Source organism: Typopeltis vanoorti, chromosome 13, assembly GCF_054136105.1.
Source record: "Typopeltis vanoorti isolate ZY-2024b chromosome 13, IOZ_Tvanoo_1.0, whole genome shotgun sequence".
Lineage (NCBI taxonomy): Eukaryota > Metazoa > Arthropoda > Arachnida > Uropygi > Thelyphonidae > Typopeltis > Typopeltis vanoorti.
This window is the reverse complement of record NC_143561.1, coordinates 29683404-30201022: the sequence shown is the minus strand read 5'-3', so window position 1 is coordinate 30201022 and position 517619 is coordinate 29683404. Positions and strand designations below refer to the sequence as shown.

Here is a 517619-nt window from a genome sequence, read left to right as displayed (position 1 = left end):
TAAAGTTCTTGTTTTAAAAGTTCAATCACAAAGTCAAATGTTTTTGTGGTAGCTTACCATCTGCAAGATTCTTAGCACCACATGCTCTCAAAGAGTCAGAATAGCTTGGCCACCTGACAAGGCTTCTCCTGACCACTTTTGATCAGTCTTTGTGTGGAGGACAGTAACCTTCACTTACTGAGGCTGTGGATGCCACTTGACCAAAAATTGATTCTTCCACTGCCATCTTTTAGATGTGTTCTCTCCTGATAGCATATAGCTGATAAGGCCTCCTTCCAGCATAGTGCTGGATCTTATCTTATCCTCCAGTACTCGTCTGCTTGCCAACCTAACTTCCCATAAATTAAAGATACCAAGAAATTATATACTTGGTTTAATCCTTTATCCCAGTGTAATTGCATCCGAAGCATTTTCAGGACTGGGGCAACTCGTATATAGGAGCTAATGACTTCACATCGCTTGCCTTAGTATTCCATAATAAGACTGATGCCTAGGAACAGATTCCACAAGGTGTCGAACGACTATTAACTTATTTAGGAAATTACAACGTATACTAAATATTAATTAAAAGAAAACTTTAATCAATACTTCCTATATTTCGGCAATGTTACATTGCCATCTTCATGGGAACATAAAACTATGATATGTGCATGCAGACACTAACAATGAGCAAATGAGGCTGAAGAGAGTAACTCATGTTGTTCCTAGAGTCCTAAAGGTATCCCTCCCCCCTCCATCTGTTGAGGATCCAGCAGGAACAGGACTCATCACTCCAGATGACCTTCTTCCATCCGTTGAGAATCCATTGCTGACGTTCCTTGCGTCATGCGAGGCATTGTTTGTGAAGACTGGCCCTCATTGTGGGTACCCTTGTTGGTCTCTCTTGCTGTGGAACCCCAGGCAAAGCAAGATGCGGTGCAAGGTGCATGTGGAAATGTGTCGAACTGCCCCCACTGTTGTACTGGTGGGTGAGCTGTGTGACTGTTGCACGTTGTTTGAAGATACCAGTTGTGACACCTGATGCTCACCTTTAGAATCAACCACATGTAGCTGACCAGGTGAGCTCCTCTGTTGGATGTCTGTTTATGGTTAATCCAGTCCTGGTACACCCTTCATATGCAGTAGTATGGGAGAAATCAACAAGTGTGGCTGTTTCCAAAATACTGGCACCTGCCTTCAGACCCTAACTATCTGCTCAAGGTCAAATTGGCTTAGGTTGCCATGTTTCCCCATTACTGGCAAACATTTATTGATTACATAACAAAGAGATAGGTGTACCCATTATAGGTGTAGCTGCACGTGATGTTGATATCACATGGTACTTTGTTCTCTTGCCAGATATGTAAATTGGAGTGGGAGGGGGTTTCCCTAATGCAAAGCTAACTCAGTATATATTTACATTTTATAATTATCTAAATTTCTTGTTGAAATAGCAACTATCAAATTCTTGGACTTTAGAAAAGATTTAATATTAGTCAACAGTAAACAGTTTTGTATCAGGATCTCTAGAATTTTTTTCTTTCATATTTCAACTCTGGAATTGGTCAAAAATTTTAGATCTGCCAAAAATCAGGTGAAAAAGTTATATATTTAGTTCTGTGGCTGAATCATAGAACTTGTGTGAGAGTTAAGTTCTGTGATTGATGCCATCTGCTCATATTCCTAACTCTCATATTGCCATTTTACAGCCTTTGATCAGCTGTTTCAGAAAAGTTGCAAACTGTAAGTTTCTACCATCATAAAACAATTTCTCAGCTAACTTTTTGGCTTCCATCTTTTTTTCTGAATTAACTCGCATCTGTATATTAAATTCTTGTAAGATAGACTTATACGTTGGTCACTCATAACTGTTATTTTTCAGGAATTAACAATGTATACTAGAATGTTAATTATAAAAGACTTTCATTTCTTCCTATATTTTGGCATTGTTACATTGCCATCATCAGGGATCACAAAAAAACAATGATGTGCATGCAGACACTACACTGGGCAATGAGGCTGAAGAAAGGCAACAGAAGTCTTGCTTAAGTCCTAAACAGCACCCTCCAGTGGGCTAAATTGGGTTGTCTTGGCCATTGGGCTGACAATCTTAGAATGTATGCTTCCCAAATTTGGGGCAGTCTCATACACCCAAATTTGTTGAGATTTGGAAAGTCTTTCAGAACTGAGGCAGATTCAAGGAATAGCCTTTGTCTAAAGCATGGTCAGCAAGTCCTGAGTGACTGTATTGGTGGAACCGGATGTAGTCCTTGTGTTCAGATATTCTAATGTTGGCTGTAGTATGGCAGTTTGCAACAGCAAGGGATATGGTATATTCCTGGTAGATCTATGGGATGTGACTGGTCTCTGGTGGAGTGGATAAGAGATGCCAATTTCTTATTTGGTCTGTAACTGGTTGTAAGGTCATATTTCCTTAGGATTTTTGTCAATTTTTTGTGTGTCCCAGATATATGGAATAGTGATAGATTTTGAGTAATCTCTGTTCTGAAGGGGGGGGGAGTGCGGTTACATGGTTTTAATATTTTGTGGGGGAGAGTTGTAGCCACTGGCTACACTCTCCCCACACATAAAAAATTGATAAAAATCCTAAGGAAATATGACCTTACAACCAGTTACAGACCACATAAGAAATTTGCATCTCTTATCCACTCTACCAGAGACCAGTCACATCCCATAGATCTACCAGGAATATACTACATCCCTTGCAGTTGCAAACTGCCATACTACGGCCAACATTAGAATATCTGAACACAAGGACTACATCCGGTTACACCAATACAGTCACTCAGGACTTGCTGACAATGCTTTGGACAAAGGCTAGTCCTCGAATCTGCCTCAGTTCTGAAAGACTTTCCAAACCTCAACAAATTTGGGTGTATGAGACTGCCCCAAATTTGGGAAGCATATAGGATATAGTCAAATTTAGTAGTTAGGCATTGTTATCTGAACTGATTAATTTTTCCCTGTTATATAGGATTTTATAATTCCATTTTGTTTGGGGGGAGGGGATGTAACTACCTGTATGTGTAGTTTTTCTGTAAATGTAAATTGCCAGGGATTCATCAGGCTAGTGTGTAATCAGTGTCTAGGAATGGGAGACTGTTGTTGTTTTCCTTTCCCAAGGTAAATTAGATCCTGAGGTGTTGATTGTTTAGTTGTGTTAAGAAATTGTGGAGTGTATCCAGGCCATGCAGCCAAGTGGAGAACACATCATCCACGTAGTCCAGACAATAGGTTTATGTGGGGCAGAGTTTAAGGCTTTTTCTTCAGAGGTCTGCATAAAGAAGTTGGCCAAGGATTGGAGAAAGTGGAAAACCCATGGATGTCTCCTCTTATCTGTTTGTAGAATTTTCCTTGCCAAACAAAATAGCCTGAGTTCTTGGTGACCTGCAGCTGAGATATTGGGAGGAAATATGGCTTGGATGAAGCTACAGTATCTTTGAGTAGGACGTTGGTAAATAAGGAGCAGACATCAAAACTGACCATTATGTCAGTGTGTTGGAGTGAAAGAGTTTCTATACCGGCTTTAAAGTGGGCTGAGTTTTTTGTGTGTGGAGGTGTGTTGCCAGTTTATTGTGTGAGCACTTTGGCAATTTGTATGTGGGTCAATGCCATCTGCAACGAGATGTAAGGCATCTTTTTATGGATTTTTGTAGTCCATATATCTGGGGGTGGTGGGGGAGATCTAGAGTTATAAGGTTTCGGTCTGTAACTTCCACAGGCCAAAAGGTAACCTTTTTAAGGGCCTATGGAGTTTTCTGATTTGTGTGCTGATGGGATCATAGTCTATAGGGAGGTAGGTAGAATGATCTAGGAGTAAGGAGGCAAGCTTACCTGAGTAATCTGATTGGTTTAAAACTGCAGTGATATTTTCCTCATCTGTTGCTTTTAATTTCTGGCGGAGCTTCAAATTCTTTTTTTGATAGGTTGCTTTTTGGTGGTTTAGCTTGGGTGAGTACATTGACTACATTCAGTCCAATGTTGTTGACAATATGATTGGGAAGATGTGGATACCTCATTCTACTTGTATCTTTATTTCTTCTGCAGGAATTTTTTTAGGCGCTGTTGCGTAGTTGTGGTGCTTCAGATTCCGACACAGTTTTGCCACTGTAAGTCATTGATGTGAAAAATGAATTTATTTTGTTAAATATGTTTTCACTTGTATCAGTTTCTATTTCTGAACAAAACATTTCTTCAAATTTATCATCTTTATTATTTTGGCAATATATTGCACATATCCCAAACAGATACTCTTGTTGGAAATGTCAGTGAAAACCATGAAAAAGTTTTAATATTTTGAATTACCTACTCTTGGAGATCGTCTGCAATCAGTGTAGTTCTATGACAAATAATATCTTTCAACATAAGTATTTCTTTGATTTTATTAGCCTTTGATATTCTAAACAGTTCCTCACAAATATTAATCATGGCCCACGCTGCAAACAACACATTACGATTTTTGAATTTCATCCATTTCTACACTAATAAATCCGAATTTTATATAACTTTATCATATTTCCTTTGTTAACTTTTACTTATTTTTTTACATTTACGACTAGCATTATTTTCTGTTTCACATGCGTTTACATCATCCGTGGAATTATCCCTACTTTCACGTGTTCATTTGAACTACAGGTGTATTTATATTAAGGAAATCAAATGTTCTTTGTTTGCTCATTTTATAAGGGGTAAATTTTAAGAGATAACAAATCAGTGTTAAACCACTGAAAGTTTCGAAAAGTAATTACACTCAAGTAGCACCTAATGTTAAGTTCTATCCATTCATACTGTCCTGTCCTGTCAGGTGTCTTCTTCCCTCCAAGAGATTAACTACCATGTTCTCCACCATGTACTATTCTGTGCCTTTCTGCTGCATTCCTCATATGAGAAATAGGTCCAGTCTTCTATATTTTTCATCCACTCCAGTCTTTGTCTTCCTCTCTTTCCCTCAACAGTTCCTTCGAGAAGTGTCCTTTGTAGGCAGTTATGTCTCAGAATATGTCCAAAATATCTGACTTTTCTCTTTTTAATTTCTTTCATCAGACTCCTGTTGATGCCTGCCATCTCTAGTACCTCTTCATTTGTCTTTTTTTCTTTCCATGATATTCTCATAATTCTTCACAGCATCCACATTTCAAAGGCCTCCAGTTTTTTCACACTCAGATTGGAGAGTGTCCATGTCTCTACTCCATATAATAATGCAGACTGTAGCATTTGGAGATTCTTAGTCTTGTTTTCAGATTTAATTCTCTAGATGTTAGTAGATTTTTCATACTGTTGAAAAATCTACTAACCTTGCGATTTCAATCCTTTTTCTAATTTCATCTTCTGTCCTGCCATTCTCTGTGATCAAGTGTCCGAGGTATGTGTATTTTTGCACCTGTTCTAATTTATTTCCTTTTATATCGATGCATATTTTTGATATTTTCTTTTCTCTTGAAATTATCATGATTTTTGTCTTTTTAAAGTTGAAACTGAAGCCATACTGTTCGCTATACTTGAGGGTTTCATCTATAAGAGTTTTGAGGTCATATTTGTTTTCAGCTAGAAGAACCGTGTCATCTGCATATCTTAGGTTATTAATATTTCTCCCCCCTACAGCAATTCCTGTGATGTTACTAATTTTATTAAATATTTCTTCTGTGTATATTATTATTATTATTATCTTGGGCAACTCCAAGGAGTCGACAGACTCATCGAGGGAGGCCCTAACATCATGTCAAGAGCAACTATTCGACATTCACACAAGTAGAGAATTGGAGAAAAGACACAGCCTTGTCTCACACCTTTCTGAACTGGGAATTTTTCTGAGATCTCGCTATTTATTCTCAAAGATGCAGTCTGTTCCCAGTAAAGATTAGTTAATAGCCTAATGTCTTTTCCATCCATGCCTATTTTTGAAAGGATTTCAATTAATTGTTCATGTTGGACATTGTTGAATGCCTTTTTGTAGTCTATGAAGCAGAGGTACACATCTTTTTGTTTTTCTAGATATCTTTCTATGATGGTTCTGACGTTGAAAATACCTTCTCTTGTACCTACATTTTCCTTGAAGCCACTTTGTGTATCATTTATTTCTATGTTTATTATTCTTTTATTTCTTTCAAGAATAATGTATAGGAGGACTTTTGATACTTGACTGATGAGGCTAATTGTCCTGAACTCTTCACATCTTGTAGCTTTTGTTTTTTTTGGGAATTGGAAAGAAAATTGAGTGATTAATATCTTTGGGTAGAAATCCAGTCTCGTATATTTTATTGCATAATTTTGTTAGAAATTTCAGCCCTCCTTCATCGAGAGCCCTCAACCATTCTGCCAAGATGTTATCTATTCCTGCAGCTTTATGTGATTTAGTTTTCTGAAGGCATTTTCAACTTCAAGTAAAATGAATGGTCCTTCTAAATCAGTCTGTTCAGGAATATCATTTCTTTGTTGTTCATATAATTTCCTTGTGTATTCAATCCATGATTTCTTTTTTATCCATTAGAATATGGTCTCTTGAGTCTCTAATGACACTTACATTGTTTTTCTGTATTTTCCTGCTTGTCATTTCTCTGCTTCTGTGTTTTCTATCAAGGTTTTCTATATCAATACATTTATATTTAATCCATTCCTCTTTGGCTTTCCTGCATTCTTTTTTTATTTCTTTATTCATGCTTTTATATTCAGGTTTGTTCTTTAACTTTTTTCTTTGTTCCATCAACGTCAGTATTTTTTCATTCATCCAAGGTTTATTCCTTTCCCTTTTTAATTGTGGGAGTGTATTTTTGGCTGCTTCATTGATGCTATTCTTGAATGTTTGCCAGTTCATGTTAAGTTCATCAGTTGGCGTTCTATTTTCTGTGAGAGTTGTAGTGTCAGACTTGTTAAGGGATTTTGTGAATTCTTTTATAAAGCAGTCTTTAACTTCTTGGTTGTTAAGTGAGTCTGAATTATAAGTTTCTCTTATGAATGGTTGGCTTGGTATCTTAAGTTTTATTTTGATTTTTGCAATCACTAGGTTATGGTCCGATCCTATGTCTGCTCCAGGATATGTTTTTGTGTGTGTTATTGCATTTTGGAATCTTTTGCTTATTATTATATAGTCAGTTTGGTTTCTATAGATGTTTCCAGGGCTTGTCCAGGTATATAGTCTTCTGGGAGGATGTTTAAACACTATGTTGGCAATTATTAGGTCATTGGTTTCACAGAATTGAATTAATCTTTCACCTCTTTCATCTTGGTTTCCCATGCAAAATGAGATTTTTCTGAGCCCACTTTTGCATTTAGGTTGCCCATCAGTATAATAACATCTGACTTAGCACTGGAGATTGCAGTTTGGATGTCTTCATAAAATTGTTCCAACTCTTCGTCTGGGTGATCTTGGGTGGGTGTATATGCTTGGATAACATACTGGTTGAATGGTTATGCAGTTATTTTGGCTGTTATGATTCTGTCATTTATGGGCCAATATCCCTGCGTTCATACTAGTATTGTTTAAAACTTCAGAGAATCACTTTTATCGCATGTCCATTAGGCAGATGCCACAACGGGCAATGTTGCCAGCAGTGAAGTTGACTTGAGGCATCACCACAAAAGAAACTACTGCATAATTCAGATTACTAATACAAAATGATACAAGTTTGAAATAAAATAAAGAGCAAAAAAATAATTATTTAAAGAGATTTCAAAATTTTAAAAACAGAGCGTTCAATAAATTTTCTGCTACTCCTCCCCCTCCAGTTAAGAATCAGTGCCATAGAAGATGCAGTAGAATCTGCTTATTGTGATCGCAGATAATATTAACAATCGGCTGTTGTTATCAAAATCAGTCGGCCCCAAAATACACTATTTAAAATGAATTTAAAATAATCCGTCTATTATAATCAACGTTCTGGTTATTGTTATCAAAATCCTCAAATGTTTAGCCTTTTGCATTGCAGAATTCTAAGAAATAAGGGTTAATCAGGAGAAAATTTGACAAAGAATGGTTGTCAAAATCTGACTTTTTTCTTAATCTTCCGTAAATTTTAAATCTAGGCAAATGCAGGGGGTATAAATACAGTCTAATTGTGATTTTTCTCGTTTATTTTCGTGCTCTCTTTCAGTAAGTGAATTTGACTAAGTGCTCGTTAAAACAGTTCTTAGCATTATGGCAGAAGCAAGTAAAAAACTTGAAGATTTATCTTTTCAAGAAAAGGAAAGAATTTTTTTTGGAGTGCTATGTTAAGCTGCCCAGAATGAGTCAGCGTAGTGCGGCTATACATTTAAAATTTCACAATCACTCTTGTATAAGATATTAAAAAAACAAATCAAACATTGAAACTTCAGCTCTTACTAATGAGAAGATAGATCGGAAGAGATGCTGATCTGGTAAGGATACTCAAGTTGAATCAGCATTAAAAATTTGGTTTAGTAATGTTTGTGAAAAAGGTGCTTCAATTTAATGGGCCTTTGATGCGTCAAAAAGCAGAACTTGAAAAACAATGGGCAAAGAAAATTTCATCGCAATTGATGGATGGTTTAACAGGTGGAAAAAGCGAGAGAGTATTGTGCACAGGGATATTCATGGTGAAGGAAAAAGTTCTGATTTTTTTATTAGCTCATGCGTTGCTGAATATTCTGAGGATATTTACAATGCAGACGAAACTACTATTTTTGTGCAGTCTGAGCATACTTATTTGTTTAAAAATGAAAATACTAAAGGATTTAAATCTTCAAAAGAGCGAGTGACAGTTTGTTGTGCTAATATGAAAGGTGAGAAACGAGAGCTAGTGATTGGAAAAAAGTAAAAATTCTCGGTGTTTTAAAGGTGTCAAAAGTTTCCATGTCGATTACTGTTCTAGTGCAAATGCTTGGATGACTAATGACATTTTCAGCAATTGGTTAGTAGTGGGATCTTAAAGCGAAAAATTTTCTTGTTAATAGACAACTGCACTGCACACAAACAATTTATCGTTAAAGAACATCCAAGTAATTTTCTTGCCTTCGAACACTACATCATTAATTCAACCATGTGACTAAGGCATCATACGAGCTTTTAAAGCTTATTATTGCAGGGAAGTTCATGCGAAAATTATAGCTGAACTTGATTATATAAAAGACCAATCTGATGCAAGTGCAATTGCAAAAAAAAAAAAAAAAAAAAAAAAAAACATTTCCCTTCTTGATGCATTGCATTTGGTAGCAATGCCATTGAAGCAAGTTTCAGAGAAGACTATTGAAAACTGCTTCCAAAAAGGTAGAGTTTTTAAGACAAACTCTGAAGCTCCTTCCGAAGAATTTGAATATCTTACAAATGAAAATTTTTGATAAAAACTCCAGATGGTATGTCAAAGAAGAATTTGAAAATTGGTTGGTGATCACACTAAGCTGCGTCTACTGTTTATGTATATTTAACTCGCTGTTCAAAGGGTTAAAGAATAGCATGGAGGATCAGTCTTTAAGCATTGGTTGTAAAAAAAATATCTTGACACTTAAAATATAGCAGGTAGCTTGGATTAATGCCATGGCATAAGAAACTTGCAAGGAAAGGATATTATCAGTACATGGGAAATGGGTCAAGAAGTATTTAAGGAAGCAGTAAATAAAATCAGATGGGTGTAAAATGAATTAGTAGCATCTTTTAAACAGGAACTGGAAGGGGGGGGGGGAACACTGATTATCTGCTTAGAAGGCAAAATCAGATTGAGAGGAAATTAGCTGAACTCTCTAAAGAAAATTGCACAGTTCTTTCACTATAGGCTGAATAAAAAAAAAGTTATGGAAGTATGAATTCAGAGAAGCATAAGAAATAGTTGAATTACTTGAGTGAACACTGAAAAGCCTGTCATTCAGACCAAAAATACTGCAGTGGCATATGTGAGAATAGAGATACAAGAAATGGATGTGCTTAGGATATAGAATCTCAAGCTATGGGATATCACCCTAAGTTTTATTGAGTGTGTGAGGGAACTGCAGCAATTTTTACCATAAACAATGGCCTAACAAATTGTACATCTACCAACATGAATTCCTGATAACTGTCTTCAATACTTGGAATCTCTTTTTAACCGGTTCTCTCTCTCCAAATACATCATGGAGTTCACCTCCCCTCATGCCAACTCAGCCAACAATCTTGTTCAAATCTCTCCCATAGAATGCCCTTCCTCAAACCATTCCCAGCTTTGCATCCTCTGGCATTACAAAGGTGCCATATGACCTCTGGAATTTCTACTTCTCCTTTCCTTGGTCTGAGTATTGCTTCCACTCATCCAAGTCATGGAAATTATCCTCGCGTGTATGAAGGCCTTCAACCCCCCCCCCCTTCATTATACCCAAAATTCTCGTCTTCCCAAGTCCTGGTTTAACAGCAAGAAGAAAACTCAACTTACTGCAGGTGGCTCACATCAAGAGCCCAGCTTCACACTCTGCCTATACCAAAATGCAAAATAGTTATCAGCAGATCTGATTTCATCAAGACCAACTGAAAACTTGCTTCCTGTCCCAAGAAGCTCTACTTTTAGGTTCCTTAAAACTTTCATTGCCAAACTGAAAATCGTGCGGTGGCCAAATTTGGTTAACGACGTCCACGCGATAACGCGTGATCGGCCGCTCGGTGAGAACTCGCATCGCGCGATATCGCGTGATTGGCAATGAACGTGTTAAGGCTGTTAGGTGCAACTCTTGTTCACTTGCTCTTATCTCTCATCCTGATGTCACCAATTACTTCACCCAATGGTAAAATCGACCACCTACCATTAATTTTTTCCTTCAACTCCTGCGTTGGTGACTCAGGAAAATTGCTTCCTATCATACTGGAATCTGGGCATCATGCACCTCCTGTAGGTTTTTGATCAATAGACATTAGAAAATTACTAAATAACTTTGGCACTAAAAAGTCGTAATGGCATGCCTCCAATTGTTTTCAAATATTGCTTCAGAGCTAACATCTGCCCTGTATCATCACTACAATCTATTAATCCAATCACATATCCAGCTATACATACTGTAGCTGGATATGTGATTTCTGCAAGCAATCACATCCAGCCTGTCCCCATAAAAGGGAGAAGTATCATAAAACTAGCAACCAATTGCCATCACCTCAGTTCTCGCCGAACAATGGAGAAAGTCATCAATAACCAACTTGTCTGCTATCTAGAGACTCGCCAGTTACCATCAGCATGAATTTTTCCATTCAAGATCCACAGCTGATCTCATAGCTTACATCACCCACCACTGGACACGTGCTATGGAAAGGTTAAGAGAAGCATGTGCTGTTGCTGTTAACATTTTCAGAGCTTTTGACTTCGTGTGGCATCGAGGCCTATTAATCAAATTGCTATCATTTAGTCTACCTACCATTCTCGGTAATTGGGTTGCCAGCTACCTTTCTGATTGTTCACTGCGTGGCATGGTGGATGACTCTCTGTTTGAGCTTCACAAATGCAAGAGTGCCTTTGGGCTTTGTTCTGTCATCTCTCTGTACTGTACATAAATAACCTCTCAATCACCATTGATCCTATTCAGAGTTTTGCAGATGGTAGCACTCCATTCATCTTGCTAATTTGAGAAACTTAAAATTCTGTATTTCTATTACCCTGCTTTATTTTTATTTTCTTTTGTTCTTTACTTAAAACTTCGCGAATGGTCGACTGCTGGCATTTATTTCTTCTAGATCTTATATTCTCACGCTTTATAGTCTAACAAATTTATTTGTTTTACAACTGCGCCAGTTAGACTATGTATTGAGTTCGAGAATATAAAATTTTAAACAAAAGACAACGCAGATTTTGTTAGCATTCTCCGCTTATGTTAATCCTTACCTTTAATTAGTATGGCTTGATTATACTTTATCTTATGCAGGTTCGAAATTTTCAGGTAGTACATTGGCAGAATCAGTCGAATGTGTTGTTCAAACCATTTAATTAAATCAAAAGGGAATATTTACACAGCTTGATTCACATACTATTGTATTGCAATTTTTGGTTTCAGTTTTTCCCAATTCAAACAGTTCTAATTTTCTTTTAAAGCTAATTCACAATCTAGAATACCCTGCCAGCCATATATACACAAACTGACAATAAAGCATACCTTGAGTAAGCTTAATTCAATACCAATTTACATTAAGTTATTGTTCCCAAAAATAGACACACTTCATGTATATACCGGAATTATCATATAGGATGGTCTGAAAAATTCTCGGCCTCTACCATAGATGGCAACACTATCGACAAGATTTTTTTTTTTTTTAAGTTGGTACATTTGTCACAAGCATCCATGTGAAAGCGCAAGTTATTCTATCAAGTAGTTTGTTTATACAGCTATAAGAAGCAAAAGTGTCTGTATCCCTTGAAATGGATAAAATTGAGTATCGTGCGGTTATAAATTTTTTTGTAAAAGGTTTAACGCCAAAAGAAATTCATTCGAAGTTTATAAAAGTTCATGGGAACTCTTCTTCGTTTTCGACAATTAAGAAATGAGCTGCCGAGTTTAAACTTGGCCATACCAGCCTTGAAGATGATCCACGTGAAGGACGTCGAAAAAAGTGTAACTCCATGGATGACTGGTGAGTCAAAGTGCGTGAAATTGCTGAGACTATAGGCATTTCAAAAGAACGTGTAGGATATATATTTTGCATGAAGAATTGCAAACGAAAAAGCTTTGCACAAGATGAGTGCTGCGCTTATTGCAGATCAAAAACGCACTCGCATGAAAATCTGAAGTGCTTGGAGTGTTTTAACAAGAACAAAACTGATTTTGTGCGTCGATTTATTACTATGGATGAGACTTGAATTCATCATTACACACCAGAATCCAAACAGCAGTCAAAACAGTGGACAGAAGCCTGTTGTTCAGTGCCAAAGAAGACAAAGGCGGTTCCATCAGCAGGAAAGGTCATGGCACGGCGTTTTGGGATGCTAAAGGCATTTTGTTTATTAATTATCTTCAAAAGGGTAAAACAATAACCAGGGAATATTATTCCGATCTTTTAACCAGACTAGAAAAAATTCGTGAGAAAAGACTCGGTTTGCAGAAGAAAAAAAAAATCTTTCATCGGGACAATGCACCTGCCCACAAAGGTGTTTTACCAATGGGAAAATTAAGGGATCTGCACTATGAATTATTAGAACCTACACCCTATTCCCCAGATTTGGCTTCTATCTCTTCCCAAAACTAAAAGTCTTCCTTGCTGGTCAGCGTTTTTCTTCGAATCAAGAGGTGATTACCAGTACAGTAACGAGAGTATGAAGCTCTTGTGGCTAGTGTCTAACTTGCACCCCCTAACCCAAAAATTTTGAAAAATTTAAATGTAACAAGTTAAATTTTACTAAATGCAATGTTAAATACTTACTATTAACCCCATCGAAACGAGTTTCAGTGTGTTGCAGAATTTGTATGTCTAAAGCGGCGTATTGCCGAAATTTAAAAATACAATATGGAATAGCGGACTTTTATAACTATTTATTTATTTTCATTTTTTGCGTTTGCGACCGTGGTGGGCGCCCCTTTCGCCACGCCCTCGTTACGGCACTGGTGATTGCAGCTGTAGTGGGGTATTTTGTAGATCTTACCGAGAACCACTTTGGGGATGGGCTAATGGTGCTGGAATAAATGTATTAGTCTTAAGGGAGATTATGTTTGAAAAATAAAATAATTTTGAAATTATAAATTCGTTTTTTCATTGTTAGGCAGAGAACTTTTTAGACAACCCGTATATATAACTACTTCCTTGAACAAAACACTAATTTTTACATGAATCTTTTGTTCACACTTAAGTTCGCCTTGTCTTTCTTTTTTCTTCTGCTGGCTTGTTCTTGATTTCCCGCCATATTTCTTCCTTGTCTGAGTCGCCGATTATTCCATGCTCTTTACGACCCTTAACATGGTGGCAATATGCAGTTCTTTCTGTTCGATTCCCGACAGCGGACTTCACGTGGCGACTGACCCAGGTAGAAGACTAACCTACGATGCTTCTCTTTTGATTCCCAACAGCGGACCCAGGTAAGATACGCAGAAACCTATGACGCTTTTCTTTCGATTACCGTCAACAAGCCTCCTGTGGCGGCGGAACTAGGTAAGAGAAGAGAAACCCTAAGACAAAGTCCTCGAAGTTTTGCCTTATAAAGGCCCAAACTTCAGTTGTACACATACACGTGTCTCTCGAATCTTCCATATATGGTCATGTATTGACCTTCGGACATGATGACATTGTACTTCGTGCGTCTTTTGAAACTACCATATATGGACCTGGTTTAACAGCGTTGACATATGCTATTTTATTATAATAAAGGCCTATGGCTTAGTTATTACAAATACAAGATTATTTCAGACAAAAATTCATATTTCTCTAAGTGCAATCTTAGAAAAACATAAAAGTGAACATGATAAGTTACGTCATGAGAGATTTTACAAAACCATGTAGTGCGCAGATATCCCAAGTCTCAAGTTATGTGACACCTCCAGGGACTCCAAAGACTCATCGAGGGAAAGTGTGCTAACAGCATCGAACGATTGATCCCCTTCCGACTACTAATCACGCTCAAAACCTGCTTAACTTTTTACGAGCTATTAGTAGCAGAGGCTCTACCAATCGACAAACCTTTGCTAGCACTCTACAACCAGTACCTTAAACATTGATCTACATACCATCCAGGGGCAAATGTTCAGGGTATGCTAGGTGTGCGGTGCACATGCACGGAGTAGCAATATCACAGATATATTTTTGTATTTATTCCTGTTAAAAACTCCTTTAGTTATCTCCTTTAGTTTATTTCCTGGCTTTGTGTTATTCCTAAAATTAAACACAATATACTAATGCTTAATGAAGAGGACACATGTAAACATTGCATAACATTCGTGCTAATAACCTGGGAGTGCGGTCACAAATGCATACACCTCAGCCCTTTTAAACAGATGTATAGATGGTGCAGCTGTTCAAATTCTTAGCATTCCAATGGTTTTAAACTGTCCAGAAGGCGGTTTTCTCACCTCTCAGCAGGATGACAGTTGAGAAAATAGCATCTAGAAATCAGTGACTGCGATTTGTTTTTACGAGTAGTTAGGTGCTATGTTTACTGCTACAGTAAATCTGTTCTGTTTGCATGTATGCAGCATAGTCTGCAGGAGCAGAGTGTTTTTCCATTAAGTGTATCATTCGAGTTCTCTAATTACATTGATTGTTCCTAAATATAGTACACAGATGTTAAATGTCTGTTTACTGTATTTAGTGATAAAAAAAAGCTACTTGTTTTTCTTGCTGGTGCATCTGTTGAGATTGGAAAGTTTTTCATGGTATATGAATTTTTATTCTAGTCTTCGGAAACAAAAGTAGTAAAAATTTATCTATTCCTGAATAAAAATGAATTCTTATGTGTTATTATAAGAAGTGGTTGATCTACAACAAAATACTAGCATATGTGAGATATCTATTGTTGATAAGACAGAAGACCTGACACTAAAAAAAACAAAAAAAAAAATAATGAATGTAGATTGCTGAAAGTGTGGATATTTTTGATAATGATCAGATATTATGTATCCTGTTATTGTGTCTTTTTATTAGTGGCTGTTTAGTTATTTATGTTTTGCAAACAGATCACGTTCCCTCTTCTAAGTTTTTTTTTTTTTAATTATGCCATCATGAGGTCGCTTATTTATATCTGGGCCAGTGGTGTAGCTAGAGCTTTTGCCGCCCCTCTCAATACCCATCACTACAAAAAGTCAAAACGACGTATAAGGAAATAAATTAAAAACTATGTTTATTTTTGAAGTAAAACTTTAATTTCAACATTCTGAAATGTTATTTTTCTTGAATTTCTGTTAGCAGAATCGTCGATGACATTGGCGAAGTCTATTTCATAGTAATGTAGATAATTCTTAATCAATTTAATTTAGAAAAACTCTTCTCACAACTAGTGACACTTACAGCAATTGTGATGAAAATTCGCAGTTAGTACAATATTTGGAAATGAGTTCTCGAGACTATTTTAGAATTAACTGCAAAAGTTCAAAAAGGTTCAAAGTGCCGCCATGGGCGGACCTCCCACTCCACACCCCTCCCCTAGCTACACCTCTAATCTGGGCTTTATAGGATCACATACTATTCACTCTACCCAGAGACTTATGGACACACACATATATCATAAATGTTAATTATCAACAATTCTTTTGCCATTTATGAAAGCATTTCTACTCACAATTGTTCTTTCCTTTGCATTTCCCATTCTGACATGATTTATTAATGATGATTCACATACTTACACCTTTGAGTAATTCAAATATACCACCCAAATATAGCATTCTCTGTCATTATTGTTTTCTAATATACATCTTAAACATATTGTTCCCCCACTCTATGCAGATTTGGTTACAATTAATTGATGAAATTAAAGTATTCAAAGTTATCCTGCAATTAATTGCATGGACCAATCACGATGAGCACTAATACGCAATGCACTCCTAAAATTTTCATACATCGATAAAAATCCAATCATACGATCAAATTAATGTGAATTTTGTAGCGCGGGTTGCATGAACTACACGACAACACACCCAATCGAAATGGGCATACGACACCATTGGTAGCATCCTTCAATGGGGAAAAGGACAATCTGGTCACCTTCAATGCCGCCAAATTGCAATCTTGTATTGTTTCTCATATAAGAGATATCTACTCTTACTCTCAGTAATACACATCACCAGACAAGATTTCTTTCTGCTTGGACATACGCTCAACTCCACTCTTTCTTAACATAAACACATCAGTAGCTTCTTCAGCATCCAGAAAACTAGACATCCTCTTTATTTAAGATGCTATTTTCCCACCCAATCAACTCTTAACTTTATACAAATCCTAATTCCTACCATCTTTAGAATACTGCTTACATAAGGGTACATAAATGATCCCATTCTTACAGATTGAGGACAATGAATTTATTATTTTGATGGCATATTTTTATCTTCGTTGTGTAGAATGGGCTGAATTTGGACTTGCTTCCATGTTGCAATAGTGTAAATGACAGCATAGAAAGAGATGATATTAAATGGTTAACATTTCTGCAGGCATACTGAAGACGAAGACAATTTATTGTCTCTGTTATTAAAGATTCTACTGAAGTTTTTCTGGAAAATGACCACATAACTATAGTATACTAAGTATATAGTATACATGAAGTACATAGCTATAGTATACTAAGAGATGATTTGCCAAGGTTGTTTCTGCTAGAGTTGGAGAGAGAGAAGAATAGTTCCAAGAGATTAATCGTAAATATAGAAAGGAGAACATAAAAGCTTGCCCAGCATCCTTCATAGGTTATCTGAAGATTATTATTAACATTTGTAAAAGGTAAGTTTCTCATTTTGATCCTTCTGAAGACATTTTTGTAAGTTTCAACAGTGAGGTATGGTAATAAAGTTAAATTTTTTTATGTCAAAACCTCCTTAAAATTTTTGTGTGTGTGTGTGTGTGTGTGTGTGTGTGTGTGTGTGTGTGTGTGTGTGTGTGAAAAAGAGTGAAAGATACCAATAAATTACATACTTGGGTTCTAATCCTTTACCCAAGGAAGCAAAACAATTTTAAAACAATGCTAAAGCAAAACAAGGATAACAGCTGTCAAGAGGCAAAGTAACGTCTTGAGCAAAGGAGAAATCCTAGTTTATTTAGCAGCTGAAAATACAAAGGTTGTGAGGCGTTTATGACAAGAGAGACTTGGCAGGGTAATTTAAAGAAGAGAAATCTTATCTGGAAATTTGGAAGTTGTTAAAAATAATACTGGGGCTACATAGTTCTTAGTGAGAAATAAGACAGAACTGGGTTTTACTACCATTGACGAGATTACCTGAACCCCATTGGAGAATGACTTGGAGATCAGATTTGAGGGCAGTGGTGGTTGATATTGTGTAGGTTGAGGCGAGATGTGCTTTCTTCCATTAAACAGCTACTGAACTTAGGCAAACGTGTCGAAATACTCAACCACACCTTAATACGATGATCGAAACTTTCTCTTCCAAAATCTGAGAGCTGGAAACTAAGCTCGAGATACTCGACGACCAGCGCCCGATCGCAAGTGCACCCTTGCCCGCTTATAAATTCCACAACCTAATCGCATCAACGGCACACGAGTCTGTCGAGGCCGAAAACAGACTCAAACGCTGTTATTCTGAACTTTCCAACGGAAAACGGTAAATCATTAAAGGAAGACGTCAGCAAATTAGCAGAAGAATGCAACTTCGATCGAAACATCGTTAAATGCCATCGTTTCGAACCCATAAACAAAAGAAAGGATGGAACGAACTTTTCACGTCTCCTGAAAGTGACCTGTGACACACTGATAAGCGCAACCAAGTTAAATAACAATTAAAGGACACTTTTCCCCAATCGCGCATACGTGCGCAGCCTGACACTAACATTTGCCCAGAGGGAACAAAAACTGCAACTTCGAAGACAACTTGAAGAAAAACGCCAAAATGGAGACAACAGTTGGATCATAGATAGGCTGACCATATGTACCGTTTTGAACGGGACCGTACCGTTTTTTTTTTTTTCATATTTCCCGGCCGTCCCGTCGTTTTAATAAAAATGTGAATTTTGTCCCGTTTTTAATAAAAACTCTAAATATACTTCAATACTGATCAGTCATTAATTATTATTCATAACCTATAATCGTATATCAGTATCATGGATACCATTAATTTGTATAACCATGGAGTTGCATCTTTCGATACTACATATCGATATCTGAAGTGATTTATTTATTCAGAGAAAATAAACAAATACATGTTGGCAATACTTTCGGGTCTTAGACGCGGCGTCTGTTCTGCTGTAGTGTTTTTGTTTTGCCTATATGCTAACCGGTGGCTTTGTTATTCAATGCCAGTGGTTTAAATTTCATATATTTTTAAAGTTTTTAAGTCTTAATCAATTTTTAATCAAGTTTATCCTTGCAATGTTAAAGAGGCGAAACCGCAGTTTAATGACGATCTCTAGAAAAAATTCAAATTTATTAAACTGGGCAAGCTGTGTAGTGACGGAACAAACGTGGTATGCTAACATTGTAATTCACATTTTTCCGTTGCTCATGGAGGCAGAAGCAACATCAACCAACATCTACGTAGCCAGAAACATAAGGATGCTGAAGAGACTCTGGCTTCCGTTAAAATCATCAGCTCGTTTATGGTGAGATGTGATGGTGATAGTGAAAGCTATACAACTGCAGAAAGTAAAGCTCTTGTTGCTTATCAAACTGTGCATCACGGCCAATGTTTTCGTGCAAATAACTGCTTCTCGACATTGATAAATAAAATTTATGAACTAAAATTTTCTTCAGTACGTACCTAATCAGAAGCAATAATTGCCAACGTTTCATCACCATACATATTGGGCGAGGATTTGAATAAAACAAAAAGCATTGCAGACAGTTTAGATGCATCAAACAAACAAAAAAAAGACACCAAACTTTTTCCAATCGTTGTGCGGTACTTTTTTCCAAAGTGTGGTGTTCAAGACAAAATTATAGACTTTATTTCCTTACCTGGTGAAACATCCGACCTACAGTGTGATATGTTGAAGGAAGGAAGTGACAAATTTGTCTTACAAAACAAAATTGTTGCTTTGTGTGCTGATAACACGAACAGCAATTTTGGTTGTTGCAAAAGACTTTGCAAAAATAATGTATGGCAAAAACTTCAAACTGAACTGAAGAGGCAGATTATCTATATTGGTTGTATTACACCAATTATACACAATTGTCTCCAGTGTGCTGTCGACTGTTTACCAATTGCTATTGAATTTTTGCAGTGAAAATATACTTACAAATACTTCAATATATACACACAATCAAAGTTGAAGAACTGAAAAACTTTTGCGACTTTGCAGCAAATAATTATGCTAAATTGTTAGGCATGACAATACAAGATTTTTGTCCTTGAGTTCATCAGTTGACAGAATTTTAAGCATGTTTTATGGGCTTCGTTCTTATTTTCCTTCTCAAGAAAAATGCCCTGTTATATTGCAAACATTGTTTGAGGATCCCTGTTTGATCCTCAAACAATGTTTGAGAATGAAATTGTGGTTGTCATTTGCAAGAGATGAAGTGTCCACGTTTCAAACATACTCTACATTAACTTAATTGAAAAAGATAATATTTCAGCTACAGAAGTAGCCATGAACATTGAAAATCTTGGAAACAATTTAGAGTCCATAAAAAGTGAAGTGTTTGAAGTAGTTGAGAATTTCTATGAAACCAGTTAGAATATGTCAACAAGTGGAAGTGCAGTTTGGGAAACACTGAGAAATTCAAGTAGGTGTTACTAAGGAAGGCACCTGAATGGAAAGAAATACAGGACAGCCTGAACGAGGAACTCATCACATGTACAGAAACAGAAGAAACTCGTGGATCAGTAGACCCTCATAAAATCTATAACTATGATGTGATGCAGTTGGATACATGGAATAAAGAAAACATTCCTATATCTGATAGATGGGTACAGATGTTTTTCTGAAGTGAGTGGAAAACGCATAGACTTTCAAGACTTTTATAATATTGTAGAGCTTATTCTTTGCCTTCCAGGAAGTACAGCACCTGCTGAGAGAATATTTTCTGTTATGAACAGTATGTAGTCAAAGGAGAAATCTAGATTAAGTGTTGAGACAATGAGAGCTATGGTAGTTGTAAGACAAAATTGTGTCGTGGAATATAAGAAGTTTAATGATAAGGTATTGAAAGACCGAAATTTGCTGCATAAGATCACTTCATCGGATAAATATTCATGGTACAATCGAAGTGAAATACATTCCCCCTTTTATGTCAACATAAATTTTTGTATGTGTTTTGTCACCGAAGAATAACGGTAAGCTCAATATGTTTATGTAATAAAACTTTTTTTATCGCTTACTTTTTCATGAATTCAGAATATTACATAATCCCCATCCCGTCATCCCAATGTCCCATTTTTATCCAAACTAGTGATGCAAAAATCAAGTGATGCCACCAAGTAGACCAGTATGCAAGCACTGCATAGGAAATATGCAAGACCTTTGCAGTCAAATACATTCCATCACACTTTGCCTCCATTGCACGCATAACTAACAATGGCAATGCCACCCAGTCATTCCAACTGCTCAACATGCAATGTCCCCTCTATTCTTTTGCCAGAAAGAGATCAGAAACCTGTTGTCTAAAAATCTCCTGGCCGTGATGGCATTCTTCCAATTGTCCTGAAGGCCTGTGCACCAGAACCGACTCCTACCCTATTCCACCTGTACATACTCTCTTGGTCCACTGGTATATATATCCCAAAGCCTGAAAATTGACCTATATTCAACCCATTCCTAAGAAGGGTAACAAACCACTGCCATCTAACTACCGACCTATCTCACTCACCTTAATCCTATCTAAAGTGATGGAGAAAACCATCAATTCTCAACTCCAACCGAACTCTAGTTCAAGGTAGTGTAACTACGTTGAACTAACCCAGCTATTGTGACCAACAGTACGGATTCCGTCGGTCAAAAGGAGATCTACTCTAATATATCTCCCATCTCTGGACAAATGCCATGAAGAAATTGACGATTTTCAAGCGGTTGCACTTGATATCTCCAAAGCTTTCGACCAGGTCTAGCACAAAGGCTTACTAAGCAAACTCCTATCATTTGGACTGTCTCAGAACTTATGCAGTTGGACTACTATCTTTCTGTCCGAACGCACACTATGGTGATGGTAGAGAGTTCCCTATGCTCTCACCATCCAACTAATGCTGGGATCCATAAGGTTCTGTTCTCACCAACAACCTTCCTTCTGTATATCAATAACTTACTTCAGTTGACCTCTAACCCAATACACAGTTTTGCAGATGACACCACATTGCACTCCTCCCTTTCATTTGACAAACCTTACTCTGCACAACTCACTTCAACCTACAGAATAATAACCACCTCTGCCCTCAATTCTGATCTCCAAGCCATCCAGCAATGGGACTATTTAGATAACATTGTCAACTTCAATGCTAGTAAAACCCGGTTCTGTCTTATTTCTTACAAAAAAGAATCATTTTCCCCCCAGCATTATTTTTGATAACACTCAAATTTCCAGACAAGATGAGATTTCTCTTCTTGGAATTAACCTGTCATCAGGCCTCTCCTGGCATAAACAGATCACAACCATTGCATCCACAGCTTATAAATGAATTAGGATTTCTCTTTTGCTCAAGCCGTTTCTTCAACTCTAAACAGCTGTTAACCTTATATAAATCACAGATCTGCCCAGCTATCGAATACTGTTCTCGCATTTAGGGCTGGGCTCCTAAAAGCTCCCTCAAAATGTTTGACTCGGTAGAGAAGAAAGAGCAATTAAGTCGATAAATGACCCATCTCTTACCAACTCACTCTCCTGACTTTTACATAGGCGTTTGGTCTCTGAAATTTGTGTATTCAATTTGTATATTTATAGAATTAAATTCTATAAATATTTCCATGGGAAATGTTCATATGAAACAGCATCAATAATCCCACTCAATGGGCTTAGTACTGAGTGGGGAATAACGGTCTTCCCCTGATGTATTTCCTAAGGAATACAATATGCAGACTTAAATCGAATGTAAGTAAGTTTCTCCTTTCCCAACCCACTACTATATACAGTACGAATGTACTATTGGTTGATCAACCAACCTCTGGTGTATGGGCCCAACATAAAAAAAAGGGTAAAAAAAGTAAGGTGCATGGTGCATGTGGAAATGGGTGAAAACACCCTGCTGTTTCATGGTGGGCAGGCTGCAGGACTGTTGCATGTCGTTGATGAGATACTGGTCTTGACAGCCAACCGTCAAAGACGGATGTTTGTCATACACGTGGATGATCCACATGTCTGACCTGCATACTTTATCCTAGGGGTGAACTTCCACTAGGATTAACCTTGCATGGTTGATCCTGGCGAGCGCTCCTGCTGAATGTCTGCTCATGTTTAATCTGGTCCTCGCACACCCTTGATACAATAGTATGGGAGCAACCAAGAACTTTGTTTCCGAAATATTGGAGCCTACCCTCTAGGCACTAACTATCTGCCCATGGTCAAATTGGCTTACCTTACCTTGTTTCCCCATTACTAACAAACGTTTAGTGATTATGTGCAGCGGATAGGTGTGCCCATTTATAGTAGTCACACATAATGTTGATATCAAATGCTACTTTGTTATCGCACCAAATATACAAATTTGGACGAGGGTGTTCTTAATGCTAAGATAACTCAGTGTATATGTCCTTTTTTTTCATTGCGTTTTTCTTATGCATGTTGGCAAATCACTGTTAGTAATTGATAAGAATTTTGAATGTATTGGAAGTGGGGGTATAGGTCTTCATTCTCACGAGTTATAGATCTGTGTAACTCATTACGAACAAGTATTTGCTAATGACCATGGAAAAGAAAATGAGAAGTCTCAGAGGGTAGATTTGATCAATATCATTTTTTCTACTGGAGAACTATCTGTTGGTATACTTGCTTGGAAGGAAACCTGGTTAAGAAAAGGACATTGTATTGGATCAGTGAGAGGATCATCTGATATTTTGGTGTATGGCTAAATGAATTTGTGTTACAAAATTGCTTGTGAAATACTTTGGTATTTATTCTAGATTAGTTCAATGAAATTAGAAAATGGAAGTCTCTTAGCCTTCTGAACAGTGAATTCACCAAGGAAGTTCACCTCACAGTTTGGGTAATTGAGCTACAGAAAATCTAGCTTTATGGATTAAAAAAAAGTTGATATAAGAATGGTTTTCAGGATTTTGAGGGCAGTAGAGATAGCAAATGAATGTTACAGAAAGAAACAAGAAATCTTGAATATGTGTCATACTAGATTTGGCATTCTCTGACAGGGCTTATTGAATCTTACAAATGCATATGTACGAGCCATACTGAGTAATTTTTAAGATTCTAAAAAATAGGTTGAATATGGATTAGGAATGCAAATTTATTTAAACTATGAATGCTAATGAAGAGGATTTGAAAGTGTTTTCCTTGAGTTATTTTTCTAATCATAATGATATATGTTATTATTAAAGCATTAGAATATATAGAAAAACAAGTCATTTTAGTTAAGTATGAAATCAGATTTTTATTTCATGCTTTATCTAGGTATTTCAGAAATTACCTACATATTCTGTAGAATAACTCAGTAGTTCTAGTTTAAAGTATACAAAAAATAAATATTAGGCAGCAGAATTTTGCGGTCTATTATATTTCTGAAATAAATAGTGATTTTCATTGTCATTAATATATTTGTAAGTCCAATGAATACAAAGGAAAAATGTAATATTAAATATATGTTAATGGAAATAGTGTGAAAAGAAGCACTTCCATGCACATGAGCAAAAATGGCATTTGAGTTACAAATACTTCTTTTCATGCATAAATATTTTGTAGTGTACATAATCACATTTCACAAAACCCTGACCTGTATATCAGTTGTAGATATTATTCAGAGAAACATTTCTCCTGAAGAAAAGTTTATGATGAAAAACTTATTTCTTCTTGTTAAAAAACGTTTAATTTTCTTGACCAAAAAGCTCTGGAAAGACTTTTATTGGGATTATATTGATCAAGTGCATATAACAACAACTAAGTTATACCAACTAGTTTCACTAACTAAGTCTGTTGGCATCTTCAGGGTACATAACTGATGTAAGGCATTAAAAAATAAAAAACTGTTACAAACTATAATCAACCGATTCCAAGTATATTAAACAAAGAACAGAGCGCGTACAATACATTCATAGAACGTGGATGATATCACTTGTTATTTAGGAACGTTCTATAGTTGGCACTATAATTCAGTTCTGGCGAGTTGAAGGATCTGATAAGGGTCTTCCAGGTCACGGGCAAGATTAGTTCATATGAAACTGCATGAAAATATCAGAAATGAATCTTCGTGTTGCCATATATCGAAGCCAGACATGGAAGCGGAGTTGATGAAGTGCATGAGAAATGAAATTGAAAGAATTACGGGAATACAATGAAGAGTGAAAAAGAGGAAAGGAAGGATATCGCCAAGCAAAAGAGATAATGATTCGAGAGTGGTTCAATATAGAGATTCCATTATTGGAGGTGCGGTGAATGAGAAGTTGCATAATGTTTCTTTTCTTGGAGGTAGAATGAAGTGTTTGAAGTGTTGGAGATGAGAATAAGCGATCAAAAGAGATGGTACTGATAGGGATGATTGGTTTGATTGGAAAAAAGGAAAATGTCAGATTGAATATCAGGAGGTTGTTAAGGAGAGTTAAGATAACAGTGTGGTATGAAAGTAGGCAGTGTGTTTACTAGCTACATTCACACACAGGCTACTGAATTAGATACCATTATGCAGATATACATCTGTATGGAGGTGTACGTAAACATCACTTAAGTAGCATATATGCAAAATAACTGGGGCGCAATTCTAGCTGGCCTCCTCGTGATATACCCTGGAGTCCCACGAATTAGTGCTCTTTAGGGCAAGATGACTAGAAATATTAGACCTGTTGTCCGAATTTGCCAAATTAACGTTGAAGGTATATATATAGAGCAAAATGTGTATACCTCTCATAGATTTTATATGACAACAATGTCGACGTTGTTCGTGTTCAAGAGACTCAATGTAAGGATGAGGACCATCTCCACCGCAGGGGTAGAATTCCTGGTTAGATTATCATTAGAGCTACTTACTACCATGCACATGGCCTTGCCACCTATGTACGTAGTACCCTAGAAGATTCCGACCTAATTACAACCAACATTATCGACGTGCATCTGATAACAACGATGATAGGGAACATAACCGTTATCAACGTGTATATCCCCCCCCCATCCTCTTGTGGCCTCCACAAGTCCTACCAGTGCACAACCACTCTGTGATGCATACAGGTGACTACAACAGCCACCACAAGCTTTGAAAATATGCTTCCAACAATGAATGCGGAGAGACTTTGACTGAATGGGCAGAAATTCACAACATGCACCTAATGTTCGATGCAAAGGACAAATCTTCCTTCAGGTCAGCAGCTTGGAACAGGGAGTACAAACCTGACCTCTGCTTCGTCACTGAAGACAACAATGGACGACCGTTACCTACATCGAGAAGAGTTCTCTCCAACTTTCTGCCAAGCCAACATAGACCGATTATATTAGAGGTAGGCTTGCAGGTACCCCCCCTTCCTTGTTAGATTCATCCAACATTCCCGCTGAAATTTCCAGAAAGTCGACTGGGATACATTTGCTGCCTATCTTGTCCGTTGGATTCCTCCAACAATAATTAATTAGAAGAGATTCGTCGGAGCTGTAGTAAGACGATCTTACCAAGACGCTTCCGCAAGGAGTATATCCCTGGATGGGACGATGATAGTAAAAACCTGTATCAAGAATTCCTAGAGTGTGGCGATCCTGACATTGCAGATGAACTCATTCACAGCCTTGACACCAACGGACAGAAGAACTGGACTGAAGCAGTAGACAGACTCGAATTTTGGCACTCCAGTAGAAAAGCATGGGGGGCTTCTAAGAAAACTACGAACTGACACCCTAATTATCCGGAAACAATCAGCCATTTCTCCTAACCAATATGCATTACATATTGTCAACACATCAAGATATACCACCAAGGACAAACACCACACTCTTCAAATAAAAAGAGAACTTATATATTTGAAAAATAACAGACCATCAGACAATTTATATTCGCGACCTTTCACTCTTGAAGATATTAACACTGCTCTAATGGATATGAAACCAGGCAAGGCTCCAGGTTTCGATGGAATTCATCCTAATTTCCTGTTGAAAACAGGCCAAAAAAGCTCGACAGTGGTTGGCTTGCTTCTTCTCTGACATCCTCCAGACTGGTGGACTTCCGAAAAAGAGTATAAAAATTATCCCTGTCTTCAAATCAGGAAAAACTAACAACAAACTAGACAATTGCCTGACCAATTGCTCTGCTTAGTGCATGTTATAAGCTTCTAGAAAGACTCATCCTCAATAGAATTGCCCCTAAGATAATAAAATAAGTCCCTGTGGAACAGGCTGGATTCACACATAAACAAAGCTGCGTGATCAGGTTCTGACACACACACACACACACACACACACACACACACACACACACACACACACACACACACACACACACACACACACACACACACACACACACACATGTGTGTGTGTGTGTGTGTGTGCACTCTCTGCCCAAAAAAGAAACCGAACTTTTTGAAAATAGAAGAAACTAGTGGTGCCACCTATTGTATCTTTTTGTTGTCGAAAGCGGCAACTTCATTAGTGTTGTATCAACTGTTTATGACATTTGTTTTTTTAGAAGCAGAGTTATAGTGCCAAGAGTGACAGTGTGTTTTGACGAACTGTCGGGAATGAGTTTCAAACAGAGGGCTGCGATTTACTTTTGTGTTAAACTTAGCAAACGTTTCACCCAATCGCATCAAATACTTCAGAAAGCATACGGTGATGAATGCTTATCCTGTGCTGAAGTTTGCGAGTGATTTAACGATTTTCAAAGCGGTCGTGAGATGCTTGAGGACGACGAAAAGCCAGGCAGTTCAAAAACTGTACTCAGCGAAGTTAACATCCAAAAAGTGCATGATTTCATCACAGAAAACCCGAAATCGTCCCTGAGATTGATTGAAGATTAATTGGGGATTTCAAAATCAACTGTGCACAACATTTTGACCGAGAGTTTGGGCCTTCGCAAATTGAATTCGCGATATTCTCTACAAGTTGACCGATGACGAAAAAGTGTATCGAATTGAACACTGCAAGGACCTCATTAAAACCGCTCGTAAGGACTGAAACTTGCTTGAAACGATCGTCACTGATGAGCCCGAAACAAAGCGCCAGAGTGCTGAGTGGAGACCACCAAAAGAGGGGGCATCCGAAAAAACGTCGCTTGGAGAAGTTAAAAGTAAAGACAATGCTGATTTGTTTCTACGATTTCAAGGGAAGTATCCACAAAGAATTCGTGCTGCCTGGCCAAACGATCACTGGTGAGTTTTATCTCGAAGTTTTGAAGCAACTGATAGCGAGAATTCGTCGCGTACGGCATGAACATCGTGACGACCGACCGTTCGTCAAACACACTGTCACTCTTGGCACTATGACTCGGCTTCTAATGAAACAAATGTCATAAACAGTTGACACAACAGTAATGAAGGTTGCCACTTTCGACAACAAAAAGATACAACAGGTGGCGCCACTAGTTTCTGCTATTTACGAAAAGTTCGGTTTCTTTTTGGAGAGAGAGAGGATGTATCTGAAACCAGCTGTAGCTTTTGCAGACTTTACCGTAACTTATGATACAGTCTGGAGGCAAGGCGCAATCTGCACGTTACTCCATGCAGTCCTATGCAGAACAATAGCAAAACTAATTGATAATATGCTAAGCGATCGCCTATTCCAAGTGTGTATGGACGAGAACAAAACTGAACAAAGAACACTGGATAATGGATTACCACAGTTCTGCCTCCCCTCCTTTTTAACACTTATATGTCACTGATTTGCCTAATACAGCCTCCAATAATTTTTGCTGCGCTGATGGCATTGCTCTAGCCACCAGACACATCCACTTTACTTCGGTGGCAGATATACTAACAAAAGACCATTCAGTCATAGACGAGTACTTCTGCATATGGAGATTATACCCAAATCCTAGCAAAACAGAAGTTTCATGCTTCCACGTGAACAATAACCATGTTAACAAAGAACTGATGGTCTACTTTGCCCACAAACTGCTATGCTACAACAGATTCCCGAAATATCTAGGCATCACTTTTGATAGAACTCTATCTTTTCTTTTAAACAACATCTCCTTAACACAGCATCCAAGCTAAAATCATGAAACAATATACAGCAAAAACTATGCGGAACAATTTGGGGTACCTCAGCAACAACGCTTCGCTGCACTACTCTTGATCTCGTTTACTCTGCAGCTAAATACTGCTCACCCATTATGCCTGAACGGCGCCCATGTGTACTTGGTTGATGCTCCACTTAACACCACTATGTGCCTTATTTCTGGAACTGTGATATCAACCCCAGCTTATGGGCTCCAGTAGGTTGGAATTGCAACATCCCATCTCCACACATCCTCAGATCCAACTTTCTTTTACATGAATACAGCAAAATCATGGAAATCCAAGATCTCCCAATCCACGAAGATATCTTCCCCTAGAAATAAATAGACTAAAGTCAAGGCATCCTCCAATCCTAACAGTAAAAAATCTTGCAGGAACAAGTTTTAACATGAAGGAGAAGTGGAAAGAGATACTTCAGTACCTCTGAAAACGTGGCCTACCCTTAACAGAATCCGCACCGATCATGGCAGATGTGCAGACCACCTTTACAAATGGGGAATGATTGCCTCACCCATGTGCGACTGTGGATCACCCCGCCAGACAATTAATCATATTACAGTAGAATGTGCTCAACGTGTATACAATGGAAACCTGTCGGACTTCATCCATGCTACACCAAATACAGTTGACTGGATAATCAACCTAGACATACATTTGTAGTCTATTCTTGAGTATTTCTTTTATGACTGTATTTATGTATTATTATAGTATATATGACTATTATTATGTTTATATATATTAAGGATTAATGATGGGGATAATAATGATTAATCAAGGAAAAATTAAGGATTAATCCAACAACAAATTAAGCCATATATAGAACTGGCACTAGAAGAAGAACAAGCTAGTTACAGACCAGGTCGAAGCACAATTGATCAACTATTCACCTTAAGACCACTAATAGAAAAGACACTAGAGTACAGCCAAAGTTCCTACATAAATTTCATAGACTTTCGTCAGGCATTTGATTCAATCCGTAGAAGAGAACTACGGAAAACTATGGAAGAATTTGGAATTCTCCACAAAACCATAAGAATAATAAAGATTCTGTATGAGAAATCTGGAAGTTCAGTACGAATGGAGGACACTTTAACCAACTGGTTCCACACAGAGAGTGGAGTAAGACAGGGATACAATCTGTCACAAGACCTGTTCAATCTTACACTGGAAGAAGCAACCAATAAGATATTAAACAATGAAGATTCCGGAATCAAAATATACGTGGGAAATGTGACAAATTTAAAATTTGCAGAAGACATTGCATTATCTGGATTAAACATAAATATTGACAAAACAAAAATTATGCAAATAGGAAAAAGAAGCACCAATCTGAAAACTGAAATTGATAGTAAGAATCTAGAGCAGGTAGAAAACTGCACCTACCTTGGAGGAGTTATTGAGTACAATGGTGAAATTATAAAAGATATAAACAGACGAATCAGTCAAGCATCCCAAACTTTTGGATGACTTAATAAAATATGGAAGACCAGAGACATCAAACAAGTAACAAAAACAAGAATCTATGAAACAATGGTCCTCCCAATATTCCTCTATGGAAGTGAATGCTGGAATCTCAAAAAGGCTGAAGAGAAAAAATTATTAGTTACTGAAATGGGTTGGCTAAGAAGATTACTTGGAGTATCTCTAATGAATCGATAAAGAAACGAAGACATAAGGAAACAAGAAATAACAATAATAGACAAAATCCAAGAAAGAAGAATGCGATAGTTTGGCTATGTGACCAGAATGGGAACAGAAAGATTACTATCTAAAGCCCTGAATACAACGATGGAAGATCAAAGATCCAAAGGACGGCCCAGAATTAGATGGACAGACAAAATAAAAGAGGACCTGAAAACCAAATCACAACAAGCGACGCCAAACTAGACAGAATTGTTCGGACTCTTCCGGGACAGACAGAAGTGGAAAGAGTTCATTCGGCTCATCATCATCATCATCCACATAGACGATGGAAGAGAGAAGAAGAAGAAGGATTAATGTGATGTAACTTTTCATGCGTGAGCCATACGCTAAATAATAAATATGCAAAATTCTCTTCACGTGCGTCACCACGTGTTCTACGCAACTATTAAAAAATGCTGCTAGTTAGTTATCGCCAACAGGGCTGATCACAATGGAAAAAATAAAGGATCTTTCCCGAGTTCGATATCAGGCTTATTGTGGCAGCTAGTCTGGCTGGAGCCACGGTTTTGAAAACATCAGAGCTGACTAGTTTCTCAGAAGCTGAGATTTCCGAGTGTTTAATCAGTTAAATAATACCCACATTGCTTATCTAACTGTGGTCCTAAGAGAGTCTGTCAAGAACGAGATCGCCGTCGTCTGAGAAAATCCTATAGAGACATATGTAACTTTCTGTGTGCGTGCAGCAATTGATGAATAATTTAACGAAGGATGTTCCCGACTAATATCTCACCGAACTATGCATATGGAATTGAAGAGGATCGGTATCTCTAGTTATTAATTCAGTAGTCTGTATGTATATGATAGTGATGAATTGAGCCGGCTAACAAGTATTATGAATGGAACATTAGCGCAGCTAACATACCATTCATAATCAATATACCATTCATACCGTACCATTCATAATCACAATTCATAACCTCAAAAGCTATGTGAGGAGAAAGAAGTGCATTTTTGAAATGCAATTGAATTTCAGGAACAGATACTTTACGAAGAAGATTGAATGCATTTAAATGGTGTTCATGTGAGTTGGCTGGAGTGATTGTAGCTGGAAGGAGAGGTAATGATTGCAATGAATAGCTTTGAGCTGTTGCGAAAGAGCAAGAAAGTAGAGTACAGAAGCTTGTAAATGATGAGGTGAGTATCGCGAGTTTCATTCAGTGTAGTTGACATCAACACTCTATGAAACTTATACATGCTGAATTCAGAAGTGAACATGTGAATGAACAAAAAATATCCAGATAGCCTGGAATGGATGGGAAGAGTTTGTATGTGATGAAATTGTAGAATCTGTGATAATATAGAGGAAGAGAGTGGAGAAGGTATTGAGGAGTCACATCTGAGAATTGATGTTCGTAGAACTTGTAGAACCAGAAATGATTTCTATCTTACTAGGGTCAGAGGTATTCAAAATAAGGGGAATCAATTATTGCATCGATCGATTTATTTGTCCCACACTTGATATAAGTGAGACATCATTAAATGATGATGACATTCTGAGAGGAATAGAAATGGCTGGGTATAACATTTTTCGCGAAAAGAGAGAGAGAGGGAGAAAGGGAGTAGGAGGAGTACTGTTTGTAGCAGATGAGTTGTGCCCATCTAAGGTGGATTTGCAAGGTTCAAATAGTGGCCATGGTTTTGAGGTAGTATGGTGTGAGGTAGAGGTGAACAGGATGAAATGTCTAGTTGGATATTGCTGTAGACCTGGTAATGTGGAAGGTAATGAGAATGAAAGGTATGGCAAATTAGCGTGGTTATCAAGAAACCATGATCATTATGGGTGAGTTTAATTAAGGTAATATAGATTGGACTGAAGAGACTGCATCTGCGTAAGGGAAGCTGGAGTTTTTGAGAGACAATTACCTTACGCAGTACGTAACAGAGGGTATACAAAGATCAAGAGCATTGGATTTAATCATCTCATCTCATCAGATGATGTTATTATAAATGGAGTGTCAAATCTTCCACCGGTGAGTGTGAGTATGATCACGAGGTGATTACCTGTAGAATGGCCAGCCATATGAGAACTTCTGTTAGAAAGGGATATATGTGGAATTATATGACTGGTAATTATGAAAAGCTCAGGAGGCAGCTTGTAACAATAACATGGAATGAGAACTGGGTGGAAAGGATATCAATGTTGTTTGTACCCTACTCAAGAACTGTCTGGTGGAAGCGATATCAAAATATATCCGAAATGTCAAGACATTGAATAGGGCAGGTTTGAAATGGATGAATAAATGGTATGATACGCAATATGGAAGAAGCGCAAGATCAGGGATAATAACAACCAGTTGTATGAGGAGTATTACGAGTAAACGAGGTAAGTGATTCGCTTGATAAAGGTAGCAAAAGATGCGGTTATGAGCAGCAGTTAGTTAATGAGACTAAAAAAGCCTAGGGAGTTTTTGATAAGTGGCCAGTAGAAGAAAGAATAATTATGGAATGATGGCATTTATTGGCGAAAATGGTGGAATGGTAACCGCTGCAGAGGACATAGTTGAGGTATTTTATGAGGAATTCATAAAGTTATTTGTTTCGTAAATGAGACATAATGCAGAACTTGAATTCACTGGGAAAGGAGATGAAATAGGAACTGATAATAAGTGAGCAGAAGATATATGAGGAACTAAATAAATTTAATATTAATATGGCTCGTCTATAAGACTGGATGCTATTTCACTTCGTGTTTTGAGGGGATTGTCCCGGGTAGTTAACATCAGCTTTTATATATCTTTTTTAACATGAGTTTTTCATTGAGCCAAGTTCCAAAGGGCAAAATTGTTCTGCTTCATAAGGGAGGCGTAAGACTAAGGCATTGAATTATAGGCCAGTCTGTGTGGCCAGAGTTGTGGTTAAAGTGTTATAGAGGTTTGGTAGGACCAAGATTCAGAATTAGGTTGACATTAGAAAAATACTTTTTTATAGTCGGCAAGGATTTATTATAGGAAGACCGTGCTTTAGCAATCTGCTTAGTTATTATAAAAAGGCAACAAACGCATTTGATAACGGTGATGCAGTGGCATATATATATTTTGAAAGACCTTTGATAAATTGCCACATGAAAAGCTGGTAAATGAATTGGAGCAGATGGGATTGGACAGCAAATTAATTTACTGGATTAGCGATTGGCTGTCTGATAGGCACCAGCGAGTTGTCTGTGGATCAATCTTCCAGAATAGGAAAGTTAGTAGTGGTGTATTCTACACAGGGTATGTTTTGGATCCGCTGCTCTTTAATTTGTATGGAAATGATATTGGGATAGCTCTGAATGGCAATATGCAGCTGTTTGGAGACGGTACAAAATTGGGAAGAAATACCGAAAGTAGAGCGGATTCCGTGGTTCTACAAGAGGCCTTGAATATACTATCTGAATGAATAAATTAATGAGGATGTTATTTCGATGTTGCAAAGCGGAAAGTTTTGAAATTTGGGAAGCAAAGATGAGAGAATACACAAATACACAATCCGTGGAAATATCTTGGAGGAAGTAGAGGAGATGAGAGATCTGGGAGTGATTGTGGACGAGGACCTAATATTTCAGAGACATATTTCTGAAATTATGAGGACAGCACAGCAGATAATGGAAATGATGTGGAGGGCACTGACTTGTAGAAATAAGGATGTTACGGTTCCATTGTATAAGGCTTTGGCCAGGCCACATATGGATTATTGTTCATACATTTGGTCACCTGGTTTATAAAATGATGGAGATATATTGGCTCGGGTCCAGAGACGATTGCAAAAGTGGTGTTTGGTCTCTGGAATGTTACGTATGAAGACAAATTGATAAAATACAATATGTAGAAACTGGTGCATATGAAGAAGAGGGCGGGGAATACAGTTGAGGCATGTAAGTTGTTAAGCCGTAATTACTAGGTTATTATGGAGGTTTTGGATAGAATGGGCGAAGACATGGAGACAAGAAGAGGTCATCCCTGATAGGTGTATTAGGACAGTGTGAGCAAAAGGGTAAGGGGGAAGGCTTTTTACATGGAGAGTGGTGAGTGATTGAAATGCATCCCAAAAGTATGGTTTGTGCAGAGACAGTGAACATATTTCAGGTACAGTGTTATATAGTGTATGTATGTATGATAGTAGTACCTCCTGTGATGAGTCTTTTGACTTCATTGAGATTTGATGATGATGATAGCAATAATAATCATGATGGAGGATAATCCTGATTAAAGTTAACTTTTCATTCACAAACGTCGACTAGGAATGTCCGTAGTTTATTACTGATGTAGTTCGATTTGAGTTTCTGTTAAGAGTAGGTCTGGTTGCCTTAAGTGATGATGGACATCATTTATGTTGGAATTTATGCAAAGTGAATGTGAAATTTTTTGTTGTTGTAGAGATTCTTCTTCTTTTAGGATATTATGTTTGGTTTGGAGGAATTGGTTGTTGAGGGAGATTTGTTTGCACGTTTTAATTTTGGTTTATAGATAGATGAAAGGAAGATGTGCAGACATGCAGTGAAAGGCAATAGATCCGTTTATATACAAACAGCGTCCGTCTCCTTGCCATTCTACGGCCTCAACAGTTCCTTCTATACCACTATTCAGACCCCCTCTCCAGAGAGGAAGCATGTGGCAGTGGGATTATACACCAGTTGACTGGGGAACCGCTTGACTCGTTACTGACAGGATTGGGATCGTATACTATCTGGATCCGTTCTGCTCACCGCTTTTTTAACTGATGCATCCTCGAAATGGAGGAGAACACCTTGAAGAGAGTCACTTACAGTGAATGGAGAAGAGAGGGACAGAGACTGGAACCTCCCTCTGGAGGTTCTAGTCTTTTCTGGAGGCCAAACATAGTCTTTTCCACTTGAGGACCCCAATAAGCACAGATCACTAACTCACCTTAAGTTGAAAAAGCCCATGCAAACATTCTTCTCATCAAGCCGAGTGTCGAATTCACTTCTTTTTCAGTCGAAGGGCGCAGTGTTTCACTTTCCTGACTGCGAGGCGCAATTGAATGAATGTGCGGGGACAGTAGATTCTTCTTGCCTTTTATTGATACTTTGCTAAGGCTATTCTTTGCTATTCTCTTTTCCGATTTCGAAACGTCTCCTAGTATTGTAATATACGATAAGTTGCACGAACAAGGATTTGCAGACACCCGAGAAGTTTGAAAGGGTACCAGTCTTTTGTCGATATCAAGAGATTTCGGATAGTCTGGGTAGACTTATAATTAACTTTGATATTATGCAAAGTGCCCATTAAGTAATGAGACAACAATTATTTCAAAACAAAAAATTATATTTGGAATTATCAATTATGCAGATTCAAAATAATCTCCCTCCAACTACACATAACGTTTACATCTGTCGTACAAGTGTTCGAAAGCACGGTGGAAGTCCTGAACGGGAACCTCCTTCAGTGTCTGGGTCATACCCCTTTGGATATCCTCAATGTTGCTGAAGTGCCTCCTTTTCAAGCACACTTCATCTTTGGGAAGAGGAAGGAGTCTGCAGGAGTCAAATCTGGCAAACGGTGGGGGAAAGGATGAGGGATGTTCAATCACACAGATCGACTTTGAAGACAGAAACTAATTCGCAAGCAGCGCACAGTGCGTGAGTGCGTTGTCGTGCAACAGTAACTAATTGCTGTGGAATAGTTCTTTCCTAGCACGTCACATGCGGGGAAACAGACCTTGCATTACTCCTAAATAACGCTGAACATTCACTGTGGCCTGAGGAACAAATCCGCAGTGCATAATTCCAGCAGAGTCGAAAAAAATGACCATTTTCTTCACACGTGATTTTTGCAATCTGATTTTCTTCTGTTGGAAGAAGACATTCCATGCCATTCCATGTTCTGGCGTTTTGTTTATGGATCAAGCTGACAACCAACTTTCATCACTGGTGACAGTTGTCTGCAACAGATCACCATCTTGATCAACTGCACAGATGAAATTTTGACAACATGCAACCCAGTGCTCTCTCCATTCGTGTGTGACATGTGCAGGATAAACCTCAAACAAACCTCCCTCTTGTGGAAATCTCTTTCTAAGATTAATCTTGCCATTTCTTTACCGACACCGAGTAGTTTAGTGATTAATCGCCTGCCATGGCAGCAATTTCCCTAGCTTTCACCACATTTTCATTTGTCCATGCAGAAATTGGCTATTCACAGCATGATTCATCTTCCACAGACTTCCTCCCCTCTTTAAACGTTGAACACCTGTGCATGGCTCACTCAGTCATTGCCGTAAAATTTGTTTTAGGTCTTGATACACTTCTGTAGTAGTTTTTCCTAATTTACAGTAAAATTTTATCACAGTTTTTTGCTCCATGACGCAAACTCTGACACGCTCCACTCACTCACACTTACTTCAACGGTTACCACACGAAAACTGCAACATCACCCCGACTCGAAAGTTGCACCTGCGATTACAACACATCCTAACGGTCAAAACTATAAAAAGTTTGTTACTTTTATTCAAAGGGTTGTCCTGTGAAAAATCAATCTCATTACTTAACTTAAATATAATTTTTTTTTTAGTAGTGAAGTAATCATATAATATTGTCTTCCAATATATAAAATAGTCTGCCATAATCTGCCAAATAAGGATGATTCTCTCAGAGAAGTTCATTTATTGGTCAAACAACCAAGCTATCAGATTTTCGACTTAATATTTCTTTTAATTACGCAATATATAAACAATGATCGGAAATCAGAAGTAGGCTAGAGCATTCCGGATATATAAAATATTGTAAAATGCGAAAATGCTTGCATTCCCCCTTTTCTTTCTTGTATGAAATGAAAAAAAAAAAATCGCATTGCAGATCTGTTTCATATGATTATGTGAAGAATATAAAATCTTAGATGTTAAATCTGTTTCATCAAAATAAAATTAAAAAAAAATCCGGAAATTCCGACCATTAGGCGAACCGACAAATAAATAAAAAAAAAAAAAAAAAAACACGTACGGTAAGGAAAGAAAAAAAAGGGGGGGAGAGTGATATATGCACCCATTGCATTTATTTCACTTTCCAGTTCTCGTTTTATATTATTTGAATTCTTTTTTTTTTCTGCTTTTATTTATAAAAACGATTATTCAAGTGTGTTCAGATCTCCCAGCTTTATTATCAAGGTGTGTTTGCAAATCCAGGGAGAGTCTGCATCTAGATTAAAAAAATAAAATAAAAAGTTGAGGATTTGATGGTTTGTTTTGTGATGGTGGGAGGTAAATAAGTTCAATACTGTCAGCCTCTTTTCTTGACTGTGCCTCCTGCTAGTGCCAGGACATTATAAACTGATTCATTTCTCCTATTTGCTTTCCGAGTTTTCTAATGACATGTTTGCTTACTTCCTAAGCTATTTTTATATACTGTATATGTATATACAGTATATTTGCAACACAAATCATTCAACCTTGAGATGAAAACAAGAATTAAATAGTGTAGTGCACTTCATTCATCACGAATTTTAATTAAAAGTTCTATATTTCCTCGACTATTAAACAAGCAGCTTAAACTATTAAGGAAATGAAGTTCAGCATAGTAATGAACAATTGGTCCGGTACTCACTTCCGTTTCGGGATCATCCGGGTCTCGTGGTAGGCAGTGAGTAAAGGGAATGATGGTGCTTTGTGGTTTTTGAAGTTAAAGAATTTTGTTGTGATTACCTGGTGATGATGATGCTTAGAGTTAATCTATGTCTTTCAATTTTTGGTTCCTGATATGTTCCGGAGATGTGTCAACTGCAGTATTCACCTGATACATCATATTTTTTTTTTCTTAAATAAAAGTAAGTCTCTCGGAAAAGAACTTGGCAAGTGCATTTCATACTTTCCTCTACACTCGGTTTTTTGTTTTCTTATTTATTTATTTATTTTTTTAAGCGAAGCACCTGTCTTTGCTATGCCCAATATGTTATATATCAAGCATTAAAACGAAGCACCTGTTTGTATGCTTAGTATACTGCATACTCGAAAGTATAACTGTGAACTTGAACTTGGGCACATGTGAGATTATATTCTTTATGGGATACCACGAATGGGGTACATGGCTTCTTACGTAATTGTTAATCCCTCAATTATAGTTACGTTTTTTTTTTCTTCTTCCCCAAAGCGAAGGAGCTGCTATGATCATTACGCAGCATAGTCTACATACAAAATATGATAGACACACTTTTTACACGTTAAGTGTATCTTTTAATGATTTTCAAAAAGAAAAAAGTTCGGTACAGGTGGAATTTTTTCAATAACTTGATGCATTTTATATCAAACTATAAGTATTGTTTCATGTGTAAAATATATACTTGACTACATTTTATCATTTACTTACTAAGGACTAATACCTTTGGAATATTCAGTACCTGTTTTTATCCAGGTGAATGTCTATGAATCATTAACTATGTATGTAATATTGTCTAACTTTTTTAAAATTATTTTTTGAAATTTGTAAAATTTTAAATACTTCTTACTGTACATTTCCCTTACTTTGTAAGCTACGTTTGATTTCAGTTAATTAATAATTTAGCTGACTTAAACATTCCTCTTTGCTGATCAGCTAAGAGGAATGTTTAACTTGATGCTTGGAATATTGCTGCTGATTATTGATGCTGAATAGCAATAAAGGTGCAAGTGACTCTGATACATCTTGATGAACATTTTCAAAAAAGAAAGAAACAGGTCAATTGTCGTGTACTTCCTTGTAGGGAGCGCATGCTAACTATCTTCTCTGATGTGGAAAACTGTGCTTGTTAAAATAGCAATTTTTATGAGAATTTCAATTTAAAATTAGGTTTAAATTTTTAAGATTAAAAACTTGACCATTCTCATGATGAAGTGGAAGATTTTGAAGAAAATTCAACTGATTATAAAACTAGTAAAATAAGTAATAAGAATGACCTGAAACAGGTACAGCTGCTTGTTGACACTGGCTGCAATAGATCACATGCATCATCATCAGTATAGAGTTGTCAACTTAATACCTAAGTTGCAGTGTGCATTATTTCACAAATAGTAACCTACTAAGCAGATATTACTTGCTCTGAACAAATAACATTGTAAACCTCACACACACACACACACACACACACACAATACATAAAACAGTAATCAAAAATCATTTTCAAAATCTATTTATTGCAAATAGTTCAATGCCCCCATAGCCTCCTTCTTAATATTAACACTATGTTTAATAGCCATCATGGGAAATGGAGTGGGGAACAATATCTTCTCCCTAAACTTTCATCTTAACCCTGTTTATTTATAGTAATCTAGAACATTATTTTACACTTCTGGAATAATGCAGATTGGGAGGATGCGTGAACAACTCATGATAATATAACATACTAATGAAAAAATTAAAATGGCACAGATTGAATGTTGTTACATGCTGTTCTCATTGTCTAGATATGTACAAACATTTTTATTAAATAACCAGTATCCTTGCATAAAGCACTTAAAAAGAAAACAACAGCATCCTGCTTTTCTTGGACACATTAGTTGCAGGCCTTCTCAATGGTTCCTTCACTTTCTGCATACCAGAAAATATATACAGACACACAAGTACTTCACTTCACAAAGTATTGTGGAATTAATGTCTTAGTTAAGTATCAGAACTTTTTGCTTAGATAACTTATTTCCTGTAAGTTGAATTAAATGAAATAAAATATAGTCCAGTTAAAATCTAAAGATAGGGAATATCAGAAATAATTCAGAGTTCTGAAATTGAGCAGAGTTGAACCTTAGTTGCATGAAATTAGCATGCTAAAAGTCCTAACATCCTATAAAAACAGACTGACTGCTTACAGAATACACACAACAGTTAACATATTACACTCACCTCATAGCCATAGTTGCTGTGGTTTCGATTCAGCCATCCAGTCTGAGGAATTCAAATTTAGCTCTCTCTTCCACTGCCATTTTGGAAAAATGACAGCTACAATATATATATATATATATATATATATATATATATATATATATATATATAACTATATTCAAATAACTTGCTAATGGATGCTCTTATGGAAAAATTTCCTTTTGAAAATGGTAAAATTGCACCAATTTTTAATGTAGAAGCCTATTTTTCAGATACTTAATATCAGCAACGTGTTTTTGTTGATAGTGTGCTTGAATGCACTAAAAATATATCTGTATCTCTATATTTAAGTAGCAGTTTGAATTTTCATTTGATAATTATTTGTTTCTTGTTTAATCAACATCAAAAAAAGAAAAATTACAATACTCACTGCATACTCATTTACAGGTTCTTTTCCGTCAAATATATATGTTTTACATCTTTTAATTTGATATTCCAAGAGGCATAATCCATGATTATTACAGTTTTAAATTGTCATATGTTGCATCCATTGGGAAAGTAGATTTTAATTTTTTATTTTAATTTTTAGTTTTTAGATTTTAATTTAATTTTATCTGAATAACTGCATATTCCAAACTGTTGGTGCCCAGCAGTTTGGAGATGATAGAATTGCTATAGAAATTTTTTAAAAAAAATCAATCTCACTTTTATTAAATGCAACATTGTGTAATCCTCATCATGTTACCTTCAGTTTTAGTCTTACCACACTCCAAAAGTGCTAGGGTGCAATGTAAAACCAGATATTTTTGTATGCTTGTTGAAAAAGTTAGGTTTGAAATATTTTCAAATATTTTGAAACATTGTTCAAGACATTGAGTCCAAGAATAGTATTGAAGTACATTAACATTAGGGCTAAAATATTTGTTGGCTTGATATTGTATGGCTTCTTAGTTTAGACATGTGTGTAATCCAAAGCATTGTACAATTCTTTTCTTTCCCTCTGTTTTTCCTGCAAGTCTTATGTCAGAAAATTTTATGGTCTCCAAAACTAGTTATAGTATTTGATGGCTACATTAATCAGTTTTCCCACACAAAAACCATTGCTTCTCTAAACTAGGAATAGTAAAAATTATTCTGGTGGACATTTTGCAGTAAGTTACCATCAGTCAGGAGAATTTTATTTAAAGAAGAGTGATCAGTGTGGTGACTCTATATAAGGCATTGGTCAGACTACACATGGGCTGTTGTGCTCAAATTTGGTTATGTAGTTGTCATTGATCTCTGGATCATCTCTAGTGTTTCCACCTCACAATGACAACTATGTAACCAAATTTGAGCACAACAGTCCATGTGTAGCTTGAGCAGTTGAAGGAAATATAAATTAAAGAGTTTGTTGGATGGGAGGAAAAGAGGTGATATGATAGAGACCTTCAAGTTAGTGAAGGTATTTTACTAGATTAATGTAGAAGAGATTCTAAAACAAGCAGAGGGATAGATGGGAAGAATGAGAGGCCATCTCTGGAAATTGTGAAAAGTGTAAATGATTTCAAAGTTCAGTGTGATGATAGGTTGCAAATAAGTGGGCCTCCCACGATGAGTCTGCTGACTCATTGGAGATTATTGTAATAATAATAATAATGCTCCTTTAGCAATGTATTAATGATGATGAGAACAATATGTGAACGCCAAGTGTCATAGCCTTTCAATTTATCTAATTGAAATCCAATGATAAACCTCTGGAATTCACTTAATGTAACGGTAGTTGAAAAGAAACTCAATAAAATCAATTAGGTAGTCTTGAGAAATTAGTTTCATGAAATTTTAGTTGATTTTGTGAAATAACTTTGAAAATCTATGCCTAAATGCTATAAAGCTCTGATTGCCATTAAAGGATATTGTACAAAAACTGGGAGTAGGGAGATTTAGAGTAAATGGCTGCAGGTCATGATGCCTATCAAAGATTTCCTGTATTCAGTTTTATGCTTGCAATATTATAAACATTCTATATGACATCTGCCACTTGAATGCCATCTAACATCTATTATAAATTAAAGATACCAAGAAATTATATACTTGGTTTAATCCTTTATCCAAGTGCAAGCAAACAAAGTCATCATCATCATCTTCCTTTTACCTTGCAGCGTCGACGAGGGTTTAGTAATCAACGGACCTCAAAACCGTTCAGAGGATAAGGTGGTCAGCCCTACGCCCTGGTGTATCCTATGCTCGTGGTGTTGAGTTCTCAAGGCTGGTTTGCCTGCTTTGTGGGATGAAAAACCCCAGGATAAACTGGGGAAAAAACACTACTGTTCATACCCAAGACTGGCTAACTTGGCTATGGCTGAAGTAGATCCTTCAGCTCCTCACATCACTGACGGGAATCGAACCTAGGACACTCCTTCCCCAGGCATATGTTTGCAAAGTGCACAGCCACTAGGCTAACCGTGCAGACTTGCAAACAAAGTTTGCACCTGAAATATAATCAGGACAGGGCAGCTCGTATATAGAAGCTAATGACTTCACATCACTTGCCTTAGTATCCCATAATGCAAAGCACATATCCTTACAGGTATGTACAATGCTATGCATTATGGGAAGAGGTCACTAACCAGACTGGTTTCAACCTTTATTGAGGTCTTGTTAGTGGGAGGCCAAGTATATATTGAATTAAAGATACCAAGCATATAATTTCTTGGTATCTTTAATTTATAGTATAACCAAGTGGAAAACTTCACAATAACATCTATTAGTTTGTGATTTTAATAGCAGTTAGATGTCTGAGGTTCCATTATCAGTGGAGCAGATATACTTGATTCCAAAGTTGATGTTTCTATTTTAGATTTTCCTTTTCTTTACAGATTTCTTTATCATCTGTAGTGTTATCTGGACGATGTTCTCCAAAATTATCAATGATGTTTTTTTTTTTATTCTGATTGCATGGAATCTTTTCTGAATTGGAGGTATTATATGAGTGAGTCTTACAAGAAACGAACTGGTGAATATACATCTCTATCATTATAAACCTTGAAAACAAAATCAACATATTTTTCTTGAGAATGTCTCAACAATGATGCTTTTAGAAACTTTGGGCTCCTTGAACAGTCAGAAATTGTTTTTAGCCCGTTATATGGAAATGTTTCTCACATATCATTCTTAGTGTTGCTTTGTTTTCTTTCAGTATTAGGTGATCCTGCAATATTCTCTAGAAAGAGCACTCTTTCTTTCTCCAGATGAACTATGATGTCTTTTGAAGCATATGTTTTTCTTTCATGTAAAATGTGAAAACTTGGAATTGACTCATGATGAAATATAGCACATCCAGATGATTTCAGTTCACAGCATTCAGAATCAGAAAATAAGCTAAAAGATTTTATGATCTGTATCTTCTCTGTAGTGCAGTGATTCTAAGGAATCCAAGAGTTCCACCATTACTTCTGGTATATTGTGTTGTCCATTAGCATGATCACTTCCTGTGAAATAAACTTAAAAAATCCTATACTTTTTTGTTATACAATATAATGATTTGCATACGGTGAAGTCGCCTTTGGAAATTATATGAGAGCATGGTTGTCACTGGCATGAGCACTCTATTTTTTTTTTCTTGAAGGGTGGGGAATTGCCAGATGGCAATGGTTTGAATTGCCAGAGGTAATTATATCAGTATAGTTCGCCCACTGATTAGAGATCCTTTGATACTTCTGCACATGTCAGAAAAATGAGAATCCATTTCGATAATAGGGTAATCATCCGTATTGTGGGATGAGTTATTTATTATTACAGGTTGGAAAATTAACTTCTCTTTTATGATTATTGTAGTTAACTATGTTGCTTGTATAACAGTTGGAAAATTTTACCTATAAAGCACGTGATTTTGTGTGTTGGCGACCAATTTGTACGTCCTTCATTTCTTTCTCCCCTTCAGCATGAATCGCCTATTCTTGGCAAGATGCCAAGCAGAGACCTACAAATGGTGGGCGAACTATATGTGAATAGTAATAAGTGTTGTCCTTCTACAGTGAGTCTGTAGATTGTAAATTAAAGATTCCAAGAAATGATATTCTTGGTTTCATCCTCTATCCAAGTGTAAGCAAACAAAGTTTGCATGCAAAGTAACTTCACAACTAGGCTACTACATGTATATAGAGCTTCACATCAATTGCCCTAGTATCCCATAATGCAAGGCACATCCTTATAGACATGTATAATGCTATGCCTTATAGGAAGAGTCACTACCCATACCAGTTTCAACCTTTATTGAGGTCTCATCAGTGGGAACCAAATCCAGAAGAGATACCAAGGTTGAAGTAATGCAGAAGTCATATATTTCCCATATTCAAGTAGTCAAAAGGTGTCACACCTTATTACTAAAATACTCTAGATTAGAGATGGATTGTATGGTGATGTTCATGTAATAATAAAATGTAGTTATTGTAGTTGGAATGAGAAGATTGTACAAGAATATAGGAAAATACCTTTGTTATACCCGATTCATGATGAAGAATTAAGAGTCCGTTCTCTGTATAGCACTTTATTAAGCAAATAATACTTTGCTTAATAAAGTGCTAAAATAATAAAATACCAGCAATTTTCAATTGTATTTATGGCAGAATATTACCAGATATAAAGCAGATGGTTCCAGTCATTTGGATACTGGATGACTTCATGTAAGGGAATGTTACAGGACACTGAAAGGGAGAGAGAAATTAAGCCAAAAGCCATTTTTCCATTCCAGTTGAGGGTAGGATAAAGAAATCCATATCCATTAAAATATTGAGATTATTTATAAAAAAAAAATATAAAAAGTAAAAATAATACCTGCACCAAAATTTCATGTAATGAGAAATCCAAATGCACTTTGAATGCCATTTTGTATTATCAGATTTTTTTTAGTATTCCATGCTTCTTTTTGAATTGCAGCTTTTGCATCTGCTATTTTATTAATAATGAAATTTAAGAAACTATGTAACAACAAATCAAAATGAAGGGATTATTATAAGGTTATATATATAGAGAGAGACAGACAGACAGAAGACAGAAATGTCAGTTGTAGCAGAGGGAGAGATGTTACAATCTTTTGATGTAGATTGTATGCTCTCTTAGCCACACTGTTGCATAACTTTCAGGGTTGATATCTTGTTTCTCCTGTCTTGTCATTTATTGAAAAAAATTTTTTCTACATCTAATCTATAAAATCCTTTAGTAACTTATGCTTTTGTTTCTATCGCATTCTCTCTTTTTTTTTTTTTTTTTTTTTTTTTGCCAGTCAGCCAAATTGTGCAGTTCACAAACCTTTAATTTGTCTGTATAGGGAGTTCATAGACATGTTACCATCTTAGTCACTTGCCTTTGGATCTTCTCCATACTGCCTCATTCATAAAACAGAATACTAGCCTCACACGCCTGAGTTGCTTCACTTATAATATCAGACAACTTCAATATCCAAGTGATCTCTTGAATTATTTTGTTTGCTATTACAGTATGTCCTCTGAACATCACTCCCAAACCCTATCCTCATCTGTTTTTTGCAGTCAAGTTCTATCATTTTAATACACAGCTTGTAATCTTTTCATCCCAAGATGCATAAATGAAAGTGTGGATTCATAAAATTTTGGGAAACCGTTGAATTCTTATTGTGATATGTATAATATTTTACTAGACCTTTCTTGTATTGCCTAAAATTATACATTTCATAAAAGGGAGTTACATGGCTTAAATGATTTAACAAGATTAAATTGTTAACATTGTTTACAACATAAAAATATTATATTCTAAGAATATAGACATTCTTGTTTCCTTAAATCATAAGCATTAAAAAAAGCTTCCTACTATACTATTTTGTCCTGCTTGCTCTGATTGTGTGTGTGTGTTTGGCTGTTCTGAATTATATAATTTAATTCCAAGCTGTATGTTTTCTTATAGTGGTGTATATTATGTCAGTATGACACTAACAAAGCATAGGTTCATTAGTTTTCTTTTATGTTTTCATGAAACATGTAATAATTATAAAAACATTTCAGCACGTAATAATTTCAAGCATGCCAACACACTTAGAATGGTAGCTTTTACAGAAAGAATTAAGTACTTCCCCTCATTACTGAAATAAAATTGAGTAATTTAATAATGAAAAATACTTATTTTTCTTTAGGTAAAAATTCAACAGAAGTGAAATAATTTTGATTTGTCTTTTGTACCAAGTTTATATTATTAATCACTAGCCATATAATTGTATATTTGCATTATTTCTACCTCTAACTTGTTTTATGTAAAAGGAATATCTTCGCTTTTAGTCAGTTGTGCGTATACATAAAAAAATTTCATTGCATCATGGATGAAATATCTGATATTGATCTCTTATACTGTTCTCATTTCCCCTAGTACCTATACCTTCATTTTCCACATAATATTCAAATGCAAATGTGTATGTATGTGTTCTGCTAACATCTGTTGTTTAGCATCCTGTTTGCAGCCACTAATGTAAGTGCCTTGCCAGTGCACCATACTAGGGTTATATGGTCTATAATTTTTCCTTTTTATTATTGTATTGGTGTTGTACAATTTTATGATTCTTACAAGTTAAAAGAAAAAGTTAGTCTTTTTATCACTGATTATTTGTGGAAGTTTTTTTTATTCTTAAATTATATATTTTCATAAATTTTTTTTTTTATAATTACAGATGATAAAGCTACAAATGCAATTTTCGTTTTGAATTCAATTAGCAATTGTACTTAGCCATTGAATATTGATTAATATCATGGCTACTCCTAGTAGTGGTCGTCGAAGAGTTACAACCAAACTTCATTCAGCTGAGGACCAGGCTTTAGATCAGATTGCCCGTGAGGTAAGTGACATTTGTTTATCCATATGATCTTTTACAAATGGACCTTTTAAATTGTTTATTAAATAAAAATAATTAATGTTAAAATTATAATGTTTTGCTTTACTCATGATGGTTTTCTTTTTTTCCCCTTCCACACAATTACATTTGTGTGTGTACATACAGAATAACCAGATAATAAACAACAACTTTCACAATATGCATATGAAATTTTTTTGTTAAATAGTTTATTATGTAGTTATTTCAGCTTATTGGATCAGAACCAAAATACTGATACAAACTTGGCAGTAGATTTTCTCTGTCTTAATACATAACTTATATTTATTTCTTGAAGAAAATAAATCTATAATACACTGTGTATAATTGGAATAGAAGAAAACACTCATTAATATTTAAATTGAATATCTGTAGGTTGTAATCTTTATTTTTTAGAAAATATATACGAAGTATGGATATAAAAAATAAAGTATGAATGAGAAAAAATCTTTTGTCAAATTTGACATTAGACTGCAGATAGGTGGGTAAAGAATAATCGAAACATGCTTTGAGAGAACATAAACAAATTATAGATGTATCAAGATCAGTGTATTTGCAGAAATGGAATAAACTTTATAATAAGTAGCCTCCGAGCTACTAGTCACTAATGACTACTGACCTTCATTTGAATTTACTGAGTTCCATGCTTAATTGCTCACTGTTTGAATATAAAATAAATCGATAATTGTATTTGTTTACGTTTTAATAATTTGTTTTTATTTTTTTTCTCTTTAATAAATGTTGCTTATATATGTGAATAATTTTTAAAAAATGTGATTCTTAAGATTAGCTTGCATCATATGATTTAGGCAATAAAATAATGGACCAGTGCAACCATCTTGCATATCAAGAGTTGATTAATATATTGGGTTGGTCAGGATGGTTTGTGAAATGCTAAATGTTCCTGCTACCTTGATTTATTGATAAAAGCTAAAATTACATGTGTTATCCATGGTTTTTTTTTTTTTACAGAATTAACTGTTAAGCAATTGTTATATATCAGTGCTTTATGAAATTATGAGTGCAGTGAACTTTATGCTGTGAACTTTCATACAGCATAAACTGTTGTAACAAACTTGCTCACCATAATAAAACTACCAAAAAGAGACAACCAAAGCTCCATGGTACAATGTTCATGTACCATGGAGCTTTGGTACATGAACTAAAATGGACCTCATGCTAAAAGATTAACTATAGTAATCTCTGCACTATAACAAATCATTACTGTGATCTCTGACTCTGTAAAGAAACTTAAGTGTCAATGAAGGTTAAAAAAATCCAGACAATAACACTTGGAGGTATAATGGTTTAACGTAGTAAACAAGTTTTGTTAGTCATTTGACTTACATCTTCAGGGGTAAGAGATAACTGAAAGTTAAAACAACAAAAAAGAGAAATTAATAGTTCATACTATACAGTTGTAGCCATCTGACTGTTTAGTATGAACTATTAATTTCTCTTTTTTGTTGTTTTAACTTTCAGTTACCTTTTATTCCTGAAGATGCAAGTCAAACAACTTACGAAACTTGTCGGGTTTTATTTCTTTATTGTGCTTTTAGCTTAATAATAAAAAAAAAATGTGGTCCAATTACAATGTTCATGCTAAAAGATTAACTATAGTAATCTGTGCACTATAACAAATCATTACTGTGATCTCTGACTCTGTAAGGAAACTTAAGTGTCATGCAAGTTTAAAAAAATCCAAACAATAACACTTGAACATATAATGGTTTAACGTAGTAAACAAGCCTTATGAACTTCTAAACCACAGAAACCTCCACTTACAATAGTAAAGCATGTTTAAAAAAAAAAAAAAGAAAGATTGTCACAGTAGGTACAGTGTGATGATCATAAATTCACACATTGTAAAACTGAACATGGAATAATCATGCTGGTATTCTGATTCTCTGATTGTGTTCTCTTATTGCAAGAAAGGATGTTTTTTAGAGAATGGAAACCTCCCAGCTCTTTAACATTTCTGACAGTGAAATTTATTTAATCTGGAAGTTATCTGTAAATCAAATGCCATTTCCCAGAATAGTCTTTCAGTTTTATTGAATAAAAGGTGTCAAGTATGTTATCTGTTAGTTTTTTTTTTTTCCCCTCCTGTAGATGATTGTACTTGGTTACAATCATACAATTAAATTACAAAAAAATTATAATACAGATGATGTCAAATTTTTGCAAGATGATTTGGATAGATTGGCAGACTGAGCAAAGGAGAATGGATATCAGTTTAATGTGGCAAAGTGTAAGGTTATGCATTTTGGGGTGAAAAGATTACCAGCTGTATACCACATTGGTGGAACTGTACTCCAGGAAATTGACCAAGCCAGAGAGTTGGGAGTATTAATGATAGCGAGTTAAAGTTTAGGGGGCACATAGCAAAAGTGACTAAAGCAGCTCATCAGATCACTTGGTTACTGAAGAATACTTTGATGAGCAGAGACAAGCAGGTTATTGTTCCTCTTTATCGAGCCTTGATAAGACCCCATCTTGACTACTGCATGCAGATCTGGGCACCAAGGTTTCTTGGTGAAGAGGAAGTTGAGAGGATCCAGAGGCAGGTGACCAAGATGGTAGCAGGTCTATGGAATGAACCTTACAAGAACAGGTTGAAGATTTGTGGGTTACAGAAACTGCTTGATAGGCAGAAAAGTGGTATACAAATTACTGAGAGGTTTTTAGATTAATTCAGAGAAAATTTTTCAGAACAGGTCTCCATGCAAAAATATCAGAATTAGGTGTTTTGCTTGGAGAGTGGTGAATGAGTGGAATAGGTTGCAGAGTCTGTTGTGGGTGCCGTAACTGTGAATGAGTTCAAAGCAAAGTACAATGGATACTATGTAAATGTTGGATAGTTCTTGACATTTTGTTTAGGGCCTCCCTTGATGAGTCTAAGGACTCCTTGGAGTTGCCTGTGATAATAATAAGCTAATGTAGTGTACACTTTTGTCTTGTAAAAATTATGTACTTTAATTTTCCAGTTGCTCTTGTTAAATAAAGCAGCATATTTCATCCATGAACACACATACATTGGAGCTTCAAAGTTAGAGCTTCAGCATCATGAGACACTTGTAGATCACATGATGCTGAAGGTAATGGAAATGTGTACAGAACTGCAGTGACACGATAGACCTTGTTTAACATGGATGGCCTTTAGAAAAAAAAGACCTCCAAACTGAGGTGATGTTAGACCCTGTTTAACACGGATAGCCTTTATATATATATATATATATATAAAGGCTATCTAAAAGTTTAGATAGATAAATATATATATAAAAATATAAAGGTTTATATATATATATATATAAAAACTGCCTAGTTGGAGGCATCAACGACTAAGGACAGAATAACCTGTGATTATAGACCAGAAGAGCTGACCCCAAGTGAAATGAGATAATGGCAAGGACCAAGAAAAGATTCCTACTTGGGTTTTATTACACTTGAAGATAATATTCAACTTGGGTTGAACTATTATCTTCAAGTGTAATAAAATTATCATAATCAAATTCCTGATATTCCCTCAAGGTATGTACAAGATACAATGATGATTTGAAAAGTTTACATTATTACTAATTTCCTACAAATATCTGTTATCTTCCAGGACTCCAGTATTGTCTGTCAGATTTTCTATTTCACTTTTGAGGCTCTGCTAACTGCATTGATCCAGTTACATCTTGGTTTTCTTCTGGATCTTTTTTCTGCCATCTTAGCATCAAACACCATAATCCCATTTTGTTAAAGTGATCATACCACCTGTCAAGTTTCTTCCTAATGTTGTCATTTTTAATATGATTCTGCTACTAATGCCATTTGTTCACTCCCCTAATTATTCTCAGAACTCTCATATATGTGGTCTTCAGTCTTTTACCAACTGTTTTAATCAGCCGGAGAATAACATGACCTGCAAAAAATAAACAGCTGAGATTAATTCCTGCAATTTTTATATCAAGTTTAAAGCCACTTTTCCTGCATATTGTGATCCATATATAGATGATGAATAACAGTTAAGATAGTGTGAACCCTTATCTCTTATTTTACATCAAATCTCTGTATCTCCTTCAATTTTAACTGCTGACTTTCACCTTAAATATGAACTGTGTATCACTTAGTGCAATGTCCCATTTACATGATATAATTGTAGTGTATTTTGAACAGCTTTTCTCTTGGAATCTTGTCATATGCCTTTTCCAGATATGAAACTTAAATATGTATCCTTGTTATATTTTGTATATTAATGATAGAGGAAATGATTTAAGGCATGGGGATTTCCATTGTTTGCTGATGATACAAAATTAGGGAGGGCAGTTGTTGATAAAGGTGATATCCTGCATGATTATTTAAATCAATTTCCATTGTGGGCAAAGATAATGGTTGTCAGTTTAATGTTGCAAAATGTAAGGTTATACACTTTGGATTGAAAAGGCTACATACTGTTTATTATATTGATAGTACTGAATTTCAGGATAATGATGAGGCTAGGGACTTGGGGATAATGGCAGACAGAGAGTTGAAGTTGAGGATAATGTTAGGGATAATGATGAACAGGGAGTTGAAGTTCAGAGGGCATGTTACAAAATTTGGCATAATAGCACAAAGTATTACTTGCATGCTGAAATGTTATACTAACAAGTAAAGATGAGGTTATTATCTCCTTTTATAAGGCTATGATTTGGCTGCATCTTGACTAGTGTCCAATTTGGTCACCTGAGTATCTTGGAGACCAGGAGGTTGTGGACAGGATTCATAGACGAGTGACCAAACTGGTGATGGCCTATGGAATATTCCCTATGAGGATAAGTTGAAGGTCTCTGGGTTGCAAAGGGTTCTATAAGATTGACACAAAAGATTATTTCCAGTACATGACAAATAGAGAACTAGGGGTCACCCCTGAAAGTTGTGTAAGAGTGGGATTAGCAAAGGTGTGTGTGGACTAGATTTTTTGTTTGGAGAGTGGTGAATGAGTGGAATAGAATACCAGCACTAGTTGTGTCTTCCCTGATGAATTTCCTGCGATGAGTGTTTGGACTCCGTGAAGATACCCATATAATAATAATTCTTGACTTATAATAACAGTGCCTGTTTGACTGGAACCTAGCTTGTTCTTCTCCAAGTTTCTCTGTGACAATTTTTCTTACTTTGTCAAGTATACACAATTACCTGGAAGTAATTGTGCTAGTATACCTGGAATTCTATACTAGCATAATTACCTGGAAGTAGTTGTGCTAGTATAGAATTATATAGAATAAGTAGGCAACTTATTCTATAATTCTCACATTGTTTTATTTCTGTTTTTATAAAAAGGTACAATGACAGTTCTACTCCCATTATCTGGAATTTGACTTCTGATCATGCCTTCTGAATTATGCAGGGCAGCCAGTGTAAAACATTTATACTTTCGAACTTGAAGTCTGGTTGAATATCATCTACTCCAGGTGCCTTCTTATATTTCATTTTTTTCAAGTATTGATATGTACTCCTGATAGCATTCCTATTGAATATTTTCTACCACTATTCTGTCACTTCTTGTTTCATTTAACAGTCTTTCACAATAACTGCTTGAACTATCTAGGATATCTTTATCTTCAGTTTTCATGTCACCTTTATCATCTCAGATTTCTTTTTCAATATGCTTTCCTCCATTTATGAGCTCTTTCAGTAGCCTCAGAATATTTCACTAGTCCATTTCTCATCATCAAATTCCTGATATGTACCCTCAGAAGGTGTACAGGATGTTATGGTAGTACTACATTAAAAATTTCCATCATTACTAGCTTCCAATCAACAGTTTTCCTCCAAATTAATCTGTTATCTGTCAAGACTCCATCATTATCAGATCAGATATTTCTGTCTATTTCTACCTACATCTTGGTCTTCCACTGGGTCTTTTTCCTGCCAACCTGGAAAAGAACACTTGTTTTGCTAATCTTTCCTCTTCCATTCTTTTTAAGTGACTATACCATCTGATATAGTCACTTTTCTGACTATATCTGAGCTAACACATTGAGGAATGTGTTAGCTCTACTAACACATTCCTGAATGCTAACAATGGCAAGTTTTTTCTGAATATCCTACATTTGAATATGACACTGCCATAAATGCTATCTGTTCAATCCCATAATCTTTCTCCGAACTTGTATCTCTGGTGTCCAGTCTTTGATCAAGTATTTTATTTTTAATCCAGCTCTCAGATCCATAAGTTAAAATTGGTTTGAAACATGGTCTTGTATACAGATAATTTAATCTGTATACAAGATCCGAGGCACCTCAGAAAAAATTACCAAAATTCTAAAAAAACATGACCTCACCTCCTGTTACAGGCCTTACAGAAAATTGGCATCCCTTATCCGCTCTACCAAAGACCAACCACTTTCCCTAGACCTACCTGGTGTATACCAGGTCCCTTGCAGTTGTAAACTGTCGTACTTTGGCCAAACAGGCAGGACAGCGAATATCAGAATTTCTGAACACAAGGACTACATCCGGTTTTACAAATATAGCCATTCTGGTCTTGCAGACCATGCTCTGGATACTCGCCACAGAATACGGTGGAAGAAAGCAAAAATAATACACCGGAGCAAATATAAATTCGAAAGACTATTTATGGAATCAGCCTCTGCCCTAAGAAACTCTCCAAACCTCAACAAATTTGGTTGTATGCGACTGCCCCAAATTTGGGAGGCATACATCAGCAGACCTTCAGCCCAACAGCCAAGAATGCCTACTTAGCCCGCCAGATGGCACCATCGGGACTTCTAGGAGAAAGATAGCTTCATATCTTCATTTCCAGTTACTATATTGTTAGAGCCTGTTGTGCTCCTGCCTTTTGTAAGTTCCTTTAGAAAATGGCAATGAGACATTGCCGAAATATCGGAAATATCTATTAAAGTATTATTTAATTTATATTCGGATCTACGTTGTTTCAATTCCCTAAGTTATTTAGAAATGCATAACCAACGTATAAGCCTATCTACGAGATAATTTAATGTTTTGACTAATTTCTTTCTTATTCCATATAAATTTATTCAGCTGACTTCCTATCATACCAGCTTTACTAATTCTGCTGTCTATTTCCTAAATAGCTGAAATGTTGTGCCTAAATAGCCGAAATGTTTTACTTCTATAGGTTCTCCATTCAGGATGCAGTTGATGTTTTCTATATTTCAGCTTATTTTCACTGTCTTTGTCTTTTTTATTGCCAGTTTTCATACCATATTTATTACAACTGTTATTCAGTTTAGTTTGGAAATCTTATGCACTTACACTGGGTTTATTTAGAAGTATAACATCATCTGCATAAATTAGAGAGTTAGGTTTAATTCCACTTTCCTTCATAATGTGATACATATAGATAATGAATAACATGGAGATAATGTACTCCCTTGCCTCACACTTGATTTAACATCAAACCATCTTGCTATACTCCTTCAATTGTAACTGTTGACTTATAGCTCAAATAGAATCTATGTATTGCTCTTTATAATATCCCAGTTACACTATATAACTTGTAGCGTTTTGAAGAGTTTTTCTCTTGCATCTTGTCATAAGCCTTTTCCAAATTACGAAACTCGACAGTCCATTTCTAAGCTCTTTCAATAGCCTCCAGAACATTTTATGAGTTTTCTGATCCTTGTGTACTCTTACCAGTCTTTGCATGACTTGTTTAATACTTATACACACGATCTTATTTTTTTAACATTTTTCTCTGTATTCTTTTATGGCATCACTACATGTCTTTCTGGCTGAAGCAATGTTTTCTTCAGAGAGCTATTGAGTCTCCAAGGTTCGATTGTTATTTTCAAACTCTTTTATTTTTCTTCCAATAATATTTGTATACTTAAGTCTTCAATTCACTTCTGAAAGTTGCCCAGCTTTGATTATTTTTAAAAACCTTTGTAAAATTATTAGTGTATTTTAAATTATTGTTAAAAATATTTACTCAGTTGATGTAATTTGTTTCACTTGAAAAAATAAAATAAAATGCAGATTGTTTTCAATATAGCTAAGCTACATTTAACATATTATTTGGAAGATGGTGCTAACATATTGTATTTTTTTTTTTTACTGCATTTGATCTTAAAAATGAAATATACTTTTCCAGAAATCATTTTCAAGTAATATTATAAATCTGTATTTTTCTGTTTAATATGGTTTTTATTAGGCTGAAGCACGTTTAGCAGCAAGAAGGCAAGCAAGAGCAGAGGCTCGCGAAATTCGTATGAAAGAACTGGAAAAGCAACAGAAAGAAGTAAGAATGAAATGAATACAAATGTTTCTATGATTTAGCAGTTCTTCAGCTAATTTTCAGTATTGAGATCACATGTTTCTTAACATATAACAGGGGTACCGAAACTCATATAAAAAAGACTAGAAAAAATCAATTACATATAGCAGATGTTATCAGAACGTCACAGTTTTTGCATACAAACAAGTGACTAGATAAAACTGTTTTATTCATTAATCTATGTGTTGGAACAATGCTAGTTGTTGCTGTCACGTTCTGTGGTGATGTATGTCATATCCCATGTGTTTGTTAGATTTTTGATGAAAGCAGATCAAACTTGGTGTAGGATTAAGCTTTGGTTTTTATTAGATTGTTGAGGATTTGGAGCATTTCTGAGGCTTCTTAAACTTTCTTGTTAAACAATTATGATTAATATGTGGCATTTCTGTTTCTTGCCAAGCTAGTTGGTTGCTTGTTTTTGTTGTATGACAGACTAATCCTGATTTGTGCTGTCTTTTTTTTTTTTTTTAATGTATTTTACATGTTCAGATATGTGAATCTCCCCAGACCTTTTGATCTGGTATACATAGCAGATGTTATAAGAGCAGTCATCATCATCATCATCATGTATATCAAAGATTTAGGCCTAGCATGGCCTTAGAAGTCATCGTTGAATCTTTTAAGAGGACATCCTGGTTTTTTCTTTTTCCTAATATCTTGTACTTTAAGGTTTGTTTTGGTAATCTTTCTATTTTCATTCTTTGAACGTGTTCCATCCATTTATGTTTATATTTTTTAATTTTTTCTATTACTGATTCTTGGTTTAATTCTTTCATAATTTCTTTGTTTCTTTTGTGATCAAATAGAGTATACTTTGCAGTTTTTCTCATAAACTTTATTTCTGCTATTATTAATCTTCGTTTGTCTTTTTGTTTTATTGTCCAGATTTCACTTTCATACAATAAGACTGGTAGGGCTAATGTATTGTATACTTTTAGTCTGGTTTGTTTTTGAACTAGGTTTGGTTTAAATATAGAGTTAATTACACCTATTATTTTTAAATATTTTGCAATTTTTAGGTTTATATCTTTTTTCATTTTCATATGTGATCATACATCCTAGGTAGTTAAATGAATTCACCTGTTCTAAGATCTTGTTATCTATTACTATTTTAGTTCTTACTGCATCTTGTCTTTAAAGGCCATAGTTTTTGATTTTTCTGTTGATATTATCATACCATAATCTTTGGCTATCTCATTTAGATCTAAAATAGCTTTCTGTAAGTTATCTTTAGAATTTGTAATTATTATTTGGCAAAAAGGAGAGTGTTTAAGTTCACAATAGGAGAAAGTTTTAATACCTTAATGGAAATTTTTATTCCATTTTATTATTATTTCATTTAGGTAAATATTAAAAAGAGTTGCTGAGAGGGGACATCCCTGTCAGACCCCCTTGGTTTATCTCTCTCTCTCATATATGATAGCTCATGATTTAATCTTATTTGTATTTGATTATTTTCATATATACTTATGATAGCTTTTAGGATATTATTTGGTACTTGTTTTAATTTCTTTCTTTTATGTTAAATAAAATGCTTCTTTTAATTTTGTCAAATGCTTTTTCAAAGTCAATAAATGCAATATTTTTTTTTTTTTATCAGCCAACGCCTTTTTATTCCCGTATACAGGGAGTAGGCGAGGCCATTTAGCCCTATCTAACCTTTTGGAGACTGAGTGGGCAGTTCAATCTCCACTGGTACCCAATCAGAGACAGATGGCCCAAGGCTATCACTAATTAAGCGGTACGCAGTGAAGAGAGACGGCTCAAATGTGCCGCCATCTCGTGGTCTCTAACCCTAACACAATATATTTAATGTCTGAAATAATGTGGGTTCTACGGTCGATTTTCTTGAGTTTACAGGACGAAAAACCCGAGTTTCCGGGAGGAAAAACCTGCTTGCCCGTGCCAGAGATCGACTAACTCGGGAACCGGTCGAAAAAAGGCTTAGAAAAATTTCCTCTAGTCGCCGACTAGACTCGAAACCAAGTCTTCCTTCATGCGGCCAAGCGCGGCGGTGAGCAAACGCCACATCCGCTGAGCTACACGCAATATGCGTTTATAAATTGTATTCTCTTCTTTTCTCTATTATTAATTTTAGGCAAAAGGCCTAGTCCATATATGATCGTCCTTTTCTAAATCCATTCTGTACTTCTAAAATAAAGTTTTCAGAATATTTCATTAGTTTGCTATTTAAAATTCTGCTATATATTGTGTACAAGAGCAGTGAATTTTATAAACTGTTTTTTCCATGGATGACAAAATTTTGTTGGATGTAAGAACCTCAAGATCCAATATTTTGCCAGTGTAAGAACATTATAAAAAAAAAGTGACTTTAATGTTGTAATCATGAAGCAACTTTGCATGTAGCATTTGTGATTAACAAAATTCTTAGTATGTCTCCAACAGCTCCTTTATACAAACAAGTTTTCTAGAATATGATTGTTACCTTACTGGCAATGTTGCTTTGTAATTACAGTATTAATGCCTGTGATGCAAAGTGTTACTTTGTTTTTCAATTTTTGCAAAGAAGAAAAAAAAAAGTAAAATTGTAGTTTTATGAGTCAGATGATTCCTGTGTTTAAGTTTTATAAAGCATTTATGTAATAATAGCATTGTTTGAAGAAAATGTTTTTTTCATTGCATCTTTGACGCATAATTTAGTTATTCACTAAGTACTCAAAAGCAAACCAGGCTAAAAGTATACAATACATTAGCCTCACCGGTCTTAATGTATGGAAGCGAAATCTGGACAATAAAACAAAAAGACAAACAAAGATTAACAACAGCAGAAATGAAGTTTATGAGAAAAACTGCAAAGTATACCCTATTTGATCACAAAAGAAACAAAGATATTATGAAAGAATTAAACCAAGAACCAGTAATAGAAAAAATTAAAAAATATAAACATAAATGGATGGAACACATTCAAAGAATGAAAACAGAAAGATTACCAAAACAAGCCTTAAAGTACAAGCCATTAGGAAAAAGAAAACCATGACGTCCTCTTAAACGATTCAACGTTGACTTCTAATGCCGGAACAGGCCATGCTAGGCCTAAATCCTTGATACGTATGATGATGATGATGATGACTAAGTACTGATTCACTGCTGAAAATCAAGCTTTTAAGTGTAATGCCAAGTTCCTTGATTTGTGCTTAAAAAGAAACTTTGAAAAGGTTCTGATATCTTTAAACTAAGGTCATCATCACATTTTTCGAACCTTACAGGTAGGAATAGAGAAATATATACAGAAACATCAATATAATTACAACTCTTGGAATTAAAGGCTGTTAAATTGTAAATATCCATGAGGTTTCATCTTCAAAATGCACGTGTATCACCAAAACTTCCTTAGATTCCCTCTTTCTCTGCTTTCATATATTGGTTTGTGGCAAGTAAGAGTACTGAATATAGGTGAAGTTGCACATCCAAGTTGGTATCCCAACCATCACAAAAATGCCTCCACACCTTAGTAGAACCTTCTGTAGGACCATAGGCATAAATAAGTCTCATTGTCCAGTTCCCCATTCTGATATTTGCTCACATCACTCTACTTGAGACTGTCTGCCATTCAAGACGATTAGCCTCGTATTTAATGTTGAATACTATGGCTACTCCTTCTTTTCCTTGATTGTTATTACCTGAAAAAAAAAATTTGTATTTATTGCTCAGAAAGATATCACCACTTTTTATCTTTTTTGTTTTGGTCACTCCTATTATGTTGATCTGGTACTTATCTAATTCCTCATCTGGCTCCATTTCTTTGTCATTCAGGCTTCTTATGTTAATAGTACCGATCTTGAACTGAATGTTGAGTTGAGGTGTGTTTTAGGATTTGTTCCAGTAGCTAACTTTTCGCAGTTTGCACTTGTTTAACCAGGGCACCCCAGCCGGCATGAAATTCTGTCATGTTGTACCATCATTTTGTATTTTGGTTTAAGCCAATAAGAATACAATTTGGTTGGCTAAATCTCAAATTGCCAGTCCATCCTTGTTCATTCATTATCTAGGTAGATACCTAACAGGGTGCACCACAAGAAGGTGAGGATTGGACATTAGGTCAGAAGCCCTGGTCGGTTGTCTGCATTCCTTTAAAGACTATGTGTAGGTCTCTTCTCAGTTATACAGCTTTGACGCTTAAGCACCCCTTATGTTTATTATTTTATGTTTAATAGTTTCTTCATAATGTGGGTATACAGATAACTTGGATGGTGAAAAAAGGAATGTGGATAAGGATTTGATATTGCAGGAAGTAAAGAAAAAAAAGTGTTGTTGGAAAAGTGGTTATATGTTGGTCAGATAAGATAAAAGTGAGTTGAGAAGGAGAGCAGCGATGATAATGAATGGCACGATGACTGAGTTGGGTGAGGCAAAGGATGTTCAGTTTGTAAATCTATGGAGTGAAGTTGAAGGAAAGTTGGAATGATTTAAGGTTAATAGATTCTTTTGAATTGGTTTGGTGTTGGAATAGTGAAACGGTTGTTTGCTGAGAGAATACAGAATCAAGATGAAGTTAGGGTAACTAAGGATCAGAGAGAGAGAGAGAGAGAGATTGTGAAAGGACAGGACAAAGATGAAGATGTAATTACAGCAGGAGAAACTGATGGAATGCATGAAGATGAGGATGAGAGAGATACGAATGAAAATGAGAGTTAGGATCAGGGAAACAGGAATAGTAAGTCTGAAGAGAAGTGTATAGAAGCTAGAGTAAGAAGGATGATATTGTGGGATTGTTATGTTTTATATGTAAGGAGTGTTAGACATGACCAAGGTGAGTTTGTTGCATTGATTGAGTCAGCATGTTCAAAGATAATTGGTATAAGCAAAACTTGGTTTTCTAAGGATGTAGCACTGTCAGGAATAGAAATGTAACAATACAGAATTTTTTTGAAGGATAGGAAGTGAAAAGAGGAAGGGGTGAGTACTATTAATGATAACAGAGGAATTATGTTCGCTAAGAGTGGACGTTGAAAATGGCATTACACATGAAGATTTTGAATCTGTTTGCTGTGAAGTTGAAATGAAGAATTGTATATGTTGCTGTAGGCCAGGAAATGTAGAGTGGGAGAGTACTGATTGAGCAGTGTTTAGGCAAATTGGATGGGCATGTAAAAATGTGATCTAATGGTAGATTTTAATTATAGAAATGTGGATTGAAAAGATGAGATAGTGTGTGGAAATGAGAAAAAGAGAGAAATAATTTGTTGAATCTCTAAGGAATAACTATCTCAAGTAGCATCTGATGGAAATGACTGGAGATGTTAGAATATTGGATTTGATGATGTCATCACAGAATGTGGTTGTTAATGAGTTTCAACATTACTGCTGGTTGGTGAGAGTGATCATGAGGTTCTATTTGGGTGGGCGGTGAAACAGGAAAATGTTACTCTCAGAAAGGAATACGTTGAATTATGAGGCGGGTGATTATGAAAACTCCACAGTCAACTAGCATCAATATGTTGGGTTGATGAGCTGTGCAGAAAATATATGTTGACAGAGCATGAGATTGATAAGGCAGTATTTGACAGTGTTTAATTGCATACCAAGAGTTAAGCAAACAAAAAGAGTAAGAGTGAAATGGATGAACATTGAAATCAAGCAAGCAGTGTTGGAAAATTGAGTTAAAGGGAAGGAGAAGGAGACAGTTGGTAGTGATCAGATGCATGAGGAGAATAAAATAAAGAGGAGAATTAGAGGTGACAAGCATGGTAAAGAAGAAAAACTGCAGTATAAGAGGAGATTGACCAGTCAGCCTAAGGATAATTCAGGATAATTCTGCTGTATGGCAAGCAAAAGGAAAAATAATTATTGCAGGATGACACTTTTGGATAGTTGTTTTAGCAGAGCAACCATTGCAAAGGTTGTAGCGGATTTATTAAATGACCACTATATTAGTGTATTATAGTGTTATAAACAGTGTTGTGCAACATGTAGAAGGGAGGCAAATAGAAGAATTAGAGGTGTAAGAATCAGTTGTATGAGATGTTGATTGGATTAAATGCTAATAAAGTTGTAGGAATGGATGACATATGTGCAGTTGATCTCGGTTATAACGAGCACCATGGAACTGACAAAATTTCCTTGTCATAACCATTACTCACTATATCAGTGATGAGTTAAACCACTTCCTATTTTTTTTTTTTTGAATTTTCAATAATTCAATAAAAAATAGATTAAAAAAAAGTCTCAGAGAAAAAAAAAATTTCTAGATATTATTTGTATGAATGTACTTGCATAAACTACGATAGGCTTAATATTAAAAAACACAATTTTAAAACCATGCACTTCATACTAAATAGTTTATTTCCCATAATTAAAAACAGCTCTGATTAATAATGAACTAATTAGCTCTAATTAATAATACACATGATTTCAGTTAATCTTTTTAAAAACAAAAAAAGCATTAGCAGATTTTTTTTCTTTTTAAAACCATTACACCTAATATAATGATGTTATGTCAGTTTTTAAATTGATTCAGCCAACCATTGTTACATACAGAATCATTCGGTTCAAATTGTTTATCAAATTTTTCCACTTGAGCCTTCAAGAACGGACCATCTGTTTAGAATCCAGCACCTCTTTGTGTAGCAGACCATTGAAGCAATGCTTCATCGATGTTTGTAAGCTCGATTTCTACATTTTTTTTCCTTTTGGTTACTGTGTGTTTTTTCCCAGTGCCAATATATAAACATTTTTATTCTTCCTCAATATGGATACTGTTGAAGAAGACAAAGAAACCTTTTTACACACTCCAACTTTTATCACACCACATTCTAGGTCAACCAATAATTTTCACTTTTTTGTGAACCAAGAGACTTTTAATAGACATGTTTCCAACAGAAGGGTTTGTTTTTAACTGATATTACAGCATGTTAGTGTTTAGATAAAGTGAGGGAGGTGAGCCAAAGAGGCTAGACACCAGAGAGGTAGGTAGTGAGGAGATAGTCTGCAAAGACAAGATTAGATTATAATCTTGTTTAGATAAAGTGAGGGAGGAGGGCCAGAGGCTAGACACTGGAGAGGTGGTAGTGAGGGGATGGTCTGCAAGGACAAGATTATTATAAACTGGCCTGGAAACCAATCCAATCCAAGGTCATAAACCTAAGTCACTCCTTTCATTTTTGCCTATTCCAAGAATTGAGTATTGTAAGAACTACCCAAGCAATTAAGAATGTTTACACAGTTACCAAAATTGGTACATTATAAAAGTGAGCAATTGTATAGAAATATGCATAAATTAAAATCATTATGGCTTTTTTTGCTCATTACAGCTGTGATCTGATTATTTCCATTCTTGTTACAACAAAGTTCCACTGTATTTTTAAGGAATGTGCAAAAGAGTTAGCTATACCCTTAAATCTGGCTAGTTACTTAATGAAAGTCTTGTAGTGGAAAAGGTTCCTAAGGAGTGGAAAGAAGGTCAAATAGTACCATTCTACAAGCATGGTTATAGGACAGAAGTTTCTAATTCCAGACCTGCATTTGCAGTCAAAATACTGGAATGGTTGATTAGGGATATAATACAGAATTGAGTTAATAGATGTAAGATTCTTTATAATGGTCAGCATGAATTTGTAAAAATTGAGCCTCATTTTAGCAATCTACTTGCATCTTATGATAAAGTGACAAATGTGTTGGGTAAAGGAGATTCATATACAGTGGTATTCTTGGGTTTTGCAAAAGCATTTGATAAATTACCTCATGATAGGTTGGTGTACAAACTTCAGAGGATGGGAATAGATAATAGATTGGTTAGATGGATTTGAGATTGGTTCTCTGAATGATACCTGGAAGTCAGGTGTGATAAATCTGTGTCTCAGATTTATCAAGTGTGATAAATCTGAGACACAGATTTATCACCCCCCCCCCCTGAGCCAACACCACAGGTAACCAGTGGTGTTGGCTCAGGGTTCTGTTCTTGGGCCCTTGTTGTTTAACTTATTTGTTGGTGAGATATCATGTTGATTGACTTTTGCTGATGATAAAAGTTGGGAATAATTATGAGGAGTACTGCTGATAATAATTCCCCTTCAGGAAAATTTGAATAGACTTTTAGCTTGGATAAAGGATGGGGGTGTAGTTTCAATATTAATAAGTGCACGGTGTTGCATTTTGGAGTTCAGGGATACAAAAGCTGTCTACTGTATTAATGGAACTGTGCTTCAGGAAGTTGATTAGATTTGAGATCTAGAGGTAATAGTTAACAGTGGACTGAAGTTTAGAGGACAGATTGCAATCTTTGCAATATGCAGAAGTAGTTGCATCACTGTATAATGCACTGTTCAGACCACCAAGTGTGGTCTGAACAGTGCATTATACAGTGATGAATACTGTGCTCAGGTTTGGTCACCTAGTTTTGTGATGTAGAAACATTGGAGAAGTTCTAGTGACAAGTGACTAACTCAATATCTGGACTCTGGAATGTCTGCTATGGTGAGAGGATAAGGAATATAAATTACAGAATTTAGTGGACAGGAAGCAAAAAAAAAAAGGTGATATGATAGAGACATTTAAGTTAATGAAGAGATTTTATCGGATCAATACAAAAGGCATTATAAAAAGAGTAGAAGGTGACAGGGAAAGAAGAAGAGGCAGTGATTGGAATTTGTGTAAGAATCTGGTGAAAAAGGGTGCTCAGAGTATATTTATTGTACTTGGAGAATTGTTGTGGGTAAAAGGAACATGCTTCCAGAATATGTTGAGAATGCAGGGAGTGTTAAGGACTAAGACTCAGTATGATAAATGTGTTGTTCCTTAATGACCCCCCCCCCAACAGTGAGTCTACTGGTTTCATTGACATCAGGGTGATAATAATCACAACAGCTCCAATCAGTCACTTATCACTCCAACTGATAATTTAACTTATCTGTCATTAAGATGTCTAAGTAATTAAAATTTTAACATTCTGTTGGTTTATTTCCATCCACTTGCAAGTTAAGTTCTTTGTTTCCGCTTATTGCCATTGTTTCGGATTTATTTTACTGAAACTTATTTGCATTGCATAGTCCTTGATGTTTTGATTTAGATTTTTAGTTAGAATTCGTTCTTATTATTTCTACTATTATATCATCCACATACTTGCAAATGATATAATCGTAGAAATATGATGCAAATTTTATCTGTTTACAGATATTTCCATATTTACTTAGGATGGACTCTTTTACTAGTTCTTCCAAGTATAAGTTAAGCAAATATGGTGAGAGTGGAAATCTCTGCATGATACCTCTCTTGACTGATACAGTAAACAATAGCTACAGCAAATCCCTAGGAACAGAGGCATAGTTTGTTATAAGTCAAGGGTCGCTATAGTGAATTTAGGGTAAAAATACTAACTGCTGCTTTCCATTTCCACAAAACAAAAGAAACTGCAAGAAAGAGACCAAAAGAAATCAAAGGAGATAGCAGAAATTTCAAAAAAAAAAAAAATTAAATTAAATTGTGGGCATCAGAACAGAGGAAATTGTAAGAAATAAAAGAAATCAATGGAATCAGAATGAAGGAAATCATAGCAAATAATAATAATAAAAAAAGTACATAGAACCAAAGAAATTACAAGGAACAGAACAAAGTAACTGGCAGGAAATCATATATTGATGATATGAATATAAAGGATCTACAGGATTCATACATAAAGCTAAAATGACACCATGAAAAAGTATAAATGCAGATGGTAATGGGGAAGAGTATGAAATTATAAAAATGAAAATCCATAATTAATGTTTAAATTTCAAAAGATTACATTAACTTAATGTCCCTTACCTGAAATTTTCATAAATTAAGTACTTTGGCAACCTGGTCACTTCCAATTACAAAGAGGAAAGAAGTGAATATTAATCTGCCTTCGTCAGCATTAATCATCCTGAGGTGAAGAGAAAAGCAATAGGCTGTATCAGCTTCCTAATTCAGAGACCTAATGATATACAGCTTAAATTGATACTGTTCTCCTAGAACCATAAAGAAAAACCACACATACATAGTATTTCTTTAATTCAAAGGCTTAACTAAAATTTTTGTTTGAAAGACTTTAGTTTACCTAAAATTTAAAAATCTAAATTTCTGATGTAGAATTTTTGAGTTTTTGACCTTAATTTTTGATTTTAATTGTAAAAACCTAAATTATTACAGTCTGCGCATATTTCCAGTAGTTCGTTATTTAATTGAAATATCATGTAAGCGAACATTAATTTATATCTAATAATATTTAAAAATAATAATATTATTTTTATTTATACTTTGCATGTTGTCATTTTGTGTGCATTATGTATGTATTCCTTCCAATCTTTTGTGTTCTGCCCTCAGTGTATGATTTCTCCTATTTCCTTTGTTCTGTTTTCTGTGATTTTTATTTTTCATGATTTAACTTTTCTCTGTTTTATTTTCCATAGTTTCTTTTGTTACATTTCTCATGGTTTTCCTTTGTTATATATCTGCTATTTCCTTTCTCTTCTGTTGTGATATTATTTGCAGGAAATTCAGATGGCTATGATGAAGATTTTTCAGCTTTTGTTGTTTGTAGTAGTAAGCTTGAAATATCAGGCCATAGTTCATTATAGTGCATCATTTTACTATAGTGTGGTTGCTAAGTGCATGTCCACTGTATTTCAGAAGTTTTTAACTACTCCCAGTTTTATTGTTTTATTGCTGCAGTGGTATTTTGATAGTACTAGAATATTGATATTGAGTATTTTTTCTTATTAATTTATTTTTCATTTTTTAAAAAATTTTAGTTGTATTTGTTTTTTGAGTACATTTCTTGCTTAAATTTCTGGAAAGTAGCAATGAAATCTGTTTTTTTCCCCACATCAGTTTGGATGATTATGATAGAGTATAGATTGTGTCTATTGTGGATCTCCCTCTCCTAAATTACATTTGCTGTTCTCCTTAAATGTTGCTCATGAGTTGCTTTAATTCTGTTTTGATGAACATATGAGATATTAAGCACACTTTTTTACTGTAGGCAGGTGATGTTCTTAAAATATATCTTCTACTAGTCTTCAGGAGTATCTTGTCAAATTAAATAATTATTGTAGCAAAATTGATATAAGTATTAAAAAAGACAGAAAATAGATAGGAAAATAGAAAACATCAACTGTATTCTCAAGTGAACCTGTAAAACAGGTAACATTTTAAATATTTAGGCAATACAATAAACAAGGCTTACATAGTAGGAAGAGCTAGTTGAAAAATATACAGTTATCCAGTTGACTTATGAAATTGATTTGCTACTCAGTTAATTGAACATATTATTATATTGTACTATTCCAGCAGTCATTTGACATGTTTAACCCATTCAGAAATTGGCTAAGTGAAAGTTTAGTTATTTGAGGATCAGATAATTGAGAGGTATATAAAGAACAACAGAGAAAGCAGCCAAACATCAAGCTAGCTAGCATTATACAAACTAATTTTAACTTATCTGAGAGTTGGGGTAGAACTAAAATAGTTCATAAAAGATTGGTAACCATGTGTGTGTGTGTGTGTGTGTGTGTGTGTGTGTGCGCGCGCGCGAGATAGTTCTGAAGAAAATTAAAGAATTGAATAGATGACATCAATTAGTCGGAACACTAAATTAGTATACAAGACAGTGTTCAAACCAGTTTTAACTTATGGATCTGAGAGCTGGGTCAGAAGTAAAACACTTGACCAAAGACACAAATATGTTTCACTGTCCAGTTTCTCATTTTGAAATTCGTTCACATAACTCTGTTTGAAATTGCCTGCCAATCAAGAAGTTTATCCTCATGTTTAGTGTTGAATGCCATCATTGCTCCTTCCGTTCTTGGATCACTATTGTCCAAGTATACTATCCTATGTTTATTATTGATCAGAATCTCACCTTCTTCATCTTAGAATCACTCATTATGTCCATGTGGTATTTCCACAGGCCTTCTGTCAGTTCCACTGCTTTTCTGCTGATACTTATGTTGATAGCATCTGTGTTCAGTTCTTCTGACATTGTGTTTGTTCCAGTAGCTAACTTTTCACTGTTTGTCCTAGTTCCCTGATGAAAAATAGCATGGAGTCTTGTTTAAGTGAGCAGTTTTCCATTTAGCATAAAATTTCATTATTGCTATTTATAATAGTGCTTCACGGTATAAGCAACACCAAGAGAGGGAAAAAAATACATTTATTGAACTCGCTAATATTTTAATGGTTTCCTATTATTTTCAGTGCACACAGTTATAATTTGCTGGGGAGAAAACCATCGAAATATTAGTAAGTTTAATAATGTATTTTTATTTATTTATTTATTTTGTCTCTTGGTGTTTATACTATGAAGCACTATTATGAGAATTCAGTGACACCTAAGCCTTCCCATATATTTTCACCATGTTAGTTTGTTTCTGGTTAAAGCCAGTACAGAATATGGTTTGGTCAGTTAAGTCCCAAATTGCCACCCATTCTTGTTCATTCAGTATCCATTAGATACCTACTAACAGGGTGCACCACATGAAGGGACATGATATTAGGTCAAAAGCCCCAGTTGACTATCCATATTTCTGGTTTCGATCCTTAAGCACACATGAAACTAGTATGAAATTCTAATTGTGTTGGACTGTCTTATTATCTGGTGAACCCTATGTATGTACCAGTACACTAGAAAATGATGAAATTGTATATTTTAGGTTGTGTTGTTTAAATGTAAATAATATAGTCTTATATTTTCTTATACTTTTTATGCAGAAATATGCTTATTTGGAAATTTAACAAAGAATGAAGTTCCAATCCCCCACCCCTTCTCTTTCAATATTTAGGCAGATGAACAGAGTGATCGTCACTATGAACTTCTGAATGAGCCAGCACGTACCACTAGGCCAAATAGGGATGTGGTAAGTTGGTAATTAAAAAAAGTGTAATTAATTAAACTTTTTTTTAACTTTTATAGTAATTATTTTTTTTAAATAACAGTTGCAGAATGTATACAGACACTATTGGCTGAGGGAGCATGGTAACAATTAGGAAAAGAAATTTATTAATATTTGATTTGAGTAACTAAGTTATAATCCTTAGGAAATGCTAATGAAGGAAGTCTATTTGTTTTAGGAAGTAGAAATAAATGGGATGAAGACAGAAAGGTTAGTTGATGTGTTCAGTGCAAGCCTGTGTATTAAAGGTGTCAGGTAGAAATATACACACAGTATTGTTTCTAGTGTTTAAGTGATAGATGTGTTGTTGGCACTTTTCCTATAGGCTAATTTTTTGAGATTTGATTTTCACACATACTCTTTTCACATACATGAGTTTTTCAATATTTGTCGATTCTCAGAATATCATTTTTCTTGCTTATTTTAAAGCATTAAACTTTAACCAGTATAAGTTTCTTAATAGCTCTTGTTGTATGTATTTGCATACCCTCAAGGGGTGTACAGGATATTACAGGATATTATGATAGTACTATATGAAAAACTTACATCATTACTAACTTCCTATCAACAATTTTCCTCTAAATCAATCTGCTATCTGTTCAAGACCCCAACATTAACAGATCTTATATTTCTATCTTCTAAGGCACTTTTTGCTGTATCAATCCACCTATATCTTACTCTTCCTGTGAGTCTTTTTTCCGGCCAACACCTGGCAGAGAACACTTGTTTTGTTAATCTTTCTTATCCCATTCTGTTTAAGTGACCATACCACCTGAGATTAGCTCTGCTAACAAAGTCAAGTTCTAATATCCTTGTTTTTAATATGATATTGCCATTGATGCCATCTGTTCATGCCCCTAATCTTTCTCAGGACTCTCAGATCTGTGGTTTCTTAACTTTCTAACCAGGCTCTCAGATCCATAAGTTAGAATTGGTTTGAATACTGTCTTGTATAGCTAATTTTTAGTATTTTGACTAATTTCTCTCATTCCAAATAAATTTATTCAGTGACTTCCTACCATACCAGCTTTGTTGATTCTTGTCATTTCCATATTTAATTTACCATTTTCACTAAAAATCGTGCCTAAGTAGCTGAAATATTTTACTTCAATAGGGTCTCTATTCATGATACAGTTGATATTTTCAATGTTTCTGCCTATTTTCATTGTCTTTGTCTTGTTATTGCTGACCTTCATACCATATCTATTACGACAGTTATTCAATTTAGTCAGGGAATCTTGCAGACTTGTACTGGATTTATTTAAAAGTATAACATCATCTGCATAAAGTAAAGAGCTGAGATTAACATCTCCAATTTTGATATCACTTCTGCTTTCCTTCATAATGTGATCCATATAGATAATGAATAAAAGATGGGATAATGTACATCCTTGTCTAATGCCAGATTTAACATCAATCCATCTTCCTGTACTTCCTTCAATTCTAACTGCTGACTTACAAGTCAAATGAAGACTAAGTATTGCTTTATATAATGCCCAATTGACACCATATAACTGTAGCGTTTGGATAGCTTTACTCTTGACACCTCGTCATATGCCTTTTGCAGGTCTACAAAACTTAATACAGATCTTTGTTATAATCCCAGGATTCTCAACTATTTGTCGAGTGAAAATCTGATCCTGACAGCCTCTGTTTCGCCTGAATTCAGCTTGTTCTTTACCAAGTTTGTACCCTTCTCAATCGTTTCTCAAGTATACTTGCATAAATCTTAACAGGCACTCTCAGTAGAGAAATACCTCTGTAATTCTCATCAGTTTTATTTCCCTTTTTATATATGGATACTATGAGAGCGCTACTTCAATCATATGGAATTCGTCTCTCTGTCAACGCCTTCTGAACTATGCAGTGCAGCCACTGCAAGACTTTCATACCTCTATACTTGAGCATTTCTGGTCAAATATCATCTACTCCAGCTGCCTTTCCACATTGCAGTCTTTTGATGGCTTTTTTTTTTTTACTTCAAGCATGGATATGTATTTCTGATTGCATGCCTGTTGACTGTTTTTTTACCATTGTGCTGTCACTGGCTGTTTCATTTAGCAATTTTTTGAAGTAATTACTCCATACATCAAGGCTATCTTTTCTCCAGTTTTCATGTCATCTTTATCATCTCTAATTCCTTTTACAGCACTCTTTATACCATTTCTGAGCTTTTTCAACAGCCTTCAGAATATTTTGCCATCTTCCTGATATTTATTTTCTATGTTCTTTCCATAGTCTTCCCATGACTTTTCTTTAATTAGTTTTAAACAGTGTTTAGCTTTCTTACATTTGTCTCTGTATTCTTTAAGAGCACAAGCTGACTTATTCGCTAGGAACTTTCGATATGTTTTCTTCTTTTCCTTCACTGCATCTTTAATTTGCTGTGTCCACCTTGGAGTTCTGATTTTTCTCTCCTTGCAGATAACCTCACCATATGCCTCTCTGGTTGAATCAGTGAATGTTTTCTTTAGGGTTCATGTTCTACTTTTCAATATGAAATTCAATTTTATCCCCAAAACTAAATGGTGATCACTTCCAATTTCAAATTCTCTGTGCAATGTAATGTCTTGTACCAGTGAGTAAACATCACTATCAACAATAATGTAGTCAATGAGACTTTTCTTATTCCTTGCCTCTTCTCTCTCCATATCCCGAGGCAGAAATCCAACAGGTATTTGCCATTATTATTAGCTTTGCTCTTTTCTCCAAATTTTCTCAAAATATTTTTATATGTCTGATAGTCATTTCCTACTCTGCTATTTAGATCCCCAACAAGGACTAACTTTTCCTTTTTCATTGTGTCAGTTGCTTTCTCTAAAGCCTCAAAAAATTCCTCTACTTCTACCTTAGTAGAACCTTCTGTGGGACCATAGGCACAAATAAGTCTCATTGTCCAGTTTCCCATTCTGATATTTGCCCACATCACTCTACTTGATATTGCCTGCCATTCAAGAAGATTAGCCTCATATTTAGTGTTGAATACTATAGCTACTCCTTCTTTTCCCTGATGGTTATTGCCTCAATATAACATTATGTACTTATTGCTTAGAAAGATCTCACCAGTTTTTGTCTTTTTTTTGTTTGTTTGTTTCAGTCATCCATATTATGTCGATCTGGTAGTTATCCAATCCTCAGCTAGCTCCATTTCTTTGCCATTCAGTCTTCTAATGTTAATAGTAGTGATGTTGAATTGGAATGTGTTTCAAGATTTGTTCCAGTAACTGGCTTTTCGCTGTTCTCCATGGTTCATTGTTTCTTCTAGAAACAATGGGCCCTTAACTGGGCAGTGCCTTATCTGACATGAAATTCTGTCATGTTGTACCATCATTTTGCATTGTGGTCAACTAAATCCCAAATTGCCAGCCCATCCTTGTTTGTTCAGTATCCAGGTAAATACTTAACAGAGTGCACCACAAGAAGGTGAGGAATGGTCATTAGATCAGAAGCTCTGTTCAGTTCTCTGTATTCCTTTAAACGCTGTGTAGAGGTATCCTCTCAGTCAGACAGCTTTGACAAGCATCCCCTGTCATTAATGTGTAGTTGAATAATAATGGACCATGGTCTATTCCTTCTGGTACATAACTGGTTACCTTAAATCTTGTAGCCTCACATCTTTCATATACCACGTTTTGAAATCTGTCAGTCATCCTCTTATCCATGTCAATCTTTTATCATCCAATCCCATATTCTCCAATTTATACATCTGTGTTCCATGCTATATTAGCAGTAAATATATCTAAGGCTTTATTTAGCCTTAGCAAAATCCAAAAGTATCATGTTTTATTCATTCCTCTTGTCTAACTTAACATTATTATAGAATGTGAGCAAGTTGCTCAAATGTGAACATCTTTTAGTAAACCCATGCTGTTCATTGCAAAGTAGAGATTCTCTGTCAGCTCAGTTTTGAATGCGAGGCCTAACCAACTTTTCCAAAATCTTCACTACCACTCCAGAGATACTGATAATGGGATACATTACCCATTACACATTACCCTTGTGTAATGGGATTACCATACATTCTTTACATTCCTGTGGAATCTTCCCTATTCTGAGACTCAAATTATATAACCTAGTCAAAGGAATAGCCAGTTCAGCTGAACACACTTTTAGCACACATTCTGATAGCCCATCAGTCCCTATTGCCAGATTTTTATTCATTTTGTGCAACAGCTATAGTACATCTGCCTCCTCAAACACATGAGTTTCTTCATCCAATGAAGAAACCAGATCATCAGGTGCATGCACCATGTTGAAAGCTTTTAGCAAACTGAGCACTCATTAGTTGAATGTCTGCACGGTTAGCCTAGTGGCTGTGTGCTTCGCAACCATATGACTGGGGAAGAATTGTCCCAGGTTCGATTCTAGTCGAAGACGTGAGGAATTTGAGGATCTTCCTCAGCCATAGCCAAGTTAGCCAGTCTTGGGCGCTGGCAGTAGAGTTTTTTCCACCAGTTTATCTGGCGTTTTTCATCCCGCAAGCAGGCATACCGGTCCCGTGAACACACACGGATCTACAGCCATAAATACTTACCCCCCCCCATGAGGGAGCTCAACTCTCCCCAATAGGGACGGGGATAGGAAACTCCATTTAAATAAATAAATAAATTAGTTGAATTATCTCATCTTTCAGATATTGTTATTGACACTATTGACAGATATTGATACTTACAAGCCTGTCACTACAAACCTTGAACCTGTAGGGGAGTCCCAATTCCATATCAAGGATATCACCAAATTAATTGCACAGATCCTGAAAAGGTACATTTTAGTTGCTACACTTCTGGTTATGCTCCACAAAAAATAATCAGGCCCTTCTCTTCCTCTCTGGTATTTACCAAGTTCAATGTGATTGCCTCTGCCCACTTTAGACAAACAGAATGTGCAGTCAAAAAACTTCAGGAACACAAATTTTACATCATCTACAATAAGCCTGAAAAATAACCATATTTATAACATCCTCTGGTCCAGTACATTCCTGTGATATCAGTGTTGATTTAAATTTGAGTTGCTGTTTGAAGTGCTTCTACAAATACTTAAATCAAAATGATTGTTTATTCACTAGATAGATTTGAGAGAGAGTCTCATCCTGGCATTTTTTTTTTTTTTTGTTCTTTTTTCAAATTAAATTGATGTTTATAATTTGTTATATTTTATTTTATTCATTTAATTTATTTTTGAGTTTATTTAATTTTATTTTGTAACTACCCATTGTATGGTGGTACTTCAGTTTGTGGCTCAGATCCACACACACACACACTAAAAAAAAAAAGAAATAACATCCCATTGTTTGTGTTTCATTTTGTGCATGTGCACTGATGATATCTTGTTAGTTTCAGGTTGCAACATTTGCAATAATAAAATTATTCTTGTGAATTAGTGTTTTTAATAATCAAGATATAAGTGGATTGATTGCAGTCAGAAGTGTCCAAAGACAGATATATAAGATCTGACAATACTGGAGTGCTGACAAGTCAGAGAATAATCTGAAGGAATATTTTTCATAGAAATTAGTAATAATGTAAACTTAATTGTGTAGTAGTCATATCCTGTACAACTCTTAAGAGTAGTCATCGCCATCAATGCCCATTAGTTTTTTTAACTATTTCCTTCCATTCCATTCTGTCCACTGTTAGGTGGCTTAACTCTTCAAACTCCACATCATTCCTTTAAATCATTTATCACTCTCATCTTAATCATTCTCATATGCTGTCCATTGTACCGAATATCAATTTAATCTTTCTGCTATTACCCATCCTGAAGATATGTCCAAAAAAATTGTCTCCTTCTAATCATTTTCTGCATTAGGTATTCTTTCCAATTTACTTTTTATAGATTTCTTCATTTGTTACCTTTTGCATCCATCCAATTCATAGAAACTGCCTATAGCACATTCTTTCAAATGTGCTATAGGCACATTTGAAATATTTGCCTCAGAATTTTTCACCATTACTCATGTTTCACATCTGTAAAGAGTGCTTATGAACAAGAATGCTTCCAGCACTCTCAGCTTTATGTCAAGCCTCACTGCTTTGCTAATCCATATCTAATCCTTTGTCTGTAGGTTAATTTTCCCTTTTGTTATCTGAGATCTTATCTCCTTTTTTTTTTTTTTTACACTCAAAATCATGCATTATGTTACTTCCTAGATATGTGAAACTCCTAACCTCTTCCAGCTGTTGACCTTTATTTGCTTCATCCTCTTCTCTCTGAATATCATTGTTCGTTATCGACTTGTATCTCTTTCTTCACTTGAAAAAGTGCCACTGTTCTTTCTAGTTCTTCACCTACTCCAATAATATCATCTGCAAATATTAATTTATTGATTTTTTACTTGAAATGAAATTCTCTTTATATTATCCTTTATGACATTCATTGTTCTTTCCAAAAACATGATAAAGATGCTCTGGGATGTTGGGTCTCCTTGTCTTTTGTCCCTTTTTGTCTGGAACCATCTTCCTGTTTTTCCACAATTTCTCACAACAGCCTCTGCATTATAATTGATGTTCTGCAATAGATATATCAGGTTACTATCCATTCCATAAGATCTGAGTACAGTCCATGTCACTTTCTGCTCTATGCTGTACATTGTTTTCTGAAAGTCAACAAAGCAGGCATAAATATTTATATTTTTACACAGAGCTTTCACCACAATGGTATTTGCAATCTCAGCATGAATGTTTGTGCACAGTTCTTGCCTCTTCTGAATCCTACTTGTTCATCTAGATTTTCTCTTATTAATTTCCTTACTCTGTCTGTTAACATCATCATATGTACCTTTCTTGCATGACTCATTAGGGCGACTGCTCTGTAATTTTTGTGGTCCATTTTACTTCCTTTTTTTGTGATGGGTAATAGAAGTGATTTTGTCCATTCATTTGTTGCTCTCCCTTGATCCCATGCAATGTTCCACAACTGGTGAAGTTCATCTATTATTGCCTTATCACCATGCTTTTGCATCTCCTCAAATCTCATCATTCTCAGGGCTTTCATGGTTCTTCAGATGCTTTACTGCCTTTACAACCTCATCCCCCTCGGTATCTATTTATCTTTTTCTCTCTCTCTCTCTCTCTCTCTCTCTCTCTCTCTCTCTCTCTCTCTCTGGTTGGTGGTAATATTTCCTTCAATTCATTCAATTCATCAGTTAACCTCTTTTGGACCTCAACATCTCCCTGTGTGTTATATAACTCTAAGCAGTCTCTCTAATTTCTTGTGTGTTTGAGATTTCACTATTTTCATCTTTTATGGCTCTCTACTTTAGCTTCATTTCTTGTTGATGTTTCCAATAATCTTTTATAATTCTCTTGGTCTGTATTCACTGTAGTATTTATTGATATTCTTGCACTGTTCCTCTAACCAGTAGTTTACTGGTTTTCTGACATTCACACCATCACCCAGCTCAACAGTATGGTATCCTAAAACACCGAGCCAGAACTCTGTTCCAGTGACAATGCTCTTACCAATGAACTCACTTACTTGCATCAACACTTTCTTAGCCAATGGCTACGATCTCCATAGAATAGAAAAAAATACTAAATGCTAAAAATACTAAAATACCCCATACCTGAAATCCCCTCCATTCCTATTACACAAGACTACAGCAAAACTGTTACCATCCTATATGTTCAAAGCATATCTGAAAAGATATCTAGGGTGCTTAATAAATATCAGCTATGCACCATATTTAAACCATATGACAAATTGGCAACTCTCATCCATTCACCTAAGGATATGAAATGTCCTGTTTTTGTGACCTGACTGTTGACATTTGCCTTCTAGAATATAAAAAATACATTTGGCATTATCATTATGGCAAGTCGGGTCTAGCAGACCATGCCTTGGATATTCCTTCACACAAGATCAAATGGAAGGAAACAAAAGTGCTACACAGAAGTCATTATAATTCAGAGAAATTGTTTTTAGAATCAGCAACAGCTTTAAAACATACTCCAAACCTCAACAAGTATGGCTATATCAATTTACCAAAAATCTGGGAGACAGTCATTTTAAGATCTAATCAATATTTGTTTTTTCTCTCTCTTTATCCAACAATAGATGGCACCGATTAGAACTTCAGTTCCTTGTGTTGACCGTTACAATTTTTTTAAACTAGTCCCACCATTATACCAAATTGTTGTTGTTTTGTGTATTATTGTAATATTTGTAATTTATATTTATGTCAAACTGCACCAATTGTAATATTTAGTTTTTTATTATTACTTTTTTTTCTCAAGGTGTGTTTCCCCTCTTACTTCATAAATTTTCATGGTTGCTTGAGCTTGCACAGCATGCCTATGTGTTCTAATCTCTACTCACGTATAATACTATTATTTAACTTTAGTCCTTTTGTAATCTACTTAGCTTTCTCTCCCCGTTCCAAGGCCGTGAAGTATAGCCTCACACATGCTAGTATCTTAGACTTAGGAAAAGCCTCTGGCTGGAACCAAATTCTTAATCTACGGTGCGGTGCTATAACTCAAATGTATTAATCCTTAAAAATTTATTTTTGTTAACGACTGCACCATTAAGGATCATGTAAAAGAATTTTCTATCTTTCCTTTACGTACAAAAGAATATTTTAGCTACACATGTGGAATAACTCTTAAATTAATTCTATCTTAAGCAACTCCGAATTCCTCAGTCGTGGCTATTACTTTACTTAGGTCACACAGGTTCGATTTGTTTTTATGAGACAGTGCATTGGCTAACAAAGATCAGGCAGGCTATTAACAAAACCAAACATGTTTATTCTAACTGAGACAATTTATATACAAAAGTAAATAGGACATATCACATGTCAGATTCTCCACACATTCATTAGAACAAATCACTTAAAGCATTAGACAAAGAAATTATTTACACTCAACTTAGTAAACACGTGGACAGATTTTAGCACACATAACCTTACTCTCATTACTACTAACATAAGGCAAAATTACACTATACACGTTCTAAACATTAAGTAACACAAGCATTATTCAAGTCTACAGTATTCTATTATACACATTTAAACTGACGTTCGGCTTTCTGACCTCTTCATACACATTATGTTATTAGTTAAACAGAATCAATATATCTCTTTTGTACACACAATCTAGGCTACTAACATAAAGCAATCTATTTACAAGGTCTCTATATCGTGTACAGTCCTGAATCCAAAAGGGTTAGGGGTGAATTCCGCTGGCTCCTTCCTTTTTCTTGCGCAATGGCTATGATCAGGCATTATCCAGTGGTTGTTGTCTTTCAAATTCCTTCCTTGTAACTTTAATGCATTTTTCATCGATGTTAGGAACTTCGTCTGCTGCTTCAAATCAGCACGCACATGGATTGGTACATTCTTCGAAGAATTTCACGGAAGGATATCTTGTAATATTGCCAGTGAACTCCTCATGATCTCCAGAAACTACTACTCACGGGATTGCAACTCCTCGAAAAGCCTGCCACAGGCACAAAAAATGAGAGAGAGCTTCGAGCCTTAATCTCCGCCTTTTATATCATATCCAAAAAAAGTTCCTGGATTTTCTGGTAGCGCCCTTATCACCCACACTTACGGTAGGTTTTGGGGGCAAAACTCATAGTCCAGTGACCTTTGGGACTGTTGTTGACCTTCAGTTCACTAGCCTAATCCTGCCTGAGCTTTTTTTTGTTACAATTGCTTGGTTCTACATTCAGTTATTTTAATCTTATATTACAAAAATTATTACATTACATTAGGTTATATACACTCTTAATTATAAGTATTTTAATGGCCCATGTAAAATCGATATAGGTGAAAAATATTTCTATTTTTCACTGCAAGAGATTTCACACTATGACAAACTGTTCTTGTGCTCTGAAGATGCTGGATATAATACCATCGAAATATCAGCTAATAAGTTGATAAATATTTATTTTCTTTTGCGAATCAATGCTGTTAAATAAACTAGCATGTACTGCCAACACGTAAGCCTTTTTACTCGTTTGAGAATTGCAGACTGATTTGAAAAGGCTGGAAACAAAGGCATGTGAAAATAGCTGTCAGTTCAATGTTAGTAAATGTAAAGTCATGCACTTCGGTATGATTAGATATCCAGTGTCATACTTTATTATTGGGATTATGCCAGAAGAAAAAGAAACTGATCAGGTTAGGGATCTTGGCACATTAGTAAATAGGAAATTAAAGTTCAAGGGCCATATAGCAAAGATTGCAAATACAACTCAAAGGATAATTGGAATGCCGAAACAGACTTTGATATTTAAAGAAAAAGAAAGTCAGTTTGCCTCTTTACAAGGCCTTGATAAGATTTCACTTGGAGTATTGTGCTCAGTTCTGATCTCCTGGTTTCTATTGTGATTCTTATACAGTTGGGGGGAGAGAGAAAGAGAATGTGTGCAAAGGAGGAGAGTATTAAAGATAATATTGGTATTGTGGAATACTGATTATGAAGACAGATTGAGAATTTATAGGCTGCAGATACTAGCAAACAGAAGAAAGAGGGTGATATCATTAACACTTACAAACTTCTGAATAGGTCATACAGGACATTAGTAGGTGGAATTTTTCATTTTATTTAGAATGGGGAAATCATGAGAGAGAGAGCATCCTTGGAAGTTGAGAATGAATGCCTTCAAGCAGGGTTTGAGAGTAGATTTTTCTCTCATAGAGTGGTGCATGATTGAAATGAATTGCCATTGGATGTTGTGTGTTCAAGTAGCATGAATGAATTCATGAAAAGTATGACAGCTGGTGTGGGTAGTGTGTGTCCTCCCTGGGAGGTCTTTCTTAATGATATTGATGAATACTGTATGTTACGACAACAATAGACAAATATAGTGAAGATTACAAGATGGGAATTAAAATAGTCGAAAATATGAAATTACCCTAGAAAGCAAAATTAGAATGTGTTAATGAAGTAAAGGTGATATATTTTAAAAGACCTAGGGGGGAAAAAAAATCAGCTAATACCTTTTTATTCCCTTACAGGGAGTAAGTGAGGTCATTTTAGCCCTAAGAAATCTAAAAACGTAATAAAATACAAATTGATATACAATTTAAAATGATAAATGAAACCAGAGAATGTACTTATAAACCCTGTTTTGGTGTGCTTTCTTTGGAAAAGTGGGAGGTTAGTAGTGCACGCCATATATATATATATATATATATATATATACTGCATCAATGAACTATGATGTTTTGATTGGTAGAAAGTTTCTTGTGCCTAATGTATGTTATGGTAGTGATGGACATTCACAGTGTTGCAATGTATCCTTATTGCTATGGCTTCAGATATTTTTAATTTAATTTCGCTTTTTTGAAAATCAAGAATGCCTAATTATTATTATTTTATGACATTTCCATGGAGTCCAGAGACTCATCGTGGATGACCCAAATTAAGCATTATACAACAAATCCTGTCATACCTCTCCTTGAATCCATTCACTGTCAGGGAACTCGCAACCAATTCAGGCAATCCACTCCACTCGCTCACCACTCTTGACATAAAAAAAAAATCTGGTTTGCACACCCCTACTAACCACACTCTTACACAACTTCCACAGATGGCCTCAAGTTCTCTATTTGTCATATATTGAAAAATCTCATTGCATCAATTTTATAAAGCCCCCTTAATATCTTAAAAGTTTCTATCATGTCCTCTCTTTTCCATCTATCAACTAAACTTTGTAACCCACAAATCTTCACTTTATCCTCATAGGGAGTATTCCACAGAAATGTCGCCATCTTGGTCACTCATCTCTGAATCCTCTCTACCACCTCTTGGTCTCCAAGAAGCCCAGCTGACCAAATCTGTGCACAGTAGTCAAAATGTGGCCAAATCATAGCCTTGTAAAGAGGGATAACAATTTCTTATCTTTACTTTGATGTTGAAAACACGCTAACAAGTAAAGATATAAGAAATTATTATCCCTCTTTATAAGACTATGATTTGGCCACATCTTGACTATTGTGCACAGATTTGGTCAGCTGGGTTTCTTGGAGACCAATAGGTGGTAGAGAGGATTCAGAGATGAGTGACCAAGATGTGCATCAATATGATGCAAATTTTTCAACCCTAAGTGCATAACTTCACATTTTGCAACATTGAATTGACAATAATTTTCCTTGCCCACAGTGATAATTTTTTAAAATCATCGTGCAGGATATCTACATCACCTTTATCAACTATTGCCTTCCCCAGTTTTGTATCATTAGCAAACAAATGAATATTCCCTCTTAATCTTTCCCTATATCATTGATATACAAATTAAAGAGTAATGGCCCTAGTACCAAACCCTGAGTACTCTGCTAGTCACCATCATTCTCCTAGATTCCACTCCACCATATACTACTTTCTGGTGTCTGTCCCTCCTCCTCCCCCCCCCCATCTATGCTACTAGCCACATATCCATTTCATAATAGTGTTGATCTTGGATAGTTTTTGCTTCTGTACAGATATATACACATACAAACACAGTTTCCATAAATACTGTTACAACTTCTGCACACCCCACACTGTCCACAGAATTGTGCAAGCACAGTTCTGACCTCACATCAGACCACACAACCCATAAATATAGATATAAAGAGAGGGATCTGCCAAGGCGATATGGTCTCCCCAAATCTATTTACCAGCACTTTACAATACATTTCTGAAAAAAATAGACCTAAATGGAGGAATAAGCATAGATGGTGAAAAACTACAAATCCTTATGTTTCTGATGGTCTAGTACTGATATCCCACAACTCAAAAGACCTAGAAGAAATGGGTGAAAAAATGTACACAAACAGCAATAAGATAGGCTTAGAAATGAATCTAGAAAAAACAAAATGGATCAAAAACATCTAAACAAGTGACAGTCACCTATGTATCGATAACATCCCTATAGAACAAGTTGACTCCTACAGTTACTTGGGACAAACAATAAAAAATGAATAACGATTTATCTGAAGAACTAGCAAAAAGAAAGAAAGCTGCATGGCTATCATTCAACAGACTAAAAGAAACACTTAGTGATCCAAATCTTGACATCTCTATGAAGGCAAAACTATTTAATGGTGACATTCTTCCATCACTCACATATGGATCAGAAACATGGAACACGACAAGAAAAGAAGACGAGATTCTCAGAATAACTCGGCGTGCAATAGAACACAGGATTTGTAACATCAGCAAAATGGAACATGTTAGAAGCACGGAACTAAGAAAGAGATCAGGCATAAAAGATGTGGTAATTGCAGTATATGAAAGCAAGATGAGATGGGCAGGTCACATAGTCAGACTCAGGGATAACAGATGGACATATAGAATACTCACCTGGCAACCAAGAATAAAGAGAAAACCAGGAAGACCACCTACAAGATGTGAAGATCCACTAGTGAAATCTATGGTATAACATGGAAGAGAGAGAGACTCAAGATTGAGATCGTTGGAGGCATCTTTGTGACCTGCACTCATGGAGAAATCCTGCATGAAACACAGGTCCATCAAGGTAATGTAGCTGTAATAGTACTTCACAAAGTTGGAATGAGCCACCTGTTATTTCAACATGCTAAAGACACTCAGGATCAGTAAGATGTTTGTTGGACTATTAACCATTATAATGACACAGAAGACACCAAAGAACAAGTCAACCACATTACGTTAGGGCGCAACAGCTTTTGAGGACTATGAGGGCACTCCTCCACCATAGTCCTGTGAGAACACAAAAAGTGATGCTGCAAGATTTGAATGTTTCACAGAGAACGATGTCACGTGTACTAACTGATTTCCTGGGGGTGACAGCCTATCATTCCACTGGACACTTCCTAATACCACAACTTATGCAGCAGGAAGTGATAAAATCAAAGGCACTTCTCCAGCAGTACACGAACAACAGACAGGTCATTACCCTGCATCAGTGATGGTTTGGTGGGGGGTGATATATCGGAGGGTTATCCAAGTTGCATTTCTGTGAGAAAGGGATCAAAACCTCCCCTAAAGTATATTGAGACACCCTGTTTGAACCTGTGGTATGGCCCCTGAACAACACCTTGTTTCACGGTAGGCAGTGGACCTTCTAACAAGACTCAGTCCCTGCACACAAGACAAGGACCACACAACAGTGGTTGGAGGTGAATGTGCCCCTCCACATATCACCATCTGATTGGCTGTCTGGAGGTCCCAATCTGAATCCGTTGGACTTCAAATTATGGTTGGAGCTGGAGAGAGTAGCCTGTAAGAAATGACACCCCCACCATCGCCAGCCTGAAGGTGAATTTGGAGCGAGCAGCAGTAGCATTTCCATTGGATGTTGTATGTTGGAAGTTTATTTTTCACTTGATTAGACTATAATAAATTTAGTTTAATCCTTTATCCAAGTGTAAGCAAACAAAGTTTGTGCCTGAAAATATCTTCAGGACTGAGATAAGGTGGTTCAACACCAAGCACTCCAAGCAAAGGTGGACCAAGCTCTCATCACTCCTTGTCTCAGTATCTCCCATAATGCAAAGCACATCTCCTTGCGGAACTGGTATTTATCTATAGGAGTTGCCAACAGGTGTAGTACCACCTTATTATTGAATTACTCTGGATTTAGAGAAAGATGCTGGAAGTTTATTTTTCACTTGGTTATATAATAAATTTAGTTGAATCCTTTATCCAAATGTAAGCAAACAAAGTTTGCACCTGAAAATACTCGGAGTTTCCTGGTGTTGCACTACCTTACCTCAGTCCTCAAGATATTTTCAGGCGCAAACTTTGTTTGCTTACACTTGGATAAAGGATTAAACTAAATTTATTATAATGATGTTATATGTGTACTGCCATCGATATGTGGCCTCACAGACTTTGGGGCTCTATCCAAGTTGCATTTCTGTGAGAAAGAAGTCAAAACCTTGGGTGTGTGTGAAGGCAAAAGGGGTACATTTTGAACATTGAGTGCCTGCTGTATGCATGTTGTACATATGGTTGGTCTGTGCTGAAGCTGTAGATGATTTACTGATAGATTAAAGGTTTATGCATTGTTCAAGTTGTAACAGTATTTATGGCTAGACTAGGTATGTATATATGTGGGGGGGGAACCCATCCATGAGAGGGTTGGGGACCCTCCTAGTAGTGGATGGGCAAGAAGGACTTGTTCAAATTTACCTTGAAGAGCTGTGGATTGTATTCCTTAGGAAACACATAAGATGACAGCAGTGGAAAGGATGAACAAAAAGGAGAAGTTGTTCTATGAGTTTGTTGGAGATGCACATTTAAATTGATTAGACAGAAATTGAGGATATTATTGATGCTAATTCTGATGATGAATGGTGGCTGTAGAAGTATTTGTAGAAGAGGCAAGCATTGGAAACTGAGCACCTGTGTGAAACTGAGTTAAATATATTAGTGAGAGAGGCATCATTTAATCAGTCTAACTGACCTGTTCTGTATGGAGTCTAGTTTCTTTAAGCTCTTGGGGCACCACCCAGATATGAGAGCAGTATTCAACAGACAGATATTTAATTTATATAAAGTTAGAAACTATTTGGAGTTAAAGTAATGCCTTGAGCAAAAAAGAAAACCTAATTTTTTGGAAGCAAAGGAAGCATTGTTTGTAATATGCTTGTGACAAGAGAGATTTGAGGTCAGTGTTATTCCAAGAAGATAGATTTCATCTTCTTGGAATCTGCATAGGGATTTGGATGTAGTCAAAAGTAATGCTAGAAGAAACGTTTATTTGCGGGAAATAAAGCAGAGCTGCTATATTCATTGCAAGATCATTCATGAGACTGGAAATGTCTAAAATTGCATTGAGGAGGTCGGTGTTTAGGATAGAGGATATTGTATTGCAGCTTGGAGATGTTTCAAATTTTGAGAGCAAGATCCCATTTGGCAGCTGATAGTTGATTACATATGAGAACATAAGTAGCTTTGATGTAAATATGAGTACTAGAAGATTCAGTGGTCTCTTTAAATTTAGTGAAGGCAGGAATTATATTCAAGTCATGTTCTAAAAAGAAAATCCTTCCTCATAGCTTACCTTGTAGTTAGATTGTTGAAGCGATGAGTTTGCTAGTCTTTTTTTGGAGTTTTTAATAGCACTTGTGATATAATGATGATTAAAAACACATATTCATAAGAATCAATAATAATAATTTTATCATTGCAAATATTGCAGCCTGAGACTAACTGGCCATCATTAGTGCACAATCACATACACAAGGTCAAGCAAGAACAATTGAATGTTATTTCTTTTTACAAATCTTAGGTATGTGTTGGATGCCATCATACAATGGGTTATTACAAAATAAAATTAAAACTAAATGTAAGCATAAATGAATTAAAATAAATACAATAAAATAAGAATAAAAAAATAAATTAATTAAAATTACATGTGGGAAAAACAGGGATGTAGGGGGGAATTGACTGCTTGCCATTTATCAGGATGAAACCCTCCCAAATCTTTGCAGTGGATAGACAGTCATTTTGATTTTGATTTAAGACCTCGCTTGGACTATTGTGCGCAGGTCTGGTCTCCTGGTTTCCATTGTGATTCTGATATAGTGGAGAGAGTGCAAAGGAGAGTGTTAAAAATGATATCAGGATTGTGGTATGCTGATTATGAAGACAGATTGAGAATTTGTAGACTGCAGACACTAGCAAACAGGAGAAAGAAGGGTGATATGATTTAGACTTACGAACTTCTGAAAGGGTCATTCAGGGTTTCAATTTTCGGAGGGTGGGGAAAGGACAAGAGGGCATCCTTGGAAGCTGAGAATGAATGCCGCTAAGAAGGGGGTGAGGGCTAGATTTTTCTCTCTAGGGTGGTGCATGATTAGAATCGATTGCCTTTGGATGTTGTGAGTGCAAACTGTTTGAATGAATTCAAGAATAAATATGATAGCTGGTGTGTGTAGTATGTGGCCTCCCTCGATGAGTCCATGATTCCCTGGATGTCTCTCTTAATAATGTTTAAGTGCTAAAATTTTTTTAAAATAAATTCTTCATGGTAAGTGACAGAAATAAATTAAGAATATCATAAATTTAAAACAGTGATTCAGTTCCTTTAAAATGTTCTTTAATGCAAGCACATCCTTAGTGATTGTATTTACAGTTGATGTATCAGTTTAGTTACATGATAAGCTTCCAGTGCTGTGATTGCCTTTGTAATTCCTAATGATATTCACTTTCATCATGAGATCAATCTTATGTTTGAGTGGATGGCTTGTTCATATAATTTCTCCTTCCACTTCCATTATAAATTTAAATAAAAGATACAAGAATACCATAGCTATCTACTCACTAGAGACTACAGTAAATGAATAAGTCCCTTGTTGGATGGACAGTATGTTGTCAACATGCTGTCTCCAGAATATACAGTTTCATTGGTAATTTCACTTAGATTGTAACCTCTGGTTGGCATAAGATTTCATTGGAAGCTTTCCTGATATTGTCAATAACTATGAATCAGTATAAGTCAGATCTGCAAAGGTCAGGGACTGCTTGCATGATGTTTCATTTATCTTATGTTATTGTAGCATTTCTGAACAGCGTTTCTTTTGGCACCATCTTGTGTTCTTTTTTCCAGATATACAAAACTTAAATATAGACCCTTGTTATATTCCAATGATTTTTCAACTATTTGTCATGATGTGACATTAAATTAAGGGGATAAAAATCCCTTATTATTTTATAAGGGATTTTACATTATTTTACAGCCAGATACTGGCTGTATACTGTAAAATAATAAGGGATTTTTATCCCCTTAATTTAATTAACTTCGCCAGAAAAAAAATAGCCATTTGGCTTTTCATGATGTGACATTATTATGATTATTATTATTATTCTCACATGGACAGCACTATGAAGTCCAAAGACTCTTGAATTCATTCCCTGGCAAAGTTTTTCCACTCATTCACCACTCTCTAGGGGGGGGGGGGGAGAAAATCTATTCCTCGCACCCGTTAACGACACTATTACTCAGTTTCCAATAATGCTTCTTGTTCTGCACCCTCTAGCCAAGTGCTCAGATATTTTTCTGCATCATTCCTATAAAGTCCTTTTAGTAACTTAAATGTTTCTATCATATCCCCTATTTTCTGCTTACTGTTGAATTTTTTGCAACCCACAAACCCTCAGTCTTTCATCATAAGCAGTATTCCACAGACCACTTGCCATCTTGGTCACTCACTTCTGGATTCTTTCTACCACTTCTTCACTCCAGGTGATGAGACTCGAGCACAGCAATGCAGATGTGGATATATCAAGCCTTATAAACAGGAATGATAACTTCCTTATCTCGGTTTGTTAGTGTGTGTTAATCAGATTTGCCTAATACAGCCTCCAAAAAGTTTTGCTATGCTGATGACATTGCTCTAGCCACCAGACACACCAATTTTACTAAAATGGAAGATACACTAACAAACGACCTTGCAGTCCTAGATGAATACTTCAGCAAATGGAGATTGCATCCAAATCCTAGCAAAACAGAAGTTTCGTGCTTCCACCTGAACAATAACCAGGCTAACAAAGACCTCATGGTCTACTTCAACCACAAACTGCTATACCTACAACAGATTTCCCGAAATATCTGGGCATCACTCTGGATAGAACACTATCTTTTAAATCACATCTCATTAACACAGCATCCAAGCTAAAAACAAGAAACAGTATACTGCAAAAACTATGTGGAACAACAACAACACTTCGCTGCACTGCAATTGGCATCGTTTACTCTACAGCGGAATACTGCTCACCCGTATGGCTGAACAGCGCCCATGTATATTTGGTTGATGCTCAGCTTAACACCATGTGCCTTATTTCTGGAACTGTAAAATCAACCCCAATCAACTGGCTCCCGGTGTTAAGCAACATTCCGCCTCCACACATCTGCAGATCCAACTTTCTTCTACATGAATACAGCAAAATCATAGAAATCCAAAATCTTCCAATCCATGAAGACATCCCACTCCTAGAAATAAAAGGCTAAAGTCAATGCACCCTCCAACAGCAAAAAATCTTACAGAGACAAGTTTCAACATGAAGGAGAAGTGGAAAAATGTCGTGGTGTAACACTTCAACAGGGAACTTCCATGAATTAGTGGACTCAACACAGATGCCTTCGGGTTTTGACCTACCTCAGAAAACTTGGTCTGCCCTTAATCGAATTTGCACCAACCATGGCAGATGTGCAGACCACCTTTGCAAATGGGGCATGATTGCCTCACCCAGGTGCAACTGTGGAACTCCCCGCCAGACAATTAATCATATTACAGCAGAATGTGTCCAACATGCATACAGTGGAAACCTGTCAGACTTCATCCATGCTACACCAAGTGCAGTTGACTGGATAATCAACCTAGACATTCAGTTGTAGCCTATTCTTGAGTGTCTCTTTTATGAACTATTATGTCTTATTATTGTACATGTGTCTATTACTATGTCCATATATATTAAGTTTGATTAATGTAATGTAACTTTTCATGTGTGAGCCATATGCTAAATAAATAAATACCAAATAATCTATCTAGCCACCTTAGTGATATAACCTCTGAACTTCAACTCCTTGTCTGCCACCTCTCCCTCCAAAACAAAAAAAAATCTCTAGCCTCATCAGTTTCCTGAAGTATAATTCCATCAACATGGTACACGGCTTGTAATCTTTTTATCTTGAAAAATAATTTTAAAGCTTTTCCACATTAAACGGGTAGTATTTTGCATATACACTCAGCTGGCTTAAATCATCCTGATTCTTCTTTACGTTGCCTTGATTAACTATTACTGTACTCATTTTTCAACCTCAGCAAACAACTAAATATTTCCCTTCAAATCATTCTCTGTATTATTTATGTACAAATTAAACATTACTGATCCACTTGCTTTCTTTTGGATTCTGTTCCTCCATATACTACTTTTTTGGTATCACTCTCTCTCTCTCCCTCCATTATTCACCCTCATCCATATCATAAGTTTCATATCCATTATCATTTATTTCAATTTGCATTACAGAGTTCCTTGTGAGCAATATCATCATGCAATCATTCCCTTTATACAAGTCATCTGTCACTTTGTTATTAAAAGTTAATAAATTACTAAGACATGACTGACCCTTCACAAAGCTATGCTGCACCCCCCCCCCCCCAATATATTAGAATATTCTTATTCGCCTATTCCCGAATTCTGCCTTTGACCAGCTTTTCCAATACTTTTACCACTGTTCCCGAGATACTGATTGGCATATAATTTGCTAGCAGTCTTGATGCCCCCTTTATGCAGAGGAATTATTTTGCACTATTTCCACTCTTTTGCAGCTTTACCAGGACTGGGACTTAAGTTAAACAGTCTGGTCAGAGGCATTGTCAATTCATTTGCATATTCTTGTAATATACAAGCTGATATCCCACCTAATTGCATGGTCATATTTGTTTTTAAGTACTAAGTACTTCCATTTCATCATCCTTTATTATCATATCAGTTCCTGTCACAGCAGTATCCTTACTTAAATGACAGATTCTTGCAAAATGAAAACTCTTGTCTCATTTTGTATGCTTCTGCCTGCTTACTACCATCAGCACTCATTGAAGTTATCCTTCTGTAGTCATTCTTCCTTTTACTTGCCACATATAAAAATAAATTTTTGGGATTTCTTTTGGCATATATATATAACTTGAAATCAGTTTGAATTGCATTTGAGATTTTTGATATCATTAAAACAGTTCACAAATATTAAGTTTGCAAATATTATTCTGTTGAAAACATTGCAACTAATGTCATATAAACTTTGTGAAAATACACCTGTCCAATGTGGAAGTGACATGACACACATATATACAGTAAAGCGAGTTTGTGCCAGGCAATGTCTTAGGCATATTTCTACATGCCTAAGAGTCATTACCTACCTTGCTAAGGCCAGCTGCCTTAGCATATTTTATATCTTGGATTCATTTCCTATCCTGATGGTTAGATCTTCAGTAAGTCAGCTGCCCTTGCTAATAACTGAAGAAATTCCTCTGCTTCTTCTTTAATAGAACCTTCTGTGGGACCATCGGCACAAATAAGTTTCATTCCCTTTTTCACCTTTTCAAATTTGTCTGCATAACTGCTTGAAATTGCTGCCAATCAAGAAGTTATCTTTGTTTGCTGAACACAACTACTTCTTCTTTCTCTCCCTGATAAGTATTACTAGGGTATAATATCCTGTATTTATTATTTATCTGGATATAATCTCTTTTAGTCATGTTTGTTTCAGTAGCATCAGTTATGAATGACTGACAGAAGAACTTCTCAAGTTCTTCTGTCAGTTTGAGTTCTTTTCCATTGATACTTCTCATGTTGGTGGTGTCTGTCTTTGAGTTTGTTCTAATAGTAGACTTTCACTGTTTGTCCTTGTTCCCTGGTTAAACAGCTATATCATATCTCTCTTTACTGATCATCAACTAAAGTTTGCAACCTGCACACCTTCAAAATTTAGTTGTAAGTAGAAAAGAGGGGACATGATAGAAACTATTAAAGTGATATAAGGTTCTGTATAAGGAACTTCTTCAGTATAATGACGAATAGAGAGAGAGAGAGAGAGAGCTAGAGGGCAGCATCCATAGAAGTTGTAAAAGTGTTTGCTTGGAGAGTGGTGAATGAATGGAATGTGGAATACTTCCTCATATGGACTACTCCAAAGACTGTCACTAGCTTGATGACTCGTCTGAATCCTGTCCACTATCTCCTTATTCCCAGATTTGAATTTTTCAGGAAATGACAATGTATATTAGAATATTAATTAAAAATTTTAATCAATACCCTCCTATATTTCAGCAATGTTACATTGCCATATTCAGGGATCACAAAATAATAATATCTGCTTGCAGGCACTAACATTAAGCAAATGAGGCTGAAGAAAGGCAACTGAAGTTGGTCTTAAAGGTACCCCCTAGTGGGCTAAATAGGGTTGTCTTGCCCATTGGGCTGATGTTCTTAGAATGCAAGCTTCCCAAATTTGGGGCAGTCTCATGCACCCAAATTTGTTGAGGGTTAGGGAAGTTTTTCAAAGCTGAGGCTGATTAAAGGAATAATCTTTCATACTTGTACTTGCTGCTGTGGTGTAATAAAGTGGCCTTCTTCCAGCCTATCGTGTGGTAGGTGTCCAAAGCATGGTCAGCAAGTCCTGAGTGGCTGTATTGGTGAAAGTGGATGTAGTTCTTGTGTTCGGATATCTTGATATTGGCTGTCCTGCCTGTTCAGTCATAGTAGGATAGTTTGTAACTGCAAGGGACCTGGTATATTCCAGGTAGGTCTAGGGAAGCAGCTGGTTTTTGGTGGTGCAGATATGAGATGCCAATTTCCTATGTGGTTTGTAACCAGTTGTGAGGTCATAATTTGTTGGATTTTTGTTAGTTTTTCAGATATACCCTGGAGATATAAGGAATGGTGATATATTTAGAGTATGTTATGAAAGGCAGTTGTGGCTAACTGGTTTTAATATTTTTTGGGGGGTTGTAGCCATTTGCTAAGAAGGTGTTAAGGATATGGTTAAGTTCAATATTTAGGGCATTGTTATCTGAACTGATTAATTTCCCCCTGTTATATAGGGTTTTTATAATCCATATTGTTCACGGGGGGGGGGGATGACTGCTGGTGAATATATCTACATGTATGTGTAGGTTTTCTATAAACAGAGAAAGCCAGAGATCCATCAGGCCGGTGTGTAATCAGTGTAAGGAGACTGTTATTGCTTTCCTTTTCCAAGTTTAACTTGGGAAAGGAAAGGAAAAACTTGGATTCTAGGGTGTTGATTGTTTATGTGTGTTGAGAAATTTTGGAGTGTATCCAGGCTATGTGTACCAAATGACGAACACATCATCCATGTAGCGTATCCAGCAGTGGGTTTATGTGGGGCAGAGTTTAAAGCTTTTTCTTCAAAGGTCTCCATAAAGAAGTTGGCGAGGAATGGAGAGAGTGGAGACCCCCATGGCTTCCCCCTCTATCTGTTTGTAGAATTTTCCTTGTCAAATGAATAGTCTGAGTTCATGATGAAATGAAGTAGGACTGAGATATCAGGAGGAAATTTGTCTTGGACAAGGTCTAAGGTATCTTTGAGTAGGACATTATTGAATAGGAGGAGATATCAAAGCTGACCATTATGTCAGTGTGTTGGAGTGAGAGGTTTTCTATACTGGCTTTAAAGTGGGCTGAGTTTTTCATGTGTAAAGGCGTGTTGCCAGTATATTGTGTGAGCATGGGAATTGACAACATATACTAGAATATTAATTAAAAACTTTAATCAATACTTCCAATAAAAACTCAGCCCACTTTAAAGCCAGTATAGAAAACCTCTCACTGCATGATGCTATACATACAATAGCATAATGGTATAACTGAGGTTAATCATTTAAAAAAAAAAAAAAAAAAAAAAAAAAAAAAAAAAAAACTTCATTAATTTGTTAATCTGATAAGACTTTCCCATATTTTAGATAAAGATAGGCAGTCGTTCCTATTCAAGTTCAGGCAGTGAAGCAAGGCCTCAGCACTCTCTCTCTTTAAGCAAACACTCAAACTTGTACTGACAACAATGAAGTAAGCAAGTTTCAGACCAAAGAATATTGTGGTCTGTCTATTCCATGTTGAGCTAAGCCAGATTTATCATATTTCCTGTAGTAAATATAAGATTGATGTTTTTATATTCTCTTTTCTATTTGAGCATCCAGTTTGTCCGAAGTAGAATAGATGACAATCACAAGGAACTTGGTATTCACCAGGGAGAGACAGAGGGGAGTATTTATCTTTTGAAGAGAGAAAACAAGTTGATAATTTATTTATAGGTAAAAGTAGCTACTAAATTATATTTCTTCAGAATTCTGGAAATCTGTTCTGAGGCGCTTGAAATGTATGGGATTGGAACTCGACGTACTGTTTCCATGTTATTTAAATAAATTAAACATGCTAATAAATTATATTTTTAGTTTAATCCTTTATTCAGGTTAAGCAAACAAAGTTTATGCATGAAGTTACTTCACAACCCAGTTGTGAAGTAACTTCATGCATAAACTTATGCATGAACTAAGGCAACTAATGACTTCACATTAGTTGCCTTAGTATCTCATAATGCAATGCACACATCCTTGTGGACACGTATAATGCTATGCATAATGGGAAAGGACCACTACCCAGACCAGGTTTGACCTTTATTGGTGTCTTGTCAGTGGGAGCCAGATCCTGAAGTGATACCAAGGTTAAAGTAATGCTGAAGTCATATTATCATATACAAGTAGCTAAAAGGTGTCACATCTTATTACTAAAATACTCTGGATTAGAGATAGATGTTGAAAGATTTTTCACATGGTTATACTATAAATTAAAGATGTGCCAAGAAATTATATTCTTTTTTCGTTTCATCCTTTATTCAAGTATAAGCAAACAAAGTTTGCACATGAAGTCATTTCATGACTGAGTTACTTGTATATAGAGGCTAATGACATCACATCAATTGCCTTAGTATCTCATAATGCAATGCACATATCCTTGTGAACATGTATAATGCTATACATTATGGCATAGGCCACTACCCAGACTGTTTTTTGACATTTATTGGGATTTTGTCAATAGGAGTCCTTCCTTCCTTTGCTTACACTTGGTTAAAGGATGAAACTAAGTATATAATTTCTTGGCATCTTTAATTTATAATATAACTAAGTGAAAAAATTTTCAACACCTGTTATTTAAGTTTGGCTTGTAGGAGTCAAACAGATGTTGCATAGATAGTCCTTTCTGAGAAGTCATTTAATTTCATATACCATTTGCTGTTTAAGAGTAATTGATGTGGAGTAGAACAAACAGTGTTAGTACATCCAAATAAAGTTTTATAATTCCTGTCCTTTGAGAAGGTTTGCTGAAGAATGTAGTGTCCAGTGAAAGTAGGTTTTTCATATACTGACGTAGTTAAACTGATGGTGAATGGATGAGAAGAATATCTAGAGAGGATAATTTGTCTCTTTTAATTTCCGTAGTGAATTTAATATGCGGATGCAAAGTATTTATGGTAGCTAAAAATGTTGGTAAAGTTTCTTTATTGTGTAGCCACACAGCAAAAATGTCATCTATATACCTAACCCAGAATGAAAGGTAAGGGTGTATGGATGCAAAAAGGATATCTTCTAGATGCTTAAATAAAAGTTGTCAAGAGCAGGGGGAAGTGAACTTCCCATGGCAGTTCCTTCCACTTGGCTGTAAAAAAACTTGTTTTGACAAACAGAGTATCCAGAGTGCATTACGAAGTTGAATAATTTCACTATATCCTGTAGGAATGATTCGGAAAGCTGCTGTAATGTCTCCTTACAAGGTACATTGGTAAATAGGGATTCTATATCAAAGCTCACCATAAGATCAGTAGGTTGTAGGAAAATTGTTTCAATTTATCTAGGAAATCGAATGAATTTTTTTTTTTTTATAAAAGATTGGGACTTTCCAGTATGAACTTTCAGTAGGTGTGTTAAAAATTGCTTATGCAATAAGTAGGAGAATCTATTCAGTCTGTCTATTGGACAGAGTGGATTGTCTTTCTTATAGATCTTCAATAAACCATAGAACCTAGGTGTTGTTAAAAAATAAGTGTTTAGCTTTTCTATGGTGTTTTCATCAAGACTTATAACTTCATCTAGAAGTGAGTTTAAAAACTTCATAAAGTTTATGAAAAATTCATCAGATTTCCTAGATAAATTGAAAAATGTTTCTCTACAACCCACTGATCTTATGGTGAGTTTCAATATAGAATCCCCATTTATTGAACACCTCCTGTTTGTCTACCTCAATTCTCATATCAGTGACTGCAAAATCTCCACCTGGATGATACACCTTGTAAGGTGATCACTTAGTAACTCAACTATTTCTACTTCTTTCATCTTCATACCATCAGTACTGATTAAACTTATCCTTCCCTAATCATTCTTCTGTTACTCCCTGCATAGCATAAAAACTCTTCTCAATTTTCTTTGGCCTGCTTAGCTAATTTTCTCTCATCATCTGATTTAGTTTTTCCTGCCATACTAGTCACCCTTTTTGCTTGCACTTTGTACTGCTCATGAATACTGATCACTTTTTTTTTCTTTTTCCATTTGCAGTATTTTCTTTTATTGCAGCTCCTAGTTTATATTGCTAGTGTTCCACCTGGTTTATCCTCCTGACCCTGAGTGTATGCAATCTGATGCTGCTAATCTCAAACATCCCTACCACTTCCCATGCACTGTTGACATTCTTTCCTTAAAGCTTCTTAAGCCATGGCACTGTTCTTAGTTGCCTTTTAAGTCAGTCATAATTACTAGCTTTGTATTTTAAATTAAACTGTTTCTTGACTGAGAATTCTACATTTAACAACCTGCTGAAAGACTGCTTGGAGGAAGTATGTCTACTGTGGTTATGGATACATTTTCTGATGCTGTTATCTGATTGAGCACTCTGTAACCTCTGGTTTCCCATAATAGTTACTAGGTCTACATTCATTGTGCCAGTCTGATTCTGATGCATCTATGGCAGCAGCTGGCAATATATTTTATCCTCTATTTCACATTAGATTGCCTCAGATGAACATCTCCCTCAGACCTAAAATCATCCTTAATTTCTTTTCTTTCTTTTTTTTTTTTAAGTTAAAGTTCTTCATCTATCATCAGCAATACCCCTCCTCTAGCCTTAATCTCTCTATCCTACCTGAAAATACAATACCACTTATATTCTATCCTTGTAACTATCGTTTTCTGTCTTGCCAATGTCAGTAAATTTTGGCCATTTTGGATCATTTTCTCTTAAGGTCCAGTTTGCAAACCTTCTTTATCTCTCCTAAAGATAAATAGCCTCCTCTTTCTTATCCTGGAGTTTACAGAATCCTCTGCTCTTGTACCTTATATTATTTGGACAGACTGGTCATTCTATTCAGATTCATCTTGAAGAACATCAGGAATACATTTCACTTAAAGAACCCAACAGATCTAGCTTAGCAAGCTACACATTATCTACAAGACCCAAGATTCATTGAAACAAAACCAAAGTGTTACACAAGAGTTATTTTTCTTTGGAAAGACTGTACAAGGAAAGCTGTGAAGCACAGATTCAAAATCCAAACCTGAACAGAAACAATTGGCTAAAACTTTCTCAATTTTGGGAAGTTATACTGACTGACACTCACTGTTCATGTGTTCCTTAATTTGTAATTAATTTATTGTTTATATATATTAAAATAAGTTATTAACTGAATTATTTTATTGTACTTTTGTTTGTATATCTATTAATGCAGATGGAGCTATTCTCTTGCAGCTGATACTGCACATAATATCATGAGCTTTTACTTTTCTTTGTTTCTAATAAACTATTCAAGAGGTGATAAAGTCAAAAGAATCGCCACAAAATCTTAAACTGAAATGAACTCCTGTGATATCTAGTATGAATTATTCTCTTTTTTGTGTTTTCCTATAATTGTATTGACAATAGCTATGAAACAGCCAAAAATTTTACAAATAAAGACATTTAAATTAGCATAAGTGATTCCATTATTAGTATATTATGATGAATTCTTCCTCTTATGTCTTGATTTTTAGAACAGTTTCATACTAGATATCAGATATTGCTCAGAAGTTCATTTCAGTTTAAGATTTTGTGGAGATTCTTTTGACTTTATCACCCCTTGAATAATTTATTAGAAACAAAGAAAATTAAAGCATCTATCCTGGTGAATATTGTGTCCACTGTCCATGGTAGGTTTTGCTGATCTTGAGTGTTTAAGTTAGCAACATTGTAGTAGCAGCCACAGCAGCATTCTTTCTTCTTTGCTTTAATATTCGATATTATTCAATGGCTAACTGACATATCGCTACAGCAGCAGTATTATTTTATCTTATCTTTAACAACCAACCTATCTAGCTTATTCACAACATCAAAAGAAATGCTAAACACCCATCTTTTCATACTCTGACCCCCCCCCCCCCCCCCAACACACACACATACACACACACTGATTTAGCAGTTCAATTTCATCACAGTTGTTTTACTCTTTATTTTATTTGGTTTTTATGAAATATGCATTTGTTTTTTCTTGTCTTTATAATTTTATTGGATTTTTTATATTAATATAGTTAGATATCTTTCATTATAAACAATTTTCTTCCACTTCTTTTATTTCTTAGGCACGGGCAGCTTCTTATGCTTCAGGTGGATCTTCTTATGCAAGTTCTAGGAGAAGCAGTGAAGATTCAACAGATACTGTTGACAGCAGAGAATTAAGAGTAAGAAGATCATCATGTATTCATAAATAGTTTGAATTCTTATGTTAATTTTCAAAAAAAAAAAGAATTTTTTCTTTTATTTGTTCCACAAACATTATACAAATATTTTAATTCTCAAATTCTCAACTAGTGGCATGAAATTCTGTTGTGCATTTTGAAGAGAATCCCTTTCCTTTCTTTATGCTTCCTATTGGAGGAAAATATAACTTAAGTTCAATGGAAAATTTTGTTTAAATGGTTTTGATCAAGAGCAATTAAAATGCTGAATGCAGTTCAAAAAGATATAAGTATAAAAAATTAAATAAAGTGAGTTTGAATGCAGTTATGCATTAGAATATTTAGTTCCATATGAATAAGGAACAGACAATAAGTTTCCTGGATTTCACAGTGGCTCATTTTGAAAACATTTTCAGGAAATAAAAAATATATGAATTAATGGAGAAGACCCCATGGGACTAAAATCTGGGATAAAATTGAATATAAAGTTCACTTTCCCCCCATATTTTGAAGCAAGGGATAAAGTTCTATGCCATGAAAATATGTTTGGGGGAAATATGAATTGAATTATGAATATGGAAAAAAAAGAAAGATGAAGGATGATAGTAGTGCATAGGAGATAGTTAAGAGGCATCTAGAGAAAACAATATTAAATTGTATACCTAAGGTAAGGAGGGTTAAACAGGTAGGAGATAGATGAATGAGTAATATCATTAAGCATGAGCTGCAGAAGAAAATGCCATGGAGAATCAGAAGAACCAGAAGGGATTGAGAGTTCAAAGAATAAATAAGGTAGGACTCAAATGGATGTGTAATCTTATCAAACAAGAGATTCGTGAGAAAAGAATAATATGAAAGGAATACTGGGTGCTTAAGGATGATGTCCATTATGAAAATTATAAGCAGCAGGCCAGAAGAATCACCGCTATTGTACAGAAAGCTAAGTCTGAGTATGAAAAGAAACTGGCTCTGCAAACTAAAGATAACCCGAAAGAATTATATCGATACACTGCAAGTAAAAGAAAGAATGAATATGAAAGCATAATTCTACTGAATGCAGATGGTGTGAGGGTGACAGATGCAGAAGAGGTTGTTCATCTAATAAGTGCTCATTTTGCTAAACGCTATCAACCTAGTGTATGCAACATTGAGCTCACTGCTACCTCTTCACTGGATGAAGAAACTCAGGTGTATGAGGCACTAGAACTGTTGCACAAATTGCATTAGGATTCAGCAATATCGACTGATGGGATACCAGCACAGATGTTAAAAGAGTGTTCAGCTGAACTGTTTATTCCTTTGACCAAGCTATGTAATTTGAGTCTCAGAACAGGGACGATTTCATAGGAGTGGAAAAATGTATGGTAATCCCATTGTTCAGGGGTGGTGCAAAGACTGATGCATCCATCTATCAACCTAACTGTATCTCTGGAGTGGTGGTGAAGTTTTTGTAAAAGTTGGTTATGGCTCACATACAGAAATGGGTTGATAGAGAATTTATACTTTGCAATGAATACATGGGAGGAAGGGTCATGTTCGTGCTAATTACATATAATAATTCTATGATTGAGTTACACAGGGGGAATGGATACGATACTTTAGGACTTTGCTGAGCTTTTGACAGAATACAGCATCTAAGACTGTTGCATAAATTGGAGAATATTGGATTGGATTATAAAATATTAACGTGGATAAGACGATGGCTAACTGATATATCAAAATGACTGGTATATGGGATATGAGTGTGCAAGATATAAGTAACTGGATGTACTACAAGGATCACACCTTGGCCACTGTTATTCAATCTATACATTAATGACACTAGGAAAGATTTGACAGAAGATATACAGCTATTTGCTGATGATGCAATGGTAGGGGTAATGATAAATGCAGCTGATATGCAGTAATTGCAGAATGATTTGAACTGGGTTGAAGTTGTGAGCTTTTTGACAGAAATACAGCATCTAAGACTGTTGCATAAATTGGAGAATATTATATCATATTGTTATAGAATATTATATCCTATAATATAATTAATAATTATTTTTAATTTTTATTAACAAGTAATAAATTATTAATTACAGTGGCGGCTTGTAAGAATTTGTAGTGGTGGGGCTGTAGCAATAGAAGTAAAAAAAAAAATTAATATGGATTGAAAAAATTATATCATTAATGAAACTAAAATATAACAGAATTTAACAGAATTCTTCTCTTTATTCATTTCTACAAAGATATAAATTAAATGCTAGAATTAAATAAAAACTGCACAATATTTATCTACAATAATGACGATAATTTGTGTTGTTTGTGCTAAGTAGCAACATATCTTGGGCTGCAATGCTACCAGCCCAAACTGCATGTAAATCACGCATTACCCCCACTACGTTATCCCCACTAGGTAGCAGTTTGGTGCGGTCTGCATTGAATGCAGCTCCAGCATTGAGCATACTAGCCCTAGCCCCCCCACAGCACATTGTCTGTTGCAAAATATAGCTATTGCTACAAAACGAATTATATAAAATACTATGGAGCGGTATTGTATTACAAACAAGAAAATTAGTGTTTTTTAGATAAATATATAAAAATTTAAGAATGGCAATAAAAAAACAGGAACTTTCTTTTTATACCGGAGGGGCTTTATGGACAAGCCGCCACTGATTAATTATTATTATTGATATAATAATATAATATAATTATAGAATATTATGTATTATAGAAAATATCTACTAAAACTCCAAGACCCTAGAAGAAAATCAGGCTAGGGTCTTGTAGTTTTAGTAGATAGGAAGTTAAAGCTGAAGGGATATTAACAAAATATTGCAAATACAACTCAGAAGATAATTGCAATCCTGAAACTAACCTTGACACGTAAAAGATAAGGAAGTAATTTTGCCTCTTTGCATGCCTTGATAAGACCTCACGTGGGCTATTTTGTACAGGTCTGGTCTCCTGGATTCCATAGTGATTCTGATACAGTGGAGAGAGTGCAAAGAAAAAAGTATTAAAAATGATATCAGAATCATAGAATGCTGATTATGAAGATATATTGAAGCATTTGTAGACTGCAGACACTAGCAAACAGGAAAAACCATGGTGATATGATTGAGGCTTACAAACTCCTGAAAGGGTCATACAAGATTTCAGTTGATGAAATTTTTCTCTCATAGAGTGGTGTGTGATTGGAATGAATTGCCATTTGATGTTGTGTGTGCAAGCAGTGTTAATGAATTTAAGATCAAGTATGATAGCCAGTGCGTGTAGCATGTGATGGCCTCCCTCAATGAGTTCCTGACTCCCTGGAGGTGTCTCTCTCTCTTAATAATAATGAAGAAAAGGGTGACCAGCATACTCATGAATAGTACAAGGGGTCAGGCAAGTAGTAAGGATTGAAAAATCAGATTATGAGAAGAATCTATCCAAGCAAGTCAAAGGAAACACCAAATAATTATTTGGTTATGCAGTAAGTAAGAGGATGAATGACTATGGGAGATTAACCTTAATGATTGCTGATGGTGATGAGGACAGATGCAGATAAAATAATTGAATTACTGAGTGACCATTTTTCAAGGGTATATCATGAAAGCGAGATTACTGATGTGGAAACAGAGATAAATGAATTGGAGTTTCTTAGGATATTGCAGAATCTCAATATAAATACTACCGTGGGATTAGATGGGATATCAGCTTGGGTTTTGTGAGAATGTGCAAGTCAACTGGCTATCCCTCTGACTAGGCTCTTTAATTTAAATTTCAGCTCTGGTAGACTTCCAAGGGAACTCTATCATAGTCTACCATAATTAAGTGGTAAGAGGGCAAAATACTTCCCTTGCATAAGAGAGGGTCTAAGACTGCAGTAACAAATTATAGACCAATCAGTATCTCAGGAGTGTTTGTAAAAGTACTGGAAAAATTGGTCAAAAAGAGAATTCAGAAATGGGTGGATAAAAATGTGATACTCTATGAAGGGGAAACATGGTTATATGAAGGGTTGGTCATGCCTTAGATTTACTAACTTTTAATAATGAAGTGGCAGCTGATTTGGATAAGGGAAATGGCTACATGATGATCCTGTCTGATTTTGCTAAAGCATTTGACTGAATACCACATGGAGCTCTGTTAAGCAAATTAGAACAAACAGGCATGGCTATGACACTGGTTATGTAGATAAGAGGGTAGCTGCTGGGCAGATATTAAAAAAAAAAAAAAAAAAAGAAAGAAAGAAGAGGTATCTGGAGGGGTAGAATCGAACCAAAAATAAGGTGTCTGTGGAGTGATGTAAGATTACTGCTACTGTTTAATTTGTACATAAGTGATATGGGAAATAATCTGAAAGGAAATATTCAGTTGTTTGCTGTTGATGCAAAATTTGATAGAAATCAAGGTGATCTGGAGAGCTTGCAGGACGATTTAAATAGGCTTGTCAGTATGGACAAAAGATAATGGGTTTCAGTTTAAGGTGGAGAAATGCATTTTGGGATAGATAGATAGATAGATAGATTACAAGCTGTACCACATTAATGCAACTGTACTCCAGGAAATAGATGAAGCTAGAGATTTAGGGGTGGTAGTAGACAGAGAGTTGAAGTTTAGAGGCCATATTGCTATGGTTGCTAAAGTAGCTCATAAGATTAATTGGGAGGAGGAAGCTGTGGAGAAGATTCAGAAGTAAGTGGTTTGTGGAATGTTCTGTATAAGGATAGATTGTGTGTAGATCACAAAAGTTGGTTGATGAGAAAAAGAGGGGCTATGATAGAACCATTTAAGTTACTTAAATGGTTTTATAGAATTGATGCAGGGGAAATATTTCATCACTTGATTAGAGGGGCCAGAAACAACAGATCATCCCTGGAAGTTGAATGAAGGTGTGGCTAGTGAGTACTCTAATTTTTTGCTTGGAAAATTGTCAATGTATGTAATGGATTGACACCTCCAAGGACTCTTTGGAAGTGTCATGTAATAATAACAATAATAAAGATGGTCCAGTTCCTTCTCTTCCTTCTTCTATTGCCAAAAAGCATACTACCTGCAAAGGCTTGAATTTTACTATTACATTTAGATTCATTTGTTGCAGAAGAAAAGTTTTGTTGGGTGGGAAATCTCCCCTTCTGCAGTGGGATACAATATGCTACACTTAAAACCGCTGGTTTCATGTGTATATTTTTTTTTCTATAATTCATATTTCATTAAATGTTAATGTTAGAAATTTATTTTAAAATAATTGACAATTTTAAAAAAAATTTTAAACTTTATTTACTGTCTTAATTTTAAAATATATTGATTTGAAAACAGACATGCTTTGTTTAAAAAAAAAATTTTTTTTTCTCATTTATTAGCATCAGTTGACTGATTTAGAAGAAAAGTTCAGAAAAGCAATGATTAATAATGCTCAGCTAGATAATGAGAAATGTGCAATTTCCTATCAAGTTGATACTCTGAAAGATGATCTTGAAGAAATGGAAGAAAATTTTCTTAAACTTCAAAGAGAACATCGAGAGAAACTAAGAGTATGGGCATTCATTAAACTTTCATATTTATAATTATGATTTTGTTGTAATTATGTTAATCATCTTTTATACAGTCACTGAACCTAAACAAAAGTATCAGGAAGTATTTCACTTTTAAGCTACTCATAATTGTCTTTGCATGCTGTATCCATGTAATTTTTGTATTTCTGGATTGTAATTTATTATTTTTTTGACTAATTTTATTCTGATAAGTAATGGATAGAAAAACTATTAATGAAAGCTTTTCATTTAACTGAATGCTTTAAGTTATGCAATATGTATATGTACAGGGTTATTCAAAATGAAGGAGCTGATTGTACTTGTTTGCTAAATTTTTATTTCCAATGATATAAATACGTGTTATAAATCATCTGATAGGAAAACTATGAGAGTTTACTTTTCCTCATATTCTAGTAGTAATAGTAGTAGTAGTAGCAAGCTCTTACTACTAGAATGTTCTGTAAGACTTGAAACAAAAAGATCCTTCGGTTGCTTTCACAGAATTAACTAAAATGGTGCCTCTACAGCAGAAAGCATTTTGTGTTATCAAATTTGCAAATTGTAATTCTGTAATTGTGGTTCAGTGTAAATTCTGCACTCAATTTAAGAAAGAACCTCCTCATCATAAGCAGATTTACTCATGGTACAAAAAATTTGAAGAGGGAAGGATGCATCTGTAAAGGAATAAGTCTGGGTCATCCATGTTTTTCTAAAGCTAATCTTGAAAGAATTCACCGAGCATTCATAATCCATACAAGGAAGGAATTAGGAATTCCTCAAACATTGGTATGGCTTGTTCTCAGGACACAATTGCATATGAAAGACTACAAGTTGCAATTAATGCGGACACTACATCCTGGGGACAAAGAAAAAAAAGATTAGACTTTTACGTAAAAACGTTGGATGACATGGAGGAAGATGCCTTCACAGCACAACTCATTGTTTCTGCAGAATCAACTTTTCACTTAAGTTATGAAGTGAATCATCATACTTTGAGAATGGGAGACAGGACATCTGCATACAAACACTGAACATGTAAGAAACTCACCAAAAGTGAACATGTTTCATTTGTGCCATTTCTCAAAGGAAAATTTATAGGTCTTTTTTTCATTGCTGAGGCAACAGTAACTGGAATGTCATATTACGATATGTTACAAATTGGTTGTTCCCCCAACTTGAAGACAATTTTGCTGACTTCATTTTCATGCAAGATGGGGGGGTGCTACCTCACTTTCACCATAATGTTCATAATTATCTCAACCCAACTCTTCCGAACTGCTGAATGGGTTGAAGTCAGACAGATAATCTTGTGCTGTGCAAGTGGTCATCAGGTCCCCAGACCTGACCCCTTGTGATTTTTATCTTTGGGGATTTATGTGCCATCAGCATATTGCAAGAACTTCAACATCGATTTTTTGTAGCAGCAGTGACAATAACTGTACACCAGTTACAAGGAGTCTGACAAGAAATGCATTATTGTTTGGATGTGTGTCATATTACAGGAGGTGCATACATAGAATGCATAAATATCTCAGTTTCCCTGTCAGGTGACATATAACTCATGTTTATATTGCTGGAAATAAAGAATTCATAAACAAGTACAATCTGCTTCTTCATTTTGAATATCCCTGTATGTGTGTAATTTGGTAACCCTGTGCTGCATTAGTATTACTACTGTGGGAAGCTTCCATTGTAGGAACAACTGAAAATTTACTGTCACAGGTACTCGACAAAAAAACTCTTGAACATTTTGAACAAATTTTCTCTTGGCACTTCATCATATCATATGCCTTTTTCAGATCTACAAAATTTACAGATCCTTTATTAAGAGGGAGTCAGGGACTCATTGAAGGAGGCCACATGCTACATACACCAGCTATCATACTTGTACTTGAATTCATTCACAGTGCTTACACACAACAACCAATGGCAATCCATTCCAATCAAGCATTACTTTATGAGAGAAAAATCTAGATCTCGCCCCTTCTTAGCAGCATTCATTCTCAGCTTCCAAGGATGCCCTCTTGTCCTTTTGCCACCCTCCATAAAATGAAAAATTCCATCAGTTGAAATCCTGTATGAACCTTTCAGAAGTTCATAAGTCTCAATCATATCACCCCTTTTTCTCCTGTTTGCTAGTGTCTGCAGTCTACAAATTCTCAATCTATCTTCATAATCAGTATTTCATGATCCTGATGTCATTTTTAATACAGATATCCCTTGTTTAATGCGGTTTTGCTTAACGCGATGAAACTAATTGCGGAAATACCTTGATATACGCAGCAAGAGTTTTGATTAACGTGCCTTTAACCCTGCGGAGCTCGCAGCTGATCTGACAGATACATGCAAAATGTTTAATATAAATATTCTTACACAATTCAGTGTATAGCTTGGTGGTCATGAGTAGCTGTGCATTCATATGTTACGAGTGACATTCTGCACTTTTTTTTGCTGTCAGTTTGGTTTAACACATGTTATGTAAAGGTTTGTGATATTTGACAGTAAATTGTATCTGAGAGATACTGCGACCTTCGATGTCAGTATAGTATGGTTTAGTTGTTTTTTTTTTATTCTTTGTTCAGTAATTTCTAGATTGTAACTGAAAATAAATAAACCATCATATATTACTGAAATAGAGAGCAAAAGGCTTATTTATCAAACATGTCCTCTAGGAGATGTGCTTTATATTATGGAAAATATAGTACTAAGGAAAGTGATCTGGAGCTTACTCCACCTTTACTACGAGTTGCCCATAAGGTTTCTTATGCTTGCATCTGCCAAAACTTTTAGTTTCTATATATTTGGCACGAAACTCTTGTAGTTTCTATATTCGAAATAATGTTGGTTTCAATATCCACTTAATTTGTACCATCATGTATTATATTTGCATTGTTTTTCTTTTTGTTTTATTGCTTGTTTGCCAAGGTTCTGGAGAGTCATTTTGCTTGTTATCGTAGAATTTATGCCGATAAGAAAAAAACTAAAACTATTCAAACAACTCTTGATAACTTCTTTTGATAAAAAATTGCAGTAAATATTGGATTCAATATTTATCATACATGTCCTCTAGGAGATGTGCTTTACATTATGAAAAATACTAAAGAAAGTAATCTGGAGCTTACTCCACCTTTACTACGAGTTGCTCATAAGGTTGCTTATGCTTGCATCTGCCGAAACTTTTATAGTTCTATATATTCGGCACGAAACTCTTGTAGTTTTTATATTCAGCTATGAAATAATGTTGGATTCAATATCCACTTAATTTGTACCATCATGTATTATATTTGCATTATTTTTTCTTTATGTTTTATTGCTTGTTTGCCAAGGTTCTGGAGAGTCATTTTGCTTGTTATCATAGAATTTATGCCAATAAGAAAAAAACCAAAACTGTTCAAACGATTCTTGATAACTTCTTTTGATAAAAAATTGCAGTAAATAATGTAGGTATACAAGTATTTATTAAACATTTACTTTGCGTTCATTTTTTATCTTTCCTAAAAGAGTACCATATAAAACAAATTATTAATACAGTAATTGATCATGGACGAATTGTAATTTTTACCATTGATTATTAGATTTGATTAACGTGATTTTGATATATGCGGTAATATCGAGGGATTAATTAACCTCGTTAATCGAGGGATACCTGTACTTTCTCTTTTGCACTCTCTCTCTCTCTCCACTATATCAGAATCATCATGGAAACCAGGAAACTAAACCCTTGCAGAGTAGACCAAATGAGGTCTTATCAAGGCATGTAAAGAGGCAAAATTACTTCCTTAAATTTTACTTGTTAAGGTTAGTTTCAGCATTGCAATTATCTTTTGAGTTGTATTGGCAATATTTATTTATATGACCCTTCAATTTTAATTTCCTGTCTACTATAACTCCAAGATCCTAGCCTGATCAGTTTCTTCGGGCATAATCCACCAAGATAATATGACATTGGATTTCACATTACACCAAAGTGCATGACTACATTTACTAACATTGAACTCAGCCATTTTCATATGCCCACAACTTCAGCCTGTTCAAATCATTCTGCAGTTACTGCATTTCTGATTACCCTACTATCATTGCATTATCAGCAATTAGCTGATAATGCAATGATAGTAGGGTAATCAGGTTGTTCTTGATTAACCTAACCAGCCTTTTATCCACACTAATATTTTATAATCCAAACCTATATTCTCCAATTTATGCAATAGTCTTTCATGTTGTATTCTGTCAAAAGCCTTAGCAAAATCCAAAGGTGTCGTGGTGTATCCATTCTCCTTATCTAGCTCAGTGGTAACATTATTGTAGAACATGAACAAGTTGCTAAAACATGAACTTCTGTTAGTAAACCCATGCTGTTCATTGCAAAGTATAGATTCTCTGTCAACCCATTTCTGAATGCAAGCCCTAACCAACTTTTCCAAAAATTTTACCACCACTCCAGAGATACAGACAGGTTGATAGATGTACATCAGCCTTTTCACCACCCTTGAACAATAGGATTACCATACCTTCTTTCCACTCCTGTGGAATCCTCTCTGTTCTGAGACTCAAATTATATAGCCTGGTCAAAGAAATAGCTAGGTAAGTTGAACACTCTTTTAGCACCCATGCTAATATCCTATCAGTCCCTATTGCTGAATTTTTATTCAGTTTGTGCAACAGCTCTAATATCCTCCTCCTCCTTATATACCTCTTTTAGGAGGTATACAATATTTGTTTCAATATTCTCTCAATGAGAATATTGAATACTACAATAGTCTCTCATGAGAATATGAGTTTCTTTATTCAATGAAAGCTCAATGTTGCATCACCAGTTTAATAGCTTTTAGCAAATTGGGTACTCATTAGTTGATCAGCCTCTTCTGCATCTGTTACCCTGACACTGTCTGCATTCAGTAGAGTTATTCTTAAATATTCATTCTTGCTTTTAATTGCAGCATAATGATAAAATTCTTTGGGGTTGTCTTTAGTTTGCAGAGCTAGTTTCTTTTGATACTCAGACTTAGCTTTCCATACAGCAGTTGTGATTCTTTTAGCCTGTTGCTTATTATTTTCATAACAGACATCATTCTTATGCACACAATATTCTTTCCACATCATCCTACTCTTACAAATCTCTTGCTTGATAAGATAAATGAATTACACATCCATTTAACTCCTACTCTATTTATTTTTCGAACTCTGAGGAGACGTTCTGATATTGCATCATTTAAGTCTTTTTTAAACGCTTCCATTACAGTGTCAATATTCTTCCCATCCTGTAACCAATACCATTGGACTGAACCCAATATACTCCTCGGCTGGTCATAATTTCCTGATTTGTAGTTCTGCATGTAACCTTTGCTAAATGGGATATTCACGAACTTAGCCACTTCCAAAGTGAGTACTTCATAATTGCAGTCACCAACTGGCATACAGAATAGTTACATCTTTAACTTGAATATCTTCTGATACTATAATTAAATCTAACACTCTTTGACTTCAAGTTCCTTCTGTCACATGCTTCTTGAGAAAATTGTCTTGCAACAGTTGAATATCAGTTTCATTCTTCTCATGAGATTTTACTGCTACTTAATCAATGTTTGGATAATTAAAATCTCCTATTATGATTAATCTTTTGGCACCCATTGTCTTTATTTTCTTCATCGCTTGCAACTGATCCACCAGGTCTGTAACAACACCCCACTAAGTATTTGATCTTGTTAGATTTGACCTCACACCAGACAACTTCAAACTCACTGCCACATTTAAAACTGTTACCAGTATTACAATCATAGGTCTCGGCACTAACTGGCTTCAGGTCATCCATTATCATTAGGAGCACGCTCTTCCTCTACTATCCTGTCTCTCCTTAAAAATACTGTACCCTTTACACTCGATACCAGTTAATATGTATGATTCTGATAGCCAGATCTCCTTAATGTTTACAATCTGAGGTCCCAAACTCTTACAAACTCTACCCCCTTTGTTTCTGATATTCCTAGCATCTGTGTATAGACATAATAAGCTACATGCATGTTCTTTTGTATACTCTTGTCTGTGCGACACATTTGGGCAACTTGCAGATCTCTGCAAGTTGCCCAAATGTGTCGCACAGACAAGTTGCAGATATCTAGTTACCTATATAAGCAGACATCTTTTCACACGTTTGATGGATCTGAACCCGAAAAATACAAAATTGAAATCATTCTCTCCTTGTAATCATTTTCATGATAATGTCCATTTGCTATCATTAACATAGTTACATAATATTGTTGCTCTTACACACATATTCTCACCATTCCTCCCATTATAATTTAGTTTCCTTGATTCTGTTTTAGGTCTGTACCAATTATGAGTTCTTCAAGACTTTTGATACCAAATGTATTTGACGTGTAGACCATCTCTCTTATACAAATCCAAACTTCTCTCGAACTCGCTCCATGCATCCAAAAATTTGCTCAGCCTATGCATCGAATCATTTGCCATCATAGCCCTTCTTCTTCTTAATTCATTTTTATCATATCGAGGTAATATACTTATGATTTTAAATTTCTCACTCTTCACTCATGCTTCTTCCAACAGCCCTTTCATGAAATTATCGCTAGTTAGGTCATTAGCATCTGCTGCTATTACAATCTTGCTTACTTTTCTTTTTTTTGTTTTTGAATTGTATGTGTGTGTGCGCTATATTTTTAATTTTTGCTTTAGGAAAAATTATGGTTATAACCTGCTCATCAACATCATGTTTTATGATAGAGTCACCATACCACTCATTGCTGCTTAATTTTTTTATCCTTCCTATGTTCAAACACCACTTTCTGTAATTCCCATGTCATCTTTCTAATAATATGCTTTAACTTCACTATTTTGGAGATTAATTCATTTTCATTATCCTCCTTAGTGGGAAAGCTGACTCTGCTTGCCCTTCTTAGCATTAATTTCTTCTGCATTTTTGGCACCATTTTAAACTATATTTAATATTGCAATATCATAACAAAAATATATAATATAAAATACTAATTTACTAAGGGGAAAATGCAATAAAACGCAAAAATTTACAATTTACAAGAGCACTAAATTCACTGACCAGTCGCAATGTAGCCTCGAACTCAGTTCTTTATATTTCCATAATTTCTCAACTGTTTGTCTTAAAGTGAAAATCTGATCCTGATAATGTCTATTTGGCCTCAACCTAACTTGTTCTTTTCTGTATTTCCCCTCCACAGTTTTTGTAGCCTTTTCTCAAATATCCTTGCATAAATCTTACCTGGAATACTCAGTGAGGAAATTCCTTTGTATTTCTCAAATTCATTTTTATTTCCCTTTCTATAGATGGTTAGTATAAGAGCTCTACTCCAGTCTTCTAGCATTTAACCTTCTAATCATGATTTCATAAGCAAGAAATCAATTCTTAATTCAGCACTTTCTTTAAACAGGAGACAAATAGAAAGAGTGACAAAGTTTAAATATCTTTGATGCTGGTTAAATGAAAAATGCCATCCAGAAATGGAAATAAAATAATTGAAATGGCAATAAAAAACATTTTCTCCTGATGAAATCAACACTTTGTAACTGCAATTTAAATTTAGAGCTTAGAGTATGCATGGTAAAATGCTATGTACGGTCTGTACTGTACGGTGCAGAAACTTGGACCTTGAAGACAACATCAATAAAAAAAACTTGAAGCCTTTGAGATGTGGTTATACAGACGCATATTAAAAATCCTATGGACAGCAAAAACGACCAATCCTGAAGTACTGGAACAAATGGGGAAATCACGTGAACTTTTAGATACCATAAAAAGAAGGAAAAGATTGCATTTTTTCTGTCCTTTTCATTCCACACATTCTCCACTAGGCGCCAACTTTTGGTTTCATTTCAGTCATGAAGGCAAAAAATGAGCTGCTGATACATGTTATGGTGCGAGAAAACATAAGTTTTTCATCGCAAAACAAGTAAGTTCTTCATATTGTGCATACATACATCTTCTTTCTTCATCAGTTGCATCAGTCTTGGGACTGGTAGCTCAGCAGCGATTTCCTCCATTCTGCTCTGTCATTGGCTTTCTTCTTAACCTCCTGGTAACTCCTCAAACCCGTGCTGTTTTTGACTTGGTCAAGAAAGATTTTCCTTTGTCTGCCTCTTCTTCTTTTCCCCTCTATTTTGCCTTCAGTTATTCTTTTTTTTTTTTTTTTCATACATACATTTAAATTAATTTAATTATCATTTCCAATAAATAAATTTTTTAATCAAACCAGTGCATCCATTTAGTTCAATATTAACCTTACACAGTTATGATGAGCTGTGTTGTACACTGCACCACAGCACAGCTCATCATAACTCAGTTTATGTTTTCTTTCTATGCCACAACTCAGCTCATCACAACAGATGCATTACTTTGTTTTGTCATCGTAACATTTAGTTTTATCAAACATTACCTATAACTATTAGTACCATGCTTTACGATGATTTTAGCAACGTGACTGCCTTGAATCAACCAGTGCACAGTATTTGTGAACTCAGTTTATTTATGATGTTGTTGCTTGCTATCTTTCTCTCTGTTTTGGTGTTTCGGTGTGAATTATGAACGATAAAATATCTTAATAGTTAGAAAGTTCAAACTATTAAGATATTTTATTGTTGTTTATAATGGAAGGTAAAATTCAAAGTAAGGGTGACATTGCTCTAGTGCAGGGGTCGGGAACCTTTTTGAACCAAAGAGCCATTCCATCAAAAAAATTAATTAAAACAAAATTTTGGGAGCCGCAACTTCCAATTTGTCCTGGTGACTTAATGCAGTTAGTTCAAACTTATGTAAATTTATTTTTTTAATTCAGTACTTCCAGATATCAAATACCCTTTTATGTTTGCATATAAATTTTTGTATGTTCAATAAATAAAACAACATTAAGTTTGATTAAGTTGCTAATCACAAAACATGTTTAAGTAAGTATAATATTGCAAAAAATCAGAATTTGTAATGCAAATAGAATTAGTCCGAACAAAAATACAATATTATGTATTTTAATAGATATTTGATTGTTTTAAAAAATTTAAAATTCACTAATGAGACTTGATTTTGCATCTTCTCAGCCAATTTACTTAAATCTGGATTGTGTATCATGCATTTTAATAGTAATTCAGCTTTCAAACTTTCATCACTCAATTTGTTTCTATACTTATTTTTAATATAATTCATTAAAGAGAAAAATTGGCGCAATTGTACGTTGAACCAAAAAGAGTCAAAACCCTAAAAGGAAGTCGCCTGGCATTTGAATAATTAGTTGCGAAAGAATTCCAACATTTAAATATAATTTCCTGTGGTGTTTCTTCCATAGTTTCCTCATTTTCTTCAATTTGGGCTACCATTTCCCGAAGTTTTTGTACCCAGATGCTTTTATTCTGAATTTCCAGAAGCTCCATTTGTAGTTGTGCAATTGATATTCCGGGAAAGCTTCAATATCTATTAATTTTAAATTGCAGTCTAACAGATGTAATATAAATTTCATCATCTCTTGATGTTTTTTAAAATCCTGAAATCTGCTTTTAAATGAATCTAAAATTATAGTAATGATTTCATCGAATATTTCAATCAACTTTTTCTTGATTGAAATTCAATCTATAATTTTTTAGATTTTCAAAATATATAAATTTTTCTTTGGTAACATCTTAGAAAAACACTCTTAGTTTCTGTTCAAAGGTAAGGACTTCCTCTAGTAATTATAAGACTGTGTTTCCCTTCCCTTGCAACTTCAAATTTAGCTTATTAAAATGTTCTGTCATATCAAGCAAAAAAAACAAAAATTTTGTATCCATTCAGGAACTGAGTAATCATATGGAACTGAGAAGTTCCACATGATTTACGAATTAGTGGTTAAGAAAACTATTACTTCTTTTAAGCACTAAAAAAAACGTTTTAATGCTTTTCCTCTTGATAACCATTGCACAGATGTAAATATCACTAAATTTATGTTGACTACATGGTTCCTCTAAAAATGTGTCAAAAAGTCTGTGATTCAATGCCTGAAATCGGATGAAATTGTTCATTGGCACAACAGCATCCACTCTTTTTAGTTGTAATAATTCCAAAGAATTTGCAACTAAAGCTTCTTGATGCAAAATGCAATGAAATGAAATAACTCCATGTGGAATAATTTAACAAACCCCTTATTTTTCGCAGTCGTAGAAGGCGCGCCATCAATCGCAATGCATACCATATTATTAATATTTATATATTTATTCTGTAAACTTGTTAGAAGGTTTTCTGAAATATCTTGACCTGTAGTGTGTCCTTTAAGTGTTAGTAGATCAAGAAGTTCTTCTCGAATACTGGAAGATGTGATATATTTAACCATCACACAGCATTGTGCCATATCGGAAATATCATTTGATTCATCAACCACAATAGATATAAAATGGGCAGAATTAATATCCATAATTTATATATTTGAAACTTCTGCAGAAATTGTTACAATCCGGTTCTAGCTGAAAGAGGTAAATCTTTAATTTTTTTACTTATCTCATCCTTATTTTTCATATCCTTAAATAGAATTTCAGAGACATTATACATGCAATTTTTTAGAAATTCACCATCGGTAAAAGGTTTTCCCACTTTTACTATTTCAAGGGATGACAAAAAACTTGCTTTAGTAGTATTCGACAAAGATTTTGTCCAAGTTGACAAATTTCTTTGCTGAAGCAATATTTTCTTTTTTAATTCTTCAATAGCTTTTTTCTATTATCACTCTCAGGATATTTTTTACTGAGGTATAAATGTTTTCCTCGAAAATGTCGTTCGACATTACTTGATTTGTTATTTTGAAGTTGTAGATGGCAAATTAAACATTGCGGATTTCCACTTACTTCTATAAATGAAATTTTTCTATCCGTTTACATTTAATTTTCTATATATTTACATTTTGTTGAAGCCTCTGTCTTCTTTGATTATTTTTCTTTTTCTTGAACTCATATTAGGACGGTTATTATCATAAATTTACCTGCAAGTAAAAACACAAATTCAACATAATAAAAATTAATTTGTGCATAACATTACCTGACGCTAAATTAAAAACCAGTTTAGTACCACAATAAATAAGTTAACTAACGAATGTTTATTTTGACAGTTAAAATCCGTATGTATCTAAAAAACGTGGTCTGATCAATTTGAACTAATTGATCAGCTGATCAATTAGTTCAAATTTTTGCCATTGCACTAGATACATTAGGCAGGGTTAACATTTAGCGGTATGTCAAATATAACGTAGTTGTTAGTTGTTCATGTCATAAAATTTCATGCGTAACACACATCACATGCATAGTATCTAGCGCCACGAACAGGCCGTATCAAAAAACAATATTTAGTTGTTTGTATTAATTATGTATCTTTTAATTCAATATAAAAGAGTCGCACTTTGTTCAGCCAACAGCCGCCAGTTCCTGACCCCTGCTCTAGTGAAAAGAAAATGCAATTGTGTCAAACATTGAGCGGGACTGCAGGCTAAACTTTCCTCACACTACTGTTGTTACAATTATTTTACAGTTATGAAAATTCTAAAATTTTCGTTTGCATTGCTGATAAATAAAGCATTTATTTACATTATTTATGCAGATATGACTTCTTCAAATCATTATTAAACTGCTACATACATCAATTGCTTCAAGTGGAAAAAAAAGGGGCGGGCAGTAATTTGTTATTTGATGAAATTCACTATATATATCTGGAATCTAACATGCCGTATGACTGGGGTATACCTGTATTTATATAAAGTATGGCAGTACCTTTGGCAAGTAACATTCTTTATTGCTTTATTCTTGAGCCCTACTTTGGAACACTGTTCTGTTACTTTTTGTGTTACATAGCAGTCTTTCAAAGTAATTACTCCAGGATATCTATCTTCAGTTTTTATGCCACCTTTATCATCTCTAATTTCTTTTACATTACTTTTCCATGTATTTCTCAGCTTTCTCAATAGCCTCCAGAACATTTTGACTCCTTAATGATTTTTATCCTCTTCATTCTTGCCAAAGTCTTACAATCATTTTTTTAGCTGCTTTTACACATTGCTTTGCTTTCTTATGTTTTTTTCTGCATTCTCCCTGAGCACATGTTGATATATTTGCTAGGTCTGATTTCTCTATCCTTGCAAACAACCTCACTGCATGTTTCCCTAGTTGAATCGATCAGTGTTTCTTCAGAGTTTGCCAGTAAATCTCCAAGGTTTGATTCCTGTTTTCAAACTCTTGCATTTTTTCTTGAATAATAGTTGATATATGAGTCTTCAGGTCACCTCTCAAAGCTACTCAACTTTGATTCTTTTTTACATGCTTTTGTTTTCAGTATAATATTCAGTTTTATCCTGCTCAAAACTAAATGGTGATCACTTCCTATTTCAAATTCCCTGTATAACCCTTGTATCCTAACCATTGTCAAGATATCACTATCAACAATAACATAATCACAAAGACCTGTTTTTTTTTTTTTTCTTGTGTCTTCTTTTCTTGTGAATTTTTGAATCTATACAAGTTGGAACACGGTATTAGTAATGAGTGATCTTGTCCTGAATAGAAATCCAGCATGTACATTATCATTATTATTAGCTTTAGTTTTTTTCTGTATTCCCTTTGTAGTTTTCTCTATTCCCAAAACATTTCTATATGCCTAGGATTCATTTCCTAACCTGCTGTTTAGTAATAGCATTAATGTAATCTGTATGTTGAGCAAGAATGGTGGGGTGGTTGTGAGAAAACAGGAAGAACAGTGATTAATATTTTCGGCATTGTAGCCATTGGATAAGAAGGTACTGTGAATAAAGGAGGTTTTACATGTGAGAGAAGCCTGGTTTAGAACAGAGATTGGCAGCTCTGTTAACAAGGATTTTTATACTACTATATTGTTTCGGGGGGGGGGGGGGAAGGTTTGTGAATGTATCTTCCCATGTGAATAGGTTTTTTTATAAATGAGAAAAAAAGAGTGCCATTGGGAAGATGAGGGATTAGAGTGTCTAGAAAAGACACTATTGTTATTTTTTTTTCTATAGTAAATTGGATTCTGGGGTGCTGGCTTTTGAGGTACAAAAGGAAAGAGTCTAATATGTCTGAGTCATGTGACCAAATGAAGAACTCACCACCAGTGTATCTTATAGAAGGTTTGAGAACAGCAGTATCAAGAGCAGGTGGGTGGCAGAAATGAAGAAGTCAGTGATGTTAGGTGGGAAAATATTTTTAAAGTAAAGCTAGGATTTCAGAAAGGGGCCATGATGTGAGAACAGTATTCATAGATAGAACTTGTCCAGAAGTATAATAACGCCTCAGACCTCCTGCCCAATACTTAAGGATGGCTACCAACACCCATAGTGGACACCCATCCCTAAGATTGGGTATCCTTCTAAATTAAAGATGCCAAGAAATTATATTCTTGGTTTAATCTTTATCCAAATGCAAGCAAACAAAGTTTGCGTATGAAGTCACTTCATGACTGGGCAACTCATATATAGAGACTAATGACTTTACATCACTTGCCATAGTATCCCATAATGTAACACACATATCCTTGCAGACATGTAATGTTATGCATTATGAATAAGGCATCAAACAAGACCAGTTTCTATCTTTATTGAGATCTCATCAGTGAGAGCCAGATCCTGAAGTGATACCAAAGTTGAAGTAATGCAGAAGTCATATTTCCATATACAAGTAGTCAAAACGTATTACTAAAATACACTGGGTTAGAGACAGATGTTGAAAGTTTTTTCACTTCGTTATACTATAAATTAAAGATGCCAAGAAATTATATTATATAAATTAAGATGCCAAGAAATTAAGGTTAAGGGTACTATCTTTCTGATATTTATTTTCTGTGTTCTTACCAAGCCTTTCCATGACTCTTACACTACCTCTGAGTGCCATGGTGTTCTGATATTTCTATCCTTCAAGACAGTGTCTCTTTGGTTGAATCAGTCATTTTCTTTAGGGTTTTCAGTGAATCTCCAAGGTATGGTTTTTGTTTTCAAATTATTTTATTTTCTCCTCCTCCTCGAATAATGCTTGTGTATTTGAGTGCAGTTCACTTTTGCAAAACTGCTCAACTTGGATTCATTTTAAAACTTTTTTTACACACTCTGCTTTTCAGTAATAAATTTAATTTTATCTTGCTCAAAACTAAATTGTAATCACTTCTAGTTTCACATCCTCTGTATACTCTTATGTCCTGAACCAGTGGGAAAACATTGCTATCAATAATGACATGGCTAGTGAAACTTTTCTTATTTCTTGCATCTTCTCACCATGTGAATTTGTGCACGTTTTTATGTTGGAACATAGTGTTAGTAATAACTTATCCATGTCCTGAACAGAAATCCAGCAGGCTTTTCATTATTATTAGCTTTGCTCTTTTCTTAAAACATTTCTGTATGTCATGTAATCATTTCCTACTCCGCTGTTTAAATGTCCAGTGAGGATTAACATTTCCTTCTTTGGGGCCATAGGTACTGAACATAGTATATCGTATCTGTTGATTAAAAAGATCTCATCTTTTTTTCTTCTTTGTTTTTGGTAGCATCTGTTATCTCAATCTGGTACTTATCCAATTTATCTGCTAGAGTACCATTCAAAATAAATTACTGATCAGGCTACATGTTATGACTACCTTCCAGATCTTTGGCAAATTAATGCAGCCATGCTTATTGACATTAGGAGAGAGTGCTTCAGTGTTGATAGTATCTCAGACCTGTAGTGACTTCTGTACAGCAGTAGCAGCATTGTTGTGTTGAGTTAAATGGAAGAGGAGAACATGTTGCATATCTCAATAAGTTCAGAATCTGTTTCTGTTATCATAATGTAATTGGTACATTTAACATTACTTTTTCTGGTGGCAGATATTTGAATTATATCATTCTTTAATTGGTTATTAATTCCTAGAACATGTGAATGATAACATTACCTGAAAGTTGCTTAACTCTGGGGAATTCACAAGATGACTCTAAACCACAGAAGTTATTTTAGATACATTCAGTATATATATATGTCCATTAACTAAGTATTCCTTATCAATTTTTCTTATCAAGCAATATTGTTTTATTATTATTATCTATTTTATCTAGAATTTTGATCAACTGCAAAAAGATTTCAAGACAACTAGTGAAGATATTGCCTTTTTACAAGAGCATCTTAAACAAAGAGACCAGTTAATACAGGTATGTGCCTTTATTGATATGTTACATTAATTCTGCAGTTCTTTAAAGCCATTAATGGCTGAAATCATTCTCATATTTTATCCTTTTGAAAACATATTTTGATTTTAGTTTTTGCAAGCATTTTCTTCCCATCTCCCTGTTCATGTTAGGCTCAGTGGCCTGTCTTAGCCAGTTAACTTGGATTCTTAGAAACCTGGTTACTGCTTAATGATAGGGCAGTTAATACTGTCTGCATGATATGTTATGGCTGCTAATCATGTGGGTATCCTTCTGGCCAGTTTGACTGCTTTGCATGATGAAAAGCTCAAGTTTTCAAGAGGAAAAAATCCTGCCACCTATGAGACCACCTTACTCACCTTTGTTTGAAAAGTCTGGATAAAGGATATTTATTTCCTAGACAGGAATTGAGCCCATGTGTTTTTAACCAAAGAACATCGTTGATTCAGCTTGGACTGCAGAGCATTTTTTGAGTTAAAATTTAAACCTCACATCTCTAAATAAAAACATAACTTTATTTAAATTAAAAAAAGGAAAAAAAAAACAGTTTCAACTGCATAAAAAGATCTGTTATTTTGCTTTTTTTATAAACTATATACATTAAGTACCACTAACACATCATCATTAGTTTCTTTCTTCATGTTTATCCTCAAGGACGTACAGGTACTAAGATAGTACTATGTAATTGCCATCTTGGATAACCCAGTGGTTAATGTACCCATTCTCCAATTAACAAGCTGTAAGTTACAAATCCTGCTGTTGGCATGGTTCTTAACATAATGTGTTATATTCCTATGATTTGTCATCTGTTTTTCTTAAATCTGGCCACAACAATTCTTATTTGAACTCAACCCAGGTTGTTCTTTGCTAAGTTTCTCTTTAACAGTGATTCTTACCTTCTCCAGTGTAATGCATCTTACTTAGAACACTGAGTAGGGAAATTCCTCTTGGAATTTTACATTTCCCCTTTTATAGATAGGTTCTATGCTAGTGCTACTTTGAATATACTAGACATGAATGATGCTGCAGAACTACTGTAAAACTTAAAATAAAGATGCCAAGAAATTATATTCTTGTTTAATCCTTTATCCAAGTTTAAGCAAACATAGTTTGCACATGAAATATCTTCATAACTAGGCTACTTTTATATTGTGGCTAATTACTTTGTATTATGGGATGCTAAGCACATATCCTTTCAGGTGTGTATAATGCTATGCATTATATATACCCAAAAGGATGTGTGCTTTGAGATTCATATGAGACTTAAAAAAACATTTGAAAAAACACAGGTTAGTTGGCTTTTTTACACTCTTTAAGAATCCATCAGTATATTATGCTAGAGGGAAGACACAAATAATATTAATTACTAATACATTTAATAAGTTAATATTTCACCTTATCTCATTGAGTCTCAACAGAGAGTGAACAAGATGTAGTAATCATTAGAAAAACAAATACAGTAAACGCTGACTATACCAGGTTCTGTAAAGACCAGTTAGTTTGATATGGTGCAACTATAGTGAACTTTAGACTATAACAAACTGTAACAATTTAAGATGAGGAAAGGGAAAAAAAAAACTCTTCCCCTCATTCCTAGGAAATAAATACCAAAGAAGGTATTGGCACTTAGCAGGATATTTGTGAGTTGATCATATCTTTCACCAAACTTTGGTGTGTTTCTTGGAATCATTCCCTCATCCCTCCCAGTGTACTAATTCCTCAGTTTACTTTCACCCTGTGTATTGTAGAATTTCAAGTATTGGTAACTGGCAGTTATGAATTATTTGAATTCTAAAGAACTGGAGTAGATTTGTTTGTCACCTTAGTTTATGTTTAGTTTTGTATTATTTCAAGAAAATGAATTTCAGATTTTACCTCAAGAACATTATGGATCTTTGTTTTAGACTATTGTACTAACAGAAGCATAAATATAATTCATATTGAGAATTATCTACAATGAATTTTTTTATCTACAAGTTATGTTTTCTTTATTGATACTGGCATACAGCCATGGTGTAGAAATTCAAGGGACATCAGATGAGAAAATAATGTTAGTTTTGCCTCTGAGTGTTCTAATTATATCTAATTTTTGACTCTCATGATAATAAGAAGACTTTTGAATGACTTCAGATGTGTAAAAGTGGGCTTGAAAGCCCACTTTTACACATCCTTTTACTGGAAAAGATCTTTCCCTTTTATCAAGTGAAAAAACTTCCATCTATCTCTGATCCATCTGAGTAATTTAATAATAAGATGATACACCTTTTCACTACTTGTATATAGGAAATATGACTTCTGCATTACTTCAAACTTTGTACCCCTTCTGGGTCTAGCTCCAACTAATGAGACCTTAGTAAAGGTCAAAAAACTGGTCTGGGTAGCGGGCTTTCACATAATGTATAGCATTATACACACCCAAAAGGATGTGTGTGTGTGTGTGCTTTGCATTATAGGATACTAAGGCAATTGATATGAAGTTATCGACCTCTATATACAAGTAGTCCAGTCATGAAGATACTTCATATACAACCTTTGCTTACACATCTGGCAGATTAACATCCCCCCCATATACCACTTTCTGACACCTGTCCATCAGCCACCCACATATCCAAGCCAATAGTTTATATTCCAATCTCATATTCTTACCATCTTCTTTAAAATCTTTACAATCATTCCAGAGATACTGATAGGTTGATAAACTCATCAGTTTCTGTACCACTCTTCTGCAAAGAGATTATCATACATTCTTTCCATTCCTTTGGGATCTCTCCTGAGCTAAGATATACAAACATGTCAAGTGCCTAGCCAGTTCTGCTGAACATTCCTTTAGCACACACTTATATCTCACCTGTCTTAATCTCCAAATTCTTATCCAGGTTTTGCAACAGCTCTAGAACCTCTTTTTCGTGCACTTCAATCTTTCATCCAATGTAGTGGTAGCACGGTGCACTATGCTGCATACACCTGGTTGATAGATCTTGGTGAAGTAAGCATTCATTATTTGAACTATCTCATCTGCTTCTTATACTAGGGTGCTATCTGCATTTGGTAAAGTTATTCTTCCACATTCATTCTTTCTTTTACTTATAGCATAATGATAAAATTCTTTTGTATTGATTTTAGCCTGTGCAGCCACTTTCTTTTGATACTTCAGCTTTATATATATTTCATAACCCTTCTCACTCTTATTCTTACACTATTTTCCTTCCACATCATCTTTTTCTTATGGATCTCTTGTTTAATGAGATCCATAAGAAGAAGAAGAAGATTGCACATCCATTTCACTCTCATTCTATTTGTTCTTTGAATTCTATGGACACATTCAGATACTGCATCACTTAAACATATTTTCAAAGCTTTCCATGCACTGATGATATCCTTCATGGGAAAGATACAACTGGTACCATGGAATAAAAGATAGTATTCTATTGAGTTTGTTGTAATTTCCATCTTTGTAGTTTAGCATTTAACCTGTCCTGATTGGAATATCCATATAGTTGGCTACTTTCCAAGTCAGAATGGAGGACAAAATAGTCACATCCTTAACTGAGACACATTCTGAAGCTATTTCAAATCTAACACTCTTGTTCTCGAGTTTCTTCTTCTTTCACATGCTGCTTGAGAAACTTGTCACACAACAGCTCAATAAATTCTCCTTGATTGTTATCATGAATTTTCTCTGATACCCAATCAGTATTCTTATGATTTAAGTCACCCATAATAATTACTCTTTTAGTACTCATCTGTTTAGTTTGGTGATGCAGTTCTTCTTCCCCAGCCAATGAACTGCCAGGTCAATAGCAACACCCACCATATATTTCATCCTGTTAGCCTCCACTGTACATCATATTGCCTCAAACTCACTGCTACATGCAATTTTATTGCTTTCATATGTTTCTATTCTAACTGAACTCAAGTCATCTGATATCATTAATGGTACTCCCCACCTTCCCTCCTCATATATCTCTTCTGTCATTCCTAAAAATACTATATCCTTTGTACTTGATTCTAGTTACAACATCCAACACAGAGAGCCAAGTTTCACTAATGCCATCAATTTTAGGCATTCTAAGGGTCAAAGCTATATAACTGAGAGGAGACCTCCACATAGACTTTAAAGGAAGGCGGAGAACCAATCAGGGCTTCTAACCTAATGTCCAATCCTCACCTTCTCGTGGTGCACCTTGTTAGGTATCTACCCTGGATACTGAATGAATGAGGATGGACTGGCAATTTGGGATTTAGCCGACCAAATTGTATTCTTATTGGCTTAAACCAAAATAAAAAATGATGGTACAACATGACAGAATTTCATGCCAGCTGAGGCTTCATCTGGTTAAACAAAGCCCCTGTTGTTTTCACCAGGGCAAACAGCAAAAAGTCAACTATTGGAACAAATCCTAAAACCTACCCTCAACTCAACATCACCAGAGTACTATCAACATAAGAAGCCTGAATGGCAAAGAAATGGAGCTAGCATCAGGCAATGAGAATCAAGGAAAAGAAGGGATAGCCATAGTATTCAACATTAAATATGAGGCTAATCTTCTTGAATGGTAGGCAGTCTCAAATAGAGTGATGTAGGCAAATATGAGAATTGGAAACTGGACAATGAGACTTATTTGTGCCTATGGTCCCACAGAAGAATTTTTTGGGACCATAGGAATTTTTTGAGGCTCTAGAGAAAGCTACTGACACAATGAAAAAGGAAAAGTTGGTCCTTGTTGGGGATCTAAATAGCAGAGTAGGAAATGATTGTCAGACATACAAAAATATATTGGGAAAATTTGGAGAAAAGAGAAAGCTAATAATAATGGCAAATACCTGTTGGATTTCTGCTCAGGACATGGACCGGTTATTACCAACACCATGTTCCAACATAAAAATGTGCACAAATTCACATGGAGAGAAGAGGCAAGGAATAAGAAAATTCTCATTGACTATGTTATTGTTGATAGTGATGTTTTTCCACTGGTGCAGGACACCAGAGTGTACAGAGGATTTGAAATTGGAAGCGATCACTATTTAGTCTTGAGCAGGATAAAATTGAATTTCATATTGAAAAGAATAACATGTAAGAAAGTTTTAAAGCGAATAAAAGTTCAGCAGCTCTTAGATGTGAACTGTAGACTAAAATACACAAAGATTATTGAACTAAAAATGAAAGAGTTTGAGAACAGGAATCAAACCTTGGAAATTCATTGTCAAGCCCTGAAGAAAACACTGATTGATTCAGCCAGAGAGGAATATGGTGAGGTTGTCTGTAAGGATAGAAAAATCAGAACTCCATGGTGGACACTGTCATATCAAGTATATCAAAAGTTCCTGGCAAATAAGTCAGCTTGTGCTCATAGAGAATACAGAGACAAATGTAAGAAAGGTAAACACTGTGTAAAACCAGTTAAACAAAAGTCATGGGATGACTTTAGTAAAAACATAGAAAATAAATATCAAGAAGATGGCAAGATATTCTGGAGGTTGTTGAAGAAGCTTAGAAATGGAGGAAAGAGTGCTGTAAAGGGAATTAGAGATGATAAAGGTGACATGAAAACAGGAAAAAAAGATATCCTTGAAATATGGAGTAATTACTTTGAAAAATTGCTAAATGAAACAAGCAGTGATGACAGCACAGTGGTAAAAAATACTGAAAAGGCATGCAGTCAGGAATATATATCCATACTTGAAGTAGAAAAGCCATCAAAAGCCTGAAATGTGGAAAGGCAGCAGGAGTAGATGATATTTGACCAGAAATGCTCAAGTATGGAGGTATAAAATATATATAGTGTTCTCCTCCAATCATCTGGTCGTACTTCTGTCCAGACCTTCTGGACTATGCGGTGCAGACTGTAAACCAGAATTCCTGGACAGAAAGACGACCAGATGATTGGAGTAGAGCACTCATAGCACCCATATATAAAAAGGGGAATAAAACTGAATGTGAGAATTACAGAGATATATTTCTCTACTGAGTGTTCCTGATAAGATATATGCAAGTATACTTGAGAAACAGTTGAGAAGGATTGTGGAAGAGAAGCTTGGTGAAGAACAAGCTGGATTCAGGGCAAATGGAGACTGTCAGGATCAGATTTTCACTTTACGACAAATAGTGGAGAAATCATGAGAATATAACAAAGACCTGTATTTAAGTTTTGTACATATAGAAAAGGCATATGACAAAGTGCCAAGAGAGAAGCTATTCAAAACGCTACAGTTATATGGTGTCAATGGGACATTATATAAAGCAATACTTAGTCTTCATTTGACTTGTAAGTCGGCAGTTAGAATTGAAAGAAGTACAGGAAGATGGTTTAATGATAAATCTGGTGTCAGACAAGGATGTACATTATCCCCTCTATCATTTATTATCTATAGAGATCACATTATGAAGGAAAGTGGTATTAAACATGATATCAAAATTGGAGATGTTAATGTCAGCTCTTTGCTTTATGCGGAAGATGTTATACTTCTAAATAAATGCGTTGCAAGTCTTCAAGATTCTCTGACTACATTGAATAACTATTGTAATAGATATGGTATGACGGTCAGCAATAAAAAGATAAAGACAATGAAAATAGGCAGAATCATTGAAAATGACAACTGTGTTGTGAATGAGAACCTGTGGAACAAGTAAAACATTTCAGCTACTTAGGCACGATTTTTAGTGAAGATGGTAAATTAAATATGGAAATAGACAACAGAATCAACAAAGCTGGTATGGTAGGAAGTCAATTGAATAAATTCATATAGAATAAGAGAGAAATTAGTCGGAACACTAAATTAGCTGTATACAAGACAGTGTTCAAACCAGTTTTAACTTATGGATCTGAGAGCTGGGTCAGAAGTAAAACACTTGACCAAAGACTAGAGACCGCAGATATGAGCGTCCTGAGAAAGATTAGAGGGGTAAACAGATGGCATCAATGGCAATATCATATTAAACACGAGAATATTAGGAAAGAACTTGACATTGTCGGCATCCAGGAATGCGTTAACAGAGCTAATCTCAGGTGGTATGGTCACTTAAACAGAATGGGAGAGGAAAGATTAGTAAAACAAGTGTTCTCTGCCAAGTTTGCAGCAAAACGACCCAGAGGAAGACCAAGATATAGGTGAATTGATAAGGTACAAAGTGCCTTAGACGATAGAAATATAAGATCTGGTAATGTTGGAGTCTTGACAAGTAACATACTGATTTGGAGGAAAATTGTACATAGGAAGTTAGTAATGATGTAAATTTTTCATGTAGTACTATCATATCCTGTACACCCCTTGGGGGTACATGGCAGGAATTTGATGATGATTATACATGTACATTCCAGCCAGTTGGTATGGAATGGTTTCTAATACTAGCTGAAGATTGGCTAGAGTCCTGACTTATGCTGGATTCAGCCTGACTTAGGCTGAATGTGTGCCATCCAGATCCTCGGAATTTTCATGCCATCGTTATTGTTGATAAATGGGTGGTTTATCAGGATTTTGCAGGCTTCCTTAAATTTCCTTTCATACCAGGTTTTTGTATGGTGTAAAGAGCAGTTACTTTTCCAGTTGATTTGGTGTAAGGTGTTGAGCGCGTGATCTGAGAGGCCTGCTTCACCATAATGGTTATATTTAATGTATTTTCGATGTTCTTACGTATAGGGATTGTCCATCCTGTTTCTTCATTCCATTCTAGCAGTGGGAAATAAGGTGAAGACAAGTATTGCAGCGACAGATAGGATTTTTGCCTTACCATGATTTACAGCATGAAAGGATTTATGTAATTTTACTCTCATTTTGTTTAATATAATAACCTCGAAATGTATATATAGTGTTTAACTAGCCCTCTGATCAAAAAAATGATTTACGTAATTTTACCTGCATTTTCTTTAATATAATCACTCAGAGGTGCACATATAGTTTTAAACTAGCCCTGCAAAACAGTAATAGCCTTAAAAATCTCTTCACTATGCAGAAAATTTAGAAATTTATAATTTCTAAACTGAATCTGTTTCTCTTAGATACCAGAGCTGTTGTAGATGAGATAATTTTTTTTTACAAAACTACTATAGAGAGATAATGGAGTAAAGGCACCACATTTAAGAATGTTTATTTATTTTTTTATAACTTCATTAATTTTCTGCACACTTAAGACCCTCATCCAGACATGTTTTTTTTTTTTTTATTACTGAATTAATTCAGAAGATGAGGTGTTTTCAGTAATATCTGTGTATTTTGGAACTGACCACTTTTCCTGCATAGTAAAGAAATTTTGAAGGCTATTATTATTTTACAGGGCTAGTTTAACACTATATATATATGCACTTTGAGGTTATTACGTTAAAGAAAATGGCATAAATCCTTTCATGCTGTAAATCATCGTAAGGCAAAAATCCTATCTGTCGCTGCAATACTTGTCTTCACCTTATTTCCCAATGCTAGTATGGAATGAAGAAATATCAAAATTAATATTTAATTTTATTTGTCTTTTTGAATTTAAAAAAAAAATCTTTAGGGTGCATGTGCTCAAAGTGAAATGTGCAGTTAATTCTCTTGCGAAAATTAACTGTGTGTGTGGTTGGATAACTAGTACGTTAACCACTCAATCAACTGACCTGACTATGCTAACTGCTTACCCAAATACAGATATTTCTGATTACAATTTATTTTTGAACTGTTCACAAGAGAATTAATTGTGTTGTAGAAAGTTTTTGCACATTTTTATAAAACAAATTAAAAATGCGAAGAAATTAACTCTCACACACCTACACTTTTTTTTTCAGTCAAGAAGACAAATATTATCAAATATTAATTTTAAAATTTCTTCTCATTTTATTGGAAAATAAGGCGAAGAATAGTATTTCAGCCACAGATGGGAATTTTGCCTTAAACCGATTAAAATGATTTACGTAATTTTACCTGCATTTTCTTTAATATAATCACTCAGAGGTGCACATATAGTTTAAAACTAGCCCAGTAAAACAGTAAGAGCCTTAAAAATCTCTTCACTCTGCAGAAAACATGGAGTCAGTTCCAAAATACACATCATCATCATCATCAAATTCCTGCCATGTACCCTCAAGGGGTGTACAGGATATGATAGTACTACATGAAAAAAATTACATCCTTCCTATCTACAATTTTCCTCCAAATCAGTCTGTTACTTGTCAAGACTCCGACATTATCAGATCTTATATTTCTATCATCTAAAGCACTTTGTACTGTATCGATCCACCTATATCTTGGTCTTCCTCTGGGTTGTTTTGCTGCCAACCTAGCAGAGAACACTTGTTTTGCTAATCTTTCTTCGCCCATTTTGTTTAAGTGACCATACCACTTGAGATTAGCTCTGCTAATGGATGTTGACAATGTCAAGTTCTTTCCTAATACCTTGTTTTTAATATGATATTGCAATTGATGCCATCTGTTCATGCCTATAATCTTTCTCAGGACTCTCATATCTGCGGTCTCTAGTCTTTGATCAAGTGTTTTACTTCTGACCCAGCTCTCAGATCCATAAGTTAAAACTGGTTTGAACACTGTCTTGTATACAGCTAATTTAGTGTTCCGACTAATTTCTCTCTTATTCCATATGAATTTATTCAATTGACTTCCTACCATACCAGCTTTGCTGATTCTGTTGTCAATTTCTATATTTAATTTACCATCTTCAGTATAAATCGTGCCTAAGTAGCTGAAATGTTTCACTTGTTCCACAGGTTCTCCATTCACAACACAGTTGACATTTTCAATGATTCTGCCTATTTTCATTGTCTTTGTCTTTTTATTGTTGACCTTCATACCATATCTATTTCAGCAGTTATTCAATTTAGTCAGAGAATCTTGCAGACTTGTAGTGGATTTTTTTAGAAGTATAACATCATCCGCATAAAAGCAAAGAGCTGACATTAACATCTCCAGTTTTGATATCAGGTTTAATACCACTTTCCTTCATATTGTGATCCATATAGATAATGAATAACAGAGAGGATAATGTACATCCTTGTCTCACACCAGATTTAACATTAAACCATCTTCCTGTACTTCCTTCAATTCTAACTGCTGACTTACAACTCAAATAAAGACTAAGTATTGCTTTATATAATGCCCCATTGACACCATAAAACTGTAGCATATTGAATAGCTTCTCTCTTTGCACCTTGTCATATGCCTTTTCCAAATCGACAAAACTTAAATAGAGATCTCTGCTATATTCCCATGCTTTCTCAATATCTGTTGTAAAGTGAAAATCTGATCCTGACAGCCTCTATTTGGCCTGAATCCAGCTTGTTCTTCACTAAGCTTTTCTTCCACAATTCTACTCAACCATTTCTCAAGTATACTTGCATATATCTTGCCAGGAACACTCAGTAGGGAAATACCTCTGTAATTCTCACATTCAGTTTTATTTCCCTTTTTATATATGGGTATTATGAGAGCTCTACTCTAATCATCGGGAATTCGTCCCTCTGTCCAGGCTTTCTGAACTATGCAGTGCAGCCACTGTAAGACTCTTATACCACGATACTTCAGCATTTCTGGTTGAATATCATCTACTCTTGCTGCCTTTCAACATTTCAAGCCTTTGATGGCTTTTTCTACTTCAAGTATGGATATGTATTCCTGACTGCATGCCTGGCCAGTGTTTTTTTACTGCTGTGCTGTCATCACTACTTGTTTCATATAGCAGTTTTCCAAAGTAATTACTCCATACTTGAGGGATACCTTTTTCTCCCATTTTCATGTCACCTTTATCATCTCTAACTTCTTTTACAGCACTCTTTCCTCCATTCCTAAGCTTCTTCAACAACCTCCAGAATATTTTGCCGTCTTCTTGATATTTATTTTCTATATTCTTGCCAAAGTCCTTCCATGACTTTTGTTTAGCTAGTTTTACACAGTGTTTAGCATTTTTACATTTGTCTCTGTATTCTAGAGCAAAAGCTGACTTATTTGCCAGGAACTTTTGATATGCTTTCTTCTTTTCCTTCACTTTCTTCTTTTTATCCTTGCAGACAACCTCACCACATGCCTCTCTGGCAGACTCAACCAATGTTTTCTTCAGAGTTTGCCGCTGAATCTCCAAGGTTTGATTCCTGTTCTCAAACTCTTTCATTTTTTCTTCAATAATCTTTGTGTATTTTAGTCTACAGTTCACATCTGAGAGCTGCTCAACTTTTATTCGCTTTAAAACTTTCTTACATGTTATTCTTTTCAATATGAAATTCAATTTTATCCTGCTCAAGACTGAATAGTGATCACTTCCAATTTCCAATCCTCTGTACACTCTGGTGTCCTGCACCAGGGAGAAAACATCACTATCAACAATAACATAGTCAATGAGACTTTTCTTATTCCTAGTCTCTTCTCTCCATGTGAATTTGTGTACATTTTTATGTTGGAACATGGTGTTAGTAATAACCAGTCCATGTCCTGAGCAGAAATCCAACAGATATTTGCCATTATTATTAGCTTTGCTCTTTTCTCCAAATTTTCCCAAAATATTTTTGTATGTCTCACAATCATTTCCTACTCTGCTATTTAGATCCCCAACAAGGACCAACTTTTCATTTTTCATTGTGTCAGTTGCTTTTTCTAGAGCGTCAAAAAATTCCTCCACTTCTACCTTAGTAGAACCTTCTGTGGGACCATAGGCACAAATAAGTCTCATTGTCCAGTTCCCCATTCTCATATTTGACCACATTACTCTACTTGAGACTGACTGCCATTCAAGAAGATTAGCCTCGTATTTTGTGTTGAATACTATGGCTACTTCTTTTCCTTGATTAGTACCGATCTTTAACTCTGGTGATGTTGAGTTGGGGTTTGTTTTCAGATTTGTTCCAGTAGCTGACTTTTCGCTGTTTTCCCTGGTCCCCTGGCGAAGACAACGGGTCCTTGTTTAACTGGGTGATGCCCCAGCCGGCATGAAATTTTGTCATGTTGTACCATCATTTTTTATTTTGGTTTAACCAATAAGAATACAATATGGTCGGCTAAATCCCAAATTGCCAGCCCATCCTCGTTCGTTCAGTATCCAAGTAGATACCCAACAGGGTGCACCACGAGAAGGTGAGGATTGGACATTAGGTCCGAAGCGCTGGTCGGTTCTCTGCATTCCTTTAAAGGCTATTTGGAGGTCTCCTCTTAGTTCCTATAATTGAAAGCACTTCTTAGTTTTGAGTTAGTTCATGGAGAAAAAAAATATCACATCTAGATAAGCGTCTTAAGTGCGCAAAAAAATAGTGAAAGGTTACAGAAATACTTAAACATTCTTAAGTTCTTTAGTGTCTAAGTAAGAGGGTGGGGGGAGGAAGATTAACGATTTACTAAATAAACAGAAATTAGGAAACTTGGCAGTCATCAAAATACTCATTTTATACAGAATAAAATTATTATAAAAAAATAGTCTAATTAAATAAATAATGCAGAAATACAGAAAGAAGCTATATTTTCTAAAATATTTCTTGGTTTGCATTTGTGTTTCTTACATGTGCATCATTACAACATTATTTCAATTTTCCTACAATGAATTGCTAGTGAAGAATTTTCCATGAACTTTGTCATGAAAAAATAAGGTTGGACTTGTCCGATTCCAAAAATGTAATAGTCTTGATGTTCTTGGATTCTAATCAAAGCAGAGTAGCCAGTCTGTCCAAAGTATCAAAACTGACATGAGCAGGATATTTGATAGGCATGTGGTAAGGAGAGATATGGTAATATATCCTGTGTAGGTGGTAAGAAAAAAAACGACAGTTTCCAAGTTTATTTTGAAGGAAGTATATAGATTGAATTTGTGAAGAATCCATGCTATTTGTTCAGTGGTTACTTTAAGGTAAAGTATTGAGATTCTTTTCACATTGGATTAGAGTTTTTGAATAAAAGTCTGGATTTTTACTACATGTGTAAACCATGTAAGTTTCTATAAATATCAGTGTTTTTTTTTGCATTCCTATTATAAAGGATATGTACAGCCGATTCTAACAATAGTGTACTTGTAGGAATCACAAGAATAATTTGTTTTGGAGAATAATTTGCAATGATGAATTTCCTTTTGAATAACATTATGCCTATGGGACCTCTTAGTTGTTGTAGTATATTTGTTACATTCGTGTTTGCTGGAGTGGAGTCAACTGTATTATAGTTGACAAAATGCAGAGGAATCAGAAACATTTTGAATAATATTCGTATCATTCAAAATATTAATTCTTAATTTACACATAAAGTTTGTGCGCAAAGTATCTTCACAAGTAGTCTACTTGTACTGGGTGGCCCAGTACAAGTCCCAAAGGGGGCTAAAATAAATGGTTTTTCATAACTAATAAAAAAAAAAAATCTCCAAGTTCTGTATTTCATTATAACAAAAAAAAATAATAAATAAATAAAAAAGTTATTCAACCCTTTGTGACTTATGGGCTATTTTATATATACAAGGGCTGTTCAATAAGTAATAAGACTAATTTTATGTTATTAGTCTTATTACTTATTGCGAAACCACTCATCACAATATTAATTTCTGTGGAATAAAGAAATGTTGCTGTCTTTATTAACAAAAGAGGTTGATAGATGGCGTATACGGGCTGATGTGCCAGAGTGTCACGTGACTAAACGCAAGCTTGTTTCAGCGTGCCTCTGAGCCGTGACCAATCGCCGAAATGGAAGTTTTCTTGGAACAGCGTTATGTGATTAAATTTCGTGTGCGTTTGCAAAAATCGGCATCGGACACTTTCAACATGATACGCGAAGCTTTCCACGATGAAGCAATCTTGAGGGCAAGTGTTTTTCGCTGGCATAAAACTTTTAAGGAAGGAAGGCAAAATGTGGAAGATCTTGAACGTGAGGGAAGACCTTCAACGTCCATCACAGAAACAATGATCAACACAGCAGCGATTATCATCGAGGAGGATTGCAGAATTACAGTATGCCAGCTGCATGTTGTCCTGAATATTTCTGTGGGAAGTGTTCACTCAATCATGGCTGAACATTTGGGACTGAAACGTGTTTGTGCCCGATGGATTCCCAAATTCTTGACACCCGAGCAAATGTAGCATCAAGTGGATGTGTGCACAGAATGGAAAAAATGACTGGAACAAGTAGGCGACAACTTCTTAAAACACATCATTACAACAGGTGAAGCTTGGTTGTATCACTATGACCCTACAATGAAACAACAAAGCAGTGAAGGGAAGCATCCGTCTTCACCTACCCCCCCCAAGAAAGCAAAAACTGTAAAATCGGCTGGTAAAGTTATGACCATAATGTTTTTTGACTACGAAGGCATTGTTTACCAACACGCTGTAGAACCCAGGAATACTGTAAATGGCTCATACTATGCGGATGTTTTACGGACAATGGTACAGCACGTCAAAAGGAAGCATCCATTGCTGAAGAATGGCTTCTTATTGCACCACGATAATGCAAGGCCACATATTGCTGGTGGTGGTGAAGTGGACGTTTTGCAGAAGAACAGCATAGATATCCTACCACACCCTCCATACAGTCCTGATCTCACACCGTGCCATTTCTGGCTGTTTCCTCAGCTCAAGAAACCACTAAGAGGCCGCCATTTTGAAAGCAACAAAGCATGTGTAAAAGCTGCGGAGGCGGTTTTGAAAGAACTCTCAAAAAACGGACTTTCACATGTGTTTAAGAAATGGATGCAACGTTGGGTCAAATGCATCACGTCTCACAGTAGTTACTTCGAAAAAGACCATGTAAATGATGACGATTAAAGGTAATCTGTTTTCTGTATAAATATAGTCATAACTTATTGAACATCCTCCATAGAAGCTGTTGACTGCAATTGCCTTTGTATTGTAAAAATATATTATTTTTATATTTTACTTTAAAATGTTTGTTTGTACTTTAAAATTCAATATTTCTTCTTTAATTACTTCATTGTATTTTTATACTTGATTCCAAATCTCTATTTGATATTTTTCCTTTACTTTTCTTCTTTAACTTAACTTTATGTAAATTAACAGTCGTAGCTTGTCGTAATCTCGTTGCTTGAAATAGTCTATCTCCTTTAATCCTTTCAGTCTATCAATTTAATTCCTCCCTTCTCAAGGTCGTGACTATGCTATTTCATGTGTACGTATTTTAGAATTTAGGAATTGCCTCTGGCTGGAGCCAATTCCTTTCTCTAAATAGCTGGCTTTTTCTCACACTTATCTCTGAAAATTTATTCCTATTTACAACTGCACCATCAGAGATCGCATAGAGGAATTGTATATCTTCCATTACATGCAAGAAAAGTGCTCAGCACAACACAGAAATATCTCTAAGTCAAGTAACGCTTAAATCTACTATTCGTCAGTCATGGCTACTTTTACTCTTAGGTCACACAGGTTCTATCTTTTTATGAGAAGTGCATTGGTCAGACAGAATCAGGCAAGTTAATTGACAAATAAAACAATTTATTCATGCTAAATCAAGATACATATAAAGGGTAACACTACACATACTAAACTAATCCAAATCAAATTCACTCAATAAAATGACATGGGAAGAATATAAATTCACGTGTCTGGTTCTCCACTAGATTAATTAAACATTTCTCGCTTAAGCTCAATGACTAATGCAACAATAACACTCTTGTATAAATCAGACACGATGCAGACTTGCATACACTTTACATTAATATAACTCAGATTATAACTAATATTATTAAGCTTAACTAAAAAACTTTCACATACAATTCTCTCTTCAATATATAACATCAGCTAATTCCTCATAACTCTGCAAACTACTACACAATTAATTTTAACAGAACAGGCTTTCCGTCTTTACTACTGTACTGTATGCTAACAAACTATAAAATCATCAGTCGTTGCCATTAATTTCACATCTAGGAAAGTCCTATACAAAACGTCTTACTTGCTACTTTGTCATCCAGTTTATTACACAAGATCTTGGAGATCGTTGACACTTTCTTCTATTTCCCAGTTAAATTCACATGCGGAGATCATCAAGGAACTTAGCAGTGGGAACTCTAGAATAGACCGTCACTGCTATCACGAACCTCCTATCATCGTCGGACTTCGGCTGGAGGAACGTGAATCCCCCATCCTTGGAATGGCAGGACACACTTGAAACTTCTCATAGCGAGAGTAGGTACAGAAAGCCAGAACAGGAAAGCCTTGCCTGAAAAAGTCCCTTTTCCATCGATTCTTCCCCCTTTTATTCTGCTCTCCCGACCTTGGAACTCCTATAGATACAATCGCCCAGATTTTCTTGAAGGGGTGTTCTCAACCACCCCGCGGTTGCTGAGTTAATTCAGGAAACCCCATAATTCGTTGACCTTCGCGAGTTGCAATAGCCTGAGGTCTTACATTTTTAATCCGTCTGAGTTATTTCTTTGTCTGTACAATTTTCTTATTACAATTTATTCTAACATTTTTTTTAGGTTTTTTAAAGCAAAACGAGTTAAGTATTAATCAAATTACAAGAATGTTATATTATTTTTAATTCCCAAGTAAAATCAGTATAGAAGAAAATTTATTCTAAAATCCTTCTATACAAGATTTTACAGTATGCCATAATGTAATGTGCTCTTCCTTTCAGACATTTCTGTGCATTATGGGAAGGATCACTATGCAGACCAATTTGACCTTGATTGACTGACAATTGACATTTATGTCTTTAGGGGTGAAGCAAGATGCTTTTCATATTCCCCGCTATCTGTTGTGGTTACAGTGAAGGTAAAATTTATGAGCAGATTGCTCGCCCTGATTGGGCATGGAGATTACGCATCACTAAAGGAGGCTAATATAGCTTTTGGTCTTCTATATTTGAATATGTCCGTTGGATTGTATGCTGCAGCTTGCTGAACCAAATCGTTGGGATGTATGGACGTCTTTAAGAAAAACTTGGTTGCTAAGAATTGTAGAAAAGAGAAAATATAGGGAATATTTGTGTCTCTGTGGAGTTGATTGTTTCTAACATACCATGGGGCGTTCAGAATCATTCTCAAGCACTCACTTATTCTGCACTTGCTGTATTTTGATAATGTTATCATTAGAGGTGTGGCTCCAGGCCGGAGAGGCATAGGTGATTATAGGATGAATCGTCATCTGGTATAGTTGCAATTTGATTCTGTTGCTGAGCTTGCTATTTCTATTAATTAGTGGATAGATCTAAAGCTATGGCTTTAGATGCCTTTGTGCACGCAGATTTGATGTGTTGGTTGAAAGATAGCTTTTTGTCGAGAATTACACCCAAGTAATTTGTTTCTATCTGCCAAGGAATTTTAGTATTGAATAGTAACACATCTCCTGCAGGAGACATTGGCCTTTTTGAGAAAAGAACGGCTGAGCTTTTCTGGGGGTTGACTTCCAATCTCCACTTGGAGAACCAACCCTCCAGCTTTAGAAGGTTTTCTTGAAGCTTTCTGGTAATGAAATGGGGTCTGAGAGATCTGGTTAGTATTGCCGTATCATCCTCATACAGGGCCAAAATAGAAGTCATCGGATTGTGCAGGATGTCTGACATGTATATAGAGAACGGCAATGGAGCCAGTAGAGATCCCTGCGGCACTCCAGCAAAGATGTGGCACTGGGAGGATGTAGAAACGTTGATTTTTACTTGCATTGATCTATTCTGAAGATATGAATGGATTAAGTGAACCATTTTTAGTGAGGCACCGGCTGAGATAAGTTTGTGCAGGAGTCCAAAATGCCAGATTTTGTCAAATGTTTTGGATAAGTCTAGGAAAACAGCGCCTGTGCACTGGTGCCAGTTGTAGCTGGTGGTGATGTATTCGACAATTCTGTGGATTTGCTGGGTAGTACTATGGTGTTGCCTAAAACCAAACTGTTCTTTAGGGAGGATGTTTAGGTCATTTACTGAGGTTTGGAGTCGTGAGAGGATGACCTTCTCTGCAACCTTACCCAGATTTGAGATAAGACTGATTGGACGATAATTTTGCGGTAGGTGTGGGTCTTTGCCTGGCTTATGTATAGGAATTACGTCAGCCAGTTTCCAGGTGGAAGGAAAATAGTGAAATCTTAAAATTGCATTTATTATACTGGTCAGGTGCACTACTGCTTTTCAGGGCAGAAGTTTAATCACCCGATTAGTAATGTCGTCTGGCCCAGGAGCTTTTTTGTTCTTTAATTTTTTAATAATGTCATATAACTCAGCAGGTGATGTTGGTGCAATATGGTCAGTGCTGGAGATAGGAAGTTTGAGTGATTGTCTGACCTTGCTGTGAATCTTATATATGTGGTCGAAGTCAAAGTTTCCATATGAAGGCCTGCATTGCTCCTCTAAGTTGTATGCTATAACTTCTGCTTTGTCTACATCTGTGTGAGCAAGGCCCTGGTCAGAGAATATTGGGGGGAAGGGATCTGTCTTTGTTTTTGATATTTTTCAGTAGTCTCCAGATGGAGTGATCAGTAGGTGAAATGGAGGATAACTTTTCATCCCATGCTTGGTCTCTATGGGCTCTGAGTGCATCTCTTACTGCCCCATTTAATATGTTTAGATTTATTTTATCTTGTGGTGCACACGTGTTACGGTATCTTTTCCTAGCTCTGTTTTTGTCTCTGATCAAGTTCATGATGTCTTCAGGCAAACGATCTGGCTTGTGGGCAGATTTGTAGGAGGAAGCTACCTTTATAGCAGAATTAATTTGTTGTGTGAGATTTGTAACTGCAGTTTCTACTTCTTCTTTTGTGCGTATGTGAGGAACAGGTCCAATATAATCCTTCAGTGCTGCTGACAGTCTTTCCCATGCAATGTAGGAGTGAGAATAAGGACATAGGTATTCTTGATTTCCCAGCTGTAGTAGAATTGGATTGTGATCGGATGATAGTTCATCCATAGATATGATGCTGAATTGAAGTTTAATATCCTGAAGGATAGCTATATTCAGGATGTCAGCAGTGCCGAACGTACTGAGATGAGTTGGTTCGGTGGGGCCTGCCACAACAGCGTTGCTTGATCCTAAGTAATTGTAAAGGATGCAACCATTCTTGTTTGTGGTTGTACAATTCCACGCAGGATGCTTGGAATTCAGATCCCCGGCAATAATGGTGGGCTCTCTGGTGCATAAGATGGCATTTAGATCAGAGTGAAGTAGAGATTTTTGGGGAGGGTTGTAAGCTGAGTAGATTTTCAGTTTGCCAGTGGAGCTGGTGACTACTTCCGCTCCTGTGATCTCAAGGTTAGTGGTTGAAGGAATGCTCACAGAGTGGTGCTTAATGTAGTTTTTAATGAAGATGGCAGTGCTGCCGCCTCTGTAGAGTAGTCTGTCATTTTTGTATAGGTGATAGCCCCTTATTGTAGGATTGTTTGAGGGTCTTAAATGAGTTTCACTGATTAAAATAACATCTGGTTGATACCTAGATGTGAAGTCTCGGAGTTCCAGAATTTTGTTTTTAAGGCCATTTGCGTTCCAAGCAACTATCTGAAGAGATGCTGGAATGAGTTTGTTACTATTCATTTATGAGAGCTGTAAGGATGACCTGTGTTTCACGAAGAAATCTTTTAGTGGAGGTTTCAGTAGGGTTTGATAGGCTGAAATTTTGTAGCATGTTTGCTAGTGAGGCCGTAATAACAGCTGTTAGGTTTTTAGGTGCTGTTGGTTGATTTTGTTCTGGAATTGGTCTAATTGTATGGATCACATCGGCATAGCTTCTTGTTTGCTTTCGGGTGTCTCTATTATTGGAGGTCTCCGACTGTGGCCACTGAGTCTCCGGTTTTGATGTCTGGGCCTCTGGTGTTCTTGTACTGAAGGAGGAGGGCTGATTGATTGCCTCCATCCGTCTGTTCTTTGGGTGCTGAGTACATCCTTTGTAGTTCACATTATGAGGGCCACTGCAGTTGGCACATTTGGCCGAGGTAGTCCTCGGCTTTGTGCAAGTATTGGTTGGGTGGCTGTCTCCACATTTTAAACATCTATATTCTGCTCTACATAGATTCTGGGCATGGCCAAACTTCTGGCACCTATGGCACTGTCCAGAAGATGATTTTTTACGGAGTGGTTCCGGTGTGACGATGAGACCACAGGCTGTTTTTAAGTTGTAAATATCCTTGTATATTTTATGAACCTCAACAAGGACTAATGGCATAGGAGTCTTGTCTGCTTTGTACATTATGCTGACTTTGACTGGAGGCAGATCCTGAGAATTTAGGTCAGCAGCTATTTCTGCTGTGTCAATGTCTTCACAGACACCACAAAGGACTACTTTTAAGTTTTTTTCGGAGCTGAGCGCAAAGGTATGATACTGGATGCCTCTGTCGTCCAGTTCTTTGGTCAACCTTCTATAGTCTGTCACTGTTGCTGGCTGGATCTTTATGCCTTCATCCATGTTTTTGGCCTTAATGAAGCCAATATGCAAATTGGACATTGTGGATCTTAAAGCTGCCCACTTATGCTTTTCTCTAAGGACGATCGGAGGCACCTTTTCTTTGGGAGAAATAGCAGCATCTGAACCCTGAGAATCCTGTTCCATTTCAGTATTGTCATTGTGCGGTTCATCTGTTGTTCTTCGCTTTTTGTGTGCACGCACTTCTACAAAGTCTGAAGGAGTAGTATAAATGATCTTCAGTGACAACGTCTGAGACACATTCGGAGGGAAACATGTCATACAATTTCACTTTTCCCGGCCAATTATCACTCAGCAGCTTTCCCAGTCTGAGGAATTCCTTATATACATCCTCGAACCTGGTTTCATTCACAAGTTTTGCCATTTCAAGACACAGATGGAGAAAGAGTAGAGATTTCTCAGGTGTCCTGAGCAGGTAAAGATAATCCTGTGGACTTTTGAGGGTCCACTAGCAAATCCTGTAGACACTCTTAGGTGTCTACCAGCAATAAAATGTCACTATAAGAAACAAACAAAGGTGATACTAGCGGCTGTAGGCCTAGCGTATTGCCCTTGTAATTACAAATGACTTACCTGGATAAAGCACTATGGAAAATAAAGTGACTGTTTATGGTAGCAAGCAATTAACTACTATTACTAATGAATAAGCATAAATATAAATCGCTAAAAACATATCAAATTCACAATTCATCATCAATAATACACGACACTAAACACTAACACACAAGCCACCATCTTTTTCCCTTCATCTTCCTTTGACCTTGATAAGATACTAAGGTTGAAATATATTTTCCATATACAGTTAGTAAAATGGTGTATCAACATACTATTAAAATACTCTGGATTAGGGAAAGTTATAGGAAGTTTTTTTTTTCTTAATATAAAGTATTATATTTGACAAGAAATTATATTCATCTTGTAATTTTTACCCAAGTGTAAATAATCAAAGTGCATCATTGGTGCATAAAGTATCTTCATGACTAGTCTGTAAGGCTGTTAGCTTCACATCAATGGCCTCAGTATCCCATAATTCAAAGCATACATTCATTTTGAATGTGTGCATTATGGATTAACATATAATTTCTTGCTATTTATTATATACTTTATAACCAAGTGAAAAACCTCCTACAAGCTTCCTTTCTCTGATCCAGGGTATTTTAATAATATGGGAATAGACCATTTTATTAATTGTATATGGAAAATATGACTTTTGCATTGATTCAACCTTAGTATCTTTCCTGGGTAGTGACACTGGTAGCAGTATAAATGTCTGAAAGGAAAGACACTTTGCATTATGGGGTACAAAGGCAGTTGATGTGCGGTCTGTCTCTATATACAAGTACATTAATCTTTAAGATACCTCCTATACAAACTTTGTTTGCTGGTACTTCAATATGAATTAAAACAAGAATATAATTTTTCATATATGATGTACAGAGGGATAAAGTACATCATATATGACAAATGATACAGCCAATGACAAATAATACAGCCAGAGGGGAAAAAACTTTCTCTCTGTTTAAATCTGGATTTGAATATACTTTTTTATGATTTTTTTTTTACTAGCTCCAATAAAAAATAAAAGTTTATAAACTGAAAGAATTTTATCTCTATGAAGTTTCACAAAGTACTCTGTAATCCAAAAGCGATTTTGAGTTACAAATTGTAAACTTTCTTGTTCATTACATTCTCTATAAATCCTTAAGTGCATATATTTTTGTATTGCAGGTATGCGGGTATTTAATATCCCACTTTTTTAGTTTGTGGGAATGGTAGTTATTTGTTATCTACCAGTAGACATTAAAAATCCTGATAATTTTCTTTAATAATCTGATTTCTATCTATTCATCTTTGTCTAATAAGATCCACAGTAGAAATATACAGATAACTTAAAAAAGAATGACAAAACCTATCTGAAAAAAAGTTGTTTATGTTGTAGTGTTTTTAATGGTACTAAGTGGCTTTAACATAGTTACAACATAAACATACAGATTCTTGTTTAGTCTGATCTTTTCACTCTGGCTATGTCATCAGTGACAATTATATATTTTTTGTATACTTATAAATTTGTGTGTGTGTTTTAAGATCTAAAATTTTTTTATTTATCAGTGTTGAATACCACTGCAGTTTTTTTTTTTAAAAAAAAACAATATTTTATTCGGAATGCTTCCTGAAATAGTTCACTTTCATGCTCATTGCATTCTCTATAAATTTATTAGTTTTAAATCTGCTCATGATTTGCCTGGCAAGTTTTTATTTTCATCAATAATTATCCTCAAGATAAATGCAAATAGCATGGTTTCCTAAAGGAGAACATGCTCAAAAATTTCAACTGTTGTTAGTTATTTGTACATTACAGACAGATTTCTTTTCTTGTGTATTAAATTCTTTTACTCTAAGATATGATTAAAACTGCTACATATGTTGTGCAGTGGGGGGGGGGGGGAGATCTTCCTTTTGAAAAGTCAGTAATCAGATTATTTGTCTCTGTAATAAAATCAATGTTGTCTAAGTTTTTGATAATCCCAAGTATGTTTTGATTTTCAACTTTGACTGATGAATATGTCTAAAGTCATTTTGTGGGATACTAAAATTAGTATACTTAAGTTTATAGCTTCTGCTATTTCATCTAAATTTCTTTTTCATTTATTTTCTTATCTAGGAACATGGGCTAGTTCTTGTTGAAAGTGAAGCACTTGTTAATGGAGATGCAGAGGAAAGCAGCCCTTGCAGTACGCCTGAAAAAGTTAATTCAAAGTCTCGTTCTAAAGGAGCTCTAGTATCTCATCAAGCTGCCCAGCTGTTAGAGCAAGCTGGGGAAGGATCACTTGGTGAGAACTTTTTAATCTTAGTGGACTAATTTAAACATGAAGCTTTAAAAAAAAAAAAATTAAAAATCTCATTGGCATTTTGGTTGAAGAATAAAATTTCTGGAAACGGTTTATTTGCAGGACTTTTTTTTTTTTTTTGCCAAATAAGTCAACAGAAAGAAATATTTATCATGTCTGCATTACAGAGATTGACATGAGAATAAAGATATATAAACTGGAAGTATTATTTAGGATATTAAGAAATCCCAGTATGAATACAGCCATAGGAATTAGAGGAGATATCAGCCCATGTATTACAGGAAAATGGAAGAGAAATGACATTGCCTCTAACTGAATTGTTATGTATAATTCCCAGCACCATTGGAAAGAGGGCAAGATAATTCCATTACAAAAAGAAGGCTCTGAGACAGAAATAGCAAATTATAGACCAATTTTTATCTCAGGAGTAGTGGTTAAGGTATTGAAAGGTTGGTTATGGAAATATCTTGTCTTAGTAATTTATTTATTTACCTTCTGCAATAAAGTAACATCTGAGTTGAATAAAGGAAATAGCTATACCAGGATACTGCTTGAAGGCCTATTTACATATGATAGAGCAAATGGAATTGTGGACATGAGGTGGTGACGTGGATAAGAGGGCTGCTGGACAGATTGTATAGAGTAGCATATGGTGGAGTTGTATCAAAGAGAAGCCCTGTGACACATTGTGTGTATCATATGGCTCTGTACTTGGTCTGCTGCTGTTCGGTTTGTATATCCATGTTATTGGGAATGATTTGAGAGGAAATATTCAAAAAAAGGAAATACAGAAGGATGACATATAATATAATCCATAGGAACGTTGAAAGCCAGAAAAAAAAAAAAAATCAGAAATGACATCAGAAAATATAATATGAGAACAATTCAGAACATGATAGGACCCAAAAAATCTGAAAATGATCAAACAAGAGTTACAAAGAATGAAAGAAATGAATCCCACAACTGTAAAATAAGCAAGGAAAATAGAGAAGAAAAAAAAAAGAAATATTCAGCGATTTTATAGGGCTGCAGAGAAATAGAGAAAAAACTTTACTAAATTTAGTTGAAATAGATGAACCACCTACCATAATAGATGAATTTGCAGTTATTTTATTACAATAGGTCTTCAAATCAGCAAAGAATAATAAATGTCCAGGAGAAGATGGCACATTAGCAGAACACACAAAATCATGAATTCCACTGTTGCATAAGGTTATACTGGATATGTTCAATAATATTTTATCTCAAAAAAAAATAAATAAAAAGCATTGGCATAAATTAGCATTTATTATATAAAAAGGACAACAAAATTTTTATATCCATTCTTTAAATAGAATGTCAAGATTTTTGGATGATGACAGGCATATGAACAAAAGCAGGCTTTAAAGTTTCTCAAAATTCTCTGCAATAGATTATCTCCACACTATTAGCCAAGTAATAAAAAAGTAAATCATCATCCTGCATATTTAATGTTTGCAGATTTTGTGAAAGACTTAATTCTTTATATTGGTCTGAAATAATAAACTGCTTAAAACAACAGCCCATCCCATCAAATTATATGAGATTCTTAGAATATATCAGAAGTCAACAGCCAATATAAAGTTAAAACATTAGGTAAAGGAATATTCAGCATAGAGAGAGAGAGAGGCAAGAAGGTCTGATATCATCCAAATTATATTTTGCTACATTAGAAGTAGTCTTTAGAAACATATCATGGGAAAACTGTGGAATTAATATCAGTGGAAGACATTTAAATCATTTACATTTTGCAGATGACATTGTTCTGGTAGCAAAAAAAAATGAACTCAGAAAATGCTAAATGGCCTTGACAGAGAAAGCAAGGATAGTGTGAATTTTTTCTTAAAGGTAACTAATTGTCCAAGATAAATATAATCATCCACAGTTTAATAGGATTATCTGCTAATTTTAATTCAGTTTATCTGAATTATATTTACCTTGGACAATTGGTTAACTTTTAAGGAAAAACAAGGTAAAGTAACAAATAGATGAATCATGCCATGAAACAACAGTTTGCCTGCATAAAAATTATCTCTTGGGTCATTGGTTCCCAATCGGTGGTATACATGCCCCCGGGGTACATGCTGGGCCATTCAGGGGTACACGAAAAATAATCAGTAATGGCAGAAAAACAAGTAAAGTAAGCAAAATGCAAAACGTTAGTTATGGAACAATAAATGTCAGTATTTAAAAACATGGGGTACAATTTATAGAAATGGGTTTAAAAGGGGTAGTACACAAGTGGGAAAAGGTTGGGAACCACTACCTTCTGCAATTTGGCTTAATTACTTAATTTTCTGTGTGTTTTAAAAGAAAGCAGTTTAATATCTGTATTATACCAGTGTTTACCTATGGAAGTAAGACCTGGGCAATGACTAAGAAACAGGAAGACAGGTTGTCTAAATAGCCTTGGAGAGAGGAATGCTCCACATAACAAAAAAATAAAAATAAATAAAAAGAGGGATTAGAAGTAGAGAATTAGAGAGGTGACCAGCTACATTGTGAAGTATTGTAAAGCATGTCAGTAAAGATGAGCTGGCCATATTGGCTGATTAGCAAATAAAATATACTCAAAATTAAGCACTGAGAGGATACCAAGAGAAGGAAAGGTCACTAAAGAACAAGGTAGAGGAATGATCTACAAAAGATTGACCTAAGATGATGGACATTGGTTAAGAACAGAAACAACTGGAGATTTATGATGGGGACATCTGCATCCAGCAGCAGATAGAAAGAGGCTGAAGAAGAAGAAAATCCAGTTGTTTGCCACAGATGCTTAACTGTGGAGAGCAATAGTTAATAAGAGTGATGTATAGATCCTGCAAGATGATCAGATGATCTAAATAGACGTAGTTTGGATGAAGAGTAGTGAATGCCAGTTCAAGTGTGATGATCCATTCTACTTATTCACTACTCTCCAAGCAAAATGTCTAATCACAATTCCCTTACTTAACTACACTCTTTACTTAATTTCCAGGTATAATCCCCTGTTCTTTCCCTCTAGGCAAGTGTTGAAAATTTTTCTCTGTAATAGTCCTATAAAATCCTTTTAGTAACTTAAATTTTTCTGTTATATCCCCTCTTTTCTGTCTGTCAATCAGCTTGCAATCCACAAATCCTTCCATAAATCCTCAGTTTATCCTCATAAGGAGCATTTATCAGACTTCTCACAATCTTAATCGCTTACCTCTAGATCCATTCCACTACAACACTTCCTCATTCCCAAGAACACCAGGACTTGTGCATGTGCAGTAATCCACATATTGCTATATCAAAGCCTTATCAAGTGGAATAATAACTTCTTAATCTCTGCATATTAGTGTTTTTGAATAATCAAGTAATCTTATCAGCTATCTTGACCACTTTTGCAATATTTCTGCACTTCAGTTTTCTATCATTGACATCCCTAGCTTCAACAATTTCCTTGAGTACGTTTCTCTCAATCTTTCTTCCAAGATTGCACACTTTTCCACATTAAACTGGTATCTGTTATCTTTTGCCCATACTGTCAATTTATTTAAATCAATCTGCAAGAAGCTCTATCTACATTGCTATGGTTAGCTATAACATGATAATCATGTTACATTGCCATGATTATACAACCTAAATTTGCATCATCAGCAAACAACTCAATATTTCCTATGAAATCATTTCTTATATCATTGATGTCCAAATTAACTAGCAGTGATCTAAGCACTGAGTCCTGCAGCACATTGTTAGTCATAATTATTCTCCTAGATTCTGTTCTTCCATATATTACTCTTTATCTATCCATCAGCTACCCTTGTGTCCATATCACGAGTTTCATACCCATCTCCTTTTGCTCCATTTCGTATAAGAGGGTACACAAAAAGATTTGACAGGTACCCATATGAGGAAAAAAAAAAGGAAGAAGGAAAAGGAGGAGGAAAAAAAAACTAATTTGAATGCAAAACAAATTATTTAATGCTAGAAAAGGAACCACTTATGACCAAACACTAGGATAGATAGGGATATGAGGTTCAGTACTTGCATGTTTCTGGAGGATAGTTGTGTTGATGTTAAGTTTTTTCAGTCTACAAAAGTAATCATTCTTTTCGGTTTGTAGTATGTTTATCCTTAAGGGTCCAAAGATTCCAAGTTGCACAGTTAATGCATTACTTTGATTAATGAATGTTGATCCAGTCAGAAGTTAAAATGCATGCTATTTTAGGACATTTCTAGTCCTTTCTCCCCATCCCTGAGGTGCACAGAGTAGATCCTGAAAAGGGCTTGCACAGTGTGAATGATACAGCTGTCAAATGCTTGACTTTCTCAGTCTTGATGACTGAATTAAATACCATTACCTGTATACCAATTTACACTTGAGAACCAGTTGCATGGTCATGTACCTATTACCACTTATCAATTGCCAGAGAGAACTTGTGTAGATATTGTCTACAGGGATAATGGTATTCGCTATTTGGAAGATGTCTCTGCGTGGCTTCTTTTAATGTGGGATTGTTGGTGCACTACAACAGATACTCTGTAGTATGGCTATCCATAAGTAGTAAATAAGTATCAGAAAAACATATTGGCTCTTTGCATGTCAGTTTTGATTATTCTATACTTTGGGGAAATATGATAATGTGCAGTTTTCTGAAGACACACTGTGTGTGTGTGTGTGTGTGTGTGTGTGTGTGTGTGTGTGTGTGTGTGTGTGTGTGTGTGTGTGTGTGCATGCTTGATTGCTTATGCATATTTCAGATATATATAGTAAGGTAATTGTACATTTTTGGTTTAGTAATTATATATAGAAATGAGAATCAGGCCAGATGATGCCTGGAAGGAGTTGATTTAAATAAATTGACAGTATGGCAAAAGATAACCGATACCAGTTTAATGTGGAAAAGTGTGGACACTCACTCAGTGGAAGTCATGTCCACAAGTCATTTATGCCCACCGCTGCTCTATAAATTTCTACCATTACAAACAACAGTGGAAGGTACAATAATAAATAATAACAACACTGCAGTTAAAAAAAAACACAAAAATCAATAACAAATTACAACATATATCAAAAATAAAACAAAAAAATGCAAAAACCAACAACAATACAAATCTTATATAACAAATAATACTTCCAATTGCATGCACCAAAATCTGATCTGATTTGTTTCAATAACGAAATATCGTGAGTTGGCATAATCAAAAGAAATATAAAAACAAGAGGAACACTCACATAAAAAACTTTATTAATGTACAATTTTTGTCTATATCGTAGGCATTGTCAGGATCACAGAATGCCAATTTAAACAACAGTAGACGATTCTATCCTCAGGGGCTTACTTTAGTGAGTTCAGGCATGGCAAACCCGAGTACATGATTCTGGATGACTATATGTTAGAAGGATATTAGTAGGAACATATAACTGCAGATCTCTACGTCTAGATTGGAAGAACTGATGAAGGAATTGGACCATATAAAATGGGACGTTGTGTGCCTTTCAGAGATAAGAAGGAAAGAAGAAATTCATGCGATTAAAAGATGGACATCTAAATTATACAAATATATGCCCCCAACTACGGCCCATCCAGATGAAGAGATAGAAGATTTCTATGAAACATTAGAATCCCTATTAAATAATTCTAAAGAATTCTACATAATTATAATGGATGACTTTAATGCTAAGATTGGAAGCAGAGATGACTATCTGAATTCCATCAGTAAATTTGGATTTGGACAGAGGAATGAAAGTGGAGAAAGATTTATTGAATTCGCAGAAGAAAATAACCTCTTTATTATGAACAGCTTTTTCATTTTTCAAGAAGAAAATCAACTGAAAATGGACTTGGAGAAGCCCAAATGGACAAACTTACAATGAAATAGACTTCATCTTCTCCAACAGAAGATATATAATAAATAATACCGAAATGCTTAATAGATTTAATACAAGAAGTGACCACAGAGTAGTAAGGGCAAAAGTATGGATCAACAAAAAATGGGAACTGAATAAGCTCATAAGAAAAAAGTCCAATTTAGTGAATCTACAAAACCTCTACCACAATAAAAGCTGTTATAGAGAATCACTCAAAAATGAACTAAAAAAGTTAAACACAGCTACTACCATCGATGATGATAATGAAATCTTAACTAAATCTATCTTGAATTGTGCACTAGAAATAGGAGGTGTAAAAAGGCACCAAAGAGAGGAAAAACTAAGACAGGAAACCTTAGATCTAATGAAGAAAAGAAAGAGATTTGAATGACACCAATAAAATAGAATATACAGAAATTTGTAAAATTATACGTAAAAGGATGAAAAAAAATGAAATTAGATCATATAATACTAGGAAAATTAAAGAAACAATAGAAAACAGTATTAATATGAAAGTCCTGTTGGAACAAAGGAAATAACTGCTGTAAGAGGAAAAAATGGTGAGCTTATAAAAAAAAAAAAGTAGAGATGCAATAATCAAAAGAATTCAGGAATTTTATACTGAACTCTATGAAGACAAAGACCGAGACATCCAAGAATCATCTATGGATAACTCGAGTGAGGAAGAACACGATGCCCCTGAGATCTTACAAGGTGAAGTGGAAATGGCACTGTGGGAAATGAAGAATGGAAAGGCCCCAGGAGAAGATGGAATTATGGTAGACGTCTTAAAACCGGGAGGAAGCCCTGTCATCAAACAGCTGACTAAACTCTTTAATAAATGCCTAAAACAGAAGAAAAATTCCAAAAAATTGAAACAATTCACTTCTAATATTAATTTTTAAAAAGGGCAATAAGGAAGAAATTAAAAACTACAGACCTATAAGCCTACTCCCCACCATATATAAAGTCTTCACAAAAATTATAAATAATAGAATAAAATTTAAACTAGAGGGAATGCAATTCTGTGAACAAGCTGGATTTAAAAAGAATTACAGTACTTTGGACCATATTCACATATTAAGACAACTCTTGAAAAATCAATTGAATACAATAAACCCTTATGTCTGTCCTATATAGACTACGAAAAAGCATTTGATTCGGTTAAAACATCTGCAACACTAAAAGCACTTGAAACCCAGGGAACTGAGAAACCATATATTGAAACACTAAAACATATTTACAATACTGCAACTTCTGTAATTAAATTATATAAAAACAGTGAAAAGTTCCCAATACAAAAAGGCATCCGGTAAGGCGACACCATATCTCCCAAATTATTTACGTCTGCACTAGAGGAAGTCTTTAGAAGCCTTGATTGGAAAAGAAAAGGAATAAACATAAATGGAGAAAGGCTGCATCATCTGAAATTTGCAAATGATATTGTCCAGATAATCTTGAAAATCTGGAAGAAAGGCTAAGTCAGCTAAATGAAGCCTCCAAAGTAATTGGATTAAAAATAAATAGAGAAAAAACAAAAATAATGATGGATAAATACATAAACCATAGAACTTTCAAAGTTGAAAACCATGAAATAGAACAAGTTACTTCATATGTATATTTGGGCCAATTGTTATCCTTTGAGGATTGCCAAAGAAAAGAGATTGAATGAAGAATTCACCTTAGATGGATGGCTTATGGGAAAATGAGAGACATATTCAGAAGTGACATCCCAATCAGTCTAAAAAGGAAAGCTTTCGACTAGTGCATACTTCCTGTCCTAACATACGGAAGAGAAACATGGACTTTAACAGAAGCCCTAAACAAAAAGCTGAGAACAACACAACATCGTATGGAGAGAAGTATGCTAAAAATAACATTAAGAGATAGGAAGACAAATACCTGGATAAGATCTCAAACAAGTGTCATGGATATTTTAAAGTACATTAAACAGGCTAAGTGGAGATGGGCTAGCCATATTACCAGATGCAGTGACAGGAGATGTCTAGAAAAACAATAGAGTGGAGTGGAGACCAGTGGATGGAGCAAGACAAAGAGGAAGACCGAGAAGAAGGTGGAGGGATGAACTGGAACAAATTGCAGGAGTGAGATGGATGGGAGAGGCAGAAAACTGAGTGGTCTGGAAAATCATGGGGGAGACCTTCACCCTGCAGTGGACAGAACCAAAAGGTTGAAGAAGAAGAAAATTGCCATCTGAGTAGATAATGTAAGATGACTAAATAAGATCAGTAATTTCTTAACTTATTAAATGCATCGCCTGAGTAGCACTTAGAATTGTCTGTTATTAATTGTCATTCTGTGATCCTATATTGACGATGCGTATGTTACTCAGGCAAAAATTCTACATTAATAAAATTTTTTACATTAATTTTCCTCCATTTTTATATTTCATCTGATCTGATATTCCTACCCAAATTCCAGCTGGCATCCTTTATAACTACATTTCATATCAGCTACACTATTTACATTCTCCATGATTTCTTCCATAAGAAAGAACACATTCTTTTGTCATATCTGACATTCCGTGCTAGAAACTACTTAAAACCTTGAATCTGATATATGATCTGCACTAGTTCATGTTTCCTTGTCTCACTTTGTTGTATTTATTTGCTGTCCATCTTATTCATCACCACCAAGATTTCTTTGGTTATTTATTTCTAAAGGTCTTCAAACAGTTGTCACAGTAGCCTAAAATAAAAGATTAGCACATCTTAAATGATTTATGTCAAAAACTTCAGCTCTCATTCATTTTAGACTGCAGCTTCTTTATATTAAAAAAAAAAAAAAAAATCAGACTGAAAATGCAGAAACTTTCCTCATTGTCAGATGGTATAATTAGTGGGCACAACTTCTGCCCTTCCAATGAATATTTGTTTACATCTTTAGTCAAAAAGCATAAAAAAGTTGTCAGTAATTTAAACACTATTAGGTCCTGGTCCAGATGATGTCCCTCTAATTGTGTTAAAAACTTGTGCTCTAGAATTACTGCCCATCCTGGGCTTATACAAATTATTATAATCATCTGGCATCAGCATGAGAGCTTTATCTGCTTGCCATCCCCTAAGAGAAAAAGAAAATAAAGGCCAGCCCTGAAATTATCATTCCATTTCCTTCACTTGGGTCCCTGTGAAAATAATAGAAAATGTAACAAACAGCCAGCTTATTCACTACTTGAAGACCAATCAATTAATCAGTGATCATAGGTATGGTTTCTGCCAATCTCATTCAACAACAGACCTTCTAGCTAACTTTGCCCTCCTTTGGATGCAAGCTATGGAATAGCCTAGAGAAACTTTTGCAGTTGCCCTTGATATTTCCAAGTTATATGATCCATCATGACACAGAAGTCTTCTCAACCCTGTCTTCTTATGGTCTGCAATTAGTTTGCCATTTTTCTCTCTGGTCATTCATACCATGTTGTGATGGATAGTTTCCTCTCATCGTATATATATCTCTTTCAATGCTGGGATACCTTGTAGCTCCTTGTTTTTGCTCAACACTCTTCCTCTTACACATTAATAACCTTCTCTCACTAACATCAAATTCTATCCATAGTTTTGCTGATGACAGCAAAACTGTCATCAGTAAAAGTATGTAGTACTCAAATGATTAAAGCATTAAGAATTTCCCACATTCATGACCAGCATGTTAAGTGATCTCACTATTTTCCATGAGATATGGATAATTTAGGCAATTTCAATACCACCGAAACATTTCTGTTATTTCTCAAAAGAGAATTATTACTCCACTCTCTCTCTCTCTCTCTCTCTTACTTTTGATAATAATCAAATATCCAGCAAAGGTCAATTCTTGACTTCTGTTAATAAAAACTTGGTGTCCTCTCACATACACAGTTTATATAAATCTCAAGTCCACCTAACCTTAGAATAGTACTTTTAGATCAGTGTTAGTGCGCTTAACATCTCTAAGAATGCTTGACGATATCTAAAAGAAGACTGTTCATTTAAGAGATATCCTCTCTCTCTCTCCAACCCCTCCAGATCTTTCCATCTACTTTCTCATAAATGTTTTGCACTGTCTTTTTTTAAATATATATGTAATCATTATGTCAACCACAGTACTGACCAATGTACTGTAGGTTTGTGGGTTATATTCTACATGTACAAAAGTGACATGTTGTCATGTGTCGAGACGATAAATATGTAATTTTAGTCTGATTCATAGTCTGATTCAGCCAGAAGACACAATTTATATCCCATACTATATCAGTATTAATTAGGCTTATGTAAATCCAAGTTTTACTTGATCTTGGATTTATGTAATATGTTGTTAGCCTTGTGATATGTTAGGCTTAAGAACCTAGCACATTGTGGAAGTATGATCATGGAAATTCTTGTTTATATCAGTTATTATTACCTTGATACAGCCCCATTTGTGTTATTTACAGATCCCTTCCTAAACTATTTCTTTGATTACTTGAATATTATCATGGATTACTAGTCCATGTTTATAGCAATTCCCCCCCCCCATCTTTTAAAACTTTAAATAATTAGACAATCAGAAGACTACATAAAAATGATGAATGAGTGAATTAGTGCATATTAAAACTGATTTTTTTCTCTTAAAAACATTCTTAACTGATTTTGTTCTATGTTAATTTTCTATAAACAAGATCTTAATTACATTTTTTATTTCTTAAAAATTTACATTCCCAGGTTTGTAACTTCATCACCTCCAACCAATCAGAATCATCTCTAGAAAATAAAAAGTTAGTCAAGTAACACTCCCAATGTTCCCTCTAGTTTTTTGCCATCCTATGTGTGCATGAAAAACATTTTGTGCACAACTTTCGCTTTCCAGTCTCAAACTCAATGTGTGCACTAATGAAATTTTCTCTTATTAATGTTTGCCTTTTTTTTTTTTGTCTAGCTATAACCTATAAAACTGTGAACAGTAAATTAATTCACTAAAATTTGCATAGCTATAAAAAACCATCACTGTTTGCATGAGTTCAAATGACTACTGCCTAGACAGTAGGCACTCTAAACAAATATGCCTCTGAAACTCACTGAATCAGTGTCAGTTACTCACATGGTGCAGCCTAAAAGTAAGTAATTACAGTGTATTTATTTGCAATGGATTAGAGTAATATTGTAGTGGCAACATTGGAGAAATTACTAAATGAAATAGGTGACAAGCAAGATTTAGCATATAATTTGTTTTTATAATGTACATTCAAAAATTATGAACTACTGGGGGTAGGCCCCCCCCTGGCACCTACGGCGCCCAACTCCCTGTGTTCCGGACTGGTAGTCCGGTTCTCCTTGAATTCTGATGACTCGAATTTTGAAGACTCAACACTCAGGGTAGCCCTGAGTTTCAAAACGTTTCAAATAACTTGACAAAAAATGACACAACAAACGTGACACAAAAATGTTACATAAAAAGGCTTATCATTTTATATATATATAGGGTAGATAAATTAGAAATTCTGATAGAAAAAATTTTGTGCGCACTCCCTCTTTGGCTGATGTGCATTGCATACACATCTTGAGGGAACATGGACCTGCATTTACATGAGAGTGGAATTTTTATACTATTTTGTTTGCAGGAATCATTGAGATTTATTACACACATGCACAGCAATAAATAATACTATAAGTTAATATCATGAATATAATAGAAACAAAGGAAATGTTGTTGATTTTGTGGATTTTATATTACAGATTTCCGGTTAAAACGTTTTGCAGAAGAGAAACAAGAATTATTAGATGAGGTATATATTTTTTTCCTATAATTAGGTTTATGTATTTGATGATATATTGGGTTCATGGATTATTGTGAAATAATTTTAGTATTAAAATTTTAGGTTGTTGCATTGAATTATTGCTACCCTTGTTTACTTCTCTGATTAAAATGAAGTAGTTGAAATGCAGTATTTTGTATTCACATGTACAGGTTGGATGCTTGTTGAGGAGGAGAATCATCAAATTCCTACTATATACCCTGAAGAAAGGGGTCTGGTTTACAGGATGCTATAACAGTAGTATCCGATTATGCTTACGTTATTGCAGGTTTCTTATCAATAATTTTCCTCTAAATTAATCTGTTATTTTGCAGTGTTCGAAAAATTTTGTGCTGGCTGACTATTCAGCGCATATCTTACTAGTTAAGTGTCAGCCTGGAATGAGTACTACGAGGGTGGTCTGAAAAGTTCTCAGCCTCGACTATAGATGGCAACACTATTGGCAAGATTTTTTTTTTTTTTTTTGTAAGTTGGTACATTTATAAGCATCCATGTGAAATTGCAATTCATTCTGTCAAATAATTTGTTTTATATAGCTGTCTGAAGCAAAAGAGTTGCTTGTATCTCTTGAAATGGATAAAATTGAGTATCTTGCGGTTATAAAATTCTTTGTAAAAGAAGGTTTAACGCCAAAAGAAATTCATTCAAAGTTCATAAAAGTTTATGGGTACTCTTCTCCTTCATTTTCAACAATTAAGAAATGGGCTGCTGAGTTTAAACATGGCTGTACCAGCCTTGAAGATGATGAACATCGGCGTCCAAAAAAGTGTAACAACACCAGAAATCATTGATCAACTGCACGATATGGTATTGGATGACTGGCGAGTCAAAGTGCGTGAAATTGCTGAGATATAGACATTTCAAAAGAACTTGTAAGATATAGTTTGAATGAAGAATTGCAAATGAAAAAGCTTTGCGCAAGATAGGTGCTGCGCTTGCTCACATCAGATTAAAAATGTACTCGCATGAAATTCTCTGAACAGTGCCCGGAACGTTTAACAAGAATAAAACTGATTTTGTGCATCGATTTATGACTAAATGAGACGTGGATTCACCATTACACACCAGAATCCAAACAGCAGTCAAAACAGTGGACAGAAGGCGGTTGTTCAGCGCCAAAGAAGACAAAGTCGGTTCCATCAGCAGGAAAGGTCATGTCATCTGTGTTTTGGGATGCTGAAGGCATTTTGTTTAATAATTATCTTGAAAAGGGTAAAACAATAACCAGGAAATATTATTTTGATCTTTTAACCAGACTAGATGAAAAAAAATTGTGAGAAATGACCCAGTTTGCAGAAGAAAAAATTCATCTTTCATCAGGACAATGCACCTGTCCACAAAGGGGTTTTGGCAATGGGAAAAACAAGGGATCTGCACTATGAATTGCTGAAACATCCACCCTATTCCTCAGATTTGGCTCCCTCTGACTTCTGTCTCTTCCCAAAACTAAAACACTTCTTCGCTGGTCAGCGTTTTTCTTTGAATCAAGAGGTGATTGCAGCTGTAGAGGGGTATTTTGCAGATCTTACTGAGAACCACTACAGGGAAGGGATAATGATGCTGGACATCGCTGGAATGAATGTATTAGTCTTAAGTAAGATTATGTTGAAAAATAAAAATAATTTTGAAATTATAATGTTTTTTCATCGTTAGGCAGAGAACTTTTCAGACCACCTTCACACAGTCACCTAATATATCATCATATGTTCATTCTCGAATCTAGTCAGTTTATATGCTTTATTAATGCTGAATGATTTCTTCTATAGATACTTTCATGGATAAGGCTATGCTGAATTTGCCATTCGAAAAAGAGCTATTGGTAACCATCACCTTTATACAGTCCATCTTGAAATTTACTGAACCAATTTCACTCCCTCTTTCATTCCAGCTATTTCTTCTTTGGAACAATCCCCCCCACCCCCACTCTGCCTTCCCCAAAGAATGCATCCTTCATTTATTCAATAAAAATGTAAACAGATTATTTCTTCTTATCCTCTTGCCCACACACAGCAGATCTGCTAGAGGTTTTGTGACCTTTTGTATGTGGGTCAGATATTTAAAACTGTGTAAATGTTACCAACGTTATTAATAATTACTTGAAGAAATATGAAAAACCAACTAGGCTCCTCACTTAGTGCTGTTTTCACTTTCATGTCCCATTAGTAGTTATCCACTGAATACAAAATGAATAAGAACAGGTTAACAGTTTGGGATTCAGTCAACCAAATTCTAATTTGTATTGGCTTAAGCCAAAAACAAATTGATGATACCATATGCAGAAGTTCAAAGCTAGCTGGGACATCACCAAGCCAACACGAAATACAGGCCGCCACTATTTTCATATAGTAAATAGGGTAAATAGCAAAAAGTCAGCTACTGAAACCAACTCAGTGTTAGTTGAGTTGAAGATAGACACCACCAATATGGGAAGTATCAAAAGAATTCAAACTGTACCACACAAACAAATTTGATGTTACCCAGGATGAAAAAGTGCTAAATCAGGTGAAATTTTGTTAAATAATGAATATATGATGTTATAATATAAGGGATAGAGTTTGTTGCCTTGGTCAATATGCTGGGACCTCAGATTGCAGGCATTAGTGAGACCTGGCTATCAGAATCAGACATACTAGTATTGAGTATTAAGGGTACAGTATTATTTTTAGAAAGGATAGACATGATAGGAGAAGAGGGTGCATGCTGTTAATGATATCAGATGACTTGAAACCATTGAGACCTATGATATTTCAGTTAAAGATGTTTGGCAATGTTTAAGCAATGCTTGGATATTTAAAGTTCCCCATCATGATTATTCTTTTTGCATCCATCGTATTAAAGATGTAACTATTCTGCCTCTGGTTAGTGACAGTGATCATGTTTTTGAATGTTCCGTTGAGAAAAGGTTACATGCAAAACTACAAATCAGGAAATTATGACCAACTGAGGAGTATACCGAGTTCAGTGGAATGGGAGACCGGTTGCTGGATGGAAAGAATATTGACAATATTGACAGTGCGTGGGAAGTGTTTAAAAAATACTTAAATGATGAAATATCAGAATGCGTCCTGAGAGTTTGAGAAATAAATAGAGTAGGAGTAAATTGGATGTGTAATCTTATTAAGCAAGAGATTTGTAAGAAAAGGATGATGTGAAAGGAATACCATGTGCATACGGATGATGTCTGTTATGAAAATTATAAGCAACAGGCGAGAAGAGTCACAACTGTTGTATGGAAAGCTAAGTCTATGTATGAAAAGAAACTGGCTCTGCAAGCTAAAGAAAGAATGAATATGAAGAATAACTCTACTGAATGTAGATGTGTGAGGGTGACAGATGCAGAAGAGGTTGTTCAACTAATGAGTGCCCATTTTGTTAAAAGCTATCAACCAGGTGTACAACATTGAGCTTACTGCTATCTCTTCACTGGATGAAGAACCTCAGATGTATGAGGAGGAGATATTGGAGCTGTTACACAAACTGAAGAAGAAGAAGAATTCATTCAGCAATAGAGACTGATGGGATATCAGCAAGTGTTCAGCTGAACTGGTTATTCCATTAACCAGGCTATATAATTTGGGTCTTAGAATAGGGAAGAGTGTGCAGAAATGGAATGGTAATCCCATTGCTGAAGAGTAGTGCATAGACCGACGTCTCCAACTATCATCAAATCAGTATACCTCAAGAGTGGTGGTTAGAGTTAGTTAGGGTGGAAAAGTCAGTTAGGGTTTGCATTCAGAAATGGGTTGATGGAAAATCTGCAGCCGATGGTCTGTTTCATCACAACAATGCACTGTCCCACTGGGCACAACCACCCAGCATGATTTGAGGAATACTCGTCTGAGTTTGGGACCATAGCGCGAGACATCAGATCCATGTATCCAGGACCAATGGCCAATGTGCAGTTGTGGACTGCTGCAACAGGCATGGCTATACCTCTGGCATCTGATGGAGTAAGTGCCTTGAAGAGTGCAGGCTGTTATTCACACTAGAGGAGGACCAACATGCTATTAGGTAGGTAGCTAATGCTTTGTCCATTGAGTGTATATTTCTGCTTAAAACACACTCTTCGTCCAGATCCTGAGTTAAGAATGGAACAAACCATTATTCCAGTAGCAACAGAAGCCAAGTTCATGGGGCTCATCTTTGATAGAAAATCTTACATTTGTCAACTAAAAGAAATGTGCAAGAGAACATTGAATCTCCTTTGTACTCTGTCCTCTACTGAATTGGGTGTAGATTGGCTGCAGTGGTTGGATTCCATCCATCATCAGAGTATATGTCTTCTAGCATCTTTTGCACATCAGCAACTCAAAGCTTCTATGTTGAAGCAAATGAACCTGTTCTATCACTTAGATGGAAAGTTGTCTCTTAACTGTGCCTTAGAAATAAATTCCCTTTCAGAGTAGCCTACGTGGACTAGTATCTTTTCTCTGTGTTGGGAACAGTCACTGACCTGCAGATATGTCACTATTTATTGTAACAATCATCTAGATTATGTTAAATTCCATGAGCCAGAACAATGAACGTGCCATCTCTTCCAAAAACATGAAATTCTTTGGAAAAAAAGACTAAAGTCCTGCATAAAAGATGTTTTCTTATGGAGCAGATGTATAAAGAATGTTGTGAAACTGCTTCATCACTCCAGTTCCCGTTAATGGGCTTGACTTATGAACCTTGTGGAAAATTGTTCTTCATGCAACTTGTCCTAGTTAATTTAAAAACATATAAGTATGTGCAGTTTGGACTGTGCAAATTAGCACAGTTCAAACTGCACAGACTTATATGTTTTTCATTGTTAAGTCATAAGTTTTGTTACTTGCATACCTTGTTTAATTTTTGAATCCATACCAATTATGCTCTTAATACTTGGGTGAAAATTTTCTGCAATTAAATTTTTAATGTAACTGTTCATTTCTATTAATTTAAATGTCTATGTACCCCCTCTGTCCAAAAAAGAAACTGAACTTTTTGAAAAATAGAAGAAACTAGTGGCGCCACCTGTTGTATCTTTTTGTTGTCGAAAGCGGCACCCTTCGTTAGTGTTGTGTCAACTGTTTATGACATTTGTTTCATTAGAAGCATAGTTATAGTGCCAAGAGTGACAGTGTGTTTTGATGAACAGTTGGAAAATGAGTTTCAAACAGAGAACTGCGATTGACTTTTGTGTTAAACTTGGTAAAAGTTTTACTGAAACGCATCAAATGCTTCAAAAAGCATATGGTGATGAATGCTTATCCTGTACTCAAGTTTATGAATGGTTTAAGCGATTTGAAAGTGGTCATGAGACTCTTGAGAACGACGAAAAGCCAGGCCGTCCAAAAACTGGACTGAGTGAAGTTTACATCCTAAAAGTGCGTGATTTCATCGAAGAAAACCCGAAATCGTCCATGAGATTGATTGAAGATGAATTGAGGATTCCAAAATCAACTGTGCACAACATTTTAACTGAGAATTTGGGCCTTCGTAAATTGAATTCGCTATTTGTTCCCCACAAGTTGACTGACGACCAAAAACGATCCAGTAATGAAACGATCATTACTGGTGACGAAACGTGGTGTTTTGGGTATGAGCCCGAAACAAAGCGCCAGAGTGCTGAGTGGAGACCACCAGAAGAGGGGCATCCGAAAAAAGTCGCTTGATGAAGTCAAAAGTAAAGACAATGCTGATTTGTTTCTACAATTCCAAGGGCATTATCCACAAAGAATTCGTTCCACCTGGCCAAATGGTCAATGGTGAGTTTTATCTCAAAGTTTTGAAGTGATTGATGGCGAGAATTCGTCGTATATGGCATGAATATCGTGATGCAAGCAGCTGATCACTTTTGCACGATAATGCACCATCTCATCGTTCGAACATTGTGAGACGGTTTTTGAGCAAAAACCAAGTTTGTGTGTTGAATCACTCGCCGTATTCACCTGATTTAGCATCCTGTGACTTCTTTCTCTTCCCCTGACTTCATTTGCCGATGAAAGGAAAGCGATACGACACCATTGAAAACGTTCAAGCGCAGTAACCACGACCCTCAACAGTATTCCAAAAACCGTTCTAAAAAAACTCATTTAACAAATTAATTGACTGTGAAAAACGCTGTATTGAAGCTGAGGGAGAGTATATTGATTGAAATAAATGATTTGAATAATTATAATTGGCCTGTGTTTTATTTTCTATCAAAAGTTTGGTTTCTTTTTGAACAGAGGGTGTATGTTTCATTTCATTACAAAAACTCATCTTATGAAGCAGTCCATTAGCTTCTTTTATACAAAAGTAAATAGCCACTAATCCAAGTTATGGCATACCTTGTGCATTAGTTTGCCATAACTTGATCCAGATATAGTATTTTTTTTTTAATCTTTCTAATAATTATATCTGAAACAACATTCAAATATTTTATATGTATATAAATATATTTGCAGATTTATAGGTTAAGACTAGATCTGGAAGAAGAAAGACAAAAACTGGCAAAGATGGAGCATATGACACTAATTCATGGTCCACAAGTGAATGGACCAGAAATGAAACTCCTTGAAGTTCAGAGTAAGGATTAATCTTAACATTTATATTTATCAACTCTTTTTTCACTTATAATTTACTAGGAGCTACAAAAGAATCATACAAATTTAATACCACATAATCTGATATCACTAAACACAAAGAGAATATAGAGCTGGGATTTTATTAGTGAATAAACTGCTATCGTTCAGTAAGTATTTTTTGTAGTCATCTTTTATAACTAAGCTATACTAGATTAATGTTGGATAATTCTTTTGTGGGCATACAATACTAAAAACTACTTATTGATTTTAGTGTGATCTAATATCCTCAATGACTGTCATTTTGCTTGGAAGATGTTCATCTCATTCTACACAGTCATGGGTGGAGGGAAGCACTTATAAAATTACTAGGCTTTCTGAAATACACTATGTACCAATAATTGTTCAGGCATCCCTGTTATTTGAAGTTGTAGAAAACAATCTAGGTTTGTTAATAACATAAAAACTGGTTTGCAGATAGTAGGAAGCAGTATTTCATTGTAGCAGTTGAATTCAGGTGGTGTGGCACCTGTATTCAACTGCTATGGTATGGCAACACAGTGTGTACTCAGTGACTTCAATAGAGGTGTCATTGTGGGCTCTCACATTGGTGACATGTCCATATGCTATTGCTGCTCAACTGGAGCATCCAAAATCAATGATTGGCGATGTGATCAACAAATGGAGACATTCTGGCATCACTAGTGCAGGAAAACACCCAGGGCAGTCGCCAAAAACTGGCTACAATCAGCACAGACTATCTGTGATGAGTTCCAGAGCTCCATTAACACCATGGTGAGCACAAATCCTGTATGAAAAGAACTCCTATTGCTGGCTTTCCACTGAATAGCAGTGGCACACAATCCAAACATCACAATAATGAACAAGGTGTCTTGTCTGGCCTGGTGCAAAGAGCATGCAAACCTGACATTTGACCAGTGGAAAAAACAGTATTCTGGAGCGATGAATGAAGGTTCATCTGTTTCCAGGGTTGGGTGTGGAGGCAGCCTCATGAATGCTTGTTACCACAGTGTGTTGTATCCACAGTAAAGTTTGGTGGAGGAGTAATGGTGTGGGAGCATTCAGCTGGTTTTGAGTGGGACCACTAGTCATTGTCTGTGGTTCCATGAAGGCAGCTCGGTGCCTTGATATTCTGGTTAATCAGGTGCTGCCTACACTGTGGAGTTTTTATGGAATGGACCTGTGTTACTATCAAGACGACAATGTCTCATGCCACAAAGTCGTTTTACCTCAACCATATCGAGGACAAATTGGAGCAGCGATTGAGGTCCAGAGCAGCACATCCTCAATCTTTCACTGAACTCAGTGTTGCTTTGATGGAGGAATGGAGACAAATTTCCACATTGGTGGAAAGCCTCCCTCAAAGGGTGCAGGAGGTGATCAAAGTCAAAGGTGGATGTATTTGAGTTAGCCTGCTGCTATTAATTGTAAATTGCTAAAGTGTCCAGATAATTATTGGTAGATTGTGTAGTTCAGAAACATAAATCAGATAGGATTTTTTAAAGGTTACCGAAATTACATTAACAGATCACTGAGATTATTATTAGGCATACATATTTACAAGAATAAAGAATAATAATTGTTATTATTAGAAATATTTTGGCCAGAAATTAATGAATCATCATTAGTGTATCAGCATAATCACGAGGTGAAGCTATAAACATATAAACAAGGTGAAGCTATAAACAAAGAACATTAATTGTATTTACAGAGCTGAGCCACGTACTGAAATGCCACCATATGAGTGGTTACAAAATCAAATGAGATTACAGTTAAAGCCAACTAAAATTATTTGAAATACAAAAATTAACAAAACTTAGATAAATAAAATGATTTAATGATATGACATTATTTAAAATTAGCATTATTTGATTAATAGACTACCTCATTGTAACTTATAGTCAATAGTATTAGCCAAGTAGTTTCTCTCATTATCAACCAGATCCTCCCTTTCAAATTGTGCATGTAAACTCTTACCTCCTGGATTAGGCTTGCTGCTGTGGTTTTGAATCCCATTATAGGCATGTATGTTTTGTGAATGTCTTTAGGCAGTCAGTGAATTTTATCATTCTGCATGAGATGCCGCCTGTCTAAAATGGTTTAAAAAAGTTCCCTCTTTAGTCTCTAGAGCAGGGTTTCTAGATTATCTAGCCCTTAATCAATCCATTAATGCCAATGCATTATAGATTGTTGTGAGTGTCATTTATATTAAAAAAAAAAAAAAGACAGAGAGAGAGATTTATTAGTGATACAGGTAATGGTCAGTCATAGACTTGCTTTTTAAAAATATCTCATTAAAAGAAACTTTAGATTAATTCTTTCTTTTCCTCCCTGATATATGTACTTTATTTAATTTTGTTCATTCTGGTTATTTCACTTTACAGGAAAAGCATACAACCAGGTTTAACACTCTACCACATCTCTCATCAGTCTATTTATGTAACAATTTAGCTGCACTCTATGTCCTAATTTGTCCATGTTGCACAGAAATGTTAGGAACAGTTTTAGAAAGCATCTCATGATCCATTTTTCTATAGAAAAAGAAAACAGTAACTGTCAGCTCTTCTTTGCTCTTCTTTGCTATGAGCACATCTATGCACTCAATTCTTATAGGACTGATAGATTGGTATTGATGTAACTACTAATACTTATGGTTAAGCTGTTGGAAGTTTATTTTCCAACAGCTTAAACTAAATAAAAAGGATTAAACTAAATAAATTTAGTTTAATCCTTTACCCAAGTGTAGGCAAACAAAGTTTGCGCCTGAAGTAATTCAGGACTGAGGCAACTCGTAGCAAAGGTGGACCAAGCTCTAATCATTCCTTGTCTTAGTATCTCCCACAATGCAAAGCACATCTCCTTGCAGACATGTATAAAGCTATGCATTAAGGGTAGTGGCCCTTCCCTTAATGCATAGCATTCTACATGTCTGCAAGAAGATGTGCTTTGCATTATGGGAGATACTAAGACAAGGAGTGATGAGACCTTGGTCAACCTTTACCATGAGTTGCCTCAGTCCTGAAGATACTTCAGCTGCAAACTTTGTTTGCCTACACTTGGGTAAAGGATTAAACTAAATTTATTATAATCTAACCAAGTGGAAAATAAACTTATATCTTTCTCTAAATCCAGAGTAAATTAATAATAAGGTGGTACACCTTTTGGCAACTCGTATAAGTAAATATGACCTCTCCATTGCTTCTGCCTTAGTATTACCACTTCTGGGTCTGCCCCCCCCCCCCCACTGACGAGACCTCAATAAAGGTCAAAACCAGTCTGGGTAGTGGCCCTTCCCTTAATGCATAGCTTTATACATGTCTGCAAGGGGATGTGCTTTGCATTGTGGGAGATACTGAGATAAGGAGTGACGAGAGCTTGGTCCACCTTTGCTACGAGTTGCTTCAGGTACAAACTTTGTTTGTCTACACTTGGGTAAAGGATTAAACTAAATTTATTGTTGTTAAGCTATCTTTTACATTACTACTCTTCCCAATAGTTTATTATCATAACAATAAAGCCAATAGAACCAGAGCCATCTATTGAAGACAAACTATTTTTATTATTGACATCAATCACAATTGTCATCTTCTTATGCAGTTGTTCCATTCCCAACCATAGCACACATGCAATCAACAATACGCTCCCTTTCAGAGTCGTCAGGATTTCCTGATATACATCCAATTCTCCATTTACACGGTAAATTGGTTCCAGAAAAAAATCGTGTAAATGAAAAGCATGTAAAAAAGAATATAGTGCATATGAAAAAATAGAAGAATGGTTCTAAATGTGAAAACCCGATACAAACAAGTTTTCAAACAGCAAAAAAAAAAAAAAAAATATATATACAGGGTGTTCGGGATAAATTTGACATATTTATAATTAATTATATTTTTCCGTAAGTTACATGTATTAACACACACTTCTCTTCATTTAAAAGTTTGGACCCTTCTTCATTCATATACAAGATGTCAGAAAGGATGGATAGCTGGAACCCACCTGAATCATGGAAGAGAATAACTTGTATCATGATGATTCGTGCCCGCCATCAAAATAAGGATATTACGACTGCTGCCCAATGCTCCCTGAATACAGTAAAAACAATCAGGCATGAACTAGAGACTTGCAATGGTGACTACGAGGATGTAGCAAGAAGAAAGATCCCTAGCAGACGATCTGATTGCGTTCGTACAGCAGAATTCCTCGCAAATCTGCAGGAACAGGTGTTGAAGAACCCTGGCATTGGAATTCGGGCTTTGTTCATGGAGTTGCTAACTGTAGTCAAGCCCTGGATAACAAGGGTAGCCAATGGTAGGCCGTATGTATGGCAGCAGGATTCGGCCCCTTGCCACACCTCTGGGAAAAGTCAAAAATGGTTGTCTGAAAATTTCGACGACTTCACCAGTCCAAATGTTTGGCCTCCAAACTCCCCAGACCTTAACCCCATGGATTATTTTGTATGGGGCGCAGTTGAAAAAGACACCAATCGCACTTCCAGTAATACAAAAGCCCAGTTAATGGATAAAATTAAAACAGTTTTTGCGGCCCTTCCCAGGGAGACTGTAGCATCAGCTTGTTCGAGGTTCCGAAGCAGAATTGAAGCTGTGATCGATGCTAATGGTGGTTATTTTGAGTAAATCTTGTTGATAGTATTGTAATTAACTCTGCCTGTAATGTTTTTTTGTCAATTCATTAAATTTAATAGATACAAAGAAGATTTTCTTTTTCCTTACGAAACTGTCAAATTTATCCCGAACACCCTGTATATATATATACACACACACACACATACAGTCATCCCTCGACTTATGTCAGGGTTCCGTTCCATCCGGGAGGACGTAAGTCGATACATTAAATCAACAGAATTATAGGGGTTAGGGACTTAACCATAATAAGTATACTCTCATTTTAATTTTTAAACTTTATTATAAAACTGTACTGTGTGTTACTGCCACTGTAAAACAGGAGAATAATCACCCAAATCTTCCTCCACAATCACATCTTCATGACCTTCCCTGTGTGAATGATCAGGCTGTTGCTCTTCTGGTGTAACCTTTGTTTTTTGATGAAAATGTCTAATGTGCTTTGCTTATTGCTCTTCTTCTTTTCATCATAAATTTGTTCATAGCAAGCATCATGTACTTTCGTTTCTATTATTAAGTAGTGTTCATCATTGGGGGTCCATGTCTTCAGCCATTTTGAGAACGTCGCTAACTGCAAAGAACATTTCTGCAAGACCCTTCACTGTAAATTGTTTAACTACCTCTTCCTGTTTCTCTTTTCCCTCTTCCTTTTCTCGTTTTTCCTCTTCTGCAACTGTTGTTCCTCCAGTTCGACCAACTCTTCAGGGGGTGCTTTCTATGAGTGGAATTATGTCATCATCATTCACTTCGAGATTCAAATTGTTTGCTATGCCCACTATTACAGACTTCCAAAATCATGCACAAACCTTTTTAATGTCTTTTTCCATATGCCACTCATACATTGAGAGATCACTTTGTCTCAAACCACAGCAATATTTTTAATAGCATGATGAATATTGAATGGTTTTTCCCAGAATTGCATGAGAGTCTGGTAATTTCCTTCAGTAGCAAAAATGGCTTGTGAAAAAGTTCTAAGTAGACAATAAGCCTTAAACACTGCAAGAACTCCCTAATCCATCATTTGGATCAATGAGGTAGTGTTTGGAGGAAGAAGCATGACCTTGAACTTGGTGAAGATCACCGCTGTAAGGAGCATTATCTTGAATTAATTAAATTTTACATTTTCTTTCACACAATAGCTTTTTATTTCACTCACGTAAGTTGATTAAGACATCCTCAAATAATTTTTGAGTCATCATCCACGACTTCTTATTGCTCTCCTAATGTTTTTGAAGATTCATGGATTCTCACTGTGCCATATCACAAATGGTTTCATTTTATATCCAGCCACATTAACTGTAACAAAATCGTAATACGGGCATTAAGAGCTTTGAAATTAGATATAGATTTTAGCTTTTTGTGGATGAATGTCCGCTCAGGCATTTTTTTCCGAAACAAGGACGTCTCATCCATATTAAATATTTACTGTGGCAAATAATTTTCCTCCGTAATAATTTTATCCAATTTTTCCACAAACTCCTTGGCAGCCTTCTCAGCACTTGCAGATTCCCATACATTTTCACATTATGCAGCTCAAAATGCTGCTTGAATCTCATGATCCAACCAGAAGAAGCGTTGAATTCGTAGTTATAATCGGGTTCTGCTTGCTCCTTCAACATGTTGAAGAGACTTAGTGCCTTAACAGTTATGGTCACAGTGCTAAGGGGTATGCGCTTTTGGTCCGGGTCCTCTATCCATGATGCAAGTAGCTTTTCCATATCACCAATAGCATCTTGTGATTGCTTTCTTAGTGTCATCAATTTAATGGAAGCAGATCCTTTCACAGCCTCTATGATTTTATCCTTATTTTTCAAAATGGTCATCACTGTAGAATGAGACCATCCGAAGTCATGTGCCGTCACATTGATGGGCTTACCAACTTCATGTTGCTTTATATCTTGCAACTTCATTTCAAGATTGATCAATTGCTCGCCTATTTTTCTGTGATTCTTCACTAGGTTTTTTGATTGGCATGTAGAAGCCACATTGCAGAAAACATCATGAAAAATACACAAATAACTCATTTCTCAAACACAAAATCAACAGATTAACTGTTGAAGACACGTGCTGACTGCTGAAGATGGTTGTCACTGAAAGCGCTGTTGCCACTGTGCATGCTTTACCTTACGCTCGCTTGTGTCTTGTTCGAAAGTATAGTCGAAAATGTTATTTATTCCCTTATGGAATCATGGATGTATCTTTGAAAGCACGTAACTCGAACGGACGTAAGTCGAGGGATGACTGTGTATATATATATATGTGTGTGTGTGCGTGTGTGTGTGTGCATCTCTTAAAGAAAATAGTGTGTCACTAATAAAACAGAAATTCGAAAGGTTCAAATACACCTGTGCGTATGATTATTAGTTAACTTTTATTCGCCATCACTTTCTGACAGTACTCGCATTCTTTTGTGTGAGACTGGATTCAATCACTTCCATCACTTGAAACCCTTTGGCTATTCTTTTCATACTGCAATGGTGAAACGTTTTCTTCAATAAAAGGAACTAAATTATCACTAATTTCCAATAATTCTGAGGGTTTTTTTTTTTTTTTACCACGAACTCTGTAATTAATTGTTGAAATCCTGTTTTATCTAGATCTTTGTATAATTCTTCATATCGCACCATACATGACTTCAGTTCACGTTTAAACTGTTCAACCATTCAGTATTTGGATCATGTCTAAGAAAATGACTTTGCAATTTTACTAGCCATTTGAAGCCCTTCCTTAATTAATCCTGCAGAGAATAGAATCTCTTCATCATCACTTTTTTCTTTTTCATCGCGATGCTCAAGGCTTCTATTATTTTGTCATCACTAACAGCCTTGTCAACCTTCAATTCTTCAATATCTGCAGACAAAAAAAAATCATCAAATCCTTCTCCACTAACTGCATGTGCTTATCTGACAATATTGGGATATTCAGTTGTATGGAAAGGTATGGAGGTTTTTCTTTTTCACACATTCTGGCCAAGTAGCTTTCCAGCATGCATTTAAAGTTGATGGTTTCAATTCTGATAATGCCAACTAAGCAAGTTTGATGCATTCCAAAATAGAAAATTTCTTTCACACATTAATAACTGTCAGTAAATTATCCTTATCTACTTTATCCAAAATGTATTGGAATGTACTTCTTATGTAGTAAGTTTTTAAGGTAGCAATCACACCCTGATCTGGTGGTTGTATTAAGGATGTAGTATCAGGTGGCAGAAAATTTTCCACATTTGGGTGTTCTAAAATGGGATGGGCAGAGGCACAATGTCTGTAATCAATAAAACTGTCAAGTCCAGATTTTTTTCCATCAAATAGCATTTAACTTCTGGAACAAAACATTGATGGAACCATTCATTAAAAATTTCTTTTGTAATCCAACCTTTTTTATTTGCCTTCCAGTGCACTGGTAACATGTTAAAATCCACACCTTTCATTGCCCGTGATCTTAAGTAATGAGTAATGGTTTTAATATACGATCTCCTGAAGCATTGCTGCAAAATAATAGTCACACGATTCTTAGCTGCTTTAAAGCCACCAACACGTTTTTGTGATTTCACTATATAAGTTCTACTTGGCATTGGTCTACATTCTGTAGTGTAGAGTAATCCCTGATATTTAAAACATCGAGGCGGGGGGGTCCCTAAAATTCAAGCTTAAGTACATGTGTACCATACTGGGAAATGATAATTATAATGGAAATACTCTTTTTAACCGAACTGAATTTAAACAGAAATTATTAAAATAAGTGCCATTTGAAAAAAGTGTTCTTTCATCAAGACAATGCACTGTCCCACACATCGGCCGTCGCAATGGAAAAGTGTGACTTCTTGTTCACAAACTTAAAAATTCAGCTTGGTCAGAAAAAATTTTCTTGAAACGAGGATGTCTTCAAAGCTGTCAGTGACTATTTGGCACAAATTTGACAAATCCTACTTTTTAGATGGGATGAAAAGATTGGAAACTCGCTGGACCAAATATATAGATCTCGATGGAAACTGTATTGAGAAATAAAGGTGATTTTTTTCCAAAAAAATCATGTTTAACTTATTTTTTTACCAAACTTTTTAGACAACCCTTGTACACTGATTTATATTGGTCTGTGTAAGGTCTCATTCATATCATATATTTTTAGCATTCTGAACAGCTTTTTTCTTGGTTTACATCTCACTCCTGCAGTAATTGTGTGAATTTTAACTTTTGTGTTTATAATTGCCTGATATTTTTGTTAATGTAATTATACTGTGAGAAAAATGCAACTGATTAACTACTTTATATTTAAAAATAAAATAAAATTTTTACATTGCTTATTACATTCATATATAATGTTATTTTTGAACTGAATGTGAAAACTATTGAAAGATTATTGTTTTAGAAGTAGGTATTGTAATGCAGTTTTGGATCTTGCAATTATAGTTTGAAATGTTATATTTGTAACTAATAATTCAACACTTGAATGATAAATTGTAATGGTGACTTACCATTATTTGCTTCATGTCTTAAAGGGAAGAAACACAGTAATTGAGGGAATAGATCTTTGAGCAAAAGGGTAGGATATATATAGAATTTTGTTGCTCAGGAGATAGGAAAAATTATGATGGCTACTATATCATCATCTTCAACAGCTTTTTTTCCACTACTAGACAGATGCCTCTCCATGTTTCTTCCATTTTGGCCAATCCTGTGCATCTTTCCACCATAAATGTCCATAACATCTTGTTAATCTCAGTGGTCTACCTACCTACCTAGTTGCTGATAACCAGTTCTTGAAGTCCATTCTGTTGTTCTCTTTGTCCATGTGTTGTCAGACATTCTCATCACATGTCCTGCCTACCTCCATTTGTTGCCTTTTATTACTAATGCAGGGAGTTTTCACCCAGAAACTCTGGTTTTCTTCTCTCAAAACAGAGACAAACTGGCCTGTGAACACATATGGATTTACAGTCATGATCACTAATGACAATATGTGGAAGAGATAGGGTCCTCACCATATGTCATTATGCCTTTAGTTAACTATGAGTCACATCATGGTAGTCCATCTCCTGGATAGGAGATGGCACATGAATGGGAGTGTCCATTTCCTTTGTTTGCTTCCTTATCCAAATATTGTTCTTTTTATCTAACCATATTATTCCCAAAATGCTCTTTCCATGTTTCTTTGTGTTCTTTTCAGTTTCTCTAGGTGTTTTTTTTCAGTCGGGTTCCAGGTTTCACTACTATAGATCACTTGTGAGTACACACTGGTTGTAGATCTTTTCTTTTTAAGCAGTTTGGTAAATTACTTTTAGATATACCTCTATAATTGCTACTATATATTGAGTATCAAATCTATCTATTCCATGTGAAAAAGGAGATGACATATGAATGGGGGTGTCCATTTCCTTTGTTTGCTTCCTTATCCAAGAATTATTATTTTTATCTAACCATATTATTCCCAAAATGCTCTTTTCATGTTTCTTTGTGTTCTTTTCAGTTTCTCTAGGTGCTTTTTTTTCCCCCAGTCAGGTTCCAGGTTTCACTACTATAGGTCACTGTTGTGAGTACACACTGGTTGTAGATCTTTCTTTTTAGGCAGTTTGGTAAATTGCTTTTAGATATACCTCTATAATTGCTACTATATATTGAGTATCAAATCTATGTATTCCATGTGAAAAAAAAAAAAAAATTCATTCTAGAATATATTACCACTCATAGTTGGAAATTATAGAAAAGAACCAAAACATTGTCATAGTAATTAAATAAATTAGCTAACCATTTTCCCAAGATCCTCTTGTAGGATGTAAGGTAAAGAGTTATAACAAATAATAATTATTTTCTAAGGGTTATAAATAATTTAGTTATAAATAATAACTCTTCACCTAAAGATCAGTTGACTGGTCTCGTATGGAGGTGGTAAGGTTTTTCAAGCATAACAAACATACTAGCCAGAGAAAACATGCAATTAGCAAGCATAATATACTAGCCTCTTAGTTGCTTAAGGGTCAAAGCTAGATACAGTTGATTCTCACTATAGCAAACTCATAGAGACTGCTAGAATATTATTATAGTAAATAGTTTGCTTTAGCAAATTTGTTTAGGATATCACTATATCTGTGGGCTTTGGTAGGGCCTTTTTCACAATTTTTATTGTGAGTAAATTTATTATAACAATGTTTGTTAGAGAGAAAGAGAAACAACCTTCTTGTAGTGCACTCCATTATTAGGTATTCACCTGAATACTTAATGAACAACCTGAGCTACTAGTCAGAGGATTAGTCTCAATAGATTGCTGTATGGTGCCTGATTTCTAAACACAGTGTCCACTAGTACCTAGGTCATCTGCAGACAGTTTGGCACTTGCATGTCACACCTGAATGGTCTTGCATAGGAAGCAGTGTCAGCATAGTCATAATGGCTACCTTCATGCTCCTATTCTAGTGGTACCATTGTAAGAACAGTTGCACCACAGCAGTTCAAAGCAACTCCAGTTAGTGCTGCCTTTCAGCATGTGGGCACAAATTATGTTGTAGTGAGTGGCAAGGCAGGATTCTGAATTAGGGGTGTTTAGTCATGATCCTGCATTAAAGACCTAAAGGCATTCAGTTCATGCTTAGTGCCAGTATTAGTACAGTGATAGAGTCTGAGCTTTTGCTAATGCCAGATCAGAACTGCAGCAGATTTAGCCAGTCAAACACTTACCTTTATCTGATAGTTAATTTGTCATGCTAGCCAAATTGTATTTTGTTTTGCCTTAAATTCAAACAAACAAAAATGGGTACAACATGATCACATCATGCCAGCTGGTGAAAAGTTCTAGAACAACCTGAAACTTGATGGAATTGAAGATAGGCACCATAGAAGCAGTCAAAAAGAGATGGATCTAGCAGAGGAATTAAATAATACTTCCTCGTAATGATACTTGTCCTTTTTGTCCCATATCTTCATTCTACTACTTCTCCTGAGTCTTTTTTACTACCCTGGGATCCTGGTGGTCTTGCACTACTTTGGCCTCTACTTCAGTAAGATGGGGAAGTCCTGGATGGCCCAGCCAGAATCAATCAGTTAGTGGGCTTGCTGTGGTGCTGGTATGGCATCTCAGGTAGACCTGGTGTTCCACTCTCAAGCACCACTGCTTACTAGAGAGTGGGCATTCACGGCAGGTGGGAAGCTCTGGTGCTGAATCAACTTCCTCCTGAGAATGAATAATTTGACAGAAACCAAAAAAAAAAAACAGAGACAGTAACAAATACATAATCTTTCTTAATCTTACATTCAACAGGGTAACATCCACTTGGAAAAATGTCATCCTTCTTCCAGAAGGGTTTTGGAAGGATTGACAGGGTCTCTAAAATCGCTGAAGAAACACCGATATTGAGACAATCTGAAAACTGCTGTGAGAAACATCTATTGTAGGAATACCAATCACATCCCCCCCCACACACACAACTTTAAGCTCTTCATTGCAAAACCTCCTTGATGTTCCTGATGACAAGATCTACTTCAAAATGGAAGGCCACAGAGTTACAGCCATGAAATGAATAATCTTTCATAGGGATGGTCACCTGATTCTCACCAGGAATATTCATATTCTTACTTTCAGCAGACCTATCTATCCTATCCTATCCTATCAGTGGCTTTAACAGGCATAACGAGGATAAGGTGGTTACCCCTATGCCTCTAAGTATTCTCATCTGTAAATTGTGTGTATTCTACTGACCTGTTGGTCTGTTCATCCTGGGTTTCTAGGAGAAAAAAACCCTCTACTTCTGTATGAAGCCAGCTAGCTCACCTTTAGTCAAGAGACCAGATAAAGGTTCCTCATGTCGCTGACAGGAATCAAATCCAGGTCTTTCCAACTAAAGGGCTTCGTCTATACTGACTGAGCTATGGAGACTCACTTTTAGCAGACCTAAACCACCAATATCTCTAAAAGTGGGATATCTAAACTGCCCGGTTAGGCTCTACATTTGGGCTCAGATTTTCTCTTTGCATTGCTTTAAATGTCAGAAGTATGGTCATTCTCAAACTATTTGCCATGGCAGTAAAGATCACAAAAACAAAGACTATAAGAGCAAAACACCAAATGCCCTAATTTTGAGAGAGATCATCCAGTGTATTCTCAAGCATGCCAAAGGGGAAAGATTAAAAGAAGATCCAAAAAATAAAACCAAGCTGGGCATCCACTATCAAAAGGTGAGGAAGCAGTATACTGCAATTATAGCAACATCTATTGATACCCCTCCTTACATTGAGAAGGTGACTATAAAGAAAGTGTCAGTAGGGATGTTGACAGTTATGTTGATCCCACTTTCTCACAGTTACAACATCCCTGAATAGTATGATTTGCTTGCTATCTCTTTAGAGTGTGTAAAAGATGAATTCCAGGCCCATTAATAGATGGAATGGATACATTTCCCCACAAGAAGATAAAACAATTAACATACCTAATGGCCCAGAAGAAGTCCAGTTTGACATATTGAATATATTTCCTGGTGAAGAAATGATGAATACTGGCCATTCACAGTTCTCCATAAAGAAAAAATCCATGACAGAAAATAAAACCTCTCAATATAAGAAGCCAGGTGATTCCATGAAAAATAAATAATGAAAATATTTCTATGATGGAATTGTTGTGGATTCCATCAAAACATCGATAACATGAAGGCGCTTTCCTTCAAAAGTATAACCTATCTACTTTTGCTTGCAGAAAGCATACTTGAAGCCCAGTGATGATCTGGCATTACAAAATTAGCCATCATTCATAAGGACAAAATGGGGGATGGATCTGCCCACGAAAGAGTCGCCATCTTTGTAAACAACATGCTCCCTTCCAGAAATGTAGAGGCAGTTGTCATCCAACTCTTAGTCTGATCTTTTATAACTGTAAACTGCATGTACATACTCTCCTGCTGCAGATATTTCTCAGAATGACCTTAATGATGCCATATTGCAGTTACTACTCCCGTTACTCTTAATGGGGGATTTAAATGGACACAATATTCTGTGGGGGGTAGAGCCTGAACTAACATCTGAGGAAGTGTCGTGGAATATATGCTTGATAACAATAACACTCCTCCTTAATTAAACACTGGAAGCATCACCTTCCATATGGCTACCTGAAAATTCACTACAATCAACTTAACTGTCTGTGAGAAACTGATGACAACTTATTGGATGCAATCATTTTCTCACAATATCCATTCTTCTGCATGGGTGACTGTGTTCTACATCATAGATATCGTGATGAAAATGAAGCAAGCTGCTCACTTTTTCCCTAACAGAATTCGATTCTGTTCTACGATGGTCATCTCATTTCTTATTAGCAATATAGCGAGTCATGACAGTGTATTACATTACTGCCACAATTGCAATTTTTTAAAGCATCTAATCAGTTTCCACTTTTCCCTAAACCTCAAGGAAGGACACAAGAAAGCTTGGAGTATATGTCACAGATACCCCACAACAGCAAACCTCATTGTTTTCAAATGTGTGTGAGTCCAAGCTAGACACATCTGTTGTCAGAATCAAAAGGAATCCTGGATCCAATATATGTCTTCCCCAACAAGAGCAATCAACAGCAAAAATATGTGGCATAAAATATAGAAAAGGAAATTCAAGGAATACATAGATTGGAAAGGAATAGTCACAGGCAGGGAAGGAAATGAAATTAATGCAATCAGATGCTGAGAGATAATTACCTGTGGCAGCATGTAACAGAGGGTATCGATACGAGGTTCAAGAGTGCTAGATCTAATCATAGCATCAGAGAACTTAATACTAACCAATCTAGCTATTCTACCTCTACTTGGCGAAAGTGATCATGTAGTCTTGACCTAGGAGATTGCCAAACATGCAGAATTTTTTGTTAAGAAGGAACATATGTGGAATTGCAAATTCCACATATAGGAGTGTGAGAATTTGGAGAGGAGAAATGTTAGTGGTGCATGGAAGGTGGTCAAGGGGTGTTTGAAGAAAGTAGTAAGAAAGTAGTATACCCAGAATCAGAAGGATAAATCGGGTACGAGTTAGATAGATGAATAGTTTCATTAAACTAGGTGTTGCGCACGCGCGCACACACACACACACACACACAAAGAAAAGATTGTAGAGAGAGATTATAAAGAAAAAGGTGATCTGCATGTCCACGAGCAGTATAAGGCACAGGCAAAGTGCTGATGGTCAGAAGGTAACAGAACCAAACAAAATAGTTGAATTACTAAGTGATCGTTTCGCAGGGATGTACTAGGTGGTGAGGATGCAATGCCAGATGTGAGATTGAATGATAGAAGAATAGAGGTTGAAGAAATGGAGGTGCTTAAAATATTACAGAACCACAATGCAAACAACCATGGGATTAGATGGCATATTGGCCCATGTATTATGAGAATGGGCAAGGAAATCAGCTCCTCTGAACAAGCTGTTTAATTAAGTCTTAGTATTGGGAAGACACTAATGGAGTGGAAAAAGTACAAAATAGTCCCACTGCATAAAGGAGGGTCCCAGACAGACAGCAAATTATTGACCAATCAGCATCTCTCAAGAGTGGTGTTTAAGGTATTGGAATAAGTGTGATAGGTATTGTGTAAACAATGGATCTCCCAAAATGTGTCTTCTGACTCCATGGATAGTACTGTTTCCGAAGTAAACAACTAAGATGAACATTGCCAATTTGAGGGTAGTAAGGTTTCAATAGAACCATTCTGATGCAAAAGAATTTCAGGTGCGAGTGAAGATGAATGAAATATAGCATTGTAGAGTATAGATAATTTAGGTATGGAATTAACTTAGATTGGAAATAAAATTATTTAATATGAGAAGAATTTTTGCTCTATTTTCAGAACCATGTCAGTAATAACAATTAAAAATTATAAGGATGTGTTATAATATATGATGTTAAATACAGTAGGAGATGAGAATTTTCAGTATCTTGATATGAGGTTGAAAATTCTAATCATAGTTACTTATAGTTATGAAATACAAATGATGTGTATAAGTTAAAAGAATGACAATATGAAAGAAATGGTGGAAGATAAGAATTTCAAATTTTCATATGAAAGAAATAGCACATTTACATTGAATCTTTCACAGGACAAAGTGCATGCTTGAACTGCTGGAAAATCATCTAGTGAGTGGCACAGCATACAGAAGGAAGAAAGAAAGAGAGAGAGAGAGAGAGAGAGATTGATTGTGTGTGTATGTGAGAGAGTGAGTGAGGACAAGAATTTCTACTTGCAGAATGGGTTACAAGGGACAGTCCTAAGTTTTGTCATTGAATGAGTTAAAAAGAGAACTATGCATTTCCTGCAGTTTTCAAACTCCAGGAAGATGTTGATCTAATAATAATGTTGTTTGAATGAATTTTGGCATTTGCTTTAATTTATTGCTACTTGATAATATATGCTTTCATATGATGCTTTTCACTTATGTCAATAAGCAGCAAGGGTTTTATAATGTATTGTGGAAACTTCAGCAGATTATCTTTTAACTTGGATATACTCAAGTGCATTTGGTACCTTATGTACTTTGGAATCCTTGACAGGTTTACTACACAGCATATTTAAAATATGTGAGGTGCAGAGCTTAGGGCTGGTTTCTAAAGTATGTCAATTAGAAATGTGGCAGATGATTCTTTCATAAAAAGAAACATCTGCTATTTTTGTGATGGATGCTTTTTTTTTTTTTTGTACTGTGTTTTATTGCAACAGTACATTAAAAACATGTATCAAATGAAATGTGTACAAGCAAGAAAATGCCTCTCTTCTGCTCTATTCAATAATTGTGTTAGTAGTATAATAAAAGGTATTTTATTGGAGTTCAGTGAAGCTTACTGCATGATGTCATAATAGGTAAAACAGAAACCAGAGCCTATAAAATGAAACATGGACAATTTTAAGTATTGAACTTTGTCAGATATGCAGCTAAAACATTAATGTATCCATGCTCTAAATTTGCATTTTACTTGAGTATGCTGATTTTTTTATTTTATTTATTATTTATTTTTTTTTTTGTATGACAGGTTCTTTGAAATTTAATGAAAAACTCAACATTTAATGAACACAATTTTTGTATTAGTATTCTTTATGAATTAAAAAAAAAAAAATATATATATTTACTATTTTACTTAAATATAAAGAGCCAATATGCTTCATTTCGGCGATATAAACATTATTTAAATTAAGGGCATACTAAATTCCACTTTATTTTAAAACCGAATAAGAAACTCAAAGATTGGAATCAGAGAGTTTCATGCCGAATATATAGTAAACTATAAAAGCTTTTATAGTTTACTATATATTCGGCATGAAACTCTCTGATTCCAATCTTTGAGTTTCTTATTTGGTTTTAAAACAACGTGGGATTTAATATCCCCTTAATTTAAATAATGTTTATATCGCCGAAATGAAGCCTATTGGCTCTTTATATTTAAGTAACTTAATGGTTGCACCTTTTTGACAACTCGTATAGCAGAGTATATAAATTCTTTTCGCTATACCCTTTGGTATCTATTTGGTCTAGCTACTCAATGAAGCCTCAATAAAGGCTGAAACCGGTCTGGGTAGTGACCTCCCACCATAATGTAATAACAGCATACATTTCCTAGGAAATGTGTTTTTACATTATGGAAAATACCAAGAATAGCTATCAGAACTTTACCACCTTTGCTGCGAGTTGCCCGAGATTGTACTACGACTACTTGCATTAGCTCACGCTAGTAATCGCCGATACTTTTATAGTTTACTATATATTCGGCATGAAACTCTCTGATTCCAATTCTTTGAGTTTCTTATTCAGTTTTAAGACAATGTGGGATTTAATATCCCTTAATTTACTGTTTTATTTTTTGTTTTAAGAATAGTTTTCAAGATTTTACATTTTCCTAGATATTGCAGTAGTTATTTTTCTGATCTTTACTTGAAAAATCAAGGTTCTACTATTTTTACTTCTTTTATTTTTTTGTTTAGGAGAAGCCAATAAACAAATTAGTGACTATAAATTTAAATTAAAGAAGGCAGAACAAGAGATAACTACTCTTCAGAGCAATGTAAGTTACTTTAAAAAAAAAAATAATAATAACTTTATTTATGAAATTCTTGTTTTGTGCCTTCAAACTGAATATGTGTGAATGTCGTTACTAAACTGATTGTTCATGATTTTCTACATTTTTCCATTACATTTGCTTGTGATATTCTGCTTATTTTAATAAAATAATCATCATAGTAATGATTATTATTATTCAAATTGAGTGTATTGAATCCAACATTATTTCAAAGCTGAATAGAGAAACTACAAGAGTTTCATGCCGAATATAGAAACTATAAAAGTTACAGTGGATCCAAGCGTAAGCAAACCTTTCATGACAGGGGCAACTTGTAGTAAAGGTGGAGTAAGATCTGATCACTATCCTTAGTATTTCCCATAATGTAAAACACATCTCCTCTTACATCTGGGTCTGGCTCCCACTGATGAGACCTAAAAAAAAAAAAAAAAAAAAGGTCGAAACTGGTCTGGATTGTGCCTCCCCCCCCCATAATGTATGACATCATACATATCCGCTAGGAGATGTGTTTTACATTATGGGAAATACTAAGGATAGTGATCAGAGTTTGCGCCACCTTTACTACAAGTTGCCCCCTGTCATGAAAGGTTTGCTTACACGTGGATCTGCTGAAACTTTTATAGTTTCTATATTCGGCATGAAACTTGTAGTTTCTCTATTTGGCTTTGAAATAATGTTGGATTCAGTATCCACTTAATTTGAATAATTTTGCATCGAAATAAAGCCTTTTGGCTCTCTTTTTTAGTGATTATTATTATTACACGGGCATCACCATGGTATCTGAAGACTCATTGTAGATCTATACTAACTCTATTCACACAGTACCTATCATACTTTTCCTTGAACTCTTCCACAGGTAACTACTAATTTTACTTGTAAATTTATTAAATTAACTTTAGTAGTTCCTGCTCCCCCACTCAAAAAAAATTCTCATTCACCACATGCCAGTCAGAAAAATTCCTCTTCCTCTGTCCTATAAACCTCCTTTTAGTAACTTTACATATCCTTCTCTTTTCCACCTATTGACTAATATTTGTAATCCACAAACCCTTGATGTTGTAGAGAGCATTCCACAGTCCAGTCACCATTTTGATTACTTGCCTCTAAATGATCCTTTCCATTAAGTCTTCATTCCCAAGAAAACCAGGTGACTAGATAAGTACAGAACACTGCAGTACACAATAGTCATCTGCCTTCTCCTAAATTCTACTTCTCCATGTCTGTCAATCATCCATCCTATATTCATATTAACTGCATCATATCCATATCTTCCCAAGAACACTCAGTAGTGAAATATTTCTGTAATTTTCAAGAAAACCAGGTGACTAGATAAGTACAGAACACTGCAGTATACAATAGTCATCTGCCTTCTCCTAAATTCTACTTCTCCATGTCTGTCAATCATCCATCCTATATTCATATTAACTGCATCATATCCATATCTTCCCAAGAACACTCAGTAGTGAAATATTTCTGTAATTTTCGCATTCTGTTTTATTTCCTTTTTATAGACGTGTACTATGAGAGCTCTGCTGCAATCATCTGAAATCCAACCCTTTGACTAGACCTTCTGAATTATACAATTGCAGCCACTGTTAAACTTTACTACCTCCATATTTGAACATTTCTGGCCACATTTCATCTACTCTGGCTGCCTTTCCGCATTTCAGGTGTTTGATTAGTTTTTCTTCTTCAAATATGGATATATATTCCTGACACTGCTTGATTCATTTAGCAGTCTTTCATATAAGTAATTACTCCAGATATCTAGAATATCTTTTTCCACTTATTTTTTGTATCTGTATAATATTTTTGGTAGTCTGCTGTACTTTTTCCTCTATTTCTTAGTTGTTTCAATATTTTGCCATCTTCCTGATATTTATTTTCTGTGTTCTTACCAAAGTCTTCCCATGACTTTTGTTTAGCTAATTTGATACAACGCTTTGCTTTCTTACATTTTACTCTGTATTCGCTAAGATCACAAGCCTGCTTACTTGCCAGGAACTTTTGATATGCTTTCTTCTTTTCCTTCATTGCCTCTTAACTTCCTGTGTCTTCCATGGAGTTCTGATTTTTCTATCCTTGTAGATATCATCACCACTTGCCTCTCTGGCTGAATCAATCATTGTTTTCTTCAGGATTTGCCATTGAATCTCCAAGGTTTGGTTCTTGTTTTCGAATTCTTTCATTTTTTTTCTTCAGTAATGTTTGTGTATTTCAGTCTACAGTTCAACTCTGAAAGTTGCTCAACCTTGATTCATTTTAAAAAACTTTCTTACACACTCGTTTTTTTCTGTATGAAATTCCGTTTTATCCTGCTCAAAATTAAATAGTGATCACTTCCTATGTCAAATCTTCTGTATACTCTTGTGTCCTGAATGGGGGAAAATCAATATCAACTATAACATAGTCAATGAGACTTTTCTAATTTCTTGCATCTTCTCTCCATGTGAATTTGTGCACATTTTGTTGGAACATTGTGTTAGTAATAACTGATCCATGTTCTGAACAGAAATCCTTCAGGGATTTACCAATATTATTAGCTTTGCTCTTAAAACATTTCTATATTTTCTATATGTCTGTTAATAATTTCCTGCTGTTTAAATCTCCAACAAAGACCGACTTTTCCTTTTTCATTGTGCGAGGTGTCTTCTCTAATGCCTCAAAAAACCCATTCCATTTATTCCTTGCTAGAACCTTCTATGAGACCATAAGCACAAATAAGTCTCATTGTCCAGTTCTCAATTCTGATCTTTACCCACATCACGCTACTTAATACTGCTTACCATTCAAGAAGATTATGCTCATAAATATGAGAAGATGTAGCTATAATATTCATTATTAAAGTATTGAATACTATAGCTACTCCCTCTTTTCTCTGACTTATTGCCTGAATATAGCATTTTGTATTTGTCACTTAGAAAGATCTCACCTGTTTTTGTCATCTTTGTTTCAGTCATGCCTATTAAGTTGATCTGGTACTTATTCAATTCTTCTGCTAGTTCCATATCTTTTCCATTGATGTTGATAGTACCAGTCTTGATCACTGTTAACGTTGAGTTGGGATGTGTTGTGATTTATTCCAGTAGCTGACTTTTCGCTGTTCATCCTGGTTATGAAAACAACTGGGACCTTGTTTAACTGGGCAACATCCCAGTCAGCATGAAATTCTGTGATGTCACACACTTGATAAGTCTTAACCAGATGAACACAAAATCGTTCTCTCCTCATAATCATCACATTCCTATCATTAAACTTGGTTACATAACATTGTTGCTCTTACACACAGATTTTCACCATCCCTCCTATCATAATTTAGTTTTCCTGACTTTCTGTGTAAGGTCTTGTACCAATTAATAATTTCTCAAGATTCTTGATACCAGACGCATACAAGTTTAGGCTTATACAAATTCATTCTTTTCTCATACCTGTTCCACACATCCAAAAACTCTCATCCATTTCTTCTACTATGCATTGAATCGTTTGCTGCTAGCTCTTATTCTTAATACATTTCTTTCATATCGATAGAATATTAATACATTTATGATTTTCACTTTATCACTCTTCCCATTTCTTCCAGCAGTCCTTTCATATCCCTCTCTCATACTGAACTTATTGCTAGTTAAGTCATTGCTTTTCTCTTTTTGAATTGCATGTGCTATATTTTTAATTTTTGTTCCAGTTTGTTATTAGTGGCATGCTTTATGATAGAATCACCATACCAAATAATACTCTTTTTATAATCAACTTTACATATGAGATTTTTATTATGCAAGAACTTAACTGATTCTGTGCTTTGTTTCTCATTTTGCTGGTTAATTTTATTGACCTTTCTATGTTCCTTTAAACATCGCTCAACTTTATGTAATTCCTGTGTCATCTGTCTAATAATCTGTTTGATTTTGGAAGTTAAATCATTTTCATGATCCTTGGGTTTGTCTTTAGCAGGGCAAGCTTTCTTGTTCTTGACTTTCCTTTTCTTGTTAATGTTTCATTTCTTGTGCATTTTTGGTGTGTCATTTTACAGCTCTACTTAATATTGCAATATCTCAAGCAAAATATGTTATGAAAACACTAAAATACTATAAAAACATGAAATTTTGCATGAATATACTATAAAGCACTAATTTTCTGAGGAGGGGGGGGGACAGTCAAAAGGAAACCTTTTTTGGAAAAACCTAGGTTCAAATCCCATCTAGGATGTCAACCTCTATCAGGACTGTTCAGTTGAAAGTGAGTTGGTATGTTATAATTTTCTTAACCTTAATGATTTGGTAAATCACTGACATTGATGAAACGGTTACTTGAAAGTAATTTGGAGTCCTATCCATAAACTAATTTATGCACTGATGTTTTCACCAATGGCTTGAATCTAGTATCACATATTTTAATGCATATATCACTGCAATCTTATTTCTTTATTTTAACATACTATTCTCATTATTTTAATGTAATATTAATATTTTTAAGTATCATATCTGGGAACACTGTAATTTTCCCAGACATATAATTGTTTTTTTTTTAATCTTATGTAGCAATCATACTTCACTTACACAATATTATATAAACATTGTTTTCATAAAATTATTATCAAGTATGTTATGTCAAGTCCTGCAGATTATACTCTAGGAAATACATAAGAGGGTGGCTATTCCAAAGGACAACACTTGAGGGGAATAAGCAAAAAGGAAGAAAAATTTATTTTGTGAATTTGGAATTGAACTGTGAAAAAGAGGTGGTGAGTAACCACTGCATGTGTTCACATATGAGATTTTTTTTTTTTTTTTCATATGAATTCCACCCATGAAAGGCCATACCCTATAAGTATTAGTACCATGGATACTAATAGCAAAAGTTTATATAATCTGGGAACCCTACTCTAGTAACCAAATGCAAAACTTTCTCAAGCCTCCAGTAAGCAGGGTGGTAGTCTTGCACTGGGTAATGAAATACATCTCCCACCTAAAGATGTCCACAAAACATCTATATCCTAAATGGAATTCAAGCCCACAGTTTGTTGGTTGGAGAGTGGATATCTAATCACTTAGCTAACCATGCTGCATGAGAAATTTAGAAGAGATGGGAGGAATTCTGATGACCAGTGTCAATGGAAATATTGGAATTCATTCAAGTGGCAAAAATTGAATGCCTGTGTGAAAGAGTGGTGTGTGTGTATATATATATATATATATATTTAATGAGTTGAGAGGTTTTGGCATCAATGCGGCATATAGGCAGAGATAAAGAGAAAACGAATCTATCAATATTCTTTTTGAGTTGCTACAGGTTGTAGTGCCTGGAGAAATTGAGTTAGCAGTTGGATCATAAATGGATATTCAGTAGTGCTGTTTGTGTTAATTTAGGCTTAGTGAAAAGTGAAGGAATAATGGATGCTAATTCATGTGGAAGTGTCTGTGGAATAAACAAGGCAGAAACAGAATTTGGTAGGTGTAGGAGTAAGTCTATGTGTGAGAGAGGGAGAAAGATCATTGCAGAGCTGTGTCTTTTTTTTTTTTTTTTTTTTAACATCAAGAATTTCTATGTAGTTTAGTCACAACCCTAAGGAAAAAAAAAAAAATTATTGAAATGTTTGAATCGTTTGGTTGAGATTGGTACAGAGGTAGTAGCTGGAGAGCACGGATGAAAAGTAACATTGAGAACACTGGATTTTTTTGGAGGCTGAGGATTAACTAACTTTTAAAATTAGTTTTCAGTAGTCATTATTTCTTTTCATGATCTTAATTGGCATTGTTACATGGCAACAGATATTTTTCCTTTAAAAAAAAAAAAAAGAATAAGTTCCATAAGTAAATGTGTGTTGATAAGAATCACTATTCTTTCAGTAACATATAAAAATGTCCAAAACATATTCAGTAAAGTTATTATGCTTTGCTGTGACACATATCTGAAGTTGTGAACATCTCTCTTTCTTAGTAATATTGAATTTAAATTTTTCTCATTTTAAATGTATTAATAATGATCATTTTTACAGGTATCAAGGTTAGAGAGTCAGGTAACGAGGTATAAAACTGCAGCAGAAAATGCAGAAAAATTAGAAGATGAACTAAAAGCTGAAAAGAGAAAACTTCAAAGAGAAGTATGCTAAATATTTCTTTTGTTATTGTTGCTACACACAACACACAGAACCACAACATGTGCTTATATATATATTAAAGGCACGTTCAGATGTTACTTTAGTTAAAAAAACGAATAGAACAATTTAGTTAGAGGAGACTGTTCCAAACATAAAGTTCATATATCTAATTCATAGACTTTATCATTCTTTAATCCTGTTACCACTTAAAAAATTTAAAGCATACATAATTGTTAACCCATTAAATAAAAGCTCAAAACTTTTTATGTTCATGCAAGAAGAACACATGCAATTAACAGCTACAAATAGACTATGCAGATAAAATTAGTTGCCCCATCAGAGCATTAATTAGGTTTTAAAGAAGCCAAGTTGCTTGTCTCTAACAGACCTAACATGCAAATGGGAATGGGATGTATATTAACCAAAATGTTTATTTTGCAAACGTTCTGCATTTAATAGGTGTGAAACGTGTTCATTTTCCAGTTTAAACAAAACATGATTTGTTGATAATATGAAAATTTTCTCAAGGAATAGGGGGAGATGATACCTAAAATCAGTAGCTTATGATCTCTCATTTAAAAAAAAAAAAAAAAAACTTATAGTAAATGAGAGCAGACTGCAGAAACAGTTTCGATTACTTGCATAACAAAATGTCTAGGTTAGGAAGGGATTAATGCAACTTACTCTCTTAGTCTCATCATTCTTTGCTGCAAATAATTTAGCAAAATATAGCATGCAGTTGTGTCTTGATTTATACAGCAGGTTCAGAAAGACTATCAGGATACTGAACAAACAAAGGACTGGCAATTTGAGACTTAATGCTGCCCAAACTGTATTCTTTATTGACTAACCACACACACACATACAGAATAATACAAGATTCTACAGCATGATCAGATGTCATTTTGGCTGGATTACTGCATCATTTGATAAACAAAAGAAATGAGTGCAACGACAGATTTTTGGACATATTCAGTGATATTGATAATAGGCACCATTAGTTAATCAGCATCACTGAGAAAAAGATATGGCTAGCAGAGAAATTTTAAAAATACCATATTGACATAATTGGTTGCCAAGAAGAAGAAAAACGTGTGATACAATACGATAAGATAATTATTCAGACAATAGTGATCAGGAGAAATAGAGTAGCAGCTATAGTATTTGACACCAAAAACAAAAACTTCTGACATGCAGGTGACCTAAAGATAAAATTTCTTTTAGAGTTGGGGAAAAAAAAAAATGTTTAGCACTACTCTAAGAACTTTTCTTAGAGTCACAGAATCAAGGAAAACATACTGGAACAACAAAAATGAAGCATCAATGAAAAAAGTAATGGAACCAGCTGTGGAAGTACTTTTTTTTTATGCGTGAATCGCACCCATGAAAGGGACTAAACTTATTGTATCATACATACCTTAATACCATGGATGAATTAAGGGTTGGATAATATTCATAAACCTGTTCTCATCATCATCATCAAATTCCTGCCATGTACCCTTAAATGTTTACAGAATATGATAGTATTACATGAAAAAAATTACATCATTACTAACTTCCTATCTACAATTTTCCTCCAAATTGGTCTGTTACTTATCAAGACTCCAACATTATCAGATTTTATATTTCTATCGTCTAAGGCACTTTGTACCGTATCAATCCACCTGTATCTTGGTCTTTTTCTGGGTCGTTTTGCTGCCAAAATGGCAGAGAACATTTGTTTTGCTAATTTTTTTTTACCCATTCTGTTTAAGTGACCATACCACCTGAGATTAGCTCTGCTAACGCATTCTTGGATGCTGACAATGTCAAGTTCTTTCCTAATATCCTCCTTTATAATATGATATTGCCATTTATGCCATCTGTTCATGCCTATAATCTTTCTCATGACTCTCATATCTGCAGTCTCCAGTCTTTGGTCAAGTGTTTTACTTCTGACCAAGCTCTCAGATCCATAAGTTAAAACTGGTTTGAACACTGTCTTGTATACACCGAATTTAGTGTTCCAACTAATTTCTCTCTTATTCCATATGAATTTATTCAATTGACTTCCCACCATACCAGCTTTGCTGATTCTGTTATCTATTTCTATATTTAATTTACCATCTTCATTAAAAATCGTGCCTAAGTAGCTAAATATTTTACTTGTTCCACAGGTTCTCCATTCGCAACACAGTTGACATTTTCAACGATTCTGCCTATTTTCATTGTCTTTGTCTTTTTAATGCTGACCTTCATACCATATCTATTACAACAGTTATTCAGTTTTGTCAGAGAATCTTGCAGACTTGTAGCGGATTTATTTAGAAGTATAACATCATCTGCATAAAGCAAAGAGCTGACATTAACATCTCCAATTTTGATATCATGTTTAATACCACTTTCCTTCATAATGTGATCCATATAGATAATGAATAACAGAGGGGATAATGTACTTCCTTCAATTCTAACTGCTGACTTACAACTCAAATAAAGACTAAGTATTGCTTGATATAATGCCCCATTGACACCATATAATTGTAGTGTATTGAATAGCTTCTCTCTTGGCACCTTGTAGTATGCCTTTTCCAAATTGACAAAACTTAAATACAGATCTTTGTTATATTTCAATGTTTTCACAACTATTTGTTGTAAAGTGAAGATCTGATCCTGACAGCCTCTATTTGGCCTGAATCCAGCTTGTTCTTCACGAAGCTTTTCTTCCACAATTCTTCTCAACCGTTTCTCAAGTATACTTGCATATATCTTGCCAGGAACACTCAGTAGGGAAATACCTCTGTAATTCTCACATTCAGTTTTATTTCCTTTTTTATATATGGGTACTATGAGAGCTCTACTCCAATCATTGGGAATTCGTCCCTCTGTCCAGACCTTCTGAACTATGCAGTGCAGCCACTGTAAGACTTTTATACCACCATACTTCAGCAATTCTGGTCGAATATCATCTACTCCTGCTGCCTTTCCACATTTCAAGCCTATGATGGCTTTTTCTACTTCAAGTATGGATATATATATTCCTGACTGCATGCCTGGTCGGTGTTTTTTACCACTGTGCTGTCATCACTGCTTGTTTCATTTAACGTTTTTCAAAGTAATTACTCCATACTTCAAGGATATCTTTTTCTCCCATTTTCATGTCGCCTTTATCATCTCTAACTCCTTTTACAGCACTCTTTCCTCCATTCTTAAGCTTCTTCAACAACCTTCAGAATATTTTGCCACCTTCTTGCCAAAGTCCTCCCATGACTTTTGTTTAGCTAGTTTTACACAGTGTTTAGCTTTCTTACATTTGTCTCTGTATTCTCTAAGAGCACAAGCTGACTTATTTGCCAGGAACTTTTGATATGCTTTCTTCTTTTCCTTCACTGCCTCTTTAACTTCCTGTGTCCACCATGGAGTTCTAATTTTTCTATCCTTGCAGACAACCTCACCACACGCCTACTGTTGATTAGCATCCAAAAAAAAAAAGCACTGGAAGGAAAAAGGAATTGTGGTATTCAGCATTAAACACAAAAATTAACTTCTTGAATGGAAATCAGTTTCAAGTAGAATGAGGTAAGCAAATTACAAAATGGGAAATCGGTCAGTGAGGATCATTTATGCCTGTGGTTCCAGTAGAGAAATTTTTGTCATTAGAGATGTAAACAGTACAGTAGGAAATGAATCTGTGACTACGGAAAAATTTGGAGAGAAATTTTTTTTTTTTAGAACCTATCTTTAGATAGACAAGGATGAACTTGTTCATATTTGGCTTGAAGCACTGTGGATTGCACTCTTTTGGAATTACATGTGGTCAGAGGCTGTTCCAGAGGGCAGCAGCAGTGGAAAAGATGAACAGAGAGGAGGATAAATTTGTTGAGGGTTTGGAAATGAACTGTAAGAGCTTGTTGATTGGCTGCTGCACATGTTTGAATGGGTTTTACAGAGACTGTGGAATTATTGATGCTAATTACAGCCATAAAAATATTTACAGGAGATGCAAGCAGCAGAAAATGAACACTAGTGCAAAAGTGAGTGCGGGGGATATTAATCAATCTTACAGGCCTTTTCTGTATAGAATCCAATATTTTTAGGTAACTCTTACGGGCATCATCCCAGATGTTAGAGCAATATTCGATTCGATAGTTGAATGGATTTGTATAGGTTAGGAGTTGTTTGAAGTAATGCCTCAAGTGATAGAAAAACCTTATTTTTTGAATGCAGAGGAGGCAATATTTGTAATGTGTTTTGTGCCAAGAGATATTTGAAGTTACAAATTATCTCATGAAGATAAATCGCATCTTGAATAGAAATTTGGTTGTTGTCAAAGATAACACTGTAAAAAATAAGATAGAGCTGTGTTTTGCTCGCATTGAAGTTAATGAGGTTAAGGTTCTGCGAGTGTGGTGATTTGTGCATTGCAAGGTTTGTCAAATGAAAAGGAGAAGTGCATTGTGCTGTCATCGGCATAACTGTATACCGGATTGGCTGTACACCTAGTGTAGATCATTTATATATATAGAAGAAAGAGGATGGGTGAAAGAACAGAGGCTTGTGGGCCTCTACAACAATTCTTTCACCCATCAAAGCCAGCAACCCATTTGCAAATGTCAGGGGGCAGACCAAACACTTCTAACCAAATAAAAATCTTTAATTTACAAAAAACACAAATATATACATCAAATCAACTACTTAACTGCTATGCAAGTTACAATGTATTTTCCAATTCACAACAACACTTAAATGTGCACAACTTCCTTTCAATCACATAAACCAACAGATATCCTATATGGACAAATCTTCTGGAACCTTAGTCTCTTACAGAACTTTTATTCCTTCTTGAGTTCACACAGGAGAAAGACTAACACAATAAAAATGTTCTCTACATGGCAGCAACACAACAATCAAATTCTTCTCACATTCTAAAATCACAGAACACTGAAGAAAACATATCTTGTCTACATCCAAGACACTTCTATAACTTCACTTCCTGTATAAAAGTAACAGCAATCTCCACTGAATAAACTACTAAAACCATAGCATCACTTTAGAGTGAATTTATTTTCTATGTGAAAGTCTCAACATTATTCTTAAAATATTACTGCAGTTTCAACACTTCAGAACAAATTTGCCTTCTGTATGAAAGCTTCTGAAGAAATAACTAAAACATGCCAACAGTTAGAAATCATCTAGTCAAATCATATATTAAAGACACAGAAACTCTACAGTTTGTTCCACTGTGTTCCTTGCCTACTCGATAGCTGAACACTTAGCAACATTTGATAACATTCTTCTTGCATCTGCACATGCTCGGCAATGCAACTGAGAAACTTCCACTCTAGTCCACCATCATGTGTTGCCATTACTGCCTTCTACCATTAGGCTTGAAACAGTGAAGTTCTTTCTTCATACTGCAGAAACGCTTATTTAATTATAATTTTGTAATGAAACATCCAGAAATTATGACAGATCTTAACTTGACAATCTTTTATGTACTAAGGTAAGTTCATTTAATCACTTCTGCAAATATACCAGTACCATCACTTCCTTTGTCACCAATAATTCGTAAATAACATAAACAACAACACTTACAACACATGACAGTTCATACAAACCTCTAATAATTAATTTTAATTCTAATTTTAATTTACTTCACATCTAAGCAAGACTTCAGCAATGAAAAATACAATTAACGCTCATAACATGCAAAAAGAAATATACGTTTAACTAATAACTTGACTAATGCTAATTTCTTAACTTTAATTCATTTATATCTTGTGTGAGATCTGAATTTTAATGCCTATCATGCCATATAAATCTGAAAACAAACCCCAACTCAACATCACCAGAGTTAAAGATAGGTACTATCAACGTAAGAAGCCTGAATGGCAAAGAAATGGAGCTAGCTGAGGAATTAGATAAGTACCAGATCGACATAATAGGGGTGACTGAAACAAAAAAGACCAAAACTGGTGAGATCTTTCTGAGTAATAAATACAAAATGTTATATTCAGGCAATGACAATCAAGGAAAAGAAGGAGTAGCCATAGTATTCAACACAAAATACGAGGCTAATCTTCTTGAATGGCAGTCAGTCTCAAGTAGAGTAATGTGGGCAAATATGAGAATGGGGAACTGGACAATGAGACTTATTTGTGCCTATGGTCCCACAGAAGGTTCTACTAAGGTAGAAGTGGAGGAATTTTTTGACGCTCTAGAAAAAGCAACTGACACAATGAAAAATGAAAAGTTGGTCCTTGTTGGGGATCTAAATAGCAGAGTAGGAAATGATTGTGAGACATACAAAAATATTTTGGGAAAATTTGGAGAAAAGAGCAAAGCTAATAATAATGGCAAATATCTGTTGGATTTCTGCTCAGGACATGGACTGGTTATTACTAACACCATGTTCCAACATAAAAATGTACACAAATTCACATGGAGAGAAGAGACTAGGAATAAGAAAAGTCTCATTGACTATGTTATTGTTGATAGTGATGTTTTCTCCCTGGTGCAGGACACCAGAGTGTACAGAGGATTGGAAATTGGAAGTGATCACTATTCAGTCTTGAGCAGGATAAAATTGAATTTCATATTGAAAAGAATAACATGTAAGAAAGTTTTAAAGCGAATAAAAGTTGAGCAGCTCTCAGATGTGAACTGTAGACTAAAATACACAAAGATTATTGAAGAAAAAATGAAAGAGTTTGAGAACAGGAATCAAACCTTGGAGATTCAGCGGCAAACTCTGAAGAAAACATTATCCCCTCTGTTATTCATTATCTATATGGATCACATTATGAAGGAAAGTGGTATTAAACCTGATATCAAAATTGGAAATGTTAATGTTAGCTCTTTGCTTTATGCGGATGATATTATACTTCTTAATAAATCCGCTACAAGTCTGCAAGATTCGCTCACTAAATTGAATAGCTGTTGTAATAGATATGGTATGAAGGTCAGCAATAAAAAGACAAAGACAACGAAAATAGGCAGAATCATTGAAAATGTCAACTGTGTGGTGAATGGAGAACCTGTGGAACAAGTAAAATATTTCAGCTATTTAGGCACAATTTTTACTGAAGATGGTAAATTAAATATAGAAATAGACAACAGAATCAGCAAAGCTGGTATGGTAGGAAGTCAGTTGAATAAATTCATATGGAATAAGAGAGAAATTAGTCAGAACACTAAATTAGCTGTATACAAGACAATGTTCAAACCAGTTTTAACTTATGGATCTGAGAGCTAGTTCAGAAGTAAAACACTTGACCAAAGACTAGAGACCGTAGATAGAGTTCTGAGAAAGATTAGAGGCTTGAACAGATGGCACCATTGGCAATATCATATTAAAAATCAGGATATTAGGAAAGAACTTGACATTGTCAGCATCCAGGAATGCATTAGCAGAGCTAATCTCAGGTGGTATGGTCACTTAAACAGAATGGGCGAGGAAAGATTAATAAAACAAGTGTTCTCTGCCAGGTTGGCAGGAAAACGACCCAGAGGAAGACCAAGATATAGGTGGATTGATACGGTACAAAGTGCCTTAAATGATAAAAATATAAGATCTGATAATGTTGGAGTCTTGACAAGTAACAGACTGATTTGGAGGAAAATAGTAAATAGGAAGTTAGTAATGATGTAATTTTTTCATGTACTACTGTCATATCCTGTACACCCCTTGAGGGTACATGGCAGGAATTTGATGATGATGATGATGATTTACCATCTTCACTAAAAATCTTGCCGAAGTAGCTTAAATATTTTACTTGTTCCACAGGTTCTCCGTTCACAACTCAGTTGACATTTTCAACGATTCTACCTCTTTTCATTATCTTTTTTTTTTATTGCTGAACTTCATACCATATCTATTACAGCAGTTATTCAATTTAGTCAGGAATCTTGCAAACTTGTAGTGGATTTATTTAGAAGTATAACATCATTCGCATAAAGCAAAGAACACACATTAACATCTCCAATTCTGATATCATGTTTAATTCCACTTTCCTTCATAATGTGATCCATATAGATAATGAATAACAGAGGGGATAATGTACATCCTTCTCTCACACCAGATTTAACATTAAATCATCTTCCTGTACTTCTTTCAATTCTAACTGCTGACTTACAACTCAAATAAAGACTAAGTATTGCTTGATATAATGCCTCATTGACACCATATAACTGTAGCGTATTGAATAGCTTCTTTTCCACATCGAGAAAACTTAAATTCAGATCTTTGTTATATTCCCATGCTTTCTCAACTATTTGTCGTAAAGTGAAGATCTGATCCTGACATCTCTCTATTTGGCCTGAATCAAGCTTTTCTTCCACTATTCTTCTCAACCGTTTCTCAAGTATACTGTCATAAATCTTGCCAGGAACACTCAGTAGGGAAATACCTCAGTAATTCTCACATTCAGTTTTATTTCCCTTTTTATATATGGATACTATCAGAGCTCTACTCCAATCATCAGGAATTCGTCCCTCTGAAAAGGCCTTCTGAACTATGCAATGCAGCCACTATAAGACTTTTATACCACCATAGTTCAGCATTTCTGGTCGAATATCATCTACTCCTGTTGCCTTTCCATATTTCAAGCCTTTGATGGCTTTTTTTCTACTTCAAGTATGGATATGTATTTCTGACTGTATGCCTGTTGAGTGTTTTTTTTACCGCTGTGCTATCACTGTTTGTTCATCATCATCAAATTCCTGACATGTACCCTCAAAGGGTTTACAGAATATGATAGTATTACATGAAAAAAATTACATCATTACTAACTTCCTATCTACAATTTTCCTCCAAATCAGTCTGTTACTTGTCATGACTCCCACATTATCAGATCTTATATTTCTATCGTCTGAGGCACTTTGTACTGTATCAATCCACCTATAATTTGATCTTCCTGTGGTTCGTTTTCCTGCCAACATGGCAGAGAACACTTGTTTGCTGATCTTTCCTCGCCCATTCTGTTTAAGTGACCATACTACCTGAGATTAGCTCTGCTAACGCATTCCTGGATGCTGACAATGTAAAGTTCTTTCCTAATATCCTCGTTTTTAATATGATATTGTCATTGATGCCATCTGTTCACACCTATAATCTTTCTCAGGACTCTCATATCTACGGTCTCTAGTCTTTGGTCAAGTATTTTACTTCTGACCCAGCTCTCAGTTAGAAATTAGAAGAGAGAAATTAGTGTTCTGACTAATTTCTCTCTTATTCCATATGAATTTATTCAATTGACTTCCTACCATACCAGCTTTGTTGATTCTGTTGTCTATTTCTATATTTAATTTACCATCACTAAAAATCGTGCCTAAGTAACTGAAATATTTTACTTGTTCCACAGGTTCTCCATTCACAACACGGTTGACATTTTCAACGATTCTGCCTATTTTCATTGTCTTTGTCTTTTTAATGCTGGCCTTCATACTATATCTATTACAACAGTTATTCAATTTAGTCAGAGAATCTTGTAGCGGATTTATTTAGAAGTATAACGTCATCCGCATAAAGCAAAGAGCTGACATTAACATCTCCAATTTTGATATCATGTTTAATACCACTTTCCTTCATAATGTGATCCATATAGATAATGAATAACAGAGGGGTAATGTACATCCTTGTCTCACACCAGATTTAATATTAAACCATCTTCCTGTACTTCCTTCAATTCTAACTGCTGACTTACAACTCAAATAAAGACTAAGCATTGCTTGATATAATGCTCCATTAGATGCTGTAGCAGGCTAAAAGCCTATTTCAGCATCTAAAGGACTATACGTTGATTCTATTCTTAGGTCTTCCAATATCTCTTTTCCCTTTAGGTTTATACTTTATTATTTGTTTTGGTAGCTTTCCTTCTTCCATTTGTTGTACATTAATATACAGTAGCTTAGTGAAAGTGGAACTGCCCATTCTAGCCAACCACAAGACTGATATATAAGTTTAAATTTCTGATTTAAATATATTTTAGAAAAGATACTGATCAAAAAGTGTACTTGAATTGTCTTGAAAGGAAAGATAATCACCATGTTTGTAGAACTTTTAAATGTAGTTACTTCAAGGATTTTTGTTATTTTTTATTTATTAGTGAACTGGTAGAGGTGGCTTTACATTGTGTGTGTGTGTGTGGGGGGGGGGGGGTTCATGGAATGACTTTGGCCCTCTCATAACACTACATGGAAATCTAAATGCAGAAGAGTACAAGGACATTTTGGAGTCATATACACTATCTGATCAAAAGTATCCGGATACCCCCTCCATAATTCTTTAACTGATGTCTAGATGTCACTACGACCTCACTTACCAGTATAAAAGGAGGCACGGAGCTGTGTGTTGTTCAGTGATAAGAAGTACAAGCAGATTGGGTCGGTCAAGTGAGCTCAGTGACTTCAAATGTGGATTGGTTGCTACATCTGTAAAAAAATCTGTTAGAGACATTTCAACTCCTCACATTGCCCAAGTCAATTGGTGAAGTGAAAATGTGAAGCCGCAACAAAACCATGGTCGGATAGGCCACATTTAATGACAGACAGGGACTGTCGGGTGTTGAAGAAGGTAGTTCGTGGAAATTGCCAGACATCGAGTGAATGAATCACCCTGGAGTTCTGCAAACTGTCCAGCCGGCATCTGATTGTGTGTTGCGAGTTAAGAGGAATGGGATTCCATGGTTGAGCAGCTGCCCATAAACCAAACATTTCTCCTGTGAACACTAAGCACCACCTGCAGTGGTGTAAAGAGTGATGCCACTGGACAGTTGGTCTGGGTGTGGCGAATGCCTGGAGAATGATTCCTGCAAACGTGTGTAGTGCCAACAGTGAAATTTGGAGGAGGTGGCTTTACATTCTGGGGATGTTTTTCATGGAATGGACTTGGCCCTCTCGTAACACTACACGAAAATCTAAATACAGAAGGGTACAAGGACATTTTGACCCGTTGCATACTGTCTAGGTAGAGGTGGCTTTACATTGGGGGGGTGGGGGGTTTCATGGAATGGCTTTGGCCCTCTCATAACACTACATGGAAATCTAAATGCAGAAGAGTACAAGAACATTTTGACCTGTTGCATACTGTCTAGGTAGAAGATCAATTCATTGATGACTATTGTCTGTATCAGCATGACAATGCTACCTGCCATAAAGCAAGGTCAGTGAGGGAATGGTTTGTGGACAATAACGTTCCAGAAATGGACTGGCCAGGCCAGAGTCCTGCCCTGAATCCCATAGAACATGACTTCACTCCAGGCCCCCAACGACCCACATCACGAACTGCTCTGGCTACAGCTCTTCAAGAAGAATGGGCTGCCATTCCTCCAGAGACGTTCCGACACCTGGTAGAAAGTCTCCCCGGCAGAGTTAGAACTGTCATAGAAGAAGGGTGTCGCAGGGAAAGTCTGATTAGAGTTTTGAGTAGGTGTCTGGATGCTTTTGATCAGATAGTGTAGTATAAAATTCAAAATAATAAAGTGAAAAACCAAGAAATGTCTATAGAAATATGAATATAATACAATGAAACAAAATAAAATGACTAAGAAGTATACTAAACCTGTAGTATGTGGGTGGTCTGAAAAGTTCTCGACCTCAACCATAAATGGCAACACTATTGGCAAGATTTTTTTCTAAGTTGGTACATCTGTTCAAAAGTCATTCTCTCAAGTAGTTTTTTTATACAGCTGTTGGAAGCCAAAATGTTGTCTATATCTGTTGAAATGGATGAAATTGAGCATTGGGCAGTTATAAAATTCTTTGTAAAAGAAGGTTTAACACCAAAAGAAATTCATTTGACGTTCATAAAAGTTTATGGGCACGCTTCTCCTTCGTTTTCAACTATTAAGAAATGGACTGCTGAGTTTAAATGCTGCCGTACCAGCCTTGAAGATGATCCGAGCGAAGGACATCCAAAAAGTGTAACAACACCAGAAATCATTGCTCATACATGATATGGTATTAGATGACTGGCAATCAAAGTGCATGAAATTGCTGAGACTATAGGCATTTCAAAAGAATGTGTAGGTTATATTTTGCATGAAGAATTGCAAATGAAAAAGCTTTGCGCAAGATGGGTGTCACACTGATCAAAAACGCACTCTCATGAAAATTTCTGAACAGTTCTTGGAGCATTTTAACAAGAATAAAACTGATTTTGTGTGTCGATTTATTACTATGAACGAGACTTGGATTCACCATTACACACCAGAATCCAAACAGCAGTCAAAACAGTGGACAGAAGCCAGTTGTTCATTGCCAAAGAAGATGAGGTCATGGCATCAGTCTTTTGGGATGCTAAAGGCATTTTGTTTATTAATTATCTTGAAAAGGGTAAAACAATAACCAGGGAATATTATTCTGATCTTTTAACCAGACTAGATGAAAAAAAATTGTGAGATAAGACCCAGTTTGCAGAAGAAAAAAAAAATCATCTTTCATCAGGACAATGCACCTGCCCACAAAGGTGTTTTGGCAATGGGAAAATTACGGGATCTGCACTATGAATTGTTGGAGCATCCACCCTATTCTTCATATTTGGTTCCCTCTGACTTCTATCTCTTCCCAAAACTAAAAATCTTCCTCACTGGTCGGCGTTTTTTCTTCAAATCAGGAGATGATTGCAGCTGTATAGGGATATTTTGCAAATCTTACTGAGAATATCTCAGAAGTTCTGTTTCTCGTCCCTGTAGTAAGATTTGTCTTACTACAGGGATGAGATAATGGTGCTGGAGCATCGCTTCAGCACCATTATCTCTTATTAGTCTTAAGGGAGATTATGTTGAAAAATAAAAATAATTTTTAAATTATAAATTTGTTTTTTCATTGTTAGGCCAAGAACTTTTCAAACCACCCATGTATATGTCGCATGCCAGCAATATTAATGATGGTATGCAGGCTGTTTTGATAAATTCACAACCTTTTATAATATACATTATAGAAGGCTGTGAGTTTGCCATGAAGTTTGTGAAATGACTTTTATATTAAATGGTATTTTCACTTAATATCCAGCAATATTATAATTTTCAGCATCTCCAATTTATATATTGCATCCAATAATTAGTAATAATCAGAAAAATAATGTTAACATTTTAGAGAATAAAGTTGGCATAATATAAGAGATTACAATATGATAAATGTGAGCATCAGATATTATAAGAAAATAGTACAAAGAATATTGTTCTCTACTCTTGCTCTGCAACAAAATCCTGACATTTTCAAACAGAAGTTCTGTTTCCATCCCTTATATTGGTAGACTTTCTGTCAAGATTGCCAGCCTCTTCAAATCTCATGACATAAGAGTGGATTTTAAGCCCATTTTGAGTATATGAAGTTTATTACGTTCACCAAAAGACCACAAACATTCTGGGGTTTATAATATTCCATGTTCTTGCATCCATTCCTACATAGGGCAGTTGAGTTTGGAAATCAGACAAAAAAGAGCACATTGGAAACATCAACAACAACAGAGAAGACAGCTCAGGCCTAGCTGTTCATTTTTCTCACACATACATCATAACATTGAATGGATCTCCATACCTCATATGGAAGACAACTTCACTTCCTGCAACATAAAAGAATCTTAATATGGTCATCTGCTCACAAGGCACACTGAATAGAAACCAAGGAATGATTCCATATGATATTTGGAAATTGCTCATTAGATATTTTCACATTTCAAACTTTAATTTTTCAACCAACTATCATGCATATGTCACTGAACAATAGCTGACCCATGCAAGCTTCCACGTTCTATGTGTTTTCTGTTTTTAACTAACCCAGAAGAAGCCACAAGTATCATGTTATCCGAAAAGTAATGTTGTTTTTAGCATTAAACAACATTACTTTTGTTGGATATAAAAGATAAATCACTTTCTAATTTAATCAAGTTTATATTCTCCATTTGAATCAGTAATGCTCTTCCAACATTGTGAAAGCTTCATAATGCCATTTCTATAGAATTCAGGAGGTTTGGAGGCAAAGAAGTCGCATAGGCTCAATTCCAGTGCCTCTAATGTATCGTATTGTTTTTCATTAATGCAAACTTCAAAATAAGTGGTAATCTGAACATGCAGGATCAGGAGAATACGAAGGATGTGGACGCTTTTTCCATCCAAGTTCCTCGATCTCTGTACAGGTAATTCTTGCACTATGAGAGCATGCATTACCATGGTGAAAAACAACACCCTTTCAAATGACCAGAGAACGCCTCTTTTCTTTCAGTTTTTCATTCAATCAGTAAGTTGTTCACAGCATACTTCAGCTGTGATTGTATGGTTTTGTGGCAAGAGTTCAAAGTGTATAATACCAGCCATATCCCACCAAACGCTCAACAAAATTTTCTGAGGATGAAGGTCTTGTTTTGGCTGTGGTTTAGCTTGTTCCCCTGAATGAATCCACTGCCTTCAGTGCTTAACATTCTTGTAAAGTATTCACTTTACAAAAATGGAGATTGAATCTCTCGAGAATGAAGAGCAGTGCAGATGTTGACATGCTGTCTTCAATTGTTGTTCATCAGTTTGTGAAGAACCCACTTGCCAAGCTTAGACACTGTTGGATCCTTCTTTTTACTCCGATGTATATTCTGGCTGTTGATTGACTCCACATTCGAACACAGAGAATATTTATTTTTAGCTGCGCCACTCTATGTTCAAATTTGCATGAGCAACATTGAGGAATCAACCATCAACCAATCTATATTATTACTAACTTAATTTTAGGCCGAGGTTCTCTTTATTGTATAAGGTTCCCGTTAAGATTCGGATTATTTTAATGGGTAGTGCAATGGAAGAAATCAGGCAAATACAAAATTCAATTCAAATAAAAATATTTAATGCAGTGTCACATAAATTTACATCAAAGCAAAGATTTCTAGTTGGGAAGTTACAGTTAAATAATAATTAAGTTTTCACTGAAATACTAGCAAATCACTCAGCTGAGTATAATAATTATGATTAGAACTTATCGTAATTAGTATTCCTATTACAACTTCACTTTGATTAAAGTTATTATTCAGTATAGTTTAAATATCAACTCAGTATAACTATTCAGAACAGTTATAAAATATAAACCATCAGACATTTATTTGAAGATTTCAAGTTCTATCAACTTAGCAGAATAGTTCGCAGAAATTTCAGTATCCAATATTACATTAAGTTTTTTATAACAGGCTTCTCTATATCACATTTTCGGTGTTGAACTGTTAATCTAAATGGTACAGTATTTGGCACGTCAAGAGGGAAATATCTCGCCACATCATGCATTCGATCTTGAATAGTTAAATACAACAATAAGGATTAAATTATGTTCGCCAGAAATAAGTTCGCTACTTCAATGCTAGGCATAGAAAAGATAATCTTACCGGCTATACTGCTTATGCCGGTAAGATTATCTTTCACATTGAGAATCCTATGAACACACTTAAATTCTTGTTGACGTTCACTTTGAGACTACACAAACTTAAAGGAATCTTCTGTATTCGTAACTGATTAATAGACTCGGGAGAATATATCCTTTAGCACTGGTTCAGCTTAACTTCCAATTTCTTTCTTTTCTTATTCTTATTATCCCTTGTCCTGCATTATTCCACTGCAAGGCGATGGGAAATTATAATAGAATTAAAACTCCGAAAAAGGCAAGTCAAAGTGCCAAGCGATTCTCCGTCCTTCCTATTCCGTTCATGTCATGTCAATCAGCCACCTTCCTTGCCTGTTTCCTACTCCTATGTGTGTGTCACTTCTTTTTCATGTACTGCTTATATAACATCCTCCTCTTCTTTCCTGCCAAAATCAGGTTCTAACTGGCTTCGTGCATCCTGTACAGTAACACGCGCTAAGGTACACGCTAGCTAAAAATAACATAATTTCTCATAGCCACCAATCAAGTGTTATCTTAAGGAATTTCCTGGATACATTAAAATTACACATTACAGTTTTTAACATTATATTAAAGGAATTAAATTCACAAAATAAATTATATTTTAATACACAGCTTTTCATAACTGTAATTTATCCCAAAAATATATAAATAAATAAATATTGATTAACACAACTTGAAAGAAATTACATAAATAGCATATCATGAGCATGAGACTATTAATTTAAAAAAAAACAAATTCTGCTCAGGGAATGGTAGATTATGTTGGACTCTGAATGAAGTATTAATAATTTCCATTTCTCTTCATTCAGAATCCAACAACACTATACCAAGTTCTTACAAATGGCGATAGATGGTTGATGATGATGAATTAAGATCTTTTGCTAAATCTTCAACAGTTGCATTGGGATTTCTTGCAATTGCAGCTTCCAGCATATCATTATTGAGAGAGACAAGGCACCAAGACCAAGGGGAGTCCTTCAAGCTAAAGTTCCCTTGTTGAAATTTTTGGAACACATCGCTGGCGCACATTATGCTTTATGAGTTCGAAAAAGGCAATAATGCTGCTAACACTGTAAAAAAATATGCAAGATGTGCCTAATGTGCTCTTCACTGACCTCCATAGTAATAAAGGGTTATTTAAACAATAACTTATATATTATGTTATTGCATGGTGGAATTCCTTAGAATGAGGCCACCTCAGCTTTGCGGTACTTATAAAGCTTTAAAAATTCATGTTTAGACAAGCTGAGACATGTTTGAACAAGTACAGTATAAAAAATGGCATTACTTTTGGGATGACCTGATATATATGCAGCGAAACTAGTCAGTTTCATTTAACCTCCCTACTGGCCGAGGTGGATGAAATAGTGAGACCAAATTGCACTTCTTATCCATGTTATTCAACAGGTGTTACAGAATCTTATCCAGATTTAGCTGGACGTCTGTAGACGTCATGGCCAGTTGGGGGGTTAATTGTATTAATATGGCCAAATAAATCCAAATATATTTCTTCTTATAATTAGATTATAACATATCTACAACCAAATATAAAAAGAAAATGAACAGTTAGATTGTTATCTAAATCTTACTGATTCTACTTCCAAAATTTAATTCATTGCATGCTCTCAGTTGTGTATTTTGTAGTTTTGTAATGAAGTAATTTATGTATTTATAAATTCATCTTCTGAGTTACTAGTTTGAATTCTGTTTTTATCTTCTCCATATTTCAGTTTTTAATTCCTTGAATATTTCTCTTTGTATCTTCTTGAGTACTATTAGCAACAGGTAGTGGTATTGCATTGCAGAGTGTATATAATACTATACAGTGTAATACCTCTACATTTCCTGTTGTATTATTTTCTTTCCTAACAATTCTTATGTTACCAAAGTAATCTTGTGGTCTCTCACAGACAGCTCTATAGTATGAGCTTGTTTTTCTTAAGAACGAATATCTTATCTTATGGTGTGTATGTGCACGCACACCATAAGCATTGTACTTTGAAGGACTTTTTTTTTGTTAAAAAAAAAAAAGACTAGATTGGTTTTCCTATTACAGTCGCCTCCTCTCACTAAATACTGCTATAACAAACTCACTAAAACACAATACTGAAATAATACCAACCACTGCCCCATGTATCTGTTGGCCTTTGGCTGTGATTTTTTTTATTATTTGAAATAAAATTCACTATAACAAATCAATTCTCTGGTCTCTAAAGTTTGCTATAGCGAGTGTCTATTATATTACTAATAGCTCTACAAAAACTTTATTTTTCTTTTAGTTACGGGAAGCACAGTCCAGAATCGAAGAATTAGAAACAGCCAATGCTCATCTTCAGAAAAGAATAGATAAACTGAAGTCTGCAAGAAATGCTTTAATCAAGAGTTAAGCCATGAGCTTAAATTCCTCAGGTTTTGTAAAAAAAAATAAAATAAAATAAAGTTATAGGTTCTGGGTACATATAGTATACGATTGTTATACAAAAAAAAAAAAAGCATTGATGGATGAGAGAAAAATCTAGTTATGGCTGACTGTTTGATGACTATCAATATATATAAGCCATAATTTCCCCAGAAACTAAAAGAATCTGGTGAATATATAGAGTGAGCTTTTTTTGGGGCAGGGGGGGGAATATTGCAGTATTGATATGCCTCTATGTGAATCTACATGCACATGAATGGGTGTAAAATGGTATAATTGTATATAATGGAAATATTAGGAGGCATGGCTTTGAAAAAGGCTAAGAATATTAAAGTTGAGTGACAATATATGCATGTGGAATATTTAGAATCCTTTGTAACAAAGGATGGATAACTTAAAATACTGGTGAAAATCTACACTATTATAGTAATACTGGAAGAGCTCTAGAAATGGGTATGCTATATCTTTAGCATGCATTTTTAGCCATCCTGGAATTATTTTTTAAAAATATTCATTTAATCCATTCTCTAGGATGTCATACTTTATATTTGAGTGTTTGTAATTGCTTGGTTGTTGCTGTTACTGTTTAAAGGTATTTTATTTTCTTTCATTATCAAATTTTAGTTATTTCCTAAAAAATAAAATTAAAAAAAAAGTTGGGTAGTTCATATTTTTCCATTGTATACTTGAGAGAAGCTTGTATGATAATTCTAAATAATGAGTACAATCAAAAATATATACATTAATACAGTAATAGTAACAAAAACTTGTTGAGAATAGGGATTGAAATTAATTAGTATAAATTAGCTGTATCTTTTAAGTCATTTTATACTTAACAATTTGAATTGAATATTGAGTCCAGAGATCTGAACTTAATTTGCTTATTGCCCATTGTTCTCTTACATAATGTAATATACACATTGGACAGTTCACTCTTATTTTTTGTGATAACACCACTCTCCACCACTTCTTGATTAGCCTTCAGTTTAATTTCATTCAAAATCTCTTGCTACCTGTGCATATTGTAAATACTGTAAATTCAAGCTATTGTTTAAAATCTTAAATTATGCTTAATGTTAACTATATTAATTGTACATGCATAATCCATACAATTCTCTTTTCCTTGTTTATCCCACAGTTATTTTGATTGCACAAAATTATGAAATATGGAATTTTTTTCACTTCACAAAACAAAGAATTATGCATAAAACATTTTAAAGTGCATCCAAAGCAAAAATAAAATTGAGAAATGGAATGCAGTATTACTATTAATAGTGGTATTAGCAAAGTACAGCGTAAACCTATATCATACTGCATTTTATAGAAAAATATTGCTTGCAAGTGCAAGGTGAGGTTTTGTTAATTATTTTATGTAAGAAATCGAATTGCAGTACCTTTTTTGTTTAAAGCATATAACTTTAAACCCAAGAAAATACTTTAATTTTAAAATCTTGTTTTTTAAATGTGAAAATTTTTGTGTTAACTTTATATCTGTGATATTTAAATAATTTTGGCAATCAGTCATTTTTTTTTATTACATTTGTAGGCACGTTTGAATTTCATCAGTAGATTACTCAGTAAATATATATGTCCAACAAACTTTTTTATACTTTCATAGCATTTCACATTTAAAAAAAAAATTATAAATTGCTGTTTGGCATTTCAGATTTGTAATAGTTCTGTAATGATTGTTAAATAATGAATTTTTATAAATTTTGTTAATTTTAATGCAAAAATGCAGTTTGTCATTCTAGTAAATATGCTTATTAAAAGAGCTTTTTTACATTACCATTTTTGATATGGCAGCGCTTTCTTTAGCAGTCTGACTTTTTGATAAAGTTTACTATATGGAAATACTGTTGTTATACTTTGTTAATAACTGCTTGAAATTTGCCTTTGTAAGTCTTTTAGACATAATTTTACTCTGGAATATGCCTTTTTTTTTCATTCATTCTGTCATCTTAAAAAAAGAAAGAAAGCATAACAGTATGATTATTGATCATTTAGAAGTGATAGACAGGATTGGGCACCACACTGCACCAGTAGTCATGGGAGTCTTATAGAGAATAAGGAAAATTCCTAAGAATAATTTCTTTATTTTTATTTTTTAGGTCATGTTGTGGATGTGTATTCCCTGTCCACATCATTTTTATGTGCCATTTATTGTGTTTTACTGGATGCTGAGCTTCCATTGTTTGTTGCCTAAAGTTTTTTCCTTTTTTCTTTTTTTTTTCTCCTTTCGTATTGTGTGTTTATACTCTGTAGAGCAGAGACCATACTTTTTTTTTTTTTTTGAGTTAATTTCATCTTGCAATATCCAAGAGGGAAGGGGGGATTGTTAATACTAATAATTTTGATTCTACCAGGATGATTTGCTATTTATTTAAATTGAACTTTTGTCCTGATTTTTTTTTATTATTATTTTTTTATATAACAAATGCATGTACTTACTTCTGTGTAACATTGTAACAGTTTTCCTCCTATCTTGGTAGAGGCAGTTGAAAAACTGGCTCACTGTAATGATATATCAAAAGTAAAGATACTGTATCACATTACTAGGCATTTCTGGCCATTAAAAAAAAAAAAGTAATCAAGTTGTTTCTTTGGCTCTTTATTATTTTTTGTCTTTTTTAATGACACTGCCCACCTAAATACAAGAAAACTTTCCATGTCTTATATATAATCATTCCTAAAACAAATGATGTTTTTTTTTTAAGTACCTCTATGATTTACTAATTATTACTAACTATTGTGTTTATTTAAACAACCATGAATATCACTAGACTTGAACTTTTCATTAGAGACAGTCAGCTTCAATTGTCAAAAACTAGAAAGAATGAGAGAGAGAGAGAGAGAGATGTAGGGATACTAATTTTTTAATGATGTCATTTATCTAAACAAAAGAAAATTTTTCATGACTAGCACCAGCACTCTGTTTCAGAGAAACCTAAATATCAGCCCAATGAATGGCATGTAGGTCCTTTGTTTCTGATCACCTTTTCTGCCCTTCTAGGGATGGAAAGTATGATGAGGACTCATCACCAGTTTTGTGATGAGTCAGGTATTTTAGACTATTCTTCCTTCAGCACAACCAGTCTGGTATTGTGCAATAGTCATTATTCTACTTAAGTATAAAGAGCTAATAAGCTTCATTTCGGCAATGAAAACATTACTTAAATTAAGGGAATATTAAAACCCACATAGTTTTAAAACCGGATAAGAAACTCAAAGATTGGAATCAGAGAGTTTCTTGCCGAATATAGTAAACTATAAAGTATCGGCGAACACTAGCGTTAGCCAATGCAAGTGATCCTAGTACGTAGTACAAGAGTTTCTTATTCGGTTTTAAAACTATGTGGGATTTAATATCCCCTTAATTTAAGTCATTCTGTTTCATTGCAAAAATGGTCAGTGGAGAAAATATTACATTATCTACACTGACCATCTTTGCAATACATAGCTTTTGTATTCATCCTTCCAGACCCAATAACCAAAAGTCTAAGTATTAAGTCAGGACATTTTCCACCTTTCACTGTTGTATTCCTGGAATCATTCTTGAACAGACCATGCCTTGTGCCTTGATATGGTGTCATACTGAAAGTAACTCTTACCAGGTGTAGAAGCTATGAATGTAAAAGAATGCACCTGCTTGGCATAAATCGTATTCAGGATAACATTTTTTGGCCATGTGAACATCATTTCTGCTCTCACCTGGATTCAAATCTTACTGTGTCATAGATGTCTGTAAACATCTTTAGGTAGTAGATTATTTTCATTGCCTAGCATGATGCCCCACTCTGCTTGGTTGAGGTAAAAAAAAGAATAAGTTACATTTTTATCAGGATTCCTGAAATATGTGACCTCCACTTGCTCTCTCCAAAATATTAATAAATAAATTAAAAAAAAAAGTAATGTTTACAACTACAACCACTGCGAGGAAATTTGCCAAAAAAAAAAAACAGTTTGTTGCATTCATATATCTATCAGTATCAGGGGACCTTACTTGTGCCAAAAATGCCATTCCCAATACTATTGAATGGATTGTGTTGGATTTATCGGGTCCATTAATGACACGTTACACCTTATAGCATATGAATCTGCCAAATGATGTTTTATCAGTTATCTTTTTTTTCCCCCCTTATAATGACAACTAATTAAATTCATATCTAGGACATAACTTTCATGACTTATACATGTAACAAAAATATATATAACTATAGAATAACACATGTACCAAAGTAAAAATTAATTTATTATGCAAATATTTTGTCTTATGTGTTGTAAGATGAAATATTATAATATTTTATCTTATGATGTCTTATAAGACATCATCAGTACAAACAACAATAAGGAATTGAATAAAGAAACAGTAGAGCACATTCGTCCAATTGGAATTTCTCTATTTATACAGTAGCATGTTTATGGATTAAAACTATTGGGCTGAAAATAATTAAAATTAGTTAAAAATAAAATATATATAATAGATTATAACTTGTCTGCGCGGTTAGCTGAGTGGTTATGCGCTTCTCAACCGTATGCCTAGGGAAGGAGTGTCCAAGGTTCGATTCCCATTGGTGACGTGAGGAGCTGAAGGATCTTCCTCAGCCATATCCAAGTTAGCCGATCTTTGGCGTGGACAGTAGGGTTTTCCCCCCCAGTTTATCTTGGGGTTTTTCATCCTGCAAAGCAGGCAAACTGGCCTTGAGAACTCGACACTACAGGACATAGGATACACCGGGGCATAGGGCTGACCACCTTATCATGTGAACGGTTTGAGGTCCGATGATTAATAAACCCTTGACATCGCAAGGTAAAAATGGGTAAAATGAGAATGAGATTACAACTTTATTTAATACATTTCAGGATAATAATTTCCCACATTATTCTATATTTATGGATACTCCACAGGTGTCATATAAAATATATATATATATATATATATATATATATATATATATATATATATATAGAATTTTATTCAAAAATTGCAATATATGTGTAAGCTGTGAAAGTTATATATATGTGTGTGTGTGTGTAGTACACATCTTTCATTAAAAGTATTCAAATCTAGGAATTTAGTTTTACAGACAGAATCATTGATAATTTGGACCAGATTTTTTCTGATTAGCTACAGGTGGAGAGTGATTTCCCATCAGCCTCAAAAAACAATGTATCATAAAGAGACTGAATGTGAATCATGTGTAATATAATTCAGTAATATTTAATGCTTTAAATATTATGTCTGTTAATTGAATGTGGTCTCTAAACTTAGCTAGTCTGCTTGATTGCTGGATGAAAAATCCAAGTTTTCAGGAGAAGAAACACTGTTCGTCTCTGCATGAGACCATTTAGCTCACCTTCAATTGAAATGCTTCTTTGCATCCTAGATACTGTGTTAGATAGGATTCAAAGCTTGGTCTTTCCAGCCAAAGAGTCCATACCTAAATAGTCTATACCGATTGAGTCTGATCTTTAAAAGCATTGGGCATAATATTTTTTTTTTTACTGCACTTTACATTAAGTGCAGTAAAAAAAAATAATAAATAAATATTTCATACTGAAATTAACAGTTCATCATCAGTGTGTCAATCAACAAGCAATTCAAAGAGACAGGAATACAAGATATATACAAGTTGTTGACCATTAAAACAGTTGTCATATGCTAGAGGAATCATATTCAAAAAAATTATTTCCGATGTTTACATAAGATAAAAATTTTCCCAAAGTTTTAGGGAAGAGAGGTGGGGGGGGCAATCATTCTGATTCAAATTAGGCCAGTGCAGAAGGATTTCACAACTTTGAAGAGATGTTCATATTTAAAACTGCTTCTATGGAGAAAATGAGCTTTATTCTAAAAGATAGTGTTTGGTATCGCGGCTACAATGTGCGAAATCAGATTTTTGAGGTTTCAGGTATTCAATGTAGTACCGATGTTGACTAATTATTTTCTCCACAGAATGGCCTGTCTACCCAGAGTGTGTTAAATTACATTCACAAAGATGTAAACACTGGATAAAGACATAGGCAGTGGTTTATTTTTTTAAAAATGGTAGGAGGTGAAAAATTTTGTTGATAGGAAAATATTTGAATATGATTCCTCTAGCATATGACAACTGTTTTAATGGTCAACCACATAAATGTATGATATTGGCACCCTGCATTCTAGCAAAGAATCTTAAGGTGTTGGAACATAGGAGTCAGTTATCTCTTAGATTCAGTGAGGATTGTATCAATTCCATTAAAGTTTTGATAGTGAGAAGCTCCTATCGAAGTCTTTGATCAGACTTTGTGGTATATATCTGCCAATAAAGGTAGGTTTTTGATAAACACTAGTTGACAAAGTACCAGAGGCCATGTGAGTAAGAATGTCCAAGAAGGATAAATTACAAAAACTTTCTTTTTCCATGGTGAACTGAATACATAGATGGCTATCAATCTGATGTAGGAAGGTGGTAAGTTCGTTTTCAGAATGAGACCAGATGGCTAAAATATCAACATAGTGAACTCAGAAAGATGGCTGAGGATGAAAACCAGGTGCTTCAAATAATAATTAGCCAAAGGTTGAGGCAGGCCATTCTACAGAAAAGAAGGAGGGGAGGAGGAATTAGCAAACATCAGTACTACATTGAATTCCTTAAACTTTAAAAATCTGTTCTTGCACATCTTAGTATTGATACTAAAAATACAGTATCCTTTGAAATGAGGTTCATCTTCTCCATAGAGGCAGTTTTAAATATGAAAATCTCTTTAAAGAAAGCTGTGAGGTCCTTTTACACTGGCCTAATTTGAATTGGAAGGATTGATTCTCTCTCTCCCAACAGTTTGGGAATTCTCATCAGAAATATTTTTTTTTTTTAAATGATTTCTCTAACATGTGACAGCTGTTTCAGTGGTGAATCAATTGTATTTTCCTTGTATTCCTGTTTCTTTGAATTACCTGTTGTTGATCCACACACTGATGGTGTACTGTTAATTCCAATATGAAATATTTGTGCTATTTTCATTAAAGTTTTTTTTTATTATGCCACAGGTGCTTTTAATGATTAAACTTAGTTGGTTTGACTATGCCCTTTGTTTAGAAAGACTTTGATTTAAATCCAATCTAGAATGCAAAGAACCTTTATCAGGGCTTTTCATTAAAAGTGAGTAATCTGGTCTTGTGCAGAAGTGATGCGATCGATTCTCTCTTGAAATCTTGGAATTCCAGTAATCACAGAGACTGCCTTAGTTGTTTCAGCCGTAATTCTAAATAACCACCTAATCATAACCAACGCCCTAAACTCTAATCTCCTTACCATATACTTCAGTGGAACAAGTACAACCTTTAAATTTCAGTGTTACTAACAGCCTTCCTTGCCTAGTTTCTCATAAGAAAGACCTTGCATCACCTCCCCTGACTTTCAGTACTATCTGATCTGATCTTTGGAACAGCTTAATAGATTTTATAATTCCTCTCATCCTTATTCTCACAATATTTCTTCCACATTAACATCTACTTATGGATCTCTTACGTGATAAGATTGCACATCCATTTCATTTCCACCCTATTTTTCCCACATTTAAACATTTCCACATCCTTTGCAAAGATCTGTAAAGGAAAGATGTCCACAGTGCATGGGGGGGTAGCCAAGGGATATCTGAAGAAAGCAATATCATACTGTATCCCCAGGAAGATAAATCAGGTCGGAGTTGATGGATGAGTGGTATCATTCAGTGTGAACTGCAGAAAATGAAAATGTGGAGGGTATATAAGGAGAAAGGTAACTAGCCAACTCATTAACAGTACATGGTCCAGGCAAGAAAAGCAACTAGCTTAGTAAGGGAGGCAAAATCAGATTATGAGAAGAAATTACCTAAACAGACAAAAGGAAATTCCAAAAGTGTTTTTTGTTATGTGGCAAATAGGAGTAAAAAGTTAATAATTGTAGTGAGTGTGGATGGCAGAGAGGTAACAGAGGCAAACAAAATTGTTGAGCTTCTGAGTGACGATTTTGCAAGGGTATGTCATCCAAATAAAGACATTATGTTAGAGGTGAGGACTGATGTGAGAACAGAGGTTTGAATTGGAGGTACTTAGGATATTTCAGAATTGAATGCAAATGCAGCTGTGGGATTGGATGGGATATCGGCTCACATTTTACGAGAATGTTCAGGGGAACTGGCAAGTGCCTTTGATTAGACTGTTTAAGTCTCAGTTCTGGCAAAGTCCCAAGAGAGTGAATGGAGAGAAAAATAATTCCTTTGCATAAAGGAGGATCTAAGCCTGTGGTAACAAATTATAGATCAATGATTATCTCAGGAGTGGTAAAAGTACTGGAAAAGTTGAAAAAGAGAATTTAAGAATGGGTGGATAAGAATATCATACGCTGAGGGACAGCATGGCTTTCTGAATGGTAAGTCATGCCTTAATAATCTAATTTTTTACAGGGTGGCCCATAAGTCATGAAGGGATTTAAAATGTGAATAACTTTTTTGATTATTAATTTTTTTTCATTTCATTTTGTTCAGGTATTCCAAGTAATAGTTGGGAAATTAATCGTGGAAAAGTTGCAACCGAATAACTAACCAAAATCATGCAATTTTATTTTGAAATTCAGCATTCTTGGCAAGCGAATAATTTTGCAAAGATCTGCAATTAATTGGCCATTTCATTCTCCAAATATGAATGCTGCTGACTTCTTCCTATGTGGTTACTAAAAAAGGTGTATGTAAACACGCCTTTGACCATCCAAATATTGAAGAATATTTGTGCAGAAATTAGGGTGCTGCATCCAGAAAGATTAACAGCCATCATGGAATGCTGTAGAAATCGTGAAGCCAAAAATAGAAGGTATTTACGTGATGTGGTTTTTCAAAAAAAAAAAAGAAAATAAAAGTTATTAAATGTTTGTGACTTATGGGCTACCATGTATAACAGAATGACACCGAGTTGGATAAAGGGAATGGCTACTCAGTGGTGCAGTGGGATTTTTGCATAAGCATTTGACAGGATATGACGTGGGCCTCTGTTACTCAAAATGCAACAAGTAGGGATGGATATGAAACTGGTGATATGGATACAAAGGTGGCTAATAGAGAGAGATACCAAAAAGTAGTATATGGAGGAGTAGAATCCATGTGTTGAGGCTTAAGGGAGACATCTTCAGGGATAAAAAAAAAAAACCTTTTGTTGCAACACATACACAAATATAATACAATAGTAAGTGGAACTAAAGTCCTATCTAGGTGGTGCACCCTCTATGGGCATTAGCAAGTGGCCGTGGATGTAAAGAGGGATCTCTGATAATTAACGTTTCCCAAATTTTGGGTAGTTTAATGCAACCGTATTTGTTTAAATTCGGTTGATTTCTGAGTGCAGATGCAGATTCAAAGAATCGTCTTTCTTTTTTGAATTTACTATGGTGGAGCATGGTGGTTTTTTTCCAGGAGATCCTGTGGGTTGTATCCAAAACATGGTCTGCAAGGCCAGATTGACCATAATCGTGATTGCAGATGTATGACTTGTGTTCTTCTAACCGGATAGTTGCTGATCTGCCTATCTGTCCGAAGTAAGCAAGTTTACAGGCACAGAAAGGAGGGAGCTGGTCTTTGGTGGAACGGATAAGGATAGCAAGTTTAAGGAGGGGCTTAAAAGCTGTATGGAGGTTGTACCTTTTTTTAATGATCTGGCTATTTTTTCTGAAGTACCACGGATGTAAAGTATGGTGATGGCATTTCTGAAGTCCTTCTGAAGAGATGGTTGGGGAATGAGGAAGCAATTGATTACTTTCTTAATTCTGTAGCCATTGGAAAGGAAGGTGTGTATGTGTTTGAGTTCAGTTGAAAGAGCAGTTTCACTGGAACAAACATTGTGGGCTCTATTGGTGAGAGTTTTAATAATGCCATATTGCTGAGAGGGGTGGTGATGGGAGAGTTTGTGAATGTATGAGTAGGTTTTCTATATACAGAGAAAGATAGGTTACCATTAGGAAGGCATGTTACTAAGGTGTCTAGGAAGGGTAAACAATTTTTATTTTCCTTTTCCATCATAAACTGGATTCTTGGATGTAGACTATTGAGGTGAAGAGTCTATGGCTAGTTTTCCAAACTTTTCCATATAAAAATTGGCAAGAGGAGGAACCCATGACAGTTTCCTCTATCTGTTTGTAGATTTTGTTCTTTGAAGAAAAATAACCAGAATTGATGGCAAAGAGCTCTAAGATATCAGAAGAGAAAAACATTTTTTAAGAGTGTTAAGGTGTCAATTAGGGGAATATTGGTAAACAATGAGATGATGTCAAAGCTGACCAATATGTCTGTATTATTTAAAGTCAGATTTTCAATTAAATTTTTAAAGTGGATAGAGTTTTTTACATGAGATGTAAGACCAGTGAGGGGGGGGGGTCAAAGAATTAGCTAGCTGCTTTGACAGTTTGTAGCAAGAAGCATTGATGGCATCTACTATAGGTCTTAGGGGAGAATTAGGTTTGTGGATTTTCGGTAAACCGTATATACGGGGCAGACGAGAACTGAATGGTTTGAGTTTTTTGTAATGTCAGGAGGCTAAGAGGACACTTTTTTAAGTAGGTTTTTTAACTTGAGATTTTGTGGGATCATGTTCAAGTGGTATGTAGGTAACGCGATCATGGAGAATAATATTCATTTTCTGATTATATTCTGAAGCATTAAGAACAACTGTGGCATTACCCTTATCAGCTCTAGTGATGACAATAGTTTTTTCTTTCCATAATTTTCTGAGGGCAGAGAGTTGTCTGGAAGATAAATCAATTTTTGGACGTGATGACTGGGAGAGGATGTTAGCTACATCAAATCTGATGTTCGCTGTTTCTGGAGCTAAGTGACAAATTCTGCGTTCGAAGTACATAATATCCAACGGAACTTCTTTAGGTGTGATGGCAAAATTGTGTCCGATGACAGTACTTTTTCTTTCCATAATTTTCTGAGGGCAGAGAGTTGTCTGGAAGATAAATTAATTTTTGGAGGTGATGACTGGGAGAGGATGTTAGCTACGTCAAATCTGATGTTATTGGCTGTTTCTGGAGCTAAGTGACAAATTCCGCGTTTGATGTTGTACATAATATCCAATACCGGAACTTCTTTAGGTGCATTGGCAAAATTGTATCCGAGGCTTAGGGCACTAATGGCATCTTCGGTGAGTCTTTTGGACGAAAGGTTGACTAATATGAAGCGGTTGAACTTCAAGTAGCGGTTTAGATTTACACGGGTTATTAAATTTTTTGATGTGCTTATTTTTTATTTTTTGGAATTCTTTCTGATAGGAAGCTTCTGAGATGTCAAAGAGAATGGATCAAGTATAGCGGAGAGCTCTGACTGTAGCGAGCAAATGGTGGCGTCTGTCGTGGCAAGGCTGGTGTGAGTTGCGGTAATTTGCTCTCATAATAATGCCAAACTAATTCGTTTGTATATCCGGAGGGCTTTATTTGACTTAAATTTCGTTTTAAGCCTAACAGTTAGGAATAACTTTTGAGTCCCGACATCTTTTTAAAAAGGCCAGCCGATTTAATTTCCTTGATAAGCATAGTTTTGACTTACCGTATTGTTTTACTTTGCGTGTTATTTCTTCACCATTAACGATCTGAGGCTTAGGTGCTGTGAAGAATTCATGTAGGAGGTTTAATGGAATATTATCTCCTGGAAAAAAACCACTATTCTCCACCATAGTGAATTGAAAAAAGAAAGATTATTCTTTGAATCTGCATCTGCACTCAGGAATCAACCGAATTTAAACAAATACAATTGCATTAAACTTCCCAAAATTTGGGAAACGGAGATCCCTCTTTACATCCTAGGCCACTGGTGGTGTGCCCTCTATGGGCATTATTGTATTGTATTTGTGTGTTTTGTTGCAAGGTTTTTTGTAATCTCTGAAGATGTTTCTGTGAAAGAGACAAAATATTGGAAGTATTAAAATTGTTTTTAATCCTTTCTCAGTGCTGATAATATTCCATTAAACCTACATGAATGGAGGAGCAGAATCCAGGAGAAGGTAGGTGATTAGTAGTGTACTGCAGAGATCTATGTTTGGAGCACTGCTATTTGGTCCCAAATGATAGGAAGTGAGATATTCAGTTGTTTGGTAATGATCCAAAGTTGATTAAGGTATTTGTTAATCAAGATGATCTAAAGCGCTTACATTGTGATTTGAATGGGCTGATATGAGCAAAACATGAGCCTGTGTAGCTCAGCGTAAGTGGCGCTTGCGTCCTCTGTGCTTGGGCACTCAAAGTCAGACTTAAGTTCAAGTCTAGTCATTGACTGGGGGATCTTTTCTAAGCCTTTCTTCGGCCGATTCCTGAGTTAGTAGATCTTAGCTATGCTATACACACTTAGAACTTTACATCGATAAAAATGCAATCATACGGTCAAACTGACATGAATTTTTTAGCACAGATTGCATAAGCCACGCCAGCACATTCAACCGAAATGGGCACTCGACGCCACTGGCAGCCAAGGTAGCTCAGATGATTATTTAGTTATTGATGAACATACCAATGACCAGAGATAAGGGGGATAATCATTCCTCTTTATAAAGCCCTGATACAACCACATCCAGATTAGTGTGCTCAGGTCTGGTCTCCTGAATTCCTTGGGGATGAGGAAGTTGTGTAGAGGATCCAGAGATGAGTGACCAAGATGGTGAGTGGTCTGTGGAATGCTCTCTATGAGGATAGATCGAGGGATTGCAGAAGTTGGTTGACAGGTGAAAAGGGGGCAATGATAGAAACGTTTAAGTTACTTAAATGATTTTGTAGGATAGATCCAGGGGAAATGTTTCAATACTTGGCTAGTGAAGGGAAAACAAGAGATCATCCCACGAAATTAGGCAAGAGTGTGATTGGCATGAATGTGACAACTAGATTTTTCACATGGATACCGGGGAATTAATGGAATGGGTTGCTTGAGTCAATCGTTAGCACTGTCTATTAATGGTTTCAAGGAGAATTATGATAGTCGGACTCTATAAATGTGTCCGTGGGATGACAACAATAATAATAAAATAATTATTACTGATACTAGACCAGTTCACAAAATAAGTGATAATTCTTTTACACAGGAATAAGCGTGTATTTAATAGTAAAAATAGGCCAATTAGTCTTATTTCCGAAAGCTACGTTTTTTTTTATTCAAAACAGAATTTTAGACTAAATAGAAGAAAACCAGTCGTAAACAAGAGGGTTTAGGAAAACATTTGTTACAACAGATTCACATACAATAAATCATATCGCTAAAAAATGGAATGAATATTCGTTTCTGTATGCTTCTGTTTTCTTCAGAGCCGATCTCTGTACTGTTTATCGACTGTAACTAAGAATTCAACTGTGACTTCAGTTTATGTACGACAAACAAGCAACCGATTGCACAGAAGGAAAGGAACTTCGCAATTAGTAGCATGTTAAATGATGTGGCATAATAGCTTCTAGACTTGTAACAGATACACTTGAGCCTGTCCATTAAACTCGATTGGACCAAGATGGGGGGGGGGGAATAAATGTCTCAGGAAGGAAACCAAGCAATTCTTGATATATTGATGGTATTGCCATCTTCTCAGAAGACCTATTAATTTGATGGGAACAACTAAATAAGCCGGTTTTGAACTAGAAAGGAATTTGCAAAAACGAAAACCTTGACTAATAGTTTTAAATTACTATCTTTCAGTATATCATCAACATTGAGTAAATTACAGAATAAACCTACCTATGACTAATACAGAAGAGCAGCAAGAAAGAACTGGATGATGATCTGTGGGAGAAGAGTTCAAAACCGAGGTTTTGAACTCTTCTCTTTTGAAGGGCTTTTTAAGCATAGCGATGCAACAGGTTGATAACAGTATTAGTATTAGTATACTTCTTTGATAATACAGATACACCACCGATTTTCGCACTCTGGGAGCTCTGCTGGGTTAGTCGTTTTGCTGGACCAACGGATGTCACATAATAATTTATCAGTATACTTCTAACCCACTAATTATACTACTTTCATGTCTGCAAAGCACCATGGATGACTAGAAACTTAAATATTAAATGTAAGATATGAATTAAGTTATTAAATGCAATGAATTATATGAATGATACAGTGCAAGAGATGGATATGTTAAGTCGCTAATCCTAACACTATAATTTGGTATCTAAAAATAGTGTGTGTGTTCTAGGGTGGATTTCCTTGAATTTAATTGAGAAAAAAAAAAGACTGTCCATTCCAGAGATTGACTAATTCGGGAACCCGTCGAAAAAAGGCGCTTGAAAAAAAGTTCCTCTAGTCTGCTACTAGAATTAAACTACCATTCCATACAGATGATAAAGAAGACGTTGCTGTTCTTTGGGAGACTTGGGCTCACATGCTACTTCCACTGAGCTACACAGGCTATAAATATGATTACGTGGCATCTCCAGGGAGTCTGAAGACTCATCGAGAGAGGGCATCAATTTACCAACCAACGAACCGCAACTACACCAACGGCCTGGCTGGCCGAGTGGTTAGCGTATCCGCTCTCCAACCAAAAGGCTGCGAGTTCGAATTCCGTCGTGGGCATGGATGTTTGTGTTGTCTGTGGAAATACTAGTGGCGGTGGTTGGCGGTAGATGGCGTTGGTTTACTTGCGGTCAATTGGTGAATTGAGTGGTTGAGACAGAGTTGCAGAGCAGGTGCCCTCCCTCTATGAGTCTTTGGCCTCCGAGGAAATTTTTCTAAGCCTTTTTTCGACCGATTCCCGAGTTAGTCGATCTCTGGCACGGGCAAGCAAGTTTTTTCTCCAGGAAACTCGGATTATTCGTCCCGTAAACTCAAGAAAATCGACCGTAGAACCCAAATTATTTCAGACATTAAATACGAATGTTAGGGTTAGGGACCACGAGATGGCGGAACTTGTTGAGCCGTCACTCTTCACTGCGTGCCGCTTAATTAGTGATAACCTTGGGCCAGCTATCTCTGATGGGATACCAGTGGAGATTGAACTGCCCTAATGAACTGCATCTAACTGAAAAGTTAGATAGGGCTAAAAACGGCCTCGCCTACTCCCTATATATAAGGGAATAAAAAGGCGGTAGCTGATTTTTTTTAATGGTATTTTTACAGACAATCACAAACATCCATGCCCATGGCAGGATTCGAACCCAGAACCTTTTAGCTGGAGAGAGCAGATATGCTAACCAATCGGGTAATCAGGCCCATCTGATGTGTGTGTGTGTGTGTGTGTGTGTGTGTGTGTGTGTGTGTGTGTGTGTGTGTGTGTGTGTGTGTGTGTGTGTGTGTGTGTGTTTCAGATAGACACATTATTTTTTGGGGGAGTGAAATTTTTGCACCCACCCATAAACATATCATCTTCCTATCTTGTATTAGGCCTCGGGGGCCTGTTACGATCTCATTCCATCTTTTTTATTGTCTTCCAACTCATCTCTTCCTCACTAGTTTGTATTCAAGGATTTGTTTGGTGATTCTACTATTGTCCATTCTTTCAATGTGCTGTTTCTATTTCTATTTCTAAGGAGAAAAGCAACACGAGCATCAATAACACTTTTTTATTCACTTCCATTATGAATTCACGGACTGTACTGCTCAATGTGCTACCCTTCACAGTATGCTGCAAACTACATCCCTTTGCACAGTGCGTTCAATGGCAAAACGCACCTGGTGTCGGGAATGATGTGCACATGCTGCCTTTCAGCGCTGGCAAGTTATCAGGATGATCCCGGTACACCCTATCTTTTTGAAATCTCTACAGCAAGAAGTCACCGGTGGTTAGATCAGGTGAACGAGCCGGCAATGCAGTGGAAAACGCACATCTCATCACTCTAGCTTCCGTGAAATGTTCTCTATGGATAGACCGCTGTGTGGAGGGACCTCATCCTACGTGAAAATGAATGAATCAATGCACAGGGACTGCTGTAGCTGTGGCATAACAAATTTGTTTATCATATATTGCGGTTCTTCCCGGCAGTATCTGAACAATTCACAAGCCCCTACTGCTAAATGATAAACAAGCTGTAAACCAGCAGACGACAGTAAGTTGACTTTGGGTGAATGCAAAAAAGTTTTAATAATGGACAGTGCTTTTTTTCTGGAAAAAAGGTGCCGGCTCACCATGAAGACGTTATTACAGCAACATCCACACTTTTAACATATCCTCCGATATACCCTCGTCGTCTCTAGATCGCTTCTTGCTTTTGGTATCAAAATTTTATTCTTGACATATAGTCACTCGTTTCTCTCGCAAAAGTCATTTTTCTGCAAAAGTGTCCAACATTCAGGCCAATCATTATCGGATTCTGCTTCCTTTTGACCAGGTGGATCTTTGGTCTTGGTTTCGTGATCCTCCTCACCAAGTGTATTTTCGGTGTTAGTTTTTTGTTATACAAGTAGATTCAACAATTTCTGCTTCTTAAGCCTTCTTTTTTTACTCATTGGCATAAAGTAACTACTTATTTTACTCATTTTGAACAATGATTGCACTGATTTAACTTAGATTAACTCACGTGAACACCTGCCTGTTTTAGAGTGAATATAGAACTGATGAAATATTGGACGCAATCGGAAGTGAACACAACTTCCTGTTTCCGGTTGCGTACCAACTTATGCAACAGGAAAGCAGGATACCAACTTATGAGTAATCAAAACTGAAAATTCAATTCGTGAACACAGTAAAATCTACCGGAATATTTATAATATACATTTTGCTGTCAATAAATCGCAAAGTTTTATAAACTTAAGAAGAAAGTTGCCAGTACTGCGTACCGTTGCGTACTGCCAGAAAAAAATCACTGATAATGGAATACCGTGAGCAGACATATAAATACAAAATTAATAACGGAAAAATTCACGTAAAAAGATTATTTAATAGTATAATTTTATTTACCTTTTTAGTTCTTTTTATCTTACACTAGCTACTTAGGTGGCGGTTTTTGGAATTGTCAGTTATTGTTTAACTTGAACTTGAAATGTACTGAAGATGCCTGTGACACAGGCGAAAATTATACTATTCAATAATCTTTTCACGTGAGTTTTTCCGTTATTAATTTTGTATTTAGGTGAATGCAAAGGCGATTGTTGGATTACATGCTGGTGTTGTATAGACCATATCCGGAAATTATGAGTATTCACAGTTCCGTTCAGGTGAAAGTGAGCCTCATATCTCCACAAAATTATACATTGTCATGCAGGGTTCAATTCCACTCGATATTCAAAGTCCTGCTGGCGCAAATCCTGTCTCAGGGTTATCTTGAATGGGTAGAAATGCAGAATCTTACATAGAATTTTCCAGACAGTTGTGTAAGGCACATTAATGTGTCTTGTACAACAGTGGTCTCAAACTCAAATTGCATGCGGGCCGAATGCACGATGTGAAAGCAGCTGAGGGTCCGGAATTTTTTTTTTTAACAAAATGAGAGTGAATATATATATATATATATATATATATATATATATATTCACTCTCATTTTACTTACCCCTAATGTATGGACTTGCCGACATTGTAGGGGAACTTACCCCTAATGTATGGACCCCACCCCTTTATAACCTTTAAACTTGAGAATAAATAATGGCAACCTATTCTCTTTCTTTTATTTATTAAATTTTTCTTCGACACATACAGAAAAAATACATATGTTTGTATCTAAATACTTATAAACTTCTTTATTTCTTACTGCAACTTGACACTTGATGGCGTTTCGATTCTGATAAAGTTTGTAGCCTTGGAGAAAAATTACTAGAAACTATCTTCATCACGGATTGTAGATGCTCATCGGTCAATCGGGTTCTTTTCTTACTCATTAATTTTCAACTGCGAAAAAAAACTGTTCACATATAAATGTACTCCCAAACAATGCGATTATTCTTATTGCAAAAATTCGTAACTGAGGGTATTTATCTTTTGACAAGTACGAATAAAAGTTAATCAAATCTGTATCTTCAAATCTTTGAATAAGATTTATATCACACTGTAAATTAATTACCTCCATTTGTAGATTTTCTGGTGCGTTATTCACGTTTGTTTTTAATGATAATGAAAATAATGTAAAATCGGACTCCAAATCATTACAATCTTTAAATCGTTCTTCAAATTATTGTTGTAATAATGCTATTTTTTTGCATATTCTTGAGTTTTTCATTTGAAATAATAGGGCAGGATTTAAGATGTAGGAAATGTTCGAAATGTTTTGATTCCATCTGTGTTTCCCATAATTGCAATTTAACTTTAAAAGCTTTAATACAAGCATACATGTCAGTGATAAGTTTATTCCTTCCTTGCAGCTCTTTATTGAGAATATTTAAATGGCCAGTTAAGTCAACAAAAAATGTTAAATCTGTTATCTATGTATCATTACGTAGCTCGTCGATGGTTTTATTTTTTTGTGTCATGAAAATTTTGATTTCATTTATTAAATCAGAAAACCGTTTTAATACAGCTCCTCGACTTAACTACTTCACCTCTTTATAATAAATAATTTCGCCGTACTCACTTTCAATTTCTTCAAGCAATGCAACAAATTCTCGATGATTCGGAGCTCGTTCGCGGATAAAGTTTACTGTTTTAGTTACTGTTTCCATAACATTATCCATCTGCAAACTTTTGGCACAAAGTGCTTCTTGATGAATAATGCAATGTACAGTGCAAAATTTATTCTGAAATTTTCTTCTTTCACTATATTTCTTAATTTTACCGCTACTCCATTTTTTTACCAACCATAGCAGCTGCACCATCACTTGCAAATCCAACCATTTTATCCCAACTTAATTTATATTTATCTATTACAGGTTTTATTTCACAAAAAATATCCTGTGCACCAGTTTTTTCTTTCATAGGAATTATTTCCAATAATTCCTCAATTACTTCAAATTCATCAGTAACACCTCGTACGAAAACGGCAAGTTGTGCTATATCTGTGTTTTCAGTACTCTCATCAACTGCTATTGAGAATGCTGCAAAATCTATACTTTTTTCTTTTAACTGACATCGCAAATCACTAGCGATTTCGTTAATACGTTCCGCTACCGTGTTGGCTGACAAATTAATATTTTTAAATAATTGTTGTTTATCAGAACAAAGAAGTTCAGCAGACTTAATCAAACAATCTTTAAGGAATTCGCCATCAGTAAATGGTTTTGATCGTTTTGCGATGATGTGCGCGAGAGCAAAACTTGCGTGAACTGTTGCTTCACTAGATTTATTTGCTTCAGTAAAAAAAAAAAAAAATTGTTGTCGTTGTAAGCCAGATTTCAGAAACTGTAACTTTTCTTCCCTCAATTTGCCTTCCAACATTTCAAATTTTTCTTCATGATTCGTTTCGTAATGGCGACGTAAATTGTATTCTTTTGGAACTGATATTCCCTTATTACAAATAAAAACATACAATTTTATTGCGCACAACACCACAAAAGTACATAATTTCCCATTTATCTTGAAAAACACGTTCTTCTTCGTCCACTTTTTTTACGCTTTGTTAAAGACATGGCTTGCAGTTTAATCTCTTAATTAAAATCACTATTATAATTTTATTTACAACTTTAATTCAACAAGATGAATTTTCGTATGAAAGCAACACTCAAAAGTTATGCACAGTTCTAAACGATAGCCATTGATATAATGTAGATCTAACAACAAGCACAAATAAACAGGTTTTATAAACTGTACGTCTATATTACAATATGAACTGCGCAGCTGTGCATCGGAAACCCGAGAATACTGAAGCGCCACCAACTGTCGGCTGGCGAACTAAATTTACTGATTGTAAATTGTAGATATCGACTGAGCTTATACGCACATAAGCTCAGCCCATATCTCTATGTATCTAAAACTATAAGTTTGAGACCACTGTTGTACAACACGTGCAACTCTGTGTTATTCATGACCTGCGCCACAATGGCAATAGCACAGTTTACAATTGCCACAATGGCAATTGTGAACTGATTGATTTGCGACCTCTGTCAGGTATAACCCCGATCTTGTTTTTCCAAAACAACTAGTCATTCGTTGTGAAGATAATGTGCTATTTGTTTAGGCGACGAAATTCGAGGAGTTCAGCAACAGCATTGCAATTATTTAGGTAGTACAGCTTCACGAGCAAAGCACGTTGGGGCAATGTAGTGCCATCACTGTAGACGATATTAACAATCAGAATGAAGGGGAAAATCTTGTGTCCATCTTTTTAAACCCTCCTGACACCTGCCGAGTTGTGTAATATGCAAATTTCATATCTTCCGTGTTTACAAGTCTCCCTGGTAGGAACCACTGTTTCCTCAGATGTTGTTGTTTAAGTGTTGGGTTCCTCCAATTTTTGCAACCGTCTCCCTTAAGACTGGTTGAGCACTCCAATGAGTGATTTTTCAGAAAAAAATAATAAATCAGCTAACGCCTTTTTATTCCCGTATATACAGGGCTTAGGCGAGACCGTTTTTAGCCCTATCTAACTTTCTGGAGACTAAGTGGGCAGTTCAATCTCCACTGGTACCCAATCAGAGATAGCTGGCCCAAGACTATCACTAATTAAGCGGCATGTAGTGAAGAGAGACGGCCCTACAGGTGTCGCCATCTCGTGGTCCCTAACCCTGACACTCATATTTAACGTCTGAAATAATGTGGGTTCTACGGTCGATTTTCTTGAGTTTACGGGACGAAAAACTCGAGTTTCTGGGAGAAAAAACCCACTTTCCCGTGCCAGAGATCGACTAACTCGGGAACCGGTCGAAAAAAGCTTAGAAAAATTTCCTCTAGTCGCCGACTGTACTCGAAACCAAGTCTTCCTTTGTGCGGCCAAGCGCCGTGGTATGCAAACGCCACATTCACTGAGTTACACAGGCTTGATTTTTAAGTATGTATTTTATGACTGTAGATCCGTGTGTGTTCGTGGGCTTGTTTGCCTATTCTGATGGACGAAAAACTCTCTACCCAGGTATGAGACCGACTAACTCACCTTTAGTCGGAAGAGATCAGATAAAGGTGCCTCAGATCATGTACAGGAATCGAATCCAGAACTTTCTGATCAAAGGGCTTTGTCTATACTGACAGAGCTGTGGAGGCTCCCCCTCTCAGACATCGCTTCCGTCTGCCAGGTTTCATTTGGATCATAGGATGAACTGTACAAGCCTTTAAACAAGGATACTTTAATTTTGATCACCCTGTATATTTTGAGAGAAACAATTAAATTGTTCCCTTCCAGATAACTGTTCAGATAAATAAAAAAAAAAAACAATTCACGATAACAAATAAATTTTTTATCCAGGATTATTAATTCGAGCGATTAGGGGAAAAAAATGTTCGTTTTGAAGTATTTTGGTTCAAAACCATTTCAATTCCTGGTCTAGATGAATCAGCTTAGGCGTTCCTTTACCGCGACTTGTTGCCTTCAACCACATGAATCTCCAAATGGCTCTTCTTCTTTTTTAATTCTCCTCCATCACATGAGATGAGAATACAGAAAAAAATTCATACACTCCACAAAAATAAAATGATAATAGCAAGTAGTTACAACTGATAAAATTTCGGCGGCCCACCATTCCACAAAATGCTTGCTGCCCTCGTACATGAGGAGTGTTTCAACAATTCACGTTTTCTCACACACACACACACACACACACACATGTAATTAGAACACACAGAAAGGGTAATGATTTTATGTTAAACAGTCGGTCTTTAAGAAACAGGTTGGTAGTCAATTGAAATCATTATTATTATTCCTGACACCTCCAAGGAGTCCGAGGACTCATCGCGGGAGGACACCTACAACTGTCTCAACCACTACACCGAACCATCATTCTAAGAGCTTATGTATATGTACTTGGATCAGGAGAAAATTATAAAATAATTTACTGACTTAGATCATTCCCGAAATTATGCTGTGAAATAGAAGAATAAATAAAACAGCCAGAGGATAGCGATTTTGTTTTTCCTCATCAAATTATTAGTCCAAAGAAAATATCGAAACCCGCACTGTTTTTCCCTAATATTCATTTTTCTATCACCAGAGTACGCCAAAGAATTATATAAAAGAAAAGTAAACATGGCTACAGTTGAGAAAGTGGTAGTTGAGCAGAATTCTAGTATGTTTAGTTTATATTTGATTTTATCATATTATTTCATGTAAAGTATATGTGTATGCATATTATTACAACAGTAGACAGCTGGATGAATAAAAATTATTAGATTAAATTAGAACAATCCATATCGCTTTATATCCGTCAGTGTGTTTTACACAAGTTTACAGCCATCTGACAAAAGCTTGTCAGTTCATTTTCAAATTATGCATACGTGTGTATGTGTATATACACACTTGTATATATGATGCATAATTTTATGTATGCGTTTTATCTTTCATAAAGTAATTGCATTTTATACGATGCTGCATTTTTAATCTCCGCAGTTTGTATAGATGAAAATGCATAGTTATCCACATGTGCATTTTGTTTTGACATTTATATTTTTATCTGTTAATCACAGTGATTTTCAGCATGATCTAAGCATTCAGAATAATAGGTCGAAAGTTATTTAATGTATTAGTTGCAATTGGAACATCTTGTAATGGGTTACATGTATTAATTGTCTGAGTATTATTTCATAATTATAACTTATGCATGGTCAGATATATAGGTTAAGTTTTGGACACTCATTATTCATTGCATTGTTTATATTCATTATAGTGTATCTCCATTTATTTTTCGTTTGTGATATTCAGGCTTCCTTACCACAACTTTTTTGACTGTCTGTGTAGACTCCAGAGACTTGTCATAGTGAGTTAGTGCCATCACTGTGAAAGATATTAACAATCAGAATGAAGGGAAAAAATCTTGTGTCCATCTTTTTAAACTCTCCTGGCACCTGCTGAGTGGCGTAATATGCAAATTTCCACAACAGCTGGATTAGGTATTCATCTCTCTCTCTCTCTGAATCATCAGTCAGAATTGGGTGCTTAGCAATTTCACTTACTTCCCTAGCTCTTTGCATTTTGTTGTCAGAATCTTTTAAGTTTATTAGCAGTTAAACTGTTATGAACTTAAAAGTAGTTGTTCATACATTGTTTGCCATATTGACTTTTGATAATCTTTCACAGTTTTCAATTTACATTGTTGTTTTGTTATTTCTATTTATTTATTTTTAATTCATATAAAAATTGGATCCTAAAACTATTAAATAATCTTAATTTTGTATGGGTTCAAACAATTTCATTTTGTTTTGCATGTGATGTATCTTCATGTAGACTTCGTCTATACAGAGCCTAATAACTTTACATCAATTGCCTTAGTATCATTACTATGGATACTTAAGCAATTGATGTGAACTCATTAGTCTATATACAAGTAGCCTAGTCGTGAAGATACTTCATGCGCAAACATTGTTTGCTTACACTTGGAGAAAGGATTAAACCAAGAATATAATTTCTTGGCATCTTTAATTTATAGGATAGCAAAGATGGTTTCAGGACTGTACAATGTTAGTTAACAGGATCGGCTGAGGGAATGTGTTTGGTAGATAGAAGAAGGAGAGGTGATGTGACTGAGACTTTTAAATTGCTGAGAGGTAGTTACAGGGTTGACTTTGGGGAGTTCTTTCACTTTGTGGAACAGCGGGAAGGAGCGATGACAAGGGGTCATCCCTGGAAGTTGCAAAAAAGGAAGCTGTGAGCAAGAGGGTGAGGAGTGGTTTCTTTGCATGGAGGGTGGTTGAACCGTGGAATGCATTGCCTAATAGAGTGGTGAGAGAGCAAGAACGGTCAAGGAGTGGTATGATAGACTTTGTGTTTCCTCCCACAATGAGTTTTTTGACTCCATGGAGGCCTGAATAATAATAATAATAACAGCATAACCAAGTGAAAAACTTTCAACATCTATCTTTAATCCTGAGTATTTTGATAATAAGGTATGACACCTTTTGACTTCTTGTATATGGATAATATATGGCTTGTGCATTACTTCAGCCTTAGTATCTCTTCTAGGTCTCTGGCTCCCACTGATGACATTTAACGATGTTCAATCTTTGGATTTTCTTGCTTTTTGTGGGGGGTAGAGAAGCTCTGCTTGGTGTTTTTGCCTGTCACTGAGTGGAGCCACTGCTGAGTTTTCTGTCCTTGAATGATTCGCATCAGGAGTGATGCGTTTAGTAGTGATCCTGTAAGGTCACTCAGTAAGATTTTACGAGATCATCAGGGTATGTTAAAGTGCAAGGATACCTCTGCAAAAACTCTGAGTGATCTACAAGAGGTGTGGCTATTAAATAATGAGACTGGTTGCAAAACTGTGGTTTTTTATTACAATGTACAACTTAATCACCTTTAGCATGTTCTCCCCCCCCCCTCTATCTATATACCATTGCATACAAATTTTCCATTGCTGGAAGCAGTGCTGCAAGTCATGAGGTGTTATCTGCTTCAGTAGCATTGCCATTTTTTTCTTTACCTCATCCATTGACTGAAAATGGGTGCCCTTCAATGCAGATTTCAACTTTGGAAAAAGGTAAAAGTCACATGGAGCTAAGTCTGGCAAGTAAGGTGGATGGTCCAACACTGGAATTTTCTTATCAGCCAGATACTGCTTTTACAGACAGTGCACTGTGGGCTGGAGCATTGTCCTGATGGAAAATCCAAGCGTTGTTCTTCCACAAATTGGTCTCTTCTTCCTCACTCATTCTCTCAGCTTGGCCAGAACCTCAAGGTAATGTTGGTTAACTGTCTGACCCTCTGGTATCCACTCAACCATTACCACGCCATTGATATAAAAAAAAAAAAAAAAAACGATCGTCATTGCCTTCAGTTTTGACTTGCTCATTCTTGTTTTTCCATTCTCGGTGACATGGGAGTTTTCCAGTGCATTGATTGTCTCTTTTCTGGATCACACTGGAAAATTCATGTCTCATCCCATGTGATGATCTCCTACAAGTTCAGAATTAGTGCTTCAGTAGCACTGTCATTTTCTTCTTGTAAAGGAGAAAAATGGCAGTGCTACCGAAGTAGATAACACCTGCTGACTTGCAGCACTGCTTCCAACAATGGAAAATTCATATGCAATGGTGTATAGATAGAGGAGGGGAATATGTTTAAGGGGATAACAATTAAGTTTCACAGTTGTAATAATAAACCACATTTTTGCAACCAGTCTCGTTATTTAATAGCCACACCTCTTGTAGATCACTCAGAGTTTTTGGAGAGGTATCCTTGTCGTTTAACATACCTCAATAAAGGTTGAAAGGTCTGGGTAGTGGCCCTTCCCAGACCATACATATCTAAAGGGTGTGTGCTTTGCATTATGGGATATTAAGGCAATTAATGCAAAGGTATTATTAGCCTCTGTGTACATGTAGTCCAGTTGTCAAGATACTTCACTTGCAAGCATTGTTTGTTTACACTTGGAGAAAGGATTAAACCAAGAAAAAAGAATATATATAATATAATCAAAGATTGGCATCTTTAATTTATAATATAACCAAGTGAATAAAGGCAAAAATGTCAATGAATAAAGACTAAAGTTTATTCAAAAGTGATTTTTAAATAGAATAATTGTTTGATGAGTGCTGTAAAAGTTTTTATTCATCAGCTGAATATAAATAAGAATGACTCTAGCACCTTCCAGTTTTGGGAAATAATTTTATTTATTATTTATTCATATTTTATTATTTATATTTATTTAATTTTTTCGCAGAAACATCTCGTAAGAGTAACCCCTTTTTTTGTTTTATAATTATTATTATTATTCTCTTCTAACCATATGTACATTGAAAATAGTCACTAGACATGACTGAAAATTCTGTTTATTAAATAATTTTTACATGAATGTTTTTATTACTTATTAATGTAATGCTTCTACAGCCTTGAACTTTGTTTGATCTTATTATCATCATTATCATCATCAGATTTCTATGGAGTCAAATAGCTCATAATGGGAGATCCCACTCTCTCTCTCTCACACACACACACACAGCTTATTAAATGTTGCTTTACAAACTCATTCATTGTTTCTGCACTCAACACACACACACTCAGGCATTTCATTCCACTGAATAGCTACTTTCACGAAAATAAAACTGCTCCTCAGTCCCTTTTTCACACTCACATTATATACAGTTTTCAGGAATGGTCTCTTGTTCTACCCTTGTTTCTCCCCACTCCTGACATACTAATGCTTGGGATAGCATTAGTATGTCAGGAGTGGCATTACTCTTCCTATGGTAATGTGTGATATATACTTCAGAGAAATGAGTTACAAGCATCTAGAACAAACGGTTATTATCACTTTTTAATGATCCTTCTCTGCCTTAACAAAAAAAAAGTTTAGAGCAGTGTGTAAATATTGAATGGGTGAAATGCTTTCCTCAATGCAAAGGATGTATTAACAATGACAGATGACAGGTAACCTTCCTAACAATATCATGCTGCAGTGACAGTGGAAAAATAAAAAAATAGTTTTATGAAACAATAGGCATTTAACTATTAAAATGATAAACAGAACAAATAAGTTTAATCAGAGAGTAAAGATATCTTTGGTTAGAAATTTGATGTGAAGAAAGTTACTTGAAAGAAAAAAAAATTCTGAAAAAGTCTCAGTGATCAGCAAAAAATACTATTCTTAATTGTTCACCACATTAACTTGCTTGGTACCCTTTTTTAATCTGTAAATGATATCAAGAGAAATGCCTTTTAACTGCTTAACAGAAAATTATTTCTGTGATTATTTTGAATTTTGCTCATAGCTGCAGAAAGAGAGCAAACAGAATTAAGTTAATCCAGTTACCTCCAAGGACTCATTGTGGGAGGATATTCTGTAGCGTGCAAAGTAATGTCTACATATTACATAATATGTCATCCACACCACCCCATATAAATTTATTAGCCTGTTGTTCTTCCAACTTGGTTGGAAAGATGGGATTCAAATCTCATGTAGGATGGAAAGAACTTTTATCAAGGCTTTTCAACTGAAGGAGTTAGCCAGTCTCATACAGAGGTGACAGGGTTTTTCTTCCTGGAAACACCTTGGGTTTTTCATCCTGCAAAACAGACAGACCAGCCATAAGAACACACACGATTAACATATATAATATACTGGCCTCATTACCTGAGTTGCTTTGGCTTCACACTCAAATTCAAAATAACCTAATCTTCCAGCTATGTTACAGAGATACTGATATTACAGATAATACAGTAAAAAATAATTTTTCATGTGCAGATATTCATTCGGTCCAGAAATTTGCATGCTCTCTCTCTCTCTCCAAACAGCCAATAAGCCTTATATATTTACAATAATAGTATATATTTAAATGTGAGGATTCATACACATTAATGAACGATTCACCTTATTTATATTACTTTTTTCCAATTTATTTCTTTTAATGGCTTCATTGATAAATCAGGAAAAAATTTTAAATATAAATTCTTTTCAGAATTTTTAAAATGTAGCTTTCATTGAGTCATCTAATAACGCATGCCAAACTGGGTAAGGTATTTAAAAATGTACTTCAGGTGCAAGTATTGGTTTTCAAAAGTATTATTACACTGGCATATCCAGCAATCAAGTCAGATGACTCATTGCAGGAGGCCCATGAACCATTATTCACACAATACCTGTCATACCTCTCTGCAAACTTATTCAGTGTTAGAGGACTGACAACCACCTCTCGCAATCCATCTCAGTCATTTACCACTCCAAGAAAAAAACTTGTCCTTTCGCTTACTAGCCTCGCTCCAACACAACTTCTAGAGGTTATCCCTTGTTCTCTACATTCTTGTCTTGAAAAATTTCTTTTGTATCAATCTTATAAAGGCACTTTAGGAACTTATAAGTTTCTATCATGTCTGTTTTCTGCATGTCAACAAACTTTGCAACTCACATACTTTCAACTTGTCCTCATATAGGGCATTTCATAGAGTTGTCAGATATCTTACAGTCAAGTCTCTGGATCCTGTCCACAAGATACTCATTCCAAAGTAACTCAAGCAGTGCACAGTAGTCAAGATACAGTCATATCATAGTCTTATAAAGAGAGTTCATAACTTCGCTGTCTCTATTTATCAGCGTGTTCTTCAACATCCAAGTAATCCTTTGAGCTCTTTTGTCTATTTTTGCAGTTTGCACCCTTAACTTCCACTCCTTGTTTACCATCACTACAGTTCATCAGTTTCCTGAAGTCCAGCACCATCAGGGTAATACACAGTATGTAATCTTTTCATCCCAAAGTGCATAACCTTACACTTTGCACATTAAACTGATACCCTTTGTTTACATAACCAATTTATTTCAATCATCTTCTAGAATCTATACCTTACCTTTATTAACTAACCTTCTCCTCTCCATCAGTTTTGCATTGTCGGTGAGCAACTGGATACTCCCACTCACATCACTCCCTATATCATTAATATATAAATTAAACATCAGTGGCCCTTTGTACTGAGCCCTGAGGCACACCACTAGTCACCCTCATTCTCCTAGATTCTACTCTGCCATATATTACTCTATGGTGTCTGTCGTCTATCCTCTATCTATACCACCAGCTTTTCATAATTTGATTTTGTCCTCCTTATATTAGTCGCCCTTCTTGCCTGTGCTTCGTATTGCCCATGAACATGCTAATCAATTTTTGATGTGAAACATCTATTAGTATATATATGAGTAAACTTGGAAGACAAGTGTCACAAAATTCCTGATGGAAACAAATACTCCTACAATGCGTATGGTACAAGTTGCAGAGATGGGCTTTTCCCCAGTAACCGAGAATTCCAAAAGACTGTTGTAACCTGCTTAACAGTCTTGTGACTGATACCACCTCCATTGACTTCAGCCACTAGGCTGTTGTAACCTGCTTAACAGTCTTGTGACTGATACCACATCCATTGACTTCAGCCACGTGGCAGAAAACTAAGCAGATGAGAAAGTACCATTCCCATAAGAAAACAGGAAATTTGTGTGCATAATATTTTCTTGTCTGCTTTTCTCAAAAAAAAAAAAATCATTATTATTAACATTGGACCTCTATGGAGTCAAAAACTCATCGTGGGAGGTACTCACTATTGCACACAATGCTCATTCAATCATGCCTTAAACTGATTCAATATGTCTACACCCACAACACACTCAGGCAATGCATTCCACTCACCAATCACTCTCCATGCAAAGAACCTACCTCCCATCCCCCCCCCCCCGCTCACACTCCCCTTATACAGTTTCCAGCGATGACCTCTTGTCCTAGCTCCTATCCCATTTTATGAAAAATCTCCATGTCGATGCAATAACAACCCCGACTAGCTTATATGTCTCAATCCTGCCCCCCCCCCTTTCCTCCTATTCACAAGGCTCAGCAACTTGCATTCTCTCAATCTGTCCACATTCCAAAGACCACTGACCACCTTTGTGAATCTTCTCTTGACCCTTTCCAACATATCCTCGTCACCATGAAAACCATGTGACCAAATCTGTGCACAATAATCCATATGAGGCCTGATCAAGGCCTTATACAGTGGTATCATAACCCCTCTATTTCTGCTTCTCATGGTCCTCTGTATTATTATTATTATTATTACGGACAACTCCAAGGAGTCCTTAGACTCATCGAGGGAAGCCCAACATCATGTCAAGAACAACTATTCAACATTCACACAGTATCTATCATACTTCACCTTGAACTCATTTACAGTCATGACATCCACAACAGACTCTGGCAGCTTATTCCACTCATTTACCACTCTCCAAGTAAAAAACCTAGCTCTAACACCCTTGCTAACCACACTCTTACCAAGCTTCCATGGATGGCCCCTAGTCCTCCCACTACCAGTCCTATTCTCAAAAATATCTTCTGAAGAAACCCGTAAGTAATTTCAATGGCTCAATCATATCACCCCCTTTTCCACCTATCAACCAATTTATGCAGCCCACAAATCTTCAACCTGTTCTCATAAGGTTCATTCCATAGTCCTGCTATTATCTTGGTCACGTGTCTCTGGATCCTCTCCACCTCCTCCCCATCAAGAAGAAACCCTGGCACACATATCTGAGCACAGTAGTCTAGATGGGATCTTATCCCTTCTTGATACAGAGGAACAATAACCTGTTTGTCTCTGCTTGTTAAAGTGTTTTTCAGCAACCAAGTGATTTGATGAGCTGATTTTGCCATTTTTGCGATGTGTCTCCTAAATTTCAACTCCCTATCCATCAACACTCCCAAATCCCTGGCCTTGTCAATCTCCTGGAGTACAGTTCCACCAATGTGATATACTGCTGCTAATCTTTTCACCCCAAAATGCAAAACCTTACATTTTGTCACATTAAATTGACGTCCATTCTCCTTAGCCCAGAACTCCAATCTATCCAAGTTGTCCTGCAAGATTTTGACATCTTCTGCATTCACTATTGCCCTGCCCAACTTTGCATCATCTGCAAACAAATGCACAGTTCCTCTCAGATCCTTTCCTATATTGTTAATGAACAAATTAAACAGTAGTGGTCCAAGAACAGAACCTTGCGGCACGCCACTAGCCACAGGCTGTCTTTTGAACTCTACTCCTGAATAAACCACTTTCTAATATCTCTCCATCAACCACCCTCCTCTCCATCTCACCAATGCTATATCCATTCTCATATGCTGCAGTTTACTGATTAGAATTCCCTGTGGTATCCTATCAAAGGCTTTAGCAAGGTCCAGTAGAATCACTGGACCTTGCTAAAGGTCCAGTGATTCTACTGGACAATCTCCTGAGGTAGATCATCCCTCAGTTACTGAGGTGTGATCTACTCTTCACAAAACCATGCTGTTCTGTGAAAATGGGATACTGTATGTCCCCTATACAGTATCCCATTTTCATCTATCCAATCTTGTATTTTCCTCTTGACTATTTTCTTCAAGACCTTGACAACAATTTCTGATATGCTGATCGGCCGGTAATTTTCAGCAGCAGTCTTAGAACCTCCTTATGCAGTGGAACTATTTTCCCCTCTTTCCGCCCCCCTTGGGACTAACCCAGACCTGAGACTCAAATTAAACAAAATGGTCAAAAGCACTGACAATTCTTTAGCCGCTTCTCATAAGACACGAGCTGGTATACCATCCAATCCCACAGATGAATTGACATTGTAGTTTTGTAATAGACTATTCACCTCCACTTCATTCACCACAATTCCCGTATAAGCTGTTGGTTCTTCCATTTCTGCAATGTCACCACATGGATGATATACTCTTTCAACTATGGTAACATTGATTGGAAGGAGGAGAGGACACATGTGAGGAAGGAAATGGATTTTATTCAATTATTAAGGGATAACTATCTGAGACAGCATGTAATTGAAAATACTAGGAGTTTGAGAGTGCTTGACCTGGTAATAGCATCTGAGAATTTGACTGTAATGAATATGACCATGTTGCCACCTATTCCACACCTTTAGCCACCTGGGAGGTGGCTAAAGGTGTGGAATTTTCGATTAAGACAGGGTAATGTGGAATTACCGTGCTGGCAAGTGTGACAAGCTTAGGAGATTGCCTGGATCAGTGCCATGGCATGTAAAACTGCAAGGGCTGGATGTCGATAAAGCATAGGAAGTGGTCAAGGATCATTTACAGGAGGTTACGACTGATTGTATACTTAGGGTCCGAATAGTAAAACAAGTAGGGTGTTAAATGGATGAATAAACCATTAAGCTTGAGCTTGCAAAAAAAAAAAAAAAAGAAAAAGAAACAACTGCGGAGGGAATTTAAAGAGAAAGGTGACCTGCAGGCACACTAACGGTATAAAGCCGCAGGCCAGAAGGGTAACGAGTGTGGTAAAAAAAGAAAAAGTGGATTATGAAAGGAAACTGGCTATGCAAGCTAAAGAGAATCCCAAACAGTTCTTTCAATATGCTGCAAGCAAAAAAACTGTACACGGCAGAATGCTTTTAAGGAATGACGATGGTAAGGAGGTCACTAAATCAGTCGATATAGTGGAATTACTGAGCGAGCACTTTGCTAGAGTATATCATCCAGGTGGTGACATTGAAAAAATGAAGGAACCATTAGTTTATACGGGAATTGTGATGAATGAAGTGGAGGTGAATAGTCTATTACAGAACCTTAATGTCAATATATCTGTGGGATTGGATGGTATACTGGCACGGTTCTTACGTGAAGCGGCTAAAGAATTATCAGTGCCCTTGACCATGTTATTTAATCTGAGTCTCGGGTCTGGTTTAGTCCCGAAGGTGTGGAAAGAGGGGAAAATAGTCCCACTGCATAAAGGAGGATCCATGACTACTGTTGCAAATTACCGACCGATCAGCATATCAGGAGTCGTTGTCAAGATCTTGGAGAAAGTAGTCAAGGGAAAAATACAGGAATGGATTGATGAAAATGAGATAAGACAGCATGGCTTTGTGAAGAGTAGATCATGCCTCAGTAACTTGCTCAAGTTTTATAACACAGTGACGGCTGAACTGGATAAGGGTAATGGGTTTACAGTGATACTGCTTGACCTGGCTAAGGCATTTGACAGGATACCACATGGAATTCTAATCCGTAAACTACAACATATGGGAATGAATATAGGGTTGGTGAGATGGATAGGTGGGTGGTTGATGGAGAGATATCAGAGAGTAATTTATTCAGGACTAGAGTCATCTAAAAGACGGCCTGTGACTAGTGGTGTGCCGCAGGGTTCTGTTCTTGGACCACTGCTGTTTAATTTGTTCATTAACAATATAGGGGAGGATCTAAGAGGAACAGTTCATTTGTTCGCTGATGATGCAAAGTTGGGTAGGGCAATAGTGAATGCAGAAGATGTCAAAATCTTGCAGGATGACTTGGATAGATTGGAGTTCTGGGCTAAGGAGAATAGATGTCAATTTAATGTTACAAAATGTAAGGTTATGCATTTTGGGGTGAAAAGATTAGCAGCAGTATACCACATTGGTGAAACTGTACTCCAGGAGATTGATGAGGCCAGGGACTTGGGAGTGTTGGTGGATAGGGAGATGAAGTTTAGGGGGGCATATTGCAAAAGTGGCTAAATCAGCTCATCAACTCACTTGGATGTTGAAAAATACTTTGACGAGCAGAGACAAGCAAGTTATTGTACCTCTGTACCGAGCCTTGATAAGACCTCATCTCGACTACTGTGCCCAGATTTGGTCACCTAGGTTTCTTCTTGATGGGGAGGAGGTGGAGAGGATCCAGAGGCAAGTGACCAAGATGATAGCAGGTCTACGGAATGAACCTTATGAGAACAGGTTGAAGATTTTCGGGTTGCAGAAATTAGTTGATAGGCAGAAAAGGGGAGATATGATTGAGACATTCAAATTGCTAAAGGGTTTCTATAGGATTAATTCAGAGGATATTTTTGAGATCTGGACTGGTGGTGGTGGGAGAACTAGGGGACATCTATGGAAGCTGGGCAAGAGTGTGGTTAGCAAGGATGTTAGAGCTGGGTTCTTTACTTTTAGAGTGGTAAATGAGTGGAATAAGCTGCCAGAGTTTGTTGTGGGTGCTATGACGGTGAGTGAGTTCAAGGCAAGGTATGATAGATACTGTGAGAATGTCGTATAGTTGCGTAGACATGATGTTTAGGGCCTCCCTCGATGAGTCTAGGGACTCCCTGGAGTCGCCCGTAATAATAATAATAAAAGTGCTCACTCAGTAATTCTACTATATCAACTGATTCAGTTATCTCCCTACCATTAGCATTCTTTAAAATCATCTGCTGTATACATTTTTTTTTTACTTGCAACATATCGAAAAAAACTGTTTGGGATTCTCTTTAGCCTGCATGGCTAATGTTCTTTCATAATCTGCTTTCATTACCGTATTATTTTCGTATCATTGCCATTATCAGATGTGATGTCTTTACAACTTTTTCTGTTTCCCAAAGCATTTCAGGTGAGTTCTCACTAGTCTCCAAAAGATCATTCAACTGAGTTGATATTTTTTCTGTGAACCTATCTCTGAGATCCTGTCAGAGTTATCTGACATTACTCTGGATGTCATAATAATTTGACATTTCTGTCAGATTACTCTGACATCCAGTCTATTGGAGCAGGCTTGACCTGGAAGGTTTGGGGTCTTAGCCTTTTGTTCTGCTTGTTCCTCTTGAACTGAAGTGACTGATGGTCTATACCACAGTCTGCTCTAGGACAAGTATGCACATAGGAGAAGCTTGTCTTCCACTGTCGGTGACTGAAAATAGTTGAAATATTTTACTTGTTCTATAGGTTCTCTATTGAGAATGCATCTGAAGTTTTCCATGTTCCTGATTATTTTCATAGTTTTGGTCTTTTTATTACTGATTTTCATGCTAAATTTGTTACAGCTGTTATTCAGTTTAGTTAGAGAATCCTGGAGACTTGAACTGGATAGATTTAGGAGCACATCATCTGCATAAATCAAAGAGCCTAAGTTGATATCTTCAATTCTAACCGGTTCACTGCCACCTTCTTTCATACATACATACATATCATAAGGGTTGGGTTTGTGCAAATAGAAAGATTAAAATAGAAAAAGTGAATATATACATAATATATATATATATACTAAAACTATATGCCAAAAATCACAAATTTAAGTTCATATTGTCTCTGATCCATTAGATTGCGCCTGTGGTTGCCGGGAACAGGTCCATCAATGTGCCCTGAAAACTCCATAGTGGGCAGTCCCGAATAATATGATTGATGGTCTGTTGATCAGCACCAGTCACATGTTGGGGATTGGCCCAGACCTCACTTTTACATCATGGTAGCATATCTGGCATGCCTGTCCTCAGGAGGTTGAGTGTGCTCCATTGCCATCTGGGCAGGTCAAAGCCAGAGGCCTCTGTTGTGGGGTATGTAATGAGGTGTCCATTTTTTATTGTTGAAGTAAGCCAGCAATTTTTCCATTCAGTTTCAGGAGTACATGTATCTGGCTGCTTATTTTTCCAGATCGGGTTGCAGGACTTTAAGCAAATGGGTGGTAGATTTTGGAGGTCCTCATGGATGGGTAAGTAGCTATTTCTCATACATTTTATTCACTCACTGTTGGTGACAGCTTTCCTCCTCATGTCTGGTGATATGTTAGAGAGTGCTGGTTGTTGGTAGCCACTCAACAGGTGTAGACTTTATGCAACCCATGCAAGATGATTCACACTGTATTGTTAATTTGCATGTCGACCTTGCTGACATGACTTGAATACCACACTGCAACACAGTATTCTGTACAAGATACTATTATTATTATTACGGGTATCTCCATGGAGTCAGTAGATTCATCGTGGAAGACCCAAACTAGCAGAACAATATCTATCATATCTCTTCTTGAATACATTTACAGACGAAGAACTCACAACTGAGTCAGGCATTGAATTTCACTCATTCACCACCCTCCAGGCGAAAAACCTCATTCGCACACCCTTGTTAACCACACTTTTCTTTAATTTCCAGGGATGACCTTTTGTTCTTCCATCACTATCACACAGCTGAAACATTTCCCCTGCATCAATCTTATAAAAACCTTTAAGTAATTTAAATGTTTCTCTCGTATCCCTTCTTCTTCGCCTATCAACCAACCTCTACAATCCACAAGCTCTCAATCTATCAATGTAGGGATCATTTTTTACATCGCTCACCAACCTAGTCACTCTCCTCTCCACAACCTCCTCATCTCCAAGGAATCCAGGCGACCAGACCTGAGCACAGTTATCCAAATGTGGAAGTATCAATGCTTTATAAAGGGGAATAATAACCTCTTTATCTCTGGATGCTAGTGTGTTCCTCAATAATCACGTATTCCTATGTGTAATCATGGACACCTTAGCAATGTGTCCCCTGAACTTCATCTCCCTATTCACCAACACCCCTAAGTCCCTAGCCTCATCAATCTCTTGGAGCCATTCCATGTTGTACACAGCAGGTAATCTTTTGATCCCAAAATGCATAACTTTCTACTTCTCCACGTTGAACTGACATCCATTACCCTTTGCACATTTTGCCAGCTTATTTAAATCATCCTGCAAACTCTCAACATCAGCTTGATTTTTTATTGCGCTACCCAACTTTGCATTATCAGGCCACAACTGAATATCTCCCCTCAAGCCATTTCCTATATCATTTATGTACAAATTAAACAACAATGGCCCAAGCACAGAGCCCTGAGGCACACCACTGGTCACCTGCCTCATCCTGGACTCTGCTCCTCCATACACCACCTTCTGGTATCTCTCCCTGAGCCATTCTCCTATCCATATCACCAGTTTAGTATCCATTCCCATCTGCTCCAATTTGCGTAACAGTGTTCCATGGGGTATCCTGTCAAAAGCTTTAGCAAAATCCAGAAGTACCACTGTGTAGGCATTTCCTTTGTCCAACTCAGATGTCATTCTATTATTGGATATTGGATTTTGTCTTTAACCAACTTTTCCAATACTTTTACCTCCGCTCCTGAGATGGTGATTGGTCTGTAATTAACTACCACTGTTTTAGAGCCACCTTTATGCAAAGGAACTACTTTGCCTTCCTTCCACTCCCTAGGGACCATACCAGAGTTCAAACTTAAGTTGAATAACCAAGTAAGAGGCGTTGACAATTTCTTTGCACATCATGCAACACCTGAGCTGATATTCCATCTAAACCTACAGCAGTGTATGCATTTAAATTTTGCAATATTTTAAATACCTCTATATTAAATAATTAAATATCTAATATATTTAATATCTAATCTAATATGTAATAATTAAATATTTAATATCTATTAAATACCAATATATTAAATAATTCATGCCGGCTGGGGCGTCGCCCGGTTAAACAAGGTCTCCGTTGTTTTCACCAGGGAACCAGGGCAAACAGTGAAAAGTCAGCTACTGGAACAAATATGAAAGCACACCTCAACTCAACATCACCAGAGTTGAAGATCGGTACTATCAACATAAGACTGAATGGCAAAGAAATGGAGCTAGCTGAGGAATTAGATAAGTACCAGATTGACATAATAGGGGTGACTGAAACAAAAAAGACAAAAACTGGTGAGATCTTTCTGAGCAATAAATACAAAATGTTATATTTAGGCAATGACAATCAAGGAAAAGGAGGAGTAGCCATAGTATTCAATACAAAATACGAGGCTAATCTTCTTGAATGGCAGTCAGTCTCAAGTAGAGTAATGTCGGCAAATATGAGAATGGGGAACTGGACAATGAGACTTATTTGTGCCTATGGTCCCACAGAAGGTTCTACAAAGGTAGAAGTGGAGGAATTTTTTGAGGCTTTAGAAAAAAGCAGCTGACACAATGAAAAAGGAAAAGTTGATCCTTGTTGGGGATCTAAATAGCAGAGTAGGAAATGATTGTGAGACATACAGAAATATTTTGGGAAAATTTGGAGAAAAGAGCAAAGCTAATAATAATGGCAAATATCTGTTGGGGGGAAAGAGGGAGCGTGGGGGTGTGTTTTGACGTGGGAAAATAAGTTTGGATAACCCGGGTTAATATTAATAATATATATATATAAATGTATACATATATTATTTTGAATTAAGGCGCATTTTTGTGGGGGGGAGGAAGGGTATACTTATGTGGCAACTGGGACAGGGTTAACAGGGTGTGGAACCGTTTCGGTCATGTGACCGTACTCGGAACTTTGTCGGAAATGAGTGTAGGGCTATGTCAGGGCAAAGTTGCAACTGCCAAATAAGGGCATTAGTTGTCGCTACATGGCTTAATTTGCAAGTTCTGGATTGTCCAACATTCGGAAATTAGGTAGGGGCGGTGGATGTTGATAGAATTTTCATTGCATTTTATGGCAGTAGTTTCGGATATTCTTATACACACCCTGTTAACCCTACCCCAGTTGCCACATAAGTATACCCTTCCCTCCCCCCACGAAAATGCGCCTTAATTCAAAATAATATATGTATACATTTATATATATATATATATTATTAATATTAACCCGGGTTAACCAAACTTATTTTCCCGTGTCAAAACACACCCCCACGCTCCCTCCTTCTTCTCCCCACCCCCCTGTTTGTAAACAACCTTCAGTAAGTGAGATTGGAAGTGGAAGACATCGTAGAATCAAAAAAGGTATGTACCAAAATTTTTCCACCTCTTTTATTCTACCTTAATTGCTTTCTATACTGACCAATAATGCCCTAAATATATATACCCCTCTTGAGTATTGATAGCCAATGTATTTAAATAAGGGACACTCCTAAACAAAAACAGGCTATATTAGCCGTAATTATAATAATAAGTGAATTATAATCTTGAAATATGGAGTAATTACTTCGAAAAATTGCTAAATGAAACAAGCAGTGATAGCACAGTGGTAAAAAACACTCAACAGGCATACAGTCAGGAATACATATCCATACTTGAATTAGAAAAAGCCATCAAAGGCTTGAAATGTGGAAAGGCAACAGGAGTAGATGATACGACCAGAAATGCTGAAGTATGGTGGTATAAAAGTCTTACAGTGGCTGCACTGCATAGTTCAGAAGGCCTGGACAGAGGGACGAATACCTGATGATTGGAGTAGAGCTCTAATAGTACCCATATATAAAAAGGGAAATAAAACTGAATGTGAGAATTCAGAGGTATTTCCCTACTGAGTGTTCCGGGCAAGATGTATGCCAGTATATTTGAGAAACGGTTGAGAAGAATTGTGGAAAAAAAGCTTGGTGAAGAACAAGCTGGATTCAGGCCAAATAGAGGCCGTCAGGATCAGATCTTCACTTTACGACAAATAGTTGAGAAAACATTGGAATATAACAAAGATCTCTATTTAAGTTTTGTCGATCTGGAAAAGGTATACTATAAGGTGCCAAGAGAGAAGCTATTCAATACACTACAATTATATGGTGTTAATGGGGCATTATATCAAGCAATACTTAGTCTTTATTTGAGTTGTAAGTCAGCAGTTAGAATTGAAGGAAATACAGGAAGATGGTTTAATGTTAAATCTGGTGTGAGACAAGGACATACATTATTCCCTCTGTTATTCATTATCTATATGGATCATATTATGAAGGAAAGTGGTATTAAACATGATATCAGAATTGGAGATGTTAATGTGAGCTCTTTGCTTTATGCGGAAGAAAGATGTTATACTTCTTATTAAATCTGCTACAAGTTTACAAGATTATCTGACTAAATTTAATAACTGTTGTTATAGATATGGTATTGAAGGTCAGCAATAAAAAGACAAAGACAATGAAAATAGGCAGAATCATTGAAAATGTCAACTGCGTTGTGAATGGAGAACCTGTGGAACAAGTAAAACATTTCAGCTACTTAGGCACAATTTTTAGTGAAGATGGTAAATTAAATATGGAAATAGACAACAGAATCAACAAAGCTGGTATGGTAGGAAGTCAACTGAATAAATTCATATGGAATAAGAGAGAAATTAGTCGGAACACTAAATTAGTTGTATACAAGACAGTGTTCAAACCAGTTTTAACTTATGGTTCTGAGAGCTGGGTCAGAAGTAAAACACTTGACCAAAGACTAGAGACTGCAGATATGAGAGTCCTGAGAAAGATTGGAGGCGTGAACAGATGGCATCAATGGCAATATCATATTAAAAAACGAGGATATTAGGAAAGAATTTGACATTGTCAGCATCCAGTAATTTGTTAGCAGAGCTAATCTCAGGTGGTATGGTCACTTAAACAGAATGGGAGAGAGGAAAGATTAGCAAAACTAGTGTTCTCTGCCAGGTAAACGACCCAGAGGAAGACCAATATATAGGTGGATTGATACGGTACAAAGTGCCTTATACGATAGAAATATAAGATCTGGTAATGTTGGAGTCTTGACAAGTAACAGACTGATTTGGAGGAAAATTGTAGATAGGAAGTTAGTAATGATGTAAGTTTTTCATGTAGTACTATCATATACTGTACACCCCCCCTTGAGGGTACATGTCAGGAATTTCATGATGATGATGATAATGATTAAATACCTCTGATTTCTTAACTTCAATTCTCACATTAGTTATTGCTACAGGTACAGAGATATCCTCACTTGGGTGATAAACTTTTGAAAAGTGATCACTCAGTAACTCGACTATTACATCTGAATTTGTCACCTCAATACCATCAGCACCCACTAAAGTTATCCTTCCAAAGTCATTCTTCTTCACTAGGCTCAGCAGTTTTCAAAGTGTTGGCTCCTTCTCCCCCCCAGCCTGAACACACAAGCTTCCTGATGATGTTATTCCTAGTTTTTAGCTTTTGGCAGACATTTTCCAGGTGTTTCTTAAAGGTTAAAGAGCGATCTAAGTTATTATGATTAGAAAATTATAGTATTTTGCAGTTTTCCATGTTCTCTCGCATGCAGATGGCAAAATCTTATATTGGTGACAGGATGTAGCCCAGTGTCCTGTAGCTAGTGATATTAGCTCTGTGGTAATCTCATCTTCTTTGCTGATATGTAGTTCCTGGTCAGAGATTACATCAGTATTATTTGTCCTGCAGATTTTTCCAAGTAGTTCACTTTTGGCACAGGAGGCACCATCTATATTAATTTGCAGGATCTGTAGGATGAATTGAGTTTCCCTTAATCAGTTTTCGAACCTTTTCAAAAAGGTCTACTTTGTTTCTTCCTGTTACGCTTTACTTTCATTTTACACATATTAGCCAGGAGGTCAAAAAAATGGCAGGTCTGGATCCCAATAGTTGTGAAAGTTTAGCCACCAAAGACATCACCCAGTGTGTACCACAAGGAGGTATTTCATGACATTTCAGCACCCCTCCCTTCTTTCATAATGTGATCCATATTGATAATGAATAAAAGTGGAAATAATGTACATACTCATCTTACACGTGATTTCACATCCATCTATCTTCCTTATTTCCTTCAATTCTATCTGCTGAATTTCAACTTAAATGTAGACTGTGTATTGCTCAGTATAATGTTGCATTTATCCCATATAATTGTAGTGTTTTAAAAAGCTGTTCTGAGCACCATGTTGCAAGCCTTTTCTAGAGCTACAAAACTTAAGATTCTTTTTTATATTCCCATGATTTTTTAATCATTTGTGGAAATCTGATCTTGACAACCCCAGCTTGTTTTTCTCAAGTTTCTCTTCCACAGTTTTCTCAGTCTCTTTTTAAATATGCTTGTGTAAATCTTACCTGGAACACTTAGTGGAGAAATTTCTCTGTAATTCTCACATCTCATTTTATTCCCTGTTTTCATTGCAGTGTAGCCACTGCTAAACTTTTATACCTCTATATTTGAGCACTTTTGGTTGAATATCATCGACTCCAGTCCAACTGCATTTCCACATTTCAAGTTTTTGATGACTTTTTCTACCTCAAGTATTAATATGGACTTCTGTTTACATTCTTCTTGAAAATATTCTGCTACTGTTTTGCACTGCCTGTTTCATTTAACAGTCTTTCAAAGTAATTACTATGGACATCTAGGATATCCTTGTATTTTGTTTTCATGCCACCTTTATTATCTTAGATTCCTCTTACTGTACTTTTTTTCTCCATTTTTAACTTTCTGAATAGTCTCCAGAATATTTTCTGATACTTATTCTCTATATTCTTACAAAGTCTTCCCATCACTTTTGTTTAACTATTTTTACACGTAGCTTAGTTCTCTTACATTTTTCTAGCGATAAATACTTAACTAGTAATCAATTAAGTATGAGACAAGACATGAAAGGGGTGTTGGAAGAGGCGAGAGTGAGAAAGTGAAAATAGTAAGTATATTATCTTAATCTGATAAAAAAAAAAGAAAAAAAGAAAAAAGAAAAAATGAATTAAGAAGGGCTATGATGGCAAAAGGATTAGACATTAGGTCAGTAGCCCAGTAAGGAAAGCAAGTTTGCACCTGAAGTATTTTCAGGACTAGTGCAACTTGTATATAGAAGCTAATGACTTCACATCACTTGGCTTAGTATCCCATAATGTAAAATTATGGGTTGCTAAGCAATAAATTATGCAAAAAACAATAATTATGCAATAAACTTTGCATTATGGGATACTAAGGCAAGTGATGTGAAGTCATTAGCTTCTATATGCGAGTTGCCCCAGTCCTGAAAACACTTCAGATGCAAACTTTTTTTTGCTTGCACTTGGATAAAAGATTAAACCAAGTATATAATTTCTTGGTATCTTTAATCTATAGTATAACCACGTGGAAAAACTTCACACAGCTATTTCTAATCCAGAGTATTTTAAGAATAAGGTTGACACCTTTTGTCTACTCATATATAAAAATGACTTCTGCATTTCTTCAACTCACCTCTGGGTCTGGTTTGCGCTAATGAGACCTCAATAAAGATTGAAACTGGTCTGGGTAGTGATCCTTCCCATTTTATGCATGTATAATGCATAGCATTATATATCTCCATAAGGATATGTGCATTTTAGGATACTAAGGCAAGTGATGTGAAGTCATTAGCCTCTATTCTATTTCACTTTATTTGGCAAAGCTATGTCATCACATATATCATTAAGAAACATTTTCTTGTAATGGATTTGTTATTATAAGGGCATTTCCCTTACATAAATTATATAATTTATAAATAAATCATCTACTGCACTGACATGTTTAGTATCTGATACCTCAATGTAACAAGTGAATGACAAATGGCTTGGCATTTGAAATAGGAACTAAAGAAACTTGTGCAATAATAATATTTTTATGGGGGTCCACCCTTCTTCCCCATCACTTTTAAGATTGAGCCCTCCTGATGAGGGATCAAGTATATATATTTTTTATGACTGTAGTTTTGTGTGTTCACTCGGCCGGTTTGCCTCTTCTGAGGGAAGAAAAAGCACTCTACCTTTGTATGAAACTGGCTAACTCACCTTTAGTCGAAAGAGACCAGATCCTAGCATCACAGACAGGAATCGAACACAGGTCTTTCCGACCAAAGGGCTTTGTTTATACTTACTGAGCTACGGAGGCTCAACTTGTGAAATAGTTGAATGTTAATGATAGATAGTGCAGCCATGAGTGGAAACAAACTGCTACACCGCATGGGTCATTGGTGACTTATGATATGATAAACTTGCCAGATATGATGTTGGAGGCTTAATGGATATTTTTACAACACTTAAAAAGAATTAAAATAGACTTTAATGCTTCCTATATTTCGTCCTAGTCACTAGGACATCTACGGGGATTACAAAAAAATTAATGTAACATATGCACAAATAACAAACAATACTAAGCCCAACCACGTGGGTGACACTAAAGTCCTATCTAGGTAGAGCGCCCTCTAAGGGCAGTAGTAGGTGGCCTGGAATGTAAGGTGGGAACTCTGGTGATGAGTGTTTCCCAAATCTTCGGAAGCTTAATGCACCCATATTTATTGAGATTTGGTTGGTTTTTGAGAGCTGCTGCTGCTTCTAAGAAAAGTCTCTCTTTCTTGAATTTGCTGTGGTGGACCTTTGCTCCACCACAGCAAATTCAAGAAAGAGAGACTTTTCTTAGAAGCAGCAGCAGCTCTCAAAAACCAACCAAATCTCAATAAATATGGGTGCATTAAGCTTCCGAAGATTTGGGAAACACTCATCACCAGAGTTCCCACCTTACATTCCAGGCCACCTACTACTGCCCTTAGAGGGCGCTCTACCTAGATAGGACTTTAGTGTCACCCACGTGGTTGGGCTTAGTATTGTTTGTTATTTGTGCATATGTTACATTAATTTTTTTGTAATCCCCGTAGATGTCCTAGTGACTAGGACGAAATATAGGAAGCATTAAAGTCTATTTTAATTCTTTTTAAGTGTTGTAAAAATATCCATTAAGCCTCCAACATGATGTCCTCACAGCACTTAAGCCTCTACACACGTGTTGCCAGATATGATAATTATGTGTTAATTGATAATATGAAATATTACATGATAATATTTCTTTTAATAGTGAAAACTGCAAATGGCCTGAACAGAAAGTTCACCATGGATCACTGGTGATGCACAGCAAGATACTGTGTTGATAAATGAAAAAAAAAAGAACTGAAATTATTATTATTATTAAATGGACACCTTCATGGAGTCCAAAGACTCATCGCCCGAGACCCAGTCTATCCATACAATCTGTCCTACCTCTCCTTGAACCAATTAACAGACAAAGCACTCACAACTGATTTTGGCATTCCATTCACAACTCTCCAAGCAAAAAATCTAGTCTGCACACCCCTACTAAACACACCTTGATTCAACTTTCAGGGATGACCCCCTTGTTCTGGTCCCTCTAGCCAAGTGCAGAAACATTTCCCCTACATCTATTCTATAAAACCCTTGAAGCAACTTAAATGTTTCTATCATATCCCCTCTTTTTCTCATATCAACCAACTTCTGCAATCCACACACTTTCAATCTATCCTCATAGAGAAACTTCCATAGGCCACTCTCTGAATCCTTTCCACCGCTTCCTCATCCCCCAAGAAACCCAGGGGACCATGCTTGAGCACAGTAATCAAGATGTGGGCATATCAAGACCTTATAAAGAGGAATAAGAACTTCTTTATCTGTACCTTGTTAATGTGTTTTTCAATAGCCAATCAATCTTATGGATTACAGCAATATGTCCTCTAAACTTTAACTCTCCCTCTACCCCCCCTCCACATCTCTACCCTCATCTATTTCCTGGAGTGCAATGCCATCAATGTGATTGATACACAACTTGTAATCTATTTATCCCAAAATGCATAACTTTACATTTCTTGACATTAAACTGATACCCATTACTTTTGCCCATACTGACAGCCTATTTAAATTGTCCTGCAAGCTCTCCACATCGCCTTGATTAATTATTAGTTTACCTAATTTTGCATCATCAGCAAATAACTGAATATTTGATTTCAGTTATGTATATATTGATTTATGTACAAATTAAACAGCAATGGTTCCAGTACTGAACCTTGCGGCACACCACCAGTTACCTGTTTTTGTCTTGATTGTGTCCCTTCCCTCCATATGCCACTTTTTGATATCTGTCCAGCAGCTACCTTCTTATCCACATATGCCTTTGCAAAATCATACTGTGGCCATTTCCTTTATCCAACTCAGCTGTTATGCTATTATAAAAAGTTAATAAATTACTAAGGCATGACTGACCCTTCATGAAGCCATGTTGTCTCACCCCCCCCCCCTCAAAATCAACTACTGCCTTTTATTCCCATATGGGGGTAGGTGAGGCCATTTTAGCCCTATTTAACATTTGGAGCCAGAGTGGGCAGTTCAATCTCCACTGGCAGCCAATCAGAGATAGCTGGCCCAAGGCTATCACTAATTAAGTGACATGCAGCGAAGAGATGACTCAACAAGTGCCGCCATCTAGTGTTACCTAACCCTAACACAATATTTTTAATGTCTGAAAATAGTGTGAATTCTACAGTCAATTTTCTTGAGTTTACAGGACAAAAAAAAACCCTAGTTTCTGGGAGAAAAAAACCGGCTTGCCCTTGCCAGAAATCAATTAACTCAGGAACAAGTCATAAAAAGGCTTAGAAACAGTTCCTGTAGTTGGCAACTAGAATCGAATTTGTGATACTCTTTCTTTGGGAGGTTTAGTGCTGAGGAATGACACCACTTCCACTGAGCTACAAATGCTCGGCTAGCTTCTTCTCATAATCTGATTTTGCCTTCCTTTCCATGCTGGTCACCTTTCTTGCCTGAGCCCTGTACTGCTGATGAGTTTCCTGGTCACCTTTCTCTTTATATACCCTCCACAGCATTTTCTTATTTTTTTCAGCTTATGCTTAATGATATTACTCATCCAACTTATACCCGATTAACCCTCCTTACCCTAGGTATACAATTTAATACTGCTTCTTCTAGATGACCCTTAACTATCCCATGCACTACTAATATCCTTACTTTGCAGTGTTTTATGCCATGGTACAGATTTAAGATTCTTCTTAAGCATCTCATAATCACCTGCCTTATAGTTCCACAAATACCTCTTCTTGATTGAATATTCCTATGTTTTGCAATCTCCCAAGTTAAGACTGCATGGTCACTTTCACCAATTGGAGGCAATGTCATCACCTTGGTTATGGATAGCTCTTCTGATCCTCTGGCCAAGTCCAGCACATGTTGCCTTAAGTAATTATCTTTTAGCAGGTGTATAAATTCTATTTCCTTCCAGCCATGTGATCTTTCTTCCTTCCAGTGTATAAATCCCCCATAATAATCACTTGACCTGTACTCATTGTACTAATTTGGCAATGTAAGTCTTCCAAATCAACTGTGAAACTACTTGGCCTATAGCAACAACCAACTGTATATTTTGTCTTACCGGCCTTAATCTCACACCAGATTGCTTCGAATGAACAGCCAACCTTCTATTCTTTTTGGCTCCAATTCATCTGCTGTCATCAGCAGTACTCTTCCCATAATCATATGTTCTCTATCTTTCCTGAAAATACTGAACCCTTCACATTCAATCCCTGTAATTACATTATCTGCTGTTAGCCAAGTTTCACTAATGTGTATAACTTTTGTGAGGTTGCATCAACCACAGCCCCAAACTCCTCTCTCTTTTTTTGTGATACTTCTGGCATTAGTTATATAGAAACTGCAGCATTCCTTTAGTCCCCCACCCACCTTTACTTTCTGAATTGACTATCCTATTCAATATTTTTGCTTGAGAGTCTTCACTTGATCATACTCACTCACTTCATGGGTGCCTTCACGCAAACTCACTTACTTTCACCCTAATTGCTTAAGTTATCCTGAATTTGCACTTCAGCATGCTCAGTGAAGAAATCTTTCTCTAGACATTTAAAATCTGTAGCATGGGTCATTGACGACCAATGCTGCACGTGAATGGACAGTCACCTGAAAATACCACAGACATAACATGGGTCATCAATGACCCATGTGGCATCAGTGGACTCGAAAATACCATGATATTTTCAAGTCCACAAAGTGTGTTATATTGCTCATTGATCTGTTCATTGATATTGCTATACTTTCAGAAGCAACACAACTGAAAATAATCTAATAATGACATAAGTCATTAAATAGCAATTGAACTCAATCCCATTTTTAGTTACTGTAATTTTGTATTTTAAAAATGTAATCTGTACATTATATATTTAGTTTAATCCTTTATCCAAGTGTAAGCAAACAAAGTTTGCAACTGAAATATCTTCAAGACTGGGGCATCTCGTGGCAAAAGGTGGACTGACTTCACATCACTTGCCTTAGTATCCCATAATGCAAAGCACATCTTCTTGTGGACATGTATAATGCTATGCATTATGGGAAGGGTCACTGACTGGTTTTGACCTTTATTGAGGTCTCTTCAGTGGGAGCCAGACCCAGAGGTGATACAAGGTTGAAGCAACGCTGAAGTCATATTTCCATATACAAGTTGCCAAAAGGTGTCACACCTTATTATTAAATTACTCTGGATTAGAGAAAGATGTTGGAAGTTTTTTCACTTGGTTGGACTATAAATTATATATTTAGTTTAACCCTCCTACCAGCCAAGGTGGATGAAATAGCAAGACTACCCCAGACTTTTTTCATGGATCAAAACTTCATCGGCATTCTATCTTTTATCAAGTATTTACCCTCCACCACTTTTAATCCCTTAACGGCGATTTGAGAGCCATTAGCGGATATTAACTGTGGTCGAGCGACTTTTGTGTCACTTGTCTTTACATGTACTCTGTTACTTCGAATTTTCTTCACTGTACTAGGATATTTGATCGGTTTTTTTTTTTTTTTTTTTGCTGAACAATTTATTTCTTGTGTCTCTTTCCAAAAATAGAAGTTTCACATCTGCCAAAATAAATAATCAATCCTGAAATGACCATAGATCAGCCTTTGCAATGAATATACTTTAGTAATAGTTAATTTTCTCCACTTTACTGACAATATAGATTCTTTTTCGAGAATTTTCAAATGTTTGTTTACGTTTAAAATATTTTGTCAAATATTTATATTTTTAAATAACATTTAGTGAAATAAATATGACATTTTGCTTTCTTTCTTTGCAAAATACCTTTATATATGGATTGTCACATTTCAATTTCAGGAACGATTTTTTTTTTTTTTTTTATGAACAACAAATGATTATAAACTGCATTACTCGGTTTCCGATATTGTATCTTTTTTAGTATCAAAAATTTATACCTAATGGTATTTTATCAGAGACTCTTCACCTTCTTTTGCTGAAAATTGCAACAGATGTTTTTTTTTTTGTAGGATGCACATTACTATAATATCCAGTGCTTAACCACTGTAGATATGTTGAAAATATAATAGGAAGGATATCTTGTATGGAATGATTAAAAATTTATGCTCATTTTTAGGATTTTTTACTGCAATCCCCCTCCCTCTCCTGTCCTGGAACTGAGTTGCATAACTACTTTAAATTTCTATAGTTTTAAAAGCTTTCAGACGGTATTCAAAATCTCTTATTTCAGTTTACCGTTTTGACAAAAGAAATAAAGCAATAATATTGTTGTATATCGAAGCTTCTAATTCTGTACTCTTTCTTTGAATCTGAAATCAGTGGTCTGCTGAAATTATTCTAAGATTTAGAAATACTATGCTGTATTTTCAACATGTAAAACTGTATACCACACAAAGAAATTTCAATTGTGTTATTTCTGTTTCTTTTTTTTAAAAAAAAATCTAAATATTACTACTTCTATTTCTGCTGATTGCTATTTCTGAAATACGTCTTAAAGATGCTGGACAATAATCCTCTTACCTAGAGGAAAAGCTAAAAGTCTTAGATTACTCTTTTGAGAAACACAAGACAGAAAGTTTCCTAGAAGTCGCACTAAATTGCCTCAAGCAAGAATGTCTTGTTTCGTTTTCTGTTGTTCAGATATCCTAACACAGTAAAACTGACATTTCTTTTACAGGCTGATGAAGTATTTATGCCAAAAATGATTTCTTTATTTATAGTGATCGGTTTCACTTTTATTATCGAAAAATTCTAAATTATTTGATAATTATCTTGAAAAAAATTACTGCTCTTGCTTGCCATCTCACAAATGAATTGTATATTGGGTATACTTTCTGCCCGGTAACAAGTTGTAGACTAACAGAGATTACTAACTCCCCCCCCCCCCCCCCCCCACACACACCACTGGGAACCGGATCAAAAGAACATTTCCAGAAGGTAGTACACTAAAGTACCTTGTGCAATAACTGAATATTTTACAGGCAGAAATTCCTTGTTCTGTTTTTCCATCTTTCTGATTGATTAGCAGACATGCTTCGAATGTCTGATTGATTAGCAGACATTCGAAGCATATTCTGATATTGCATTTGTAGGATGACATTTTTAATGTCATCCTACATTTTAAATATTAATTTCCCCTATTAGCCAACATCACATAACTTCCTGATTTATAACAATAGGGAAATGATATGTATATTTTCTTATTTATAATTTGCAAATTTATAATAATCAAACCTTAGTTTCTGTGTCGAAAAAATTAAACTTTATGTGGAACAGTTATTATTGAAAAATCACTAATGAAATAAAAACTGTACCTATGTTTAATAACAGCTTTCGGGTGTCTGGTAATGTTGCAACGGGAGGGGGGGGGGTGATGCTATCAAAGTCGAAATAAAGTTCATTTGTATTGTGAAAGGAAATGAAATTTCACATTTGATGCATTTGATATACATATTTTGAATGATAAAAATAAGCAAATGTATCGCTTACTTTAAAAATTGGAGAATAAAATATCTGAATTATGCAGTAAATATAACTGTTAATTTCATTTTGTAATGACCAATTATACAGGGAAACCAAGAAAGTGAAAGTACAAAGAACAGTAGATTACTATATAATATAAAGAAAAAATTTAGTGATATGATTAAAGAATTTCATGTTATTCTCTATAAAGCAAAGTTGCTCCAGCATGTCCTAAAGGAAATCTGTGAAGTATTATTCGATTTCGATGGTTTTGTACAAAAATAAAAATAATATAATCTGGAACGTCTGCAGCCGTTTTTCTTTTCTTTTTTTAAAAGAATATTTCAAATAATTATCGTGAATTAATTTCTTCGAGAACAAAGAATAATGTTTTGTCTAGAAAGCGATTAGAAAAAAATTAGCACAAAAAAATTAAAAATGAAATTGGTTCTCCGAGGTTAGGCAATATTTAAGTGAAGAAATTATGCAAGACCTTTATTTTGTCCAGAAATTAAAATTGTATTGTACAATAAAAAGAGAAAACAATTAAAATTGTATTGTTACAATAAAAAGAGAAAACAAAAATATAAGTAATTTCTCTATTTTTAGTCTATCCTATATAACTAAAATCCAGTTAACCAGCATAGAACAAGGATGTGCGTTTGTTGTTATAGGCAACTGAGAGGTAGCTACGAACGTGAGATAATCCGATTAACCGTTCTCTTCAGCGTGAGGGTTTATCACACCTTCTAATGGACAGGACAGTCAAATTGCACTTCTTCTCCTGGTTCTTTAAACAGGTGGGCTGAATCATATCCAGATTTAGTTGGACGTCTATAGACGTCCTGGCCATTTGGAAGGTTAATCCTTTATCCAAATGTAAGCAAACAAAGTTTGCACGTGAAGTATCTTCAGGACTGGGCAACTCGTGGCAAAGGTGGACTGACTTCACATCACTTGCCCACTGAAGAGACCTCAATAAAGGTTGAAACCAGTCTGGGTAGTGACCCCTCCCATAATGCATAGCATTATACATGTCCACAAGGAGATGTGCTTTGCATTATGGGATACAAGTGATGTGAAGTCAGTCCACCTTTGCCATGAGTTGCCCCAGTCCTGAAGATACTTCAGGCACAAACTTTGTTTGCTTACACTTGAATAAAGGATTAAACTCAATATATAATTTATAGTCTAACCAAGTGAAAAAACTTCCATCACATGTGTACCAATGACAGAACATTAAAAAAATACCTGTGAAAGTGGGATACACTTACAATAATATATTTAATTGCTGTTAGTCTTCCAAACACATTACTACAAGTCATATCTATGCTGAAATTATTAACATGCAATTTATCTGTTTTTGATATTTTATTAATAGCTTCATTTGAAATAAATATGTAGATATGTCAGTTGGCTATTAAAAAAATATCAAATACCAGATAAAGTTCCCCTATCTCTACATTAATTAAATCATTATGTCATTGTGTTGTTATTTCATATGTCTTATTTTAATCAGAAGTTTAAATTGTCAATACTGGTTCAGATATTACAAATGAGAAACTAATGTTTTGATTCTGAAATATTTTACTTCTTGAAGTGTCACTTCGATTAGATGAAATAGATTTTCTTAAATTACTCCTTTTTAATTTAAAATATTGTACAATATTTTAAAGATTGATTTTAATTTAGAACATTACAGCTCAGATTTGAATAGATATTTCTTGATATAGCTAATTCTACTGACCTCTCTCCAACTTTATTCTTATTGTGAACATTTATGATTTATAGGTGCTGTTATTCCTGAAGATGTAGCCAAAGAAAATCCCATGGAAACATTGATGGAAAAACTTAGATCCAAGGCTAATCATTATAAACCATGGGGTGATATGTCCAAAGCAATAAGAATGGCTGTTATGGTAAACATTATTATTTTATTTATTATTATTTACCATTTTACTATTTTTATTATTTTGCAGTTTGTCTGAACTGAAAAGAAACTCTTTGTATTAAATGAAGTGAAGAAATATAAAATGTCTGCTCTGTTATGACATATTTGCCTTCATATCTAAATTTTATTCAACACATTTGAACTATCATATAGTCATAGTACTAATATAGTAGTAATAAGTTATTCTGATATAGTAATCTATAATAATGATTAATATTAATTCTTTAATATGTAAATTAAAAAATATGTGAGTAATGATAAAAATAAATTTTAGTTATTACTGTCATCAGCAAATATAATAATATGAATTTAATTAAGATAAAGTATACAGTTAAACTATTTATTATAGCAGATTTGGGAAGATAATTTGTTTTTCTGAGCTATGATCATACAAGAATACACAATTTTTCATAATTTGGCTTTATGTTGTATTTTCATTTTTGATTGTGTGTTGTAATAAATAATTATATCTATTCTTTATGTGAAATTAAGGCGCTTATTTTTACAAGCCAAGTAATATATCATTCATTCATATGTATTTATTGCTTAAGGGATTTTTTTTTTTTTTTTTTTATCAAAATCATCTAATTCAAAAACTTATAATTTGGGCATACTCTAACCAAACAGTCCAAAATAACTGCACAGTAAAACAAAGATAGTCTGATGAAGACTACTGCATTTGACTAGTTAAAAATATTCACAGTGAGACATCACTCTCAATGACTAATCTCATTCTAGATACCAGTCTCAGACAGTCATTGAAACCTGTATAGTTTTTTGAAGTATATCTGCCATGTGAATTCATGAATTGTTGATTGAATTTCCTATGTCATGGGAAGCTGTGCATTATCTATCTAAACTGCTTTATAAAACATTATCAAAATCTTAACCTATTTAGGTATATTTACTAGTTTTATTATACAAAGTGGTAACAATTGGCTGAGTGGTTAGCATATCCACTCTCCAGCCAAAAGGCTGCGGGTTCGAATCACTCCATGGGCATGTATGTTTGTGATTGTTTATGAAAATACTAGTGGTGGTGGTGGTGCTGGATGGTAGATGGCATTGGTGTAGATGATGATGGTAGTTTCAGTTTGTTGTATAGTTGGTGGATTGAGTGGTGGAGACAGAGAGTTGTAGAGTAGGTGCCCTCCCTCGATGAGTCTTTGGACTCTCTGTAGGTGTCATGTACCATATCTTTCGATAGATAACGTGCACCTAATGTATAACACGCACCCCCAACATTTTCATCACTTCTTTTGATGTATAGATAATGCGCATGCGCCAACTAGTGGTAGAGTTAGGAAGTACAGACAGAGAACGGAGGAATTATTTAAAACCATGTGCATTGCTAGTAGCAGTGGTCGATTTTTTACATTATTCCGTACATCCTGTTTTAAAATATTTCATAAAGTAAATCATTATTTGTTTATATTTTGTTATTAGATCTGAATTACCTATGGAAGACAGAAGTACTTCTCGGAGAAAATCCTACACAGCGCAGTTCAAGCTTGAAGTGGTAGAAGTAGCAAAGGAAAAAGGGAATTGTGAAGCTGGTAGATTGTTCAGTGTTGGAGAAAGTAGTGTTCGTGAATGGCGAAAGGCTGAAACTGTCCTGAAATGTTTACATAAGAGGAAATGTGCTATGAGGTTTAGAAGGGAAGGTGCTTGTGGCCAACCATAGGAAAAAAAACTGTTTGATTGGGTTTTTAGTGAAAGAGCTAAAGGTATGAGAATATCTACTGTCCGTGTTTTGCAGGAATCGAAAAGAATTGCACAAAACAATAACATATAGGATTTCAAGGCCTACTCATCTTGGGTGTTTGGATTTATGAAGAGAAACAGTTTAAGTGTGCGCTCCTCTACTAGTGTTGGACAAAATTTGCCGTGCGACTGGGAAGCGAAAGTAGCTAAATTTCGCTTGTTTCTGAGAGAAAACTTGTGTGGATATCCATGATAATATAACAAAACAGGGCAGATGAAAAGAACATCGTATAAAGATATAGTTACGTGGATTGTAGAAAGTTGGGCTGCTGTAAGTGAAAACTGTGTTAGAAATGGTTTCATTATAGCACAAGGGAATGCAGTGGTGTCCGGTGACAATGATTATGAAGCTGAAGAAATACCAAACGAAATTTTTAATGCAATTGATTCTTTCAATATTGAGTCTGATGTGTAATGGATTTGAATAGTGTAATGTCCAATAAATATTAAGTAATACTTCTACCTTAGTTTTGTTATTACATTTGATTTACCTCTCATACCTTTCAAATGTATTTCACACATGTTCATTTTTAACGAATTTAGACTCTTTTGTAAAAGTTACAGAACCAAGTTATTATACGTCTAAGTAAATGTGAATTTAAGAGTATAACAAATTAAGTTTCTCTCTCTCTCTCTCTCTCTCTCTCTCTCTCTCTCTCTCTCACACACACCTGGTAATTAGATATGCTGATAACAAGCTTGCAAAGTACTTTAAAGTACTTTGTTTGATGCCCGATTCTGCCTCGATGAAAAATTTTAACCATTTCTACTCAGATTTAAGTCTGTTTATTATTTCTGGGAGTCTGTTGGATTTCCTTTTACAAATAGAAAAGCAATGAACATATGTAATTTAATGATGTAATTATTGAACACATAGTTAGTATCATGAATGAATACTCAAAAATTTAATTCTGGTCATCTGATGATAATAAATGGATTATGAATGAGAATTGTCAGTAATCATTATCTATATAAATAATGTTTCTAAAAGGTTTGGTCAAACTCTGGATACTTGTTCTATTGCTGATTCTGACATGGGGCTGGAAATGCTTTCCTACAGGAAGTGATAAGGAGCGCAGCCACCTATTGCTTCATCACAGAAAATATTTGAAATGGGTTTGTGAGCAGCAGTACATGCCACACATTGTCAGCTGAGTGATTACTATGCAAATTGTCATACAGCCATCCACAGTTCCTTAGACATCAGTGTAGCCATTTTTAGCATAAACATCAGCTTTGAGCAGTTCCCATATAAAGAAATTCATTGGAGATTCATGTTAGGAGATCATGGTGGGCATTCATTTGGCCTACTTCTGTCTACCTAACAGCCAGGATAGGCACGATTCAGATGTTTCTTAATAGTTTGATGGATATGCACTGGTGGGGCTCCATCATGCATGTGCTAGCATGTTAATAATGACACGTCCTCCAAATAACACCAACAATTGTTCTTCCAAGAAGTGCTGGTACCATTGAGCATCAGCAGTAGGAACAATGGTACAGATTTAAGATTCTTCCTAAGCATCTCATAATCACCTGTCTTACAGTTCCACAAGTACCCTTCTTGATTGAATATTCCTCATGTTTTGCAATCTGCCAACTCAAGACTGGATGGTCACTGACTGATAAAGTGTCTCTAATGATTCCAATCCAGACATTTACATGGAATCTTTGCTAGTGCTGTAACTGCCTGATTTCATGTGGATTCATCTGTGCCCAGTGATGTTGTGAAAGTTCACTATGATATTGCAGGTGAATTCATCTGTAAAAAGCGCAGTTATGAAGAAAATCGGATTTGGTATAACCTTGCAGAAGCTGTTAAGCAAGGCTGATTTGAGGGGAGAAAATCCACTGGTGAGAGAGAGTGCCTGTACCAGTTGCATATGGTAAGGATTGTCTGGACACTTTAGCAATTTACAGTTGATACCAGCAGGCAAATCGTAATATCAGGTATGTCCACCTTTGTCTTTGATCACCTCCTGCACTCTTTGAGGGAGGCTTTCCACCCTCAAATTTGTGGAAATTTGTCTCCATTTCTCCATCAAAGCAGCACTGAGTTCAGCGACAGATGAAGGACGTGCTGCTCTCATAGAACCAAGGACAACGACCAGTGGCCCACTCCAAACCCGCTGAGTGCACCTCACATACCATTACTCCTCCACCACCAAACTTTACTGTGTTTACAACACACTGTGGTAACAAGTGTTCACCAGGCTGCCTTCACATTCATACCCTGCCATCAGACTGAAAACGGGTGAACAGCATACCGTTTTCCACTGGTCACTTGTCCAGTTCACATGCTCTTTGTACCAGGCCAGACAAGTCGCTTTGTTCATTGTTGTGATGTTCGACATTGCTCTTCCATGGAAACTCAGTAAATGGAGTTCTTTTTGTACAGTACAATATTAGTGCTCACCATGGTGTTACTGGTGCTCTGAAACTCATTACGGATGGTCTGATCGATTGTAGTCGGTTTTTGCATGCCACCCATTTTAACATCCTCCTATTCCTGTCATCATCATTTTCAATGGGTGCCATGGGTGTTTTCCTGCACTAATGATGCCAGAACATCTCCATTTGTTGATCACATCACCTACTGTTGATTTTGGATGCTCCAGTTGGGTGGCAATGACATGTATGGACATGCTACCAATGTGACAGCTCACGACGACACCTCTCTCGAAGTCACTGAGTTCACATCGTGTTGCCATACCACATGTATTCAACTGCTTCAATGAAATACTGCTTCCTACTATCTGTACACCAGTTTTTATGTTATTAACTGAATTTTAACCGATACAAATGATGTACTCAAGAAATGGAAAAGCTAATGTGAAAATTTCATAAAGATACTATCTCATTTGAAGAAAGACAAGAAGAACTCATACAAAAAGAACCGAATATTTTAAAGGATGAAATTGAATGGTCTTTGAAAAACTCAAGAAAGGTAAAACACCAGAGTTCAATCAAATACCAAGTGAACTACTCACAACCCTGGGGCCTAATGGAACAGAAATTATCTTTAGACTAGGTAACAAAATTTGGGAAACAGGTATTCGGCCAGAAGATTGGGTAAGATCTGTATTCATACCATTACACGAGAAAGGAAATATTAATGGTTGCAACAACTATAGGACCATTGCACTGATTTCACATGCAAGCAAAATTCTGTTATATGTGATTAAAGAAAGACAGAAAAATTGCATTAATCTCCAAATCCCAAATGAACAGGCTGGTTTCAGGTCTGGTAGAGGTACCAGGGACCAAATTGCAAACATGAGGCAGCTAATAGAAAAAACCCATGAGTTCAATATCCCAATGTATTCTGTTTTGTGGACTACACCAAGGCATTTGATTGTGTCAGTTGGGAGGTAATTCCAAAATACCTAATCAACTTAATAAAACAATTATATGACAGGAACACAACAACAGTGAAGATAGGCCAAAATATCTCAGAATGGTTTAAGATAGAAATGGGGGTTAGGCAGGGATGTATCCTATCTTCTGACCTGTTCATCTTCTATAGTGAATTCAAAATGAGAAAAGCTCTTGATGGAAAGGTGGTATCTCAATTGCAAGTAAGAAGATAAACAACCTCAGGTATATAGATGATATGTGCTTATAGCCAATAATGAAAGAGAACTGATGTTACTTATTGGGAGAGCATTAAATATCGACTTAAGATTTACAGAAATAAGACCAAGTATATGATGATAAGAAAAGGAGAAGCATCTACTTATTACATCAACTTAGAAAAAGTGGAACAGTTCATATATCTTAGAGCCTTGAAAGATAATAAAGGCCGTTGTCATACTGAAATAAAAAGAATTGCTATGGGAATGACACAACTAAAGAGATATGGAAAGATAGAAATATTTCTAACACTACCAAATATAAACTAGTGGATACCCTTGTTTTCTCAATCGTTCTTTATGGTGCAGAATCATGGACTTGGTAAGAGAGACAAAGAGTCACTTGACAGTTTTGAAATCTGGTGCTTGAGAAGGATGCTGAATGTCTCATGGATGGATGAAAAACCAATGTCAGTATTCTTAACCAATTAAATATCAAAAAGAGGTTGAGTGACATAGTCAACAAGAAGATACCTCAATATTTTGGTCATGTATTATGACGAGATGGACTTTCCTTGGAAGCAACTGCCATGGCAAGAGATAGAAGTAGATGGAGAAACATTGTTGCCAGGGTCATGAGTCCTCAGGCATGAGGAGATCGATGAAGAAGTTTAGTTACTCCTGACGATAAATATACCATATAGTGGAATGTGATGTAGCTATATCTCAAACACTATTAATCTCTGTATGAAAGTATTTCCAGCCATATGTTTGTGACTTTTTTTTTCCTTGCAGGTATATGTATAAGGTCTAAGAGAAACAAAAGGACTATATCAAATATGATTTAAATCATATAAATGAAACATTTAAAGTAGAAGTTGGAAAGAAATTCAAAAGTTTGGATGGGACAGGGAAAAGAATTAGAACTATGGGTGGAAACAAAATGTACAGTAATAGAAGAAGTAGCAAAGAATAATCTAATGAAAGCAACAAGAAAGAAAGCAAGAAAGATTATAAATGGCTGTCAGAAGAAAAATGAAGCTTCAGAGAAATGCAAGAAGGTTAGACAGTTGAGTGCAGATTTTTAGAGACAGGCTAGGAAAGATAAAGAAAACCATCACAAAAGGTGCAGGGAAATTGAAGAAAGTAACATTACTGTCAAAGCAAGAGATCTGTTTAGAATGATAAATGAAGATACAGGAAAGTTTTTATTTAGATAAAGAGTTATAAAAAAATAGTTTGGGAAAAAGTTTGATTGAAGAAACAAAAGTGAACAAAACAGATAGAAAGAGTATGTGTAGGATTTGGAGAAGAAAGATATTAATATTGAAAAATTTTAAAGGAGAGAGAACCTGTGATGAAAAGTGAAATGATTTGAGCAGTGGAACAGCTGCCAAAAAGAAAAGCTGATGGAGTCAGTGGGATTAGTGAGAGCATTTGGGGATGATGCATTGAATATATTAACTGAAATTAGTCAACAGATTTGGAAGAAAATATACTGATCTAGAGATGAGAAATCAAATCCTAGAGATTTTGAAAATTACAGAACCATTGCTTTAATTTCATATGTAGGTAAAGTTATGTTGACAATGATCCAAAAAATAATGGAGTTATGTGTGAATAGAGAAATGCCAGAACAAGCAGATTTTAAGAGAGGTATAGGAACTCAAAACCAGATAGTGAACATGAGATGGATTATGGCATGAAAAAGAGAATTTCAGAAGTAAGTATTTGTCTGTTTTATTGATTATAAGTAAGCTTTTGACTGCATGGATCATAATAGAATGTGGAATATGATAACAATGGTAAACATCTGATTCTCTTAATCAGAGAACTATATGACAACCAAGAAGCCTTAGCAAAAACAGTCTTCAAAGAAATGGACAGAGTGTTTGAGTTGAAAAAAGGAGTGCAATAGGGCTGTATATTGTCATTCTATCATTTTAATAATTATAGTGAATATATTATGAGAATGACTGACTTAGACAAAGGCCCATCAAGAATAAAGATCAGTGGCAGAAAAACAAATAATTTAAGACATGCAAATGATATAGCCCTTATAGGAAAATCTGGAGTGGTTTATTCTGTTAGTTAATGGGAAAAAGAAAACAGCCAGGCTTAATTTAAACATCAACAAAACAGAAGTGGTGGCTTCTAGCCAGTTTTTTTTTAAGGAAAAAAAAAAAAAAAAGGTGCTGCTACCTGTTCTTTGCTAACTAAAAAAATTAAATTATTCAATTAAAAGGATATGAAAATAAAAACTACATAATTATTCAATGATTTTTTTTATTTCATAGTGCGATAGTTTTTGGAATAAGAACACCCAATTAAGTATATAACATACAATTTTCAAGTAATTAATTGAACAAGTACACATAAAATAAGGTATACGTTAATTTCAATTAAGTAATTTTACATAGTAAATATAAAAAAATAGTGAAGATATAGAAAATATCTTCACAATAGACGAGTGAAAAATGTATATTTCTTTAAATAATGAAGCTTATTTGCTTACTAGGTAAACTTGTAAAAAATTACCGAATTTTACAAATTTTCTAAATGTACTGCATCCATGTGTCACAGTTAATAAAGGTGTCAGTTTACTGCACCATTGCATACTATCCCCCCCCTCCCCCCCCCCAAAAAAAAAACTGCATCTGGCAATTTGGATGAATTTATGATTGACAGAAATAAAATGAAGGTAGTTGAAAGTAATATTTAGTGAAGTCCAGAATAAGAAATGATGGTCAATGTGAAGATGAAATTTAAAGGATAGCTATGAGCAAAAACGATATGTTAAACCTGACAAAAATTATATAAGATAGAGATGTTAGCAAGTCCACAAAAGTATGAATTGTTAAAGTGATGGATATTTTCAGTAGTCATGTATGGATATGAAAGCTGGATCATTAAGAAGACAGACAGAAGATGAATTGATTCATTTGAAGAATGGATGTAGAGGAGACTATTAAGAATCCTATGGATCACAAGAATGACTAATAGTTTTAGAGGATATAAAGACAAAATGCTCCTTTGAGGCAACAGAGGTTAATGTACATTGCACATTCAAGCAAAGGAATCATTGTAAACAGCAGTTATGTTGAGTAAGATTGAGAGCATGAGAAGGAGAGGAGAAAACAGCAAACGAGTTAGATGGACAACATAAGTAAACTTATCCCCATGAATTTACAACTTCTGAAAGAAAAGACAGGAGATTGAGTGAGATGAAGTAAAACATGTAGTAAAATCTTAGTTATTTACTTTATGCAAATGATGTTATACTTCTGAATAAATCCAGTACAAGGTCTGCAAGATTCCCTGACTAAATTGAATAACTGTTGTAATAAATTTGGTATGAAAATCAGCAACAAAAAGACAATGAAATTAGGCAGAAACATTGAAAACATCAACTGTATTCTGAATGGTGAACCTATAGAACAGGTAAAACATTTCAGCTACTTAGGCACAATTTTTATTGAAGATAGTAAATTAAATATGGAGATAGACAACAGAATTAGTAAAGCTGGTATGGTAGGAAGTCAGCTGAATAAATTTCTATGGAATAAGAAAGAAATTAGTTAAAATACTAAATTAGTTGTATACAAGATGGTTTTCAAACAAGTTTTAACTTGTGTATCTGAGAGCTTGGTTAGAAATGAAACACTTGATCAAAGTCTGTAGAGACCTGTGATATGAGAGTGCTGAGAAAGCTTAATGGTGTGAATGGATAGCATCAATCGCAGTATCACATTAAAAATGAGAATATTAAGAAGGAACTTGCCATTGTTAGTATTCAAGAATGTGTTAGTAGAGCTAATCTCAGGTGGTATGGTCACTTAAACAAAATGGAAAAGGAAAGATTAAGCAAAACAAGTGTTCTTTGCTAGGCTGGCAGGGAAATGACACAGAGGAAGATGAAGATGTAGATGGATTGATACAGCAAAAAGCTCCTTAAAAGACAGAAATATAAGATCTCATAATATTGGAATCTTGACAAATAACAGATTAATTTGGAGGAAAATTGTTGATCAGAAGTTAGTAATGGTGTAACTTTTTTCATGTAATACTATCATAATTATCATGTTCATCCCCTGAGGGTTCATATCAGGAATTTGATGATGATGAGAAATGACTAGATGGCATGAAGCAACAGTAATGTGAATACATAGACCACAAAAATTATTCTGGGAGAAAAAAAATTATCTTCAGCTATTTAAAGTGTGAAAAATGCTACAAACACTGAAAAATCTATGGTTGTTTGCATCAGTATTTCTTTAATAATCTGTCAATTTTATACTAGCAGACTAGGAAAATAACAGTTTGTTAAAGAAATATGGATGGATCGTTTTGGAGGACCAGACAAAGAATTATACTGTCTTCTTTTTGAGCAAAGCATTTAAAAATTCAGTGTTTATTAATTTCATAAGAAATTGTTAATGTATAGTATCTGTTTCTTATCTTTTCTTCTATATATTTTCTAATGAAATATCTATCGTGTTCTTTCATGATAGAGGAATCTTTAGTGTGACTGTTTTTACATTATATAAAGAAAAAGTGCCTTACACTAAGGAAATGATTTAGATGAAATGAACTGAAATGTGACTTGATATAATATCTATTGTTGCTTTGTGCTATATTTCTCTCTCTCTCTCTCTCTAGCTGTAAGTTTCATAATGAACAATTTCCTGCAATTTCAGATATCTCTAAGTTTGTTTGCATTTATATACTTGTTACCTACTACAGATATTCTCACCTGATATGAGTTTTCTATAAATACCAAACACTGGGTTTTCTTTATTTCTCATCAGCCATATGAATCGATAAACAACATCAAATGGATATTAAGAAACTGTGAGTAGTTATAACCTAACCATTAAAACAAAACTTTGAACAAACTCTCTTTTCATTTTTGACTAAAAATCTTTATTCACTAAGAAATATCATTTTAACATACATAACTTATAATGAATCCCAAAAAATTAACAAAGTTTAAACTTTAACATTTGTTTAACAAATGCTGTACAATGTTCTTGTCAAGCATTTTAAATCGGTTCAGGCTCTAGTCCAACATTACACTTACTTAGAAACTTGTACTGGGATTTTGAATATATAATGCTGTATTAGTAAATTCTGCAGTTACAAAAAGCTTCTGGCTGTGCACATTGTGACTGTCAAAACAGTTCAGGTGTAATAGGTAGGTGCCAAACTCTTAAACCAGTTAATAATATAATCCCCATATAAGTAATACAACTCCCATATCTATGAATGTAGTTCACAGAGTGAAGCAATTTTTGTAAATGTTCTAAAATTTGCATGATATTTGTATTTTACTTCAAACTTATTAACTTCAATTTGAACTCTACTCTGTGACCAATAGAGATGTATCCTACTAAATGAAATTCACCAGTTGTACATACTGCTAACTACATGTAATGGATACCTACTTGAAATAGATTATTTCTGAGAAACAGTATCTGTAATAATGAGCAAGGGTCATGACTTAAAAGGTTTGAATGAATTCTAAGGTTGCCATACAGGTTGGAGGGAAACTATGGCTACATTCAACAGTGTCTCAGCTATATATACTGGGAATGATGTGATAAGTACATTAAACATATGGCTAGAAATAGTTGATTGATGAGACTAGTAGACAAAGGATCTGTAGGGAGTGAGTCACATTGACTGATTAGTCACACAACTCCAAGAGTGTGTCTGACTGGACCATGTTTTGACCACTATCCCGAATCCGATACACCCTCTGTCCAAAAAGAAACCAAACTTTTGATAGAAAATAAAACACAGGCCAATTATAATTATTCAAATAATTTATTTCAATCAATATACTCTCCCTCAGCTTCGATACAGCGTTTGGCACTGTCAATTAATTTGTTAAATGAGTTTTTTATATTGATTTTTGGGATACTGTTGAGGGTTGTGGTTACTGCAACTTGAACGTTTTCAATGGTGTCATATTGCTTTCCTTTCATCAGCAAATGAAGTTGCTAAATCAGGTGAATACGGCGAGTGATCCAACACACAAACTTGGTTTTTGAGCAAAAGTTTTTGAGCAAGCAAAAGCAAAAGTTTTTGAGCAAGTTTTTGAGATGGTGCATTATCGTGCAAAAGTGACCAGCTACCTGCATCACGATATTCATGCCACATGCGACAAATTCTCGCTATCAATCGCTTTAAAACTTCGAGATAAAACTCACCATTGACCAGGAGGAATGAATTCTTTGTGGATAATGCCCTTGGAATCATAGAAACAAATCAGCATTGTCTTTACTTTGGACTTCTCAAAGCGACTTTTTTTCGGATGCCCCTCTTCTGATGGTCTCCACTCAGCACTCTGGCACTTTGTTTCGGGCTCATACTCAAAACACCATGTTTCGTCACCAGTAATGATCATTTCAAGGAAGTTTGAGTCCTTACGCGTGGTTTTAATGAGGTCCTTGCAGTGTTCAGTTCAATACATTTTTCAGTCGACTTGTGGGGAACAAATTGCGAATTCAATTACGAAGGCCCAAACTCTCAGGCAAAATGTTGTGCACAGTTGATTTTGGAATCCCTAATTCATCTTCAATCAATCTCATGGACGATTTCATGTTTTCTTTGATGAAATCATGCACTTTTTGGATGTTAACTTCGCTCAGTCCAGTTTTTGGACGGCCCGGCTTTTCGTCGTCCTCAAGCGTCTCATGACCACTTTGAAATCGCTTAAACCACTCGTAAACTTGAGTATGGGATAAGCATTTATCACCGTATGCTTTTTGAAGCATTTGATGCATTTCGGCAAAACTTTTACCAAGTTTAACACAAAAGTCAGTCGCAGCTCTCTGTTTGAAACTCATTTTCCAACTGTTCATCAAAACACACTGTCACTTTTGGCACTATAACTCGGCTTCTAATGAAACAAATGTCATAAACAGTTGACACAACACTAATGAAGGTTTCTGCTTTCGACAATAAAAAGATACAACAGGTGACGCCACTAGTTTCTTCTATTTTCGAAAAGTTCGATTTCTTTTTGGACAGAGAATGTATAAGAACTGAATTTTGAAACCAGACTTCAAAGCATTGTACCCTGTACTATGGCATTTTACTTCAAAGTTCATGAAGTTTAACATCAACATCAGATATTAGAGGAATAGAGAAAGCCACATGTGGTGATCAATTCCTTGTTCCTTTTTGTTTCACACAGACGGATGGACAAGGATATAGCGACAACAATACATGTCAGATCCATCTTGCTGGGATCATGACACCATAAGTCAGTGAAGTGATAATGTGCGGAATGACTTTCTGCATTTCTTAGACTCCTCCCAACTAACTCAAGTCCATTAATACTGCCCATTTATTACTATTATTATTATTAAGAGAGACTCCAGGGAGTCAGAAACTCATTGAGGGAGGCCGTACTATTCACACCAGCTGTTATACCTGTTCGTGAATTCATTCACACTACTTGCACACAACATCAAATAGCAATCCATTCCAATTGTGCACCATTCTATAAGAGAAAAATCTAGATTTTGGCAGATTGCCATCCATTTCTCTTGTCTAACTCAGTGGTAACATTATTATAGAATGTGAACAAGTTGCTAAAACATAACTTTCCCTTATAAATAAAATGCATATTCTCTGTCAACCCATTTCTGAATGTGAATCCTAACTAACTTTTCCAAAATCTTCAAGACCACCACTCCTGAGATACTGATTGGTCGATAGTTGGATTCATCGTTCTTTGCACAACCCCTGTGTAATGGGATCACCATTCATTCTTTCCACTCCGGTGGAATCTTTCCTGTTCTGAGACTCAAATTTTATAGCCTGGTCAAGGGAATATTCAGTTCAGCTGAACACTCTTTTAGCATCCGTGCTGATATCCCATCAGTTCTTATTGCAGAATTCTTATTCAGTTTGTGCAACAGCTCTAATACTTCTTTCTCATCCACACGAGTTTTCATAGTGAAGCGGTAGCAGTGAGTTCAACTTTGTATACGAGGTTGATCGCTTTTAGCAAAATAGCTGCTCATTAGTTGAGCAATCCGTTCTGCATCAGTCACCTGCATGCCATCTGCATTCAATAATTATTCTTTCAAATTTATTCTTTCTTTTACTTGCAGCATAACTATAGAATTCTTTTGGGTTGTCTTTAACATGCAGAGCCAGTTTTTTTCATACTTAGACTTAGCTTTCCATACAACAGTTGACTCTTCTGGCCTGTTACTTATAATTATCATAACTGACATCATCCTTATGCACACAGTATTCCTTCCACATCATGTTTTTCTTATGAATCTCTTGTTTAATTATATTACACATCCTTTTCACTCCTACTCTATTTATTCTTGGGACTCTAGGGACACATTCTGATATCACATCGTTTAAGTCTTTTTTAAACACATCCCATGTGCTGTCGATATCCTTCCCATCTAACAACTCATACCATGGTGCAGAACCCACCATACTCCTCTGGTGGTCATAATTTCCTGCTTTGTAGTTCAGCATGTAACCCCTTTTCATAGCAATTGCACAGCTACCCAATCAATGTTCAGATAATTAAAGTCACCCATTATGATTATTCTTTTTGCACCCATCATATTTATTTGGTGATGCATTTCTTTGTCACTAGCAACCAATCCACCGAGTCTGTAACAACACCCCACCTATGTATTTAATCTTGTTAGACTCCACCTCACACCAGATGGCTTCAAACTCACTGCCACATGAAAAAGTTACTAGTATTGCAGTCATTGGTCTCAACTCTAACGGATTCAAGTCATCTGATATCATGAGCACCCTGCCCCCAATATGTCAGCTTCCAATAGCCAGGTTTCACTAATACCTACAATATGAGGTTCCAATATATTAACCAAGGCAACAAACTCTACTCCTTTGTTTCTGATACTCCAAGCATTTGTATATAGACATAAGTTAACTGCATGCTTTTTTGTGTACTCTTGTCTGTGGTCTGCATGACACAATTCAACTTGCAGATCTCTGTTCTTATCTAGCTCTTTACTTATGCAGACATCTTTACACATGCTTGATAGATCCACATCAGAGAAACACAGAATCATTCTCTCTTCATAATCATTTTCATAATAACTCCTCCATCATTAACACAGTTGCTTAGCATTGCTGCTCTTACACACACATTCTTATGATTCCTCTAATCAGAATTCAGTTTCCTTGACTCTCTGTATTAGTCACATTTCAATTAATAATTTTTCCGGACTCCTGATTCCAAATGCATTCAAGTGTAGGCCATACCGCTTATACAAATTCCAATCGTCCCTCGGACTCACTCCACACATCCAAAATCTAGCATCCGTTCCTTCTACACAGCCTACACATTGAATCCTTTGCCATCATAGCCCTTCTTCATAATTCATTTCCATCATATCTAGGTAATATACTGATGATTTTTACTTTCTCACTCTTTACTCTTGCTTCTTCCAGCAACCTTTTCATATCTTCTCTCATACTGAATTTATCGCTAGTTAAGTAATATATGCCTACCAGAATTATGACTTCTTTTGCTTTCTCTTCTGTTGTTTCAATTTCTTGCATTCTTTTATTTTTCGCTCTTGGAAAACTTGACTTTATATCCTGCTCATCAATGACATGTTTTGTGATAGAGCCACCATACCAAATAATATTCATGTTTTTTAAAAAATCAACTACTGTTGATTTTTAAAAAAATTGTAAAAAATCAACTACTAGTAAGTAATGTACTGTTATGTACATTACTTACCAGATTTTCGTTATTATTCACTAACTTACCTGATTCTGTGATTTGCTGTTTTCCATTTTGCTACTGAACTTTTTTATTCTTTCTGTGTTCCTCTAAATACTACTCAACTTTCTGTAATTATCTCATCATCTGTCTAATAATCTTCTTTAACCCAGTGATTTTGGAGGTTAAATTATTTCCAGTATCCTCTTCAGTATGATGTTTAATGGAGAAAACCTTTTTCTTCACTACTTCATTGTTCTTATTAGCATTCCATTTCTTCTCCGTTTTTGGTGCCATTTACAGCTGTATTAATATTACAATATCACAATAAAAATATATTATAAAGATACTAAATACTCTAAAAACATGAAAATCTGCTCTAATATACTATAAAAAAAACTAATTTTCTAAAGAAAAACACAACAAAACAGTTAAAAATCACCAATTTTACATAAACACTAAATTACACTGCCCAATCTAATTTTTACTGCAATTAATTAGAAGAAACACACGTATAAACCACAGTGAAAATTATTTAATTGTAAATATTTCATCCTAAGTATCTTAGGACATCATCAGTACAGTATTTAAACAAAATTAGGAATAACATACAGTTAGGGCGCATGATTACAATGCGCCCTAACTGTATGTTATTCCTAATTTTGTTTAAATACTGTACTGATGGTGTCCTAAGATACTTAGGATGAAATATTTACAATTAAATAATTTTCACTGTGGTTTATACGTGTGTTTCTTCTAATTATGAATGCAACACAGGTTTCGTTATTTAAAAAAAAAAATAATAATAATAATAATAATTTTTACTGCATTTGATACACATTGAACAGGACAACGTTCTATATCAGAGAGTGGTTTCAGGAACCCCATTTCCCTCACTCACCAGATTTCAATACTAATGAACATTCTTGGGCATATTATGGAATAAGATGTTTGTGACAGGGGTTCACCAACATAAATTTGATGAACTGGAGGAATTCATCCTCTCTGAGAAATGGTATGATAACTGTGAATTACTTCAGGAAACTCAACCATTAGTTCTCTAGCATGGTAAAGGCTAAATTCAGAAAGAAGATTGCAGTAGTCTGACTGTCTGTTATGTACATTGCTAAGAAATTGACCATTCAGTGTATAACCACAGTTCCACAATCATTTATCAGTTAGATCAGTATTTTCCAAAGTGTGTTATGCATACCCCCAGGGGTATGCAAAAGGTCTTTAGGTGATACAAGGCACTTTTAAAATAAATAACTTTTTTTTTTTTTTTTTTACTTTTACCGTTTTGTTGTCGTATTGTCACAGATAAGTGCAGGTCTTTAATTTTTAGTTCTCAAAATTTTCCATTTCAAAATGTATAGGTCATTTTATTCATCAATTTTTTTCTTGTTTACTTGTCTTATTTATGGATCATTATCAACACCATTCTCTTACTGCACATTTCTTGGCTCCAAATATTTTTGCTATCTTTGCCTTTCAAAAATATATAAGCAGGTATATCTTTTAACATATATGGAGATTTTAAAATATCTTTAAAACGATCTTTTAAAATAATAGGAGATTGGTTTGAGGTTATATTGTGAGTGGTTCTGCAACTTAGTGCTCGTGTAAAATTAGTGATTTTTATCTGTTTTATTCTATTTTTTTCTCAGAAAATTAGTGTATTTGTGTAGATTTTCATGTTTTTAGAGTATTTAGTATCTTTATAACGTTTTTTGATATTTATTGTGATATTCGACAAAGACCACTTTGTCCGTTGGTTTGAATTTGCAGGATATTATTCAGTGCAATGTGCACGAAATGTATTCATTGAGAAAATTAAAGAATGTGTAGAGGGAAATTGAAACTGGAGAGAGAGAGAGAGAGAGAGTATGCATTAAGTGTTTCAAAAGTGAGTGTCTGTTAGGTGATGAGAACGCAACAAATACTGAAGGTAAGATGGAAAATGATGATATTAATGGCAAATTTGCAGCCTTGCAAACAGAGAGAAGAATGAAATGGATATTAATAAAAATATAGCACACTTAAATGTTGTCATTTAAGTGTGCTATATTTTGAAAAATTGCAGAAGTGGCAAGAGTTAAGCAGGACTGAAAAAAGAAAGAAGCAGGTGATCTGAACGAATAATAAAGACTGACTGAACAAACAAGAGAAACAAGTTAAGGAGAAAATTATGTATGGATACTCAATGATCAGGTAAGTACTTAACAAAATTGTGTTTCCTTGGTGCAAAAATTCACGATATTAGCCATGCCATCCAGATGCAAAAAGGTAAGTCAAAGAAAATTATTGTCTTGGTTGATACAAATGATTCAAGAGGCGAGAAGTATTCTATGAAGGAAGATGTAAAGGAATTGTTAGAAGAGGCAAAACTGAAGAATGAGAAGGTAAAGATTGTAAGTCTCCCATCACGCTATGATAGAGGCGAACTGAGGAGGGCATTAATAGCGTGAGTCTATACATAGATTATGCAAAAGGAATGATATAGACCAGTGTTTCTCAACCTGTGGTCTGCAAGCAGACTTAACTTAATTAAATATATATTTTTTAATTATCCAAACAAAACAAATTAAAATTGAATAAGTAAGTAAAAATTATTGAAATCAAATCGAGACAAAAAAACCCAACAAACAGCGTCAGAATGTTCAAAGGCAGAAGCAATAAAACTATATTGTTGTTCACTTCACCCCTCTTTTATTATTCGTCATTCTGCCACTCAAATTTGTAGCGGCAGAATGACGAATAATAAGAGAGGGGTGAAGTGAACAACAATATAGTTTTATTGCTTCTGCCTTTCCTTGCTTTTTTTTTCAAATTTGAAGTGAACATGTTTATCCACATTGCAACCAATTGCTTGTTGTTTATTGATTTTTATTATTGAAGGTTTCCTTCCTTCATCCAAGGTTCAGTATATCTTCAGAAATGCTAAGTGATACTTGGACAAAGTGTGTCCTGAGTTAACCTCAGTATTTATGTATTTTTCAGAAACGTTTTTTAATAATGGAAAAGTGGCTTAGAACTAGGAACTTTGAAAAAAGAGCAAATGTAACAGGTGATGCTAACCCTAATTGTGATACATGTGTTGTAACAGTGAGTAAATCTGATACTATTAAAGTAGAAGAAACAAGCAGTTCAAAGAAAAAATGCAGTAGGAAATATAACAGGTCATATTTGGAATTTGATTTTGGAAAGTGAACAGAAATCTCACTGTGTTTAGTGTTATGAAGTGTTGTCGAATGAGTGCATGAAACCTGTGAAACTCTGACATTTAGAAACTAAACATTATTTAATAGCAAGGCACTGGAAGCATCCTATCTCTTAAGTTTGCACATAGCGAAAACAGGTAAAGCTCATTCTATTGGGGAAAATTTTGCTACTTCCAGCTATAAAAGATAAAAACTATGTTTGGCAACAAGTTACTAAAAGATGTTGATCTGATTCCTCTTTCAAATGACACTGTCGGTTGCAGAATTAATGATATGGCAGGTGACGTAGAATCTCAGTTAATCGAAAGAGTTAAAGAAGAGCCCTTATTATGCGTTAAAAATAGACAAGATGTTACAAATGATGCGTAGTTAATATGCTACGTAAGATATGCGCATGATAATAACATTCATGATGATATTCTATTTTGTAGAACTTTGCCATCCCGAACAACTGGAGAAGAAATATTTCACAACAGGCATAGTGGGGCTGTCTCTATGGTCCGGATATAAATTGGTACTTACATAGGGAAGCATGCCTCCAAAGGAATGCCACCAGAATTTAACTGTGCTATATAATGCTGTAAAGCTAGTTAATTTTATTAAAGCTCGACCATTAAATAACAGGCTATTTTCAGTACTCTACGATGAAATGGGCAGTGAATATATACAACTTTTGCTTCATTCTGAAATTCTCTGGCTTTCCATGGGCAAAGTACTAACAAGGCTATTTCAATTAAGGCACGAAGTTTTATTGTTTGTAAATGAACGTAATTCTGATTTTGCATCACTCCTTGTTGGCGAAGCGTGGTTATCAATACTATCCTATCTTTCGTACAATTTTTTGAAATTAAATGAACTAAATCTCTCTCTTCAGGGAAATTCTTTAACTGTTCTTAATGCGTACGACAAAATAAAGGCATTCGAGAAAAAAATGATTTAAAATGTTAAAACGAAAAAATGTTTTATGGATTAATTATGTAAAAGACAGACAGTTTGCACCTTTTCCAACATTGGAATCCTTTTTATTAGAAAATTATAATTTTGTTGATTCTGAGTTTCTGGAAAGGGTTTGTGACCACCTCAAAAATCTGAAACAGAATTTTGAAACATATTTTCCGAATAACTTTTATAAGAAATTTCTGTGGGTTCGCAATCCATTTCAGGCTTGCAATCATGAGAACGACATTTCGTTATCAAAAAAAAACAGTTAATTGAGCTTTCAAGTGACAGTGGACTTAAAATGCAATGGAAGGAAGGATTTGAACAATGCTGTTGAACAGCATTTAAATGATTTTGGTGTGACGTGTCTGGAGAAAGCTTTGTTCACTGAGCATGCTGAAGTGCAAATTCAAGGAAACTTAAGCAATTAGGGTGGAAATAATTGAGATTTTTGCATGAAGCAAGTGAATGTGAGAATGATCAAGTGAGGAATCTAGTCTCTCAAGCAAAAATATTGTATAGGTAGTCAATTCAGAAAGTAAAGGTGTGTGTGTGTGTGTGTGTGTTGGGGGGGGGGATTAAAGAGATGCTGCAGTTTCTATATACTAATGCCAGAAGTATCAGGAACAAGAGGGAAGAGTTTTTGGCATTGGTTAGGGCAACCTCACCAAAAGTTATAGACATTAGTGAGACTTGGCTAACAGCAGATGATGTAGTTATAGGGATTGAATGAGAAGGGAATCTGATGATAGCAGATGAATTGCAGCCAAAAAGAATAGGAGACTAGTGGGAGGTTGGCTGTTCATTTGAAGTAGTCTGGCATGAGGTTAAGGCCAGTAAAACAAAATATACAGTTGGTTGTTGCTATAGGCCAGAAAGTTCCATACATGATCTGGAAGACATGCATTGGCAAATTAGTACAAGATCATATGGCAGAAAGGAAATGAAATTTATACACCTACTAAGAGATAATTACTTAAGGTAGCATGTGATGGAAGGGACTAGGGGTGAGAGAGTATTGGACCTGGTCATAGGATCAGAAGAGCTATCCATAACCAAGGTGACAACATTGCCTCCAATTGGTGAAAGTGACCATGCAGTCTTAACTTGGGAGATTGCAAAACATGAGGAATATTCAATCAAGAAGAGGTATTTGTGGAACTATAAGGCAGGTGATTATGAGATGCTTAAGAAGAATCTTAAATCCGTACCATGGCATAAAACACTGCAAAGTAAGGATATTAGTAGTGCATGGGATAGTTAAGGGTCATCTAGAAGAAGCAGTATTAAATTGTATACCTAGGGTAAGGAGGGTTAATCGGGTATAAGTTGGATGAGTAATATCATTAAGCATAAGCTGAAAAAAATAAGAAAATGCTGTGGAGGGTATATAAAGAGAAAGGTGACCAGCAAACTCATGAACAGTACAGGGCTCAGGCAAGAAAGGTGACCAACATGGAAGGAAGGTAAAATCAGATTATGAGAAGAGCTAGCTGAGCAGGCCAAAGGAAATCACAGAGTTCTTTCGTTATGTGGCAAGTAAGAGAAAGAATGACTAAGGAAGATTAACTGTAGTGAGTGATGATGGTCACAAGGAGACAGGAACAGGGAAAATAGTTGAGTTACTGAGTGACCACTTTTCAAGGATATATCATTCTAGTGATATTACTGTTTTAACCTATGTGACACACTAATGTGATAACAGAGGTGGAGGTTCTTAGGATATTGCATAATCTCAATGTGAATACAGCTGTGGGATTAGATGGGATATCAGCTAGACTTTTGCAAGAATGTGCAAGTGAACATTCATAGCCTAGTCAATGCCTTTGACTAGGCTCTTTAATTTAAGTCTCAGATCTGGTAGAGTTTCAAGGGAGTAGAAAGAGGGCAAAATAATTCCTTTGCATAAGTGAGGTTCTAAGACTGCAGTAGCAAATTATAGACCAATCAGAATCTCAGACACGGTGGTAAAAGTACTTGAAAAATTGGTAAAAAGTGAATTCAAGAATGGGTAGATAAAAAATATGATACTGTATGAGGGTCAACATGGCTTTGTGAAGGGTTGGTCATGCCTTAGTAATTTACTAACTTTTTATAATAGAGTAACAGCTGAGTTGGGTAAAGGAAATGGCTACACGATGATTTTCCTGCATTTTGGAAAAGCATTTGACAGAATACCACATGAACTCTGTTGCACAAATTGGAAAAAAATAAGAGAGTGGCTGCTGGACAGATATCAAAAAGTGGTATATGGAGGGGCAGAATTGAGGTGAAAACAGGTGACTAGTGGTGTGCCACAAGGTTCAGTGCTGGGACAGCTGCTGTTTAATTTGTTCATAAATGATATAGGAAATAACCTGAAAGGAAATATTCTGTTATTTGCTAATTATGCAAAATTAGCTAGACTAATAGTTAGTCAAGGCAATGTGGAGAACTTGCAGGATGATTTAAATAGGTTGTCAGTATTGGTAAAAGCTAATGTCAAGAAATATAAATTTATGCATATTGGGAAAGATAGATTACAAGCCATGTATCACATTGGCAATATACCCAGGAAATAGATGGAGCTAGAGAGTTAAAGTTTAGAGGACATATTGCTAAGGTAGCCCATAAGATTGCATGGCTATTGAAGAACACATTAACAAGTAGAGATAAGGATGTTGTTATTCCTTTTTATAAGGCCTTGATACGCCCACATCTTGATTACTGTGCTGAAGTCTAGTCCTGTAGGTTTCTTGTGGATGAGGAAGCAGTGGAGAGGATTCAGAGCGAGTGGCCTGTGGAATTTTTCCTATGAGGATAGATTGAAGAAGGTGTGTGTGTGTGTGTGTGTGTGTGTGTGTGGATTGGAGAAGTTGGTTGATAGGAGAAAAAGAGGAGATATGATAGAAACATTTAAGTTGCTTCAAGGGTTTTATAGGATAGATGTAGGGGGGAAACATTTCCGCACTTGGCTAGAGGGACCAGAACAAGGGGTCATCCCTGAAAGTTGAATCAAGGTGTGTTTAGTAGGGGTGTGAGGAATAGATTTTTTGCTTGGAGAGTTGTGAATGGGTGGAATAGAATACCAAAGTCAGTTGTGAGTGCTTTGTCTATTAATGGGTTTAAGGAGAGGTAGAATAGATTGGGTCTGAGGCGATGAGTCTTTAGACTCCATGGAGGTGCCCATATAATAATAAATTACTCTCATTAATTAAAATTTATTGGGTTGGCAAATAAGTTCATTCGGTTTATGCGTTAGTACAAGTTTATGCCGCTTCGCCTGTTGTTATTGTTGTGCTACCGCACAACGCTATTGCACAGTTGAAAGGCGACATTTCACATAACCTTTCAGTGAATTTTCATTCGGCCTACTTCAGTTGCATGTGTGTAGCATATTTTTAGAAATGGAAGGAAATAACGTACATTACCGGCATATTTTGATTTTTTATTTCAAAAAAGGCGAACGAGCTGCAGAGGCCCATAAAAAATATGCAGTGTATATGGGGATGGTGCCTTAACAGAACGCGTATACCAAAAGTGGTTTGCCAAATTCCATTCTGGAGATTTCAGTGTCAGTGATGCGCCTCATGCCGGTCACCCGACCGAGGTTGTGAAGAATATTGTCGAAAAAATCCGTCACAAACAGTGCACGAGATTGCTGCAGTACTGAACATATCCCATACAAATGTTGAAAACCTTTTACACAAGCTGGGATATTCAAAACTCAATGTTTGGGTGCCGCATGAATTGACTGAGGCCAGTATGACTGCTCAATATCCATCTGTGATTCGCTGCAATGTTGCCAATAAAACGACCCATTTTTGAAGTGGATGATTACAGGAGATTAAAAAAGACACCTGGATCAGTTTTTTGCCAGTAAACCTCAGGAGTTTTATGAACACGGCATAATGAAGTTGGTGGACATATGGCAAGAGGTCATTGATAAAGAGGGTCAATATATAACTGGCTAGTATGTATTATATATATTAAATAAAATGTGTTTCATTCCACTCTGAAAAACCGAACAAACTTATTTGCCAACCCAATATATTTAACTTAATACCTCTGGTTGGAGAAATGGAGTAGCTCCATTACCACGTACTAAGCTCTGCTATTTTTTATATATATATAGATAGATAATTACACCTCAAAAATTAACATTAAAAACTTTTTCCTATCTTTAGAAAGTTGGATTTTTTCCTAGTTGTGATCTTGTTCCTGTTAACAGCTATAACACATTTCATTTTCAGCTATCTAGCAAAATGAAAAACCGTAGTTCAAGCTTACATTATTGGTTTAGAATATCTACAGTTCATGTTTGCCTATATGTGTGCATCTCATTTGACTCTTCACAAATGTTTTCCAGTCTTTCAAACCTTCTTTGTATATTCCTCAAAAATAATTATCTCTGTTTTATTTTAACAATGTGACAGACCTTTAGGCTTTTATCCTAACCTTTGAATAAAATATGACAAACATTATTTTAAAGCATTATCGCTGAGTGTCCATTGCCTTTATTAACACAAATGCTTTAAAATAATGTTTGTCATATTTTATTTTAATTAATATGTAATATATTGCCAGCCGGCCTGGTTAGATGAGTGATTAGTGTATCTGCTCTCCTGCCAAAAGGCTGCTGGTTCAAATCCTGCCATGGACATGGATGTTTGTGACTGTGAAAATGCAAGTGGTGTAGTTGCGGTTCATTGTACTTGGTGGATTGAGTGGTGCAGATAGTTGTAGAGTAGGTGCCCTCCTTTGATGAGTCTTTGGACTCCCGAAGATGTCACGTAATAATAATAATAATACAATCAGGGCGTTTTTTTACATTTGGATTTAGGTGTATCATTACAATTTTGATACAGATTATTATGTCCTAAATTCATAAACATTTTAATGTTATAAATCAAAACTTGTTTTTATGTTGTGAATCATGCAGAAATCTTACAGATTGCTAAATAAAAATATTGCAAATTCATTACTCAGTAATCTAGTTGGTTATGTTACTGTTGTCTCATCTCTGACTAATTATTTAAAATTGTGTCAGTCTTGCATATATTATTACATTATCTTTTATACTTCAGCACTTTATTATGACATATTACATATCTGTTGAATAAAATTTTTTAGGATAAAAGGCATCTTATGGATAGTGTAGAGCGTAGTCAATTACAGAAATGTCTTGATACTATCCAGAAATCTATTAAAGGTACTGTGATTTGTTTTCTTTATAAATTTAAGATATTTAATTTTTCATTCCCAGTGGTAATATTCTTTCTATTCAATCTATAATTATATTGATATAACTAATTTTTTTTCTTTTATCCTTTGTCTTGTTTTTACTCACTTTTTTTATTTTGATATTAGTTTTAATATCCAATGTGTTAGATCCTGAATGAAGGAATCTTGCAAAGAAATCATTCATTCAGGGTCTAACATACTAAACTACACAGACAAAGAGAAATACCTGCATATCAGCTGAAATTAAAGTGAAACTTCTTCACATATGTATAAAATTGCATTGATTTTATGTACCATCTACCTTAATCTATTGTGATCATACCAAGATTGCATTAGAGAATGTCTTAAAAGAGGAATTTGTTAATATTATTTAAGCCTCACTTTAGCTGTATAGAATGATTGTGAGTCACCAGATAGATATTAAGTAACAATTCATAGAAGGTATACAACTACACATGTCCAGCGTAATGCCGGAGGCAGTAGCTTACGCGGAAGGTATATCAACGTGAATTCCATGAATACAAGAGTATAACAGCAAAGGGGAGAGCAAGGGATGAACCCAAGGGAGAAAAGATATAGGTCGTGTGCAAGGGGGGGGGACTCCGAAAAAGGGGGCACTCAAACAAAGAATATAAGGGAATGAGCACCGTATCAGCTCCTCTCTTGTCTTATAGTTTTCCTGGTTCGGAAGTTAGCAGGTGGTTCGAGTAAGGGGGGTGAAGCGTCAGTGCTACGATGTCGGACGGTGAGCTTTCCTGAGAATGGGGTAGGATTCCACGCAGAGCTGAAGGTGAAATTTCCAGCCCTAGCAGAATCGAGCCCTCGCTGAAAAAGTCCCATCGAGAAGAATAGAGATTTTTCCTGAGACGCAAAGAATCGAGTCTGTGATCGGCAGTAATTATGAAGATAGCGTAGCCCCTATGCTGACGTAAGGACAGCCAATAGACAAGAGGTAACCAGACGTACACGTGGTGCTGAAAGACATCGGAAAAGTTCGGTAAAGTAGAATTGCTCTATTTTGTGTTTAGAATTCCTTAGAAGAGAGAAGATTATTTGTGAATGTAAATTATGAACATTATTCTAAAGGACTTTGTGGAGATAATTAAATAATTAGCCTCCTTTTGAGAGTAAGAATTGTTTGTAAGAAAAATAATTTGTAACAAAAAATTGTTTGTAAGAAGAGTAAGAAAAATCATCCCAGACAAAACAAAACGAAGCACCTTTAGTACAGACTGGAAAAATAGACATTCCTACAATCCCCAAGTCATGATCAACAACAAGCTAATTGAAAAAGTCACAAATCCAAAATACCTTGGTATTACTCTTGATCAGGAATTACGTTTTGCACAACACATCTCTAACACTTCCAACAGGGCTCTAAAAAATTAAATATACTGAAAAGGCTGTGGAACAAATTGGGGTGCAAAGCCAAAAATCCTCAAAACTACTTACACTACACTAATAAGGCCAATAATGGAATATGCAGCACCTATCTGGTCACCTTCGGCCTCATCGGTAAAGAAAAAATTAGACAAAATACAAGCAAAAGCATCCAAGATTATCATTGGTGTAGTCTCATCCACCAACAACATCAGAGCTCAACAGGAATGTGGGCTTGACCTGCTGGAGGGCAGACGAAAATTTGCCACCATAAAATTCGTAAATAATATCGGAAGCTACCAAAGCGATCATATCTCCCTTAAAACTTATGAACATTGTAACCAAAAATGCAGACTTCACAGATCATCAACTTTACAATATGATGACACTATCAGGAAAGAAATAGGTCTTGATCAGCTAAATGCCCACATAAACAAAGAACCTCTATTTTCCAGTCCTTTACCTTCAAATACTGCCATTAATCTAAACCTTACCAAACTCTGTACAAAATAAAAAAAGAACCAAAAGAAATGCTCAAAGAAAAAGGCCTAAATACTATCAACCTTCTTTCATCCTCCAAACAGGTTATTTGTTATACCGATGGATCGTCAGACACCAATATGATTAATGGAGGCACTGGTGTTCTCCTTCTACTCCCGAAAGGTGAAAAACTTTCAATAAAAGTTGGATCTGGGAGAATCGCTTCCAATTTTACCAGCGAACTCTATGCAATAAATAAAGCACTAGAAACCTACTTAAAACTATCATCATCTCAATAATCTGAAGGAATTATAATTTACAGTGACTCAAGATCAGCAATGGAGGCAATCAAAAATGGCAATACCAAGCTCACACAAGACATCCATAAACTCTTAAATCAACTAAAGTGTTTAGGAAAAAGTTGCATTTTACAATGGATTTCTGCTCATGTAGGCATTGATTACAATGAAGCAGTTGATTAATTAGCAAAAGAGGTCAGAGAACTCAACCAACAAACTCACATGATAACTCTTGCTGATGCCAATGCACTAACAAAAGCTAAACTAATTCCACTGAAATCAGTGATACAACATCAAATTTCCGAAATCAGTGCTGAAAGAAAGACCTCCACCACGATAGCAAGACTATGAACAGGACATTATAGAGGATGAAGATCAATACAGATGATACGAGAACATATAGAAACTGCAACAACTGCCCAATACTGAACTGACACCCACTCACATCTTTACCTGTCCAGCAATTACAGCAGCCTTGCAAGAAATAGATCCTAATCCTGCTCTAAAACAGCTCTATACAAACAAAATCATCGACATAGCCAAAGCAGTACAAGGAGCACACGGAAACATCTAAGACTCTTCAAAGGACAAGACAGCAACAACAAGAATTGTTTAGAAGAGATCTTTTGTGTTGTATGTGATTGATTTAACATAACGAGACTGGGATTGTAGATTTATAGTAACTGAATAACATTAGAATGTTTGTTATATTATCTTATGAATTGTTTGCAGAAAGGACTTTTGGTTTAAGACCATATCATTTGCTATCTATCCCAATTATCAGTTACTGTTTTTGCATGCTTTATAACCTTTGATTTAAACTTAAAGTGTGTTGATCTTTTAACTCGAGTTTCCTTATTTAGTATTGAGTTGAATTGAATGCATGAATTTCTTTAGTGCATTTTGCTTTGATATTCCAATAAACATGATTTATTTGCCTAAACCTGAGTCATGTCTGACTACGATTCTGAATTACCACTTATAAAAATAGAACCTCTTTTGGCGGGAAGGAATTAGAAAGTGTATATAATCATAGATTTAGGTCACAACTGCAGTCTGAATCTATACAGCCGTATTAAAGTAAAACATTGTGTAAGAGCGCCTCAGAATCTAGTATTGTCTCCTGAGTAAGGATCTTTTCTGCTATAGGATACTGGCTGGCGCAGCATAATATAAATTTGCCAGTATCCGAAGAGGAAACAATCCTAGATGTAAGTATATTAGGCCTGATATCTGAAGAAGTAAAATAGCGATTGAAAGTAAAAAGGGAAGATATAAATAAGAAAAACTACGTAACAATGGCGCAGCCGACAGGATGTGATTAGGGCCCCTAAAATTTTAGGTTAATAGGGAATAATCACTATAAGTTGGTCTTGGCTTCGTAACAGGCAGTCAGGCAATTGTTGGAATAACAGAGAGTATGTAAAGGGATAGCTTATTAAGTTTGTAAGATGAATGCAGGTATGTCTCAACCATCGAGCTCAGATTTAGATGACTCTGAATTCTTTAGGACGATAAATTCTCAACAGATTTTTCCTCAGTTTTCGGGGGAGGAATCTGATGATGTTCTGGCGTTTTTTGAGTACATAGAAGAACTAAGAAAAATTGGTAGATGGAGTGAGCTTCATCTGCTAATTCTTCTCCGTAGTAAGCTCATTGGGAAGGCAAAGACTTACTTTTACTCCTCGCCTGTCTTAAAAGAAACTCGAGATTACTATAAATTTACAGAGGTCCTAATATCCTAATAGTTTTCTAAAGTTAGGAATGTGGGACCAAATTTATGGAAGCTTCAGAAGATGGTGCAAAAAGACAAAGAAAGTGTGTCAGACTACCACAACCGAGTCTTAGCTGTTGCCAATACGTTAAGTGTCTCTGACAAAGACCGGCACCATCTTAACTGGGCAGTCTTCCAACATTTTAGGGGGGGGGGGGGGGCAGGGATTGAGACAAGAACTGAAGGAAACATGATTTGGGAAGGACATATCAAATTTAGAAGAATGCTTTACAGCAGTAAAACAAAGAGAGCACCTGCTTGGAGATATTTGTCCCGCAGCATCAATTGGGTAACGACGTAACAAATGCTTAATTTTAATAAACTTTATTTTTACAAAACTTGTGATTAATAGCAACACGTTGAAATTATTGATGCATTGATATGCTCTTAGTATTGAAACTGAATAAACTAGTTGTAGTTATAATGTATACAGAAATCTTAATAAGGAACTGCAGAATATATTTGAGGGAATGGACCTATGCTTATTCTGAAGCCAAATGGAAACATCAATTAAAGGCTCAAGTAAACTAATTATTAATAAATACTCAAGAGGGAAAAAAATATGATGTTTGCACCCAAAGTACTGAGAACTATTAAGAAAACAAGAATCATTGTTCAGGAGTAGGAATGGCTTGTCAGGAAATAAAATGAAATATGCTGAACTCAAGAAGTGAATACTTACACTGCTTTAATAAGGGATGCATTGGAAAATAATACTAGCTTAAGAATAGCAAAAAAGGGAATGTCTACTGAAATGAGAAGAGAATTCTTAAAACCGGAAAAGAAATCTTAAAAATAACAAGTAATTTCTATAAGAAACTGTACAACTCTAATTCCATACAACTTCCTTGTCCCACCACAGCCTGTTACTAATAATGCAGAAACTCTCCCACAGTTAAAGCAGCACTGAAATTAAAAATGCCATATAATGTTGAAAATTTAGACTGGAGACTCTATAACATTAATTGTAGAATTTCACCGGAATTGCTACTTATGCTGGTAAAACTACAACGTGATTATCAGTGACTTCATCCCAGATCAGTGGCTAACATCGAAGATCGTCCTTTTACACAAGAAAAATTGTAAATCAAATACAAACAACTATAGACCAATCAGTGTTATTTCCCATAATTACAGGTTGTTCATTAGAATTATTACAAACAGAATTTCTATTCAACTAGAAGAACCCATATGAGTAAGTAGGATTTAGAGAAAATTTTTCTACAACAGATTACTTGAATACAATAAATGAAATGATTGAAACATATAATGAATATAAAATTTGATGCTGCTGTTTTAGATGCTCTAGTGGAATTAATTGTCATTGTTAAATACAGTAAGCTACCATTTATCTGATCACTGTAATTCTTATAGATAAACTTATACATTGATGATACATAACTGTCAGATTTTTAGGGAAAGACAACACATACCATAATATTAATTAACACTGCATATATTTCGGTAATGTTACATTACCATCTTCAGGGAACATAAAAATAATGATATGTACATGTAGGTACTGTAGTTCGCCCACAGATTAGAGATCCTTCGACACTTCTGCGCATGTCACAAAAAGGAGAATCCATTCCAAAATAGGGTAATCAATCCATATTGCAGGATGAGTTGTTTATTATTACACGTCGGAAAATTAACTTCTGTTTTATGATCATTGTGGTTAACTATGTTGCTTGTATAACAGTTGGAAAAATTTACCTATAAAGCACGTGATTTCGCGTGTTTGCGACCAATTCGTACGTCCTTCATTTCTTTCTCCCTTTCAGCATGAATCGACTATTCTTGGCAAGTTTCCAAGTGGAGATCTCAAAAGCATGGGCATACTATAACACTAAACAATTATGGCTGAAGACAACAACTGAAGTCAGTCCTAGAGTTCTAAAAGATGCCACCTAGTGGACTAAATTGGGTAGTAGTTTTGGCTGATGTTCTAAGAATGCAAGCTTCCATATTTGGGGCAGTCTCATGCATCCAAATTTGTTGAGGTTTGGGGAATCAGCCTCAGCTCTAAAAAACTCCCCAAACCTCAACATATTTGGATGCCATAGAGACTGTCCCAAATATGGGAAGCTTGCATCCTTAGAACATCAGCCCAACAGCCAAGACTACTACCCAATTTAGCCCACTAGGTGGCACCTTTTAGGACTCCAGGACCGACTTCAGTTGCTGTCTTCAGCCATATTTGTTTAGTGTTAGTACCTGCATGTACATATCATTATTTTTATGTTCCCTGAAGATGGTAATGTAACATTACTGAAATATAGGAAGCATTAAATTTTTTTAAAATTAATATTATAGTATACGTTGTCTTTCCCTAAAAATCTGACAGTTATCTGATCAGTGTGAAGACAGTTTGCCATTCTGGTAATTGAAGGATTGGATAAGTGACATTACCATTAATGTTGCTCTACCATAAGTCGATTGACATACTGTACATGGGTTGGTTAATTGAAATATCATTGTTTTGAAGGTCAGTAATGGTAGATTACTGCATATCAAACTAATCCAAGCTGTTAAAGTCAATCAGCTGTTTACAAAGAAAGAAAGAGAGATTATTTTCAATCTATAAAATGTGTCACATCCTTAGAACATCAGCCCAACAGCCAAGACTACTACCCAATTTAGCCCACTAGGTGGCACCTTTTAGGACTCCAGGACCGACTTCAGTTGCTGTCTTCAGCCATATTTGTTTAGTGTTAGTACCTGCATGCACATATCATTATTTTTATGTTCCCTGAAGATGGTAATGTAACATTACTGAAATATAGGAAGTATTAAATTTTTTTAAAATTAATATTATAGTATACATTGTCTTTCCCTAAAAATCTGACAGTTATCTGATCAGTGTGAAGACAGTTTGCCATTCTGGTAATTGAAGGATTGGATAAGTGACATTACCATTAATGTTGCTCTACCATAAGTCGATTGACATACTGTACATGGGTTGGTTAATTGAAATATTAACCAACCCATGTTTTGAAGGTCAGTAATGGTAGATTACTGCATATCAAACTAATCCAAGCTGTTAAAGTCAATCAGCTGTTTACAAAGAAAGAAAGAGAGATTATTTTCAATCTATAAAATGTGTCACATGAGGTGACCCAGTAGCCTCTAGATTTTTTTACATGAGTCCAGGAAACTTTAATGTTCCAACAAGAGTATCAGTATCTTTGGAAAAAAACTGAACAGTTTTTTGATTTGTTGATGGTATTGTCATTTTCTCAAAAGATCCCACTGAATTGATGGGGACATCACATGAACTGAATAGCACAGACACTTCAGTATGCTTTGATGTATCCAAAATACCCCCCCTCCCAAATATTTGATTACTCTCAAAGTAGGCTATCTTAAATCAGGGTGTTTTGGCTGGAAATACCAGCTCTTTAAACAAATTGAAATTGAAGATGTAGCAATGGGGTTTCACACTACTTTCTTAACATGCAATGCTTTGAAACGTTGGCACTTAATTCAACCCTTCCCCAAGCCAAGTATGGCTGAGGTATATAGACAATGTCTTTGCCATTTGGCCACATGGCCCACAAGCTCTTTTCAACTTTTACAATTCCTCAATAATATCCACCCCCCGAATCACTTTTACTGTTGAACAGTAAAAAAAGGGAGCTGTATGTTCAATCTATTGGAAGCACGTGCACGCACACACACACGCACGCGCACGCACACACACATGCACACACACACACACAGCAGATCCTTACATGCCACTTCACATGACTATCCTGTCCCAAAAATTGGAATATTGAAAACTTGAGCCTCCAGGTCAAAGTGAATTTTGTCCTCAGGATGAGAAATGCATGTGTAAGAAGTTCTACTTATACTTTCTGGACAGAATGAGTACAAAAACAGCAACAAAAAAAACTTGCTAAACTTCTAAAAAAGAACCCCCAACCTGACTATATATACATCATATTTTTACCTTATACTAAAGGTGCAACAGATAAACTGGGTGCACTCTTGAAGCAACACAAAATCAGGATAGTTTAAAAAGCTCTGGACAATGTTTCCAATCTCCTCAGACAAATTAAGGACTGCCAGGATCTTCTCTCCCTCCCGGGTGTCTACAGTGTTCCTTGTCAATGTGCGATCCAGCATTTTAGATGAATAGGTGCTCATTTCCAGAAAAAGAGAACATAAAAAATATATTCGGTATGGACAACCAAAAAGTGGACTAGCCCAATATGCCATAGACGATAAAGCCCATTTTATCAGGTGGGGGGGGAGCAAGACTGCTCCATAGATCCTGGGTTTAAATCACAGACACTGTAGCTTTGTATCCTAGAAACTGCTCATATGCTACAAAACCTGTTGAACCATAACAGAAATTATGGTGTAATTCTGCATATATTTTGGTGCACCACACTATCCAACTGCCTGCAATAACCATGAAAGTGATACTGTCGTCTCCCATGCATGTGACTGTCCTTATTCTGGAAGCCATTATAATTCTAGTCTCTGTTGAAAGTATATATTAAAAATCCCTTTGATAATGCTAGCTTCAGTTAGCATTATCATTACAACATCAGGCTGTCAATACTTAATTTAGATATTAAATTTAGTTATTTCATTCCTGTGTCTATGTAGTTTATTTCAGAAATTTTCAACATGAATAATTACAACTACAGAAATCACAATATGTAAGTAAGTTATTCATAAAGCCAAACAGTTAAAGTGGAAAACTGGACTGGCGATGTGACCATGATGAAAGATGACAGATGAAGAGTACTCACTCTAGTCTGGATTCCCAGCAAAAGAGAGAGAGAGAGAGAGAGAGAGAGAGAGAGTGCGTGTGCGTGCGTGAGAGCAGGAGATCCAGGAAGACAGAGGATGGGGTGAAGAGATGAGATCATTGGCATAGCAGGAAATAACTGAACGAGAATGGCCTGTGAGAAAGGAGTGGATTTGCCCAGTAATAGAATGTTGCAGGCTGATAAGTTATTATAGTAAAAAATTCTAATCTAGCAGAAAGGTATTCTGTGAATAAGAAACAGAATAATTTGTAACTTGTTTCAGTTTTGAAGTATTCTGATATACTTCCTTCCCAGTATAAATATACATTATAGAAATTATAGAAATGCATTATAACTTCACCATTTGCTTCTTATTTGCAGTTATATTTTTGAAATACTATGCTCTTCAGATAACAGTAGAATTCAATGACTGCATTGACTGTACTGCTGGAGTTCTTCAAATCTTTTGATTTAAGGATAACATTCTGGATAAGATTTCAATTTTTTATTTAAAAAAAAATTTTTTTTATATCACATCCTGACAAATTTTGATAGTTTTGTGCACTATTCATTAAACAGTAATCAGAAGCTTGGTGTATACATACATACATCTTCAAGGCCCACTCTTCCTAATTGGGTTGTGGGGGCAAAAGCTGCAAGAGGAACTTCCAATGGTCACGATCCTCTGCCACCAAGTTCAGGTGTTCTGGTGGGATTCTCAAACGTGTCCACCCAAGGTTTTGGATATTATCTATCCAGCGAGTCCTTGGCCTTCCACGTGGCCTCCCACCCTCTGGCTTGGCAAAGAGGGTCTGCTGAGGGAGCCTCTCTTGTGGCATTCTGACCAGGTGCCCGTACCAGCATAACTGTGATCTCTCAACACGGAGAAGCAGCGGTTGAGTATTGAGGGTTTCCCGAATTGCAGAGCTTCTGACTCTGTCGAGTTTTGTCAGCCCCACAACCCCTCGAAGGAACCTCATTTCAGCCGCTTGGATTCGTGTCCGCATTCTTTCGGTCATTACCCAACTCTCATGACCATAGGTGAGGATGGGGACATAGACTGTATTGAAGACAGCCAGCTTTGCCTTCTGGCTTAACTCCCGCTTCAATACTACTGAACGGCCAAGCTCCCGCAATATTGAGCTTGCTAAGCCAATTCGAGTATCTAGCTCTACGTCCCATTTTCCATCATTTGTGAATATGGACCCAAGGTATTTAAACTTCTCCACCTGTCTCATTGGGACTCCACTTACATTTAGAGTGCACTGGGATGGTTGTCTTGAGACCACATTGATCTTCATTCCGGCGTCTGCACAAACAGCTACAAACCTATCCAGGGTCCGCTGGAGGTCATCTGTGGAAGAGCTAAGCAGAACTAGGTCATCTGCAAAAAGCAGACGTCCAATGCTACATTTTCCAATTCTGACACACTCACTGCCTCGGCTGTGCCTATCAATCCAGTCCAAAAATATTATGAAAAGGAGGGGTGACAGAACACACCCTTGGTGGAGGCCAACGGAGACTGTGAAAGGTTCAGACTTTGTGCTGTTTACCCTGACACAAAACTCTGGGCATTCATACAGGGACTTGATGGCAGCTAATAGTTGACCATCCACTCCATACTCCTGTACTACTTGCCAAAGCTTATCCCGAGGAACCCGGTTATATGCCTTCTCCAAGTCCACAAAACATGTGTAGACATTCTTGGCATATTCCCAAGATTTCTCAAAGACTTGCCTTAAAGTGAAGATTTGGTCAGTTGTGCTTCTACCAGGACGAAAGCCACATTGTTCTTCCTGGAACTTTGACTCAACTATGCTCCTGCACCATCTTTCCAAGCACTTAGCATACACTTTCCCAGGCAGGCTGAGCAGAGAGATGCCACGATAGTTACTGCAATCCTTCTGGTCTCCCTTCTTAAAGACTGGTATTATTATGCCTGTCTGCCATTGCTTTGGTGCTCGCCCAGATATCCAAGCAGCCTGACACACTCGAGTCAGCCAGAGAACACCGTCTCTATTTAAGGCTTTTAGCATTTCGGGCCGAATTTCATCATCGCCAGCAGCCTTGTCCGATTTTAGCGATTTTATTGCTAAATGGACCTCTTCTGCTGTGAGACTAGTCATTGCCCCGATCTGCACCTCTTGGATGTCCACAACTGCTGGAGACCACCCGGGTTAAGAAGGCTCTCAAAGTATTCCCTCCATCTGTGGAGGATATCCTTCTCGGTTGTTAAAAGTGCACCATCAGTGGCCTTAATTACCCTTGCTGTGCACGATTTCCTCCCTCGAAGGCAGCGGATGGTCTGCCAGAATACTTTGTTTGCATTTGCATAGGATGAATCTAATCTTTCTCCAAAGGATTCCCAAGCATTCTGCTTTGCTGCCTTAGCAGCAGCTTTTCGTGCCTCAGCATACTGCAAACGCATCCCAGGTGACCTGACTCTAAGCCATGTTAGGTAGAACTCCTTTTTTGCCCGGACAGTTTTTTGGACTTCTTGGTTCCACCAAGGTGTCCTTTTCTCACTGCCTGTTGCCACGCCGAGCCGCTTTCTGCCACACCATGAGAGTGCAGAGGCAGTGACAGCTGTTCTGAACAGCTTCCATTCCTCCTCAACATCTGCAGTATGCTTGGGAATCTCTTTGAACCTGGAGGAAATGTCATCTGCAAAATTCTTCCTCACAGCCTCATTTTCCAACGTCTCCCATTTCACGCAGTATAGCTGCTTAGGCCTACCAGCATTGATGGCAGCATCTGGTTTCTGAAGCCGTAGAGTGCACACAACAAGGTGGTGGTCAGTTGACAATTCTGCCCCTCTTCTCACACGAACGTCCAACACTGAGGAAACTATAAAGTCTGCTGAGACTATAAAGAAGTCAATCAGAGACCTTTGTTCTAGTGTATCCCTGGTGTATGAAAACATATATTTCTATTTATAGGTAGTTTTAAATTAAAGTTTAATTTTAAATTAAACTTTAGCTCCTTTTCCCAGATCATTATTTTTTGAATATAATATCTTGTATTTGTTACTTAGAAGAATCTCGCCCTGTTTTTGCCATCTTTGTTTCAGTAACACTTATGTCAATTTGGCACTTGTCAGTTCTTTTGCTATTTCCATTTTTTTTTCCATTGATGTGTAATACATAATATAATAGTATAATACAATGAATAATAGTATATGTATAATATTATAATATATTTTACTTAAATAAAAGAGCCAATAGGCTTCACTTCGGTGATGTAACATTATTTAAAAATTGAGTTTCTTATTCTGCTTTGAAATAATGTGGGATTTAATATCCCCTTAATTTAAATAATGTTACATCACCGAAGTGAAGCCTATTGGCTCTTTTATTTAAGTAATTTATGGGTGTACCTTTTTTGACAACTCTTATAGCAAAGTATATAAGTTCCTTTCTGTATTATACATTGTATTATACTATTATATTATGTATTACACATCAATGGAAAAGAAATGGAAATAGCGGTATTACCTGGTCTACCTACTCACTGATGAGACCTCAATAAAGGTCGAAACGGGTCTGGGTAGTGACCTTCCACCATAATGTATAACATCATACATCTCCTAGGAGATGGGTTTTACATTATGGGTAATACTAAGAATAGTTATCAGAACTTTACCCACCTTTGCAACGAGCTGCCCTAGTGTTGAACTATGTACTTTAGCTTACACTAAAATCCGCCGAAATTTTTATAGTTTACTATATTCGGCATGAAATTCTTTGATTCTGATCTTTGAGTTTCTTATTCGGCTTTGAAATAATGCGGGATTTAATATCCCCTTAATTTAAATAATTATAATGTATAATACGAAGTGTGACAATTTAATTCTTGAAACAGTCGCATAATGTCGCCTCTGTGGGGATTTGGTTGGAGTCACATGAGTAATCTTTTTTGTATATGTTTTAGCTAATGTGTGTAAACCTCAAGCTGATAGAGCCATTTGGTAGTTGGCTATTGCAAAAACAATAGAGATCTTTGTGTAAACTTGGGCATAAAAATGTGCGATCAAAATTTGGAGCAGCGTGTTAACATCAAATTTTGTGTGAAAATCGGCAAAACTGCTACTGAAATGTTGGAACTGTTGAAAGTGGCATATGGTGTGGATGCTCTGAAAAAGTCAAGTGTCTTTGAGTGGCATAAGAGATTCAAAGGTGGGTGAGAAGATGTGAATGGCAACCCCAGACGTGGGCAGCCAAAAAAAAAAAACGATGGATGCAAATGTAAATAGAGTGTGAGATTTGGTATGGTCTTACAGACGATTAAGTGTGCAATTAATGGCTGATGAATTGCAAATGAATCGAGAAACAGTCGGGGTAATTTTAACTGAAGAATTGGGTGTGTGAAAGATTTCTCCAAAGTTTGTGCCTCAGATCTTACAGACGAACAGAAGCAGCAGTAGCTTAAAGTTGCAACTGATCTTTCTGTAAATAAGCATATGTTTCCAAGAGTAAACGTGTTCTTACTGTCATGCACATGTTTACTCTGGTGCATCCAGTATGATCTCGAAACAAAATGCCTGAGCATGCAGTGGAAAAATCCTGAGTTTGCCATGTCCGAAAAAAGCACTCATGTCACATTCACAGTTCAAGACCATGCTGGTGTGTTTCTTTGATCACAAGGGGATAGTCCACTATGAATTCATTGGACAGGGACAAACAGTCAACCAACAATACTGTTTAGAGGTGCTAAAAAGATTACGAGATTCTGTTAGGAGAAAAAGACCTGAATTGTAGCCTGACCCTTATTTCAATCATCCACCACAACAATGTTCCAAGCCACAGTGTGCTTATTGTGAGAAAGTTTCTGGTCAAAAAATTGATTATTGAATTAGGTCATCCTGCTTATTCACCCGACTTAGCTCCCTCTGATTTCTGGCTGTTTCCAAAATTAAAGATTGTGCTAAAAGGATGAAGATTTTCTGACATTGCTGATATCCAGCATAATGTGATAAAGGAACTCAAGAGTATTTTGGAAAAAGAGTTCCAGGCCTGTTCCAAAAATGGGAACACCATCTAAACCAGTGTATAAATGCACAAGGGGACTACTTCACAGGCGACAGTAGCCACTAATGTATAGTTCTAAACCTGTTTTTTTTTTACAGGTGCATTCTGGGAATTAAATTGTCACACCTTATACAATATAAAACAGTATAATACAATGTATAGTACATTGTATTATACCTTGGACAAATAGAAAAATGAGGAGATGGAAGAAACTTGTTGAATTAGATTTAAAGGCTTACAGATTACACCCTTTAAGTAGAATAAGAGGGGGAAACTGTTCCAAGATAGAGCAATAAAAAGAAAGAACAAAGAGCAAGAAAACTTTATTCTGAGCTTGGAGTGAACCGTGGTATCATGTTAATTAGAACTACTATTTTGAATAGATTCAGAAAAGATTGTGGGAATTGTGAGTGCCAGTTCTAATGAACACCAACAATGGCACATAGTAGAAAATGCAAGAAGCAGAAAGGAATGAATGCCTGAAAAATAATGGATTAGATCAGTGAAAGAAGGATCATTCATTAATGTGAATTTCTCTCCTCTCTTTCCTCTTTATTTTTTGTGAAACCAAAAAGTTTCATTTTTTCCACCTATGAAAATCTGGAAATGCTACTTAATTTTGGTGACTGCTCTAATCCTGTGTAGCATCCCATCATTTTTTATAATCAGAGTTACTCAGTTCATCATCTTCAGGATGAATGAACATAGATGTATAAGGGTGGGTGTTTTGAGACTTTCTGAACCTTAAAATATTATTTTAAATTTCTGATACTTCCAGACCGCAAAATGTAAATCAAAATCAGAGTAACTCAGCTCATCATCTTCAGGATGAATGAATATGGTTATATAAGGGTGGGTGTTTAGACTTTTTGAACCGTAAAATATTTTAAATTTCTACTTCCAGAATGCACAATCTAAATGAAACATTGATTAATCCATCCAAGGAAGCATGTGGTTGTCTGCAAGGATAAATTTTTTATAGCAAGTATTTTGTTATAATGTTGTTTTCTGTAGTACTTTGTTGACTGTATGTAAGTTGCATATTATAATTTGTTAAAATTAGGGGAGTGAACCAGTGGCATCAATGGCAGAATCATATTAAAAATGAAGATATTATAAAGGAACTTGACATTATTAGCATTCAAGAATATGTAAGCAGAATTAATCTAAGGTGGTATGGAGACGTAAATAGAATGGGTGAAGAAAGGTTAGCAAAACAGGTGTTTGATGCCAAGATGTCAGAAAAGAGACCCAGAGGAGCAGTGGATTGATTCAGTCGGAAGTGGCTTAGAAGCACTAAATGTTAGATGTTAATATTGGAGTACTCACAAGTAATAGACTGATTTGTAGAAAAATTAATAATAATAATACAGACTTAATCATGTAGTGCTGTCATAGTAACCTGAAGACCTCTTGAGGGTATATATGAAAATTGATGATGGGTTGATGATGATATGTATTATATCTGGTTCACACATGAAAGATCATGAGACCCATAGCATATAAGTGCTGTGTGTGATTTATTTTTGTTTATTTTTTATTTATTTATTTTGAACAAATGAAGATTGTATTCTTTGGGGAAGGCTGTTTCAAAGAACAGAAGTAGATGGAGTGAAAGATGAAGCAGAAAAGTTGGTTCGGTGAGTTTCAAGCTTGACTTGAAAGGGATGTTGTTTAGCAGTAGTTCTTGTGGAGGAATAAGGTTGTATTCGAAGTTTTGCTAAGATGCTTAAATTATTTAGTATATGAATATGTCCATAAAGTTAAAAGAACAAATAGAATGGGAGTGAAATGGATGTGCAATCTCATTAAACAAGAGATCCATAGGAAGAAAATGATGTGGTAGAAAAATAAGAATGAGAGCAGTTATGAAATATGTGAAGCTCGGGCCAGAAAAGTTAAAAGTATTGCACATAAAGCTAAGTTGGAGTATCGGGGGGTGGGGTGGGGAATGACTGCACAGGCTAAAGGCACCCCCCAAAAAAAAAAATAAATAAAAATTGTATAGCTGCACTGCAAGTAAAAGAAAGAATGAATGCTGAAGAATAACTTTACTGAATGTAGGCAATATACACTAGTATCAGAAGCAGATGAGGTAGTTCAAATAATGAATGCTTGCTTCACCAAGATTTATCAACCTAGTGCATGCAAAATTGTGAACAGTGCTACCACTACATTGGATGAAGAGATAAAGTGCACGAGAAAGAGGTTCTACAGCTGTTGCGTAACTTGGATAAGAATTTGGCAGTTTGGACAGATGGGTATCAGCATGAATAAAGAAATGTTCAACTGAACTGGCTTGGCCCTTGACATGTTTGTATAATTTGAGTCTTAGTTCAGGAAAGATCCCACAGGAATGGAAAGGATGTATAATAATCTCATTGCACAAGGGTGGTACAAAGACTAATGTGTCTAATTGTCAGCCTATCAGTATCTCTGAAGTAATTATAAAGGTTTCAAAGAAGTTAGTAAGAACTTGCATATAGAAATGGATGGATAAACAAGATATACTTTGCAAGAAACAGCATGGGTTGACTAAAGGAGATCACATTTGAGCAGTTGTCATTTTACACATGTTATGGCTGAGTTGCATAAAGGGAATGGATATACTCTGATAGCGTTGGACTTTGCTAAGGCATTTGATAGGATATTACATAAAAGGCTGTTGTATAGGATTGGAATATAAACTTATTGGCTTGAATAAGTGGATGGTTGACAGGTATCTGTAAGTAGGATATGGGGGATGTGAATCTGCCAAATTTAAGGTGACCATTGGTGTCCCCCCCCCCCAAGGACCCATCCTTGGACTATTGTTTAATGTGTACATTAATGATATTGGAAAGGGGTTGATAGGAGATATTCAGTTGTTTGCTGATGAGGTAGGGCAATCAGAGTTGTTACTGATATTTGCAGGAATTAACTTGGTCTTCACTGCATAGGGTTGAAACCCTTATTTCATTTAAATTATTCCCTAGGGTTCACATTAGTATCATTTAATTGAGTGATTTGGTGATAAACTTAATGAACTTTTATCTTTTCTTAAAATCTGATTCAAGTATGAAATATACCTTTTTAAAATTATTTTCTTGGATGGTTTCTGTCCATATTTTTTTTTAAATACATGTTTCAGTCTCTTCTATATTTTGTACCTGCAGTTCTACATTATAAAAAAAAATTACCTTCATATTTTTTTCCAGTCTGCATTTTAGGTTATAAAAAAACAAGAAAATAAAAAAGTTCTAGTAAACATATTGTTATTGTAGAGGTATCTCCATAGAGTCAAATGACTCATCATGGGAGACCCACATTGACCATTATTCACACAATATCTATCGCACCACTCTTTAAACTTGTTCATTGTTGTGGCACTCACAACTACCTCTGACAATCCATTCTACTCATTCATCACTCTACAAGCAAAGAACCTAGTCTACATACCTTTATTAACCACTCATAAACTTCCAGGGGTGTCCTCTTGTTCTTCCCTTACTCCTCATGTATTGAAAAATTTCTTTTGTTTCAATCTTATAGAATCTCTTTAGTATTTCCTTATAATCCTTATAAATTTTTCTCATATCTCCTTTCTTTTAGTGTTACACAGTGATCAACATTCATTTTAGAAATTATGACTTTACAACCGTGTTATAAATAACTATTGTAATTTCCCAATGTTTCAACCTTCATATTAAGGTCATCATCTGAAGTAAAAAGATCATTGTCTCTTTAGCATACTGTGTGAAATGTAACTCAGCTTGTCCTTGTATATTTATTTGTATATACTCCAGATGATGACCTTAATATGAAGGTCGAAATGTCGGGAAATTAAAATAGTTATTTATAACACAGTTGTAAAGTCCATAATTTCTAAAATGAATTCTCTCATGTCTGTTCTCCTCCACCTGTTAACCAAACTTCACAACCAACCAGACCTGTCACCAACTCGGTCAAGAAACCTAGGTGAACATTCCTGTGCACAGTAGCTAAGATGTGGCTGAATCATAGCCTTATAAAGAGGGATAATAATCTCTCTATCTTTACTTGTCAGTGTGTTCTTCAGCATCCAAGTAATCTTTGATCTATTTTGTCAAACCTTGCAACATCTGAAGTTCAGATGTTGCAAGGTTTGACCTTGCAACATCTATCTACCATCATCCCCAGATCTCTAGTCTCATCAGTTTCCTGTAATCCACTACCGTCAGTATGATACAAAGTATGTAATCTTTTCATCTTGAAGTGAGTCTTAGCTCAGGAAAGATACCACAGGAATGGAAACCTACAATTTGCAACATTAAATTGACAACCATTGTCCTTTCCCACACTGCCAATCTATTTAAATCATTCTGTATGATATCTACATCCCCTTTATCAACTATTGATCTTCCCAGGAGATATTCAGTAAACAACTGAATATCTCCCCTAATTTCTTATTACTCCCCTTCATGCCACCAGCCTCATATCCATTCCCATTTGCTCCAACATATGTAATACTTTTTCATGATATTATGTCAAATGCAGTGTTATTGAAGGGTTTGAATCTATTGAAAAATCAGAACTCATAAAAAAGTTTCTTGAGAAATCATAGTTTATAAATTTTGATTTTGCTTTTTTACTGAAATTTATTTCAGAATTAATGAATTATGAGTTATTATGCCGTATTGTGTGATTGAGTCACTGAATGATTGAAACACTCTATGAACTCTGTTCTTCCTATGAAAAAATGAAAAAAAAAATCAGTAACAGGAATCAGTATGTATAAATATTTATTTCCATTTTATAAATATAGTTGCTGACCTGGTTAGCATACTTGCACTCAGTGTCGGTGCTAGGTTATTTTGCGCCCTAGGAAAGTTTCAAAGTGCGTCCCTTATTTCATAAACTGAAATGTTTCTAATTGACATTAAACAAAATAAAATTGTCTTTCAGGTTAAATTACTAGATAAATTAATAGGGCTTTTTTATTTTCTTTTTTCAATTAATTTGAAAATTCTGTTATAATTTATTTACAAAAAAAAAGTTATAAAATACCAAAATTTAATATTATAAAATGTTAACATTTTAAAATATTTATCTTAACTGCATTTTAAATAGTGGTAAGTTCAAATCATTTAGGTAAGGAACAAAAAAAAAAACCAAGAGTTAAATAGTGTGATGTGTGAGGGATAACGAAAAAGAATCGATACCTAAATCATATATTACTATTTAATTTTGATATTTTAGTAAAGTATGAATAAAGCATAGCTTGAAGTTTTGCACCCTAAGCGGTTGCCTAGTTTGCCTAAATGGTAGCACTGGCCCTGCTTGCACTTTGTCTAAGGCTGAGGGTTCGAATCCTTCCATGGATGTTTGTGACTGTTTTTAGGTGAAAGATGAATTTCATCACCTGGTGTGAGAAGACCACTGGCCCATTTATTGGAGGTCTGAAGTATGTGAAAGTAAATTAAAAATACAATATATATATATATATATATATAAAATTAATATTTAACTGACTAGAACCCGAGAAAGTAACACAAAAAAACTTTAATGAATCACGACTAGTTTCATCAGTGTCCCGACTTCTTCAGGTGAGTAAGAAATAACACAAAACTTATAAAACTAAGAGGGTAAAAAACATGGACTTTCTAGCTTAATAAAAAGAAGAATAGTAACAGTCATATTTGAATTGGTCACTGCATGCTATTGTTAGCATGAGTTGAATGTGAGTGACAGCTAATTTTAGAGCGCCAGTACTGGATTATTGCGCTATGGGAATCAGGCAAACTATAGCTCAGATTGTTGTTCATGTGTGAAGAGTCCAGAACTATTTCCTTGGATTCTACAATTCGTCTTTCAAATTCATCATTGCATATATATATAAATTGGTTGTGCGGTCCAATCAATTAGATGTTGATGTTCTTCTAGGTTGGAGTTGGCAGAGAAAAGAACATGAATGGAAAGGGCGCTCGCTTGTGTTCTACTGTAGGAGATGTCACGTCTATGTTCCTCAAGACGTAGTGAAATAGATTTATCTGTCTGGCCAAAATAAGGTCGACCACAGTTGCACATAACTTTATAAACACCTGGAAAATGCAATTGGTTGTGTTTTGGTTTTGGTCGACTCAGAAAATAATGAAGTTTTGGCAGAGTGGTATAGTCGGTCTTTATGTTGAATTTCTTCATAATCCTAGATAGTTTTGGGGTATGAGAGCTAATAAATGGTAACTGGATGTGAGTGATAGGAATGGATTCATCTTCTTGTCGAGGTTGTTGACTTTTCTCAAACATTTAGTGATGTTACGAGATGAATATCCATTATTTAAGAAGGTGTTTTTCGGGAAGTTGAGTTCTGTTTGAAGGTCTTCTTCTGTGGAAGTAAGACATCTTGCATGATGGGCAAGAGTGGAGATGATGCCAAGTTTTTGAGGAGGGAAGTGATGAGAAGAGGCATGCAAATATCTATCAGTGTGGGTGGTTTTTTGAAAAATTGAAAATTTAAGACAGTCAGGTAATTACTGATCTTTAGATCCAAAAAGGGAAGAACGCCGTTAATCTCTAGTTCTGATGTGAATTTAATATATGATGTTGATTATTTAAATGGCTTAGGAAGTTTTGTAGTTCCTCTAAACCATGTTCCCAAAAGATGTCATCTATGTAATGTAACCACAGTTTAGATTTTAATGTAGCGATCGAAATAGCTCTCTCTTCAAAATCTTCTAAAAAGATGTCTGGGGAAAGAGGGCTGCCCATAGCTAACCCGCTTATTTATATATTTCTTCTTCTTAGCAGAAATAGTCAGAATTAATGCAGTGCATTAGTAGAGCAAACATTTTCTTATAAACCTTGTCCTTAAGAAGAGTCAGAACTTCATCTGTAGGTACATTCATAAAAAGAGACACGATGTCAAAACTCACTATTCTGTCAGAGTCTTTGAGATTTAAATTTTTTATTTTTGAGATGAAATCCTCAGAGTTTTTGATAAAGGAGGAGGAATTGCCAATTAGATGTTTTAAGGAGGCTGCAATATATTCAGACAGATTGTAAGTAGGTGAGTCAATACCTTCCACAATAGGTCTTAAAGGTGTGTCAGCCTTGTGGATCTTAGGCAGGCTGTACAAACGAGGAATGAGGGGATGGAGAGAGCGGAAAGATAGTCTTGTGTGTCTAGGAAGTTCAGGTGTAGATTTCAGAAGATTGTTTGTACGGTTGTAAAGTTCTCTTGTGGGATCACTTTCAAGTATAGAATAGGTATCAGAACTTAATAAGTTAATCTTTGAACGATAGTCAGATTTGTCTAAGATTACAGTTGCGTTCGCTTTATCAGCAGGTAAGATAATAATATCATTGTTGTTACGAAGCAGGTGGATTGCTTTTCTTTCTGTCAGAGATAGATTGTCTGTAGGACGACGACTGTTGTTTATAGTGAAGATAGCATCGATCCTAAGTAGATTTGCAGTTTGTTTTGGAATTCATCTTCTTGTCAACAACCTCGACAAGAAGATGAATCCAACCCTATCACTCACATCCAGTTACCACTTATTAGTTCTCTTATCCCAAAACTATCTAGGATTATGAAGAAATTCAACATAAAGACCAACTATACCACTCTGCCAAAACTTCGTTCTTTTCTGAGTCGACCAAAAGCAAAGCACAACCAACTGCATTTTCCAGGTGTTTATAAAGTTATGTGCGACTGTGGTCGACCTTATTTTTGTGTTTTATGTTATTTCTTACTCACCTGAAGAAATCGGGACATCGATGAAACTAGTCGTGATTCATTAAAGTTTTTTTGTGTTACTTTCTCGGTTTCTAGTTAGCTAAATATTAATTTCATAAATGTATACATCCCGAGTGAATTCTAATAACAATATATATATATATATATATATAATTGATAGAAAAATAAAATAGAATGATCCTTAGCCCATCCACAGTATAAAATGTGCTATAGGTTTGCTAATAACTTTTCTTGGGTGGGAATAACAAAAAAAAAAAGTCAATTTTTTTAATAATATAAAACACAAGATTCAAATCATAATGGATGGTTTGAAAACATATGGTTTATAATCAATATAATCTTGTATTTTTTATAATACAAGAATTTTTAATAAAAATTTATTAAAAATTTAATATACACTGTTTGGAAACAAGTCAATGGACACTGCCACAAGCAAGGTACATCATGCCATGTAACAAGTCATGTATTTGGAGCCCATATAAATTGGAGGAATATGATACGCCCAAGTCAGTGTAACTGTTTCCGGGTGAAATAGCAGCAAGAAGGGAACTGACGGAGTTGAAAGAGGCCATGTTGTAGGCCTATCTGTTCGACAAATTGAGCCCATCTCAGGTCAGTAATCGAAGTGCAGGGAGTCAATTGCAAGTGCTACTCACAGTGGACAACCCCCCACACTCAATGAACATGACTGTAGGGTGCTACGGAGGATAATATGTAAAACTGCCATTCATTGGCTGATGCATTGAATGTGGAGTTCCAGGTTGACTGGAACACAAATCTGCACAAAAACATTCAGAACCAAAGCCTACAGCATTGGTTTCCATGATAAGACTGCAATATGCAAGCTCCACATTACCTGAATAACATGTAGCATCATCTTCAGTAGTACAAAGAGCAAAAGAGCATGTACAGTGGGACGTTGAAGCTTGGAAAGCTGTTATGGAGTGATGAATCATGCTACCCTCTACTGATCAGGGTGTAACCCCAAGTATGAAATTTGGAGGTGAGGGTATGATGGTATGGTTCTGTTTTTCCTGATTTCGCCTAGGACCTCTATTTGTGGTGCCATGAACATTGAACTCTGAGAGGTATCTGAACATTCTGACAATGCAATGCTTCCTACTTTATGGCATTTCTACGGAACTGACCATTGTCTCTTTCAGCAAGGCTGTACCATATCTTAAGGCTGCTGCTGTAACTGCATAGTTTGTAGTCATGAATGTCACTACACTTGACTCTCCTCCGCAGAGCACTGATCTCAACTCTATTGAACATCTGTGGGATGAACGGTAGCATCGGGTGAGGTCAAGGGACATCAGACCCACAACAGTCCAGGACCTCAATACATGCCTACAGAAAGAATGGTCTAAATTTCCCACTGATCACTTCAAACACTTGTGGAAAGTATGGTCTGTAGGATTTCTGCAGTCATTGTAGCAAAAGGAGGTCCTACATCTTATTAAGGTGGGCACCATGGCTGTTTGTTCCTCACACCAGGATGTCCATTGACTTCTTTCCAAGGAGAGAGAGAGAGAGTTTTTTCAATTATTATTATTTTATTTATTTATTTTTTCATATATTTAGTAACTTCCCTACAATCCCTCGTGGAAAGATTAGAAAGCATTACTAGGCAACAGGGGTAAGAAAATTTCATTGTTTAATTTTTAGTATTTTCAATTTGCTTGTTTTGAAGTCAACAAAGAAATTTTAACGAAAATGTCAAAACTAAACAAAACAAACAAACAAAAAAAAGGTAATATACAATAAAATATTGTAAATATAATTATCATCATCATGAAATTTCTCATATGTATCCTCAGGAGAATATAGGATATTATGATAGTGCTAACTTCCTATGGGCAGTTTCCTCCAAATTAAGGAGGAAATTATTTTTCAATTTCAAGACTATAGTATTGTCAGATCTTATATTGGTTTTCTAAGGCATTTCTTGCTATCATTTGACCTACATCTTAGTTTTCCTTTGGATCTTTCACACATGCCCACACACCTCTCACACACACACACACACATGCCCACTCACACTCCTGAATGCTAACATCGTCAAGTTCTTTCCTAACATCCACATTTTAATATGATATTGCCATTGGTGTCATCTCACTCCTCCAGTCTTTCTCAGAATTGTCATATCTGTGGTCTCCAGTCTTTGATCAAGTGTTTTATTTATGATCTAGCTCTCAGATCCATAAGTTAAAACTGGTTTGAATGCTGTCTTTTATGTGGCTAGTTTAAACCAATTTTAATGGATAATTTCTCTCTTATTACATATAAATTTATTCAGTTGATTTTCTTTCATATCAGCTTAGCTAATTCTGTTGTCTGTTTCTATATTTAATTTAATATAGAAACAGTATAGAATAATAGCTCAAATGTTTTACTTGTTTTGTAGATTTTCTCCATTTATGGAAAAAACCTACAAAACTCGATGTTTTTATCATGGTCGTTTTCTTTTTATTGCTGATTTTTCATACAAATTTATTACAGCAGTCATTCAGTTTATTTAGGGAATCTTACTTGTACTAGATTTATCTTCAGTTTTGATATCAGGTTTAATTCCATATACCAGATGTTTATAACAAGTAAAATGTTTCAACTATTTAGGAACTGTTTTTAGTGAAGACAGGAAATTAAATATGAAAATAGGCAATGATTTTGCAAAGCTGTTATGGTGCGGTGTCCACTGAATATATTTATATGGAATAGGAGAGATTAATCAAAACTAAACTAGCTGTATACAGTACAGTGTTCAAACTAATTTTAGAAATGAAACAATTGATCAAAGACAAGAGACACAGATATATGAGTTCTCAGAAAGATTAGGGAATGAACAGATGGCATTAGTGGCAGAATTCATATTAAAAATGAATATATTGGGAAAAATTTGACATTATTAGGAATGTGTACGAAGTAGCATAGTTGCATAAGCAAACTGGAGGAAAGGTTATATTTTTTTTTTTTTTTTTTTTTTTTTTTTTTTTTTTTTGCTAGGATGGCAGGAACAAGACTCAGAGAGACTAAGATCTATGTGAATTGATGCAGCTAAAAGTGTCTTAGAAGATTGAAATATATGATCTGAAAATACTGGCATCCTGACGAAAACAAACTAATTTGGAAAAAAATTTTGAAAAATATAATGTGAAAATTTTATATTATTATTATCATATTATCCTCTACAAAACATTAAGATAAACTCATGTCAAATATGAATGGCAGTTTGGAGTATAAAGTTTGGGGTGAATTCATTATGTTCTTAATGTGTATGTAGCTCAATAATTCGGTGGCAACTGGATGATAGTCAACTAGGTAATAGGACAGATAGGCAACATTTAAGAGGCAACTCGGTTTGGTCATAGTTTAAAAACTTTTTTACTTGAAATAATATATATGATCAAAAATATAAAATAACTGTAAACTGTGTAAAGGTTTAAGTTTCAAATGACTATTATAAAGTTATTCTGATGAAAAAAGATAAAATAATTATAAAATGTTGATTAGGTCCAAATTTAAGATTTTCTTGCAAAATAAAATATGTTATAAAAAAGAACATTAAGTAATTACAAAATGTCCAGGGGCTAGGTCTAAGCAGGATTCCAAAAATCCACTTGCCCATTCATCACAGACAAGTTATCAGAAATGAGTGATGATATGATTGAAAGTTCAGCTTCATTCTAAATGTAATTGCAGTATATTGTCTATATCTTTCACATAATTAAAAATTTTTTTTTTAATTTTAAAACATCACATTCACTATAAGTTATTTGATCATGACCGTCTTCAATGAATGTAATAAAGGAATATTATATTCAATCAGGAGATAGTATATTATGTAATTAATGTAATAAGCTAATTCTTTCTTAGACTAGTTGTTCCTGCCAAAACTTAGTTTGAGCAAAGATATTCTTAAAGATATGCCTCACTTCTGTTTCCGAATTAGTAATGAAGTAATTTAATCAATGACAACAGGCAGCACTATTTATCTCTTATCCTCTTTAGGAACTGAAGCCTACCCTACATCCACCGATTAATTTTGAAATAAATAATCAGGTATTCTCAAATAACATTTTATTTTGCATAACTTGCAAGTCATATCCATTCTTATAAAAATCAGAAGTACCATTAAACAAAGAAAGAAACAAACAAACAAAAAAAAAAAATTAAGAAGACCGATTTTTAATAGGTATGCAGTTGTAATGTAGTACTGGCATAAGCTTATTTTCACAATTCACAACATGAATTAGCTTAGTATAATTATATACTTGAGCACTGTACATGAAGAAAAGGGGCTTTTTAATAGTGTTATTTATAAACAGAATCATCTTGCAAAGATGTCAAAAACCAGATGATGTTATTGACATGGCATCATGAAAAGCTAGTCTGTTCCACTGCTATTGATGACCATTTTTATTGTTTTCATAAACTTCATTATTTATCTTTCCTATTGAATTATTTTTATGGATAATTGATATAAATTACCCTCCATTATGAACAATAAATGAAAGGAAATACAAACCTACACAGTAATCCAAAACTGAAGGTGGAGGTAAGGTGAAGGGACTGGAAAGTATTAAAAAAACTGAAGAAAATAGTTGTGTCATCAATTCAAAACAATTAAAATGTGCTTTCCAAGACAAATGGCTCAAGAAATGAAGTGGGGATGTGCTACAAAGATGAAGTTTTATTCTGTGATTGTAAAAAATATTCTGGAACTAGCTGACAGAAATTCTTGATTACTACAAGATTTTTGAGACCCTTTTAAAGTAGAGGTTTTTAAGTTTCATGAGACATTCAGTTTTTACAAAAAATGCTGTGACATGCCAGAAATAACCAAATTCAATAAACTACTTAATGACTTCAGAAACTTCATAGGCTCAGTAGTAGAACAATATCAAAATGCCTTGAATTCTTGTTGATAAACTGATATGTTGGTTATGTATAGCTTTTAATTTTTCAGGAAATGAAAGTGTATATATACTAGAATATTAATTATAATTTAAAAAAAAAAACTTTAATTAATACCTTCCTGTATATTGGCAATGTTACATTGGAATCACAAGAAACAATATGTTCCTTCCATCACTAACACTGAGCATATAAGGCTGAATTAAGGCAACAGAAGTTGGGCCTAGAGTTATAAGGATTTAGTCTGTAACTTCCACAGGCCAAGAGGTAACACAGTGGTTTTAAACCAATCAGATTACTGAGGTAAGCTTGCCTCTTTACTTCTAGATCATTCTGCCTACCTCCATTCCTATAGTGATTCTTAACCTGAGTGGTAGTGTCCCCTTTCCCCCAGATGCTGAGAGGTGTGGTGAGCATTGGGGCACTGATGGAGGTGGTGAGCATTATAATACTACTAATATAATAAAAGCAAAAAATTCCGTATTTAATTTATTTATTCAAATTTATTCACTACTTATTTTTTAGAATTTTAATAATTTAATTTAATTTAAATATAATTTAATAATTTAATTTAAATATTTTAATAATAACATTGAAAGTTAAGTAATTGGGCTACTTTTTGGTCTGAATTTTCTACATTGAAAATAATTCATTTGGGCTATTTTTAGCAGAATCCACTACTTTTATAAGCTTTATCTGCTACTTTTCCTAACTCCTATCTGACAACCCTGGGTTGCAATTTACATCTAGCCTATGGTATGTGGCGCACTTCGTTGATATTGTGTAGTACTGTAGCTTATTAAAATGAATTAAAAAAGAAAGTGTTGTCAATATTCGAGTGAATATTGAAAATATGGAGTTATTCAGTCTATAAATAATGAGCAGTTACCAATGTGCTTAATACATGAAAAAACTTTCTCAAATGAAGCCTTCAAGAATGATTGAGCATTTAAGAACAAAGCATTCAAGTAAAGCAAAAAAGGATATGGAGTACTTTCACGAATTAAAGGCTAAATTTAAAAATCGTTCTGGACTTAAAGGATTGGTTGCAAAACAAAGTAACCAACAAGAGAAGGGATTGGTTGTGTCTTACAAACTTTCCAAACTAATTGCCAAATGTGGAAAGCCACATATTATTGGTGAAACTCTCATCTTTCCAGCTATAAATGAAGTTTTTGATACGATGATTATCCCAGGTAAAAGTAATATGATGTCATCAATTCCTTTCAGCAATAGTTCAGTATTAACAAAAATTGATGAAATGGCAAAAGGACATTGAAAAAAAACATTGTGATTATTTAAAAAGCATAGAATTTTCTTTGCACTCAATGAGACAACAAAGCTTTATTAATGGCCTACATGCATTATATAAATGCTAATGAAGAAATTATTTAAGAGTTTCTATTTGCTGAACAACTGAAAGATGTTGGAAGTTTATTTTGCACTTGGTTAGACTATAATAAATTTAGTTTAATCCTTTATCCAAGTGTAAGCAAACAAAGTTTGCACCTGAAAATATCTTCAGGACTGAGGTAAGGTGGTGCAACACCTGGAAACTCCGAGCAAAGGTGGACCAAGTTCTCATCACTCCTTGTCTCAGTATCTTCCATAATGCAAAGCACATCTCCTTGTGGACATGTTTACTGCTATGCATTAAGAGAAGGGCCACAACCCAGACCAGTTTTGACCTTTATTGAGGTCTCATCAGTGAGAGGCAGACCCAAACGTGGAGATACTAATGCAGAAGCAATAGGAGAGGTCAGAGATCTGGGCAGTTGCCCTTCCTTTAATGCATAGCAGTAAACATGTCTGCAAGGAGATGTGCTTTACATTATGGGAGATACTGAGACAAGGAGTGATGAGAGCTTGGTCCACCTTTGCTCGGAGTTGCCTGGTGTTGCACCACCTTACCTCAGTCCTGAAGATATTTTCAGGCACAAACTTTGTTTGCTTACACTTGGATAAAGGATTAAACTAAATTTATTATGAATAACTGAAAATTGACACAAAAGGTTCTATAATTTTTAAGGTTGTTTAAGACTTTTTTTTTAATCTCCCTACTGGTGAGGTGGTAAAATAGTGAGACCAAATTGCACTTCTTATTCATGTTATTCAATGGGTGTTACAGAATAGTATTCAGATTTAGCTGGACCTCTATAGACGTCATGGCAGGTTGGGGGTTAATGCTAAAAACATTCCTCTCACAAATATTATTGCAACTGATGGAGCACCAGCCATGATTGGTCGTCACCATGGATTTATAGCACATTTAAAAGAAGCAGTTCCAAATATCTTTACAATTCACTGCATTCTTCATAGACAGCACTTAACTGTAATACAATTAGCAATAAACGACATAAGACTTTGGATGATGTTATTAAAGCAGTGAATAAAATAAAAGCCCAGTCATTGAATTTCTTCAGGTATATTTCCTGAAAAATACCTGTATTTATCAGGAACTTTGCCATGAAAATGAAGAATTTTTGAGCATCTTTTGCTTCATACTGAAGTTAAATGGCTCTCAAATGAAAACTCTCTTGCAATGCTTTAATGATATGTACAATACCATTTTGGAATTTCTTAATTCATGTGATGAAAACATGCAATGTTCTAAAAAAGGAAAAGGTTGACATGACATATCTTTCCGATATTTTCATCAAATTGCAGAGAAGCAACATGAATGTTATTAATGCAAAGGGAGTTATAAATGCTTTTATCAGCAAATTAATATTCTATAAGCAGAGCATTGTAATATGAGTTTTCTGCAGTTCCTAAGTCTACAAATAATAGATGATTAATATTAGATACAGATTTAGATTGTTTTTGTTCCCATCTTCTGACACTAAAAGAAGCCTTGATCAGATTCAAAGACTTTGATGATCTTAAACTACCCAGTTGGGTCATAAATCCATTTCTTTCTGATGCCACTTCTGTTCATCCAAATTTGTGTGAAGAATTTATTGACTTAAAAAATTATTTTGAAGCTTAAGTAATTTCAACAGCATGGGTGTGAAAGATTCTGGCCAAACATGCAATTCAAATATCTTCAGCCTTAGCAAGAAATAAAATTATTGCTCATTGCTTTCCTTCTTCATACTTGGTCAAGAAAGGATTCAGCGTCATGTTGCAATTGTTAGCTAAGCAGCAAAATATATTGCAAATAAATGAAAGAGGAGACTTGAAACTTTGCTTGTCGAACATTGAACCTGATATTGAAAAATTAGCTGGATCTCATCGGGCTCAAGGGTAGCCATAATGATTGGCTTAATAAATACAGTAAGTATTTATAATTAATTAATAAATAATACAGTAATACATCTTTTTTTGAGTAAAAATTAATTTGTATCAAAATCATTAATTTTTAATTAACTATCAGTTCAAATATGTTGATGGTAATTTAGGTTTGCCTAATAATATATTATAATTACCTTATTTTGAAAAGGCATTTGATACAGTGAAACATGAAAGGCTTTTTGACATTCTAGAAAATACTGATATTGACTCTTATGATTTGGAAATTTTAAAGAGATTATATTGGTCACAAATAGCATCAGTGTGTGTAAATGGAGAGGAAACAGGAGAATTCCCGGTGGAGAGAGGAGTCAGACAAGGATGCAAGTTATCACTATTATTGTTTAACTTTTATAGTGAACAAATGTTTAGAGAGGCATTTGAGGATGTAGAAGAAGGAATAAAAATAAACAGAAGAATCATTAATAACTTAAGATATGCGGATGATGTAGTAGTGATGGCAGAAAGTGAAAATGGGTTACAACAAATTATTCAAAGAATTGAAAACTCTTAAAGAGTATGGACTAAGAATTAACACAAAAAAGACCAAGATAATGATAATGGGTAGAAAAATAGGAGATAATGTAAAAATAAGATGTGGAGGAAAGATTTTAGAAGAAGTGGAAAGATTTCAATATTTAGGTAGCTGGATCTCAGAGAAAGGAACTTCAGAGTTGGACATTAGAAATAGAATAGGCAAAGCTAAATCGGCATTTATGGAAATGAAGAGAATTTTAATAAACAAGAACACTAAAATAGGCGTTAGAATTGGAATAGTTAAAGCAACAGTTTGGAGTATTGCAAGTTATGGAAGTGAGTCATGGACACTAAGAAAGAGAGATATGGAAAGAATTAATGCATTGGAAATGTGGTGTTATAGAAAGATGGAAAAGATTAGCTATACAGAAAGAATATCAAATCAAGAAGTTTTAAGACGAGTTGGAATGGAAAGAACACTGTTAAAGAATATTATGCAAAGAAAGACTAGATTTGCAGGACATCTTCTGAGAGGTTCTTCGGGACACCTGACAAGAACTATATTACAAGGGAAATTATTCTTGTTGAGAGGCTTATACGCTGATTAAACATGATAACTAATATTTAAGGAATTGACAGCTTATACTAGAAATATAGATTAAATAAACTTTAATATATACTTTCCGATATTTCGGCGAACGTCACGTTGCCATCTTCTTGGGAACTTACTACAAAGACACGTGCACACAAGTACTAATAACAGCAAATGAGACTGAAGCTAGGAAGCTAGCGTTTTCCTAAAGTCCTGATGGTGCCCCCTGGCGGGCTATATTGGTAGTTCTTGGCCTTTGGGCTGAAGTTCTTCTGATAAAAGTTTCCCAAATTTGGGGCAGTCTCATGCATCCAAATTTGTTGAGGTTTGGCATGTTCCTAAGGGCCGAGGCTGATTCCATGAATAGTCTTTCATACTTGAACTTGCTGCGGTGTATTACTGTGGCTTTCTTCCATCTTATTCTGTGGCGAGTATCCAGAGCGTGGTCTGCAAGTCCAGAGTGGCTGTACTGGTGAAATCGAATGTAATCCTTGTGTTCTGAGATTCTGATATTTGCTGTCCTGCCTGTTTGGCCAAAGTAGGACAGTTTACAGCTGCAAGGGACCTGGTATACACCAGGTAGGTCTAGGGGAAGTGGTTGGTCTTTGGTGGAGCGGATAAGGGATGCCAGTTTTCTATGTGGTCTGTAACAAGTGGTCAAGTCATGTTTTTTTAAGATTTTATTGATTAATATAAAATGAATATAAAAATATAGAAATAAAATGATATAAAAAAAATAAAAAAACATGACTTGACCACTTGTTACAGACCACATAGAAAACTGGCATCCCTTCTCCGCTCCACCAAAGACCAACCACTTCCCCTAGACCTACCTGGTGTATACCAGGTCCCTTGCAGCTGTAAACTGTCCTACTTTGGCCAAACAGGCAGGACAGCAAATATCAGAATCTCAGAACACAAGGATTACATCCGATTTCACCAGTACAGCCACTCTGGACTTGCAGACCACGCTCTGGATACTCGCCACAGAATAAGATGGAAGAAAGCCACAGTAATACACCGCAGCAAGTTCAAGTATGAAAGACTATTCATGGAATCAGCCTCGGCCCTTAGGAACATGCCAAACCTCAACAAATTTGGATGCATGAGACTGCCCCAAATTTGGGAAACTTTTATCAGAAGAACTTCAGCCCAAAGGCCAAGAACTACCAATATTGCCTGCCAGGGGGCACCATCAGGACTTTAGGAAAACGCTAGCTTCCTAGCTTCAGTCTCATTTGCTGTTATTAGTACTTGTGTGCACATGTCTTTGTAGTAAGTTCCCAAGAAGATGGCAACGTGACATTCGCCGAAATATCGGAAAGTATATATCAAAGTTTATTTAATCTATATTTCTAGTATACGCTGTCAATTCCTTAAATATTAGTTATCATTACAAGGGAAAGTTGAGGGGAAGAGAAGATGTGGAAGACCAACTAGAGAGTGATTTAATGACATCGTGGAATGGACTGGTTTAAGAATGATGGAAGCAACAGACAGAGAGAAATGGAGAAGAGCTGCTCATCTGCTGCAACCCTCTTGCTAGAGGATGCTACCGGACAACGACGAATTATCTTATTGAGTCATTGACCTAGTGTAAAATTGAGCAGGGGGAGAGATGTCAGGCAATACATATAGTTGAAAGAGGCCACCAGGCAAAAGAAAAGGTTAAGAACCACTGCTATAGACTATGATCCCACCAGCACACAAATTAGAACACTCCATAGGCTCCTTAAAAAGGTTTCCTCTTGATCTGTGGAAGTTACAAATATCTCAGGTGCAAACTTTGTTTGCTTACACTTGGATAAAGGATTAAACCAAGAATATAATTTCTTGGTATCTTTAATTTATAGTATAACCAAGTGGAAAAACTTCCACTCCTCAACAACTTCCTAATATCCATTCTCATATTCTGCTTGTTCCCAACCAAATTATTTGTTCCTACCACCTGTACCAACTCTTTTACTCACTTATTTCTTATATCCAGTGCCTCAATCACTCTGCTTATTCTATCTCCAGGAAAAGAAACTTTAAGCACCTTCTCATTAATCACACTTCTAATAATCAAATTTCCATGCACTGCCATTCTCAAATTATTTGTAACTTCTTTCATTCCATTCTTCCTCACTTTTCCATGCATATCTACAGTTCTCCTCATTTCACATTGCATGCAACATCAATTGCCGACTTGCCTTGTATATTACAGGTTTTTTGCTCTTTCATTTTTAGTTATTTAATTTTTAACCATTTAAAATGCATGGTTTTTTTTATTATTCATTATCTTTATTGTTGGTTTTCATGTTTTATTTCTGTTATTTGATATATATACTGTATATTCTGTGATCACTTATTGGTTCTTCACCTTCGACTTTTTTTTTTTCCAAATCTCATACTATATTGGCTTGATCAACAATTTCTGCACTAAATACTGTGTTATCCCTGCCTTCAAAGAATCCAGGTATTTCAGATTAATACCTTTTCTAATATAATTCATTTTTAATCAGTACAACATAATTCTTAGACTATAGGTTGGAATACAGACATCTTCATTACATAAAAGTCTTGCCATTTTTCTGTTGATTAATGCAGTCATTTACCATGTATCCAAATCCTCAAGTATCAGAAGGGCAAGTTGTGATAATTGAAGGGTCAGTTATTATGAAGGGTCGTTGTTTTGAAGATAAACATTTGATTACTGTATTAAGCCTACATGAAGATTTTGGAAAATCCTAATTATTTAATACATTCATTTATTATTGTTCTTTTATTTATTATTTTTTTTACTTTTCATAGAATGAATCTGATAATACAAAATAATGCAGAAATTGATTTAATATTGTATAATTCTATATTAAATCAATAATTCTATATTGATTTAATATAGACCTTCAGATTTTATACATTAATACTCATTGGCACATGAGTGACAATATTTTTTTGCATTTCTTTAATGTGTATATGTTTTTTTTTCTTTAATTTTATTTTAGCTTAAAGTTCACAGTTGGTCCAAATAGTACAGAGTGTTACATTAGTTCTGATATGTTTTATGTTGAAATTGTATTAGAAAGTACTGGTGAAGTTAAGGATGTTAAAATTGCTCATCATGGCGATCCAGTGGTAAGCATTTTAAAATTTGTAACTAATTTCGTAATATCTTATGTAAGTGATTACATTAACATTAATATTATCATTATTACGATAATATATAACTGCATAGGCATTATGCAATTCAACTTTAGCCAGTATTGTAGGTGTGCTAAAGGTTAAATAACCTGGTCTAGAGACAAAACGTGAAACTTTTTCAAAGCCATTTCAGGCCTCTAATAAGTAGGGTGAAGGTCTCACACTAGTATTGAAATCTATGACTTAATGACATTCACAAACATTTGAGTCCACAGCCTTTGTTGGATAGCATAAGAACTATCTGCTTTGCCAAACAGGTCAACAGTGTAGGAAACTAGGAGGAGATCACTATGTGGTCTATCAGAAATGCAGAGAACAACCTGAATTTTGCCTAAATCCAGCTTGTTCTTCAATTCTCCCTAAGACAAGAAATAGTTAATAAATGAAGAAATTATAAAAGGATCTGCCAATCCTTATCATATTAGGGCTTAAGCTCTGTTGACCTTGAAATAACTGATATGGTGCCAAGCAAAAAAAAAAAAAAATTTCAAAACAGTTTCTTTGCTTGGTGTAAGTGGAACATTATGTATAGCAATATATGACTTATACCTAATTTACATTTTGCAAGTAGAACTGAAGAATGTACAAGAAAATAATTTGATGCTATATCATGTGTATGGCAGGGTGTATACCATTATTCTCTAATATTATTTATATGAATCACATTGTTAAAGAAGCTGATTGAATGTGATATTTAATACTAGGTTTATCTAGGTAGATCTGCTACAAATCTTTTAAATTAAATAGTGTTATAATTATTACTCTTAACTGAAGTAATTTCAATAATTAACATTCATAATTATTAGAGGCCGCTGAGGGTCCAAGTCAGATAACTGAGGAGTGACCTTCATGTAGCCTGTAAGATACAATGCAAGATGTAAGACATGATTGCGTTTTGATAGCAGCAAAATGCGCTACTCATCTTGACTTTCTTGAGAATGGTGATATGGTTCAAAATCAGTTTTGAACCATATCACACAGTTCTACAAATTTATATGGAATAAAAGAGAGACTTGTTTGATCAAAATCAATTGTTTTAATCAAACAATTGATTAAAACATTAGTAGAAATTAGCAGCAAAATTAACTGAGTGATTAGTGAATTAATGGCATAGCTGTACAAAAAACAAAGATATCAGAATGCAATTGTTTATTTATACTAGATGTATTGAGTAAAAACCTGGTTATTGTCAATCAAGCAAATCTACTCATAATGAATTGCAAAAATGATATGATTAATGTTCACAAATGTGTAAGTATATGCAGCTAATATAAAGATGGTACAGGCACTTTACAGAAGGGGAGAACCCAGATGAAGATCAAGAATGAATTCATGATGAAGTGACAAATGCTTTAGAAGATCAAAATGTTAAGAGTTAATCAAATCTTGAAGATATATACCAGAAGATGATATCACTATTTTTAAGCATTTCTATTTACATTAGGCTATCTGTAAGAATAATAATAACAATCATATCAATTAATATTTTAATGGCATCATTTTTAATATTGTTCTGCCCACAATACCACCATCTCACCACTTATTTAATTTTTTTTTCTCAGAACTCTAATATATCTTGCTGTTTCTAGTTTTCAATCAGTTAATTTGTTTCTCAACTATTTACATATTAAAAATTGATTTGAATATTGTATTGTATACTGCTTTTTTTTTTTTTTTTTTTTTTTTTGCTGATTCTCTCTCTCTTGTTTCACCACTGAACCCACCCTTGATGTGTTTACATGTTAGTAATTACATGAGTGTGAAATGTCCATTGAATTAATATTGGATAGTATAGAAAGAATATGGATATGAAGGTTAAAGAAGTGATCCTGGAAAAGAAGAAAGCATACCAAAAGTTTCTAGCAAATAAGTCAGCAGATGTCCTAAAAGAATACAGAGTAAAATGTAAGAGAGCTAAGCTTGTAAAAGTAGCTAAACAAAAGTCATGGGGGAGACTGGTAAGAATATAGAAAATAAATATTAGGAAGGTGACAAAATGTTCTGGAGGCTATTGAAGAAGTTTAGAATTGGAGGAAAGAGTACTGTAAATGGAATCAAAGATGATAAAGGTGACATGAAAATTGAAGATAAGGATATCCTAGATGTCTGGAGTAATTACTTTGAAAGACTGTTAAACAAATTAAACAGTGACAAACCCATACTAGAAAATTTCAAGAGGAATGCAAAGAGGAGTACATATCAATACTTGAGGTAGAAAAAGCCTTAAAAAACTTAAAATGTGGAAAGGCAGCTAGAGTAGATGATATTCAACCAGAAATGCTTAAGTATGGAGGTATAAAAGTTTTTGCAGTGGCTATACTGAACAATTCAGTATAGGCTTGGACAGAAGGTCAAATTCCCACTGATTGGAGTAGAGCTTTCATAGTTTAGTAGCTAAACTATGAAACTATCTATGAAAAGGGAAATAGAACAGAATGTTAGAATTAAAGAAGAATTTCCCTACTGAATGTCCTGGTAAGATTTATGCAAGTATACTTGAAAAGAGATTAAACAAATTTGTGGAAGAGAAGCTTGGATAAGAATAAGCTGGATTCAGGCTAGAGGTTGTCAAAATCAGATTTTCAGTTTAAGATAAATAGTTCAGAAATCATGGGAATATGAGTCTCTGTATTTAAGTTTTGTAGATCTAGAAAAGGCATATGACATGGTGCCAAGAAAAAAGCTTTTCAAAACACTAGAGTTGTAAAGTGTAAATGGAACATTATATTAAGCAATGCTTAGTCTATATTTGAATTGTAAGTTATCAGTTAGAATTGAAGGAGGTATAGAAAGATGGTTTGATGTTAAATCAGGTGTGAGACAAGGGTGCACATTATCTCCACTGTTATTCATAATTCATATGTATTACATTATGGAGGAAAGTGGTATTAAATTTGATATTATTGTTATTATTATTATGTGACACCTCCAGGGAGTCCAAAGACTCATCGAGGGAGTGTGCACCAACAGCATCGAACGTTTTACCCCTTCCAACTACTAACCGCGCTCAAACTTGCTTAACTTTTTTGCGAGCCATTAGTAGAAGAGGTTCTACCAATTGACCAACTTTTGCTGGCATATCAAAATTGGATATGTTAATCTCAGCTGTTTACTTTATGCAGATGTTGTGATACTTCTAAATAAATTCTCTACAAGTCTGCAGGAAATCAGTAATGAAAAAGTCAAAGACAATGAAAATAGGCAGAAATATTGAAAACATTGACTGCATCCTGAATGGAGAACCTATAGAATAAGTAAAACACTTTACTACTTAGGCACAATTTCTAGTGAAGATAGCTTGCTAAATGTAGAAATAGACAACAGAATTAGCAAAGCTGGTATGTTAATAATTCAAATGAATAAATTTATATGGAATAAGTTAGAAATTAGTCAGAACACTAAATTAGCTGTATGCAAGACAGTATTCAAACTAGTCAGTTTTAACTTATGGATCTGAGAGTTGGGTTAGAAATAAAGCACCTGACCCAAAGATTAGAGACAACAGATATAAGAGTTTTGAAAAAGATAATGTAGTAGTAGTACACATTAAAAATAAGGATATTAGGAAAGAACTTGGCATGGTTAGTATACAGGAATGTGTTAGCAGAGCTAATCTCAAGTGTATGGGCATTTAAACAGAATGAGAAAGGAAAGGTTAGCAAAACAAATATTCTGTGAGAGGAGGGCAGAAAAAATACCCAGAGGAAGACCAAGTGTGGATTGATACAGCAAAAAGCACCTTACAAGATAGAAATATATAATAATATTGAAGTCTTGATAGATAATAGATTAATTTGAAGTGGAGGAAACTTGTCGACAAGAAGTTAGTAACAATGTAACTTTTTCATGTATTACTATCATGATATCCTGTATGCTCCATTAGGGTGCATTCAGGAATTTTATGATGACGATAACCTTCTATAGTCATCCTTTTCTTTGCTTTATTTTATTCTTCTATTAAATTATCTAATTTTAATCCAACAGTTCTGCAGATGTGCTTTTGTAAATCCTAACACTTTGTCTCCTGATATATATTTGTTATTTTCTTCCTATGACCATCCAGTTTCTTTTTTTCTATTGTTCTGAGAAGAGGTGCAAAATCAGTGATGATACAGAGGAGTAGCTTGGTATTGGGGGAAGGGATATGGAGGAGTCATATTTGAGAAGTGGGATTGTGGGACTTGTTATAGAGCCAAAAAATAAGCTGATGGATATGTTTACAAATGCTTAGAAGTATTTTCAATAAAGAAATGAAATCGTAGCATTAATAGAGTATACTTGTGCAAAAATTGTTGGTATAATCTCATGGTTGGATGAGGATGACATTCTGAACAGCGATAGAGATGAATGGATATGATCTTTTTTTGTAAAGATAGACAGGCCTGAAAGGAGGAGGAGGAGTAGTGCCATTGATGGTAGCAGAGAAGTTATCTCCATTTAGGATGGAGATGGAAGTGCAAATAGTGGTCATGTTTTTGAAGCAGTATGGTGTCTGTTGTGGATGAACAGTACAAAATATCTAGTTGAGTGTTGCTATAGATCAAGTAATGTGGAGGGCAGTGAGAAGGAAATGTATATGCAGATTGGTCTGGCTAATAAGAAAAAGGTGATCATTATTGGTGATTTTAATTATGGTTATATAGATTGCAACAAAGACACAAGATTTGGGGACAAAGAGAACGAATTTCTTGAGGTTTTGAGGAACAACTACCTTAGGCAGTATGTAACATGAGTTACACAGTGATCAAGGTCTTGGATTTGATTATCTCATCAAAGGATGTTATTTTAAATGAGGTGTCAAATCTCTCTCTCCAGTTGATAAAAGTGACCATGAAATGACTTGGGTTGTGGCTAGCCAGCAGTATCATGGAATGAGGAATTGGATGAAAAAGAAATCATCATGCTGCTTGAAATCTGTTCAGGAACTGTCTGACAGAGACCATGTCTGAATGCATTCCCAAGGTCAGGATGTCAAATAAAGTAGACGTGAAATGGATGAATGAGAGGTGAATCATGCAGTTTGAAAGAAGGCAACATTATGGAAGTAGCAATAGTGAGTTGTATGAGAAGTACAATGATCAAGCAAGAAAATGAGCAACAGATAGCTAATGAGGCCAGCAGAAATCCCTGGAAGTTTTATTGATACATGGCTAGTAGAAGAAATAATGATTATGGAAGGATGATACTGGTTGGAGAATATGGTAGAATGATAACCATTGAGGAATATATAGTAGTATAGTAGAGATGTTCAATGAGCAATTCATATTTTTGAGCAATTCATAATTTCATTTCATCCTTGTGAAAGTAACATCATGCAGACCTTAAGAGCAGTAAAAAGGGAAAGCCACTAATGGTGAGTGGACAGTGGGTATATGAGGAATTGAGTAAACTTGATGTCAATAAAGCTATAGGACTTGATGGTATATCACCACATGTGTTGAGGGAATGATCCAGTGAGTTAACAACAGCATTGACATACCACTTTAACATGAGTCTTTGACTGGCCCAAGTTCCAAAGGAGTGTAAAGTGGGTAAAATTGTTCCACTTCATAAAGGAGGTGATAATACTAAGGCAAATGACAGTCCAAACAGTTTGTCTGTAGTTGTGGCCAAAGCTAATGAGCACCAGGATTCAGAATTGCATTGTAAACAGTAGAATTCTCTTTGATGGACAGCATGGGTTTGCTAAAGGAAGATCATGTTTTAGCAATCTACTTATAAGATGACAATTGCATTGGAGAGGGAGAGGCATTTTTAAGTAGAGTTATGTGAACAATCTTCAAAATGCAGAGATAGACAATGAAACTTATTAGTGATTATAGTCTCCTAAGGGAGAAGTGGAGGAATTTTTTGAGTCATCATTGGAGCAGGCATCTGAAATAAAGATAACGAAAAAAAAGTGGTCCTTGTTGCATTTGAATAAAGGATTAAACTAAATTTATTATAGTCTAACCAAGTGGAAAATAAACTTCCAATATCAAGCAGAGTAATGTGGGCAATTGGACAATGAGACAGATTTATTTGTGTCTGTTTCACACAAATTTCTTCTAAGGAAGAAGAGGAATTTTTCAAGTCATTAGAGAATGACACAGAAAAAGGAAAAAATTAGTCCTTGTTGGAGATCTTAACAGCTGAGTAGGAAATGAATACCAGACGTACAGAAATGTTTTTGGAAGAGCAAAGCTAATAACAGTAATGAGTACCTGCTGGATTTCTGTTAAGGACATCAAGATAGTATTAGTTATTACTAATACTATCTTCCAACATAAAAGAGAAGCTGTAAGAAATAAAAGTCTCATTGACTATATTATTGTTGATAATAATACTTTCATGATGGTGTTAAATCTTGAATAGAAGCAATTATAGTAATATAATACCTATTGTTCAGATTTAACAAGTATCAAAAATCCTGCTAAAATACTTGTCTGTTAATAAGAGAAATTGAGTGTAAATGAAATAAATGTTAGTCTTTTCCTTTAAATTTTGAATATTGTATTATCGAGTGTTTTGTATGAAAAAAAATAGAAATTATATGTGGTGAATTGTGCATAAGTATACCAAGGTCAAGCTAAAGTTCCAGACAAAATAAGAGAATTAATTAGTGACCTGAGGCTAACACAAACACAAAGGTCAATGTTGCGTAGGGGTTTCCCATGGAAATGCAACGGTATCGGGTGCAGAATGCCGAGTGGACGATGACGTAAGAGTGGGGCGGTCATCGGAGCCGGATATATAGAGGTTTACGACGCCGAAAAGGGGCTTTTTTTTTCTATTGTTTCTGGAGAGTCGATGTTCCAGTACAGTCAGGAGTGGAGTGTTAGAGTGCAGTTATGTGGTTGAGTAAAATTCCGATGCGAGATTTAAGACTCCGTACGGCAATGAAGTCAATGTAACCCAAGGAGATTATGCGGAAATACGAGGTCGAACAACAGCAGCTGAGCTTCGCAATGATCGTAGGCAATGAATCGTGATTGCATTCCCAGACCTACATACAAGAAGCAAAGGCCAGAGAAATGTAGCAGCAAAAGAAACTCGTCTAGGAAGAAACTGATGTGAAATTACAAGCTACAGGAATTCAAAAGATGTTTGCAAGAAAAAGCCAGAGAGATCCCGACTTCACTACCAAGTAAGAACTTTCCATTTGTCTAGTAGGAAGAAAATTAGTAAATTTTGTGATGGTGAATGAAAATTAACTGGAATTGTACTTTATGTAGTAATGCAGGACTTTAGGAACTATACCATTAGATGAGATCAATTACTCTGTGCTAGAGATCATAGCTAAGTTATAGTGTGTAATACTAGAATCTGATGTTAGTAGATAATTCCTGAACCTGAGTTTTATGTGATGATAATCTAAAATAAGCTAAAGTTTTAAGGGGTAAGTTTTTAGGCACGTGGTCCCTGAAAGGTTCAAGATTAGTTAAGGGACAGGAGTGTATATATTATATCAAGTTGCTTAATAGACCCTATATGCTAGACTCAGTTGAATTTATTGAATGACAATTGTATATCTCTTTTTCTTAGTAATGAATAAATTCTTTTCTTGTCAAACAAATAACTTGCCTCATCACTAAATTCAATGCACTGCTCATAAACAGAACCTATGCGTATGTATTTTGATATAGTCACGACTGCAAAGTGAGAAACATATATGATTATAGTATAGGAATAAGATAGAGAATTAAGGATTGTGTGCCATACTGAGTGTTTTAATTTTGTATAAAGAAAATTCTCTTTATTCTGTAAATTTTGGTGGCGCAGCTTAAACAAATAAATTTCCAAAATTTTTAATCAGATTGAGCACTAGTAATCTAACAAAGAATCTGGCTTTTGCCCAAGGCACTGTCTTTGTTATCAGAGTTTCGCACACTCGAGCAATATATTAGTAGCAGCCATAAGTTTGAAGTACTACCAAGGATTAAGATTAGCCAAGGGGCAAAACATAACATATAAGTAAATAACAAAAAAATTAGCAGATTTTTCAAAGACGAAGCCCAACAAGAATCAATTATAAGATTTAATTTATAACATAAAAAAAAAATAACAAATGATATAATTTATTTTTAGAATGGTATAGGATACAAGTATACAGAGGACTTGAAACAGGAAGTGATCATGATTTAATTTTGAGCAAGATAAAATTGAATATCATATTGAAAATACAAGTAGGCAAGAAAGTTTTAAACAGAATCAAATATAAAAACTGCTAAACAAAAAGGCATTTAAAAACTTGGATAAAAATATAGAAGATAAATATCAGGAAAGTAGCAAAACATTCTGGACACTGTTGAAAAATCTTATTAATGGAGTTAAGAATACTGTAAAAGAAATCAGAGATAATAAAGGTGACATGAAAACTGAAGATAAAGATATTCTAGATGTCTGGAATAATTATTTTGAAAGATTGCTAAATGAAATAAGCACTGATAGAAAATCTTATCACTGGTAGAAAATATTCAAGAGAGAGAGAGAAGTTTTAAAAGAGGTATACCGTGAGTAGACATATCGATACAAAATTAATAACGGAAAAAACTCGCGTACAAAGATTATTTAATAATATAATTTTCGCCTGTGTGTCAGGCATCTTCAGTAGATATTAAGCTCAAATTAAACAATAACTGACAATTCCAAAAAGCGCCACCAAAGTAGCTGGTGTAAGATAACTAAAAAGGTCAATAAATTTCTTTAAAAAAAAAAAAAATATTAGTACAATAAAAAGTTAGGAAAGATTAGCTGATTTGTGAAGTACTATCTCCCATAAAGGGGACAGTCGTAAGCCGTCAGATCTGTTTAAGTTAGGAGAATGAAGCAGCATTTTAATGTTTCTTTATAAAGGCTTTCCATGAGATGAGTTCTTTTGTGAAGAACTCTTGTCTTTCTCCAATGAACTCTATGTCTAGTGAAGATAGCATGTTCTGCAAGTCCAGACTTTTCAGGTTTAAAGTATTCAATATAAGATTGGTGTTCTTCTAACTGAATAGAGGCAGATCTTCCTCTTTGTCCAAAGTAAGATAATCCACAAGAGCATGGAATCTGGTAGGCACCTGGATAATTAAGATGTGGAAGCTTGTCCTTGGAAGAAGTGAGAAAGGTGGAGATTTTTCTAAACGGTCGAAAGGCAACAAAAATATTCATTGGTTTTAAAACTTTTGCTATACGTTCACTGATGCCTTGTACATAAGGGATAGGAATATGCATTATTTCTTCTGTGTTTGAAGAGGAAGACATATTAAAACTACTCAAAGTTCTTTTAGTGAAGCAATTCTTATAACCATTAGATAGAAAGGAAGAAGTTATATATTGTAGTTCTTTCTGTATGATCGTCTGATGAACCAGTGTTTTAATAGTTCCTACCTTTTGACTGGGATGGTGATGAGATTCTGCATGGATGTAATGGCCTATATGAGTCTTCTTTCTATAAACTGAGAAATGTAGGTTACCATCTGGTTTGCGAAGATTTAGAAGATCTAAAAAGGCTAACTGCTTATTTGATTCTACTTCTAGGGTAAACTTGATCCTAGGATGAAGTGCATTTAACTTAGTAAGAAATTGTTGTTCATCCAAAGAGCCATTCCATACAGCAAAAATGTCATCGACATATCTGAACCAATGAGTAGTAGGTCTGGGCGAAATGTTGTCAAAGATACATTGTTCAAAATGTTCCATAAAGAAATTGGAGATAGCAGGAGAAAGAGGATTGCCCAATGCTGTTCCTTCAATTTGTTGATACAACTTATTTTTAAAGGAAAAATAACCAGAATTTATTACAAAATCAGATACGTTTACAATGTCCGAAGGAAATTCCTGTTGTAGTAATTCAATGCTTTCAGAAAGAGGCACATTTGTAAATAAAGAAACAACATCTAAACTGATCATGATATCAGAAACGTCCAAATGAAGATCTGGAATCTCCACCTTTCTCACTTCTCCTAAGGACAAACTTCCACATCTTAATCATCCAAGTGTTTACCAGATTCCATGCTCTTGTGGATTATCTTATTTCGGACGAACGGGAAGATCTGCCTCTATTCGGCTAGAAGAACACCAATCTTATATGGAATACTTTAAACCTGAAAAGTCTGGGCTTGCAGAACATGCCATCTTCACTAGACATAGAGTTCATTGGAGAAAGACGAGAGTTCTTCACAAAAGTTGGTTCCTCATGGAACGCCTTTATAAAGAAACATGTGAAACTCTGCTTCATTCTCCTAACTTAAACAGATCTGACGGCTTACGTCCGTCACCTTTATGGAAGATAGTACTTTACAAATCAGCTAATCTTTCCTAACTTTTTATTGTACTGATTGTTTTTTAGGAAATTTATTGACCTTTTTAGTTATCTTACACCAGCTTACTTAGGTGGCGCTTTTTGGAATTGTCAGTTATTGTTTAATTTGAGCTTAATATGTACTAAAGATGCCTGTGACACATAGGCGAAATTATACTATTAAATAATCTTTGTACGTGGGTTTTTTCCGTTATTAATTTTGTTTCGATTCAAGAAAGAATTCAATCAGGAGTACAGTATTTGAAGTAGAAAAAGTAATAAAAAAATCTGAAATGTGTGAAATGCAGCTGGAGCAGATGATTTCAACCAGAAATGTCCAAATATGGAGGTATAAACTTTTATAGTGACAACCTGCATAGCTCAGATGGCTTTGATCATAAGTTCAAATTCCATATGATTGAGTGGAACTTTCATAGTACAGGCAGCCTTCGGTTTTTGCCTCAGTTCCGTTCCTGAAAAAACGGACGTAAAACGAACCCAATTTTAATGGGAGGTATGGAGTTATGTTCCGTGCAGTCAAAAAATATGTACATGAAGTATGTGTAACATTATTATATTTAAAGCTTTGATAATACATACATATATATTTATTAAAATAAAATTATTAATAACAAAAACAAAAAATTATATACAAAAAATATGAAACTTCGAAAAGATATTACATATTTCTATGTTGAACTTCCTGGTTTCGGATCACCTGCATTTTTTAAAAAAAAATGTATCCAGTCTTAACTGCCTAGATTTTCTTTTTCTTTCTTTAAGGAGTTCAGTGTAAGGTCGAATAGATGCGATTACACTCCTTTTTACGTTCGCACTCCATTCCCAATCGTGGTCCATTTCACAGAGTTCATCAGTCAATGTCTCTATGCTTTCAAGGATATGCTGTAAATTGGCCATTATTATATATCTCAGAGGACCTTCTTCATTTTCTTTCTCCTCCTTTGGATGTTGACTTAATTGTTCAGCTAATTCTTTTAAGTCTTCATTGGAAAGCAGTTTACATGGTTCTCTAAGACTTCTGTCACATCTTCAGCTGTAATATCATACAATCCCACCTCTTGCGCAAACTTGGTAGCATCTTCAATAACATTCTCCTCTTGCCCTTATTCCTCGAAGTAGTGCATAAATGCTGGAAGAAGTTTTCGCAGTGCTCCTTTTAAACACTATGCTGACACGTCGTTCCAAGCTGCCTCGATGTTGTTAATGTCCTTCAAAATATCGAATGACCGCCAATAGTCTTTAATAATTTTTCCTAAAGTGTCCAAGACTCTTACCATTTCCATAAATGTTATATAGGAGTAATAGGCTTTGAAGATTGATATAATCCCCTGATCCATCGGTTGCAAAAGCAATGTTGTGTTTGGGGAAATGTGAACAATCTTGACATCATCCAATGGTGTTCTTTCTTCAGCAAGGTTTTTGAGATGTCCAGGAGCATTATCCAAGAGAAGCAATGCCTTGGCTGGCAAATCATTTTCTTTACAGAAGCAAAGCAACGTAGGACAAAAATAATTTGTGTACCAATCTATAAAAACGTCTTGTGTAACCCAAACTTTCTTGTTCCATTTCCATTAGACTGGCAACATGGCTTTTAGACCCTTGAAGGCACGTGGTGTCTGTGAATGGTACACCAACATTGGTTTAAGCTTCAAAGTTCTGGAGACATTTGCACCTATAACAAAAGTGTAAGTCTATCTTTTGCAGCTTTAAAACCTGGAGTGGAACGTTCTTCACAGGAAATGAAGGTGCATGATGGCAATTTTTTCCATCCAGTAGAGCCCAGTCTCATCAACATTAAAAATGAGATCAGGAGAATAACTTCCTTGTTTTACAAAGTCTTGAAATTCTTTAGGAAAAGCTGCTGCAACATCTGCACTTGCCACCTCACCACATAATTTGACACTGTGGCACTTACTTCGAGACTTAAATCTCATGAACCAATCTTTGCTTCCTAAAACTGTTTCTTCGCCTCCATCTGTCTTTTTAAGATCCTCGAAAATTGTTTTTGCTTTCTCAGTTATAACAGCCTGCATCAGAGGAATGTTTTTCTGATTCAAGTCATCCACCCATAATGATAATAATTTTTTCATGAAGTTTACCCTGCTATAACGTACATGTTTTGCATTTAGTGCTGCCGTAGATGTTGCACAGACTGTTTTATTCTATCTGCATTTTTCATAATTGTAGTAACAGTCGATGAAGGCAAGTTCATACTTCTACAGACATTAGCACGTGTCTGCCCATCTTCCATTCTTTGAATCACCTCCATCTCCTTTTCAAGTGGGATTGATTTCCGCACCTTCTTAAAACCAAGTTCTGCTAATTTTTCTGCACCTCTATTATCAGACATGGTATGTAATTATGTACTTTAATTTAATTTAATTTAAATACGTATGTATGTAAAAAAAAATTAAATAGAACAATTAGGTAGATTCAACATTAAAACTAGGTTTGATACATATACTTCGTAGCAGCTCGGTAAACACTCAAACACTAGAGTGCCTGCTAGCATCGTTCTCAGTCAACCACACTACAGTAAGAAAGCACGCGCAGGCAATTGGCGTAAATTGAACCGGCATAAACCGAGGGCTGCCTGTACCCATCTATAAAAAAACAAACAAACAAAAAACAATAAGATTGAATGTAGGAATTTTAGAGGAACTTCCTTGCAAATTATTCCAGATATATGCAAGCATACTTGAGCAGAGACCAAGTAAAATTAAGGAAGGCAAACTTGGAGAAGAACAAGCTGATTCAAGCCAAATAGAGCCTGTCAGGATTAGGTTTTCACTTTATGACAAATAGTTAAGAAATTATGGGAATGTAACAAGGATTTACATTTGAGTTTTGTAGATCTGAAAAGGGATGTGACCAAGTACCAAAAGAAAAGCTATTCAAAATGCAACAATTATATGGTGAAAATGGAACATTATATCAAGCAATAATAGTCTATATTCAAGTTGTAGGAGGCACAGTAAAATTGTTTGATGTTATATTAGGTATGAGATGGGTGCACGTATCTCCACATATACATATATGTGGATCACATTATGAAGGAAAATGCAATTAGGCCAGATATCAAAATTGGAGATATCCAATTCAGTGGTATATATGCAGATGATGTACTCCTAAACAAATCTAGTAGGAATCTGCATATTATTTCGTAACTGAATAGAATAATAGCTGTAATAAATCCAGCATGAAAATCAGAAATAAAAAGCTAGACAGACAAAGACAGTGAAAATAGACAGAAACATTGAAAATATTAACTGTATCCCAAATGGTGAACCTATAGAACAGGTAAAACATTTCTGCTATTTAGTCACAATTTTTAGTGAAGATAATGAATTAATTAAAAGTCCAAGAGAAGATATAATACATGCTCTGCTTATAACTCTTCATTTAATTCCATAGTGGTTTTTGCTGTTAATTGTTTAGTTAACCTGAAGAAATTACAAGCTATCAAATTATCCAAAGATCTAACCAACTACCAAAACTAGTTAGTAAGATTTTAACACTTATTGTAAAATTTAACAACTTAATAAAAATCCCAGTTAAATTGTCATAAAGCATTCTACAATATGTATCCTGCTACTTATCAAAAAAAGTACATTATATTCTTTACCTTATATGCCAGTCTGGTTGGCCGAGTGGTTAGCGTATCTGCTCTCCAGCCAAAAGGCTGCGGGTTCGAATCCTGCCATGTGCATAGATGTTTGTGATTGTATATGAAAATACCAGTGGCAGTGGTGGCTGGTAGATGGCGTTGGTGTAGTTAATGATGGTAGTTGCGGTTGTAATTGGAGGACTGAGTGTCGGAGATAGCGTTGTAGAGTAGGTGCCCTCCCTCGATGAGTCTTTGGACTCCCTGGAGGTATCGTAATAATAATAAAATATGGAAATAGACAACAAAATTAATAAAGCTGGTATGGTAGGAAGTTAGCTGAATAAATTTCTATGGAATAAGAAAGAAATTAGTCAAAACACTAAATTATGTATATAAGATGGTGTTCAAGCCAGTTTTCACTTATGGATCCGAGAGCTGGGATAGAAATAAAACACTTGATCAGAGACTTCTGATATGAGAGTTCTGAGAAAGATTAATGGAGTGAACAGATGGCATCAATGGCAGTATCAAATCAAAAATGAGGATATTAGGAAAGAATTTGCTATTATTAGTATTCAGGAATGTGTTAGTAGAGCTAATCTCATGTGGTATGGTCATTTAAACATATAGGATAAGAAAGATTACAAAACAAGTGTTCTTTGTTAGGTTGGCAGGGAAAAGACCCCAGAGTAAGGCCAAAATGTAGATGGATTGATATAGTTAAAAACACCTTAAGAGACAGAAATATAAGATCTGATAATATTGGAATCTTGACAGATAACAGATTAATTTGGAGGAAAATTGTTAATCAGAAGTTAGTAATGGTGTAATTTTTTCATGTAGTGCTATCATAATTATCTTGTATGCTCCCTAAGGGTACATATCAGGAATTTGATGATTATGAAAATAGGTAGAAATAAGGAAAACATGAACTGCATCTTAAGTGGAGAGCCAATGGAATAAGCAAAACATTTCAAAACAAAACTGAGAACTGGTTAGAAATAAAATACTTGATCAAAGACTGGAGACCACAGATATGAAAGATCTGAGAAAAATTATGGAGTGAACAGAAGGCATCAGTTGCAGATCCATAGTAAAAATGGTTCATCATTGATGCTATCTTATTAGGAAAGAACTTGATGTTGTTTGCATTCAGAAATGTGTGAGCAGAACTAATCTAAGTTGGTATGAGCACTTAAACAGACTGAAAAAGAAAGGTTAGAAGAGCAAGTTTTTTTGTCAGCATGTCAGAAAAAAGTTCCAGAGGAAGGCTAAGAGATCTAAGTGGATTTAATTTATACAGTAAGAAGCACCTTAGAAGACCAAAATATAAGATCTGACGATAATTGAGTCCTGGCAGATAACAGATTAATTTGGATAAAATTGTAGGATGATGTAAATTGGGAATCAATGGGACTGTAAACTTGGAATTAATAAGAATGATGGTAGTAATGATGTAAAATTTTCAAATTATACTGTTATACCTTTACATCCATTTGATTACATGTTAGAAATTTGGTGATGATGATTTGTTTTGAACGTTATGTAATTAGAATACAAATTCAATACATAAAATAAAAGTCGCTATTTTGATCAGAAAATTTTCAACTGAAGGTTCCATTTTTGACCATTCATATTGAATAGTCAAAATTGAATATATTATATTCATATATAGAGAGAGATTCTGAATTTGAAATTGGAAAGAAACTTTTTTTGTTAAAAACATACTTGATATGGATATGATAGAAAAGCTCAAGTTTAAACTTTATTTACTCTCTGAATAACTTTATTGTTTCATTGACTGCAATTAGGGCATTTGATAGCTGTGGTCTTCTGATTCTATGGAATCAGAAGAGAAAAATCTTCACATTTTTTTTGGATGGCTTCTGTAAGTCTTCATAATACAGTGATACTGATATCTCTTAGTTTCATTTTATGATTGTATATGTATTATTTCCTTCTGTGGCTGTAAGATGAAATGAATCTATCCACACAATCTATCATACCTCTCCTTGAACTTGGAGAGGAAGGAGAAGTATGGTGGATTGGGTCTCTATGATAAGTCTTCGGATTCCATGGAGGTGCCTGTATAATAATAATAATATGAGTTTGTTCTATTGTGCAGCAGTGGTGCAAAGATTGATATGTTTAAATCTTGTGACCTATCATTATCTCTGGAAAGATTTTAGAGAAGTTGGTAAAACCTTGCATACAGAAATAGGTGGAATAACAAGATATACTTTGCAAGGTATAGCATGAGTTTACTAAAGGGAAATCATGTCTGAACAATTTGCTCATATTTTATAATAATATTATGGCTAAATTGGATAAATAGAATGGGGTACACCATGATACCATTGCACTTTTCTCGGCATTTGAATGAATACTGCATGAAAGGCTGTTACATAAACTATAGAATATAGGATTAGAATATAAACTATTGCCATGAATGAGTGGGTGGCTGATGGGCAGGTATCATAAAGTGGTATATAGGTATATGTTCACCTTAAATCACTCAGATTTAAGCTGAGCAGTGGTATTCCCCAGGGACTAGTCCTTGAACCGTTTTGTTTAATTTATTATTAAGAGAGACTGCCAGGTAGTCAGGGACTCATCGAGGAAGGGTACATACTACACATGCCAGCTGTACTTATTCTTGAATTCATTCACACAACATCCAATGGCAGTCCATTCCAATCACACATCACCTTATGGGAGAAAAAATCTAGCCCTCACACCCTTCTTAGCATCATTCATTCATTCTCAGCTTCCAAAGATGTCCTTTTGTCCTTTCTCCACCCTCCATAAAATGAAAATTTTCATCAGCTGAAATCCTGTATGATCCTTTCACAAGTTTGTAAGTCTCAAGCACATCACTCCTCTTTCTCCTGTTTGCTAGTGTTTGCAGTCTACAAATTCTCAATCTGTCTTCATAATCAGTATTCCAAAATCCTGATATCATGTTTAAAACTCTCCTTTGTACTCTCGCCACTATATCAGAATCATAATGGAAACCAGGAGACCAGACCTGTATGTAGTAGTCCAAGTCAAGGCCTTGTAAAGAGGCACAATTACATCCTGTTATAAAACATTCCATATTTCTATTACCATGCTTTGTCTTTATTTTCTGTACTTAAAACTTCATGAATGGTCAACTGATGCCATTTATTTATTTCTATTAGATCCCATATAGAAATAAATCCCTCGCACTCTATAGTCTAATAAATTTATTTGTTAGAAATTGCAGCTTGATTATACTTTATCTTATGCAGGTATTTTATTAAACTTTGTTATGCAGGTTTGAAATTTTCAGGATAGTGCATTCACAGAATCAATCCAGTGAATCAGTTCACAAACCATTTAATTAAATCAAAAAGGAATATTTACAGTGTGATACACATTAACAATTATATACAATTGCATTACATTCTTTTGTCAGTTTCATTTCTTCCTAATTCATATTTAATTCTAATTTTCTTCCCTTTAAGCTAATTCACAATTTAGAATATCCTGCCAGTCATATATACATTAACTGACAATAAAGCATACCTTGAGTAAGCTTAATTGAATATCAGTTTACATTATCTCATAAACAGACACACTAGATGTACGTTCTTATTCAGAATTATCACATATATAACTACCTACAATTCTCGATCAGCACTGCCTTTTCACATATAAGTGCTTCTTCTTGTCTTTCTTTCCTTCTCCTTGATTTCCTGCCGGATTTCTTCTTTGTCCAAGTTGTCGATTATTCCATGCCCTATAGCAGTGATTTTCAGCCTTTTCCATAATACTGCACACCTAGACTAATTATTAAAATTCTGCGGCACACTAAAAATATATTCTTTTAAATTTTTTGATGATCTGGAAAAAATCAGCATAATTTTGATTGATTTGCACACACAAGAAGAGGGAAGACCAGACACTAATAAATAAATGCGCAAATTACGACATTATTTCTTTCAATTAATTTGTTTTCATAAATCTCGCAGTACACCTGAAGATCTCTCGCAGCACACCAGTTGAAAATCGCTGCCCTATAGGACCCTTAATGTAGCAGCAATGTGCTTCCCAACAGCAGTCCTCACTCGGTGGATCTAGGTAGAAGACTCGGAACCTACGACGCTTCTCTTTAGATTACCGATGGCAGACCCAGGTAAGAGAAGGCTTCTTGACGTCTTGCCTTATATACGCCTGGACTTCCATTGTATGCATGCTCTCATTTCTCGAACTTTCCATATATGGTCATGTATTGACCTTTGGACATGATGATGTCATACTTTGCATGTCTTTTGAAATTGCCATATTTGTCAATTCTTAGAATTCTTCACTATTCTTAGAATTAGACTTACTGATTAGACATGAGTTAACAGCGTTGCATGATGATGTCATGCACCACATTATTTTAACAAGAGCTCATTTAAGTTAACATTTCTCTAAGCACTATTCTATTCCTGTTAGTGTTCTTAACAGGCACTTAAGCACCCACAACTTATCCAAGTATTGGAAAGCACATTCCTACATACACATTCTCTTAAAAAAACGTAAAAGCGATCATAAGTTACGTAGTTACACATCATGAGAGATTTTACAATCTCTATCTTCACATGTCACAGTTCGTTTCAGCATTTCACTTATCCTCTGAGTTGTATTTGCAATCTTTGCGACTTCAACTTGCTATCTACGAACACTCCAAGATCCCTAGCCTGAACAGTTTCTCCTAACATAATCCCACCAATATAATATGACATTGGATTCTAATCATGATAAAGTGCATAACTTTGCTTTTACTGACATCCATTTTCCCATGCCCACAATATGTCACCTGCGAAATCTTCCCAATGTTAATGTACAGATTGAATAACAGTGCACCAAGGACTGTTATTCGTTATGATCCTTGTGGTCACTGGTCACCTTAAATTTTGCAGAATCGCATCTCCTCTATACTACATCTTGATATCTGTCATTCAGCCATCCTCTTATCCATGCTAATATTTTATAATCCAAACCCATATTCTCCAAATTATGCAACAGTCTTCCATGCTATATTCTGTCAAAAGTCTTAGCTTTCAAATCAAATTTTCAAAGTCTTAATTTTCAAAAGTCTTAGAAAAGTATCATCATTTATCTACCCCCCCCCCTTTTCTAGTTCAGTGGTAACATTATTATAGAATGTGAGCAAGTTGCTAAAATATGACCTTCCCTTAGTAAACCCATGTTGTTCATTGCAAAGTAGTTTCAATGTCAACCCATTTCTGAATGTGGGCCCTAATCAATTTTTCCAAAATCTTCACCACCACTCTTGAGATATGAATTGGTCAATAGTTGGATACATCACTCTTTGCACCACCCTTGTGCGATGGGATTACCATGCATTCCTGTAGAACCTTCCCTGTTCTGAGACTCGAATTATATAGCCTGGTCAAAGGAATAGCCAGTTCAGCTGAACATTCTTTTAGCACAATAAATTAAAGATGCCAAGATATATTCTTGATTTCATCCTTTATCCAAGTATAAGCAAACAAAGTTTACACGTGAAGCAACTTCACATCACTTACCTTAGTATCCCATAATGGAAAGCACATATCCTTACGAACATGTATAATGCTATGTATTATGGGAAGGATCCCTACTAGACCAGTTTTGACCTTTATTGAGGTCTCATCAGTGGAAGCCAAACCCAGAAGTGATACCAAGGTTGAAGTAATGCAGAAGTCATATTTCCACATACAAGTAGTCAAAAGATGTTACACCTTTTTGTGAAGTGCACACACATTCTTAAAACTCAAACCTGAATGATCGCATAAACTTTTTCAATTTTGTTTAGTTATACTAATTAATACTCGTCATTCATGTGTTCCTTAATTTATAATTGATTTTTTGTTTATATTTAAAATAATGTATTAACTCAATTATTTTATTGTAATTATTTTGAATATCTAATAATGCAGATGGAGCTATTCTCCTGCAGCCGATAGTGCACATAATATCACGTGCTTTCAGTTGAATTCTCTTTTTTTGTGTTTTCCTATAATTGTATTGATAATGGGTATGAAAGTTAGTCAAAAATTTTACAAATAAATACATTTCAATTAAACATAAGTGATTCTGGTAATAATATTTTATGATGAATTCTTCCTCTTCTCTATTTTTAAGAGAAACTTGAGGAATACGAACCCCCAAGTCAGTTCAACTGTGTCCAGCTGAAATGGCTTCAAAAAAGGGAACTGATAGAGACATTGTAATAGTATGCCATATTGCAAGCCTATCTGTTTAGCAAATTGGGCCATTCCAGGACAAAAATTAGTGATACCATACTGAAATGGATGAACAGGGAATCACCTGCAAGTGCTACCCACCACACTTGCTAAACATGACCATAGGGTGCTACAAAAGATAATATGCAAAAACTGCCTTTCAGTGGCCAACATGTGGAGTTCTGGGCATCAACTGAAACACAAATCTGTACAAAAACATTCAGTTCTGAGGCTCACAATATGGGTTTCCATGGAATGTAGCATTGTCTTTAGTGGTGCAGTGAGTGAGACATGGAATCTTGGAAAGCTGTGTTATAAAGTGAGAGGTATCTGAGCATTCTGGATGATGCAATGTTTTCTACTTTGTGGCATTTCTATGCAACTGACCATTCTTTCTTTTAGCAATTCAATGCACTGTGTTATAAGGCTACTGCTGTAACTGCATGGTTTATGGACATGAACATCACCACACTGGACTGGCCTCCATAGAGCCCTGATTAAACATCTCTGAGATGAACTGGAGTAAAAAGTGTTAGCTTGGCTAGATGGGTGGCTGAGACAGATATCAGAAAGTGGTATATGAGGGATGTGAATCTGCCAGATTTAAGGTGAACAGTGGTGTGTCCCAAGGATCAGTCCTTGGGGTATAGATTGGGTGATCAGAAATGCTACTGATATACAGCATTTACAAGGCCATTTGAATAGACTAGAAGTGTAGACAAAGGATTATTGTTGTCAATTGTGTTAAATCTTGAATGAAGAGATTTCACTAAGAAATATTTCATTCGGGATTTAACAAGCTTTATCACACCAACAAGCATATACTTGTATATAAGTAGAATTGTAAATTACTGGAAAGCCTTAAAGATATTGTATCTTGACATTGAATGATTCTATGTAAAGGAATATTACCTATTACTTGAAAGCCTTAAACATATTGTATCTTGACATTGAATGATTCTGTGTAAAGGAATATTACCTATCTTTGTATGTTTAACAAGGGAAGAATAATTTGTGAAATATATGTTAGCGTGTAACATTATGAGTCTGAGGTACGCGAGCGAGACACTTGGATTAGCAGCAGAGCCTACGGCAGTCGCGTACGCACAGAGCACAGCGCACATGAGTTTCCCAGAAGACGCTAAGAGAGAAGAACGGAACCACGTGCAGAAGAATAGTGATGGGCGAAAAGGTGTGATGCAGAAAGGGTGCCGCTAAAGGTGCAATATAAAAAGCTTAGCTCCCCCAGTTCGGGCCTCTGCTTTTTTCTCTTGTATTCTAGTTCTTCCTTGTGCTTTCCTGTTCAGCATCAGCATCTGTCACTTGAGGGCCCCAGCTCGAGTTGTTCTCGGAGATGTGTAGGTGAACCCGGCCAACGCAACGATGTCTCGGCAGAGATAAGCGGCCAAGTAGCAAGCGAGGTGTGGGCATTTCGCCAGCATACAGAGGAAATCTATGCAAGCTGACTGTCATGCTAGACCACATGGACCAACTTAAGCAGAGCTGTTTCTCATCCACAATCGGAGAGGATAAATCATGATAGTGAGCTCCAAACCAGGCCCAGGTGAGACAACCGTCAGGATAAAGAATAAGTAAGCTGTAAAGGGAATTAAAGATTGAGGGACAGACCTGAAGAAGTCTTAAAGATCTGGTAATGTACAAACCTTAGTCTCTTTTGTTGTGGAAGAAAGAATTATTGTATAATAGTGAATAGGAACATTCATTAGTAGAGCTCATATTATGTAAGAGGCAGGACTTTAGTATTTAGTCTAATAGCAAAGTGTTACAGCTCCAGGAGCATAGTCTAATGTATTGTAAATGTCGATCATGTTTAGTATGTTATAGTATAATCGTAATCAAAGTTAATTGAACTATTGCCTGGGAGGAATTATAGATCAAGGAATACAAAAGGACAATCAATTGATTTGATAGCAGTGTCTTATGACAAGATTCAGCTATATAAATTATAGTTTGTTATATTAAGTTCTGTAACTTAAGAAAGTGATTATTTTAGCTGAGTGTATATTTGGTGAAAGTGTATTGCATGAGTTTAATAAATGAACCTTTGTAATTTTACCTAACTAGTTGCCTGATAAATGAATCCAATGCACCACTTATTAATTAGGACCTGAGTGGAATATTAATTGTTTAACGGAGACCACGCTGAAACTAGAGTTGGTACACAAAATTTAACTAATTTGAACTAAGAATTTTAATAGAACGATTAACCATGTGTCTGTCTGAGAGTTAACTCTTTGATTAAGAAGCTTTTCTAATCTAAGGGTTCTGGATGGCGCAGCAATAACAAATAAATTTTCCAGAACCTAACAAGGAGGTAACTCCAGATATTTGTAACAAGGGAATTGGCTCTAGCCAAAGGCAATCCCTTTGTTAATCTAATTCACACACATGATCAATCTAAGTGACGGCCACAGAGCACAAAGGAGATTAAGTACTGAGTAGGCATACAAAGAGAGGTACAAGAGTAGTGTTTCCATTACAACTAAAGAAGTACAATTTAAGGATAATTACAGAACAAGAATTCCAGATACCTCACATGCACATGTGTACAAGATAATACCAGAGAAGACATAAAAAACACATGTAACAATTGAATGTTAGTAAATGTAAAGTTATGTGCTTTGGTGAGATGTGAAATCCAGCAGCATATTTTATGCTGCTAGATATTGCATTCGTGGGATTACGCTTGGAGTAACTGAAGAGACTAGAGATCTTGGAGTTATGATTGATAAAAAGTTGAAATTCAAAAGTCATATAACAAAAATTGCAAATACAACTCGGAGAATAATTGCAATGTTGAAACAAACATTGACATGTAAGGATATGAAAGTCATTTTTGCCTCTTTAGAAGGCTTTGCACCTGGACTATTGGTCTTCTGCTGATTTGGTCTTCTGGATTCCAACAGGATAAAGCTGTGGAAAGGCTGCATAAAAGAGTTACAACAGTTATGTTGGGAGTATGCAATAGATTGTGAGAGTATGTGAGCTGCAGACACCAGTAGAATAAAAGAGCAGTGATGTGATAGAAGTCTATAAACATTTGAGAGGAGTCATAAGATATTGATTGATAACATTCTTTGTTATATGGAAGGTGGGGAAAGGACAAGAAGCATCTGTGGATGTTAAGTTTGCATGCAGTTAAGAAAGGAGTGAGAGCTAGATTTTTCTCTCATGGAACTGAGGGAATGAGTGGAGCAGTTTGCATGTTTATGTAGCAAGTGCATCTAGTGTGAATGAGTTTAAAATAAAGTATGGTAGCTGATGTGGATGATGTATGGCCTCCCTTGATGAGTCCTTGACTCCATGGAGGTCTAATAGTAATAATTATAATCCAGTGGTGCCTAAAACCTAAGGACAAACACTATTTCTGAAGATTACAACCACAAATTGTTCAGACGAATCAGCTTGTGGCAATTTGTATAACTGATGATTTTGAGTTGAAAGTAGGTACACATTGAGATTTTCAAATCACCTGTAAAGTGGTCGCATGGTAGCACTCAGCAGGATAAAAGACAAAAGGTTTTGCTAAGGGAATTGTGTTTGAAGGAAGCTCTTTTCATGAAGGAATAAAGTTACAAACTTGGATGTCTTGTAATGTCTCAAAGACATCATCTAGATAATCTCATATGGGTAAGAATTATTAGAAAGCTTAAAGAAGGCTGTAGAATTACTGATATTGCCGGAGAGTTTCAAATCTCCTTAGTGTGTATTCAGGCTCTGGGCAATGTTTTAAATCAATGAAATGTGTTTCAGACATTTGCTAAGAGGTCACCCTTGCTCTACCACAAAGCAAAGACAGATTTTTGGTTATAACAGCAAAACGTAATTGACGCACCATGGCAGATCAGTTTTGCAGTCGGCTCCATTCAAGCACAGGCACACATATATCTTGACAAACTGTGGAAAGATATTTGCAACAAGTAGGCTTGTACTCTGCCTCCTTTTATCCATAGCTCATTGTAGATTATTCTTTCTTTTAGGGTTACATGATGGTTGGTATTCATAGTGAAGAATATATGAAGACACAACGCATGTTAGAATAATTACTTTACTTATCATTAAGAAGGTAACATTCGATTTTTTGACCTCTGTTGAAGTCAACATCAGGAAAATATACACATGTACAGGATACAAGCTACATGACTACACTACACAAAAGTAAGATGAATCTAAATGCTAATCATTTACTCTAGCCTGACCTCTGGTGGAAAAAAAAAACTACATTAAACAATTTCTAAAGTCCTCTCGTAATAAGATTTTCTTCTGTTTGGGGTTGTTCTGGATACTGTACAGGTTGAAGATGGGTCTTCCAAATTCTCGGAATAATTAATCCATCATTCTTGTTCAGAGTTGAATGATGTTTCAGCATTTCGTAGGCTTCTTTGAATTTTCTTTCACACAAAGGTTTTGGTGCAGTGTAGGGACTTGGTGCCTTTCCAGTCAGTTCTGTGACATGTTTGGAGTGCGTGGTCGGACTGGCCTTTAACCATAGAGACCACGCACTCCAACCATTATGAGGGATTATGCTTAATGGATACACCATGCTATAAGTGCTGGAAAAAGGGACTGTGACTGGTGAACGATATTGCAACAAAGTTCTTCAATGTCATGTTCAATTGTTCCTTAGTGGTATAGGTGAAGAATTCATTTTTGTGGATGACAATGCCATACCACATTGTACATGAACAGTGGAGATACTTCTGGAGACTGAGGATATTAATCAAATCGAGTGGCCATCATGCTCCCCAGATCTCAACCACATAGAACACTGAGAGACAATAGGGAGCTGCATTGCTGCTTGAAATTCCACTCCAGAAAACAAACAAGCCCTTGTCGTTGCCCTGAAGGAGGAGGAGTGGGCCAGTTTGCCTCAAGAACTCTTGAATCACTTGGTGCTAAGCATGATGCGAAGTTGTGAGAGCTGCATCACAGTTTGGGGTGGACATATTCCATGCTGAAATGTCTCTCTGCATGTTTTCTGTAATCGCTGTACATTAATTCCCTAAGTACGTCCTTAGGAAATTTGCAGTTTTTGTTCAAAAATGTATTGCAATTTAATTTATACGAAAAATACAACACATTTTTTATGTAATATAATTTATTTGTGTGCTGCCAATAAATTTATGACCATGTTGGGCTGTAGTAATGAAATTTTTTTTTTTTATATGCAGGTAAAAATGAATTTTGTCCATAGCTTTTGGACACTATTGTATACGTGTGTTCTCTGGAATATTTATTATAAATGAAAGCAATTTTAATTTCATGTAAAAAAAAAAAAAGTGGAACTTTTGTACCTGCATGTTTACCTTTCATGATAATTAATTTATGCATTTTAGTAATTATTGCATATTCTATAATTTTTTTTTTATCTTCTTTTTCCATTGCAGACTTGTCCTGAATTAACTAAAGTACTGGGGTAAGAATTGAATTTATTATCCTTACGTTATTTTTTTATAATTTCAATTTGCTTCAAAATTACTGTTAACATACTTAAGCATGATTCTAATTTTTTCCTATTTTTTTTTTATCCATATCTTAGTCGTGGTGATTTCACAGAATTTACTAAGCATCTAGAAGGCCTTGCAGCTATCTATCAGTTAAATGCTGACAAGTAAGTTTTATTTGCATTTATGTGTGTACATGCAATACAAATGATATTGTTGTGCATGTTAAATATAGCATTATACACTAAGAAAAATCCAGTTTGGCCATTCAGTGTTATTACCTCAAGATCTTTTTAAATACCTCATGGAAGTATTTAAAATTGAGCTCATTTTTTTTTTAATTTAGTACTATGCATTTTGTTTATTTCAATATTATGCAGAAATATGCTTATAGTTGTAGAAATTTTTTTCACTTAGTTGCAAAGTATATTATATTTAACAAGAAATGATATTCTTGTTTTAATCTGGAAGTTTGACTAATACTACCATTACCAGATTTCTCCATCAGTCTCTATTATAAGACATTTTGAATAAAGTATTCATCCAGTTGTTTGTCTTTCATTACCACATTCATCCATCTTTCTCAGGTTCTTCCTGCAGGTCTTTTCTTTTCAGTTGTTTTTGTAAGCACTTGTTTGATCAATCAGTAATCTGCTTCCAAACATGGCTAAACCACTCAATTATCTTAGGTTCAAAAATTTTTCTGTCATTTTCTTTCAAATTATAAGTTTTCCATTATCTCCCTTTATTATTGACCATATTTCATAACTATAGATTAACATCAGGTATAGATAACTCAGAGTTTTTCTCTGAATTTTTTATTTTATTTATTTTATTTTTTATATAATATTCTGGATTTTAAGAGGTGTAGAATTACAACATATCCATGATTGGCAGTCTCATTTCTCTACTCTATCTTTCAAATCATGCTATGATATTAGAGCTTTTAATGCTGACTCATAGATGTTTAGAATTTCCACTTGCAGAAAGGTATTCAAGTAGTCCTCGACTTACGATGATTCGCACTTACGACAGCCAAAAATTATTATTAAAAATTCTCTAATTTAACTTTGTCACCAGCATATACATGCATATATCACATTGCTTTTGTATACACATTGCACCTTTGCCATTAGTTGACAAGCATAGCCTATCACCAATACTCAGTAGTCGCTGCTATGATTCACCCACTTCTAACTTATCACAGCCTTTGGCATGTTAGTTGCTAATCAGCAGTCGAAGTGTTCATTTCTCTCATTACAATTTTTGTATCTCGTCGTAACCCTATCATGTTCAGTAAGAGAAGTAATACTACTGATGAAAATTCCAACATAAAAAAGAAGGTGAGGAAAGCTTTAAGTTTAGATGTTAAAATGAAGGTCATTAAAGCATATGACAAAGGAAAGAAAGTCGGTGAAATAGCAAGAGAAGAAAAACTATCGTATTCAACTGTTTCAACAATTATAAAAGATAAATCAAGAATAATGGAGGCAGCTAAAGGGCAGTTAATATGATTAATACAATTTTAACAAAAAAAAGAGAAGGGCCAATTCATGAAATGGAGAAGCTTTTAATGATATGGATAGATGATCAAATCAACATGAATGTTCCTCTCAGTTTGTTTACGATTCAAAAGCTGATTTAACTTACATAACATACGAATAACAGGAGAAGCTGCTAGTTCCGATTTTGAAACTGCCGAAATTTTCAAGAAAAATCTGAAAGAGACAATAAAAGATGAAGGCTATTTACTAGAGCAGATTTTTAATGTAAACAAAACCGGACTGTTCTGGAAAAGAATGCCAGAATGAACTTGCATTCACAGAGAAGCTACATTGTCACCTGATTTTAAGGCATTTAAGATAGGATTATGCTTCTTCTTGGAGGAAATGCTGCTGGTTTTAAATTAAAACCATTTCTTGTTTACCCTTCACAGAACCCCAGAGCTTTGAAAAACATTAACAAGAATAAGTTGCTGGTTTACTACAAGAGTAATCCTAAAGCTTGAATGACAATTGTTTTATTCAAAGACTAGTTCTTAAATTGTTTTATTCCAGAAGTACTGTCTTGAAAAAAAAACATTCCTTTTTAAAATTCTGTTGCTGCTTGATAATGCTCCAGGACATCCTCTTCACATCAGCAATTTGAATGAAAATATAAATGTGATGTATCTACCACCCAATACAACAGCTGTGATTCAACCTATGGATCAAGTTTTGATTGCTACATTCAAGACATATTATCTGAAACTACATTTTCTCAAGCAATAATAGCAGTGGACAACGATACTATAACATTATGCAATTATTGGAAAAATTACGATATTAATCAATGTATCCAAAACAAATTGGTGAAGAAATCATTGAAATTGCAAGAAAACTGGAAATAGAAATCAATATTACTGATATAGAAAAATTAGCAGATCATGAAGAAGGTGAAATGACTGATCAAGACTTGATTTTCCAAAACGAAAGAGTTGTAGAAGAAGAAAGGAATAATGAGGAAGATGAAGAGAAATCATTAAAAAAAGTTTACTGTAAAAGGATTAGCTGAAATATTTTCTAAACTAAATCAAGGACTTCAGCTACTTGAAAATATGGATCAGGACACAGATCGCTTTGCCAAAGTCGAAAAGCAAATTCGAGAAGCAGTCAGATGTTATTGTGAAATATATGAAGAAAAAAAGCCAACAGACAACATTAACTTATTTTCTGATTAAAAAAAGCTACTCCCGATTGCTAGAAATAACCATATTGATTATTTCTAGCAATATCGTCCAAATGAGTGACAGTTACTCATTTAATTAAAGACACCGTTAATAAGTTTTTTGTTTATGTTTAACTAATATTTAAAGGAATTTCAAATTAAAGTAAGTGCACCATTTTTGGTATGTCATCATCATCATCATCATGCGTATCAAGGATTTAGGCCTAGCATGGCCTGTTCCGGCCTTAGAAGTCATCATTGAATAGTTTAAGAGGACGTCCTGGTTTTCTTTTTCCTAATGGCTTGTACTTTAAGGCTTGTTTTGGTAATCTTTCTGTTTTCATTCTTTGAACGTGTTCCATCCATTTATGTTTATATTTTTTAATTTTTTCTATTACTGGTTCTTGGTTTAATTCTTTCATAATATCTTCGTTTCTTTTGTGATCAAATAGGGTATACTTTGCAGTTTTTCTCATAAACTTCATTTCTGCTGTTGTTAATCTTTGTTTGTCTTTTTGTTTTATTGTCCAGATTTCACTTCCATACATTAAGACTGGTAGGGCTAATGTATTGTATACTTTTAGCCTGGTTTGTTTTTGAACTGGGTTTGGTTTAAATATAGAGTTAATTACACCTGTTAATTTTAAATATTTTGCAATTTTTAGGTTTATATCTTTTTCATTTTCATATGTGATCATACATCCTAGGTAATTAAATGAATTCACCTGTTCTAAGATCTTGTTATCTATTACTATTTTAGTTCTTACTGGATCTTGTCCTTTAAAGGCCATAGTTTTTGATTTTTCTGTTGATATTATCATACCATAATCTTTGGCTATCTCATTTAGATCTAAAATAGCTTTCTGTAAGTTATCTTCAGAATTTGTAATTATTATTTGGTCATCGGCAAAAAGGAGAGTGTTTAAGTTCATAATAGGAGAAAGTTTAATACCTTAATGGAAATTTTTATTCCATTTTATTATTATTTCATTTAGGTAAATATTAAAAAGAGTTGCTGAGATGGGACATCCCTGTCAGACCCCTTGGTTTATCTCTCTCATATATGATCGCTCATGATTTAATCTTATTTGTATTTGATTATTTTCATATATACTTATGATAGCTTTTAGGATATTATTTGGTACTTGTTTTAATTTCTTTCTTTTATGTTAAATAAAATGCTTCTCTTAACTTTGTCAAATGCTTTTTCAAAGTCAATAAATGCAATATGCGTTTATAAATTATATTCTCGTCTTTTCTCTATTATTAATTTTAGGCAAAAGGCTGGGTCTATACATGATCGTCCTTTTCTAAATCATTCTGTACTTTTAGAATAAAGTTTTTGGAATATTTCATTAGTTTGTTATTTAAGATTCTGCTATATATTTTGTAACAGGAATTTAATATACTGATACCTCTATAGTTTTTAGAGTCATCTCTATTACCTTTCTTAAAGATAGGAATCACAATTGCTTTTTTCCATTCTATTGGGGGGATACCAGTTGAGTAAATTTTATTTAAAAATAATAAGAGTCTTTCTTTGAATCTTGTTCCTGCATATTTATATAGTTCTGAACCTAGCTTATCTTCTCCAGGTGATTTTCTGTTTCTTGTTTCTTTCAGGCTGATTTCTAATTCTTCTTCAGTTATTTCCTTTTCATTTTTGTTAATTGTTTGCCAGTTGTCGTCCACAGTTCTGTGTAGTAATTTAGAAATTCTTCTAATTTCAATTCACTGTTTAATTTTATGTTTTCTTTGGTATCTGCATTTAAGTGTTTCAAAATCTTTTTTCATTGCGTCTTATTTTATATAAATCATGTTCTAAATTAGAAACAAATTTATTCCATGATTCTCTGTCTTTTTCTGACTTCTCTTTTAGCTATGGCTCTTATTCTTTAATATTCTATTTCATCTTCTAATCTTTTACTGCTTAACCATTTGTGATAGGCTTCTTTTTTCTTTTTGATTATTTCTTTGATTGTATCATCCCAGATCTTCAGTTTTTTTCTTTTATTGAATTTTTTGGTCTTTCCTAAGCTTTCATTTGCTGCTGCATTTGATATCGTTTTTATATTAAGCCATTCTATTTCTATTTCTTCATTTTGTTTTATTTTATCTAGATATTGGTTAATTCTTTGTTCATATAGCCATTGTACATTTGTGTCATTCAATAGTCTAGTTTTATAAACAAATGTTTCAATTTTTCTTTCTGTTCTTGTTACTTGTAGCCATTTAGGTGGTAATCTTAATTTTATTTTAACAAGGAAGTGATCACTGCTTATTTCATATCCTCTGTGAACTCTAACATCTAGTGAAAATTTTGATGTCTTTTCATTTAATATGAAGTAATCTAATATTGATTTCCATCCTCTTGCTGCCCAAGTATATTTATGTATGTCTTTATGTTTATAGAAGGAATTCATTATTTTTAGGTTATTATAAACTACAAAGTCAATCAATTTTTTACCGTTTCTGTTTAGAGTGTGTTCTCCATGTATTCCTATATTATTATTAATTTTCGTGTTTCCAATTCTTGCATTTAAGTCTCCTGCTAAAATTATGTAATCATTTTTATTTATTTTATTATATATGTTTTGTAGCTGATTATAATCAATATTATCCTGTTCTCTTCCTTCTTCTGGAGCATATAAACCAATTATTGTTAAATAGCCTCTATTTTTATTCTAGCTTCTATTATTTCTCGTGATGGTTGGCCTGTAGAAGTGATGACTGAATAAAATGTCTCTTGTTGAGGAGGAACTGCTCAAAGAAATCTCACGAGTTTGGGGCTTTCTATAACAACCATCATTCATGAGAAGCTTTACATGATGAAGGTCAGTTCAAGGTGGGTGCCCTGACTTCTTTCTTCATTTCAGAAGTAGCATCCTGTGACCTGTTCCTTCAAGTTTTTAGTGCTTTGCCAAGGAAATCAGAGAGAAGTGTTGGAATCCATTGTCACTGGGGATGAAACCATGGTCCTTTATTATGATCCTCTTTTCAAAAGGGAATCCATAGAGTGGTACAAAACAGGCAAAGCTCTGCCTAGAAAAGCCAAGGTCACTCAGTCCATCAAGAAGATCATGGCAACAATCTTTTAGGATTGATGGGGAATTCTCTTGATTGATTTCAAGAGAATTCAATCAAGAAGTGAAATATTACCATGAATGCAGAATATTATACTTCACTCCTGCACAAACTGCGCACCACCATAAAGGTGAAGAGACAAGGAATGCTGAGGCATGGTGTTCGCCTGCTTCACAACAGTGCTCCAGTCCATATGGCTATTGTTGCGAAGACTGCAGTGAAGGACTGTGGCTTCCAGGAGATTGAACACCCATCCTAAATGTGAACCCCCCCCCTCAGATCTAGCACCTAGTGACTACTACCTCTTCTCAAAATTGATGAAAGATTTTTCGAGGAAGAAAATTTGCAGATGACAATGAGGTGAAAGATGCAGTTTTAGACAATTTTGCAGACAAAAGTGCAGACTATTTTTTCAAAGGCATAGAAATATTAATTCAAAGATGTGAAAAGTGTGTTGAAGTAAAGGGAGATTATGTTGAAAAGTGACACAGTTGTTTTCTTTCTGTCACCTCTAAAAGTTAGTCAGGCCAGAAACTTATGGATTCTCTTTGAATTATTTCTGTTATTTTCAATTTCTTCAATTCATTTTTCTCTGCCTGCCTTTTCTCTTGATGCAAATAATTTACTAGTTAAATTCAGCTGTTATAGTTCTTAGTATTTTCTGGTGATGAGTTCCTAGCATTTTTAACCTCATCTTTATTTATGCTTATTTCTGGCCTCTTTACATGCATTATTGAATCACTTGTTTTTCTTTCTGTTGTTTGTGAACTGAATAGTTTTTCCTTCAAAGTGGTATTGTTGATCTGAGTCCATTTGTTTTCTGTGTTTCTCTGAGTTTTAGGAGGAATATTGTATTTTCTTAATATTGCCTATATATGTTTACATCATCACACTTGCAATTGCTTAATATATTTCTGTTAACATTTCTCCATTTGACAGAGAGTCTCAGCTTGAAATGTACAAATACCAGGTAAGGATCAGTATCTGCATCAGCTCCTTGGTAGGTACGGATTTTTCTTATATGTGTGTATTGTTTAATCATTACATGGTCTGTTTGGTTACTGTTCCATTTGGGGAGAATGAAAATTTGTGTAATTTTTTTTTCTTCTTTGAAAGTATGTGCTACCAACTGTAAGCCCTCTGGGAGATGCAAAATTAATAGCTCTAATCCCATTGTCATTACTGTTGTCATGCCTGTGTGTCTGGGCTGGTTGTTGTCTGTCTGGTTCTTTTCCTGGTTTAGTATTAAAATCACCCAGAAGTAATTTTATCCATTGTCTAGGCCAAGAATCTTATCCTTTTTAGCTGTTCATAAACCTTATATTTGATATCATCATCATCATCTTTATTTTTCATTAGTGAATAACCATTGACAATTACAACATCAAACATGATAACAGAATCAGTTGTCTACTGGTGCAAAAGTTTTTTATGTGCAAGATGTTATTTATTTCATTAATATGTTCCACTGTAGAATTTTGACCTTGCTTAGTGTATAGCTAAGATCTGAATATTGTAATTTGATATTGCATCAACAGTAAACTGAAGACAGCCAGGTTTAAACCAAATTTTTATATTCTGTATTCAACTGGAATTCCATTTGCCAGTTACAATTGGTTGCCATTGTGAACAATCCAATTTGTCCACCTGTTGCATGTTTTTTTTTATGTTAGACAAGTAATCCACTTGTCATATTCTGATCCTCCCAGCCTGGAGGATCAGGATATTTCTCTTAATCTCTTTCCTTTTCCCCTACTGGTAACTATATTACTACTGGTATAGATCTCTGGATCCTTGGATGTACAAACCCTTCCACCACAACAACAAGGTGGAGACACCATCACAGGAAATTTGGTACTTAACCAACCAAATTATATTCAATATTAACTTGAACCATACATATATTATGATGATACATCAGAATTCAATATCATGACTTCTGGGATGTTGCCTTTATACAAGGTCCCTGCTGTTTAAGTCACAAACAGGGTTGGTGTTTGTTGTTCTTCGATTTTACAGCCAAAACAGATTAGGATATGAGACCTATTATTTCTATTAATAGCATATGTTCTTCTGGCTTGTTTGCTTGTTTTGAGGATGAAAAATCTCTTACAGGAAAAATATTTTCATTCTGTAACTCTGGTTAACACATTCGCTGCCACACTACTTCAGAATAGTCTGTTCCCGTACGCCAAGCAATTTCACTTCTTCAAGGTCAGTACGGTAATCTCGTTGCCGGCGGTAAGCGTCATACGAGTATACTTGTAGTTGGCTTGTGCAGAGCATATACCATCTATGAGAATACACAGTTTTGATGCTAGCTCCACAAGCCAAGCATTTTCACTTTTTCAAGGTCAGTACAGTAATCTCGTTGCCGGCGGAAGCGTCATACGAGTATACTCGTAGCTGGCTTGTGTGGCTGGTTTGCCAACTACGAGTATACTCATAGTTGGCAGCGAACGTGTTAACTCACTTTCTTAGAGAACTAGGGCAATTCTCAAACTTAACAGAATTTATAAAAATTACCAATTTGACATGCATCAGTGGAAGCAGGGGAATTACAGAGATACTATGTCAGCATAATTGATGTTACTGAGACAAAGAAAAAAAAACAGGTGAGATACTAGTATATATTAACTATAAGATGATTTACTCCAGCAGTAGCAAAGGAGTATCTACAGTTAGATTAAAGATGCCAAAAAATTATATTCTTATTTTATCCTTTATCTAAGTGTATGCAAACAAAGTTTGTGGAAAGTATTTTCACAACAAGTCTATATACAACCAGCCTATATACACAACCAGCCTATATACACAAGCAGCCTAATCATGAAGATATTTCTCACACAAACTTTGTTTACTTACACTTGGGCAAAGGTTGGTCGATTGGTAGAGCCTCTGCTACTAATGGCTTGCAAAAAGTTCAAGTTTGAGCGCAGTTAGTAGTTAGAAAGGGTTCAATCATTCGATGCTGTTGGCGCACTCTCCATCGATGAGACTTGGGACTCCCTGGAGGTGTCACATAATAATAATAATAATAATAATAAAGATTTAAAGAATAATATAATTTAGTGGCATCTTTAATCTAATTTATAACCAGGTGAAAAACTTTCAACACCAGACAAAAGATAAACTTATTGCATGGCAAGCAATTTTAAGTAGAATAATGTGAATGGATTTCAAAATGGAAAATTGAAAAATGCAGCTTTGTTCGTGTAATTCAGCTGAAGATATCAATAGTGAAAAAATAATGGAATTCTCTATTAGAAAGCTGTTTGACATAAAGAAAATGAAATGATGGATTTTGTTGGAGAAATAAACAACAGAATAGAAAACGAGTGAAAAACTTTCAGAAATTTTATGGGAAATTTGGATAATAAAGTGTGAATAACAATAATGATAAGTACCATTAAAAAGTAATCACTAAGAGTCTTTCAACAGAAAGAGATGCATAAATTCACGTGGAGAGAGAGAGAGAGAGAGAGAGCACACATACCAAATGGAAAGTTATTGTTTACATTATTATAGATAGTAATATAATCAGACTAATTTAGCATATGTTATTGTCCAGAAAATTTGAAATAGAAAGTGTATCTAGTTTTAAGCAAGACAAAACTGAGTTGCATTCAAAAGAAAAACATACACAAAATTTTTGCAGACCATGTTTTGGATACAACCCACAGGATCTCCTTAATAAAAACCACTATGCTCAACCATTGTAAATTCAAAAAAGAAAGACTGTTCTTTGAATACACATCTGCACTCAGGAATCAACTTAATTTAAACTAATACGGTTGCATAAAACTTCGCAAAATTTGGGAAACATTAATTATCAAAGATTTCTCTTTACATCCTAGGCCACCTGCAAACGCCCATAGAGGGCACACCACCTAGATAGGACTTTAGTTTCACTCACTGTTGTCTTGTATTTGTGTGAATGTTGTTAACAAAAAGTATAAAAAGTATATTGTAATCCCTGAAGATGTCTCTGTGACTGAGATGAAATATTGGAAGAATTAGAATTTGTTTTAATCCTTTCTCAGTGCTGATAATATTCCATTTTCCACTTTAGTTTCACTCACTGTTGTCTTGTATTTGTGTGAATGTTGTTAACAAAAAGTATATTGTAATCCCTGAAGATGTCTGTGTGACTGAGATGAAATATTGGAAGAATTAGAATTCGTTTTAATCCTTTCTCAGTGCTGATAATATTCCATTAAACCTCCAACATGAATTCTTCACAGTACTTAAGCCTCAACACATGGGATAGTCACCATTACAACATATAAAAGATTGGGAGCTGGATATATGTTAGTTTTCTCCCCCCCCCCCCCCCGCTTCCCTCTCCAACCTTTTTATACCTAGTATTGACCCAATTTTTTATGCGTACAAATGTTAGAAATATCAGGAATAAGAGGAAAAGCTTTGGCATTGGCAGGTGTAACCTTGCCAAAAGTTATATAGGCATTAGTGAGACTTGGCTGACTGCAGATGATGTTACAGGGATAGAATTTGAGGAGTATAGTATTTTCAGTGAGGATAAAAAAAATAAGATGGGGTATACTGCTGATGATTGCAAGATGAATTGTAGTAAAAAAAAAAAAAGTAGGAAAAACAGGGATGAGGTGGATGGCACTTCATTTTAAAGAGTGTTCAGCAATCTAGATAGAGGTCAATAGGACAAAATATACAGTTGGCTGCTGCTATAGGCCAGGGATGCAAGGGATGATGAGGAAGACATATTAGCAAATTAGCACAATGAGTTCAAGTCAAGTAAAATCATTATTTGGTGTGTGTGTGGGGGGGGGGACTTCATTGTGAGACCATATTGAATGGAGGAAGATCCACTAGTGGGAAGGATATGGAAGAAGATAATTACTTAAAACAGCACATAATGTACGAGACTCGGGATTTGAGAGTGCTCTATCTGATCATAGGATCAGCACATCTGTTCATAATCAAATTAACCATGTTGTCCCCAGCTGGGGTTAGTGATCATATGGTCTTGACTTGGGAGGTTGCCTAACATGGAATTTTCAGCCAAGAAGGTATATAATGAAGGTAATAGATACAGAGATTGTTCAACTCATGAGTACCCATTTTGCTAAGAACTGTTAATCTTGTGTTGTGCACATTGAGCTTAGTGCTTCTTCAGTAGATGAAGAAACTCAGGTGTGTGTGAAGAGAAGGTACTTGAGCTGTTGCAATAACTGAATAAGAATTTAGCAGTAGGAACTGATGTGATATCAGCACAGATGTTAAAAGAGTGTTCAGCTGAACTGGCCATATCTCCTTGCGGATATGTATAATGTTATGCATTAAGGGAAGGGCCACTATCCATGCATAACATTATACATATCTGCAAGGAGATGTGTTTTGCGTTATGGGAGATACTGAGATAAGAGTGATGGTAGCTTGGCCACCTTTGCTACGAGTTGCCTGGTGTTGTACTACCTTACCTCAGTCCCGAAGATATTTTCAGGTGCAAACTTTGTTTGCTCACACTTGGATAAAGGATTAAACTAAATTTATTATAGTCTAACCAAGTGAAAAATGAACTTTCAACTTCTACATTAATGACATTGGGAGAGATTTGACAGGTGACATACAGCTGTTGCTGATGATGCAAATATAGGCAGAGTAATGGTGGAATTATACTAGAAGAAACTGTTCGAGCTAGATATTATAGCATTTTAGTAGATTTCCTATCTACTAAAACTCTTAAGATACCTAGATTGATCAGTTGCATACAGGATAATTATCCATTATGCTGAAATGAACATTGACATGTAAGGATAAATAAGTCATTTTGCCTCTACAAAGCTTTGATATAATCTCTTCTGGACCATTGTGTGCAGATCTGATCTTCTGGTTTCCAATGTGATGCAAATGCAGTGGAGAGAGAGTGAAAAGGAGAGTGTGTTAAAGATAATATTGAGAGTATGGAATGTAGATTATTAGGACAGATTGAGAATTTGTGGACTGCAGATCCATTAACAAACAGAAGAAAGATGGGTGATATGATAGAGATCTACAAACTTCTGAAAGAATCATATAGTGTACCAGTATATGGAACTTTTAATTATATGGAGGATAGGGAGATAACATCCATGGAAGTCAAGAATAAATGCAGTAATAATAGTAATAACAATATTTTTTGCTGAACAATAAAACTAGAGGTCTCTGGTAATAATAAGTGAAACTACAGGATAGGAAATTATGACAAATTTAGGAGACAGACAGCATGAAGCATTGTAATGGCATAAGAATCTCTTAAGAAAGAGAGAGAGAGAGAAATTTTTATGCCATTACAATGTTTCATGCTGTCTGTTTCCTAAATTTGTCATAATTTCCTATCCTGTAGTTTCACTTATTATTACTATTATTACCAGATATCTCCAGGAAGTCAGGAGCTCATCAAGGAAACTATCATACCTATTTTTGAATTCATTCTTAAAAAACAATGTTAATAGTGTGTGAAAGATGGTCAAGGGGTATCTGAAGGACGCATTTTCATACTGTATACCCATGATCAGATCTTAAGAAGAAATTAGCTGACCAGGCAAAGGATATCCCAGAGCATTCTTTTGTTATGTGGCAAGGACAAACAGATTGACTATGAAAGGATAACTTTGACAGTGCTGATGCTAGCAAGGTGATGAAAGCAAACAATATAGTTGAGTTACTGAGTGACCACTGTGTAATGATCTGCCACAGAAGTGAGGATGTTCCTGTGACAGATGCAACAGAAATTGATGTGCAAATAGAGATTGATGAATCGAAAGTACTAGGATGCTGCTGAATTTCAATGCAAATACAGTTATGGTATTAGATGGAATATAACTTGTGTAATTTGGGAACATGCAAAGGAATTAGCATTGTCTTTCATTGATTGAACAAATCCCAGCTCTGGTAAAGTCTGAAGAAAGTGGGAAGAGGACAAAATGGTTCCATTGCATAGAGAAAGCTCCACAATTGCAGTAGCAATTATAGGTCAATAAGTATCTCTGAAGTTGTGGTAAAGAAAAATGGAGAGATAAAAATATGATACTCTATGAGGGACAGCATAATTCATGCCTTAGTAATTTACTAACTTGTTATAATACCATTAGTGCTGAGTTGAATAAAGGGAATGACTACATGATAATACTGCTGGATTTTGCAAAGTCATTTGACAGAATATCAGAGGGGACTGTTAATTAAAGTGGAACAAATGGGGATAGATATCTGGTTCCAAGGGTGTATGATGGATAGATACCAAAGATTGGTATATGTAGCAGCAGAATCCAGGTGAAAGTAGGTGATATATGAAATAGTCTGAAAGAAAATATTCATTTCTTTGCTGGTGATGCAAAATTGGATAGAGTAATAGTTAATTAAGGCAATGTAGAGAGAGAGAGAGTTTGCAGGATACCATATTTTTTGCCTTGTAAGATGTACTTTTTTGTACTTAAAATTTTTCTGAAAATTAGGATGCATCTTATACATTGATGTGTATTTTATGTGTATGCAGTTATGGTGTGTCATCACTTGTTGGTAATGTATGAATTGATCAATGTTTTCTTCAGTTTTCCACTGTATCTCCAAGGTCCGGTACTTGTTTTCAAACATCTTCATTTTTTGCTGAATAATATTTGAGTCTACTCTTGTGAGTGCTTTGTCAGTTAATGAGTTCTAGATGGATATTATTGAATAATGTTGGTATCTGGCAGTGAGTGTTTGGACTCCACAGAGGTTCCTTTGCAATAATAATGATAATTTTTTATCTTCTGTATTTTTAACAAAGTTTTCTTATGATTGTTAGCTACTTTTTACATACTGCATTTGCTGATTTACTTACTAGGAACTTTCAATATGCTATTTTCTTTTACATGACTATCTCTTTCTGAGATAGCCATGTAAAAAACTTTCTGAGTCTATCATTGGGTGACAGTTGTTTTATATTCTCGTCAACTTTGCCAAGCCTCCCTGGCTGAATTGATCAATATTTGCTTCAGAGTTTTTCACTAAGTCTCCAAAGTTTGGTATATATTTTCAAACTTCATTTTTTCTTGAATAATATTTATGTATTTGAGGTTACAGCTCACCCCTGAAAGCTACTAAACTTTCTTTTTAAAACCTTGTGCATATTTTTCTTTTCAATTATTATTATTATTATTGTTCCGGGCAACTCCAAGGAGTCGACAGACTAATCGAGGGAGGCCCTAATTGTCAAGAACAACTATTCGACATTCACACAGTATCTATCATACCTTGCCTTGAACTCATTCACGGTCGTAGCACCCACAACAGATTCTGGAAGCTTATTCCACTCATTCACTACTCTCCAAGTAAAAAACCTAGCTCTAACACCTTTGTCAACCACGCTCTTGCCCAGCTTCCATTCATCGCCCCTAGTCCTCCCACCAGGATATTTTCAAAAATATCTTCTGGATCAATCTTATAGAAACCCTTCAGTAATTTGAATGTCTCAATCATATCACCCCTCCTTCGCCTATCGACCAATTTCTGCAACCCACAAATCTTCAACCTATTCTCATAAGGTTCATTCCACAGACCTGCTATCATCTTGGTCACTCGTCTCTGGATCCTCTCCACTTCCTCCCCATCACGAAGAAACCCTGGTGCCCATAACTGGGCACAGTAGTCCAGATGGGGTCTTATCAAGGCTCATTACAGAGGAACAACAACTTGTTTGTCTCTGCATGTTAAAGTATTTTTCATAAGCCAAGTGATTTGGTGAGCTGTTTTAGTCACTTTTGCAATGTGCCCCCTAAACTTCAATTCCCTATCCACCAACACTCCCAAATCCCTGGCCTCATCAATCTCCTGGAGTATGGTTCCACCAATGCGATATACTGCTGCTATTCTTTTCACCCCAGTGCATAACCTTACACTTTGCCACATTAAATTGACATACATTTTTCCTAGCCCAGTCCTCCAAACTATCCAAATCATCCTGTAAAATTTTGACATCCTGTGCACTCATAATTGCTCTACCCAACTTTGCATCATCAGCAAAGAAGTGAACACTTCCTCTCAGATCCTTTCCTATATCATTGATGAACAAATTGAAAAGCAGTGGTCCAAGAACAGAGCCCTGTGGCACTCCACTAGTCACAAGCCGTCTTTTATACTCCACTCCTGAATAAACCACTCTCTGGTATCTCTCCTTCAAACACCCTCCTATCCATCTCACCAACCCTATATCTATCCCCATCTGCTCCAGTTTACTGATTAGGGTTCTATGTAGTATCCTATCAAAAGCCTTGGCAAGGTCCAGTAGTATGACTGTAAACCCATTACCCCTATCCAGTTCAGCCGTCACTGTGTTATAAAACATGAGCAAGTTACTGAGGCATGATCTACCCTTCACAAAACCATGTTGTCCCCCATACAATATCCCATTTTCATCTATCCAATCCTGTATTCTTTTCTTAACTAATTTCTCTAAGACCTTGACAATGATTCCTGATATGCTAATCGGTCGGTAATTTACAACAGCAGTCTTGGAACCACCTTTATGCAGTGGAACTATTTTCCCCTCTTTCCACCCCCTCGGGACTAACCCAGACCCGAGACTCAAATTGAACAAAATGGTCAAGGGTACTGACAATTCTTTAGCTGCTTCTCGTATGACACGAGCTGGTATACCATCCAATCCCACAGATGTATTTCAATATGAAATTAATTTTTATTTTTAAATCTAAATGATCACTTTTGATTTCATATCCTCTATATGCTCTTATATTCCGAACCTGCATTAAGCTATCACTTGTCAGCAATAACATCATCAGTATGACTTTTCAATTTTTTATCATTACCAATACCATGTTCCAGCATAAAGATGTGCACAAATTTACACAGAGAGAGAAGATATAAGAAAAGTCATACTAATTTAGGAAAATTTGGAAAAATGAGCCCAGCTAATAATAGTAATAATGGTAAGTACCTGCTGAAGAGAAATCCAGCAGAGACTTGCCATTATTATTATTAGCTTGGCTCTTTTCTCCAAATTTTCCCAAAATATTTCTGTATGTCTGGTATTCATTTCTCATTACACTATTTATGTCATTAAATTTGAAAAATTCATCCACTTCTTCCAAAATGTCTAATGTAATTCTGATAACATCATCACTCAGCATGTAGGATGAAATGGTAAAAGGTTAACTGGGTCTTGGTTCTGGAATCCAGTATGGTTTTTAGTCAATTCAAGTTTCCAGTAAGCAAAGTCATGGTATTATTTCCATTTATAAAAGTCATCACAAAGTGTGGCCTTTCTTCTTATCAGCATGGATGCCACATCTCAATACTTGTCCACATTTGTTCACTCCTATGTAGTTTCTTTTCATCTGATTGTTCAAAGCTTATTTACTATGGTATATATATACACTGCTCGGGAAAAAGTCAGTGGACACCACCATGGGCAAGGTGCAGCGTGCCATTGAACGAGTTGTATTTGTAGCCAGTATAAATTGGAGGAATATGATGCTCCCAAGTCAATTCAACTGTGTGGGTAAAATGGCTGTGAGAAAGGAATTGACAGAGTTTGAAAGAGGTGTTGTGATTAGTTGCCATGTTTCCTATCTGTTCAGCAAATTGTTGAAAAGTTGAGCCATCCAGGTCAGCAGTCAATGATACCATACTGAGATGGAAGCACAGGGAGTCAACTGCAAATGCTATCCACAGTGGATGACATCACCACACTCACCAAATGTGACCATAGTGTGCTACAAAGAATAATATGTAAAAACCGCCATTCATCAGTTGACACATTGAATGCAGAGTTCCAGGCATTGACTGGAACATGAATCTGCACAAAACATTTAGAATCGAGGCTCACAATGTGGGTTTCTATGGGGCAACTGCAATATGCAAGCCCCATATTACCCAAACCAACATACAGCATCGTGTGATGTGGGATGTGGAAACTTGGAAAGCTGTGTTATGAAGAGAGGAATCATGCTACACCCTTTACTGAGAAGATGGATGTGGCTGATTCCTGGTGAATGTCTCTTACCAGAGTACGTAACCCCACCTATGAAATTCGGAGGTGGAGGTCTCATGGTATGGTCCTGTTTAGGCTTTGGACCTCTGTCTGTGGTGCCACAAATATTGAATTCCAAGAGGTATCTGAACATTCTGGACAATGCAGTGCTTATACTTTGGGGCTTTTCTATGGAACTGACCATTGTTCTGCAAGATAGTGCACCATGTCATAAAGCTGCTGTTGTAACCTCATGGTTTGTGGACATGAACATCACCACACTTGACTGGCCTCCACAGAGTCCTGATCTCAACCTTTTGAACATTTGTGGAATGAATTGGAGCATTGGGTGAGGTAAAGGAATGTCCATCCCTCAACAGTCCAGAGTTTCGTTGCATGCTTACAGGAAGAATGCTCTAAAATTTCCATTGATCACTATTATATGCTTGTGAAAAGTATGCCTCATAGGATTGCTGCAGTCATCACAGCAAAAGGAAGTCCTATATCTTATTAAGGTGGGTGCCATGGCTGTTTGTTCTTCACACTATGGTGTCCATTGACTTCTTTTCAAACTGTGTATATCCATCCAAGGCTGCTAATGGATCCCTAACATGAAGGTAAACAGATGATTTGGGAAGTCTGATTTTTGCTGCAGACCATTGAACTTCCCCAAAGTCTGCCATATTTTGTGGCCAGAACAGGTTACATCAGCATTTTCAGTTGATGAGATTTAGACACACCCCTTTTAATCCTAACTATTAACACTAGTTATGAAATCTTAATTGTGTTCAGCTTAATTCTACTATCTAGTTCACTTCAATAAAGAAGATGTATATGCCAGAATATGAAAATGAAAAAATCTAAAGGTATAAAACCAGGACTGTAACATTGCCTGAAAATCAGTCCTTTTCTTCTTAGCTGTTAGATTGGGAAATGGGCATCCAGAGAAGTTCTCATCGTGCATAATGTGGAATACAATTTTTTTAACATTGCCATTTTCCTTAAATTGATTCTCGCATTACTTGATACATTTATTATTAATTTGATTAGCCTAATGGACTCACCTAAATTTTCATTGCACACAAATCACTGACCCAAATTTGCATTATAAAATCCATAAAATGCATCACACTTTTAGTTGAATGCTTTTATTTTCAAACTGATTGATTGGGTGTTTTTGTAGGGATATTTATGTGCACAAAAATATGAATAGATAAACATCTGTCTATAAATAACTTCATTAAATTGGTTTGAAAATATTTGCATTAAAATACCATTCTTTTGTGATAGCCTTGTATGTTCTTAATGAATTAATGAAAAATACAGCTGAATCTAGCAATCCTGCTGGGAGAATGGCTGTATTGAATTAGATCTTATCCCAGACTAAAGTAGATTAGCTGTATGGGTTAACTAATTAAAGATTACATCATTTAAAATATACAGCATGCTGTGTAACTCTAGCCTTGCTATTTCTTGCATTTGCTTGATTAATTACATATAACATTTTTTAATCTAAAAATTATTATACTTTGCTCGAATAAAGGTAAAATGATTATACCTTTATTTAAAAAAAAAGAAATGAAAGTGCCCCTGTAATTTTACTCCTACCGCCAAGGATACATACTGGAATGTGATGATAATAATAATGATGTATTTTTATCTTTTAGGAAAACAAAAACAAAGGCTTATTTAGCCCTTCAAGCTTTAGAAGCTGATCTCAGTGCACTTGCCCAGTTACAAAGGTATGTTATAACATTTCATTTTATTATATATATATTAACTCGATGCTAAGTTAGGAAGAAGAGGTATTTTACAATATAGATGATAGGATCTTTGTTGATCCTGCTACCTATATTATTTTTAATGACTGCGCAGAAGACCCAACAGAGTTCTAATGTAACATAAATATATTTTCACTGAGCACTGAAAATCATCTAACATCGATACCTTAATAAGTTGAGACATCATTCATTGCATGTTACATTATGTAGCAACTTTCACTGTTTAAAATGAAACATTTTTATTGGGCCAATTGCAGTTCTTCAGCTATTTAACAGTTGCTCACCAAAACCAGAAACTGAATTCTATAGAAAATATTTAACAAAAATCAAAGTTAGTTATCCATGTACTGAATTAATCTATTTACCAAAAGATAACCAAACTTAAATGCATGGACCATTTTTTTACTCATTATCATTTCTCTTTTAAACAAATGTTTGCTGGCTAGTTAAATCTAAGCTTTTTTGCCAAGTGACATAAAAATGCACTTACCTAATTAGAACATGCAATTATTTTTTTAAATAATTTATTTATTTTAATAAGTTATAATTTTTTTTAGTTATTACCATGCACTTATACAAACCAATTTTCTTAACATTTACATAAGGATTCACTGTTTCCAAACATGAACTGCTAACAGGAGATAGCTAAAGCGTATCTGATTTCCACAGCTTATTATATCTGCACATCAGACAACAATACCTGAATGCTATAAGTGACATTGGCTGTGATATGAACATAGGAGATTAATTATGCATTACTGCAAGACTGAATACATTTAAAAATAAATAAATAAATAAAAATAAAAACACATACTTATATTTCAGGGATATAGAGGAATTCCCAGTTTTTTACCTTTAGCAGAGAGAGAGAGAGAGAGACTGGGAATGTATTGCATACTCTGAGACATGCAGATTGTAGCACAAACCTGTTTAATTTTTCTTTTATTCCATGTAAATTTATTCAGTTTACTTCCTACCATACAAGCTTGCTAACTGTGTTGTCTATTTCCATATTTGATTTGCCATCTGCACTTAAAATTGTTACTAGGTCAAATTATTATTATTATTAAAACCTCCATGGACTCAAAAGACTCATTGCAAGAGGTCTCATTGTTACACATGCACAGTTTATTATACCATGCCCTAAATACACTCATGAGCAGTTGAATTAGAGATATCTGCATGTTGGTGAAATGGTGCTGTGGTTGCTCCGGCGAATGGAATAGTGCCATGTGGCACGTGATGGGGATGTCGTCAGACTTTGTACTGACCGTCTGAGTAACAGTCGAGCACAGAATGGGGAAGACTCGAGATCTCAGCGAATTCGATCGCGGCCAGATGGTTGGAGCCAGACGTATGGGGCACTCCATCTCTGAAGTCATGCAGGCACTGGGCTTTTCACGGGCCACTGTGTCAAGAGTGTACCATGAGTACATGGAATCAGGGAAATCTGCTGTGTAGTGTACAATGTGTCGATGACAGGAGACAGCGTCGACTAACTTGGATGGTAACAGCGTATAGACAGGCCACAGTGCCGCAGATCACTCACCAATTCAATGCTGGACAACAACGACGTGTGAGCAGCCACAGCATCCAGAACCATCTCCCTGCTATGGGGTACAGAAGCCACCGCCTGACTAGGGTACCTCTGCTCACTGCACGTCACAAGGCACAATGATTAGCATGGGTGCAAGAACACCGCCATTGAACTATCGACGCATGGAAAAAAGGTCGCCTGGACTGATGAGTCGAGGCACACGTTGGTACATAGCAATGGCAGGGTATGAGTGCATCGCCAAGCACATGAAGCGATAGATCCCTCAGGCCAGTGGTGGTGGTATCCTTGTGTGGGGACTGTTTATGTGGGATGAAATGGGTCCCCCCCCCCCCCCCCGGTACATCTACAATCGTCCCTCACCAGCGAACGATACAGAGACCTGCTGTCAGATCATGTGCATCCATTTCTGCGCCTACAGCACCCTGCAGGAGACCTGTACCTACAGTAAAACAGTGCAATGGCCGAGTGGGTGGATGAGCACTCCACGGACATGAGGATGCTTGGCTGACCCCTGACCTCAATCCTATTGAACACATCTGGGATGCTGTCGAGAGAGATATATATGCGCCCTGGACCCTGCTCCGACCAATCTCCATGCATTGTGGGAGAGAGGCTGTGCAGCGGTCATGGATCAGTTTGGCTCTCCAACGCTTCCTGTGCCTTGTGGAGTCCACACCGCATTGCTGTCGTCATCAAGGTGAAAGGGGGTGCTACCCGCTACTATGCAGGTATCTCTAATTCAACTGCTCATCAGTGTATGTTCACTGTCTCCACGCTCTCGGGTAATGCATTCCAATTACTCACCACTCTCGATTCAAAACCTGTTCCTCATACCCTGGCTCACACTCTCCTTAAACAGCTTCCAAGGATGACCTCTTGTTCTCTCCCTATCTTCACCCATTCTGTGCAAAACCTCCCTGACATTAATCTGGTAATAACCTCTTAACAGCTTACATGTCTCAATCATATTCCCTCCCCTCCTTCTATTCACCAATTTTTGCAAATTGCAATTTCTCAATCTGTCTTCACACTCAGCATTCCAGAGACCAAAAACCACCTTAGTCATCTCTGGACCTTTTCCAATACATCTTTTTGAAAACCAGGTGAACAAATCTGTGCACAGTAATCCATATGTAGCCTGATCCAAGCATTATTCAAGGCAACCAAAACATCCTTACAAGTCAATGCCCTCCACATCATTCCCATTATCTGTTGTGCTGTCCTCACAATTTTAGCAACATGTCCCCAAAATTTTAGGTCCTTGTCCACTATTACTTCCAGATCTCTCATCCTCTGTACCTCTTCCAAGATATTTTCACTGATGGTGTAATCTACATCTCATCTCTTCTTTAATTTCAAAACCTTTTGCTTTGCAACATTAATTTGATATCCCCTCTCATTTACCTATTCAGCTAGTGTATTTAGGTTCTCTTACAAAGCTACAGCATCCATTCTCCCCCTAATACCTCTCCCCAACTTTGCATCAACTGCAAACAACTGTATATCACCATTCAGATCTCTCCCGATATCATTTCCATATTAAACAAATTAAACAAAATGACAAATTAAACAGTAATGGAACCAAAACAGAGTAGTAACTTTCCTCTTCTAGGATATTGCTCCTCCACAGACAACTCACTGATATCTATTAGCATCATCATCATCAAATTCCCGACATGTACCCTCAAGGGGTGTACGATATGATAGTACCACATGAAAAACCTACATCATTACTAACTTCTTATCTACAATTTTCCTCCAAATCAGTTTGTTACTTGTCATGACTTCAACATTATCAGATCTTATATTTCTATTGTCTAAGGCACTTTGTACCATATCAATCTACCTATATCGTGGTCTTCCTCTGGGTCATTTTCCTGCCAACCTGACAGAGAACACTTGTTTTGCTAATCTTTCCTCATCCATTCTGTTTAAATGACCATACCACCTGAGATTAGCTCTGCTAAACATTCCTGGATGCTGACAATGTCTGGTTCTTTCCTAATATCCTCATTTTTAATATGATATTGCCATTGATGCCATCTGTTCACACCTCTAATCTTTCTCAGAAATCTCATATCTGCGGTCTCTAGTCGTTGGTCAAGTGTTTTACTTCTGACCCAGCTCTCAGATCCATAAGTTAAAACTGGTTTGAACACTGTCTTGTATATGGCTAATTTAGTGTTCCAATTCATTTGTCTCTTATTCCATATGAATTTATTCAATTGACTTCCTACCATACCAGCTTTGTTGATTCTGTTGTCTATTTCCATATTTAATTTACCATCTTCACTAAAAATCGTGCCTAAGTAGCTGAAATGTTTTACTTGTTCCAGAGGTTCTCCGTTCACAACACAGTTGACGTTTTCAACGATTCTACCTATTTTCATTGTCTTTGTCTTTTTATTGCTGACCTTCATGCCATATCTATTACAACAGTTATTCAATTTAGTCAGAGAATCTTGCAGACTTATAGCAGATTTATTTAAAAGTATAACATCGTCCGCATAAAGCAAAGAGCTGACATTAACATCTCAAATTCTGATATCATCTGTAATACCACTTTCCTTCATAATGTGATCCATATATATAATGAATAACAGAGGGGGATAATGTACATCCTTGTCTCACACCAGATTTAACATTAAACCATCTTCTTGTACTTCAATTCTAACTGCTAACTTGCAACTCAAATAAAGACTAAATATTGCTTGATATAATGCCCTATTGACACCATATAACTGTAGGTATTGAATAGCTTCTCTCTTGGCACCTTGTCATATGCCTTTTCCAGATCGACAAAACTTAAAATACAGATCTTTGTTATATTCCCATATTTTCTCAACTCTTTGTCGCAAAGTGAAGATCTGATCCTGACAGCATCTATTTGGCCTGAATCCAGCTTGTTTTTCACCAAGCTTTTCTTCCACAATTCTTCTCAACTATTTCTCAAGTATACTGACATAACTCTTGCCAGGAACACTCAGTAGGGAAATACCTCTGTAATTCTCAAATTCAGTTTTATTTCCCTTTTTATATATGGGTACTGTCAAAGTTCTACTCCAATCATCAGGAATTCTTCCCTTTGTCCAGGACTTCTGAACTATGCAGTGCAGCCACTGTAAGACTTTTATACCACCATGCCTCAGCATCTCTGATCCAATATCATCTATTCCTGCTGCCTCTGACATTTCAAGCCTTTGATGGCTTTTTCTACTTCAAGTATGGATATGTATTCCTGAACTGCATGCCTGTCGAGTGCTTTTTACCACTGTGCTATCACTACTTGTTTCATTCAGCAATTTTTAGAAGTAATTACTCCATACTTAAAGAATATCTTTTTCTCCCATTTTCATGTCACCTTTATCATCTCTAACTCCTTTTACAGCACTCTTTCCTCCATTTCTAAGCTTCTTCAACAACCTCCAGAATATCTTACCACCTTCTTGATATTTATTTTCTACGTTCTTGCCAAAGTCCATCCTCTCATAACTTTTGTTTAGCTAGTTTTACACAGTGTTTAGCTTTCTTACATTTGTCTCTGTATTCTCTAAGAGCACAAGCTGACTTATTTGCCAGGTGCTTTTGATATGCTTTCTTCTTTTCCTTCACTGCCTCTTTAATTTCCTGTGTCCACCATTGAGTTTTGATTTTTCTATCCTTGCACTCTCTCTCTGGCTGAATCAATCAGAGTTTTCTTCAAGGCTTGCCACTGAATCTCCAAGGTTTGGTTCATGTTCTCAAACTCTTTCATTTTTTCTTCAATAATCTTTGTGTATTTTAGTCTACAGTTCACATCTGAGAGCTGCTCAACTTTTATTCGCTTTAAAACTTTCTTACATGTTATTCTTTTCAATATGAAATTTAATTTTTATCCTGCTCAAGACTAAATAGTGATCACTTCCAATTTAAAATCCTGTGTACACTCTGGTGTCCTGCACCAGGGAGAAAACATCACTATCAACAATAACATAGTCAATGAGTCTTTTCTTATTTCTTGCCTCTTCTCTCCATGTGAATTTGTGCACATTTTTATGTTGGAAAATGGTGTTAGTAATAACCAGTCCATGTCCTGAGCAGAAATCCAACAGGTATTTGCCATTATTATTTGCTTTGCTCTTTTCTCCAAATTTTCCCGAAATATTTTTGTATGTCTGACAATCATTTCCTACTCTGCTATTCGGATCCCCAACAAGGACCAACGTTTCCTTTTTCATTGTGTCAGTTGCTTTCTCTAAAGCATCAAAAAATTCCTCCACTTCTACCTTAGCAGAACCTTCTGTGGGACCATAGGCACAAATAAGTCTCATTGTCCAATTCCCAATTCTGATATTTGCCCACATCACTCTCCTTGAGACTGCTTGCCATTCAAGAAGATTAGCCTCATATTTTGTGTTGAATACTATGCTTACTCCTTCTTTTCCTTGATTGTCATTTCCTGAATATAACATTTTGTATTTTTTGCTGACTTTACACTGTTTACCCTGGTTCCCTGGCAAAAACAATGGGATTCTTGTTTAACCGGGCGACGCCCCAGTCGCCATGAAATTTTGTCATGTTGTACCATCATTTTGTATATTGGTATAAGCCAATAAGAATACTATTTGATCGGCTAAATCCCAAATTGCCAGCTCATCCTCATTCGTTCAGTATCCAGGTAGATACTCAATAGGGTGCACCACGAGAAGGTGAGGATTGGACATTTGGCCAAAAGCCCTGGACGGTTCTCCACATTCCTTTAAAGGCTATGTGGAGGTAACCTCTCAGTTATACAGCTTTGATCCTTAAGCACCCTTATATCTATTATTATTATTACGCGATACCTCCAGGGAGTCCAAAGACTCATCGAGGGAGGACACTACTCTACAACTCAATCTCCACCAATGCCATCTACTGCCCACCACCACCATTAGTATTTCCATAGACAATCACAAGCATCCATGCCCATGGTGGGATTCGAACCTGCAGCCTTTTGGCTGGAGAGCAGATACCGCTAACCACTCAGCCAACCATGCTGGCAATTTCTCAATCTGTCTACACTCAGCATTCCAGAGACCAAAAACACCTTAGTCATCACTTGACCTTTTGCAATTCATCTTTTTGAAAACCAGGTGACCAAATCTGTGCAGCAATCCATATGTGACATATGTGGTCATCTATCAGATAGCCAATTTCCAATCCAGTGAATTAATCTGCTGCTCGGACCCATCCATTCCAGTTTAATTATCAGCTAGTCATCTGGCAATTTATCAAAAGCCTTTGCAAAATCTAAATATACCAATGTGTATTCAACACCCTTATCCAATTCATTTATCACTTTATCATAATAAATAAGCAGATTGCTAAAGCACGATCTTCCTTTAACAAACCCATAGTTCAGAAGGCCTGGACAGAGGGAGTACATCTCTCTCCTAGTACCTATATATAAAAAGGGAAATAAAACTGAATGTGAGAATTACAGAGGTCTCTACTGAATGTTCCTGGTAAGCTTTTTACAAGTATACTTGAGAAACGGTTGAGAAGGATTGTGGAAGTGAAGCTTGGTGAACCAAACTGGATTCAGGCCAAATAGAGGCTGTCAGGATCAGATTTTCACTTTACGACAACTAGTTGAGAAATCATGGGAATATAACAAAGATCTGTATTTGAGTGTTGTAGATCTGGAAGGCACATGACAAGGTGCCAAGAGAAAAGCTATTCAAAATGCTATAGTTGTGTGGTGTCAATGGGGCATTATATCAAGCAATACTTAAGTCTTCATTTGAGTTGTAAGTCAGGAGTTAGAATTGAAGGAAGTACAGGAAGATGGTTTAATGTTAAATCTGGTGTGAGACAAGGATGTACATTATCCACCTCTGTTATTCATTATCTATATGGATCTCATTATGAAGGAAAGTGGTATTAAACCTGATATCAAAATTGGAGATATTAATCTCAGCTGTTTACTTTACATGGATGATGTTATGCTTCGATATAAATCTGCTACAAGTCTGCAAGATTCTCTGACTAAATTGAATAACTGTTGTAATAGATTGGTATGAAGGTCAGCAATAACAAGACAAAGACAATGAGAATAGGCAGGAGCATTGAAAATATCAACTACATTGTGTATGGAGAACCTATAGAACAAGTAAAACATTTCAGGTACTTAGGCATGATTTTTAACTAAGATCGTAGGTTAAATATGGAAATAGACAATAGAATCAACAAAGCTATCGTAAGAAGTCAACTGAATAAATTTATATGGAATAAAAGAGAAATTAGTCAAAACACTAAATTAGCTGTATATAAGACAGTGTTCAAGCCAATTTTAACTTATGGATCTGAGAGTTGGGTTAGAAATAAAACAACTCTTGACCAAAGACTAGAGACCACAGATATGAGAGTCCTGAGAAAGATTAGGGGTGTGAACATATGACAATATCATATTAAACACGAGGATATTAGGAAAGAACTGGACATTGTTAGCATCCAGGAATGTGTTAGCAGAGCTAATATCAGGTGGTATGGTCATTTAAACAGAATGATAGAGCAAAGATTAGCAAAGCAAGTGTTCTCTGTCCAGCAAACCTTCACTTTAAGACTCGAAACAATAATTTAAGCTTTTATTTCATATATATATATATGTGGAGCCTGTGTAGCTCAGCGGATGTGGCGTTTGCACACCGCCGCACTTGGCCGCACGAAGGAAGTCTTGGTTTCGAGTCTAGTCGGCGACTAGAGGAAATTTTTCTAAGCCTTTTTTCGACCGGTTCCCGAGTTAGTCGATCTCTGGCACGGGCTAGCAGGTTTTTCCTCCCGGAAACTCGGGTTTTTCGTCCTGTAAACTCAAGAAAATCGACCGTAGAACCCACATTATTTCAGACATTAAATATATTGTGTTAGGGTTAGGAACCACGAGATGGCGGCACATTTGAGCCGTCTCTCTTCACTGCGTACCGCTTAATTAGTGATAGCCTTGGGCCATCTGTCTCTGATTGGGTACCAGTGGAGATTGAACTGCCCACTCAGTCTCCAAAAAGTTAGATAGGGCTAAATGGCCTCGCCTACTCCCGTATACGGGAATAAAATGGCGTTAGCTGATTTTTTTTTTTTATATATATATATATATATATATATATATATATACTAGCCACCATCAATACTGTTTTGTTCTAATTTATTGCTAAGTAATCTAGCCTTACTTTTGTTAATTGATCTGTTAGTAATTTCTAGCCAAATTGACAACAGTGTAAAAATAATCATAATTTAAAATTCTGAATATTTTTACAAATTGTTTATGTTAGTACGTTTATTAGTTTTGGTTTCATAACACACATTGTCGGCACTTGCGATGTGCCCGTTATTGATATTATTTTGTCAAAATGAAATGTAAAAGCATTTAAGAAATGTATGTACTTACTGGATTTGGATAGTTGTGTTACTTTCAGAAATTTTATTGTGGCTTAAAATTATTAAGTGTTGTGTTTTGTAAAGACACTCTCGTTATGCTAACGGAGACGAGTCAGCCATTATACCTAACTTCTTGCTTGCCATTTTCAAGGAGTGCGCATGCTCGTCAAAGAGTTTGATGGGTGATTGACAGCTGACAGAGAGAGTTCAGTATCAAGGTAATGGAAACAACAAGACAGCATTGGGGAGAAAAGAGAACGCAGGCTGGCAGATATTTCGGTTCTGAGGAAATTAAGTTTTTTTTATGCGACAGTCAGAGGAAAATTAATAGTATATACTGAAAAAGGAACCGTAGAACTGTGAAAGTGGTGGAGTTAAGACTCTCAATAAGTATTGAGACTAATAAAAGACTATATTGCTATTGACGTTCTAAAGGAATGTTCGAGGAAATGAAAACACTGATTGGAAAATTTCATCTGTCTTAAGGACGCTGGATCTATTTGTTATTTCTGCTGGAATAGGAGACGGAATTTAGCAACTTAGATAAAGCAGTAGAAGAAACTTTTTTGCTCTTACAAAAAATTAACAAAAATTGAACTGCATGAGGTAAGAGTACCTATACTTCGGTAAATTCAGAATATCTTACTTCACAGTCAGGAGGAATAATGTGTACTACATGAGGGTGATGAGAAAGGATCCTATGAAGAGAAGAAGGGAATCTTATATCTTCAGAAAAAGGGCCTTAACAGAGAAACTGGCTATGAACATTTTGTTATTGTTATTATTATGTTGATGTGTTGAAGTATAGGTTAAACAAATCAGTAATAGAATGAGTTGGAAAATGGATGATCTCTTAAGTGTAAGATTATTTTAAAAAGGCCTTGGATCCAATTAATTTTGTAGTTAGTTATGTAATTTTGTTTGAAGTGTATATATATTGTTTTTGTTTTATTAAATGTCTAATTTTTGTATTTGGTCTTGAGTCGGTGATTTTTTTTGATTCTGAAAGAAACAGTAAAAAAGTCATTGCACTAATTAGGGTGAACCCTTGTGTATATATAAATACACTCGGAAATAGAATTAATTGTTATAGAGAAAATCTCAAAAATGAGGATAGATTAAAAAAAATGAATAATATTATCGTACCTAAACAAATGGCGCAGTCGAACAGAGATCTTCTCTTAACAGAGATTAAATAAATAAAAATAATCATCTCTAAACAACAGGACTCCAGCTTTGATGTAGTAGCTTCCCCCCTCCCCCTTTCTCCATCAAAGGTCAGCCCAGTAGTGTTAATGGTTGACCAAATTAGTGACTATGGCATACTGTGTGTGTATTGTAACGTAGCCTGTTTCTTTGCCTGTCTAGGTATACTCCAGATAATGACATAGATATGAAGGTCAAAACATCTGGTGATTATTTTAGTTTATATTTAACTGACATAATTACTATAATGTAGTTGTATCCACAATTTATTAAATATAATAAATTTGATTTTGCTTTTATAAACTTGTTTGCATATGCCTCAGCATAATATGGATGTAAAGAAGAATATAGTTTAATGTACTTTATGCTATAAAGTATTTGTGAAGCTAATTAAAAAAATTCTTCTGCAGTTCAGTCTTTGTGTAATCAATACAACCAATTACTTTATTCATGTTAATCTTTTTTGCTGATATATATATTAACATAAGGGGTACCAGGAATTTTGCACCCATTTAGTAAGATATATAGCCAAGAAGTAAAATATAATTATGCAGAATTTTTCCAAAAAAAAAAAGCAGTGAACTTTCTCAAATGTTACTGATAGCAATAATCTGATCTTTTAATATAACGCAAAAATTTTAATCTTATTAAAAGGATCCTTCAAAAAAGTAAAAATACTAAAATTAATGATGTTTCACTACAAATAAGTGACTTCTTCACAATCTAAGTACATATTACATAATGAAAGAGTTCAGTTAGCTTAAACTAAATAATATCAGTAGCGTTCACTTTTTTTTTTTTTTATAACGAGCTGAATAAAAAAAAATGTTGTTTTAGGCTAAAAGAATTTAGAATACAAGTAAATGAGCAAAGAGTAAATAAATTGTTTAGCTTATTAAAATATTTCTTTATGGTATGATGTTATTCAAATTTTCTTCTTTCATTTGGCTTCAATTTTATTTTTATTCACATTAGTTATTGAGAATCCTTGTTCACATATATAGGTACTTCCAGACATACTCATGTAAAAGAGAGCACTATCCAAAATACTTGGGTAAAAGTTTTACAGTAGATATTTTTAAAATTAATTTGCTGTCATTTTATAGCTGAACAGTATAAATTAGGTTGAACATTTTGCATCAAGCCTTCCATTCTTTGTTTGAAAGTAACGAAAATCAGGTAAGTAATGTCAATTGTAAAAAGGATATTATTTGGTATGGTGACACTATCATGAGACGTGCTATTGATGAGTGGGTCATAACTTCAAGTTTCCCTGGAGCAAAAATTAAAAATATAGTACATGCAATTGACAAACTGAAACGAAAAGTAAAAGAGATCGTAATTGTAGTAGGTACTAATGACTTAACTAGCAATAAGTTCAGCATGAGAGAGGATACGAAAGGGTTGTTGGAAGAAGTGAGAGTGAAGAGTGAGAAAGTGAAAATCTTAGTATATTACCTCAGTATGATAAAAAATTAATTAAAAAGAAAGGTTATGATGTCAAACAGTTCAATGTGAAGGTAGAAGGAATGCATGCAAGTTTTTGAATGTGCAGAGTGAGTTTGAGGAAAGATTAGCTTTGTATGAGAGGAACAGCCTATACTTGAATGTGTTTGGTATCAGGAGTCTTGAAAAATTATTAATTGGTATGAGATATAACACAGAGAGTCAGGGAAACTATTTTATGATGGGAGGAATGGTTAGAATCCATGTGTAAGAGCGACAGTGTTATGTAATTGTGTTACTAATGGGAATAGGCATTATCATGGAAATGATTATGAGGAGAGAATGAATTTGATTTTTTGTTCATCTGGTTCAGACCCATCAAGCTTGTGCAGAGATGCCTCCATAAATAAGGTACTAGATAAGAATAGAGATCTGCAAGTTGTCCAACTGTGTACATATGGACAAGAGTACCAAAAAAACATGTAGGTAGCTTATTATGTATGTACACAAATGCTGCGAGTATCAGAAACAAAGGGATATGGATTATATCCCTTTGTTTCTCATAAGCTCATGAGACTTTTATGAGCTTAAACCATAACCTCATAAAAGTCTCAACCTTCACCCACCAGTTCACAATCTCATGTCCTTTGACAATACAGTGGCACCAACTTGGAGGACCTCCTTGACTTCTAATCCTCCTTCCCATGGTCTGACTACTGCTTCATTTCTGATCCAAAGCTTCTACTCAGACTAAATAACAGAAATCATCCTCACAAATTTAGAGTGGAATAAAGGATGAAAGCTTTCATCCTTTATTCCACTCCAAATTTTCAGCCACCACCCAAGCCTTGGTTTTCAAAAAAAAGTGTGCCAATGCGGTAAAAGAAAAAAACCTTTGCTCACTACAAATGGCTCAAGACCAAAACTCCATCTGTTCACTCTACAGCTTACAACAGTTGTAAAAGATGCCAAAAAATTATATTCTTGGTTTAATCCTTTATCCAAGTGTAAGCAAACAAAGTTTGCACACAAAATAACTTCACGACTGGGCAACTCATATATAGAGGCTAATGACTTCACATCACTTGCCTTAGTATCCCATAATGCAAAGCACATATCCTTATGGACATGTATAATACTATGCATGGAAAGGACCACTACTGAGACCGATTTTGACCTTTATTAAGGTCTCATTAGTAGGAGCCAGACCCAGATTTCCACTACTCTCACATCTGGATGGTACTGTAGTTACCTCACCTAAAGAGAAGACCAAGTTACTGCCATTGCTCTTCTCTTCCAATTCCTCTAGCGATGACTTAGCAAAGTTCCCTCCATTCTACCAAGAATGGCTCCCTTTATGTCTCTCGTCTTCCAGCAAAAAAAAATTCAAAGCATCCTTAATAACCTGAACACAAACAAGGCATCTGGTCCTGATGGTATCCCACCTATTGTGTTAAAAAACTGTGCCCCAGAACTAACACCTATCCTGTATCGCCTCTTCAATGTATGCTATTGAACTGGCATCTACCCTACAACATGGAAACAGGTCTACATCTAGTCTATCTCAAAGAAAGGTGATAAATGTCTACCATTGAATTACCATCCATTAACAACTAACTCTTGAACTATCTAGAGACATACCAACTAATCAGTGACCAGCAGTATGAATTCCTCCAATCGCAATCTACAGCTGATCATCTTGCTTTCACCACCCACCTTTTGACTCAGGCTATGGAGAAATTTAGAGAAACTCGTGGTTGCTCTTGACATTTCAAAGACATTTGATCAGGTTTGGCACAGGGGCCTACTTAACAAGCTGCCATTCTATGGTTTGCCTTCCTCACACTGCAACTAGATCGCCAACTTTCTCACTGGTCGCACACTACATTGTTTGTTTGTTTTTAAATATCTGATCCACACACGAAAGGCCACAAGACCTATAGCAGACATGTCATGGTGAACAATTTACTCTCCTCAGATTTCCTCACCAATGTAGGAGTACCCCAGGGTTCTGTTCTTTCACCCATTCTCTTCCTCTTGTATATAAATGACCTGCTCTCACAGACTTCCGATCTATACATAGCTTTGCTGATGACACACTCATTCCTCCTTTTCATTCAACAAACCTTGTAGTGCTCAAGTATTAGAATCCACAAGATCTACCATGTGACCTGAACTCCGATTTCCTAGTTGTATCCCAGTTGGGGCAAGGACAACCCTGTAAACATCAATGCCACAAAACTCGGTCTGGTCCTGCTTGATCTCTCACAAGAAAGAGCTAGTTTCCTTCCCCTTTACCTTCAGTAATACTGAGATATCCAAACATGATCAGATTTCCCTTCTTAGACTGACCTGCACCTATGATCTTTCTTGGCACAACCGCATTTCAACTATAGCTTCTGCCAAAAAGCTTGGTGTACTTTTTCACACAAGAGACTACTTTACACCTTCACAGCTGCTAACTTTCTACAAATCCCAAATCTGCCCAACCATGGAATATTACTCCCCTATTTGGAGTGATGCACCAAAATCCTCTCTTTGATTGCTTGATTCTATCCAGAAGAGTGCAGTCTGGCTAATTAATGATTTTTCTCTCTCACAGACATTTAGTTTCTGCCTTGTGCCTCTTCTACAAATACTTTTATGGACAGTGCTCTGCTGAATTAGCCACTATTATTACTCCACTCTCTCCTCCAAAATCATTAGAACAAGAGCCATTGCTAGCCAGCACTCTTTTACACCATCTTGAAACTCACCAAACCAACTTCACTGGCTTCTCTTTCATTCATTCTCCTTCTGTCCTTTGTAACTGCCTTTCCCAAAGATTACAACCCTCAGCTGTTCAAGCAAAATGTAAACAGATTCCTCCTTTCTTCTATTTCTCTTCCCCACACACGGCACTAATGTACTGTAGGGCTTGTGGCTTTTTGTGTGGATCAGTCGAGTTGCTGCTTTCACATGCTACTCGAGAAAGTTGTCTTGCCACAGCTCAATAAATTCTCCTTTCTTATCATGAGTTTTCTCTGCTACCCAATGAATATTCGCATAATTTATGTCACCCATAAATGTGAACAGATTAATTACTCTTTTAGTACATCATCAAATTCCTGATATATATATATATATATATATATATATACACACACACACACACACCCTCAAGGAGTGTACAGGATATGATGGTGCTACATGAGCAATTACATCATTACTAACTTCTTATCTACAATTTTCCTTCAAATCAGTCTGTTACCTATCAAGACTCCGACATTATCAGATCTCTCTTTTAGTATACTAGTCACGGTAATTTGGAAGTGCATTTCTTCATCCTCAGCAAATGAGCTATGCAGTATTCAGCAATACTCCACTAGATATTTTATCCTGTTGGCCTCTGCTTCACACCAGATGGCTTCAAACTCACTGCTACATGTGACATTATTAACATTATTGTTTTCATGAGTTGCTATCCTAACTGGACTCAAGTAATCTGATATCATTAGTAGTATCCTCCCTCCCTCCTCTCTCTTATGTCTTTCTTAAAAATACTCTACTCTTTATGCTCGATTTCAGTTATTACATCTGACTCTAAGAACAAGATTTCACTAATTGCCAATAACTTTAGGCAACAAATTATTCGCCAAAGCAACAAACTGAACTGCTTTGTTTCTAATGCTCCTACATTTGTATATAGCCATAGCAAGTTACATTGTCACTTATACTTGAATCTACGGTCTGCTTAGCCCAGTTAGAGAATTCCCCCCCCCCCCCCCCCCAACACACATAATGACAATTGGCATTTGCATCACTGTTTCATCTGCACATCCTATCTGAACTTATATACACATCCTCAGTGTTCCTCTCAAGATGATCTAGTTTCCATGACTCTTTGCATTAGATTTCATTTCATTTCTGCATGCTCCTAATGCCAGATCCATTTAATATGAGCAGTTTTGTATGGTATGACATGTTTTTAATAGCAAATATGAGGAGTTAATGAGTAGAAGGAGAGAATATTAAAATAATTTGTCACAAGTGGGTTCTTATTAGGCAGATAGAGGAATGTGATTTTTAATGAAGGGTCAAATGAGCACACAATGAAGGGTAGTGACATGGATGAGAAAGAACGAGAGAGCTCAAATGTAAGTGGTAGAATGCATGACATTGATAGAGGTACCAGCATTTGAGATAGATAATATTGAAGTAGGAGAATCATAAAACAGAATAGTGCAGTACAGTGATAGAAATTTCACAGCTACTACGAGTCCTTCATAATATGAAATGGAAGTTGAGAGAAAAACTATTAAGGATCAAGAAAACTAAGAAAAGGAACAAAATACCAGGCCATTGAGTCTAATATATTAATAGAAAAAGAAGAAAAACTCTATTACCAAATCACAATGTATTAAAATAAATGCACGCAGACACACACACACACACATTGACAGCCATAAATTAATAGGCATACAAATAATGTTAAAATTATACAGCATTATGTATATTTTTACATAAGAATTCTCTACACAAATTTAAATTTATCTGACAGGTTATAGAGAAAAGAATTGATTAATGTATCTAAGTTAGGTTAGATTATTGAAGATATCAGGTAAATGTCAGGAACTTGTTACACTTTGCTGAATCAGACTGCTGGATTACTGAGTGACATAATAATAAAGAAAAAAAGTTGGAACAAATATAAGGTTCATTTCCTCTTCTTAATAGGACAAAATATGTAGAAGGTCCTTCAGAAACAGTTAACAATTCTCATTAAAAATAATGAGAATTGTTATTGCTGGCTAGGTTAATTAATATTAATTGAGTATAATGATTTTATGTAATTCAGCATTATTAAACATGTAAGTAGTGCTATGTATTTGCATTGAATTTTTTTCTTCTTTAATGTGTGTCCACCATGAAAGAATGAAAATTGTAATACATTTTCGAAAAAAAAACTTAAAAAGTGATCCTTAGGATCACTTATTGAGCATAGCACTGTTTTGTTAAGGAGATATCAATTATAATAAACTTGCTTAATTTATTAAGGAGAGGTCTTAGGGATATGGATCATAATGACTGGTGATATTTATTTGGAATTTTAATAAAGCCCTTGCTGATTAAGATGGTTGTATATGCATTGATGATCCATTAGTGAGATAAGAAATTGGCTGAGATAGATATCAGTGTTTTTGGTTTAATGATCACACATATGAATTGAAGAAGTATGAAAGACTTATTAATCTTTGAGCTTACAAAAAGTTAAAACTAAAGAAGGTACATATCACACTAAGCAGTGAAGGAATACAGTGGATGAAAATTAAACTAACCAATGAATGTGTAAAAGCAGTTTTACTAGTTGGTGCTATCACTTCTGTAGCATGATGAGTATCATAGCCCAAGTCTGTGGTTATCAATTTTTGATGAATGAAGACCAAACTTTATCCATGGTTTTATTGCACTTAGCTAGAGACACAACATTTCAGAAGTCTTTTTGAATTTCCTGACAGATGAGTTATATTCATAAGGCCATTCCTGTTTTTGCCAAAGTTTTAAATGTTTTTTATTGGTTGTGTGAAAAGCTAACCCAGGTTTGTGTTGTTGTTTTTTTTCTTTTTGACATCTTTAAAATGTTCTGATGTACAGATCTCTTCTCAAAGTTCCATTTGTCCAACATAGCAGATGCCAAGTGGACAGTGAATTTTGTAGACACCAGGTTTTTTGAGGGGAATGAGATTTCAGAGGCTGTAAGAATCTGGGCATCTTGCATAGTGGAATGAAAATAACCTTTATTTTGTATTATTATTTTTTTTAACATCAGACCCATATATGAGAGAGTTGATGATTAACCTGTGGTACTGTATAATGTATATGTTGGTACTGTATATGGAAAGAGGTTTGGCTAAGGAGGAACTCACATTAGATTTCAAATCCTTTGCATTATATTTCTTGTGAAACACATTGGAGGAGAGGTTGTTTTAGAAAGCAGCAGGAATGAAAGAGGAGGAGGAGATGGATTTGTTAGAAAGAAAGAGGAGGAATTATTGATGCTGGTTCTGCTGAATATTTGCCATGAAAATATTTATCATATGCAGCAGATACTACATGCCTGTGCAAACAGTCGAAGTGAGTTGGTTAGAGATGGGTCATTAATTAGTCTGATTTACTATCTTTTTGTATTGCATTTAGTGTTTTTAAGGAACTCTTGGAAGCACTGCCCCAAATGTGTAAACAGTACTTGATGGATAAGCAGATTTCTTATTTTTAGGGCTAATGACAGCAGTTTAAAGTTAAAGTAATGCTGTGAGCAAAAGAGGAAACCTATATTTTGGATGCTGAGGAGGCAATGCTGTAATGCCAAGAGAGACTTAATGTCAGGGTTAAACCAAGGAGAGAGAGAGAAATCTCATCTCTCCTGGAAATCTGGGCATTGTTAAAGGTAAGACTGGGAGAATGTTTTTTGTGAGACAATAAAGCTGTGTTCTGCAGGGCCTTGAAATTGGCAAGTTTATCCAAGCCCATCAAAGAATGATCAACAATTAGGATTTCAGAGGTTGTTGTTCTATAAGTTGTGTTTTGTGTGGTGTAAGGTTTGTCAAGTGATAATATAGTGTGCTGTCAGAACTGTGTATTGGATTGATGGTCAACTGGAGCAGGTCATTGATATATAGAAAGAAAAGGGTGGAGAGGACAGAACCTTGTGGGATCTCAACATTAGTTGCATAGTTAGACAGGGATCCATCCACTGTCGTTCATAATGTGCATTCAGTGAAAAAACTGGCAACCCAGTTACAGAATCATGAAACAGACCACAAGGGGATCTTATTTTAATAGAACCTTGTGTCAAATGCTATGGAGATATTAAGTGCAACCACTTGGGATTTGCCAACCATAGCCCTTACCCAGTACTATGTGCATTACTGATTTGCTATCTTTTTGTAGTGTCTAGTGTTTTTAGGGAACTCTTGGAAGCACTGTTCCAAATGTGTGGACAATGGTTTCTGAGGCAGCTATTAATAGCACTAGAATTCCTCTTTTGTAGTCAGTGTGCACATTTCATCATTGTATTGTCATTTTTGTTACAGTTATTGATGAAATATGTCCTTCATGCTAGTTGAAGGTAAAGTCGAGCCAGACTTGTATACATAGCTGGGGGAGACATACCTTTGAGGTTGTTTACAGCTGCCATTAATTCTGATGCACTCACCATTGTGTCCTTTCTTTCACCAATCATGAGAAGTGTTCCATCCTTTCTTCTGTTTGTGTGCCCAAAGAATGGCATCTGATGATTTTTCTGGGGTGAAAATTGCATTTTTCATTTAGTTTGATGTGATCATTCAGCACTCTGGAAATTTAGGATTTTTTTCTTTTGGTTTAGATTGATGTGCACTATTGACACAATGAGACTATGGAGCTGGCTGTTATCAGTGGTGGGTGGTTTTTCATCAAGGCACTGATCATAGATTTCTTCTAATTTGGATTTAATTGATTTTATTTTGCAGGAGAAAATTTCATCAGTAGCAACAAGGTGCTATTCCAGGCTTTCCATGCATTTTCCTAATTCAAGAACCCTTTCTAAATGGTTGCACTGGACAGACAAAAGGCTGGTTCAGGATTCACACAAAATTTATATGCTGACTTATCAGTTTTTATACAAGCATTCTACCAATGGCCAGGAAACATCTTTTTTCGGCATCTCTTATGTCTAGACTATAGATCTTAACATTTGATGGCATCATTGAATTTATTAGTGAAGATCGACTGTGCTGCATTAACTATGCCCAAAATGCTTTTTGTTGTTGGGCTTTGTTGCCATCATCTTTGCTTTTTTTGTAGTAAGTATTGTAGCCAGCCATGATTGCTGTTGAACTATTAAAAAGAATGTTATTATTATTATTATTATTACGGGTATCTCCATGGAGTCAGTAGACTCATCGCGGGAGACCCAAACTAGCAAAACAATATCTGTCATATCTCTTCTTGAATTCATTTACAGATGAAGAGCTCACAACAAAGTCAGGCAATGAATTCCACTCATTCACCACCCTCCAGGCAAAAAACCTTGTTCTGACACATTTGTTAACCACACTCTTCTTTAATTTCCAGAGATGACCTCTTGTTCTTCCATCACTATCACACAGCTGAAACATTTCCCCTGCATCAATCCTATAAAAACCTTTTAGTAATTTGAATGTTTCTATCATATCCCCTCTTCTTTGCCTATCAGCCAATCTCTGCAATCCACAAGCTCTCAATCTATCAATGTAGGGAGCATTTTTTATATCACTCACCAACTTGGTCACTCTTCTCTGAACCATCTCCAAGGAATCCAGGTGACCAGACCTGAGCACAGTAATCCAAATGTGGAAGTATCAATGCTTTATAAAGGGGAATAATAACCTCTTTATCTCTGGATGTCAGTGTGTTCCTCAACAACCAAGTAATCCTATGTGCAATCTTGGACACCTTAGCAATGTGTCCTCTGAACTTCATCTCCTTATCTACCAATACCCCTAAGTCCCTAGCCTCATCAATCTCTTGGAGTACCTTTCCATCTATGTAGTACACAGCTGGTAATCTTTTAATCCCAAAATGCAAGACTTTACACTTTTCCACATTGAACTGACATCCATTTTCTTTTGCCCATTTTACCAGCTTATTTAAATCCTCCTGCAAACTTTCAACATCAGCTTGATTTTTTATTGCACTACACAACTTTGCATCATCAGCAAACAACTGAATATCTCCCTTTAAGCCGTTTCCTATATCATTTATATACAAATTAAACAACATTGGCCCAAGCACAGAGCCCTGAGGCACACCACTGGTCACCTGCCTCATTCTGGACTCGGCTCCTCCATACACCACCTTATGGTATCTCTCCCTGAGCCATTCTCCTATCCATATCACCAATTTAATATCCATTCCCATCTGCTCCAATTTGCGTAACAGTGTTCTATGGGGTATCCTGTCAAAAGCCTTAGCAAAATCCAGAAGTACCACTGTGTAGCCAGTTCCTTTGTCCAACTCTGATGTTATTCTATTATGGATAGTTAATAGATTGCTAAGGCAGGATCTACCTTTAACAAAACCATGTTGGCCTCTATAGAGTATCATATCCTGATCCACCCATTCTTGAATTTTGTCTTTAACCAACTTTTCCAATACTTTTACCACTACTCCTGAGATGGTGATTGGTCTGTAATTCAATACTGCAGTTTTAGAGCCACCCTTATGCAAAGGAACCACTTTGCCTAACTTCCACTCCCTAGGGACCATACCAGAGTTCAAACTTAAATTAAGTATCCAGGTAAGAGGGGTTGACAATTCATTTGCACATTCACGCAACACCCGAGCTGATATTCCATCTAAGCCTACCGCAGTGTTTGCATTTAAGTTTCGCAATATATTTAATACCTCTGATTCTTTAGCTTCAATTCTCACATTAGGTATTGCTATAGGTATAGAGATATCCTCACTTGGGTGATAGACTTTTGAGAAGTGATCACTCAGTAACTCGACTATTACATCTGATTTTGTCACCTCAATACCATCAGCACCCACTAAGGTTATCCTTCCGAAGTCATTCTTCCTCTTACTTGCCACATAGCGGAAGAACTCTTTGGGATTACCCTTGATCTCTTTGGCTAAGGTCTTCTCATAATCTGATTTAGCTTTTCTTACTATGCTGGTAACCTTCCTAGCTTGAGCCTTGTACTGCTCATGGGTGTCCTGATCGCCCTTCTCCTTGTAAATTCTCCATAACATTTTCTTTTTTTGTAGTTCAAGCTTGATACTACTGCTCATCCATCTAATGCCTGCCTTGTTTGACCTCCTGACCATGGGGACACAATCTGATATTGCTTTCCTCAGATACCCACTGATTTTATCCCAAGCACTGCTAACATCTTTCCCTTGCAATATGTTCTGCCATGGGATGGCTGCAAGCTCACTCCGAAGCTTGTTATAATTGCCTAACCTGTAGTTTCGTACATACCCCTTCTTAATAGAAAAATCCACAGATTTTGCAACCTCCCAAGTCAATACCACATGATCGCTTTCACCAACTGGAGGTAACGAGGTCACCTTACTTATGCACATAACCTCTGAACCAATAACCAGGTCCAACACTCTCACACCACGTGTCCCTTCAGTTACGTGCTGTTTCAAGTAATTATCTCGTAGCAGATGTATGAACTCCATTTCCTTTTTGCTACGTGATATTTCCTCCTTCCAATTGATATCACCATAATTAAAATCCCCCATAATAATCACTAAGCCTTCACTCATTGCACTAAGTTGCTGATGCATGAATTCAATATCTCCCCCTGTACTCCCTGGCCTATAGCAGCATCCAACTGTATATTTGGTTGCGTTGGTCACTATTTCGCACCAGACTGCCTCAAATGAACTCTCATTCATATGTCTATCATCATGATATACTACTTTCTTTGGCTGCAACACATCAGCTATCATCAACAGTACTCCTCCTCCTGTTCTATCTTCTCTATCCTCCCTGAAAATACTGTACCCATCACATTCAATTCCAGTGACCACATCTTCTGCTGACAGCCAAGTTTCACTAATGCCTACAACTTTTGGTGAGATTTCACTGACTAATGCCAAAAATTCTTCTCTCTTATTTCTAATGCTTCTAGCATTGGTATACAAAAATTGCAGATTCCCTCTAGATCTTGTACCGGCTTTAGAACTGATATATAAGTCACTAACTACCGTAGTCCTATGCCGATTTTTTCCCCCTCTCTTCTGCAATTTATTCTGCCTGTAAGGATCAATAAATACACAATCAGTGCTAAAGTTTCTCTCTCTTACACTCAACCTTTTCAATATTAGTTTCCCTGCCCAATAACTTCAACCTGTTCAGAAAACAATAACTTCTTCAATCTCTTATGTCCTTCCATGTTAAGATGCAGTCCATCTCTAGCATACAACTGCCTTTTTCCTTCAAACACACTCCAAACATCAACAAACTCCAGACCTCTTTTTCTGCACATTCTTGCAATCATATCATTCATTATCATTGCTCGTCTACTTAACTCGTAATTGTCAAAACGAGGCAGCACACACACTATTCTCCCATTGACACTTTTCCTCTTCACAATATCTAATAATGTTCTTAAATCTTTTCCTACCCGATTTATACTACCTCTCAGGTCATTCGTACCCACCATAACTATCATCTTGTCTGTTTCATGCCCTCTCTTTATTGCTAAAGCCACTCTTTCTATTGTACCATCAGCCAAGCACTCCTCATGCATACCACTCTCCATACCCTTAATCATAGAATCACCATATATTTTACCACTATTAACTTCATTCAAGTTCACACTCATGGACTCATTCTCTACACTATTCAGCATGACTCTCCCAGCTTCATTACTCAACTCTCTATTACTTACCCCCCCACTCTCACTACATCTCATTTCTTCTTGGCCACTTGTGGTTTTATTATGTTGACTCCCAATCACTCCCATACTATTTATTACTGAATCATTCACCAAAGACTCACCCATATGTAATCCTGTTCTAGTTACTTCAGCTAAAGTAATCTCTATAGTCCTAATTTCTCTGTTTAACACATTAAACTCAGCCTTAACTTCCAGTATCTCCTTACCGATCACTTCCACTTCCTCATGAAGAAGATGAAGGTCATTTTTCATTTTCATAAACTCCCGCCGAAGTTCTTCCGCTACGGTCCCGATGTCAGCTTCCATTCCTAAACGCTCCAGCCTATCCCGACACTTCTCACATACGTCGACATTTTCTTTCTTTTCATTTTGCCAGACCGACCACAGATCCTTCACATTTTTCGGTGCATACATGTAGCAGTTTCCGCAACGCATCCATTGCGAAAAATCTAACGCTGAGCCAGCCTTTCGTGTAATAGTAGAAGTCCTGCGCGCCGCTGACGTACGTTTCTTGTTGGACGCCATCTTTACACGTTGATATAGTGAAACAAACGGCAGTGAAAACACAATATATACAACACAGTTCTAAACAATAATACCACTGAAGGACACTTGTTTCTAACCGATGCACAATTTTAGCACAATTTGTGACAAAAAGCCACACTATATTTAACTTTAAAAACACGTTTTCTAGACTAGCTTAACTCGACCGCCACATTTACCAAGGACACTAGCGCCACTCCAGTTATAGGATACTTATAAATTTATTATATATATTTCTGTCCATGATAAAGATATCATGGACAGAAAAAATTACCAATGAAGATGTCTTAAAATCCATTGGCAAAGCTAAACATCTTGTACAAATAATCAAGAAACGAAAAACATCATATCTTGGTCACATCATGAGAAACAGCAAATACCAACTTCTACAAACTATTTTGGTAGGAAGAATTGATGGCAAAGGAACTAGAGGAAGAAAAAGAATATCATGGTTTGACAACATCAAGACGTGGACAGGAAAGAGCAGTGCACAACTGCTCAGATTAGCACAAGAGCGCAGTTTGTTCGCCAAGATGGTCGCTGACCTTCGATAGAAGATAGCACAATAAGAAGAAGATAGGATACTTAAATAGTACTTCCCTTTAAGAATTGCTGCTGTGGTTTCATTTGGTGAAATGTATATATGAAGGAAATCACTTTGCAAATGATAAAATGAGGAGCATGCATTTAGGTCATATTTTTCCAAAGTTCTCCTTTATGTCATACCTTTGAAGAACATGAAAGATTTTGGGTGTGATATGAGATGTAGGAAAGGATGACTGTGCCTTTGAAGACTTGCTGGTTAGTAACCATCTTGGGTGAGATTTTTAAAATCTTTTTGATCACGTTTCACCCATATCCATTAAGAGAAAGGGTGTGAGTCAGGTAACAGAGTCCTTTGTTTCTTTTTTTCAATGTTATGAGATGTTGTAGGCTCTGTCCTTTAGTATGAATATTCCTATCTTCTGGTACCCTTACCTTTCCTAAAATCTGCTTGTTCCTCAGGCATCTCTGCCTCAAATTTGGCCACAATCCTATTTAGAATGATCTTCAATAAAATATTATTTGCATGAGAGATTAAACTAGTAGTTCTATAGTTCTTGCAATCCTTCATATCTCCCTTCTTATGTAGTGGTGTGAAATTTGACTTCTTCCACTCTCTAGGCCATGATCCTGTCTCCTTATAATCAATCTATGAAACACTCTTATCCCTTCATCCCCTCCCTGTGGCCTTAATTAACTCTGCTGGGATTCCATTTATTGCTGTTAAGCTTCTGAACTTTTCTTTTAACTTCATTCCTAAGTGGAGGAGGTTCCAAATTGAAATTTTCCTGGTGAGAGGGCTCCTCCATATTTTCTTTATCCACTATGTTGTACAGTTTCTCACAATATTCTTTCCATCATGTTTTTGATTTCCAATTCTTCTGTTAGTAGTTCTTCATTCCAGTCTTTGATGACATTCAGTTTGGACTTGTGCATTAGGTCACAAACTAAATGAAATGTCCTTTTGGTGTTTGTGCCTACTTATCTGAAACTCTCTCTCTTCACATTTATTAGTATTAAACTTTTCTTTGTCCTGCTTGATGGCCCTTCTAACTTCTCTATCTAATCTCTTATATTCTTCAGTCCCTGTCTCTTTGTTTTCTAACCACCTTCTTTCAATTAGTTCTCTTGTTGAATCCGATATCCATGCTTGGTCATCTTATTTGGTCGAGATACTTCTTGGTTGTATTATCCTATATTATCACCTTGATTCCTTCTCAAAGCATTTCTGGAGAGTTCTCCTCATTGGTCTCCAAAAAAGCATCCAACTGACTTGATGCTTCTTCTGTAAACCCCACTAGGAATTACTCTAATATTCAGTCTAATGGGATGCGCTTGACTTGGAAGATTTTGGAGTCTGTCTTACTTTGGCTCTTACTAGCTGATGATCTGTACCACAATCTGCTCCAGGACAGGTATGCACATCAGAGATGCTTGTTTTCCATTGCTGGAGAGCCAGAATGTAATCAATTTTGTGCCTTGACCTATCAATGTTAGAGGTCCATCATGGGTGTTTCTGGAAGCAGGTATTGGTAATAACTAATATGTTCTTCTTCAACCTTTTGGTTCTGTCCACTGCTGGACAAAGGTCTCCCCCATAGTTTTCCAGATCACTCTGTTTTCTGCCTCTCCCATCCATCTCACTCCTGCAATTTGTTCCAGTTCATCCCTCCACCTTCTTCTCGGTCTTCCTCTTTGTCTTGCTCCATCCATTGGTCTCCACTCTGTTGTTTTTCTAGTCCATCTCTCGTCACTGCATCTGGCAATATGGCCAGCCCATCTCTGCTTGAGATCTTATCCAGGTATTTGTCTTCCTATCTCTTAATGTTATTTTTAGCATACTTTTCATGCAATGTTGTGTTGTTCTCAGCTTTTTGTTTAGGGCTTCTGTTAAAATCCATGTTTCTCCTTCATATGTTAGGACAGGAAGTATGCACTGGCCGAAAGCTTTCCTTTTTAGACTCATAGGAATATCACTTCTGAATATGTCTCTCATTTTCCCATAAGCCATCCATCCAAGGTGAATTCTTCGTTCAATCTCTTTTCTTTGGCACTCCTCAAAGGACAACAATTGGCCCAAATAAACATACGAAGTAACTTGTTCTATTTGGTTTTCAACTTTGACAGTTCTATGGTCTATGTATTTATTCATCATTATTTTTGTTTTTTCTCTATTTTTAATCCAATTACTCTGGAGGCTTCATTTAGTCTTTCTTCCAGATCTTCAAGATTATCTACTATTAGGACAATATCATCTGTAAATTTCAGATGATGCAGCCTTTCTCCATTTATGTTTATTCCTTTTGTTTTCCAGTCAAGGCTTCTAAAGACTTCCTCTGCTGCAGCTATAAATAATTTGGGAGATATGCTGTCGCCTTGCCGGATGCCTTTTTGTATTGGGAACTTTTCACTGTTTTTATATAATTTAATTACAGAAGTTGCATTATTGTAAATATGTTTTAGTGTTTCAATATATGGTTTCTCAGTTCCCTGGGTTTCAAGTGCTTTTAGTGTTGCAGATGTTTTAACTGAATCAAATGCTTTTTCGTAGTTTATATAGGCCAGACATAAGGGTTTATTGTATTCAATTGATTTTTCAATGAGCTGTCTTAATGTGTGAATATGGTCCCAAGTATTGTAATTTTTTCTAAACCCAGCTTGTTCACAGGATTGCATTCCCTCTAGTTTAGATTTTATTCTATTATTTATAATTTTTGTGAAACTTTATATATGGTGGGGAATAGGCTTATAGGCCTGTAGTTTTTAATTTCTTCCTTATTGCCCTTTTTAAAAATTAATATTAGGAGTGAATTGTTCCAATTTTTTGGAATTTTTCTCTGTTTTAGGCATTTATTAAAGAGTTTAGTCAGCTGTTTGATGACAGGGCTTCCTCCCAGTTTTAAGACGTCTACCATAATTCCATCTTCTCCTGGGGCCTTTCCATTCTTCATTTCCCACAGTGCCATTTCCACTTCACCTTGTAAGATCTCAGGGGCATCGTGTTCTTCCTCACTCGAGTTATCCATAGATGATTCTTGGATATCTCGGTCTTTGTCGTCATAGAGTTCAGTATAAAATTCCTGAATTCTTTTGATTATTGCATCTCTATTTTTTTATAAGTTCACCAATTTTTTCCTCTTACAGCAGCTATTTCCTTTGTTCCAACTGATATTGTTTGTCTTAGGACCTTCATATTACTATTGTTTTCTATTGTTTCTTTAATTTTCCTAGTATTATATGATCTAATTTCATGTTTTGTCCTTTTACGTATAGTTTTACAAATTTCTGCATATTCTGTTTTATTGGTGTCATTCAAATCTTTTTTGATATCTCTTCCTTTCTTCATCAAATCTAACTGAGATGTTAGCATGGAGAAATTCCAAATGGAGTTAGAGGACTTAAATTTTAAGTCTTCTATCTCCTGGTAGATTCCTACATGCTTCCTCTCAGCACCATCCCTTATAGAAGATAGGAAGAATCAAAATACTAAGAGTCAGAACCTACAACATCTCTAAAAACATAGAAAAAGAACAAAGAACTTCATTATTTCCCTCATACCCTTTTCCTTAATGGGTATGGATGCATGACGATCAACAAGATTATAAAAACCCCATCCAAGACTGGTGTGGTCACCTTCCTTACATCCCTAATGTCGCATACAAAATCTCTCATTTTATTTGAAGTCACGATATACAAGATCTCCAGATTCTTACACCTTTGAAATTCCCTCATTTCTTCCATCAAATGGGGAAGGGGTCTACAAGATTTACTATTCATGTGGCATTTGCTATGTTGGATAACAGAATGTTCCAGAGAGAGAGAGAGAGAGAGAGAGAGAGATCAGCATTTTAAAGATGTTGATAAGAGAAAACAACATAAGTCAATTAGTTTTTCACACAACCAGTGATGACAACATCTAATTAATTTAACAAAACACAGAAATACGTTAAATTGAACATGTTGTTAGTCATTTCAAAGAGACGTTTGAAATGCTGTGCACTCCTGTTTAGTGCAACAAAAAACCAAGACTTAATCCTGCCAGGTTGGTCTTCATTCTTTAAAAATCTGACATCTATATAGACCTGGGTTATGACATGCATTATGTTACAGAGTGTAACATTACCAATTAGTACATCTGCTTTCGCTCATTCATTGTTTATTCTAATTTGTATCTGTTTTTATTCTTTCATTACTTAGTGTGATATGTTTACCCCCTCTAGTTTGTTGGCATATGAAACAAACTAGTAGAGATTTCTAAGTTGATTAAAGTATTTTATGCTTCTTCACATCATGTGGTCATTAAACCAGAAAAATGATGAATATCTCAAACCACTGAAACCACTTTCATTTTCAGATATCAATCTCTTAGAGATGGATTATTAGGTATGAGGTACACCAGTGTTTGATGTTAGGCCCTTTTTGGTTTAAATATTATGAGTAAAATTTCCTTTTTATTGAGGACATGAAACTGAATAGAGTAGTCAGTTGTGTGGGTGATCTCTTCTTACAGAATGATCTGAAAAGAGTGGAAGTGAAGGGTTTAAAATTTAATGGGAAAAAATGCATGTGCAGTTTGGTTTAAAAAAAAAAAAAAAAAAGATTATGTTTGATAGATAAAAGTTAAAACTTCTATATAGTCAAGTAACTACTTGCCCATAACAGCCCATTGAGCCTAATGCATGGAGAAAGATGAGAAATGGTTAATAATTAACATTTTCATACCATGGGTAGGATAAAAGTAGAAAATATGGAAATCTTATTCCACATACCAAACATGGACATTTTTACTAGAGACTCAGACCATAGAAGAAAATTGATATATCCCACCTGTTGATTTATGACAGATTTTTATAATAATGTTTTGTGTGATAGACTTGATCGATATAATCATTGCACTCTGGTATTGTGGTTCTAAAAATGTTATTTTGATTAATGTGGAAGTAATAGTTACAAATTGTTACAAAAATGGTGGCACTGGCAGTAAAGAAGCATACACCCAGCAACACAGGAGGTTTCAACTTGGAGATTAAGTTTTTTCCTGGACTTTTTGCAGTGGATGTGATGCGACAATTATGTGCCCAAAAATGTTAGATTTATGGAGTGTTAGATTAATGATGAGAAGGAATGTTATAGCGTGTGAGAAGTGTAATAAAAGTGCTTGTGACAATAATAATAAAAGTGACATGAAAGAGTTGAGGCAAGTTTTTCAGATTAACTGATGTAATTGAGGAGGAGGTTAATAGGAAGAAACAAATATCTAAAGATGTAAATGACAAGGGATTAACCTCCCTACTGCCAATGTGGATGAAATAGTGACATCAAATTGCACTTCTTATCCATGTTATTCAATGGGTTTTAGAGCTTCGTGGCCAGTTGGGGGGGTTAAGGAAGAAGCAAGTATCTGAAGTTGATAGTGTCTTTATGTTGTCAGTGAAACTGGTACACATGGAGCTTAGTGTACCAGTTTCAACCCTCTACTTACATCATTCAGTTGGAGGCACTCGTTTGACTAATACGTGGCATGCTAAGTGGCTGTAACGTTAAAAATTGAGTACCGTGCTGAGATAAAGTTTTTCACCAAAGAAGGGCTTTCTCCAAGTACTATCAAACAGCAGTTGGATGGTATGTATGGGGATTCTTCTTCTTAATATTTCCCTGTGAAGGTAGGCGAAAGCCTAGGAAGAGAGAACATTGAAGATGATTCTCATGATGGTCAGCCTGTAGAAGTGATGACTGTGGAAAACGTCTCTCTCTCTCTTGTTAAGGAGGAACTGCTCAATGACAGGACAGATCACTGAAGCTCACAGAAATCTCAGCAAGGTTGGGACTTTTTATAACAACTGTCTTTCATGTCATTTATGAGAAACTCCACATGACAAAGATCTGTGCAAGGTGAGTGCCCCAACTTCTCTCTTCGATTCAGAAAGAGCATTGTGTGACCTGTTCCTGCAAGTTTTTAGAGCTTTGCCAAGGGAATCCATGGAGTGGTGCAAACCAGGTGAAGCATCACTGATAAAAGCCAAGGTCACTCAGTCCATCAAGAAAATTATGGCAACAATCTTTTGGGATTGATGGGAAATTCTCTTGATTGACTTCAAGGAGAGGAATACCACTGTGAATGCAAAATATTATGCTGCACAAACTGCTTGATTCCATAAAGGAGAAAAAGCAAGGAATGCCAAGTCATGGTGTTTGCCTGCTTCATGACAATGTTCCAGTCCATACAGCTATTATTGTTATGAAGGCTGCAGTGAAGGACTGGAGATTGAACTTCCAGGAGATTGAACACCCACCCTACAGCCCAGATCTAGCATACAGTGGCTACTACCTGTTCTTGAAACTGAAGAAAGACATTCGAGGGAGAAAATTTACAGATGACAATGAGGTGAAAGATGCAATTTTAAGCCATTTTGCAGACAAGTTCATAGAAATGTTAATTCAAAGATGTAAAAAGTGTGTTGAAGTAAAGTGACACAGTTGTTTTCTTTCTATCACCTCTAAAAGTTAGTCATGCTGGAAACTTATGGAATCACTGTCGTACTCCTCCACAATTTTGGTTCTAGGACAGAAGTTTCCATTTATAGACTAATATAACTGCAGTTGTGATCCAAGTGTTGAAAAAGTTGGTTAGGAATAGAATACAGGATTGGGTTGATGGACATAAGATTCTCTATGATGGTTCATGAGTTTATGAAGAGCAGGTCTTGTTTTAGCAATCTGCTTACATTTTATGATGTGACAAATGCATTGAATAAGGGAGATTCATATACATTGATTTTCTTGAACTTTGCAAAGGCATTCGATAGATTACCACATAACAGATTGGTTAGATAGATTGACGATTAACTGCCTGAAAAATATCAACAAGTGGTGTATGATGGAACAGCATCTCAGAAAAGGAAGGTGACCAACAGTGTTGTTCAGGGTTCTGTTCTTGGATCCCAGCTGTTTAACTTATTTGTTAATGATATATACTATATATCATTAACAAATAAGTTATAAGCCATCTAACTTATTAACAAATAAGTTAGATGCCAAAAGTATCAGGAACAAGAGGGAGTTTCTGACATTGGTTAGTGCAACCTCGCCAAATGTCATAGGCATTAGTGAAACTTGGCTGACAGCAGATAATTGGTGAATGGCAGCCTGAGAGTAGGAGTCAAAATTGCAGTTGACGGTTTGAGTCAGATCTGCTGCAAGATTGAGGCCAATAGTACAAAATATAAAGTTGGTTGCTGCTATAGGCCAGAGGGTTACAGGGATAATGTGGAAGACATTCGTCAGCAGATGTACAATAGTACAAGTAGAGTAATTATTATATGGAACTTCAGCTTTGGAGACAAAGAGTGAAAGGAAGAAAGATCACATGACAGGAAGGAAATGGAATTTATGCACTTACTGAGAGATAATTACTCAAAGTAGAATGTGATGGAAGAGATTCAGGGTATGAGAGTATTGGATCCTGTTATAGGATCAGAATATCTGTCTATAACTAAGGTGGCATTGCCTCCAGGTGGGGAAAGTGATCCTGTGGTCTTGACTTGAGACCACAGGATCACTTTCCTGTGGTCTCAACTTCTTAACATGGAAATTCCAGTTAAGAAGGGTATATGTGGGACTAACAGGCAGGTGATTATGAGACACTTAGGAGGCAGCTTGAAGCAATGCCATGGCATAAAGATCTGCAAGAGAAGAATGTGCATAGGGATAGTCGAAGAGTATCTAGAAAAAGCAATATCACACTGTATAGCCAAGATCAGGAAGATGAATTGGATAGGAGTTAGATGGATGAGTAATATCATTATGCATGAGCTACAAACCAAGAAAACATTATGGAAGGTGTATAAGAAGAAAGGTGACAATTAGCTCATGAACAATACAAAGATCGTGCAAAAAAGTGACCAGCATGGTAAGCAAGGCAGGCAAAATCAGGTTATGAGAAGATATTAGCCAAACAGGCAAAAAGAAATCCCAGAGTTTTTTTTTTTGTTATATGGCAAGTAAGAGGAAGAATGACTCTGGAAGGATAACTTTAATGACTGCAGATGGTAGAGAGGTAACAGAGGCAAACAAAATTGTTGAGCTACTGAGTGATCATTTTGCAAGGGTTTATCATTGAGATTATTGTTATGACAGACGTGACTGGGACTTTTGCAAGAACAGAGGTTTTAAAATTGGATACATTTAGTATATTTCAGAATCTCAATGTGAATACAGCTGTGGGATTGGATGGAATGTCGGCTTGCATTTTACAAGAATGTGTAGGGAGAACTGGCAATGCTCTTGACTAGACTTTAATTTAAGTCTCAGCTCTGGCAAAGTCCCAACAGAGTGGAAAATTGGCAAATAATTTCTTTGAATAAAGGAGGATCTAAGGAGGTAAATATATCAGGAGTGGTGGTAAAAGTACTGGAAAAGTTTGTCAAAAAGAGAATTCAGGAATGGGTGGATAAGAATATGATACTGTATGAGGAGCAGCAAAGCATTGTGAAGATTCAATTAGTAAATTACTAATTTACTAACTTTTTATAATAGAGTGACAACTGAGTTAGATAAAGGGAATGGTTAAGCAATGATACTGCTGGATTTTGCAAAGGATACCACACAGGATTCTGTTACACAAACTAAAACAAATGAGGATAGATAAAAAGGTGGCTGATGGACAGATAACAAAAAGTAGTATATGGAGGAGCAGAATCCAGGCGATAGCACCTGACCAGAGTTGTGCTGCAGTGCTCTTCTCAGACCAATGCTGTTTAATATGTACATAAATGTGCACAGAAGAGGAAAGTCACTAGTGGCATGCTCCTGGAATTTGTTTTGGGGCCATTGTTGATAATTTGTATGTAAATGACATTGGAAAGAGTTTAAATAATGATATACAGTTGTTTGCAGATGATGCAAACTTGGAGAGAGAGAGTTATGACAAGTCGAGCAGATGTAGCTTTGCAAGAGAACCTAAATAGATTGTCTGAATTGGGCAAGTTTATGGGAATGTGGTTTAATGTTGCAAAATGTAAGGTTTTAAAATTTGGGGAACAAAGATGGGATGCAGAGTATCGGATTGATGGAGATATTTCAAAGGAGATGTAGGAGATGAAATATCTGGGGATGATAGTGAACTTGAACTTTCATGAACATTTTGCTAAAATTGTGAGCACAGTGCAGTGGATTATGGGAATGATGCAAAGAACACTGATGCGTAGAAGTAAGAATGTTTTGATTCCATTGTACAAGACTTTAATCAGGCTGTGTATGGATTACTGTGCACTGATTTGGTCACAAGGTTTTCAAAAGGATGATGAGATGTTGCAGAGGGGGTTCAGAGATGATTGATTAAGTTGGTCTCTGTAATGTGGAATATGAGGACAGATTGAGAGAATGCAAATTACAGAGCCTAATGGAAGAAGGAAGGGGGGAGACGTGATCAAGACGTATAAGTTGGTAAGGGATAATTATCAGATTAATATGGATGAGATTTTTTATAGAATATCTGTAGATGGGACAGAATGAGAAGCCATCCCTGGAAGCTATATAAGGTTGGTGTGAGCAAGGAGGGTGAGGAGTAGATATTTTGCATGGAGACACATGGGTGATTGGAATGCATTATATGAAAGTGTGATGAGTGCAAGGACAGCAAATGCATTTAAGTCAAGGTATGGTGAGCTGTGCATGTGAGAGTGGAACCTCCCATGATGAGTCTCTTGACTCCATGTTTGCTGATGATGCAAAAGTTGGGCAGAATAATAGTTAATCTAGGTGATGTAAAGGGCTTGCAGGATGATTTAAATAGGCTGACAGTATGGGTAAAACATAATGGATGCCAATTTCATGTGGAAAAGTGGAAAGTTATGCATTTTGGGATACAAAGATTACAAACTGTGTACTACATTGAGGCAACAAAGCCAACGATTTGGAGGTTAGTAATAGATAGAGAGCTGAAATTTAGAGGGCATGTTTGTTAAAGTAGCTAGGGTAGCTCACAGGATTACTTGGTCATTGAAGAACACACAAACAAGCAGAAATAAGAGTGTTATCATTCCTGTTTACAAAACTTTGATATGACTGCATCTGTATTACTGTGCTCAGGTCTGGTCGCCTGGGTTTCTTGGAGATGCAGAAGTGGTGGAGAGGATCCAGAGGCGAGTGACCAAGATGGTGAGTGGTGTATGGAATGCTCCCTATGAGGATAGACTGAGGGTTTGTGGATTGCAAAAGTTGGTTGATAGGCAAAAAAGAGGAGATATGAATAATATTTAAATAACATTTAAGTTATTTATAGATTTTTATAGGATTGATCACCAGTTGGCTAAGAGGGACAGAACAAAAGGACATTCCCAGAAGTTGAGTAACAGTTGGCTAGCAAAGGCATTTTTCACTTGAAGAGTGGTGAATGAATGGAATGGATGGCCCGAGGCAGTTTTTAGTGCTTTGTGTTAATGGTTTTAAGGAGTATGATAGAGGCCCAAACTATTAACATGCTATGCTGATAGTTTGGGCCTCCCACGATCCATGGAGGCACCCATGCAGTAATAATAATAATAATAATATTTCAGTATGGTTCAAATGTTTGCCGATGATGCAAAGTTTGGTAGAATTATCAGGAGTAATACTGATGTTCATTCTCTACAGGAAGATTTGAATAGACTTTTAGCTTGGACAAATGAGTGGGGTTGCAGTTTTAATATTAATAAATGCAAGGAGTTACAGTTTGGGGTACAGAGATATAAGATGATGTATTGCATTGGTAGAGCTGTACTTCAGGAAATGGATGAGATAAGGGATCTTGAGATGATTGTAGATAGTGAATGCTCCGAGGGCACATTGCAAGTGTTGCAAGTACTGCACATCATATCACTGCTATGATAAAAAGTACATTGACATGTTCATATAAGATGTTGTGGTGTGTCTATATAAGGCATTGGTCCAACTATATATGGACTGTTGTACTCAAATTTGGTCACCTAGTTTTCATTGTGATGTGGAAAAACTACAGAGGGATCAACGACGAATGGCCAAAGTAACTCTTGAGTGTTTGAGGGAATGTGGATTACAGAGGTTGGTGAATACCTTCAAGTTAAGGGATTCTACCAGATTAATACAGAAGGAATTATAAAAAGAGTGGATGTTAAAATGGGAAGAATAAGAGGCCATCCTTGAAGGTTGTATAAAGATGTGGTGTAGAAGGGTGTGAGGAGTAGATTTTTTTTTTTTTTTACCTGGAGAGTTGTTGAGTGGAATGCATTGCCAGAGTGCATTGTGAATGCAGGGAATGTAAATAACTTCAAAGTTCATTATGATAGATATATTTCTGATTAAGTGAGCTTCCACTGTTAGTCTGTTGTATATTATAATAAACATAACTTTTCTGTTTGCATAAGTAAGTAGTCAGTGAGCTGACTTTTCCAGAGCAGAACAATTTTTGCCTTATGTGAGACAATCCATATAGTTTGTTTATGCCACTGTTTAATACACTGCTAGAAGAGATAGACTCCTTCAGTTTTGAAGTCTTGAAGCATGTTCCTAGTATACTTGCTACTAATTTATTATAAAATGTCAGATTTATAATGACTTTTTAAAACTGTATAATTTTGAATGATATGCATAAATTAATAATTACTTGATCTTTACTTTTAAGTTCAATCAATGATCCAAGTAACCTAGTCCATAAATCTCCTGTAGGGATTCTTCAACAAAGACAAGGAGGTAAGGCAAATTTTAACTGATCTTTTTGTTTGACTTTATGTTATGATGCTAAGATTAATTGGAAGACTTTCCCAAAGTATGCAAATGATGAACAGATATCTTTTATGCCATTTCAGAGAAGAACCTGACTGGAATTTATATAGTATGTCTGAATGTACCACACAGAGCCTGGTCATAAATTAGAAACTTTCCAAGTACATCAAAGTGTTTTAGAGCGGTCATAAACAGACTGCTTGAGCAAAAACAAACATTCTGCTTTATGACATGCAAAATGTGTGATATGAATAACTTCAAGAAAATAAATGAGTCATACCTTATGATTAGTACTGAACTAGCTGAGAAAGCAATTGAGTACTATAGAAATCACCATCACAAAAGTATGTAAAAAAATAATTTAACTCACTCTCCTTGAAATTGTGTAATGTGCAAATGAGCAAGATCTCAAGAATGTCAGCAACCACTTCAATGTTAATCTCCATTGCAGTTTCTAGTAACTTACTCAAATTCAGTCCTTCAAAACTCAATCATGTTTTATTTTAACACAATCTATTCGATCTAATCTTACTTATAATACCATAAATGTATCTTGTTAAGCAGAGATTTCTCTTCTCAGCTGGCTTGGTTGGCTGAGAAGAGAAATCTGAGTGGTTAGCATATCTCTCTCCAACCAGCAGGCTGCAGGTTCAAATCCTGCCATGGGCAAGAATGTTTGTGATTGTCTCTATGGCAAGGTTTTCCAATTATTTAAAAAATAAATAAAAATTATGAAAAATATAAAATTATTAAAACTAGAAAAAAAAATTCTTAGTCCATTGGTAACTATTGGTTATAAACTTGAATATATGGGAAGTCACATACAAAATAAAATAAATCACAGTTTGTAGCTACCAATGCATCCAAAAGACTTGGCATCATTTTTTGGATGCATTTTTTCCAGACAGTGTTTCTTACCCCAAACAACTGCTTATTCCCAAATTTATTTATTCTGATATGAAATATTGTGCCATGTCTAGAGTACTCATAAAAGCGTTTGAAATTGAAATACTTCAGCATACTTGATAATTCTTCTTTTCCTTGCAAAGTAAACAAACTGGGCAGAGATCACATGATTAACAGATTTAATACATGCGGCTCATGTATTTTATTATATTACTGATGAACCACAATTGCAATCCTGTTTTACTATCCCATTCTAATCTCCATAGAGAGTTCTCTGCCTCTTCTGCAAATACTTCCACTGTTTTTTTATAGTTATTAATTCCTCCACTTTAATCAAATATTGTAATAATAATACCTGAACAGATCAGTCAGTGAAGTTTAAGTATTTAGTTAAACTTCTGACTTTCTATGTCCTAATTATGCACACTCTTCATTCTATCCTGCTATCTGTCCTGTAGAACAAGTTCCTGCCAACAGCCTTTATCAGAAACTATGAAAGTTTAAAAAAAAAAACAGAAAGAAGAAATTGTATATATATATATATATATATATAAAATAACTTATTTCCATTTAACCTTGGCTCTTCCTGGTAGTACAAGAGTAAATTGGTAAATTCTTAACCAATAATATGAGTTTTATAGGTTATGAATCTTTCATGGGTGGAATTGCTTACAAAAATAAAGTAAAACTAGCTTAATAATGTGTGACTCACCCGAAAATGCCGTAAAAACCGCCTCTCATCCTGAACAGTATTTGAAGCCAAGTCTTATTTTAACCAAAGCTCTACATTGTACCACAAAGGAATTATTTAAAAATCAGATGCCTCCATGGAATCCTGAGACACATTATAGGAAATTGATTGTACTTCATACAGTGCCTCTCATATCTCCTTAAAGTTTTTTAACATTTGTTGCTCCTAACCACAATAATCCTAAATGATATTGAAAATTCTTACGTATCAGCGCCATAAAATCCTTTAACTGACTTATAAGTGTCTATCTCATCATCTCTTTTCTACCTGGTAGCCAAACTCTTCAATTTGTGTCAGAAATATTTTTATGAAGTGAATTACTGTCAACATATATACATAAAAATATGGCAAAATTCCATATACAGTCATATCAAGTTTACCATTGAGCATGAATGAAACAACAACCTGCATTCCAGATGTTTTAATAACCTGACCTCTTCAGGAAACATTCAGTGTCTTGTCAAAAGCTTTCCTTTACTGAGAAATGCATGCATCTATCTGCTCCACATGTCATCAACCATTTTCAAAAGACAAATTATTTTGTTTAGCTCTTCTGTTGGAAAAGCTAAACAAAATAAAAATCACGTTGATTGCTAATTGATATGACCAAACCTCTTTTCAAAGAATCCTAGATAAATACTATTCTTTGTCCAAATTGCAGTCAGTCAGATGTTACAAGGGAAGGGGGGGGGTGTTCTGGAAAGTTCTGATAAACACCTAGAACAAAAATGATATTAAAGTAACTGATATAACCAGAAGAAAGAAAATATCTTAAAACCTTTTAATCTCCCATGTTTCATTGTAATAATTTATTCTTTTTGTTTTAGGATATATAAGAAGACATAAAATTAATTTTTGTTCTAGGTGTTTATTAGAACTTTCCAAATTCCCCTTTAAAATCTCTCATGATATATGAAACTATGTAACTTTTTTTTCTTGAGATTGCACTTACAGAAATGTTAGTTTTGTCTATAATAATCTGTATTTGTAATAACTTAACCATGAGCCTTTTGTATAAATAATGTGGTGCATGATGTCATTATTAACACAGTTAACCCATGTCTATATATGGCAATTTCAAAAGACGTGAAGTATGATGTCACCACGGTCGAATGTCGATGCATGACCATATATGGAAGTTTTGAGAGACGTGCACATGCGTACAACGGAAGTCTGGGCCTTTATAAGCTGAATTGTCGAGAAGGATTTTTGTCTTACGGTTTTCACCTTCTCTTACCTTGGTCCGCCACCACATGAGGTCCATTGTCAAGAGAAGTGTCGTAGGTCTTGGTTTCAGAATGTTCTACCTGGGTCTGCTGCCATGTGAGGAAGTCTGTTGTCGGTAATTGAAATAGGAGTCTTGCAAGTCTTAGTTTTCTAACTCTTTTCTTACCTGGGTCTGCTGCAATGAGAAATATTATGTTGATCATTGGAACGTCTTGCTAGGAAAGGGTTACACATTGCCACCATGCTAATGGTCCTAAAGGGCATAGAATAATTGACTCAGACAAAGAAGAAATTTAAACAAAAAATTAATTTAAAAGGCAGTGCTGAATGAGAATTGTAAGTATTTATGTATGTGAAATTCTAAAGAAGACTGTACATCAAATGTGTGTATCTATGGGTACAGTAAGATGATGTAAATTGATAATGCAAACCTTAATTTAAACTTACTCAAGGTATGCTTTTTTGTTGGTGTATGTATGACTGGCAGGATATTCTAGATTGTGATTTAGCTTTAAAGTAAGAAATTAGAACTAAGTTTGAATTAGGAATAAATGAAAATAACAAATAATTTTAATGCAATTGTGTATATATATATATATATATATATATACACACAGTCATACCCTGACTTATACGAATCTGGAGTCATGCGGTTTCTTATGTGTACGTATTCCCGTCCTGCTTCACGCCTCACCACTAGTCATATCTTTCAGCCGCCGGCCGCATTCGCCAGTGTCACACATGCAGTGAACAAGCACTGACGTGCTTCGTGCGGTCTCCATTCATACATGATTTTTATAGTCTACAAACCTTGCGATTGTTTAATGTTATGTTCTTATAAAAATTTTATCACATAAAGAATAATAATGTCATCCAAAAGAAGCAAGTCTGATTCTTCTACAGCTAGCAAGAAAAGAAAAACATTGACTTTGGAAACAAAACTCAACATTATTAAGGATTTTGAAGGTGGAATGAAAATTTGTGAACTAGCAAAGAAGTTTGATCTACAGGAATCCACAATAAGAACAATCAAAAAGAAAGGTTTACAGATTTTGGAGGACATAGATTCTAACAAGGAATGAATTGTAGCCACAAGGCAAGGAATAAAAAAATCATTAGCTTGCTATTAAGAAATTTTGCGTGACAAGAAAAAGACATGCTGTCAGACGAATCTGTTAGATTTTATGAAATCACCGACATTGAAATAACTTTCTCTTTTTTTATGTACGAAAAACTACAATTATGATTATATTTCTTAAAAAATATAGGTGTTTTTGTAAACCTTTGGTTCCAATTTTATGTTTGTATATATAAATTACATGCAAAATTATATCCCAAGTTACGCGAATTCGACTTGCATGCTTTTTGTTGATCCCACCTACCGTGGAACTTCGGGGTTTTACTGTGTATATATATATATTAATGTGAATCGAACCATGTAATGTAGAAAGTTTATTTTTCACTTGGTTAGACTATAATAAATTTAGTTTAATCCTTTATCCAAGTGTGAGCAAACAAAGTTTGCACCTGAAAGTATCTCCAGGACTGGGGTAAGGTAGTACAACACCAGGCAACTTTTTGCAGTGTGGCTTTCGTTGTAGTCTGGGTAGTGGCTCTTCCTTTAATGCATAACATTATACATATCTGCAAGGAGATATGTTTTGCATTATGGGAGATACTGAGATAGGAGTGATTGTAAGCCTGCTCCACCTTTGCAACGAGTTGCCTGGTGTTGTACTACCTTACCCCAGTCCTGAAGATACTTTCAGACGCAAACTTCGTTTGCTCACACTTGGATAAAGGATTAAACTAAATTTATCATGTAATGTAAATATTATTTTTGATTTAATTAAATGGTTTGTGAATAACATTGGACTGATTCTGTCAACTCACTATCCTGAAAATTTCGAACCTGCATAAGATAAAATTTAGGTGATCGATAATCAAGCCACAACTAATTAAAGGTAAAGATTAACATAAGTGGGGAATACTAACAATATCTGCTTTGTCTTTAGTTTAAAATCTTATAATCTTGCACTCAATACATAGTCTAACTGGTGCAGTCATAAAACAAATCAATTTGTTAGACTGTAGAGTGTGAGGAGATAAGATCTAGTCGAGACAAATAAATGGTGACAGTCGACTATTTACGACATCTTATGAAGTTTTAAGTAAAGAACACAAAGATAAAACAGGGTTAAGAAATACGTAACAGAAAATATACCCCCCCCCATCCCATACTCATACTTTAAAAAAGAGACATCAAACAAACAGCAGTTTTACACACTCCCTTCAAACCATTCTGGAAACTGTCTTCCTTTCTACTCTCCTATGAAAAAAAGTACTTTCCCTTATCCTTGCTCATTGTATCAGGTATCTTGTTCTTGTTAACTGTGTTATTTTGAAAGGACATTAGAATCCAGGAACAGCAAGATTACATCAATTGCTTGGAATCTGATAAATGTGGTCTTACTTCATGTCATTGACACTAGTCACAGAATTCACTGGAATCTGACTTGGATACTCCAAATATATTTAAATTTGACTTCCTGGAAACGTGAAACTTTATGAAATTGTCTGAATCTCAGTTGCTCTGATTGTTTGCCTGTACCCAAAATCCTGAGAAGTGATCACGATTTGTCATCATCCACTGAGGGCAGGTTGAAGCTACTATGAACAACAGCTTTCCAATCTAATCTGTCTGCAGCCAAAGTTATTTAAATTTCCATAGGCATTCAGCCCAGTTATATGTATAATGTTTTCTATCCATTTCCTTGGTCTTCCATATCCTGGAAGACCAAGGAAATGTCTTTCTTTCTACTCTTCCATTTTAAAGAATTTGAGGAAACTATCAGCAGGCATTATGTGGTATACCATTGTAACTGTTTTTCTTTGATTCATGCTATTATTGGAACATGGTAGTGTTATTTTTCTCTGATTTCCAGATTGGTTTTCATTTTAGTCTGTGCAGTTTTATTTATTTTTCTTAAGCACCGTGTTTTCACAACCTGTCAATCTTTGTTCTTCCTTCCGTTTATTAATCCAAGTCTCTGCACTATAAAGAACTGTGTAGAGTAATCACATTTAATTGTAATCATGATTACAATTAAATTTTAACAAGGATGAAGTATTGGAGGCATTAAACCTATTGACTGTTATTCACTTCATAAAAAAAAAAAACTAGTCTACACTTAATTAATCTGCCCTCATATTCAACATTGCATAGTCTTAATATCAATGTAGTTATTTGTCTCTGCATTTCCTCCTCTGTTTCTACATCTCTCTAAAATTCAGTCAACCAGATCTGTTATCTAAGCAGTTGGAACATGGCTATAATTATCAAAGAAATAGTGACTTCGTTATCCCTACTCATCTTTGTCCTTCTCAACATAGCATTTATACATTTATTTATTTATGCCTTTGCAATATGCCTCTAAACTTGCTCCGAAATTGGCAACTTCTTCCCAATATCATACTTATATCCTGAATCTTGCTATGTTAATTACACATACCTTTTCAAGACTTGCACAACCACTCCAGAAATGCTAATTAGTCTATAGTTTGCTGCCTCTGCATAGGCAACAGATTATAGACTAATTAACAGATTCGGTGAATGAGACCATCTTATCCTTTTTTTACTCTTTTGGTACTCTGCCATAGTTAAAAATCAATGTAAACAACCATGTCAAAGGTACTACCAATTCTTTTGCACATTTTCTTTAATGTAAAACATACTGATATCTCATCAAGGTCCATTGTTATATTAAAATCTCTTTATCACCACCTCCATTTTTTTCATTTGTTCTGCCTTGCAGTATTGGGTATTATATCATTTATACATGGTTAGTATACACTGGCAAAGTAGATGCTTAATAATAAATAATCAGTTTCTTCTTCTACTGAAATATCACTTTGATGTCATTTACATTCATGAAAGCTATTCTTCTAGAATCATTTTATGCATTACTAAAAGAAAGAGCCATAAAGTTTGATTTTGGCGATGCAAAATTGCGTACACAAAGTAGATACTAGATCCAACATTATTTTAAAGCCGAATGTTTGTAGAAACTATGAAAGTTTCATAAGTTTACCTGAGAGTTTTCAAGAATACAATCCTCAGCATTCCTGAGTTGCCTTAGCTTGCACTACTTAAAAGATCCTCAGTTTCCTTAAAAGAAACTTGCGAAAAAGAAATCAGGGATGATAAAGGTGGAAAGTGAAGGAACATTAAATGAGAAAGCAGTGACAGAAGGGTGGTAGAAAATATTCAAAGCAAATGTAGTCATGCACAGTGAGTTCTATATTATTTGAATAACTTGGGAAACAGCATCTTTGAACAATGGAGTTGTCTGCATACTTTCCTGCAATATATAATCATATGCTAAAGTGGTGCCATTATATGTTGGATATGAATTTTGTCATCACTATATTAGTGCTCTTGGTCATATCACAAATTTCATAGAACTATTAATTTATAATGCATACAGAAAAACAAAATTGTTGATGGAAAAGAAAAAAAATAAAGATGCCTGATCAGTACTTTGGAATATGAAATGTTAGTTTTTTAAAATTGACATAAAACTCTTACAACATTGAAACAGATATGAATATACGAAGAAAGCACAGAAAACATATCACTTTCATCTTATATATAAAAGAAGAATAAATATATTTCTTAATCAAATATGAGTTAATGAATATGCATATTCATTTCATGTTGTGTGTTCTAGACTAATTTTACGAAGCTAAATATTTCACATTTAAAACAAACATATAGTTCAGGTGCATGTATTCTTTTTAATAGAATCATACTCACCAGTGTGAGATGAACATTAAAAACACGTAAAAAGCAACAACTTACCCCAAAACAATCATAATGTTATTTATTTTTCTAATAAAAGTGCAGGAAAAAAAATTATGATTTCCAAAATTATTTACCTACTTGGCATCAAATAATATTTATTTATCAAATAATTATTATTATTACATCACACCTCTAGGGAGTTCAAAGACTCATCAAGGAAGGGCATCTACTCTACAACTCTTCGTCTCACTACTCCATCAACCTTCTTCATCTAACTCTACCACCACTAGTACTTTCACAGACAATCACAAACATCCATGCCATGATTCAAACTCACAGCCTTTTGGCTGGAGAGTGGATACACTAGCCACTCGGCCAACCCTTTTCCTTTTTTTGAAATATAGTTCTAAAGCTTTTTAAAGTCCTTTTGCTTAACTGCAGGAGAAAAAAAAAGTGTTTATAAGAATGATTATCATACATCTAATACTAATATGCATTTCAACAATAAAAACAATGCTCAGTTCATAGAACTTCTCTTAAATCTTTCAGTACTGAATTATGAAGTGTAGTCATGATAAACTATTAAAAGTACTTTAGAGCAATTTCAGGAGTATCTTTAAAGAGACAAATTTTATTTATCTGCTCGATTACAATTACATATTTCAGCGAAACTTTACATATCCTTGTAAATTATAACCTGGAATGCCAGTAGAAATGGAAAAAATTGTTACAGAACTAGCAAGTATTAACGTAATGGTAGCCAATTTCATTTTATTTTGATGAATTATTACTATTTTCCTAAATAATAATAAGCAAAATAGTAAAATTCATTTCACTTTTGTAGTCAAAAAAGAGGTTACAAAATTCATTTTTCTTAAAGAATTCATACTCACTTAACTGTCAGTCAGTAAACTTTTCAGACTAAATATAAGTTAATTACCCAATATGATGTTATATTCCTGAGGTCATAAGTGCCACATAATAGAACCTTTGCTGTTGTCATACTTATAGTACGACAACGGTAAAGGTAACAAACGTAGGAAAGTATAAGCATGTTTACAGAATATCTGGTACCTGCCCACCATGGAAAGGTAGCTGGCATAAACATATTATCACTCAGTTGACTTCATAGGATGAAACAAACCAAATTGACAAGATCAGAAGATATAAATTATTATAAATGTCATGTTTGTGATATGTGCAAAGATTTTTTTTTTTTTTTTTTCGATAGAGAAAAAAACATAAGTGTAGAAACTAAACATTCATTCTGTGAAGTAAGTTTTAACTAGGATTATGAATACAAAACTTAATTCAGAACAAACAACTAACTTTTTAAAACTTGGATATATGCAATAAATTAGGGTTAAACAATAATCATTTTGTGATTATCTGGAATAAAATTCTTAAAATAAAAAGCAAAACTAACAAAAAAATTATAATTTTGAGATTGCTTTTTCTACAAAGATAAAAATATTCACAAAATATTTATGTAATTCCATAAATATTGTATATCTTCTTATATTATTTTGTTATACTTTTGTGTATACCCATCATGGTCCTTTCTTTTATGATAAAAAAATCATATATTACTGTATAGAAGTTTCTCTTATTTTTGTCCTGCCATTAACAATAAACTATAATTATAAGATGAAAGGACCAGAAATATTAATATATATATCATACAGGGGTGCTTAAGGGTCAAAGCTGTATAACTGAGAGGAGACCTCCACATAGCCTTTAAAGGAATGCGGAGAACCGACCAGGGCTTCTGACCTAATGTCCAATCCTCACCTTCTCGTGGTGCACCCTGTTGGGTATCTACTTGGATACTGAACGGACGAGGATGGGCTGGCAATTTGGGATTTAGCCGACCAAATTGTATTCTTATTGGTTAAACCAAAATAAAAAATGATGGTACAACATGACAAAATTTCATGCCGGCTGGGGCGTCGCCCGGTTAAACAAGGCCCCCGTTGTTTTCACCAGGGAACCAGGGTGAACAGCGAAAAGTCAGCTACTGGAACAAATCTGAAAACAAACCCCAACTCAACATCACCAGAGTTAAAGATCGGTACTATCAACGTAAGAAGCCTGAATGGCAAAGAAATGGAGCTAGCTGAGGAATTAGATAAGTACCAGATCGACATAATATGGGTGACTGAAACAAAAAAGACCAAAACTGGTGAGATCTTTCTGAGCAATAAATACAAAATGTTATATTCAGGCAATGACAATCAAGGAAAAGAAGGAGTAGCCATAGTATTCAACACAAAATACGAGGCTAATCTTCTTGAATGGCAGTCAGTCTCAAGTAGAGTAATGTGGGCAAATATGAGAATGGGGAACTGGACAATGAGACTTATTTGTGCCTATGGTCCCACAGAAGGTTCTACTAAGGTAGAAGTGGAGGAATTTTTTGAGGCTTTAGAAAAAGCAACTGACACAATGAAAAATGAAAAGTTGGTCCTTGTTGGGGATCTAAATAGTAGAGTAGGAAATGATTGTGAGACATACAAAAATATTTTGGGAAAATTTGGAGAAAAGAGCAAAGCTAATAATAATGGCAAATATCTGTTGGATTTCTGCTCAGGACATGGACTGGTTATTACTAACACCATGTTCCAACATAAAAATGTGCACAAATTCACATGGAGAGAAGAGGCAAGTACTAAGAAAAGTCTCATTGAATATGTTATTGTTGATAGTGATGTTTTCTCCCTGGTGCAGGACACCAGAGTGTACAGAGGATTTGAAATTGGAAGTGATCACTATTTAGTCTTGAGCAGGATAAAATTGAATTTCATATTGAAAAGAATAACATGTAAGAAAGTTTTAAAGCGAATAAAAGTTGAGCAGCTCTCAGATGTGAACTGTAGACTAAAATACAGAAATATTATTGAAAAGAAAATGAAAGAGTTTGAGAACAGGAATCAAACCTTGGAGATTCAGTGGCAAACTCTGAAGGAAACATTGATTGATTCTGCCAGAGAGGCATGTGGTGAGGTTGTGTGCAAGGATAAAAAAAATCAGAACTCCCTGGTGGACACAGGAAGTTAAAGAGGCAGTGAAGGAAAAGAAGAAAGCATATCAAAAGTTCCTGGCAAATAAGTCAGCTTTTACTCTTACAGAATACAGAGACAAATGTAAGAAAGCTAAACAGTGTGTAAAACTAGCTAAACAAAAGTCATGGGAGGACTTTGGCAAGAATATAGAAAATAAATATCAAGAAGGCGGCAAAATATTCTGGAGGTTGTTGAAGAAGCTTAGGAATGGAGGAAAGAGTGCTGTAAAAGGAATTAGAGATGATAAAGGTGAAATGAAAACAGGAGAAAAAGATATCCTTGAAGTATGGAGTAATTACTTTGAAAAACTGCTAAATGAAACAAGCAGTGATGACAGCACAGTGATAAAAAACACTGACCAGGCATGCAGTCAGGAATACATATCCATACTTGAAGTAGAAAAAGCCATCAAAGGCTTGAAATGTGGAAAGGCAGGAGGAGTAGATGATATTCGACCAGAAATGCTGAAGTATGGTGGTATAAGAGTCTTACAGTGGCTGCACTGCATAGTTCAGAAAGCCTGGACAGAGGGACGAATTCCCGATGATTGGAGTAGAGCTCTCATAGTACCCATATATAAAAAGGGAAATAAAACTGAATGTGAGAATTACAGAGGTATTTCCCTACTGAGTGTTCGTGGCAAGATCTATGCAAGTATACTTGAGAAACGGTTGAGAAGAATTGTGGAAGAAAAGCTTGGTGAAGAACAAGCTGGATTCAAGCCAAATAGAGGCTGTCAGGATCAGATCTTCACTTTACGACAAATAGTCGAGAAAGCATGGGAATATAACAAAGATCTGTATTTAAGTTTTGTCGATTTGGAAAAGGCATATGACAAGGTGCCAAGAGAGAAGCTATTCAATACGCTGCAGTTATATGGTGTCAATGGGGCATTATATCAAGCAATACTTAGTCTTTATTTGAGTTGTGAGTCAGCAGTTAGAATTGAAGGAAGTACAGGAAGATGGTTTAATGTTAAATCTGGTGTAAGACAAGGATGTACATTATCCCCTCTGTTATTCATTATCTATATGGATCACATTATGAAGGAAGTGGTATTAAACCTGATATCAAAATTGGAGATGTTAATGTCAGCTCTTTGCTTTATGCGGATGATGTTATACTTCTAAATAAATCCGCTACAAGTCTGCAAGATTCTCTGACTAAATTGAATAGCTGTTGTAATAGATATGGTATGAAGGTCAGCAGTAAAAAGACAAAGACAATGAAAATAGGCAGAATCATTGAAAATGTCAACTGTGTTGTGAATGGAGAACCCGTGGAACAAGTAAAACATTTCAGCTACTTAGGCACAATTTTTACTGAAGATGGTAAACTAAATATAGAAATAGACAACAGAATCAGCAAAGCTGGTATCGTGGGAAGTCAATTGAATAAATTCATATGGAATAAGAAAGAAATTAGTCGGAACACTAAATTAGCTGTATACAAGACTGTGTTCAAACCAATTTTAACTTATGGATCTGAGAGCTGGGTCAGAAGTAAAACACTTGACCAAAGACTAGAGACCGCAGATATGAGAGTCCTGAGAAAGATTAGAGGCGTGAACAGATGGCATCAATGGTAATATCATATTAAAAATGAGGATATTAGGAAAGAACTTGACATTGTCAGCATCCAGGAATGCGTTAGCAGAGCTAATCTCAGATGGTATGGTCACTTAAATAGAATGGGAGAGGAAAGATTAGCAAAGCAAGTGTTCTCTGCCAGGTTGGCAGGAAAACGACCCAGAGGAAGACCAAGATATAGGTGGATTGATACAGTACAAAGTGCCTTAGACGATAGAAATATAAGATCTGATAATGTTGGAGTCTTGACAAGTAACAGACTGATTTGGAGGAAAATTGTAGGTAGGAAGTTAGTAATGATGTAATTTTTTCATGTAGTACTGTCATATCCTGTACACCCCTTGAGGGTACATGGCAGGAATTTGATGATGATGATGATGATATCATACAGTTTAGACCATCTAATATCCATCCAAGATGGGTTGAGTCCCCTGATTAGGGGCTTTTTAGGCAATTTAATGTACTGGCTTGTTATTCCTCTGTTGCATCTCTCTCTCTCTCTCTCTCTCTCTCTCTCTCTAAGTGTAAGTATTTTATGTCTATAGAACTATGTTCACAGGGCAGATTTAGCTGTTCTGAGGGACAAAAAACCTGAGTTTCCAGGAGGAAAAAAACCTCTTCCTTCATGTGAGACTGACAAACTCACCATTTGATTGGACACAAACGCCTGATAAGGGTTCCTCATTTCATAGACTGGATTTGAACCCGGATCTTTTCAACCAATGGGGGCTCATCTGTACTAATCGAGTTACTGAGGCTCCATCTAATATTTGTATTTAAAATTAGATCCATATTGTAAGGAAATATGCATTTCTTGCTTTTAGTATTACTAGCACTGAACCACAGTTGTGAAATAGTAAGGCAATAATTCTCATGGAAAGGCTTAGACGTTGGTTATGCATTTTTACTAAAGCTTTTCTTTCCTTAAGCTGTTTAGTAAAAATATATAAAATAAAATAAAAAAAAGCAAGGCAATAAGTTGTCTTCCCCCCACATATATATTATTAACAATAAAGAATGCAGCTTAGATTACTAATCAGTTATTTTAAGCTATAATTCCCAAGTGGGGGTTATAGCTTAAAAATTTAACTGATTAACTGATTTAACTGATATTGAACAGATTTATATCTTGTTTTGCTTCAAAATGCTACAATGAAACAAAATTTCATCCTTGATACTTTATTTTAAACAATAAGGAAATTTTCAGAACTTATTTTTTGGAGCTCGCTTAAATAAAAAAATAATCTAATTGCTTACATGCAACAAGCATATCTTTAAGTAGCAGTTGCTGTGCTGACAGCAACACCTTCCAACTCTGTGCCCTCACAAGCAATCAGCAAGATAATTAATACCAACTGCCACAGACATGCTAAATAAAACTCCTCCTGCTTATCAGTCAATAAACATGAAGTGTAGTATGTATGCATTGTTTAATTAATACTAAGACAGTTGTAGGTAGGAAATGAGTTAAAAGTTGAGTGTGTTGATGAGTCTGGCAGACTGTTTATACAGGTAGAATCACAGGAATAGCAGTATTAAAAGAAAATCCGATAGGCCAAACTAACCTCTAAGCAAATAATACTTAGAGCAAGTAATTTTACTAAAAGAGAAAAGTACATTTCCAGAACATGTGGTGGTTAATTGCTCTTTTATTGTAATTTTATGCAGTAGCTAACCGAAAGGTTTTTAGCACACTTGGCAAATTTGCAGCTATGTGCCTTTTTTAATTTATTGGTAAAATATCCTGTTGCTTGTGTTATTCTGATACTGGCACCCTTGGCAGCTGTTCGAATGCTACAGCATTTTTTTATTATTATTATTTTGTGACACCTCTAAGGAGTCCAGAGACTCATTGAGGGAGGCACCTGCTCTACAACTCTCCGTCTCACCACTCCCATCCGTTTCCAACATCTGCACCAACTGCCCAATACCACCACCACCACCACCACTAGTATTTTTTGTCTGTAAATTACGTTTGTCCTGAAGGCCGATTTGTCTGTATGCGGTATGAAAAACCCTGAGTTTCCAGGAGGGAAAAAACCCTGCTATTTATACTATTAATTTTATGTGCTAAAACCAGCAACACAGAAATTGACCTAGATTATCAATATATTAACTGCTCACTAAAATGGACAAGGTTTCTTCCTCTCGCTTTTTTGAAAGTATGGTGATAAAAAATAGTTGCAGAGTGCTGTAATGGTAATACAGTGCAGTTTTGCCTAGAAATAATATGAAAATCCAATAAATAATAGTACAACTAAGCAAATGAATTAATCTTTGTTATTAGTATTATTATTATCAATCTTTCTTCACATCAAAAATATATTAATACCATGTGAATGATTTTTGCAACTGTTTCTGGTCAATTAAGGGAAAAAAAACAACAACATAGCACTTGACTAAAACTTATTTTTCAGAATTCTAAAATAAACATATGATCTTTTATAATTACATAAGACACAGTAGACATAAATAAGACACATCGCTAATTGTTTTTCAAAGACTTTTTAGGATAGCATGATATACAAAGTAGCACCTTTGAAAATGGAACATCTGCATATTTGCAAACCAAAACAGAATAATATTACATATACCATCGAAAAGCATAAACAAAATAAAAAAAAGTTTCACATTGGTTTCTTTAAACATATTGCAGTACAGTTTAATTGCAGTGCTTCTAGTAAAGGTTAAAAACAAATCATGTTTAAAAAAAAAAAGTGAAGAGTTGCTATCAATTTGCACTTAAATAGCCTACATATATAAACAAATCACAGAATCACAACTGATATTGAGGACATCATATCTCTTGTGGTGAAACAAGGAACTAGGCAGCTTTGAAATTCAAATATACAAGGTACTTGATTAATTGAGATTTGGACAATACCTTGTTCACTGTATATACATATCCATACTGGCAGTAAAAAAAAAAAGCCACGAGAAACCTAAAATATGAAAAGCAGCTGGAGTTATTCAATTAGAAATACTCAAATATAGTTGTATCAAAGTTTTACAACAACCACAGTTATAATTCAAAAGGACTGGTTGCAAAGACAAATTCCAGATGATTGGAGTAGACAAAGTACCTGTCTATAAAAAGGTAAATAAAACTGAATGTTAGAATTGGTGTTTTCCAGGGAAGATTTTTTGCAAGAATAGAAAGAGAAACTTGGAGAATAAACTACATTTAGGGAACTTAAATTGTACATATTTGGTCTAATGTATTAAAATTAAGAACTTTTATTGCTAAAAGACCATAAGATATAATGATAAAATATACAAAGAGCCAACAGGTTTCGCTAGCCACTGTCTAGCATTTTCAAGGCTGTACTGGTGTGAAAACAAATGCATCAAGTTACATAGTAACTGCTTTAGTAACTGCTAGGCCATTACATTTGATAATTCGTGTTTGATGGCATGCATGCATTCGAATGCTTGAGTCAGAATCTAGTACATGACCACGTGTTGTGTAGTTTTTTGCATATTGTAGTTCTGTTAAACTGAGAGAAATGATGAGATTTTTCCATATGTCTTTAAGAATAATACCTTGATTTCTATTTAAATTATTGCCTGTGCGTAGCAGGGCTGCTTCTTTGAAAGTTCTTTGTCTGTAGTCATTCTATTCTATATAATATGCAAAAAACTACACAACACGTAGTCATGTACCGGATTCTGACTGAAGCATTCGAACGCATGCACGCCATCAAACACGAATTATCAAATGTAACGACCTAGCAGTTACTAAAGTGTATGTTTTTCATGTAACTTGATGCATTTATTTTCACACCAGTACAGCCTTGAAAATGCTAGACAGTGGCTAGTGAAACTTGTTCTCTTTGTATATTTTATCATTATATCTTATGGTCTTTTAGCAATAAAAGTTCTTAAACTACATTTAGATGAGATTGTTAGGATCGGATTTTAACTTTAAAGCAGATAGTTCAGAAATAATGGAAATATAATGATCTATCTATATTTAAGTTTTGTAAATATGCAAAAGACATACAAAAATATGCTAAGAGAAAAGCTGTTAAAAAAACTACTATTATACAGGGTGATCCAAAAATGACGCTTCAAAGTTGAAGTTGAGCTATATCGAAATGCTTCAATTCTAATCATTCATCTGTAGATGACACTCTAGGATTATTAGTCACTATCATGTAATCTATCCACCACAGATATATTGCTTTTGCAGGACAATGCACTTGCTCACACTGTTCATGAAACTCAACAGACAATACACAACTTGGACTTTTAATGTCTACCTCAAGCACCCTATTTGCCAGACCTGGCCTCATCTATTTCCTATTCCCGAATTTAAAGAAACACTTGACAGGAACAAATTTTATCACAGATGATGAAGTTATATCTGCAGTTGAGGACTGGTTTGTGCAACAAGGGAAAGACTTTTTTCTCAGAAAATTGCAAATGATGCAGCAGCGTTGTAACAAGTGTATAACACTTTGTGGGAAATAACATGCGAGTTACATGGCTCTACTTCAGTTCCGTCATGGTGATTATCACAAATTTTCAGCACACCCTCATAATTACCATTGGGGGGGGGGTGCAGAAGAGGAATGGCAAGCTGGCTATATTAAATTGCCTAATCAGGAGACCTAACCGACACCACATGTCAGGTATTAGGCACCCATGGCATTCGTTTTGTTTATGAGGAAAGCAAAATATTTCTTTCCCAGAAGCAGCCAGATGTTATTTTGCCTGTTGTTCTTATGTAAATGTTGTGGAGGAGGTTCGTCAGAAATATCCTGACTCTGTTGTTCCTCAAAATTCATCAATTACAAGCTTAATCAAATGCTTTTGGGAAACTGGATAAGTTGCAGACAAACAGCTGCATAGAAGACCTTCCAATTTGACTGAGGCTAAAGTGACTGCTTATGCGACATGTTTGCAACGTTCACCTTCAAAGAGTTTTAGAAAACTGCATAAACAGGTATGTCATATGGCAGTATTTGAAGCGTCACTAGACAATTCAAGCTTCAATCCATACCATGTTCACTCAGTTCAAGTATTGAAGCCACCGGATAAGGAAAAGTGTATTGCAGGTGGTTTCGATCATTTGTCGAAGAAAATGGAGTTCACAAGATAGACAATGTTTTCTTCATGGAAGAAGCATGATTTCCATCTAACTGGATATGCCATAAGCCAAAATAACAGAATTTGGTCATTTTCCCTTGCATTCTCTGAAAATCAGAGTGTGACGTGCAGATCATAGCATTGCATTTTTGGATCCATTTTCTTTGAGACAACATTGAACAGTTTACTGTACCAAGACATCATCACCTAGTTCCTGGCACTCTTTGAGATTGAAAAACATTATTGCTGTTTTCAGCAGGCCAGTGCCACTTTCCATACATCAAATGAAACGGTGGAATTTTTGCAACGGTTTTTTTGTTGACAGAAAGATACATGTCAGATTCGTTGAAACCATGTTAATTCCATCCAATTCTTGTCCATTCAAGTTGGGTTAGGTCTCCTGATTAGGCAATTTAATATAACCAGCTTGCCATTCCTCTTCTGCATCCCCCTGTAAGGATAATTATGAGGGTGTGTTGAAAACTTGTGATAATCACCATGAAGTAATTGAGGTAGAGTCATGTAACTCACATGCTATTCTACATATTTCTCACCCTGCTGCATCATTTGTATTCCTCTGAGAAAAAAGTCTTTCCCTTGTTGCAACAAACCAATCCTCAGCTGCAGATACGACTTCATCTGTGGTAAATTTTGTTTCTTTCAAGTGTTTATTTAAATTTGAGAATAGGAAATAGATGAGGCCAGGTCTAACAAATAGGGTGCTTGAGGTAGACATTGAAAGCCCAAGTTGTGTATTGTCTGTCGAGTTTCATGAGCAGTGTGAGCAGATGCATCGTCCTATAAAAGCAACATGTCTCTGCTCAGTTTCCCTGAGACAATTTTTCCTTCAGAGCTATTGAATAAACTGCTGCCATAACAGTTTCACTTTTTCTGAGGTTCTTGGTAAGGATTATGCCATCCATGTCCCAAAAGACAATGGCAAGAACCTTCCCTGCTGACTTTTAGGTTCAGAGCTTCTTTGGCCTTGGAGAACCTTTGTCTCCACTCCACTGACAGTTGTTTGGTCTCTGGGTCGTAGTGAGGAAACCATGTTTCATCAGTAGTCACAGTACAAACCACAACATTTGCACCTGATTTTTGGTCAACCTGAGTTGACCAAAAATCTCTTCAGACGACAGCACACGTTCCCTCTTTTGGTAAGCTCAGTTGTGGACTTTTCTTGCAACACGTAAAACTTGATGGCCTGCACCTCTATGTCTTTGAATTTCTTCAAAACCTCTGATATGCCTTATATCTTAAAAGAAAAAGAACAAATTGTTACAATTTGATGAAACATGGGGATTAAATTTTAAGATATGTTCATTTTTGTGGTTATATCAGTTGCTTTATATCATATCACTGACATCATTCTTCACCATAAGTGACTAAAATGGAAATGGGCCAGAGAGCTATCCAGAAGAGAAGATGAGTAATGGACCACCATACTAATGAACTGGATTCCAAAAGTAAGGAAACAAGGCCGAGAACATCCTAAAAGAAGGTGGAGTGATGAATTGTCAATTTTATTGGGGAAAATTGGTCAACCATTGATAAGAACAGAGAAAGGTGGAAAGAACCAGAGGAGGCCTTCGTCCAGCAGTGGATAGAAAATGGCTGAAAAGATCAGTTGCTTTAATATCATTTTTGTTCTAGGTGTTTATTAGAACTTTTCATCCCCCCCCCATATTTTGTGTCTGTAGATATGTGTATTCGCTGGGATGTTTTGCTTGTTTGTGGGATGAAAAAACCCAGCTTTCTGTGAGGAAAGCCCTGATAAAGGTTCTTTGCATCCTAGATGGGATTTGAACCCAAGTCTTTCCAGTAAAATAGATTTCACCAATACTGACTGAGCTATGGAGGCCTTCTATTTTGAATATGAATATTTGTTTAAAGCAAGCTTCAATGCCTTGTTATTGTCCCAGTTTAAATAAGTGTATGCTTGTGGATTAATGATGATATGTATATAAAAAGGTGTATAGATTGATTACAGCTGCAAGAGGATCAAAATTCCAAACTTGATGACTATCCTTGCCTAAAAGTTTGGGATTCTTATCATTTTGCATCTATAATCAATCTGTATACATTTTTTTAAAAATATTTTTAAATATGTTATACCTTTTAATACAGTTGTTGAGGATTAATTGGTCTGATTTCATCCTTCTAGCTTGCAACAGTTGCCATAAACATTCAAGTGTTCAGTCTTGATTGTTCTTTGTTCTGTCTCATTTTGAATTTGCCTAATATAATCACTAATGATGAATAGTTATTTTCTATCATCTGAAATAGATGATTTGATATTAAACTATACACAAGTGCCCTTGAAATTACACCAAAGCTTTGTCACGTGGTTCATTTTATTTAAAAAATAAAATGCAGTTGTTCAAAAAGTCCTAGATTAAAAATGGATTCATGGGACTTTTTTTGTCATGATTCCATTTTTATTAGTAAAAAATATATATATGTTTCTTTTTCATTGTAATTGGTAATTTTACTGGCCAAACAATTCAAAATAAAAATAATTTAGTACAAGGGTGGTCTGAAAAGTTCTCAGCCTCAACTATAGATGGCAACACTACCGGAAAGATTTTTTTTTTTTTCTGAGTTGGTACATCTGTCATAAGCATCTATGTGAATTGCAAGTCATTCTATCAAGTAGTTTGTTTTATACAGCTGTCTGAAAGAAAAGTGCTGTCTGTATCCCTTGAAATGAATAAAATTGAGTATTGTGCAGTTATAAAATATTTTGTAAAAGAAGGTTTAATGACAAAAGAAATTCATTCAAAGTTCATAAAAGTTTATGGGCACTCTTCTCCTTCATTTTCAACAATTAAGAAATGAACTGCCAAGTTTAAACGTGGCTGTACCAGGTTTGAAGATGATCCACGTGAAGGACGTCCAAAAAGTGTAACAACACCAGAAATCATTGATCAAGTGCAGGATATGGTATTGGATGACTGGTGAGTCAAAGTGTGTAAATTGCTTAGACTGTAGGCATTTCAAAAGAACGTGTAGGATATTTTTTGCACGAAGAATTGCAAATGAAAAAGCTTTGTGCAAGATGGGTGCCGCGCTTGCTCAGAGCAGATCAAAAATGCACTCACATGAAAATCTCTGAACAGTGCTTGGAATATTTTAACAAGAATAAAACTGATTTTGTGCATCAATTTGTTACTATGGATGAGACTTGGATTCACCATTACACATCAGAATCCAAACAGCATTCAAAACAGTGGGCAGAAGCTGTTCAGCACCAAAGAAGACAAAGTCGGTTCCATCAGCAGGAAAGGTCATGCCATCGGTGTTTTGGGATGCTAAAGGCATTTTGTTTATTAATTATCTTGAAAAGGGTAAAATGATAATCGGGGAATATTATTCTGATCTTTTAACCAGACTATCTATCTATCCCAATGGCTTTAAGGCCCACAACCTTCCAAGCATGCTTGGATTTCGTAACCGAAATACGAGGATAGAATGGTCACTCCTATGCCTCAAGGTATTCTTGACTGTATCCCTGTGTGTTCAAGGGTCCGGTTTGCCTGCTTGCGGGATGAAAAACACCACCAGATAAACTGGCGGAAAAAACCCTACTGCCCGCGCCCAAGACCGGCTAACTTGGCTATGGCTGAGGAAGATCCTTCAGCTCTTCACGTCTCCGATGTGAATCGAACCTAGGACACTCCTTCCCCAGGCATATGGTTGCGAAGTGCAAAGCCACTAAGCTAACCGCGCGGACTTTTAACCAGACTAGACGAAAAAATTCGTGAGAAAAGACCCGGTTTGCAGAAGAAAAGAATCATCTTTCATCAGGACAATGCACCTGCCCACAAAGGTGTTTTGGCAATGGGAAAATTAAGGGATCTGCACTATGAATTGTTGAAACATCCATCCTATTCCCCAGATTTGGCTCCCTCTGACTTCTCTCTCTTCCTAAAACTAAAACTCTTACTCACTGGTCAGTGTTTTTCTTCAAATCAAGAGGCGATTGCAGCTGTAGAGGGGTGTTTTGCAGATCTTACTGAGAACCACTACAGGGACGGGATAATGGCACTGGATCATCACTGGAATAAATGTATTAGTCTTAAGGGAGATTATGTTGAAAAATACAAATAATTTTGAAATTATAAATTTGTTTTTTCATTGTGAGGCCTAGAACTTTTCAGACCACCTTTGTGTGTTAAAATTCTTTGAAATGATAGTAACGATAATTCCTCCATTACATGATAAACTTACAGAAATTTATGATTTAGGGTTATTTTAATTAGTCACCATTTTAATGGTAAAATTTAAAAAAAAATAAAATAAATTATGATTTACATCCCCTAAGTTGCTTCGCCTGCTCTCTGAAACAGCCTTCATGAAGTGTTCCACAACTACAAAGAAAAATTTTTTATTTTTAGAGGGACCTGTGGCATAGTATAATTATTAAAAACAACACGCAAGTCCACAGTAATAACTAATTAATAAATAAGGTAGATATTTCGTACTAAAAATAATAGTACATCTTCTGTGTTACAAACAAATAGGAATAGAATACAAGTAACGAATATTCGGTGGATCACCTATTAAAATACAATGTTGTCGCGAGCTAGGAAATGAAAGAAATTAATAAATAATTGATATTTAAGATAATTATTTTTTTAATGATTACATAAAATAAAAGTCTCCCAGATACAAAAAATAAACTGTCATCTCTGTCTTTGGCTGGGGTTTACAAAATTCCTTGTGAATGCAATGTTTCTTATTTTGGACAAACTGGCCGTTCTGTGGAAAAAAGAATTAAAGAACATCAATATTATATTGATTACAACAAACCTCAGAAGTCTGGTCTAGCACAACACAGTATTACCACTACCCATAATATCCAGTGTGATAAAGCTATTCTACTTCATAGATACAGGTTCAAATACGAACGCCTCTTTAAAGCAAGTTGTGAAGCTTTTTTTTAAACCGACCGAATTTAAATTGAAATGATTGCCTCTCTCTCTCTCTCGAAGATCTGGGAGACTTTTATTTTATGTAATCATTAAAAAACTAATTATCTTAAATATCAATTATTTATTAATTTCTTTCATTTCCTAGCTCGCGACAACATTCTATTTTAATAGGTTATCCACCGGATATTCGTTACTTGTATTCTATTCCTATCTGTTTGTAACACTGAAGATGTGCTATTATTTTTAGTACGAAATATCTACCTTATTTATTAATTAAAGTTATTACTGTGGACTTACATGTTGTTTTTAATAATTACAAAGAAAAATATCTACAGGCTTCATGGAAAGGTGGAAGATGTAGCCGAACACTTCATGAAGGCTGTTCTAGAGAATACATTGATGATGTGTAGTATATGGTCTCTCTTCTCTCCCAGCCATGAACCCCCCCTCCCCCCCCACACACACAGACCTTTCTGTTGTATATTCTCCTATTTTTTTCCACAATTTTTTTGACAAAGCTGACCTGTCACTATTCTTCTTTTCCATCTCCAGCACCAATGACTAAGGCAAATTGCCTCCAACTGTGCTAGTGACTACATGCCTCCTGTTCTACTGCCAGAAAGACATCAAAAGAATCTTGAATCATTCTAGATTTAAAAAAAAAAAAAAAAGCTTCTGGTCCTGATACTTCCCACAGTTGTACTTAACAGCTCTGCTACCGAACTGGACTTCTCTTTATTATCTTTTAAACCCTGTTATACTCAGCTGTATCCACTCTACAGTATGGAAGCAATCACCTATTTAGTATATCTCTCCCCTTACTTATTGCTCTTATATCTCTGAAGCAATAGAAGTCGTCAGCATGCATTAAACTTTTTCCTCACTTAGAAAACTGCCAGCTAGTCATTGACCATAGTATAGATTTTGTCACTCAAAGTCCATGACAGATCTTTCTCTCTGTCTCTCTCACTTATCACATACCTCTGGGCATAAGCTATGCAAAAGTTTAAAGAAACCTGTGCTGTTACACTTGACATTTCCAAGGCATATAATATAGTCTGATGTGCAACTTGTTGTCTTGTGGTCTGCCTTTCTGCTATTCTAATTTGGTCACGAGTTTTCTCTCAGGTTGTTTGTTGCATGTAATGGTGTATGATTCTCTTCCCCTACCCCGTCCCTCCAGATTTGTCTACTGAAGTAAGTGTTCCTCACTGCTCTGCTATTTCACTTGTCCTCTTCCTTATATACATAAATGACCTTCTCTTACTGACCTCAAACACTGTTCATAGTTTGCTGATGATAGCACTCCATTCCTCCTACTCATAAGACAAACTTTTCAGTGCTCTGGCATTTCGAGCTTCAACATCTATGACAAATGCCATAAATTCCGATCTTCATACCACCCTTTAGCGGAATTAAGTATTAATTAAGAAAGTATTGCCAGCAGTACTTTCAAAACACTTTTTCTTTTTTTCTCTCACAAAAAAATCTCAGTTATTCTCTCCTTGAACAGTTCTCTCTCTTCTTGGACTGCAAATACATTACTTCTATAGTATCCTCAGCCTACAAAAAACTTGCCAAAGTTTTTTGAAGGCCAACTTGCATTAGCTAAGTGACTTGGTAGAGTCCAGTGCATTGCAAAAAAAGGTAATCATATGTTAGTCGCATGGTAAACTTAATCCTAGGTTTTTCCTAGGATGTAATGTTATGATATTTAGGGAACATATAATAGTTCTTATTAAAATAACTTTCATGGCTTACACATGTAACAAAAAAATTATATAGAATTTTCTTCACCATCTCCAATATATTTCATCGAACGTTATGTGGACATTGTCAGGGAGAGAAAGAGACTGTTAACTACGAGGGTTGTTTGAAAAGTTTGGTAAATTTCCAATAGACAGTGACACAATTTGTTCATTCATACCAGTGTCGGCACATATCATCTTTTCATGACCCCCTGGCAAAATTTTAGCCACATGCGACGCATAGTTCTCATTTGGCAAACATTTAAAATTACCATGTTTGCATTTTTCATAAAAATGGAAACATTTTCCATTTTTATGAAAAACGAGAAAAAACAAGTTTTGTGCAGTGATAAAACACTTTTATTTGAAGAAGTGGACAGCTGCGCATAACAAAGCAGAGTTAGATGCAGTTCATGGGGACTCTGCACTAGCATTTTTGAATAAACGAGTTTAAATATGGTAAGTCCATCAAAGATGAAGTGCACTCCGGACAACCAACTGAGGTCATTACGAAGGAAATGATTGACAAAATCCATGGTATCATTATGGAAGACCGCCAAGTGAAAGTGTGTGAGATTAGCAGTGGTGTAGCTAGGGGAGGGTGGAGGCAGTCTGTCCCAGGCAGCACTTTTTTTTGGGGGGGGGGGGGGGAGTCACATGAGACATAATTTTATTTTTCGATGATTCTTTTATTTATGTTAACTTAGTAATTTTTATTAATTAATAATTAGTTTTTAACAACTATACTTACAACTAAAATAAATAAAATATAAATATAAAAAAACTGTTATATTTCCCTATCGTACTATAATTCAAATTCTTAAAAATAAAACGCATGACATGATGATTGGTTTATTGCTTATACCGTGGTGGCTTGCCTTAGCAGCAGCACCTCACAGTCAGTACATTTTTGCGAACATGTATTGTTTTTTTTCCTTCTAATTTTGTGTATAACTAAAGCTATTGACAGGATTTTAGGGCACTGGTAATAATATTTCTGCAGGCCCCTATTATATTATACATCGCTTTGACTTTTTGTAGTATTTTTGGTGTGTATTAGATGGGTGGCAAAAAGCTCTAGCTATGCCACTGGATTGTAGGCATCTCAACTGAAGGGGTGTATAATATCCTGCACGAAAAATTGCAAAAAAGCTGTGTGCATGATGGATGCCGCAATTGTTGACTGCCGATCAAAAATGCATGCGAAAAGACATTTCAACGCATTGTTTGGCGATGTTTAATTGCAATTTGTAGGATTTTTTGAGTCGATCCATGACTGTTGACGAAACTTAGATCCACACTACACAACTGAGTCCAAGCAGCAGTCAAAACACTGGACAATGCCTGATGAAAGAGCACCAAAAAAAGTGAAAACTGTTTTGTCAGCTTGGAAGGTGATAACCACTGTTTTTTGGAATTCCCAAAGAATTATCATGATAGACAATTTGGAAAAGGATAAGACAATAACAGGAGTCTATTATATGTCATTGTTGGACCATTTAAAAGAAGAACTGAAGAAAAAACGGCCAAGATTGGCACACAAGAAAAGTGCTCTTTCACCAAGACAGTGTATCGTCCCACACATCGGTCGTCGCAATGGCAGAATTGCACGAATTGAGGGTTCGAATTGTTCCTAAACTTAAAAATTTGGCTCAGTGGGAAAAAATTTCCTTCGAATGAGGATATCATCAAGGCTGTCAATGACTATTTTGCACAATTTGACAAATCCTACTTTTTAGATGGGATGAAAAAATTGGAAACTCGCTGGCCCAAATGTGTAGACCTCGATGGAGACTATGTTGAGAAATAGAGGTGATTTTTTCCAAACAAATGTGTTTAACTTATTTTTTTTTACAAACTTTTTAAACAACCCTCGTGCATTCAAAACAAATCACAATAATGAGTCACAAATCGTGCACATATTAGCTCGTGTCTCGGGAACATCTGAGGTATATGATATTACGCTGTTAGAGTTCAGAGGAACAATTGTATAAAGTTGCATAGGTAAAAATAATTATTAATTAAAAAGAAAAACTTATGAACAGTTAATACGATCACTTCCCAAAACTTGGATATTGGCATGCAGTCTGAATGGTTCAGGTTCGGATGATATCATAGCATTTCACATGATTCAAGGAAAAGACAGTCTAATATGAACTTGCTGGAATGAAATTTTGTCAAAAAGCATGAGAAGCAAGGCCAGACTTGTCAGATTCCAAAAATATATATAATCTTGATGTTCTTCAGTTCTAATCAAAGCAGAATGGACAAACCAGTCTTTCTGAAATAGCAAAGATGACATGAGCAGGGTACTTAATGGACACCTGGTAATTCTTAGATGGTAGGAAAGAAGACAGTTTCTGAACTGGTTTGAAGGAAGTGTGTAGATTGAATTTACGAAGAATTCTTGCTATTTGTTCCGAGGTTCCTTTAAAGTAGGGTATTGAAATTCTTTTCACATTAGATTATCTGGTAGAAGGATGATAATTATCTATAAATTTTTGAATAGTGGTTTTGTTGTATCTATTACTTATCAGTTTCCTTTTAATTATATTCAGTTCATCTAATGAAAGGAAATCAGAGAGCAGATCATACGAGCCCTATGATAAGATTTTTGATAATATCCATATTTTGAGATGAATGAATGTGGGCAGATGAGTGAATATATCTGTCAATGAAGGTTGGCTTTCGATAAACTGAAAATTCAACATGACCTGCCTGGGGGGTTACAAATTATTAAGGCATCCAAAAAGGATAATTTATCGGCAGGCACATGAACGGTATAAAGCGCAGGCCAGAAGGGTAACGAGTGTGGTAAGAAAAGCAAAAAAGGATTACGAAAGAACATTGGCCATGCAGGCTAAAGAGAATCCTAAACAGTTTTTTAGATATGTAGCAAGTAAAAGGAAAAATGTACATGGCAGAATGATTTTAAAGAATGCCGATGGTAAGGAGGTAACTGAATCAGTTGATATAGTTGAGTTACTGAGTGAGCACTTTGCAAGTATATATCATCCAGGTGGTGACATTGCAGAAACGAATAAACCAGTAGATTATACGGGAATTGTGGTGAATGAAGTGGAGGTGAGTAATCTATTGCATAACCTCAATGTCAATACATCCGTGGGATTGGATGGTATACCAGCTCGTGTCATACAAGCAGCTAAAGAATTTTCAGTACCCTTGACCATTTTGTTTAATTTGAGTCTCGGGTCTGGGTTAGTCCCAAGGGGGGTGGAAAGAGGGGAAAATAGTTCCACTGCATAAAAGTGGTTCCAAGACTGCTGTTGTAAATTACCGACCGATTAGCATATCAGGAATCATTGTCAAGGTCTTAGAGAAATTAGTCAAGAAAAGAATACAGGATTGGATAGATGAAAATGGGATATTGTATGGGGGACAACATGGTTTTGTGAAGGGTAGATCATGCCTCAGTAACTTGCTCACGTTTTATAACACAGTGACGGCTGAACTGGATAGGGGTAATGGGTTTACAATGATGATACTGGACCTTGCCAAAGCCTTTGACAGGTTACCACATGGAACCCTAATCAGTAAACTGGAGCAGATGGGAATAGATATAGGGTTGGTGAGATGGATAGGAGGGTGTTTGAAGGAGAGATACCAGAGAGTGGTTTATGCAGGAGTGGAGTCTAAAAGATGGCTTGTGACTAGTGGTGTGCTGCAGGGCTCTGTTCTTGGACCACTGCTTTTCAATTTGTTCATCAATGATATAGGAAAGGATTTGAGAGGAAGTGTTCACTTGTTTGCTGATGATGCAAACTTGGGTAGAGTAATTGTGAGTGCACAGGATGTCAAAATTTTACAGGATGATTTGGATAGTTTGGAGGACTGGGCTAGGAAAAATGGATGTCAATTTAATGTGGCAAAGTGTAAGGTTATGCACTTTGGGGTGAAAAGAATAGCAGCAGTATATCGCATTGGTGGAACCATACTCCAGGAGATTGATGAGGCCAGGGATTTGGAAGTGTTGGTGGATAGGGAATTGAAGTTTAGGGGGCACATTGCAAAAGTGACTAAATCAGCTCATCAAATCACTTGGCTTCTGAAAAATACTTTAACATGCAGAGACAAACAAGTTGTTGTTCCTCTGTATCGAGCCTTGATAAGACCCCATCTGGACTACTGTGCCCAGTTATAGGCACCAGGGTTTCTTAGTGATGGGGAGGAAGTGGAGAGGATCTAGAGACGAGTGACCAAGATGATAGAAGGTCTGTGGAATGAACCTTATGAGAATAGGTTGAAGATTTGTGGGTTGCAGAGATTGGACGATAGGTGAAGGAGAGGTGATATGATTGAGACATTCAAATTACTGAAGGGTTTCTATAAGATTGATCCAGAAGATATTTTTGAAAATATGACTGGTGGTGGTGGTGGGAGGACTAGGGGCCATGCATGGAAGCTGGGCAAGAGCGTGGTTGACAAGGTAGTTAGAGCTAGGTTTTTTACTTGGTGAGTGGTGAATGAGTGGAATAAGCTTCCAGCGTCTGTTGTGGGTGCTACGACTGTGAATGAGTTCAAGGCAAGGTATGATAGATACTGTGTCAATGTCGAATAGTTGTTCTTGACATGATGTTAGGGCCTCCCTCGATGAGTCTGTCGACTCCTTGGAGTTGCCCGAAACAACAACAACAATAATAATAATAATAATTGGTTTGTGGATTCATGTTCAATAGTGAACTTGATATGGGAGTATAAGGAGTTTATTTTCTCTAGAAACTGAAGTAATTCTGACTCAAAGTTGGACCAGACTGCAAATCATCAACAAAATATAACCATATACAAGGTTGAGAAAATATAGTGTCAAAGAGATATTTTTCTAGATGTCCCATAAAATAATCCACTATGGCTGTGCATTGATGATGAATTTAAATGGGTTTACAATATCTCCTGAGAAATCAGATTCTAAAAACCAAAGAATCTTTTGTAGTGTATGTTGGTGGATAGGAAGACTACATCAAAAGAAAGCTCATTATTAGACATATAGATCTTTTATTTTCTTTTTGAAAATAAAGAAGACTATTTTTGATATCAGAGTTGGTGTGACCAGTAAGATTCCAAAAATGAGACAAATGTTTTGCAAAGTATTAAGTGGTGGAGCTAAGACAGACCACTGTTGGGTGCAGTGGGCTTATGTATTTTAGGAAGAGCATAAAGACAAAGTGGACAGGCATGATGAATTCATAACTTCTTAACAGTAGTGGTATCCTACAATTATACATTGTCTAATAATTTATTTATGTGACTTTTTGTTGGATAATTCTGCTGATAACACTGTAGGTTGACCTATCTCTTAATTTTATGATTATACTTGTGGTATTCATGACAACAGTAGTATTATAGTATATTTCCTTTGTCACCCTTTGTGCTGACAATATTGGTATTCTGGTGTTGGGAGCAAAGAGCTTGTACTTCTGAGAAGGGTATATTCAAAGGTGGTGGTTTTGCTTTGTATAAAATTTGGGCAATCTCAAAACATAACATTTGCTTCATTTGTGTGTAATTCTCTGATCGCTTTTTCCACATTTACCATGATTTGTAAGTAAGGTATACATCGAGGAGACAAGGTAAAATCAGAACCTTAAGACAAAACATTTACTTTGTCATTTGTTAGTGGTTTATTTATTAAATTTATAGATAATTATCATCCTTCTACTAGACTACAATCCGATGTGAAAAGAATTTCAGTGCCCTACCTTAAAGGAACCTCAGAACAAATAGCAAGTATTCTTTGTAAATTCAATCTATACACTTCCTTCAAACCAGCTTGGAAACTGTCTTCCTTCCTACCTTCTACAAATGATACATTACCACCTCTTTCCTTACTAGGTGTCTATCATGTACCATGTTCATGTCATCTTTGCTATTTTGGATAGACTAGCCATTCTGCCTTGATTAGAATTGAAGAACATTAAGAGTATATTACATTTTTGGAATTAGACAAGTCTGCCCTTGCTTCCCATGCTATTGGCACTAGGCACAGGGTTCTTGGGAACCAGACAAAACTTTTTCATTCCAGCAAGTTTAAATTCAACCATCTTTTCCTTGAAACATGTGTAATGCTACAAAATTGCCTGAACTCAAACAGTTCCGACTATTTGCCAATATCCAAGTTTTGGGAAGTGATCACTCTTAATTATTCATAAATATTTTTTGTTTTTTTAATTAATAATTAAATTATTTTTATCTATGCTACTTTCTTTGAACTCTAATAGCGAAATATATCCTTCAGCTGAAACTGTGACACGAGCTAATATACACATGATTATGACTCATTATTGTGATTAGTGTTTTGAATGTAGTTAATGGTCTATCTCCATGACAATGTCTACCTAATGTTGGATGAAATATACTGGAGTTGAGGAATAAAATTCTATATAATTTTATTGTATATAAGTTATTTTAATATGTCTAGTACACATTCCATTAAAACTATTTATATGTAGTTCTTCATATGTTCACTACGAAGTGAACATATGGGCTTAACTCATAGAACCTCCTTAGCTGAGTTGGTTTCAATGATTCCCTTTGGTTAGAAAGACCATGTTTCAAATACTATTCAGGATGCCGAGAACCTTTACTAAGTCTTTGTACTTGAAGTTGAGTTAGCTGGTCTCATATGCTGGTGGCAAGGTTTTTCTTTTAATCCTTTTCTAGTGCTGAAACAGCACTAGAAAAGGATTAAAATAGTATTTAATTCTTCCAATATTTTGTCTCAGTAGTTTTACAGCGACATATAATTGCTTTTCTTCAGCTTCTGTGATGTCTGTAATATTTATTATGTACAACTGAGCAGGAAAGATTATGGTTTTGAGTACTATGGCTTTAGAAGAAAAGAAGAGTGGCCCTATTTTCAATCTTCAAACATTTCAAAGTTCTTGGACTGGTAATATTGGATAAGTGGAGAAGGGAATTGCAAGTATAATGAGGGGGTTCTTTCTTAGGGGTCAGTCCAAAAGGAATACCTTCGAGATCCCACTTTCCAAAAGCTTTTAATTTTGTCTTGTCTGCATTAATAGTTAATCCACTGCTTTTGCTTAATTTTTCCAAAATACCAAAAAAAAAAAAATATATATATATATATATATGTATATATATATATGGAATCATTATCCTTCAAAGTTCCCACTACATCATTTTGAGGTTTCATCAGTGGTAACCAGACCCAGAGGTGATACCAAGAGTGAAGTAATACAGATGTCATATTTTCATATACAAGTAGCCAAAAGGTGTCACACCTTATTATTAAAATTGTCCGGATTAAAGATAGTTGATGGAAGTTTTTCCACTTGGTTATACTATAAATTAAAGATGCCAAGAAATTATATTCTTGATTTCATCCTTTATCCAAATGTAAGCAAACAAGTGTAAGGTGTGACATCTTTTGGCTACTCGTGTTCTACAACTATCTCTAATCCAGAGAATTTTAATATGGTGTGACACCTTTTGGCTACTCATATATGAAAATATGACTTCTGCATTACTTCAACCTTAGTATCTCCTCTGCATCTGGCTCCCACTGATGAGACCTCAACAAAGTCAAAACCGGTCTGGGTAGTGACCCTCCCCATAATGCATAGCATTATACATGTCCATAAAGATATGTGCTTTGCATTATGGGATACTAACGTTAAGTGATGAAGTCAGCACCTCCTGAAAATATTTCAGGTTCAAACTTTGTTTGCTTACACCTAGATAAAGGATTAAACTAAGAATATAATTTCTTGACATCTTTAATTTATAGGATGTAGTTCATCTTTGTTCCTGCTATGCAGAGGTTAGCAAACTGAGGTGAGATGACTGAACCCATAAGTAGGCCTTCCTTCTTTTCATATATATGAGAATCCAATATGAAAGCATGTTATCCAAATAGTGTTGAAGTAGCCCTTTTTAGACATTAATTTATCATGAATAATTACAGAAATTCAAAAATGCTTCTAAGTTTAAAATTTCCTACTTTATATCTCCATATCCTTTTCATAGAGAAATTTCCACATGCCTAGCCATCTCCCATGTATGTAAAAGTACATGGGAGATGGCCAGGCTCTCCAATTGAAGCCGAAAATTACAAAAGGATAAGTTTATTAAATACAGGTTACAAAATATGCAGTATAATTTTGAATAAAAGACCAATAAATATTGCAGATAATCTACCCTCAAAAGAGCAAAATAGTTTCAGACAGTTATCCTAGTCATGTATAGATAATATCTATACATGATAAAGGCTAAAACAAATTATTGAAAAACAATGATAATTTAATTTGGAGATTCATTTAGCCATTATATATTATTAAAATGTATAATAGATGAAAAAATAAATTTCAAAAAATCTGTGGTACATTTAAAAGGACACGGGGGGGGGGGAAACAAGGTGAGAAATCCAACTTAAATTTTATAAAGTAATGGCAACTCCCACTGTTATATCAGAAATATGGACTATTAAAAGGAAAGAACCAAGTAAAATACAGGTAGCAAAAATAAATGTTTAAGAAAAATTAAAAGATGCACAAAATTAGAAAATATATATAAAAATGAACACATTAGAAGAGAGCTAAGCATTTACATCACAAATGAAAACATTGAGGAATATAGAAAAGAGTATTTGTATATGATGGAAAGATATTGGCTATCAAAAGAAGTGGATAGATATAGACCCAGAGGAAAGAAAGGAAGACCAGCTATAAGATGGAAAGACTAGTGAGGCTGGAACAGGCAAATACCTAATCCTTAATGAGAAGAGTAAGATTTAATATATTTACTATATCAGTAGTTATTATTTGGACTGCTTTTGTTAATATGACTGGATTTAATGTTTGCACATTTTGTCTATTTACATTTTTTTTTTTTTAATATATAAAATTAAACTTGGAAATTTTAATTGGCCTCCTGCACTTTTGTGTTAAAGACATTTGCTCATTATTTTCTAGGACATCCAATGAAACTTACATATTTTATTTCACCTTATGATCTTTTGGACATGGAAACAAAATCATCTATACCACTGACTGTTGATGGTAAGTTATATAAGTGATTTTACTTAGTCTAGTAGATCCTGTTTAATCTTTTAAATCTAAAATAAACTGTCTGGGTCTGGTTAGTAGAAAAGACTGTTATTTTAGTACCTGTAATTATTGGTAGCATTAGTAAATTTAACCAAATCTCAAAAGAGAATATCTTAAGAAGAGATATATAATTAAAGTACAAAGATGTTTCAGAAAACAAAGTAACAGCATGTCCCATACAAAAATGCATCATTTATAGGGTGATTTGAATAATGAAAAATAAACATTTGCTTTTCTGATTCAGATATCATGAGAGCATTTTCCCTCTGCCAGGGGGGGGAGTCTAAGTAAATAGTATGCAAGAAGCATGGTGAGACCATTATTTTGCCAAGGAGACTGGTTACTCTCTGTATGTGCATAATTTCCAAGAGGTTATTCTCTCACCACATGTCCCTCTTCAACTCATATTAAAAATTTAATGCTGTGAAACAGCACTAGAAAAGGATTAAAAATAGTATTTAATTCTTTCAATATTTTCTCAGTTACATCGTCATTGTCAGGGAGTACAATATGAAACTTGTAACACACACACAAAGGCAGCACAAAACTAAGTGAAACACTTGAATGAAAGACTAGAGTCCCTAACCAGGTGTGGTATGGACACCTGCCGGTAGCCTAGGATGTAAACTCGGATCTCGAAGTATTAATATTTCCTATATTTTGGGAAGTTTTATGCAATCATATATATTTAAATTAGGCTGATTTTTAAGAGTAGCAGCAGATTCTAAAAATAGTCTGTGATGGAGCATGATGGTTTTTTCCTAATTGATTCTGTGAGTTGTATTCAAACATGATCTGCAAGGCCAGATTGACTGACTTGTCATGACTGCAGATGAATTTTTTATGTTTTTCCATGCAGATGCTAGCTGATCTTCCTGTCTGTCCATAGTAGGCTAACTTGCAGAAACAAGGAACTCTATATACACCTGGAACTGAGAGAGGAGGGAGTTTGTCTATAGTGGAGCAGATAAGGATAGTTAGATCAGCCTGAAAGTGGTGCAGTAATTGCATTTCTTTAAGATTCTGGCTATTTTTTCTGATGTGTCTCAGACATGGATGGTGATCTTTCTGAAGAGAAGGTTGTAGATTGGGAGGAAGAATTGATTTTTTTTTTAATACTGTGGGGACTAGCCATTAGATTAAAAAACTTATTGTAGTGTATATGACTGAGTTCTGTTGCAAGAGAGCGGTCTCATTGGAACAAAGGTTATAGACTCTATGGGGCAGTGTTTTATGACACCATTATTATTTTGGGGGGGGGGGGGGGAGTTTGTGACTGTATCTGCCTATGTGTGAGGGATTTCCTAACATACTGAAAAGAACAGGTTATCTACCAAGGTCTAGAAAGGCTAGACTATTAGTACTTTTCTTTTCCATTGTAAATTTGATTCTAGGGTGATTACTATTGAGGTGACAGAGAAAAGCATCTAATGTGTTTTGGCCATGGAGCCAAATAGTCAAGACATCATTTACATATCTTTACCAGATGGACAGTTTGAGAGGTAATGAATCAAGAGCTTGTTTTCCAAAATCTTCCATTAAAACTTGGTGGGGGGATGAAAGAGGAGACCCCATAGAAGTATCCTCTATCTGTTTATAAATTTTGTTCTTCCAAGAGAAATAACTGGAGAAATAATATTAATGTATCATTTAAGGGAATATTAGTGAGCAGTGCAGTGATGTCAAAACTCACTAGGATATCAGTATCATTAACAATTAGATTTTCAATAGAACTTTTAAAATGGGAAAAGTTTTTTTATGTATGATGTGCTATTGACCAGTAAGGGAAGCAAGAGATTTTGTTAACTGTCCAGATAATTTATAGCAGGGAGAATCAGTGGTATCTACTATGGGTCTTGGGGGAGGGGGGATTGGGTTTATGAATTTTAGGTAAGCCATATGTCCAAGGGGGAAGACAACTGAAAGGTTTAAGTTTTTTTGTGATGTCAGGAGGCCAGGAAGAAACTTTTTTGAGTAGGCTTTTTAGTTTCTTGATTTGCAATTTAGTAGGTTCATAATCTAATGGTCTGTAGGTGAAGCAGCTTCTAAGAAATGATATCCATTTTCTTATTGTATTCACTGGCATTGAGGCTAATGGTAGCACTTCCCTTGTCAAACCTGGTAATGACTATGCGGTTATCTTTACATAGTTTATTGAGGGAATTCTCAAAACAGAACTCTATAATATTTCAGAAGCCTCAGCTGAAAAAGAATTCTTAAAAATAAAAAATAAACATATCAATAAGTACAACAGACTTTTGGATTCTGAACCCATTCCTCAAGTTCAACTTCTTCATATAGTAGTTAACCTGTCATCAAATAGGCTTCACCAAGTTGCCATTAGAGTCCTAAGCCTTGGCCACAATTTTGCTGTTGCACCTCAACAAGTACTGTCACTAAACGTAATGTTCAACATCGAATGCAGTATCTGTAACTTGGCTCCTGAGATAGCCAACAACATTAGTCTTGATGTCAGCAGTTCACTTTCTAAATGTTCTCCTCCTAGAAGAAATCTGTATTCCTGCCAGCTAAATGGGACAAGTACAAGGTTCCCTTGCTCCATTTAGCTGCATTCACCTGCTGTATTTAATGCTCTCCAAAATCCACTCTTAACTCTTCACCTCCTTATCTCTGAAGCTTGATTCCTGCAATTTAGCTATCCAAATAGTGAGATCACCTTCCTGGATGACTTTACTTTGCAACTGGCTTCCTTTTTCCACCAGTACTGATGACCTACATACATCTACTAACTCAAATACCTGATAACCCTTTCCACTCCTTCAATATCTTTTAAAGAATATATCCCTATATCTTTTTTTAACTAGTTCTCCTACAATCATAGAGGTCACCTCTCCTCTTGGTAACTCAGATCACAATCTTTTGCAAGTTTTCTCTCTCACACAGAATGCCCTCCCTCCTTCCGCTTTTTAGCACTACAGAGGTATAAAGTGGGACGACCATGGGACTTCTATTCTTCCTTTCCATGGTCTGACTATTGCTTCCACTTTTCTGATCCAATAACATTTGCTCTGATCTAGTCTCAGAATTATCATCATTAGTATGAAAGCTTTCATTCCTCATTCTATCTAAAATTTCCACTTTCCATGCCATGGTTTAACAAAAAAAAAAGTGTTGTGCTAAAGCAGTTGAAGAAAAAAATTCAGCATGCCACATTAGCTTCATACTTAGCCCATGCTAAAGCATACAATAAATGCAAAACTACCATTATTCTAATTTGTGTAGCAGAGTTCCATGTGGTATTCTGTCAAATCCCTTTGCAAAATCATAGTGTGGCCATGATTTTATCCAACTCAGCTGTTACTTTATATAAAATGTTAATAAAATTACTAATGCATGACTAATCCATCACAAAGTCATGTTGCCCCTTATAGAGTATCATATTCTTAACCACTCATTCTTGGTTTCTCTTTTTGACCAATTTTTCAAGTACTTTTACCACCACTCCTGAGATACTGAATGGTCTGCAATTTGCTACTGCAGTCTTAGAACCTCCATTATTCTTCCCTCCCTTATTAACCATGACAGTACTATGTATGTGCAAATGGTTAGAATGAAGAAAGGAATTTGTTGAGATGTTTCTTGAAGAGCTGGGAAGGAGGTTGTAATCATTGTGAAAAACAGTAGTTCAGATGGAATTGAGATTTATTAAGTGTCAAGATTTCAGTAGAAGCATTGTTTAGAATCAAAAAAGAATACCAAGCTTTTTAGAGGCTGAAGAGAATATGTACATGATATGTGCAGGATTGGCTATGCTAGATGTTAAAGTCAATCCAAGAAGAGAAAACTGATCTGATTAACAAGAATATCATCAAAAGTGAGGGGGGGGGGAAGAAGGAGAGAGAGAAGGAAGGATGGTCTTTCTTCTGGGAAATGAGACAGGATTATGTTTTGGTGGCATCAGAACTCACCAAGTTATCCTCACCTTAAGGCATTGGTTATAAAAGATCTTGAAGTCTTAATCACCTGAGGTTTTGTAAATGAAGTAGAGAAATTGAGAGTAAGTACTGTCATCAGCAAAGCTAAGAATAGAATTGGATGGCTGTCAGAGAGAAAATTATTGATATATATAGGAAGAACAGTGTAGGTGAAATAATAGGGTCCTAGGTTACTTCAGCCTTGATAGAAAAATCTGATGAGAGGAAACCATCCATCATAACCTACAATGAATGAACAGAGAGGAAGCTGGCAGTCCAATTATAAAAGGTGGGAAGAAGACAAAATAAGATGTTAGCTTGGTAAGAAGGCCACAATGCCAGACTCGTTCAAATGACTTGTAAATATCAAGAGCAGCCACTTGAATTTTTCTAAGCTGTCCAAAGGTGGGTAAGGTTAGCTAGGAGATCTGATGTGGAACAAGAATGGTGGAATCCATGTTGTTGATCACCAAGTAATTGATATGTCTCCAGGTAGTGAAGCAATTGACTGTTGATGACATTTTCCATTATTTTCGAGAGAACAATAGAGTGATAGTTTGATGAGTGATGTTTATTTTCATTTTTGAGAACAGGCTGGATAAAAGCTTGCTTCCAAGCTCTTGGATATGTACCCAATGAGTTATGACATCTTGTAGAAACAATACAAGAAGGGTGTTTAATAAAATTAGTTTAATCCTTTTTCCAAGTGTGAGCAAACAAAGTTTGCACCTGAAAGTATCTTCAGGACTGGAGTAAGGTGGTACAACACCAAGGCAACTCGGTGCAAAGGTGGAGTAAGCTACCAAAACTCCTATCTCAGTATCTCCTATAATGCAAAACACATCTCCTTGCGGATATGTCTAATGTTATACATTAAGGGAAGGGCCACTACCCAGACTAGTTTCGACCTTTATTGAGGTCTCTTCAGTGGGAGCCAGGCCCAAGTGGAGATACCAGGCAGAAGCATTAGCAGGTCATCTCTACCTATAGGAGTTGCCAAATGGTGTGCAACCCTTTTTTTTAATAAATTACTCTGGATTTAGAGAAAGATGTTGAAAGTTTATTTTTCACTTGGTTAGAGTATAATAAAATTAGTTTAATCCTTTTTCCTTTTTGCAACGAGTTGCCCTGGTGTTGTACCACCTTATCCCAATCCTGAAGATACTTTCAGGCGCAAACTTTGTTTGCTCACACTTGGAAAAAGGACCTCAATAAAGGTTGAAACTAGTCTGGGTAGTGGCCCTTCCCTTAATGCATAACATTAGACATCCGCAAGAAGATGTGTTTTGCATTATAGGAGATACTGAGATAGGAGTGTTGGTAGCTTACTCCACCTTTGCAACGAGTTGCCCTGGTGTTGTACCACCTTACCCCAGTCCTGAAGATACTTTCAGGCGCAAACTTTGTTTGCTCACACTTGGAAAAAGGATTAAACTAATTTTATTATACTCTAACCAAATGAAAAATAAACTTTCAAAAAAAAAAAAAAAAAGAAGGGTGTTATTTCTGGACACAAGCCTTTTGTGTAATCATCAGGGACAGGAGACTTGTTAGTATCAAGCTTGTTGAGTATTTTATTTGATCCTTCTGATAAAAGATCAGAGGAGGTGTACTGTGGATGGATTGTGAAATAGTGGGAGATTTGTTTTTAATCTTTATGAATGTTACTTACTAACTTACCTAATTCCGTGCCTTGTTGTTTCTTATTTTGCTGCTTAATTTTCTTGTCCTCTCTATGTTCATTCTATCACTGCTCAACTTTTTAATTCCCGCATCGATTATCTAATAATCTGCTTTAACTTTGCTGTTTTGGAGGTTAATTTAGGTGAATATTTAGTAATGCAGTGCTATGGGAAGTTGAGGTTGGATAGTGCATTAGTTCTCAACATTTCTTACAAAGGGTGCAACACATGTTTGCACTTGACAAGGTAATTCTCAGTAACACAAGCTATAACTTGAAAATAAATAGAAAGTAATCCAGAAGAGTTTATTCTTCTTCTTCCATGTAGTGGGGGACCATCGTGCCAACTGTAGTTGTACTATTTGGCATTTATTCTGAACATTTTTTTTTACTGTTTAATGTTTTGTTTACTTTTATGTTAAAGTTCTGTAAATTAAAACACTAATAATATAGTAAAAGTTATGCACCTGTTGCAGCTGTTCTAGAAAGAGAACTGGGTCACTCTGTTGCAGTATGCATTGAAAGTTCTCCAGCTCATAAATTGCAAACAGTTTCTTTGATAAGTGTTTCCAAGACACCAGAGGGGAAAAGGTAAGCCCTTCAAAAATATAATAACAATTAAAACTTCATTTGTTGTCAAGTTGCTTAATAAAGAATAAAACAGGTTCAAAATACTAGATCCAGAATGTAATCCCAGATCTATTTAGGAATTCTTTATTTTTTGGATAGAACATATTTGAAAAAAATAAAACATAAAGGAAAAATATCTGAAAGTGAAAAATCTGCTATTCTTTTCTTTTTTGGCAAAATGTCAAATGAAAGCCTGATAGGAAGCTAGTAATAAAACTATAATTATGATGGATATCACTACATCTTGTATATTCCTGGAATCACAGGCAATGATGGTGAAAGAACAAACAGAAAACTGTTGATTTCTGTGATGCAATCCTTAGTCTTTCCAGTAATTGATGCAGTAGCAGTGTGAGTCATTGTCCTTATAAAGAACATATTTTTAAAAATGTTAGTTTTTAAGTATTTCTAAATTTTTCTTTGTACTTATAACTTTAAAAACACATAGAGATGTAACATGCAGAAATTAATCTTTGTTTTAGGAATTTTCTTTATGCAGTGAGTTCTTGCTTCCATTTTCTCAAATTTTATTATAAGTATAGATTATTTCAGAAGTTTTGATTAGGTTGGCAACATATAACTATCTATATGTAACCATTTATTTCTCTTTGTGGCTTATTTTTCATGGCATGAAATCATCTCATAATCCTCATAGTATGCTGTTTACCTGTTATCATGTATTCTAGGCTATTGTCTATTTCACAGGTCAGAAAACCTTTCGGAGAGGAGAAAATTTGTCTTCATGTATTGTTTCAGAGAATTCTGGGGGGAAGATCATCATCATAATGCTAATTACAGATATAGACTGTATTGTGTGTTCCGGTCTCATTATCTATCTGATATCCTCTTTTGAAGTCTACCTGGTCTTCTCTTTCCAATTGCTTATGTTGAAAGTTGATGTCTGGTTTATTTACTACAGTTGAACAGTTTATTAAGTTTTAATTTACTAGTTTTATGTGCATTATAGTACACTTCCTCAGGAGAATGAAATAAAAAAAAGTAAACCGATATTATAAAAATTAAATGGATTTTGCAAGTTAGCAGTATCAGTAATACAGAGTATTTGAAATAGAGACTAATAAGAGCTATACAGTATACGACAGACAAGGATGACCTACTAACGGAATTAACCACAATATCCAGAGAACTTTCTTTAAATGGTTACCCAAAAAGACTCTATAACAAGATTCTCTTTACTGATATACCACATCGACAACGTGGTGACGTCCAATACATCAGTACAATTACAATTCCTTTTGTCAGCAACCTTTCCAAAAAATTAGCTAACCTTTTAAAACCACATAAGATCAGAGTGGCATTCAAACCAATCAACACTATTCGGAAATTTTTAAGATCACCGAAAGATCCTCACCCATTCTACAAGTACTCTGGAGTATATAATATACCTTGCTCATGTGGTATTAGTTACGTAGATCAGACCTCTAGAAGCTTTGAAACGAGAAAGAAAGAACACATAGGATATGTCAGAAATAACAGACAAGACATTTCAGGCCTTTCATGCCACTTTGCCTCTACTAACCATCATATTGAGTGGGATAACAGCCTTATGCCATACATAGAAGATAACTACCATTCAAGAACCTTTAAAGAAGCAGCTACAGTCGCCCGTAAAACTGAAAACCTAAACAAGAATCAAGGTCTAATTTTACCAGAAATTTGGAAAACTTTTATCAGATCATTAAACATCAAAGAAATGAACTTTCATAACAATTACGTAATAAGCCATAACGAATAAATCACGTTAACGAGACATGCACATTGTCACGCACAATACCAATTTTTGTATGAATTAGAATTATCAGTTATAACCTAGTCTGTAACCTTCATTTTAGCTTACTAGTTTGTATTCCCTGAAGATGCCAATAGAAAAAGATTGGCGAAACATGTAGGAGGATAAAATAAAGCTACTTGACAAAGATTATAAAAAAAGTGTAATAGTCTTATGAATAATTGTCAAGAAAAAATTCAACACAGAGACTAATAATGTTGTGCGTGTGTATAGTTCATGTTACATTTATGATGAATAATGATATTATGCATAGAACATTATAGATCAGTATATGCTAGTATTCTAATGAAAGATTACCATACCTGATATAGGAATATACCTTCTTTCTTATTACATTAATTAGCTTTTTTTTTTTAATGTTTCTGATGATTTTTTGAATGCTCTGATGAAGAAATTGTAATTAACTTAGGTATGCTGCCATAGTACTTGATGATGATGTGTCATTGTTGTATGTGCTGCTAGTTTTGATTTTTATCATCATCATTATCATCAAATTCCTGACATGTACCCTCAAGGGGTGTACAGGATATGATAATACTACATGAAAAATTTACACCATTACTAACTTCCAATCTACAATTTTCCTCCAGATCAGTCTATTACTTGACAAGACTCCAATATTATCATTATCAGATCTTATAATTCTATCGTCTAAGGCACATTGTATCGTATCAATCCACCTATATCTTGGTCTTCCTCTGGGTCGATTTCCTGCCAACCTGGCAGAGAACACTTGTTTTGCTAATCTTTCCTCTCCCATTCCATTTAAGTGACCATACCACCAGAGATTAGCTCTGCTAACGCATTCCTGGATGCCGACAATGTCAAGTTCTTTCCTAATATCCTCGTTTTTAATATGATATTGCCATTGATGTCATCTGTTCACTCCTCTAATCTTTTTCAGGACTCTCATATCTGCAGTCTCTAGTCTTTGGTCAAGTGTTTTACTTCTGACCCAACTCGCAGATCCATGACTTAAAACTGGTTTGAACACTGTCTTGTATACAGCTAATTTCATGTTCCGACTAATTTCTCTCTTATTCCATATGAATTTATTCATTTGACTTCTTACCATACCAACAGAATCATTTGTTGATTCTGTTGTCTATTTCCATATTTAATTTACCATCTTCACTAAAAATCATGCCTAAGTAGGTGAAATGTTTTACTTGTTCCACAGGTTCCCCATTCACAACACAGTTGACATTTTCAGCAATTCTACCTATTTTCATTGTCTTTGTCTTTTTAATGCTGACTTTCATACCATATCTATTACAACAGTTATTCAATTTAGTCAGGGAATCTTGCAAACTTGTAGTGCATTTATTTAGAAGTATAACATCATCCGCATAAAGCAAAGAGCTAACATTAACATCTCCAGTTCTGATATCATGTTTAATACCACTTCCCTTCATAATGTGATCCATATAGATAAAGAATAACAGAGGGGATAATGTACATCCTTGTCTCGCATCATATTTAACATTAAACCATCTCCCTGTACTTCCTTCAATTCTAACTGCTGACTTACAACTCAAATAAAGACTAAGTATTGCTTGATATAATGCCCCATTGACACCATATAACTGTAGCGTATTGAATAGCTTCTCTCTTGGAACCTTGTCATATGCCGTTTCCAGATCGACAAAACTTAAATACAGATCTTTGTTATATTCCCATGCTTTCTCGACTATTTGTCGTAAAGTGAAGATCTGATCCTGACAGCCTCTATTTGGCCTGAATCCAGCTTGTTCTTCACCAAGCTTTTCTTCCACAATTCTTTTCAACCGTTTCTCAAGTATACTTGCATAGATCTTGCCAGGAACACTGAGTAGGGAAATACCTCTATAATTCTCACATTCAGTTTTATTTCCCTTTTTATATATGGGCACTATTAGAGCTCTACTCCAATCATTGGGAATTCGTCCCTCTGTCCAGGCTTTCTGAACTATGCAGTGCAGCGACTGTAAGACTTTTATACCACCATACTTCAGCATTTCTAGTTGAATATCATCTAATAATATCTCCTGCTGCCTTTCCACATTTCAACCCTTTGATGGCTTTATCCACTTCAAGTATGGATATGTATTCCTGACTGTATGCCTGTTGAGTGTTTTTTACCACTGTGCTATCACTGCTTGTTTCATTTAGCAATTTTTCGAAGTAATTACTCCATACTTCAAGGATAGCTTTTTCTCCTGTTTTCATGTTACCTTTATCATCTCTAACTCCTTTTACAGCACTCTTTCCACCATTTCTAAGCTTCTTCAACAACCTCCAGAATATCTTACCACCTTCTGGATATTTATTTTCTATGTTCTTGCCAAAGTCCTCCCATGACTTTTGTTTAGCTAGTTTTACACAGTGTTTTGCTTTCTTACATTTGTCTCTGTATTCTCTAAGAGCAAAAGCTGACTTATTTGCCAGGAACTTTTGATATGCTTTCTTCTTTTCCTTCACTGCCTCTTTAACTTCCTGTGTCCACCATGGTGTCCTGATTTTTCTATCTTTACACACAACCTCACCACATGCCTCTCTGGCTGAATCAATCAGGGTTTTCTTCAAGGCTTGCCACTGAACCTCCAAGGTTTGGTTCCTGTTCTCAAACTCTTTCATTTTTTCTTCAATAATCTTTGTGTATTTTAGTCTACAGTTCACATCTGAGAGCTGCTCAACATTTATTCACTTTAAAACTTTCTTACATGTTATTCTTTTCAATATGAAATTCAGTTTTATCCTGCTCAAGACTAAATAGTGATCGCTTCCAATTTCAAATCCTCTGTACACTCTGGTATCCTGCACCATGGAGAAAACATCACTATCAACAATAACATATTCAATGAGACTTTTCTTAGTACTTGCCTCTTCTCTCCATGTGAATTTGTGCACATTTTTATGTTGGAACATGGTGTTAGTAATAACCAGTCCATGTCCTGAGCAGAAATCCAACAGGTATTTGCCATTATTATTAGCTTTGCTCTTTTCTCCAAATTTTCCCAAAATATTTTTGTATGTCTGACAATCATTTCCTACTCTGCTATTCAGAACCCCAACAAGGACCAATGTTACCTTTTTCATTGTGTCAGTTGCTTTTTCTAAAGCATCAAAAAATTCCTCCACTTCTACTTTAGTAGAACCTTCTGTGGGACCAATGGCACAAATGTCTCATTGTCCAGTTCCCCATTCTGATATTTGCCAACATCACTCTACTCGAGACAGCCTGCCATTCAAGAAGATTAGCTTCGTATTTTGTGTTGAATACTGTGGCTACTCCTTCTTTTCCTTGATTGTCATTGCCTGAATATAACATTTTGTATTTATTGCTCAGAAAGATCTCACCAGTTTTGTCTTTTTTGTTTCAGTCACCCCTATTATGTCAATCTGGTACTTATCTAATTCCTCAGCTAGCTCCATTTCTTTGCCATTCAGGCTTCTCATGTTGATAGTACCAATCTTTAGCTCTGGTAATGTTGAGTTGGGGTTTGTTTTCAGATTTGTTCCAGTAGCTGACTTTTATCATCTGTAGTTCACCTTGCTGTTCACCCTGTTCACCCTGGTTCCCTGGCGATAACAACGGGGGTCTTGTTTAACCGGGCGACGCCCCAGCCGGCATGAAATTTTGTCATGTATCATCATTTTTTTATTTTGGTTTAACCAATAAGAATACAATTTGGTCTGCTAAATCCCAAATTGCCAGCCCATCCTCGTTCGTTCAGTATCAAAGTAGATACCCAACAGGGTGCACCACGAGAAGGTTAGGATTGGACATTAGGTCAGAAGCCCTGGTCGGTTCTCCGCATTCCTTTATAGGCTATGTGGAGGTCTCCTCTCAGTTATACAGATTTGACCCTTAAGCACCCCAATTATGAAATTCCTCATGCAAAAATATAACAATGAAAATTTAATATAGTTTTTTTTTTCATTTTTAATTTCTGTTTATTGGCAAATGTAGTCAGCAGCAGCAGCATTTTTAAATATTCTTTATCCTAATTAATGTTTCCAAGTAGGTTAAAATATTTCTGTGATGTGGTATTGTTGAGTTTATTAAAATGTTGTGTTTATTTTTAGGTTGTATTCTGTACTTTTAGTGTTTTTAATCATTTGTAAAACAGTGATTTTGTCAGAGAAAATATAATTTTAAAGAAAGAATATTAGAGAGAACTCGAAAAATGAGAGTGACAACTTGTTTAGCAGAAAACCAATTTGTCTTTTACGTAAAGTATTGTCTTAAGAAATAATATTATGCTGTAAAGCTGTGAACAATGCATCATTTAAGAATGAACATGATGGTGATATAAAAGAGTCATTAACATGTTATTAGTGTTGTCCTTCATAGTGAAGAATTTATGGAGATACAACACACGTTAGAATAATTGCTTTACTTAACATTAGGAAAGTAACATTCCACGTTTGACCTGTGTATTAAGGTCATCATCAGGAAATCAGAAAAAATACATATGTATAAGATACAAGCTACATGACACTGCACTATACAAAAGTAAAATGAATCTAAATCAAATCTGCTCCCAAATCAGCATGCTGCAGGTTTGAATCCTGCCATGAGCATGGATGTTTGTGATTGTCCTTAGGTGGGAGATGAATTTCATCACACAGTGTGAGACCACCACCTTGCTTATTGGAGATCTGAAGTGACTTGAAAAAGTTCCATATTTGGTCTCTAGTGCAAGTTTCTGGACTATGTGAAAAATAAACACACACACACGTACTACATCTAATGCAAGTCTCCAGGATTCACTAACTAAATTGTATAATAGCTGTAACAAATTTGGCATGAAAATCAGCAATAAAAAGACCAAACTGTGAAAATAGACAGGAGCGTAGAAAACTTCAGTTGCATTCTGAATGGAGATCCTATAGAACAAGTAAAATATTTCAGCTATTTAGGCACAAAATACGCAAAGCTGGTATGATAGGTAGCCAGCTGAATAAAATTATATGGAATAAGAGCGCAATTAGCCAAAACACCAACCTAGCAGTATATATACAAGACAGTGTTTAAACCAGTTTTAAGCTATCCATCTGAGAGTTTGGTTCAAAATAAACTTTAGGGTTCTGAGATAAATTAGGGGAGTGAACTGGCATCAATGGCAGAATCATTAAAAATGAAAAAATTAAAAAGGAACTTGGCATTATTAGCATTCAAGAATGTGTCAGCTAAGCTAATCTAAGGTGGTATGGCCACTTAAATAGAATCGGGGAAGAAAGGTAAGCAAAAGGTATTTGATGCCAAGATGGTAGGAAAGAGACCCAGAGGAAGACCAAGGTCTAGGTGGATTGATTCAGTCAGAAGTGCCTTAGAAGCATGAAATGTTAGATATGACAATATTGGAGTGCTCACAAGTAATAGATTGATTTGGAAGAAAATTGTTGATGGGAGATTAATAATAATGTAAACTTAATCATGTAGTGCTGTCATAATAACTTGAGCACTCCCTTGGGGTGCATTTGTACCCCCAAGGGGGGGGTGATGATGATATATATATATATAATTAATAAAAATTTTTTTTTTAAGATCTTGTTAGAATATGTGATACTCTATGCAAGAGGAGGAGATGTCTATCTGTAATTCCAGATTGAAGTCAAAGAAAATTCAACTGAAGTAAAATTACTGTTGAACAAAAATTAATTAACACTTCAATGAGGGGTATTAAACAGAATAACTTCCCATAACTAGGGAAACTTTTAAGCAGTCATTCCTATTTAAATTCAGCGTATGATTACAAACTTCATAGCTTTCTTTACACAATCTTCAAAAATCAAATCGGCTAATGCCTTTTATTCTCGTATAGTGAGTAGGCAAGGCCATTTTAGCCCTATCTAACTTTTGGAGACTGAGTGGGCAGTTCAATCTCCACTGGTAGCCAATCATAGACAGCTGGCCCAAGGCTATCACTAATTAAGCAGCACTCAGTGAAGAAAGACAGCTCAACAAATGTGACTTCAGTGTAGTTCTTTTTTTTACCCTAGTGAAACCTTGTTGTTTGGTAGAAATGCATGACTGGCTATAAAACAGACTCATGGAAGTAATATAATTTGGTGCTCTTCTCAACCTGGAGCTTACGAGATTCCTTTCTCATGTGGTATCTCATATTATGGACAGACAGATAAATCTGGAAATGTAGTAAATCAGGTCTGTCTATTCACACTATTTCTACCAGATTCAGGGTTCATTGGGAAAAGATGCTGTTACATCAAAGCATTTTTTTTGTTGTTGTTTAGGAAAGATTATATAAAGAAATCTGAAAAGAAAGATTATATATGTTTAGGAAAGCTTATATAAAGAAATTTCTTATTCATCAGCTGAATTTAAATAGAAATGACTGCTTAAAACTTTCCCTGACTTCAAAAATTATGCTACCTAAAATACCCTTCAGTACTCTGTTAATTAATTTTTTAACAGTAATTTAACAGAAAATGTTAATTTTCTCTGGACACTATACAAGATTCTCCTCTTGCATATAGCATCATATATTTAAATACATGCTTTATTATAATTTTAATTATTATTTTAGTTTTCAAAAGTGAATTTTGTCTCTTCTGTATTGTCGTGTGTGTGTGTGTGTGTGCTATTTGCATGTCACTTTTTTGACATGATATTCAAATTTGTGGATATCACATGACACAGATGTGTTTTACATGAAAAATCATAGATTTTATATACCAACAATGTGATATATTACTCACTGAAAACATTAGATAATATTTGCCAGTTTGGTTGTGGAATTTTTTTCTTTCCAAGTAAATTAACCTGCATATGTAGTAAATTTGAATAATTCAAAGATATCAAGAGGGAAGTTCATCATCACCACGATGATGATGAACTTCCTGGTTGGGCTCACTGCCTGTTGGTGTCCGATGCCTCCTCCTTCTTCCACCTTTCTTTGTCCAGTGCACATTATCGCAGTTTCTATACACCCATTTCACACCAGTCCTTTATATCGTTTATGGTGTACCTCTTCTGTTTAAACCATCCAAAATACCAAACATAAACATCTTTATCTTCCGATCCTCACTCATTCTACAGACATGTTCCAAATATTTGCAGCTTCCATTTTATAATCTTCTGCATTAGATTTTCTGTACCCATCCTATTCTTAGAATCATCCTGTAACAAGTTCTTTCAAATGCCAAAATTCTTTTTCTTGATTCCTTATTTATTACACCCATGTTTCAGATCCATACAGTACATTGCTAAAGATGCATGTTTCCAGTACTTTTAGTTTTGTTTGCAGGCTGATCACTTTACTTTTCCGATGTTATCCATGGCCTTCAGATTTGTTCTTCCCTTTGCAATCCTGATCTTTATTTCTTTTTTACAATCCAAATCATACATCATTTTACTTCCCAAATATGTGAATTGTTTTATATTTTCTATATAAGTTTCATCCACTTGTATCTTTTGTTCATGTTCTTCTCTCCAAATACCATTATCTTTGTTTTTTCCAAGTTCATAACATGTCCAAATCTCTTCTCTTCCTCATGTAACAGTTTCAGTGATTTCTGTAGTTCTCTCGTCGTCGTCTTCAGTAATAACAATGTCATCTGCAAATCTCAGATTGTTAATTCTCATTCCGTGTACAGATATTTCTTTTGTGTCTTCCTTCAGTTTGTCCATTGCTCTTTCTAAATGTGCGATGAAAATGCTTGGTGATATTGGGTCCCCCCTGTCTAGTACCGCTGCTTGCTCTAAACCATTTCCCCAAATCATCACCTATTCTAACTGCTGCAACTGCATTCTGATAAACATCTTTTAATATAGCTATTAGTTTTTTTATCAATTCCATAGGGTTCCAGAACTACTAATGTCACTTTCTGTTCAATACTGTCAAATGCTTTCTGAAAATCAACAAAGCAAGTATATATATTTTTGTTTTTTCTCCTAGCTTTCTCTGCTATTAACCTCATTGTCAAAATTTGTTGAATTGTAGTTCTATCCTTCCTAAATCCTGCTTGCTCATCTGCAAGGTATGCTTTGTATGCAAGGTATGCATTAAATACATACTTAATCCCTCCTAATGAGGGATTAAGTATGTATTTGTGACTGTAGAAGTTTGTGTTCACTGGCCGATTTACTTTTCTGAGAGACGAAAAACCCAGAGTTTCCAGGAGAAGAAATCCTCCACCTCTGTATGAGACCGGCTAACTCACCTTTAATTGAAAGAGACCATTAAAGATAAGAATGAGACTGTGAAGATTTAGAATCTTTCACTTCTCTTTTAGGCATATTTTCACAACATTTAAAGACTGAAAATCTTGATATGTGCGGTCCTTGAAAATTTAGATTTAGGCAACCCTATAGAACAATGTCTAGATATGTGACCTAGTTTCCCACATCTAAAACATTCGATAATTTTACATCCCTCCATTTGCTTCTCATATAGCATTGTTTTTCTTATTAACACAACTCGCATTTCCCTTAACACAATAAGTTAATGTAACTTAACCAAAGTTCTGAAACTGATTTCAGAATTTCATCCTGAGTCTTTGAAATAACTAACATCTTACTATCTAATCTCTTTTATAATTCATGTTTTTACTTCTCAAATTGCTCATCAGATTCCTGCATTTGAGAGGTCATGACATTAGAAGTAGTATAAGAAAGTGTCCTGGATTTACAGGAATTCTTCTTACATAACAAAGATCTAGAACTTTTACCTATTTCACCTAAATTATTCATTTTCTCAATCACTTATATTACTCAAAATTATTCACATGATTCAATTTCTTATTACTTAAAGTTCTATTAGTTGGCTGTGCCATTTATATTGTGTGTGTGTGGGGGGGGGGAGGTGAGTAGATATGTTTACTCATTTCTCTCACACACACACTCCAAGTGGTTTCAACTCTTAAAATTAAATTAAAATCTAGCTTGCGCACAAGTTCATATCCCAGGATATCTCATATGTAACTTAACCTCTTAAATTAATTTGTTAACTCATTAAACCCATTAAGAGATTGAGTCTTGAAAGACTTTATAACCAAAATAAAAATCTTTAATTTACAAAAAACACAGACATACACAGCATCAAATTAACTGCTATGCCAGTGTAATCTTCAATTCACAACAAGAAAAATACTTAAATGTGCACAACTTCATTTCTATCACATAAACTAACATATATTGTCCTATTTGGATAAAACTCCTGGAACCTTAGTCTCTTGCCTCCTACAGAACTTTTATTCTTTCTTGAGTTCACAAGAGAAAGACTAACATAAAAAATGCTCTATATGACAGCAACACAACAGTCAAATTCTTCTTACATCATAAAATCACAGAATACTGAATAAAACAAATCTTGTCTTCATCTAAGACACTTCTGTAACTTCACTTTCTATATGAAAATAGCAGCAAGCTTCATTGACTAAACTACTAAAATCATAGCATCTCTTGAGAATGAATTAACCTTCTATATGAAAGTCTCAACATTCTCCGTAAAACCTTAACAGTTTTACACTTCAGCCTGTGTAGCTCAGTGGATGTGGTGTTTGCTCACCACGGCACTTGACCTCACGAAGGAAGACTTCTCGGTTTCAAATCTAGTCGGCGACTAGAAGAAATTTTTCTAAATATTTTTTTCGACTGGTTCCTGAGTTAGTTGATCTGTGGTACAGGCAAGCAGATTTTTTCTCCCAGAAACTCTGGTTTTTCGTCCCGTAAACTCAAGATAATCGACCGTAGAACCTACATTATTTCAGACATTAAATATGAATGTTAGGGACCACGAGATGGCGACACTTGTTGAGCTGTCTCTCTTCACTGTGTGACACTTAATTAGTGATAGCCTTGGGTCTGCTATCTCTGATTGAGTACCAGTGGAGATTTAGCTGCCCACTCATTCTCCAAAAGGTAGATAGGGCTAAACGGCCTCACCTACTCCCTATATACGGGGAAAAAAAAAAAAGGCGTTAGCTGATAGCACTTCAGAAACAACCTTTGTCTTCTATATTAAAGCATCTGAAGAAATAACTAAAAGCATATGCACTGTTAAAAATCACATATCAGACTGAGAATCCTAAAAAAGAAAAAAACTTTACTGGACCCATTTCTGTATGAACTGGCAAGCAATAAAATTCTTTTTCAGCCATAACCAAAATAAATGCTATATGGGTTAATGACTACAAAAAACTTGGCAATTATCTCTTTATATGAAGATATCCTCTCTCGGTCTTCATATATTGAAGACACAGTTTTACTCCTGCTGTGTTCCTTTCCTACTTCATGAACAGCCAAAACCAGCAACATTCGATGATATTCTTTTTGCTTTCACACATGCTCAGAAATGCAACTGAGAAACCTCTGCTCAAGTTCATCACAGTGTATCACCATTACTGCTTTCCGGCATTGGACTTGAAATGATAAAGTTCCCTCTTCACAATGCAAAAAAGTTTACTCAATTATAATTTCATTATGAAACAGCTAGAAATTATAAGTTCATCATTTCACATTCTTTTCATACTGAGTTAAGTTTATTTAATCGTTCCTGATATTATAGTGGTGACTTTTGCTTCACTTGCTATTGGCAACATTTTGTAAACAACATTTGTTTAAATACAAACATCACCAGTATTACAAAACTTTTGACAGCTCCTGCAAATTCACAATTAACCTAATATCTAATTTAAATAAATTTACTTTATATCTAAGCAAAATTCAGTATCTAAAAATCAGAATGACATCGCAAAATGTCCTGCTTGCGGCATACAAAAGCAAATGTTTAACAGCTTTACAAATACCATATTATTAACTTATGATTTAAACTTGTGGGATATTACGCTAACCAACCGGCCTGGTTGGCCGAGTGGTTAGCGTATCCGCTCTCCAGCCAAAAGGCTGCGGGTTCGAATCCCGCCATGGGCATGGATGTTTGTGATTGTCTGTGAAAATACTAGTGGTGGTCAGCGGTAGATGACGTTGGTATAGATGATGAAAGTAGTTGGTGGATGTGGTGGAGGTGTCCTCCCTTGATGAGTCTTTGGACTCCCTGGAGGTGTAATAATAATAATATCTGAATTTTAATACAGATATTCTATAACCTCCAACTTTACCTGGAACATTGCATTCAATGCCTCCTTTGGCCTTCCACCAAAAAGACATCAGAATAATTTTGAAGAAACTGGATACCAAAAAGGCATGATGGCATCCTGCCAATTTTGCTCAAGAGATGTGCTCCTGAACTAATGTATGTTCTTTATCTTTACACTATTATACTGAACTAGCATCCACCTTAAAGCATGGAAACAAGCCTATATACAACAATTCCCAAAGAAAGAGACAAGATTCTACCATCAAGCTAAAAACTTGTTGCTGTTTACATTAAACAGAAGACCATACAGTCAACAGCTTTAACACCTGGAAAACTGTCAGTTAATCAATGACCATCACTATGAATTCTGCTAGTCACAATCTTCTCACCTGCATTACCATCTCTGGACACATGCCATGAATGGATTTCAAGCAGTGTGTACTATTGCACTTGATATTTTAAAGGCATTTGATAGGGTTTGGCATCAAAGCTGCTCAGCAAATTTCCATCCACCCTATGTAATTGGATTGCCAGTCCTATCTCTTGGAATATTCACTACTCGTAATGTTGGAGGATGGTCTCTCCATTCCAATTAATCCAATTTTTTCTCATTACTCTGTTATTTCACCCACCCTCATCCCCAAAGACATAAGTGACCATCTCTCACTGACCTCAAATTCGGTTCATAGTTTTGCTGATGGTAGCACTCTCCATTCCTCCTACTCACATGATAAACCTTTCACTCCTTAAAATCTCAAGCTTCAAAGACCATCTGTAAAATATTCAGAATTTTAAATTATGATTATTTTTAAAATAATCATAATTTAAAATTCTGCATATTTTTACAAATTGTTTATGTTAGTACGTTTATTAGTTTTGGTTTCATAACACGCATTGTCAGCACTTGCGATGTGCCCGTTATTGACGTTATTTTGTCAAAATGAAATGTCAAGCAGTTAAAAATTTGTGTACTTACTGTATTTGGATAGTGGTGTTACTTTCAGAAATTTTATTGTAGTTTAAAATACTAAGTGTTGTGTTTTGTGAAGACATTCTCTTGTCACTAATGGAGACAACGTGTCAGCCATTATACTTAGCTTCTCGCTTGCCACTTTCATGAAGTGTGCATGTTCGCTGAGGAGTTTGATGGATGATTGACAGCTGACAGAGAGCGTTCAGTATCGAGGTAATGGGAATCAACAAGGGAGCATTCGGGGAGAAAGGAGAATGCTGATTGACAGATTTTTAGGTTAGGAGGAACTTAAGTTTTTATGTGACAGTCGGAGGAAAATTAATAGTAGATTCCAAAAAAGGAATTGTGGATTAGTAGATTCCTTAAAGGGAATTGTAGAGTTATGAGTTTTTAAAGATTTAAAACTGTCAGCAAGTGTTGGTAAATAAAGGAACATATTGCAATCGATGTTCTAAAGGAATGTTCGAAGAAACGCTGATTGGAAGATTAATAGCAGATTCTGAAAAGGGAATTGTAGAACTGAGTTTTAAGGTGGAAGACTGTCAATAAGTATTCATAAATAAAAGAAGACATCATTAATGACGTTCTAAAGGAACATTCGAAGAAATGCTGATTGGAAAGAATTGCATGAAGTGAAAGTGTTTATACTTAGGTGAATTCAGGATATCTACACTTCAGTGTCAAGAAGAATTAATGTGTGCTACATGAGGCTTTAACAGAGAAACTGGCTATGTACATTTTGTTATTGTGTAAACAAAGTGTTTAGTCTAGTAAAATGAGATGAAGTATATGTTAAACAAATCAGTAATAGATTGAGTCAGAGAATGGCTAATCTTTTAACTGTGAGTTTATTTAAAAGGCCTTTAGATCCAATTAATTTTGTAATTATGTATTTTGTTTGAAGTGTATATATTGTTTTTGTTTTATTAAATGTGTTTATTTAGTCTTGAGTCGGTGATTTTTTTTGGATTCTGAAAGAAAGAGTTAAAGTCATTGCACCAATCGAAGTGAACCCTTGTGCATATATAGGTACACTCGGAAATAAAAAAAAAAAAATAATTGTTAGAAACAGATCAAATAATACAATTAGTCTCATCTCTATAATAATCTCAAAACAAATAACACATCCACTATCAGTTTCATAAGAATATGCAATTTACAGGCATAGTACACTGGACTCTTAATCTTAGTTATTTCTTCCATAAATCCAAAAAACCACCATCTACTATTACTACCCTGAATACTGATCTTTATACCATCTTACATTTGGATGATGACAAACTAGTCACCTTTAGTGCTTTCAATTTTGTCTTTTTACTTCCTCTTTTACCTTTAATAAAACTCAGTTTAACAATGAAGATCCAATCTCGTTTCATGGACTGACACTTATTCTTAGCCTTTCCTGGCATACCTACATCACCTGTGTAGTATCTGTGGTCTCAAAAAAAACAAAAAAAAACTTTGCTTCCTTTTTCATCTAAGACATTACTTTTTATCTGTCTGCCTACTGATTGTGTACTAATCACAAATCCACTTAACCTAGGAATACTACTGTCGCATTTTGGATAGTGTATCTATGACCGCTAAAAATTCTTGATGCTGTTCAGAAGAGGATTCTGCTAATTGACAACTCCCCCCTCTCACACTCTCCAACTGCTGTCTCACAGAGGGTCAGTTTCTGCATTATCCCTCTTTTCCAGATATTTTCATGGTGCATTAAGTAGAACAGGCATCCTTCATGCCTCACATTTCTACTAAACCTATAGCAACATGATTAAGTCGCTGCTCAACATCCTTTTACAGTTGATTTGTTGCCTCACTGCACCTGTTACTTCCATTCATCTTTTATTCCATCTACCTCATTTCTATGGAAGAGCCTTCCTCATGAAGTATTCTCCAAAGACTACAAGCCCAATCTTCATGAAGAATACCAACAGATTGCTATTATCTCAAATGCTATCCACACAGCATTAATTTGCTATGGACTTCATAGTTTCTTGAGTGATGATATAATAAATAAATAGAAATGCCTTAGCAATATTAAGAATAGCACTTGAAAATTTCCAAACTTTTCGTGGTATTTATCTGAAGTGGGCAACATAAGCAAGAACATCCCTGTTTATTTTCAATGGTGGAATCTATATTGTTGCTTATGTATTAGTTGAGAGACTTTTAGAAGCTGTATTTTAACAGTTTTCTCCATTACTTTGTCAAATGAACTAAAGTGATGAAATTGGATGGTAATTTGATGGCAAAATTTGTATTCCCTTTTTATTGATTGAATATGGGATAATTTCCAAGCCACAGGATAGTTAACCATTGGAATAGGAGTGAACAAAAAAAGAATATAGACATTTGTTTTTCATCTTTTCCCTACCAAATTAGGTGTCTGTCATGGCCAAGTAACTTGGCTTTATACAATGCTTAATTAAGTCTGTGTTGGGACAGTTAATGCTGTCTGCATAGACAGTTGTCTCTTTGCATATATTTTCTGGTGAATTTGTCTGTCTTGCATAATGATAAACCTGAGAGAAACAACTAATCCACCTTGGTTGAAAAACCTTTATTAAAGGTTATTTGCTTCTTAAATGGAATTTCAGCCTATATATTAATCCAACCAAGGAGTTAACCTTTTTTTTTTTTTTTAATTAATATATTTTATATATAATTACCTACATGATATTTCACTATTTAGGATGCTTTCTCTTCTTTAGTCTTCCATCTTTTGCTGCTCTTAGCAACCTCAACAGCACTACATTACCTGCAAGTTTTGTATTAAAACTTCCTGATCCAATTCCTATGTCACTAGGATTAGTTCGCAAGATTCAGGGAGTTACAAGTAAGTTGGATATTTAATTTAGTGAAAATATAGTTATTAAATTATTGTATTATTATGGCCTTTATGCAAAGATATTATCCTTATAATCAGCATTTTAAATTAATAATAAACAGTTTCCATTTGAAAATAAATTATATTTATCTTCCAAAAAAATCAAACTGACTCACAACAAAAATATATTTTTCTGCAAGTCAGTTTATATTTACAATAAATATAAACATATAATACATATAAATATATGCAAAAATATTTACAAATATATTTTTGTATATATTTTATTACTAAATAGCTTAAGGAAATTACAATATACAATAGAATATACATTAAAATAAATTTTTTTTAATATACTTCCAATATTTTGGCAACGTCACGTTGCCATTATCACAGGAACTTAAATACAAGACACGTGCACGCAAGCACAACAAACAGTAAATGAGGAACGAAGCAGGAAGCTGTTCTTTCTCCTAAAAGTCCTGACGGTGCCCCCTAGTGGGCAATGTTGGTATTATTGGCCGATTGGGCTGAGGGTCTTCTGTAGGTTTCCCAAATTTGGGGCAGTCTCATGCAACCAAATTTGTTTAGGTTTGGATTGTTTCTTAGGGCTGAGGCTTATTCCATGAATAGCCTTTCTTATTTGAATTTACTATGGTGTATTATCGTAGCTTTCTTCCACCGTATTCTATGGCGGGAATCCAGCGCATGGTCTGTAAGACCAGAGTGGCTGTATTGGTGAAACCGGATGTAGTCCTTGTGTTCTGAAATTCTGATATTAGCAGTCCTGGTTGTTTGGCCAAAGTAGGCCAGCTTACAGCTGCAAGGGACTTGGTATACACCAGGAGGCCTGGGGGGGGGGGGGTCTTTATTGGAGCAGATAAGGGATACCAATTTTTTATGAGGTCTGTAACAAGAAGTTAAGTCATGTTTCCTTAGGATTTTTGTAATTTTTTCCAAGGTGCCTCGGATATAGGGAATGGTGATGGATTTAGAGTAATCCTTGTTGCGAGGGGGGGGGGGGGGAGAGTATTGATTTCAATATTTTTTGGATTTTTTTTGGGGGGTAGCCATTGACTGAAAAAGTGTTGAGAACATGGTTTAGTTCTGTGGTTAGGGCATTGTCATTTGAACAGATAAGTTTAGCCTTGTTGTGTAGTGTCTTAATGACTCCATATTGTTGTGTGTGTGTGTGGGGGGGGGGGGGTTGTTGGTGAATGTATAGAAATTTATAGAAAACCCACCCTGTATGGGTGGGTTTTCTATAAACTGAAAAAACCAAGGTTCCATCAGGCTGGTGGTTGACTAGTGTGTCTAAGAAAGAAAGGAAGGCAGTTGTGTTTTTCTTCTTCCAGGGTGAACTTGATTCTGGGGTGTTGGTTGTTTGAGTGTGTTAGGAAGGAGAGGAGTGCATCGGAGCCATGTGGCCAAATAGCGAATACATCATCAACATAGTGAAGCCGTATGGTTGGTTTTTGTTTGGCAGAGTTTAAGGCTTTCTCTTCAAAAGTCTCCATATAAAAGTTGGCCAAGGATGGGGAGAGTGGAGAACCCATGGCTGTCCGGGACAGCCATGGGTTCCGGGACAATTGCCTTCCTTTCTTAGACACACTAGTCACCCACCAGCCTGATAGAACCTTGGTTTTCTCAGTTTATAGAAAACCCACCCATACAGGAAGATACATCCACCTACAATCCCCCCCTTCACAACAATGTGGAGTCATTAAGACACTACACAACAGGGCTAAACTTATCTGTTGAAATGACAATGCCCTGACCACAGAACTAAACCACATTCTCAACACCTTCTTAGCCAATGGCTACCCCAAAAACCAAAAAATATTGAAACCAATAAACGACAACCTCCCCTTCCCCTTCGCAACAAGGATTATTCTAAATTCATCACCATTCCCTATATCCGAGGCACCTCGGAAAAAATTACAAAAATCCTAAGGAAACATGACTTAACTTCTTGTTACAGACCTTATAAAAAATTGGCATCCCTTATTCACTCCACTAAAGACCAACCTCCCCCCCACCTAGACCTACCTGGTGTATACCAAGTCCCTTGCAGCTGTAAGCTGGCCTACATTGACCAAACAGTCAGGACAGCTAATATCAGAATTTCAGAACACAAGGACTACATCCAGTTTCACCAATACAGCCACTCTGGTCTTGCAGACCATGCGCTGGATTCCCACCATAGAATATGGTGGAAGAAAGCCACGATAATACACCATAGTAAATTCAAATACGAAAGACTATTCATGGAATCAGCCTCAGCCCTGAGAAACAATCCAAACCTAAACAAATTTGGTAGCATGAGGCTGCCCCAAATTTGAGAAACCTACATCAGAAGACCTTCAGCCCAATCGGCCAAGTATACCAACATTGCCCACTAGAGGGCACCATCAGGACTTTTAGGAGAAAGAATAGCTTCCTGCTTCGTTCCTCATTTACTGTTTGTTGTGCTTGCGTGCACGTGTCTTGTATTTAAGTTCCTGTGATAATGGCAACATGACATTGCCGAAATATTGGAAGTGTATTAAAATTTATTTTAAAGTGTATTCTATTGTACATTGTAATTTCCTTAAGCTATTTAGTAAGAATGTATAAGCCTTTCCACGAGAAGTATATATTTTGTCTGTTGAAACCCCCCCCCCCCCTTGTTTTTGAATAAGTTTATTATTAACTTCATATAGTATTCATTTTTTGAAGTATTCATTAGAATGGAATCTTGGTAAACATCCTCCTGCCATTCCTAACATGCAATGTTTAATGTCCTCTTTGATATTTTGCTAGTAATAAATCAGAAAAATCTTGGCCAAACTTCATATCAAAAAGTTTTCTGGTTCTGATGTCTCCAATTATACTGAAGATTGTTCTGCACAGTTTACTCCTGTTCTGTGCCTTTTTCCTTCTCTCCTGTTTTCCATTGATATCTGTCCTGCAGCCTACAAATTAGCTCATCTTCAGTCTATTCCTATGAAGGGCAACAAATCTTTGTTATCTAATTTGAGCACCTCTGTAGCGCAGTTGAAAGAATGACAGTATATTGCACCCTTCGATTGTAAAAGTTCAATTCTTGTCATGACGGGTAGAATCTTTATGAGTTTTTTTTTTCAGTTGAAGGTGAGTTGGGTTTTTTTCATCCTGCATACAGACAAAAAATACTAGTGGTACAAAAAATAAAAGTATAGCCAGAGAGTTGTAGGGTAAGTGCCCTCCCTCAATGAGTCTTTGAACTCCTTGGAGGTGTCTCGAAATAATAATAATAACCATCCAATTTCATTTTAATGTAATGGGAAAAGCAATTAACACTCAATTTCTATGCCACCTTGAATCCTATTAACTACTAGATGATTGCCAGTATGGATTCCAACACTGTTGATTAACTGGGAATCTTTTTGCTTATTTTATTTTGTCCACCTGTGGACAAATACCATGGAAAACTTTGGAAAATCTAAAGTGGTTGCTCTTGATATCTGTAAGGCGTGTGACTGAGTTTGGCACAAGGACCTGTTAACTAAATTCCTATCATATGATCTGTCTTCTGACCCATGCAACTGAGGTGCCAGCTTTTTCTTTGACTACAAATCCAATTCAGTTTTGCTGATGACAGTATGCTGCACTCCTTAGTCTCATGTTTTATACTGCACTAATTATCAAAAAACCTTCAAAATATCAATTCTTGGGATCTTGGCATAGACATATATATTGCTTCCTCACCATCTAAAAAATTAGGTTTTCTCTTTTGCTTAAGACACTGCTTTAGTTCTGAACAGATTTACTTCTCTTAACTCTGTGCAAGTTACAGATCTTTCCAACAACTGAATTCTGTTCTCTTTGTAATTTGAGATAACCAATCACTTATAATTGGTTACTTCCAATTGCAAAGAAGAAGGGAACACAAGTGATAAACATTAGTCAGCTTTAAAGGAGGTGTAATATATAGATGTGTCTTCTATTATTCTATCTACTTCCTTACTTAGTATTACTTCTTGCCCTCCCCCTTTTCTTCTGCTGCTAGATAGATCTTGATTTAAGATCTATCTGGCATGGCAATCCCTGAGCAATCGTACAAAAATCAATTAAGAAATTTATTTAATTTCCGACTGTGCCACTTAATTGATCTAATTTATGTTAACAGTCAGGGCGAGAAGAAGACAAAATGTAATCTTACACTTCTACACAAATATCCTAAAAATGCAAGTTGTGGTTCGCCGTTATATTTTACTCCCGCAGGTTCGTTAATTATTTTCGAGATAGTGCATTGGCTTAGGAATTAGAATCAGGCAATTGTAAAAACAAAACATATTTAATTTGACTTCAAAGACATGATACAAAGCATAGAAAGAATGATTAAATACTAACTTAAACAAAATGCACCATATATCACACATTAACTCACTATCTGAATATCATAGATGATAACACTTTTACTGGCAAAATTACTCAATCTTACTTATCACAGAATATCCTCTATGGGACAAATATAGCTCCTAAGCATACACAATTGTCATAAGAACGTTAACACATTAATTCTCTTCCATTTCATTTTTACTTCTTAATTAAGGCTAATTCAGATATTGTATCAAGCATCCTGAGAATCAGACAACATTAATAAAACAAGTTCTTCCTAAAACAAAACATTCAGTTCATATATAGCCGCCAGTTAACAATTAGCCTCTTTCTTTCTATTTACGATTTCTAGACAATCGTATCACATACTGCAAAACAAAACAAGGGCTTACTTGTTAACAATTTCCTGAGAGGAAAGTTCGATTCCTTAATGATGCATTTGGCCACTTCTATCAGGTCAAATCCTTGATAGTCTTCCTTCGATTATGCACTGGAGTTCTACCATGGCTATCTGCAGCCTAGAGCAAGCGGGAGGCAGAAGTATATCCGGCAGCGGGAAAAACTATCATCCTTCTACTCCGGAAGGAGCCCTTGTAGGTGCTGCGCTAAAGTCCAGGAAAGGTCAGCCACAGGTCAAAAAAAGTGCTGAACCACATGCTGTATTGCCCTTTTATTCAAATCACAGTTCTTTGTTTTCTCAATTCGGAACATTCCAGGATTAGCCACGAGCAATGAATGAACCTACGTCATCGCAGGCTGTTTGCCCTTACGATCTTTGTGCCGCTTGGCGCTAATCCGACTTATGTCTTTTTAAGCTCTTAGTAACATTTCTATAGTGCAGGTGCACTTTTAACAGCATATACATCTTTACAATTCTTTTATTATTGCAACTACGTAGTACATTCTTATATTTTATTATTCTAGACAAAAATTTAATTGTAAAATAATTAGCAAAAATTTGTTAAACAAACCTTATTTCTCGCGATATTTTACAAAGGCCACCGTTTTCTCTAAAAAAATTAAACTCAAGGTTTAATTTTTTTGTTCTTTGCTTCCCTCGTTCTCTGGAGATGACCTTGACTAGTTCCTTACACTTTCAATTTTCAAACCTCTGTTGACACATACGACAACTTGCCACATAATTGGCGATATCATTTTTCATTCCTTTCCATGTGTAGTTTTCACTAATCTGGTGCCATGTTTCATCAAATTCCCTATGTCCGTTAGAATCATGGAACTGGTAAATTATCCATGGAATCACGTTTCTTGGGACAAGAACCTTTCTGCAAAATTTGTCAAGACTCCTTCTTGACAAGAGAAGTCTGTCTGTCCAGATAAAGCGTTTTGAGGGATATTTGATTCCTGGGAATATGGTCACCTCTTTTAATTTTTTTATATGTTCCTCAACTCAAATCATCCCTCAAATAATACGGGGCTTGCCCCAGGTTTGACGATGAGGAGGTTTATAGAAGACTTTACCTAAAGTCTCAGTACTGCCTAGCTTATTCATGTTACTGTCTTCTCTCTTAACAGGGTCAGATACTGCAACACTGGAGATCGTATATGTTTTAGTAACCATTCCCTTTTTTGTGACTTCCATTTTCTATAGGATTATTGGAAGAGTCATTCGAGTCAAATAGGTACTTATTGTTTTCTTTCTTTCTCTGTCTATTCATCTTTCTACCATTATTTACTGGCTTGGTTCTCTTGTCCACTTTTTCTGCCTGAGACCTAGGATTGCTGCTGCCATTTTGTGCGCGTTTAATTCCCATTAGGGAAATATTCCCTTTTTGGAAATCACATGAAAAGCCGAAAATCTAATCCCAAAATAATTTGAACGCTCAGACGAGAGGACATAGGAAGAATTGACACTTCTTGGGAAATGTTCAAATTAAACTCAGGTAACTTAATGCCTACTTTTATCTTTCTCTGAGTACATACTTCAGATTTTGAGATGCCTGTTAGCTTGATTGGCTTTCTCAGCTCTATCACGTTATTTGTGATACGGGTACATACTCTCTTGAAGAATGACCTGGTTATAGCTGAGACGTGGAACCCAGTATCCAGTAGGATATCACAAGGTATTCCTCCTACCAAGCCTTGAATAATTGTCATAGAACTATCAGGTCTCTTCTTATTAAACATGACATTTGATTCATATCTCATTCCCCCCTTTCCTGACATGGATTAAATTTAGGGTCTATCATTTTGAGCTCGCCTAATTCTTTGATAATGGCGTCTAATCGCTCCATTACCGGTTGATGTAACCTCTCTATTTCATGCTTAATTACCAATTTTACTGACTTTATGTCAAAGGGATCAGTTACCTTCGGTTTGGTGATCAATTTCTCTTCAGTTACAACCTTAATATGAGCCATGTTCTCTAGGTTTATGTCCTTTCCTTCCACTTCTCTTGGGGGTTTTTCTTTCAGCATATCAAGAACCTTTTTTGAGTTACAAGTCACTCTATTAAACAATCACCTACTTGTTTAATAGAGTGCATGTTTAATAGACTCTTAAACAATCACCAAGTAGGTGATTGTTAAAAAGTCACTCTATTAAACAATCACCTACTTGGGGATAGAGGCAGGATGTATATCACCAAGCCTTTCCTCTCTGTCTCTGACTGCAAGGTAACACTCTTCCAAGTTGTTTATTTTCTTTTTATATGTTGTTTCTTTTAGTTCTTCCCTTAATCTCAATCGAAATTGATGGAAGACTGCCCAATCTAAATGTGGCTTATCCTCCTCAGAAACACTCAGACTACTTGCAAGAGTTAGTAGTTTATTATAGAAGTCTGTAACACTTTCTTTGTTTCCTTGCCCGCATTTCTGTAATTTCCAAAGATTGGGGTTCTTACGTTCCTCACTTTGGAATACTGAGATATTAAAGTATCCTTAAACTTTGAATACTCTAACGTGTCTCTAAGAATAGGGGAAGCATTTAAGATCTTTGCTTTACCAACCAGTTTGTTTCTTAGGAGAATCAGTAACTGGAAGTCCGTCCACCTCCCAGTTTTTCTTAATTCCTCTACAAAACCAAAATAGGAATGAATGTCATCATTTTCGTCCCCAGAGAGCGATGGAATAACAAGGTGAGGATTTACAGTCCTAAAAAACTCCTTGTCATTCATTCTTATGTCAGTGCTAGTTACTTTACAATCAGTAGTATCACAATTCATATAATTTCAATTGCAAAAAGGAAATATTCTTACTTGCTAAACTTTACCTGTTCCTTAATCCAAAACTATCCCAATCCACTTCACTTGAATTTTATTATGTGGATTTTATCCTGCCAATGGCTGCGGCATTGTAATATATTCACGTCTTCTATTCTATCTTATTCCTTACTTAGTATTACTTCTTGCCCCCCCCCCCCTTTTTTTTTTCTTCTGCTGCTAGATAGACCTTGTTTTTAAGATCTATCTGGCGTGGGAATCCTTGAGCAATCGTACACAAATCAATTAAGAAATTTATTTAATTTCCGACTGCGCCACTTAATTGATCTAATTTATGTTAACAGTCAGGGCGAGAAGAAGACAAATGCTGGCATAAATTAATATTGTTCTCTTAGAACCTGTAATTAAAGAAATACGTCACAATATAGTTATTTCTTTAATTCCTATTTAATTAAAAGTTATGTAGAATTAAAACGATTTTTTTAATTAATAAACTAACAACTGACGATTTCCCTCACACTAAAACTAGTGGCTTTGTCAGGGTTTAAAATAAGCACACAAAATATGTAAAAACATGACAATAAAGTTGTCCAAATGCGGACATTCATCTTAAACACAAATGGGAAGTCATGTTCCATGTGTTAGCTGTCTTCAGACAAAAACTGAAGGTGATTGTTGGCAGAATTGAAATCCAAGATGTTGAAGGATTTAATGAGTTCCAGATGTTATTTAATGTAAGAGTGTATTTCTGTTCATAGATCTATGTAAATGGATAACTGTAATTAATTCTTTAGATGTCTGGAATAAAAGTTTTCTTTGAAATATGGCATACCTGAAATATCCCAGTTTACGTATGGTTGGCCAGACTAGATCTTTCATTTCTTTTATGCTCAACATCTCCGACATGTTCTTTCTTTTTCATTTCAAATCCATGGCTTATTTCTGCCAATGTGTGCTATACTCTTCTGAGTGTTCGTAAAGGGGGGTGGGGGGGAGATGCTGTCCTGAGGAGGCAGCAAACAGTTTGAGTTGGTTTGAAAGTCACTCTGATCTTATGTGCTTGGAAAAGAGAAGATCCTTATGGATAGATTGCTGCTAATATGTGCAATGGCAATCAAATCTCTTACTAGATATTCTGGTTGTGGAGAGAGGAACAGTTTGAAAATAAAATCTTGCCAACCTTTTTTGGAATAATCAGTAAGAACAAATAAATTTGAAAGGGGCTGGAGTTCCATCTAAAGTTTATTTTCATTTTGTAAAATTGAACATGCTCGATTCTTGTGGATCATTCACATGGATGATACCTAGATTTTTAGAAGGATGGTGAAGTGATGAATTATGAAGATAATATCCTGTGTGAGTAACCTTACAATACACCTCCAAAGTATCACCACCATTGTCACCCTGGAGGTGTATAGGTTTTTATTCCAGACTTCTAAAAGAATCCATAGTTATCTCTTCACATGGATCTTTGAACACCACAAATCAAGGTCTTATATTAAATGACATCTGGAGATATCTCATTAGTTTTGTCAACAATCACTTCCAGTCTGTCTTTACTTGATGGCAGCTAATGCATGGTATGATATTTTGCATTTGCGTAGGACAAATCATTTATCTTCTTTTGGATTTTTCATCATTTGGACAACTTTGTTGTCATCTGTTTTTATATATATATATATGTGTGTGTATATATATATATATATATATATTTTTTCCTGCTTATTTTAAAACCTGATGAAGTTTTAGTGTGAACAAAACTAGTTCGTTATTAGCTTCTAAATAAATGACTAATAATAATAAAAAATCTGTTTTAACCCTACATTTTTAGTTGTAAAAATCTCTCGAATATGAACAGTCTGAAAGTTATTCAGTTTGTGTTTGAAAGATTCTTTTCCATAAGATTAAAAAAAAAGTATTCTAATTTAGATTTTTTTAATCGAAATGTTTGATTTTAATGGTACATTCTGCTTATATTTAGTTCATTATGATTTTAGGTAAGTGACATTAATTTTGCATTTTCATTTTTATAATTTCATACTCTTCTAGTTCTTTCTTATATATCTTCCATTACTATTTGCATTCTGTACTTTTTCATATGTTCTTTTGTGTATTTATGTTTGGTTCTCTCCTCCTTTGCATTCTATTATGAATGCACTATTTTCTGAAATTTCCTTTGTTCTATTTCCCACGATTTCCTTTGTCTACTAATTGGGACATCATTTGATAAGAAAATTTATATCACCGGCATGAAGATTTTGAGCTTGCATAAAAGTTCAAAATAGCATTGGTACTATGATACTTAAGCCAAGACTTTGCCATAGTTCTTTGTAGTGGATCATTTTGTTATTATAGTGAAATTATAATTTAACTATAATGTAGTTTGCATCTGCATATGTGGTTACCGAATTATCTATGACCAGTTTTGTTTTTTTATAACTGTTGCAATTTACTTTCAGTTTCAGTGAATTTTAGCCAGAATATGTTGTAATTATATCGTCAGGCATGAGAGAGAGATTATATTTTATAGTATAGTAATTGTTCCTTTTCCTTTACAATTCATGCATGTGTTAAAATTGCAATGTGGTTTGAATGGATGGAAAGTGTCATTATGGATCAACAAAAGTTTTGATGTGATGAGTCCTCATTCAAGGCATTAAAAAAAAAAAAAAGAGGAGTTGATCAGTTTATCTGTTAACATCGGTGAAATGAGAATGAAAAATTTATCAGGCATATTGAGATTATTTATACAGAATTGCAATCACACTGAAGTTCGCTGTTAATAAATTACAAGCAGCAGTCATGAAATTTTGGGAGAAATTCTAGTATTTAGGTTGCATCATAACAAAGTTTCACTTTATATGGATTTTGTAACAAGTTAGAAAAGAATGAAACTTGTCATAAATAACTGGACCATCCTTGTATGTATATATAACATGCACACACACACATACCAGCCACTGAATTAGAAACTTTTATGCTTTATGTAGATGTATGTAATTGTCACTTACACAGCATATATACAAAATACTTGGTCTCATGCATCACTGCATGTTTAAGAATGCTACTGGTAAGTAATTATCAATAGTGTTGATCACAATGGGAAAAACAAAGGATCTTTCAGAGTTTGATAAAGAGGTTATTGTGGGTACCTGCCTGACTGGAGCTACGGTTTTGAAAACAGCAGAGCTGATTGGTTTCTCAAAAGAATAGATATCCCAGGTGTTTAATCAGTGGAAAAATAACCCATACTTATCTAAGAGTTGTAACTGTGACTAATCTCCTGTCAACAATTTTTCTCCAAATTAATCTATTTGTCAGTACTCCTGTATTGTCATATCTAATATTTCTGTATTCTAGGGCACTTCCAATTGAATCAATCCACCTAGATCTTGATCTTAGCATCAAACACCTGTTTTACTAACTTTTCCTTTCCCATTCTGTTTAAGTGACCATACCACCTTAGATGGACTCTGCTCCATTCACCCAATTCTTGAATGCTAACAGTCAAGTTACTTCCTAATATCTTCATTTTTAATATGATTCTGCCACTGATACGATGTTTATTACCCTAATGTTTCTCAGAATTCTTATACCTGTAGTCTCTTATCTATGATCAATTGCTTTATTCCTAACCCACCTTTCAGATCCATAACTTACCCCTCTCATGTATGAATTTTTATATTCATTTATAAAAAATTATAATTGCACAATACAGTACCATTTAATCTTACAGTATTACCATGAATTCATTAATTTTGCTAAATTTGTGTCCTGTATATGTTAAAAATGATGTCCTCATCTGAGGATGTCATGCACTAATGCCAACAGACTACAGACATATTTCTATGGAAATGACTTAGACTAAGGAATTTATTTTCATTGAAAGACATACAAGTATGACAAAACAGATTATAAACAATTTATATTTTGCTGAAACACTGCATGAATGATCAAAATTTGGATTGGAAAGACTTTTAATGGGATTATATTGATCAAGTGCATATAATAAACAACTATGTTATACCAACTAGTTTCACCAACTAAGGCTGTTGTCATCTTCAGGGTACATAACTGATGTAAGGCACTAAAAAGTAAAAAACTGTTACAAACTATAATCAACCAATTCCAATTATATTAAACAAAGAACAGAGCGCGTACAATACATGCATAAAGCGTACATGATATCACTTGTTATTTAGGAATGTTCTGTAGTAGGCACTATAATTCAGTTCTGGCGACTTGAAGGATCTGATAAGGGTCTTCCAGATCACGGGCAAGATTAGTCCTTGGTTCCTGTTAAGGTTTTGTATACAGCGGGCAACTGTTGTGGCCGCCTTAAAAATTCGGGAGCTGAAGTCCTCCATGTGAGGAATTGTGCTTCTATCCCACTCTATGGTATGGTTCGTTCTTGAGAAATGAAAAGCTAACAACCCCTAACCAAATATGCTAGAGTTTATAACATACCCTGCTCGTGCGGCTTAAATTACATCGGCCAAACTTCAAGGAGCCTTGAAATTAGACAAAAAGAACACATAGGTGACGTCAATAATAACAGAGAAGAAAAATCGGGGTTAGCTTTTCATTTCTCAAGAACAAACCATACCATAGAGGAATTTAGGAATTAAGGAATAGAAGCACAATTCCTTACATGGAGGAGGACTTCTGCTCCCGAATTTTTAAGGAGGCCACAACAGTTGCCCGCTGTATACAAAACCTTAACAGGAACCAAGGACTAATCTTGCCTGTGATCTGGAAGACCCTTATCAGATCTTCAAGTCGCCAGAACTGAATTATAGTGCCAACTATAGAACGTTCCTAAATAACAAGTGATATCATGCACACTCTATGCATGTATTGTACATGCTCTGTTCTTTGTTTAATATAATTGGAATCGGTTGATTATAGTTTGTAACAGTTTTTTACTTTTTAGTGCCTTACATCAGTTATGTACCTGAAGATAGCCTTAGTTGGTGAAACTAGTTGGTATAACATAGTTGTTTATTATATGCACTTGATCAATATAATCCCATTAAAAGTCTTTCCAGAGCTTTTTTTGGTCAAGAAAATTAAACATCTCTTAACAAAATTTGGATTACTTAGTACATACAAAAAAGTAGAACAATTAGAATTTGCAGTATAGCTATATAAATCAAGAACAGTCTTATTCTCTTTGCCTCATTTTGTATGGAAATACTGAAAACATTCCAGACAGATTGGAACCTCACATCTACCACAGATGTATCTTGTTTTACTCTTGCAATGTACATCTCTGCAACGATTGGCATTAGCACCTGTTGTCATCTTTGGGAAGTGTCCACCACTATCAAAACATTTCTAATGTGGCACAGAGTGAGTTTTGCGTTTCTTTTGTGCTGGTGGTGTCTGACTCGAATCTTCACTTGTATGGTAATCTATATGAGATTACTTTACAAACATATTGTCCTCACGTGAGGACAGGTTGTTTTGAAGTTTGATTTATGAATACGGTAATAAACATGAACAAATTAAATATTCACACTTCATCTACAAGGAATAACAATATATAAAACCATACTAACCTTTCCAGAAGACTCACACCACATGAAGATAAGATTTGGCTATCAGGTCAGAAGTCCACATTCCTTAAAAAACAGTGATTTGGAGATCTCCTCCTAGTTATCTGGCTTGGATCCTTAAGTGAACTTACTTTTAAAAGTATTATTAATACAGTAAACCTTCGATTTAACGGACAAAATTTCCGGTCCATATGTCACGTGAAAATTAACAGGTTATTTTTTGTTATTAATTTCCTGTTATTTTTATCAAATTTTGGCTAATAGGCCATCATCTGTTAAAAAAACACTGTAGTAATTTAGTCTACATAAATGAGTCACCACTCATAAAACATGTTCGGTGAATGATTAGGACATGATCACACCAATCGCACTGTAATTGGTTCTTTTGTCACGTGGTGCGACTTTCTGCGGCAGTTTTATTACACACATTTTCTTAATTTTAGGGAGTTAATTATAGAAAAAAGCAGAATTTAAAAGTTCAAAAAATACTTGATAGTTTTTTCAAAGCAGGATTACCTAAACCAAGTGCCTCAACATCGAACATTAAGTTTAGGGAAATGTTGTAGTGCTGTGGATTCCAGCAATAATCTATTTGATTTGAATTTGTTTCTGTGTAGAAGGGAGGTTTTCTTCCATTGAATCCAGTGATCCATATCCATTTATTGTCTACCACCCTGGAAAATGTGTCCCTTCATCTACACTGCAGTTGATCTGGGGTGGCAGGCCATTCCATGGATATGGATCACTGGATTCAATGGAAGAAAACCTCCCTCCTATATAGAAGTCTTTAGAAGCTTACCATTACAATCAGTCTGTATTTACCTACCTCCTAGGTAGTAGATAAACACAGTTTTGTTTGCTTACACTTGGATAAAGGATTAAACCAAGAATATAATTTCTTGGCATCTTTAATTTATAATATAATCAAGTGAAATATCTTTCAATATCTGTCTCTAATCCAGACTATTTTAGTAATAAGGTGTAACACCTTTTGGCTACTTGTATATGGAAATATTTGGCTACTTGTATATGGAAACATTACTTCAACCTTAGTATCACTTCTGGGTCTGGCTCCCACTGATGAGATCTCAGTAAAGGTTGAAATTGGTCTGGGTAGTGACCCTTCCCATAATACTTAGCATTATACATGTCCGTAAGGCAATGTGTGTGCTTTGTATTATGGATTACAAAGGCAGGTGATGTGAAGTCATTAGCCTCTATATACGAGTTGCCCAGTTGTGAAGTTACTTCATGTGCAAACTTTTACCTACTAGTGTGCCTCTGTGCACATACACAGTGTATCTCTTTGTGCCCCTGAAGATGCCTTGGTGACAGACAAAATATTGGCTGAGTAATTGAATTAGCTAAATAAATTTAGTTAATCGTTAGCTTTAGACATCTGCTTTATTTTATGAAACATCAGTATGAATAACCAACATTCAAGCATCCGTACCATTTCACTTTATTTTTTTTTGCTTGTGTGTTATGATTTATACTGTACCCCATAAAGATGTCTCTGTAACAGAGATGAAATACTGGAAGCATTAAACTGTTTAATTAATTAATTTCATTTGTTTTTAAAACATATGCTCTTATTTTAGTGTTATCTTTTAAGTTTATCCCATAGTTTGGATATTTGTTGATGTCCAACCGTTTCTTTGCATGGTTGGCTGAGTGGATAGTATCTTTACTTTCTAACCTACAGGATGTGGGAAATCCCATTGTAGCATGGATATTTGGAATTGTCCGTAAATGGCAGATAATTGTCATTTCATGGTGTGAGACTATTTTGCTTATTGAAGGTCTAAAATTGCTTTAAGATTGCTACATCTTAAAGTGTTTTAGATTTGCAACTCATGGAATGAGGTTGTTTTAAACAACAAAGGTCTTAAAACTGTTATAAAAATGTCTTTACAATAAAATGAAACAATAACTAGATTATAATCTTCTCTGAAGTACAGTGGTATAAAAATCTATTCACACAGCCAGTTTCTTTGCTAACCTTCAACTCTCCCACCAGCTAAGATCATTAGTATGAATTCATTTTCTTTCAAAAATGATGGATAAGAAATTTTAAGAAGGCTTACACCAGTGGTCTTGAGATTTCACAGTTGATTGTTTTGACATAATGGTCCATGATCATTCTTTTTCCCTTTTTTGTAATTGTGTGAATTGCTCTCCCCTGTGACACCTTCCTTATGTCTAATTGTGATTGATTCATTGTCTGCAGACTTTTCGGGTATGTCGAAGTACTTTCAGATTCTGTTCTTCTTTCTCTACACTTTTCCATTCATATTTTAATGATTGTTTTCTCTGTTGATTGCAGATAATATCTACACTAATCTAATGAGAGGACACCTCACATTCTCATTTAATAAACTCCCCTTGCACTGCATAAATAAGCAAAATTTCAAAAGTTCCTTAAATGTTATTATTTCAAAACTATTTGTATATACAGTAGTTAGACAAGTTAATGATAATGCTAGTAACATCTAAATGTATCCTAATTTCTTATAGAAAGTGAATTATTTTCACTAATGCATTCAGGGATTTCTATCTTCCAAACCATTCATGGTACTAGATCCATAACTTGTTTACCCTTTGTATGATAACTTTTTTGTAATGCTATCATACATTAATAATAAATTTAGTTTAATCCTCTATCCAAGTGTAAGCAAACAAAGTTTGTGCCTGAAAGTATCTTCAGGACCGTTGAGGGGGGGGGGGTAAGGTAGTACAACACCGGGCAACTCGGTGCAAAGGTGGAGCAAAATAACATCACTCCTATCGCAAAACACATCTCCTTGCGGATATGTATAATGTTATGCATTAAGGGGAGGGCCACCACCCAGACTAGTTTCAACCCCCATTGAGGTCTCCTCGGTGGGAGCCAGGCCCAGACATGGAGACACCAGGCAGAAGCAATAGCAAGGTCATCTCCACCTATAGGAGCTGCCAAACGATGTGCCACCTTTTTATTAAATTACTCTGGATTTAGAGAAAGATGTTGAAAGTTTATTTTTACTTGGTTAGACTATAATAAATTTAGTTTAATCCTCTATCCAAGTGTGAGCAAACAAAGTTTGTGCTTGAAAGTATCTTCAGGACCAGGGTAAGGTAGTACAACACCAGGCAACTCGTTGCAAAGTGGAGCAAGCTAACCTCACTCCTATCTCAGTATCTCCCAAAATGCAAAGCACATCTCCTTGTGGATATGTATAATGTTAGGCATTAAGGAGAGGGCCACCACCCAGACTAGTTTTGACCCTCCATTGAGGTCTCCTCAGTGGGAGCCAGGCCCAGACATGGAGACACTGAGATAGGAGTGATGTTAGCTTGCTTCACCTTTGCAACGAGTTGCCTGGTGTTGTACTACCTTATCCCGGTCCTGAAGATACTTTCAGGCGCAAACTTTGTTTGCTCACACTTGGATAGAGGATTAAACTAAATTTATTGTAGTCTAACCAAGTGAAAAATAAACTTTCAACATCATACATTAGTACTGTGGACGAGTCAAAACATGGAAACCCTGCTTTAGAAAAAGCATGAACTTTTTCAAGCAGAGTGGTAGTCCCCCCCCCCTCCCAATAGGCAGTAAAATTTATCTCTCACCTGAAGGCATTCACAAACATATGTGCCTGAAGTGTAATTCGAACCCATGATCTGGAGAGCAGAGACATAGTCCATGAGGCAAACATGGGATAGTTATCACATACCATCTTAGTTTTCTGTATTTGTTTTTATGGCCTGTTATAGCAAATAATGTGGCTTCTCATAAATCTAATTTTGGTAATGATAGGATGGTAATCCCAATCCTATAGTTTTCTGTATCTGTAATTGCATCTGTTCTCTAGTTAGTTTATCATATTTGCTGGAATAAAGATCCTTCCTCATATGAGCTGACTAACTCACCTTTAGATGAAAAACAAATATTATTGTTTCTTGCATTTTAGGCAGGATTTAAATCCAGGTCTTTCCAGCAAGGAGTTGTTGTTATGCAGATTTTTGGGTTATCATTGGTTTTAAACTATTCATTTAGCACCTAGTTTTATCAAAAAAAATTGCTTGCTAGATTTTCCTTATTGATTCTGTAAAAGAGTATTAAAAGAGTGAACTTTTTATGGTTACAATCTAGATTTTATATATCCTATTTATTTATTAATATTCATGCTCCTCAAAGTTAGTTGGTTATAACTTTGCCAAATTACATTTTCTTATTTGTTTTCTACGCAATGTTGCATAAACCGAGCCTCCTGAAATACTGTAATTATATGCCGAGTAAAAATTCGTCACTCACAATTAATTTTTATGATTTCCAGATATAGAATGTACAGATATGTCTACCAATCAGCCTCTGCTATCAGTTATCATCAAAGAAACTTCAAAAGGTAAATTAGAAAACAGGAATGACCAGGGTCTGTTTGTAGTAAGTATGCATTGAAAATATTATGTTTTTCAGTTGTTTAGTTTTCAACATATGATTTTTTATGTTATACATGAAATAAAAACAAGATGCTCACTTCCTGATAATCATTTGCTGCATTCAAAATATGTAAAAATAATTTTCATATTGAGAAACTTTTTTATTCTTTCATTAATTTTGCTGATGGCAAAATATTTATATATAGGAACACTTGCTTTTGAATTATATCGAACAGAAATTATACTTTTCATATTTCACATTTATAATTTCTACAATATTTAATTTTTAAAATGAATATCACATTGATAAGAAAATATATATGAAAGTTTTAAAAAAATCAGAGTAAAGCAGCTTTTAGAGGTAAACCGTAGATTCCAGTATACAAATATTGTTGGAGAAAAAAATGAGTTTGAAAATAAAAACTAAATCTTAAGAAAGTAAGTGGTAAATTTTGAAGATTCAGCCATAAATAAATATGGTTGAGTGCAAGAATAGGAGAGGCATTCCTGGATAAAAAATATCACATAGTTCTTAGAAAATAAGTTAACTTGTGTCATTAGAGACAGAAAAATAAAAGACAAAGCAGACAAATAACAGATATGGGAACATTTTAAAAGATAACTATCATGAAGGCAGCAAAAACATGAGTTTTCAGGATGGGCAAACCCTGCAACTTTTATATGAGACTAGCTAACTTAGTTTCAGTTGAAAAGCCCTTTGTGTATTAGATGGAATTCGAACTGGGTCTTTCCAACCTAAGGACAATGTACCAGTTTGGAAGATTTCTCTAAGAGAAATTATGTATCTTAAATAGAATCTTTTAAAAAAGAAGTAAGAATTTTATCATACGCATAACTGGTATCAAGTTAACGACAATTTTGGACAAAATGTGGCCTACTTTTTAAAAGTTTACATATTGTTTTGCTAATTATTTTTGTCAGATCATTGTTATAGATCCATCGTAGATTATTACTCTCAAACACATTTCCTCATCAAACTATGCTTTAAAGCTGTTTACTGTTTCTGTATTCACCACATTCTTGGTTAATGCATTCTGCTTATCAACCACTATCCAAGAAAAAATGTGCTCTTCCCTTTTTTTTTCTTATAAAACTTCTAGGTATGGTTTCTTATTCTGTCCCTTTTTCTCTTCTTCCACCACTCTATGAAAATTTTCTTTTATATTAATTTAGTACATATTCCTCACCAACTTATGCATCTGAATCATATCATTCTTCCTTTTGTCTACCAGGTTCTGAAGAATGATATTTTCTCAGTATGTCCTCATACCTAACATTCCAGAAGCCCAATATTATTTTCATTCTTCATTGTCTAGAAAATTGGTGACCATTTCTACACACAGCAATCTGTGGCCTGGTAAGCCTCATGTTCCTCGTGGATCTTAAATTTCAGCTCCTTATCTATCATCATCTCCACCTCCTACTGTACATTCCTACTGATCAAATACAAGGGATGTTCTGAAAGTAGTCTTCATTTTGATAGATTTGCATCCAAAAGAGATACCTCACCAATAAATAAAAATAAATAAAAAACAATATAGCTTGAAGCTTTATTTTGATATACTAATTTTCAGTATCATCACCCATCCTTTCATTACATTTTCTCAACTTCATCAGTTTTTTAAACCATTGCCTCCTTTAACCTGTTCATCATTCTCAAAATGGACAGAAATACCCTTATAATGTGTCTTTGTTGTTCAACTAAAGGTGAGTTAGCTGGTCTCATATGGAGATAGAAGGGTTTTTTTCACCCAGAAACTTGGATTTTTCGTCCCTCAGAACAGGCAAACTGGCCCCTGAGTACACACGGATCTACAGTCAGAAAATAACATGCTTAAAATCCCTCATGTGAGGACTCAGCCAGTCCTAAGAGATGGATGAGGAAAATTGGGAGGAATCCCACACGACATCATCAACCTCAGATGTTCTCAATAATGCCACCGATACTCCATCAGCTCTAGGAGCTTTATACATACATATTCATACCATCCCCTCAAAATTTCATATAACAGATTTGCATGTTGATTATTTGAAATGGCAAAGCATATATTGAAATATCCCAACCTATTATGCAAGGCATACATAAAAGAGTTGAAATGTCGCACTCATCAAATGTGGATCCAGAAAATAAGGACATTAATTAAAAAAGCAAAAAATAAAATAAAAACCTAACAGATAGTAAAATTATAATGTAGAATTCCTTTTTTGTTGTCTACAAAATATGATAACAAGAATAATATTTGAAAGTTTGAAAAGTGCAATGAAACCCCCCCCCCCCACCCCCATATGGACAATGAGGATGGGATCCCAAGTATTGAGGAAAATAGGAATAAAATAAGACATCCAGGAGAGAATAAGATAGAAACTGTACAAGTGGCAACTTGGAATGTAAGAGCAATGTTGAGAGCTGTAAATTAGAGAACTTGAAGAAAGAAATTGATAGGAATGAATTGGATGTGGTTGGTCTAAGTGAAGTTAGATGAGAAGATATAGGAGATTTTGAAAGTGAGGGTTATAGAATTATATATTCCTGTAGAACATGTGGGGGGGGGGGGGAATGGAGTAGCATTTGTGTTGAATGTAGAAATAAACAATATATAAAAGTCACAGGGTGATTCTGATTAAACTGAAAGCAAAGCCTGTTTACATAATGATTATACAGATATATATATATATATATGCCCACAGGTGACCATGATGAAAATGAAGTAGAAGAGATATATAATCAAATAGAAGAAAAAATGGAAGAAGGCAGAACTAAAAGGTATACCATCCGGAATGGGAAACTGGAATGCACTGGTAGGTGAAAAGGTAGAGTAGGGAATACCAGGAAAATATGGTCTTGGAAAAAAGGAATGAGAGAGGCAAAAGACTTATAGAGTTTTGTAAAAGACACAAACTAATTATCGGTAATACTTGATTCAAACTTCCAAAGAGAAGAAGATATACATGGAAGGGTCAAGGGGTGTTTAAGGGTCAAAGCTGTATAACTGAGAGGAGACCTTCACATAACCTTTAAAGGAATGCGACCAGGGCTTCTGGCCTAATGTCCAATCCTCACCTTCTCGTGGTGCACCCTGTTGGGTATCTACCTGGATACAGAACGAACGAGGATGGGCTGGCAATTTGGAATTTAGCCACCCAAATTATATTCTTATTGGCTTAAACCAAAATGCAAAATGATGGTACAACATGACAAAATTTCATGCCGGCTGGAGCGTTGCCTGGTTAAACAAGGCCCCCGTTGTTTTTGCCCGGGAACCAGGTCAAACAGTGAAAAGTCAGCTACTGGAACAAATCTGAAAGCACATGGGAGGACTTTGGCAAGAACATAGAAAATAAATATCAAGAAGGTGGTAAGATATTCTGGAGGTTGTTGAAGAAGCTTAGAAATGGAGGAAAGAGTGCTGTAAAAGGAATTAGAGATGATAAAGGTGACATAAAAACAGGGGAAAAAGATATCCTTGAAATATGCAGTAATTACAGGTATCCCTCAATTAACACGGTTAATTAATCCCTCAATGTTACTGCGTATATCAAAATCATGTTAATCAAATCTAATAATCGGTAAAAAGTACAATTCGTCCCTGATCGATTACTGTACTAATAGTTCGTTTTATATGGTACTCTTTTAGGAAAGATAAAAAATGAATGCAAAATAAATGTTTAATAAATACTTGTACCTACATTTTTTTTTTATTTATTTATTTTTTTTTTTATTTAGCAACTGACACAATGAAAAAGGAAAAGTTGGTCCTTGATGAGGATCTAAATAGCAGAGTAGGAAATGATTGTGAGACATACAAAAATATTTTGGAAAAATTTGGAGAAAAGAGCAAAGCTAATAATAATGGCAAATATCTGTTGGATTTCTGCTCAGGACATGGACTGGTTATTACTAACACCATGATCCAACATAAAAATGTGCACAAATTCACATGGAGAGAAGAGGCTAGGAATAAGAAAAGTCTCATTGACTATGTTATTGTTGATAGTGATGTTTTCTCCCTGGTGCAGGACACCAGAGTGTACAGAGGATTTGAAATTGGAAGTGATCACTATTTAGTCTTGAGCAGGATAAAATTGAATTTCATATTGAAAAGAATAACATGTAAGAAAGTTTTAAAGCGAATAAAAGTTGAGCAGCTCTCAGATGTGAACTGTAGACTAAAATACACAAAGATTATTGAAGAAAAAATGAAAGAGTTTGAGAACAGGAATCAAACCTTGGAGATTCAGTGGCAAACTCTGAAGAAAACATTGATTGATTCTGCCAGAGAGGCATGTGGTGAGGTTGTCTCCAAGGATAAAAAAATCAGAACTCCCTGGTGGACACAGGAAGTTAAAGAGGCAGTGAAGGAAAAGAAGAAGCATATCAAAAGTTACTGGCAAATAAGTCAGCTTGTGCTCTTAGAGAATACAGAGAAAAGTGCAAGAATGCTAAAAACTGCGTAAAACCAGCTAAACAAAAATCATGGGAGGACTTTGGCAAAAATATAGAAAATAAATATCAAGAAGGTGGCAAAATATTCTGGAGGTTGTTGAAGAAGCTTAGGAATGGAGGAAAGAGTGCTGTAAAAGGAGTTAGAGATGATAAAGGTGACATGAAAACGGGAGAAAAAGATATCCTTGAAGTATGGAGTAATTACTTTGAAAAACTGCTAAATGAAACAAGCAGTGATGACAGCACAGAGGTAAAAAAACACTGACCAGGCATGCAGTCAGGATTACATATCCATACTTGAAGTAGAAAAAGCCATCAAAGGCTTGAAATGTGGAAAGGCAGCAGGAGTAGATGATATTCGACCAGAAATGCTGAAGTATGGTGGTATAAAAGTCTTACAGAGGCTGCACTGCATAGTTCAGAAAGCCTGGACAGAGGGACGAATTCCCGATGATTGGAGTAGAGCTCTCATAGTACCCATATATAAAAAGGGAAATAAAATTGAATGTGAGAATTACAGAGGTATTTCCCTACTGAGTGTTCCCTGGCAAGATCTATGCAAGTATACTTGAGAAACGGTTGAGAAGAATTGTGGAAGAAAAGCTTGGTGAAGAACAAGCTGGATTCAGGCCAAATAGAGGCTGTCAGGATCAGATCTTCACTTTATGACAAATAGTCGAGAAAGCATGGGAATATAACAAAGATCTCTATTTAAGTTTTGTCGATTTGGAAAAGGCATATGACAAGGTGCCAAGAGAGAAGCTATTCAATACGCTGCAGTTATATGGTGTCAATGGGGCATTATATCAAGCAATACTTAGTCTTTATTTGAGTTGTAAGTCAGCAGTTAGAATTGAAGGAAGTACAGGAAGATGGTTTAATGTTAAATCTGGTGTGAGACAAGGATGTACATTATCCCCTCTGTTATTCATTATCTATATGGATCACATTATGAAGGAAACTGGTATTAGAGATAGAAATTGGAGATGTTAATGTCAGCTCTTTGCTTTATGCGGATGATGTTATATTTCTAAATAAATCCGCTACAAGTCTGCAAGATTCTCTGACTAAATTGAATAGCTGTTGTAATAGATATGGTATGAAGGTCAGCAATAAAAAGACAAAGACAATGAAAATAGGCAGAATCATTGAAAATGTCAAGTGTGTTGTGAATGGAGAACCTGTGGAACAAGTAAAACATTTCAGCTACTTAGGCACGATTTTTAGTGAAGATGGTAAATTAAATATAGAAATAGACAACAGAATCACTAAAGCTGGTATGGTGGGAAGTCAATTGAATAAATTCATATGGAATAAGAGAGAAATTAGTCGGAACACTAAATTAGCTGTATACAAGACAGTGTTCAAACTAGTTTTAACGTATGGATCTGAGAGCTGGGTCAGAAGTAAAACACTTGACCAAAGACTAGAGACCACAGATATGAGAGTCCTGAGAAAGATTATATGCATGAACAGATGGCATCAATGGCAATATCATATTAAAGACGAGGATATTAGGAAAGAACTTGACATTGTCAGCATCCAGGAATGCGTTAGCAGAGCTAATCTCAGGTGGTATGGTCATTTAAACAGAATGGGCGAGGAAAGATTAGCAAAACAAGTGTTCTCTGCCAGGTTGGCAGCAAAATGACCCAGAGAAAGACCAAGATATAGGTGGATTGATACGGTACAAAGTGCCTTAGACAATAGAATATAAGATCTGATAATGTTGGAGTCTTGATAAGTAACAGACTGATTTGGAGGAAAATTGTAGATAGGATTAATGATGTAATTTTTTTCATGTAGTAAGTTATAAAAAGTCGTTTGAACAGTTTTAGTTTTTTTCTTATAGGCATAAATTCTACAATAAGAGCAAAATGACTCTCCAGACCTCGGCAAACAAGCATTCTTCGATTAACATCTGGACCCGTATCCATTACTTGCTGCTTAAGCGATTCTAAACTGCAAAATATTCCATCCAGTTCTTTGACTGTTATTTCCTTTGGAACCACATCTTCACATTACATTTGTTCATTGTCTTCATATGTGCGTTGTTCAGTTTCAAGATTTGTCACTGAAATCTTTTGAATTTGAATCCAATAATTCTTTAAACATCTGCATCAACACTATCAAAACCAAGGTCATCACCAATTGCAACGATTTCTTTGACCACGTTGTTCACAGGATTTTGAAGACAACCTAAGTCATTAGTGCATTCTGGCAGAAGGTTTTTCCAAACAGCTTTCATGCAACTAGAAGACACTTGCTCCCACGAGTCACGAATGTTCTCAATTGTGTGTTTAACATTAAATTTTTTTCCAGAATTTGTGGAGCGTAATAGCATTTTCTCCCTTTGTTGTTTCTACTACCTTTGAGAATGTCTTTTTTTAAGAAAATTGGCTTTGAAAGTTTCAATGATGCCCATGTCCATGGGTTGTAGCATTGATGTCGTATTTGGTGGGAAAAATAAAACTTTCACATTCTCACACAGATTCATTAAGAAAATTTGGATGATCACGAGGCTAGAATCCTCATGGCGCGAGCATGATATTGCGTGATAAATTTAAAGGCGTGTTAATCAAAACTCTTGCCGCGTATATTATTATTATTATTATTATTATTATTACGGGCAACTCCAGGGAGTTATTAGACTCATCGAGGGAGGCCCCAAATCATTTTCATCACAACTATTCGACATTCATACAGTATCTATCATACCTCGCCTTAAACTCATTCACTGTAACAGCATCCACCACAGACTCAGGGAGCACATTCCACTCATTCACTACTCTAAAAGTAAAGAACCCAGCTCTAACACCTTTACTAACCACACTTTTGCCCAGTTTCCATGGATGTCCCCTAATCCTCCCACAACCAGCCCTGTTCTCAAAAATATCTTCTGAATTAATTTTATAGAAACCCTTCAGTAATTTGAATGTCTCAATCATATCTCCCCTCCTCCGCCTATCAACCAATTTTTGCAACCCACAAATCTTCAACCTGTTCTCATACGGTTCATTCCACAGACCTGCTATCATCTTGGTCACTCGTCTCTGGATCCTCTCCACCTCCTCCCCATCAAGAAGAAACCTAGGTGACCAAATCTGAGCACAGTAGTCGAGATGAGGTCTTATCAAGGCTCGATACAGAGGAACAATAACCTGCTTGTCTCTGCTTGTCAACGTATTCTTCAGCAACCAAGTGATTTGATGAGCTGATTTGGCCACTTTTGCAATGTGTCCCCTAAATTTCAATTCCTTATCCACCAACACTCCTAAATCTCGTGCCTCATCAATTTCCTGGAGCACAGTTCCACCAATGCAGTAAACTGCCTCCAATCTTTTCACCCCAAAATGCATAACCTTACATTTTGCCACATTAAATTGACAACCATTCTCCCTAGCCCAGACCTCCAATCTATCCAAATCATCCTGCAAAATTTTGACGTCATCTGCATTCACTATTGCCCTACCCAACTTCGCATCATCCGCAAACAAATGAACTGTTCCTCTCAGATCCTTTCCTATATCATTTATGAACAAATTAAACAGCAGTGGTCCAAGAACAGATCCTTGTGGTACACCACTAGTCACAGGCCGTCTTGTGGACTCTACTCCTGAGTAAACCACTCTCTGATATCTCTCCGTCAACCACCCTCTTATCCATCTCACCAACCCTATGTCCATTCCCATATGCTGCAATTTACTGATTAGAATTCCATGTGGTATCCTGTCAAAGGCCTTAGCAAGGTCCAGCAGAATCACTGTAAACCCATTACCCTTATCCAGTTCAGCCGTCACTGTGTTATAATACGTGAGCTGAGGCATGACCAAGTTACTGAGGCATGACCTACCCTTCACAAAACCATGCTGTCCCCGATACAGTATCCCATTTTCTTCTATCCAATCTTGTATTTTCCTCTTGACTATTTTCTCTAAGACCTTGATAATGATTCCTGTTATGCTGATTGGCCGGTAATTTTCAACAGCAGCCTTGGAACCACCTTTGTGCAGTGGAACTATTTTCCCCTCTTTCCACCCCCTTGGGACTGACCCAGTCCTGAGGCTCAAATTAAACAAAAAGGTCAAGGGCACTGACAATTCTTTGGCCGCTTCACGTACGACACGAGCTGGTATACCATCCAATCCCACAGATGTATTGACATTGAGGTTCTGTAATAGACTAGTTACCTCTACCTCGTTCATCACAATTCCAGTATAAGCTGTTGGTTCTTCCATTTCCGCAAAGTCACCACCTGGATGATATACTCTTGCAAAGTGCTCGCTCAGTAATTCCACAACATCGACTGATTCAGTTACCTCCCTACCCTCAGCATTTTTTAAGATCATTCTACCATGAGCATTTTTCCTTTTACTTGCAACATATTGAAAAAACTGTTTGGGATTCTCTTTAGCCTGCATGGCCAATTTCCTTTCGTAATCTGCTTTTGCTTTTCTTACCACCCTTGTTACCATCCTGGCCTGAGCTTTATACTGTTCATGCACCTGATGGTCACCCTTCTCCTTAAATTCCCTCCACAATTGTTTCTTTTTTTGCAGCTCAAGCTTAATAGTGTTATTCATCCATTTAACCCCTACCTGATTTATTATTCGGACTCTTGGTATACAGTCAACCATTGCCTCCTGCAAACAGTTCTTAACCACCTCCCATGCACTATCAACATCCAGCCCTTGCAGTTTTACATGCCATGGCATTGAGCCAAGCACACACCTAAGCTTGTCATACTTACCAGCCCGTTAATTCCACATGTACCCTGTCTTAATTGTAAATTCGACTCCTTTAGCCACCTCCCAAGTCATGACCTTATGGTCACTCTCACCAATTGGTGGCAACATGGTCATGTTCGTTACAGCTACATTCTCAGTTGCAATTACTAGGTCCAGCACTCTCTGCCCCCTGGTATTTTCCAATACATGTAAGATATCAAGGGATTGCCGCAATTAATTTCTCCGCGTTAAGCAAGGAATACCTGTACTTCGAAAAATTGCTAAATGAAACAAGCAGTGATAGCTCAGTGGTAAAAAACACTCAACAGGCATACAGTCAGGAATACATATCCATACTTGAAGTAGAAAAAGCCATCAAAGGCTTGAAATGTGGAAAGGCAGCAGGAGATATTATTAGATGATATTCAACCAGAAATGCTGAAGCATGGTGGTATAAAAGTCTTACAGTGGCTGCACTGCATAGTTCAGAAAGCCTGGACAGAGGAACAAATTCCCGATGATTGCAGTAGAGCTCTCATAGTACCCATATATATAAAAGGGAAATAAAACTGAATGTGAGAATTACAGAGGTATTTCCCTACTGAGTGTTCCTGGTAAGATATATGCAAGTATACTTGAGAAACGGTTGAGAAGAATTGTGGAAGAAAACCTTGGTGAGAAACAAGCTGGATTCGGGTCAAATAGATGCTGTCAGGATCATATCTTCACTTTACAACAGATAGTTGAGAAATCATGGGAATATAACATGGGAAGATCTATTTTTAAGTTTTGTAGATCAGGAAAAGGCATATGACAAGGTTCCAAGAGAGAAGCCATTCAGTTCGCTACAGTAATATGGTGTCAATGGGGCATCATATCGAGCAATACTTAGTCTTTATTTGAGTTGTAAGTCAGCAGTTAGAATTGAAGGAAGTACAGGAAGATGGTTTAATGTTAAATCTGGTGTGAGACAAGGATGTACATTATCTATATGGATCACATTATGAAGGAAAGTGGTATTAAACATGATATCAAAATTGGAGAAGTTAATGTCAGCTCTTTGGGTTATGTGGACGATGTTATACTTCTAAATAAATCCGCTACAAGGCTGCAAGATTCCCTGCTGACTAAATTGATTAACTATTGTAATAGATATGGTATGAAGGTCAGCAATAAAAAGACAAAGACAATGAAAATAGGCAGAATCATTGAAAATGTCAACTGCGTTGTGAATGGAGAACCTGTGAAATAAGTAAAACATATCAGCTGCTTAGGCACGATTTTTAGTGAAGATGGTAAATTAAATATGGATATAGACAACAGAATCAACAAAGCTGGTATGGTAGGAAGTCAATTGAATAAATTCATATGGAATAAGAGAGAAATTAGTCGGAACGCTAAATTAGCTGTATACAAGACAGTGTTCAAACCAGTTTTAACTTATGGATCTGAGAGCTGGGTCAGAAGTAAAACACTTGACCAAAGATTAGAGACCGCAGATATGAGATTCCTCAGAAAGATTAGAGGCATGAACAGGTGGCATCAATGGCAATATCATATTAAAAATGAGGATATTAGGAAAGAACTTGACATTGTCAGCATCCAGGAATGCGTTAGCAGAGCTAATCTCAGGTGGTATGGTCACTTAAATAGAATGGGCGAGGAAAGATTAGCAAAACAAGTGTTCTCTGCCAGGTTGGCAGGAAAACGACCCAGAGAAAGACCAAGATATAGGTTGATTGAAACGATACAAAGTGCCTTAGGCGATAGAAATATAATAAAATTAGTTTAATCCTTTATCCAAGTGTGAGCAAACAAAGTTTGCACCTGAAAGTATCTTCAGGACTGGGGTAAGGTGGTACAACACCAGGGCAACTCGTTGCAAAGGTGGAGCAAGCCACCTTACCCCAATCCTGAAGATACTTTCAGGTGCGAGCAAATACTTTCAGGTGCGAGCAACTTTATCCAAGTGTGAGCAAACAAAGTTTGCTCACACTTGGATAAAGGATTAAACTAATTTTATTATACTCTAACCAAGTGAAAAATAAACTTTCGATAGAAATATAAGAACTGATAATGTTGGAGTCTTGACAAATAACAGACTGATTTGGAGGAAAATTGTAGATAGGAAGTTAGTAATGATGTAATTTTTTCATGTACTACTGTCATATCCTGTACACCCCTTGAGGGTATTAGGAAAGAACTTGACATTGTCCGCATCTATAAATACGTTAGCACAGCTAATCTCAGGTAACCTAAAAACCTAACCTATGGTAACCTAAATAGAATGGGCGAGGAAAAATTAGTAAAACAAGTGTTTTCTGCCAGGTTGGCAGGAAAACGACCCAGAGGAAGACCAACATATAGTTGGATTGATACTGTACAAGGTGCCTTAGATGATAGAAATATCATCATCAAATTCCTGTCATGTACCCTCAAGAAGTGTACAGGATATGATAGTATTACATGAAAAATTTACATCATTACTAACTTCCTATCTGCAATTTTCCTCCGGATCAGTCTGTTACTTGTCAAGACTCCAATATTATATTGTATTATATCTTATATTTCTGTCCTGTAAGGCACTTTGTAACGTATCAATCCACCTATCTTGGTCTTCCTCTGGGTCGTTTTCCTGCAACCTGGCAGAGAACACTTGTTTTGCTAATCTTTCCTCGCCCATTCTGTTTAAATGACCATACCACCTGAGATTAGCTCTGGTAACGCATTCCTGGATGCTGACAATGTCAAGTTCTTTCCTAATATTGTCGTTTGTAATATGATATTGCCATTGATGCCATCTGTTCACACCTCTAATCTTTCTCAGGATTCTCATATCTGCGGTCTCTAGTCTTTGGTCAAGTGTTTTACTTCTGACCCATCTTTCAGATCCATAAGTTAAAACTGGTTTGAATACTGTCTTGTATACAGCTAATTTAGTGTTCCGACTAATTTCTCTCTTATTCCAAAAGAATTTATTCAATTGACTTCCTACAATACCAGCTTTGTTGATTCTGTTGTCTCTTTCCATATTTAATTTACCATCTTCACTAAAAATTGTGCCTAAATAGGTGAAATGTTTTACTTGTTCCACAGGTTCTCCGTTCTCAACGCAGTTGACATTTTCAACGATTCTGCCTATTTTCATTGTCTTTTTATTGTTGACCTTCATGCCATATCTATTACAACAGTTATTCAATTTAGTCAGGGAATCTTGCAGACTTGTTGCGGATTTATTGATAAGTATAACATCGTCCGCATAAAGCAAAGAGCTGACATTAACATCTCCAATTTTGATATCATGTCTAATACCAATTTTCTTCATATTATGATCCATATAGATAATGAATAACAGAGGGGATAATGTACATCCTTGTCTCACACCAGATTTAACATTAAAATATCTTCCTGTACTTCTTTCAATTCTAACTGCTGACTTACAACTCAAATAAAGACTAAGTATTGCTTGATATGAGGCCCCATTGACACCATATAACTGTAGAGTATTGAATAGCTTCTCTCTTGGCACCTTGTCATATGCCTTTTCCAGATCTACAAAACTTAAAAATAGATCTTTGTTATATTCCCATGATTTCTCAACTATTTGTCGTAAAGTGAAGATCTGATCCTGACAACCTCTATTTGGCCTGAATTCGGCTTGTTCTTCACCAAGCTTTTCTTCCACAATTCTTATCAACCATTTCTCCAGTATACTTGTATATATCTTACCAGGAATACTCAGTAGGGAAATACCTCTGTAATTCTCGCATTCAGTTTTATTTCCCTTTTTATATATGGGTACTATGAGAGCTCTACTGCAGTCATCAGGAATTTGTTCCTCTGTCCAGGTTTTCTGAACTATGCAGTGCAGCCACTGTAAGACTTTTATTCCACTATGCTTCAGCATTTCTGGTTGAATAGCATCTAATAATATCTCCTGCTGCCTTTCCAATTTCAAGCCTTTGATGGCTTTTTTTACTTCAAGTATGGATATGTATTCCTGACTGTATGCCTGTTGAGTGTTTTTTACCACTGTGCTATGCTATTACTGTTTCATTTTCATTTTTTTCATTTAGCAATTTCTCGAAATAATTACTCCATTCTTCAAGGATATCTTTTTCTCCAGTTTTCATGTCACCTTTATCATCTCTAACTCCTTTTACAGCACTCTTTCCTCCATTTCTAAGCTTCTTTAACAACCTCCAGAATATTTTGCCACCTGAATGGAAATTAACTATTATTTAGATATTAGTCAAGTGTAGGTGAATAACTAATTTAATTACTCACGAAACCGACGATGAAGCCGATGAAACCAACTAGTTTTTGTCGGCTTTCGTGACAATTCTATTTCAATAACAAAATAGTAGTGCACATGAAACAATACGAGTGTCGCGGATACATGATTTACTTCACGTGGCATATTCTAGTAATTGGACCACATTTTTTTTAATAAGCTACATAAAAGACAGTGAATTAATAAAAGAACCCAACAAGTTTTGTAAGTTGTTTTACTTACATCTTCAGGTAACTTAAAGTTTAAAACACAAAGAAAAGAGAAATTATTAGTAATAGTTCATACTATACAGTTATAGCCATCTGACTATTCATAAAATTAAAAATAGAGTGCAGATTCAAAGCAGTGCTGTGTTACTTGTTGAGATGCATTTTGTAGTTTGCACTGAAGTTCATTTCTTGTGTGTTTATTGATCTAATTAAAGTCTTCCATATATCTGGTAGGATTAAATCTTGGTTCCTGTTGAGGTTATTTGTGGAATGGGTGACTGTAGCAGCTTCTTTGAAGATTCTGGAACGGTAGTTTTCTTCGGTATATATGGCATAAGACTTTTATTCCATTTGATAATGTGGTTGGTTGTAGAGAAGTGGGAAGAAAGGCCAGAAACATTTTGCCTGTTGTTTCTAACATAGCTGATGTGTTCCTTTTGTCTCACTTCGAAGCTTCTAGACGTCTGACTAATATAACTTAGACCACAGGAACAAGGGATGTTATAAACTCCTGCATGTTTGTAGAAAGGATTGAAATCTTTTGGTGATCTTAGAAATTTCTGGATGGTTTCAACTGGCTTAAAGGTCACTCTAATATTGTGTGGTTTTAGGAGGTGAGCTAGTTTTTTGGACATAGGCACTTGCCTTTTTTTATAAGTTCTCAGTAACACAGTAACCGAGAACGAAGTGATGAAGCTATTGTTCTCCTAAAAGTCCTGATGGTGCCCTCTATCGGGCTAAGTAGGTGTTCTTGGCCGTTGGGCTGAAGGTCTGCTGATGTAACCCTCCCAAATTTGGGACAGTCTCATACAACCAAATTTGTTGAGGTTTGGAGAGTTTCTTAGGGCTAAGCTGATTCCATAAATAGTCTTTCGAATTTGTATTTGCTACGGTGTATTACTGTAGATTTCTTCCACCGTATTCTGTGGATTGTATCCAGAGCATGGTCTGCAAGACCAGAATGGCTGTACTTGTGAAAACAGATGTAGTCCTCGTGTTCCGAAATTCTGATATTCGCTGTCCTGCCTGTTTGGCAAAGTAAGACAGTTTTCAGCTGCAAGGGACCTGGTATCCACCAGGTAGGTCTAGGGGAAGTTGTTGGTCTTTAGTGGAGCTGATAAGGGATGCCAATTTTCTGTATGGTCTGTAACAGGAGGTCAAGTCATGTTTTTTTAAGATTCTGGTAATTTTTTCCGAGGTGCCTCGGATGTAGGGAATGGTGATGAATTTAGAGTAATCCTTGTTGTGGAGGGGTGGGGAGATTTGTAGGTTTCAATATTTTTTTTGGGGGGGGGGTAGCCATTGGCTGAGAAAGTGTTGAGGATGTGATTTAGTTCCGTGTTTAGGGCCATGTCGTTAGAATAGAACAGATTAGTTTAGCCTCGTTGTATAGTGTTTTCACCACTCCATATTGTTGTGGGGGGGGGTAGATTGTTGGTGAATGTACCTGCCTGTATGGGTGGGTTTTCTATAAACTGAGAAACCCAAGGTTCCATCAGGCTGGCGGGTGACTAGTGTGTCTAGGAAAGGGAGGTTGTTGTTTTCCTCTTTTTCCAGGATGAACTTGATTCTGGGGTGTTGGTTGTTTAAGTGTGTTAAGGAGAGGAGTGTATCAGAGCCATGTGGCCAAATAGCAAACACATCATCAACGTAGCAAAGCCATATGGTTGGTTTTTGTGGGGCAGAGGCTAAGACTTTTTCTTCAAAAGGTCTCCATAAAGAAACTGGCCAAGGGTGGGGAGAGTGGTGAACCCATGGCTGTCCCCTCTATTTGTTTGTAGAATTTTCCCTGCCAAACGAAATAGCCTGAGTTCATTGTGAACTGAAATAGGGCTGAGATATCGGAAGAAAATTTATCTTGGATTAGCTCTAAAGTTTCCTTGAGTGGGACATTTGTGAATAAGGAGGAGACGTCAAAGCTGACCATTATGTCAGTATGTTGGAGTGTAAGGTTTCTATGCTGGCTTTGAAGTGGGCTGAGTTTTTTTTATGTGTGATGGTGTGTTGCCAGTATAACGTGTGAGCTCTTTGGCCAAATGTTTAGCTAATTTGTATGTGGGGGAATCAATGCCATGCACTATGGGACGTAATGGCACATTTTCTTTATGTTACATCAGCAGACCTTCAGCTCAACGGCCAAGAACACCTACTTAGCCCGCTAGAGGGCACCATCAGGACAAGAGAACAATAGCTTCATCACTTCATTCTCAGTTACTATGTTGTAGTGCTTACTTGCAGGGACTTTTTTTATAAGTTCCTTTTGAAGATGGCAACATGACGTTGCCGAAATATCGAAAATATTTATTAAAGTGTAATTTAATTTATATTCGCATCTACATTGTCAATTCCATAAGTGATTTGTTAATGCATAACCAACGTATAAGCCTGTCTACGAGAAAATAAAGTAGACTGAAAAAATTACCAAAGAAGAAGTATTACAAAGAGTTGAAGAAGAAAGGTATTTACTAAAGACCATAAGACAAAGAAAACATAACTGGATAGGACTGGATGTATCAAGAGGAGACAGCCTACTGAAAAGAATGATAAAAGGGAAAATTGAAAGAAAGCGACCAAGAGGAAGAAGACGACTAATGATGCCTGATGATATAATGGGCACAAGAGGCTATCAAGAAATGAAGGAGGAAGCAAGAGACAGAGGAAATTGGGGGAAGAGAATTTGCTGAGATATACCACTGGACCTGTCAAGAGACAGAACACTAATGATGATAATGAGATAAGGTTTAGAGTAAATTGATCCATTACAAAGTAGGAACAATAAGGAAAAGTAATGAAATCAACAGAATAAATGACAGTCTGATTTTTATAACTTTATTGATTTTAAGGTAATTTTAAGCTTACTTGTCTTTGAGAAGACATGATGCATTTCTTAAAAAAAAAAGTGCACACAATTAATGGATATAACTTATGAATTATTCTAGCTATACAATAGCTTTCACTCAGTATAACATGTAGGTAGATAAGAAAAGTAAAGGATATATATATATATATATATATTCTATAATATTGAATGACTTGAATCGAGGTTAAAATAAAAACTATTTGCACAACTAATTTCGTCTAAGACTAGACTTCTTCAGGTGCACAACCGATAAATGCCATCAAAACTGTAAAGGAAATTGTATTTTAAAAAACAAAACTAAGAGACATATCAAACAAACTGTAGAGATTACAGTTTTAAAAAGAACAAACTTTGGCTGTCTTTTTGAAACTGTAAGCTGTAATTTCTTCAATTTGTTTGATATGTCTCTTAGTTTTGTTTTTTAAAATACTGTTTCCTTTCCAGTTTTGATGGTATTTATCAGTTGTGCACCTGAAGACGTTCTAGTTTTAGACGAAACTAGTCATGCAAATAAAGTTTTTATTTTAACCTCGGTTCAAGTCATTCAATATTATAGAATATGTTATCAAACTGAGTAAATCTTCAAATGAACATATATGTATATATAAATGGTGACAAGCTCACATAAAGGTCAAAGCCTTTATGTGAGCTTGTCACATAAAGGCTTTTACATTCAGGAGAAATTCAGGAGCCATTACATTCAGGAGAAATCCCTCCACATAGCCTATAAATAATATGGAGAAGCAACTGAGGCTTCTGCCCCTGTGTCCAGTCCTAACCTTCCCATTATATCCCATTATGAAATATCTACCTGCATGTTGAATGGATGATGGGCTTAGCTATCCAAATTATACATAATACATGTATATTATGATGGTATAGTATAGTATAATCAAATGCAGCCATCTCTCTCACTATAGCAAATGCCATTACATTGACTCACTTACTGTAACAAACTGCTGAAAAGTCAACAGTGTTGTACTAAAGGAAATTCACTCTAACAAATTGTAGTGAATTTCCTTTATTGAATTTCTTATTTTCTATAATAAATAATTTCTGTAATTTTCCTAGGAGTGTGCTGCAGTGAGAGTCTGCTATATTATCAATTGTAACATAGGATGTTTGTACAAGGACTACTGCTAGTATCATTAGGGAACCAAGTGAATAGTGAAAAGCTCGTTTAAATAGCCAAAATTAAATAATAATTCAATAGCAGTAAACAAAGCAGTATAATCACTTTTAAAGAAAATAGATTTCTTATAGTTCCTAGTTTCTTGCAGTAGTAGTCTTTATTTCTCTTTCTCTCATCTTCAAGACAGTTTGGGTCCCACATTGATAAGAGCCTTCCACTTTTCTTTGTCCAAAGCAAGCTCCTTCATATGCCAACAGCTTTGAAAGTTCAATGCAGTTCTAAGGACTGGTCTTCCCCTGGGTCTTGTACCTTCCATAGTGCCTTCAAATATCAGGCAAGGAAGTCTGTCAGTCTGTCTGGTTCCATTCGCACAATGTGGCCAAACCAATGGAATTACTGCTTTTTAACTATATTAAGAATTGTTGAGTTAGGGATGTTCAAAACTTGCAGCAATTGTGCATTTGTTTTATGTTCTGTTCAATTAATTCTATTGAATTTCCTGAAGAAAGGAAAGTCAATAGTTTCCTTTCTGCTTTTTTTTTTAGATCCAAGTTTCTGCCCTGTAGAGAGCTGTTGGTAGTATTATATTTTCATATAATTTTATTTTTAGAGTTGTGAGAATTTTTTGTTTTTCTCAAATTTTATTCAGTTTATTGATCATTGACCATGCTGTGGAGAGTCTGTGTTTTATTGTTGCTATGTCATTTAAATCTGAAGTTAAATATGCTCCTAACTAATTAAAACCGTTAACTTGTTCTATGGTTTCCTTTATACAGGAAAAAATATTTTCCTGTATCTATATGTGAAATTTTACTATGTTTATGTTCATTAGTTTTTGTAAATAATGCTATATTATTTATAGTATTCATTATATATAAAAACACTGCAGTTTTTGTTGATAACATGTTTTGCATATTTTGCTTTTAGACCTTGCCAGATCAGCATCATTGCTATTTCCTCAATGCAGATAATGATCTTCAGGGTGTTCTAGTTTCAGCAATTCCATTCACACACCCCACTCATGTACCTCAGATTCTAGTGTTTTTAAGGCAGCAAATGCTTTTCAACACTGTCATTGGTAGCTGTGTACGACCAGGTAGCAAGCAAGGTAAACTGAGTAAAATGTATTTATTTTCTCTCTCTCTCTCTGTGTGTGTGTGTATATATATATATATATATATATATGTTTATAGATCGATTTACTTGGTTTGAGTACATTTTATTTAGTATTTAATAACTAAAACACCTAGAATTAAAAAAAATAAAACATTTTATTTAGTGTTTAATGACTGAACACCAAGAATTAAAAAAATAAAAGCACATTTTTTTATTTGCATGACTAGTTTCGTCTTTCACACACTTCTTCAGGTGCAAAAAACATGGAAATAAAATAGAAATAGAAAAACATAGTTATTTCTATGGGTTTTTTGCACCTAAAGAAATCTGTAAAAGACGAAACTAGTCATGCAAATAAAATCTGCTTTTATTTTTTAATTCTTGGTGTTCTAGTCATTAAATACTAAATAATATACACATGGGCATCCAGAGGGGGGGGACACTTCTCTCCCCCCTCCTCGGATCTAGTAAAAAATTCCACAATTGATTGAGATATGTAACCTTACACTCGACCATGGGATGCTTTGTCTACCTTAAAATTTTATTACAAGTTGGCCGGTTTTGGCCTTTGGCAGGGTAACCATTGAACACATGTTCCATCTATTGCACCAATAAAACACGTGTTCCAGTTTTTGGTTCATCTCTTTCTGATTTGTGAAAAAAATATTCATTACTGTTGTGAACAGCGACCAGTTCGCTCGCCCTCTTTGTCTAGTGAATCACTGAGTGAAGTGTAAATTATAAATTTATCAATGGCATCAATAAGTTTGCAAACGATAGATGGAGAATTCAATTCTTATACAATACGTGATTATTGAAATTATTATTATATATATATTAATTCTTGTTTCCTTAATATTGTAACTTTATATACATTATGTATGTGTTTTTGTATTGATGTAATACTGTATTTTATAATCTACTTGTGAAAAAAATTACCCCCCCCCCAAAAAAAATAATAATTAAATAATTTGTTGACGTAATTATTTGTCTCCAAGCTTTGCCCCCCCCCCTCCCCAGGAAAATTTTCTGCAGACGGCCATGTATATATATATATAAATAATTTTGCTTGTTTGAAATAGATGTAATATTATACTTCCATGATGTCACGTCCAGTTTTAGCATGTAGTTTAGGCTACTGTATTGAATAATCAAAATACTACATTCACTATTGTATAGCAAGTAAATAAGTAATGCCATGAAAGTTTAATGGCTTATCACAACATAACAGATAAGAAAGCAAATGTTTTATCACTGATATTTCCCTGTAGTTACTGAGATATTTTCAAGGTTACATCAAAGTGATCACAAATACACATAATGTATAAATGTAGAACACCTCAATTTCAAACAAGCATTTTGATCTTCTGCTTACTTCTAGGTGCAATGTTTTGTTGTTGTTTACATTTAAAGAACAAGATAATTTATTTAATCAAATAAATTATTTCATTAAACTATTTCTTTGAGATCTGGTAGTCAATTGCTTCCATGATATCACATCATATTGATCATATAGCTGATAATTTTGTTTTGAAATGTCTGGAATAGCTGTAGAAAGTGCACGTTCAGCATACACTAAAACAAGTAAATAGTTAAAATTGCACTGCGAAGATGAGTTCATCTGCAGTATTTAGTTCTTGACAATTTAAGAGTTTAGTTTCTCTATAAAATATTATTTTTCATGATATCTTGTTGTTTATCAAGCACTAATAGTGCTTGATAAACAGCAAGGTGAAAATTAAGGCATTTCATATGATGGCTATTTTAGTTTTGATGTTTAATATTCTTAAAATCGTTAATATGATAAATATGGGTATTGGCTGAATTCACAACCAAAACATTTAAGTCTGTATTTAAGGTTCTGTATATCATGTCTATTAATTATGTGTTCTTTTGTCCAGTTTGCATAGGCAGCACAGTTTTCTCCCCATCCCACAAAACAGGTAAGCTAGCCAGAGAATATGCACAATTCACAGACAATATCCTGGAAAATAGAATCGTGTGCCTAGGAAGGAAAAGACCTTTGCATTTCTATGTGATAACCAGCAAACTCACTTTCAGTTGTGAAAGTTCAATGCCAGTGCAGTCCACAATTATTTCCAAGAAAAGAGGCATACAGGGTGTGACAATTAAATTGCCAGAATGGCCTTGTTCTATCATACATGTGAAGAGTCAGGTAGAACCAGGTGACTGTGCATGTTTGGACATATGTGTACTATTGCCTTGACTTGTATCAAAACAGTTAAGTCAGTAGTTGATAAGCTGTGGTTTGCACATGCATAGCTGTTGCTGAAAAATGAGTAAACAGAATGTATAACAACACTCTAACATGCTAAGAGTAGTTTACGGAGATGATGATGCCATGAAAAGTCCGATGTATTTGAGTGTCATAAGAGATTTAAAGAGGGATGTGAGAGAAAGAACAAAAGAACAGGGAAACCACAAACTCATTAAACATGAAAATGTGGAAAGGGTTCTGCAATTAGTTTGGTCTGACTGATAATTATGTGTATAGTTAATGACAGAAGAATTAAATTTAGATGGAGAAACATTGAGGAATATTTTGACAGGCAATTTGGGAATGAGAAAAATTTCTCCAGTGATGGTTCTGTGAATTTTGAGTGAAGATGAAAAGCAGCAGGGCTTGATGTTTATTCTGATTTTTCTTCACAGTTGGCTGTGTCTAATAAAATTATTACTGGTAATGAAGCTTGGTGTGCTCTCAGTATGACCCTGAAACAAAATGCCAAAGTATGCAATGGAAACCATCTTTATCAAAACTGAAAAAAGTGATCTTTTGATTGTAAAGGTAAAATTCACATCAAATTCATTAAACAAGGACAACAGTGAGCCAGCATTGTTATTTAGAAGTGCTATCAAGGTTACATATAGTTGTTCATAAGAGGAAACCTAAATGTTAGCCAAGCACCTTCTAGATTATCCATCACAACAATGCTCCTGCATGATGCAATAGCAAGTTTCTGGTTAAAAAAATCAATGACAAAAACTGGACATACCTCCATATCACCAGACTTAGCCCCTTGCTACTTTGGCAAGGGGCTAAGTCTGTTCCCAAAACTGAAGAACACCTTGAAAGGATGCAGATTTTGTGACATTTCTGATATCCAACATTATGTGGCGACAGTAATAAAAATCATTCTGGAAGACAAGTCCCAGAAATGTTTTGAAACGTCTAACTAAGTGTATTGCTGCCCAGGGGAATTACTTCAAAGGTAATAGTAGCCACTAGTCTGTAGGTGAGAAAATAGTGTTTACATGTGCGTGCCAGGAATTTAATTGTCACACCCTGTATTAATAGTAGAAATGGAAAAAATTATTGGGAATTTGGATTGAATAGATGCAATAATAAATGCCAATAAGTTTAATGTTTATACAAGAGAAAACCTCGAGTCTCTTTGAGGAACTAAAGTATAAATACAGTGAAAATGTTGCTAGTGATCCATTCATTGCAAGCCATGATTCATTGATTATTCACTGATTATTCATTGATTCACTGCTATAACATTGATTCAACTAGTAAGGAATGTTGCTAGTGTAGGCATAGTAGCATGGAGTTTCCTAAGACTTTAGCAGAATTCATCAAAAAACAAGGATATCTACCACATCAAATTTTTAATGTAGACAAAACTGGATTATTTTGGAGAGAAAAAATGCAAGATCATTCTTTCATATCACAAGAAGAAAAAACTATTCCAAGATTTACGATATCAAAGGACAGGTTGATGCTTCATTTTGGAAGAAATGTAATGGAGACTGAAAAATAAAACCGTTTGTTAATTTACCATAGTGAAAACCCAGAGCCTTCAAAAATATTTCAAAGGCATAACTGCCTGTTGTATGGAAATCCAGTCAGTTAAAGCATGGATGACTCAAGAAATTTTCCAAGACTGGTTTCTCCATCATATCGTGCATGCCATCAAAAAATATTTCAAGGAAAACAGCCTACTACTTAAGATATTACTGGCTTAAAGGCCCATGATTGGGACACTGAATGGCTTGCAAAAGTATTTGGAATAGTTTGCAATGTTATTGTATACTATAAACTAATTTACAATGTGAAAAAAAAAAAAAAGAGCTAGAGTAGTATGGACATCATTAGTCAAGTACTTCAAGGTGCCATCAACATCTGCAGAATCTGAGAACATTAAATGATTAGCATGGTGTAAATGTGTGTGTTTCATAATGAATGTGTAGTACTATTTTTTACAGTTACATATGTCATAGACTGTATGGAGCAGTGAGTCATGCCACATGCTCTTCCACTCCAGTGGATTGGTTTGAGTATGGAGAATGCCTAAGGAATGCTTTTTATTTTGGTGTGTTGTCCCAGCAAGGTTCAAGGTGGTATGGAGTGACCTTGGATTGCTTCTCGTATGAATTTGGTCCACTCATGATGCATGGAATCATGACAGCTACTACATTGCTGTTCTTGACAATTTTATATATCCTATGTTGCTGCAATTGTTTGCTTAACTTTTCAACATGATAACATGTTTCTACCTATTTTCATTGTCTTTGTCTTTTTATCGCTGATTTTCATACCAAATTTTTTACAGCTGTTATTCATTTTAATGATTCTTTAGCATTTGTTTATGAGTGTATTATCATCATCTGCATAAAGTAATGATCTAAGTCAAATATCTCCAATTTTGATATTAGGCTGAGTGACACTTTTCTTCATAAAATGATCCATACAGATGAAATAATAGTGGTGATAATGTGCACCATTATCTCATACCTCATTTAACATCAATCCATCTTCTGCATATTCTTCTGTTCTGATTGCTGACTAACAACTCCAATATAGATGTACTGCTCGATGTAATGCACCATTTATGTTATTTAATTGTTGTGTTTTGAATGGCTTTTCTCTTGACATTTTGTCACATGCCTTTTTGAAATCTACAAAACTTAAATACAAGTCCTTGTTATTATCCCATTATTTCTTAACTGTTTGGCTTAAATCCAAACCTGATCCTAATAACCTCTGTTTGACCTGAACCCAGCTTGTTTTTCTCTAAGTTTACCTTGCTCAATTTTCAGTCTTCTCACGTATACTTTCATAAATCTTACCTGTAATACTCAGAAGGAAATTCCTTTGTAATTCTCATGTTCGGTTTTATTTTCCTTTCCTTTTTTTTTTTTTTTTTTTAGGGAATAGAGGTTTTGGGGTTCCTTGAGAATGATAAGAATAGAGTATAGAGTTCTAATAGTACCCATCTATGATGACTGCTATTAGAACCCTATTCACTATATCTGGAATTCAGACCCTGTGAGTAGGCTATCTGAATTATGCAGTATGTATAGTGATTCAAAAACTTTTGCACCTCCATATTTGAGCATTTCTGGTCGAATAACATCTTCTCCAGTGTCTTCCAATATTTCATGTTTTTAATGTCTTTCATTATGTCAAGTATTAATATGCAATCAGGAGTACATGTTTAGATCACGAACAATAACCAATTTTTTCTTTTTCGTTAATGTCAGTTGCCTTCTCTGCCTTGAATTATGTTTCAAGGGTGGTCTGAAAAGTTCTCGACCTCGACCATGGATGGCAACACTATTAGCAAGATTTTTTTTTTTCTAATTTGGTACATCTGTCATAAGCATCCATATGAAATTGCAAGTCATTCTATCAAGAAGCTTGTTTTATATAGCTGTCTGAAGCAAAGGTGTTGTCTGTATTCCTTGAAATGGATAAAATTGAGTATCGTGTGGTTATAAAATTCTTTGTAAAAGAAGGTTTAACAGCAAAAGAAATTCATTCGAAGTTAATAAAAGTTTATAGGCACTCTTCTCCTTTGTTTTTGAAAATTAGGAAATGGGATGCCGAGTATGTGGCTGTATCAGCCTTGAAGATGATCAATGTGAAGGATGTCAAAAAAGTATAACAACACCAGAAATCATTGATCAAGTGCACAATATGATTCGATGACTGGTGAGTCAAAGTGCATGAAATTGCTGAGACTATAGGCATTTCAAAAGAACATGTAGGATATATTTTGCATGAAAAAGTTTTGCGCAAGATATGCTCCATGCGTGCCCACAGCAGAACAAAAACACACTCGCATGAAAATCTCTGAACAGTGCTTGGAATGTTTTAACAAGAATAAAACTGATTTTGTGCATCAATTTATTACTATGGATTAGACTTGGATTCACCATTACACATCAGAATCCAAACAGCATTCAAAACAGTGGACAGAAGCTGGTTGTTCAGCACCAAAGAAGACAAAGTCAGTTTCATCAGCAGGAATGGACATGGCATCAGTGTTTTGGGATGCTAAAAGCATTTTTTTATTAATTATCTTGAAAAGGGTAAAACAATAACTGGGGAATATTATTCCGATCTTTTAACCAGACTAGAAGAAAAAAATTTGTGAAGGAAAAAAGACCTGGTTTGCAGAAGAAAAGAATCATCTTTCATCAGGACAATGCACCTGCCCACAAAGGTGTTTTGGCAATGGGAAAATTAAGGGATCTGCACTATGAATTGTTGAAACATCCATCCTATTCCCCAGATTTGGCTCCCTTTGACTTCTGTCTCTTCCCAAAACTAAAACTCTTCCTCGCTGGGCTGGTCAGCGTTTTTCTTCAAATCAAGAGGTGATTGCAGCTGTAGAGGGGTATTTTGTAGATTCTACTGAGAACCATTACAGGGACGGGATAATGGCACTGGATCATCGCTGGAATAAATGTATTAGTCTTAAGGGAGATCATGTGGAAAAATAAAAATAATTTTGAAATTATGTATTCCTTTTTTTTTTCAGTGTTAGGCCGAGAACTTTTCAGACCACCCTCGTATGATCGCTATTCAAAACACTACAATTAAATCACCTAATTATTCTGATTTCTGTTATTGATGAATTATTTTGTACTATAAATTCTGTACATGCCAAAATATGAAAGATTATCTTTGAAATATACTCGGATTGCATCTGTTCGTCTTCTGGATTAGCATTGCTGTCCAGTTTATTTATATTTTTCATATATGAATTTTTAAAGAATGTTTGCATATCAAATAAATAATGAAATTCACAAAGATCTGTAAGAATAGCAGTCATAATGTAGCCACATTCCTTTTTAAATAGGAATCAATTTTATTTAGTAACTTTTTTTTTTTTGAATGGTATTGTTGACTTTGTCAGGAATGTTAATTATAAGTTTTCTTGCAGATGTGGAATCTCCTTTTATGTTTGAGGTTACTACACTATCAACTTCACATATCACAGTCTCTTTTGAACATCCTCTGGAGGAATCCTTAGCAACAGGTAAACATACATAATATCTGAGATATTAACTGCTATTCAAATTACTTTTAAAGTGTGTTTACTTCTCAGTTTGTGAATGTTATTAGAGCTTCATAAAGAATATATATAATTCTTGCATCTGACAGCTACTATATTTATTTGGATCTGATTTCCTGTGTTTTGGACACTTGAATTCCAGAAATTTCTCCTATTCACAGATGAGTTGGTTGAAATTTTACATGTGCATGGATCAATAAAGAATCCATTAGTGTGTATTCCACATTTTTCCCAATTTCAACTCATCTTAAACAACCAAGAAAATTCAAGCCAAAAAAATAAATAAATAAAATAATAATAACAATAAATAAATAGATTACATGTTTCGGGGGGGGGGGGGAAGGCAACCTCCTTTCCAGATTCACTTCACAGATACCATAGAATATTTTTTTTAATCCATTTCCACTCTGCCAAAACCACATCTACTTTTCTAACAGAAACTCGGATATCACCTTTAATCACAATTCATCTCAATTCCTGTTCACATTGTTTGACTCTTTTTGTCTCGTTGTTGACATTTGTACATATGTTTGCTCTAACTAAAACTCTCTCTATCTCCCTCTGTTAGATTCATTTTCTGTCTCTGTTGCATCCCTAATTCCACCAGCCATTCTGAACATTTTGATTTTGTTTCTTTAAATGTTGATTTTTCTGTAGTCTGACTTTCCTTATAGTGAAGTCATTTTCCTCCTGGATATTAATGTTCACAACTCTCTCTCTCTCTCTTTACTTTTCAAACTGCAGTGATCACATAAATTGTTCACATACCTGTGAGACTAGATTAACTTAACCACTTACTGCCAAATAACTCTTATTTTCTTCTTCACTAGTGAATCTTCTGATAAGTTTTCTTGCAAATGTGGAATCTCCTTTTATGTTTGAGATAACAGCAATATCACAGTCTCTTTTGAACAGCCTCTGTGTGGAGTAAAGTATGTATTTAAAGAACAAACAGATGTTTGATCTCACGGCAGTTCAGACCACAGTCTAGTATTAATTTTGCATTCCATGGAACAACTCTCACATAGTCACTCTCATCTATGTTTCTGTCAGTATTGATAATGCTGTTTGGTTGGAAAGACCTTGGTTTATAAGAGTTTTTCCATCTGAAGCTGAGTTAGCCATTTTCATATGGTGGAGAAGGAGGGTTATAATCCCACAAAACTAGCATATCGACCAGAAGAATACATGCAATTTACAGACATGGTGTATTGGTCTCACAGCCTTAGCCTTTGATGCTTGAGACCTTTTGTGTATGTGGCTCACATTAAAAAATAAATAAATAAATAAAAAATATCATCCATGTTTTGTGTGACAGTAGAAGAAATCCAAATACAATGATATTCGTGTGTGATGATAATCTGCTTGCAACTATTTCAATTTTTGTATCAGAAAAATTTTGTATAAGTGATGAGAATTTAAAGTGGAATGAAAGAAAAAAATGGCTCCATACCAATAAGAATTAATTATGTGATGCAAACATTTTCACTGAAAACATCACATAATTAATTCTTATTGGTATGGAGCCATTTTTTCTTTCATTCCACTTTAAATTCTCATCACTTATACAAAATTTTCTGTTACAAAAATTGAAATAGTTGCAAGCAGATTATCATCACACATTCAGAACTTATTTTGAAAGTTTTGGAATGTGTTTACCAAAAGCAAGAAACTAGCATTATACCCAAATATCTCGAAGCTATTGGCCTTCTTTTGCCTAACTTTCTTTCACTTTTTTTGTGCATAGATGGTTCGTTATCCACGGGGGGGGGAGTCAATCTCTTGGCTTCTCTATTCCTTCTTTGCTATTCTTAGAATCCTTGCACTGACTCAGTAAATGCTCTTCTATCATTCCACAGCATTCGATTTTTCCTTTGAATTCTGGTTATGAGCATTTCTCCAATTGTTCTGAAAGTTTATGCTCTGGAATTGACTTTCATTTTGTGCTCTCGTTTTTTTATATCATCCTATTCCACTGGTATATCTTTGCAGCTTGGAAATTAGTCCATATTTTTAACTAATTTTTAAGAAGGACAACAAATCTTCATAATAATTGATAATTATTATCCTATATATCTTATTTAAATTCTTTCTAAAGGAATTGAGAAAACCATTAACAATCAACTTCTACATATAAATTTTGAACTAATATATGATCACCACTGTTGATTAACATAGGATCTTCTTGATTATATCACCTACCTTTGGAAAAATTCCATGGAAATGTTCAGAAAATTTCAAATGGTTGCTCTTGATATTCTCTAAGGCATCTTAATATACCACAAAGGTATCATATAGTCTGTCTTCTGATTTTTGCAATTGAGTTGACAGCTTTCTTTCTTCACACATTATGAAATTATGCATGTGTAATGCTGAGGTCTAGTTGCCATCAAAACAAATCCACATTTATGCTTATGACATTACAGAAATGTGGAAATAGTTTTATTTCCCCTTTTATAGATAAGTACTATGAGAGCTCTATTTCAATCATCTGAATTCAACCCTCTGGCCAAGCTGTCTGAATTATGCAGTGTTGCATATTACAAATATTATCTCCTCAACATACAGTCCCCCCTCTTTTTTCCCCCCTGTTTGACATACTTTATGCTGCATAAACGAACAGAACTGACAGAATATTAACTTTACAATCTTGATCTCCAAACCATTCTGTTGGATTGTAATGACATTGTTGATTTCAATGCTAGCAAAATTCTATCTTATTTGTCACAAAAGAGAAGGAACCCTTTTCTTTCTATATTAATTTTTCAACGCCCAAATTTCTGGACAAAACAAGATGTTTCCTCTAGACATAATAACAACAACCTCAAATCTCATCATCATTTAAATTAAAAATGCCAAGAAATTACATTCTCGTTTAATCCTTTATCCAGGTGTAAGCAAACAAAGTTTGTGTATGAGGCTCTGGAAAGCTGCAGTTATGACTATCAAATTATCATCATCAAATTGCTGATATGTGGACCCTTATAGGGTATACAGGATATTATATAGTACTACATGAAAAGTTTACATTATTACTAACTTCTTACTTAACTATTTGTCTTAAAGCAAAAACCTGATTCTGATAACCTCTATTTCCTTGAACCCAGCTTTTTCTCTAAGTTTCCCTTCCACAATTTTCCTTAGCCTTTTCTCAAGTATGCCTGTATGAATTTTATATGGAACACTTGGGATTTTTCCTCTGTAATTCTCACATTTAGTTTTATTTCCCTTTTTATAGATAAGTACTATGAGAGCTCTACTTCAATCATCTAAATTCAACCCTCTGGTTGAATTCAGATGATTGAAGTAGCTGTCTGAATTATGCAGTGTTGCATATTACAAATATTATCTCCTCAACATGCAATAAATTAGGTTTTCTCTTTTGTCAAATCAGTCCTTTACCTGTGAATAGCTAATAACTTTATAGAAATTCATCCAATATGTACTGTTTTCTCACATTTTGGGCTGGAGTTCCTAAGAGGTCTCTAAATATATTTGACTCAGTATAAGAGAGCAGTTAGATGATTAATTATCTATCATTCATTCACTCTATTTGTTTTCACGCAGATGTTCAGTTTCTACTCTTTCTGCAGATATTTTCCTGATCATTGCTCATCAGAATTGGCATCGATAGCCTCTCCTCAATCTCTCCCCCCCCCCCCCCCCCCCCACTCTACACCCCACCCAAAAAAAATAGAAAAATATGTATATGTATATCAGCTAAACACTTTTAATCTATGTTATCATTATTTAAGATGACATTTAAAATAGCACTGTTCTGAGTTTTTTTCTTTTACTATTATTTCACTTGCTATACAGATCTGATATAATTTTTAGATCAGCCACATTGTTCTGGAAAGCTGCAGTTTGTGTACCATATTTTAGAATCGTGGCCATATTTGCTAGTCATTTGTGTGGCTTCTGTGCAAAATTAATATAAAATTGATTTTTATGCCATAAGTGATATAGATTGTTTGTATTTGTTCAATGTGCAGGACACTATCTCATTACATAATGTAATCCCTTGATAGTGTACAATTCTAATTGTATCGCTCTTTGGTAGTTGTCATGAGGATAATTGATTAATCTAGGTTGTGCCAAAGCATCTTTTCCAAAAAATCAATAGTCAAACCACTTGTAGTCTTTATTTTGTCCTTGATCTGCATTTGATTATGTCCTAGATCTGAAGCTACCAAAACATCTTTTTCATCATTACTGTCAATGTACTGTAAGCTCAGGTGGAAGATGACTTTCATTTCCTGGTGTGAGACACTACCATCCTGCTTATTGGAGGACTGAAGTGTCTTGAAGAAGTTCCATGTTTGATTTCTTGGGCAGGATTTCTGGATTAAAACTAAATAAATAAAAATACAAGAATATTTTTTAAAAAATTACAAAAAAAAAATCTCTTAGCCCATCCACTGTACTAATGTACCACAGGTTTATCTTTTGTGCATGGGAATCGCATTTATACACTAAAAAGTGAATAAATACATTGGTATCTACTAATTTCAGCAAAAGAAATTAAAACTATACATTTTTGTTATAATAACAAAGGACAAAAATTGAATAAATGCTTTAACAAATAATTATCACAAAACTGTTACTTAAATATATTTATATTATGTTCTTAATTTAATTAATTTCTTTTCTTTTATGTATTTCTAGTTGATTTGGATCTTAGAGACATCACAAGTGTTAAATGTAAAATTTATACTTTGAGTAGTGATTCTACTATATGTACTGATGAATATGCTAGCAAAGTAATGCAAAGGTAAGCAACATTTCATTTTGCACTTGTTTTATTTTAATCAGGACTATTGTAAAATATTTAGGTACAAATGAAAGCTGTCATGTCTTGATGCCTAGATGCAGGTTTGAATTCATTTTTCTGAGCTTTTGATAATAAATGCCAAACACATAGACTTCACACGAAGATAGAAAATGCATAAGTAGGTTAAGGAACTTCTATGAGTTTTCCCTTTACCAGTTTTTGCGTGAAATATTTTGAAACCAAAGTCCTAAATAGCATATACAAGCATGCTGGATAACTGTGTTATGTGGACATGTTTACAGTTTGTCCACCGTGACCCAGATTACATTATAAATATTTCACTTAAATACCCAATAACCTTTCATACATTTCGCCATTGAAAAAGAAATAACAGTTTGACCTTCCTAGATTCTCTAATCATGAGTCTTTCCAGTAACTTCTGTCTTTCTCAATGTATATAAAACTTGCACACACACACACACACACACACACACACACACACACACACACACACACACACACACACACACACACACACACAATTTTATTTACCAACAATTATCACCACTACTCTGACTAACATATAATATCAACAAACTTTGCACCAATAGAGTGTATTATCTACTCAAATGATTCTTCAACTATATACTGAACTAAATAGTATATTGCATACTCTTTTAGCCATTGGTTACAATCCCTACATCATTGATAAAATTTTAAAGCCTGTTCTCTCCCCTCCTCACAGATTATGGCTATAGCAAATCCATTTCTATTCCATATGTCTGGAACACTTTAGAAAGGATTGCAAAAACACTTAAAAATACAATTTCCATATTTAAAACATATTTCAAATCTGCTCTTGCCCAAGTATCCTCTCCATCTGTTGCTTCACATCCAAGATTGCAGTATTTCCTTAAAATACTGTGTACATGGAAATTGTTTTAGCCAATCTGAGAACTGCAAGTATTCTTCTGGAAGAACAAATATGCTTGTTGTAATTACTGTGGAAAGTCTGATTTAGTAATCATACCTAGATATTCTTATGTCAGGGTATAAATGGAAATTACAATCAATTTTCTACAGTAAACTTCATTATACCAAACTGCCAAAAAAAAAGTCCCATTAGAAGTACCATAATAGGTTCAATGCTGTTCTAAATGAAATTCAATATAGCAAACTGTTCACTAGAATAAACTATTTCTGTGGTCCCTATAAGTTTGCTATAGTGAGAATTGACTGTAATAATCTTTTTCTATCCTATAGAAAAGGACTATGCTTCATAGAAGCAGATATAAATCAGATGGCTCTTTTTGAATCTGCCCGGGTTCTTAAACATGTATCCAACATTCATTCTCTCAGGATTACTTGGTGGTCACTATTCATTTTGTAGAAATTATGGAGACAAAAATACAGGTATTAGAGCAATTATTTTATTTACAACTAAGAAGAATAAAACTCAATTTTTCCACCTCTATTATCAAGGTTGTCATCAGGAATACATATATACTCATACCACCATCCAACACAGAGACTAGGGGTTATCAGCACTCAATTTGTTCTGATGAGCAAGTGCTGAAGAATGAATATGAAATTATAAGCCAAATCTTGATAAAGAAATACCATAGCAGTCATACTATAGTTTACTTATGTCAACTATGGTATGGCTGCTATGTTAGCAGTTTGCACTGGCCTAACCTCTGAGGGAAAGAAAAAGGGGAAGAGAACATTTAAAATTTAAAACATTAAATAAAACAAAAAACTTTCTTAATAATAAAATAAAAATGATAAAAAAAATAAAGGTGGAACTATATCAATTGCTACACTGTAGTCCTTTTATCTTTAGGTTCTATCCACTAATTAGATTTTCTTGTTTTGGAGTTCTGTCATCTTATTCTTCTGATGTTCTATATATAAATGCTATATAGGTTACAGATAGGTCTGCCAGCCTCTTGGAATTGTTAATCCATCATTCTCATTGAGATAGAGTTGATGATGAATCAGCATCTCACATTCTTCTTTGAAACCAAGTTTTGGTACAGTGTAGGTACTTTGCAGTTAATTATGTGACATGTTTGGAGTGCTTGATGGAAAGGCCTGTTTTACTATAATGAAGAAATTTAATGTGTCATTTGTGTTAATATTTTCTTATTATCATTGTGCATCCAGTTTTCCTTATGTAGGGTAAGTTGCTAGTGCACTGGATTTTGTAAACCCTTGGATGGGCGAGGTATGTAAGGAGATCTTTATAAGTTTTCTATAGTGAGAGTTAACTGTAATAATCTTTTTCTATCTTATAGAAAAGGACTATCCTTCATAGAAGCAGATATAAATCAGGAGATTTGAATCTGCCTGAGTTCTTAAACATGTACCCAACATTACTAAGTATGCTTTTTAATTTTGTGGAAAGTTTGAATGTTTCCTTAATATTTTATTTATGTTGTGTTCTATCTATTAATTCCAATATTCCTCTAATGTACAGAATCACTAAGGCATTTTTGTAATCTTTTTTTGTCTTTAGTCAAATTATTATAAAGGATCCTATGAACTGTTTTTTTGTTGTAGCCATTCTTTATAAAGGACTTATAATTTCACATTCATTCTTCAGCAGTTGCTCATCAGAACAAATTGAGTAGTGATGATCCCTAGTCTCTGTATTGGACGGTGGTATGAATCTTTGTGTGTATATATTGGGCCTATATGTCTAGATTTATGGTAGACTGTTGAAGAGAAGATGCATGACAAGTGTATCTAAAAAAAAGAAGAGAGTTATTTTTTTCAATCTTGATAGTAAATTGAATGCATTTATTTTGTTTGTTTAGGTGACTTAGGAATGTATTTAATATTTGGCAGCTGTGTGACCAAATATATCGTCATCATATCTGAGTCAAACTTGGGACTTGTAGATTTGCTCGACATCTTCCATATAAAAGTTAGCTATGGAGTGGGGAGAAACCCATGCCCATACCTTCTTTTTGTTTGTAGGTAGAAATTAATTTGACACACAAAATAACTGGAGCGAAGTATGCAGGTAAATAGGACGATGATATGAGACAGAAATTTATTCTCTAGGAGAAGAATTATGTTGTTGTTCAGGACATTTGTAAAAAATGTTACGTCAAAGCTGACTTATAGATCTTCATTGTTGAGTGTGATTTTCTTAGTTTTGTTCATGAAGTGTCACTTCATGAACAAAACTTCACTTCAGCTGTTAGCCATAGTGCATTAGTTTTGTGTATTTTTGGCAGAACTGTAAATTCTAGTAGCGTAAGCATAATGCACTAACAGCTTCTTATCTGTTTCCACCAGCCACTTAGTGACTGACTTCATTAATTCTGTTCTTTTCTTTTCTTTTCTTTTTTTTTTTGATATGGTTTGTTGAATTATAGTTTACCAATTGGTAAGTGCTGTTGTCAGATACCAGTAAGTTCATTTTGTCACATGTTCCCCTCAGGCTATCTTTCCTTCACATTTTACCATAAACCTACACACGCGCACACACACAGGCAAATACATACTGGATGGGGGTATGAGTCTTTGTGTATACAAAGACTCATACCTCCATCAAGCACAAAAATTAGGACTCTCACCACCCACCCACACAAATACATAGAGCCCTAACAATTTCTTCTGATGAATAAGTACTGAAGATTAAGTATGAAATTATTAGCCAAAACTTTATAAAGAATGGCTACAACAAAAAAAAAAAAAACAGTTCACTGGATCCTTTACATTAATGTTACTAAAAATTATAAAGATTACTAAAATGGCATAGCCATATGTACATTAGTGGGATATTGGCAATAATAGATAGAAGACTACATAAATACAATATTAAGGAACCATTCAAACCTCTGACAAAATTGAAAAGTATACAAAAAAATTAAAAGCATCATTTTTATTTTATTGTGACGAAAACTCCAGTGTCCACCGACTTTACATAATCTCTGAGTGTTGGAAGCGCCATAACATAAAAATTAGGTCTCAACTCTGACCAATAGGCGATAACACAAGCACTTCAAAGGCAGAAACACCAAGCTGACATGTCATAACATCCACTTCCCCATGAGTTTTCAACGCTGATGCACAGTCGAAACGACTTGCACCCTGTTAAACCTCTCCCCTGCCCCCTTTTCCCTTCCTCAAAAAAAAAAAAAATTCTATTTTCAGCCCCCTCTTTCATCTCCCCCCCCAAAAAAGCGCCCTTAAAAATAATAATATATGTATATATTATATATATATAAAAAAAACGGGTTTTTTTTTTTTTCAAATTAATTCTCCCACATCCCCTCCCCCACTTTTTCCAAATCCCCCCCTTCCATTTTAACATCCTAACATCAGAAGTATGCATATCGCACAGAAAGGAGACAGCCAACAACATCCAAAAAAAAAAAAAAGGTATGTGTCAATTTTCTTCCTCTATTACTCTGCAATCATCATCATCAAATTCCTGCCATGTACCCGTAAGGGGTGTACAGGATATGATAGTAGTACATGAAAAATTTACATCATTACTAACTTTAACATTACCAAAATACAAATGATGGGACAACTCTGCATATATTTGTTTCTAAAATACATCTATAATGCCCTAAGAATTCTTGAGTAAAAAGCCAATTACATAAAAAAAGGGGCACTCCTAAACGAAAGCAGGCAAAATAGCCATGAAAATAATAGTTTTTAAGAGGAGTAACATGGGAATTTTCCCAGAAATAATACCTATATTATTAAGTTTTTTGTTTTATTTAATTTTTTAAAATTTTACTCTTCTATGTTTTCTTCCTCACCACAGGTTAGGCCAGTGCAAACTGTTAACGTTGCAGTTATACTATAGTTTACTCATTCCTTTTTGATTACCTTGATATAGAGGTGAAAATGTTAAGTTTTATTTTTCTCAGTTGTAAGTAAAGTAATTGCTCTAACACGTTTTTGCTTCCATAATTTCTACACAATGAATGTACTCAACATTATGTCTAATGATATTGTGTGTACGAGGGTAGTCTGAAAAGTTCTTAGCCTCGACCATAGATGGCAACACTATTTGCACGATTTTTTTCTAAGTTGGTACAACTGTCCTAAGCATCCATGTGAAATTGCAAGTCATTCTATCAAGTAGTTTGTTTTATACAGCTGTCTGAAGCAAAGGTGTTGTCTGTATCCTTTGAAATGGATAAAATTGAGTATCGTGCAGTTATAAAATACTTTGTAAAAGAAGATTTAATGCCAAAAGAAATTCGTACAAAGTTTTTAAAAGTTTATGGGCACTCTTCTGCTTCGTTTTCGACAATTAAGAAATGGGCTGCCAGGTTTAAACATGGCCATACCAGCCTTGAAGATGATCCACGTGAAGGACTTCCAAAAAGTGTAACAACACCAGAAATCATTGATTAAGTGCACGATATGATATTGGATGACCAGCAAGTCAGAGTGCGTGAAATTGTGTGTAGGATATATTTTGCATGAAGAATTGCAAATGAAAAAGCTTTGCTCAAGATGGGTGCTGCACTTGCTTACAGCAGATCAAAAACACACTCGCATGAAAATCTCTGAACAATTCTTGGAGCGTTTTAACAAGAATAAAACTGATTTTGTGCATCGATTTATTACTATGGATGAAACATGATTCACCATTACCCACCAGAATCCAAACAGCAGTCAAAACAGTAGACAGGCGTCAGTTTTTCAGCGCCACAGAAGACAAATTCGGTTTCATCAGCAGGAAAGGTCATGGCATCGGTGTTTTGGGATGCTAAAGGCATTTTGTTTTTTTAATTATCTTGAAAAGGGTAAAACAATAACTGGGGAATATTATTCCAATTTTTTAACCAGACTACACGAAAAATTTGTGAAAAACTACCCAGTTTACAGAAGAAAAAATCATCTATCATCAGGACAATGCACCTGCCCACAAAGGTGTTTTGGCAATGGGAAAAATTAAGGGATCTGCACTGTGAATTGTTGAAACATCCACCCTATTCCCCAGATTTGGCTCCCTCTGACTTCTATCTCTTCCCAAAACTAAAACTCTTCCTCGTTGGTCAGCATTTTTTTTCGAATCAAGAGGCGATTGCAGCTGTAGAGGGGTATTTTGCAGATCTTACTGAGTACCACTACAGGACAGGATAATGGCACTGGATCATTGTTGGAATAAATGTATTAGTCTTAAGAGAGATTATGTGGAGAAAAAAAAAAATTTTGAAATTATAAATTTGTTTTTTCATTGTTAGGCAGAGAACTTTTCAGCCCACCCTCGTACCATTATACTGTCGGTGCCTGCAATTATTACCGTAAAGCACAGCTGCGCATGTTGTTTTCATTTTGGAATAGTAGATCTAATTATATTAGAGTAGCTTCCTTAAACCTTATAGTTTTAAATTTTAGAAAGGAAGTCAAGATAATTTGCTTTACAGTGGAGGGTTTAACTTTTGATGCAAACTATTGATTGTAGGTTTGTATGTTTTTATTATTATTATTATTGCATAGGTATCTCCATGGAATCCTTAGACTCACTGTGGGAAGCCCAAACTGTCAACATAATATCTATCATACTTCTCCTTGAAACCATTAACAGCCAAAACACCCACAACTGACTCATGCAATCCATTCCATTCATTCACCACTTTATTATTATTATTATTACCCTAAGACCTCATGCAGTCAAAGACTTATCTGGGAGGTCTTTTTATCACACACACACACACACACACACACACACACACACACACAGCTCATCATACTGTGCCTTGAACACATTCAAACTCCTTGCAGACACCACACTCTCAGGCAACGCATTCCAATCATTCACAACTCTGCATGAAAAAAACCTGCCTCTCACACCCTCTTTATACAGTTTCCAGGGATGACCTCTGGTTCTCCCACTATTTTCTGTAGAACCTCTCCAGCATTGATCCTATAACAACCTCTTAATAACTTGTAGGTCTGTATCATATCTCCCCTCTTCCTCCTGTCCACCAGACTCTGCAAGTTGCATCTTCTCAATCTTTCCTCATACTTGACATTCCAGAGGTCAAAAACTACCTTAGTCAATCACCTTTGGACCCTTTCCAACATCTCTTCATCCTTCTGAAAACCAGGTGACCAAATCTAGGCACAATAGTCTATGTGTTGTCTAATCAAAGCCTTATACAATGGAACAATATCTCCCTACTTCTACACGTCAGTATCCACTGCATCATTCCCAGAAGCCTTTGTGTTGTCTTCGCAGTTTTGGCTATGTGTCCCCCTAAATTTCAGATTCTTATCCACTATCACCCCAGATCTCTTATTTCTTCCACCTCCAACAATATATCATCACCAAGCATAAATTCTGCATCCCATCTTTGTTTTCCAAATTTTAAAACCTTACATTTTGCAGCATTGAACTCGCATCTCCATTTCCATCCCCAATCACTCAATTTATTCAAGTCTTCTTGTAAGGCCACAACATCACTACTCTTCATGGTTTATCCCAACTTTGCATCATCTGCATACAACTGAATATCTCCATCCAAATCTCCACCTCATCATCATCAAATTCCTGCTATGTACCCTCAAGGGGTGTACAGGATATGATAGTTATACATGAAAAAAATTACATCATTATTAATTTCCTATCTACAATTTTCCTCCAAATCAGTCTTGTTACTTGTCAAGACTCCAACATTATCAGATCTTATATATCTATCGTCTAAGGCACTTTGTACCGTATCAATCCACCTATATCTTGGTCTTCCTCTGGGTCGTTTTCCTGCCAATCTGGCAGAGAACACTTGTTTTGCTAATCTTTCATCGCCCATTCTATTTAAGTGACCATACCACCTGAGATTAGCTCTGCTAACGCATTCCTGGATGCTGACAATGTCAAGTTCTTTCCTAATATCCTCATTTTTAATATGATATTGCCATTGATGCCATCTGTTCACGCCCCTAATCTTTCTCAGGACTCTCATATCTGTGGTCTCTAGTCTGTGGTCAAGTGTTTTACTTCTGACCCAGCTCTCAGATCCATAAGTTAAAACTGGTTTGAACACTTTCTTATATACAGCTAATTTAGTATTCCGACTAATTTCTCTCTTATTCCATATGAATTTATTCAATTGACTTCCCACCATACCAGCTTTGATGATTCTGTTGTCTCTTTCTATATTTAATTTACCATCTTCACTAAAAATCGTGCCTAAGTAGCTGAAATGTTTTACTTGTTCCACAGGTTATCCATTCACAACACACTTGATATTTTCATTGATTCTTCCTATTTTCATTGTCTTTGTCTTTTTATTGCTAACCTTCATACCATATCTATTACAACAGTTATTCAATTTAGTCAGAGAATCTTGCAGACTTGTAGCTGATTTGTTTAGAAGTATAACATCATCCGCATAAAGCAAAGAGCTGACATTAACATCTCCAATTTTGATATCATGTTTAATACCACTTTCCTTCATAAAGTGATCCATATAGATAATGAATAACAGAGGGGATAATGTACTTCCTTCAGTTCTAACTGCTGACTTACAACTCAAATAAAGACTAAGTATTGCTTGATATAATGCCCCATTGACACCATATAACTGCAGCATATTGAATAGTTTCTCTTTTGGCACCTTGTCATATGCCTTTTCCAAATCGACAAAACTTAAATACAGATCTTTGTTATATTCCCATGCTTTCTAGACTATTTGTCGTAAAGTGAAGATCTGATCCTGACAGCCTCTATTTGGCCTGAATCCAGCTTGTTCTTCACCAAGCTTTTCTTCCACAATTCTTCTCAACCGTTTCTCAAGTATACTTGAATAGATCTTGCCAGGAACACTCTGTAGGGAAATACCTCTGTAATTCTCACATGCAGTTTTATTTCCCTTTTTATATATGGGTACTATGAGAGCTCTACTCCAGTCATTGGGAATTCGTCCCTCTGTCCAGGCCTTCTGACCTATGCAGTGCAGCCACTGTAAGACTCTCACACCACCATACTTCAGCATTTCTGGTCGAATATCATCTACTCCTGCTGCCTTTCCACATTTCAAGCCTTTGATGGCTTTTTCTACTTCAAGTATGGATATGTATTCCTGACTGCATGCTTGGTCAGTGTTTTTTACCACTATGCTGTCATCACTGCTTGTTTCATTTAGAAGTTTTTCAAAGTAATTACTCCATACTTCAAGGATATCTTTTTCTCCCATTTTCATGTCACCTTTATCATCTCTAACTCCTTTTACAGCACTCTTTCCTCCCTTCCTAAGCTTCTTCAACAACCTACAGAATATTTTGCCACCTTCTTGATATTTATTTTCTATATTCTTGCCAAAATCCTCCCATGACTTTTGTTTAGCTAGTTTTACGCAGTGTTTAGCATTCTTGCATTTGTCTCTATATTCTCTAAGAGCACAAGCTGACTTATTTGACAGGAACTTTTGAACTGCTTTTTTCTTTTCCTTCACTGCCTCTTTAACTTCCTGTGTCCACCAGGGAGTTCTGATTTTTTTTATCCTTACAGACAATTTCACCACATGCCTCTTTGGCAGAATCAATCACTGTTTTCTTTCACCTATATCGTTAATATATAAGTTAAACAGTAATGGCCCCAAAACAGACCTCTGAGGCACTTCCCTAGTGACTTTCCTTTTCCTGGATATCGCTCCCCCATACACAACTTGTTGATACCTATCAGATAGCCAGTCTCCAATCCAATGCTCTAATCTAATATCCAAATCCATGCTGTCCATCAAAGATAATACCATTGTTGTCAACCCAACTCTGGATCCTAGTTCTCACAAGCTTCTTCAACAACTTAACCAGAACACCTGACACACAGATAGGCATATAGTTTGATGCTTGAGTTCGATCACCTCCTTTATGAAGTGGCACAATCTTGCCCTCCTTCCACTCCTTAGGGACTTGACTGAGTGCAAGACTCGTATTAAAAAAATATGTCAAGACAGGTGTCAACTCCCTGGCACATTCCTTCAGAATACGTGGTGATATACTATCAAGTCCCACAGCCTTATTAACATCTAGTTTACTCAACTCCCCATACACCTCTTGCTCACTTACAGTCAGTCTCTCTCTCTTCCCCATCATCAACTTCTCTCAATCTCTCCATGAAGTTACATTCACAAGATTGAAAGTCCTTTATGAATTGCTCATTAACTATCTCCACTACACATTCTGCAACAGCTGTCTTTATACCAGGAGTTGCCAGTAAGGGGGGGGCAAGTGACTTGGCCAAATGCCTGGCCAGTTTATATGTGGGACTATCTATGCTATCAACTATGGGGCATAGGGGAATATTAGTTTTGTGGATTTTTGGTAATCCATAAATACGGGGTGGTTTAACATGAATTGGTTTTATTTTCCTGATGATTTCTTTGAGTCACGATGTCACTTTTTTCAGTAATTTTTGGACTTTTTTCTTTTGAGACATCGTAAGGTCTCGATGTATAATTTGATATGTGGAACTGTCACATATGAGATCTTGCATTTTTCTGTTATACTCTTCTTTATTCATGATAACTGTTGCATTTCCTTTATCGGCTTTTGTAATAATAATATTTGTGATAAAAGTGTGTGTGGTGTTGTTAATACCGTGAAAAATAAGTCATGAATAACCATAACCACCTAAGCTTATCTGTTAGATTGATGATTCTGCATGGAGAAGATATTGTTTACAAAGCGCGACGGTTCGGTAAGTTGAAACTGAAATTGTCCAGAAAATTGAACAGGTTAGCGTTCCTTAAACAATGCCACAACAACGATATCATTCCATCTTTTCTGAAATTCAAAGAAAAGTTGCAATCGGCAAAGGCACATCGTATTTATCGACGGGTGAGTTTAGCGCTTCTTTGAGAACAAATCGCCGCTACTCACATAGAGCTTAGTAAGCTAAACAGCTCTATCACAGCTCTACAACAAGAACTAATCAACGTTTAAATCCTGAAATATGGACTGTCCTACAGCACATCTCTGAAGTTGCAGCAAAAAAAAAGAATTCACAAAAGTAAAAAGCAAACACCTAAAGAAATATGAACTCCTACAACAGTGCCAGCATACGAAGTTCCGACCACAACTTCGACGAGACCATGTGGTCGGAAACCTATCGTTAGAAACGCTCTCAGTCTAGGATATAACTTTGCCGTCATGCCCAAACAAATTCGTAAACTAGAAATTATGATGAAAGTAGAACGGGGTATCCACGATCTTCTGCCAGCAATGGCCAATAACGTGCGACTAGATATAGCAAGTATTATAAACAAGGCTAAGCCTCCAAAAAGCAATATGCCACATAAGCAAATAACTGCCCTAAAAAAGTTATATAATAATAAAAATATTATTATTACAAAAGCCGATGAAGGAAACGCAACAGTTATCATGAATAAAGAAGAGTATAACAAAAATGCAAGATCTCATATGTGACAGTTTCACATATCAAATTATACATCGCGACCCTACGATGTCTCAAAAGAAAAAAGTCCGAAAATTACTGAAAAAAGTGACATCGTGACCCAAAGAAATCATCAGGAAAATAAAACCAATTCATGTTAAACCACCCTGTATTTATGGATTACCAAAAATCCACAAAACTAATATTCCCCTATGCCCCATAGTCGATAGCATAGATAGTCCCACATATAAACTGGCCAGGCATTTGGCCAAGTCACTTGCTCCTCCTCCTACTGGCAACTCCTCTACTTTTGTAAAAAAATTCAATCCATTTCAAAACACTGATTAAAAATCTAATCCTAAAAGATTCAGACATAATGGTTAGTTTCGATGTCACCTCCTTATTTACCAATGTACCACTTATAGACACGCTTGATTTAATCAAGTCTAAATTACTCCCTGATATTTATGAATTATTTCAATTTACCATGAGTGCAGGTTACGTTACATGGGGAGGAAAATTCTACAAACAGATTAATGGTACTGCTATGGGTTCCCCCCCCCTCTCTCCCCATTAGCAAATTTTTACATGGAACACTTCGAAAACAAAGTACTTACTACAGCTACATACAGGCCACAAGTGTGGTTACACTATGTAGATGATATGTTTGCCATCTGGCCCCATGGACAAGACACTTTGGATGCTTTTGTCACCTACCTAAACAGCCAACACCCCAAAATTCACTTCACAGTAGAAAAAGAATCAAATAACTGTTTACCATTTCTTGACACATTAGTCATCCGCCTTTCAGATGGATCACTATCTTTTTCTATTTACAGAAAGCCTACACACACAGGAAGATACCTACATAAACAATCACATCATCATCCAGTCCAACAGTACGGCATTTTAAAAACACTTACACACAGAGCCAGAGCCATTTGTTCTAACGATACAGCTCTGACCACTGAACTCCAATACCTGCACCATACGTTCTTAGCCAACGGCTACAATCCCTACAAAATAGATAAAATACTACATAGGCCCATTACTCTGCCCTCCCCTAATACACAAGAATACAACATGACCATTTCTATTCCCTATATTAGAGGTACATCAGAAAAGATAGCCAAAGTATTGTTGAAACATGGTCTTCACACCACTTTCAAACCTCATGTCAAGCTAGCACACCCAGGAGTGTATGAAGTGCCTGGTGACTGTGACTTGGCCTATTATGAGCAAACAGGAAGATCAGTGAACATCCGCCTGGAAGAACATGAAAGATACATTCGCTACTATTACTATGGCAAGTCGGGACTGGCAGACCACGCTTTGGACACTCCTTCACACAGGATTAGATGGAGGAAAACGAATGTGCTATTTAGGAGTCATTATAGATCTGAAAGATTATTTTTTGAGTCAGCAATGGCTTTGAAGAATTCTCCCAACCTTAACAAATATGGTTGCATTAATTTGCCAAAAATTTGGGAGACGGTTATCCTAAGAAAAACTCCTGGATAGCTGCTGTTTTTTTTTTTTTTTTCCTGTTAGAGGGCGCCAAAAAATAGGATTTTAGATCTTTTGTCTTTTACAATTATATTGTTTCACTCACTCACTGTTGCATTTACAAATGTGTTGCGCTCTGATGATGCTGAGTTGAAAATCAGCAAAATATAAGCGTTAATAAAACATCTTTGTGATAAAAGTGTGTGTGGTGTTGTTAATACCGTGAAAAATAAGTCATGAATAACCATCAACACCTAAACTTATCTGTTAGAAGGATATTAGGAAAGAACTTAAAATTGCTAGCATCTAGGAAAGTGTTAGTAGAGCTAATCTCAGGTGGTATGGTCACTTAAACAGAATGGAATTGGAAAGATTAGCAAAACAAGTGTTCTCTGCCAGGTTGGTGGGAAAAAGACTCAGAGGAAGACCAAGATATAGGTGGATTGATACAGTAAAAAGTGCCTTAGAAGACAGAAATATAAGATCTGATAATGTTGGAGTCTTGACAAGTAACAGATTGATTTGGAGGAAAATTGTAGATAGGAAGTTAGTAATGATGCAGGAATTTACTGATGATGATGATTCAGTATTTTTGCTTGAGAGACTAGATTCTGCTCTTCGTCATTTTCACACTCATTTGCTTCATGGGTGCCCTCCTCAGTTCACCTCTGTCACAACATGGCAACAGACTTACAAACTTCACTTCTCACTCTTGTTTTTTTGTTTCCTTCAGTAACTCTCTCACATCTTCCTCATACAATACTTCACCTCTCAAATCATTGGTTCCAGTCAAAACAATCAATCAATTCCTTCACCTTTCCTTTTTGCATTCTGACAGCAAGTTTTGGAAGTTTCTTTTCTTTAGTGGGAAAACTAAGATTCAGATGCAACTAATCCACATAAAAGAGGTCTCTACTTTTGCCGGTACTCTTCTTCCTACTCCTGCTAATTTTGTTCTTTGATAAAACTTAACTTTCGTAAACTTTTGCCCAGATCACCTAATTTTCTCTCCTGAAAGAACTAACTTTCTTCCCTTAAAATGTCTGTCTAGAACCAAGAGCTCAGTGCAAAATTTACAAAAACCTGAGCTTCCCATGCAAAGGTAAACTCTCTGTATTTCCATAGTTGGGCAAGCTAAAAAAAAATAAAATAACACAGTTGTGTTATCAATATACTTAAGAAAAAATAAAAATGATTTCAGCTACTGTGTAGTATACTATTTCCAAAAAATGTAGTATAGCTGCAGGCTGTATTAAATAGCTTTCTTCTTTGAGCTACTTTTAATTAGTTTTACTCACAGAAAGGCTTAGACGTTGGTTATGCATTTTTTACTAAATAATTTAAGGAAATTACAACGTAAACTAGGATATACATTAAAATAAATTTTAATATACTTCAATATTTCGGCAACGTCACGTTGCCATTTTCAAGGAACTTAAGAACAAGACACGTGCATGCAGGCACAACAAACAGTAAGTGAGGAAGAAGCAGGAAGCTATTATTTCTCCTAAAGTCCTGATGGTGCCCCCTAGTGGATAATGTTGGTATTCTTGGGCGATTTGGCTTTGGGAAAACTACATCAGAAGGTCTTCTGATGTAGTTTTCCCAAATTTGAGGCAGTCTCATGCAGCCAAATTTGTTGAGGTTTGGATTGTTTCTTAGAGCTGAAACTGATTCCATGAAAAGCCTTTCATATTTGTATTTACTACAGTGTATTATCGTGGCTTTCTTCTGCCGTATTCTATGGCAGGTATCCAGCACATGGTCAGCAAGATCAGAGTGGCTGTATTGGTGAAACCGGATGTAGTCCTTGTGTTCTGAAATTGCATCCAGCCAAAAACATGCATGTTTTTGGCTGGTTTTTGGGATGAACATGCAGCCAAATTTGTTGAGGTTTGGATTGCTTCTTAGAGCTGAAGCTGATTCTATAAAAAGCCTTTCATATTTGTATTTACTACGGTGTATTATCGTGCCTTTCTTTCACTGTATTCTATGGCAGGTATCCAACACATGGTCAGCAAGACCAGAGTGGCTGTATTGGTGAAACCCGATGTTGTCCTTGTGTTCTGAAATTCTGATATTTGCTGTCCTGCCTGTTTGGCCAAAGTAGGACAGCTTACAGCTGCAAGGGACCTGGTATACACCAAGTAGGTTAGGGAGGTGGGGGGGGGGGGGGAGGTTGGTCTTTAGTAGAGCGGATAAGGGATGCCAATTTTTTATATGGTCTGTAACAAAAAGTTAAGTCATGTTTTTTTAGGATTTTTGTAAGTTTTTCCAAGCTGCCTCAGATATAGGGTATGGTGATGGATTTAGAGTAATCCTTGTTGTGAGGGGGGGGGGGGGGGGTTACTGGTTTCAATATTTTTTTTGGGGGGGGTAGCCATTGGCTGAGAAAATGTTGAGAATGTGGTTTAGTTCTGTGGCTAGGGCATTGTGTATCAACAGGGCTAAACTTATCTTTGAACAGATAAGTTTAGCCCTGTTGTGTAGTGTCTTAATGACTCCATATTGTTGCGAGGAGGGGTGGTGGGATTGTTGGTGAATGTATCTGCCTGTATGGATGGGTTTTCTATAGACTGAGAAAACCAAGGTTCCATCAGGCTGGCAGGTGACTAGTGTGTCTAAGAAAAGAAGGCAGTTGTTTTTTCCCTCTTCCAGGGTGAATTTGATTCTGGGGTGTTGGTTGTTTAAGTGTGTTAGGAAGGAGAGGAGTGCATCGGAGCCATGTGGCCAAATAGCGAACACATCAACAACATAGCGAAGCCAAATGGTTGGTTTTTGTGGGGCAGAGTTTAAGGCTTTCTCTTCATTAGTTTTAATTTTTATACAGCAAAAAATGTTTTATATGTTCATTGAATAGAATACTTATTGGATTAGTAGGACATGAAAAAACCTTTTTTTTTTTTTTTTTAACTTTTTAAACCTGATAAAACTTTCTTATAACTGCTTGCTTTGTTGCTTGTAATTTGACAACATTTTGTCAAAATTTATCCTATAGTTAGTCATGCTGAAATGAAAGTTGAGATGGCTTGACAAATTTTTGTACAAGATACCAAATCAATGAAAATCTGTTCAGCCAAAGATGAGGAGTAACATGCTGGATAGATTTTTTATGTGCTTCCACCTGTGAGCAGTTGTAAACTTATAGTACATTGCATGATAAGCAGTTTATCTTTTTATGTATATATTTTAAATTCTTTTTACATTTTTTTACATAATCTGTATACCGATTTCTTCAAGCCACATCAGACCTCCATTAAGCAAGGTGGTAGTCTCACACAAGGCAATGAAATTCAATTCCCCCCCCCCACCACCACACACACACAAGGACAGTCGCAGACAGGCATGTGTGGTTTGGAGAGTAGCTGGAGTTTTACATCCAAGCTTGTGATAAAATAAATCTAATAGGTGTTTGCAAATTTTGTGAAATACCTAAAAAATATATTACCTTACTCCATTGTTGTTCCTGTAAATATGAATGTCTTTTTAGCAATTCTTGTTGAGTACATCAGTCTAATCTTAACAAGAATGAATGATAGTTTTATAATCTTCTATATGTGGTAGATAATAATCAGAAACAGAAGCATGTTATTAATAATGAATAGTACTGGCCTTCTCTTAGGAGATGTAGATACATATAGAATGGCAATGGCATGAACTCTACAAATTACCCAAATTTACATGTACACATTTACTAAATGTATTCACAATCAGTTTTATATTTGGGAAAGTAAAATCGCCTTCCCCAGCATTCAATTAGCAAGTCTCAAACCAACTAACTGGAGGGTTGGGAGGGGAAGCATCTAGTACTAATCCTCACTGTGGCTAAATAATCAGTTTACTGTTATGCATATACCACAAAATTCATATCTGCATATAGAATGCAAATTGTGTATACTTGTCTATTCATTCATCTATCCTCTCTCTCTCTCGTATTCATTCTCTCACTGTTTTTGTTTTTATAATAAAATATAATAAATATGTTTTTTTTAATATATAAGGAATATTCTTGTCACAGTTATGTGTGACAAGACTTTGCGCTTCGCAACCATATGCCTGGGGAAGGAGTGTCCCAGGTTCGATTCCCGTTGTAGACGTGAGGAATTTGAGGATCTTCCTCAGGCATAGCCAAGTTAGCCGGTCTTGGGCGCGGTCAGTAGGGTTTTTTCCGCCAGTTTATCTGGCGTTTTTCATCCCGCAAGCAGGCAAACCGGCCCGTGAACATACGCCTCTACAGTCAAAAAAAAATACCCCCCCCCCCCCCCCCACAGCGGCAGACCAGGCGACGGGTCGGTTTGGAGTAGTACTAACAAGAAGTCGCATCTAAGTAACACGCGGACCCTGCATAGGAAGCGGGAATAACGCGTAGAAGAAGAAGAAGAAGAAGAAGAAGATTCTTGTCACAGTTATGTAAGAACTACAATTAAGATATTGTAGTTATGTATTCTTCAATTTAGTTGTTTTTCTTATGATATTGATGTCTTGTTCACCATCTGAAAATCCTTTTTCTGTGATTCCTACTTATGGACTAATGTACTATTGTAAACCATTACATTAGTTCTGTGGGTGAGCTGAAGATTTCGTTCTTTTTATTGATTTTTTACATACTCCAGAAACTTTGCTCTAGAGACCAAACATGGAATTTTTTCTTCAAGCCACTCAGGTCTCCAAATAAAAGGGCAGTGGTCTCACACTGGGCAATGAAATTCATCTCCAACCTAAAAACAGTCACAAACATCTATGCCTCTGGCAGGATTCAAACCTTCAAACCCTCAGCTTATTGGTTGGAGACTAACCACTCATCCACCCAGGCCAGCTTATGGTGAATAGTCATAATATCGGTGTGTCAAAATATTTATGTATTTTGTTTTCTCTCCATAGTACAACAGTTTATAGATTTTTTTTATATACAAGTCCAAACATTTGAGACTGCTCACCAAACACTTCAGCACATGATTTTCTCTAGCAGAAAACATTGTTGTTCAAATTCTAGCCTATAAAATAAAACTTTTGTTATAGATGAAGAAACCTTGAACAAAATAAAGAAAAACCTTACTTCTAAAGAATTATAACAAATTGTTCCTATAAATCTGCCACACAAGTACTAGATTTGATTTCCAGAAATGATTTTGTCCTCTTTACAAAATTATCTCTTAAATTTCAGATGTCTTCTACAAATGTTATAATTTTCATTCTTTTAAATGCACGTTTTCTCCCTTCACTCAATGTCAACTTACTACAATCACAAAGAATTTTATAACCTACTGGTTTACAAATAGAAAACCAGGAGGTTATATTAATAGCAAGTTGACTTTTGTAGCAAATTGACATTGAGTGAAGGGGGAAAACGTGCATTTAAAAGAATGAAAATTATAACACAGTTGTAGAAGACATCTGAAATTTTTAGTATTGTTGCATGACTTGCAACTGCATTCAGTAAAATAATATATTCCATCATACAAAATAAATATTATTTTGTTCATGTAGGCATACATATGTCAATGGAATTTCATAGTGTTTATTATTTGGGGGGAGGCTTGAGCTCAAAAAAAATTTTGATGCACTTTTAGATATTGTATTTGCAATCATAATATTTCATTTTCTTCAATTGCAGGTGTCTTTCAATACCAGTTACTATGCGGGCAGTAATTCGAAAAGCACAAGGGCAGCAGCAACAAATTAGACCATCTAGTCAAGGTGATATGTACTGTGCCGCTGTTTCCAGTGGAAGTGGAGTACCTTATCTAGCTCATCTACCTGGTTATGGAGGAAGTTTAACTAATGGCTCTACTTTTTCTGGTGGAGACTTTTCTCATTTGGCATCAAGAATGTGCAGCAAACCTTCTGATGGTGCTGTGAATGAGCAGCTAGGTGCAGTTGGAAAAATTAACTTAGATCACAGTATAGATTCACAGACATATGGTGTCCCATCTTCTTTATCTCATGCATCAGATACCACACTCATTGCTACAGCCCAGTTGCAAAACATGAGCCAGCACAATGTGCTCCAAATTCTAACACTCAGCAACAGCATCCTGATTTGTTTGGCTTAGGAAATGAGCGAAGTGGTCTTGGTGGAGGGCCATCTAATCCACTTTTAGGAACACTTCTTTCTCAGAATGGTGGAAATGGTTCTTCATCAGCACAGTTATATCAACAAGCCAAACATGCTAATACAATGCTCATGAGTATGCTCAGTGATGTTCCAGCTGCCAATTCTACATCCACAACATTTCCTTTTTTAGGGCAAGGGAACACTGCAACAGCAAAACCTCGAAAACAGAGGAAAAGAAAGGCAACATCTGATAGTCGAAGTCCTGGTAGTTCAACAGGGAAGAGTCCCAAAAGAAAATTAAGTGAAGATGATTCTTTTCGAGATACTCCTACTCCTGATATTGAATCTACAGGACAGTACCACAATGCCTTTTGAAGTAAATACATCATTAGCTTCTACAATTGACCACACACATCTTAATCGGTCCATCACACCAATGGATGTATATAATCAAATCTGAGCCATCTTCTGTACAAGCTTTTCCACAAAGATCAGGAAGTACCGAAAGTTTTGTAGGACAGGAAAACTTTCAAAGACAGAATTCTGCACAATCTGTGGTTAGTGTAAGTGATTCAAGTAGCATTCACGAGACTTGTAGTACAAACAGTAACCCTGACCCATTCAATGGCATGTCACAAACAAAGCATCAATATCAGTATAATCCAGACAGCAGCAACCTTGAATTCAATCCTGACTTTCTCAGTAATCCAGAATCAACATATGCTGACAGCGGAATGGAAACAAGTGACCTTGATTTAGAAACCTGTGATTCCAGCACATTTAATATGGAATTAAATCCCACATCTACGAAATTCAAAATTATCAACAAATCCAGATAGATCAAGTAAGAAATCAAAAAAATGTAAAGCTGAAATTGATTCAAAGTTAATTAAGTCTGTTGGCAATGATGAAAAAATTGGTTGCCAAGATTCTCAAAGCATGAAGAAGGGAGTGAGGATGAGTATTCTCACATTTCACAAAAGTTATCAGTAGATTCAGAGAAATCTCACAGTGAGGACTCACCTTCGGTGGTCATTAAAACTATTCCTACTACACATTCTTCTCAGCCAGTTGTACTTAGCACAAGTTTAAAAATTGCCAAATCTGTAGATGGACTAAAAATATCAAAATCAGAGATGAAAATTAAGCAAAAGGAAGGGCGTCGTTCTAGTAGTGCAGGAAATGGTTTAGATGGATCACTTGGAAGAAGAAAAGGTGATGCTAAAAGAGAAAAGAAAAGAAGAAGAGCTGAAAGTGCTGATAGCATATCTAATAAATCTCCAATTAGACCCATTCATGTTAGTTTAGATTCATCACTGATGCCTCCTCCAGCATCAAGTTCAGACACTATGACAGTTTCCACTACTTGTTCAGATACTCAGCCTATCCGTCCAATAACTCTTAATGTAAAGACACAGAGTGCCGTTTCTTCTGGATCTTCTCCATCTAGATCCAGATCTCCAGTCTTATCAAAAAAAGTTTCACTTTCTAGTTCAAGTAGTGGAAACAATCCTAACAATAGCCCTACCAATCTTTAGGGACAAAAAACACTCAAGGAGAAAAGACAGCAGTCAAACCATCCCCTCCTCGTCAGTCACACCAAAGTGGTTTGAAGGTCAGTAGTTCTGAATCAGATGGGAGCTCATCTCCTGGAAATACAAAAGTTATGCTATCAACATCCCTGAAACTTCAGACAAAACATAAACAGAATGCTGCAATAAAATCTAGTAATTCTAGTGGTAATAGCAGTTCTTCATCTGGAAGTAGTGGACAAGGACAGGTTGTGTCCAGCTCCCATTCTGGTACTGGAGGATCTTCACCCAATAAGGCAAAGCCTGCTACTATCAAATTAAAAAACTTGAATCTACCGCCTTCTACAACTATCACACCTATTCCATCTAAGCCATCTTCTTTATCACCAACATCTCATCTACCACTTGTTAGTCCTCCAGTTTCTTCAAGTATTTCCATAATTCCTACATCTGTGTCAAATCAAGGTTCTGGAAAATCTCTGCTTTCCAACTCAGGAGGGAACAGCATGAAAGGTAATAAAGCTGCCCTTCGTTCTAGGAAAGGCTCTTTAAGTGCTGTTATTGATAAACTAATGGTGTCAGCAAGTAATGCACAACATGTTTCTTCAGTTTCAGTTGATGGTTCAAAGATTGAAAGTGGGAATACTGGAAGTAAGTCTGATAAATACAGATCGAAGAGATTCCAAATTAGAAAGAAAAGAAGGAAATGTTAAAGAATCTCTAAGAGATCGAGAGGGTTCAGCTAAAAGTAATGAGGGTAAATCAAAATATTTTGGTTCTGATCAGTTTACTGTAAAACCAAGTTCTCAGGGAATTAAACTCACTGTTACAAAAACAAGATCTAGTGATAGTTCCAAGTCCTCCAATAAATTAAAATTGGCATCTAAATCTCCAGCAACAGGTTCTGGTGTTTCAAGTTCATCAAAATCATCTAACTTGTCAAATAATAGTTCACTCTTAAAGGGTGGTAGCTCCTCACCCTCTTCAAAAAAATCTGGAGCTCTGACCTCCAGTTTGTGCATTTCTCCAAAGACCTCAGGTACCTCCAGTCAATTCAAAACATCTTCCAGTACACAGAAAACATCACCACCATCAAATACTCCAACAACTTCATCACCTAGAGTCACCAGCTCAACAACAAGTAGTTTGTCAAAGCCTGTTACTAAAATATCTGTGTCTTCATCATCCTCTGCATCCCAAAATAAAGCAAGTTCTTCAAATTCAAAGACTTCTGAAAAAGCTGAAAAGAAGACTGCTTCAAATCCTGGTGAGGCAAAAGTTACTCATTCGTCTGAGTGCAGAAGTGATAAAGTGACTACCAGTGTTCTTACCATTGGTTCTAATTTAATGCCACCACCACCATCAAGTAAATCTCTTTCTGATCACAGTAGATCATCTAGCAGTGGAAGTACACCAAAGCGTGCTGATGAATCTCCAGTACGTCTTTCCCCCAGGCACACACCTACTCGTGATAGTTCTTCAGAAGAATCGGAAGGAGAAAGAGCATTTAGGTTATTATTAGCACAGACAAAAATGGAAAGTCAAAATGGTGCTGAACAGGGACCTCCCATGTCCAAGGCATTTGAAGTTGAAAGTACAACTCTAAAGTTGGATAGTGTGAGTAGGACAGAGTTGGATGACAAAAGTTCATGGGTGTCAAGTAGTACTGACATTAGACCTTCAAGTACACCAAAAGTACAAAAATTGCAAGAAGATATAGAAAATTTGAATGATACATATATAGCAGGTGATTTGGAAAGAAAATCAACCTCTCATACAGAGGTATCTTCATCTAGTAAACATGATATTGCTGTAAGTACTACAATAGTTACCTCTTCAGAAGAGACCACAAAAACAGTGCCTACATTTACAAAACCAAACAAACCATCCAGGAGGATAAATCTTCATAGTGATGAAGATAGCAGTCCAGAAAATGGGTTGTTTATTGACATTCCAGGAACACCAAGGTTGCCAAAGTCACCAGATAAAAAAAGTATCCTGGTCAAGTCCACACCTAGAGTCTGGTATAATAGCCGTTTCAGAAGAAAAAATTGACAAATCTGAACCTTCACCAGGAACTTTTATAAAATCTCCATTCCAACCATCTCCTTTGAAATCTCCTGCACAAATAGGAACACCACCTTCAAATCACTCAGTTTCCAGCTCAATATCACATCCATCACCATATATTATTGATGATGATCTGATGGACGAAGCCTTGATGAGTTTAGGAAAGTGACTATTAGTGACATCAATTACAAACCTCTTTTAATTTTACCACTTGGATCCATTAACTCATATGTATATAAAAATCATGCATCTCCTCCTTTTAAGTTATGCACATTGATAAGATCAGTGATGTCTTACAAATTTTTTTCATTTGTGTAAGTTTGGACATGATTTTAATATATGAAGTAGTTTAGCTTGAGTTAAACATTTTTTTTTTTAGTCATGTAGGTGCTAATGTTACCTCATTTGCAGAAATCTAAAACAGTCCTTTTTTTTTTACTGCATTAGCTTTATTTATATAAGTAATTATTTATTTCCATATATTAATTGTGGAAGATTAATATTGCCTCTAGATTAATGATATGTTGTTGTGTATAAATTGAATGACTTTTCCAGACAACAAATTAAAAAAAAAAAA

The 517619-nt window shown here is 35.4% G+C and overlaps 2 protein-coding genes across 2 annotated transcripts; both read left to right on the top strand.

Annotated features, from left to right (window-relative positions):
• Nucleotides 1–37742: 37742 nt before the first annotated feature.
• On the top strand, nucleotides 37743–202683 carry LOC150100022 (leucine-rich repeat flightless-interacting protein 2-like). The gene is made up of 13 exons (XM_090402326.1): nucleotides 37743–38295; nucleotides 46993–47157; nucleotides 55355–55441; nucleotides 68233–68307; nucleotides 96440–96538; nucleotides 101869–102039; nucleotides 117120–117212; nucleotides 140181–140349; nucleotides 151930–151979; nucleotides 158423–158543; nucleotides 176132–176211; nucleotides 182219–182323; nucleotides 199954–202683. Exons 2-13 carry the CDS (start codon nucleotides 47071–47073, stop codon nucleotides 200059–200061), a joined length of 1245 nt encoding a protein of 414 aa, XP_090258452.1. The 5' UTR covers nucleotides 37743–38295; nucleotides 46993–47070; the 3' UTR covers nucleotides 200062–202683.
• A 48442-nt stretch (nucleotides 202684–251125) lies between these two features.
• LOC150100021 (uncharacterized) lies at nucleotides 251126–517277 on the top strand. The gene is made up of 22 exons (XM_090403196.1): nucleotides 251126–251138; nucleotides 251439–251566; nucleotides 275949–276027; nucleotides 299081–299135; nucleotides 309761–309890; nucleotides 335520–335548; nucleotides 335672–335743; nucleotides 354021–354095; nucleotides 389878–389945; nucleotides 423039–423125; nucleotides 429266–429380; nucleotides 445962–446086; nucleotides 463495–463601; nucleotides 482212–482392; nucleotides 489597–489692; nucleotides 494397–494502; nucleotides 513000–513286; nucleotides 513439–513796; nucleotides 514369–514937; nucleotides 514979–515557; nucleotides 515643–516784; nucleotides 516930–517277. The coding sequence occupies exons 1-22, from the start codon at nucleotides 251126–251128 to the stop codon at nucleotides 517209–517211; spliced, it is 4683 nt and encodes a 1560-aa protein (XP_090259322.1). The 3' UTR covers nucleotides 517212–517277.
• Nucleotides 517278–517619: the final 342 nt, after the last annotated feature.

What these genes read in the sequence shown, in the direction of transcription:
- LOC150100022 (XM_090402326.1), top strand. Translation starts at nt 47,071, where the DNA reads ATGGCTACTCCTAGTAGTGGTCGTCGAAGAGTTACAACCAAACTTCAT. An exon ending in TAGATCAGATTGCCCGTGAG is followed by an intron (nt 47,158 to 55,354) that starts GTAAGTGACATT and finishes GGTTTTTATTAG; the next exon opens with GCTGAAGCACGTTTAGCAGC. An exon ending in TGGAAAAGCAACAGAAAGAA is followed by an intron (nt 55,442 to 68,232) that starts GTAAGAATGAAA and finishes TTCAATATTTAG; the next exon opens with GCAGATGAACAGAGTGATCG.
- LOC150100021 (XM_090403196.1), top strand. An exon ending in GCTAGCAAAGTAATGCAAAG is followed by an intron (nt 494,503 to 512,999) that starts GTAAGCAACATT and finishes CTTCAATTGCAG; the next exon opens with GTGTCTTTCAATACCAGTTA. An exon ending in GATATTGAATCTACAGGACA is followed by an intron (nt 513,797 to 514,368) that starts GTACCACAATGC and finishes TTGGTTGCCAAG; the next exon opens with ATTCTCAAAGCATGAAGAAG.